The following is a 576,716-nucleotide window of genomic DNA, read 5'->3' as shown; positions in this document are numbered from 1 at the left end:
GAAACAAGTGGTATTTAGTGGCAAAAGGTAGCTGAAATGGTTGAAAAGTGACAAAAACATGGTGAAAAAAGGCAAAAAAAAGGGATAAAAGTGGCAAAAAGAAGTGGCAAAAATGGGCAAAAAGTAGGGAAAAAGTTGTATTCAATGACGAAAGGTAGCTTAAATGGGTGAAAAGAAGTGGCAAAAAACAGGTGAAAAAGGGCAAAAATGGGATAAAGTGGCAAAAAGAAGTTGCAAAAACGGGCAATATAAGATGAAACAAGTGGTATTTAATGGCAAAACGTAGCTTAAATGGGTGAAAATTGGGAGAAAAAAAAGTGAAAAAGGGCAGAAATGGGAAAAAAGTTGCAAAAAAGTGTCAAAATGGGCAAATAAGTAGGAGAAAAAGTGGTATTTAATGGTAAAAACTGTCAGCTTAAATGGGTGAAAAGTGGCAAAAAAGGTGAAAAAGGGCAAAATGGGATAAAGTGGCAAAAAAAAGTGGCTAAAATTGGGGAAAAAAAGAAAAACGTGTGGTATTTAATGGCAACAGGTAGCTTAAATGGACAAGAAGTTGCAACAAATAGTTAATAAAGGGCAAAAAATGGGATAAAAGTGGCAAAAATTGGGAAAAGTGGCAAAAAGACGTTGCAAAAATGGGGAAAAAATGGAAAAACAGGGGATATCCAATGATGAAAGGTAGCTTAAATGGGCAAAAATGTGATAAAGGTGGAAAAAATTGGAGAAAAAGAAGCAAAAAGAAGTTGTAAAATGGCCAAAAAAAACATGAAAAGGGGTATTTAATGGTCTATAACTGAATAAGAGGGCAAGGCAGATGTTTAAGGACATCCGCAAACCAAAATATCCAAAGATATTTTTGTTAAAGATGTAAAGATTACACATAAATGTTTGAAATGTTGCTTAATTTTTTTCAGTTTGAATCCTTTTGGTGGGTGGGGGTCCACTGAATGAATGTCTTCTTAGAGGAGGCTCACTCTCCCACACTTAGAAAACCCCTGACGTGTTTAAACCACAGTCACCGGATGCTGATTGATGGACTATCTTACCTGATGGTGTTTTCCGCTCTCCTGTTGTCTTTCAGAAAATCCTCTCCGAGCACTCAGGACCCTCTTCATCAGATAAAAACCAGTCGACCAATGCAAACTCTTTGCTGGTCGGCAGCCGCAGAACCGCTGTAGAAAACCCTCGCTCTGCCCTCTCCCCATTGACGAACTCTCTCCTGGAGCAGCTGGAGGCTCGGATTAAGGAGCTGAAGGCATGGCTACGGGACACCGAGCTCCTCATCTTCAACTCCTGCCTCAGACAAGACAAAGAGGCCGCCGAGCAGCTCCAGAGCTTCAAGGTAGGAGACAAAGCAGACATGTTTATGGGTGCAATATTTCTTCAATCAGAGTAATTCAATTCTAAATGAGAACTGCAAATGCACGGTTTACATTGAGATTAAATAAAAAGGACCAGTTATAACGTGTGCAAACATGCATCAACAGTTCATCCAATAAAGTCTGGATTCATCTGGAGCTGTCTGACCCGCTTAGAAGAAGCTATTTCTTAAAATGCTCTCTAACGTGTTTGAAACTGCCAACAGAAGCTCTGTTGGGGTATTCTTCTTTGGCTGTTAATGCAGCTCCATCTGAGTGGTCGAAGGTTGTGGGCACTTATTGCTGGTTTTCTGCCTTGTCTGTTATGTTCAGAGTTCTCCAGATTTTCTGAACCTTAAGACGATATTTTGGACTCTAGATGGTCAAATCTCTAGGATCCTCTCAGTTGCACGTTGAGGAACATTGTTCATAAACAGTTGGACTATTTGCCCACACAGGCTTTCACAGAGTGGTGAACCTGGCACCAGTGTTAATTGTTGATGACCAGCCTTTCAGAAGTGCTTGTTTTCTATCATGGTGAGAGCCATTATCCACAAATGGAGAAAACTTTGAACAGCAGTGAACCTTCCCAGGAGTGGCCGGCCAACCAAAATGACTCCAAGAGCATCTATCAGTCTGAAAAGGGTTACAAGGCTATTTCTAAGGCTTTGAGACTCCAGCCAATCACAGCTAGAGCCATTATGCACAAATGTGAAAAACTTGGAACAGGGGTGGCCAGCCTACCATAAAGACTCCAAGAGCGTCTATCAGTCTGCACTCGAGTGAACCATGGTGAGAGCCATTACCCACAGATGGAGAAAAACAGGAGTGGTCAACCTACCAAAATGACTCCAAGAGCATCTATCAGTCTGGAAAGGGTGAGTCATTGTCCACAAATGGAGAAAACTTGGAGCAGTGGTGAACCTTCCCAGGAGTGGCTGGCCCACCACATAAATTCAACAGTGTCTGTCAGACTGGGAAAGATTGCAAAGTCAGTCTGTCGGTCTGGAATGGCTAGCAAAGTTATTTTTTGGGCTTTAGGGTGAGTCATTATCCACAAATGTGGAAAACTTGGTACAGTGGTAAACTTTCCAAGTGGGGCCAGCATGCTAAAATTACTGAGAGGGCATCTATCAGGCTGGAAAAGGTTACAAAGTCATTTTTAAGGCTCTGCACTTCCAGTGAACCATGGTGAGAGCCATTATCCACAAATGGAGAAAACTTGTTGAACATTCTGAGGGGCCAGCCAACCAAAATGACTCTAAGAGCCTCTAGTAGTCTAGTAGCCGGAAAGGGTAACAAGGTTATTTCTAAGGTTTTGTGACCCCAGTTAGCTGTGGGGTGAGTTATTATCCACAAATGGAGAAAACTGGGAGCAGTGGTGAACCTTCCCAGGGGTGGCTGGCCCACCAAATTGTTTCAACAGTGTCTATCAGCCTGGAATAGGGTGCAAAGTCATTTCTACAGCTTTGCAGCTCCAGTTTATGGCCTCAAGATGAAGAGCACTTGGGTTATGCAGCAGGACAATGATCCAAAAAAACAGCAAACCCACCTCTGAATGGTACAACATCCCAACTTTTTTTAGAATTTGGGTTTATACAAAGCGAAACATATGGCTTTTAGTAGGTTTCGAGATGCAGATCAACACAAAGAAGCTTCAACATCAGAGAGTCCTAGAAGCAGTTTGTCTGCAGCTCCAGGTATAATCACATTCAGCATCTCTGAACTTTTCTTCTCTAACTTTTGCTATCAAAAGCTTTGACCAATCAGCATAAAGCTTTAAAAAAAAGGCTCCCTGTTTGAGTGTGTGTTGCTAAGTTTAGTAATAGATCGTCTTAATGAGGCCAGATGAAAGCAGGGCTGTTTTGAAGCGATGGATGTATGGAGGAAACAGCAGTTAGCCTTAAAAGCAACGGGACGCTAACAGGATATTAATCAGCCTACATCACACAGAGAACAGCTAGCTGTGCTGATTAGCCTAGCCCTGCCGTGTGACTGACAACCACACACACTCACACACACTCACACGCAGTCATAAAAGAGCATACACTGAAACAGAGATGTAAAGAAATAGAGGTGCGTTAATTTGATCCTGTATATGTGCTCAAACACACTTTCATTCCCTCTCAGACACACAAACATAAATATTCAGATGAGTGGCACATGCATCCACAGACGCATCGATGAATTCATGTATGAGGATATATAGACGATGCACAGACAACACAAACAATAGCTGATGAGTAGAGACAAAGATGCAAACTTTGAACAGACTTTGAACAACTCAAGCTAACCCTGCTGATTACATGCCTCTGCAGGATTACCAGACAGAAGAGTGGTGGGTTAAGATGAAGACTTCTGTCGATTTCATTTAATTTTTACCAATAACAGAATTTCTTAAACAAAACAAGATTCTTTCTTTCAACAAGATTCTGTGGGAATTTGTGCCCATGCATTCTGTAGAGCAGGAGACATCAAGTACATTGCACAAGGGCCAGATTTATTGTCCACAGAGACCCCGGGGGCTGGACTTTCAAATACACTAAAATTAAAGAGATATTTTGGTCTGATTGAAATATTATTGTAGTAGTATTTGTATTTACTTTCAAAACACAGGACATTTTAAGTCATTACCGGTGAGATCTATCCCTATCTATCCCCCATTTTTACCACTTTTAACCCTTTTTTTGATATTTTTTGCCAATTTTTTCTTCTTACCACAATTTTTGCAAGATTTTAACCCCTCTTAACCCCTTTTCCTGCATGTTTTACCCACTCTTTTATCAATTTTTGCCACTTTTGACCCCTTTTCATTACATTTTTTCCAACATTTAAATCAATGTTTGCCACTTTTCACCCATTTTGCCACTCTTTAACCCCTTTTTTCCAACTTTGGCTATTTGGGCTTTTTTTATTTTTTTATTTATTTTTACCACTTTTAACCCTTTCTTTGATACTTTTTGCCTCTTTAACCCATTTTTTTCCATTTTAAACCACTTTTCCAGCAGGTTTTATCCTCTTGGTTCCACTTTTGTTCTATTATGACACTTTTTAACCCCTTTCATTACTTTTTATGCACTATTTTTGACACTTTTAACCCATTTTCGATACGTTTAACCTTTTTTCCTGTTTTCACCAATTTTCCACCAATTTTTGTCAATTCTTTTGTCCCTTGTCCCTTTTGCCACTTTTCTTCCATTTCCCACTTTTTAACCCCTTGTCATGAATTCGTTGCACTATTTTTGCCACTTTTAACCCATTTTCAATACTTTTTGCCTCTTTAACTCATTTTTCTCAATTCTTAAGCCCATTTTAGACCACTATTTCTGCATATTTTATCCTCTTTGTGCTACTCTTTTATGAATTTTTGCCACTTTTCTTCTATTTTCCACTTTTTAACCCCTTGTCATTAATTCGTTGCTCTATTTTTTCCACTTTTAACCCCTTTTTTTATACTTTTTGCCACTTTTTTACGCTCTCACCAACTTTTGCAAAATTAAAACCCATCTTAACCCCTTTTCCTGTATGTTTTACCCACTTGTATCAATTTTTGACACTTTTTAACCCCTTTTCATTATTTTTTGCACTACTTTTGACACTTTATACCCATTTTTTATTACTTTTGCCCCCTTTTTCCCCATTTTCATCACTTTTTTCATCATTTTTTGTCCCTTTGTGCCACTCCACAACCCATTTTACCATTTATCACCCATTATTTTTGTAACACTTGGCAACCTTACTCCTTTAAGTATGACTGAAAGTAAATTTCTGTCAAAACAGATCGAATGTTGAGTCATTCTAAAACTATTTCATATTAATTTTTTGTGGGATGGATTTAACAGCTGCAGACATTTAAAGCCAAAGGGTACTCTTAAAACCACAACATCTTCCTTTCCTCCTTTTCTGAATTTAATGATCTTTCGGGGGCCGGACAGGAAGCTTTGGGGGACCTGATATGGCCCCGGGCCGCCAGTTGATGATCAGTGGTTTAGATTGTGCAACAGTCGTATTTATGCAAATGTGGATAAAGCTGCTCCTTATCCACTGTAAATGAAATACTTCACAAAAAGCAATGCTAATTTTGTGTGATGCCATCAAACATCCTGGAGATGAGGTAGAGAAGAGTTTGCAGAGCAGTTACTCAGGCAGTATTGATATGAGAGTGACCCTGATGGTCTATAGACTATATACTGCCGACATAATGGCCGCCTAAATGATGAAACTGAACTGAAGGGAGACTTTATGTGAACAAAGTGAAGCAGAGCCGCTCGTACTTTTGATCCTTGTCACAGCTCTCAGTGGGAAGCCATTGATTTGTGGAAGAGGCCGTGAGCTTCGGGAGAAATGAAGATTGGAAATATTGATAGCAGTCATTTGTATGGAGGGAGAAAGGGAGAGGCTGAATGGAGGAAAGTCGGTTCCATTTTAAGAGAAGTCGCCTCCATTTTAGCGATCGTTTGTCTGTTTTTGGCGTTGGGGCTCATAAATGGCTTCGATTTCTGCACTGCAGCTTATTACTGTACGCCTGTATGAGATAGCAGCGGGGATCGGCAGAGGTCACGGGAGCATACGCACACATTTACAGACTTATATTTATAAAAACACATCGATGTGGGGAACAACATGGCCACTCCGGCGATGACCATGGGCTTTTTGAGAAGAAGAATGGTGCATTAAAGCTGCAGAGCTCTGAAAGTAGCAGCTGCAGACTAGCTGAGCTTGGCTTTGTTTAACTTTGTGTAGTCTGTGAGCTTTAATGGTGTTCCTGGCTTCAACATTTTCCACCGCTGTCCAGGATGTAAACAGTCAGTCCCCTAATAATGACGTGCATTATTGTAGCATCTCTATTTAAATGTAGCTGAGACAGAGTGAAGCAGAGATCAGTAGAAATAGATTTTTAGCGCTGTATTAAGTTGGTTATTATCCCTCCTCCTCCAGCGCTCCGTCTCTCTGTAACCCTCTTTAATTGAATTAGCGCTCCTTAAAGATACGGCGTGAGCCAGACGTTCCTCCAGCAGGCCCCGGGCCTCCGATGACTCTCCATTGTTGTGGAGACGCTCTGGGGGCCGGACACGCGGAGAATTAATCAACTGAAAACACACTTCTTCATCGCCCCAGTGGAGGCAGGTAGAGAGGCGGACACACACCTGGGCTCGTGTGTGTTCAGGAATGAATCACACACACTCTGACGGAGATTTCTAGAAGGTTAAATGCTGCCTGATGGCGGTTGTCGGCATCCTCTAACTTAATTAGTCAGAATTTTTGTGTTATCACTGCGGAGAAAAGCACACCACCAAATTAAAGGTTCTTATATTGATGTAATTATTAATAATTTCATTACATGTACACCATGTGGACAAAAGTATTTGGCGGCCTGACCATTACACCAGCAGGAACTGTGATGACATTGTACTTAAATCCATGCACTTTAATATGGTGCCTATGCAGCTCCAACAGCCAGGCCAGAACACAATATTAAAAAATTGAAAAATAATGTTTTAAAGAACAATGTATGAGTAAAAAGTTGAAATCATAAGTTTAAAGGTCAAAATATATCTTAAATTTTTAAATTGTGAGTCCAAAATGTCAAAATATGATATAAAAAGTAAAAATTATGAATTGAAAATGTAAAAATATGATCAACAACTTTAAATAATGAGATTACAAGTCAAAATATAGAATTAAAAAGCCGAATTTAGGGGTTGAAAATGTCAAAATATGAGCTAAATTAAAAAAATAATGACTTAAAAAGTTAAACAAATATCTTAAGATTTCAAATTGTTGGTCTAAAACATCAAAATATGATAAAAAAGAAAGTATAACTTATGCATTGAAAATGTCAAAATATGATCAAAAAATTAAAATCATGACATTAAAAGTCAAAATATAGGATTAAAAAAGCCAAATTTAGGTTTTGCAGATGTCAAAATATAAGCTAAAACTCAAAATAATGACTTAAAAAGTAAAAAAAAAAAAAAAAAAAAAAAAAATATATATATATATATATATATATATATATATATCTTAAGATTTAAAATTGTTGGTCTAAAATATCAAAATATGATTAAAAAAGTATAAATAATGAATTGTAATATGGCATATAAAGTACAAATTATGAGTTGAAAAGGTCAAAGTATAAAATGAAAAGTAAAAATAAGTTCGCATCTTGATCTTGAGATGCAAAATTGAAAATATGAAATAAAAACACAAATTTATTTCTCTCCCCACATTCTTGACTTTTTTTAATTTTATTTTTCATACTCTTTACTTTTTCAGAATTTCATGGCTTCACAAGGGAATTTCAAATAATCAAGGTTAAGTTTACATTTTTATACTGGAGGAAATCTGCAGACCTCAGAGTGGTGGGCCAGGTAGGGTACAAATATGATATGATTAACCACTCCACCCCGGGCCTTGAGTTTGACACCCCCGACATAGTGTATTTCAGTTTACCAGAGGAAAGTGAAAAAAAAAAAAAAAAAAAAAAAAAAATTTCTAAACGTGCATAATTTCTGCACAAAATCACATGTAACCGGCTGCAGATAGACGGCTGCATGGACATTTGCCTCTGAATTGTTTGCATCTTCGTGCCATTACCCTAAAAGCCTCGACTCTGTTTCCAGGGACACTGAAAAACAGGGATTAGATTATTGATAATCTTATTAATCCTATTAATTTTTCTTGTCCCAGTGCCATCTCTTCAATGATAAAAAACATCTCCATTTGTAAAGACCATCATTCAGTCTAGAAATAAAAATCTGTTCTGTTTTTTCTAAACTACTGAGTTAATTATGCCCTACCTTCATTAAATAGCTGCGATTTCTCCTGTTTTCTGAGGTGAATTCCTGCACTGTCGTCTAACATTTTCTGTGTTTCTTTTCTTCTCGGTTAAAAGACAAAACTGGATTCTGGTCCCTTCAGTCAGACGGACTCACACTGTTAGGAGGCGACCTCTGGCTCGCTCTGCACACACACAGATGTTAGCATAGATTGGTGATATCAGTGTGAGCGTTTACTCGTTCTTTTGAAGTGGAGCTCGACAGACGGCCCTCCTCCGTCTCTCTATCTGCCCATCATCTCTCTGCTTTATCTATCTTTTCTGCTTTTTTTATTCTACATCTTTGTCCCGTGGCCGTCCTTCCCTCTGTATGTGCCGTCCTTGCTGCATCTCTCTCTCTCCCTCTCTCTCCCGCTGGTGACAGTAGATGAACTCCTCCTCCCCCACTGTTTGTTACCCACGGCCGCCTCATCACCTGGACCCCCCCGGTCATGCTCTTTGCCCTCTGGGCATCATTTGTAACATGTTGACCCCCCTCCCCCGGTCATTTCTATTTTCAGCTCACCTTCCTCCCGCTGTTTGGAAGATTTGACCCCCTCCCTCACCCCGGCCCCCTCTCTGTCCTCGACCATCATGGCTCTCTGCCTAAATCAACTCCTTCTGGTCTGAGCGGCGCCTGCATGCAACAAAACAACCAGGAAGACCGATTTAACCGCGTTCTGGCAAATCCATCCACAAAATAAAAAAACGCCCAGTGTTGCGCTACTCTAATCTTTTACTATTGCTTTGATTCAGAGCCCCCTAGTGGATGAATTTATGTACAGATCACTAAAACCGCCAGAAAGTCAAAACCTGGACGGTTGCTGCCTTGTACCCACTTTATCTCAAGAATGCTTTTAGATATTTTCCTCAAACTTTGCACACATTTCCACTCTGACTCAAGGATGAATTGATTGGATTCTGGAGGTCAAAGTCAAGGTCATTGGGGCTCATGTTCTCCTGTTACCACAGAAACCACTGCAGACCACTGCTGTGAAAATTCACCAACAGCCAGAGTCTCCACTTTGGAACTCTAAAACAAGTGAAGATATACTAAATCTCACTACATGTGGCTATCTGTTAGCTATTCGCTACACTGACTGTTGAGAAAACTAGCTACATGTGGCTATCTGTTAGCTATTCGCTACACTGACTGTTGAGAAAACTAGCTACATGTGGCTAGCTGTTAGCTATTCGCTACACTGACTGTTGAGAAAACTAGCTAGATGTGGCTATCTGTTAGCTATTCGCTACACTGACTGTTGAGAAAACTAGCTACATGTGGCTATCTGTTAGCTATTCGCTACACTGACTGTTGAGAAAACTAGCTAAATGTGGCTAGCTGTTAGCTGGCTGTTAACAAATTCACCAATTGCAGTTGCTTTTTCAGTTCTCTCCTTGTCTGCCAGAGTATATTAGGGCCACTTTGAAAATATTAAATAAATGAAGAGGATGTGCACATTTTAAAAGGAAAAAAAACTCAAAATTTTCAAGTTTGAAGATTTAGGAATTGATGAGAAAGAAAATTAAATTTTTGAGTTTAAAAAGTCTTAGATTAATGGCGCCCCAGTGGTCGAGTGGTTGGGGTGCACACCATGTATGCGGGCGACCCGGGTTCGAATCCGGCCCGTGGCACCATTTCCTGCATGTCTCTCCCCGCTCTCTCCCCTGCCTCCGTCTCTATCCACTGTCCGATCAAATAAAATGCAAAAAGGCCAAAAATAAATCTTAAAAAAAAAAAAAAAAGTCTTAGATTAATAAAAAAAAAGATCTAAACGTTGTAGTTTAAAAACAGGTGAATAATGAGAATGTTGTACATTACAGAGGAGAAAAACAGTATTTTCAAAAATTAAAATTATTTTTAAGTAATGAGAAAAAAATCATGTTTGAAAAGTCATAAATTATATTTTGGTATGAAAAGCCATCAATTTATGAAAAAAACTCTAAAGTTTTCCAAGTTTGAATGTCATTAATGAACAGGAAAACTACAGAAGAGTATTAGGGCCACTGAAAAAAAAAAAAATTGAGACGAATTTTTTTTTTTTTTCACTTGTGAGAAAAAAGTCAGAATTCTGAGATTAAAGTCAGAATTCTGAGAAAAAAGTCAGAATTCTGAGATTAAAGTCAGAATTCTGAGTTTAAAGTCAGAATTCTGACTTTAATTTTTTTTTTCAGAACTCTGAGTTTAAAGTCAGAATTCTGACTTTAATCTCAGAATTCTGAAACAAAAAAATTTTGAGACTTTTTTTCATTTGAAGAATAAAGTCAGAATTCTGACTTTTTTTCTCAGAATTCTGACTTTAACCTCAGAATTCTGACTTTAATCTCAGAATTCTGACTTTTTTCTCAGAATTCTGACTTTAATCTCAGAATTCTGACTTTCTTCTCAGAATTCTGACTTTAATCTCAGAATTCTGACTTTTTTCTCACAAGTGAAAAAAAAATTTGTCTCAAAAAATCTTTTTTTTTCAGTGGCCCCAATACTCTTCCGTAAAAAAAAGTCCATTTAAGCAAAAGGAGAAAAAAATTAAATTAAATTTGGGCACACGGATGGCCTGGCGATCTACAGCGCTACCCATGTATGTGGGCTGCCCGGGTTCAAATCCGGCCTGTGGCCCTTTGCCGCATATCTCGCTTCACTCTCTCCCATTTCCAGCTCTATCCATTGTCCACCTATCCAATAAAGGCACGAAAAGACCAAAATTAATCTTTAAAAACAAAAAATCTAAATTTTGAGATTGAAAGTCATATATTTAAAAAAAAAAAAAAAAACCTACAGTTTTCAAGAATTAAATGTCCTAAATTTGTGGGGAAAAACTCAAAAGACTCACATTTTCAAGTGTGAAAAGTCATAAATTTCTGAGAAACGTTCTTAGTGTTTTCGAGTTGGTAAAGTCATACATTTGCAAGAAAAATGTGAAATTTTTAGTTTCCAAAGCTGCAAATTTTAAAGAACGGAAGCTTTGACTTTCTGAGTTGTTGAAGAAAACTTAGTAGTAAAAACTGTTTTTTATGCACCAGACCTGCAGTTGAAAGCCTAATCCAATCATGCCTATTACTGGGATTGATCAGTGAGGAGGTACCGATGGTTTAAGTGCAGAATCATCTCTTTATCGTTCACGTCTAGACTCTGAAGAGACATTAGAGGAAAATCGGACTTTCTAACCACTGTTTACAGTTTGTATAGAAATATTTGGAATCCTTTATTTCCTCATATCTAAGTCCAAACAAATGCTGAATGTTCATCTGCTGCTGTGGATGAATTGACCGTCATTTCTGCTGTGGACACATTTTAGTCTGCAGCTCCCTCTCCATACTATCTGATCCCCCCCCCACCCCCCACCCCCCACCCGCCTGCTCAGCATCTATCAGAGAGCTAATAGAAGGTGACAGCGAGGCTCTGATATCGATACCTGCTGCATGATGAGGATTAAAGATCCACCGACTCCCTGCCAGGAACACAGGCCGGGTGTGTGAGTGTGTGTGCGTGTGTGTGTGTGTGTGTGTGTGTGCCTTTTGATCAAACCTCTCTATGTGTGTTTGTGTGCGTTTTGGTCTCGTCTGTGTTTATTCTCTGGTCGTGTGTTCTTTTTTTTTTTTTTTTTGAAGTGGTGTTTTCTCGTTAAGAGTTGCTCGTTAGGGGTTGAAGGGGAGCAAACAGGTGAGATGTTGCCACGGTAACGGCGTCAACAAACAGATCAGACTTTCATCTTCTTCTGCTCGGGAGGAGAAGAAAACACTCGGCTCTTTCATCTGCTAAAGGTGCGGAGACAGAGACGGAATCAAAACACAGGATGGAGACGGAGAGGGAAGACGGTCCACTCCACTAAAGACTGAAAGACTGAGACCAGTAACGAGAGAGAGAGGTGGAAAATATGTGGGCTGGATTAAGAAAGGAAGAAGAAAATACTTTTTACAACTGGTGTTGTAGAGGAAGATGGAGACAGCCTGAATAGCTCCAAATGGAGAGACGGAGAGCCTGTGATGTGTCCCTCTGTGTCTCTGCAGACAGGAACTGCTTTGAATAATGCTATCAATAGAGCTAATACAAAAATATCAGCTCCTAGGGTGTATAATCCATGCAGGCGATCTCCTGCAGTGTTGCAGTAATCCCAGGTTTGTGCAAGAAGTCACACCTGTGTACGCTGTTGAACTTGTCAGGATTGATGCCAGGAAGACAGTTCTAAAAATGCAGGAAAAAAACAAGAATAAATGGCATTTATATCTAGTTCCATTGATGAAACCAGCTGTTTTAGCCTATGGGGTGAATTTGCTGTTCTAACTGGTTTTATGCTCTGTTTATACTTCTGCATCAGATTGACACCACAGCGATTGACGCCATCATGACCTCTGCATTCTTGGTGTTGTATTTCCACTTTGTAGTGCAGTTTAAAACCGGTTCCTGGTCCTGCTGCAGCATTTGCTGCTTGTTTGCGTACAGTAAACCATGATAGGTGAAACTGAGCAGGGTATGTTTGAGTTGAAGCTGAGATTGATCAGCTTTCTAGGGCCTAGCCAAATGGGGGGCCAGTTACAAAAAATGGCAGAAAAATGTGAAAAGCGGTTAAAAAGTGGCAAAGAAAGGGTCAGAAAGGTGTTAATTATACATTAAATGTTGCAAAAATATGAAGTAAAGAAAGAGAGAGGACCGAAAGGAAGGAGACAAAAGAAGATGGACATGAAGTAAAGACAGAGAGAGGAAAGGAAGGAAGGAGAAAAAAGAAGATGGACATGAAGTAAAGAAAGCGAGAGGAAAGGAAGGAAGAAGACAGGGGAAAGATGGAGATGAAGTAAAGACAGAGAGAGGAAAGGAAGGAAGGAGACAAAAGAAGATGGACATGAAGTAAAGACAGAGAGAGGAAAGGGGGAAAGATGGAGATGAAGTAAAGTAAGAGAGAGGAATGGAAGAAAGGAGACGGGAGAAAGATGGACATGAAGTAAAGAAAGAGAGAGGAAAGAAAGAAAGGAGACAAAAGAAGATGGAGATGAAGTAAAGACAGAGAGAGGAAAGGAAGGAAGGAGACAAAAGAAGATGGACATGTAGTAAAGAAAGGGAGAGGAAAGGAAGAAAGGGGACAGGGAGCAAGCTGGAGATGAAGTAAAGAAAGAGAAGAAAGAAAGAAGACAAAAGAAGATGGAGATGAAGTAAAGAAAGGGAGAGGAAAGAAGGAAGGAGACAAAAGAAGATGGAGATGAAGTAAAGACAGAGAGAGGAAAGGAAGGAAGGAAACAGGGAGAAAGATAGAGATGAAGTAAAGAAAGAGAGAGGAAAGAAAGACAGGAGACAAAAGAAGATGGAGATGAAGTAAAGGGAGAGAGAACAAAAGGAAGGAAGGAGACAAAAGAAGATGGAGATGAAGTAAAGACAGAGGGAGGAAAGGAAGGAAGGAGACAAAAGAAGATGGACATGTAGTAAAGAAAGGGAGAGGAAAGGAAGAGAGGGGACAGGGAGCAAGCTGGAGATGAAGTAAAGAAAGAGAACAAAGAAAGGAGACAAAAGAAGATGGAGATGAAGTAAAGAAAGGGAGAGGAAAGAAGGAAGGAGACAGGGAGCAAGCTGGAGATGAAGTAAAGAAGGAGAGAGGAAAGAAAGGAAGGAGACAGGGAGCAAGCTGGAGATGTAGTAAAGAAGGAGAGAGGGAAGAAAGGAAGGAGACAAAAGAAGATGGAGATGAAGTGAAGAAAGAGAGAGGAAAGAAGGAAGGAGACAGGGAGCAAGCTGGAGATGAAGTAAAGAAGGAGAGAGGGAAGAAAGGAAGGAGACAGGGGAAAGATGGAGATGAAGTAAAGAAGAAGAGAGGGAAGAAAGGAAGGAGACAGGGAGAAAGATGGAGATGAAGTAAAGAAGGAGAGAGGGAAGAAAGGGAGGAGACAGGGAGAAAGATGGAGATGAAGTAAAGAAGGAGAGAGGGGAGAAAGGTAGGAGACAGGGAGAAAGATGGAGATTAAGTTAAGAAGGAGAGAGTAAAGAAAGGAAAGAGACAGGGATGAAGATGGAGATGAAGTAAAGAAAGAGAGAGGAAAGAAAGGAAGGAGACAGGGGAAAGATGGAGATGAAGTAAAGAAGGAGAGAAGAAAGACAGAAAGGAGACGGGAAAGAAGGAGATGAAGTAAAGAAAGAGAGAGGGAAGAAAGGAAGGAGACAGGGATGAGGATGGAGATGAAGTAAAGAAAGAGAGAGAGCAGACAGCAGGAATGAGTGAAAACAGAGGGGAAAATCAAACATTGAGGAATAAACTAGGAGAGAGGAGCAGAGGACTGATGGAGCTGCCTGTAAAAGGGAGAACAGGACAGACGAGAGAACGAGTGGAAAGACAAATAGAAGTCCAAGTGCAGGCAGACAGAGGCAGATTTGATTTTATTGATAGCAGCGTTTTAAGTCAGTGCGGCGTGTTTCGCTCGGCTGCATTAGTGAGAACAGTAAATGCTTTCACTCACAGAGACTTCATATATCCTCCCACTGTTTACTGCCGCTGAATATTTTAAGACTAAGGCTTTCATGCTAAAATGTCGCCGCACGGCGAGGAGGAAAAGAGGACGTCAGTTAATAACTTAGAATCAATACACTGTGATGAAGACAGCAGGACGACCTTCTGACTCTACAGGAGCTGCTGAGGATTTTAGTGAATGTTGAACAGATATTTTAACAATCCCGACATCCAGCCTGCAAACACTCTAAGCTTTAAGTTAGAGTATTTTCTCTAATACAGAGTGACTAAACATCACAACTTTTCATGCTTTGTCAATTTTAAGAATCAAAGGAATACAGGACATATCCATGGAGAGAAAAGGAGGAAGTTTAGACTAAAAATCACACAAATAAATCAGTAGATGTGGCTCTCCTTGAGGTCTGAATACATTGTGTTTGTCTTTTAGGCTTCATACCCCTAAAGCTCCGTTCAGGCCAAACTTTCATAACAACACAGGACTGTTTCAGGACACTGCATGGGACAGCTGCAGCTGGAATACCTGAGCCCAAATCAGAGCAGCTGATGGTGTTTCCTGCATTTCAGGCTGTTAGATCACTAACAGCTGCATTTTTGGAAGTGGATAAACTTGGAATTCAAGTCTTATTTTGAGTGCTGAACGTCATCAAATGTAACAATTTGTTAAAATGATGCAGTGAATTTTGGAAATGATAACAGCTATCTTTTTTTTTTAAGATTTATTTTGGGCATTTTTGTGCCTTTATCCAATAGAGGAGGACAGTGGATAGAGTCGGAAACAGGGACGAGAGCAGGGAGAGACATGCAGTAAAGGGCCTCAGGCCAGATTTGAACCCGTAAACCACTAGTCCACTTGCACTCCAACAGCTATCTTTTTTAAAATAAACCTTTTACATAGAAACTTTAGCTCAGAAACTCTCCTGTCCCATCCATGCATGATGTGCACTGCTTTACTTGCTAATAAAGGAGAAATTCACACCTCAGTAGCTGAATTTGTCTGAAAAATTAAGGTCATTTTCTTTAGACATCTTAGTCGTAGTTTTTTTTTTTATTTTATCTCAAATATTGACATTAAAACTCATGATTTTATAATTGTGTATCACATTTTGACATTTATAACTCATAATTGTGAATTTTATCTCATATTATGACCTTTGAAACTCATGATTTTGAATTTTTTTTAATACTTTAACTGTTGAAAATCATGATTTTAACTTTTGACTTTTTTTTTTAATCTCAGAATCCTTTATCATCAATCTTATCTCTCTTTAAGGGCGCAATCACACCAGAGCTGTTTGGTCCGTTTTAAATGAACTCTGGTCCGTTTCCCCAGATAGTCCGGTTCGTTTGGAGTGGTGTGAAATCTCACACAAACTCTGGTGCGGACCAAACAAGCGGACTCTGGTCTGCTTGAAAACAGGGGGTCTCAGTCCGCTTCCAAACGAACCCTGGTGCGGTTCGTTAGAGGTGTGAAAGCAAAGCGGACCAACTTGTGAACCAAAGACAGGAAGTGGCATAAAGCGTAGTGATGTACGGATTTACATGGGATTTCATATGCTCAAATACATGTGGGTACCTCGCTTGGCGTCTGTGTAACCATGGCAACACATCATAGTCGGTGCTGATTTATTCGTCTCATGTAAAGGAGGACATGCTGGACAGCTCACCACCTTGCTGGCTGCTCATAATGCTGCAATGCAAGAGCAGAAACCACAAGGCTGTTTAAATTCTGTGTTTTTAGTGGAAGAAAAGACCGGCGGAAGGAGTTTCGTCTTCTTCTACGTCTTTTTTTCTTCTTGGTCGCCGTTTGTTCGTGGCGACAGTGCCCCTAGCGGGCAGAGGTTGTAGGTGTTCAGGCAGTTTGGTCCGTTTGACCAAGAGAGCAGTGTGAATACGAACCAAACCAAAGGAAAGTGCAACAGTGTTGCCATTTCTGTTTCAAAAAGGGCCGAGTCCCCGGACTATCAGGTGTGAAAATTCTGAGAATTATTGAATGTTTGGTAGTTTTGAGCAAGTCTGAAGTTGTTAAAAGAGATTTTTGAAAAAGAAAAGTAGAAAAAAATATTGATGTATGCTGATTTAATAGCAGTTTTTGTACGTGTACATTTTTGCCTTGAAGGTGTCCAGAGGGTAGAAAATTCATTGAGAGAGTATGAATGACATTTAAGAGTAAAACATGTTGGATTTCAAAAATTTTACTAGAAAGAAAAGTTCATGTAAAAATTCATGCCACAAGCTGTAAAACTGACAAAATGATCACAAATTAAAAAAAAAAAGAAAGTTGAGAAAGATGGCCAAAAATGCCCAAGGAAGGCACAAGGGTTAAGAAGTCAGCGTGCATGCCGGCTGAGTCTCAGTCCTCCTTCAATCCTCAGAGGAAGCTTCTAGATTTGTTGTACACCATGATTACTGTACCTGCAGTCTACATGAAGGACCCTCTGGGGCCCCTAGACCACTGTTTGGGAATCCCTGGCCTTGCTGTGTGAGGACAAGGTCGTGAATGAAAAATGTATGCTTCCAAAGCGTGAAGGAGACGATGTGGGAGCACCCCAAGGTGCTCTTGAGCAAACCTTGTGTGCAGGCTGTAACTTCAGCTCCTCTCTTTATTCAGCCGGACTGATAGAAGAAATTAAAGTGGAGTCAAAAAAATTAAAGAGTAACAGGAAGATAGTGGGTAAAAAGGATGAGATGGAGGAGGCGGGGGCGGAACAATGGAGGGAGGAGGACAGAAATGTCAGACGAGAAAAGAGGGAGTGATAGGGAAGAGTATGCAAACGACAAAGTTTGGCTAGCTGTAGGCGGTATTAGCAGCAGCAGAGGGAATATGTGTGTGGGAACAAATTGTCGACAGGAATTCATTAGGCTCGTTGTGCGATAACGAGTGCTTGTGGTTTTAATTGACTTAATCAACAAATAGAATTAATCAGAGATTTCTAATTAATGGTAATTGATTGAAATATCCACTGGGTCACCGCGCAAGCAACCAAAATTCTCCTCCTCTCCCTCTCTCTCCTCCTCTCTTTATTTCTGTCTCTCCTTTCTTTACAGTTCGTCCTTGTCCTCCGTACTTCCTGTCCTTTCCCTCACTTGTTTCCCAGTATCACTCTCTTTGTTCTCTCGCTCTTTATTCTCTATTTTAGATCCTTTTCCTGTCTCTTCATGGCCATCAGTCTCTCCATGCTGTTGCTTTCTGCTTTTACTGTTCCTGTATTTGTTTACTGTCAGTTCTGTTTGGCCTTTTCTCCTGTTTTCTGTCATTTTCAGCCTTTTCTTTGATTTTAACCTGTAAAAGACTGAATTACTGGTTTTAGAATATCTGCATTTGCTGCATTAAGAATGGTGAGAGGTGGAATCATGAGGCAGGAAGTCTCTTCTGAGGAGCGATGATGTCAGCGATTAGTGTCCTAACATCCTGAAGCCTGCTAGAGCAGGGGTGTCAAACTCAAGGCCTGGGGGCCAAAGCCGGCCCCTGGAATGGTTATATCCGGCCCGCATGAACAGATCATATTTGTATTCAAACTGGTCCACCAGTATGAGGCCTGCAGATTTCCTCCAGTATAAAAATGTAAACTTAACTGTGATTATTTAAATCTCTTGTGAAGCCATAAAAACGTGAAAATGTAAAGAATAAGAAGAATAAGATAAAAAGTCAAGAATGTGGGGAGAGAAATTGATTTGTGTTTTTATTTCATATTTTCAATTTTGCAATTCAAGATCATGACTCAGACTTAGGATTTTGACTTTTCATTTCATACTTTGACCTTTTCAACTCATAATTTGTTCTTTATATGTCATATTTTTATCTTTCTACATTCACAATTTTTAATTCTATGTCATATTCTTACTTTTTCCACACTTTATTTTACATTTTGTAAAATATTTAGACCTTTTCAACCCCTAACTTTGGCTTTTTAGTCCCATATTTGACTTTTAAACTCATGGTTATGATTATTGACTCATATTTTCACATTTTTAATTCATATGTTTTTCTTTTTTTTATCATATTTTGACATTTTTAGACAATTTTTTATGTAAGTAATGTTTTTCACTTTTTAATTCATTATTTTGAATTTCGGCTCATATTTTGGACATTTTTTTTATTTTATATTTTGTATATCATATTTTTACATTTTAGACTAACAATTTTGGATGTAAGTAAAATTCTTTAATTTTTGAAGTCATTATTTTGATTTTTAGCTCATATTTTGGACATTTTAAATTTATAATTTTTTGTTTTTATATCATATTTTGACATTTTGGACTAACAATTTTAAATTTAAGTAATATTTTTTTAACTTTTTAAATAATTATTTTGCATTTTAACTCATATTTTGGACATTTTCAACTCATTAATTTGGCTTTTAATCTTGTATTTTAACTTTTAAACTGATGATTTCAATTTTTTGTCATATTTTGACATTTTTAATGCATAAATTATCATTTTTATATCATATTTTGCCATTTTAAACTCACAATCTAAAATTTTAAGATATATTTTGACCTTTAAACTTATGATTTAAACTTTCTACTCATATATTTGTTCTTTTAAAAAAAATATTATTTTTTCAATTTTTATTATCGTGTTCTGACCTTTGGAACTAATAAGTTGGACTTTTTATCGCAGATATCTAGCCTTTAAACTTATCGTTTTTACTTTTTTGAAATTCCAAATGATTGAGCATCACTGCTGTTTTTTATATTTAATGTTGGTGAAAATGAGGCTGACAGTTTGAGGTTGTGTTGACCCTGGTGGGCTCTCAGGTTAGACCCTAGTCCAGAGTCCAGCCCTGCTGTGATGTAAAAGTGTCTCAGTTTTAGTCCAGACTCTGTCTCTCTCCACTGTTTCTACCCATTGACATAGCAACCACACTCACAACCTCCACTCTCCTCTATCCTCTCCTCCCTCCATCCCTCCCTCTCTTCACGGCAGGTCTCGGTAATTAGATTGTGGAGATGAGGAGGTGGAGGAGAGTTAAGAGGATTTTGTTTTTAGGAGAGGGAGATTTAAGAATGAGAGGGAGAGCGAGAGAGATCAGGCTCAAGAGAGCGAGAGAGAGAGAGAGAGTGGAGAGGGAATTAGAGAAAGAGGGAAGCAGATGCTCTTCTTTTTGTTTATCCCGAGTAGGTCACCCTTCTCTAAAGAGGGTGTTGAGTGACAGACAGACTGAGAAATGCATCAAGTGAAAGAAGACTGAAATCACTTGTTCTTTTGTGTCTCTCATGGCGGTCGACCTTGAGTATGACCAAGCAGAGAGACGGACACTGGAGACAACGAGAGGCTCTTACCACACTTCTTCTTGTTGTCATTTGTTCTTGTTAAACCTCTCGATATAATAATGCCGAAGAGAGCGTCTAATTTTACAGGAAACATCTGTCGTGCAGCTCGTCACGGCATCCTTCAGGAGAGGAGAGGTCACGCCTTTTATGATTGCAGAATTATCCAGAGATCCCACAACATTCCCGATTTTAAGTTTGACCACTGCAATAAAAAGGAGTTTGTTCAGATGTTGCTTTTGTTGAAAACTTCCAAAAAGTATTCCAGGGATTCACTCCTGCCGTCTGAGACTTCATCTATGGTTACTGTTTTGATTGGGAGCCCCCTAGTGGTGGGATTTACATCCTTCGTGTTTAAATGCAAAGGAATAAGACCGGCCTAAACTTCAAACCACTCTGTGCCACTGTGTGACTCATGATTTTGACTTTTTATTTCATACTTTGACCTTTTCAACTCATAATTTGTACTTTTTATGCCATATTTTATCTTTCTAAATTCACAATTTTAAATTTTAAGTCATATTCTTACGTTTTCCACACATTATTTAAAATTTGTATCATTTTTTGACATTTTCATCCCCTAACTTTGAATTTTTTAATCCCATATTTTGACTTTAAAACTCATGATTTAAATTTGTTCTCATATTTTGACAATTTTAATCCATAATTTTTACTTTTTATATCATATTTTGCCATTTTAGACTAACAATTTTAATTTAAATAATATTTTTAAACTTTTTAATCCATAATTTTTACTTTTTATATCATATTTTGCCATTTTAGACTAACAATTTTAAATTTAAGTAATATTTTTAAACAATTTAAGTCATTATTTTGAATTTTAGCTCATATTTTGACATTTTAGACTAAGAATTTTAAATTAAAGTTACAATATATATATTTTTAAACTTTTTAAGTCATTATTATGTATTTTAGCTTATATTTTTACGGAGCCCCTTAGAGGACATAGGAGAAAAAAAATTCTTAAGGGAGAAAAAAAATTTAAGGGAGAAAAACATTTTTTAAGGGACATAGAAAAAAAAAACGGGAGTGTTTTTTTTTTTTTTTTTTTTAAACAGTTTGTGAGATCTCGCAAAAGTAGATTGAAATCATACCATACAGTGATTGAGGGTTTTTGTAAATGTAATGATCCTCTGCTGAGTTTTTATGGCGGAAAGGCCGAATCTGTGAATATCTTTATAACTTTACTGAAGTTCAAAATTGGCCTAAAATTTAAAGAAATTCAATCCTTAGTCTCTGGCATGCTTCTTGTCTCAAAGAAAGGCATATGAAGGCATTTTGGGTGAAAGGGGACTCTTAATTTTGATATTTTAGACTAACATTTTTTAAATTTAAGTAATTTTTTTTTTACTTTTTAAGTCATTATTTTGAATTTTAGCTCATATTTTGACATTTTCAACTCCTTAATTTGACTTTTTAATTCTATATTTTGACTTTTAAACACATGATTTTTAATTGTTCTCATATTTTGCCATTTTTAATCCATAATTTATACTATTTATTTCATATTTTGACATTTAAGACTCACAATTTTAAATTTAAGTAATTTTTTTAACCTTTTAAGTCAATATTTTGAATTTTAGCCCATATTTTGTCATTTTCAACTCCTTAATTTGACTTTTTAATTCTATATTTTGACTTTTAAACTCATGATTCAAATTTTTCTCACACATTAACATTTTTAATCCATAATTTTTACTTTGTATATCATTTATTGACATTTTAGACTCTCACTCTGTGCCGTTCATTGTTAAATCTGGCACATCCCTACTGATGTGTAGAGTGAAAGTGAGATATTTACTCAAATTTCCCTCTTTGACGTCTTAATGAAATGGCAGTTTCCTCTCTAAATCCCATCTTCGTCCTCTTTCTGGTCTGTTTTTCTTTCTTTGTTGGTCTCTCTAAGTCTCTAACTTTTCCATTCCCCTTTATCTGAGACTTTCTTTGTGCTCACTTTAATCTTCAATCTTCCACCTGTCTCTTTCTTTACACTTCCTCTCCTCTTCCTCCCCTCCGTCGACCTCCTCACACTTGTTTTCTGTCCATCTCATCCCCCCCTCTACATCCTCTGTCTCCTTCTCTGTCTCTGCAGCCACTCTCTGGCTTTCCATGTATTTTGGAAGAAAAGCTTTTTAGCAAATATTTGTCCGACTGTGTCTGTAGAGCCCTCTGAGTCAATATCGGCCCAGCCAGGCTCGACCCGTCAGAGAGAGAGAGAGAGAGCGAGAGGGGGATCAGTGCATAAAAACCAGCAGTGCAGAAACAATAGAGACTTAGGATTCGCTCTCTCTTTTCTGTCCAAAAATAAACTCGCAGAGAAAAGACTTTCGCTGTCTGAAGCTGACCAAATAGAAATCCTTTCTCTGATAAAACTGATGGCTTCTGTCTCTTTTACATGCTTTCATAGAAACATAACAGAGCAACCCCGCATTTTTGAGAGGCTGCATGTAAAAGACGACAGCTTTTAGACAGTGCCCCCCTTAGAAGAGGATTTTCTGATGGCATGGAGTCTTCATTTGGATATTTAATTCTAAGACTTTTATTCCAGAAGCCTTGTAAAATATTAGACAAATGTGGGGAAAAAGGGCACACACCTGACTACAAAAACAATGTAGGTGCACATCAAAAACACAGGAAACCTGAGCAAAAACATGTCCTTTTACAGTGGCAGCATGCATACCATGACAAATGCATTCCAGCACCTTACCTTGACCCAAGCGTTCACTAAGATGCATCATTTTAATTGTGCATATCTGTCACAGTAAAAATTGTAAACATGTGGCCAATATGAGAAGGTTAGCTCAGTGAGTTTCTATTTTTCTTTTTCTTCAAGGAGTAAAGAGAAAGTTGTAGTTTCTTGTGATTTACAGCCCATATCTGCATTTACTGATAATTATCCTTTAAAGGTAATGTCTGCAGATGTGCCATGTGCATCCCGAGTATATTTACAGGTGACTGTTTGCATGTTTAAGTAACCTTAAGGGAATATTTACAGAATAACTAGACAGCAGTTTCAGCTGAGGTTCATCTAACCTGGAGTTAGACACGCCCACTCCTTCGTTCTCACTGTCCCTAATCAGCCACAACACCATTCATTCTGCTGCTTTAAGCTTTAGTTATTAGCCATAATGTAATAAGCATTCAAGGTAGACTTACCACAAGCTAGCTGAGGGAGAAACCAGGAGATATGAGCATATAGAAGACTCTATTTCTAATGTAATTAACCTCATTTTAAGAATAACATGCTTTATTCGTGGTCTTAGGCAACAGTACTACATTACCCACAATCCCAGTGTCACAGCAATGTGTCTCATTTAAGGAGCTGCAAATTTCAGTTGTTGTAGGGAAGTCACCAGTGACGCCGGACGGCGCAACACACGCCACTGAACATCAGATCAGACAAAAAATCAGTTTCAGTTTCGATGGTTTAACCTGTGGAGGCCAGGCACTATGCTAATTTTGATGCTAACTGTTCAACAGTACTGCTAAATCCCCATGTTTGGCTCTCCATTTGAATAATGTCATTTGTTTACATGGTTCATATGAAGCTGTTGGTTTGTTAGTGTTTGTGTTTAAGTACCTTTAAGTGTCCTGTCAAAGGTACCGTTGGTGTATGTTTCTTTTCTTCGTGCATTTATTTGAAATGGTGTCTGAGGTTAGGCTGCATGGAAGAGCAGGAGTTTGCACTGTTGCCTCGCTCCAGGAAGGTTAATGGTTCGATCCCGGTCAGGGCCTTTCTGTGTGGAGTTAGCATGTATGGATTCTCTTCAGATACTCCAATTGGTGACTCTAAACCAGCAGGACTGGCAATTAGCTCTGCGATTGACTGGTGACCAGTCCAGGGCATACCCCACCTTGTGCCCAATGACTGCTGGGAAATTTTAACCCACTTTAATCACTTTTACCACCAATGTTATCAATTTTAACACATTTTAGCAGCTTAAAACCCAATCTTTGTCCATTTTAAACCCTTTCCACCACTTTTTTCAGCCTGTTTTTGCCACTTATAAACCAAATCTTGTAACTCTCTGCCTATTGTTGGCTCTGTTGATCCATTATTGCCATTTTTAATCCATTTTACCACTTTTCAAGCCACATTTCATAATTTGATATGCCTATTTTTGCCGGTTTCTAAATTTTCTGCCTCAGCTTGCCCATTTTTACATCAAATTTCCACCTATTTTTGCAAATTTAACGCCATTTCAGCCACTTTTTAATCTCCTTTTACAACTTAATATGCCCATTTTTGCCACTCTAACCCTTTTTTTTTATTTTGCCACATTTATTGAATTTTTGGCATTTTTCAATCTATTTCTGCTACTTTAAAAATCCAATTTCACCATCTCTCTCACCATTTTCTTCCATTATTGACCCATTTTATCTATTTCTAATGTAATTTAATTCTGTTTTCAACAAAAGGATTTACATTTTTAAGATCTCACAGTTTAACTTTACATGATTTTGCTGGGCCCCAGAAAGATCTCCCATTTTCCCCCCTAATTCTTGAACATGCATGACTGTGTTCATCCACCTTCAGGTACAGTGGGGGTCCCCGGTCTCTGGCACCTTTATTTTGGGGGTCGCGGGCTGAAAAGGCTTAGAACCCCTGGTGTAACAGGATGTCTGAAATTTCAGCAATTATTATTGAAAATGCATGAAATGCATGCTACCAAAGCAGGACTCTAACTGGATACTACTCACTTTAATATCTTTCTGCTCATACATTTATCCAAATAAACATCCCACTGCTCTTTGAAATGTCTCATTTATTAAAAAAAAAACACTCACAAAGAGCTCAATGGTCAAGTCAAAAATAATCTGCACTTTTTTATGTCTAATATTCCACTTTCTACAGTTCCCTGTAGCCATTTTCACTTACTTTACCATCCATGGCAAGTTCTTTTTTCTATCGTTAAGCTAATGTCGTTACTATAAATCTACTAGAAGTTCCTCATGTCATCCAAACAGGTGGTAAAAAGGACCGTCATTTTTAGACAGAATATAAACATAACAAAGAACAGTTTATTGGCTTATCTACACAGAGGAGTCAACTAAATGCAAAAGTACCTGGATGCACTGGAGGACCTCCACTTCACACCAGAAGTCGGAAAATCGCCGCCATACCTCATCTTCTAATACCAGAAGTCACTTGAACTGAACGTCTTCTTTGCTGAGTTTTCAGGTTAACAAGCACAGTGATAATGTTACATTAATCTCAAAGGTGCAGTGTGTAATATTTAGCCTTGTAGCATTTAGCTGAACAAACTTGGTAAAATAAAGCAAAACATTTCTAAGATGGTCTATCTAAGTAAGTGTTTAGTCATCTAAATTCAAAAATAGCTATTTTGAAAAAACAACTCAGAATAAACCTTTGATTCATACATAGAGAAGGTCCCCTCCATGGATGTCGCCATCTTGGATTTTACATGTTTCCATGGTAACACCTTCATTTTGGGGGTCCCTGGCTGAAAAGGTTGAGAACCCCTGCCTTAAGGGGAGGGTTTGGGTTTGTCTCTTTTACTTTTTCACTTGGTGCAAATAAAACCATCTTTTTGGTTAGGTTTAGGTGAAAAACAACGCGGTTAAGTTTAAAAAACACACATATCTAAGGTTAAGGTAGCTGCTGATTGCCTTGGAGAAAGGTCTTTGCTGTTGCAGGAATATAAATCCCTGAAGAGTGCTGCATGCAGACTTTTTTTTGTCTTTAACCCTGTCACATGTTTTCCAACATGCTGAATGGCTAGAGTAGCTGCATAAGGATCCAAACTGGTGTTATATTTTAGTTCACAGAGGTAAAAAGACTGAGTGAAAGCCTGTTTGATGACTGTGCAGGTGGAAGACTCGTAGGCTGATCTTAACGTCGAGGTTTTTTGAAAAGTGAAAATCTAACTTGGCGTTGGTCCTAAACTTTCTGCTGTTGAATTTCCCTGCGAGGAGCAGACTCCGGAGTGACTGCTGCTCCTCTCTGACTGTAACATGCAGAATTATTGTTCCAGCTTCAATCTTACTTCATTTATCTTCCCGTGCTCCCCCACGCTGTCTTCTGCACTTATTTGGCGCAGAGCGAGTATCACTCAGTTGTTTTGTTGTTGTTTCGAGCCTCCTCCTTCAACATAATACACACCTCCTGTTTGGAATAAATTTATCTGCAGCCTCACACACACATACATCAGGCTTGTCCTCTTGATCCTGTCTGCTCTATTCTGCATCCCCATCTCCTGTTTAGACAACCGGGCGAGCTGCAAATATGCTAAACTGAAGAAAGCGAGAAAGAGGGAGATGAAAGACGGAGGAGGAAGTGTGAGAGAGAGAGGGAGAGAGAGCGAGTTAGAGAATCCCATTTCATTGTAATAGTGTTTAATATTTATTGGAAAAATGTAAAGAAAATGTAAAGGAAGTGCTTTTCAGCGAGCGGGCAGGATTAGCATAAATAGTTTGGGGCTTGGACGTGTTTGGTCCCTGCTGCAGAGGAGTAAGGCTGTCCCCTCTATTCTCTGTGACTCACCCACTCAGAAACACATGCATATGTTTGCACACGCATCCACTTCCACTGGTGCACACGCCTGCATGAGTAAACATGCAAACACGCACACACTCGCTGACCTTTGCGTGTGGAAGCTCATCAGCATATAGTGATTTATAATAGGCACTGCCAATCCTTGTGTTTCTTTTTTCCCCACATTTTTGCATTTATTAGACAGCAGCAGAGAGGAATATTGGCTGTTGTCATTTATTTTATGCACTGTTACTGCTGATCAAGGATCTGGCTGCTGAATTAGACTTTATGCTAATAAATTGTTATGAATGACCTGAATTTAGCCGCACTCAACTGTGGAGAATGAGATAAATAAATAAAAGTAAACTTGGCTTGTTTTTTTTTCAAAGTTTGAAGGATGGCTGCAGTTTATTATTCAAGCCTTATTTGACAGTGAGGGCCTAGCACCAACCACAGAGTGAGGGAACCTGAAATTGCAAATTTGGGTTCTTTTAAAATGCCTAAAACTCATCACACTTTGCACAAAATCAGAGGTGGCAAAAATTATTTTGTTTTTGTAGTCTGATAACTTTTTCAAAATTCCAGTGACATTACTGCAGCAGACATATTCTCAGGTTGTTCTGAAAAAAGAATATTCAGAGATTGATTGTGCAGCACTAGGGTAACAAACTCAAGGCCCAGGGGCCAAATCCAGCCTGTGGAATGGTTATATCCGGCCTGCGAGATCATATGTTTGTATTCTACCTGGCCCACCAGTATGAGGTCTGCAGATTTACTCCAGTATAAAAATGTAAACTTAACCTTGATGAATTAAAATTCCTTTGTGAAGCCATGAAATTCTGAAAATGAAAAGAATAAGAAAAATTTGATAAAAAGTCAAGAATATGGGGGAAAAAAATAATTTGTGTTATTTCATATTTTCAATTTTGCATCTCAAAATCAAGACTCAAACTTATAATTTTGACTTTTCATTTCATACTCTGACCTTTTCAACACATAATTTGTATTTTTATGCCATATTTTCTCTTTCTACATTGAAAATTTTAAATTCTAAGTCATATTCTTACGTTTTCCACTCATTATTCTAAATTTTGTACCATATTTAGACCTTTTCAACCCCTAAATTTGGCTTTTTAAACCCATATTTTGACTTCTAAACACAGGATTTAAATTTTTGCTCATATTTTGACATTTTTAATTCATAATTTTACTTTTTATATCATATTTTGACATTTTAGACTAACAATTTTGAATGTAAGTAATGTTTTTTTTACTTTTTAAGTCATTATTTTGAATTTTAGCCCATATTTTGAGATTTTCAACTCCTTAATTTGACTTTTTAATCACATATTTTGACTTTTCAAGTCATGATTTCAATTTTTTCCCATATTTTGACATTTTTAATCCATAGTTTTTACTTTTAATATCATATCTTGACATTTTAGACTCACAATTTAAAATTTTAAGATATATTTTGACCTTTATACTTATGATTTCAACTTTCTACTTATATATTTGTTCTATACAACATTATATTTTTTCCATTTTAATATTGTGTTCTGACTTTTGGAACAAATAAGTTGGACTTTATATCTCAGATATTGAGCCTTTAAACTTATTGTTTTACTTTTTTGGATTTCTGAATGATTTAGCATCAGTGCTGTTTTTTGTTGTTTATATTTTATTACTGATGAAAATGAGGCTGACAGTTTGAGGTTGTGTTGACCCTTGTAGGCTCTCAGGTTAGACCTAAGTCCAGAGTCCTGCCCCTGCTGTGATTGAGTTTGACACCCCTGTTTTACAAGCTTTTAAAGACAATAAGTCCAGGAGAGACAGAAAGGTTAAAAGAATAGCTGAGATATTGATCCCTGTTTTCCTCTCACCACTAATACACTCACAGCTACATGTCTGAAATTAAGTAGGCATATGTGGCATGATGAAACCTACAAAAAGCCTCAAAGAGCCATCCCACAACTCCAACAGTCTGCCATTTTTGAATGAAGTAGAAAAAATTATGTTTCTTGGGCCATTTCCAGGGGTTCTTTTTGGACTAACTCCTCCAAGGACGATCATCCAATTAAGTTCAAATTTGGTCTACTACTAGTAGACACCTTAAAATAAAAATGCATTCTACCTGTATTCAAAACTGTTAGCCGCTTCAGCAGATGGCTGTCACCATGAGTCTGGCTCTGCTCGAGGTTCCTGCCTATTAAAAGAAAAGTTTTCCCCACCTTTGTAACGGGGCTAAATACTGCTAGGACTGAGTTCATGGTGGATTAATGTTGGGTCTTTGTAATAATACATCAGAGTATTGTCTAGACCTCACCTTGGAAAGCACATGGCTTCGCCCATTTCTGTGTTTCTCACTGGTGAAGCCATCCTTCAAAGCTCCCATCTGAACAGTTTGGGCCCGGTTAGAAAGTGACAGGACCAATCAGCGGTGAGGGGCAGTACTTTCGGAGTCGTGACGTAAGCAAGCAGCAACAAGAGGCCGGTGCAGTTATGGCAGAGGAGATTATCGTGGATGCTGCTAAAGTGCCAGTTTTATCAGAACTTGATGACATTTCTTCTTTAAAAAAAGAACATAGAACAGCAGTGAGTTTTTTCTTTTCAAAAACGACAAAAGTCGAGTACTTACATGTCTACAGTCGCCATGGTTTGCGTTATGCAGTGCTCTATGGAGTTTAGTCCTTCAGTAGGGGCCATCACACATTTTGTTGCTCTGATTGGCTCGTGAAGATGTGACAGGCAGATCATTCATGCAGTCACCCTCCGAGTGTTTTTTTTCAAAGGCTCTGCCCTTTCCCAAACATCGTCTATGAGAGGTTTAACAGATGGATGTGTGAAACACATCCATCCGGCGTGCCAGGTTAACTTGAGATAACGTCAGTCATGAATTGGCGCTATTTGAACAAAGAGTGATTAACTGAGTGACTACCTGGACATAGGTGACAAGACCTTAGATTTGCATGGTTTGCCATGAAACAGGAAGTAGATCAGTCTCAGCTGGACACGCTCCAATATGACCGAAACTTAACATGCATGCCAAGGGACTCTGCTTTCACACATTCATGAGGTCGTATTTGGTGAACAACATTGCGCCACCCAGGAGAAGCATGAAATGTTTTGTTGGCACTCTGTCAGGTACTGTGTTACGCCTGTCGAGCATGTTTGAATGAAATTTTCTCAAAAAACTCTGAAGTTGTTGGCCTCAATGTGTACAGAGGCAAAGTCACAAGGTGTGGATGTTGTCTGGTGAATTTAGATCTCAACATTTCCTGCATACAGGCTGGATTAACACTTTGGTTTAAGCGACATTTTTCCATGTTTGCCGAATCTACGTTTCATGAAAAGCGATGAAACCTGAAACACACCCATGGGTGCAGCCTGTGAGCGTTACAGCAAAAATATTAACAAGTGGAATATTTTTTTTCTTATTTGTTTTTCCTTTATGAGATGTGAATTTTACTCCATTTTGCTTCATTATTTTCCTTCTGTCAACAGTCTCTGTGTTCAGAGGTGCGAGCCCGACGCCGAGGAGTGTCCTCTGTTCTGAAACTCTGCCAGAAACTTCTGCAGCAAAGCCAGGTGGGTAAAAATGTCACAGATTTACCAAGAAATCAAAAACTTTGAAATAATAGCCTAAAAGATGCAATTAAACATTTTCTTCTGAATGTACAACTTTTTTAAAACTTATGAAGGTTCTTTCTTCAGAGATAATTTCCATGTAAATGTGGCTAAACTGGTCGTATTATTTTTTAATCTGCTTCCTACTGATAATTACATTTTTTGTTGTTGTCTTGGTATCTTGACTTGTCTTGGTATAGCAGTCTTTGTGGTGGTGGAGAAATTGTGTCATATTACAACAAAACCAGCATTATTAGTTTGTGAGAACAAGATAGATAAGTTTGGAAAAGAGATGATGAAACCAAAATTTACTCATTATTAAAAAAGGACAGAAGAAAATAGAAAGCTAGGATGCAAGTACAGTTGTGTAGGTATGAAAATTGTGTAATTTTCCTTTATTTTTCTTACTGCTGAAGATTTTTTTCAGTTACAGTACAACATAAAAGATGTTAAATGTGAAGGTTTTTGTGCCAGACTCATTTTAACCCCTTGGGGAACTCTGTCAAATCTACAGCAAATCCCTAAAAATCGGCTTAACCTTCAGAGGAATTATATCGCTCATGTTGTACGACCTTAAAATCATTGAAATGGGTTAAATTTAATCATATGATTAGCATGATAATAGCTTTTATAATTCTGACAATGCTCTCTACAATCCCTACCTCTGGGACAGTCGGGCCCCGTGGCGGAGGTGGGCCCAGAGGCGGAGCAGCACCGGGAGGCCTTGCAGCTGCTGTCGATCAACCTGGAGAGGAGGTGGGAGGCGATCGTGATGCAGGCGCTGCAGTGGCAGAACAGACTGAAGAGAGAGCTGGGCGAGCAGCAGGTTAGAGCGCTCTGACATTTACACTCTCCATCCTTCAACTCCACACCGCAGGCAGTCAGCTGACGCACTGTCACACTCAGCGAGCATGTCAGGCTTTGATTTGATGCTAAGATGCAGCGTGAAAGACAGATGGTGCTGTGATTGAAGCTTAGCTGTGGAACCATCTTTACAGCCGAGACGGCGTGATTATGTTTGGCAAATAAGCAGCGGCTGCAGAACAAAAACACAAACTTTAATGTGAGCGTAAGCCCTTTAACACAAGCAAAGGGACTGTTTCACAAGTTACTTGTTAATGGTGGATGAAAACACAGTGTCATACATACATTTTTAACAGTCAGTGTGTGGTAAATGACATGAAATAGACCCATGTAGTCATAAGTAAGAGCAACACTTGGTTAACTTTGAAACCAAGCTTGTGTTCTGTTCAAAAACATACGAGTTGAACCAAAATTTTGTTGGTAAAAGTTCAGTTAAAGTCAAACATTTCCCACCAAAAAGAGACTTTATGACATTTTCAGAGCTCAGCCAGTGCTTTAAGGGATGTATGAGTCCAATAAGGTGTTGTAAAGCCGCCTTTTCTTTGGAGCCAAAACCTTTATTATCACTATACGCAGATGACTCTCATGTTTATGAATGAAATCCAAAACCACTAATCAGTGATCTTATGTATATTTTATATCATACAGTCATGGACAAAAGTATTGGCACCCCTGGAATTTTTCCAGAAAATACACCATTTCTCCCAGAAATTGTTGCAATTACAAATGTTTTTGGTATACATGTGTTTATTTTCTTTATGTGCATTGGAGCAACACAAAAAATCCATAGAAAAAAGACAAAATTGACATAATTTGACACAAAACTCAAAAAATGGGCCAGACAAAGTTATTGGCACCCTCAACTTAATATTTGGTTGCACATCCTTGGAAAAAAATAAGTGAAACCAATCACTTCCTATAACCATCAACAAGCTTCTTACACCTCTCAGCTGGAATTTTGGACCACTCCTTTTTTGCAAACTGCTCCAGGTCTCTCAGACTTGAAGGGTGCTTCTTGCAACAGCAGTTTTGAAATCTCTCCATAGGTGTAGATCCGGACTCATTGCTGGCCACTTCAGAACTCTCCAGCTTTGTCTCCAACCATTTCTTGGTGCTTTTTGAGGTATGTTTGAGGTCATTGTCCTGCTGGAACACCCATGACCTCTGACCCAGACCCAGCTTTCTGACACTAGGCCCTACATTGCAGCCCAAACTTTTTTGATAGTCTCCAGATTTCATGATTCCTTGCACACAGTCAAGGCACCCAGTGCCAGAGGCAGCAAAACAACCCCAAACATCCTTGAAGCTCCACCATGTTTGACTGTAGGTACTGTGTTCTTTTCTTTGTAGGCCTCATTCTGTTTTCTGTAAACAGTAGAATGACGTGCTTTTCCAAAAAGCTCTCAAAAGGATTGAGGCTTACTCAGGTACATTTCTGCAAACTCCAGTCTGGCTTTTTTATGTCTCTTTGTCAGCAGTGGGGTTCTCCTCGGTCTCCTGCCATAGCGCTTCATCTCGTTCAGATGACCACGTATGGTCCCAGCTGACACTTTTGCACCCTGAGTCTGCAGGACAGCCTGAATTTGTGTAGAAGTTGACTGAGGATGTTTATCCACCATTCTAACTATCCTGCGTTGTATTCTTTTGTCAGTTTTTCTCTTCCATCCATGCCCAGGGAGATCAGCCACGGTTCCATGAGTTATAAACTTCTTGATTATATTACACACAGTGGACAAAGGAATTTCTAGATCTCTGGAGATGGTCTTTAACCTTGAGATTGTTCATATTTTTCCACATTTTTGCTTCTTAAGTCCTCAGACAATTCTGGGCTCTTCTTTCTCTCCTCCATGCTTGGTGTGACACACACAGACACACAACACAAAGGTTGAGTCAACTTTTAGACATTCTAACTGGCTTCAGGTGTGATTTCTAGACTGCCAGCACCTGTTACTGCCACAGGTGAGTTTAAATGAGCATCACATGCTGGAAATAAAATGATTTACCCACAGTTTTAAAAGGGGGACAATCATTTTGTCTGGCCCATTTTTTGAGTTTTGTGTCAAATTATGTCAATTTTGTCTTTTTTCTTGAGATTTTTTGTGTTGCTCCAATGCACATAAAGAAAATAAACACATGTATACCAAAAACATTTGTAATTGCAACAATTTCTGGGAGAAATGGTGTATTTTCTGGAAAAATTCCAGGGGTGCCAATACTTTTGTCCATGACTGTATGATATAAAATATACATAAGATCACTGATTAGTGGTTTTGGATTTCATTCATAAACATGAGAGTCATCTGCGTATAGTGATAATAAAGATTTTGGCTCCAAAGAAAAGGCGGCTTTATAACACCTTACACACCTTACACCTAACACACTGGACTTGGCTACCATGCTGGTTCCTAGAGAGTTAGGACTTCAATCCCCAGATGAACTTGAAGAAATGCATCATCGTCCAAAAGTGATATTCAGCTGTATTGTGCACTTGCCATCGAAAGGCTCGAATAGTATTGTTTTATATCTAATCGGGTGTATAGCCCTAGCTCAGGCCAGGGTGTCAAGCACTGCAATATATATGAGATCAGTTGATCTCCTCATTAGCAGGCTAATTTGCTCTGAGCATGCTACTGGCTAATGGCACTCATGCTGCCATGCTCTAGCCTAGCTACGCTTTGCTGCGCCCTCTGCAAGCTGCTTATAGCAACCCTCCTCCAACCCAGCTCCTCCTCTATGCTATATTTGACTGAATCAGAGCTCTGCTCTGCTGCTTCCCTCCCTGCCTCTGGCTTTCCTTGCAGGCACAGGTAGAGCAAGAACATGTGCTGTTCCTACTTGATGCTTTTCCACATAGACTTGTGGAAGGGAAGGGGGGTCCCAGAACAATCTTACCACCAAATATAGATTACAGCAATAAGAGAAAAATTAATACCTGCTAATAAAGAGAGTAATATATAACTGATTGTTGTGTCTTGTGACTTGTACCTGATTTTTAAACGCTGATCAGGGCTCACCAAAAAAGCCTGGCTGGTTCGAAGTAATCCTACGGGATTGAAGATTTAAATCTTGAAATCAGATCGTTAGAAAACAAAGAAAATAAAAGGTCACACATTTGATTTAGATCAGGTAATCCAATCCTGTGTCTAATCCCGATAAAACCTCCAGTTTGTGTTGTTCAAATTTTTAGCAGGATTGTGATAACTTAGCTCCAAAAACATCAGGATTATTTTGATCCAAGCAGGAGGCCAGATTCACTCTGGATAACTGAATATTTAACACATATGCAGCACAGTCTTTCCTGTGCTTACGAGAAAAGCCTGAGGCAGGGAGAGAAGCAGCAGAGCAGTTATCACTGACAACAGAATAACCTTGATTAAGTCAGAAGCAGAAGAATGGAGGAGCTGAGGTGGAGGAGGGTTGCAAGAAGCAGCTTGCAGAGGGAGCTTTGAGCGAATCAGCTGGCTGTCAGATGATGAGGGCTTGTGTGAGATCAGCTGATCTCGATTATATGGCAGCTTGACTCTTTGGCCTGCCAGGGACTAACACCATACGCTTGGTTAAATGTGAAATCAAAGATGCTGTCAGCGTCTCCTGACTTGTGGGAATTTTGGTGCCACCTGAGGACAAACATGTTGTGAACAGTTCCCATTAAATGACTGACTTTTTCCTGACCAACTGACATGAAAGTGACCAAAATGTTCTCATTTGTAGTTGTGGGATTTTTACAATTTCTGAGTGTTTTTAATTTAAGTTTAAATTGGATTTTGACAATTCTTGGGAAAAAATGCAGTACTAACTAAATCTGTTACTGCTGTTATGATTAACTGTTGGTTACTCTCCTGAATAACTCAATCAGAGTGGATTTTTCTGTGTCTTTTGTGACTTTTAAAGCCTCCAGAGGCCGAAGCTGCACTCCATCCTGCATCAGTGAAATCAAACTGGAGCAGCCAGTAGATACAAACGGATCTGTTAGTCCTCCAGTGTGACGATCAGTGTCACAGAAACTGAAATGTTTTCTCTGCCACCTCCTCCACAAACAAAAGGAACTGGGCAAATGAGATTTTAACACTTTGACAGTTTGCATATCACAACACAACCACGCGTGTCTGCCGCCACGACGGCGCGTCGCCTACAGCTTTGTCTTATTAGAAATCAACGTCTCCGCTACGAGCCTCTCGGTGATCGGGATGATGGGTTCACGCTGCAGGATGACAGCTCAGCACATGTGCAGCTGGTCGGCGGTTTAAAGCACGGAGCATTGTGGGTGTTAAGAGGAATATTGTTCACGAGGGTACAATCAACCCGGGTCGAACGAGGCACACGGAGACATGAGAGAGAGAGAGCGGAGTGCTTTATTGGACTAATGTGGAGGCAGAGAGCTGCAGCAGGATGGAGCGTTTATGGATTTCTAATAGTGATGAATATTGTTTTACACAGACAGAAGGAGGGCTGCATTTGAATATACGAGACTCACACAAACAGACACACTTCAACTCAAATAAAAAGCTGCTCAAACTTAGCACACACTCACAGTAAGACACACAGGTGCATAAAGCATAAATACATATATCCTACTGAATAAAAGCCAAACTACGTGTGTTGTGTGCATGTGACGGCGCACAGCCTCACTTCAAGGCAATATATTGATTAGGGGGAATTAATTGATGGATAGTGATGTGTTAAGAGCTCAGAGTGCTCAGAGAGGGTGATTCAGGGAGGGGTTCAGTCTAGTTTAAAAGAGGATTTTACTCAAACAAAGCTGGAGACATCTCAGACTGTTTTTGGTCATGATTGTTTTACAAACCAATCTCAAAGTTCTTTGCTGCAAATGAGGAACATTTATCCAACCAGTCACGGTTTAAGTGTGATTTAAAATCCTAAAACCATTAAAATTCAAAATTAAGATTAATTTTTTACTCTGCAGGACTCGAGAACAGTTCCCTACCTGGCTGGGTACCATGAAAATTTGCTTCATTTTCTTTGTCTAAACAATCAAAGTTGATCTTTAACACCATCTGAGTTATAAACCAATAAACCATGCTGGCTGGGAGTGAAATTTCAGCAGGTTTTGCAGGCTGCTGACACGTGTACTCAAAACCAATGAAATCTCTTTACATAGGGCCGTCAGCATTAGTTTGTGTAACACAGGGGTTCTCAACCTTGGGGTCAGAACCCCATTTGGGGTCGCAAGACACTGAGACAGGGTCTCCACATGCCTTAAAAAAAACTAAGAACATTTTTTAAATGATACTGTTGCCACTTACACCAATTTTGACAAAATTTATCTGTTTTTATCACTTTTTCCCACAACTTTTATCAATTCTAACCCATTTTTGCAACTTAAAACCCATTTTAAACCCTTTCCACCACTTTTTTCTGCCTGTTTTTGCCAATTCTAAACCAAGTCATGCAACTCTCTGCCTATTGTTGGTTCTGTTGATCCATTATTGCTACTATTAACCTCTTTTACCACGTTTTAAGCCACATTTCACATTTTGATATGCCCCTTTGTGCCATTTTCTGACTATTTCTGCATCAGCTAACCCTTTTTTGCCAGTTTATATCAATTGTCATCCCATTTCACCAAATTTCCACCTATTTTTGCCTCTTTAATGCCATTTCAGCCACTTTTGAATCCCATTTTACCACTTGATATGACAATTTTTGCCATTTTTTAAATTTTTTTGCTACTTTTATCTAATTTTTGCCATATCTAACCCATTTCTTCTACTTTTAAAATCATTTTTCACCACCTTTCCCACCATTTCTTGTCATTATTAACCCATTTTAGCTATTTTTAATGTATTTTAATTATTTTTTAACAAAAGGATTTGCATTTTTAAGAGGGCTACTTACTACACAAATGGATTAAAATTACTTTCTTTGATAAAAGTAGTTATTATTCAGTTTAAATATAAAATACCACGGTTTAACTTTACAATGGACCATGATTTTGCTGGACACCAGTTTGGCTGGGCTCCAGAAAGATCTCCCATTCCCCCCTTCCCCTAATTCTTGAATGTGCATGACTGTGTTCAGCCACCTTCAGGTACAGTGGGGGTCCCCGGTCTCTTGCACCTTTATTTTGGGCGTCGCGGGCTGAAAAGGCAGAGAACCCCTGGTGTAACAGAATGCCCGAAATTTGAGCAATTATTATTGAAAATGCATGAAATGCATGCTACCAAAGCAGGACTGTAACTGGATACTACTCACTTTAATATCTTTCTGCTCTTACATCCAAATTAACATCCCACTGCTCTTTGAAATGTCCCATCTATTAAATATATATATATATATCTCATGTCTAATATTCCACTTTTTACAGTTCCCTGTAGCCATTTTAGCTCACTTAACCATCCATAGCAAGTTCTTTTTTTGTGGTTAAGCTCATGTCATTACTATAAATCTACCAGAAGTTCCTCATCTCACCCAAACAGGTGGTAAAAAGGACCGTCATTTTTAGACAGAATATAAACATAACAAAGAACAGTTTATTGGCTTATCTACACAGAGGAGTCAACTAAATGCAAGAGTACCTGGATGCACTGGAGGACCTCCACTTCACACCAGAAGTCGGAAAATCGCCGCCATATCTCGTCTTCTAATTCCAGAAGTCACTTGAACTGAACGTCTTCTTCGTCGTTTTCTCCCTGTGTTGCCGCCATGTTAATAGAGACAAGTCCTCCGAAAAATTAGCAAGTTTTCGGGTTAACAAGCACAGCGAAAACGTTACATTAATCTTAATGAATCTGTTTATGATCCAAATTCACGTATCACTGAGCACAGACATGATATGCGAAGGGAGATTGGCTGGCTTGTTATGTTGCCAGAAGCAAGTCTGCAACATCATTCAATACAGTAGACAAGGACTGTGCACGTTTTCGGAATAAAAAGCTCAAACGACAAGATTGCACGGACCCAACCAAGGTTATCTTAAGAACCAAAAGGGCAGGTCTGGACTGACGTCTGTGCTAGAGTATTAGCAGACTAGTAATGAATCCGCTAACAAAGCACTTTGGCTCACCTCGTATGCTGATGACACCCTTGTTTTTTTGCTGTGTTATTGTTTTATAGTTAAATATATTTTCTGGGCTGTAGAACTCATTAATTGAATTAAACAGAATTAAATAGTACCAAAGGGTCAGAGGAGGATGGCTGATTAAATATCTGAAGGCTTGTTTATGAATGATGAGGCTGGATGAGAATCAGCCTGGTTCTACTGTACATGTGCCGTTAGCGGTGGGACTCTCTCTCTCTCTCTCTCTCTGTCCACTCACACACAAACTCACACACACACCCACCCACACACCCACACCCACACACACACACACACACATTGTAGAGAGGGAGAAGACAAATAACAGAGGCCAGACACTTTGACCTCGCTGCCTGGCTGGAGAGTAATTTCACTTCTGCTGAGGATGGGAGAGGAATAGAGAGGAGAGAGAGAGAGGAGCAGGGAGGCATAGATCTGGGTGGTTTAGCTTAAAAATGAACACTTCTGCTCCATGATAAAACGATTGTCCTCTCCTGGTCCCTCTGTGGGCTTTTTTATGTGTTTGTGTAAATTACTGTGGTTGCTTGTGTTCATAGAGTTTCTTAGGTTTTCGATTTCAGCTGTCTCAGGTTGATGTTTAATTGTTTTTTTCCTTCATGAGGGCTATTTGTTTGCTTCTTTAATCTTCAAATCTTTAAACTGATCAGACAGACAGGAAACTTGGCTTCACTCTAGACGATTGTAGTTTTGGGCCTGGTTTGCCCCCCCGTCAATGGTCAGGGAGGGACCTGGCCTGATTTGTAATCAGATATGACACCATTCTGATTGAATGGTGTCATATCATCTCTCACTTTCTGCTGTGCTCTGGTCTGCTCTGGTCTGGTCTAGTCTAGCCTGGTCTGGTCTAGTCTGGTCTGGTCTGGTCTGGTCTGGTCTAGCCTGGTCTGTAATTGTATTGTATCATGAAGAAAGAGTCTCTTGTGCTTCAGCCCCTCCATGGATGGAGGTCGGTGCTCTCAGAGAGGACCAGCAATGTACAAAGGTGTTTCAGTGGATCTAACAGGTGAATCTAGAAGAGACTGGAGCACAGAAATCACTTGATGGTGTTTAATCAGGTGTAGAGGATTTACCTGTTAGATCCATTGAAACACCTTTGTATTGTATCATATCGTACTGTATCCTTTTGTTCCTGACAGACTAGTCTGATCTGGTTGGGTCTAGTATCTTATCGTGTTTTATCGTATCGTTTTTTACCCTCTCATCTGGTCTGATCTGACTGGTATGATTTTGTATTGTATAGTAGAATTTCTTGGCATCTGGTCAAGTCTGGTCCAGTCTGGTTTGGCCTGGTCTGTCGTGGTCTAGTCTGGCCTGGTCTGGTCTGGTCTGTCCTGGTCTAGTCTGGTCTGGTCTGTCCTGGTCTAGTCTGGTCTGGTCTGTTCTGGTCTAGTCTGGCCTGGTCCGGTGTGGTGTGGTCTGGTCTAGTCTAGTCTAGTCTAGTCTGGTCTGTTGTGGTGAAGTCTGGTCTGGACTAGTCTAGTCTGGTCTGGTCTAGTCTAGTCTGGTCTGGTCTGGTCTGGTCTGGTCTGGTCTGGTCTGGTCTGGTCTAGTCTAGTCTAGTCTAGTCTGGTCTGTTGTGGTGGGGTCTGGTCTGGTCTAGTCTAGTCTGGTCTGGTCTGGTCTGGTCTGGTCTGGTCTGGTCTGGTCTGGTCTAGTCTAGTCTAGTCTAGTCTAGTCTAGTCTAGTCTAGTCTAGTCTAGTCTGGTCTGGTCTGGTCTGGTCTGGTCTGGTCTGGTCTGGTCTGGTCTGGTCTGGTCTGGTCTGGTCTAGTCTAGTCTAGTCTGGTCTGTTGTGGTGGGGTCTGGTCTGGTCTAGTCTAGTCTGGTCTAGTCTGGTCTGGTCTGGTCTGGTCTGGTCTGGTCTAGTCTAGTCTAGTCTAGTCTGGTCTGTTGTGGTGGGGTCTGGTCTGGTCTAGTCTAGTCTAGTCTAGTCTGGTCTGGTCCAGTCTGGTCTAGTCTGGTCTAGTCTAGTCTAGTCTAGTCTAGTTTAGTCTGGGCTGGTATGGTATGTTATGTTATTGAATGATTTGGTATGGTATATGGTATATCATTTATATATGGTATGTCATTTTTTGTACCATATCCTGGTTTTAATGAGAACAAACAGAAATGATCCCGCGGCTCGATGTTTGAATAAAGCAGTAACAAGAAAGATTCAGTTTAGATTTGAGTGCAGTTCAGCTTTTAACCATTTGAAAACAGGGCAGCTACATCGATAGATTTGTTGAACTGTACCTTTAATATTCTTCCTTTGAGAACCGTCATAACTGGGCTAACAAACACGCTGACACATAAAAACCGAATGTAAATAACAATTCTTTAATTTTTCTCGGAGGCTGACCTCCGGCAGTCCGTCTGGGAGGTGTATGATTCGGACCGTGTGGTTTTTGTTTCAGACGTAATGATGTTGTCAACATTTTGTCACTTGTTGTTCAGTGCATCTGTGCCTGCTGCTCAGAAAGCAAATGAAGGATCCTGTTTTATCTTTTATTCGATGTAAATGAGTCTAAATGAAAGCTGCAGGGTGTTGTGGGGATGAGGTTTCACTCTCTTTACCTGTTAGCAGAATGTAATATATGGAAATTATATTTTAGAACACTTTCCTGGTGATTATAAAATATATTTCAGAGCAGAGTTATGAGCAACATATGGAGGATTTCATTCACCGTTTGCAATTACATTCAAAGCAGCCTGTCTGCTCCTCCACTCTGCATGGAGAGGTGATTTATCTGCGCGCTTCTATTCATTTTGAATCAGAGCGGTGACGCCGGGCTCCCTCAGCTCTTTGACAACTGGTACAGCAGAGAGCCAGCAGAGAGCGGAGCAGCAGCAGCAGCTCCTGGAGGAGCACAGGCACATGAATAATCACCCAGACGCTGCTAGATAGCTCCGCTCTCCTTGGGCCTTCCAGCAGATGCTATGCTAACAAATGGGAGCAGTCAAACCAGAGCTAATGGGAAAAAGTTTTCCGCTTTAAACCCCCCAAAAAACAACACAACAGCGGTTCTCTGCATGCACACACAAACACTGCTGGCAGGTGTGATTATGGCTGTAAGCAGAGTAAACTCCAGTCTGATAACGTTCATCAAAGTTAGAAAGACTGTCAAAAATGTCCCGTTTATTTTGTTTTCTATAAACATCTGCAGCCATAATGCAGAACTGTAATTATTATAATTAGAAATATGAATGCTCATGGTTCCCAGAGGATGAACCAGGCATTTAAAGCCAACTAAATCATCAGGATTATGTTTGCAATGTCCATTATTCTGGCACAACTTCTGCAGCCTCCTAATGCTTAGACCGCTATTGAGAGCATTTAAGATTTCCACATACACACCAAATACAGAGAGATGCATCGGGTCAATAATGCATCACAAATAAAAATGATAATGTGAGCTCACTGTTGTATTTGCTGACTTCATTTATGGCTGTAACAGGAAATTGCATGGATAGTTTTTATTTGGCAAGTGCCCGTATACACTGGCAGTGAAATGCAGTGACTCTCAGCAAGAGCATTTATAGGCATCTAAGCATTACTATAAATACTACACTAAGTATGGTAAATTTGCAATATTGCATTTAATAAAAACTATTTTAGCATTGATTTTCTCCTTCCTGCACTAAAACAACAATTGCCTTAAATTCTGTCTATTTTTGGGTTCATTTTGCCATAGTAGGACAGATTTCAGTCAATATTAGTTTGACTTGATATAGTTGAACTGTCACCCAGTAGCTGGTTTCCATAAGAGAAATCCTGGTACAGATTCTAGCTCACAGCTCATCAGACTGGGTTCTGGTCCTTGTCAACAATCAGGCAGGAAAGATCATGTTAGCACAAGTGTGATCTCCATGCAAATGCATCACAAATTTGAAACAAATATATAAAAATCTGGCAACATCAAATGTGAATTTCCAGTCACTGCTGTTATGAGAGTGCTGGGAGTCAGCAGGTTGAGCAGTAGGTAGCAATACTGGTGAACAGGGGTGTAGCGGGGGGGGGGGGTACTGGTTACCCAGGCCCACAGTAGGGAGGGGCCCTTGCGAAGCCTGCAATGAAAAGTGTGTTTTGATGTATTTTTTCTTAGTAATTAGTGACATTATTAAATCAAAAGTGACTAAAGCAGTGATCCTCAATGCCTATTTAAACTGTCTTTTGCAATTAAATACCACTTATTTCCCATTTTTCCCACATTTTTTTCTGATTTTTGCCCAGTTTAGTCACTTTTCAGTCATTTTCTCCATGTTTTTGCCACAGTTAACTCAGTATTTGGTCACTTTCCATCCATTTTTGCCACTTCCTGCCCTTTTTGCCATTTTTCTCTCAGTGTTTGCCAATTTTAACCCATTTTTTGCCATTTCTTTTGTCACTTCTTGCCCATTTTTGACACTTTTATCCTGCTTTTTGCAATTTTTTGCCCATTTTTCCCATATTTTTTCAGATTTTTGCCCAGTTTAGTCACTTTTCACTCTTTTTTCTTGTTTTTGCCACTTTGGGACCGTTTTTGCCACAGTTAACTCAGTTTTTTGGTCTCTACCCACCCATTTTTGCCACTTTCTGCCCTTTTTTTTACCATTTTTCTCCCAATGTTTGCCACTGTAAGCCCATTTTTGCAGCTTGTTTTTGTCACCTCCACCGATTTTTGCCACTTTCTTGCCTTTTTTTTGCCATTTTTCTCGCGGTGTTTGCCACTTTTAGCCCATTTTTGCCGCTTCTTTTTGCCACTTTCTGCCCTTTTATGCCAATTTTTCTCCCCATTTTTCCCACTTTTTCTCCCGGTGTTGGCCACTTTTAGCCCTTTTTTGCTACCTTTAACACTCTTATCAAAGCAACAAACACATTTTTTATTATTCATTTGTGCCGTAGTATATGGCCATTTTAAAAATGTAAATCCCTTTCACAAACAGAATACAAATGGGTTATAATGGCAAAAAAGGGCGAGGAAAAGGTGGTGAAATGGGATTTTAAAAGTAGAAGAAACGGGTAAAAAATGGCAAGGATTAGATAAAAGTAGCAAAAAATAAGCAAATAATGGCAAAAATTGGTTTAAGTGGCAAAAAATGGCATCAGAAGTGGTAAAAGGAATGAAAAAGTGGCAGAAATAAGTTAAAAGTGACATAAATGGGTAGGACATTTGATTAAAACTGAGATTTAGAAGTGGGAAAACAGGTTTAAACTGTCAAAATGGGCAAACTGAGGCAGAAAGCCCAAACTCGTAGTTCTTTCATGATCTCTCGTCTCCAGCTGCTCAGGACTGTGCATCGCTGCAGTGATAGACCCAGTGTGCAAGGTCACATGCTGTCAGTCGGCGCAAACCGCTGGGTGCCTGGAATATGGCACAGGTGGAGTTGCTATAGTGTAGCATCCTGATGACTGTGGAGAGTAGTGGTGTAATAAACAAAGCAAAGAGAGGGTGCTTTTGCATGCTAAGACGCTGCAATAGCATGCATTTTCCTTTTATTGATCAAAAACTTTGTGGTGATATTCTGAGGTTTTCCATATTTGAACTAAACCCTGCGTGAACTCATCATCCCTGAGTCAACTCCTGTAACATCTGGACGCACAGTAAACAGAGGAATACTCTGGCGTGTTGTTGGACTCTGGCTGGGAAATATCACCACGGTTTGACTGCTAGATTTGTCTGCTCTGCCAGCCTGCCAGCTCGGTCTCTTTGGCAGGTGACCAGCGACACTTTAGAGATAGTTTCTGCTGTTAAAAAATGTGTTTGTGCAGCCGCTGTCGCTGTCGGACACCAGAAGTCTCCTCTCTCCTCTGTCTGCGGTCATGAAAATAGCCTCAATTCAGCGATTAAGCATTGCAAAATTACAGAAATGAGATAAATTACTGATATAAATTATACACAAGGTTTCCGTGGGTCATCAAATACTCGATTTGATTGGATTAGTCTGATTGATAGCCTCTCCCCTCAGCCCTGAATGTGTTTTTGAATGCATCTGCACTGGCAAAACCCAGTTCAGTCATTACCCCCATCTCCCTTATCAGCACAAGGGGAATAAACACAAATCTAATAGAAATTCATTACACAGAGCCGTATCCACACATGCACTGACTCTCACACATACACAGCCAACTAGTTTATTAGATTAATAGGCTATGAATGGCTAATACGAATTACCCCCCCTCTCTTGTTAACGAGACGCGGAGCAATTTGTATAATTATGTCTGTGGAAGGGAAGAATTCCTGTGTCTAAGCATATTTTTAGACAGCCGAGCTTTCTGAAGGCTTTTGATTACGTATTTACTTTGGGGTTTTCAGCTCCGTGCTTTCTCTCAGAAGTCGTTTTTGAATAATTCATCGCTTTGTTCCAGAGCGGAATAATTTGTGTTGAGATTTATGAGCAATTGCTTTGGGGTGGGCTGATTTTACTCTTCTTTAAATGATCACAGAACGTGTTTTTGTCAGAGTCGGGTGTCACTGTGTCTCTTTTCAAACGGCGGTCGGAGTGGAGACAGCGCTCTCGGAGAGGACAGAGGATTTTAAACACGTCTTTTTAAAGAGTTTGGTGCCAAAATGACACACGCAACATCTAAGAAAACATAGACTATACTCCCGCTGCGTTTGACGGCACAAAATAAAACATTCTGTGCACTTTAAATGATAATAAAGCAGAGCGCTTTTTTAAAAACAGGCTTATAAACTTTTGTCTGAAGGCCGTTAGGACACAGGCTGGAGGAAAAAAGAAAACCATCCAGCCTAATACCAGAAATCCCCCTTTAAATGCATGGCAGTAGCATGAATAAAGAAAGTAATTCAACAAATATACTGGAAATAACACAGTTTTGCAGGCATTTGTCTTAAAATATACTGGTTTAAAGGGTTTTTGAAAGAGCGCTGTATTTCACACTCTTGGGGTGTAAAGTTTGCAGAGGTCATATTACTGACATATATTCTGTCACGTATTTGTGAAAGAACAGCACCGTTAAGGGACTGCCAACTGGTTTATTTAACCCTTTACCTACTGAGCCGGCGCCAGCGCTGTGTTTTATACGTCTGGAGTATTATTACTGTAACTCTGTCAGCAGCTCCATAGCAGCTACGTCATGTGTTTTGTTGCTCTGATTGGCCCGTAGAGATGTGACAGACAGAACATTCATCCAATCACACTCTTGAGTTTTTTTCAAAGCCTCTACCTTTTCTCATACGTTTCCTATTGAAGCTTTCCCAGTCAGGTTCATGATGGTTTGCATCTGCATGGGAAGTGCACTCTGTTGCAGATCAGTCCTGCTCTCGTCAATCTTTGCAGTTCCAATGCATGCATTCTGGTCGATTAGTGCTGCAACCAAATGGCATCAATCCACATAAAGCAGAACAATCTAGGATTCAAACTATGTAGACTCAATCACAGATCGACTTTACCAGCCTCCATAGTTAGTAGATAGAGTGAACTCACCTGAAGCTGCATGAAAACACATATGTTTGGGGTTAATTTCCAACCCTGGTGTGGATGTGTGACTGTCTTGTCTCTATTCAGATGCATTCAGGATTTCCCTGGTGATCTTTCAGGGTCATGTCTAGTGTGGTTTATTCATTGATATCAATCAGCAGACAGTGACATCTGAAACAGACCCTCATATAGTCCAAACAATATCATATTAAACATTTGGTGTTTGCATTCAGTAAAAAGCCGTGATCCACATTGTATTTATGCCTAAATCTCTCCTTTCTTTGCTGCTTAAGTGACTCAGTTTATTCAGCATTTTACAAAGAAGACGTAGAAAGAGAGAGAAAAGCGGTTTGACATGCAGCAGGATTAAATCCTCAGACGGGGGTTCATGGTTTGTGCTTTAGCAGCTGAGCCGGCAGGATTCCTCTTCATCCTTCCTGAACAATTTCTAACATATTTTTTCCTTCTCTATTTTTTCTTTTTTTTTTGTTTTTTGTCTGCAGGTACCTGGGAACTTTCTGGAGCCAGGTCTGGTTGATCTCCACCAGATCAGCCCACTTCCAGCGGGTCCAGTTGCACCGGCGCCTGATGATTCCTGGGAATGGGATGAAACTGATATGACAATCACAGAACAAGAGTCACAAGGAGAAGCAGAGCCGGACCTCACGCAGAACCTCCCCACAGAAGAAAACCTGCCTTCTAACAGCCGTACGACCAACAGGAATCACCCTGACGGGGTTCAGTGTGGTGACACGATGTCAGATGCTCAGCCTCAAACCCCCTCCTCTAACAACAACAACATCTACCAAGTGTACAGCCTCCATAATGTTGAATTATACACCCAGCCTCTGTTTCCGCACAGTTCAGCGGCGCCTTACAAAACCAAATCAGGCAAACGGAAACATCACCTCCTCCTGAAGAGTCTGAGTAAGGACTCCTCTTTCTCCTCCATTGAATCCCTCCCAGATCTCCTGGGGGGTTTGATGTATGATGCACGAGGAGACAGAACGGTCAGGTACCAGGACAGGGAAAACGAGACAGAATGTGGCAGAGGAAGTGGTCAGTCAGTGAACAGTCGAAGGTCAGAGAGCGAGAGCGGGATTGTTAGTGATACAGGAGATGTGGAGACAACATCCAACAACTCTGAAATCCAAGGAGAGGAGGAGGATCAGGAAGATGAGATAAAGGAGAAGAAGGATGAAACTGATGATGGGAACGATTCAGGTTTGCACAGGTACAACCAAAGAACCAAGATGAGGTATAACGCAAGGGAGAAGGAACGGAAGGAGGATGGAATGAAAGATGACAGTAAGGAGGAGAGAAAGAGGAGGCCTAAGAGGGGAGGAGGCGAGGCGGTGGAGATCCTAATCAATGGGCGTGTAATCCTGACCCCTGCTGACTCAGACTCTGATTTTGAAGTAGGACTGAGTGGAGACTCCCTAAAGACCCCCATGTCTCACAGTCAAATCACAGAATTCAACTTTGACAAGTTCAACCGTCTGGAGTCCCCTCCTGCTCTTACTCAACGGGCACCAAGTCCAGTTTTATCTCAGGGCTCCTCTCTTGAGTCCTTGCTGGCGCTTGGCATCGAGTTATTTCCCTCCAAAGACCCGCTGCATCGTAGCGCATCCCTCGAGAGCTGCCTGGCCCCGTGCCGTAGCAATGAGACTGGAGGCAGCCTTGCAAGCCTTGGGGAGTTGGAATTAGGACAGGGCAAAGATGTAGACAGCGTTGAGGTGGAAAACAATGAAAGTGCACAAGGGGAACCGTCGTCAGGGGAGCTGAGCCGGAGAACTCTTGACCTCCTGAAGCGCCTGGAGAACATTCAGAGTCCCCTAGCTGCCAAGATGACACGGAGCGTTTCTGATATGACGCTCCGATGCAGCTCCCCTCAGCGGAGCAGGCTCCCTGCTTCACCTTCTCTTGGTGGTCAGAATATCCCTCTCTCTGGGATGTCAGGATCCTTCCGGAAAGGACCGCCATCCTTGATCAACGAGAGTTCGGCAACAGCATCTCTGACGGAGCTGAGCAGCACTGAAGACTCGTCTCTGGGGTCCGAAGATTTCGCTCTACTTAGAAATCAGCGCCAACTCTTTCTGGATCCCGCCTCAGCGGCTAACGCCAACTCAAAATCTTGCCGCAAACGTGGACAAGGAAACAGCCAAGGAGGGCAGGGGCTGGATGAAGCTGATGCAGCCAGTTTGAGTTTGGTGGTTAATGTCTCGTGTACGTCAGCATGTACAGACGAAGACGAGGACGACAGCGACCTCCTGTCTTCATCAACACTCACTCTCACCGAGGAGGAGCTCGGTGTTCGGGATGGAGAGGATGAAGAAGAGGAGAGGTTGAGCTGTGTCTCCTCTGGGAATGATGATGACGACGATGATGAGGAGGAAATGGAGGGGTCTTACATTCTGGGGCTGGAGTATATGAAGAGGGAGCTTCAGAGTTGGATGAGATCGCCCAAAAACTCGTCTTCCTCGTCTAAAACAGAGGCAGGGCTGTGGGATGAGCTGCAGTGTGGAACCCACCCGTCTTCCCCCTTTACCTCTCAGAACAGGGAGCAAACCTGCTTTCAGACTCACTCAGTGGCAAAATTAGTGGAAAACAGCAGCACAAGTGGCAACAATCGAGACAAGATGGAGAAAGAGGAAGAGGAAAACCGAAGGAACGCGACAAGAAGCTACATCAGCCAGTTTGTGGACGATGTGGAGAACGGAAATGTGGACCAGAGCTGTTTAAAAGGAAAAGACGAAGACGATGAACTCCTCCGAGAAGAGTCCAGCGTGTTCACAAAGAAAGGGGAGTCGCTGAGAGACTCCTACCTGTATGCAAAAACAGGAGAGTCAGTCGAAGACGTCAACGACTTGATTGTAAAGATGGACTCAAACTCTGTAAAGGAGTTTCCTTCATCGCCGTCTTGTGAGCTCCTTCCCTTCTCATCCAAACATACCTCCTCTTTAGTGGGCCAGCTGAGAGGGGAGCTGCCCTGCCACAGCTCCTCCCTCCCCTCACCTCCCTCCCTGTCCCCTCTGGAGGAATGCAGATCCCACGATGATTTGCATGGTAATAGCAGGCAGGCAGCTTCTGGACGCAAGGCCATCACCATTCAGGAAAAATTTAAGTTTTCATCCTTAGTAACAGAGGAGACGAGACAGGGCGTCAGAGACAAAAAGACGTCCCTGCCCCCCAAAAGACGACACAGCTCTCACTCCTCCTGCTGCAACCAACTCTCGTCCCCCTCTAACCCCCGACCAGGCAGCACAGAGGAGGGCAAGAAGGAGAATGTGCATGACTTTGTAAGGGACATTATTGACATGACGTCTCTGGCACTGAAGAGCAAAGAGAATCAGCCTGATGAGCAGAAACACGTCCAGAACAGTGGGTCCATCCAAGACCAAGGTCCTGCATCACTGGCACAGATCAGAGACAAGGTACAGAAGTAAAACTTCACCTCACATCACACAAAAATACCTTAAACTGCACAAGATCATTTCAAACAATCAGACTGTTAATTTTTTATTCAAAAAGGCATGCAAATAGTTGAACTGATTTTGCCAAAATCTGCTAATGAAAGGCATACATGTGACTGCAGATAATATATGCATGGGATAATTGAATATTATCTGAGTCCTTTGTGCCCTAATATATATTCTGTACATTTTTGAGGACAAATGCATCCAAAAGTACAAAATAACATTAGCTAATTTGCTCACTGAGTTAGAGTAATTGAATAAATCGCATCAAAGATCACAACTTTTCGACTGTAATGACTAATTTCTTCAGTATCCTTTGCCGTTGCATCAATCTAATCAGTTCCCAATCCTCTGTTTATTTCTTAAAAAGAAAGATAAATCAGGCAGAAAATGTCACAAAAGTGTGAAATGTTAATTCAGGGACATTTAATATTCTAATTAACAAAAACTTGGGTCTCGTTATGTGATCTTCTATTAAAAATTATGCATGTATATTATCCAATTCAGTAGATGCATATTAAAATATAGACAGAGGCAATCTATGGGTTCTAGAAGTTCAAATAGCTTAGGATGTCTTCAGTGGGTTTTCATCCAATGTGCAGTGCTCTGCAGAACTTTTAGTCATGATTTGGCCGTTAAAGCTGCCTGACGGTACAATGGGATGGTAAAGGGGATTGACACAACCCCAGTCATGCTCTAGATCAGTGGTTCTCAACCTTTTCAGCCCGGGACCCCCAGAATAAGGTGCCAGAGACCGGGGACCCCCACTGTACCTGAAGGTGGATGAACAGTCATGAACATTCATGAATAGTTGTGTGGTGACAAGGCTACACATAAGGAGGGATAAAGGGGAATGTTTCTGGGATCCAGCAAAACTGGGGGCCCATGGAGGTCAGCAAAACCATGGTCCACTGTGAAGTTAAGCTTAAAATGAAATAACTTTTGTTAAAAAAATATTTTAAATTGGTTAAAAAAAAATGCTTAAATTACTGGATAATGGCAAAAAATGGTGGAAAATGTGTTGAAACTGGTTCGTAAGGAAAATAAATTGGTTAATAGCGGCAAAATTTAGATAAAAGTGGCCAAAAAATAATCAAAAAAGGATAAAGTTGGCAAGAATGGGTACAAAAAAGGTTAAAGTGGATTAAAACGTGGCTGAAATGGCTTGTAGTGCAAAAAATTGAGGGAAATAATGTAGACTGGGATGAGAAGTTGGTATAAACTGGCAAAAATGAGATAACTGTGGTTAAAATGGGCAAAAAGAGGTGTAGAAAGTGGTTAATAGTGGCAATAATGAGGTAATAATAGGCAGAAAGTGGCAAGAATTGGTTTAGAAGTGACAAAAACAGGCAGAAAAAAAGTGTGGGAAAGGGTATAAAATTGACACAAATGGGTGTTAAGTGGCAAAAATGTGCTAAAATTGGCAAATTTTGTGTTAAAAAGTGATGGAAAGGGGTTAAAATTGGTAAAATTGGTGTAAAGTGGCAACACTGAAATTCAAAAAATATTCTTAGTTGTTTTTAAGGCATCTGGTGACCCCCTCTCAGTGTCTCGCGACCCCACCCCAAGGTTGAGAACCCGTGCTCTGGATGTCCCTGCATATTACCAGGGTCATAAGAAAATAAACAAAAACTGCTGTAGCTCTGTCAGATTGCACAGGAATTGGGTGTTAACAGCCCTTTTCAAGTCCAGCCACAAATTCTCCATTGAATTGAGGTCTGGGCTTTGTCTCTGCCACTCCAGAACATTCAGGGACAGCTGCTGAGAAGCACCCCCACAGCATGATGCTGCCACAGCCATGCTCCACAGTGGGGATGGTGTGTTTGTGGTGATGTCAGTGTTTGGAGTCTTGTCTGATGATCAAAAAGCTCCATTCTGGTCTCATCAGACCAAAGAACTTTCTCCCTCTTGACCATGGAGTCTCCCACAGTAATTCTGGTGAACTCTAGTCCAGGTTGAATCTGAGTTTTCTTCAACAGTGTCTTTCTCTTTGCCACTCTCCCATAAAGCTCTGACTGGTGAAGAACCCAGGCAACAGTTGTTGTCTGCAGAGTCTCTCCATCTCAGCTGCTGAAGCTTGGAACTCCTTCAGAGTAGTCATAGGTGTCTTGATGTCCTCTCTCACTAGTCTCCTTCTTGCACGCCCACTCAGTTTGTGAGGACTCTCTGATCTAGGCAGAGTTACACATGTGAAATATTCCTTCACGTCTTCATGATGGATTTAACTGAACTCTGGGGGATGTTCAGAGCCTGGGAAATATTTTTGTATCCATCTTCTGACTTAAACTTTCCAATAACCTTTTCTCCTGAGTGTTCTTTTGTCATCATGGTGTAATGGTAGCCAGGAATACTGATTAACCAGTGACAGGACCTTCCAGTCACAGGTGTCTTTATTTAGCTGGACCTTTTTGTATTTTTCTTTTTTTAAAAGGATAAATGTCCAAGACAATGAATGCTCTTTATAGCCGCTGTTTTTTCCATTCCACCTCACAGGAATTTGAGTGCTTTTGGCCAGAAATATGAGTAAAAATAACAACAAATGGACTCAAAATGCAATAGGGTTTTTCTCCCTTCAGGGCTGGAACCTTAAAGAGCACTGATGCAATGTTTAAATAAATCAAAATCAAGTTAGTCAGTTTAAAAAGCATGCAGCATTTCATTAAAACCATACAATTCAGAAAACAACCCCTAAACTCTCTATCTCTTCTATCTCCTCTCCCTCAGGTCATCGAGCACTCCCACCGGCCCCTCCACCTGCGTAAAGGAGACTTCTACGCCTACCTGTCTCTCTCCTCCCATGACAGCGACTGTGGCGAGGTCAGTCAGTGCTCCGAGGACAAAAGCTCCACGCCGCTGCCCTACAGCATCCCCACTTATATCACCCCGACTCAAGGCCTCCACAGCCCCAGCCCCGAGCTGTTTACGAGCACCAACCACCACGTAACATCCCCGTCCTCCAGACACTCCCTCCTCTCTAAGAGTAACTCCATTGCTGTTGATTTGAACGCTTCTGAGTGCCAAACTAAAGAGTCCACGAGCCCCTGTCTCTCTGTGCCCACCAGCCCAGACATCAGAGACGAGGAGATGCTGTTTGCAGCCTGTACAGAGGAGGTTTATCTGGGCCCTCCTCTCTGCTACAGCATGGTGCTCAACAAGAAGTCAAGACGTGTTCATGGTTACGAACTGGACAGTCTAGCTAGCTTGCCTTGTCTGCAACCAAATGATAATCTTCAAAACTCGTCTCAGGAGGGGCCCAGTATCAGACCAGGTGATGGTCTGGGCTACCTGTCCCCTTCGGCGGGGTCAGAGGTGGAAAGAGAGCATGATCAGCTGTATTTTCAAGCAACAGTCACAGATGAAGACCAGAGCTCCTTCTCTCCTTTCCCGAAGCCGTCTTTCAGCTCATTCTCCGCCTCTTTGCCCTCAAATGGCGTCTCCGCCTTCCTCCAGAGGCCCGGCTCCGAACCAGAGGAAGACGACCCTCCCTCCCTGTCCGTGTCCTCTGGCGCCAAGGAAGAGAAGCGAGGTGAGGACCCGTACCTCCTCTGTGATGTCGCTGGAGGAGAAGTCGCGGCCGCTGTGAGTGTCAGCTCGCCGCAGGAGGAGAGGAGTCGTAATGAGGGGCCTCCTTATCTTAATCCCCGGGCGCGTGTCGCCCCGATAGACTCCTCCGCAGCCGAATGTTTGGCAGATACTAAAACGCTTGAATCCAATATGGGCGCCGTAATGACCAAGATAAGTGTCTGCAGCTCCGCTACAAATCCCTCAAAAGAGCCAGCCGCCACCGCCACGCGTATTAATCCCAAAATTAACTGCTCGGCGATGAGAGAGGCAGATAGGGAGGAGGGGGAGAGGGGAGGAGAAGGGGATACTCAGCGGGTGAAGCAGGAGGAGAAAGGGAGGAGACGGCGGAGCGGCGTGCAGCAGGAAGCAAAGACAGCAGTGCAGAAACAGGTTAGTGTTCCAGGTATTAGACTGATCTGATATCAGGACATTATACAGGGCCTTGATACTGCTCTTCACCTCTCTACTCCAAGTATTAGACTGAGCCGAGGCCCTCGCTGGGTCTGAATGTAATGAAGCCGGAGTGCATTTCTCTCATTTCCATTTGTGAGGCCAGACAAACGTGAGAGGAGCTGATAGGTGTCCCCTCTCTACCTTCTCCTCCTCTTCTTCACACCCTCTCAGCTTTTGTGTACTTCCCTTTACCATCATACCTTCATTTTCTCTCCAAAACTTTGATTTTATTCCCTCTCTGCCTCTTCCTTTCCGTCTTCTTCTAGCATCATCTCAGGGGTGTCAAAATCAGTTTCATTTAGTGGTGCTGCATGAACTATTTCCACATAATAACCCCATACTCTGTGCTGCACAACGTTATTTTATATTAATTAATCATAAAGGTAAGGGTTATCAGTAGGTGCAGAATTAAGAGCTCACACTACTTTAAAGAACATTTTGGCGCCCCCATAGTTTAGACGTTATGTTTGTGCATCCCATGCTTAGAGGCTCCTCTCCTGCATGTCATTCCCCCCTCTCTCCCCACTTCCATCTTTATTTTCTGTTTGCACAATTATGACTTAATGATGAAAAGGAAGGGGTTGATAGGCGGCACAAAACTCTGCTGATTTGGTCTGTGTCGTTGGGTATTCCAGCACATTCTGAACAGCCATTTGCAATTTGGATTATATTAGTGTTAGCTGCAGCTGTACACAGTTGTTGTAATGATGTTGCATGTAATTGTTTCAACAGGTATAAGTTGCCCTGGTGTTTAAGCTTCAGCCAGCTTTTTTAAGATTTCTTTTTGGGCTTTTCATGCCTTTATTCGACCGAGGAGGACAGTGGATAGCATCAGAAATGGGACGAGAGTAGGGAGACAGGCAGCAAAGGGCCACAGGCCTGATTCTAACCCAGGCTGTCCACATACATGGGCCACGCCTTAGATCAGCGTTACTCAACCCTTTGACCAGCATTACTCAACCCTGCTCCACCAGAGAGCCAAATAGGTGAAAAATACCTTTGCAAGAGCCACAATCTAATTGGTAAAAAGTGGCACAAAAATAGGTTATAGTGGCAGTAAAAATAAGTTAAAGGTGGCAAAATGGCCAAAAAAACAGCAAGAAATGGGCAAAAATGAGGAGAAAAGTAGCAAAAATGGGCAGAAAGAGGCAGAAATGTGTGAGAAGTGACAAAAAAATGAGTTACAGGTAGAAAAAATGGTCATAAGCACCAAAAATGTAGCAAAAAATCTATGAAAAGTGACTGAAACAGGCAAAAAAGCAACATAAGGGAGGTTAAAATGGGCAAAAAGCTGTAAAAAGGTGGCAAAAATGGGAAGAAAAGTGGCATTTAATGGCAAAAGGCAGATTATATGGGCGAAAAGTGGCAGAAAATGGCAAAAAAAGGGGGAAAAATTGCAAACAGCAAAAAGCAGGACAAAGGTGGCAAAAATAGACTAAAAGTGGCAGATAGAAGTGGCAAAAATGGGGAGAAAAAATAGGAAAAACGGGCAGAAACGGGCAAAAATAGGTGAGAAGTGACCAAAAAAATAAGTTACAGGGGGCAAAAATGGTCAAAAGCGGCAAAACAAGCAAATAATGAGTGTAAAGTGACTGAAACGGGCAAAAAAGCAACATAAAGGAGGTTAAAATGGGCAAAAAGCTGTAAAAAAGGTGGCAAAACTTTGAAAAAAATGGCATATAATGGCAAAAGGCACCTGCAATGGGCCAAAAATGGCAGAGAATGGCAAAGGAAGGAAGAAAAAATGGCAAAGAGCAAGACAAAGGTGGCAAAAATGGGCAAAAAGAAATGGTATTAAAGGGCTAAAAGCAGCAAAAATTGATTAAAAGTTTCCAGTTAAAGCTGACTGTACAATAGTGGGAAACAAACTGATTAATGTGACTTCAATGGAGCATTTCTGAGGTTAAAGTTTCCCTTTTTTAAGGTTTTCTGGGGAATAATATTTCAGATTAAGACATAAAAGAGCCACATGTGGCTCCAGAGCCACGCGTTGAGTAACGCTGCCTTAGACCGCTGGGACCTGTGGCCAGCTCTTGGAATAAAACATAGGTATTTATTTAAGTTGTGGTTAATCCAGCAGTGAGGATGGTGCAGACAGAGACGTGGATGCACCCTTTGGTGTATGCTGGAGCCGTCTGGAGAGCATCAGTCTGTTAACAGTGACTGCCGCCTGCAGTGATGTTCACACACCGTAATAGTAAACTGAGTTAAATCACAGCTGAAGATGCTTTTGTGACCTTTTCCTCCACCTTTGCTTTTTTTGAAAGCTTATTTTTTATTTAGTTTAAGTTGACTAAAATGATGGTTACATTTTAGATTTAGTTAGTTAATTAACTATATAAACCTTGATTAATCATGATTAATCACAGCATATTGATTTGATTAACTTGATTAATCGAGTAATAGCACATCAAAAAGGACATCATGAGGGGTCCAGAACTATGTAGTTAAATATTTCAATCGCCCCCTTGTGGCTGGCTGCAGTATAGGTGACAGGGGCTGATCTCAAAGGCTGTTAAAGGACATACTATGTTTACAAGAATCTGTTAATTGGACCAAAATATTGATTTTATATAAGTTGATTTTAATGTCTGGCCCCGACAGCATCTGTTAAGAAAAATCTCACAGCTACACGTCTTACTTCAGCCTCAAATTTTGGCTCAAACGTGTCTAAAAGTTCTGCACAGTGTTATGTAAAGAGAAAAAAAATGCAGAGAAATAATGTTAAGACAAAGAGCTGTTACCTGTAGACCCAGTGTAAGTGCAGGCAACAAGTGAGCTGTGGAGCTGGGCGGCATGTCACTGCAGGCTAACTGGATTCGTGCCATTGGTCCACTCTGTCGGATGTTCTGAAGTTTTTACGAGAAAAACAGAGAAAAATGGCAACGCTTACTTCTGCTGCTCCGTCTAACAGGATGATCTGACTTCTCTGATTTCTCTGATGGAGCCAGTAGACTCTAAAACACCTCATGTGTAGCTGTTAGCTGTCTTTAGAGCCGATGGTTTTAATTGTGTTTCATTTTAGGAGGAGCTGCAGCACCTTTAGGACCCCTGCTGCATCCTCCCTCTCTTTTTCGATCGCCTCCTCCCCCTCTTCTTCACCTGCGCTCTTCCCCAGTCTATTTCCTACTTCTCTCTTTCCTCTCATCCCCTTATCTCACTCCTCTCCTGCTCCTATCTTTACCTACCTTTGCGTTTTTACTTCTTTTTCCACTTCCTCTCCCCCTGACCCCCCCCTCTCCCTCCCTCCTCCTCCTCCTCCTCCTCCCTCAGGTGTTAATGCAAGGGGGGATTTGCAGACTTCTCAGTTTTTTAGTTAAAAGGTTAAGGTCCACAGAACAACATCAGCATAATTACTATCAGTCAGATTTCATTAGGATTCATCAGCTAAGAGCTTTCCCCGTCCCGCAGTGATCGTTCAATTCATTTCATCGCTGAATTAGCGTGTTTGTGCTCTTTTTTTAACTTTTCTATTTCCTTATGCAAATGACTTTGGCATTTTTCACCATCTCTGCAACCTTGCTGCCTCGTCTGTTTATCAACTTTTACTCTCCTTAAGAGGACTGCGGCTCGGCTGAAGAGCTTGTTTCATTTCTGATCCCGAGCAAAGACGCCTGTAGTTGTTCCTCACACGATGCATGCTAATGTGGGCCGTGTATCATTGGTGCAATTTGAAATGTGATAAATAAGAGTTTTACTGCAGCATAAAACAAAATCGCATCAGTTCATCTACAGGTTTTTAATCACAATAATTATCCATGCTTCCCAAACTCTCTAATGGGTGTTGAAACAGTTTCCCCAAGGTCAAGTAGACCCGGTATGAGACCCCGAGAGAGGCCTGGGGCTATAAAGTCCAGAACTCAATGAACAGTTTGATGAGTAATGGCCACAGGGGCGAGACGATGGTGTGAACGACGGATGCTCCCTACAAAAGCCAATGTAACTCTGCTCTATCACCATGACTGCCATTCTTTATCATAACATTTATCTTCAAGTCATTGTCTCCCCTTCTTAACTGTGTAAGATAGCTGCTGCTTTAAAGTGAAGCCTTAAAGGTACAATATGTAGAATTTGGCTGCATTTCGCCGAACAGAAACAGTGTACACGGGATATAATGTTTATATATCTATGTGAAGTATGTTAAAATAAGTGCGCAATCATCCCCTTTAAACTTTCATTTTCTTTTTCAAAATTAGAAAAAAGCTTTTTAAATTTACATTACCGCGGGTCGCCCTCACGGAGGCTGCCATATTGAACCGCCATGTTGTCTACGGCAACGTTTTGGGGACAGAAAGAGCGAAACACGATTTTTAAATACGACCCTGCCCGCCGGTCCTGAAAGCTACCTGGAAGGCAGGTGGAGAAGAAGACTGACCCATAATCTATAAAAATTGTGGTTACAAAAAGGAATGAATAAACCCTCACCTCGTCACTGCTGTAAATGATGTCCGGCTCACGATCCTTTTTGGTCTTCACAGGCTCTCGCCACCTAGTGATGTGACGTTTTGGTAACAGATCGGCTCATTCTAAAATCTGAACGCTAGATGTCGCTAAAATGCCAAATTCTACACATTGTCCCTTTAAACCCGCTTCTCCTTGGTTTCCTAAAGAGGTCTGATTGGATGGCACCATATCAGAAATGTCTTTCACTTCCTTTACACCACCAGGTAGCTCATTCAAATGAGTTTATGCTCTAGTTTAAGTCTTTTCAATGCAGCATGTTGCTACTTTAGTAAATTATGCTCACATTTATGCCATGTTCATGCTTAGAAAATGTCGCTTGGCCTCAGCATAATAACTGTTTTAGACTGGGTGTGCGAGACTTGCATCTTGGTTGTGACTCGACTAGATTCTCACTTCATTTGCATGTTTACAAGTCAGGACTTTCTGAGTCACTGCATTAGATCTGTGTTTCAGCACAGAGAATGTAGAAATACAAGTGGAGAACTTTTGTTACGTGCACCACATGGGGTTATTAGCCAAAATCTAGGCTACGAAGGCGAGGGCTATGAAGGTGTGGATAGCGTCATTAGAATGGCACAACAGCAGGCTGCAAGAGGGGAAAAGCAAGCAGCCAGGATTTATGGCCAAAATCAACATGAAAATGCCAAATAGAGAGCCACATTTACCTTGTAGCTAATATGTAATTCCAGGCTTGCTAGAACAGCCTCCATAAGGGCTACAAAGGCGTGGATAGTGTCATTAGAATGGCACAACAGCAGGCTGCAAGAGGGGAAAAGCAAGTGGCTACGATTTATGGCCAAAATCGACAGGAAAATGCCAACTAGAGAGCCACATTTACCTTGTAGCAAATGTGTACATTCACAAAATGGCTATTAGATTATTTTAGTTTCGAGTAATTTCCAGCACGGTTCCACTATACACTGAATCAAGTCACTTCTTTGGAGATTTATTGAGGTAAAACTTCTGTGGAAGGACACGGCTTTGGCAGCAGGGAGACCTGGCCTGTATTTCCCTGAGAGAGAAGCAGTTTTGTCCGTCTTTGCTGCTGTAGTATCAGCTCTGTTTGAGAGCACAGAAAAAGAAATCTGGCGACACCTTTTGTTCAAGGTGTAGAATGATGGTGTTGGAATACTCCTGCTTTTATTCACTTACCAAAGGAGGCGAGCCCAAAGCTGGCTTTTGGCTGTAGTATCAAACACCTAGCCCAGCAGTGGCTAGTGGGGAGTCGGGCTGTTGACCGTCTGGCACTGGTGTGTTTTTGGCTCAAGAGTCAGAGAGCCAAGAAAACATGGAGGAGTCAGGGTGAGGCCACTCTGTGGTTTATATTCACTGTGCTACTAGTTCTAATAATGACAATGTTTAGCCACTTTTTTAAAAATTCAGATGCCGAACTCTTTACAGACCTGGAGGTCAGAGGTCACTAGGAGCTTACATACCCTGAGGTTGCAGTGCCCTTGATTCCAAGGAGCCATTCCTCCCTGACCCACCACTGTGATCTCACTATGGCTTTGCAGAGGCATGTAGCCACGAGGCCGAAGTCACATTTCTCTTTTTTAAGCTATTTTACATCATTTCTGATTATTCATTTTGCATTTATTAGATTTTAGTCTTTTTTTTTTCCTTAACATTTCTAAAATGCAAAATGTTGTTTATTACCCATGCATTTAATCACAATCAAAAGTTTTTTAGGGACTCTTGATTCTCACATGACCCTGACTCCTAACCTGCAGCTGTATTTTCCCCCTCATGTGTCACACTTAATAGATTCATTAAAGGCACCAAACAGAAGAAGCAAAGATGGGGGTTGAAGCTCCCTGGCGTGCACGTGTGCATGTCAGCGTGACTGCATATGCATATGTGTGCCGTACATGTGCGTCTGAGAATCTGCAGCACTGGTAGATGTATGGAGAGGGATAATAGCTACACAAGTCTTTACAAAGCGATTAGTTGTGAACCAATTAAGAGAGCGGCTGGAGAGGGAGACAGAGAATTGTTTTCGGCCTGATGCTCGTTGTTTTAATTTGCAACTTTTCATCAGTTTGGGCTCAAAGAAAGAACAAGCCGATTAGAAAACAAAGACAAACAACATTTCAGGCCGATAATGCCGTTTTGATTTATTTTTCCTCTCTTTCTTTTGTTTGTCTCTGTGTTCTCGCTCCATCCATCGCTTCCTCTTCCTGCCCCTAAATGTTGAAAAGAAAAGAATAAAGTAGAACGTTGTTTTTGTGATTCCAACTCCATCATTTATCCGCCTTTATGGGAGTTTCCCCGGTATTTTCTCCGTCTGTTTTGTCCCTGTTCTCTTCTGTCTTTGTCACTAAATCTGTCCTTATTCATTCTCCCCCTCTCAGGTGAGCTCTCAGTCAGCTGTCCATCACGCCACCAGGACGGCAGCAGGGTGGAGCCAAGCATCAGTGAGACCGCCCACCACGAGAACAGGGAACGTCAGAGTGAGTACACAAAGATGCAGTAATAGTTTTAGTCCAGTGGTTTTCAAAGTGTGAGGCGGCCCTCCCCTGGGGGGCGCCACAGAGCTCCAGGGGAGGCGCGGAACCATAAACCTGAAAAAAGGTGATTTGCTTTGCTAACCTCTGCTGTGCATGGAGCAAAATGGATAGACTTATAGTTACTATAGGGACTATGCTATAGAGCAGTGTTACTCAACCAAAGAGACAAATAGTTGAAAAATACCTTTGCAAGAGCCACAATCTAAGAGGTGAAAAGTGGCAAAAACAGCTTGAAGAAGTAATAAAAATAGGTAAAAGGTGGCAAAATGGTCAAAAAGCAGCAAAAAATGGGTGAAAATGGGGAGAAAAAGTTGAAAATGGTCAGAAAGTAGCAGAAATGGGTGAGAAGTGACAAAAAATGAGTGGAAAGTGGTAAAAATGGGCAAAAAATGGGATAAAAGTGGCAAAAAGAAGTGGCAAAAATTGGGAAACAAAGGAAACAAGTGGTATTTAATGACAAAAGGCAGCTTAAATGGGTAAAAATTGTGAGAAAAATGGTCACAAAGGGCAAAAATGGGATAAAAGTGGCAAAAAATGGGTAAAACGTTGCAAAGTGTCAAAATGGGCAAAAAAGTGGAAAAAGTGTTATTTTATGGCAAAAGACAGCTTAAACGGGTGAAAAGTGGCTAAAAAGGGCAAAAAATGGCAAAAAGAAGTGGCAAAAATTGGGAAACAAAGGAAACAAGTGGTATTTAATGGCAAAATGTGGCTTAAATGGACAAAAAGTTGCAAAAAATGTTCAAAAAAAGGGCAAAAATTGGGAAAAGGGGGGCAGAAAGATGTCACAAAAATGAGCAAAAAAATTTAGGAGAAAAAGGGATATTTAATGATGAAAGGTAGCTTAAATGGGCAAAAAGGTGGAAAAGGGGAAAAATGGGATAAAGGTGGAAAAAATGTGAAAAGTAGAAAAAAGAAGTTGTAAAATGGCCAAAAAACATGAAAAGGCGTATTTAATGGCATTATAACTGAATAAGAGGGAAAGGCAGATGTTTAAGGACATTTGCAAACCAAAATATCCAAAATATATTAATGTTAAAAATGTTTAAAGATTAGACAGAAATGTTTGAAATGTTGTTTTGTTTTTTTTTTTTCAATTTGAATCCTTTCTGTGACTGGGGGTCCACTGAATGAATAATGTCTTCTTAGGGGAGGCTCACTCTCACACACTTTGAAAACCCCTGTTTTATTCAATAAAAATGAAACTGAAGTCAACATAATCATAAACATACATTTGATTTCATAACATCCACCTGTCAGCTGTGGAGAATTGATCACATTGTAAAGAACGTATTCAAACTTAAATATATGCTATTAAAAATGTGATTTATTTGAATTAACTCTGGAAACTGCCTGATTAGTTTCTTTTAAACTATTGATTATGTCACAACCCTGATAATCATGAGAGGTTTATGAAACAAAGCTGCAGAGAAGCCGTGATTTCTGCATTAATATCTTTTTAATTTTAAACTGGGCACAGACAAAGAGCATCAGCGGCTGGGTGTGTGTGTTGTTGTGTGTGATGCTTCTGTGGCCGCCCTATGGCTGCCTCCAGGGCTGAGCTAAACCTACGGCCCCTATACTCCAAACACACTCACACTCAGCCCGTAGGGCAGGGCAGAAGAGTCCAGGTAGACGCTCTGACAGCCCAACAGCTGCAGGTGAGACAGACATGTTGTTCCTACACACACACACGAACACACAGCAGAGGACAAACCCGGCTAGTGTGAAATCAGCCTCACAGAACACACACGCACAACACACAGAAACACACAACACAAACGCACACATCATATCAGCGATGCGTACAGCTGGTCCTGACCCCCATGGCGTGCCCCAGCCTCGCCCACCTGTTCACACACACTAACACACGCCGCACACACACGCAGACACGGTGCAATTAAAGCAATGGTGAATGCGGCTCATGATGTGCTCTGTGACCCAGACAGCAGAGGGGAGAGAGTGTGTGTTAGTGAGTGTGTGTGTTAGTGTTTCATCACTGACTCATGTTTGGAGAGTTTCAGCACCAAGTGGAACAAAAAAACAGCAGAGTATTTGTTACACAGGAGGGATGGAGCTGTTAGAGCAGAGAGAATAAAGAGATGACTTTATAAGAGGAGGGGGGAAACAACAGTTCTAGCTTCAAAAATAGAGCTGTCAAACAGCTATTCATTTACAATTCCAATTAAACAATTCATTCTGATCAATATTCATGATAAGTCTCATTGTAGAAATTCACCATTTTCATTGCAACACATAAGATTCAGCCAATATTGTGTTTATTCGTGCATCAAATGAAGTCAAAGAGATGTATGTTATGATGCTGACTTCCATCTGCGCTCTAAAAAAGTGGTTCCCAACCTCTTTTTCCTTAGGCCCCTCCCCTGATCATATCCAATAAAAGCTCAGCCCTCCAGGACCTACATGGAAAGATTAAAGATCAATTTTAACTGTTTTCACAGACAACAGCCTCAATATTATAGGCTTCTTTACTTCATAGGTTCTCGCCAAAAGATCTATGTGCAACTATCCATTTTTCAATGGAATATGAGGTCCACTCTAAAATACAAAAACATAAAAATAAAAAAAATCTGTATATAAATACAGTGCTTAACAAATGAGACCACCTGTCATATTTGTCTCAGAGACCATCCAGCATCATGACGTGCTTTAATGCGGACTCTTTCATTTTCAGTCAGCTCTCCACATTTTACCATTTTGAACAGGAATGAGGAATTTCAAACTGAATTCACCCGAATTTGGGCCGGCTCACTGGGCTTCTCTGAGAAGTCAGAAATGAATCAAGCATAACAGTCAACCACTAAAACTCATTTTTCTGTTCAGGAATGCAAGTAAATAACTATAATTTGACATATTAATCAAAAAATATTCATGTGCTTTACTATTTTTTCATTTTTTTTGTAAATCAGTAAATTTGAAAATTCATGGATAACAATAATAATTCTATTTTAGCATTAAAAATATCGTTTGGGTTAAAGAGCTTCTACATATTGGTGTATTAACCATTGCAGAAACATAAAAAATGATTCTGGTACTTACCAATGCTGTTAATTTAGGGCAGCTGTGGCATAAACCTTACTTTGGTTAGGGTTAGGATGGTCTAATAAATTTGTTAAGCACTGTATATATATATATATATATATATATATATATATATATATACACATTATGATAACAAAAGTTAAAAATAAATATGAAAAAATTATATAAAAATTTGCAAGAAAAAAACTACATATATATGTATCATAAAAATATAATAAACTATAAATAAAAATATACAGTATATATACAAAATTTGAAGAAAAAAACTTAATTTTTTTCATTGACTCACATGAAACAAAATTTGATTTTTGAATTTTGAAGATTACAGGTGCATCTCAATAAATTAAAAATCAATTCAGGCAATTATCAAAATTAAAGGAAATAAACACTTCAAATATATCAGTCTGTCTGGATTGAATCTACGTATATAGAATAAAATATATGAAAAAACATATTAAAAATTGGCAAGAAAAAACCCTATTTTTTCCTTTAAGTCACTGACTCACATAAACAAAAATTTGGATTTTTTTAAGATTACAGGTGCATCTCAATAAATTAAAAATCATTTAAAAATGTATTTATTTTAGCTATTATTATCAAAATTTAAAGAAATAAACACTTGAAATGTATCAGTCTGTGTGGAATGACTCTGTATAATATTAGTTCACCTTGTTTAATTGAATAACTGAAATAAATCAGCTTTTTGATGATATTCTAATTTAATTTGATGCACCTGTATTTGGCCAAATGCTTAGGAATTAGGGCTGAAAGATTTACAAAAAATAATCTAATTGTGGTTATCTTAATATGGGATTATTATTAAGTACCTCATCTAATGTATTATTCAACAAAATCAGCAATAAATGATTCTATATTGTAACCTACATTCAGACAGGAACACTCTCAGCATACATCTAACCACACAAAATGAACATGCAGTTTTACTTGGCGGAGAAGGCTCTGCTCTGAAGAAGCTTCCTGTGTTAGTCAAGCAGCATGCTTTGACTTTCTAGGGAATGCATGGCTAGAAACCCCCATATGGATACATGCATTAATGACAATGTGTATCAAAAACAACAAAATTATTTCAGACAGTTTATCCATAGTAGGATGAATCTGAATATGAGGGTGCAACCAGCTTTAAGCTATAAAGGAGGAGGCTGGGGTGGAGGAGGAGAAGCTTTGCCGGCAGCAGCAGTGGTGCATCTGCATTAATGAAGCAGGGATTAGTGAGTAGTACGTCATATTTAAATAGCATACCTAAAACAAGAAAGGGAGGTTTCTGCAAACATTGACACCTGAATGTTTGCATAATGTGTAAAAAATCTCTGCTGCTGCAAGAAATAAATGTTTCAAACTGGTACTTTTAAATATTTTTCAAATTAAAGGAATATTGCAACTTCTGTGATTTGTAAATTTCAGCCGGTCATATTGGGATTTAATCTCATTTGGGACTGATTGCCCAGCTCTATAAGGAATCATCTGTTACAACAGAAAATTGTACATTTGATCATCTCTTTCTCGTCCTCTCTCCTCAGAGACTACCAGTGTTGGGAGCAGGAACCTCCAGGATCCAGCTCTAAGGGAGCTCTCTCCATCTCCTCCCTGCTGAGCTGATCTCTTACCTCCTCCTCATTTTCCACCTGTTTCCTCCTCTGAGCTCCCGCCACCCCTCTGAGCTTCTGATCTCCTAAATCTCACTGCTGAACAGATTGTCAAGAAACTGGACTGATCCAGCAGTTTCAGGGTTACCTCACTGATGATTTATTTTTCTGTCTGTTTTTATATTTTTACTGTAACAATGATTTCAGGGTTGAAGTTGAAGATCTTGAGTGGTTATGTTTGAGCCTGATTTATGCTTCTGCTTCAAATCGACACATCGGTGGCTCATACCATCGAGAATACTGCAGACTTGTTCTTTAATGTGCCCCTACATGCAGCTCTGCAATACTCAACCTAAACACTAGTTGTGCAATTTCTGTGCTAGTTATATCACCAGTTTCTAGTCCTGTCACATTCTCTGCTTGTTTGTGCGCAAAATAAGAAACCATTCTGACTGAACACTGCGTTGGAGCTGTTAAATATTGAAATAAGTGCAACTATTGCAAAGAAAAGTGAAGAGACATCAGGTTAGGTGGAATGTACAGCCACTCATTTATTTAAGGCAGAGGACGGGGGAATTTTTGCACCCCTTTGGCCACTGAGAGAGACATGGGTGAAGAAATGCATGCCTGATCATATCTGGCAAGTAATGCATTTGTCTTTGCAGACATTTACGTTTCATGAAATTCCTAGAGGCATTTCTCAGAGACACCTGATGCTACCCAGTGGACCAATCATAGCGCTTTTGAGGAGTTGCACGCCAGGCTTTGAAGCAGAAGTATAAATCAAGCACTAATTCATGGGAAAAATGTTGAATTTAACTTAAAATACAGTCCTAACAATATAACAAAGAATGTGTGAGAGGTGATAGAAATTGAATAATGTATTAACATCACAACCAACACCCTTAAAATTTTGTAAAATTGAGTAAATCAATGATTTTTAGGATGCTTAATCAGTTTTTTAAGCTTATAATTCAATTTTCCCAAACATTTACTGCACTGTTAATTAGAATCTACTGTTTTTTTTTTTTTTAAGTTAGAAATACTGAAAACTATTTCTGCAAATATCTGATTTAATGCAACCCTGAGCTTACTTATTTTTAAAAGAGTTGATTTTTTATGGTTTTTAAAGCATGTTTTGGGGCATCACGTTTTATTTTAAAGGCACAGAAGTCAGTCAAATTACTCAGAACTCTTCAGGCAGTGGTGCCGACCTGACCTGGGATCAGCTGGACTTTACAGGTCGTTTCGTGTCACTCTAAAAAAAAGCTATGCTAGTGTGGTGTAGCACATGTAGCACTATACTTCCACCTGGTCTCTGTCTATTAATGATGTCAGTACTCAGACTCACACATGTAGCTGTGATAGACGCTCTCCATACAGTAGAATAAGCACCAAAATACAGCCTGCAAGTATTTAACGTTTAACACTGGAAGTTACCCGTCACATGGAATCATACAGGGATCCTTTAGAATCTGTTATTTTTCCTGTAGGAGTGGGGAACGTTGCCATTAACAGATATATTCTCATGATTCACCAGTGATTTCTAACTACATATTTTTAACAGCCACCTTTTGTGTTACCATAATGATTTTAATTGAACTTTGTTGTGATTAAAAGGTTTTTTTTGGCATTAAAAGCCAATACATTGTATTAATCTTTAACTGAAGAAGCTTCATCTTCGTTAAAGCAACTGTATGATCATGACTGGAAAGCAATACTCTGGATTTAAGTTTGCTGAGTCAGAAGTTTTGCCAACTAAAGAAGTCACACCACATACCAACTACTGCTGGTGCACTCCAGTTAATGTGGGAACTCCTAAAGTCCGAGACCCCTGTTGAATAAGTTATCCTGATTTCTCCTGAAGTCAGAATTCCAGATAAGAAACTTCTAGAGTGGAGGAGATGGCAGCAGTGGACACAGGCCCTCAGTTGTTTAAGTCAGTGATTCTCAACCTTGGGGTTGGGACCTTATGGGGGGTCGTGAGACACTGAGAGGGGGTCTCCAAATGCCTTAAAGCAAACCCATAATATTTCTAAGAATACACATTTGCCACTTGACATCAATTTTGCCAAAATTTCACCTGTTTTTATCATTTTTCCCCACCAATTTTAACACGTTTGCCAATTAAAACCCATTTTTGTCCATTTTAGACCCTTTCCACCACTTTTTTCTGCCTGTTTTTGCCACTTTCAAACCAAATGTTGTCACTTTCTGCTTATTGTTGCCTCTGTTGACCCATTATTGCCTCTATTAGCCACTTTTTACCACCTTTTTGCCCATTTGTGCCCATTTTAACCCCATTTCACTGTTCATTATGGCCGTTTTTTGGCAGTTTAACCCATTGCTGCCTATTGTTCTGCCTCAGTTAACCCATTTTTGCCACTTGTATTGGCCATTTTTTTAATCCCCCTCTACTGATTTTTATGCCTGTTTTTGCCACTTTAATTAATTTTTGCCATTTTGTGCTTATTTTTGCCGCTTCTAACTCATTTTTGCGAGTTTCAAAATCCAATTTCATCACATTTCCCACCTATATTTGCCATTTTTCAACCCATTTTAATTCTGTTTTTTTAGCAAAGGGATTTATATTTTGAAGAAGGCCACTTACTATGGCACAATAGAATAAAAAAATGTTTATTTGATAAGAGTGGTTGTTATTCATGTTAAAAATGGATATCACAGCTTAATTTTACAATGGACCGTGCTTTTGCTGACCTCCCTGGTCCACAAGTTTTTTTGGGCCCCAGAAGGCTCTCCCCTTTATCCCTCTTATGGGCAGCCTTGTTTGAACATGACTGTTCTTGAATGTGCATGGCTGGATTCAACCATCTTCAGGTACAGTGGGGGTCCCCCGTCTCTGGCACCTTTATTTTGGGGGTCATGGACTGAAAAGTTTGAGAACCCCTGGTTTGAGTAACACGAGTCATCATGGTCAAAGTTACAAGACAGAAATTCCTTGAAGTTGTCGGTTAAAACTGCTGAGCAAGGCCGAAATCCAAACTTCTTGAGTAAAAGGATCCAAGACAGCGTCATCCTTCCAGTCAGAAGATGTTTTATGCATCAGATTTTGTCAAGTTTGAAGTATTGTCTTGAAACTTCTTTCAATACCTTGAGGGATTTTAGACTTTCTGGAGGAGTCGGAGAGCCTCTGAAGTAAAGACAAAGAGATGCAGCGTGGTTGACGGCAATATTCTTTAAGCATTAATGGTCAGTCACGTTAAGATGCACCAAAGTTCGCAGCTTTGTAAGTGCATGAAGACTGTTTGAATGTAAAGTCTTGTAGAGATGGGGAATGGCGTTGATGCCATGGTGCAACTCCCCTAAAACATCTAGTTTGGGAATGGGACATTTCAAGGTTCCAGCCAGTGTTGTACCTGTTGAAAGGCTTCTACTTGAGAACTTTCTACTACCAGTCTCCAGCAGCACACTCAGCTTGTTGAAAGTGACCAATATGGTGGCAAATTCATGGCTCAAAAGACCTTTTTCAGTGGACAGAGGAATCAGTGATGAAGCTTGTTGAACAGGGCATCATCAGGCACTTTTGGTAGGCACAGCTGGCATGTTCCTTATTAAAGTGCAACTTCTTTGTGGTGCATTTAATCTCTCAATTGTCCACAAAAGTGAAGGCTACCTTTACGTACTGTAAGTATTACCTAAAGGGAAGGAAGTTCTACTGATGCCATGAAACCTTTGTGGACTGCTGGTTTTAGGAAAGGCAAGACTTTGTGGCAATCTTGTGTTTCACCTTTCAGAGTTTAACAGCTACTACTTCATTGTGGCATTATGTCAGAGAGAAGAAGACATAATTAGATGTGTGGTGAATCCCTTGAGGACCACCTCAAACTGGCAAAGAACAGGGTCTAGCATTCTTGGAAAGCACAGTAAGTGAAGGCGCCATATCCAGCCACAACTTCATGCCCATGAGGCCTACCTTAATGTCCTACTGGGTTTATCTAGAGGCCTCTGGTGGTAATGATGCCACCGGGAATCATCTGCAGACCCTCTATATCTGGAAGAGCAGGGTCAAGCCCTCTTGGTCAATCCAGACAATAAAAGCAGGATTTTGCAATGCAATTGCCGAAACCTACGTTTTCAAACTATACTGGCCAGTGTTAGTGGGAAGTTGTGATAATGCTTGGGGAATCCAGTCAGGACCACTTTAATTGTGGAAGAACAGGGTCAAGCATTCTTGGTAAGCACAGTTGGGGTATTTTTGAAGTGCAAGTCCCTGATAAAGCACTTTCAACTTTTAGGTCTTCTGAAAGAAAAAGGAAATGTTGCTGTTCTCCATCGTTTACTGACATTAGGAATGGCAGGGTCTAGTGCTCTTGGTCGGTCCAGTTGACAACCCCTGGGGCTGGCACTGTGATGGCCATTCTACATTGTCAAACTTTGCTGGCCGTTTTATTCTTGTAATTCAATTGTGTCAGAGGGAAGACGTAGAGATGATGCTTGATAAAGACCATCTCAGTTCTAAATAAAGGTGTCAAGCATTCTTCATAAGCACAGTCTATGTAAATTTGTCATGCAAATGCATGGTTGAAAACTCAAAGTTTTCCAACTTTCATGTTGCTTATGCATACACCAATAAATGTAAGTTCAGTCTATTTCATTGGATTTTTGCTATCAACATCGACAGTTCCAACTTGTATGTTCAGGAGAACTACCGTGATTTATCTAGAAACAGGAAGTGGTGATAAGGCAAGGTTAAGAAATCCTCTTAAAAGCTACTTCTTCAGAGAAGGGCTTGTTCATCCTGCAAGCGTGCTCCCATATGGAGGCTGTGTCCTTTAAATTAGACACATCCTGTTGTGACCACGCATCATTTTGTCTCCATCACCAACAGGCTTGGAGATTCGCCGATCAGTTACGGGATATACTTGCTGCTACGGATGCCACTGTGCTCCGAATCGATAGAAATACTCTTCAGGACAAATCTAGCACTACTGGATTATATTGTGAGGCAAACCTTTCCCCTCTCTGCTCTCAGCAGAATCTGCTACCCGAGGGTTGAATCAGGTGTCCAAAAATGTAAGATGAGATGATATTCTATCTATGCAACACGACCAAAGTTGGCGAAAGCTGAAGTGGTGTTGTTGTGTAGAAGTTAAGGTTTGATGACTGTTGACAGCGACGTGTTGTTATTATTACTGATGTATGTCTGTACACCACCACTGTACCATGTAACGTTTCTTTTTTTATTTTCTAGACTACTTCTGAAAGGATGGTTAGCGGCAACGCCGGGTTTGGGATTGGTGTCGAGACAGGCGTGCGTAGGACTAATTAGGGTTTGAGATCTCTAAAATATAATTGTGTGCCTTGCTCTACTGTTACTACTTCTACCTTTTTTTGTTAATTAAAACCACTGCTCTCCCAGTTAGTGATGAAAACATGCAACAAAAAAATACGTGAAGAAACAGACGCTGTTTCAAGCAAGGTTCCAGTTGAGCTTGTGTATATATGTGCAGAGCGAGGAATGCTTGTTTGTGTTTATTTAACTCTAAATGTGACCTGTGATGTGGAATATCTTTACTATCATTAGTATTGGCCATAAAGAGCTTGACTGCATGGTTCCTGCGAACTACAATGTAAAACCAACTGTTGACAAATAAACTTAATTTATTGAAAAATGAAATTCAGACTCAACGTTATTTGTCCTATGATTTTATCATTCCACCAGCAAAGGTTTTGTTGTATTTTTTAAGTCCTAAGAAGTGAAATGGTACCACAGTCGGAACAGAGCCTGATCCAGCAGTTGCAAGGATTTGGGACCCATTTGCCCTGAGAATTGATCAATGTCTCCCATGTTTTCCACCATTGTAAACAACAACCAAGTCCACATCTTGGTTGCCTCATGACTTCCAGACAAAGAGGTCAGCATGCCTGATTTTCCATGCCTTCTTTTTGCCATGCCCAGAGCACTGTGCAAATGCAAAAGTAAAACAACCCAAATTAGTGTAGTGAAAGAAGACTGATGAAGTTGCACCATGCACCTTAAGCGGGGTACACACATAAAGATAATCGGGCTTTTTTTGTCCCAATTTTTCCCCTTTCCGACCAAGGATGGCAAACGCCCGATTATCTTATGTCTTATAAGATTATCCTATAAAATTGTCCTGTAGTCCGAGGTGTGTTAACCCTTTAAGTGCCAAAGTCGCAAAATTGCGACAAGCAACATTGCTGAATTAAACAGGCTCTAGCTACAAGTATGGTGCCTAATGTTGTTACCACTTTACACCAGGAGATGGCGGACATGATTAACTTCAATCCAAGCAGCGTTGGGTGTGTTTCTATTCGAAGTTTTGGACAGAGAGTTTTGAAAGACACACCCCTGGTCAAGGAGACGAGGAAGCAGTGGTTGTAGTCGGAGTGTAACAGAGAAAAAGAGAGTGAACTGTCGCGAGAATACTCACAATGCCGGGAGGAATAGAGGAATATTCACACTCTGACATGACGTTCAGTCGTCCGGTGAAACCATGGGTGAGACTGACGATGCGTTTGTGAGCAACAAAATGGAGTCCGTGCACTATGATAGTCAACAAGCAGCACATACTGAAGCTGATGCTTCAGGGAGAGAGAGTAATCAGCTGAATGCCGAGGAAGGGACTTGATGGGGGCACAAGGGGTCAAAACACCACAAATAGTGATGGAGGTAGGGAATGAAAAACACTGCGGAGATAGGGGCAGCCATGTTAAAAGCCGTGGGAGACAACACACAGACACTGGCAGTGGCAGCCGCCAGGTGATGTCAGAATATGCAAATTAGATGAGTGAATTTACTCACATCACAAAGTTTGGTTCATACTGAAGATTTTTCTCATTTACAGTATGTCTTTTTCTCTAACCACTTTCAAGCTACAGCCTTTTGAAATCTTGATATCAAAATTGAATATTTTCTTGAAAAAACTCTGGTGCCCAAAGGTTTAAAAGTGAATTTGTCCTGATAATCAGCTCCGAAAATGGTCGGGGTCGACAATCCAAAATATTAAACTTGTTCGATATTCCCGACCAAACATCTTCGTGTGTATGGGGAAAGCCGACGATTCCTGAGTCATGACTCCGTGAATTGAGACGTGGAACAGAATGTAGCCAATCAAGAAGCGAGCTGACTGAGGAACAAGGACGCAGGCGTAAATGAAAACAAGCATGGCTGACCTGCTGAAGCATCATAAAGTTCGGTGGACTTCTTTTTTATAGTTTGTGATTTTTCCGTTAAAAATAGTCCCAAGAACACCATCATTCCCTCTTCTTGTATGTCCTCTTCTATGTTGCGTGTTGTGTTTTCCAGTTGTTGCTGTGGTTCTTCTTTGTCGTTTTTGTTAGATCACGTGTGATCATGCAAGATTCTAGATCGGTGGTGGGAATCATGATGTGTGTGGTGTGCTGTGTTGGCATTATCAGAACACACCACACAGTACGATCAAAGCTGTTCAATGCCTGATTTTTTATCTTCATGTGTGGGGTCTCTAACAGATAAAAAATCTAAGATTTAGAAAATCTTTTTGTGTGTACCCCGCTTTAGCAGTCACTGACCCCTCTCCAGGATTTTACGTGGTCTTCCGCTCCGTCGCTGAGTTGCTGTTGTTCCTAAACTCTTCCATTTTCAAGGAATATCACTGACAGTTGACACTGGAATATCCAGCAGGAAGGAAATTTTTCCAACCATCTTATTGCAAAGGTGGCATCATCACAGTACCACGCTTGAAGTCGGTGAGCTCTTCAGGACGATCCAGAAAGTCACTACTTTGCACGGTTACTCTTTGAACTGCAACACCGCTGTGATGACTCTGCACAGGAAGTGAACAGCAAGTTTATCTCTGGCTTAAATCCATCACCCTTCTTTTGCTAAAGAGGGCTGTCATCATGTTTATAAAGTATAGTTTGACTACATTAAGGATTTAGTCTCAATATCCAGACACAGGTAGCATCCATTGCAGTTAATTTTTGTGTAATTGGTGTCTATGGGGCCTTCAGGGCCCAAGTAAGTACTTAAATTAACTCTGGTTGTATCTTCTGTTCTGTATCTTGAGCTTCATCGTCTCTCTAGCAGCTTTGTGCCCTGTTCACACGGAGACGAAATCGATATTTGCTATTTTGTCTTGAAAAAGTTTTCTGTAAAGACGGGATCGTTTCAGGAAATATACAGAACCACTGAAAACGACTGAAAACGCTGTAGTGTATATGCCAAGCCTGTACGTGGCGCTGTATTGCTGCCACGGAAATGCATTAAAAGAGAGAAGATCACATAAAACTGACACAGACTTTATTCTAGCTGCCTTCCTGGTTGTTCTCCGCATTGGATTTAAGAACATATGGTGTATGTGTTTCACGGTGGTGGTAAAGGAGCATCAGATTTTGCTAAAAAAGCCATAACAAGCTCAGTAGCTTCTGCAGCACGAACACAACCCTGTAGTCCACCATGTTTGTTATGGTCATACACGCGCAGGCGCCTTAAGAGAGCTACACTGTGTATGACGTAATTGTTTCAAGAAAGTTGCGGATAGCCGTCCACACGGAGACAAAATGGTAGTCGTTTACTGATTTGTGCACTCTGGGACCCGTTTTTGAAAAGTATCGTTTACAGTCACCTGAAACGCCATTTCTGTGTGGATGAAACGCCGATACGAAAAAAAAAACTTTTGCGCATACTCCGGAATTTGTCTTCGTGTGGACGGGGCCTTAGGCCGGCCACACACCAGATGATTTTTTAATCTGAAACGATTTTAAAACCATGAGAGACCACAGACTTCAGGACAATTTCCAAAGATTTTTCATCTTTAAGCCTCTGAGCGCACACACTAGACGACTCAGCCAGACTGTCAGATCACTGGAGACCACACACCTGCTGACCTGCCTACGACCTCGTGTGATCACATGACTTCAGAAAAAAAAACAAAAAAAAAACAAAAAACGGATATCTGTCGATACCATCTTGCTGTCTCTCCACAACAGGCTGTCCTGGCGTGTGTTACAGGTGCAGCAACAATCATAAAACGGGAAAGACTCAGGACGAAACCCTGACTGGAATTAAGGTACAGTTGTGTTTATGGTTGTGAGTGGTGAAAGTACGTATGATTTGTCTGGTGTGCTCGATCTCATTGGTTGTTGTGGGTACTCTGTCAGTGTCTCTATGACCTAGAATCGTAAGTATCAAACATGTTTGATATTTACCATTCAGAGTCTGGGAGACTGTGATGCAATTTGGAGCAGTAAATGAATCGTGTTGACACCACACACATGCAGACTACTCAGACAAATAATCGTTTGTGATGAGGCTCCAGTCGGTATACAACCCCACGATCGTCAGGGGAGGCAAATCTTGTCTAAAATTGGGCTTAAAATCCTGCAGTGTGTGGCCGGCCTTAGTGAGCTGGACTTATCTCGTGCTTTTCTGCACCCTTGTCTTGCTGTCTTATTTTCAGCTCTGATGTTTGCACATTCAAACCCCAGCCCAAGCCCCAACATGAGCCTGCAGACCCCAGCATAAACTGTTTTTCCCTGCACCAGCAAGGAGTTGGTGCCATGCTCATCCAGAGCCAGTTAGGGAAAATCAGAGAACTGGTGCTAGATTAAAGACTGGCTCCAAACCAGCCCTGGAACTGGCTTGGTGGAAAAGAGGTGAAAGAAAGCCTGGGTATGTTACTCACTTCATGATAAATCCCTCTGGTAACAGAGTTGTCTGCTCAAATGCATGCTTGTTTAACTTTTATAAAATCAGTGAGAAAATGAATAAATAATAGCTGCTTTGCTGATTTATTTCTGCATGTGAACAGACTTTAACTCATGCTTCTTCTACTAAAACAAGCTCTCCTTGACTCTATTTCACCCTCTTACATGCACCTAAAGCAGCCTGCCCGTTTCATGCTGCTGTTTTCAGTCTGAGTATTTTAGTTCTATGCATGAGACTACACTATTATAGTAAACTGGTGTTGACAGTAATACTGAACGCTGGTGGTGAACATAATCTGCCATGCAACAGCTTCTTAGAGTTTGTAAAACAGCTCCAAGTAATTATTAAGTTGGCGAAGTCTGTCAAATTCCACCTGAATTTGGGCGTTCAGTGAGTTATTCCAAGGTTTCGGCACATTCTCCCAACACCAAAATCAAAGCTGGCATTTAAAGTTTTCTTAAACAACTGAGGTGTCAGGACCCCAATCATCAGAAAGCATCATTAACATTTTTTTGATCTTCCAAAAGATTCATTTCTGCCCTTAATCAGACCTCTGTTTTCCTGTCTGTCTTCAGCTTACACGCTCAGACTCAAAGTTTGGCCGATGAGGGGACGAAGAACAATTGTGCGCTGAAGGAGGTGATTGGATTGTCTGATAAACACACACTTTGAGGATATTACAGCCCGTTAAATGACGCTCTCTTCATCACAGAGAGGTCAGCCTGCGAAACAGGAGATAGCTGCTGGTGACGGGGAGGAGATGGCAGGATGGTGATGATGATGATGAGGAGGAGGACGGGCGGAGGAATAGCCCTGATGTGCTGTTTACCTCGGCTGAATGCTAACAACCGTGAGCTTCTCCCTCCTCCCCACCACAAATCAATCTGTCCCTGATTGTAGACGCCGGCCTCCAGAACATCCTAGAGGTGGACTTTTTCACACCAGGACAGACGTTTTCAGCCCTGAAGCTTCTGCAAGATTCAGTGCCTTCGGTTTATAATAAAAACCTAGATTATATCATGCAACTATCCATCCTGCAGGGGCGTCACTAGGATTGAAAGACAAGGGGAGCCCCAACGGTTACTGATAATGCTTTAATTTTTTTTTTATTTATCACACCTTAAAAGACTTTATTTCCTTCACAAAGGAGGTTATGTGATCGGCAGGGTTTGTTAATTTGTTAGTTTGTTTGTTAGCGACATTTTGATGAAATTTTCAGGAAATGTCAGAATTGGCATAAGGAAGAACTGATTAGATTTTGGGAGTTATCCTGGGCAGGCTAATGGTGGAGGTCTGCACTATTCGAGTGCTTTTCTTGTTAATAAATGTATTAGTGACAGAGAAAAGACCTATTATCTGGTTTACTCTTTTCTTTCTCTGCTTTCTTTGGAAAACCCTCTGCTTACCCTTTCCTGGGCATTCAGGAGGTCTTCCTTTTTTTAAATTGGTTAAAAAAACAACATTAATTGGGTAAATGAGAGGTAAAAAGGGCCAACAAGTATTGAACATTGATTTTGAGTGGCAAAAATGTTGCAAGAAAAGGTAGGGAATCATGTTAGAAAGTGTCAATTTTTAAAAAAAAAAGTTGAATAATGGACATATTAAGAGGTGAAAAGGGTTAGAAAGTGGACAAAACAGGCAAAAAGTATCAAAAATGGCAAGACAAAATGGTGCTAAAAATGTAAAAAAAAAAAATAGATGGATTAAGTTGTGAAAACTGGTTAAAACTGGCAAAAATGGGGCACAGGTGGCCGAGTGGTTTAAGGCGTGCCCCATGTAAGCTGAAGGCCTGGGTTCCAATCCAGCTTGAGGCACTTTACCGCATGTCTTTCCCCTGCTCTCGTCCCTGTTTCCAAATCTATCCACTATCCTCCTCTATCAAATAAAGGCACAAAAATATCCGAAATAAACCTTAAAAAAAAAAAAACTGGCAAAAATATATTAAAACAGTCCATTCAAGTTAAAGAGTTGGTGTGCAAAAGTCTGAATGTTGGGGGAAAGATGTCCATAAACATTTTAATGCATTTAATAAGATATGACAAATTCAGCATTTATGTGTGTATATCCATCCATCTGACTGTTTTCCTGAGACCTGACACCTGAGTCTGATGCCTGAGGATGTCCTCAAATGGACACCGTACACAGGAAAGGACGGAGTGGAGAGATTCGAGTCCGCAGATTCAGAGGACATTCAAACCACGTCTCTACGCCGTATTAACACGGAGAAACTGATCAAAACATTGCAGAAAAGCCCCTGAAAACGTGCTGTCGACCCCAGTGCAATGCAAGCTCCGGCTACCTAGCACGTTCTTCTGCCTCAGTGTATCTGAACAGCTGTTTGAGCCAAACACAGAGGCTAAAATGAAACGTTTCAAAAATGTTTGAAGTTACAGTTGAGCCAGAATTGTTTTGTTTGGTCTATTTTGACCCAAACGTGCTAAATTATGCAGTGAAACTGTACCCATCTGCTACGCTGCTTAGGAGGCTGATAGCACTACTATTGCCTCATACAACCTAACTTCAAAAATGCAGGGGGTCAACTGAGAGCAGATGTTCAACCATTGCAGGAAACAGAAACTTGTTATAGACTTAAAGATGTCGATGAGTGCCTTTACGTCCCAGTGTTTCTCACCCATGTAGCTTAGAGGGCCACAGACCAGATCCGAGAAAGGTCATGTGATCCAAACATGATTTAGAGCAGGGGTTCTCAACCTTTTCATCCAACAACCCCCAAAATAGAGGTACCAGGGACCAGGGACCCCCACTGTACCTGAAGGTGGTAGAACAGCCATGCACATTCAGAAACAGTCATGTGCAGTAAAAGCCATCCATAAGGGGCATAAGAGCTTTATGGGACCATGAAGTCAGCAAAATTATGGTCCATTGTAATATTAATGTGTGATAGCCACATTTATTTTACCTAAATAATAGCCAGTATTATCAAAGCAATTGTTTTAATTCATTTGTGTAGTATCAATAGTCATAAAAATGTGAATACCTCCGATTTCCATATACAGCGTGCGTGCCACGCACCGAAGCGCAGAGGGTTTGCTCCGACCAAAGGAGAGTGACCTCACCCACTGGAAGCGAGTCTAGAGCGCAGCGCCACGGCGCGCAGTCCTGATCAGCAGGAAGAGATCACGGGAGAACAGCAAGTTCATGCAGGAATAGCATGTCAACAGTGGACTATTTTACCTTTTGGGGTTAATTTATCATCCTTTCCAGTCTAAGTCCATGATATTATTGCTTCCTCCATTGAGTGAGTACATTAGGAAGTTAAACAGTTAATGTTTGCTTAAAGGATCTGTGGTTTTATGCAAAATTCTTTGGCTAAATATCCCCAAAAGTTAACTTTTCCTTGTCAATGGCACCGTTGTAGCTCTGTAACCCACTGACCTCTCGGTGACCCTTTGCTCTTGCTGCAGGATGAGACGTAATGTTGATATAGTGATGATTTATGATCGGGAGTCTGTGGATTGTGTTTTAGTTTGAAAGAACCGGATGTTCTACGCTTGTGGCTTCCATGGTTGGTGCTTTCTGAATGACAGTGAATTTACGAGGTTTGGCAGCGGCCGGCGCTGAAAATAGATCTGCAGCGTATTTGAAACGAAGGGGCGTGAAGTGTCAGTCCAGGCACGCGCCGCTGCCGGTTTGGAGCGCCGGCTATGGAAATGCTCTGATAGGCCAGAGAAGGAGCGAAGTGCTCCACAGAATGATTCGCTGGTGTTCTGCAGCGCGCACACTTATATGGAAATTGGGGGTTAGAGTTAGAGTAGTAAAAATGGGTATTAAAAGTGGTAAAAAAGGACTAGCATTGTTAAAGTTGGCTTAAAAGTGGCAGAAATGGGCAGAAAGGGTGGTGAAATGTTATTAAAAAGTGGGAAAATTGGTTTAAACTGGCAAAAATGGCCATGACAGATAGTCGAATGTAGTAAAATTGGCATAAAATAGATGTAAAATGTGGGGAAAAATGGTTAAAAGTGGGTCAACAGAGGCATCATCAAGTGGAAACATGATGGAAATGGTTTTAAAGTGACAAAAATATCTTAAAAGTGGAAACAAATGTGCAAAAAGGCATTGAAATGTGATTAAGATGTGGCAGAAATGATATTAAAGAGGCAAAAAGTGGCAAGAAAAAGTGGCAACAAAGTGGGGAAAACAGGTTAAAAAGTGGCAAATTTGGTGAAAGATGGAAAAATCGGTTACGAGCAAAAAGTGCAAAATTATTCTTAGTTTTTTTTAAAGGCATCTAGCGACCCCCTTCCAGTGTCTTGCGAGTCGTGTTGATCTTTGAGTCCTAATCTGACTATAAGGATTTCCTGTGACAGATCCTTGACCCTCCTGGCTCAGTACCGGGGTCTCTCTCCTCCGTGTCGTGTATTTAACAACGACGCAGCGCTGCCATGTGACACTCCCCTCTGTCTTTCAGGACGTTTGAGAGGAGAGCTGTCAGAGGATTAAAAAATAGCAGTTAGCAGCAACAAAACACACTCCACATTAAAGCAAATTGCTTGGTGCGATTGTTGCAGCTTTCTCATTGTTGCGTCCCTCTCGGTTGGAGCCGTGATGTTGATTGTGGCTGAAGGGGCCTTCAGATGACTGATAAGCGTTGATGAATGAAAATGGAAATGCTTTTCAGCGTTTTGCCTTCAAAGGGAAATCAAATAAGGAGGAAGGAGAGAGGAGAGCGGAGGAGGGAGAATATTTGCCTTTTTGCAATTAACAAGATATGTTCTTTTTTTGTGGTCAGAAAAATGGAAATGGCTTTTAAGGTCGTAAAGGTCGAGCGCATCGAAGCATGGTGGCTCTGCAATTACTCTTCAGGCATTGGCCTGATTGAGGGGAGGGTGGGGGGGGTCCGGCCGCGCACCGACGGTCAAATTAACGAGACGGCCGGCTCCCTGTTGAAAAGATCACATGTGATTACCGTACATCAAACAGACGGAGCGCTCAAATTATCTCCTCTCTCACTGTGAAGTCGGAGAAAAGGGGATAAAACGCAGACGGCCTGATTAGTTAAAGGCTTTAAATGTCAAAACTTTCACTGTCCACGGCTTGAATGACTCCGCGCCCCCCCGCTCGGAGGACAGGCGGGGGGTTGTCCTTCAGTTTACACAAAATAAAACAAATGACCGCCCTGGTGACATAACGGAGGACGTCCCGGACATCGCTTCACTCCGCTGCGATGAGCAGATTTGAAGTCAGGCTTTCGACTCAGACTGGATTCCATCATATCACAAACCATTTGTAATACTGGGAACAACTTATATGACAGCCGAGGTCAGGACACATTTCACCGAACCAATCAGGTGCATTCGCTCCAGATTGCTCCAACTTGCAGACATGAATGGGCTGAAATGGTTGCATGCGATCAAACCGTGTCAGATAAAATGTGACGTCACTGACAGGCCCAGATTGTTACTCAGCGCTCAACAACATTTCAAGAAAAACTTCTTCAACACTTTGTCTTACAGCGGCCTTACGCCTAACGACTTTTCCTCCAATTTCAAAGTCGCAGACAAAATCCCAAAGTCGGAGTAAAATCATGGGAGTCTTGCAAAAGTCACAGCTCGCTCCCATTGTCTCAGTCGATAGGTTTAAGGCGGTTAAAAGACTCGATTTTAGCGTGTTTGATAATGTCGTACAAGTCTGTCCATTTGGTACTAGACCTGCATCAGCCAAACCATTTTAAACAAAAATTAAATTTAAATGAATAATTTAGATAAAAACAGACATCATCGTCCTGACTGAGGGAGTAAACTTGAAGAACGTACTTGAGAAGCGCCGTACTTGACCATAATTTGGACACATGGTTGGTTTTGACAAGCCTCAAATGGAGCTATGCCACCCAAATCACTAAATCAGACCCCAAATCATGCAGACTGTAGAAAATCATTCAGAAAATCTTAAAATGAGCGAGCAATTGCTCCCAACTTTTTATTTTTGCAGCTATTACTGCATGTTCTCTGCTGATGACAAAACTGAGAAGAAAATTTAAAAATCTGGTTTTCCTCTAAACCAGGGGTTTGTTAAAGTGTGTGAGCGTGAGCCTCCCCTAAGAAGAAATGATTCATTCGGTGGACCCCCACCCACAAAAAGGATTCAAATTTAAAAAACAACATTTCAAACATTTCTGTCTAATCTTTAAACATTTTTAACATTAATGTATTTTGGTTTGCAAATGCCCTTAAACATCTGGCTTTCCCTCTGATTCAGTTATGATGCCATTAAATACCACTTTATCATTTTTTTTGCCCCTTTTCACCCATTTAAACTATCTTTTGCCATTAAATACCACTTTTTCTCCCACTGTTTTGCCCATTTTGACACTTTTTTTTGCAACTTTTTACCCATTTTTTGCCACTTTCATCCCTTTTTTGCCCTTTTTCACTATTTTCTCCCATTTAACACCCATTTAGGAACCCTTTTGTCGTAAATACCACTTTTTTCCTAGTTTTTCCCCATTTTAGCCACTTCTTTTTGCCACTTTTATCCCATTTTTGCCTGTTTTCTCTATGTTTCTGTCACTTTTCAACCATTTCAGCTACCTTTTGCCACTAAATACCACTTGTTTCCTCTTTTTTTGCCCATTTTTGCAACTCTTGACTGCTTTTTGCCCATTTTTACCACTTCTTGTTGCAACTCTTCAACCACTTTATTCCCATTTTTGCCCTTTTTCATCAGGTTTAGCCACTTTTATCCTGCTTCTTTGCAATTTTTCACCCATTTAAGCTGCCTTTTGCCATTAAATGCCACGTTCTCCCCATTTTCACACCATTTTATGGCCGTTTTGTCCATTATAGTCACTTTTTACTCACTTTTGATGCTGTCTGACAACCTGTTACTCAATTTTTTTGTGACTTTGCACCCATTTTTTTCCCATTTTGTGCCACTTTTGACCATTGTTGCCACCTTTAACCTATTTTTATTGCTACTTTAAGCCACTTTTCACCTCTTAGATTGTGGCTCTTGCAAAGGTATTTTCAGTAATGTGGCCCTTTGGTTGAGTAACACTGCTCTATAGCAGAGTCCCTATAGTAACTATAAGTCTATCCATTTTGCTCCATGCACAGCAGAGGTTAGCAAAGCAAATCACCTTTTTTCAGGTTTATGGTTCCGCGCCTCCCCTGAAGCTCAATGGCGTCCCCCAGGGGAGGCCCGCCTCACACTTTGAAAACCCTGCCACATTGTATCCCAGAATTCTCTAACTCCCCAACAATTCAGGTCTTAATCCAATGAGCTGTATGCTTTTTTAAATTAATAACTTTGATAAAATGTGATATTTGTATGTTTTACTGAACATTTAGAAACATTTCAGAATAAAAGCAGACAGAGAGAAAGGAAAATCATCTGTGTGTGATGTTAATTTAGTCAGGTGTGGATAAAGTGAGGCCTTCTCTAGATTTTCCCACAATCCCTTATTTTTTTGTCTCATAAACCTCAGATCTGACCATAAGTTTGTCTTAAACCGAGTACGAGCTGTGAATGAGGAAACCTGCAGCTCTGCGGGATGCACTCGGAGCACGCTGCCAAACTAAGACCAGAGATTTGCCGTTATTTGTGCCCGGAGGATGCTGATGTGCTTTAAAGCATTTGCATGGCTGCTGAGTGAAAACAGGACGTGTGTGTTCAGAGTGAAGCACCTTCTCGAGTCTCTCTCCACGCCGTAATGATCTTCTCGTAGCGCTGCGGAAAGCCTCCGCAATCCCTCCTTCATTTTCCATTCCTCTTGTCCCTGATGAGCAGAACCATCCCTTCATCATCAGCCGCACCATAATGTACTTTAGTCTGGGGACGGGAGGAGAAAATGGGAGGTTAGATTGAAAACAGATTCACTTATAAGCTGATCCTACATTAGGGGATGTATATAATACGCTGAAGTCATCAAGGCTTTGTTCGGAACAATCAGAGTGATCCATGAACGATTGGACACGCTGTGGATGAACAGAGAGAAAGTTCACCTCTGCTGCAGCTAAAACCAGAGCTTCAGGGAGTTCTCCACCGTGGACGCGCTTCCCCTCCTCATTCAGAGAGACCTGACATCAAAACTTCTTAAAGTTTGCAGTTTTAAACCCCACACCCTGTGCTAAATCACCCGGATGATGCTTGTTTTTCATGCACCTCCACATTATCTCATTCCTGTCCATGTTAGACCTGCATATTGATTTCTCTAAAAACTGAAAACCGGTAATCACTGAGTCTGAGAGAAGCTGAAAGCATCCGCTCCTCCTCCAGATCTCTGTGTTTCTTCTCCTCTCTATTTTCATATCAATAAAAACGTAGCAACAAACAAAAATTACCAAAAGAAAAACAGTCACCTTGACTCTGCTGTCATGTGTCGCTGCAGAAACAGAGGAAGTGCAATTCTAAAGTCGGCTCGGCGTTCCAGTCAAGGTCACGGAAACATCCGAGAGACACGTCTGGCATTGTTGATGGAAAAATCACACTCAGGATCAAAAAGGGAAGATAAATGCTGATGCTCTGCAGCTGAGACAGAGGAGAACCGCTTTAATGTGACTTATTTACAACCACAATTCCAAAAAAGTTGGGGCACAGAGATTGTCAAATCTCATAAACTCGTATTTTATTCACAATAGAACATCTGAGTTTTTTACCATTTCATGGAAAGCTCATTTTCAATTTGATGGCAGCAGCATGGCTCAAAAATGCAGGGACGGGGCAACAAAAGGCTGGAAAAATAAGGTTAAAATGGTCATTTTTAACCCTTTCTACCCCGTTCTTAACCTTTTATCTCACTTGAAAACCATTTTTGCCTCATTCTAGTTATTGATAGGTTGGTACGTTGTCAATCCTGAGGGAAAGTCAAGTTATTGTCTCTTTTAACCCATTATTCTCACTTTTAATCTTTTTCTGCAACTAGTAAGCCTTTTTACCACATTTCTGCCAGGTTTTGCAGCGTTTGGCCCATTTTTGCCTCTGTTAAGTCATTTTTCCACATTTTTGCCATTTTTTTTAACCTGTATTCACCACTTTTCAGCCAGTTTTTGCCACTTTTGAACAATTTTTGGCTCATTTTCTCCACATTTTTGCCACTTTTGACCCCTATTCTCCACTTTTCTGCCCATTTTGCCAATTCCTGCCCTCTCAACCTCTTTTCTTGGTCAGTTTTGGCCACTTGTACCCATTTTTACCATCATTCTGACTTTTTCCTTCCCTGGTTAACAATTTTTCTCCACTTTTAACCTGTATTCACTATTTTTTTGCCAGTTTTTGTCACTTTGGATCTGTCTTTTCCACTTCCTGCCATTTTTGCCTCTATTTGGTCATTTTTTCTACAGTTTTTGCCACTTTTTTCCCTATTTTACCACTTTAAACCCATATTTACCATTTTTGACCATTTTTGTCACTTTTAACCCATATTCGCCACTTCTCTGCCATTGCTGCCTCCGTTAAGTTAATTTTTTTCTGATGTTAACCCCATTTTGCCAGTTTTCTTATCCTCTTAACCTCTTTTTTAAGCCCATTTTGGCCATTTTACCATATTTTTGAATCATTCTGACTATTTCTTACCCTGGTTAAATTGTTTTTGCTCATTTTTTTTTACCCATTTTTCTCACTTTAAACCAGATATTTGCCACATTCTGCCTATTTTTGCCTCAGTTCACTCATGTGTGTGACTGTCAATCCCTCTTCACCCCTTTTTATGGCCAATATTTGCCACTTTCAACACTTTTTTGCCACTATAAACACATTTTTGCCACTTTAAACACTTTTTTCCACTATAAACACATTTTTTTGGCCATTTTTAACACTTTTTTGCCTCTAGTAGTTTAACTCTTTTTTCTGTATCAAGCTCTTGCAGACGCCACCCCTCATATTGCCCACCTGACTCCGTTAAAGTCTCAGTGTTCATGGTTCAGGTTTTACAGATTGGGACTGGGTCAGCCAGGCTGCTGACTCCGCCCCCTCCACACCTGACAAGGAGATAATCGTGAAAGCCTTCTGTAGGTAAAACAGGAAGAGATCATGCAAAAGCACAACTGTCTCCCTAATTAACTGTAAAAATACTGGATTATTATTTATTTATTTTTAGAAATCTGAGGAAATCCAACTATTTCAGTGTTCTTTCATCGAATGAGGGACGTCAACCGTTCTAAAACTCTACATTTAAGCTCCTGACCAGACTTTTTCCCACACATGGTTTGAAGTGACTCTAAAAAGTGGAGTATTTTCAGTGTGGAGGTGCTGAAGGTTAATCCTCTGACTCTCTGTGATGAAGCAGACGGAGCTCCAAGGCCTGTTTGTCGGACGCTTTGATTTGATTTCAGCTTCATTGATTTCTGGGCAGCAACAACAGACTGGGCACACGTGTACAGGTAAGACTGCTCCATGTTTGATCGGGGAATTAGAAGGTTTTGTTGGATGTGAAGGATTTCTCTGTAACATGCAGAAGTAAGGCTCACACATTAGCTTTAACTAAATGCATGCTCTTTACTCTGTCATCAGGTAAAGTCTCCCTCTCAGAGTCAGCAGGTTTCTGTCTTAGCTGCAGCATCCTTTAGTTTAGTTTAGTGAATTTACTCTGAAGATGGAAAGGAGGCTGTTGTTGCTGTGTTTGGAGATTTTTAAAGACAATCATGGACGTCTGCTCTTTCTTTCTCTCTGTGGCTGCTCTCTCTCTTGATAATGTTGCTGAAGATATAAATTCCTTTGCTTTATCACAGTTAAAGCTCTTTCTGGTTAATTGCCTGTCTGCAGTGCAGTCCGTTAGATCAGGGGTTCTCAACCTTCTCAGCCCGTGACCCCAAAAATAAAGGTGCCCGGGGACCCCCACTGTACCTGAAGGTGGTTAAACACAGCCATGAGCATTCAAGAATAGACATGTGGAGACAAGGACGCCCATAAGGGGGAATAAATGAGAGAACTTTCTGGGGCCCAACCAAACTAGGGGACCATGGAGGTCAGCAAAAGTAGCAGAAATGGGTGAGAAGTGGCAAAAAATAAGCAAAGAGTGACAACAGTAGGTTTAAGTGGCAAAAACGGCATAAATAGTGGTAAAATGGCATTAAAAAGTGACTGAAATGGCTTTACATTAGCAAAAATGGGCTGAAAATTTGGTGAAATGAGATGAAAAACAGATATATAGTGGCAAAAAGGGTTAACTGAGACAGAAAATTGTCCGAAATTGGTTAAACTGGCAGAAATGAGCATATCAAATTGTGAAATGTGGTTAAAATGGGTGTAAAATGTGATGAAAAAAGTGGTTAATAAAGGCAAAAATGGGTCAACAGAGGCCACATTAGATGTGAAGTGGAAAGAATTGGTTTAGAAGTGGCAAAAACAGGCAGAAAAAAGGTTTAAATGGATAAAAGTGGTTTTCAAGTGGTAAAAATGTGTTAAAATTGGCAAAAATGGTAGGGAAAGTGATAAAAATGAATTTAAATTTGGCAAAATTGGTGTAGGGTGGCAGTGGTGTAATTTAAAAAATCTTTGTAGTTTTTTTAGGGCAACTGGAGACCCCTCTCAGGGCCTCGCGACCCCCATGGGGGTCCTGACCCCAACGTTGAGAACCACTGCATTAATAACCTGGAGCCATTCTATGTTTAAAAGCCCATTTATGATCAACGTTAAATACAAATCCAGATACGGACGGAGCCTTCTGTCTGTGCTCCGTGTTCATTTCTTCCGTATTTCTGCACGTTTCCATAAAGCTTATGGATTTGGGCCAAATGGAGCAGTACCACCGGAAACCGTGGGGGCAGTGTTGCTGTCACTACCCGATACATAGCTCTAGTGAGACAGGAAGAAGAAATAACAATGGCGGAACTTTCTGAGGAAAAGTTGTGCGAGTTTGTTCGAAACGCTGCCTCCGTTTTTGTCTCTCATGTTAGAGGTACATTATCAATACCTCCTCCACAGTCGCCATGTTTGTTTTTGAGTTTGTTGTCATAAACGTTTGACTCTGGGCTGCCCCCTCCTGGTGGATGTATTGGTTAACATCCATGCCAACATAAAGGAAGGAAGTATGTGAGCAGTGACGGTAACATGGCTTGAAGAGGACGTACACAGTTTCGTACGTAAAGGGAGTATAAATGGGCCTTAAGCTGCAACAGTGTTCAGATGCTGCAGAATAATACCCTGTTAGTATGGTGTAAGTGGTTTTATAGAGTTTAATGGCATTAATATGATCCTTTTCACGTTTTGTTTTACCTCCTATTTAAAGCAGTGAATCTGTCGGACTACATGCAGGGATCACACACTCTGTCATCGATCCTGATGGCTCAGACTTCCAGGAGAGCTGTTAAAGTGATGATCCTCTCAGCAGTGCATGCACCAGTGTTTTTCCAGTTTTGCTTTTATTTCAGATTCATAAAGTTTCATCCTGATTGTGTTTCCACATCAGTCGTCAAAATGCATTTAAGAAACAATTTAAAATGAGACGGCGAGAGGCCAAAAGCTGCCGAATAAATAAAAGCAATGATGATGATGCCGGCGTCAACCCGCGACCACAATCAATCATTAGGCAGGAAGTGTGTGTGGAAGAGTGTGTGGACCGAAAGGAAGACATAAAGTTGATGCCGCTGATGTCTATTATCAATCATTTGCATATGGAGGTGTGGAGACGAGGAAATTGCGTGCGTGTATGAGCTGAAACTTTGTGTGTGTCTTCAAAGAGCTCCATCTGTAATTCCTCATAGCAGTTAATTCATCATCTGTGCTGAGGCGTCGGGCGTCCGCGGGCGTTTAGGACTAATATTTCAGCTCCCATTACGGCGGCGGAGCAGAGAGCCGAGGCTCCGGTTTGATCTTTGACCCCAGCCGGGGGAATCGCAGCCTGACCCCATCCATCAAGGCGGGGAGCGGGAAAATATTAAGAGGCCAACATTATTAGTTAGATTACAGGGGAGAGACATTTAGCTGTCATTTTAGGCTGGCGGGGTGGGCGGCTGTCGTTGGACGTCTGTCCGGTTACCTGCCTGTCTGTGGCTCTGATTGGCTGACCGGGTTAACTGTCTGTCTGACTGTGTGACATTGACTCCATGAAAGACGGTGATAAAATGCCAAAGTTACTGTCACATATTCCTGTGATACTCAACGTGCGGCTCTTCTGTGAGGATTTGTGACTCTTTTATGTCTTAATCTGAAATATTATTCCTCAGAAAACCTTAAAAAAGGAAACTTTGACCTCAGAAATGCTCCATTGCAAGTCACATTAATCAGTTTGGTTCCCACACTTGAACAGTAAGCTTTCATTGACAACTTTTAATCAATTTTTGCTGCTTTTAGCCTTTTTTTTAGCATTTCTTTTTGCCTATTTTTGCCACTTTTGTCCTGCTTTTTGCTATTTGCTATTTTTTCTCCTTCTTTTGCCATTATATGCCATTTTTTATGCCAAGTTTTGCCACCTTTTTACAGCTTTTTGCCCACTTATACCACCTTTATGTTGCTTTTTTGCCCGTTTTAGTCACTTTCCACTCATTTTTTGCTACATTTTTGCTGCTTTTGACCATTTTTGCCCTCTGTAACTTATTTTTTTGTCACTTCTCACCTATTATTGCCCGTTTCTGCCCGTTTTTCCTACTTTTCTTCCCATTTTTGGCCCTTTCCCCCCATTTTTGCCACTTTTTGCCACTTGTGTCCTGCTTTTTGCTATCCCCCCCTTTTAATAATAATAATAATAATAATAATAATAATAGTAATAATAATAATTAATTTATTTGTATAGCACTTTTAAAAACATGGGTTTACAAAGTGCTTTTTTCCATTTTCTGCCACTTTTCGCCCTTATCAGCTGCTTTTTGCCATTAAATGTCCATTTTTACCCATTTTTACCACCTTTATGCTGCTTCAGCCCGTTTCAGTCACTTTTCACAAATTTTTTGCTACATTTTTGCTGCTTTTGACCATTTTTGCCACCTGCAACTCAGTTTTTGTCACTTCTCACCTATTTTTGCCATTTCTCCTACTTTTTCTCCCATTATTGCCCCTTTTCACCCATTTTTACCACCTTATGCAACTTTTTGCCTATTTTAGTCACTTTTCACAGATTTTTCCCTACATTTTTGCCGCTTTTGATCATTTTTGCCACCTGAAGCTCATTTTTTTGTCACTTTTCCACTTCTGTATGCTAATTTTGTCTGGCTTTTTATCCCCCCCCCCTTTTTTTTTCCATTTTCTGCCACTTTTCACCCATATTGCTGCCTTTTTCCATTAAATACTAGTTTTTCCTCATTTTTGCCACCTTTATTCTACTTTTTGCCTGTTTTAGTAACTTTTTACAGATTTTTTGCTACATTTTTGCTGTTTTTGATCCTTTTTGCCCCCTGTAGCTTTTTTTTTTTTTGTCACTTGTTGTCTGGAAGGAGTTCGACCAGAAAGAGTTGGGCTGGTGAGCGGGAGGTTGCTGGGTCGAATCCCAGTTGGAGCTGAGCTGGTAGCTGGAGAGGTTCCATCATGTCATGTCCTGAGCTCTGTCGAAGTGCCCTTGAGCAAGGCACTGAACCCCCCAACAGCTCACGGCAGCGCTTACATAGAGCAGCGGGGCCATCACTTGTGTGTGTTAAATATGACAAATATGTAAAAACCACAACTCAGTGTAAACTGTGAATATTTCCCTCAAGGAAGAACCATTTTTCAGCAGATGTTTGCCTCCCAAACTGAGTTGATGAGAGCATACCTAAGCTCTCTAAGGTGGAGGTCTTTTAGCTGTTGACCCTCCCTTAGCTCTGAATCTAACCCAGTGGAGATTTCATGCACCGCTCTCCTGCAGAGTGAAAACCCAAAGTTGGCGCCACGTGTCATCGTCCCCCTACAGGCCGTTTGTTCATCAATCATTAAAACCCAGAGTGTTCATTTTGTCTTCTGTCTGATGTTCTGAGAATAAAAATGATGATTTCTCTGTCATCGGCTGTCATTTATTGAGGATGAAAAAAAAATCAAATCAGGAAACAGAGACGTGTGATCTTTAACGGACTGATGGTCGGCTTAATAGAAAGGCACGCGTGTCTGCAGAGATGACAGGCTGCCTCCAAAATGGATTTAGATAGACATGACGGGGAATTATTGACTTTTGTTGTGTTTTACAGCGACTCAGAAAAACGGATGACAGCTGACGGTGTGTGGAGGATAAGTGGATGTGGGAGCTCAGCTTGAAGAAAACGGCAGAACTTATCCTTCAACTCCATGTGTGGAAGATTGTTCCAGTGTAAACGGATGATTTCTGCAGCCCGGTTTGGACCACAGACTCATGACGCAACAAGGCTGCTTTAGAATATCACAGCGACGGCTGCAGTTGTGTGAACTGAGCCGTTGCAGCGAGAATCAGACCCACAAACGGTGTTTCCTGCAGCAAACCTGTGAATGGAAGCAGCTGTGCAGTAAAGCAAGAACTATGTGGAACTATGCGGGCTAACAGATGAGAAATGTAAGGCTGGAGTTGTTGAATTCGTCTGTGGAAAAATATCACTTATCAGCAGATATCTTGGCTACTAAAAGACTGTGCTACTAAAGCATTTTATAGTTTATATTTTGCAGCAAAGTGCACTACAGCGCCATGCTACAGAAGTGATGGTAAGAACCATGCATGCAGCATCTTTATGAAAAGAAGATAACAGCAAAGAAAAAATAAAAATGGTAAACTGTTGAACTGTGAGAGAGAATTTGATTTTTTTTGTCAAACCATTGGTTGAAAATTTTTGAAAATAATTCAAAAGCTCACCCATAAAATATTATAAAGTTAAAATTTACTATAAAACCACAAATATGGCCAGACCCAGCTCATCCTCCACAGGACACAACCCTGGTTTAAGGCCCCACGTGACCTTAGAGCTTAGACTCTACGGCTGTGTCAGCGGGTGCATGGCGGCAGCGTTTGGGCTTGATTACGTCCGCCAAAGAGGTCATGTGATCAGGAGGGTTTGTGAGTTTGTTTGTTAGCCACATAACTCAAAAGTTATGGATGGATTTTGATGAAATTTTGAGGAAATGTCAGAAATGGCATAAGGAAGAACTGATTAGATTTTGGGAGCGATCCAGATCACCGTCTGGATCCAGGAATTTTTGAAAGGATTCTTTACTATTGGGAGATAGGGCTAACGGTGGAGGTCTGCGCTGTTACCGCTTTACACCAGGAGATGGCGGACATGAGTAACTTCAACCCCAGCAGCATGTTTGGGTGTGTTCCTATTCAAAGTTTTGGAGTTTATAGAGTTTGAAAGACGCACGCCTGGTCGAGGAGACGAGTCGGAGCGTAACAGAGAGAAAGACAGCGAATCATAGCAAGAATACTCACAATGCTGGGAGGAATAGAGGAATATTCACCCTCTGACGTGACTTCCAGTCATCCGGTGAGACCATGGGTGAGACTGTCAGTGCATCTGTTGGCACCAGCAGGCACTGCTTCCACCATGACAGTCCACACATATTGAAACCAATGCTTTACCTCCCTGTGCTTCCACCCCACCAGGGAGGGAGTAATCGGCAAATGCCGTGGTGGGGGGCACATGAGGACCTGGTGGGGGTGTCTTGGGGGGATGGGTTCGGAATGACAAACACCGTGAAGGTAGAAGCGTGGTAGAAGTCTAGAGTAGAGGCCATGGGAGAAAACGCACAGCCAATGCTGATGGAGGCTGCCTAGTGATGTCAGAATATGCAAATTAGATGACTGAATTTACTCCCAGAGACGTGGTAGAAGCTGTAGGAGAAAACACACAGTCAATGGCTTTTTTTTGGTCTGTTTTGGCAAATTGTACCCATTTTTAGCATCATTCTGACTATTACTTTGCCTGGTTAACAATTTTTCTCCACTTTTAACCTGTATTCACCACTTTTTCGCCAGTTTTTGCTACTTTGGACCCATCTTTGCCACTTCCTGCCATTTTTGCCTCTGGTCATTTTTTCTACAATTTTTGCCACTTTTTACCCTATTTTGCCATTTTTTTCTCAAAAAAAAATAAATCTTACCTGTGTACCTGAACCAACAGGTTGCCCTGGTGAAAGAGACGCCATTGTCATCTGCGATTCTGCGCTGCATTCACGCTCCAATGTGGAAGTGGGAAACCTTGTTTCTTTAAGTATGGGTGATCAACGTGACAATCTGACATATTCTAATGATTTTATAGATAAATAATTGCCAAGAGCTGTCTAAAACAGCTTTTAAAAGCTAACTCTGTCCTCTGCATCCCTTTATTTACAACTAATCAGGAGAATACAGTGTACAGGAAGTGTTGAGTTATATCACACAAAGTACCTACGTTTCCTGAAGGCAACATAATTGGGGAAGGCTCTGAGCCTTCTTTGCTATGCTGTCACTCACAATTCCACACCTTTCTCAGTCGAGACCACGCCCCCCACGCCAGAACAGTGCCAAAAGTTTGAATCTGAAAAAATACGACCTGAAAGTGAAAAAAAAATCTGAAACCCAAAAAAGAAGATTTGAGTGTGAAAAAAAAGAGACTGAAAACATTAAACTTAGGCCTGAAAAAAAAAAACACCTAAAATGTTAAAAAAATATATATATATTTAAGAGTAAAAACTGAAAATAAATTATTTGTTTAAAACAATTTAAGAGCTGAATCAAAAGTATTTTTAAATTGAAAAATAAAATGCTAATGCTTATTTTTTTTGTTTCAGTTTGGTGTTATTTTTTTTTTTTTAAATCAAACCGTAAATTTTTTTTCAATCAATTTTTTTTTAGATCACAAAACTTTTGGCATTGATTTAGCTCCATACAGCAGGGAGACGCAGACAACATCCTATCTGTTTTCATCCATAATTGCCAGTTAAAACGTTTCTATTCGATTTATTATTGATCATATTTGCACACTGACTGAAGATTTTATCCCTTCATGGACTTTATTGGGAACGCACTGATTTCTTTCTGGTTTTTTTTGCATTTTTTCCTCTGGAGGAGGGTCATTATCTAAAATTATTTAAACATCCATTGTAGTAGCATGGAGCCCATCGTCTGCACAGAGCAAACAAATGTTGACATGAGTGGTTGCCATGGTTGCTAACTGATGCATGCATGCTGCATGAGACTGAGTACATATGCACAGGTATGCTCAGGACTGTTAGGATGTTACTAATGTGAAAAAAGACCAGGGAACGTGGTGCATAAAGTTAAACCACTCTCCTGAATTACCCTGGTAGCTGTTTGTTAATTAGGCTCCGCCCTCTGAGGAAAACCCAACCCCTGAGACCCGCCTGCAGAACTAAAACTCTAATTTGCATCCTGACATCTGAGCACAGGGGAATCGAACCCCAGACTCTTGTCTGTTTTAGCGCCCTCCTCCCTCCTTATTGAGACACATTTTCAATATTTCACCCCCCCACCCCCTCCTCCTGGACCCCTGCTGGGACCGTGCGGCTCACTGTGAGAGCCCCTAATAACCTCCAGTTCTCGTCTGTCCTCCGAAACAAAGCATTGCACTAATAAAACGTCCCAATTGAGCTGATTAAATACCAATAAAAACACAGCGCTCGCCTCTCTGCCAGCCTGCAGTCTAAATTGGATCGCAGCTCTAACCAGCAGCTCCTAATGAAAACCACTGCTGCAGCCTGGCCTCGCTCGCCCGCTGTACAGTTTACCTCTCTCTCTCTCTCTCTGTAATGAAATCAAATGAATTGGACTGGAGGTTTCAGAGGAGACATGCTGGACCCCCTTATAGAATTAGGACTGAGCACTGTTTGTGTGTGGATGTTGGGAGTATGACCACATGACCACTGACTCCTGATGTGTGCGTGCCTTTGTGTGCAATATTCATTTGTTCTAATATCCATTTGCCTCCTCCCTGTGTGTGCCGCGGCTGTATTAGTGAGCTGTGACCAGGTAAAGTACAGCAGACAGAATCAGGACAGTCGACCTGCTGTTATCCCTCAGGACAACAGCGCTCCAGCAGCTCCACAACAAACGCTCAGCCTTCACAAACACCCGGCCTTATCCTTGTGTCAGGGCCGGCTCAGGAACAACTGATGCTCACTTTTCACTACCGGCTTTTTCTGCAGCAGTGTTCCAACATCAAAACAAAACCATGACAGTCCTGTGCAGCACAGCGAGGCCCGCCAACTCAAACATTTCAGTTTATTGCAATCAAAATAACGATTTGAGCCATGAAAGTCAGACTCTCTCTCCTCTGTGCTGATGAAGGGAGAAATTAACCCTTAAGAGGCTTTCAAGTATCAGAAAAATCCATTCCTCCCCTCCTTGCTTTCTCTTTTTCTTTCAGAAAATGTGTGCAGAAATGAGCCGTTATCAGATTTCCCCCTCATGATGTCATGTGGGGAGTTAGCCCCACCCCCAGGTTTGGTTAGCCCTCCCCACTTGTAAAAGAGATCCGCCTCCTCTCCTGATCCTCCTCTCAGCTGCCAGCTGATTTTCTGCGATTTTCTGCCACTTTTTGCCCATATGGCCTGATATGGCCCTCGGACCACCAGTTGATGATCAGTAAAGTAAGGGTTCCATTTTTACCACCTTTGTGCTGCTTTTTTGCCTGTTGTAGTCACTATTCACAGATTTTTCACTACTTTTTGCCACTTTTGAGCATTTACCCCCTCTGTGACTTATTTTTTGCCCCTTTTAACCCATTTTTGCCACTTCTGTCCTGCGTTGTGCTATTTGCTATTTTTCCCCCTTTCTTGCCATTTTCTGTCATTTTTCGCCCATATTAGCTGCCTTTTTACCACCTTTATGCTGCTTTTTTGCCCCTTTCAGTCACTTTCCCCTGATTTTTTTGCTACATTTTTGCCGCTTTTGACCATTTTTTGCCCCCGTAACTTATTTTTTTTGGTCGCTTCTCACCTATTTCTGCCCATTTCTGCCCACTTTTCCTCTCCATTTTTACCCCTTTTCACCCATTTTTGCCACTTCTATTAGCCACTTTTTGCCTATATTTGCCACTTTTATCCTGCTTTTTGCTATTTTTACCCCTTTCTTGCCATTTTCTGCCATTTTTCACCCATATCAGCTGCCTTTTGCCATTAAATGCCACTTTTCCCCCATTTCCCTCCCTTTTTTGGCCATTTTTGCCACCTTTAACTTATTTTTATTGCCACTTTAACCTTTTTTGCCACTTTTTACCACGTAGTTTGTGGCTCTTGTGAAGGTATTTTCCAACTACTCGGCTCTCTGGTTGAGCAGGGCAGAGTAAGGCTGCTGTAGGGTGAGAGAGTGAGAGGATACAGAGAGAGAGGGGGGAGGAGAGCTGGAGGGAAAGGGGAGGAGACATGATGAAGAGAGAGAGAGTGTGAATATGAGTTTATTGGGGAGTCTGATCACACACAGAGCTCCAGTGAGCGCAGAGAGGAGCGCAGAGCTGCAGCTGACAGACTGACAGTTGGAGAAAACCACACTCCTGTTAAACACTGCTCACTTATTTACGCCATGTATGCTCTGTGCGTCTTTGTGGCACCAAAGCCACACTTCTCCATGTGTATCCCAAAGTCATTCTTCATTAATAGGACTGTGGGGGGATTTTAAGCAGGGCTGGGATGAATTACGCACCACTCTCCACTCTTTTAGTTCAAAATGGATGTTTTTACGCACAAAGAAAGCGCCAATTTCTTTCATAAAGGATGGGGAAACTACGGTTCAAGTTCTAACTTTAGTTAATTTTTAAAGTTTTCCTTCCTTTCTGCGCATTCTCCAGACGTCTTGGTTCGTTTTCCTCACATTTAAACACTTTTTGGATGTTCTGGATCCCCACAACGAGTGAGTCCTTTTCTCTAAAATCCTCTTTATTATCAGAGCAGCGTGATAAATGTGAAGTAGAGAGCGGAGCAGCTGCGTTCTTCTGCACATTAAAGAGAGAGGAAATGTCCTCCTGCTGAACAAACAGCGCTATCACTCAATCTCACTCTCTCTCCCCCCTCTCTCTCGCTCTCTCTCTCTCTCTCTCTCTCGCTCTCTCGACATACCGACACACACTTTGGCGCTGCTGCTGCTGCTGTATCACACCAATGTCATTGCCGAGCTGAGTGACCGAGCGAGTGGCTGCTCTCCTTTAGGTCCGACACCCACCGAGCCACAGGCAGAGGAGAGAGCCGGAGGAGAGGCGCAGGGGGATCGGGGATGTCTTCCACGGATGCAGAGCCCGAGTGAGAGCGGGAGAGAGCAGCACAGACACGGCTGATCTGCGCGCGAGTCCTCGGTGAAACCAGATCCACATCGATCCCACTGAGTGAGGAAGAAGAAGAATCAGCGGAGGAAACACGTTTCTGATTTCCGATCCGCTCACTGATCCCGTAAACGCATCGATCCATTGATTGGTGGCGATTTCTTTTGCGCACCGAGCATGATCTGGAGCTGCACGCGGGAGCACGGAGGTTATCACTAACAATACACAGCAGAGAAGGTTTCTGTTCTAGCAGTCTCGTGCAATATCAGCTCAGTAATTCTGCACTGATCCACTGATTGGTTGGTTTTGCGCACTGGACGCACTTGGAACATGATGTGGAGCTGCACGCGGGAGCACGGAGGTTATCTGTGAAGGAGAGAAAGAGAAAAGAAAAGGTTTATGATCAGTTTTGCACCTGCAGTGTCACCTGAACAATCTCCTTAGTATCGATCCTTTGATTGGTTCATTTTGCGCAAACATGATCCGAGCTTCTCTGAGAGTTTCCTCCAAAGGTTAAAGAAGAAAAGACGAGTGAAAACGCACCAAGAAGGACAAGTGTTGATTGTCTAAACTCTTGAATCGATTCATCAATTGATTGAGATAGAGAGGAGCACGCGCGAGAGCTCGTTAAAGTGGCACCATGATCAGGATCTTCCCGGATTTCAGCGTCCAGGTGACGGCCTCAGCGGGCGGAGGTCCCGCGGCTGGAGGAGGAGGAGGAGGTGGCGGGATGGTGGCCGGACCCCAGGTGGGTCGAGTGCCTGTCCCGGTCCCGGGAGCCACGAACGGGAGCCCGCAGAGCGTGCAGGGCATCGGCGCGTACCAGCAGAGGTATGTGAGGCTACCTGTGGCGTTAAGAGTTTAAAAATGAGGAAAAAAGGCACAAATAGACTCCAAGAGGAGACTTTAGAGACTCCTGAAGTCTGGTTGAGCTGCTTTAAAGCAAGGCTGGGAAACAAAACTAGACTTAGAATCTTATTAACAGAATTTAAAATCAAATTCAGGAGAAGACATCCTGGTTTATTTTGGATATAGCTCATGCGTAATCAAACCTACCAGGCCTGAAAGTCAGTCAAAAATAGTTCACAGTAAGAACCACTGACAGATGTGTGCTTATTGACAACATCATAATCTATCTGAGATTTTAGACTCCATTGGCAATTAAGATTGATTTAATTTAATTTAATTTAATTTAATTTAATTTAATTTAATTTAATTTAGGTGTATTTATACGATTCAGATGATACTGATACATGTTTGATTCCACTGCAACAAAAATTAAAGTCCTGGAAGTCCACTGCTGGGCTTTTTTAAAATTTTGATTACTAAAAATTGCAGGTAAATTCCTGCATACTGTCTAAATTGCTCAAAAATGTTGGCAACATTTGGAAAAGTTGGCTAAAACCTTGCAAGGACAGGGATTAATGCCTCAAGCTCTCTGTTATTTTAACAACAGCTGTAAAGAAACTCCTTGATATTCCAGCAGAGAGAAAGCATTCTCTAAATTGTGCAAATGTATTGGCAACAGATAGAAAAGTCTGATGAAATAGGCGGGCATCAAAGGTTTTGCACCTTCATTGTTTTTGTAATTGACGGCATCAAAAAAGTAAAAAATCGTATCGATCTACTGTCATACTTCCAACTGAGAGAGGGCAATGTATAAATTGCACAAATGCATTGGCAACATTTGGGAGAGATGATGTGAATAGTAAGCCAACTCCTACACACTGCTGAAGTTGCACAAATGCATTGGCAACATTTAGACAAATTGGCTAAAACCTTGCAAGGAGTGATGATTTTACTCCTCAAGCTCTCTGTTATTTTAACAACAGTTGTAAAGAAACTCATTGATATTCTTTTTTATTTCAAACTAAAGGAGAGAAAGCATTGTCTAAATTGCACAAATGCATTGGCAACATATAGAACAGTTGCCTAAAACAGACAGGCAACTAGGGTTTTGCTCCTCTGAGTGTCTTCATTAATGATCGGTGGTATCAGAAAGGAACTCAAAAATCCCTTAGGTTTTCAACCAGAACAGACAGAGCAATGTCTAAATTGCACGAATGCATTGGCAACATTTAGAGCAGTTGGATAAAATAGGCAGGCATCAAAGGTTTTGCACCTTCGTTATGTTTGCAATAAATGGCATCAAAAAAGTAAAAAATCGTATCGATCTACTGTCATTTTTCCATCTGAGAGAGAGAGGGCAATGTCTAAATTGCACAAATGCATTGGCAACATTTAGAAAAGTCTGATGAAATAGGCGGGCATCAAAGGTTTTGCACCTTCATTGTTTTTGCAATTGATGGCATAAAAAAAATGGAAAAATCTTAATCTACTGTCATACTTCCAACTGAGAGAGGGCAATGTCTAAATTGCACAAATGCATTGGCAACATTTGGAATAGATGATGCAAATAGCGAGCCAACTCCCACACACTGCTGAAGTTGCACAAATGTTTTGGCAGCATTTGGAAAAGTGAGACAAACTGATGAAATGCAAGGAAAGCTTCGCTTGCAAGTTCAACCAACTTTTCCAAATGTTGCCAACACACTTGTGCAACTTCAGCAGTGTGTAGAAGTTGACTCACTATTTGCATCATCTCTTCCTGATGTTGCCAATGCATTTGTGCAATTTAGACATTGCCCTCTCTCTCTCAGTTGGAAATATGACAGTAGATTGTTAAGATTTTTTACTTTTTTTGATGCCAGCCTATTTCATCCAACTTTTCCAGTTGCCAACACATTTGTGCAACTTGAGCAGTGTAAAGGAGTTGGCTTACTAGCTGTATCTGTTCTTCCATATGTTGCCAGTGCATTTGCACAACTTAGACAGTGTGTGCTCTTTCTTTGTAAAGGATGACTGAAGATCCTGAAGCTTCTGTACCTTGACATAAATAGTTATCTTTAAAATAATTTGGTATTCAGGAGCAGAGAAAATTTGGACAACCTCAGTGTATGGGAATGTTGCCAATGTTTTCTGCAGTTTATCTGCAGTTTCTGATAATGGCACTGGGTGTCTAGGACTTTTATTTTTGCTGCTGTGCAGTCAAACAGGTTGCAGCATGATTTGCTTTAACCAGAACCACACCAAACTTTACAATTCTTCTGTATTTGGTTCCTGTTTTTTATTTCTTCACAGATAAAAATAAAGATGCACACCCTGCATGACCATTCAGCTTAAAAATAGACAAATATGATTTTATTTCATATTACCCAGCCCTACTTTAAAGAAATTATTATGCCTCATGTGGTTTTTATTTCAGAAATAACTGTGAGATTTTAATTTTTTTTAATGACAGCTAAAAAAAATCAGTGATAGGAACACCTTCCGCTGTCTTCTTCTTCCTGTCACTCTTATGTTTGGGCATCTCTACCTCAGTGGACTCTTAAATCTAAGATTTTTAAATCTCTTTCTTGGAGAAATTGAGAAATGACACTTGCCTTTATGTTGATTTTAAAAATCTAAGTTTGGAAAATCATGCATACCCCTCGATAGATGGATGCAGGTGCATACGTTTGCAGTGTGTGTGTGAAAAGGTTGAGCGTCGTGCACCACACTCCAGGAAAAATATTCTAAATGTTCCTTAAGTCTGTTTGAACGGCTTTCAATTGACACTTCTTTTTTCTGTGACATTTATTCAACATATTGCAGTCAAATATTTAATTTTTTTGCACATAAAATATTGAAAAATTCAAATAAGATGACCAGACGTGTTATTCTTGATGTTTGTTTTTATGTTCAGGCATCTCCAACTCAGTGGACCCTTATATTTTTTTAATTTTGAAGATCTTTTTTTGTGCATATCTAGAGATGACACCCTTCTATCAGCTGCTATTTAAAATCGAAGTTTCAGGAATCATTCCTAACCCTCGGGTGGATGCAGGTGCATCACTTTGCAGTGAGAGTGTGTGGGAAAAGCTTCTCAGCTTTTGGATAAACTCTTTAATACCGTGGCCTTTTCCCATGTATTTAAAATTTTCTTGCAAACCTGAACAGAAAAAAAAAAAAGATCTGACTTGGATGCCTCAAAGAGGATTAATCTCCACAGTTTGTCCAGGGATTATTTTGGTGTTTGACAACACACTCGGACGTTGCAGGATGAAGCGGCAGAGCAGAAACAGTGGCGAGGTTTCTCAGTGATTTAGTGGAAATAAGAGGTCCAGGTAATTCTGTGGAAAAAAAAACGGGATAGGGTGCTGCTAATTCAGTGGAAACACTGGAGGTGATTTATGGGAAAACCAGGAGTTCTTTCAGCAGAATAGAGGCCGGTGTGTGGAGTGTTTTCCAGCTGGTCCAGAGTGTTTTCTGGTGACGGTTCTCTCCATCCGTCCTCTGTTATTTCCTTATTTCCTCCACTCTGGATCTGAATGATTGCCTCCCCGTCCGGTCGCTCAGTAGGGTTGTTTTTTCTAATCATCAGGAGCCGTGGGGGGGCTTAAACACACCCCACACACTCTTGCCTTATTACCCCTAAAACTCTCAGTATTATGGAGTGTATGGCTGTGTGGGTGAAGTCTGAAAGCTATGGGGAGCAAACAGAACATAAATCACAGCCGGGCCTCTCTCTGAGTGCACTGAGAGCGTCTCGGCCCTCCAGAGCAACAAATACGAGCAGAATGAGGGGCCGTATTGTTATTTAAAGCAGGGGGATTCTGGGCACACATAAACCCCCTAACCCGTACCATACACAACCGTATGTTTGTGTCCATATGTGGGAGGATTAGAGGCACCATTCCCGACCGGTCCTCCCTATCTGGACTCCTCAACGACTCTTAAAGGTGGACGCCAAACTTCACCTCATCGTGTTTGATTATGTGCACCAGGCCGCTCTTTCATCCAAACCTCTCCCCGTCTTCAGATCTCCGTCGCCCTGTTGTCCTGCCCTTCTTTCTCCATATTTCCCCCCACAAACAGCTGGGAGCTAATATGTTTATACATTACGCTCCATTATCCATGTCGGGTCCATTTGGCTGCTCTCAGTAAGCAGAGCCGAGACGGGGAGAGAGAAGGGGAGAAGGCAGACCTCGGCGGGGAGAGAGAGCGCTTTGTCTCAGCGACACCGGACAAGGCTTAAAAGACACAGAGAGGCACAAACGGAGTCGCAGCATCCACAAATTAGATCTGTTTTAATTCCCCAAAAATCCATAAAGGTGGAGGAAGGTTGCACCATGCTGGAAACGAGATGATTCTACCATGAAAGAGGGATTAATTCTCAAATGTAGACACTGGATTGCATGTGCATTATATATTAAATGTATTTCTTATAATCAGAGCCAAACCAGACCACAAACATCCTTGCAACAACCTGCTGGCACACAGTAAGCAACGTAGAGCACGAAATAAAAATGTGACCCTTTTTAATGGTGCTGAATTATTCTAACTAAACAAGTTTAACAGCAGGGTGCACTGAGATAATCCTGGTAAAGTGCCTAAAATAATAACAGTAAAAAATTCCTCTCAAGTGAAAAAAATAATAGATCTCAAACTTCAGTCCTCTAAGAATGATTTAGAGTGCGAGAATTGAGGATGAAAAAGAAAAATAACTTCAGTTCTGCAGAACTTTACTGCAAGGGGTTGGCTTTTAAATCTTCCAACAGTCATTTATTTGTAAAGATTGATGATTTGATGCAGCCGGTATCTCATTTAAAAAACTATTTTCCACCGTAGTCTCACTGGTGTCATGCAGTAGCCTAGTGAGTGCATCTCAAAGCTCTCTGCAAGCTGCAACAGTATACTGTCGCTCTGCTAATGCAGCATGTGAGGTCGCATTAGTGCATTTCATAGTAGGCAGTTCTGTGCATGCAAGGAATCCCTTAATGTAGAGCAGGGGTTTTTCAAAGTGTGTGAGAGTGAGCCTCCCCTAAGACGAAATTATTCATTCGGTGGACCCCCAACCGCAAAAAGGATTGAAATTGATTTAAAACATAAAACAAACAACATTTTAAACATTTATGTCTAATCTTTAAACATAATTAACATTACTATATTTTGGATATTATGGGTTGCAAATGTCCTTAAACATCTGCCTTTCTCTCTTATTCAGTTATGATGCTATTAAATACCCCTTTATCTTTTTTTTTTGTCCATTTTACAACTTCTTTTTGCCACTTTTTCCCATTTTTTCCACTTTTATCCAATTTTTGCCCTTTTTTTTTTTTTTTACCTTTTTGCCCATTTAAGCTACCTTTCATCTTTAAATATCCCTTTTCCCCCAATTTTATTGCTTATTTTTGCCACTTTAATCCAATTTTTTGCCCTTTTTTTCTTTACCATTTTTGCAACTTTTTGCCCATTTAAACGATCTTTTACGCATAAATACCACTTGTTTCCTCTTAGTTGCCCATTTTTGCCACTCTTGACTGCTTTTAGCCCATTTTAGTCACTTTCCACTCATTTTTTTGTCACTTCTCACCCATTTCTGCTTCTTTCTGACCTTTTTTCCACTTTTTCTTCCCATATACACCCCTTTTTACCCAGTTTTGCTGCTTTTTGACCATTTTTTGCAATGTTTTGTCCATTTAAGCTACCTGTTGCCATTCAATACCACTTTTTTCTTTTTTCTCCATTTTTGCCTCTTCTTTTTTTCCTTTTTTCAATTTTTGCCCTTTTTCACAGTTTTTTTTTGCCACTTTTTGCTCATTTAAGCTACTTTTTGCCATTACATACCACTTGTTTCCTCTTTTTTTGCCCATTTTTGCCACTCTTGACTGCTTTTAGCCCATTTTAGTCACTTTCCACTCATTTTTTTTGTCACTTCTCATCCATTTCTGCTACTTTCTGACCATTTTTCTACTTTTTCTTCCCAATTTTTCAATAATTTAGCTCTTTGGTTGAGTAACGCTGCTCTATAGCATAGTCCCTATAGTAACTATAAGTCTATCCATTTTGCTCCATGCACAGCAGAGGTTAGCAAAGCAAATCACCTTTTTTCAGGTTTATGGTTCCGCGCCTTCCCTGAAGGTCTGTGGTGCCCCCCAGGGGAGGCCTGCCTCACACTTTGAAATCCACTGATGTAGACTAGACTATGCAGAATTTTCAGATTAATTCACCTCATAAATCACTGCAACGCTAAGACAGTCCAGTAGAAGAACTCACAAGGCCAACAAGCAACCTAAAGATAAAAGCACTCATAATGTTATGATTTAAATGTTGTTAAATGACACTAAAATAACCACACAGCTGTATTAAAATTGATGTATGTTATTGAATTCTGTTAACTAGGGATGCATGCTACTTTTAGGATTGGTATCTGCAGACATGAACTTTTCTGCAGATATTTACAGCTAATATAAATATACAACAGCTGGGATAGGCTCCACCCCCTCATGACCCCCCATTCGGGGAAAGTGGTATAGAAAATGAATGGATGGATATGTACCCAACACATCAGCATTATAAATCACCAGCATTAACCCTTTATAGAGCAAGGACCCATACATAGTCACTTCAGCTTCACAGCCCCCCCCCCCCAGCAGAACCAGAATGATTTTTCTCAGCCAATCAGTGGAGATTGGCACAGAATATGACATCACAGCATCTGATCAGCTGTGGCCCAGAGCGTCAAAAACTTCCTGTTTCATCCAGAGCCTGCAAAATGCTGCTTTACATCTCTGTTAGGCCCTTTAACATAATATGTAGTATACATGTTTGAGTATAAATTAGTATGTAGCATACATGTTTGAGTATAAATTAGTATGTAGCATACATGTGTGAGTATAAATTAGTATGTAGCATACATGTTTGAGTATAAATTAATATGTAGTATACATGTTTGAGTATAAATTAGTATGTAGCATACATGTTTGAGTATAAATTAATATGTAGCATACATGTTTGAGTATAAATTAGTATGTAGCATACATGTTTGGGTGTCAATTAGTATGTAGCATATATGTTTGAGTATAAATTAGTATGTAGCATACATGTTTGGGTGTCAATTAGTATGTAGCATATATGTTTGAGTATAAATTAGTATGTAGCATACATGTTTGAGCATAAATTAGTATGTAGCATACATGTTTGGGTGTCAATTAGTATGTAGCATATATGTTTGAGTATAAATTAGTATGTAGCATACATGTTTGAGTATAAATTAATATGTAGCATACATGTTTGAGTATAAATTAGTATGTAGCATACATGTTTGAGCATAAATTAGTATGTAGCATACAAGTTTGAGTATAAATTAATATGTAGCATACATGTTTGAGTATAAATTAATATGTAGCATACATGTTTGGGTGTAAATTAGTATGTAGCATATATGTTTGAGTATAAATTAGTATGTAGCATACATGTTTGAGCATAAATTAGTATGTAGCATACAAGTTTGAGTATAAATTAATATGTAGCATACATGTTTGAGTATAAATTAATATGTAGCATACATGTTTGGGTGTAAATTAGTATGTAGCATATATGTTTGAGTATAAATTAGTATGTAGCATATATGTTTGAGTATAAATTAGTATGTAGCATATATGTTTGAGTATAAATTAGTATGTAGCATACATGTTTGAGTATAAATTAATATGTAGCATACATGTTTGAGTATAAATTAATATGTGCCATACATGTTTGGGTGTAAATTAGTATGTAGCATATATGTTTGAATATAAATTAGTATGTAGCATATATGTTTGAGTTTAATTTAGTATGTAGCATACATGTTTGAGTATAAATTAATATGTAGCATACATGTTTGGGTGTAAATTAGTATGAACCATATATGTTTGAGTATAAATTAGTATGTAGCATATATGTTTGAGTATAAATTAGTATGTAGCATATATGTTTGAGTATAAATTAATATGTAGCATACATGTTTGAGTATAAATTAGTATGTAGCATACATGTTTGAGTATAAATTAGTATGTAGCATACATGTTTGAGTATAAATTAATATGTAGCATACATGTTTGGGTGTAAATTAGTATGTAGCATACATGTTTGAGTATAAATTAATATGTAGCATACATGTTTTGGTGTAAATTAGTATGTAGCATACATGTTTGAGTATAAATTAGTATGTAGCATACATGTTTGGGTGTGAATTAGTATGTAGCATACATGTTTGAGTGTCAATTACTATGTAGCATATATGTTTGGGTATAAATTAATATGTAGCATACATGTTTGAGTATAAATTAGTATGTAGCATACATGTTTGAGTATAAATTAGTATGTAGCATACATGTTTGAGTATAAATGAGTTTGTAGCATATATGTTTGAGTATAAATTAGTATGTAGCATATATGTTTGAGTATAAATTAGTATGTAGCATACATGTTTGAGTATAAATTAGTATGTAGCATACATGTTTGAGTATAAATGAGTATGTAGCATACATGTTTGAGTATAAATGAGTATGTAGCATACATGTTTGAGTATAAATTAATATGTAGCATATATGTTTGAGTATAAATAAGTATGTAGCATACATGTTTGGGTGTAAATTAGTATGTAGCATACATGTTTGAGTGTCAATTAGTATGTAGCATATATGTTTGAGTATAAATGAGCATGTAGCATACATGTTTGAGTATAAATTAATATGTAGCATACATGTTTGGGTGTAAATTAGTATGTAGCATACATGTTTGAGTGTCAATTAGTATGTAGCATATATGTTTGAGTATAAATTAATATGTAGCATACATGTTTGAGTATAAATTAGTATGTAGCATACATGTTTGAGTGTCAATTAGTATGTAGCATACATGTTTGAGTATAAATTAATATGTGGCATACATGTTTGAGTATAAATGAGTATGTAGCATACATGTTTGGGTGTAAATTAGTATGTAGCATACATGTTTGAGTATAAATTAGTATGTAGCATATATGTTTTAGTATAAATTAGTATGTAGCATACATTTTTGAGTATAAATTAGTATGTAGCATACATTTTTGAGTATAAATTAGTATGTAGCATACATGTTTGAGTATAAATTAGTATGTAGCATTTCTGATGACACAAGTGAAATGATAGGAAAGAAACGTTTCTCCTGATTTACGAGACGATCTATTTTACAGAGTAATTCTATGGATGCATGGAGGGATGGATGGAGGGATGGATGGATGGAGGGATGGATGGAGGGATGGATGGATGGAGGGATGGATGGAGGGATGGATGGATGGAGGGATGGATGGAGGGATGGATGGATGGAGGGATGGATGCATGGAGGGATGGATGCATGGAGGGATGGATGGAGGGATGGATGCATGGAGGGATGGATGGATGGAGGGATGGATGGATGGAGGGATGGATGGAGGGATGGATGGATGGATGGATGGAGGGATGGATGGATGGATGGAGGGATGGATGGAGGGATGGATGCATGGAGGGATGGATGGATGGAGGGATGGATGGAGGGATGGATGGATGGAGGGATGGATGGAGGGATGGAGGGATGGATGGAGGGATGGATGGAGGGATGGATGGATGGAGGGATGGATGCATGGAGGGATGGATGGATGGAGGGATGGATGGAGGGATGGATGGATGGAGGGATGGATGCATGGAGGGATGGATGGATGGAGGGATGGATGGAGGGATGGATGGATGGAGGGATGGATGGAGGGATGGAGGGATGGATGGAGGGATGGATGGAGGGATGGATGGATGGAGGGATGGATGCATGGAGGGATGGATGGATGGAGGGATGGATGGAGGGATGGATGGATGGAGGGATGGATGCATGGACTGTGGAGTCAGACACTGGGAAGAGAGATTTGGGGGAATGACATGCAGGGAAAGAACCACAGGCTGGACCTGAACCTTGCCCCCCCCACATTAGGGGGTGCAACAGAACCACTAGACCAGGTATTGGGAACTCTGGTGACTTAATGGGCCACACAGTTTTATTCTGACTGCCAAAAGGATGCATAACCTGAAATTGCAGAATAACAGATGATTTTACATAAGGAACACATACACAGCTTCAATTACATTTAATTAAGCAAACTATTATATTTCTAACTCAAATGCAAATATTAATACCTGATTTCATCAGTTAAACTCAAGACTTAAGCCAATTTAAACTGCTTTTGAATGCATTTAAGGTAATGCTGGTTGTTTTAGTGCATCTTTTGCAGATAAAAGATCTTTGCAGCAAAAATTACAACCAATCATATCTCTCATTTTGTGCAAATAACCTAAAATATCTGAAAAATCAAATGTAAGTATAAAAATGTTTCTATTTGTCATGTTTTTATGACTGATAAAATCCTGTCCTCGTCATTTTAACAGTTTCCTGATATTTGAAATCAGCTTGCAGGCTGCAGTGACCGAAGAGGAGGGCCATATGTGGCCCCCAGGCCACCAGTTGCCCACCACTGCACTAGACCATCATGCACATCCCTACTTCCAGCTCCACGGTCTTTATTCTGCTACATCCATCCTGTTGATGTGTCGGCTGATAGTTACCTTTCAGTGCTGATCTCACGCTGACGTTATGGTGCCGCCATATCAACAGTGAGGCTGCTGCTTTTCGTCCAGTCACGTCCCGGTAAATCTGACCCCCATCCCTGCTTCCGAATAAACCCAAGCGTCTTTAACACCCCAGGATGGAGGGATGCAGCTGAACTTCAAAGCAAACCCCTCTTCAGATCGGCAGATTTTTTTTTTTTTTTTTTTCTTTTTTTTTTTTTTTGCTGCTTTCCTGAACACTAAACCTCACGCACGCCGCTCGGCAGGCGTTCAGCTCATGATGACGATGGCGGTTCCCCCTCTCCGCTCTTTATTTTCTGCCACAGCAGCGCCTGTAACCCCGTGTTTGTGTGGAGAATACCCAGCATGCCTTTGACCTTGACAGGTCATTGGTATAGAGAGGGAGGCTTTTCAAGCTTCCAGGGCTGCAGCCTGGGGGTTAATCACACAGCACACCGATTAGGTTACAATGAATTATACATTATAAAAAAAAGAGGAATTTAAATGAATGCTGAGGAGAAAAAAAGAGAGAAAGAAGAAGGCGGTTAGTTTCTGTGGGAGAATAATAAGCTGTCTGTGATGTGGGAGCATCAAAGTCTGCAGGGGGACAGAACCAAGTGGACTGTTTTAGAAAATAGGCAGAATTTTAAAGATGATACTTTAAATTTAAAGGCTCCAAACAAAATGGAGAACCTTTACGTACAGATAAAAACAGTAAAAAAGGCTGGATAGGAATGCAGCAGCACAGAAAGTTCCTGATTTTGGCCGTGAGACATTTTCAGTGACGTCTTCGTCATGACACAGGAGAAGAGAGGAGAGAAGGTGAACAAGTGGAGCTTCATGGATGTGATTTACACGGCGACCATCCAAATAAATCATCCGTCAGTGAACACGCACGCTGCCTGCTGTGGTTTTTATTATTATTGTAGACTTTATGAATTGGTTGGTTGGCCGTCTTTACGTCCATGTAGACAACTTCATTTACATATTTCTGTGTTTGAAGCCATGCCGGCTAAACTCTCTTATTTTTATGTAATCTGTTGATGGAAAGCTCGGGTGCTTTACAGCCTCTCCACCAGGTTTCTTTGCTTTCTCTGCTCTTTGGACTTGTTGGAAATACATCTCAGATAGATCATTTTAAAGCCACATTAACAATCAATTTAGAGCAAAAATGGGATTGCAAATTTTTAGCTGGATTTTTTTGTTGTTTGCACACCGTGTCTGTAGCATTTTTCTTCTTCTACTGTTGACAGTGTAGCTGAAAGAACATGCACTGCAGGCCTGGGCAGCCATAAATTAGTCGTATTTATTTATGCTCCTTTTCTTTGTTCTACCCGCCTCTCTCTTTTTGTGCAAGCGTTGGGTTTTACAGATAAACCATGCTGATTTTCCAGACATCTTTGCTGATGGTTCTGCATTAAACTGATGCTTTGCCTTTAATCCTTTACCTGCTGAGTCTAAAAATGGTGATTTGGACATATTTTGTTATAATGGCTGTAAAATAGTCAGGAAATGCCCTAAGTCTGAGAGCTTTGCTCCCTTTTCCCAGGAGTACTTGAACTTGACTTTTCAACATCTGGTTAATGATTATTGCACATTATATGGAATTGTCAGCAGTTTAAAAGAAGAAAAACACAAAAACAGATTTGTTTTTCATGGCTTTTATGAGAAGAAATGTTGTTATTGCTCATGAAGTTTTGATTTGACATTTGAAATGTGAACCTATACATGTTTAGAACAATCAGCAGTCATTTTTGGAGTCTAGGACTCTGGGTGTGCAAAAGACAGTGCAAAAGATAACTATAAACACAGGCCACAATTAGTCCAAATAAAGGTGGAAAAATGCATTCTCAGCATTCTCAGTAACATATTGTTATTGCACATGACAGACACGCACAAATGCCACTATCTAACACTGTTTATTGAAAACTAAACTCCACTCTCGCTCGCTCTCCTTTTACTCTCTTCCTTCACTCTCCTTTCTCACTCGTCTTCTGCCAAAGCTGCCGTTTTCGCGGTGCTGTTGGACATTACTGTAATATATATACCACACATCATATATTGCTGGAAAGCACAGATTCTCAGCTCTCTGTCAACGTTAGAATTTTTTAGATTGAGCAAACTTTGGAGGAGTTACAGTGTTGAGAATCCGTGTAGCGGTCTCACAATACTTCTGGTGTTTTGCTATGGATGCCCACGTCATATGGTTGTGAGTACCATGATGAACCATATATGTGTGCATGCCCACAATTCTCAGCTTTCCAACGCCGTTTGAATTTTTCTGATCGGACAAACTTTGACAGAGTTACGGTAATAATACTCCAGACATATAAAACACAGCGCTGGCGCCGGCTCAGTAGGTAAAGGGTTAACCCTTGTGCCCTCCTCGGCATTTTTGGCCGTTTTTCTCAACTTTTTTTTGTAATTTGTGATCATTTTGTCAGTTTTACAGCTTGTGGCATGAATTTTTACAGGAACTTTTCTTTCTAGTTAAATGTTTGAAGTCCAACGTGTTTTACTCTTAAATGAATTTTCTACCCTCTGGACACCTTCGAGGCAAAAACGTACACGCACAAAAAACTGCCATTAAATCAGCATGCATCAATATTTTTTTCTACTTTTTTTCATAAATCTCTTTAACAATTTCATACCTGCTCAAAACTACCAAACATTCAATAATTTTCAAGATTTAAACCCTTTAAATGCCAGTTTGATCATGTGAATTATTTTATATTTTACTACAAAAAACACAAAAAGTGAATTATTTTTCATAAAATTAATAGTAGAAAGATGGGGCTTTGGTGCTGATGAGAGTCTTAGATGGGTCAAAGAGTAGCAACAAAATTGATTTCAATGCACTTTTAAAAAAATAATAATATTTCATAATATAACGGGCAAAAATAGAAGAATGTGGTGCATGGTCCTACAATGAGTAAATGGTTGAATCTGGTGGAATACGGTAAAAATGTCAAATTTCACTAGACTTCTTCACATTGAAATGCTGACATTAAAGAATGCATGATTTTATACTGCAGTGACAGTGAGATTAAAAATCCTGGTTTTAATGGAAGTCAATGGAGGCATTTTAGCCTCGAAGGTGTCCAGAGGGTATTTCTGACATTACGTAAAAAATATTAATGCAATCAAATCAGTTTAGTTGCTAACCTTTGACCCATCCAAGACTCTCATCAGCAACGAAGCCCCATCTTTCTACTATTTATTATATGGAAAATAATTCACTTTTTGCGTTTTTTTTGTAGTAAAATATAAAATAATTCAAATCGTCAAACTGGCATTAAAAGGGTTAAAATTCTGAGAATTATTCAGTTTTTTTGTAGTTTTGAGCAGGTCTGAAGTTGTTAAAAAGATTTATGAAAAAAAGTAGAAACAAATATTGATGTATGCTGATTTAAAGATGAAGGACAGTGCTGCTGCTGCAGATATCCAAAAAACGTTTATTCCTGCTGATTCAATATTTAACTTTCACTCATTCATTTTAAAACTAAAAATGGATGCACCATTATGATACATTTGTGCATTCTGCTGCCATGCAGCCAATCTTTCCCTTTATATTCAGCTTAAATATTCATGTCAGCTAATAAGAGAATTGACTTTTATTGAATTTTTAGGTAAATACAGAGACCATCAGCGGCAGACTCTAGGGCAAAAATAACACGAAGGGCACCTTCAAAAGCACCAGCAAATAAAACCATGTCAAACAGCTGTAATAATGTAAACATGAAGTAGAAGATGCTGCGTTTATGCATTCCTCTGCTCTTAGATGCATGACACAGAGGGCTCTTTGTTGGCATTTTCTCAAACATTAGGGCACTGGTTAGGGGTCAGGGTGGGGTGGATTGCACCCCCCCCCCAACCCTCCACAACAGTTCTGCTCAAAACTTCCAAAAGTATGAAGCATAATGGTACGTTAGTGCATTCTGCAGATTTGTGCTGCTGATGTATCTGCTGTAGATACATTGTCATGCCTGCTGATGTAATATTTCTCTTTTGCAGATTTTTTCTACACTAAATGCAGATCACGATACCGTGGTTATGTTCTAAAGCAGTGGTTTTCAAAGTGTGAGGCGGGCCTCCCCTGGGGGGCGCCACAGAGCTTCAGGGGAGGTGCAGAACCATAAACCTGAAAAAAGGTGATTTGCTTTGCTAACCTCTGCTGTGCATGGAGCAAAATGGATAGACTTATAGTTACTATAGGGACTATGCTATAGAGCAGTGTTACTCAACCAAAGAGCAAAATTGTTGAAAATACCTTTGCAGGAGCCACAATCTAAGAGGTGAAAAGTGGCAAAAACAGCTTGAAGTAGCAATAAAAATAGGTTAAAGGTGGCAAAATGGTCAAAAAGCAGCAAAAAATGGGTCAAAAAGTGGAAAAATGGTCAGAAAGTCGCAGAAATGGGTGAGACTTAACAAAAACAATGAATGAAAAGTAACTAAAATGGGCAAAAAGTCGTCAAGAGTGGCAAAAAAAGAGGAAACAAGTGGTATGTAACGGCAAAAGGTAGTTTAAATGGGCAAAAAGTGCCAAAAAAATCGTGAGAAAGGGCAAAATTGGAAAAAATGGCAAAATAAAGTGGCTAAAATGGGCAAGAACTAGGTCAAAGTGGTATTTAATTGCAATGGGTAGCTTAAATGGATGAAAATTGGGAGAAAAAATGGTGAAAAGGGGCAAAAACGGGATAAAAGTGGCAATAAATGGGTTGCAAGTTGCAAAAAAGTGTCAAAATGGGCAAAAAAAGAGGGAAAAGGTGTTATTTAATGGCAAAAGGTTGTTTAAATGGGAGAAAAGTGGCAAAAAAGTGACAGAAACTAGGAAAAAAAGTGGCGTTTAATGACAAAAGGTTAACCTGACACACCAGTCGAATGTGTTTCACTCATCCATCTGGGAAAGCCTCAACAGGAAACGTTTGGGAAAAGGCAGAGGCTCTGAAAACAACTCAGAGTGTGATTGGATGAATGTTCTGTCTGTCACATCTCTACGGGCCAATCAGAGCAACAAAACACATTCTATAGTATCTGCTATGGAGCTGTGCGTGTGCAGCTAGTGAGGAATAATGTGAAACATGACGACTGTAGACATGCCAGTACTCCACTTTTGTGGTTTTTGAAAAGAAACCATCTCACTGCTGATCTTTGTTCTTCTTTTAATGAAGAAATGTCGTCAAGGTCTGATAAACTGGCGCTTCAGCAGCATCCACGCTGATCTCTTCCTCCATACCTGCACCAGCTCTCGCTGCTGCTTGTTTACATCACGACTCTGCTGCACCTGAAAGTACCGCCCCTCGTCACTGATTGGTCCTGTCACTTTCTAACTGGGCCCAAACGGCTCAGATGGGAGCTTAACAAGACAAGGAAACGGGCGTGTCCTTCTGCTTAACAAGGTTAGCAAAAGCTTAAATGGGTGAAAATTGGGAGAAAAATGGTAAAAAGGGGCAAAAGTGGGATACAAGTGGCAATAAATGGGTAAAAAGTTGCAAAAAAAAAGTGTCAAAATGGGCAAAAAAAGAGGGAAAAGGTGTTCTTTAATGGCAAAAGGTCGTTTACATGGGTGAAAAGTGGCAAAAAAAAAAGTGAAAAAGGGCAAAACGAAGAGGCAAAAACTGGGAAAAAAGGAAACAAGTGGTGTTTAATGGAAAAGGGAAGCTTAAATGGACAAAAATAAGTTTAAAATGGCCAAAAAAAATGAAATAGGTTATTTAATGGCATTCCAACTGAATCAGAGGGAAAGGCAGATGTTTAAGGACGTTTTCAAACCAAAATATATTAATGTTAAAATGTTTAAAGATTGGACAGAAATGTTTGAATGTTGTTTCATTTGAATCTTTCTGATGGTGGGGGTCCACTGAATGAATCATTTCTTCTTGGGGGGGGGGGGCTCACACTGTGAGCACCCCTGGTCCAGAGTCTGGTGTAGACCTGGTCTGGTTGGAGTCCTAGGATTTCAGGTCCAGTGACGCTGTGCTGTATAAAGGTGTCTTATAAATAAAGTTGGTCTCCTCCTGCAGAGGGACATAAATAAAGGTTAATACAGAGGGAGCATCAGATCTTCCTGTCTGTGTGGAGCTTAAATGTAGGTGATAGCCCCGCGGTACAACCTGGAATGTAGAGGGAGAGAGGAATTAAATAAAAAATACAACCCACACACACACACACACACACCGACGCACGCACACATACACACTCCAACTGCATCTGAGTGGCGTTGTTGCGCCGGGGCTGGAGAAAATAGCGGAGATGTGTGCTGTCCCTTTTTTTCCTGACAGCAGCCAGAGGAGGAAAACTGCTCCGTGAAAGCGCACACACTCTGGCCGAGCAGAGACGCTCCGCCGCGGGGATTTAACCGGAGATATCGCTGCTGCTGTGGACATCCGACGCGTCTGTTTGCTGTTTTTTTTTTTTTTCTCCTCCGGAGCGCGTGAAGGAGATTCTTGTGCCAACAGAGAGAGAGAGAGAGAGAGAGAGAGGGAGACAGAGGAGGAGACAGCGGCATCCGAGAGGCATCCACCCCGGGTTCCCCCCTTCGCTCCGCGCGGCATGCCTCAGCTGCTGCAGCCTCGCCACCTCCACCTCCACCGCCCGTTGTTTCCACGCTGCTGAGAGAGACACGCGCGCGCTCAGACACACACTCGCAGACACGCTCCCCCCCCCCCCACACACACACACACACACGGACATGGCTTTGTCTTAACACACGGACCATGACGCATTGCTGTCAGGGCGCAGCGCACCGCCGCGGCTCCGCGTCCACGTCAACGTGAGGACAGAAAACAGAAGAGAAAGTCAGAATTGTTGCAGGAAGATGGCGCCCACCAAGCCGAGCATCCAGCAGGACCCGACGCGGAGAGAACGGTAACGGGGCTCGGATTTTTCTTCACACACACACACACACACGCGCGCGCGCGCGCGCTCTGCTTCTGCATATTTACGCGGCAGCTCGGCGGCTTACCGGCTGTTCCGCGTCGCTTTGCTTTATTCGGTGTGGAGGCGTCAGAGGAGCGACGCTGCTCCCCTTTAGAGGAGAGTGCTGCTGCTGCTGCTGCTAACAGGTCGATTCTCCTCTCTCCTGCAGCCATGTGTGTGTGTGTCCTTACAGCAGTGTGTGCACTCTAGAGGTGTGTGTGAGCATCAAGGAAAACACCTGGGTGTGTGTGTGTGTGTGTGTGTGCCAGAGGAATTAACAGGAAGTTTCAATGTGGAGGCACGTGCGTGGAGTCACCTGTGCAGGTCAGACAGAGCCATCTGGTCATGACCTTAGAGCTGGAGCTCTGATGGATGCTGCTTTCATGCTCTCAACCAATCAACTGGTGGCTTCACTCTCCATTTATGCTCTTTATTAGGGATGCCTCTGTCAGATTAAACCCTGATCATGAGTGGGATCATGTTTGGTACGGTCAGGGGCGTAGCGAGGGATTTATGGTCCCCAGGAAGAATTTCCGCAGGGCCCCCCGTGACCGGTGAGACGTCTGTTTTACAAAGATCTCTGCATTTGAATGTATTTTGAAACATCATTTCCCCATCTGTGAGCAGCGTTTCTACTGTGGTTAAATTAGATTAACTTGCAATATTTGGCAGCGCTGGACTAAACCATCAGGACATGTTTAAGGGAGGAGCAGTGTTGTATTTACTGCAGCTTTCAGCCTGTTGACAGATTCATTTAGTCCAGAGTTACTCAACCAAAGACACAACTGTTGGAAATGCATTTGCAAAAGCCACAATATAAGTGGTGAAAATTGGCAATAAGATAGGTTAAAGGGCTAAAATGGGCTTAAAGTGGCCAACACTGGGAGAAAAAGTGGCATAAAAGGGCAAAAATGGGTGGGAAGTGACATAAAACTTAGTTAATGGGGGGGGAAAACCGTCCCAAAGTGGCAAAAACGTGAAAAAAAAGAGTAAAAAGTGACCTAACTGGGCAAAAATCAGAAAAAAATGTGGCAAAAATGGGCTAAAAGTGGCAAACACTGGGAGAAAAATGGCAAAAAAGGGCAGAAAGTGGCAGAAATGGGTGAGAAGTGACAAAAAACTGAGTTAACAGTGGCAAAAACATGGAGAAAAATGAGTGAAAAGTGACTAAACTGGGCAAAAACCAGAAAAAAGGTGGGAAAAATGGGCAAATAATGGCATTTAATTGCGAAGGGCAGCTTAAAGAGGCAAGAAGTGACAAAAAAAGGGGCAAAAATTGCAAAAAGCAGGATGAAAGTGTCAAAAATGGGCGAGAAGTGACAAAAAGAAATGGCAAAAATGGGTCAAAATTGGCAAACACTGGGAGAAAAATGGCAAAAAAAGGACAGGAAATGGCAAAAATGCATCAAACTTAAGGCCCGGGGGCCAAATGCGGCCCGCGGTGCAGTTTTACCCGGCCTGCAAGATTATATCTTAACTAGAATTGTCCTGCAGCTGTGAGGGCTGCAGATTTCCTCCTGTTTAAAAATGTAAATTTAACCTTGAAGATTAAAAAAAAACCTTTTGTCATAAAAATGTGAAAAAGTAGAGAGTAGAGATAGTCAGGAATGAGGGAAAGAAATGAATTAGTGTTTTCATTTCATATTTTCATTTTGCATCCTGAGAATATGACTGAAACTCAGGATTTTGACTTTTCATTTCATGTTTGTGACCTTTAACTCTCTATCTCATATATTTGCCTTTTAAAAACCTTATTTTGACTTTCAATTTTGTATTTTGACCTTTAGGACGTATAAAGTTGACTTTTTATGTCAGATTTTGAGCCTTTAACTCATTTATTTATTTATTTATTTATTGATGCTGTGATATTGAATCATTTTGACTTTTTTTTTTTTAGAAATCTTAAAGTCCTTTATCATCACTGTTTAATTTTCCCTATGATTCATTTCCTGTGAAAACACAGTTGTCAGTTAAATCCTGACCCTGTTCGGCCCCCAGGTCAAAGCTAAATTCAGATTTCAGCCCCTGCTGTGGCTGAGTTTGGCGGCCCTGACCTAAACATGCCTGCTGTGACGGCAAACTCCTGTTCTCCTGCTGATTGGTCAGGTCTCTTCTCAGACCTGGGTCAGTAGTTTCAGATTGGATCTTGGTGAGACGGATCTGCCTGTTAACAGAAATGTAATCTGGACAATCGATGGGCTTTGCACCGTGCAAATAGGCAATAAGTCTCAGGACAGAAAGTTTCATTGTGCAACTGATGGAATTATTTTACATCGCTAACTAGTTTTGAAGTTACATGTGAACACATGATGCTAATGTTTGATTTACCTTTGCATACGCCCACCTCAGACCGAGGATGCATGCAGTCAGCTGGTTAAATGGTGGGAGTTGGTTCACTTGATAGTCCGCACCAGCATTACAAGTCAGTTTAACTTTTTTTTTTTCATAATTTCAGGCCCATAATCCTGGTCCAATTCTCCGTCTTAGCTGTAATGCACTCACTCACCACTAGTAGCCACTGCAGTTCTCCATGACCACTGCCATCATCCTGTTTGATGTGATGTAAACAACAGTGACCTGGCAGCACAGACAGCACCCTGTAGGAGCAGCTGGGTCATTTTGATCTAGAGGATGGGACAAGAGTTCAGGAACGTGGACTTTAACCTGCAAATAGGACTGAAGGCTAACAGTGCTAACAATGCTAACGTTAGCTACATTCTGCAGACCAACTTCCCATCATTATGGTGTGATTTTAGTTTGAAGAATGTGTTTTCTTGACTCTAGACTAGTTAAAAAAAACTAGTTTTAATTTTGATTTTGATACTGATCGGTGACCAATCAGTCGGGGCATCTCTAATTCTGTTCTAGTCTCTTCATTTTTGCATACATCAGACGTTCATCTGTGCAGGAATACCAACAGTTTTGTGTCGCTTGGTGCTGAAGTTTTAGAATTGTTGATGTGGAGATGAAGAGCACTGGAGTGACTTTGCTGCTGCTTCTGTTTGTTATTGATCATTTAGATCCTGTGGTTTCAGGTCTTTCTGTTTCATTTGTTACACACACACCAGCATCAGTGGGTCTGCATGACCTTCTCATGGTCCGTGTGTTTGCAGTGTGGATGTCTCCGGTTTCTTGGTTGTTCCAAGCTGGTTTGTGCTGATCAGCTCTGTGTGATTTAAATGCAGTAGTGCGGACGATCTGCCAACAACTTTAACAACAACTTTATACAACATAAAAAAAACAAGTCAGATTAGTAAGGGTGCAAAGGAAGCTTTGAGAAAATGTAAAGGGAATTTCCTTTATGTTTCCATTGAAAATTCCTGAAATATTACAGGAGAAGACTGCCTAAAGTTTGTGTGAAAAATCCCAAAAACATTCCAGCAGGATTCCCCAAATTTCCCCCATATTTACACTGAAAATGGCTGAAATATTACTGCAGTAAAATAATGACATTTCCTGGGACAGTACCCTAGAGAGAGAGGAAGAGAGGAAGAAGATTCCTGAAATATCCCTGGAGTTTATATTAGCAACGCCTTGAGTAATACTGGACAAGACTGTTGGAAATATCCTGGGAAAAAAAAAATCCAGGTATATCCCTTAAATTTCCCTGATGTTTAAATTAAAAATTGCTGAAATATTACAGGAGAAGACTGCTTAAAGTTTCTGTGAAAAATCCCAGAGAAATTCCAACAAACTTTTCCGGAAGGTTCCACAAATTTCCCTTATGCCCCCATTTAAAATTTCTTTAAGTTTACCAGGGGAGATCGCTGAAGGGTTCTGGGAAAGAAATCTTGGAGAAAATCCAAGAGAACTTATTATTTCCAGGAAGATTCCTAAAATTTTGCTCCTGTTTCCATTGAAAATTCCTAGAAATTTCACTGGAGAAGACTGCTGAAAGTTTCTGTAATAAATTCCAAAAAACCTTTCAGGACTGTTCATAAATGTCCCCATATTTACATTGAGGATTACTTAAACGTTACTGAAGGAGAATGCCGAAATGTCCTGGGACAAAACCCCAGAGAAAGTTCTAACATCTTTCCAGGAACATTCCTGAAATATCCCTGGAGTTTATATTGGCGATTCCTTGAGTAATACTGGAAAAGACTGCTGTAGATTTCCTTGGGAACAAAAAGCTTTCCAGGAATATTCCTAAAATTTCGCTCATGTTTCCATTTAAAATTCCTGAAATATTACAGGAGAAGACTGCTGAACGTTTCTGAGAAAAATCCCAGAGAAATTCCAACAAACTTTTCAGGACGGTTCCACAAATTTCCCTTATGCCCCCATTTAAAATTTCTGAAAGTTTACCAGATTAGATGACTGAAGGTTTCTGGGAAAACATCTTGGAGAAAATCCTAAAATCTTTCCAGTAAGATTCCTGAAATATGCCTCATGTTTCCTGTGAATATTTTTGAAATTTAACCCCCCAAGAATTCTAGGAAATTTTCATAATTTTCCAGGGTAAATTTCCTCAAGTTTTTCTTAAAAATCCTCCTGTGAGTTTGTGAAAATTATTGAATAATTCAGGGGGAAAAATCTGGAAAGCACTTCATTAGGGCTGTCAAAAAATTATTTTTCGATCACCAGTAATCTCAGGATTCCTGTATTTTTTATGTGCTTTTTAAGATTCCTCTATTTTGCATTTCAAACAGTTTTGGTGTTTTCTGGCATTAAAGAGGTCATTATTATCAACACAGTGAGCTGCAGTGATTGGCTAATCAATCGTTTGTGATGAGGTTCGTTGCAAATATATTTAGTTAATTATAGAAGTGAAATTTGTCCAGCTGTTAAAAAAGGAGCCTTGGTCTTTGTCTTAATATTTGAAAAGTAATCCGTTTTAGGCTTGCTGATTGAAAGACGGCAGCCAGAGAACATCACTCTGTGCTCTGGGAGATGAAATGATTTTTAGAAAACTTTTCTTCAGGACAATTTTGAGGAGAAGTCATCCTGAAAATATTTGGCAGATTAATTGCTTCTGAAAATAGTTATTTAATGCAGCCCTGCAGAAAGATTAACCATGAGTCCCTGCAGCTTTGCAATTTTCTCTGTTTATTTAATGTGTTGGTTTGATAAAAACAGTGAGGAAACTCTGCATTGATTGTTGGTAGGGATGTACCGATGATCAGTTTAACCTCTGTCAGCTGATTGGAGCTAACCATCAAGCATCTGCCTACCTGTGGCTAGCTGTTAGCTTACATATCCCACTTTAGCAACCATACCTGGAAAGATCTCATCCTGATCCTGATTCTTTAGATTTAATCACAACATATTTTATTTGCTATTTTATAACAGCCCAGTAATCATGGTACAGTCCAGCGACTAGCATGCAGACACAGCAACAGGTCTAAATATCCTGTAGTATCTGTAGTCCTCCACTCTCTGCACTGATCTCAAAACTGCAACTAGCTCTGCAACTAGCTACCAAAATAATCTGACAAGTTTTCAGAACTCTGCAACTAGTCTTAAAAACTTTGCAACTAATCTCCAAAACTCTGCAATAGGATTTTAAACTCTGCAGCCAGTCTTCATAACTCTGCAACTGGATTTTAAATTTTGTAACTACTTTTCAAAACTTTGGCACTAGATCTGCAAAACCCTGCAAACTCTATCTCAAATTTGCAACTAGTCCTCAAAACTCTGGAACTGGATTTTAGACTCTGCAACTAGTCACCTAACTTTGCAACTAGTCCTCAAAACCCAGCAACTAGATCTTAAAACCCCCGCGAATAGATCTTAATACTATTGTGGTCAAGAGGGGACACCTGGTTTGACATACTTTTATGACACACACCAGACATGGTTAAAGGTTGTTTCCATTCCATGAAAACAAGGGTACATGTACTTTCCCATCACAACTATTCAACTAGTCTTCAAAATGCTGCAGTATGTCTTAAAACTATGCAACTGGTTCTCTAAACTCCGCAGCTAGTCTACAAAACTGTGAGACTAGATCTCTAAACTCTGCTACTATTCCTTAAAACAGTGGTGAGTTTTTCTTTGACTGCGTGTTTGACATCTGCTGGTTTTGATGCTACAGGTGAATTTATTTTTGCTGCAGTCAGTTTTTGAAGGAAAAAGGAGGCTGATTATTGGAGGTTTTTGTGTTGTTTCCTGCAGTGTTGTGGGTCTTCTGACCAAAGTTTGTCTGTAGTTTCGGCGCTGCTGTACAGTTTGTTAGCACGTGTAGATCACTGTAACATCCAGCGCGCTCTGAGTGGACTTGGAGGGTCGGGGTCAGAGCGAGCAGCAGATTAACAGCCGGATATTTGCATACGTGTGCTGTTAAAGAGCAGAGAGCACCAGGAGGTCAGAGGTCTAATGTATGGAGCTGAAATTACACTTCACTGCTGTCCAGCCTTCACACTCACTGAGTCTGCTTCTCTGAGGTTTTATCCTCTTTAATTTGTCCTGAAGCGAGCGGGCAGGAAGCTCCGACCTGACCGGAGGAGGTGGACTCATGCTGTCGCATGTGAGTCTTATTATCTGATATCACCTCCACCTTCCTCTCACCTGCTGAGGATGAAACTCTCTGATTTATCTGGAATATCACCCCGATCCTTAGGAGAAAATTCACTCTCTTTCTCCTGAAGGAGACGGGACCAGGACGGGTTTATGGAGGAACAGGTCCTGGGTGGAAAGTCCCAAAACAGAAGTTAGAGCAGGAGTCGACTAGGGAAAAACACAGAGCGATTATTTATGTGTTTGTTCAACACTGATAGAGATAAATGCTTTCTTTTCTCATTTCAGAGTCAGAATTCTTGGAGCTCTGGAAGATGTCAAATAGCCACAAATTTGAGTGAATTTCAAAACCAGTGTTTTGAATTTTCAAACTGAGTTTGACCTGTTCTCCACTGCTCCCGATCATCCCAGTTTTCTATTTGATAAAGGTTAACCCACATTACTCTGGCAGCTCAGGTCGCAGTGAAAGACTGTCTCATTCTGTCATAAATTTAGCGGTTTGTGTCAGCTTTGCCTATCCATTTGATATGAAATCTTTTTGATCTGTTATTTTTTTTTTAAAGGTGTAAAATAAAGTTAAAGTAAATGTTAAAACCTGTTGAAAGTCTGACATACGCCCTCAGGATATCAGTGTGCTATTTTCAGAGAAAATACGCTGAATTTTTAAGGCACAATCACGTCATTTAGTTTGCTGACATGCTGCAGGAAAAACACATCAAACTAGTCAGCAGATTTACTAAATCAAGGGCAAAAGAGCCAGTTTTGTATTCATTTGGCTCCACAGCTGCAAAGCAGACAAGGATATACCAATAGCCTTGATATTTTGAGTCAGATCTGTGCACATCCTGCAAAAATATCCAAAAATGCAACATATTTGAACCCTACAAAAACAAGTTTGCACAGCACACAATACAGCCAAGTCAAGTTTAGCAGCAAAAGTACCAGCATGAAAATATGACTGAGTTACAGCAGTGTAATGAAGGGATTTCCATTTAATAAACCAAGCTGGTGTACCTGGTCAGTCAACAGTTTCTGAGCTAAAGCATCGACCACGATGAACATAGTAGCATTACTTAAAGTCTCCTCAAAGCAGCTAGCATGCACGAATTGCAGAGCTGCACGTTTCACTGATCGTGCAAAAGCACTGCAGGTCGTCTGCTCTCGCTCGATTGGTTCCTGATCGATCTCACAGTGGAGGAGCGGAAGTGAATTCTTCTTTGGTCTAAGACGGTGGTTTTCAAAGTGTGAGGTGGGCCTCCCTTGGGGGGCGCCACAGAGCTTCAGGGGAGGCGCAGAACCATAAACCTGACAAAAGGTGATTTGCTTTGCTAACCTCTGCTGTGCATGGAGCAAAATGGATAGACTTATAGTTACTGTAGGGACTATGCTATAGAGCAGTGTTACTCAACCAAAGAGACAAAAAGATGAAAAATACCTTTGCAAGAGCCACAATCTAAGAGGTGAACAGTGGCAAAAACAGCTTGAAGTAGCAATAAAAATAGGTTAAAGGTGGCAAAATGGTCAAAAGAAGAGGCAAAAATGGGTGAAAATGGGAAAAAATGGTCAGAAAGTAGCAGAAATGGGTGAGAAGTGACAAAAAAATGAGTGGAAAGTGACTAAAATGGGCAAAAAGCAGTGAAGAGTGGCAAAAATGGGCAAAAAAAGAGGAAACAAGTGGTATGTAATGGCAAAGGGTAGTTTAAATGGGCAAAAAGTGGCAAAAAATGTGATAAAGGGCAAAATTGGAAAAAATGGCGAAAAGAAGAGGCAAAAATTGGGGAAAAAAAATGAAACAAGTTGTTTTTAATGGCAACAGGTAGCTTAAATGGACAAAGAGTTGCAAAAAATGGCAAAAAATTGGATAACAGTGGCAAAAAGATGTCACAAAAATGAGCAAAAAAATTGGGGGGAAAAAAGAGATATTGAATGATGAAAGGTAAATTAAATGGGCAAAAATTGGGAAAAGTGGGATAAAAGTGGGAAAAATGGGGAAAAGTAGCAAAAAGAAGTTGTAAAATGGCCCAAAAAATATCAAAAGGGGTATTTACTGTCATTATAACTGATCAGAGGGAAAGGCAGATGTTTAAGGACATTTTCAAACCAAAATATCCAAAATATATTAATGTTAAAAATGTTTAAAGATTAGACAGAAATGTTTGAAATGCTGTTTTTTTTAATTTTTCTCAATGTGAATCCTTTTGTGGGTGGGGGTCCACTGAATGAATAATTTCTTCTTAGGGGAGGCTCACTCTCAAACACTCTGAAAACCCCTGCTCTCAGACAAACGGCAAACAGAATTAGTTTCTAATTTTAGGAGAGTTAAATGTTTTGAAATGCTTAGTTATTTTCAAGTTTGCACGTCTGGTGCACTTCTATGTTTTTCTTTAGTAGTTGTTATTTGACTTTTATATTTTTCATTTTGCATTTATTAATGCAGATGTGTCATATTTTTGCAGCTGCAGATTCTTGATTTGCATCTTCATATTGTCATTGCAGTTTTTTTATACATTCTTCCTGCTCACTTATAATAATAATAATATCTGGAATTTATAAAACGCCGTTCAAGAAACCCAAGGACGCTTTACAAGAACACAGACATGGACAAACTATGTGAGGGTAGGATGAGTGTAAGGGCTGGTTTAGTGAAGACTGTAGGCTGTGGTGAACAGGTGGTGCTTGAAATGTTTTTTGAAAATGTCCAGAGATGGAGCGCTACGGATGTCTGCAGGAAGAGTGTTCCAGAGGGTGGGGGCTGCAGCACTGAAGGCTCTGTCTCCAAAGGTTTGGAGTTTGGATTTAGGAATGGAAAGTAGGCCAGCGTCTGAAGAGTGAAGGTTGCGGGATGGTGTGTATGCATGGAGGAGATCAGAAAGGTACTGGGGAGCCAGAGCATGGAGAGATTTGAACCTGAGGAGGAGGATTTATGGGGAATTCTCTTCATCATTTCCTGCAGCATTCTCTGCATTTTCATTGGGAAATTATTACCAAATTATGGGGGAATTGGATTGGGAATGTGGAGTTCACGATAGTCTTTTGAAATGTTCAAGGTTTTGGGATGTTCCCATCATTTTCATGGAATTTTGGAGAATATTTTTGAAAATTTATAGAATTTGCAAAGAAATTTACTTAAAAATTTGGGGAATTTGCTTGACATTTTTCAGGAATTTACATTGCATTTTTGGGAAATTTTTTATTGGAATTTTCAGACTTGATGAGGAAATTCACTGACAGATTTGAGGACTATCTAAGGAATATTTGGGTTCTTTTCATGAGATACTTTAAAAATATGTTGAAGAATTTTCAAAGACATTTTTTAAATTATGGAATTTTTGGGGGTTTTGCAACGGAAAATTTCCAAAGAATTCCTGTTCAATGTCGAGACAGATATTTGAACTTATCAGACCATATTTATCCCAAATACGTGGGAGAAAATAAAAATGCTCTCCAAACAAACGCTCAGGTCTCAGGAGGTTACGCCGTATTCTCGGCTCATTCTGGCTGAAAAGTCTCTTCTCTCTCCTCTGACTTTTAAATCGGAGATTCGTCCTTGACGGCACCGTCAGCAGCAGACTTTAAACAGATAAAAAAGGTGATTAAATCTTTTATTGCCATGAATTATCTGTCTGCAGCAGATTCTCGTCTCTTTCAAAGAAATGAACAGAAATCTACGGCTGCCTGGAAGGAGTCAAATCAATCTAAAAAGTGACGGTTTGTTTGGGCAATTAAGTGTACAAATTTGTAGGTAATCCATCTATTAATTTCTCTCCTCGTCTGTTCATCCATCCATCTTCTCTCCCCTTAAACGCTCCATTCTGCCTCCATCCATCCATCCATCCATACCTCCATTCATCTCTCCATCTGCTCCCCTCCCCCTCCATCCTCCAGCGTGTCTGTGTGTTTGTGCTAAAGGCTGTCGGGCAGCCATGGCGTTTTGGCTGAGCTGCTGTTTGTGGATCTATTTCTGGGGGCATTTCAGCAGCGATAGGCATCTGGAGGAGACCAAATTAATTTCCAGGTAGAGAGGGAGGGAGAGAGAGAGAGAGAGACTTCATAGCCGGCTGCACAAGTGCTCCCACTATCACTACACTACAGCGGCTCTGGAGAGGAGGATGATGGAGAGATGATGGAGAGAGGAAGCAGGGCGAGAGACGGGGTGGCGGGGAGGGAGAGGAGAGAGAGAGAGAGAGAGGACATTTAAACAGGAAGGAGGAGAAAAGGAGGGGACAGGTGTTTCCAGTCAGAGCGAGAACTATTATTACAAAACTTTCCTCCCCTCGACGAGATCATCAGTTTCATCAGGACTCCCTCTAAAAACACGATGTTTCACTGGCGGGGGTGTGGGGTTTAGCGGCTGGTTTCTGTCATGTGACAGGTCACAGTCCCCTAGAAGAGTCCGAATACAATCACAGTCAGGCCTCTGCCCCTTATTCTTAACACATAAGGATGCTTTTCTCTTTTGAAGTCATGTTTGCATGAGTGCAGAATTTAAACTTTAAAATAATTCTAAGCCCTAAGGCTCATCTCTATTACCTCCATGGTTGTGGGCAGTATTTTAACGCTTGGTCCGCATCTGTAAGCTTCAAGATAAAGGATGAAAAATGCATGAAATGCACACAGAAAGGTTCTCCCATTTCCATAGCATTTCAAACATACAGCATGGATAAACCTTAAGGCAGTGAGCAGGAATTTGCCTGCAAACTGCAGATTGTATTGTTGCAAAGCAGATGGACTGTCCAGATTCTGATCTGGGAATGGACCAGACCAATCAGCATCGTTTTAGGAGAAAGAGGTGGAGCTATGGCTGTGGCTTAGCTGAACTACAGGCTGGTAAACAGTGCAAACGTTTGCAACAGTTAGCTTGGATGTGGTTATAGTATGTTGGTTGAAAGTGGCAAAGATGCACACAACAAACAGTGAAATGCTGTCAAAACTGGCAAAATAGGTGAAGAGGAGTAAAAATGGGTCAATAGAGGCAAAAGGAGGCATAAAGTGGCAAAAACCAGCAGAAGAAATGAAAAAGAAAAGAAAAAGAGGGAAAACAAATGCTGATGTGGGTTATAGAGTGGCAGAGATGGCTGAAGAGAGTGGTGACAAGGGTGAATAGTAAAAAAAAAAGGCTGGAAAAGGTGGTGAAATGGGATTTTATTAGCAGCAGAAATGTGATCCAAATGGCAAAAATGAGAAAACAGAGGCAAAAAATGAGCAGGAGGTGGATGAATCAGGTTAAAAGTGGCAAAACAGGCTGAAAGAAATAAAAAACAGGGGTTACAAGTGGAAGAGGTAAAAACGGGCTCGATGGGGTTTAACTTGGCAAAAACGGGTGAAAAGATTCGTAAAAAAGACAGTTATAGTGGCAAAGTGAGTTAAGAGGCAACAACAGGCAGAAAATGGCAAAAATGTGTTTAAAAGGGAAAAATGATTAAAAGTGGTGGAAAATGTGAAATGGGATGAGCAGTGGCATAAAAAGGGTTCAAATTTGCAAGCATTGGTTTAAAGTTGCAAAAATGGGCATGAAAGGTGAAATGGGACTAACAAGTGGCAAAACCGTGTTAACCCTTTACCTGCTGAGTCTAAAAATGGCCATTTGGACATATTTTGTTATTATGGCTGTAAAATAGTCAGGAAATGCCCTAATGCCTATATACATAGGCCACAATTAGAGCAAATAAAGGTGGAAAAATGCATTCTCAACATTCTCAGTAACATGTTGTTATTGCACATGACACACACGCATCAATGCCACTATCTAAACCTATTTATTGTTAACTAAACTCCACTCTCGCTCGCTCTCCTTTTACTCTCTTCCTTCACTCTCCTTTCTCACTCGTCTTCTGCCAAAGCGGCCGTTTTCGCGGTGCTGTTCAACATTACTGTAATATATATACCACACATCATATATTGCCGGAAAGCACAGATTCTCAGCTCTCTGTCAGCATTGGAATTTTTTAGATTGATCAAACTTTGGAGGAGTTACAGTGTTGAGAATCCGTGTAGTGGTCTCATGATACTTCTGGTGTTTTGCTATGAATGCCCATGCCATACAGTTGTGAGTACCGTAATGAACCATATATGTGTGCATGCCCATAATTCTCAGCTTTCCAACGCTGTTGGAATTTTTCTGATTGGACAGACTTTGACAGAGTTCCAGTAATAATACTCCGGACATATAAAACACAGCGCCGGCGCTGGCTCAGTAGATAAAGGGTTAAAGAGACTGGGACTGAAGAAAGCCTGGTTAGAGCTGGTTTATACGGGGTCAAAATGAAATTAATCTATAACACAGGAGAGGAAATGAATCCATAAAAAGCTCATGTTTCTTCCTGTCTTTGGTGAAGTATCCACCGACATGATAAGGCCTTATTACAGTTCTAAAAATGAAGGATCTCTGGTATTAGAGGGAATCTAAGAGGGATTTATCATGGTCTAAAACTGGCATGGAAATTGTTTTTAACATTTATATTGAAGTTTAGAATTCTGTGGTCTAAACCTGAATGCGTCCACTTTTTTCTGGAGGCTCTGGTGTTCAGAGTTGAACCTTTAAAGCTGGTGTTCAGGGTGAAAGCATCGGCCAGACTCTGTGTAAGGACACTTTCTTTTTAAAATCAGAGAAACAGAGAGAGAGAGAGAGAGAGAGAGACAGATAAAGAGCGTAAAGAGAAACCCTGACACTGGAGAGAGAGAGAGAGAGAGAGAGAGAGAGAGAGTGAGAGAGTGAAGTGTGAGAGATTTGGAGGCTGGAGCTGGTGGCAGTGTTGGCCAACTTTCAGAAACAACAGAAAAAACCACAAAGCACAAAGTTAGCTTTGTCTCCAAAAACACCCCCCCTCCTCCCCCTCCTCCCCCTTCCTCCCCAGGGGCAAAATAGCACAACAAAATGTCCCATTACCCCGTCCTGATGAGCGAGGGACGGACAGAGAGAGGGGGAGAGAGAGGCCGGTGTGTGGTTTTGGCAGCGGCTCGGCGGTCTGGTGGTTTCTGTGGAGCGCCTCGGCCAGATCCTGATGTGTTGTTAGGAAACAGCTCGAGACGTTCAAACACCGCGGACAGAAAAAAAAGAGACGCTTTAAGTTTAGCTTCCAAGCTGGACTTTGGGTCCTGCTCTGCTCTGCCATTTCCCCAGATTGCTTTTGTCCCGACATGCATGTAAACACGGTTATCAGAGCGCAGGGGAAACAGTCGGCCCTAGTTTATGTCGCACTGAAAATTGCTTTCCTTCTCAAACTGAATTTACATTTGTCTTTGGGAGGAAAATGCATAGAAAATGTCTCCGGCCACCAATTGAGCCTCAGCGGCGGCAGCGGCGGCGGTTTGTTGGCTGTTACCGAATAACAATGTGTAAATTTCCCCGACACACTCCGGGTCTGTCCCAGATGGAGAAATGTATGAAAATGTAAATGATGCTGCACACGGATGAAGCATTTTTCAGGGCTGAAAGCAGCACAAACATGTCGTTAGAGACATTTTCTTCATTTAACACAAACAAACAGAGTTTTCGGCCCGTTTCTACTCCGCAGCATTCAGAACAGGAAGCTGCATTTCTCTTTAGTTCCTAGCATGCCGTCCATCTGGAAGCTTCTTCTCCTCGTGTGACTGAAGATTGTCGAACATTTTAAGACTTTTCCTAATCCGAGATTTTCCAGAAAGCTGCAAATGAAAGTCTAGACCAGTGGTTTTCAGGCTTTTTTTTTTTTGCCCAAGGCACACCAAAGGTTAAGCCAAAAGCTCAAGGTGTACCGTATTTATATTGACACAAAATAGACTCTTTAAACCAGGGATACTCAACGCGTGGCTCTTTTATGTCTTAATTCATGGGGATGCTGAGCATTCACACTGATATTCATGTCGGCTATTTTGTTTCTTCTTCTTCTTCCACACCGGCCATCTCTTTCATACTTTGTCATATCGACACAGTTCAAACTTAAAAAAATTCTGTTTCTTCGCCATTCGGCTGCTATGACTTTTCTTATTTCTGACTTTAATAATATATAAAATATAGCTATTTTTATGCTATTTTCAAGCTATTTTAAGACTACTTTCAGCTGTTTTTAGACTACTTTCAGCTGTTTTTGTGCCATTTTATGCTATTTTATATTTTTATGCTATTTTCAGCTATTTTAAGGCTACTTTCAGCTGTTTTTATTCCATTTTCAGACACTTTTATGCCATTTTATGCTATTTTATATATTTATGCTATTTTCAGCTATTTTTGTGCTTTTGGCTATTTTCAGCAGTTCTTCCACAATTCAGCTCTCAGCATCCCCACGCAGTTTCAGCTAAAATTACAATTTTGATCTAGTTCTAAATATTATTCCCCCGGAAAACCTTAAAGGAAACTTTTTTTCCAATTTTTGCCACTTTGATGCAATTTTTTTTGCCACTTTTCACACTGTTAAGCTATTAAATACCATGCCATTAAATACCACTTGATTCCTATTTTTTGCCCATTTTTGCCATTCTTGAATGTTTTTAGCCCATTGTAGTAAATTTCTACCCATTTTCCCCCAACGTTTTTGTCACTTCTCACTCATTTTTACTATCTTCTGACCCTTCTTCCACTTTTTCTCCCCATTTTTGCCCCTTTTCACACATTTTTTGCAGCTTTTTTTGACCATTTTTGCCACCTTGGATTTACTTCTACTGCTACTCAAGCCGTTTTTTTGCCACTTTTTACCACTTAGATTGTGGCTCTTACAGAGGTATTTTTCAATGATTTGGCTCTTTGGTTGAGTAACACAGATCTAAACAATGTTACAGTCAACGTGGCCCATTAGGAGTAAAAAGGGGAGTCCAGCTTACCGGGGGATCATGGAGTTCAGCAAAACCATGATCCATTGTTAAGTTAAACTGTGATAACCGTTCTATTTAACCCAACAAAATAAACCTTCTTTTATTCATGCTTTGGTAAGATATAAATAGAAAATAAAGTAGATACTGAGACACTTTTAATTCAGAAGAACTGAATAATTAAAAAAAAAGACAACAAATAGACTGACATGGCAACATTGGGCAAACAGTGGCCAAACATGGGCAAAGAGTGGCAAAAATTGGTTAAATTTTTAATGTGGCTAAAAGTGGGGAAAGTATCTAAAAGATGGCAAAAAATGGTTAAAAGTGATGCAAAAAAATCATGGCAAAATTGGGCTAAAATTGGTGAAACAGTAAAAAATTGGCCAAGCAATGGGTTAATAGTGGCAAAAATTGGTTAGTTTTTTAATGTGGTAAATTTGGGCAAAAAGTGGCTAAAAGATGGCAAAAATGGGTTAAAAGTGATACGAAAACATGGTAAAATTGGACAAAAGGTGGTGAAACAAAGAAAAAATTAGCAATAAGTGACCAAACAATGGGTTAACAGTGGCAAAACCATGTGGAAAGTATCAATAAGGTAAGAAGACTTGGTAAAGGTAGTAAAAATGGCTTAAAAGTGATGAAAAATGTGGCAAAGATGGGCAAAAAGTGGCCGAAAAAGGTGAAATTGGCACAATGTTGCAATAATGGGTTCAAAGTTGCAAAAACCAGTTAAAATGTCAAAAGGTGGCAATAATGGGTGACCAGGGGCAAAAAAGTTTGTAAAAATTGGTTAAAAAAAAGGCAAACATGGTTGATATGTGGCATAATGTGGCAAAAATGGGTTAAAAGAAGCAAAAAAGTGGTAAAAATGATAAAAAGTTGGAAACAATCGGTAAAAAGAGGCTTAAGTGATGAAAAAATGCTGCTGATCACACACACTGATATCAATAAATCACACCTGTGATTTTGTTTCTTTGATAAGAATGGTTTTTGTTCAGGTTAAATATCAGATATGGATACCTCAGCTTAACTTTACAGTAGACCATGATTTTGCTGACCTCCATGGTCCCCCAGTCTGGCTGGGCCCCAGAAAGCTCGCCTTTATCCCCCTTATGTGCCGCCTTGTCTGTTCTTAGAGTGCATGGCTGTGTTCAGTCACCTTCAGGTACAGTGGGGGTCCCCGGTCTGTGGCATCTTTATTTTGGGGTCGCAGGCTGAAAAGGCGGAGAGCCCCTGATCTATGCTGCCGGTGCTCTGGTAAATAATTAAAAGAAACAATCATATGTCGCATGCACCTTCCTAAAATCCCCCAAACTTCCTCTTCACAAGCGAGACTAGACGGACGTCTGCGGTGGAAACAGAAGATCACTTTGTTTCCTCTTTGCCATAATTGTCCATAACTCAGAACTTTGAGCTAAGAGTCCAAACATTTTCTGTTCCACATATTCTGGACGTGCTCTCCTCTCCTCTCCTGTGAATGTTTTCTCTCCTCTTTTCTCTCCTCTTGTAGACTGAGGATGTAATCAGCTCAGACCTGCTGACTCGGCAGCTTCCCACCTCAGGACCAATATCTACCTGTCCTTGAAAACACACACTTCAATTATACTCCACCTTAGATTGTTTAAACACACACATACACTTACACCCCTGTTTTATCCTCTGCTGCTTCCTACTTTACTTCTTCTTCTTCTGTTTGCTGCTGAGGTCTCTCTCCTCAGTTTTACTGCATTTATCCTCCTCTCCTGCTCATGCTTTCTCATCAAATCCCCTTTTTCATCTCTGCACCCTCTCATCTCCTCCTCTGACCCTCTGACCTCTCTCCTCTTCCTCTCCTGACCCCTCCATCCCCTCTCTCTCTCCTGGTTTCCTGCCGGGATGTTAATGTCCAAGGAGAGGTGGAGGAATGACGGAGGGGATGGATGAGGGCGAGGGCGGCTTTAATTGTTTAAAGGAGGCTGCAGTGGTGTCATGGCCGACTGTAGGCTGGGATAGAGGTCTGAATTAAAGCCTACTGATGATTTTTATCATGTTTGCTGACTGAACAGAGACATTTTGATACCATTACCTCTTTCTCAGAGCTGTTAGGAAAGAGTTCTTGATTGTTTATTTATTTTGCCCTGGAAAAGCAGCATTTTCTCCTAACTTATTTAGTTTAATCCTGATCTTGTAATGAAAAATGTGCATAAGCTGCTGTGCTACTGTAGTGTTTTGTCTCTTTTTGTTTCAAAGAGATTGTGGAAGAATTAATAAGGATTGCATCCTGCCCAGAATGTCTGTATTTGGACCAAATGTTACTGATAAAGCTCCTGCTTTAGCTGCCTTTTCTCCTGTGCATGACCTCTGGCTGCACGCTGGCGCACTCACTTCCAGTGGACAAAGTCACTCGCCTTCGGTCAGAGCAAACCCAGCGCTTCGGTGCACGGCGTGGTCGTCCTATGTGGAAATCGCGGGTTACAGTGTGTCCCGACTGTCGGCCAGGACGGGACAAGATTCTCGTTGCACAGTCTGACATGGCGCCGTCGTGAGCGAACAAAAAGAATGGTGTAGTCTGAGCCGGCCTTAGGTGAGGTTTGTCCTGAATGGAGGGGTAGGGTGAAGATCTGGGGGCCTACATGGTCCTTCAAACAGAGTTTTTAGAGCCACACTCCAAACTGAGTGCTGAGGAAAATCTCCTAGAACAGCTTGCAAAATACCGGCAAGATTTAGAAAATATGACAGCAGTCTGGTATCATACATTAATGTTGCTTTAATGCAGAGGTTTTTCAAAGTGTGTGAGAGTGAGCCTCCCCTAAGAAGAAAATTATTCATTCAGTGGACCCCCACCCACAAAAAGGATTCAAATGAAAAAGAAAAAATAAACAACATTTCAACCATTTCTGTCTAATCTTTAAACATTTTTAACGTTAATATATTTTGGATATTTTAGTTTGCAAATGTCCTTAAACATCTGCCTTTCCCTCTTATTCTGTTATAATGCCATTAAATACCCCTTTTTCATATTTTTTTGGCCATTTTACAACTTCTTTTTGCCTCTTTTTCCCAATTTTTTCCATTTTTATCCCATGTTTGCTCTTTTTCACCTTTTTGCCCATTCAGGCTACCTTTCATTATTAAATATCCCTTTTTCACTCAATTTTTTTGCTCATTTTTGCGACGTCTTTTTGCCACTTTTCCCAATTTTTGCCAGTTTATCAGATTTTTTGAGACCCCCCCCCTTTTTTTTTTACCATTTTTTGAAACTTTTTGTCCATGTAAACTATCTTTTGCCATTTGATACCACTTGTTTCCTTTTTTCCCCCAATTTTTGCCATTTCTTTTTGCCACTTTTCCCCATTTTTCTCTTTTCACCTTTTTTTTTTGCCACTTTTCATGCATTTAAGCCATCTTTTGCCATTAAATAACACTTAATCTCCCACTTTTTTCCCATTTTGACACTTTTTTTTGCAAATTTTTACCCATTTTCTGCCACTTTTATCCCGTTTTTGCCCTTTTTCACCATTTTTATCCCAATTTTCATCCATTTAAGCTGCGTTTTGTCGTTAAATACCACTTTTTTCCTAGTTTGTGCCGATTTCAGCCACTCCTTTTTGCCACTTTTATCCAATTTTTGCCCTTTTTCACCATGTTTTTGTCACTTTTCAACCATTTCAGCCACCTTTTGCCACTAAATACCACTTGTTTTCTCTTTTTTTGCCCATTTTTGCCACTCTTGACTGCTTTTTGCCCATTTTAGTCACTTTCCACTCATTTTTTGTCACTTCTCACACATTTCTGCTACTTTCTGACCATTTTTCCACTTTTTCTCCCCATTTTCACCCATTTTTTGCTGCTTTTTGACCATTTTGCCACCTTTAACCTATTTTTATTGCTACTTCAAGCTGTTTTCACCACTTTTCACCTCTAAGATTGTGGCTCTTGCAAAGGTATTTTTCAACAGTTTTGCTCTTTGGTCTAGGGTTGAGTAACACTGCTCTATAGCGTAGTCCCTATAGTAACTATAAGTCTATTCATTTAGCTCCATGCACAGCAGAGGTTAGCAAAGCAAATCACCTTTTTCAGGTTTATGGTTCTGCACCTCCCCTGAAGCTCTGTGGCGCCCCCCAGGGGAAGCTCACACTTTGAAAACCACTGTTTTAATGCGTTAGAGAGGTAAATGTTGTATTGACTGCTATGTCCATCCATCCGTCATTCTAATATTGTGAACAAGCTATCTCAAACACGTCCAGGGATTTTCTTCAAACCTGACAAACATGCCCTTGAGAATGCACTACTAAGATTTGGAGGTCAAAGGTCAACACCATTAGGCCTTCCTCACACACCTCCCCAGCTCTTCTTCCTGACCCACCAGTGTAAGTTTGAGATGATGGTTCTGTTCCTAAAAGCCAGCTGTAACCCGTCTCCTGTGTTAGTCTGCTGCAGAGGTTGGAGCAGGTGTAAAAACCAGCTGTTCTTATTGTTGCTTCAACCCTGAGAGGATTGAAGGCCTGTTTCTGTAACATCGGAGTCCTGTCGCCCACGTGTGTTTGATACCAGCCTGTTGGTGGGAGCTGTTTGGTTTGTATATTTCTTCATGCGCCTGTATGCTTTCATAGCTAAGTCCTGGTTATTAGGTATTGGTTTGAGGATGCAGACAGCCCTGCCCTCGTCCTCGCCTCGTCCCGGTCCGTCCCATCTCCTCTCCTCTGCTCTCATTACCTCCTCTCGTCTCCTCTTTGCCCCCGGTACGGTCACCTGTTCTGCCCCCTGTTGGCAGGGAGGAGACCCTGAGGTGAAATGACTATTGATTATTCTCTGCTGGAGTGAGAAGAGGAGAGGACATCTGAGTGTGAGGGATAAGTGATGCATGCACGAAAACAACTAAATCATGACGTACACGATGCAAAACTCCACAAAAAAGCAGTTTTAATCCACACAAACAGGCAGTGGGAATGTGTTATTTAAGCATGGCTTGCAAGCTCAGTAAGAAGTGAGGTTGTAGAGACACATAAATGACTTCATGATAGAATAATGACTCCTCTAGTTTTTGTCCTGAAGCTCTTAAAGTTCATATTTTACCTCCTCCGTCCCTGTTTTATTCCTCTCCTCTCCCCGATCACCTCCACCCTCCTCCCTGTCAGAAAGCGAGCGTGTCTGCCCAGTATGAAGTCAGATGGCTCCCTCTCTTTATCTCTGCCGTGTGTGAGTGTGGGAGAGTGTGTGTGAATGGCGACCCGCTGAGCGCTACACGGTGACATTTGGGAGAAGACTCGACCTCATGCTGATCAGAGAGGAGAGCTCTTCAAAGAGCTGTCAGACACACACACTAACACACACTAACACACACTAACGCGGGGAGTGAAGATTAGACCGGTTCAAAGGTTGCTGAGTGATGACTGATGCCATAGATGGGCTTCATTTACATACGGCCTCTTTGAACCCACATCACTGCTTTATTTTTCAGCCATTAGGTCAAATTACAGGGAGAACCCATAAAATGAGCTCAAATACCAACTAGTTCTCATGGTTTCCACATCCTTGTGTTTGTATTTTTGATTTTAACTGTGGAGACTTGAGCTAAGTTTTCGTGCAGATTGCACCTTCAGCATGTCAAACCTGAGCTGTTTAACTTTAACACTGAAGGTTGTGTAAATCACTCATTAGACTAGATCTACTGCTCAGTGGTTATACCACTGAGCAGCATGCAGTTGTGCTACTTTACAAAACTTGTTAAAATTTTACAATCTGAAACAACTTTTAAAAACTTGTAATGAATTTACAAAGTCTGAAACACTTTACAAAACTTGTTAAAAATGAACAGTCTGCAACATTTAAAAAAACTTGAAACAATTTTACAAAGTCTGAAACAACTTTAAAAATCTTGTAATATATTTACACTTGCGAAACTTGCTACAAAATTTACAAAATCTAATATTAATTTCCAAAATCAGAAAATAACAAATTTATAAAGCCTTAAACTACTTTACAAAGCTTGTAACAACTTTACACTTGCAAAACTTGCTGCAAAATTTACAAAATCTGATATAAATTTACAAAGTCAGAAGCAACTTTTAAAAACTTGTATCAAATTTACAACGTCTGAAACACTTTACACAGAATCACTTTTACAAAACTTTAAACTTTTTTCATTTTCAGCCTTTTTTTTCAAACTCTAATTTCGTTTCAGAAGCTGTAAACTGTTCTAAATTGTTTCAGCTCATACTTGTGTTTTGTAAATTTATTTTGTAAAAAATTAATTGGAAATTTTAAAAATAGTTTCTTAATTTCAAATTCGTTTGAAGAAATGTGAAAATGTTTTTGTTAAGTGTTTCACCCTATTTATATTTGTATCAGACTTTTTGTAACTTTGTTTTGTTAAAATGTTCATTTATTTAGTCAGGTGTAAAAGTGTTTTGCTTGTGTTAATTTGTTTGATGAAATGTGAAGATGCTTTGGTTAATGTAAATTTGTGCGTCAGACTTTGTTTTTGCACTTCCAAGCCACCGTAGCTGTCAGCCTTTCCTCTCATAATTTCATAGCGATCCTAACAAGAAGTCTGGCAGCAGAAGTCGATGTCCTAGAAGAGTTGTCTAGTAAAACAGAGATGACTTCTCCTTAGATTGACCTGTCTTTGAAAATATGGGGCAGAAATTTAAAGTTATTGAGAAATTTGAGAGATAATAATGGCTCTCGATTTGCTGTGATGGTTTTGGGATCTGACCCAGCAGCCCCGTGTCTTTGTCACCTTCAGGGCGGTCAGCGCCACTCCGCCCAGCTGTTGTTGTTGTTGTTGTTGCTCCTCCATGATGGATCTGCAGCGTGTAATTTCATGCACGTGTCGTCTGGTTATTGATGTCTGTACTTATTCACCCACTTGACTCCTGCCCTCTCTGCACACACACACAGACACACACCCACACACACACACACACACACCTCATGTCTTTGTCATTAAATGATCTAAGCCATTATGTGCCTCACACACTCAGGTAGTCACATGCATACAGAAGGACACACACGCCTGCAGAGCTGTGGGTGCAGAGGGCTGCTGTGAATCCTTAGTGTGTCTCTGTGACCTTATTTAAGACGAGCGGACGTCTTCATCGTCACCGTCTGAATTCCAATAAAGTTTGGATTTATTCAAACACGGCAGTGTGTCCTTTCTGAACTTTAGGGCTTCAAATAACAACGGAGCCTTTAAACTGTCAGGATCAGACATCCAGAAACTGTAATAGATAAAACCAGAGACAACACCACTGCCGATGAATATGGAAGGACAAAAGAATGTTATTTAGGTTTATTTATGAAGGGTGGCAGTCTGATTCCCTGCTCCATGACGGACGAGGCTTTTCTCCAAATGTTTGTTTTTTAATCGTGCATTCAAGAGTAGAATCTGATGGATTTAGAGACAAAATAAAAAGACTTTAAGTCTGAAGGATGAAAAGATCAATGTCAGTCCTTAAAACACAATGAATATAAGAAATTAGGATGAACTGCAATACAATACGAAATGCTGCAATACGCTGCAGTGGGATACAATACAAATGAACACAATATGATGAGATGACATGCAATACAATAAGATGTTTCAAAATTACAGTCCTTTAGGATGTGATACAATATTATGCAATACCACATGGTATGATGTCATGTGATGTGATATACGATATGTTATGATTCAGTGCAGTGCATTACAATACAATATTTGATGCAGTAGTCTTATACATGTGATATGACAGAACAGCATAGCACCGCCTCCTTGAAGCTGGTTTTCTTCATTCACTTCCCTTCGTAGTTTGGAAGCAGACTTTTAAAGTGAGCCGTCATTTTGGCCTAAAATTTAAAGCTGCAGAAAGGCCAGGCATGTCATGTTTGTTTTGGGCAAATTTTCAACAGAATTGTGTTTTTATTTTGAAGTCATGGGGAGGGAGAGTAAAACTACAGAAAAAAAAGACATTAAAAATGATGCCAGCTGCATTTTTTCATGTTTTTGGCATCATTTTGGGTTTGTAGTAGGGAGTTTAGGACCCTGGGGCCTGGAGACTCCTCTGTATGTACCATGCTTGTCTCCACTGTGAAGTTGGAGTTTTATAACGTTGCTCTCTGGTGCTGGACTCCTGTGCAGGGCCAGCCTCTAGCAGACTCTCAGGGAACTGCAGCTCTGCCTTTCCTCCTCACTGAGAGGGTTAAAGTCGCTGGGTTTGGAGCATAAATCTGACAGACTTTCCGCTGCTCGTCTTGTCAGTATTTCTGCAGAGAACATCAGATGATCCGAACTCGTCTCATGAATAAAATATTAAATGTTTTTGAGCTCAAACAGAAGCTCCTTAATTTCCAGCTGATGTTTCCATTTTCTGTTTCTTTAAAAAACTGCTTTCTGTGCAAGATTAAGATCAACAGTGGATTCAACGCCGCAGCCGCAGCAGCCTTTCATGCCGGCGGTGAAAAAAAAAAAGAAAACAGAAATGTAAATTTGTCTTTGGCTGGGTGCCTCTGCTCTTTACATGTGTACAGTATCATCGGCCAAAGCTTTTATCTACTGACGGCTCAAATCTCTTCTCAGGGAATTAAAGAGGCGTTGGTTTAAGACAAAAATCTATCTTTGAGTTTTATTAGTCTGATTAAAAAGCTCTAATCCGCTCCATGTCTGTGTTTGTCTCACTGTGATGTTCTACAGCTGTGTGAAGGTGGGAGAGAGGTTTAAACCTGTGTGGGTGGGTGTGTGTGTGTGTGTGTGTGTGTGTGTGTGAGGTCAGTGTGGCCGGGGGAGGTGTGTGTGTGTGTGTGTGTGTGGTTGGGGGGGGGTGATGCTCTGAGCTCTGTAGTGGAACAAATTGAAAGCCAAGTGAGTATCAATCACTGTGAAGCCATACTTAATTGTCCTGGACACACACACACAGCTACACACACACACACACAGAGGGAAAAACAGTCAGATAATGAATTCTTTAAGGCTGACCACACACTAGACGGTTTTAAAATCTGGACCCGTTCATAAAACGTGGGAGAGCAGACCAAAGATGCAGCCGATTGTAAACAACAGAATCCTCAGAGTACACACAAGAGGGTCCATCTAGTCCCAGAGAACACACACACCTCTGTTCAGAATCCATAGACGTGAGGTCTCACAGAAATGCACCATTAAATGTGACTTAAACGAGGAATTATTATGAAACTTGTTTGATAATTATGGCTCTAAACAGGGGATTCTCCTCCACTGGGATAGGGGCATCAGTAGATATCAGCTGAAAAAGTTGATTATTTGTATTAACAGATATCAAAATTTCAGCCAAAATAACTACTGATATTTACCATGAATACTGGCATTTATCAGATAAAAATACTGACTAAAGTTGGCTGTCAGTATCAGCCAATATCCACTGGAAATATTGGCTTATATTGGCTTTAAGTAGTTTCAGTCGATGTCAGCTGTCAGTAGTGGGCGAATATCGGCTGTAAACATTGGCCTAAATCAGGATAAATATCTGCCTGTATTGGGTAAAAATATTGTCTTTCATTAGCTGTAATTATTTACCTGTATTAGATGTAACTATCAGTTTAGCTTGGGTGTAAATATTGGCTTTTATTTGCTTTAAATGTAGACCTAAATGAAGTGTTTACATTTGGGCCTATAATGGCTGTAAATATAGCCCAAATCTGCTGTAAATATAAGACTATATTTTCTGTAAATACTGGTTTATATTGGCTTTGAGAATTGATCTATATTGGCTGTACATATCTGCTTAAATTGGCTGTAAATGTTAGCTGATGTCAGCTATTATTATTGGCCTATATTGCCTCTATATGTTGACCTCCATTGCTGTAAATACTGGCTTATATTGGTTGTAAATATCAGCCTATATCAGATGTAAATATTGGCCTAAATGGTCCTTTAATATTGGGATACTTTACTGTCAAAGTGGACCTGAATCAGCTTTAAATATTGCCCATATTTGTGTAAATATTCACCCATGTTGGTTGAAATGTCAGCCGATATCAGCTGTAAATAGTGGGTGAATACCGGCTGTAAACAGCGGCCTAAATCAGTATAAATATCTGCCTGTATTGGGTATGAATGTTGGCTTTTATTTGTTTTAAATACAGGCTAAAATTAAGTGTTTACATTTGGGCCTATAATGGCTGTAAATATAGCCCAGATCTGCTGTAAATATATGACTATATTTACTGTAAATACTGGTTTATAATGGCTTTAAGAATTGATCTATATTGGCTGTACATATCTGCTTAAATTAGCTGTAAATGTCAGCCTATACCAGCTGTTATAATCAGCTTTAAATATTGTCTATATTTGCTATAAATATTGGCCCATGTTGGTTGTAAATGTTGGCCAGTATCAGTTATGAATGGTGGCATGTACTGGCTGTAAACACTAGACTATATCTGTGTAGATATCTGCCTATATCAGCTGGAAATATTGGCTTTTATTTGCTTTTAATACAGGCCTAAATTAACTATTAATTTTAGCCTATAATGGCTGTAAATATGGCCCAAATCTGCTGTGAATATAAGCTTGTATTTACTATACATATTGGTTTATATTGGCTTTGAGAATTGATCTATATTGGCTGTAGATATCTGCTTAAATTGACTGTAAATGTTGGCCCATATCAGCTGCTATTATTGGCCTATATTGCCTCTATATGTTGATTTATATCAGGTTAAAATACTGACTTATATTGGCTATAAATATCATCGTATACTAGCTCTAACTGTTGGCCTGTGTTGGCTGTAACTATCATCCTATATCAGCTGTAAATTTTTGCTTATGTATGCTTTACATATTGGCTTATATTTGCTGTAAAATGGACCTAAATCAGCTTTAAATATTGTCTATATTTGCTATAAATATTGGCCTATGTTGGTTGTAAATGTTGGCCAGTATCAGTTATGAATTGTGGCATGTACTGGCTGTAAACACTCGACTAAATCAGTGTAAATATCTGCCTGTATTGGGTATAAATATTGGCTTTTATTGGCTGTAAGTATCTACCTGTATTAGATGTTAATATTGGTTGAGCTTGGATGTAAATATTGGCTTATATTTGCTTTAAATACAGGCCTAAATTAAGTGTAGATTATGGCCTATAATGGCTGTAAAAATGAGCCTAAATCGTCTGTAATCATTGACTTACTTTGACTCCTAAAACTGATCTGACAAAGCTTGAAGTCAGACTTTTTAAATATCTGCATGATGACAAAATAGTTTCATCATACTTAACTTATTTTTCTTTTTGCATTGAAATGTCAGAAGAGGTCTGTTTTTACTGCAGTTGATTGGTTCATTCTGCTGTGTGACATGGGAAAACTGGGTGATGGCCTCAAGTGTCTGGAAGTCTGAGCACCGCTTTAAAAATGAAAGTTTTAGTTTTTTAACAGCATCTGATGATTATAAGCAAAGTCTAGCAGCGTATGTGAGTGCTAGCCTTAAACAGTGTGCATGTAGGCAGAGGGAAAAAGAGAAGGCTTGGATTAACATTGCATCAAATATAAAACACCTCTGTGATTGCTGATGCACGTTTTGCACATCGACATTCTTCATCTCCTGCTTCTTTAACTCTTCCTCATTGTCTCTCCTGTTTTTAAACACCTTCCCGTCATCCGCCCCCCCTCCGCCCCCTCTCCCCCCCCCCCCCGTCTCTCTGTTTACTGACAGCGTATGGCTTCCTGCGTTCGGCCAAATTAAAGGGAGATTCCATTAATTTTTCAGCGTGGCTCCTCGGCCCCGTCGAGGTGAATTTGCATTTCTATCTCGCAGCTTAGCGGACGCTCGTTAGAAACAGAAATGCTGAAATTGTAAATTGCTGAAAGTTTTTTTTTCCCTCTCTCTTCCCTTCAGAAAATCAAAGTGCAGTCACTCACATTTTCCCTCACTCCGTAGACGCTCACACATATCTGTTTACACGTGCCTCGACACACACACACTCACGGGAAAGTGCGACCTGCGCACACAAATCTGCATCCTGAACACACACCTGTGTGGGTCCTATAGGTGTGTATGTTGTTGTTAATTGGAGTGTGAGGTCCATGACAGCTATCAGCGGCTCATTCACTACATTAATGAGAATGATAGCAGCTTTAAAAAGACTGTTCCACACTCTGACCAAACTCATTAACACCGGCTCGCATTTAAATACACCCCGCTCTTCTTCTTCTCCTCCTCTTCCTCACTCTTTCTCCCTCTCTCTTCTTTCATTTACTCCTCTTCCCCCTCATATATCCATTTACACACTTTCATTTTCTCTTCATCTTTAATTTAACGTCTTGTTTTTATGTTTTGCTGTTGAATCATTTTTGATTTCTCTGTTTCCTTCTTGACAGAAACATTCTCTTTTAATCTTCCACCTGGTTTTGTTCCTTCTTTTGCATTTTTAAGATTTATCATTGTGCTTTTTATAATAAGACAGTGACTAGAGAGAAACCAGAGAGAGAGAGGAGTTACGTGCAGGAAAGGAGTCATGCCAGACTGGAGCCTGGCGACCCACATGTAGGACCACAGCCTCCATACCAGGGGTACAACTGCAGAAAATGATGGCTGGAGCCAGAGTGGCAGCATCTGTTTGGCTCCTGAAGTGCTTCTGAGGCCAATTTTGGCAGCTGCCTTATTGAAAACATACTTTAGCTCCACCTTCAAACCAAAAGTAATGAGTTACATTACATCTAAAAGTAACTAATTTAGTTACACTGCTAGTTAAGTTACTTTTGCATTGCTTCTTGTCACCTGACATCTTCCGTAACTTAATTGCCAATAAAAGTACAATGCTAAACCGACACATTCCCCTATTGGTGTAGTATAATGGAATGGAACTATTTCATGCAGTAAAAGGCGTAAGGATACGTGATGTCGACACATCTTAGTGCAATGTGCTCCATGAGAAGCGGATTTAAGCGGATATTTAAAGCCAATATAGACCAGTACTTGAGGATTTTCTTTGCGGGCATATTCTGTGTCCTCAAATTGTGAGATAAGATTTTAGGTCATGTGTTTTTTCGTTTTAGCTGGATCACACTCTCCGGGTTGCTATTTTTTTCACCATCATGTATCGTCTGGACTTTTTGTCTTAAAAAGCTTTTAAAACATCAACCCTGTGGTGCACAGTCAAGCTCTAAACATCCTTTTTTTCAGGACAACCTTGGCTTTAAGAATATGTCTACTACAGTAATGTCATTTGCATTTTTAAAAAGTTAGAGGACTCTAAAGACAAAAGGAATAAAAATCGGGTTTTGAAACTCAAATATTTTTATTGATAACACTAAATAACAGTGACTAAGCCTTTTCTTTGCACAGACTTGTTCTCCATCTCTTGGGGACAAAACAGTGAAAAATGTGTTTCACAATGTGTGCTGAAACAAGCTGTTCTCAGATTTTCCCCCTCATGATGTCATGTGAGGAGTAAGCACCGCCCCCAGGTCAGGTTGGCCCTCCCCCTTGGAAGAAAGTTCCGCCCTCCTCTCCTGATCTTCCTCTCAGCTGCCAGCTGAGCTGCTGGATAGTTCAGTGGGTTACTCTGTAACACTGTCACATCAGGAGCGCCACTTTCATTTCCTGAGAGGGGTGTGGTCGGGGGCGGAGTCAGACAGCTCAGTAGCATTTAAAGCCACAGACACAGAAACAGCTCGTTCTGAGCAGGGCTGAACCAGAGGGGTATTTAGACATGCAGAAATCCAATACTGGAGTGTTTTTCCAGCATCACAGGCATGTTTTAGGGACCTCTGAGAACGATATAAACTTGTCTTAAAGGGTAAAAGATGTCCCCTTTAAGGTCTCAAAAATTTCACTGTGATATGTGATGTTTGCTATCAATATTCATTTAGACATTGTACGCATGTTTAACTCTTGGCTTCCAGATAATTTACGACATCTAGTTGCTTTAATTTCCCAGTATTGCTGTTCACGTGCTCCTCTCAGTATCAGACACAGCTTTAAATTGATCAGGTTTAGGTGAGGGGGGATGCATGTTCAGTCATGGCGTCTGCTTGTGTGGAAATACTTTATCTAGGAGGAGAAAGAAGCAAACTCCAAACAGAGAAAATTCTTCAGGTGCACAGTGAAAAAGACCAACAAGAAATCTGAACAGTCAGTTCGTAAAATGTCCTTTTAGTGTCTTTAATTCTATGGAGAGGGGTAGGGCACACCCCTGCATGGGTGCTGGCATTATTTTCCTCCTACATCTCCTTTAAAATTACAACACAGTCTTTTGCTCTGAATCCTTAAAGTTGCTTCATCTCCTCTAATATGTGCACCAACCATAAGTGAGAATCAGTCCCTACTGAAGGACATGCATGCAGCAGTAAAGACTGTTTCAGTTGTCAAATCAGCCAATCAGAGCGCTGCAGTTTGAAGCTTGCTGCTGCAGTCTGTATGAGCTTCACTGTGTTTTCTATTAACAGTGTGTGCATGCTGTGTGAGTGTGTGTTGCTGTGTCCAGAGGCTGTCTGAGCCATGGAGTGTGAAGGCGGTGATGGACTGATCCACTTCCTGCAGCACTACATCATAAAAACACACATACATACAGCATCCTGCTGTAAAATACGACGCTTGTTGTTGGAATCTGGCTTTTGTTTTATGAAATCTACCAAGAGCAGAGCCTTTGAAAAAAAACTTACAGGGTGATTGGGTGAACGTTCTGTCACATCATTATGGGCCACTTAGAGCAACAAAACACGTGACGTAGCCACGACCGAGGTGCTCATGTCAGTACACGACTTGTGTCGCTTTTAAAAGGGAAGCAACTCACTGCTGTTCTTTGTTCTTCCATGAACGAAGAAATGTTGTCAAGTTCTGATAAAACTGGCGCTTTAGCAGCATCCACGCTTATGTCTTCCACCATTAATGTACTGGCCTCTTGCTGCTGCTGCTTGCTTACATCACAACTCTGTAGTACTGCCCCTTTAGATTCATCATTGAGAACCACGGAAACGGGCGGCTCCATCTGCTTTGCCAGGTAATTGTCATATTGCACGTCTTTAAACGTAAATCATGCAGCAGGCAGGCTGAGTAGCTCATAAAGATGCGCCCTCTGTGTCACTGCAGACAGGAACTGCTAAAATGATATTGGCATTTAAATGGCATAGTCAATGCAAAAAAAAGTGCAGTGACTTTTTTTTGTAAATATTGGAATATTTTTGAAATTTCTGTCACAGAAAGATTATTTTTCACTCTTTAGTCCCCAAGAGACGGGAGAACAAGGTTTGGCCATAGACTAGTCTCAGTCATTACTGTTTACTGCATACTAAAACAAGTTTTATTTCTGCTTTGTTTTCCTTAAGTCTTTATAGTCCCGTAACTTTTTTTGTCCAACTTGACTGTGCACCACAGAGTTGATGTTTTACACCCGTGTTACTCAACCCTGCAACACCAAAGAGCCAAATGGTTGAAAAATACCTTTGCAAGAGTCACAATCTAAGTGGTAAAAAGTGGCACAATGGCTTGAAGTAGCAATGAAAATAAGTTAAAGGTGGCAAAATGGTCAAAATGCAGCAAAAATGGGTGAAAAGGGGGAGAAAAGGTGGAAAACTGGTCAGAAAGTAGCAAAAATAGATGAGAAGTGACAAAAAAATTAGTAACAGGTGGGGAAAATGGTCAAAAAGTAGCAAAAACATGGCAAAAACGAGTTGAAACTGACTAAAATGGTCCAAAAGCAGTCGAGATTGGCAAAAATGGGCAAAAGAAGTTGGACACAAGTGGTCTGTAATGGCAAAAAGTAGCTGAAATGGGCAAAATGTGGCAAAATGGTGAAAAGGGCAAAAATGGGAAAAAGAAGTGGCAAAAAGAGGAGGCAAAAATTTGGGAAAAAAGGAAACAAGTGGTGTTTAATGACAATAGGTAGCTTATTTGGACGAAAAGTGACAAAGAATGGTTAAAAACGGGATAAAAGTGGCAAAAATGGGCAAAAAATAGAATTAAAGTATTTAATGGCAAAAGGTAGCTTAAATGGGCAAAACGTGCCAAAAATGGCTTGAAATAGCAATAAACATGAGTTAAAGTTTGTAAAAATGGTCAAAATGCAGCAAAAATGGGTGAAAATGGGATGACAAAAGTGGAAAAATGGTCAGAAAGTAGCAAAAATGGATGAGAAGTGACAAAAAATTAGTAACAGGTGGGAAAAATGGTCCAAAAGTGGCAAAAACGTGGCAACAAAAGAGTGAAAATTGATCAAAATGGGCATAAAGCAGTCAAGATTGGCAAAAATGGGCAAAAGAAATAGGAAACAAGTGGTAGCCTATGTAATGCAAAAGGTAGCTTAAATGGGCAAAAAAGGTAAAAATGGGAAAAAGAAGAGGCAAAAATTTAGGAAAAGGAAAAAAAAAAGGTATTTACAATCCAATACAATCCAATACAAGAACTTTATTCATCCCTGAAGGAAAATTCACTATTCACTATTATACTATTTAATGGCGATAGTTATAAGTAGCTTATCTGGATGAAAAGTTGCAAATAAAGGTTTAAAAATGGGATAAAAGTGGCAAAAATGCACCAAAAAAAAAAAGGAAAAATGGTTATTTAATGGCAAAAGGTAGTTTAAATGGGCAAAACGTGGCAAAAAATGGTTTAAAAGGGGATTAAAGTGGAACAAAATTGGGAAAAGATGGCAAAAAAATTTTGCAAAATGGCCAAAAATAGGAAAAAAAAGGTGTTTAATGGCAAAAGATAGTGGCAAAAATGGCAAAAAGTTTTCTGGGGGAATAATATTTAGAACAAATACATAAAAAAGCCACATGAGGCTCCAGAGCCACATGTTGAGTATCACTGATTTAAATGCTTTTAAAGAAAATAAGTCCAGGAGAGACAAAATGGCTAAAGAGTAGCTCAGGGACTTTATGGCTAGTTCTTTGGCTTTTTACCTGAAAAAGGGGCCTCAAGATTCTTCTGCAGTGATTTTTTTTTTTTTTAGCTATGGTGGTTTTTAGCTCGAGCCTCCAGATGTCTGTCTTAACTCAGTTTTTTTGCTCTTTTTATCCATTTATGTGTCAAATAATGAAGAGGAGAATGTGATTGTGAGCCAGCTCAAACACAGAGGGGTTAACAGTGTGTGAGTGTACGTGTGAGTGTCAATATTTGGACAGTTACCATGCAGCTCACCAGATGAGCCCAGCATCTGCTTCCTGGCACGCTGAGGAGAGAGTGACAGCGAGCGTTTGTGTGTTCGCTCTGCAGCCTGCTTGTTCTCCTCAGTTTCATTTACAGACAGAAGAGTGATACAGAAGCTCTGATTTTATTTCTCTGCTCTCTAAAATCTCTAAACTTGTGTACTGAGGGTGACACCGCTCCTCCTCCTCCTCCTGCTCCTGTCAGCCTCGACGAGACTAATCCTCCTCTTTTTAACAGAAATAAAACTATCAAATAAAATAACATCATAAAATGAGATGTAAGAGGGCTAAAGCGGATCTGTTCTCTGCTGTGTAATCCGCTCCTCGCATGCCTTCAAAGGAGGCGGCGATGAGGAGCACAGGGCCTCCTCCTGTTTACCATATCAAGGCTGCTCTGCTGCTGAGGAGGAGGAGGAGGAGGAGGAAGAGCCCGCAGAGCTAAAGAGGCTGAAATTGAAACACAGCGATGAGTTTGTTAAGTTGTGACGCTGATTAGAGGGAGGGCAGCAGGAGGACCGGGGTTATTTCCTCCTCCTCCTCCTCTTCTTCCTCTCTTTCTGCCTCCCTCTCTCCTCTTCCTCCTCTGTTTTTGCTGCAGTAATGAACACTCATGATGGTCTGATTTGTTGCAGATCACAAACAGAAGAGAAGGAATAGAGAGAGAGAGAGCAGCATAAATATAGAAAGAGGAGGGAGAGTGATGGATTTGATCAGCTCCTCTTGTCAATTTTTAATTCTTAATAACTTATTGAAGGAGTCTCTGGTGTCTCCGATCAATACTTCTCACTGTGCAGGCTCACAGAGCGCGTGTGTTCGCTGTATTGTGTCTGCCTGTGCAGCAGAAGTTCATTTCAACTTTTTGTCATCCAGTTTGAAGATTTTGCAATGAGTTCGTGCTTTTATTTTTAATTTTTGTGCAGAATGAGTCAAAAGATTATCATGGAGTCAGTTTCCAGAATGCTTTAATGCAAGGGTGTCAAACTCATGGCCCAGGGGCCCAAATGCGGCCCACGGTGCAGTTTCACCCAGAAAATAGAAGTATAGATGAAAAACTGCCTACGACAGCAATAAAGTTAGGTTGACTGAGCATCCAGTTAACCAGCTACTATAAAAAATGCAAAACATGGTTGAAATAAGTATCAACCATTCATACTTATGGACGATCTTATCAGCAGTGATCGGGACATCCCTAGAGCAGGGGTTGTCAACGTTAGGGTCAGGACCCCATTTGGGGTGGTGAGACACTGAGACGGGGTCTCCAGATGCCTTAAGAAATACTAAGAACATTTTTTATATCACACTGTTGCCACTTTACACCAATTTTGCCAAAATTTAACTTGTTTTTATCACTTTTTCCCACAAGCTTTTTTCAATTTTAACCCATTTTTGCAACTTAAAACCCATTTTTTGACCATTTTAGACCTTTTCCAACACTTTACGCCTGTTTTTGCTACTTCTAAACCAAATCTTGCAACTCTCTGCCTATTGTTGGCTCTGCTGATCCGCTATTAACCCCTTTTACCACTTTTTAAGCCACACTTCACAATTTGATATGCCCATTTTTGCCAGTTTCTGACTTTTTCTGCATCAGCTAACCCCTTTCTGCCAGTTTATATCAACTGTCATCCAATTTTCACCAAATTTCCACCTATTTTTGCCTCTTTAACGCCATTTAAGCAACTTTTGAATCCCCTTTTACCACTTAATATGCCAATTTTGCCATTTTTCAAAATTTTTGCCACTTTTATCTATTTTTTGTCATTTCTAACCCACTTCTTCCAGTCTGTCATCAGGCAAATCCATCTTGAAAGGCCCAATCTGTGCCAGACAGAAAACGGTTCTGACCAATCAGCATCATTTGAGGAGAACGAGGCAGTAGCTACGGGTGGGGTTGATACTGGAAGTCGTCAGTAATATCTGCTGCCTCTGAAAGATCTTATTGCGCTTCACCTGACCGGACTCGCCATGAGTTTTATCCACATACACGCTTCACCCCTCTGCAGCGCTCATATTACTACTGAAACTGGGCATGCGCACAACTTCATTCTGTCCTATTGCTCTGATTGGCCCATAATGAATGTGACAGACACAATGTTGGTCCAATCACCTTCAGAGGTTGTTTTCAGAAGTCCCGCCCTTTCCAAACACTTTCTGTGGGAGGTTTCCCAGATGACTGTGAAATGTATCTATGCTGTGCATAAATGAAACAGTCTATCAGGCGTGTAGGGCTCTATTGTCTCACTGCTGCATCTGAAAGAGAGTCAAGCTCAAGGTCAAACAAGATAGAACTTTCTGGAATCAAGTCTTTGTAGTAAGGATCTATTCACACTGGCTACAGAAAAGGTTGTGTGGGGTTAAAGGTGTGGGAACATACAGCTTAAACACGTGGTATTTTCCTGATTATCAAGGACAGTCTGCTTGTTTTATGGCCGATGTTTGGGACTGTTGGTGTCCTGAGTATTTCCTGATTAGCCTAGTGCAACTCGAGGAAAATTAAGCTAAAAATGTGAATTCTAGAAGGGTTTTCCAGATCGGAAATAAGGCCAAACATGCTTCTATTGTCTCCCTGCTCTCTGACTGTGTGTTTGAGTCGGTGTGTATCCGTCTGTTTGTGTGTTGGCATCTGTCACGTTGTGTACTGAGGCGATGAATGTTCATTCCCCCGCACACAAACACACACAACTACACACACTGCTGTTTCCCTTTTCTCATTCTCTTTCAATTACTCTCTCTCTCCCGTCTCTCTCTCCTTCCTTCAGGGCGTTGTATATATGGGTCAATGGAACACACACTGACGCACACACACACAAGCGCGCAGTCCGCCCCCCAGCGTGCCATGGCGGCGTGGTAAATTAAATGTAGAGCTATATGTTGCCACCATCCAGATGACAAATGACGTGTGGTAATCGTCTTAGCTCTGATAGCAGCCGTAGCCCCTGGCAACGCAACACGCACAAACCAGCAATGACACATACACACCGGGCCGCTAACACACACCTCTGCTGTCAGTGTGTTTGTTTTGTCTGACTGCGTTTGTCCTCTATTATATGAGCGCCCATGAACATATGTCTGTCTGAATCCATTTGTCTGCTCCTCTGTAGATTTGGATGTCCTTACTAACGTGTCGCCTCTTTTGCGTGTTTTCCCTCTGACTGGCGTCTTTCATGCGGGTTGTTTTTGTGTCCTGTCCTGTGTGTTGGATGTGTGTGTTTCGTGTGTGTATTTGCCCTCTCTTGGAAGGTGTAATGGCCCGCAGTCAGAGCAGCGGCGGCGGCAGCAGGAAAACAGGCCTCGAGCCTCTGATAAGAGCTTCCTCCAACTTTCCTGTGATAAAGACGACTCCTGTTTATTTACATTTAAATAACTCTCCTCCTCTCGCTCATCCCTCTTTCTGTCATCCTCCTCTTCTCTCACTCTTCTGATACATGCTGTCCTCTTCATTCATCCGTCTTTCCCCTCTTTTCCATCATTGCTTTACCATTTTAACACCCTCTTTTGATGGCCTGCTGTGGAGTCAGCGTCCTGTAGGATTCATGTTCTTCTACGTTTGTTAGGACACTACTGCTGCACTGTTTGGAATCGATGTGCATTCACAATGTCACTAGACGGTGTTGCAATGTGTGAGTGCACCTATGATATGATACCTAAATGCAATCATTAGTCTACTTGCTTGGCTTTGGAAGTAAATCACAGAATAATTGGAGTTTTTAAGTCTGCATAGCCTTTAATCAAATATGCAATTGCACAGCCTCACATTGCAGTTGCAATTAGATTAATTGTGCAACACTAATGGAAGCATGCATATAAAACACAAACATGCACATATCCATGCATGCATGCAACTATCCTGGACAATTTTAAGATTTGCAATTGGAATATAATAATACATGACATACATAATAAAGGGTCTATTAGCTTGGTTATCAAGGAACATGCAGAGAATAATAACACAATAATTAAAAAGCTTTTAAAATTTAGCATGCATTAAAAAAAAGACAGAACTTTAAAATAAAGGTCTTTCTACAAAGTGCCATAGTGGTTGGATTGTAAACTTAAAGGCCTTGCTGCAGACAGTTTTGCAAACCTTTCAAATACTACTAAATACAAACATAATTGCAGCTTTCTTTGCGATTAAGAAATTGCAGAGTCTGACATTGTGATTACAAAGGTGGTTTCGATTGCCTAAATCTTTCAGATTTTTGTGCTATCTCCTGCCCACCTCACATTTGATCATTTTCCCTGGAAAGCTCTCATAATTTTCATTTTTCTATGTAGAAGTGTTTTCGACTAAGGTTTTTCATTGTCGAATCTGATTCATCAGATTTTGCCTTTAGTCGACTAATAGTCGAACAGCGTTTCTGCAAGACTTTATTGTCCACGGTCAAAATGACCGGCAGTCCTCAAGAATTCCGTTCATTTAGAACAACTATCAGACATTTGCTTTACCATTATTTTGCCGCATTAACAGCAGCAAAACTCTTATCTTTTTGTGTAAGTGCTTTAAAGTATCAAAATGAAAGTTGCGCACTTTTCCTTACACATGCAGTCAGTTACACAATAGTTAAACTCATAAACAACAACAGTTAGCTTCACATCAGTACCGTTAGCCTGTTAGCACATTGGCCGCTATCATAACTTTGCAGCTACAACAGCCAAATACTATCCTCCACCAACAACAATTAAGCATCTAAACATATAACTCCCCAGTGCTCTCTTAACTGGACACTGTGTTAGAACTCTACATTTCAAATGAAAAATGAGTCTTACCGTCAGCTGCTAATATCAGTCCTCATGATGACATAACTGAAACCTCTCTGAAGAGAGACAGAGCTGTCGTTATCAGCTCCAAGCGGTCCATGCCGTTCTGCACAATGTGATTCTGTGTTGACTACAATCCAACTTTATATGAGGACTGGTCATAGGTAGTTTATTGAAGTCCACTACAACTCTGCTCGGCGTAGGCCTCTCTCTCTGCTGCTGCATCGGTGTTTACAGCGCTCGGCTATAGTTCCCTTTGTTTCCGCCTCTTCATTACTCGCAGCGATGACACAAAATCTCTCCATACCGACATTAAGCCTTTGGTTAACCAGGAAAACCTCACTTAGATTAAAATTCTGCTTTATTAGAAAGCTCTGGTCAAACTTTCCCTGCATAGTCCGCAACAATACTGAGCACGCGCAGAGAGATAGATTTGCTTTGACGTCATCGTGCATACATAATTAGCCATGTGCTTGCCGTCTGAGGAGATAAACAACCCCAGCACCAGGACAGTAGATGTAGTAAGATTAGGCAACTTCTAGTTTATATTAATGCATTCTCGCAATATATCTTCTAGGTTACACAAAATATAATATGCAAGTATTCAGTATTTACTTATCTGGTCATTCGCATGTTTTCTGCCGGACATTTTGACCGGTTATATTTTTATCTGCCGGACTTCTGCCCTTTTTACTGGCCAATGACCAGCAAATGCTGGCTAATGGAAACTCAGGCTTAGAACCCCCATGTAGTCAGAATGGTACGATCTTAGTTACATAACAACATTTGACTATGAGGTTCATAGTCGAATCAGACTCCTCCGAATCGAATCATCAAATCCCTGAATATTCCGGGTCACCCCTAGCTCTATGATTAGCAGGATCATTCCTACAAACAGAATCATATGTTTTGTATGTTTGTCTGTGGAAAGCACAGGTCCCAGATCGGGTATGAGTCACGTCGCATCGTCCGATCCACATCGACATGAAATTTCAACCCCACTGTCCCTGTAACCTCAGCCTGATTTAAGGAGTAGGCTGGACTCTACATGCAGACAGAGAAGACAAAAGCTGCATAAAGGAGAACAGTAGCTGGAAATGACAGGACAGGGTGACACTGTTATTGGTTTTTCAGTTTTCACAGTTCAGCTTTCAAAATGACTGAATATATTACAAAAATAATCAGTTTTTGCACTTCTATGAAGTGTAAATGTTGTATTTACAATTTACAATGTCATTACCTCTGCCAAGGAGGTTATGTGATCGGCAGAGTTTGTTAGTTATTAGTTAGTTTGTTAGCAACATAACTCAAAAAGTTGTGGACGGATTTTGATGAAATTTTCAGGAAATGTCAGAAATGGCATAAGGAAGAACTGATTAGATTTTGGTTGTGATCCTGTTCACCGTCTGGATCCAGGAATTTTTTTAGAGGATTCTATACTATTGGGAGATAGGGCTAATGGCGGAGGTTTAGTTTAGTACTGTGGTTCTCAACTGGTGGGTTGTGACCCAAAAGTGGGTCGTGAATGTGTGCTAGGGGAAAAAAAGTGACTCTCCAAAGTTTTAAAACCCAGTTTTTGTTCCTGTAAGCCAGATAGGAGAGTGGATAAAGCTGGAAACTGGGAAAAGAGAGGGTGGGGAATGTCATGCAGGAAAGGGGTCAAAGGTCAGATTTGAATTATGACACACAGATACAATCACTAGACCACCTGCACCCCACTCTCAGTATCCTGTACTTTAATTTGACTATTTATTTGACTACAGGAGCATGAATAACCATGACCCCTGATTAAAAATAAGACATAGAAGAGAACAGTGGTATCTGTGGAGCAGTTGAAAAAGGGATGATGCAGAACATCTAAATGAAAAGAGAGGGAGCAAACATTTAAGATGTTAAAGCTGGACAGTGAATGAGAAAAGCACGAGGTGGAAAGAAAGAAATGGATGAGTGACGGGGCTGAGAGGAGACGAAATAAAGGGATAAATGGACTGAGGAAGAGGAGAGAGAGGGAGCTTATTGAAAGTGAGAGGGGGGAAAGAGAGATGAGTGGTAGAACGAGGTAGACGGACGGATAGAGAGAGAGAGTCTCTCTAGTGTCAAATGAAGAGATAAGAAACTAACCCTCCCTCCGTCCCTCCGTCTCTCTGTTTCGCTCCACAGAGAAGATGAGTGGGAATCCCGCAGGGAGGCCTTAATCCATACTCCCTCTCTCTCTGTCTCCCACAGTCATTCCCACCTCGCTCGCCCTCTCTGTCTGAGTAAATCTCTGCAGGCTGGATGTAATGATCTGCTGTCACACTCGCTGGTCAGACTGGAGGAATGAACTCTCACTTACTGGTTACAGTTAGAGTCACTGACTGCTGCAGAGGAGAGGCATTAAAGATCTGCTTCCCTCAGAGATCAGAGTCCAAATCTACACCAGATTTCATTTTTCCAGAGTCAGTAATCCAAAAGATGTTTGGACCATTTTAAGAATTCTTCAACATTTTTAATAGTTTGTCCTGCTGACTTGGTGGAAATTCAGTTCTTCCATAATAATGTGCATTTTGAGTCACAGTTTTCAGATCTACAAACCAATCTTTCACTTTTCCATGACCATGCTTTAACAGAGCGCTCATTACGCCTAGAGGTGTTCATATTGATATGGATGTTATGTTGGGGCTTCTTTCTGTAAATTCACAGAGCATTTTGGCTTTATGGGAGTAGAAGTGAGCACGGCTCGGCAAACATGTCAACACCTCTGCACAAACATGCAGGAAGGTCCGGGTTTTTTTTTTCTGCATGCTCTGCCACAGACACAACATTCCTGAATGTTTTAACCTGCAGCTGGCAGAAAAGTTCTGGAAAGTCTGGAGCATCCATCGCATTAAGATGCACATATTAACGTTCACGTTCCGCGAACAAAACAAAGATTATCTATTCGATAATCTTTGTTTTGTCCTGAGAGGCAGCCACAGATTTTGCAAATCCTTTAGCCTCTTTCCAGGTCCATTCACATGGACACCAATATAACAAGTCTGTTAACAGTGTGTTATCACTAAAAATATCTGAGTTTCAAATTCCCATTTGTTTTTTTTTCTTTTGTCTTTAGAGCCCTATAACTGTTTTTAAAATCAGCTGACATTACTGTATTTGATTTATTCTTAAAGCCCAGGTTGTCCTGAATAAAAAGCTGACTGTGCACCACAGGGTTGATGTTTTGTTATCTTTTTAAGACAAAAAGTCCAGACGAGACATGATGGTGAAGAAATGGCTGTGAGCTCAGAATAGCATGCACCAATGGGTTTGCACTGTTTCCTCAAAGTAAGGTTTCTGGTTCGCTTCCTTTCTGTGCAGAGTTTGCATGTTCTCCCCCGTGCATACGTGGGCTCTCTCCCACCACCAAAGACACGCTCTTAGGTTAACTGGTGACTCTAAATCACTGATACTCAACCTGTGGCCACTTTTATCCCATTTTTCCCCCTTCTCACCATTTTTGCCTATTTAAGCTGCCTTTTGCCATTAAATACCACTTGTGTCCTATTTCTTTGCCCTATTTTGCCACTTTTGACTGCTTTTTGCCTCTTCAGTCACTTTTCTCTCATTTTTTGCAACGTTTTTTGCCAGTTTCGTACAATTTTTGCCCCTTTTCACCAATTTTTCACTACTTTTCGCCCATTTAAGGTACCATTTGTCATTGAATACCACTTAATTTCTCTTTTTGCCCTGTTTTGCAACTTCTTTTAACATCTTTTAGTCAATTTTTGCCTATTTAAGCTACCTTTCGCCATTAAATACCAATTGTGTTCTATTTTTTGCCCTATTTAGCCACTCTCGACTGCTTTTTGCCAATTTCTGTTGCCTTTCTCTCATTTTTTGCAACGTTTTTTGCCACTTTAGGACCATTTTTGCCCCTTTTCACCAATTTTTCACCACTTTACTCCCATTTAAGCTACTTTTTGCCATTAAATACCACTTGTTTCCTATTTTTATGCCCTATTTTGCCACTCTTGATTGCTTTTTGCCCATTTTAGTCACTTTTCTCTCATTGTTTTGTCACTTTTTTTGCCACTGTAGGACCTTTAACTTATTTTTATTGCTACGTCAAGCTGTTTGTGCCCTATTCACCAATGAGTGGCTCTTATAAAGGTGTTTTTATACTACTTGGCTCTTCTGTTAAGCAGGGTTGAGTAACACTGCTCTAAATTGACCGTAGGTGTGAGTGTGCCTGGTTATTTGTCTCTATATGTCAGCTCTGGGATTGACTGGCGACCGGTCCAGGGTGTACCCCGCCTCTCGCTCAATGATGGCTTAGATAGGCTCCAGCCCCCTTTGACCCCAAAAGAGATAGGCGGTGTAAAACGTAGATTATTGGTTAACTGAAACTTAAATTCAGCATTCTCCAAGTAAATAATCACTGAGGACATCGTTGTTTAACCTTGATTATCTTGTTTTTTATGCTAGGAAGCTACAATCGGTTTTAGTGTACGTTCATGACCTTTCAAACTAAATGATGTCTCTTTCTCTAGTATTGCACTAAACTTCAAAGCTGCAGTGTGCCCGTTTTGCTCAGCTGCAGCAGGTTCCCAGATACTACAGCTCTCAAAGCACCGGCTGCAGGATTGGATTGGTGCATCTCCCCCTCCTCTCGTAGTATTCGGAAGATTATAATTCTTCTGTTTTGTTATTTTAGCATCTCTAGAAGGCACTAGCAGACAATCTGTAGGTGCTTATAAGGGCTAGAAGGTTTGAACATACACGCTGATGAAAAAATAACTAAATCCAAACAGAAACCACAATCCTGTTGGGCTGAATTGAAGCGTTCTGGTCAAACTTTGGTGTCTGAATGGAGTGTGAAGGTTTAAACGGGCTCAGTGGCTGAACTGAAGTGGCAGCGAGACTTTCCATCTCTCAGCGCCTCTGGCATTTCCTCCAGAGGGCCCGGCTGTATGTGTGTGTGTGTGTGTGTGTGTGAGAGAGAGAGTGTGATGCTGGCAGGGACATCAGAGCCGAGCTGGGCATGCATCCCCTCTCTGTCACCCACTTTATAAAGCGGTGCAGAACAGTATAAACCAGTCAGTGTGTTATTAATGGGCTAACTTACTTTTTACTGTAAATGATGAATAATGGCGCCTGCTGAGGGAGCGCAGCGGAGACGAGGCCATGCTGCTGGATCAGCTCAGAGGAGAGAGCTCTTTAACGAGGAAAAATAGCTGGAATTTAAGTGTTATTTAAATAGTTTTATCACCCATACACTGCTTTAGCTCGGCTGCTTTTGCAGAGAAAAAGAAAGATGCATTCAAACAGGATGCAGATAAACTTTCCTGTCCATCCTGATGTTGTCTGGTAGCTTAAATCTTCAGCTTTTCTACATCCTTGTGGGAAAAAGTCACCAACTGGAACTTAAATCTGGCTGCTGTATTAAACTTGAAGCCTTTTTAACTATCCTATGTACATGCACGCTGCAATTTGCATCATGAGCTCATTTCCTCTCATTCATTTTGACACATTTCCCACCAAAACAAACACTTCACTTACTGCACAAGCCATGCATGCAAAACTTCTTATAAAACATCACAAATGTCTCTGGAATTGTGGGTAATTAGCACAAAACCAGTGAACAAAAGTAACAGAGCAGGGCTGACACTTCCCTCCTCATTCTCTCCCTTAAAGGCTTGTGCATAACCTGAGTTTTAACCAATTATATCGCTCCTTTAAAATAATGCATGTGCTGGGTCTTAACAGCCCAGCTTGGAAGCTTAGTGGAGATAGAGATGAAGAAGATGAGAGCTCAAGAAAATGGAAATATTCTCGTTTAGTGAAAATGGAGTGAGATAAAATGCACAGATGCATGTCCTCATGGGGCTCCCCTACTCCTCACAATAGTATTATTTCATTGAAATGAAAATAACTATTTTTTAGTTGCATTACTTGATGAGGAAGGCAGCGATCATTTATTGTAGAACCAAACAGGGATGCACATTAATCAGTATCAGCAGATATTAGCTGAAAAGTTGATGATCAGTTTCAGCAGAAACAACAATGTCTGCAACTGATATATCAGCTGTAAATATTATAGCATATTTTGCAGGACCAGCAGACCCATGTCTGCTGAAATCCTTTTCTCTGTTCATCATTTGTTAAAGGGTCTGGACGGCCACAGAGGTGAAAGTGATGGAAGAGCATAACTGGACGTCTTTGCAGGATTGTGTGGGATAAGTTTGACTGTCGGCTCTCTACACTCTACAGGTTTAGCAGATTCTCTTTTGGTAGGAGGTCAGTGTTTTTTCTGGCAGATCCATTTCCTGGTTGAAACCAGACTCAGAAATTGGCAGAAACTCTCATTATTCCATTTCTCAACATTTTAAAAAAAGGAGTCCAATTTTTGTTTTTTCAATTCCAATATTTTCTTTTCTTCTTTTAATCAAATACTTGAAGAAAAGGAGGTCATGTGACCATTGGGAAAGGTGAACATTTCAAAATAAAAGCCTCCATGTCAAACAAGAGATCTATCGATCTACACACACACACACACACATACACATATATATATATATATATATATATATATATATATAAACTTCAAACAAAAAGTAAGGCGATTTGTGTTTGGTACATTATTTCTTTGTTGTAACAATGCTTCTTGGTAATAAATCTTATACCGTTGGAAAACCTGTTTATTACCCTTTTAAATGATGCCACATTTGTAAGGATCATGCATTTGTGGGATGAGCAGCAGAGCTGAGTATGTGGGTGGCACCCATGGAAAATGTGCCAAATCTTCTCTGCCAATGCCAAACAGCTGATTCTGCCGTTGACTCTTGTTGGGTGTTTGGTGGATTGGATGATTGAAGTTGAAGAAACAAGACATACTGACAATTTAACAATTTATTCATTTAACAAACAGGAGCCTCAGTAACTTGTGGAAGAACCAATCACAGCCACAACAGCCTGGCTCCTCCTCCTCATGCTGGTCACCAGCCTGGTCACACACTGCTGTAGGATGGCATCCCATTCTTCAACCAGCATTTGTCACAAGTCAGCTAATGTGGTTGTGTTGGTCACTCTGGCATGAACAGCACGCCTAAGCTGATCCCACAAGAGTTCAATGGGGTTAAAGGTCAGGACTGCTGGCAGGACATTCTATCCTCTCCACTCCCAGATTCTGGAGGTAGTCTCTGATAAACCCCGCTCTGTGGGGGCGAGTGTTGTCATCTTGGAGGATAGACTTCTTGCTGACGGTGAGAAAACAGTATTATTGGGGTGAAAAAATGGAAAAAAAAATGGAAAAATGTTTTTTTTTTTTTTTTGCATTTATTCTATATTCTATAATAGAAAAAACAGAATAACGAGAGTTTGATCACAATTTTTGAGATCACTGAGATGACAGACGAGTGCAATAACTCAAGATTTTATTTAAACTTTTTCTGCCTTGGCGAAGTTGCTCAAAGTTTTCAGCGTTGACATTTTTGTTATAAGTGATGTTCTCAGCCTTGTAGCTTCCTTCTCATAGAATTAAATATTTTCCAACACAGTATTTCATCTCCTTTTATACAAAGATTGTACCAGGAGGGTTTCAGGTCCATCCAAAGCTTAAAGAAATACAAAATTCAATCACTGTACATCCCCCAGACGACTGAATTAGAACATCCCTCTTCTATAACAGCAGCTGTACGACTGAATGAATTATAGAGAGAGAGAGAGAGAGAGAGAGAGAGAGGGGCGTTCACCCAAGCTAACCTCTCACTCTCTCTCTCTCTCTCTCTCTCTCTGTGTAGATTAAAGGAACAAAGCAGACAGCCTCTCTCTAGAGAGCAGGCCACTTCAGGGCCAGCCCCCCTGGCTATTTTAACACCACACACACATGCACACACCGTTTCTCCCCGCCTCACATCGAGCAGTGACTCCTGAGCGGAGGAATTCCCATGCTGTCATGGGAAAAACCGTCACCGGTCTGTTGTGTGTCTGTGCTCTTCTGCTTGTAGCGCGGTGTGAAAGGAGGAGCTGTGTGTCCAGTAGGAGTCTGTCTTTACAGTGTTGGCTGCTTTTGTTCTTTCATGACTGTTTCAGGAGCAGAGGACGAGAACGAGGAGCTGCAGGCAGAGACCTGCAGGAAAATGATGTTTGTGCAAAACTATACAGGAAAACTTTTTGACTTGATTATGTTTGAGTGTCTTTGTTTCAGTTTGGTCCATTTGACTCCTAATTTGACCCACTATAGACTCACATATCCATGGCATGTAGTTCACATACACCTGGGCAACACCCCATAGATTAGTGGTGAGAGGGGTCTCCAGATTCCCTAAAAAAACTTAATAATAATAATAATAATAATAATAATTTGAAATGATATAGTGCCTTTAAATAAACCCAAGGACGCTTTACAGGAACACATAGACATGAACAAACTGTGAGGGAACTTCGAATATTTTTTAACTTACACCGTTGCCACTTTACACAAAGCAAGCCCAATTTTAACCCATTTGTATCATTGTTACCCACCAATTTTACACATTTTTGCCACTAAAAACCTATTTTTGCCTGTTTTCTTCCTGTTTTTGCCACTTCTAAATCAATTCTCGCCACTTATGCTCAACGTTGCCTCTGTTGACCCATTATTGCCAATCTAAACCCCATTTTACTACTTTTTTACACTCAATTTTTCCCGTTTTAGCCACATTTAAGATATTCCTTTATTTCTTTATTCCCTCAAGTGGAAATTCCAAATCGTTCCATTTCACTATATAATATGTCCGTTTTTTGCCAGTTTAACAAATTTCTGCCCATATCTGCTTATTTTTTCTTTCGTAACTAACACTTTTTTTGCCATTTTATATCAATTTTTCATCCATTCCTCCAAATTTCCACCCATTTTTGCCCAATTTCAGCCACTTTTAACTCCCTTCTACCACTATATATGCCAATTTTTACCTGCTTTAGTTTTTTCTTCAATTTTAATCTCATTTTGCCACTTCTGAACCATTTCTTCCACTTTTAGTATTTTCACCTCCTTTTCCAACACTTTTGCCATTATTAAGCCATTTTCATTTTTTTCCCACTAATTTTAACACACTATTGCCTGTTAAAAACCTATTTTTGCCATTTTAAACCCTTACCACCATGTTTTATCCCTGTTTTTGCCACTTCTAAACGAATTCCTGTGACTTAAATCTAATGTTGCCTGTGTTTAACCCATTTTACCACTTTTTACACCCAATTTTTCCCATTTTAAGCACATTTCACTATCTGATAAGCCCATTTTTGCCAGTTTAACCAATTTCTGCCAACATCTGCCCATTTGTCTTTCTCAGTTAACTTTTTTCACAGTAGGGTTAGAAAAAACTCAGAATGCACTGTTCCACATTATTATGCAGGACAGAGTTTCAGAAGATTTTATTGGTTGTAAAGAACTGAAAATGGTCATTTGTTGAATTTACAGCATTAGGAGGTCATATTTACTGAAATCAAAGCTATTTCAATCAAAACCATCTTAACAGGCCAAGTTCCATGTTAACATAGGAGCCCTTCTTTGATATCACCTTCACTATTCTTCATCCATTGAACTTGTGAGTTTTTGGAGAGTTTCTGCTTGAATTTCTTTGCAGGATGTCAGAATATCCTCCCAGAACTGCCTCCAACCCTCATAGATCTTTAGCTTGAGGATGCTCCAAAGGTTCTCAATAGGGTTAAAGGTCAGGGGAGGATGGGGGCCACACCATGAGTTTCTCTCCTTTTATGCCCATAGCAGCCAATGACACAGAGGGATTCTTTGCAGCATGAGATGGAGCATTGTCATGCATGAAGATGATTTTGCTACAGAAGGCACAGTTCTTCTTTTTGTACCATGGAAGAAAGTGGTCAGTCAGAAACTCTAGATACTTTGCCGAGGTCATTTTCACACCTTCAGGGACCCTAAAGGGGTCTACCAGCTCTATCCTCATGAATCCGGCCCAGAACATGACTCCACCCCCTCCTTGCTGATGTCACAGCCATGTTGGGACATGGTGGCCATCCACCAACCATCCACTACTCCTCCATCTGGACCATCCAGGGTTGCACGGCACTCATCAGTCAACAAGACTGTTTGAAAATGAGTCTTCATGTGTTTCTGGGCCCACTGCAACCGTTTCTGCTTGTGAGCATTGGTTAGGGGGGGCTGAATAGTAGGTTTATAGACGACTGCAAGCCTCTGGAGGATCCTACACCTTGAGGTTGGTGGGACTCCAGAGGCACCAGCAGCTTCAAATACCTGTTTGCTGCTATGTAATGGTATTTTAGCAGCTGCTCTCTTAATCTGATGAATTTGTCTGTCAGAAACTTCCTTATTATGCCTTTATCTGCACGAACCTGCCTGTGCTCTGAATCAGCCACAAATTTCTTCACAGTATGTTGATCACTCTTAATCATATGATGCACTGATTGTGTCCAATTTTATTTGGAAAGTTATAGCGTGTTTATCTGTTCTTATAGATGCGGCGTCTCACAGTAATGGTCTGCAGGGGTGTAAGTGATTTAGCTTTTTATGTCTGAATCTGGCACATATTGATATAAGGATTTGATTGGTGCATCCCTCGTCTGAGGGGTCCAAGACTCATTCTGAACTAGTCAGTCACTACTGTTTTTAAAGGACCTTTGTTTGGATGTCATTTTACTTTTAAAATGTGCAATCAGCAGCATACATCATCTCTTCTTTAAAAATCTACGGAACAGATCGAGGCATTCACCATCGTCCCACACACACATACACCTCATGGTCCATGGCGGCGTCCCCGCCCCTCGAGGCACCCACTCGTCCTCTGTCTCTTTGTCCTTTAGGCGTCTAATTGGGTGCCTGTTTGGAAAAGGAAAGGTGTTAAGTAGGGGGAATTCCCATAATGCTCTTTTATTGGGAGAGGGGACAATGGGGACTAATTGGTTCCTATTAGCAGATAGAGGAGAGAGAGAGGGGCACTTAAGGCATTTAGAGGGAAGAGCTGCATTATGGGTAGATGGTGTAAGGCTGTGTGTGAGCACGCTGTGGGCTGCATTGTGGAGGAATGACGACACAAGGTTCGAGTGTTTTTGTGTCCTCTGTTTTCTTGTGGGAATCGTTCAAACTAGCTGTGTGTGGTTGTTAGTGTGTGTTGTGGGAATGTCAGATGACTGTAAATGTGTTGACACTTTGTTGACATCGTTGGCTCCTTATGAATACGTTTCTCTCTGAGCATGTGTATTATTTAAGTTTCTATTTTTAGGAATGACTGCAACAAGATGTGTCTGTGTGCATGTTTACTGAGCCTCCATGCCAGGACTGTCCGTCCATCTACACATTCATCCGTCCATAAAGGCCATTTTTAAACTCTGACAAATGTTCACTCTGACTTGAGAGTGAATTTGTTGGATTTGGAGTGTCATATGGCCCTATGACCTTAGATCAGGGTCGTTAGGCCCTATGTTGAACCCTTCCTTTTAATGCTGTCAATCAAAAACGCACAAAAGTATGTTGTAACCCAAAAATTACATTCTTGCCTTATAAGATGATTTCATCCTTTTACTTTTATCAAACATTCCATGCTTGTTGTTTAAGGTGATGTAATTCTTTTGAGTTTATAAAGCATTCTGTTAATGCCATTATACCTTTGTTCATTTCTACGAGTTTATAAAACATTCAATTCATGCCTTCGAAGATGACATCATCCTTTAAATTTTAGAAACATTCAAATTCTGCCTTTGGAGATGATGTCATCCTTTAAAGTGTAGAAACATTCATATTCTGCCTTTAAAGAAGATGTCATCCATCAAAGTTAATGAACAATCCAATTCTGCCTTTGAAGATGATGTCATCCTTTAAAGTTTTTAAAACATTCAAATTCTGCCTTTGAAGATGATTTCATCCTTTAAAGTTTTTAAAACATTCAAATTCTGCCTTTAAAGATGATGTCATCCTTTAAAGTTTTTAAAACATTCAAATTCTGCCTTTAAAGATGATGTCATCCTTTAAAGTTTTTAAAACATTCAAATTCTGCCTTTGAAGATGATGTCATCCTTTAAATTTTAGAAACATTCAAATTCTGCCTTTGAAGATGATGTCATCCTTTAAATTTTAGAAACATTCACATTCTTACTTTGTAGATGATGTCATCCTTTAAATTTTAGAAACATTCACATTCTTACTTTGTAGATGATGTCATCCTTTAAATTTTAGAAACATTCACATTCTTACTTTGTAGATGATGTCATCTTTAAATTTTAGAAACATTCACATTCTTACTTTGTAGATGATGTCATCTTTAAATTTTAGAAACATTCACATTCTTACTGTGTAGATGATGTTATCATCAAGTTTACAAAACATTTAATTATCGTTTTAAGGATATTGTTACACATTAAATTTATCTATGTTTTGGCTTCATTGTTGTTTAAAAAAAAAAGTTAGTTTTGAGTCAAGGTCATCGAGTCTCAAATCCAGTCTCAAAGCTTTCAAAGGATAGACTGATGAGAGTTTGAAAGACCTAGGTCATTACTTGCTTTTAAATATACATAAAATGCTTCTAGGAATTTTTTTGAATTTTCAAAAATGTTCATAGTTACTGAATTGAAAGATAAATTGAATTTGGTTGTTAAAGGTCAAGGTCACTGGGCTGTATGTTCATCCCTTACCTGTGAGCAAAGGATCAAGGTTGCTTTTAAGGATTTTCTTTAAATTGTACACTGATGTTCTGTCCTCAAAGATGAACTGAACCTAAACTTTATACAAATGTCCACTCTGATTCAAAGAACTGGTTAGACTCTGCAGGGTGAAGTTCAACAATAATATCAGGGATTTTCTTCAAACTTGCTCACTTAGACTAAAGGATTGAATTATTGAGTTTGGTGTCAAGGGCACTGGGTGACATTTTTATTGTTTGCTAAAACTTGCGAGCACAATATTTCAAGAATTCGTTGAGGAATTTTTGGCACAGACCTGCACTTAAAATTGAGAGTTAGCTGATTTGTTTTCAAGGTCAAAGTCACTGCAACTTTAACCCATATTTTAGTTTCATCCACCGCTAGGACATGCCAATATAACTTTTCTTAGGATAGGAGTTTATCTGATATTGTTTCAGAAATGTAAAGATCTCAAGGATAAAGTCATTGTTGTGTTTGCAGAGCCATGGAAGACATGCAGTTTTCTGCAACAAGTATCCTATTGCTGAAGTTTTTCATACTGTTTGAGTTTCCTGTTACTGTTCTTTGGTTAGATGTATGCTGCTTTTGTTTTATTACCCACTAGATTTCAGCCCCTCTCTTTTCCTCCAATCACCTCTTTTCTTGTCTATATGATATTTTCAGCGGTGTCCTCAGTCTCGCTGCCTGGCCCTCCATATTAGGCCAATTTAATTAGAAGCTTTTCAACAGAACTAATTAGGCAGCGACGCTAGCCCGGCTGAGTGAGGGGCGAGGGGAGGAGATTGAAGTTCTGCTACCCGAGGAGGGCATTGTTTAACGGTTTGATTCCCACTTTTCTTATTTTTAATACAAAACAGACTAATGGAATTTGAGGGAGCTGGTTTGCTTCAAAAGATCCGGGTGGGTTGGAGAGACGGCGTCTCATAAGGCTCCGTTTGAGCTCCTGCGTTTTTAATTAAGAAGCTGGGAGGCTAGGACATGACTGATCATCCTCTGTGATAGTCTTTTATGGTAAAGATATTTCATTTGTGTTCAGCTGGCCCCGACTGTTGTGTGATGATGAGAGGGAACGTTTACCAAAAACACACGCTCCGCCGTGCTCATGTACTCGTGTTGTTTTGGACGGACGCCTAATAGGAAAGTTGGCTCGGATCGACGTCGACAGCTGGGTGGTTCAGAGCAGGTGTGGCACCTGAATGGTAAAACAGCCCGGTTCTTCACATGCTCCTGATTTTTGGACCTTTTCGTACAAAGAGAGAATATCAGCTTATTGTTGGGCAAATTCTGAACTCTTGGTCCAGTGGATAATTCAGTGATGTGCATTTTCAGCGTCTAACGCTTTTCTGAACCCTTGTGCCCTCCTCAAATTTACTACCCTCTGGACACCTTCGAGGCAAAAATGTACACATACAGAAAAACTAACATATGTCAATTTTTTTCTACTTTTTTTTCATAAATCTCTTTAAAAACTTCAGACCTGCTCAAATCTACCAAATATTAAATAATTTTCAAAGTTTTAACCCTTTAAATGCCAGTGTGATAATTTGAAATATTTTATTTTTTTTACTAAAAACACAAAAAGTGAATTATTTTCCATATAATTAATAGTAGAAAGATGGGGCTTTAGGGGTGATAGGAGTCTTGGGTGGGTCAAAGATTAGTAACAAAACTGATTTGATTGCATTAGTATTTTTTATGTAGTGCCAACTTTAACATTAGAACACCCTCTGGACACCTTTGAGGCAAAAATGTACACATACAAAAAACTGCCATTAAATCAGCATACATCAATATTTTTGTTCTACTTTTTTTTCCATAAATCTCTTCAACAACTTCAGACCTGCTCAAAACTACAAAAAATTCAATAATTCTCAGAATTTTAACCCTTTTAATGCCAGTTTGATTATTTGAAATATTTCATTTTTTACTGCAACAAAGACAAAAAGTGAATTATTTTCCATATAATAAATAGTAGAAAGATGGGGCTTTAGGGGTGATATGAGTCTTGGATGGGTCAAAGATTAGCAACAAAACTGATTTGATTGCATTAATATTTTTTACGTAATGTCAGAAATACCCTCTGGACATCTTGGAGGCTAAAATGCCTCCATTGACTTCCATTACAACCAGGTTTTTTAATCTCACTGTCACTGCAGTATAAAATCATGCATTCTTTAATGTCAGCATTTCAATGTGAAGAAGTCTAGTGAAATTTGATATTTTTACCGTATTCCACCGGATTCAACCATTTACTCATTGTAGGACCATGCACCACATTCTTCTATTTTTGCTGTTATATTATGGAGAGTTTTGTGTGAGTTTAAAAGGGTTAAAATTCTGAGAATTATTGAACGTTTGGTAGTTTTGAGAAGGTCTAAAATTGTTTAAGAAATTTATGAAAAAAAGCAGAGAAAAAATATTGATGTATGCTGATTTAATGGCAGTTTATTTTAACATGTACATTTTTTCTTGAAGGTGTCCAGAGGGTGTTCTAATGTTAAAGCTGGCACTACATAAAAAACACAGCTGCAATCAGATCAGTTTTATTGCTAATCTTTGACCCATCCAAGACTCTCATCAGCACCAAAGCCCCATCTTTATACTATTAATTTTATGGAAAATAATTCACTTTTGTGTTTGTTGTAGTAAAAAATAAAATATTTCATATAATCAAACTGGCATTTAAAGGGTTAAAATTTTGAAAAATACTGAATGTTTGGTAGTTTTGAGCAGGTCTGAAGTTGTTAAAGAGATTTATGAAAAAAAAATAGAAAAAAATATTGATGTATGCTGATTTAATGGCAGTTTTTTTCACATGAACATTTTGGCCTCAAAGGTAACCAGAGGGTAGAAAATTCATTGAGAGAGTCTGAATGACATTTAAGAGTAAAACATGTTGGATTTAAAAAATAAATTAGAAAAAAAGTTCCTGTAAAAATTCATGCCTCAAGCTGTAAAACTGACAAAATTATCACAAATTAAAAAAAAAGTTGAGAACAATAGCCACAAACTCCCAATTGGGACACAAGGGTTAATAATGTGTCTGGGCCTTTGGCCTCTGGAGAATCTGCCAGGCTCCATGCATCTCTGTCATTAAGAAGATCCTTCATGAAAACACCAGTCTACAACTTTTGCACTAAACCAGAAATGGTTCGACCAATCAGCATCATGGTAGCTACAGGCGGGGTTAAGTAGAACTGGAAGCCGTTAGCACCAGTGTAGCAGAGAGCTGGGATGTAGATTTCATAAAGCAGAAGTTTTACCAGAAATGGGCCACATTTCTTTACCAAACCAAGAGCCACACGGAAAGCTTCTTAGAGAAGACATTGTTTGTGTTTCTCTTGTCTGGTCTGGGTACCAGTTTTACCCACATCAAGCTCCACTGTTCACCCACTATGGCCGTGTTCCTCGTTTTGTCTTCTTGCTCTGATTGGCCTGCGACACACAGAATGTTTGTCCAATCACCTTCCGTGTATTTATAGAAAATTCTTGTCATTTACAAACACTTTGTATGGAGGCTTTCCCAGATGAATGTGAAACATACCTGTGCAATAGCATAGGCGGTTTTCCCACAAACCCAGAGGACCTCAAGATATAGTCATAATTGTTCTGCATTGGTATACGTCTACAATTACTTCAAATGGTTAAGATTTGTGTTTTAAATGTAAATAAGGGGCTAAGGGTGAAATAAATACCATCAAAATAGAGGCCAGGATAGGACCCTGGGGCCCAACATCAAGGTCCAAGCCCCTTAGAAAGCCTCTAAATGTCTTTATTTCAAGCTAATGATAGCATGATAGATCCTATAGTCATACTGAGACAGTGCACTCTAAAGCTGTTGAAGGACTGATGGCTATTTGGAGATTTGGGGATCTACCATTAGGGCCCATCCTGTAGCCTTGTAAACATTTTGTTAACTTGCTTTTGGTAAATGGGAGAGGGCGTTGGAATAGTCTTTGCCTGAAATGAGATTACTAGAACTGCCCTGTCATGGGCTTTAGGCTTTATCACTATTCCATATAAGATAAAGACTTAATACCTTTATTTTTTATGTAATCTTGGTAATAACAAACCAAACAACAGAAGAATTAGATGCCCTGGATTTCAAGCAGAAGATGAAATCGGGCTGTAATTGCACAAATAAATAGGGGGCAGATTGTAAACTTGGATATTATTGGAAGTGCAAATTGAATAGAAAGTGATGCACATTTATCCCCGAGCATTGCTTCGACTTAAACAATCATTGCTGATTTATAAAAAACTGCTGCTACTGAAACAGGAAGTAGATCTCCTTCTTTGTCACTACAGTGACTATAAACAATATTCACCCTCTTGGATGTTTTACCCTTTTATTGATTGTGTAAATCAATCATGGTCAATATAATTTGGCTTTTTTTGACCAGAGAAATATTACAAAAAAGCCTCTCTTTGATATTAATGCAGTAATAATAAATATTCCCCTCTGTAAGTTCGTATTAAGAGTCAGTCTGTGTGGATAGCTCTCAGTCAGGCTCAAGCAACTGCACTCTGAAATTTGACTCTATTCTTCTTTACTGTCAGGTTGCACAGGGATCAGGCTTTGACTCAGCCACTCCAGAACATTCCCCTTGTTGTCTTTAAACCATTTCTGTTTCTCTGGATTCTTCTGCTGATTGTCTTACTGCAAAATAAATCCCAAGCCGTAGTCCAAGCTGAATAAGATTGACCTCCAGGATTCTTCTTGGAGCCTTTCAGAGCGGGCTGCTGAGACGCATCCCCACTGCATGATGCTGCTGAGACGCATCCCCACTGCATGATGCTGCTGAGACACATCCCCACTGCATGATGCTGCTGAGACACATCCCCACTGCATGATGCTGCTGAGACGCATCCCCACAGCGTGATGCTGCTGAGACACATCCTCACTGCATGATGCTGCTGAGACACATCCCCACTGCATGATGCTGCTGAGACACATCCTCACTGCATGATGCTGCTGAGACACATCCCCACTGCATGATGCTGCCACCACCGTGCTCCACAGTGGGGATGGTGTGTTTGTGGTGATGTCAGTGTTTGGCGTCTTGTCTGATGGTCTCAAAGCTCCATTCTGGTCTCATCAGACCAAAGAACTTTCTTCCTCTTGACCATGGAGTCTCCCACAGTCCTTCTGGTGAACTCTAGTCCAGATTGAATCTGAGTTTTCTTCAACAGTGTCTTTCTCTTTGCCACTCTCCCATAAAGCTCTGACTGGTGAAGAACCCAGCCAACAGTTGTTGTCTGCAGAGTCTCTCCATCTCAGCTGCTGAAGCTTGGAGCTCCTTCAGAGTAGTGATAGGTGTCTTGGTGTGCTCTCTCACTAGTCTCCCTCTTGCCAGTCGCTGAGTTTGTGAGGACGGTCTGATCGAGGCAGATTTACACGTGACATATTCCTTTATTTCTTCATGATGGGTTTAGCTGAACTCTTGGGGCTGTTCAGGGACTGGGAGATGTTTTTGTCTCCATCCCCTGACTGACACCTTTCAATAACCTTTTCTCTGAGTGTTCTTTTGTCTTCATTGTGTAATGGTAGCCATCAATACTGATTAATTAGTGACTGGACCTTCAAGACACAGGTGTCTTTCTGCATATTTTTGTTGATTGATTTGTTTCAAGAGGTCTTTTTTTTTTTTCACAAAAAGCCAAATTATTTTGACTATGATTAATTCTTTAAAAGGGGGTGAATGCTTTTAATAGGGGCTGTACATCATCATTCATTGATCTGATTTGTGACTTTTTGCAGAAGTGCTCCAGTTAAACTAACAACAAACTTTCGTGTTTGAATTCACCTTGCAGAAAGCTTCACTCTCTGATGTGGACTTAATCGTTAGAGAATCTGAACACGCTTCCAAACATAGGCTAACATCATGATTTGGTATGATCCGCGTGCACCCATCACATACTCAGACATATAGAAATGCACATGCTTTTGATTCCTCACCTCTGAGTGCAATAACAAGCTTGTTTTCTCCTCACACACTCACACTCACACACACACTCACACACACACACACACACGTCGCTGTGATTAGCTTTGGCAGCACAAGGCCATCCAGCGCTCTCAGATATAACTGCTTCTCTTTGATAAACATGAGAGCTCAGACACACCGCTGTCTGCAGCAACCATCGGACTGAGAATCGCACACGCACTCGCCCAGCGAAGCTATGCACACGCACACGCCGGAGCCTTCGGTCAGCGCACAATATCTGTGAGTTTGTGAAGCCTGGAGAATATTTGATATGTAGATAAGACTTAAAAAGGGTGAGATTTGCATATTGGGCTCCTGTTGCACACGGCTCTCAGCCACATGTGGTAGGTACATTTTTAATCAGCGTGCACGGAAAAATTAATTTGTTTTTGGTGGGAGGAGGAGGAGGAGGGACGGCGCTCCTCTCTGTTCCATTAGCAGCATTTTGTCAAACAGTTGAACCACATTCATAATGTGTGTGTGCGCCTGAGCTGTAAGCACACTTGCGTGTGTATCGGTATCATATTACTTTCCTGCAGCGAGTATTTATTAAACAAATCTTCAATTAAACGTGCGTTTTGTTGCCTCATTAAAACGCCACCTTGTCGTTGCAAGAAAAGACGACTGTTACATTTTTTAATTTCAGATAATTGTTTTTGTGTTGTTGGAGTTTGGATATTATTCTTTAACCTTGTTTGTAATTCATGTCTGCTCTCACTCTTGTTCATTTCATTGGCACTCATATTGCTTTTTATTTGTCTGGGAGCCATTTTTATAACACTGGAAAAAGTGGTGTAGAAATTGACTTTGGCTTTGTTGATTGTCACCGTCTGACTGTTCAACATTTTATAAAACCTATTTCAGCCCTTTTGTTCTGTTTTTTTGTTTATTCACTTTGTAAAATTCTCATTTATTTACCCTGGAAACAGGGTATTGGTTCTTCTCTAGACCTTAAAATAATAACGACTACCGGTGTAGTTTGTTTTATAGCTGTGATGTCCTCATGCCTGCAGCAGTGTCCATGAATATGTGCTGTACCTGCCTCTGTTTTAGTCATTTAAGGCCCCAAAACTACTCTATTAACTCTCCAGGGTCCCCTCAGAAAAACAAACACTTAAGACCCTTGGGATCCAAACGGGTCCCTGCAGAAAAAATGCTAAAAAATCATAAAATAAGTTGTTTTTCCAAATTCAAATAAATCTTTTAATCAGTTTCAGTCCTGATAAAATCCATTGAGTTTTTGAGTTTTTTTTTTATTTATTTATTTTTTTTTTACATTATCATGCCATTTTGTCATGATGGCAGCCCCAATTTAACAAGAAAAAAATGCAAAATAAAAAAATGCAGAGTGGAATGTGTGTGTCTGTGTGTGTGTGTGTGTGTGGGGGGGTATTAGAGCCCTTTATATGTCTTTAGATTACAACTACATTGATTTTGTTGCATTATTATTTTTAACAATACAGATTTATATAAAAAAAATCTCACATGCGGACCCATTTGGGGTCCCTGCGGACCACTGCATGCTGTTGGAAGAGTGGTTGGTCCAGTGTGAGAGTTCTGGAGGCCACTGTTCTCTTGGGAACCTTCAGAGCAGCAGAAATGTTTCTGTAGCCTTCCTTGGATCTGTGCATGTCAACAATCCTGTCTCTGCAGCTCTGCAGCCCCTCTGACCTCATGGCTCGGTTTCTGCTCTGCTATCATTGTCAGCTGTGAGGCCTTCTGCAGAGCAGTGTTAGCCTGTGCATCAACAAATATTTGTCTGATTTTGCACAAACCAGAACTCAGTCATGAGGGTGAACTGTTTGGATTCTGGTGACCAAAAGTCATTGCATCTTTAAGTTCTGTGATGGTTACAGCGACCTTGTACCATACTGCATTTTCAGAGCAGTTATATCTCCTTTAAGGTATTTTTTGACATGGCTAAACCTGGTTGATTCGTATTTGGTCTGCATCAATTTGGCCACAATACATTTAAAGTCATGGACGAAAGTATTGGCACCCCTGGAATTTTTCCAGAAAATGCACCATTTCTCACAGAAATTGTTGCAATTACAAATGTTTTTGGTATACATGTGTTTATTTCCTTTATGTGCATTGGAGCGACACAAAAAATCTGAAGAAAAAAGACAAAATTGACATAATTTGACACAAAACTTAAAAAATGGGCCCAACAAATGATTGTCACCTTTTAAAACTGTGGGTAAATCATTTTATTTCCAGCATGTGATGCTCATTTAAACTCACCTGTGGCAGTAACAGGTGCTGGCAGTCTAGAAATCACACCTGAAGCCAGTTAGAGTGTCTAAAAGTTGACTCAACCTTTGTGTTGTGTGTCTGTGTGTGTCACACCAAGCATGGAGGAGAGAAAGAAGAGCCCAGAACTGTCTGAGGACTTAAGAAGCAAAATTGTGGAAAAATATGAACAATCTCAAGGTTAAAGACCATCTCCAGAGATCTAGAAATTCCTTTGTCCACTGTGTGTAATATAATCAAGAAGTTTATAACCATGGAGCTGTGGCTAATCTCCCTGGACGTGGATGGAAGAGAAAAACTGACAAAAGAATGCAACGCAGGATAGTTGGAATGGTGGATAAACATCCTCAGTCAACTTCCACACAGATTCAGGCTGTCCTGCAGACTCAGGGTGCAAAAGTGTCAGCTGGGACCATACGTGGTCATCTGAATGAGATGAAGCGCTATGGCAGGAGACCGAGGAGAACCCCACTGCTGACGAAGAGACATAAAAAAGCCAGACTGGAGTTTGCAGAAATGTACCTGAGTAAGCCTCAATCCTTCTGGGAGAACATTTTGTGGACAGATGAGACTAAGGTAGAGCTTTTTGGAAAAGCACGTCATTCTACTGTTTACAGAAAACAGAATGAGGCCTACAAAGAAAAGAACACAGTACCTACAGTCAAACATGGAGGAGCTTCAAGGATGTTTGGGGTTATTTTGCTGCCTCTGGCACTGGGTGCCTTGACTGTCTGCAAGGAATCATGAAATCTGGAGACTATCAAAAAATTTTGGGCTGCAATGTAGGGCCTAGTGTCAGAAAGCTGGGTCTGTGTCAGAGGTCATGGGTGTTCCAGCAGGACAGTGACCCCAAACATACCTCAAAAAGCACCAAGAAATGGTTGGAGACAAAGCTGGAGAGTTCTGAAGTGGCCAGCAATGAGTCCAGATCTAAATCCCATTGAACACCTATGGAGAGATCTCAAAACTGCTGTTAGGAAGAAGCACCCTTCAAATCTGAGAGACCTGGAGCAGTTTGTTAAAGAAGAGTGGTCCAAAATTCCAGCTGAGAGGAGTAAGAAGCTTGTTGATGGTTATAGGAAGTGATTGGTTTCAGTTATTTTTTTCCCAAGGGTGTGCAACCAAATATTAAGTTGAGGGTGCCAACAATTTTGTCCGGCCCATTTTTAAAGTTTTGTGTCAAATTATGTCAATTTTGTCTTTTTTCTTCAGATTTTTTTGTGTTGTTCCAATGCACATAAAGAAAATAAACACATGTATACCAAAAACATTTGTAACTGCAACAATTTCTGGGAGAAATGGTGTATTTTCTGGAAAAATTCCAGGGGTGCCAATACTTTCGTCCATGACTGAAAGTGGCTTTGCAACCCAAAGTGCACCTCCAGGATTAAATGCACCTTTCATACTGCTCCTCTGTACTTTCCCTCCTCTGTCTGCCAGCTGTATAGCTCACAGAGGCCTTTAACCAGCAGACAGTGGTTCCACTCTCCAACATCTTGTTTTATGTTCAGTTCTTAGAAAGCCAGAAGCTTCCTTTTCAGAGTCCTGCCTCTGGTTAGGCCAGGATTGAAGGCTTCCCTCTGCTTAAATCACTAAAATATTTTCTTCTGGTACAAACTGAGCTGAAGGTAAATGTCCTGAACCTCCTCGCTGTGAGAGAGATAAACTCTCTCAGCGTCGGTCCGTCCGTCTGTCTGCCAGCAGCTCCCAGCAGCAGAGCGTCTCTCCTCTTTATTACAGCTGACAGTTTGTTTATGTGTGGTTTGAAGCGTTTATTTTTACAGCGTTTTACAGCTTCCCTCGCTCTCCTCGGCTCACTTCTCTGACCTCGAGCTGACTGCTGCTTGTTTAGACATTAAACAGATTCAGACCCTCGGTGCTGTTCACTGAGCGGAGCTGAGAATCATCTGGAAAATTACCATACAAGCCTTGATACCAGTGACACTGATACCACAGCTAAACATCTGAATATCAGTCAGGTTACTGGGAATACTCCGTAATAAGCAAACTGCATAGCGACCTTAAATAACCCTTAAATTAGCCAACATTCACATGAATTTCATTGTCTTTTTCATCTAAAATTATTTTTTTTGCAGCTGAAGATCAGTCTTGTGCTAAATCTGGCTGATAAGTGATATTTGAGATGCCTTACTTGTATGTAATCAATCCCAAAATGCATTTCTGTCAGTGTAAATAAAGCTTCACATTCACACCCGGCCCTTTAGATATGATTAAATCAGTGCTAACGTACATCCTGATGTCTTCTGACACTCTAAACTCCACATTCACCCCTTTATAGCGCTGCATTTGTTGGATAACGACAGGAAACTGAAAAGAAAGAACGTCTCCTGTGTTTGCTCCCATCTATGAACCGTGCATGACAGCAAAATTGTGCACCAAATTCTGTTCAATTGAGTGAAATAGCCACAATTTGAGGACTCAGTCACAGTGGTAGAATAAATCTGTGTGGAGGCTACTTGTCATTTTGACTCTGACATACTGTCTTGGAGCAGTTCTACCTCCAAAGAGGGGATCAAACCTCTGAGGCAAACATGATGGAGGCGGTCTTTGTAGCTTATTGATAAATATACAGGAGGTCAATTCTCATAACTTCAACTGAAGCACCAATGGCTCACACCTAAACCTCCTGTATGCTTACAGAGACACAAATAATCAGACAAAAGGCCTGATCAGATCATAACCATGTCATATAAACATGTCAGCTAAAGCAGGGCTTTTCAAAGTGAGGGAGAGTGAGCCTCCCCTAAGAAGAAATTATTCATTCAGTGGACCCCCACCCACAAAAAGGACTGTAATAAAAACAACATTTCAAACATTTATGTCTAATCTTTAAACATTTTTAACATTAATATATTTTCATATTTTGGTTTGCCTGTCTTGGCCAGGACACTCTTGTAAATCTCAGTGAGGTTCTCCTGGATAGATACATTTTAAATAAAAAAAACAAAATGTCCTTAAACATCTGCCTTTCCCTCTTATTCAGTTATAATGCCATTAAATACCCCTTTTTCATATGTTTTGGGGCATTTTACAACATCTTTTTGCCACTTTTCCTCCATTTTTGCCCCTTTTATCCCATTTTTTGCTCCCTTTTTTAAAACCATTTTTTGCAATGTTTTGCCCTATTTAAACTACCTTTTGCCATTTAATATCACTTGTTTAATCTTTTATTTCCCATTTTTGCCTCTTCTTTTTGTCACTTTATCCTTTTTTTTCCCATTTTGACCTTTTTTTTTGCCATTTAAGTCATCTTTTGCCATTAAATACCACTTTTTCTTCCACTTTTATGCCCATTTTGGCACCTTTTTTCAACTTTTTACCCATTTTTTGCCACTTTTATCCCATTTTTGCCTTTTTCAACCATTTAAGCCACAAAATACCACTTGTTTCCTCTTCTGTTGCCCATTCTTGCCACTCTTAACTGCTTTTTGTCCATTTTAGTCACTTTCACCTCATTTTTTGTCACTCCTCACCCATTTCTGCTACTTTCTGACCATTTTTCCACTTTTTCTCCCCATTTTTGCCCCTTTTCACCCATTTTTTTGCTGCTTTTTGACCATTTTGCCACCTTTAACCTATTTTTTATTGCTACCTCAAGCTGTTTTTGCCTCTTTTCACCTCTTAGATAGTGGCTTTTGCAAAGGTATTTTTCAATAATTTGGCTCTTTGGTTGAGAAACGCTGCTCTATAGCAGTGTGTCCCAACCACTTTTCCTTGGAGCCCCCCAGGACCCAAGAGAGAAGAAAAAGTGACACACTGATGCCAAAAATCAACAAAGACTTGAATTGTTTCGCTGATAAAACCCTAAAAAGAGGTCTATGAATGCTTTTATTATCTGAAGACCTTTGCATAAACTACTTACTAACTGTTTTATCATGGTTTTAGTCAATATTTGCAAATCTATTTTTGGCAGCCTCAAAGCAGACAAAGCCTCGTGCCCCCCTTGAGATCTTTGGCGCCCCCCCTGGGGGGTCCCGGACCCCAGGTTAGGAACCAAGGCTCTACAGCATAGTCCCTATAGTAACTATAATTCTATCCATTTTGCTCCATGCACAGAGGGGTTAGCAAAGCAAATCACCTTTTTTCAGGTTTATGGTCCCGCGGTTGTTATGATGATTTTCTCAGTTTGTGCTCAAATTTTCTGATTGCTTTCAAACTTTGAGCTGCTTACCCTAACTTCTAATTGAACCCAAAACCCATAAGGAGTTTTGCCACATTACTGAACATATCCATGCTTAAAAACTGGGCAGAACGAGCTGTGAGGTTTGGGTGGTTTGGTGCAGAATCAGCGGTATTGCAGGCCACGCCATCATGGTGAAGAGGCAGCTGAGATGGAAGGCAAGCTTTCAGATTACCAGTCATTATGTTCCATCCCTCACCTGTGGCCGTGAGGTTTGAGGATAGTTCCTCACAAGGGTTGGCTCAACCTCAGAGGGGAGGAGTTTGGACATTTGTGGTGAGCTCGGTGAAGAAGCAACGTTCCTTTGCATGGAAAGGAGCCACTGTAAGTGGTTCAAGATCAGGGTTCTGATCAGGATGGCTCCTGGAGGGCATGACCAAGTAGAAGGAGACCCCAGGGTAGACGCAGAACTCATTATTTATCCCTTTTGGCCTGGGGATGCCTTGGAGTTTCACAGGAGGAGTTGGAGAACGTTGCCTTGGTTGATTTGCTTCATCAGCTGCAGCTGTAACCCTTCCCTGGATATGTGGATGAAGATGGATGAGGCTGATTAATCTTAGATACTGTGCATTTACATGGAGAGGTGAGCATTCCCCTCCTTCAGCAGCATTTTAACAATAATAGATTTAATCTGCAGACTGAAGACGTCCTCTCTCCTCCCTCTCTGACTTCCAGCTGAACAACCCTAAAGTTATTATTATGATTCACTGAAGTGGGGACACTGTAGGGATTACAGCTCCCTCCTCCCCCTTTAGGAAGACGGAGGAAGAAGATCTTAGAGGGACTGCTGAGGAGTGTTGGCTGCGTTCCCCGTCGCTGTAAGGCAAACTCACCTGGTGAGAGTGAGGCGGCACCGTTCAGCAGAATAGATTAACTGTACAAAAGCGTTCCTGGACTGACGTCAACCGGAGTATTTCCGTGTGTGAGGAGCAGTTTTGAAGCGAGCGACTGTCACACAAAGACGTCTGTGTGCGTTTGAAGCCTCTCTGGTGGCGGAGGATGTCCTACTTTCAGGACGTCGTCTCTCATCTCCACGTCGAGTGTGCTCCCAACACTTTTAGGAAAACATTTATTCTTCAACTGTTCTGACGTTTTCTTAGTTTGCTGTTTTGTTTTAGTTTAACTGAGAGTCACTCTGTGAGTTGATGCAGAGCTCAGACTCTCCTCAGAGTCCTTTGGCGGATTGTTGCTGCATTAAAGAGTATTTAAGGATGAAATGATGATGAAGACAGGCAGGCTTCGTCCCAGAAGATGGAGAAGACCAGAACAGGAAGAAGAGACTGAGACTTCCTGCACCAAAACTGGTTAAATTCATGATTTCTGATTTCACCTGCACATTACAGTCAGTGATACTCATGCTCTAATCAGGCACACCATTAACACTAATGAATGTCTAAATAAGGTTTACATTAAGATGAAATAGGCCTATACCTAAAGGGAAATATGGTGCATACAGTGCTTCTGATTTCTGTGTGAACATTCTGACATTTAGTGGGTGTTTGCATCATCAGTCTGCAGGTTGGGACATGGATAAAACATTTTTGGGACCAGGAACCATCCCTGGACTTCCTGTAAAGCAGGGGTTCTCCACCTCTTCAGCCCACGACCCCCTAAATAAAGGTGCCAGAGCCCGGGGACCCCCACTGGACCTGAAGGTGGCTGAACAGCCATGCACATTCAAGAAAAGTCATGTTCACACAAAGCCGCCCATTAGGGGGATAAATGGGAGATCTTTCTGGGGCCCAGCTAGACTGGGGGTCAGCAAAATCATGGTCTAAATCAGTCCTTGGTATGTCCAACAATAGCCAAAATATTGACTTTGATGCATTATCAGTTTTTGTGTAGCATCTGATTTAAAATTTACTACCATATCGAGTCATTAAGGAAAAAAAAAGTCCTTTTTCAAAAAAACTGCTATAATAACTTAACAGATTCATATTTTCCTCTGCTTTTTTTTTGCATAAATCCCTAAACAACTTCAGCTGTGCTCAAAACTACCAAACATTTAATCATTTTAAGGATTTTAACCCTTTAAATGCCAGTTTGATTACATGATGGTACTATTTTTTCTAAAAATACCAACACAAAACAGCAATTATTTCCAGAAAACTAATGTTGGGGGGGTGTGCAGTGTTTTTTAAAATTAGTCCTCGGTTTGTCAACCATTAGCCAAAATATTGACTTTGAAGCATTGTTAGTTTTTGTGTAACATCAGATTTAGAATTTACTGCCATTTGAGTGACTTGTGGATAAAAACATCCCGTTGACTCCCATTCAGACCACATTTTTTGATCTTTAAGTAATCAAACTGGCATTTAAAGGGTTAAAATCCTCAAAATGATTGAATATTTGGTAGTTTTGAGCACAGCTGAATTGTTTATGAGATTTATGCAAAAAAAAGCAGAAAAATATGAATCTGTAAAGTTTTTATAGTAGTTTTTTAGAATTGGACATTTTTGTCCTTATTGGCTTTAAAGGGTAGTAAAATAAAAGTGATGCCTGAGGGTTAAAAGGGGATTCAAAAGTGGCTGAAAAGGGCGTTTAAGTGGCAAACATAGGTGGAAATTTGGTGAAATGGCATGAAAACTGATATAAACTGGAAAAATGGGCATATCAAATAGTGAAATGTGGCTTTAAAAGAGGTAAAAGTGGTTAGTAGTGGCAATAATGTGTCATCAGAGCTAACAATAGGCGGAGAGTGGCAAGATTTGGTTTAGAAGTGGCAAAAACAGGCAGAAAAAAGTGGTGGAAAGGGTTTTAAATGGACAAAAAAGAGTTTTAAGTTGCAAAAATGTTAACATTGGCAAAATTGGTGGGAAAAAGTGATAAAAATGGCTTAAAATTAGGCAAAATTGGTGTAACATGGCTACAGTTCACCCTCCTCTCCTGATCCTGAGCAGCATCAGGAGAGAAGGGCGGAACTTTCTTCCAAGTGGGGAGGGCCAACTGAGCCTGGGGGCGGGGCTAACTCCTCACATGGCATCATGAGGGGAAAATCTGAGACTGACTTGTTTCAGTAAACATTTTCTGAAAGGTGGAAATCCTGAAAAAGTGATTTTTGCATAATATGTCCCCTTGAAGATGTTGGGCCTTGGGCCTTCGCTTCGAAAGCCCAGAAACAGAAGACAGGTTTTTGTATTTTACATGAGACTGTTCTAGGCTGGACTGCAGATTTAACCTCACAAAACCAATGGTGTCCAGATAAAAAAGCTTCAAGCTGATACTCTGGTTCCTGGTCAGAGGAAGACCGGACCAATCAGGACCATTAAACATTGCTGAAAATGTGAAGTATATCAGTTTTTGTGGTGTGTCAGGGTGCTGCAGACTTAAAGACGTTAATAAACCTCTGTGTATCGCACCGTACCGGTCTGATTGTGTTAGAACAGCCATTTCTAACACGTCAACGTTCAGAGTGTCGTCACAGTCGTACCAGAAAAATAAACTTCCTATTCAGATGTTAATGAAATCTGAAGCAGTCGAGGTCTCGGCTCTCTCCAACATCACTCGAGATAAACGGAACATTTACTGAAGGCTTTGGATCCTAAACGGACATTTGTTATGCAGTTTAATCTCTCTCTGCGTGGTCTCCATGATGCTGCTGTGTTTCCTCCAGCCGAGCCTGTCAGAGCGTCTCAGCCTGACAGTCTGCGTGAAGGGCAAAAACGCACCACGCACATGGATCCACTTTGACTGCAGGGATTAACGTGTGTGCTGAAGAGAGAGAGTTTAAGAGTGCGCACCGGGGCGAGCGAGAGGGAGTAGGAGTGCGTGTTTGTGTGACAGCTCGCAGCATTGATCAGAAGATAAACCGGCAGCCTTTCTGCTCGATTGTGGCACGTAATGGTTATGGGAGCATCAAAACTCACTCACAGACGTGCAGTTGTTGCTCAGAGCCAGACTGATATCTATCAGCGATGTTGCTGTGACTAAACTCACAAAGACACTGGGGATAAAATCTTTATAACGCTGACAGACTTTGACTCGTTTCCCTCTCTGAGATGTGAATTTGCATCGCTGAGTTTCATCTCTGTCAGTTTGAGGAAGTGTCACAGCTTTTCTTTCACCGTGATTGATAGCAGCGAATCAAAACTAATATTTCTGCTTTTTCAAGGACAGGAGGGGGACGAGGCGTCCTCTGTGGACACGATCGTATTTTTTACAGGCTGGATTCAAATCGTTCTCCGATGCTGACTGATACATGTCAGCAGAGGATTTTCTCTTCTGTTTCTCCTCCCTGATGTACTTTCTAGAGTTTGGATGAATCTTCAGTCAGGCTTGTTTTTCCTCCGGGGTTTGGATGAAGACTGGATAGTGAATACTGCAGCATGTTTTATCATGTCAAACTAAATTCTTAAGCTGCAGAGAAGGTCAGAGCGATTTCGAGAGCTGCAGAGCCAATACGACTGGTGATGATTCCATCATCATCTTGTACCATTGTAGGCGTTGTGTTTCTGGTTATTCATCCGTACGTCCAACCAGGCAATTCTAGTGAGCGCATGGATGCTTGAATAGCAGTTTGAGTCTGGGTGTGTGCTTGCTGCAGAATGGTTGCATCATACCATGATTCTCATTGCAGTGTGCATGCTCGCAAGTCAGCCAGACAACGCTCAGATCAGTGGTCATCAGGTTCATTTGCAGAAGGTCCAGATTTAGTCTTGACTTCCAAATAAACCAAACTTAGTTAAATATTTTGGTCTACTTAACATATTATTGTATTGGTATTAGTATTTCCTTTCAAATACCAGAGAATGGCCCCCCCCCAGATTGTGATTTAGCACCAATACTAACTCCTTTTCACTACTTTATTTGGCCATTTCTGCAACTTTTTGGCCACTCTTAACCCATTTTGATCATTTTTGCCACTTTAACCCTTTACCTACTGAGTCTAAAAATGTTGATTTGGACATATTTTGTTATTCTGGCTGTGAAATAGTCAGGAAATGCCCTAAGTCTGAGAGCTTTGCTCCATTTTCCCAGGAGTACTTGAACTTGACTTTTCAACATCTGGTTAATGATTATTGCACATTATATGGAATTGTCAGCAGTTTAAAAGAAGAAAAACACAAAAACAGATTTGTTTTTCATGGCTTTTATGAGAAGAAATGTTGTTATTGCTCATGAAGTTTTGATTTGACATTTGAAATGTGAACCTATACATGTTTAGAACAATCAGCAGTCATTTTTGGAGTTTAGGACTCTGGGTGTGCAAAACAGTGCAAAAGATAACTATAAACATAGGAGACAATTAGTGCAAATAAAGGTGGAAAAATGCATTCTCAGCATTCTCAGTAACATATTGTTATTGCACATGACAGACACGCACAGATGCCACTATCTAACGGCGTTTTTGGAGAACAAAACACCACTCTGGCTCGCTCTCCTGCTTTTCCTGCATTTTTTGTTCCCTTTGTGCCACTCTTTTATCCATTTTGACACTTTTCAACTATTTTTGCCACATTTAAACCTCTTTTCTCCACTTTTCCTGCCAATTTCTTTCCCTTTATGCCACTCCACAGCCCATTTCGCCACTTATCACCCACTTTTTGCCACTCTCTAACCCCTTTTCATCGCTTTATTTGGCCATTTTCTGCAACATCTCTTCCAGTTTTTTTGAAAACATGTACTAATAATGGCTGAGAAGTAAATTTCTATAAAAACAGTTAAATTTTTTTCCTCCTTTTCTGAATTTAATGATCATCTGGGGGCCGGACAGGAAGCTTTGGGGGGCCTGATATGGCCCTCAGGCCACCAGTTGATGATCAGTGCCATAGACGTTTGGAAGAGCAGAACAGTTACAAAAGGTAGCATTCATCACAGGCCATAAAAAGCATGCACGGCCACAGAGAAGTGAACATTAGCAGGCTTTACATGCTGCCAGGATTCTTCACTGTCAGTGGAGTTAGTTGTTGAATCAAACTCTGTTACAGTACACCAAACTGATGATTAGATGTGGTATTTATCTATGGCCCGTGTGTAGAATATGATTTCATCTTGATTTCCTGCCACATAACTTCAGTATTTCATGAAGGCAGCATCATGCAGTTTAACTTCCTTATTCATGTAGAAAACGTTGTGGTGATAGAGATGTGCTGCAGGATTATTTTGTTAATTTTATACCTATGTTTAAGAACATCGGAGCCAATTAAAGCATGCTTTCTCCTCTCTAGTTTTGCTCTGACACTGCCACATTTCCTCCAGTGTTGTTCATTCGCTCATTTGTTGGAGTGGAGCTCTGGTAATAACTTCACTGAGGAAGAGTCTGACCACAGTTCACACACAAATACACACACGCACCAACACACCAACTCCGCTTCTCTGCTCGCAGCCACAAAGCAGCCGTGACAGAAATTGGGCAGCAGGTTAATAACTACTGCCCATCCTCACAGCGCCCAGGGCCACACACACCACCGCACACACCCTCACACACACGCTCAGAGAGTCACAGACGGCATGTCCAGGTAGAGCAGATGATAAAGTGTGAGGTCCTGGTAGTGAGTCTGTGTGTGTCAAGGATGTCCAGCTCTGCTCTATTTCCTCTGTGTGCTGTTAGATTAAGAAACTGACACACACACACACATGCATGACACTAATACACACTGATACACACATGCACACATGTGCACGGCACTAACACACACTGATACACACATGCACACATGTGCACGACACACAATAATACACACCAAGACACACACGTACACGACATGCACTAATAAACACCAAGACAAACTAATACACACATGTGCACGACACTAACACACACTGATACACACATGCACAACACGCACTAAAATACACCAAGACACACTAATATACACATGTGCACGACACGCACTAATACACACTGATACACATATGCACACATGTGCACGACACACAATAATACACAACAAGACACACTAATACACACAGGTGCACGACACGCACTAATACACACTGATACACACATGCACAACACACTAAAACACACTGATACACACATGCACAACACACTAAAACACACTGATACACACATGCACAACAGGCACTAATACACACCAAGACACACTAATACACATGTGCACAACAATAACACACACTGATACATGCTAAGATGCACTAATACACACATGTGCATGACATGCACTAATACACACACGTGCACAACACACACTGATACACACACGTGAACAACACGCACTTATACACACACGTGCACAACATGCATTAATACACACCAACCACACTAATACACACGTGCATGTCTTGCACTTATACACACATGCACAACACGCACTGATACACACACGTGCACAACACACACTTATACACACACGTGCACGACATGCACTAATACACACTACACACGGACACCCCAACACTCACTAATACACACCAAGACACACTACGTACAAGAGCACGACACGCACTGTTACACACCAAGACACGCTAATACAGACACGTGCACTACACACACTGTTACACACAGAAACACACTCATACACCCTTTTTTAAACAGCTGGCTTCCTTGTTAGCTCTCCTTCATCACTCCTCCTCTTTTTTGGTTCATCATCTCAAAAAAACAGAATCAACTTTATGATTTTAACAGATAAAGAAAATCAAAGATCAGAACTCTCACTGATGTCACTGTAGCCCTAGTCTCTCTGAAATTAAAGGGAAAACAAAGCTATAAAAGCCCAAAAGTAGCTGTCAGTCAGATGACCAGTGTGTAGCAGCTACTATTGACCACTATGTGGCGCTTCAGCACTGCAGATCTTTAGTTTCTATATCCTCAAAGCTCGAGCTTTATGTGTTTTTGATTTGCTTGGATAAAGGATCAATGCATTGGTTTAACATCATTATCAGCTGTTGGCAAACACCAACCATAAGCAAAAATGTGGCCTGAACTGATGTACCTAAGTAGCCAGAAGGGGGTGTAACGGTTTTTGTATTCTCCCTGAGCCATCGGGCTTTGGAGGCACGGTTCAGTGCATTTTGTCAAATGACGAATACAGCCGAACCATTAAGACAAGCAAAAGGAAAGAAGTAGCCGGCAAATTACACAAATACACGAAGAAGAAAGTGGGCTTCCTACTCCCTGAATTGAAACCAAATTAACAAGAAATTATTCTTTATTTGTGATATTTCTGTGGAGATAAAATAATGGAAAATGAAAAAAGCTGCCATGAGCAGTTGATTTGATGCATGACTCGGTGCAGGTGTTGCACTCAGAAAAGCACCCCGAGAATTCTGTGCCAGACACTGAGGATGACCGGGCCGCTTACATACGCCTCATTTTAAGCATATCAAAGTCAGTGAAACCAATGCAATATAGTTGAAGACAGTGATCATCAACTGGAGGCCCATCCACTCATTTTTCCCCCTCTGATAATCTTCACAGATCTGTTTCCTGCTTGAGTTTTTGGCCAGTAATGACACAGCATACTAGCATTTGAACTCAGCCATAGACATCAGGAAGGCTCCACAAATATGTTGTTAAAATATCTCAAACGCCCCCTTGTGGCTGGCTGCAATATAGCGACTTATCTCACTGTGAAAAGCTTAAAGTTCCATTTATTTTTAGAAGGAAATAATATTTTTTATAAGAATGTGTTGATTAGAAGACTTAAGTTTATTTCAATATCTGACCTCTGGCTTCAGGACGGCTTGCCCCAGTTTCCCACCATTTCATTTAGCCATTTAACTTGTTCATATTACATTACGATAGTATCAAGATCACTGTCAGCTGCCAGTCAGTGTTAAAGTATAGGAGGTCTGTTTGGTACAGAGACAGTGGCACAACTGAAAGCATGCTGTCCGCTCCTCTCTGGGTTTCCTTTCTCTGATGATCTGTAGAAGTAGAACCGAGGATTGTCTCGTAATACAGCTGCACACACAGGTGGAAACCGAGACCGTCAACTCCTCTGTAGAGCAGGAAGTCTTTCATGCACAGGGGTGATCCCATGAACATGAGATGCCATAAGAAAGCTTTAACTTGGTCATTGAGATCCAGCTATATTACAATAAAAGGCCCCATAGGTGTCTGCACTACCCCCCCGACGTGAAGCCACTCAGCCGGCTCTGTGAGACCGTCTCCAAAAACAAAGTGGATTCAGTTCCCTCTGAAGGCGCAGCTTTAATTTGTCCTCTTTCATTGCGCGGAGGCATTTTTGTAGACAGAGAGACAAATTGTAAACGCAGAGAGAGAAAAAGGAGAGATGGATGGAGAGAGTGTGAGAGAGCGGTAGGAAGAGGGGGAAGTGGTGTGTGTGGCCGATGGAAGGGAAAGATAAACGGCTCTTCTTTGACGGTGTGAGCCGCTGATTGAAACGGCGAATAAAGGCCGGCTTTCATCGGCCAATGGGCTGTTAGTGACACTGGGGGGAACGAGCCAAGCCGATTGGCCGGCAGCCTGAGAACACTTCCTGGGCCAGTAAACTGCACGCTCTGTCACCCCGCCATTCTTCTCCTCCGTCGCTCTCTCTCTCTCTTTTATTCGTTGTCTCTCCATTAATTACTCTTCCGCTCTCTCACTCCTTTCCTGAAAATCTTTTTTTTTTTTACTGTTGACCACCTCTCTCACCCTCTTTTACTCCCCCTCTCTCTCCGTTTTAGTTTAACCTCCCTCTCCTCTCCTCCCTTTTTTTATCCCTCTCTCCGTCCTTTCCCTCAACCTGCTCCTCCATTTAACCTTTCTCTCCTCTGGTTTCCTTTTGTCCTTTCCTCTCCTATACCTCTTTCTCATCTCCTCTCCAGACTTATCTCATCCTCCTTTATCTCCTTTCCTTTCCTTTCCTTTCCTTTCCTTTCCTTTCCTTTCCTTTCCTTTCCTCTTACCCTCTTTACCTCCACATATGTTTTTGTCCTTTCCTCTTGTCTTTCCTACTCACTACTCTTCTTCTTCTTTTCTCCCCACCTTTCCTCTCTTCCTTCCCCCTTTTCAACCCTATCTTAGAGTCTCTTCCTTCTCCTTTTATCCTCCATTTTTTTCTCTCTTCCTCCCCCTTTCCACCATCTATCCCCCCTTCCTACTACTTTCTTCCCCTATCTATCCTCTCTTCCTCACCACCATTCCTCACCACCTTTCCTCTCTTCTTTCCCCCTTTCCTCCCCATCTACTCTTCCTTCTCCTCAATCTCCCCATCTTTCCTTTTCTTCCTCCCCCCTTCCTCCCCTATCTTTCCTCTCCTAATCCTCCTTTCCTACCCTGTCTTAGAGTCTCTTCCTCCTTTTCTCCCCTATCTATCCTCTCTTCCTTCCTCTTTCCTACCCACCTTTCCTCTCTTCCTTCCCCCTTTCCTCCCCTATCTTTTTCCTCTCTTCCTCCTCCAATCCTCCCCTGTCTATCCCCTCTTTCTTCCCCTTTTCTCTCCTATCTTAGTCTCTTCCTCCTCCTTTTCTCCCCTATTTTTTCTCACTTCCTTCCCCTTCCCTCCCCTATCCTCTCTTCCTTCCCCTTTTTCCCCCATCTTTCCTCCTCCTTTCCTCCCCTATCTATCCTCTCTTCCTCACCCCTTTCCTCCCTTATCTTTCCTCTCTTCCTCCTCCTTTCCTCCCCTATCCCCCTTCCTTCCCTCTTTTCTCCTCTATTTATCTTGTCTTCCTCCTCTTTTTCCCCATCTTTCCTTCTTTTCCTCCTCCTTTTCCTCCCCTATCTTCTCCCCTGTCTTTCCTCTCTTACCCCCTTTCGTCCCCTACCTGAGAGACTCCTTCTCCTCCTTTTCTCCTCTATTTTTCCTCTCTTCCTCCCCCTGTCCTCCCCTATCTTCTCTTCTCTTCCACTCCTCCTCCCAGTCTTTCACCTCTTCCTCCGCCATTTCTCCCCTGTCTTTCCCCTCTTGCTCCCCCGTCCTCCCCTCTCTTCTCCTCTCTCCTACCTTTTCTCTCCTATCTCCCCCATCTGTCCTCTCTTACTCCCCCTTTCCTCCCGTCTTCTGTTCTCTCCCCCCCGCTCCCACGCTTTCTTCTCTTCTCGTCCTCCTCCTTTCCTCCCCTATCTATCCCCACTCCCTTCCCTCTTTTCTCCCCTGTCTATCTTGTCTTCCTCCCTCTCTTTTTCTCCCATCTTTCCTCTCTTCCTCCTCCTTCCGTCCCCTATCTTCTCTTCCCTTCCTCTTCCATTCCTCCCCTATCTTTCTCCTCTTCCTCCCCCCTGTCCTCCCCTGCCTTCTCTTCTCTTCCCCTCTTCCTCCCAGTCTTTCCTTCTCCTTCTTCCTCCTGTCCTACCCTATCTTCTCTTCTCCTCCTCTTCCATTTCTCCCCTGTCTTTCACCTCTTCCTCCCCCCTGTCCTCCACTATCTTCTCTTCTCTTCCTCCCCCCGTTCTCCCCTGTCTTTCCTCTTTTCCTTCCCCTGGTCCTCCCCTCTCTTCCCCTCCTCCTTCCCGTCCTCCCTCCACCAGCCGGTAAAAAGTGAAACGTCATCCTGTCACTTTTGGAGAAAACCTTCTTCCGTGTAAATTGTTTAAGAAGAGTGGACTGTGAAAGCGCTGAGAATGAAGGGAAAAAATGGAGAGAGGGAGAGTCGTAGATGGAGGAAGGGAAGAAGAGAGAAAATCATTTTGCTATGAAGTAGAAAGAGAGAGGGAGCGTCGCTCGGCTGCCTCAGAGATCGATTGCTTTGCGGAGCTCCTGACAGGTGTAATTGTAAGGGCGTCATCTGTTCTTGTTTGCACAATATACATTTTTTTCTCTCTCTCTATTTTCTTTTTTAGTTTTTTTTTTTCTTCTGAAGCAGAGACTGTAGAGAAGCAGGGTGCGCGGCGTCGCCGTCACCGTCGCCTAATCTTCCCGCCATCATCCCATTCTTGCGCTTGCCACCGGACAAATCCCCTGTTATTTGAACAGATGGTCGGAAATCCATTCTGGTGATAAGTTGCCTCTAGTTAGCATTTAGATTACCTGCAAAAATGGAACAATTTACTACTCTGCCTCCCAGCATAACTTCCCCCTCCTCCTTTACCTCCCTCACTTTCTTCACCAACAACCCCTCCCTCCTCCCTCACCTGCACCTGCCACCTTTGGGTGCCCCCCTCCCTTCAGCTCCCTGTCATCTTTTGTGCTCGCTTTGACTCGTTTTGTGGCGAATTAGAGCCAACTTTGACAAGTGTGTTAAGGAGTTAGAGGAGGGAGGGAGGAGGAGGGGGATGCAGATGGAGAGGAGAAGGGAAGTGGGAGGGAAGGAGACGAGGGATTTAGGCAAAGAGAAGAAGAAATGAGGAGACAAAGGGCTAGGAATGAAAGAGGAAATTCAGGTTGAGATATGAGGGGGAAACTGCAAACTTTTACGGCTGTTTTAGAGAGACAGGAAGTAAGGAAATGCATGAAAGAAAAGAAGATTTAGGAAAATGGTAGTGCAAGGAAAGAAGAGAAGGAGTCAGGGGGAAGGGGTAAACAAATGATGGCTTCTTCATACAGCTATTTCAGGTTTAAAATCTACATCCCTGTGATGCTTCACCTTCAGGATGAATGCCCACAGCATAGGGAAGACCCCCCCTGTGGAGTCCAGACGCTGATGATGGTACTGATGAAGGATCCAGGATCAGATGAGGAGTAGACGTCTGAGAAGACAGACCAGGAACCAATGAGGAGGCTTAGAGGAGGAGACTGAGGTGTGCAGGATTAGAACAGAAGACCTGTTAGAACCTGGACTAGACGCTGATTAACTGAATGGAGGTGGCTGGGATGGAGGAGGGTTGCATCGCCTGTCATCCTCTCTTTCACAGCTAGCCTGCCGACAGGTGCATGATGATTGGTCAGACGAGGTCGTGGCAGAATCTGATTGGCTTAGTACTCGAGAGAGTGAACGCCCATAATCAGCTGATCACCAGAGCAGGAAGAGAGAAGGAGTGGAAGAAGGGAAACAGTCTTTCTGCTTGATCTTCTGCTGATGTGAAGACATCTGGGAACTTTTTGAGCTACTTCCTGTTCGGGCTGCTGTCCTCATGGCTCTTTTTTAAATAATAGAAATCTCTGTGATGCTATTTATACAATCTGAGAAGCTCATTTACATTCGTTTTAAGGCTTTTACCTAACACACTATTACTATAGCATCTTATTTCACCACACGCTAATCAGGGCTTGACATTAACTTTTTTGCTCACCAGCCACGGTGGCTAGTGGTTCTGCAAACTTACTAGCCACTCAGTATTTCCACTAGCCACAACTTTGGTGTTTGGTAACTCTGAGCTATATGCCAAATTTGATAAAAGGGTATAATATGACACACGTGCTCTACTTTCCCTCACCAATATGATCAATATGAGCTCTCCTCTTAATAAAGCACTTCTCCCTGTTCATATGAAACAGCACACTACTGAGATATGGGTCAGACTGTTAGAGACAGTCAGCTAAGAGTCAAAACTCTTAGATTTTTATTTTCTTAATGGATATCAAGTTTATGCTGAAATTAAAATACTGTTAACCAGCTGTTTATTAGAAAAAACTACAGCAGATTACAAGAAAATCTCTAATTTTCACTCTGACAAATCTCCACCAGAGAATATGAGTGTCCAACTTCTCCTGTCCTCTGCTCTATGCTGTAAGGAGGAAATGTTTTCATACGTGTGGCTAATACTAATTAAAAATCTCTTTAAATAATAGATGACTTACATTTGGTGGTGAAGCTCACATTTGGAGAACAAAAACGGATGTATAATAGAAGAAGAAAAAATAAATCACCATTTAGTTGAATTCTCTTGGACTCCTCAGTGATCAGTTACAGACTTTTATCCTTCTGCCTCTGTTTCTCACTGCTTCAGTGAACTGATTTAAAGTTTCTCTCGTCTTTTATTTCCGTAAATTATTGATTTATGGCAAATTTATAATTAACCCTGAATATACAGACGTTTAAAAGTTTCAATGACGTTTAAAGTATGCACACCTTTGCAGAGGTTTTTATCATTTAGATCGCCTTCAACAAACAAACAATATAGATGGAGTACTAATTAAACAATATTTAGACACACCGCCCGCCCTGGCTCGCACGAGCGACAGAGACACACAGCTGGAGCGCACACACACACATAAACGGCGCTGACGCACATGGACAGAGAGGCACTTTAACGCAGAAAGAGAAAGTTCAGGTCTGAGTTTATCCTGCAAATTCTGAAACATTTTCCCTAAACAGATAGAGGCCTTCAGTCTGACCAACACGTCAGTGCGAGTGTGTGTCCGTATACGTCTGTGAGTGTCGCGTTTGTGTGTCATACAGCATCAAAGCCCTTGGCGCTGTGTAAAATACGCATGAATGGATGAAGAGACCAGACACTTTTCAGTTATTTTGGAGGGACATCTGAGCTTTTGTGTGCTGAACAGCCCCTCTGTAAAAAGTCTAAATCATAAGGGCTAACTGACAAGCACTTTCAGAGTGAAGCATTAGTTGTGACACTGATAAATTCAACCCGCCATCGTGGCGAGTTAGAGTCACGCTGCTACCCACCACGGCCGAAATCCACCCGCATTTGGCTAGTTGGCGGGTGCCAATGTCAAGCCCTGACGGTAATCCGTAGATTAATCTGAAGGCATGATGGCGGTGCATGGAGAAACCCTGCAGTGCTTTGCTCTCTTGGGCTTCTGCAACGGCATAAAGCATGAGGAGTTACAGATACTAACGTCAGTGTTACAGTGTTATGGGAACAACATGAATGTCATCAGGTGTATCGGTGGTAGAGCTTTGTTATGGTGCCGTGATGCATGGTGACAACAAACTTTAATAACAGTAATAAAGATGGAAGAGGAGAAAAAGGAGGATGCATGTAAAAAAAGATTTAGATTAGATTAGATTCAACTTTATTGTCATTGAGCATGTCACAAGTACAAAGCAAGGAAATGCAGTTTGCATCCAACCAGAGGTGCATAAGCAGTAGTAGATAGTATATGATACAATATATACAGAGTGCTAAAGGTATGAATAGTACAATTATGTGTTTACATGAATATTTATTTATGCCAGATATGAATGCATTAGGAACAGTTACATAATTAAGACTACAATTTTTACAGTATGTGCAGTTGTGGAAGTAGATTGATATTAAATAGTATGTACAGTATAATACAGTGGAGTTATATACAGTAGTGCAATGGTATGGTACAGGAAAGGACGGAGAGATGGTGAAGCACAGGAAACTGAGGGATCCAAAGTGAGATGTAGGGTGAATGAGATAAGGAAACAAGGAGAAAGGGAGGAAAATAACAGAGGAAACTAAGTGGAAAGGAGACTGTGTAAAGCAGGGATGTCAGACTCAATCACAGAGGGGCCGAATCCTGAGTCTGGGTCTAACCTGAGGGCCTCACTGGGTCCAAATTTACCACAAACTGTCAACCTCCTCTTCACCACTAAAGGATTGTAGGGGGAGAAAAAAAAACGTAAGATGATAAATGATTTTGAGTTTAAAAAAAAAAAAAAAAAAAAAAAGTCGAAAGTTAACCCCTGAAAGCCTGAAAACACAAATAATAGCCAGAAAATTCTAATTTTTTGGAACTGAAATGTTTATTTAACTTTATACTGAAATTTAAAAAAATCCAAATTTCCATAAAATTTAACAATTATATTTTTAGTTTCTCATTTTATTCATTAGATGTTTTGGTAACTGATAATCCACTTGAGGGCATTTTTATCATTCATCAGATTGTATTCAGAAGTTTTTTTTTTTTTTGAGTAATTGATTGAGCATATTGATTAGAGGTATCATTAAAGTATGTATCAAATATGCAACAACAGGCGATAAGGGGTGAAAATCATGATTTTTAACAGTTAAAGTACTAAAATAAAATTCAAAATCATGAGTTTAAAAGGTAAAAATATGAGACGAAATTCACAATTATGAGTTTTAAATGTCAAAATATGATAAAAAAATAATGAGTTTTCAATGTTAAAATATGGTATAAAATTCAAAACATTAGTTGAAAAGGTCAAAATATGATAAAAAAATAATTAATTTTAATTAATATGAACAAAAAGATGAAATATTTGGGATTCAAAGTTATAGTAAGGAGTTGAAAAGGTTCAATATATAAGAAAAAATCTAATTCAAAAGTTTAAAAGATGAAAATATGACATAAAATTCAAAATACTGAGTTATAGGTCCAAATATGAGATAAAATCTACGATTCTAAAATAAAAAAACATAATATTTGGGATTAAAATTCAGATTCACGAGTTTAAAACTTCAAAATATGACTTAAAAATTAAAATGGTGAATCTAAATGTTCAAAATATGAGATAAAAGTCAAAACCATAACTTTCAGTCATAATTGTGAGACACAAATTACAAAATGCAAAATGAAAATACAAGTTTCTTTTCCTATATCCCACAAATTATTCTAACTCTTCTCTCTTTCTTATTCTTATGACTTAACAAGGATATTTTCAATCATTATGGTTTAGTTTACATTGTTATACTGAAGGAAATCTGCAGATCTCATACTGGTGGACCAGTTAGAATAAAAATATGAAACCATCTGACGGGCGGGATTTGAGTTTTTAGCTGATTCAGCTAAAAAAGGGACTGGACATCAGTTTAAGGAGCATCGTCGCTTTGCTCTCTGAGTCGCCCCCTGCTGGTCACTTTCTCTTAACAGTCCAGGTGTGCGCTGGGATCTGACAGGAAGCTGTGACATCAGCGTGTCCTCCTCCCCGAGTGTGTGTCCATGTAAGCGCTTCCTCCCTGCTCCCTCCTCTTCTTCTTCTTCTCTGGTATAAATTATGTGTCACTCGTCTCCCTGAGCCGTGATGAGCGTCTCATTTACATAATCCAGTTAGAGGAGTCAAATGGCGCTGTCTGCTAGCAGATTTGGCATGCTAGCCCCGACGCTAGCTTCATTAGCATGGACCATTACAGCCTGGATTTAGCCCGGCACACACACATCAACACACGGGTGTGTGCAGGTTTGTGTAGATCTCAGGAATATTTACATCTCCTGCTCAGGAAGTGTGTGTGTATAGGTGTGTGTTAAAGTGTATATTTAATGGGTTTACATGCTGCTTGAGGTTTTTGTGTTCATTCAGTCTTTATACTCAGATATTTTCATGTCAGGGATGTCCTGATCTGGGGGTTTGCAGCGGATACAGATCCCTGATTGGCAGTGAGATCAGCTGTTTTTATAAATCAGCTGATTTAGAGTACTTGGACCTCCTACAGGTGGCAGTATAGCCTGGACAAAAGGAGCAGAAAAGTCATCCTTTTTCAGTCAACAACAACAGAACAGTGCAAAAACCTCCCAAGGAGCAATGCAACAAGAATCCTGGTGTGAGGATGACTGGATCACCAGAAGTTTTGCTAAAGTCTTGTTGCTGCTTTTTGAAGAGTAGAGATGCAAAGATGGCACCACTGCACCTGGAATTGGTACAAGATTATATATGAGAGTCATTGAATGTATGCGTCAGCTATCAGTGCTTTTATAGCTGTTAAAATTGTTTGCTTTAGCCTGTTTACTATGACACAAAACAAAACAATGATTTTCAGAGCCAGCACCCATGGGCCCAGCCAAAGAGAGACCAAAGAAGGTTTCCAAAATATGTTTCACCCTAATCTAAGCAATCTTAACTGAATTATATTTCAACAAAAATGATCAATTATTTTTAAAGTCGACAAAAAAAACTTTATTTTTGGTTGTTTCAGAAGATGTAGACCACCAAATGTACGAGACAACATCGTCAACATTAAAGAGTGAGCCATCACATATGCTTACTGTCTTTGCTGAGAGTTGCAGAACGCAAAAAATTACCATGATGCAGCACGAAAACAAAACATGGCATAATGGTGGCAGCTGGTGCAACATGGTTGTGTCCTCAAGATTACAAACTCATGAGCATTCAAGGCTGGAAATAAAAGTTAAACTTCCTGCTGTGATTCCTGACTAAAGTCAGATGATGTACATCCGAACGATGGCGCTGGTGGCAGGGGCACGCGGCATGTAACACCGGTGTTTACGGGGACCCTCTCTGTAGAAAGCACAAGCCATCGTGCCCCAACGCTACTGCCTATCAAGTCTACCTTCTGTGTCGTGCTTGGCTGGTTGGTTGAGCTGATGGCCAGTGCTAGCTTAGATAATGTTAATTCTAGTCTCTGCCTGGTCCTGACCTGGCACCTTCTGTGTTATGAGTCTAGGAGAGTCCACTGTACTGCTGTCTCATGGGCTTTCATTTCTTTTTATCCCTTAGAGCTCCAGTGGCACGGATACGTGCCGCAGGCACACCCCTTTGCAAATTGCTTGGTAACTTTCGAACCGTAAGTCATAGGCACTAACTTGTTTTTTCCTGTGAAAGCTCTGTGTTGTGCCTTTCTATGTGTTCTTCATGCATCCGTAGCTCTTACAGAACATTTTCTAGTGAGCCCAGAACTTGGCTGACTTCCCGGGGTCTCTGAGGACAGGATTGTTGTATACAACAAGAAGCAACACAGTTTATAAAACGTTAATAACTTTTGAGCCATACGTTGTAAACACTCTTTTTTTTCCTCTGAAAGCTGACAAGCTGCCGTTCGTTTGCTACCCTTGATGTCTCTGTAGCCCTTAAGGACGCCATTGTAGCGAGCCTGGAACTTCAGTGACTTTTCGGGGTCTTTAAATATTAAATCCGCGGCGTTAGATCAATTATAAGCGTCTTTTTGTCCATTTTGAATCCATTTTCAATCACGTACTTTGGCTTTCCTCGGTGGGCAGCACCATAATTGTTGAGGGCAACATTTAGATGCAAAGCATTATGGGAGTTGTGCCCCACCAGTTGCTTCTCTACTGCTTAAAGGAACGGCACAAATGAATGTAACTGCAAAAAAGCACATGGACTTTTTTGTATATATGTAGATATTTTGAAAACTGTTAGTCACAGGATGTTTATTTTTTTACTGTTTTGTCCCCGAGAGATGGAGAACAAGTCTGTGCAAAGAAAATGTTTAGTCACTGTTGTTTACTGCGTGTTATCAATGAAGATCTTTGAGTTTAAAATTCTGATATGTTTTTTTAAATTTTGTCTTTAGAGTCTTTTAACTTTTTCATAATTCAAGTGACATTACTGTAGTAGATCTATTCTTAAAGCCCAGGTTGTCCTGAAAAAAAAAGATGTATAGAGCTTGACTGTGCACCACAGGTTGATGTTTTACAAGCTTTAAGAGAAAGAAGTCCAGGCAGGACATGATGGTGAAAAAATAGCTGTGAGCTCAAAGGGTTATTGGCCAACAATCCATAACTGCAGCTGTTTTGCCATCCGGTGACTTTTAGAGTCGTGTTTTTCTGTTTCATTATGGTGGAGATGGAGAGTGTCATAAGGTGGAGCTCCCACATGTGGCCAGAATGTGTACTGCAGACGTAAATGTTTATTAAATACTAAAATAAAGAAATTCTGAATCTTTCCCGACCCAGACTTTGGGAATAAGCCTACACCCCAGCTCTATTCCTGATGAGTTTTCCTGAGAGAACAGCCGGTTTGTCTCGGCTGCTGTAGTAGCAGCTCTGTTTGAGCGCACAGACAAATAAATTCAGCTCCATCTTTTAGTCCGGGTGGAGAATAAGTGGGAGGCCTCAGTAACTGGTGAGCTCTTGTTGATGTTTCACCTGCCTTTTTAGCTTTGTGGTTCTAGCATGAAGCATCTGGTCTACAGTGGATAATAAGGAGCTGACTGTTGTTGGACAGTTGAGGAGTGTCATGTATCAGGATGCAACCGTGTCTATAGGGTTTAGTATGTGAGCTCTTTCTTAAAATTGCACATGCTTTATTTCTTTTTTATAATGGAGAAAAGCTGTTAAAAGTGGCCCTTACTGCTTTTTGAGAAGCTTGCAGCATAAACAAGAAAGCCACTTTTAACAGCTTTTCTCTCTCAGTATGTGAAGTTCATCCATAAAACCAAACCATCAGTGAACTGGTTGGTAAATACAGCTTATAGAGGGCAGATTTATTAACATATACTATACAGCTTATTCTCAGAGGTCAAATATTTAGTAAAAGCAGTGACCTCTGGGACAGGTTTAATGAAAGTATGTGCTCTCTGAGGATCAATAGTGTCACAGCATCTCTAAACTCATCTCCAGCGTCAGAGATTTCCTATGATAATGTTCTTATTTCTGTTTTATGAAGCAGAAATGGACGTGTGAGCGTGACCTCTGGTGTCAGCTGATCACCGTCTCTCTCTCTCTCTCAAACTAATTCTCTCCACAAACACACTCTCTCTCAGACACTCTGCCTCGACAAAACCACGTGGCGGCTTTATCGTGTTTCCTGTTTCTCACCGCTGCCCCACAATCCTTCAGTCTCCCACAACAGGAAATTAAAGGAGCGTGTCGCCGCGCCCCGAGCGCCTCCACTTTTTGATTTGTGCGAGCCGCTATCGCTAATGAAAATCAGCGCGGCGCTCCGGACAACGGAGGGGCCGCTGATAGAGGAGCGACTTGTTCAGCACACAACAGCCGGCGTCCCCCAACAAGTGAGCGCTGTAATCGCCCGGAGGAGGAGGGAGAAGGGGGGAGAAGGGGGGAGGAGAGGGGGGGCTGGGAGACGCCATGAGCGTGTGATTCTCCTCTAATCGATGCAGGTTAGACACAAACAAAAACACAGGCTGAAATCCTGAAAGCACCTGTAGACTTTTAATGCTCAGAGACAAGATTAGAGGTCACCTTTGACCTCTGACCTTTCAACATGGGCTGAGTTCCACCTTAATTAAGAATGGATGTTCGTGCAAACTTTAAAACACGTTCCACACATTGATCCTGAGAAATGTTCAAGAATGTTCCAGATAGATGGAGAAGAACCGAAGGGATAATCCCTCTGGGTTAGGAACCAGGCACCATCACTGGGTTTATCAGGGTCCAGTCTCTGGGTTTATCAGGGTCCAGTCTCTGGGTTTATCAGGGTCCATTCTCTGGGTTTATCAGGGTCCATTCTCTGGGTTTATCAGGGTCCAGTCTCTGGGTTTATCAGGGTCCATTCTCTGGGTTTATCAGGGTCCATTCTCTGGGTTTATCAGGGTCCAGTCTCTGGGTTTATCAGGGTCCAGTCTCTGGGTTTATCAGGGTCCATTCTCTGGGTTTATCAGGGTCCAGTCTCTGGGTTTATCAGGGTCCATTCTCTGGGTTTATCAGGGGCCATTCTCTGGGTTTATCAGGGTCCATTCTCTGGGTTTATCAGGGGCCATTCTCTGGGTTTATCAGGGTCCAGTCTCTGGGTTTATCAGGGTCCAGTCTCTGGGTTTATCAGGGGCCATTCTCTGGGTTTATCAGGGGCCATTCTCTGGGTTTATCAGGGGCCAGTCTCTGGGTTTATCAGGGGTCATTCTCTGGGTTTATCAGGGTCCATTCTCTGGGTTTATCAGGGTCCATTCTCTGGGTTTATCAGGGGCCATTCTCTGGGTTTATCAGGGGTTTATTTTTTAATGGGCCACCCTACTGGCTCCCTGTCGGTACGATGATGGTCCTCATTATGACTGATAATTCACTTTGAGGCCCTTTAATGTTTCACTCTTGGGTTGAATCTAAAACCTCCATTGTGATCTCTGGTGCAAAGATGCCAAAAGGAATTGGAGGTGGATGAGGAATTTGGGGGATTCATTGAATGCAGGTCAAACATAGCTCACCTTCCCTCTTTGTTTCCTCTCTCTTTTTTTTGTAATTTCTCCTCTTAGTCCCGCCTCCGTCCCCTCCTCCTGTTCTTTTCTTATTTGTGCCAGTTTTTAGCGTGCAGCATTCAGACAAGGTCATGGAGTAATTTGTGTGTATGTCTGCCTCAGTGCTGCGTCTCATCCAGGCACTCGGCCAACAGAGAACGTCTCGATCCTGCACTCAGGACATTGTGTGTTGTGAGTGTGTGAAGCATTTGTTTGGTGGTGTGGAGAACAGTGTCATGTGTGTAATGCTCTTATGGCTGACAGAAGGAGAGCTGGAGTGACTTTCACTCGTACAAATCTTTATTTCTGTCCTGCTCAGAGGTTGTCTCTGAGTGTTTTTACCCTTGCTCACGTTTGTGTGCATGCATAACGTGCAACAAGGTGCACTTGGATTACTGACCCACCTTCTGTGTTCTGATCTGTATTTATCTGTGAACCTTTAAAACATTGAGGAGGGCAGCTCTTTTTGTGTTTTAAAGCAAAACTTGTTCGGTGTTGTCCTGACTCCAGCAAACGTTAAAATTCAAACCAAAATCATTCCAGAAAGAACCAGAGTAACATTCCCTGGTCATGTTGTAATTATATTTATTCTGTGTAAATCCTCAGCTTGGTTTTCTGTCTCTCTCTCCTGCTCTGTGCTAGCTCGCCCATATTTAACCCACATGGCGTCCTCGTCCACCCGCTCGCTCTCTTTCTTTAATTTGTCCAAAATATTTTGCTTTAATGCATTTTTTAAAATAAAGTCAGCGTTAATATTCAAAACTGCAGCTTATCAATGTTTCTCTCCCCTCAAAGCAGCCCATAAATATTAATGTCGATCGGCCACGCTTCCTCTATGCGCCGCCGCATCGCCGTCTTCCTTCATAGGCGTGTTTGTATGAGAGCGGCTGTGATTCTCAGTATCTGTGTGTGTTTGTGTATGCAGAAGATCTCGGGTCTGTTCTGGGGTTTGTTTCTTCAGAGTGTGTGTGCTGTAGGATGATCTGTGTGTGTGAGAATGAGAGAACAGCTAAACGCCCCTGCAGTGATTCTTCTCTGGAATAATTGCTCTCCATGTGGTCTGAAGCTCAGACTCAGAGGATGGACACAAATATTAAAGAGAGCAAGCAAACAAGGCAGCAACATTTCAGAATGCATCGCATTTAGAGATTTAATCAGCACGGAAAGATTCGAATTTAGCTTCTAAAACGTTTATCAGGAGCTGATAAAGAAAGAGGTGGGGCCACGGAGGAAAGCAGAACCATGATCCACTCTAAACTTAAGCTGTGATAACCATGTTTAATGTTTTACCTGAAAAAAGCACATCAACAAGTAATCCTTTTTTATTTGTCCCATTTAACCTTATTGAAAATGCACACCTCTCGTCTTTAAACAGAATTTTCTTTCTTGTGTAATTTTAACAATGCAGACGGCCACACTGACTGAGCCAAGTGGAAAGTCAAGTCAGACTTCACAGCTAAGCCATGATCTACAAATGTTACAATGCCAAAAATAAAGAAAAAACCTGAGAAAGCTTTAAGGGAAAAAATACAGGAGGGCAAAAATGGGTTTAAAGCTGCAAAAACAAAAAGAAACGTGGCAAAAATGGCTAAAAGGAGGCAAAAATGGGATGCAACAAGTAGTGAAAAGTAGTTAAAATGGGCAGAAATGGGCATGAAAAGTAGTGAAAGAGGGGTTAAAAGTGGCGCAACTGAGTTACAGAGGCCAGTGAATTGGGAAAAGACGCAACAATTGGTTATCTGGGGTAAAAAGTGGCAGAAAGGGGATAAAAAGTGGTTTTGAAGTGGCAAAAATGACTTAAAGTGCCAAAATAGGATGGAAAGGTGATGAAAAGGGAATCTTAAAGTCTCAAAAATATGATTTCATTTGCAAAATTTGGATCACTGAGGTCGTAGGCAGGTCGGCAGGTGTGTGGTCTCCAGTGATCTGACAGTCTGGCTGGGTCGTAGTGTGTGCGTTCAGAGGATTAAAGATGAAAAATCTTTGGAAACTGTCCTTAAGTCTGTGGTCTCTGACGGTTTTAAAATAATTTCAGATTAAGAAAATCGTCTAGTGTGTGGGCGGCCTTAAAGGTGACGATATGGGATTCTAAAAATCTGAAAAATGTGTTTTCATTGGCCAGAATGGGTTTAAAATGGCAAAAATGGGGCGTGACAAGTAGTGAAAAGAAGTTAAAGGGGCAGAAATGGGCATGAAAAGTGGTGTAAAGGGGTTAAATTGGGCAAAAAGGGTTGGCGAAGGCAAATTAACAGGCAAAAGCAGAATAAGTTGGTCGAAAAAGCAGAAAGAGAAAAGGGCTTTAAAGTAGCATGAAGGCGCTTGCAGAGACTGAAAAGATGCAGAAAGTGCCAATACATGGTTTTAAAGTTGATCAAGTCTCAGAGAGGTGTTTAAGGGGGCAGGAATGGAGCACAAGAAATGTAAAGATAAAAGTGTCATGGAAAGCGATGAATAGGGGTGAAACAGGACAGAAATAGTCGACAGAGACAAATTAAATAGGTAGAAAGCATCAAAAATGATCAACGGGGCAAAAATGGCAGAAAATGGTGAAATGGGATTAAAAAGTGGAAAAAAAATAAGTGAACAGTAGAAAATAAATATGCAGGACTTTTTTTTTGGAATTTTTAGAGTGGATATGTTTAAATTGGAAAACCTGGAAGGAAAATGTGAAGGATGATGTTAAAATTTGCTAAAATTAATAAAAGGTGGCAAAAATGGGCTTTTAAAATGAAAAGGGATTAAGAAATGGCACAAAGAAATAATTCAAACATTGGAACCCAGTAAATGTTTGACACACCTTCAGCTCCAGGCTTGGAGCACCACTGACCATTCTCTGGGTTTATCAGGGGCCCGGACATTTCTGCGGGTAGGCCTTTGTGCATTTTTACAGTATCCATCCATGCATTTTCTTCTGTTCAGCTCATATCAGCAGCAAGCTTTGCAGGTTTGCAGAATTTTAATATTTGGCCCTGAACTAATCTGTGAGATTTATTCCAACTGGGAATTTAAATGAGTTGTCAAGCATTGAAGATGCATTGTCCTTACCTGGTTGCTGAAATCAGATAAAACTCCTTTAAGATAATAATAATTATGGTGGGATAAGAGGGTGTAAAATAGTCTAAATGAGACAGAGATCCAGAGAATGACGGACACAAAGAGGAAGTGATCAGACAGCAGGAGGAAGAAGAGGTGAAGAAGGTAGACAGTGATGTAGTGAGGCGCTGAATCCTTCTGAAAGCTGACGGCAACAGAACACACACACTCACACAACTACACACCCCTACCTTCACACTGACATCTCATGGCTTGCAGCTGTCTCACATTTATGCAAGAGACACACAGAAAAGCCCTGACACTGACAGTTCATGGCTGTGAGCTGTCTGACCGGACAGAGAAAAGACCCTCATTGGCACCCATACATATGAATTAGCTGGCTGTTTATGCCCCGTATCTCTGATGTTGATGACTCACTGGGAGTCTGAGAGCCTGTAGATGCTGCAGGTTCAACATATGCTTATCAGAGATGGGAATTACAAAGGTCCAATACATGATAATTCTGCTATCCCATTTCCAAAAAAGTTAGGAGAATGTTTAAAATCATAGTAAGGATTTTAAATCACATAAACCCATATATAATTCACAACAGAACATAAACAACAGATCAGATCCTGTTCACTGATGGCTTCTTCTCTCCATGATCCAGCTTTAACTGTCATTTGTGGTGTAAAGGAAGAGGCTGGGGTGGAGGAGGTGAAGCTTTAGTCTATAAAGGAGGAGGCTGGGGTGGAGGAGGTGAAGCTTTAGTCTATAAAGGAGGCGGCTGGGGTGGAGGAGGTGAAGCTTTAGTCTATAAAGGAGGAGGCTGGGGTGGAGGAGGTGAAGCTCTAGTCTATAAAGGAAGAGGCTGGGGTGGAGGAGGTGAAGGTTTATGCTACAAAGGAGGAGGCTGGGGTGGAGGAGGTGAAGATTTATGCTATAAAGGAGGAGGCTGGGGTGGAGGAAGTGAAGCTTTAGTCTATAAAGGAGGAGGCTGGGGTGGAGGAGGTGAAGGTTTATGCTACAAAGGAGGAGGCTGGGGTGGAGGAGGTGGAGCTTTAGTCTATAAAGGAGGAGGCTGGGGTGGAGGGGGTGAAGCTTTAGTCTATAAAGGAGGAGGCTGGGGTGGAGGAGGTGAAGCTTTAGTCTATAAAGGAGGAGGCTGGGGTGGAGGGGGTGAAGTTTTGCCAGCAGCAGCATTAATGAGTGAGAAGGACTTGACATTTAAATGGACCACTGTTTTGAGAGGCAGAGCTGGAAGGAGATAACTTGAATCAGCTGATCACAGCTGGGCGTGTCCTGCATGAACTAATACTGAGCTTTATTTGGGGAACATTTTTCTTGATTGTTGCACATTTTTCACAACCTTCTTTTTTTTTGCAGATTGAACCTCTGCCAATCTTTACTTCTAAGAGACTGCCTCTCTAAAATGCCCCTTTAATACACAGTCATGTGACTGACCTGTTGACATTTAACCATTTTGCTTCTCCAGATGTTTTTTTATTTGTAGCACTTCTTTTTAAATAATTTTGTTTGCCCGTCCCTCCTTTTTTCAGATGTGTTACTGCCATCAAATTCAAATTGAGCTGATTTTTTTTTAAATGAAATGGTTAAATGTCTCAGTCTCAGCGTCTGATACCTATAATGAATAAAATACAGGTTTTTGAGATGTTGCTATCAATGCATCTGCTTTGGTCTTTTTTTTATGTTGCACAGTGTCCCAACTTTTTTGGAATTTTGGTTGCACACTTAATTGGCTTTAGCAGTTTTAAAATAATAAGAGAAAGACACCGTTTGATCTTCGTCTGTAAATTTGATTATGTTGACTGGCATCTGTCTGTCTGACGGTGAGCCTGCGAGCCTAAACTCAGGGCTAATTCTACTGTTGTGCATTGTGAAGGGCAGACGTTACCTTGCAGGTGTTTCATAAATGTTTTGTCCATGTAAGTCCGTAGAAAAGTCTCGACCTCTGTTCTTTGGCTGCTGAAAAGCTCCAGAAGAGGAAGTGAAGCATGATTGGTGTTTTGGTGGGTATCATAATCGTATTTGTGAACATTTCTTGGCAGGCTCGTTGTGCTGAACTTATTATTAAACATGAAGTTTATTTTTGGCGTGCGTTTTATCTTCTCCCTCCTCGTGTCGGGGTGTTTCTGACTCCCGCTCTGCTGTAAATGACCTTGACAGTCATTGCTTTTAGGACTCCACGCTGTTTTTCTTTGCGACTGTATTAGTCCTTTATGCCTAATGAAATTCACACATATACTAAAGGCGTGATTAGCATATATATTGTATTGACACAGTGGCAATATGTTCCCTCTCTTTCTCTTTATCTATCTGTCTCTCTACACCTTTCTTCTTTCATTTTTCTCTTTATTTCTCCCTCTCCAGCCCCCCCCCCTCGCCGGCTGCCCCCCCTCCGTCTGTGTTTGTGTTGCACTTTGAAGTTCAGCTGCGCTGTTCTCTCTCATTTTTATCTGCACAACACGCCGTCGCCACATTGCAGCGATTATTTACAGTAGAGGAAAATAAAAATATCAGCACAAACAGCTGAATGTTTTAGCCTCGTTTCTTTGTATGATTTTGCAGCTCAGCTGAGTCGCCTTTTTATGTTATTTACTCGTGAGCAATAAAAAGACTGGTAACAATCACGCCAACATGGAGGATCACTAATAAACTTCATTCCCACTGCCTTCTGTTTCATGATAAGCCAGCAGACCAATCACAGGGCTCGTGCTCGGGGACCTGTGCAGAGATGTGCAGGTGATGACATTGCATCGCTGCAGATGCATGAATCAGAATGTAGAGTCAGCTTTTCCAATATGGCGACCACCATCATCAGGATTCATCAGTCTCTGCAGGAACACTCAGGTGGTGTCACTGTTATTACGTCCATGTTTCATACAGTCTATAAATATTAACAGATGTATTCATCTACCACAGGTATATCTTAATGCAGTGGTTTTCAAAGTGTGAGGCGGGCCTCCCCTGGGGGGCGCCACAGAGCTTCAGGGGAGGCATAGAACCATAAACCAGAAAAAAAGGTGATTTGCTTTGCTAACCTCTGCTGTGCATGGAGGAAAATGGATAGACTTATAGTTACTATATGGACTATGCTATAGAGCAGTGCTACTCAACCCTCAACCAAAGTGCAAAATTATTGAAAAATACCTTTGCAAAAGCCACAATCTGAGAGGTGAAAAATGGCAAAAACAGCTTGAAGTAGCAATAAAAATAGGTTAAAAGTGGCAAAATGGTCAAAAAGCAGCAAAAAAATGGGTGTAAAGGGGCAAAAATTGGGAGAAAAAGTGGAAAATGGTCAGAAAGTAGCAGAAATGGGTGAAAAGTGACAAAAAAATGAGTGGAAAGTGACTAAAATGGGCAAAAGGCAGTCAAGAGTGGCAAGAACGGGCAAAAAAGAGGAAACAAGTGGTATTTAGTGGCAAACGGTAGCTGAATGGTTGAAAAGTGACAAAAACATGGTGAAAAAAGGCAAAAATGGGATAAAAGTGGCAGAAAATGGGTAAAAGTTGCAAAAAAGTGTCAAAATGGGCAAAAAAAAGTGGGAGAAAAAGTGGTATTTTGGTATATGTTTGAAATGTTGTTTTTTAATTTGACTCCTTTTTGTGGGTGGGGGTCCACCGAATGAATAATTTCTTCTTAGGGGAGGCTCACTCTCACACACTTTGAACAGACCTGCTCTAACCCTTACTTTTCCAGCTTTTTTTTGCAAAATCCCTACTTTTTTGCGTTTCTTCCATCAAATATTTTTCATGAAATGTTAAAATGTCTCATTCTCATCGTCTGATATGTTGTTTCTAAATCTGGGTTTATGAGATTTGACCATTATGGCGTTGTTTTTATTTACATCGTATGAGAGCGCCCCAGCTTTTTTGGACTCATGCTTGTAGATTATCTGCTAATGCATGTGCTGGGGTTTGGGGTCTTAAAGCAGGACTAGTCTCTCTCCTTCTCCTTCATTCATGGTGTCCATTAGCACTCCCGTGTCTCTTGCCAGCCATTCACATTTCCCATGGAGACAGAGCGCACATACACATAGAGACACTGTGTTAAGTTTCCCCGGTTACTGAATGCCTTTTTCATTGACTGTCCGTTTCCATGGGAGTGAAAGGACCAGAGGAGACGAGAGGATGATTAGATGAGAGGAGGAGGAGGAGGAGAGGAGATAAGGAGGTGTAAGAGAAGGTGAGAAAGGGGGAACAACACAGTAAAAAGGGATGCAGCGTGAAGAAGGAAGAGCTCATTTTCAGATCTGTCTGATCTTTTTGCTCTTCTTGTTCTTCGTTTGTCTTTCCTTAAGTTTCTTGTCTTTCCTGCTCCTTTTAGAACAGAAAAAGTCGTCTGAAGGGGAACTGTCACGTCTCTCATTCTGGATTCTTTGAAAGAGAAGCTCAGAAACAGGATTCAGCGCCACACACAACACTTCTGACGTACAGTTTCGACTGACGTGCACAAATCCAGCCATGCATAGATGCATGTTTAATCTATGGAGCATGTCAGCCTTCTGCATACATCAGTTAGCCTCTCCCTCTGTGTGTAGGGTGCACGCAAACAGCTTTAGCCAAAAAACAAGAATATCTTTCTTGCCTCTTCTAGCATCAAACTGCTGTTACAGCTGCAGCCATGCTAATCTCTTCTCTAGCCTCCATTGTTTACTGGCTTGCAGTCACTTCAGCTCATCCACACCTGTTTGCCAGCTGGTCTGGAACAAGCCTATCAGCTTGAAACTGGATGGATCCGTCTGGTGACAGACGAGGAATCTGCGCTGTCCACTGACTTTGCAAAGTTCAACATTTCAGTCACATTTAAAAAAAAACTCATGGAGAAAAAATCCCAAAGGCTTTTGGGTGATTGAAGTTGCCGTGCCAACTTCCTGGTTGGCTCAAAAAATATAACCATTCAGTTCTCTGAACTTAAAGCCAAGAAAACCTGCTTCATTGAAGAATTGTTTGGGAGTGGTGCACATTGTTTAAATTTTAGAGGCAGCAAATAAGATTAGATAAGAGTCTGCTCAAGAAATTCTCCAAAATTGCATCAGAATTACTGTGCATAATTTATGACAACACCGAAAGCAGTGACACTCAACCCCACTCAACCAAAAAATACCTTTGCCACAATCTAAAGGGTGAAAAATGGGTGAAAGTGGCAATAGAAATAAATTAAAGGTGGCAAAATAGGTGAAAAAGCTGCAAAAAAGTGGCCAAAATGGGTGAACAGGGGTAAAATAGGCAGAAAATGAGATAAACTGGGTGAAAAGTTACAAAAAATGTGGAGAAAAAGTGGCAGAAATGAGTGAGACGTGACAAAAAATGACTGTAGCGCCACATTATGTAATAACGCTGCGTTATGTAATCACCCTAACCATAGGACTTAGTGTGGGCTCCAAGGTATGCCCTACCCAACTACCTTGCCCTAACTCTAACTGCTTAGTGACTTATGCCTAAACCTAACCCCCCTTCAGGGCTCTAGACTAAACACCTAACCTGAACCCTAGGACTGAAGGTGGGCTCCAGAGTATACCCTACTACTTTGCCACAACTCTAACCACTCAGTGGCCTAGAAAATGCAGAATTATTACATGATGGATGGAAATAGTATTACATTATTACATAATGCAGAGCTACAATGACTTACAATTGGCAATAATGATAAAAAGCAGCAAGAAATGTGGCAAAAAATGAGTGAAATGTGACTAAATTGGCAAAAGCAGCCAAAAGGTGGGGAAAATGAGTGAAAAATAACTAAAATTGGCAAAAAAGCAGGCAAAGTCGGGGAAAATGGGTGAGAAATAACAAAAATTGGCAAAAAGGTGCAGGAAAATGAGGGATAAACAACATAAATTGGCAAAAAGCAGCAAAAAGGCGGGGGAAATGGGAGAAAGTGAAATGTAAAGGCAAGGGGCAACTTAAATGGGCAAAAAATGCAATAAAATCAAATTTGCTATAAGCAGGATAAAAGAGGCAAAAACTGATGTAAAAGGGCAAAAATGGGATTAAAGTGGCTTTGAGCAATGGAATTATACAGACAAAAAAATAAAGTTTGAAAATTAAGTGTGACAATTAAATCCTTGCTGTTTAACTGTGGGAAACAAATCTCAGTGGATAATTCTGAGGCCAAAGTTCATCTTTATGGTTTTCAGGTGGAATAATATTAAAAATTTAGACATAAAAGAGCCACACGTTGAGTTTCACTGATCTAAAGCATCAAATCAAACCAAATATCATCTTTAGAAATGCTATGCTTTTATTAATACTAATCATTTTTACATTCGGTGTCTAAATTTGTCCCTGTGCTTCAGTTCTGCTCCTCTGTTGCCAGCCCACTTTCTCCTCTCCACCCTCCCTCCCCCTCCTCCCCCCTCGTCTCTTTGCTGCAAATCAGATATGACAGGAAATATTGTCCTTGTAATGGAGACTCAGGGCACTCTGCCTGTGTGTGTGTGATACACACTCAGACACACAAATACACAGATATACATCAACAGTAAATGAAACGCTCCTCGGCTCGCACACACACTCCTGTTGGAGGTTTGACTCGTGTTCAATCATTTTCCTTTTGTCTCTCCGTCTGATGATTATCTCAGTGTGTCTGCCGTCGTCTGTTTCTCTGCCTCAGTTTGACACTAAAGTGGACTAAACACTTCCATGTTAGTTAACCAACAGGGTTTGATTAAACCCTGCTGGTTAACCCTAACCCTAACCCTAACCCTAGCCCTAACCCTAACCCTAACCCTAGCCCTAACCCTAACCCTAGCCCACCCTGATTGGCCCGTAAAGATGTGACAGAATGTTCATCCAATCACCCTCTGAGTTTTTTCCAAAGCCTTTGCCCTTTTTCTAAACACTGTCTATGAGAGGTTTACCAGATGGATGTGTGAAACAAATCAGGTTAGGACCAAGGATGATGTGTGCCAAACCTGCATACTCCTAGACCGGACTGGACCTGACCTGGACATGCACGTCTGCTAAAACACCAGCATGCTCACTTATGTGTAGTTCCTTAACCCTTAAAGACCTAGACCAGTTTGGGGCACGCCTGACTCGTCTGCAGTCATGTTGGTTATAAAAAATCTGCTAGTAGTCACCATCAAGTGTGAGTTTGTGGTCAGTGTGTAATGTGTTGTGTGGTTGCTGGAGTGAGACGTGCACTATCGTGCAAATGAAACTTCACATCTGTCTTCAACTACGTCCTCATTTCCATTCCGCTGTATGTCTTTTTAAATGTCCAAATGAATCCATTTCATTGGTGGAGCAAACTGACAAATTGTAAGTCAGGCTTTTAGATTTTGACCAATCACAACACAGGGTTGGGACAGAGGCTGTTGGGTGAGAGGCAGAAACCACATGGATCTTTGTAGCCAATCAGTGCAGCAAACCACGATCGTGTTTCTGCGCTCGTTGTGGAGCCTGTGTGCATTTAAATCAGACGTTCATGGTACCACCAGAAAGCTCGCAATCTCAGCTTTCATCCAGTTTTTAACCCTTGTGCCCTCCTCAAATTTTCTACCCTCTGGACACCTTCAAGGCAAAAATGTACACGTACAGAAAAATTGCCATTAAATCAGCATACAGCAATATTTTTTTCTACTTTATTTTTGATAAATCTCTTAAGCAACTTCAGACCTGCTCAAATGTAACAAACATTGAAAAATTTTCAAGATTTTAACCCTTTAAATGCCAGTTTGATTATTTGAATTTTTTTTTTTTTTTTTACTAAAAAACAGAAAAAGTGAATTATTTTTCATATAATAAATAGTAGAAAGATGGGGCTTTGGTGCTGATGAGAGTCTTGGATGGGTCAGAGATTAGCAACAAAATTGATTTGATTGCATTTGTATTTTTTTGTAGTGCTGGCTGTAACATTAGGGCACCCTCTGGACACCTTCAAGGCAAAAATGTACATGTTAAAGAAAACTGCCATTAAATCAGCATAAATCAATATTACAATATTTTTTCTACATTTTTTTCATAAATGTCTTTAACAACTTTGGACCTGCTCAAAACTACAAAAAAATGTAATAATTTTTAGAATTTTAACCCTTTTAATGCCAGTTTGATTATTAGAAATATTTCATTTTTTACAGCAAAAAACACAAAAAGTGAATTATTTTCCATATAATAAATAGTAGAAAGATGGGGCTTTGGTGCTGATGAGAGTCTTGGATGGGTCAAAGATTAGCAACTAAATTGATTTGATTGAATTAATATTTTTTACATAATGTCAGAAATACCCTCTGGACATCTTGGAGGCAAAAATGCCCCCATTGACTTCCATTAAAACCAGGTTTTTTAATCTCACTGTCATTGCAGTATAAAATCATGCATTCTTTAATGTCAGCATTTCAATGTGAAGAAGTCTAGTGAAATTTGACATTTTTACCATATTCCACCAGATTCAACCGTTTACTCATTGTAGGACCATGCACCACATTCTTCTATTTTTGCTGTTATATTATGGAGAGTTTTGTGTGAGTTTAAAAGGGTTAAAATTCTGAGAATTGTTGAATGTTTGGTAGTTTTGAGCAGGTCTGAAGTTGTTAAAGAGATTTATGAAAAAAAGTAGAAAAAAATATTGATGTATGCTGATTTAATGGCAGTTTTTTTGTACGTGTACATTTTTGGCCTCAAAGGTGTCCAGAGGGTAGAAAATTCATTGAGAGAGTCTGAATGACATTTAAGAGTAAAACATGTAGGATTTCAAAAATTTAACTAGAAGGAAAAGTTCCTGTAAAAATTCATGCCACGAGCTGTAAAACTGACAAAATGATCACAAATTAAAAAAAAATAAAAGTTGAGAAAAATGGGCAAAAATGCTCGAGGAGGGCACAAGGGTTAAAGCATTGTTAGGATGAAGTGTTCGAAAGTTATTAAACGTTTTGGAGCGGTGGCTATTTTTAGCATTTGCATTTGTACTACACAAAAAAAAAACCATAATCCATTGCACTGCTGCACCGTTTATGGACCTGGGACGGTCTGCTTGACTCACCTTACTAAAACTTTAGTTCCATATTTGATGTTTGAGCGCTCTTTAACACATAAAATATGTTTTTCCTTTTAAATCTGAAGAAATGTTAGTTCTGCCACCATCATGTGTAAAATCACAGCCAGTTCTAACAGAAACACTGGAGGCATTTTCTTAAAAAGTGTTTTTCTTTCCAGTTAAACCTTTTGATTTAACCGACCCAGCCAAATTTACGATCCCAAACTGTGATCCTGGCGCTGCTGCTGATGTGAACAAATTAAACTCCTTGTTTTTGCCACTTTAACTCCGTTTCAGTCACCCTGATAGAAGCAAAGGACATAAAAACATTTAAAAAGTTGTTTTCTGACTTCTGCATGGAGGGAAATTTCCGTCTCTCTCCACATCTCTCTGTGGATTTGTCTGCTTTTTTAAAAACCTCTCTATCTTTCCAAAATCACTGTTTCAAAAGTCAGCTCGACAAAGGAAAGTCACCCCGTCTCTCTTCTCCCAAAATAACACGCGCCGTATGACTCTCTTTGTGTCTTTTAACCACGTTTTAGTTTTGCCCTTCAACTCGGACTTCAATCCCGCGCTCAGATGTCGGCTTCCTCCACGTTTGCCCCCGAAACTTCAGTCCGAGATTTATTCCCTTTTCAACAAGTTGACGTCTGCATGGAGTCGATGTTTTTCACTTCTCCTTGACTGTGAAGGATCGGGAGACGGAGGGAGGGAAAGAGACGGAGGGGAGAAGAAGGAAAAACGTGGAGATGGGGAGGATAAAAACGCACCAAAGATTCAGAGGAAGAGGACGAAGTGAAGTTTGAAAACTTGCTCTGACTTTCTCTGACAGGGATGGGGGAGGATGATTAAACGCTAAAGGTGAAGACGCAACAATATTTTCACTTTCATTATCATAGCGGGAAGGATCCTGTGTTTCCTCCAATCACAGCGCAGGATAAATGCCTCTGATTGGCTGGGATGTGAAGGGCAAAGCGTCCGCAGGCGACGCCTCGGTGAATTATTAACGAGCAGCATCACTCTATCCATCATTTTAAACACAGTGATAACTGTATGAACACAGATATGAAGGAGGAAAGACAAATCTGTCCGTCTTTATCAGCTGCGTTTAGAACCAGCAGACAGAACTGGGTGGTTTCACATTAAGAGAATGATTTTATCTTCCAGACGGCTCTTTAGTGTATTTAAATGGGCTCTCAGCAAGGTTAAAGCAGCTGCAGCGTGTCTCCACGGGAGTTAAAGTTAAAGAAACACAACCAGCTCTGCAGCGTTTAACTGCAAACTCAATATTTGAATTTCCTACTGAGGTTTTTAACAATCAGCCGTCACTTTAACGCCTTTTTCTGTTTGGAAAATGTTTGCAAAGACGCTTTCAGAGGTTCAAACATGCATGTGACTTCTGCAGGATTGTGGTGCTTTAATCCACTACTAAATATGCACCCATGCAGTTTTGGGTCGGTTTATCTGCAGCATTGTTCCACATTTGAAACCAGCTTTCTGTTGTGTGCAGAGCTTGACCCCGTAGGACAGGGGTCATCAAGTAGATCTGCACAAGGGTCAGATTTAGTCTCAGCAGAAACTCTGGGGGCCGGACTTTCAAATAAACCAAAATTTGATAAATATTTTGGTCTGATTAACATGTTATTGTGCAGCAGGCCACAAGAAGACAGGCCTGCCCACAGAATTGGCATGGACCCTCCCAAAGTGTGATTTAGCACCAGTTTTACCTCATTTTTGACACTTTTGGCCTCTTTAACCCATTTTTTGACATTCTTTAACCCCTTTTGAACCACTTTTTCTGCATGTTTTATCCCCTTGGCATCACTCTTTTATTCTTTTTTTTCCCCATTTTTCTTATATTTTTGCCAGTTTTTGCCACTTTAACCCTTTACCTTCTAAGTCTAAAAATGTTGATTTGGACATATTTTGTTATTATGGCAGTAAAATAGTCAGGAAATGCCCTAAGTCTGAGAGTTTTGCTCCCTTTTCCCAGGAGTACTTGAACTTGACTTTTCAACATCTGGTTAATGATTATTGTACATTATATGGAATTGTCAGCAGTTTAAAAGAAGAAAAACACAAAAACAGATTTGTTTTTCATGGCTTTTATGAGAGAAATGTTGTCATTGCTCATGAAGTTTTGATTTGACATTTGAGATGTGAACCTATACATGTTTAGAACAATCAGCAGTCATTTTTGGAGTCTAGGACTCTGGGTGTGCAAAAGAGAACTATATTTGCTCTTCATATACCTCAGTTCAGGAGAGGCGCCCTCCAAATCCCTGTCCTCCTCTATGAACTGTAGCGGCTGTTTTACCGTTCTTGATAGTCTTCCCGACATTATAAATGTGTGTAATAAAACACAGACACACACAAATGCCACTATCTAACGCTGTTTATTGAAAACTAAACTCCACTCTCGCTCGCTCTCCTTTTACTCTCTTCCTTCACTCTCCTTTCTCACTCGTCTTCTGCCAAAGCTGCCGTTTTCACGGTGCTGTTGGACATTACTGTAATATATATACCACACATCATATATTGCTGGAAAGCACAGATTCTCAGCTCTCTGTCAGCATTAGAATTTTTTAAATTGAGCAAACTTTTGAGGAGTTATGGTGCTGAGAATCTGTGTAGCAGTCTCTCCAAACTTCTGGTGTATTGTTATGAATGCCCACATCATATGGTTGCAAGTACTGTAATGAACCATATATGTGCGCATGCCCACAATTCTCAGCTTTCCAACACCGTTGGAATTTTTCTGATCGGACAAACTTTGACAGAGTTACGGTAATAATACTCCAGACATATAAAACACAGCGCCGATGCCAGCTCAGTAGGTAAAGGGTTAAACCCTTTTTTGAAACTTTCTTTCTAATTATTGTCCCTGGGTTACACTCATTAACCCCTTTCTACTACTTTTGCTATATGTTTGCCACTTTCTGATACTTAAATCAAATTTTTTCATTCTTTAACCCCTTTCAGATCACTTTTTCTGCATGTTTTATCCCCATTGTGCCACTCTTTTATCCATTTTTGCAACTTTTCTTGTATTTTTGCCAGTTTTTTTTTACCATTTTCATTGCTATTTTCCACTTTTTTTGCCACTTTTAAGCCATTTTTGATACTTCTTTTCCTCCTTTTAGCATTGTTTGCACCATTTTTACCTCTTTTCTCCACTTTTCCTGTCAATTTTTAGTCCCTTTGTGCCACTCTGCAACCCATTTTGCCACTTATCACCCATTTTTTGCCACTCTCTACCCCCTTTTCATCACTTTATCTGTCCATTTTTGCAACATTTCTGCCACCTTCAACCTATATTTTGTTTTATTTTTTTTACTAATAATGGCTGGCAAGTAAATTTCTATTAAAAAAAATGATTACATGTTAAGTTATTCTAAAACTATTTCAATACTGATTGTTTTTGGGGTGGATTCAAAAGCTGCAGACTTTCAAAGCGAACAACATCTTCTTTTGCTCTTTCTCTGAATCTAATGATCTTCTGTGGGCCAGACAGAAACCTTTGGGGGGCCTGATATGGCCCCCCGGCCACCAGTTGATGATCGATGCAAAAACCAACCTAGCCATGAGCTCAAACTATCAGTCACAGTGGTGGAACCACAGAATGATCCAGCAGCAGCTCACTTTGACTCCAGTCATCACAAGAAACTGAGGGTGCTTTCACACTTAAAAAAAAAAGATACTTGAAGGTTTGAATAATGTATAAAGTAGTGATACTCAACACGTGGCTCTGGAGCCACATGTGGCTCTTTTATGTCTTCATTTTAAAAATTATTCCCCCAGAACACCTTAAAAAAGGAAACTTTTTTGCACTTTTTCACCCATTTTTTCCCTTTTCACCCATTTGAGCTACCCTTTGCCATTGAAAACCACTTTTTTCCTACTTTTTTGCACATTTTTGCCACATTTATCCCATTTTTGCCCCTTTTCACCCTTTTTCTCCACATTTTCACCCATTTAAGCTACCTATTATCATTAAATACCACTTTTTTCCTGGTTTTTGCCCATTTTAGCTAATCTTGACTGCTTTTAGCCCATTTTAGTCATTTTCACTCATTTTTTCACAGTTTTGCCACTTTTGGACCATTTCATGCCAACAGTAACTCATTTTTTGTCACTTCTCACCCATTTTTCCAACTTTCCGACCCATTTTCACCCATTTTTGTTGCTTTTTGACCATTTTTGCCACCTTTAACTTATTGTTGCTACGTTTTTGCCACTTTTCACCACTTAGATTGTGGCTCTTGCAAAGGTTTTTTTCAGCTATTTGGCTCTTTGGTTGAGCAGGGTTGAGTAACACTGGTATAAAGCATAAAAAAAGAAAAAAGATCGTATCAAACTGGTGTTTTGACACTTTTCAGGTTAAAGAAATACTGCACTGTCTGCAATATGTAAGTTGCAGCATGCCAAATTGTGATGTAATCTTATTTGCCATTAATTGCCCAGCCCTAATCTGGAGGAGCATCACTGTGAGAGCAGGAGGATGCTACAGTGAGTAACATCAGTTAGAGGGGTTAGGGACAGGATGCATCTTAAACTGGTCCAACAAATGGCTCCAAAAGAAGATGAACTGGGAGAAACTCTCCAAGTTTAAAATGAAAAGAGGTAGAGAAGAGTGTTCTCTCCTTGTCTCTTTAATTTCCTCCTCTGAGCTGCAGCTCCACTAGAAAGTTGGAGCATTTTCATTCAGCGTTTCCTCCGAGGATCCTTAAAAATGCTGCTCATTCATTAACAAAACAACACGACTTCTCTGGAATCACTTCAGAAACATTCGGCGTAGAGTCTCCCCTCGTGGTCGGCAGCTTTTTGTTCAGCTTCCTGCAGACGAGACGACGAGTCTCTGCAGACAAAAAGTTAGGGCGTTGATAAACGGGGGCTGGAATGCAGAGGTTTGTGTGGCATCATCAGCTGATTAGGTAATACTATGAAGCAGCTCTGGCCTCCAGCTGAAGCCCCTCATCCTCTCTGTTTCCACACTGACACACTGTGAATGTCAAAGAGCCGAGCAGAGCTGGCCCTGTCAGTCAGACGCCCGCTCTGAGAGTGTGTTTATGTGTCCGAGCAGGGCTGTGGGAGTGTGTCGGAGAGAGAGAGAGGGAGAGAGGGATGTGTGTTTCCAGAGGATCTGTGTGAACAGTGATGTGTGACAGAGAGAGTGAGAGAGATTTGGAGCTCAGAGAGAAACCAGGCGAGAGGAAAGAGTGAAGGAGGGAATGTGAGGGAGAGAGGAGTGGTAGATGGAGGTTGGCAGACGGCGCTGTGATCTGCGTCTGACTCGGCTGGATTTACTGAACCAGACACATTCAGACTTTCTTTCTTCCCGTCCTTCAATCCCTCGCTCCACCGCTCCTTTGTCCTTGTTCTCTTTTCCTTCCTCTTCTCTCTTTCTTCTTCATCTTTCTTTCCTGCTTTTAAAAGTTCTGCTGTCTTTATCTTTCTTCATGTTGATTTAAAAATACTCACGTTCGCGATCATCCTGATTATTAGGAGGAAAGTTGGCCTGATTTTTTTTGTGTTTATTGGGCGATATTCCTGAATGCATCGTCTGTCTATGCATTTTGTAAACATTTATCTTTCAATATACTATCTTAGTGATTTTTTTGCATTATGATCCTGACTTATTTTTGTGGTTTTAAACCGTCTATATTTACCCAGAATGCTGTGTGTGCATTTCTTGCAGAAGAGAGAGAAACATTAACTTTCCCTGACAGAAGATCTGTAGGAATATTTTATTTACATGACTGCATGCTGGATTATTACACTCCTCTATTTGCATGCCAGACAAAGTTGTCCAACATCTGCCTGTGCTAAAATACCATTGCCTTTAAATATTTTACATTTTATCAAAATTTAACCAGACATTGTTTTTTTAAAGGTTTGGGGTTTGTCCTAACCTGGCATGCCAGACACTCATTCAATCATGCATGGCATTAAATGTAGGGTTGCACAATTAATAAAACTGCAGTTGCAACGTCAAGCAGTGCAACAACATTACTGCATAAAACTCTGCTTTTATGTCTGTGTTAAGTAGTGCTGGAGAGGCTTGCAAAAATGTATTCCTTGTATACAATAGTGCCACTGCCCTTTCACCTTTATAAAAGTAAAAAAAATATTTTGTATTTGATATTCCAATCAGAATATTCCAATCCAGTCCAATACAAATTTATTTAAAAAGCACGTTTAAAAACAACAAAATGCTGACCAAAGGGCTGTACAGTAAAAATGAAAAATAATAAAACAAACAATAAAACACAGACACAGGACAAAAGTACAAACTGGAGGACATAAATGGATCAGTTAAAACAGAAAGGATTAAAAGCCACATTCTCAAGCAGAGCCGAAAGCCAGGGAGTAAAAATGGGTTTTTAAGTTTGATTTAAAGACAGGCAGAGAGGAGGACAGTCTAACATGAAGAGGAAGAGCGTTCCAGCGCTTTGGCACAGCTACTGAGAAGGCTCGGTCACCCCTGAGCTTCAACCTTGACCTTGGGATGGTCAGAAGACAGTGATCTGATCTGATCTATGGGGTTTTAAAAGGTCAGAAAGATAGGGAGGAGCCAGCCCGTTTAGAGACTTAGAAGTTAATAACAAAATTTTACAATCAATCCTAAAACACACAGGAAGCCAGTGAAGAGAGGCTAAAATGGGGGAAATGTGGTCATATTTACGTCGACCTGTTAAAACACGAGCTGCGGCGTTTTGAATGAGCTGTAAATGATTAAGAGAGGTTTGGCCAGCACCAAAATAAAGTTCATTGCAATGTTGTCATATTGAAAGCAGTACTGCAAAAATTCATATATATGACATATGGAGGTATAACTGCATATCAAAATATAGTCCAGCATCATTGCATGCATGCACAGGTGCATTTTTTTGTTTAATATTTATGTCTATTTGTGCTGTTACAAATAATCTAATCAAAATTGCAAAGCTGCAGTAGCAGCCGTAATCACAATCACATCAGGCTGTGCAAAATCATAACTGCATAAAAGGCTGCATTTCTGTATTAAGTAGTACTTGAAAAGCTTGCAGAATTGCATGCAGAAATGCCTTTTGGTATGTAACAGTTCCTTTTCAAAAAAGGAAAAACATATTTTGTATGGGATATTGTGATTTTGAAAGCGGTACTGTAAAAATGGTCTTTTCTTAATGCATCTTAAAATTTGTCTGTTTAAAGCTGAGCCATTAAGTAGACATATGGATGTATGGATCTACCCTAATCACATGCATGTACAGGTGCATACTTGTTTCATATGCATGTTTCCATTGCTGCTGCAAAGTCAATCTAATCTAATTCCAAAAGCAGCCTTGCCCAGAAATAAATCTTGAAAAAAACACACATAGCCGTGTGCTGAGTAAGCTGAACTATAACACAAGCTTGATAATCAGCCGTTGTCATTGTTCACCATCAGTGGAGCCAGGTAGAAAGTTAAACATCTGGAACAGAGCATCTTTCAGGGTGGTTCTTTGCTCTTTAATAAAGAAATGTTGCATCTGTGTCACCTTTGTTTACAGGCTTGCAGTTGCTTTAACTGGACCACGCCTGCAGATTCCACCTCTTTCTCCTGAAATGATGCTGATGTGTGTTAGATTTGGTGTGTAGCACTTGGTGGTGTTCTGTACTTGAACTTTTTTATTATTTCTGTCTGGTTTTTGCAGCGTTTGCTGCAGCATCTTCCTCTGTGGTCGCTGATGGTGCATCTGTATTTCCTCCACATGGCTGGTTTTGTTCATTGTTGTGAAGGATAGCAGCTACGCTGCTGTGTTTCTCTGCTAAAGCATAGTGGAGCTACTTTAGCGTAGCATGGCATTTGTTTTTATTCTGTGCAAGTTGCATCAAAAGGAAGGTTCTATCCTGCCTTTTAAACATGTCAAACACATGGTACACGCTGTAGTTTTTTTACCTTAGTTAATAGAGGCACTATACGATTGCCCCATCCCTACACAGGCCTTCTATTTTTTTGACTGTTGCATCAAAACATGGACATTCTGACTAGAACTGGATCAAAGTCACAAAATCTGGCAAAAAAACTGATTATTTCTAGTATGATCACAAAATAGTTAAAAATCCTGTTAAATTTGAACAGCTGTTTGCGTTTAAAAACAGACAGAGATTTTTAGAGAACATCCTGCAGGATCTGCCGTCTGAAATCAGGATAGAAACACTCTGATTTCTCTGAAAAGTATGTAAAATTCGTCTTTCCACTTCCTGTCTCAGCCCGTCTGCGACAAAGAGGGCAGATTTCACAGAGGAAGAAGAATCTAAAGAGCGAGCCGTGGGCTGTCTCCTCACACGCCTCCACGTTGAGCGAGGTTAAAGCTGTGACATCAGCGGAGAGATTCGCCATCCCTTTATGTCTGAGGAATTACAGAGGAACGTTCTGGAAGGGAGCCCTGTGTTTGAACTGCTCGCGGTGCGTTTGATGTTCCAGGGGTCTCGTCACGCGCTTAAACAGCCCTGAGAGTGGGCACGTCACCTGACAGATAAGAGAAAACAAGCGCTCCTCGTGTCCGGGTCAGCCTTTATTTCTGACATTCAGCAGCGGCGCTAAAACAGAGAGGGGTGAGGACATAGAGGAGATTATTAAGAACAATTATGATAAGAATGAAGGAATCAGACATGCATGTATGAACATCTGAGAAATGTTTGCACTGATGCACATCAGCATGAAAGGTTGACATTTATTATCTAAAGTTATTTCAAAGTTTTAGATTTTACAATAGTAAATAGTTTATTGGAAACTAAATGTGACCATTTTATGGTCATTAGGACAGTTTTTCAGATTAACCAACACCCACAGCACATTTAAAGTCTCTGATATCTCTTTTTCTTCCTCATTCTGATGCTGGTTTGAGCTTCAATACGTCATCTAGAGCAGAGGTTCTCAAACTTTTCAGTCTGTGACCCCAAAAATAAAAGTGCCAGAGACCGGGGACCTTGACTGGACCTGGAGGTGGTTTAACACAGCCATGCACATTATAGAACAGTCATGACCAGACAAGGCCTTCCACGAGGAGGGGCAAAACTACGGTCCATTGTAAAGTTAAGCTGTCATAACTCTCTCTCTCTCTCTCTCTTTCTATATATATAAATTTATATATATACAGTCATGGACAAAAGTATTGGCACCCCTGGAATTTTTCCATTACAAATGTTTTTGGTATACATGTGTTTATTTCCTTTATGTACATTGGAGCAACACAAAAAATCTGAAGAAAAAAGACAAAATTGACATAATTTTGCAAAAAAAACTCAAAAAATGGGCCAGACAAAATGATTGTCACCTTTTAAAACTGTGGGTAAATCATTTTATTTCCAGCATGTGATGCTCATTTAAACTCACCTGTGGCAGTAACAGGTGCTGGCAGTCTAGAAATCACACCTGAAGCCAGTTAGAGTGTCTAAAAGTTGACTCAACCTTTGTGTTGTGTGTCTGTGTGTGTCACACCAAGCATGGAGGAGAGAAAGAAGAGCCCAGAATTGTCTGAGGACTTAAGATGCAAAAATGTGGAAAAATATGAACAATCTCAAGGTTAAAGACCATCTCCAGAGATCTAGAAATTCCTTTGTCCACTGTGTGTAATATAATCAAGAAGTTTATAACCATGGAGCTGTGGCTAATCTCCCTGGACGTGGATGGAAGAGAAAAACTGACAAAAGAATGCAACGCAGGATAGTTGGAATGGTGGATAAACATCCTCAGTCAACTTCCACACAAATTCAGGCTGTCCTGCAGACTCAGGGTGCAAAAGTGTCAGCTGGGACCATACGTGGTCATCTGAATGAGATGAAGCGCTATGGCAGGAGACCGAGGAGAACCCCACTGCTGACAAAGAGACATAAAAAAGCCAGACTGGAGTTTGCAGAAATGTACCTGAGTAAGCCTCAATCCTTCTGGGAGAACATTTTGTGGACAGATGAGACTAAGGCAGAGCTTTTTGGAAAAGCACGTCATTCTACTGTTTACAGAAAACAGAATGAGGCCTACAAAGAAAAGAACACAGTACCTACAGTCAAACATGGAGGAGCTTCAAGGATGTTTTGGGGTTGTTTTGCTGCCTCTGGCACTGGGTGCCTTGACTGTGTGCAAGGAATCATTTTGGGCTGCAATGTAGGGCCTAGTGTCAGAAAGCTGGGTCTGGGTCAGAGGTCATGGGTGTTCCAACAGGACAATGACCCCAAACATACCTCAAAAAGCACCAAGAAATGGTTGGAGACAAAGCTGGAGAGTTCTGAAGTGGCCAGCAATGAGTCCAGATCTAAATCCCATTGAACACCTATGGAGAGCTCTCAGAACTGCTGTTAGGAAGAAGCACCCTTCAAATCTGAGAGACCTGGAGCAGTTTGTTAAAGAAGAGTGGTCCAAAATTCCAGCTGAGAGGTGTAAGAAGCTTGTTGATGGTTATAGGAAGTGATTGGTTTCAGTTATTTTTTTTCCAAGGGCGTGCAACCAAATATTAAGTTAAGGGTGCCAATAACTTTGCCCTGCCCATTTTTTGAGTTTTGTGTAAAATTATGTCAATTTTGTCTTTTTTCATCTGCTTTTTTGTGTTGTTCCAATGCACATAAAGGAAATAAACACATGTATACTAAAAACATTTGTAACTGCAACAATTTATGGGAGAAATGGTGTATTTTCTGGAAAAATTTCAGGGGTGACAATACTTTCATCCATGACTGTATAACTGAGCTAAGTTGTGACAAGTCTCCAGTACTGGTGAACGTTAGGTTCAGAACTTATGAGCCTCTTCAAACCAGTAAACCTTCTTTAACTCTGGCACTTTCATGAAATAAGCCTCATGCTGATGACAGCTGTTTAGTTTGTGTGTATGAGGTGGGAAAGAGTGTGTTAAAGGTGTGTTTGCACGCAGAGAACATGACAGAAACATGTCAGAACTGATTTAAATGTTAGAAACGGTAGTGCCGTGGAGAACAGAGCGCCTGTCTACATGTTTGTGATTGTATGTTTGCTCCTTCATGCTTTCATGCACAGATTTATAGCGCTCCAGTGTTTGTGTATGATTTGCACATGTGCAGAGGCTCTGGAGCTGGTGCTTTAGTGTTTGTGTGTTTAGGAGGGAGACAGAGAAGGAGGGTAGAGTGCTTCTACCTGTAAATGTCAGCCGGCTGTCCTCAGCGGTGACAGCTCAGAAATCAGCGGTAAATCAGGCCGCCAGCTTGGCTAAAGAGGTGATTAATAAACATGTCATCTGTGTGACGCTCTCTACACCTTATTTGCTTTAAAACAGAAGGAGAGGGAGGAGGGGAGAGATGACAACAATGGAGAGAGAAAGGTGACGAAGAGTCGATGAGAAAGGGGCTGATTTACAGCGACAGCGGCCAAGAGAAACACCTCAGATTTCTGCAGATTTCTGATGTTTTTGAGTCCGTTTCTCTCATTTTTCTGCAGATTTTGAAACAGGATTAAATCCTGTAAAGATGTGAGTCAGGACGCTGCTTCTTTATGTCGTTGTTAAAACAAAAAGAGAGATGCAGAAGCTTCGCCCTTCATCACACTTAGCACTGCGACCGCTCCGCTCTCTAATGGAGCTTCATCCATTTCAAATGACAGAATCCATTATGGCCGCGCGCGCCGCTCTGCAGCACAAGTGTTGCACGCTCTGGATTTATTCGAATTTCACTGATAATGTGTGCAAACTTTACTGAGACGCTCTTATTTAAAGGCAGCTCGAGGAGTGGGCGGAGTGTTTGGGAAATTTAGGAGAGTTTAGATGCTGAAATGAAGTGTGTATGACTGATTCAGACTCAGATTCTCTTCACTGTCCCACAACGGGAAAGTAGTTTTGCAGCAGGAGCTGACAGAGGACAACACACACAAGGAAAGCAACAACTTATAAAAAAGAAGGTTGTGAAAATTTGCATATGAAAGTCTCATTGCCTTTAAATCAGGGGTTTTCAAAGGATGAGAGAGTGAACCTCCCCTAAGAAAAATTATTCATTCGATGGACCCCCACCCACAAAAAGGATTCAAACTGAAAAACAAACAAAAAAAAAGGCATTTCAAACATTTATGTCTAATCTTCAAACATTTTTAACATTAATATATTTTGGATATTTTGGTTTGCAAATGTCCTTAAACATCTGCCTTTCCCTCTGATTCAGTTATAATGCCATTAAATACCCCTTTTTCATATTTTTTTGGCCAATTTACAACTTCTTTTTTCCACTTTTCCCCATTTTTTCCACTTTTATCCCAATTTTTGCCTTTTTTCACCTTTTTGCCCATTTAAGTTACCTTTCATCATTAAATATCCCGTTTTTCCCCAATTTTTTTGCTTATTTTTGCGACGTCTTTTTGCCATTTTTGTCCCATTTTTGTCACTGGCAACATTTTTTTTCCATTTTCATCTTTTTTTTTGCCACTTTTCACCCATCAAAGCTATCTTTTGCCTTTAAATACCACTTTTTCTCCCACTTTTTTCCCATTTTGACACTTTTTTTTAGCAACTTTTTGCCTATGTTTCACCACTTTTAACCCATTTTTGCCCCTTTTTCACCTTTTTTGCCACTTTTCACCCATTTAAGCTACTCTTTGCCACTAAATACCACTTGTTTCCTCTTTTTTTGCCCATTTTTGCCACTCTTGACTGCTTTTTGCCCATTTTAGACTCTTTCCACTCATTTTTTGTCACTTCTCACCCATTTCTGCTACTTTCTGACCATTTTTCCACTTTTTCTCCCCATTTTCGCCCCTTTTTACCCATTTTTTGCTACTTTTTGACCATTTTTGCCACCTTTAACTTATTTTTATTGCTACTTTAAGCTGTTTTTGCCACTTTTCACCTCTTAGATTGTGGCTCTTGCAAAGGTATTTTTCATCTATTTGGCTCTTTGGTTGAATAACACTGCTCTATAGTCCCTATAGTAACTATAAGTCTATCCATTTTGCTCCATGCACAGCAGAGGTTAGCAAAGCAAATCACCTTTTTTTCAGGTTTACGGTTCTGCGCCTCCCCTAAAGCTCTGTGGCGCCCCCCAGGGGAGGCCCGCCTCACACTTTGAAAACCACGGCTTTAAATAAATAAAATCAGGATTATTTTTAGTCTCTCTCTGGAGTCCTGAAATGACGACCCAAGATTGATGAGCGTGCACGTGCAGAGGGGGAGCAAAGAGTGCATGTGCACCGACCCCTTTACCCCGAGAGTCAAAGCGTACCTCATTTATTTAATTTATTGTAATCTAATTTTATTTTGAAGGGGCAGGTATGGAGGCCTGTTTTTGCCCTTTAGAGAAAAAAAAATAATAATAATGCAAAAAATAAACCAAGCTGGTAGCCAGTCACTGACATCACATGATCACCTTTACCTGAGGTCGATGCTTCTATCTACAACCCCAATTCCAAAAAAGCTGGGGCGCATATTTTATTCACTAGAACTTATAGAACATAATCAACCTGAAATATTCTTTCATTTCATGAAAACTAAAGCTCATTTTGCATTTGACAGCAGCAACAAATCTCAAAAAAGTTGGGACAGGGCCATGTTTACATTGTGTAGCAGTCTGTTAGCGCCTGGTAAGTGCATTTGCTGCAGTTTTTGGAGAGAAATGTTGTCCCATTCTTGTCTCATGTAGGATTCTAGCTTGATTTTTCCAAACATTTTCGATCGTTGAAAGGTCTGTACTGAAAGTAGGCCAGTTCAAGACCTGGACTCTCCTCCTGTGAAGCCATGCTGTTGTGATGGATGTGGTATGTGGTTTAGCATCGTCTTGCTGAAATAGTCGAGGCCTTCCCTGACAGAGACGTTGTCTGGATGTGGTATGTGGTAACATTTCTAGAATTTGTGAAGAAATTTAAAGAGGAATTTACTTTAATATTTAGGGAACTTGCTTGAAATTTTTCAGGAATTTGCATGGAATTTTGGAGGAATATATTTATTGGAATTTTCAGGTTTTATGAGGAATTTTCAGTGAAAGATTTGATGACTATCTTAAGAAATATTTGGGTACTTTTCATGAGATGTTTTAAAAATATATTTAAAAATTTTCAAATACATTTTATTTAATTATGGAATTTTTGGCGTTTTGGAAAAGAAAATTTCCAAGAACTTCCTGTTTAACGACAAGACTGATGTTTGAACTTATCAGAATGTATTTATCCCAAATAAGTGGGAGAAAATTAAAATGCTCTCCAAACAAAGGCTCAGGTCTGAGGAGGTTAAAACCCTGAGAGACATTAGAGTCCTGGTCTCCATACTTCAGACCCTGGTCCCAGGAGGTTAAAACCCTGATAGACATTAGAGTCCTGGTCTCCATACTTCAGACCCTGGTCCCAGGAGGTTAAAACCCTGATAGACATTAGAGTCCTGGTCTCCATACTTCAGACCCGGGACCCAGGGGGTTAAAACCCTGATAGACATTAGAGTCCTGGTCTCCATACTTCAGACCCTGGTCCCAGGAGGTTAAAACCCTGATAGACATTAGAGTCCTGGTCTCCATACTTCAGACCCGGGACCCAGGAGGGTAAAACCCTGATAGACATTAGAGTCCTGGTCTCCATACTTCAGACCCTGGTCCCAGGAGGTTAAAACCCTGATAGACATTAGAGTCCTGGTCTCCATACTTCAGACCCTGGTCCCAGGAGGTTAAAACCCTGATAGACATTAGAGTCCTGGTCTCCATACTTCAGACCCGGGACCCAGGAGGGTAAAACCCTGATAGACATTAGAGTCCTGGTCTCCATACTTCAGACCCTGGTCCCAGGAGGTTAAAACCCTGATAGACATTAGAGTCCTGGTCTCCATACTTCAGACCCTGGTCCCAGGAGGTTAAAACCCTGATAGACATTAGAGTCCTGGTCTCCATACTTCAGACCCGGGTCCCAGGAGGTTAAAACCCTGATAGACATTAGAGTCCTGGTCTCCATACTTCAGACCCTGGTCCCAGGAGGTTAAAACCCTGATAGACATTAGAGTCCTGGTCTCGATTCTTCAGACCCTGGTCCCAGGAGGTTAAAACCCTGATAGACATTAGAGTCCTGGTCTCCATACTTCAGACCCGAGACCCAGGGGGTTAAAACCCTGATAGACATTAGAGTCCTGGTCTCCATACTTCAGACCCGGGTCTCAGGAGGTTAAAACCCTGATAGACATTAGAGTCCTGGTCTCGATTCTTCAGACCCTGGTCCCAGGAGGTTAAAACCCTGATAGACATTAGAGTCCTGGTCTCCATACTTCAGACCCGAGACCCAGGGGGTTAAAACCCTGATAGACATTAGAGTCCTGGTCTCCATACTTCAGACCCGGGTCTCAGGAGGTTAAAACCCTGATAGATATTAGAATCCTGGTCTCCATACTTCAGACCCGGATCTCAGGAGGTTAAAACCCTGATAGATATTAGAGTCCTGGTCTCCATAGTTCAGACCCGGGTCTCTGTAGATCTAGCTCTGATGTCGGTCCTCACAAAGATAGACAAAGATAGCTCCGACTTTGTGTTTCTGCAGGGATTTAGTCTGCGACTTAGACCCTCCTCCAGCTTTACTGCAGCACTGAAGCAAGACTGACTGGTCAGACCTGGACCAAAACAACCCCACCAGCTGGGACGCCGTGTGTGTGTGTGGGTGTGTGTGTAGAGTGTGTGTGTTTTCTGTGTGTTTGGTGGTGGATTTGACCCTGCCCTCCCAGGGTTTAACATCCTCATAAAAAAACAGAGGGTTACAGCAGGTAAACAGAGACCAGGACTGGGTCTGCGGATGTCTCTTGTCCCCCCGTGTTCATGTGTGTGGCGTCCCCGCTGCACGCTAACCTGACACATTTTCAATCACACGCTTTATTTTGAGGAAATTGTTGAAAAAGAGGAAGAAAGGGGCAGATTTCTGCAGCTCTGTGGGCTCCAACAGGACAAGCCAGGATTAGTTTTCCACTCGGTGCGCTGGTGTGTGCGTGTGTTTCCGAAGACAATGCCCCTGCAGCCAATTTGTAATATACAGTCGGCCTTGAAAAATGGCCCAGATCTCCCCTTCGCTGTCTGCAATTTAGCCCGGCTGTAGAGGGTTCGACTTTCCCCTACCGCCGCCATTTTATCCTGATGGAGTGTTTGTTTACCTGCTGATGTGCGTCTACCCAGGAGTCGTCTTATTTCTCTATGTGAGGCTTTTAAAGTCCACTTACTGAATTTCAGCTCGTGCAGCAGCGTTTGTGTCCGTAGTTTCCCTAAAGCTCTTCTGTTTATTTAAAAAGTCTACGGCTCATTTTGTTTGTGTTTATATAAAATGTTTGACGTAGAGAGGGATGAAAAGGTGAAAATATAGAGAATAATTATAATTCAAAGGCTTTATTCTGATCATATCTAGTACACTGATCCATATTAACTCCTGCAGAACAAACAGAAGTATGATTCTTTTTTTCTCAAATATTTGATTTTTTCTTTTCATGTGTCATGTTTGAATTTTAGGCTTCCAAAATTTATTTAAATGAAAAAAAAAAAAAAAAAAAAAAATCACATTTGGATGGTAATGAACCCTGATGAGGCTCCATGAATAAATAAATAAATAGAATAGAATGAAAAAGTGACAATGGGCCCTCCCTAGTTTTGATTTATTAATGATATCAATGCCGGTGTGTTAGATCATTAGCATCTATGCTAGCATCCTTGTTTTTTCACGTTTGACCCATTTTTACTCCTCGACCAACTTTTAGTTCTTTTTAACCGTTTTTCACTGTTTTAGCTGCCCATGTTTGCTCATTTTGCTCATTTTTTAATCTGTAACTAATGGTTGCCACTTTCACTCATTTTTTCCACTTTTTGATATTGTTGCCACTTTTTAACTGCTTTTCACCATTTTCCCAGCCCATTTTTTAAAATTATTTTTGCCTTTCTGAACCCATTTTTGCCACTTTTATCCCATTTCTGTGTCTTTGAACATATTCTTGCCACTCTGTAGCCACTTTTCACCACTTTTTTCCCACCATGTTTGCCACTTTCACCCATTATTGCTACAGTTTAACCACTTTTGACTACTTTATCTGCCTGTTTTTGCCACTTATTTGCAACTTTTTTGCCCATTTTTGTCTCTGAAACCCATTTTTGCCACTTTCTAACAATTTTTTGGCCATTTTTAACAGCTTTTCACTATTTTCCCGCCCAATTTTGATAATTTTTTTTGCTTCTTTCACCAATTTTTGTTTCTTTTTTTCACATTTTTGCTTCTCTGAACACATTTTTGACACTCTGTAGCCACTTTTCACCATTTTCCCCATTTCTGCCACTTAACAGATTTTCATGTGTTTTGCCACTACTTTTTAACCATTTTTGACTACTTTATCTGCCTGTTTTTGTCACATATTTGCAAACTTTTTGCCCATTTTTTGCCTCTGTTACCCTTTGAGGGCACTTTTGCAACATTTTTGCCACTTTATAATGGCTTTGTTTTTTTTAATCTTTTTTGCCTTTTTAACCTATTTTTATTCTTTTATCACATTTTTTGCTTCTTTCAACAATTTTTTTGCCGCTCTTTAACCATTTTTCACCATTTTCACCCACTATTGTTGCCCCTTTAAACAGATTTTGACCTGTTTTGAACATTATCTTTGCCTCTCTTAACTTGTTTCTGGTACTTTTTAATTACTTTTTATTAGGGCTGTCAAAATTAAGGCGTTAATGCAGAGTAATCCGTCATCATGATGAATCTGATTAAAAATTTTAATCGTTAGACAGCCCTACTTTTGACTACTCTATCTGCCTTTTTTGCCACTTATTTGCAAATTTTTTTGCCCATTTTTGCCTCTAACCCATTGTTGCCACTTTTTAACAGTTTCCTGTCATTTTTAATAATTCCTTGCCTTTCTTAACTTATTTTTATTGCTTTTATTCCATTTCTGTGTCTTTGAACACATTTTTGCCAATCTGTAGCCACTTCTTTCCCACCATTTTTCCACTTTTAACACATTTATTTTGCCAGTTTTCACCTTTTTATCCTCTTTTTCCAGTGTTATCGTTATTTTCCCTTAAGTTACTTTAGTTCCTTCTGCTTTTTTCTTTAGCATCCTGACATTTGTGTACATCCCAGCTTACCTCTGAGTCTAAAATTACTCTCCACTCAGTTCAGCTCAGCATGCTCAGCCACATTATTTACAGCAAAGCAAGCTAAAAAACAAAACAAACAAAACCAAACATGTTTCGTATATGAGTGTGTATTTTTCAGGTTGAAGTAAAACATGGTTACGATAGACTAACTTTAAAATGAACCAAGAAGCTGACTGTCATCGGCCTTGAGCAAAGGTGCACTTTTTCACTACAACGCCTAGAAAATCACTTTTCCAGAAATAAGATTAAATATCAGTAAATTTCTATGACAGATCAGCCAAACCTCAGCCACAGTAGTCAGGCTTCAACATTTAAAGGCAGCCATTAAGAATGTTTTAATGCAGAATTAAATATTTTGTGCTTATATGCTGAGATTTGGGCCCTGACTGCTCATCAGTTCCACATTCCTGGTTTAAACGTGTTCTGGTGGTTTAGTCTTTAATCGGCAGGGCCCTGCTTTAAAATCGCTGAATAACTGAACGGTGCACGTTAGTGTTCCAAGGACACGGCGCTGATTTGATGGTTTGTGTTTTGATTCGGACTCGGCGTGTCTTTGAACCTGCTGGTTGTATAATCAGTGAAGTAGACCGACCTCGCTGAGAACAAACCTGCTTTTTCGTCTTTGTTCTTTTTCAGCCTTTATTGTTTTTTTTTTTCCCTCGTCCTCCCCGACAGCAGCGCTATGTTTCCTAGTCATGCATCAAGAGATCAAATCTAAAAGTAATACAATCTCTGGACTTACATCTCTGTGCTTTAATTTAAAAACCAACTCTCTGCCTCCTGCCGTAGCTTTAAAGCTGAAATAAGTTATGCCGCCGCTGCCCTCACTTCACCCTCTGACAAGAACAATAGCGGCCGGCTCGCCTCAGAAAACTGTGTTTTACAATAATACTCGTCCACAAAGCAAGACCGACAATGTCAATGGTTTTATGGTGCGCTACACCGTGCAGCTAATGTTCTCCTGTGAGCCGGCACCGCTTCACTGCCTCTCCCTCTCTCTCTCTCGCCCGCCGATCTTTTCCTCCTCTCTTTTATTCTCCTCGGCTCTCCTTCGCTCCCCCTCTCCCTATGAAAAATCCATCCCGGCATGGGTTTTGACAGCCTGTCTTCGGTGGGTGTGTAAATTTCAAATAATTCACTGTGCATAGACAGTCACTTTGGGCCGGCTTTGTATTTTCTATTTGACTCCGTGTCACTTCCAGTCCCAGCTAGCCCTGGGTTTTACTTTCAGAGAAGACTGGAGGTGTATTTATTCTTTAAATATTTCCAAAGACAGGAGCTGTTTGAGGTGACCGGCAGAGACAACAGGTACAGCTTCAAAATCCCTCGCAGACCAGACATTAGATTTCAGCTTAGTGATAAATACAAGAGGTTTATGCATGAACAAAAGCTGCCCTGATCTTTGCACAATCACTCAGTTTTTCTTCTGCTTTCAAATCTGATTAAACAAAAAAGAGCTCACAGAAAACCTGCACACTGAGTCAGGTGGATCTGCTTTTTAAAATCATTGCAAAACTTGCAGTAGAAGTGAAATGCTCCATCCTGTCCTGACAGAAGCCCGTGTATGTCTGTATAATGACACCTATTACTATGACAAAATAAATAAAAACACACTTTTCATTGCAGGCTTCCTAAGGGCCCCTCCCTACGATGGGGCCCCGGTAATCTGTACCCGTTTTCCCCCTGTGCTGCACCCATGCCAGCTTCAGTCAGCACGGAGCTCAACATCACCACTCACTTTTTCCACAACTAAAGTAGCAGAAAGTCGCTGAAATTTGCAGGTTTTGGTGGACTGCACCAATCAGAGATGTCGCAGTGGCACTGCAGCATTGTGGGTAGTGTAGTTCTAGAATCCTGTTTTCATGGCATCATGTGAAGTTGTCTTCTACAGAAGCATGTAAGAGTGTTTAACACTAGGGTGGCTCATGGTAAGTCTGACTCAGAGGATGATGGTGGTGATCAGATCAGCAAAGGCAGCATAAACTTTGGCGTGTGAGGACAGTTGGAAAAAGGGAGTTGCAGGTTTTTTTTGGTCCACAAAACATTCCTGTGAAGTTTGTTTCTGAAAAAAACACTCCAGTATCAGATCCTTGCATGTCTAAAAACCCCTCTGTTTCAGCCCTGCTCAGAACGAGCTGTTTCTGTGTCTGTGGCTTTAAATGTTAATGAGCTGTCTGACTCCACCCCCTGACCACGCCCCTCTCAGGAAGTAATGTGGCTTAATGGATTTGGCTCTCCTGGTCCGCCTTCCTCTCCTGATCCTGCTCTCAGCTGGACCAGGAGAGGAGGGCGGAACTTCCTTCCCAGTGGGGAAGGCAAACTGCACCTGGGGGCGGGGCTTATCCCCACATGACATCATGAGGGGAAATCTGATAATGGCCTGTTTTAGCACACATTTTCTGCAAGGTGGGGGGTTTCTGGTACTTGAGGGGATTGTGGACAGGCAGGAAAAGCCTGAAAAAGTGAGTTTTGCATAAAAAGTCCCCTTTAAAGTGTTTTTTTTTTCTTTTCTTTTCTTTTTTTTAAACTTGAGGGTAGATAAACCTGAGCTGAACCAGAGTTTAGCTACTTTTTAAAACAGTGCCTGAGTTGGTGTAGCTGTAAAATAATGCTGTTTAAAATTTAGATAAAAAAATTAAAGTGTGTGTGTTTAATAATAAAGCAAGGGTATTTTTTTGCATTGAATGTTTGTGGAGAATCTCAACGTGTGCTCTCGTAACTTGAAGAAATTTAAAGGTTTAATTTTGCTCCACTGAGATTGAGATGCCCAACTTTTCCTCATAACTGCAGCAAAGATAAAGCTCGTCTTTCTTTTGCATTCAAGACTCCTTTAAGTTGCTGTAATTTTCTCTGCACCTTCATCTAACCCGCTCCTCCTCCTCCCCCTCTCTCTCTCTAAGCTCCGCCTTCTTCTTCTCCTGCCGCTGCTTGTTTCTCATCGTTAAAGAACCTCTCCACATTTTTTTGTTTGTTTCACAGTGACCCCTACTGGGAGCGGCCGGCTAATGCGGGCAGCTGCTCCGCCGCCCGGCCCAAGACCCTTCACCTGGCCGGCCAGCAGCACACCTCGTCACCATGGTAACGTGTCTGAGCGCTCCTGGTAGCAGTAGAAGTAGAGACGTAGTGGTAGTAATGTGTGTGTGTGTGTGTGTGTGAGCTGAGTGGTGTTATGGATCTGAAATAATGGGTGTTGGTGGGCGGAGCTCTGGTTCTAGAGATGATTGGTGACTTTCTCATACTGATGTTTTTGATCATTCAGGTTGGATCTTTATTTTAGCCTATAATGGTTTCATCTGGAGACAGAGTTAGAACCAGTGAAGATTTCTGATGTTTCTGCAGCACTGACAGAGGAAACTACAAATACGACAAACGCTCGCCTTCAGACTGAGGGTGGAAAATATTCTCATGTGATGTTACAAACTAGAATACAACGCTCTAAATCAGGGATCGAGTACAAAATTAAATGTTTATGGTCTGATGAACATATTATTGTATTTGTATTTCCTTTCAAATTGAGGAAATTTCTAGGCTTTACCTATTATCTATAAAGCAGCAGGCCACATGGGGACAGGCCCGCCCAAAGGACTGGCTGGGCCCCAAAAATCCCAGACAGTGGACCCTCCCAAACTAGCACCAGTATTAACTCATTTTTGCCACTTTTATACCCTTTCTCACAGCTTCTTTTAGTCATTTCTGCAACATTGTTGTTGCCACTCAACCCATTTTTCATCATTTTTGCCACTTTTAACCCATTTAGCTACTCTTTAATCCCTCTCAGCAACATTAACTGCCAATTATTGCCCCTGTGTGCCAGTCTTTAATCCTTTTTACTACTTTGCCAGGCTATTTTTGCTAGATTTTTTGCCATTTTTGATACTTCTGACTCTCTTTTTCCTCTTTTTCTCATTTGTATCTCATTTCAGCCCATTTTCACTACTTCATTCAGCAGTTTCTGCAACATTTTTGCCACCTTAAAACCAATTTTTTCCACTTTTCACCCATTTTGCCACTCTTTAACCCCTTTTCACTACTTTTCCAGGCTATTTTTGCTATATTTTTGAAACTTTGTAACCCATTTTGATACTTTTGACTCTTTTTTTCCCTCTGTTACTCATTTTTGTCTCATTTTCCCTACTTTGCCATTTCTGCAGTATTTTTTTTTTTTACCACTTTAAACCAATTTTTGCCATTTTTGCTAACTTGGCCACTCTTTAACCCCTTTTTGCAACTTACTTGCCTTTTATTGTCTCTGTGTGCCACTCTTTATCCTCCTTTCACTACTTTACCAGGCTATATTTACTTTAGTTTTGCCACTTTTTAACCCATTTTTGATACTTTTTGTCCCTTTAACTGATTTTTTCCATTCTTTAACCTCTTTAAACTTCTTTTCCTTCATGTTTTATCCCCTTTGTGCCATTCCTTTATACATTTTTGCTTTTCATCTATTTAACACCTTGTCCTTTCTGTTTTTGCACCTTTTATGCTACTTTGAACTTGTTTTTAATCTCTGTTGCCATTTTCTTCTTCTTTTACCAAACATTGCCACATTTTAACATCTTTTCTCCACTTTTCCTGCCAATTTTTTGGTCCCTTTGTGCAACTGCACAACCCATTTCAACACTTATCACCCACTTTCCACTCTCTAACCCCTCTTCACTGCTTTACCTGGCCATCTTTACAGTAATTCTGCCAGTCCTAACACATTTATATTCAAAATATTTACTAATATGAGCTGAGAAGTGAATTTCTTTAAAGACAGATCAACTATTAGTCATTCTACAACTATTTAGATATTAGTTGTATTTGGGTTGGATTTAACAGCTGCAGACATTTAAAGCCAAAGATGCTCTTAAAACCTCAACATCTTCTGTTCCTCCTTTTCTGAATTTGATGATCTTCTGGGGGCCGGACAGGAAGCTTTGGGGGGCCTGATATGGCCCTCTGGCCACCAGTTGATGATCAGTGCTCTAAATGGATTTCTCTGAAAATCTGACTCATAACTAGGGGTGGGAAAAACCCAGGTTGGTGTTATACGTCTGTATTTAAACCCAATAATCAGTCATGTTTTAGTTCATCAGCATTAGTTCAGTCAGGGCCACTTTGTCGAGAAACACATGATGTTTCTGCAGTGAATATTTATTTATGAGCAGGTTTTAGTTAGCATTTATTGCAGTTATTTATATTTGCTGGTGTGGCTGTCCTGGGACCGTCCTGCCCCTCCACCAGACTTTGTGGAAAGCATTAAGCTCTTACTTTACCCCAGTTTGGCTGGGCCCCAGAGATCTGCCCCTTTATCCCCCCTCCTGGGCGGCCTTGACTGAGGGCATCAATAACGGTAAAACTAACAATCTCCAGCCCTACCCTAGATGATTTAGTGTTTTGTAAACTCGGGGTAAAATCAGCACAGACAGGATGATGTTGTGGCTGATGGTGCAGACCTATCAGTGATATTCTGAACCGTTTCTGAAATCCAAGGGCAGACGTATCTGAGCCGACACTCTGGAGTTGAGTTCCTCTGTGAGATCTCTTCACTAAAACGTCACAGCAGCTTGTTAGCGTCGTGTTTGTCTGCAGTATTATGTGTTTATTTTGCTCCGTCTTAATATCCCTGAATCTGCCGTCTCTACCTCTCTCTCTCTCGTCTCCTATGATGTCTTTGTCAGCGCGCAGAGAAAGGAAGGATTTAACAGAAAGTAAACTGCAGGCTGATGCATTGTGGGTGCTGCTCTGGTGTGTGTGTTGGATTACAGTAGTGGAGAATAAAGGAGGGATTTGTGTCGGAGTCGGGCGGAGAGCTGAAAGGAGACGACGGTTAATAGCTCATTATAGGACGAGCTTTACACCGCCTAGGTCGCACATAAACACACACACAAGCACACACACTCGCATCAGGAAAAGCCTCTCATACACGGCTCGAAAAATGACAAACTCCAGCATCAGATCTGTGCAGAAGGAGTGTTTACTGTGGAATTAGAGCAGGAGGGAAGTGGGTGAATTAGGGTCTGCGTTCATAGCTGCTGGTGTCTGTGCATAGTTCAGTGTTGCCCTCAGTGTCTGTGCTTTTAGTTGGGAAGAAGTTTCTTTAAACGCTCCTCTTGTCAATGCCACTTCTTCCAAACTGACTCTCAAAATCAAAGAGCGGCAGGACTCCTGGGAGAGATACTGCTCTGACTCTGAGGATTGTCAGGTCTACAGCTGCTGCTAATGCAAGGATATGGTTCCTTTTTACTGTTTGCATGTTTTCTTGGTGATACACTATATTTCCAAAAGTATTCACTCACCCATCCAAATAATGTAAATCAGGTGTTTCCAATCACTTCTATGTCCACGGGTGTATAAAATCAAGCACCTAGGCATGCAGGCTGTTTCTACAAGCATTTGTGAAAGAATGGGTCGAGAGCTTCATGAATGGGTTTCCATGGCCGAGCAGCTGCATCCAAGCCATACATCACCAAGTGCAATGCAAAGCGTGGGATGCAGTGGTGTAAAGCACGCCGCCACTGGACTCTAGAGCAGTGGATACGCCTTCTCTGGAGTGACCAATCACGCTTCTCCATCTGGCAATCTGATGGACCAGTCTGGGTTTGGTGGTTGCCAGGAGAACGGTACTTGTCTGACTGCATTGTGCCAAGTGTAAAGTTTGGTGGAGGGGGGATTATGGTGAGGGCTTGTTCTTCAGGAGCTGGGCTTGGCCCCTTAGTTCCAGTCAAAGGAACTCTGAATGCTTCAGCATACCAAGAGATTTTGGACAATTCAATGCTCCCAACTTTGTGGGAATAGTTTGGGGATGGCCCCTTCCTGTTCCAACATGACTGTGCACCAGTGCACAAAGCAAGGTCCATAAAGACATGGATGAGAGAGTTTGGTGTGGATCAACTTGACTGGCCTGCACAGAGTCCTGACCTGTCCTGACCCCATAGAACACCTTTAAGATGAATTAGAGCGGAGACTGAGAGCCAGGCCTTCTGGTCCAACATCAGTGTGTGACCTCACAAATGTGCTTCTGGAAAAATGGTAAAAAAAATTCCCATCAACACACTCCTAAACCTTGTGGAAAGCCTTCCCAGAAGAGTTGAAGCTGTTATAGCTGCAAAGGGTGGACCGACGTCATATTAAACCCTATGGATTAAGAATGGGATGTCATATATGAGTCAAGGCAGGTGAGCGAATACTTTTGGCAATATTGTGTATGTGCATGCAAAAGGAGCCCTCCACCGTCTGACACTTTTTCCTAACTCAGGAGTGTTTTCAGTCAAATCAGCACGCCACAAAGTCACTGTCTTTCTGTTTTTATGCCTCCATATCAATGAAAGCAGAGTCCAGAGTCGTTATGTTTTAGGGCGATCCCTCCGTCTGTTGCAATATCTTAAGAAAGCTTTGACAGACTGATATCAAATTTGCATAAATGTTTGACCCTTACCCAAGGATGAATTGACTAGATTTTGGAGGTTGAGGATTTTCTTCTGACGTGATCTCTTAGGATGCTTTTTCCTCAAACTTTGCACAAACGTTTGCTCTGACTCAGGCTGGACTGGTTGCATTTTTGAGGTCAAAGGTAAATATGACAAATCCTCATTGTGCACCAGATTTTTCTGTATTTAAAAATGACGTAGAAGCGCTCTGAGCGTGCAGTTGTGGGCGCTGCCAGTGCAAAAAGCTCCGTCTCTGGACCCGGACCTCTCTGTGTGCTTCTCTGACTCCATAGGCTGCTTTTTTTTTCTAATGTAAAGTGCATGCATGTGTGTGTTCTTGTGTGTTTCTGTGAGTGCGGTGTGTCTAGAAGGTGAAATTGAGATAAATGGTGGAGGAGCCTGATGGCCACAGAGGCCCCTGATATCCACTCCACCTGTCTGCTCTGTTTACCGCTCTGAGTGTGTGCTGCTGCTGTAAATGACCATGTAAAACACACTCTGCTTTCTCTTCTAGAGTGTGTGTTCCTCTGTGATAGCGGGGTGTGTGTTCCCCCTCTTCTGCCTGTGTGTTTGGTTCTTTTGAAGTGTGTTTTAGTGTGAACTCTGCGTGTGTTTGTGGAGGTGAGCTGAGTGTAAACTAAAAGAGACAGATGGACCGGGGCGCTGCTGTTAATCAAATACTACCTTCTAGAAGAGAGAGAGAACTTTAAAGAAGGGCTGGATCAGCCGTGATATCTGTGCAGGTTTAAATGTTGGGGCTTTACAGCTACGGTGTTGTAGGTCTGTGCAGTAGGAGGAAAAATTCATCTGCTTTAATAATGTCCAGCATCGGCAGTTGATGAATCTGCATTCATCAGTATCATCAGGACATTTATGCAAACGCTAACTAGGAGAGCACTCAGAGAGTGCAGACCTCCGCCATTAGCCCTATCTCCCAATAGTAAAGAATCCTTTAAAAAATCTTCAGTTTGACCCAAAGTTTGTGATGGGAGTAAATTCACTCATCTAATTCGCATATTCTGACATCACTAGGTGACCTCCACCGCCATTGGCTGTGCAGTTTCTACTCTAGGCTTCTATCACGTGTCTACCTCCACGGTGTTTGTCATTCCCGATCTCCATCACTATTCGCGGTGTTTTGAACCCCCACCACGTCCCCGTGTGCCCCCCACCACGGCATTCGCCGATTACTCCCTCCCCGGTCGGGTGGAAACACAGTGAGGCAAAGCATTGGTTTCACTACGTGTAGATTGTCATGGCGGATGCATTACCTGCCGGTGCCAATAGATGCACTGACAGTCTCACCCATGGTCTCGCCTGACAGCTGGAAGTCATGTCAGAGGGTGAATATTCCTCTATTCCTCCCAGCATTGTGAGTATTCTCGCTACTATTCGCTGTCTTTCTCCCTGTCACGCTCCGACTCGTCTCCTCGACAGAGCGTGTGTCTTTCAAACTCTATAAACTCCAAATCTGTGAATAGAAACACACCCAAAAATGCTGCTGGGATTGAAGTTACTCATGTCCGCCATCTCCTGGTGTAAAGTGGTAACAGCGCAGACCTCCACCATTAGCCCTATCTCCCAATAGTACAGAATGCTTTCAAAAAGTCCTGGATCCAGACGGTGATCCGGATCAGTCCCGAAATCTAATCAGTTCTTCCTTATGCCATTTCTGACATTTCCTGAAAATTTCATCAAAATCCGTCCACAACTTTTTGAGTTATGTTGCTAACAAACGAACAAATGAACAACCCTCCCGATCACATGACCTCCTTGGCGGCGGTAACCATGATCCACAGGTTTACCTGGCATGACTGTGATCAACATCAACAAACTCTGTCTGCTCTGAAGGCCCGAACATACTGGAGCGTACTGTGAGCAGAGCGGACTCCACGCAAAATGTCCGCAGTCATTAGAGCTTCCACAGCCGAGCGCACTGCCGCATAGTAGTTTCCTGTGAAATTTCCATGAAATCCTACATTTCCCACAATCCTTGCGCGTTGTTTACATTTTTCTGTCATGGCGTCCAACACTGACGAAGCGTGCTGGCTTTGCAAAGCCATAAAATTAACAGTGGTACGTACGGCCATTATATGCCACAAGAGACGAGGAAGAGGAGTATGCCATGTTGGTGAAGGACATGTGAAGTATTGACGTGGAAAAATATTTGTCTGTTCCGCCTGAGTATGTTTGGGCCTTGACGGTGTCAGAATTAGACGTACACATATCCTATCCTTTATGACAGTGGTTCTCAACCTTGGGGTCGGGACCCCACTGGGGGTCACGAGACACTGAGAGGGGGTCACCAGAAGCCTTAAAAAACTAAGAATATTTTCTTAATTACAGTCCTGCCACTTTGCACCAATTTGATCAATTTTAACCCTTTTTCATCACTTTTAAACACAGAATTTGCCAATTTTAGCACATTCTTGCCACTTAAAACCCATTCGTGTCAATTTTAAACCCTTTCCACCACTTTTTTCTGCCTGTTTTTGTCACTTCTAAGCCAATTCTTGCCACTTTCTGCCTATTGTTGCCTCATTTTTGCCACTATTAACCACTTTTTTACACCCCTTTTAGCCAATTTTAACCACAAGTATTCCATTTTTGCTAGTTTATATCAATTCTTCATCCCAGTCCACCTAATTTTCCTCATTTTTTTTGCACTTTAAAGCCATTTAAGCCATTTTTTAATCCACTTTGACCCCGTGTTGAACCCATTCTATCCAATTTAATTAATTTTTGGCTTTTTTTTGCCACTTTTAACCCATTTATGTTCTTTAAAAATTCAATTTCAACACCGTTTCCATAATTTTTTGCTATTATTTACTAATTGAAGCAATTTTTACCCATTTTAAATATGTTTTTAACAAAAGTTATTTCATTTTAAGCTTAACTTCCCAGTGGACCAGGATTTGGTGACTCCATGGGCCCCCAGTCTGGCTGGATCCCAGAAACCTTCCACTTTATCCCTCCTTATGGGCAGCCTTGTCTCCACATGACTATTCTTGAATGTGCATGGCGGTTCAACCACCTCCAGGTACAGTGGGGGTCCCCCGTCTCTGGCACCTTTATTTTGGGGGTCCCAGGCTGAAAAGGTTGAGAAACCCTGCTTTATGAAATTAGAAAAACTTGGATACTTAGAAACTTTAATGCAAAATTGAACAAAGATTATCTTTCATAGAGCATGTCAGATCCCTCCAACTAGACTCTGACTCCTCTGGCTGAGCAACCTTAATACCTGTAATAATAGGTCTGGTCTAACAGTGTGATAAATGACACTGAAGCATCTCGTTGAGCTTCAGATATCACCTTTTTTGCAGCTCAGGACTCCTGAGTCTGTTATGATCCAATAAAGCGGTACCAGACTTTGCATTATTTGACTTTTTCTGCAGTAAGACATTTCCAGAAGCTCTTTTTCTGTCCCTTTCTTCCCTCTATTTCTCTCTCTCTCTCCTCGTCTCTCCTCTGCGAGTTTTCTCTCCATCTCGTGTCGCACAAGTCGACTCCTGGAGTGTCGCCGACTTTGCTCTTTGATGCCACTCTCCCTGTCTCACCTTGCCTTTCAGAGTAACCTACTTTCCAAACAATACAATATAGATCCTCCTTCTTCCTCTCCTTCCTCCCTCCGTCTTTCTCCAGGAGAGAGAGCTCAATAATTTAACCTTTTCTCTGATTTTGTCTTTTATTTCTCTGTGTTTTATCATCTGCCCGTGTCTTTGTCTGGCAGGAAACATGTTAATAATGGATTGCATAGATTTGGACAGGAAGCCCGTGTGCGTCTGCGAGCTGCACTGATCTTTTGATGTGGTCATGTGATGTTTGTAGTCCAGGAGCATTGATCTTGAGGCCCATCTGTCTGATTGCTCCTGAAATCAACAGTCAGAATGTTTGATGAGGATTGTTTGATGGAAATCAGCAGGTCGACTTTTAGCTAATTTCACCTGAAACCTTGTTTACCTTCCAGAAACCCCAAAAAGTTCAGAGTGGAAAAACAGCCCAGGGTTTATGAAAGTTAACTCTGATTTACCTTCATAGAATCGAGGGATCGGCTAAACTGATGTAGAGCAGCGGTGTCAAACTCAATCACAGCGTGGGCTGGGTTCTGAATTTAGGTCCAACCTAGGGCCTAACAGGGTCAACATTTGACCTTAATACTGCCAACTCATTCTCACCAGTGATAAATTATGGGCAAAATAACCTTCTGAGATTTAAAAAAGTCAAAATGATAAGTCTAAGAGCTCCAACTCTCAGATTAAAATATTAAATGAATGAGTTAAAAAGATAAAAACACATTACTAAAAGTCAAAATGATGTTTTAATAAGTAAATATATGAGATAGAAAGTCAGAAATAATGAGTTTAAAAGGTCAAAAAATGAGTTCAAATCATACATTTTGAGTCTAACACAGTAATACTCAACGTGACTCTTTTATGTCTTATTTTTAAATATTTTTCCCCCATTTCTGCCCCTTTTCACCATTTATTCCCATTTTTGCCCATTTAAGCTACCTTTGCCATTAAATACCACTTCTTCCATATTTTTTTACCCATTGTTGCAACTTCTTTTTGCCACTTTTATCCCATTTTTGCCCTTTTTCAACATTTTTTGCCCATTTATGCTACCTTCTTTTTTTTGCCATTTAATACCACTTCTTTCCTATTTATTTGCCCTTTTTTTGCTACTATTGACTACTTTTTGCCCATTTTAGTCACTTTTCTCTCCTTTTATGCCATGTTTTGCCACTTTTGGACCATTTTTTGTTACCTGTAACTCACTTTTTAGTCACTTCTCACTTTTTTCCCCCCATTTTCACTCATTGTTGCTGTTCTTTGGCCATTTTTACCACCTTTAACTTACTTTTATTGCTACTTCAAGCCGTTTTTGCCACTTTTCACCACTTAGATTGTGACTCTTGCAAAGATATTTTTCAACTATTTAACTCTTTGGTCTAACAGGTAAAAATATGAGATTAAAAGTCAAAGTTATGAATTGGAAGGTCAAAACATGCAATGAAATTTGAAATATTTAGTTAAAAAGGTGAAAATATGACTTAGATTTAAAATTTTAAATCCAAAAGGTCAAAATGTGTGGTAAAAGTTAAAATGATGAACTGAAAAGGTTAAGATATGAAATAGAAAGTCAAACTCACAGGTTTAAGTCGTAATTGGGATGCAGTGTTGAGGCATGTCCACCCTCCACATCCGTCTGGAGCATGCTGCCTAAGGACAGGATGTTTGCGTTCACATAGACCAAATGGAACCAGACTCTGAATCAAGAGTTGCCAGATCGGCCTTGCTCATCGCTAATGTGGCGCCTCGTGCACATCAGAGAAAATCTGAGGGTTTCTGTTCTCCACTCTTTCTTATCACAGTAAAAAAACCTAAAATGCCTCATTTTCAGGTTTTTGCTTCTCTTACCTCATTGGCTGTTAACACACCGACCCTAATGGGACCATTCTGGTTTAGAGGACCTGAAAATGCAAAATAACCTGCAGATTTTTCTACACAGCTGCGGCTGTCCCCGAAGGCCAGACTACAAATTTACCTAATGGTTCAGAATTCAGAAACAAAGTGGTGTCTGAGTGGAACATGAGTAATCATGTTTAAAACCATGATCTCAGTGTGGATCAGAGGAATCCTGATTGGAGCAGGCCTGTGGGGAGATAACCAACCCCTCTGCTGAACACAGATTCTTAAACCTGAGTTTAAACTTGAAGAATGCCTTCCGTACTGCAGGAATTCTCCACCTGCGGAAGATTTTGGAAGTGTCTTAAAGTATTTAGTGTTTTATCTGGAGTGTCAGTGCCGATGTGCTGTTTGGGAAGAGTCAGACGGCTTCCTTTTGGTCTCAGGAGGGAATAAAACGGCGCAGCAGCAGCAGAGCTTCATCTGATAGCACCTTTCTGACTTTTATAAATCAGTTTTTGTCACTGCTGGGCTTCTGCCGATCCCACCTGGAGAATAAGCCAACAAAACATCCAGATAAACATTTAAACTCTTCATTTGGCCTCTCTTTAACATTCCTGAATGCACGCAGGAGCCTGTCAGCAGACGCCACATCACTCCTCGTCCCGGCGAATCCCCCGGCTGCCATCACATCAGTGCCTCGTCTCTGACACGTGACGTACCCGAGCGGCGACACGTCACGGTCCCAAACGGCTCGGCGGGAACTGTTCAAACCGTTTTTGAGGAGCGTTCAATAGCAGCAGTCTCTCTCTGATAACTCCCTCCTCTCCTCGTCTATCTGTCCTCATAACTGAAAATCCCTCACCTCATTGGACAGCTACCCACCTGTGGCGCCCGCTAAGAATCACTCAAATCCAGAGCAAACACAGGCTGCTTTTTATTCCCCCGCTGTGTGTTTGTTTTGCCTTATTCCCGGGGTTTTGTTTACAGTGAAAAGATTTGACTTTCACCCCCGTCTTCACCTGCCTGCGCCGCTGTGCCGCTGCTCGCTGTAGCCCGCGGCACTTTCTCTGCATTGCCCGGGCTTGTTACTGCAGCAAGATTTCCCCCCGAGGAAGACGGAGCGCTGCAGAGACGCCACGCGCATGAAATAAACCCGCTGTTTTGCTCCGTTTTGGATCCTATAGATGTGTTTGAGACTGCTTTAACAGGAGAGTGGGGAGCTTCCTCGGTGTTTTCTCGGGACGCGCTGCTGGGTTTTATGTTAGTCAGAGTTAGGCGGAGACAGGAGAGGGACGGAGCCTCGTAGGACTCAAACTTCCTTCACTGTGCAGAATTTCCTGCTGCTGAGAGTTTAAATCAGCTCATAATTCACCTTCAGCTTCATGTGGATTCGATTTTAAAGTTTCAGGAGATTTAGAGAGAGTTTCCACCTCTTTCTAATGAAAATGTCATCTTCTTCAGCAGGTTTTGATCTCTGCACTTACACCAGAGCAAATGTGCCCAATTACACATTACAGGGGACATATTTTACCCCTTTAAGACAAGTTTATGTTGGTCTCAGAGACCCCCAAACAGGCCTCTGAAGTTTTATTGCTGAAAAAACACTCTGGTATTGGATTTCTGCATGTCTAAAAACTCTCTGATTCAGCCCTGCTCAGAACGAGCCGTTTCTGTGTCTGTGGCTTTAAATGCCACTGAGCTCTCTGACTCCGCCCCTGACCACACCCCTCTCAGGAAATGGATGTGCCTTCATAGATGTGGCTGCCAGCTGAGAGGAGGATCAGGAGAAGAAGGCGGAACTTTCTTCCAAGCTGGGAGGGCCAACTGCACCTGGGGGCGGGGCTAACTCCTCACATGACATCATGAGGGGAAAATCTGTGAATGGCTTGTTTCAGCACACATTTTCTGAAAGGTGGAGAGAGAGAGAGGGGGGAGGAGATGGATTTTTCTGCTACCTGAGAGGATTGTGGACAGGCCAGAGGTGCATATTTTTGTTAGAAAAGCCTGAAAAAGTGGTTTTTGCATAATAAATCCCCCATAAACACTCTTTTTCATGTTTTTAGTCAAAAACACAGACAGCCTGCAACTGATGCAGGATTATGCAATGTGTCATTTTTTCCCTATCACCCTGTTTTATTTTCCTTCTTGTCACTGGAATAAGGAGAGAGGGAAATGACAAGGCACCAGGAGTGTCAGACTGGAAGATTTTCCTGATTTTCTTTCACTTTTCTCACTTAGAGATTTTGTTTCTAGTTTTCTGAAGTGAACATAGTTGTGCATTAATAATATCCACACTGGATGTCATACTTTCTTTAACCCTTGTTTCCTCCTCGTGCATTTTTGGCCATTTTTCTCAACTTTTATTTATTTATTTTTTATTTGTGATCATTTTGTCAGTTTTATTTTTGACATGTTTTACTCTTAAATGTCATTCAGACTCTCTCAATGAATTTTCTACCCTCTGGACACCTTCGAGGCAAAAATGTACACATACAAAAAACTGCCATTAAATCAGCATACATCAATTTTTTTTTTACTTTTTTTTCATAAATCTCTTTAACAACTTCAGACCTGCTCAAAACTACCAAACATTCAATAATTCTCAGAATTTTAACCCTTTTAAACTCACACAAAACTCTCCATAGTATAACAGGCAAAAATAGAAGAATGTGGTGCATGGTCCTACAATGAGTAAATGGTTGAATCTGGTGGAATATGGTAAAAATGTCAAATTTCACTAGACTTCTTCACATTGAAATGCTGACATTAAAGAATGCATGATTTTATACTGCAATGACAGTGAGATTAAAAAACCTGGTTTTAATGGAAGTCAATGGAGGCATTTTAGCCTCGAAGGTGTCCAGAGGGTATTTCTGACCTTACGTAAAAAATATTAATGCAATCAAATCAATTTTGTTGCTAACCGTTGACCCATCCAAGACTCTCATCACCCCCAAAGCCCCATCTTTCTACTATTTATTATATGGAAAATAATTCAGTTTTTGCATTTTTTGCAGTAAAAAATGAAATATTTCAAATAATCAAACTGGCATTTAAAGGGTTAAAATCTTGAAAATGATTGAATATTTGGTAGATTTGAGCAGGTCTGAAGTTGTTAAAGAGATTTCTGAAAAAAAAAAAAGTAGAAAAAAATATTGACGTGTGCTGATTTAATGGCCGTTTTTTGTACATGTACATTTTTGCCTCGAGGGTAGTAAATTTGAGGAGGGCACAAGGGTTAAGGAGAAATTCACGGAGCAGAGAATTAAATATTTATCCAATGCAGTGACTGTGCAATGCTGTTTCATGTTACTCAAGCCTGTTATTTGTAAAAATAAGAACTTTTAGAGCTTTTGCTTCCAAAGTTTAGGTTGCTGACTTTCCAGCCTGTTTTCCTGCTGCAGGCTGAAGCAATCTAGAACAAACTTTTAAAAACTTTTTTAACCACAAACGTAACGAAACACTGCAAAACCTGGAATATAAGGAGGTTTTAAAGAGACAGAGCTAGTAAAATGATTTAATTCCATTAAAGGCTTGGTAGTGGATTAAAATGTCATTAACTATTCAGCCTGTTTGTGCAGCAGCAGCAGATTTTCAATTAGTGTGAGTTAATAATAAAAACATGAAGAAAAAAAAAAGCAAATCTGTGGTTCAGGTCCAGGCAGTGATGGAGAGAAAAGCCCGGAGCCAGAGAGCAGCCAGCCGCCCTCTGATGTGAGCCTTATTAATTTCATTTACTCTGTCCACTACCACGGCAGCAGAGGGAGGGTGTGAGGGTGTGAATTTGTAATTTGGTGTTTTTGAAGGGGAAAAAAAAAGGAAAAGATCAAAGCTAAATGAAGTGGAGCAGGTCCGTGTAATGTGAGATTCTGAAGCCCGGAGCATTAACGGCTCTGAGTGCTGCAATGAAGCCGCTTTTTAAGATTGGGTGTGTTTGAATTTGCATAAACACACACAGACATGTAGAGAGAGTGAGTGATTTAATGCATGCATGTTTGAGAGTTGGTTTTATGGCTTCAGAATCGGCGTGCATATGTTTTTGATGTGATGGTTTCTGCAGCGATGCTGGAAAAGCAGCTCCAGTTAAACTTCACTGATTTCAGGATTTACTTCTAATAGAAATAATTAAAATGATTTTAGCCCATATTAAAGCAAAAAGCAGATAGAATGGCTCATTTTTACCATTTTTCCTCTTTTGGGTTGTTGATTTGTTTCAATTTAAAGATGAAATTTTTGCACTGAAATGTCTGTATTTATCTAAAACGTGGCCGTTCAGATATTTTTAAAATCAGGTCTGTGCTGCACACCTGCAGCCTTCTGCTCAATACTTCCTCTTGTTCTGGATTAGGTCTGTGATCAATAAAAACGCCCCTCTTATAAGGCGGGACAGAAAACCAACGTTTAGTTTTCATTCATACGTTTCCCATAATGATGACAGGATGCACTGAAAAGGACACTTCTGCATTCAGTGGATAGAGGCGGAAATGGGGAAAAAGAGTGGGGAGAGACATGCTAGGCTATCTGTGCGCCACTAAATAATGTAGTTTTTTAGTAACTTTTTTAATCTAGTCTTTGTTACTTGAATGAGACAATTCTGTTTCAACAGTTGGACATAATTCCAAAAATTATGGATGAATCACTGGGCTGGTCTACATCGCTGACTTTTGCAGGTTTGAATCTGATTCTTGATGAACCAGATGAAGGTCACAAGCTAAAATGCGTCTGTTTAACTCTTTAAGCGCCAAAGTCACAAAATTGCAACAAGCAACATTGCTGAATTAAACAGGCTCTAGCTGCAAATATGGTGACTAATGTTGTTACCACTTTACGCCAGGAGATGGCGGACATTAGTAACTTTAATCCCAGCAGCATTTGTGGGTGTGTTTCTGTTCAAAGTTTTGGAGAGTTTTGAAAGCCGCATCCCCGGTCGAGGAGACGAGGAAGCGGTGGTTGTTGTCGTAACAGAGAGAAAGAGAGCGAATTGTAGCGAGAATACTCACAATGCTGGGAGGAATAGAGGAATATTTACCCTCTGACATGACGTTCAGTCGTCCAGTGAAACCATGGGTGAGACTGACGGTGAGTCTGTGAGCCCTTACAGCGCGTTTGTGTGTCATGGTAGTCTACAAGCAGTACATACCGAGGCCGATGCTTTGGGTCACAGTGGCCGGGTAGGGATGGGACGTGATGGGGGTATCGGGGTGGTCAATACACCGCGAATAGTGACGGAGAAAGGGAATGAAAAACACTGCGGCGGTGGGGGCAGCCACGTTGGAAGCCGTGGTGGTGGAGGCCGCCTGGTGATGTCAGAATATGCTAATTAGATGAGTGAATATACTCCTATCACAAACTTTGGGTCATACTGAAGATTCTCATTTACAGTATACCTTTATCTCTAACCACTTTTGAAATCTTGATATCACGATTGAATATTTTCTTGAAAAAACTGTGGCAGCCAAAGAGTTAATAGAGCGAAGTTTCTGTTTCCACATGGTTCGAAATGTTGCAGGTAAAGATAAACACATTACGATAACGCTTCCGGTTTGTGCTTTTCAAAGTAAAAGCCTGCTGAAGCATTTTTTTGGAGATAATGCTTTTATTTTGAAAAGCTTCCTCTACACACTGAATCCAGTCACTTGTGGGGAGGTTTACTGAGGTAAAACTTAGGAGGAATGACAGCTTTGACAGCAGGGAGACAAACGCAGCAGACTCATATCTGCTATGAAAGCTGTGACGGTGCGGACACCTGCAGCAGATTTATGCAGCAAAACATGCGGCAACAGTTACTGCATAGGGACGAGGAGTAGCGCTCTGGCTAACTGACGTCACACTCTCCAAATGCAGGTATCTAATGAATTTTTAGTTCAATACACTTGAGAGATACAAATATCTATCCAACAAGATGAACTTGTCTGATCATGCAGGGCTCCTTTTAAGTATTTCTTCAAATATGACTTTGATTTCAGTATTTCAGCATGTAATGGTTTAAATGTTGATTATATAGGCGTGAAGATACGAGGAGATGGCTGATAAATCTTCTTAGGTAACACATATACAATCAGGTTTTTATTGCAGACACCTTGTGCATGAATGAACTCCGTCCCTGCAGTTTGACTGACAGGCAGCAGCGGCTGATTTTATTCATGAGCGTCTTTTTCTCCACGTTTCAGCCATAATTAATAAACTCTTACATGCCTGTAAGGTTAGTGTGAAATATTAACCAGGGCTCTCTCTATCTCTCTCTCTCACACACACACACAAACACACACTGAGCATAGAGTCTGCAGCAGAGAGGAGAACCGGAGACATTTGGAAGATCAGACAAAAATTAGAGCTCTAACTGAAGAAAAAAAATCCTAAAGACAGTGATGTTTGTATTTCTAAGTCAGCATTTCTCTGTGCTTTTACATTTCACTGCAACTATAACACATGCCAGGACAGACAGTGAAGGATTTCAGTCATCCTCCATGTTTGTTTCTCTTCTGAAGTCCCGTTTAATCCCGCGAGTTTCTGTGAGATCTCATGAATCTCCACATTAAACCCTGACAAAGAGCAGATGTGTGGTCTCACAGTCTGGGCGTTTACTCCTTCACAGGATTATAATGTTATGAATGATCCGCCCTTCTGTGCTTGGTCTCTCTCATTTTTAGATGTGAAACCGTCTCCATCCTTACATCAGGATTTAAACTGATGAGAGTGTAACGTGGAGCAGCAGCAGCTTTTGTTGTCTCCTCTCTGTCATACATCGTCCTCCCTCCCTGATCTGAGCTGATAGACAGACCAGATGTGTGAGTGTTTGTCTTTCCCTGCACCTGCATACATTTCTGTGAGTTATCGAGTGTGTGTGTGTGTGTAGGTGTGTGTGACAGCCAGTCACCTTGCAGGTCTGCAGCTCACGGCTGCATGAATAAACATGGCTGCCTGTCCACATCCATCCAGCTCCTCGGCTCTCTGCTTCATTTTCCTCGACTCCATCAGCCTCCATTCTTCTCTGGGTTTGAACGTATAGAAGGAGCAGTTTGAGCTCTAACCGCCTCAAAGTCTTCATCTTTTTCTCTGCTTACATCTTAGCTGTATTCTGAGGGTGCAGCATGGTGTTTACAGGGGAAATTAGGAGGTGGCTGCAGAGGTGATGGTGTTATTTTACTTGAAAATCATGCTAAAGCTGCTCACTGTTCTCTCTTTTATGATGCAGCATCTTCAGACGGTGTTAATGCAAAATAATCAGTCAAGAGGATAAGTTTGAGCTCATTCATGTGGTTTACTAGAAGAAAAAACTGCAAACAAAAATGTTGACCTAGGAGCGAAGAATGAGGATTGGATGAGTCATTACTGAGGTTTCCTTCCATATTTACTGCAAAATTAAACACATTTTTACCATTTTAGAAAAAGAAAATACGACTTTAACCCATTTCTGCCACTTTTCACCATTTAGATCAGTGTTACTCAACCCTGCTCACCCAAAGAGCCAAACTGTTGAAAAATACATTTGCAAGAGCCACAATCTAAGTGGTGAAAATGGCAATTCAAATAAGTTCAAGGTGGCAAAGGAGTAAAGTGGCAAAAAAGGGCATAATATGATAAAAGTGGGTGGGAAGTGACCAAAAAATAAGTTAAAGGTGGCAAATATAGTCAAAAACCAGCAAACACTGGGAGTAAAGTGACAAAAATGGTTGGGAAGTGACGAAATAATGAAGCTGCGGAAACATAGCAAAAAATGAGTGAAAGTGACTGAAATGGGCAAAAATTTAGAATAATAGTTGTGAAAATGGTCAAAAAGCAGCAGACACTGGGAGTAAAGTGATTAAAATGGGTGGGAAGTGACCAAATAATGAGTTAAAGTTGCGGAAACATAGCAAAAAATGAGTGAAAGTGACTGAAATGGGCAAAAATTTAGAATAATAGTTGTGAAAATGGTCAAAAAGCAGCAGACACTGGGAGTAAAGTGATTAAAATGGGTGGGAAGTGACCAAATAATGAGTTAAAGTTACAGAAATGTAGCAAAAAATGAGTGAAAGTGACTGAAAGTATATTTAGAATAAAAGGTGTTAAAAAAGATGCATGTAAATATTAATGGCATTTAATTGCAAAAGGCAGCTTAAATGGGTGATAAGTGTCAAAAAGGGGCAAAAACTTGCAAAAAGCAGGATAAAAGTGTGTAAAAGGGGAGAAAAGTGACAAAAAGAAAAGAAAAAATGGGCTTAAAGCAGCAAACACTGGGAGAAAATTGGCAAAAAGGGAAGAAAGTGGCAAAAATGGGTGAAAAGTGGCAAAAAAGGGAGTTACAGGGGGCAGAAGTGGTCCAAAAGTGGCAACAACATGGAGAACCAGAAAAGCACTCGGAGAGAGCAGACCTCCACCATTAGCCCTCTCTCCTAATAGCACAGAATCCTTTAGAAACATTCCTGGATCCTCCGACTCCGATTCCTTGACCGGCATGTGTCTTTCAAACTCTATAAGCTCCAAAACTTTGAACAGAAACACCCAAAAATGCTGCTGGGATTGAAGTTACTCATGTCCGCCATCTCCTGGTGTGAAGTGGTAACAGTGCAGACCTCTACCATTAGCCCTATCTCCCATAAGTACAGAATGCTTTCAAAAATTCCTGGATCCAGACGGTGATCCGGATCAGTCCCAAAATCTAATCAGTTCTTCCTGATGCCATTCCTGACATTTCCTGAAAATTTCATCAAAATCTGTCCCCAACTTTTTGAGTTATGTTGCTAACAAACGAACAAACTAACAACCCTCCTGATCACATGACCTCCTTGGCGGAGGTAAAAACAAGTGCGAAGTGACTAAAATGGGCAAAAATCAGCAAAAAGGTGGAAAAAGCTAGAAGCTTTAAAGAGTGGCAAAATGGGAAATTAATGGCATTTAATCACAAAAGGCAGCTTAAATGGGTGAAAGGGGGTGAAAAAGGCTAAAAAAATGGGTAAAAAATTGCAAAAAAAGCAGGATAAAAGTGTCAAAAATGGGCTTAAAGCAGTAAACATGGAATTAAAGTAGAAAAATGTCAAAAAGCAGGATAAAAGTGTTTCAAAGGGAAGAAAAGTCACAAAAAGAATAGCAAAAATGGGCTTAAAGCAGCAAACACTGGGAGAAAATTGGCAAAAATGGGTGAAATGTGGCAACAACATGGAGAAAAATGAGTGAAAAGTGACTAAAATGGGCAAAAATCAACAAAAAGGTGGAAAAAGCAGGAAGCTTTAAAGAGTGGCAAAATGGGAAATTAATGGCATTTATTTGCAAAAAGCAGCTTAAATTTGTGAGAAATGGCAAAAATGGGGCAAAAAAATTTCAAAAAGCAGAATAAAAGTGTTTAAAAGGGGAGAAAAGTGACAGAAAGAAGAGGCAAAAATGTGCTTAAAGCAGCAAACACTGAGAGAAAATTGGCATAAAACGGAGAAAAATTGGTAAAAAGTGACTAAAATGGGCAAAAATCAGCAAAAAGGTGGAAAAGGTGGAAAAAATGGGCAAGAAGCATCAAAGAGTGGCAAAATGGGAAATTAATGGCATTTATTTGCAATAGGCAGCTTAAATGGGTGAAAGGGGGCAAAAAATTCTAAAAAAGGGGGCAAAAAAATGCAAAAAGCAGGATAAAAGTCAAAAGTGGGCTAAAAGCAGTAAACATGGAATTAAGGTAGAAAAAAAATGGCAAAAAGCAGGATAAAAGTGATTCAAAGGGGAAAAAAGTGTCGAAAGGTTAGCAAAAATGGGCTTAAAGCAGCAAACACTGGGAGAAAGTTGCCCAAAAAGGGCAGAAAGTGGCAAAAATGGGTGAAAAGTAGCAAAAACATGAGTCACAGGTGACAAAAATGGTCTAAAAGTGGCAAAAACAGGGAAAAAATGAGTGAAAAGTGACTAAAATGGGCAAAAACTAGCAAAAAGGGGAGAAAATGGGCGAGAAGCATCAAGGAGCGACAAAATGGGAAATTAATGGCATTTATTTGCAAAAGGCAGCTTAAATGGGTGAAAGGGGGCAAAAAAAGGGGCCAAAAATGGCGAAAAGCAGGATAAAAGTGTCAAAAATGGGCTGAAAGCAGTAGACACGGAATTAAAGTAACAAAAACGTGCAAACACGGGCGATGGAGGTATTCAGATAACAAAAAATGGTTTTCTGGGGGAATAATATTTTAAAAGAGCCACAAATCCTCACATCTGAGCCACACGCTGAGTATCACTGATTTAGACTGTGGCTAAGGCATTTTCAACAGTTTGGCTCTCTGGTTGAGCAGGGCTGAGTAACACTGCCCTAGCTGCAGGCAGGTTTAGTTTGACTGCAAGCCTGTAAACAATGGCGGCCAGTGAGGAGATGAGCGTGCATGCAGCTGTAGCAGCAGATCAATCAGATCTGGACATTAAAAGAAGAGCAACGAAGCACACTGAAGATGTTTTAACTCTTCAGTAAGAGTCCGATTCACTAACTGGCTCCTCTGACAGTGAACAGACAGCAGCTGTCGACTCGCCTTCTAGTCATGTACTTTTTTGTTTTTGCTTCAGTTGGCCGGCAAGATGCTGCTCTGGCCGAAGGGCTTGCAAAATAAAACAAAGAAAAGGAATGGGGGAGATTTTCTAAGGCTGTTTTCACCGCCTGGAAAAAAAAAAATCTTCATTAGAATTTAAATCAACAGGCTGAGATTTTCTGTGATGAGAAATCTCTGGACAGCAGAAAGAACCACGGCAGCTTTTAGAGAAATAAGGGTAAGGCAGGAAAAAGCGTGTGTATGTGTGGAAGAAGCAGAAATCCAGGCGGCAGAGAGACGGAGCAAGGTGTGACGACGAATTGATGTCTATGAAACGCAGGATCAGCGAGCTGCCTGGAACATAATTCAGCATGAAGCAGCTCCGCTCCGTCTGTCTGACTGCTGCCTAAACGTCTGTCTGTCTCTGTTTCTAATCAAGCAAACTCAACCTCAGGTAAACTTTTTCCATTCCAACAGCCTGCATCCATCCCCGGCCTCGTCTCCGTCTGTTTTTCTGCCTTTTAAAACGAGTTAGCGAGTATCAAAGTTTGTTTTTGTGCACAAACACGCTCCATTAACAAACCCTGGCGATTAGTTTTGTAGCTCCTGCAGCTCACCTGAGGACTTCGCACACCTCTGCCTTTGATTTCTGTTCCAGCCGCCTTTTGATTCACAAATGATCCGCCGTTTCGGAGCTGAGCTCGATCTCTAACTTTTAATTGGATTGAGTTTGGCGCGGCTCGAGCGCGGGAGGCCGTCGGCGGTCGGCTGTCAGAGACTTTGGGGAGGCGAAGCGGCTGCAGCGCTGCCTGGAGTTAGCTCTAATTAAGCGTGCACGCCAGTTAGCTTGTTTTTGAGGGGATAATTCATGTTTTTATGGGGCTGCTGCTTGTTTGATCTCTTTCTCGGACTTACACAGAGGTTTTTTAGAAAGATTTTTACAGCCCAGCCTCAATGGAGACAGTGAATCTATAAGCATGGTCTGAAGATACGTGGGGATCTAATGGGAGCTCTCCTGATGATTCCCATGTAAAGAAGATCCAAAAACACTAGAAAGAGGAGAAAAATAAATCTAAATCTTTAAATAGCTTCTGTGCCTTATTTTCATGCCATTATTCCATTTTTTTTTGTTTTAACCCTCAGGCATCACTTTAATTTACTACCCTTTAGACTCATTAAGGACACAAATGTCCACTTCAAAAAAACTGCTATAAAAACTGAACAGATTCATATTTTTCTGCTTTTTTTTTTGTTTAAATCTCTTAAACATCTCCAGCTGTGCTCAAAACTACCAAACATCAATCATTTAGAGAATTTTAACCCTTAAATGCCCTTTTTGATTTCTTCAAGTCAATGTTGTTTTTTATGAAAAAAAAAAAAACCCACAAAAAATGTGTTATCTTCTGGCCAGGGAATTATGTCTGAATCCAGCGTGGACATATCAGTGATCAGACAAAATATTGTCTTTGATGCATGATTAGTTTCTGTGTAGCATCTGATTTAAAATTTACCACCCTTTCAGTCATTAAGGACAAAAATGTCCCCTTCAAAACACTGCAAAAAATATTATACATTAATATTGGACAAAAACATACCATTGACTGGCATTTAAAGGGTTAAAATCCTGATAATTATTCACTATTTTCTTGTTTTGATTAGAACTGAAGTTGATCAAAAGATTTTACCAAAAAAAAAAAAGCAGAGAAAATATTAATGTGTAATATTTTTTTTTTTTTGCAGTTTTTTGAAGTGGACATTTTTGTCCTTAGTGACTCAAAAGGGTAGTACATTTTAAATCAGATGCTACACAAAAACTAATAATGCATTAAACTCAATATTTTGGCTAATCATGGACATGTCCACGCTGGATTTAGAAATAATGCTCCAGCCATCCAACATTTGGTTTAAGGAAGATAGAATCACATTTTTGGTGTTTTTCATACAAAAACAACATTGACCTTAATTAATCAAACTGGTATTTAAAGGTTAAAATCCTCAAAATGATTGAATGTTTGGTAGCTTTGAGCACAGCTGAAGTTGTTTAAGAGATTTATGCAAAAAAGAAGAAAAAATATTTATCTGTTAAGTTTTTATAGCAGTTTTTTTGAAGTGGACATTTTTGTCCTTAATGACTAGAAAAGGTAGTAAATTTTAAATCAGATGCTACTCAAAAACTAATAATGCATTAAACTCAGTATTTTGACTGATCTTTGACATGTCCAAGCTGGATTTAGATATAATGCCCCAGCCATCCTAATCACAAGAAGCAAAAACTGGTAAAAAAAAAAAAAAAAAAAAAAAAAAAAAAAAGTGGCAGAAATGGATTTAAATGCAGAAAAGGAAGAAAGGGCAACAAACTGTAAATAAGGCGGTGAAAATAAAAATAGTGGATGAAAAATAAAGGTTGACACTTAAAGCCAGCCCCACATGAGTGAGGAAATGGGTCAAAGTTTACATATTGTAAGGTTTTCAAATGAATACATAGAAGAGCCACATGTGGCTCAGGAGCCATGCATGGAGCATCACTGGTCTAGATCTTTGGTTCTCAACTAGTCCAGCCTCAGGACCCACTACCAGCTCCTTCACGACTGTAATGTCGGAGTTTTAAAAAGTCACATTTATCCAATGAAAGCTGGCGAGACTAACCAAAGACACTGAAGAAAATACTCCAACATTCCTGGGTATCAGAAGACTCCTGAACGTTTCTGAGACAGATTCCAGATACAATTCCCAAAAATTCCCTGATGTTTTCAGCAGAAATTACCAAAATATTCCTGGAATCTCCCAGAAGAGACTGCTGAAAGGATCATAGTTGTATGTGAAATTTCTTTAGATTTACCAAAAAACGGCGGATAATATTACCTAAACGCCCTCAGAAGAGTCTGAACATGTAAAAGTTAACAAGGAATATTCAGGAAGATTTCACTTAAATTCTGGAGAAAATTATGAAATAATTCAGAAAAATCTGCCAAGAATGTTTTCTGTTTTTTTTTTTTTTTTTTTTCTGATGTAAAAAAAAATCCAACTTCAGAATAAATGGATGATTAAATAAATTAAAGCACTTAACAGAGATTTCCCGTTTCCCCTTCAATCGTTTGCAGCCGGTTGGTAATAAGGTGGTGTGGCACTCAGCATCAGAGCATGAAAGTCCGGCTCTTTCAGTCCTTGGTCCTCCTGGTCTTACTAGACTCTTGTAAGGCCTGGATGCTGACTGATGGCCAGAGAGGCCAGCTGGACACCTTTGAGACAGCTTCTCTTGGTATCACTGGTGAGACTGGTTTTCCCTGGCCTTGTCCAGCTCACCACATGCTGGGTGCCCAGGACCAGACGGGTTGGACCAGGTCTCAGGGGTCAGTCAGAAGGATAGCTGGGGAGATGGGGCATGGTCCTGGATGATTGCTGTTAGGAGACCAGAGCAGTACAGGACCATGGTCGATGCTGCAAAGTGCCAGACTGTCATATGCCCCCATACCTGACCTGATGCTGGTCGAATGAGATGAACTTTTGGGGTCAGATAGGCCCGAGCATGCATTACTGTTATCTCACTGTATGACGGGACTCCAGCAGTTAAAACACTCACATCGGCTGTCGTGCATGAGTCCCGCATGCATGTTTCATCTTATTGTTCCAGTGGGTTTTTAAAGAAAGCTGCATCCTCCCTGTGACGTCCAATAAAACAGAGAGCAGGCAGGCAGAGGACATGTGGGACCGGTTTCTGGTGACCTCCTGGTTAACAGACAGACGGGCCAACAGGAAAAAGAGACAGACGGGCTCAGCGCCCCTCATCCTGTCTGTGTCTTTGAGTTTTAGTGGAGATTCGACTGTGAAAGTCTTCCTCAGATTGGCTCCTCGTCTGTCGTCAGAGCTCTATCTGTTGGCTGATAGTCAGATAGACACGCTGCATTTAGAAACCACTCTCTCTCTCTGTGCACATCCTCTACCTGTTGCTTGCCCTTCTCTCGCCCCGTCTCTCCCTCCCCCCTCTCTCTCCCACCCATCCCGTCCTTCTCGGCAGGATCTCAGCCTATTACTTCCAGTCATGGTCCGCTTGCTGCATGGAAAAGATTTAGCTGGCAATCCCTCTCTCAGATAGAGCGAAGGCAGGGCCGGGCTGAGCTGAGCCGAGCCGAGGCAAGATAATAGTTAAAGAGGTGCACGGTTTGATGCTGTTAATGTCAGAAAATGAATCGTAAAACTTCTGTGCAGTCACATTACTGGTACGGGTGTGTACTCAGGTTATTTGATGTGAAACAGACAGGAGTTGCTGGAAATCATTCATGGCTGCCGAAACATCATCCTAGGGGCATGCAGTGTGTACAGCACTGGTCATCAACTGGCGGCACAGGGGCCACGTCAGGCCCTCCAAAGCTTCCTGTCCGGCCCCCGAAAGATCCTTAAATTCAAAAACAGAAGAAAAGAAGATTTTAAGAGTATCTTTTGGCTTTAAATGTCTGCAGCTGTTAAATCCATCCCACAAAAAAATAACACTGAAATAGTTTTAGAATGACTTAACATTTGATCTGTTTTTTCAGAGATTTACTGTCATGATTAGTAAGTATTTCAAAAAGGTTAAGGTTGGCAGAAGTGCTGTAAAAATGACCAGATAAAGTGGTGAAAAGAGGTTAAATGTGGCAAAAAATGGTAAAAGAGGAAAAAGGCAGAAAAGGTATCAAAAATTGGTTACAAATGACAAAAAAGTAGTGCAAGAAAGTAAAGAAAAGGGGTTAAAAAGTGGAAAAAATGATAAAAAGAGTGGCACAAAGGGGATAAAACATGCAGCAAAAGAGGTTTAAAGGGGGTTAAAAGTGGGATTTAAAAGTTGCAAAAAATGTTTTAAAAAGTAATGAAAAAGGGTTAAAAATTGGCAAAAAAGAAAAGTGGCAAAACTTGGATAAAAGAGTGTCACAAAGAGGGTAAAACATGCAGGAAAAGTGGTTTAAAGAAGGGTTAAAATCTTGTGAAAATTGTTTAAAAGAGGCAACAAGGGGAAAAAGTATCAACAATGGGTTAAAAGTGGCAAAATTGTTTTAAAAGTTGCAAAAAATATTGAAAAAATGTAATGAAAAGGGGTTAAAAAGTGGCAAAAAATAGAAGAAAAGTGGCAAAAACTGATAAGAGTGCCACAAAGGGATTAAAACATGCAGAAAAAGTGGTTTAAATGGGGTTAAAATCTTTAAAAAAATTGTGTCAAAGAGGCAAACGGGGGCAAAACGTATCAAAAATGGTTAAAAGTGTCAAAAATGAGTTAATATTGGTGCTAAATGACAACTGGGGAGAACCCATTCTCTGGGATTTTCAGGGTCCTCCTATGCTGTAGTCAGGCCTGTCTCCTTGTGGCCTGCTGCGTTATCGATAACAGGGATAGATCTCACTGGTAATGACTAAAATAATATAAAACATTTCTTTAGTTTTTGTGTATTTGAAAGTCCGGTCCCCAGAGTTTCTGTTGAGACTAAATCCGGCCCTTGTGCAGATGGACTTGATGATCAGTGGTGTACAGGATGGGTTACAAGCATGCAACTCAGGCAACCTAGCACTTCCTTTAGCAAAGACTGAGCCGCTATGCTTGATGAGTAGGTTGTGCAGACATTTTTGACCACACTTCAGTGAAAGTACCATCATATGTGTTCCAGCCCTACTGAAACTCTGCTTACAGTGTTTTTCCTCTCCGATCGATCCCTGATCCTGTTAGCCGAGCTCTCTGCAGCTCTCCTCTCAGTGTTTCCAGACTGAAGCTGACTTTTTATAGAGTCCTTTAATTATCAGCGCCATAGTTTTTACTGAGGCGGCCGGCCTGACTGCATTAGCCGGGATTGAAAAGCAAACGGGGTGAAATGTATAAAGAGGCGTTTTACTGCCCAGTTAAACACACACTGTGGATAAAAACACAGGCTCGTTGGTGAGCTAATGATTTACACCGTGTTGTTCTTCTTGTTGCTAATTTACTAATTGGCTTAGTGCAGAAACTGAGGGGGAATAAAAGCACATTTGTTTGTTGATGCTTAAAGTAAGTGCTCAGGAACAGAATTGATTCAATAATTTGAGTGTCCATGCTTTCAAACCTTCTGTACTCACCATCCTGATAACATTTATGGCTGAAGATATTTGATGCTTATGGATGTACTACCTGCAGCAGAAAGGCACATGGAGAAGACACTTCAGTGCACAAGCTTTTACCTTGAAATCATTCATGATTTGTGCAAATTATTTTGTGCAAATAGGGCCTAAATCTGGTGCTGCAAGCAGCTGTAGTTCATCCTTTGTGGATTTACACTAGTGTCTGTAAGTGCAGTGGTTCTCAAGTGGTGGGTCAGGACCCGAAAGTGGGCCACAGAGATCTGTCCAGTGGGTCATGAACAAGTGCGTGGAAAGATAATGGTGAATAATGTTTGGAAGCCCCAAAGGCCGGCTCAGACTACACAGATTTAGCCAGATTTTAGCTGACTGCAATGTCGCAGCTCATCCTCAAAACTCGCGCCCAATTTTTGAATGTCGGGGACGCCAAACGGTCTTGCAGCGTGACATAATTAACGTTAAGTTGTAGCAGACAGGTGATTCCTGCTGCACAGCAGAGTAGTGAGAGGGAGGGGCTGTGGTGCAGCAGAGGAGAGTGTGTTCATTGTAGACACCTGTGAGAAGAAGGGAGACAAAGGCTTTCTGGAGGGAGGGTGAAAGAGAACAGGAGTGCAAATACCAAAAACTAGCATAAAGAAGTGATGTATCTGCTAAAAACTGGAAACCAGAGCACTCCAGAGTGGGGAACAATTAGCCTTTTTACTTTGGAGACTTCTAAAAAAGTGGACCTGAAATCCTGGAGCAGTGTGAGATCCTCTGTCTGTGGTGGCACTGAAGTCTTCTGGGGGCCGGATTACCCTCAGTCTTGGATTTTTAACCTCCTGATCCGACTCAGACTCTTCTACCTGCAGGTTTACCCCATTACCTTCTCTCCCACACCTATCTGTCACCTTTTATCCCCCATTCACCCCTACATTCCTCTACACACACACCAGGTTGGTTGAGGCTGAAGAGGCCTTGACCAGTGAACTTGAAATTTTGTTTGAACATGGGGAATATTTTATTAGATTTATTCTTGAACTTTGAGGGGAGGGGGGACATTGGATTTATGGACTGTTTGCCCTTGAGGAACGTTTGCTTTCTGGACTATTTGTGCGTAGGTACGATTGCTTTCTTCTGGACTGTTTGTGCATAGGAACGATTGATTTCTTTAGGACTGTTTGCCCTTGAGGAACGTTTGATTTCTGGACTGTTTGTGCGTAGGTATGATTGTTTTCTTTTGGACTGTTTGCTCTTCAGGAACGTTTGATTTCTGGACTGGTGTACCTTGGGGAACGCTGAAATTGTTTTGTTTGTGCTGTGGGTCATTTGAATTCTCTTGAACTGTTGGGACAGTCGGGGTCATGACCTGAGTGAACTGATTTATGTTGTAAATTGATGAAATGCGTGGAGAAATGTGCCTTAGTTGTAAAGAGTTTGGTTATGGTACTTTTATTCATGTCCTTAAAGGATTAATGTGTTACCCTGAGTTTTGGTTAAAGGAAAGACAAAAGAAACATGACTGATTCTTGTCCTTCATTCCTTTTGTAGTGGAATTGTTATTTTCTTTAGGCCTTAAATATCTTTTCTACTCCCTGAGATTATAAATGATAGACTTAACTGTCTGTCTGGCGCCCAGTTAACTCAAAATATTAAACATATTTCTGGCCTTTAGTTACGCTACAAAGTCCAAGACCCCCCACAACCACAATTCAAGAAGACTAGCATGTCAGAAGGTTTCTTACATCGTTGTCTGGTTTGACACCCTGACCTGATGTCAGCGACGTGAATCCTCCAACAGGAGTGTTTGCTCCTTATCTTTGCATCCTCATTTAAAGATTTACCACTTTTTTTTATCCCCTTTTATTTCCTAAAACTATGTGAATTTTATTTTCTTCACGTTATCACATGCATACCTTAAATCCTATCTAAAAGAGCCAGTCCATATTGTCCTCCTCTTCATACATCCGTAATTATTATTATCCATAATCCAATCCATAAATGTTTCTTTTTTCCTTTTTTTGAGCAAAAGACTGCTACAGTCACACAGAGCGCTTCTGTTATAGAGTGACTGACACTCTTTGACAACCTATGAACTGCACTCAGTCCTGGAGACAGTGGTGACGTCAGCATACGGTGAGCGGTTAGGATCACTCTCTCTCTTTGTCTTGGACGGCCGCAGTCACACCTGTTCAGTGAACTACCTGTAGCTGCAGCACACTGACAGAGAGAGACACCGTCTGGTCTAAATTCTTAATCATTGCTGGACAAAAGACACTTCCTTCTCTGCTTTCACTGTCTCTATCTCCTTACTCCTTCACTCTCTCTCCCCTATGCTCTGTCTGTGTCTCTCCCCCGCTGCCATTGTTCCTCCTGGAGGTGTACGAACGTGTCGGGCTGACAGGGAACTCCCTCTGGAGAGCTGAGATCACAGATGCTCTGCTGATGGGATGTCCACTTAGTTAGCGCGCACGGTCTCATTCACACGTGGACACACACACTTTGACCATCACGTCTTCATTCAAGGACGAGTGTCAGGCGCCAATACACACACGAGCACGCAGGGATACGCACACGGACCCGCACAGACAGGTCCATCTGGCCGGGAGAGGTGGTAATGTGTCTGCAGGTCAGGCAGGAGGCCAGCTGTGTTTGTTGGAAGCTTCAGTGAGTCCGCCGGGTCCTGCCATGATTAAGAACTCAAAGATGCCCTCGTGCATGCTGTGTTTGTGTCTTCATGTGTGGATGTGAGGGAAGAAAGAGCGGAGAAAACAGTGGAAAAACCACCCAGTCAAGCCAGACAAAGAAAGACGTGCATGCTTGAGCGTTTAAACCAACTTTTCCTGCATCTGCAGGCTCCATTTACATGTGCATGGGAATTTAGTGGCACTTTTAGTCATTTTGGGTCCTATTTTTGACATTTTGGTTTTCCTGATCTGTCTTGAACTGTAACTTGAACCCAACATTGCCTCTTTGGTTGCTTATTGAGCTTTTGAATGTCAATCATAAACCCCGTGGTGCCTTCAGTGGAAATATATGTTTAACTAGCCAGACTGAAGCCAATAAAATAATCCATTATCCCTCTTGAATCCTGTTTCTCCATCCTTGCCTTGTCTGACCCCGTCCTGGCCTTTCTCGGCCCAGTTTGACCCTGCACTGAGGCTCTTGTGTCGCTCCTCTCTCTGGTTATAATTCCCCACTCTCAGTCGTATCATGGCGTGCAGCTCTCTTCACGCAGACGCCCACACGCAGCCATTGTGAGCGTGAAAAGCTAAAAGCTATTGAAGCTAATTGCACCAACAAAAGCACAAGGAGTGTTTATGCAAATCCCCCTCTCATTCTGCCTCTCATCGCCTTTCTATTCACTCCTCTGCTTCCCCTTCAGTCTGAGTCACAGTTTGTCATTTTTACTCTTTTTTCCTTTTAACCTCTTCACTGCTCCGCCTTTACTTACTCTTCTGTTTCCCAGTCTTTTCCTATTTTCACATTTTTTCTGTTTGTTTGTCTCATGTTTTTTGATCCAGAAATAAATGGGAGACATGATGCTGCATTTCTGAAATAAAAAACTCAACAGAGCCCTCTTTGCTCTGTGGCGCTGGAGTCATGGCTGCTCATTGTCGAGTCACTTTACTAGTCTGCAAGCAAAATAGTCATGCTTTCACTCTTTCACCCTGTCACCAAACAATAAACCAGCTGTTTGGAGAGCAAATCCCACAAGTTACAACCTTGGATCCCATCAGGGGTCGGCATAATTTGTCTTCCATATTTGCTGGTTAAGATCGGGATATTGACGCCCCTGTTCCATCAAATGTGATGCACGGAGCTCATAAGGCAGGGGTTTTCAGAGTGTGTGAGAGTGAGCCTCCCCTAAGAAGAAATTATTCATTCAGTGGACCCCCACCCACAAAAAGAATAAAATAAACAACATTTCAAACGTTTATGTCTAATCTTTAAACATTTTAACATTAATATATTTTGGATATTTTGGTTTGCAAATGTCCTAAACATCTGCCTTTCCCTCTTATTCAGTTATGATGCCATTAAATGACCCTTTTTCATGTTTTTTTGGCCATTTTACAACTTCTTTTTGCCACTTTTCCCCCATTTTTTCCACTTTAATCCCATTTTTTGCCCTTTTTTAATCATTTTTTGCAACTTTTTGTCCATTTAAGTGGCCTTTTGCCACTTAATACCATTTGTTTCCTTTTTTTCCCAATTTTTGCCTTTTTCATCTTTTTTGCTGCTTTTCACCCATTTAAGCTGTTTTGTCATTAAATACCACTTTAATCCCATTTTTGCCCATTTTGACACTTTTTTGCAACCTGTTGTCACTAAATACCATTTTTTTCTAGTTGTTGCCCATTTTAGCCACTTCTTTTCGCCACTTTTATCTCATTTTTGCCCCTTTTTCACTTTTTACCCATTTTCACCCATTTGAGATACCTTTTGCCAATAAATGCTTGTTTCCTCTTTTTTTGCCCGTTTTTTCCACTTCTTTTTGCCACTTTATCCCATTTTTGCCTTTTTCACCTTTTTTGCCACTTTTCACCCATTTAAACTATCTTTTGCCATTAAATAACACTTTTTCTACCACTTTTTTGCCCATTTTGATAATTTTCACAACTTTTTACCCATTTTTTGCCACTTTTATCCTATTTTTCCCATTTTTCACCATTTTCCTCCCAATTTTCACCCATATAAGCTACCTTTTGTTGTTAAATACCACTTTTTTCCTAGTTTTTGCCCATTTTAGCCACTTCTTTTTGCCCCTTTTTCACCATTTTTTGCCTTTTTTCACCATGTTTTTGTCACTTTTCATCCATTTCAGCTACTTTTTGCCTCTAAATACCACATGTTTCCTCATTTTTTGCACATTTTTGCCACTCTTGACTGCTTTTGGCCCGTTTAAGTCACTTTCCACTCTTTTTTTTATCACTTCTCACTCATTTCTGCTACTTTCTGACCATTTTTCCGCTTTTTCTCCTCATTTTTGCTGCTTTTTGATCATTTTTGCCACCTTTTAACCTATTTTTTTTTTTTGCTACTTCAAGCTGTTTTTGCCACTTTTCCCCTCTTAGATTGTGGTTTTTGCAAAGGTATTTTTCAACAGTTTTGGTCTTTGGTTGAGGGTTGAGTAACACTGCTCTATAGCATAGTCCCTATAGTAACTATAAGTCTATCCATTTTGCTCCAATCACAGCAGAGGTTAGCAAAGCAACCCCTGAACCCCCCCTGAAGCTCTGTGGCGCCCCCCAGGGGAGGCCTGCCTCACACTTTGAAAACCACTGTCATAAGGCATTGTGGGAAATATTGCATGCCACTCGGCTAGGAGTGCACCTCCAGAAAGTCTCTATCTGGAGGGATGTAGTCATGGCACTCCAGCCTACCTCTCCATTCCAGTATGAGTCGATGCATGCTACCTGCACAGGTGAGCACAGAAAACATAGGGGTGAACTGGGACTGAGCACTGCAGAAGATGGTTGCAGCTGTGTGAAACGAGCCGTTGCAGCTCGAGTCGGGCCGGCTGATGGCGTCGCCTGCAATCAGCTTTGCCAGTTACCAACAGCCAGTTTGGAAACCTGAGGCATGTTGTGATTCAACAGCCAGTCATTGCCCTAGATCAGTGGTTAACAACTGGTGGGTCAAGGGTCACGACTAGGTGTCTGGAAAAAAAGGTGGCTAAAGTCCTGAAATCCTTATTGGACATGCATTGACACCTTTTATTTCACCTTGTTTTACTATGAAATTAGGTAAATAGAAATGTTTGGTCAATATTTCAACTAATTTATCTCCTCTTATTGCAATAAAGGGCTATCTTTCCCCTGAAAATGAAGGGATTTCACAAGTTCTCTGGAAAATTGGAAAAAAATGTATGCATAAAGATAGGGAAAAGGGTATGAAATCAGTCAGTTTTGTCCCTGTTCTTTTTTATATCAGGTGTTTTGGTCCAGTCATGCTCCAAACTGCAACATAATCAAATAACTGAACATGCGTTACTGAACATGTTTGGAAACTTGGGTCACAATCTGGGTCCCGAGGCCAAACCAGTTGAGAACCACTCTAGATCAGGGGTTCTCAACCTTGGGGTCGGGACCCCACTGGGGGTCGCGAGACACTGAGAGGGGGTCTCCAGATGCCTTAAAAAAACTAAGAGCATTTTTTAATTACACTGTGGCCATTTTACACCAATTTTGACACATTTTAGCAGCTGAAAACCCAATCTTTGTCCATTTTAAACCCTTTCCACCACTTTTTTCTGCCTGTTTTTGCCACTTCTAAACCAAATCTTGCAACTCTCTGCCTATTGCTGGCTCTGTTGACACATTATTGCCACTATTAACCCCTTTTATCACTTTTAAAGCCACATTTCACAGTTTGATATGCCCGTTTTTGCCAGTTTCTGACTATTTCTGCCTCAGCCAACCCTTTTTTTTAGTTTATATCAATTTTCATGCCATTTCACTAAATTTGCACCTATTTTAGTCACTTTAATGCCATTTCAGCCACTTTTGACTCCTCTTTTAATACTTCATATGCCCTGTAGCACCACATTATGTAATAATGCCGCCATTATTACATAATGTGGCGCTACATGCCCATTTTTGCCACTTAAACCCATATTTTTTTATTTTTTGCCACTTTTGTCTAATTTTTGCTTCTTTTAAAATCCAATTTCACCTCCTTTCCCACCATTTTTTGCCATTATTAACCCATTTAAAGTATTTTAATTCTGTTTTTAACTAAAGGATTTACAGTTTTAAGAGGGCTACTTACTACACAAATGAATTAAAATGTGTTTCATTGACAAGAGTGGTTATTATTATTCAGGTTAAATACAAAATACCACAGCCTGATTTTACAATGGATTATGATTTTGCTGGCCCCCAGTTTGGCTGGGCCCCTGAAATCTCTCCCATTCCCCCCCTAATGGCCGGCCTTGTCTTCACATGACTGTTCTTGAATGTGCATGGCTGTGTTCAGCCACCTGCAGGCACAGTGGGGGTCCCCGGTCACTGGCACCTTTATTTTGGAGGTTAAGAATCGCTGCTCTAGATCACATCATAAAGCGGTTACCTGTGCTCCAGTCTCATGTTTACAGCAGAAATGTATGGAAGCCCCCAGAATATTCTGTTTGAAGCATGCACAGAGCACAGCAAAGTCTGAATCCTCTCATTTTTGTTGTTTTAACAAAAACAGAATTGCAGCTGCAAGCTAAGCAGAGCTGAGCTCTCCTTGCTGCAGTGGTGTGAACTGAGATGCTTCCAGAACATTGCAGCGTGATTGTTGCATGCAGGTGTAAGTTGTTGCCCATCTTTGGTCTGAACTGGACTTAATGAAAGCAAAACCCTTGTTGGGGTGCTTCTTATCTTTAAGCAAAGTTTGGATGAGCATCTAAAGTCTGAAGAAGGAAGTGTAGGCAGAACTGAGCAGTGCACATAAGAGCAGCAGTTCCTCTGTCTCTGCTTCATTGTTGATTTTCTGCACCAGGACCAGGATTAGACATGCTCTCCACATCAACGTAGTTTTATTCTGTAAACAGTGACCCCAGTCTTTGTAATATCTCCGTCTGAGACTGAAACATCTTTAGATAAAAGCAACCATGAGACATTTGTGTTTTTATTGAAGTGAGCAGGTCAGCCGGGGTTAAACTGCAGCTCTTTTCTATCGACTGGTGGCATCTTTTACGGTCGGCAGTAGAAGCGCTGTGCTGTCAGCGTTATGAATGAGCGTCTGAGAGTGTGTGAGCGGACACAGTGAATAGTGATTAGGAGGTTTGATAAGTGACACTTCCTCTCAGCACAGGCTTTTATTGCACACAAACAGAATGATATCTGCTTCCTTCCCCAGCTGTGATTTACACGCCTGCGTAGCGTGTCTGTGTGGGTGTGTTATCACATGGCAGACGGCCAATCAGCTCTCCTCGCTCTTTCTTTCTCGTGCATTTTTTTTGTTTTGGTGATTATTGACACCAGCAGCAAAAACAACAACAGGAGGGAGCGAGAGAGAGAGAGAGAGAGAGAGAGAGAGAGAGAGAGAGAGAGAGAGAGAGGAGCAGGACTGCTGGAGTGAGAGTGAGCGTGCTGTGAGCTCCATCCAGCATCAATTATTCAGCTTTCTGTTGCTTTGTACAAACAAGAAGTCTGGCAGGGAGGACAACACACACCGACACACACTCAGACAGAAAGTATGAGAGAGAGGAAGTGTTGAAACCAGACGGGCAGATGTCATCAGAGTGTTTGAGGTCGGACATGTGAAGCTTAAATCCTGCGCCGTCTTAAAATGAGACTGTCTGGATGCAGACCTGCCTGTAAATATGGAACCTTGGGTTGCCATTTTTCCCATCACTTTAACCCCTTTTTACCACATTTTTTCAACACTTAGCCCTTTTTTGACACTTTTCTGCCACTGTGACCTATTTTGCCACCTTTTTGATACTTCCAACCCTTTAATGTCACCTTTTTACCCACTTTTGCCTTTGTTTGAGCACTTTTTTTGCTCAATTCTGCCTTTTTTCAAAATCACTTTTAACCCATTTTTACCCCCTTTTACAACCTACAACAAGTTTTTGCCAATCTCAACCCATTGTTTGGCCACTTTTTTTCTGATTTTTGCCTATTTCTGACTTTTTTTGTTTGCTTCTTTTGCCCAATTTTGCCATGTGTTTCATCACTTTTAACCCATTTTTACCCTCTTTTACAACATTTAACCCTTTTAAGCCACTTGTAACCCATTTTTGCCACTATTTTGCTACTAACAACAAGTTTTTCCCATTTCAATCCGTTGTTTGGCCACTTTTTACCAATTTTAGCCCATTTTGCCCAATTTTGCCATGTGTTTCATCATTTTTAACCCATTTTTGCCCCCCCCCCCAGTTGGCTGGGCTCCAGACAGCTCTCCCCTTTATCTACCCTTATAAGTCACTTTGACAGTAACATAATTCAAAAAATCTATTTTCTGTCGATTTAAATATGGTGTGCCTTGAGATTTTGGCTTAATCTTAGGTGTGCCTTGGGCGAAAAAATTTTGAAAACCACTGCTATAGCTAGCATTACCTGTGTTTAAGCTTCAGACAGGCTAGCAGAGGCGCTTTACAAAGCTAGCGCACTCGCTGTAAGTTGCTGTTATTACAGACGTCAAGCTTAGAGAGGAGAGAGCACATTATACCTGATTACAGTGCTGACACTGATGCAGACAGGTCACATTTGGTTTGTTACCTGGCTGTACTTTAGGTGTCAAGGCCAAAAATGCTGATAAATCTGAGCTGTTGTTTTTCATATATCCCTCTGTGATGCTGCTTTCATTCACCAATCACTGTCACTGGTAGTTTGAGCTATCCAGGCATTGCTCATGTATCGTGTGTGCACCAGAAGACCAGCATGCACTGAAACCAGAGTTGCAAAAATATATTTAGTTGCAGAGATAATAGAGATGACAGTAATAAAAGTAGTTTACAGCCAATAAAGGTAACTGAAGTGGATTCTGATTTAGGACAGCGACCTGGACCGTCCCACATCCTGGTGTGGCTTTGATGACTGCAGCCCAGATTAGCTGTGACGGCGTTCAGTAAAGAGTTTATTCAGAGTGAAATCAATTAGAAGTATTGACAAAGAGGCAGAGGAAGACAGAGAAACTGACCTTTTTTTCTTTGTGTTTTCCTCGTCTGTAATGAAGTCAGCCTCACCGCCGGCGTGAGCGTGCTGCAGCTCGGCCTCAGCTCCAGGTTTCTGTTTCCTGCTTTGATCAATCGCAGCCAGAGAAGCTGGCAGGGTGGCACCCAACAGATGTGAGTGTATCTCTGAGTGTTATTGTGCATCTGTGTGATCATGTTTAGTGATGTAGTGCAGGGTAAACAGGCTGGGAGTCAGGTGGAGCGTTGTGTCAGAGTGCTGTGGTTGGAGCTGCAAGCTATGTAGAGTTTAGTTACCTTTTAGGACGGTTTCTGTTCAATCAGGAGACTTTATCCAGCTTTAATTTGATCTTTTTATCTAAATGAAGGTGGATTGTATTTAAAAAAAAACACTCTAATACTGTAAAATTAGAAGGTATGCATGATATTATTTACCTATTTTGTGCAGACTTTGGCATCATTTGTCGACTGTCTGTTTGTAAGCTGCTGGGATTTTTCATTATTATTACCTTGAATTAATTGCCAAAAAGTTGAGGATGTTTTGGCGTTATTTGGATGTCACATCAGCAGTAACCACTGCTGAAAGTGTGTTTTGGAGTTGCAAAGTCCTGTATATTTGTGTGTATATATTTGTGTGTATGTATTTGTGTGTATTTTGGTGTGCGTGTGTGCAGAGGGGCTGTTGCAGGCCAAAGGTATGTTGTTCTGACTCCGTTGCCAAACTAATTACTGCTGCAGAGCTCAGAAGCCTGTGGAGAGGTTACACCACACTGTGTGTGTGTGTGTTTGTGTGTGATATTGTGCCAAAACAGCTCTTTGCCGCTCATTCACACTCACCTGGAGTACATAAACACCTCGCAGACTCACACGGGCGTCCCTCTGCCGGGTCCTGACTCTGAGCTGGCCTACGATGCAAACATCTTGTTATCCGAGCCACAGGTCTGCTCTCGCTGCTGTGGGTCTGAGTGGGCGGCTGTGGGGGTGTGGTTGTTTTTAAAGTGATGTCATCCCAGCTGTACCTTTGGATTAATCATTTAAAGTTATAATAACGAAGTTTTACGCCTTAGAATAGTTTTTCAAAGTTGATCGGGTTTGAGGAAAAGATGTGTTTCTCCTCTTCAGACCAGTAGTCTGGTGCAGGCCTTCTCAATCTTTTCAGCTCGCAACCCCCCAAAATAAGGGGTCCAAGGACCGGGGACCCCCACTGTACCTGAAGGTGGCTGAACATAGCCATGAACATGTGCAGGGCAGACAGGGCTGCTCATATAGGGGGGCTTTCTGAGGCCCAGTCAAACTGGGGGTCAGCAGAACCATGGTCCATTGTGAAGTTAAGCTATAGTATCCATATTTGATATTTAACCTGAATAATAAATACTCTTATCAAAGAAACAATTATCTTTTTTATTTATTTGTGTAGTCCTCTTAAAAATGTAAATCCTTTTTTTTAAAAACAGAATTAAATTGGGTTAATAATGGAAAAAAAGTGGTGGATAAGGTGGTGAAATTGGATTTTAAAAGTAGCAGAAATGGTTTAAAAGTGCAAAAAAATAAATAAAAGTGGCAAAAAAATCACCCAAAAATGGCACAAATGGGTTAAAGTGGCAAAAACTGGCATATAAAGTGGTAAAGAAGATTAAATATTTGCTGAAGTGACCATAAAGTGACAAAAAATAGGTGGAAATTAGGTAAAATAGGATGAAAAAAAAATGCTATAAACTGGATTAGAAGGGTTTGCTAAGGAAGAAATTGGCTGAAATGCTTTAAACTGGCAAAAACGGTCATATCAAATAGTGAAATGTGGTTAAAAAGGGCATAAAAATGGGTAAAGAGGGGCTAATAGTGGCAATAATGGGTCAACAGAGTCTATAATAGAAAATGGCAAGAATTGGTTTAGAAGGGGCAAAAACAGGCAGAAAGAAAGTGGTGGAAAGGGTTTAAAATTTGTCAAGAATGGGTTTTAAGTGGCAAAAATGTGCCAAAATTGGTCAGAAAACGTGACAAAAAACAGGTAAAAATCTGTCAGAATAGGTGTAAAGTGGCAACAGTTTAATTTAAAAAAAATTCTTTGTTTCTTTAAGGCATATGGAGACCCTCAATGGGGTCCCGACCCCAAGGTTGAGAACCACTGGTCTGGTGAATATCTCGTAAATTTGCAAAGTAATTCTTAATTTTTAGATTCATTCAAAGGAACTGTCCTGTGGCGAGTTTGATCACCAATCTCATCTCTGTAACATGGAGCCCCCACACTTGACATTTACAGCATGTCTGCTAAGCCCCCCCCCCCCCCCCCCACCTCTGCAGCTTCCTCATCATTGCGACCTCTTGTTCTCTCTGTTCAGTCACCTTATAAGGCCTATTTACGTAAGAGAGAACCAGTGTTTTGTTTGCATACGTACATTTCTCATAATGAGAGAAAAACACAGCAAACAGCACGGCTGGGTTCCTGCAGAACCAGGATGTGTATGCACTCTAGCGCCACCTTCAGCTCGCATGAGCAGTATTTTTTTTCTCTGGCAGATCCGTTTCCTGGCTGAAGCCAGACTCAAATATCACAAGAATATCTCGTTATTTAGAAAATGGACAAACAAGCCATTTTCTCTTTTTTTTTTTTTTTTGTAAAAAAAAAAAAAAAAGAAAAAAAAATGAAAAGGTGTCCATTTTTTTTCACTTCCATTTTTCTGTTTTATTTAATACTTGAGGAAAAGGGAATGTGGGAATGTGACCCCTTGGGAAAGATGAACTTTTCAAAATAAAAGCCCTTATGTCAAAATTTAAGATGTTCAAGTCAACATGTACCTCAATCATTTATTATGTGTGTCCATTAAATCAGTGGCTCCCAACCTGGGGTCTGGGGACCCCTCGGGGGCGGCAGAGATCTCAGGGAGGGCATTTACATGTTGTGCATTTAAGGCCTTATAACCGTGGGACTGATGTTTTCAAATATGACAGGCAGAGAGACAGATTATAAAAACTTAAATAACTTTTTAACTATTTACTTTTCCAGTTCTTTTGCCTTTCTAACGACGCTATCCACGCCTTCCCAGCCCTTAGAAGCCTTTCTAGTGAGCCTGGAACTTGGCTGACTTTCCAGGGCATTTAAAGGTTAAATCCAAACCAATAATTCTGATACTGATCCTCCTTTAATCCATTATTCATACATTTTCTGCAGCTAGTTTAGCATTAGCCACCAAACTGAGATCCCAGAACAGTAACACCTGGGCTGTGATGTGGCCCTCGGTGTCTCTGCAGACAGGAGCTGCTTTAAATAATGGCACAAATAGAGCTAATGCAAAGACATGCAAGGACTTTTTTGAATATTTTTAAGATATTTGCAATAGAATGATAAGTTTTGGTCCCCAAGAGATGGGAGAACAAAAAGAAAAGGGTTGAGGTGTAGAACGAGAGGCGTGATAGGAAATATAAAGGAAATGAGGACTGAGAAATTAAAAAGGAGGTTTAAACGGACAACAAAGTCTTGATAGAAGTAGAGAAAAGAGAGGACAAAAGATGATAAAGAAAGGAAATGTGGTAATGTGGACAGAGCAGAGACAAATATATGATTGGGAACGATAAAAAAACAGAAGATTAGAGATTAAAAAAAAAAGGAAGAGGGAATGGAAATGACAAGAAAAGATTCAATAAACCTGCAAAAAAAAGATGAAAAGAGATAGAAAGTTAAAGGAGAGAGAGAGGGGAGGAGACCAGAGGAGGTGTGAAGAAGGAGGTGAAGAATGTAGGAGAAGTGAAGGAGGAGAGGGGAGGATTTTGGAGGTTGTCAGGGGAGGAAGACTCATTCACTGTCTGCTGGCTGCTGGCCAAAGAGGAGGAGGAGGAGAGTAAGATGTCTCATTGTTTGAAGGTTAGAGGAGGACAAGGAGAGGAGGAAAAAGAGGCAGAGAGAGAAGAGGAGGAGGAGGAGGTGATGGAGACAAAAGAGAGAGAGAGAATGGAGAGAGGGAAGAAGAAGAAATGATAAAGACATGAAGAGAAAGAAGGGCCCAAGTAATTTTGTGTCTCTGAGGTGGCAGCGGCTTTTACACCATTAACACTGAGTGTGTGAGCGAGCGTGCTGCTGCCAACTCTTTAACGAGGGACTGCTGCTAATTTCAGAGCTAATACTGAACTGTTCCACACCACTGAACCCAGGGAGGATGAGGAGGAGGAGGAGGGGAGGAAGTAAGGACACAAGGAGAAAGAAAGGTCTGGAGGGGAGACAAAAGAAAAGGAGAGGAAAGGTGGGAAGGGAGGAGGAGGAGCTTGATTCCATTTCTGACAAAACCGCCCTTAACCCTTGAAACTGATTATCAAAGGATAGTGGAGAAAGTTCCCGTATGAAATGGGACGTCCCTTCAAGTTCCTGATACAGAAAACACGAGTAGAATGAAAAGGACTTGTGTGTGAGAATGCCATCCATCCATGTTCTTCCACTTATCCGGGGCCGGGTCATGGTGGCAGCAGGCTAAACAAGTCAAACCAGACATCCTTCTCCCCAGCAACGTTTTCCAGTTCCTTCTGAGGAATTCCGAGACATTCCCAAGCCAGGTGGGATATATAATCCCACCCGGTTAGACATGCCCAGAAGACCTCCACAGGACGGCGCCCAGGAGGCATCCTGATCAGATGCTTGAGCCGCCTCAACGATCCAGCTCATTGAGTGCTGGGTGCCAGGAACTGGTAGGCTGGACCACATGTGCATCGTGGAGGTGTCAGCCTGGAGAGATGGGGCATGTGCCTGGTCCTCGGCCATCAGGAGACCAGGCCAAAGCTGACACGGCTAAGTGCCGAGTCAGAATACCCTCCCATGCCTGCCTTAGATGAAGTAACTCTGTAGTCGGTGGTTGTTTTGGACACTAAAGTCATTTGCTGCTTGTAGAAGCTTCCCATAGAGTGAAGTCACAACTGGACGGAGCTCGCCATTGATGGTCAATGTGAAAATATATGATCTTTGCTGCCTATCATCAGTTTAAAAGCACAAGAAACATTTCTTCACGTTCTGAGATTCTGTCTCATAATAGTTTTGGATAATGATTCCTGATAAAACCTCTAGATTCTGCTCATTCTGCACGCACATGCACACTGGAAAGTGCTTGGTCTGGCCTGCTTCTTGTGTAATGTGGTCTTTAACCCTTTAAAACACTGATCATCAACTGGAGGCCCGGGGGCCATATCAGCCCCCCCCCCAAGCTTCCTGTCCGGCCCCCAAAAGATCATTAGATTTAAAAAAAAGGAGGAAAAGAAGATGTTGTAGTTTTAAGAGCATCCTTTGGCTTTAAATGTCTGCAGCTGTGAAATCCATCCCACAAACAATTCATATTGAAATAACACTAGAAAGACTGAACATTTGATCTGTTTTTGCTGTAATTTAATGTCATAATTAGTAAGTATTTTAAAAAAGGGTTAAGCTTGGCAGAAGTGCTACAAAAATGACCAGATAAAGCAGTGAAATGGGGTTAGAGAGTGGCAAAAATGGGTGATAAGAGGCAAAATGGGTTTTGAGTGGCAAAAAAGGACAAAAATTGGCAGAAAAAAGTAGTGAAAAGAGGATAAATTTGGCAAAAATTGGTAAAAGAGAAAAAAGGGGCAAAGAGTATCAAAAATTGGTGACAAAAAATAGTGCAAAAAAAGTAATGAAAAGGGGTTAAAAAGTGACAAAAAATAGAAGAGAAGTGGCAAAATGGATAAAAGAGTGGCACGAAGGGGATAAACATGCAGGAAAAGTGGTTTAAATGGGTTAAAGAATGGCAAAAAATGTATAATAGAGGCAAAAGCAGCAAAAGTGTGTTAAAAGTGGCAAAAATTGGTTTTAAAGTTATGTGAGTTGTAGAAAAAAATGTAACGACAAGGGTTTCAAAAGTGGCACAAATAGAAGAAAAGTGGCAAAAATTCATAAAATTGCCACAAAAGGGTAAAACATGCAAGAATATTGGTTTCAAAAGGGTTTAAAATCTTAAAAAATGTGGTTAAACAGGCAAAAAGGGGTGAAAGATGTCAATAATGAATTATACTAGTACTGAATCACAATTCTAGAGGGCCATTCTCTGGGATTTTCAGGGGTCCAGCCAATGTTGTTGTCAGGCCTGTCTCCTTGTGGCCTGCTGCATTATGGGTAATAGGGATAGATCTCACTGGTGATTCCTAAAAATGTCCTGTGTTTTGAAAGAAAATACAAATACTAGTACAGTTATATTTGGATTAAATCCAGACTAGATTTAATCTGGCCCTTGTGCGAATGTTCTCGATGACCCCTGCTATAAAACGTGCGATTGTGCAAGTCTGCCAGGACATATTCTTACGTTTTTACATACTGTAGTGCCTTTTTAGGGAGTGTTATTATTTGCTTTACATCAATATAACCCTTATATCCCAAGTTTTAATAATATGTATTGACTTATGTCTTAACTTCTACAATAAATTGCTTAAAAGTGCAATAAACCTAAAAAAAAGAAAAAAGAACGTTTTTGTTTTTTTCACATATATTTCAAAATACAGAAATTTCACAGCTGTATCCCTCAAATTTGTAAATGTAAAAAAGTTGCACAATGTCCTTTGGAACCACAGGAAATTTATTTGGAGTCTGTTCATAACTTGCTTTTTAAGATATCGTCAGTTTTGTAACCTGTAAAAAACCGAGCCAGATGAGTAGTTGGACTCTTCATCCAACGCTTTAATTAGTTCGAAAGCTTCGCGCCAGCTCTAAAACTGTTTGGCACGCCTGGGGTTTTGGCGAATCCATGACTACATGTGTGTAGTAGTGTGTCAGGGTTGGAGTTAAACACCTGGATTAATACCATGTACCATTAATACATTTCAGAAGGGTTTATGGGTATTTAAAGCTGGATACCACCCACCCAATCCTATCTGCCTTAGGAAAATCTTCATTTGAAGGGTCATGTAGCCCGACCCCTTCATTCCCACAAGAATTGGGACGCCATACCCCTAAAACTGAACACGCAAAACATAGGGGTAGGGCTTAGAGGCTGGGGCAAAGGGTGAACTGGGAATCAGTGCCAATACACCCCCTACCACAGGATGGAAAGGAGGGACAAAATAGAAGGGAGGCGAATGGATGCATGGATGAATTAAGGTGCCACAAATGGAGGGATGATAGAGGAAATATCAGAGGAAGGGCAGAGAGAGCGAGGAAAAGAAGGGCAGCGATAGTGGAGGATGAAGAGATGACGTAAGGATAAGAGAGAAACCGAATTAGGGGAGTACAGAGGAGAAATGGAGGAAAGGAGTTAAGAAAATCAGGGAGGAATGAGAGACGAAACAGAAAGAGGAAGGAAAAGGAAGAATCACAGCAGGAAACCAAAGATGTCCAAGGAGGGAGAAAAAGGTGCGAATGGAGGACAGGAGAAAAGAGAATATAAAGGAAGGTGAGGAGAGGTGCAATGAGAGAAAATAAGGAAGAAGGAGAGGACACCGAGGGTAGAAGAGAAGAAAGGTGAAGGAATAAATGAGAGAGACAAGAAAGGATAAAGGAGAAGGACCAACAGGGCTAGAAAAGCAGAGGGTGAGTTGAGAGGAGGTGAAGGTGAAGATGATTATACTTTCCTGTGCAGCTGTCACCTCCTCCTCCTCCTGTTGCATCCCTCTTTCATCATCCCTCCCCCCGCCCTTCCTTTCTTTCTTTCAGCAGGTGTGATCTACCTTTGTCTGTCCATCCATCCCCCCCTCATTGTTCTGTCTTTGGTTTCTCTTGACCCCCTCCTCCTGCTTTTAGTATTACATGTAAACAATGCCCTCACTGAAGCAGACCTCAGACACAAAGAGACGCTCTCTTAATGAAGGCTGGAATAATCAGACCAATCAGAGAGCCAGATATACTGTGGGGGTGTCCAACTATCACTGTAAGGTGGAATGGTTCTGTGGTAACGGGGTTTCTTCATTATTTCAGTTGAAAGTTGGGCAGTTATTTTCTTGAATGTTTAATTTTAAAGGTAGGCAGTTTCACAATGAATATGGTATATTTGAGAAGGCTTTTATTTTGAAAGTTATTTTCTTAATTATTTCATTATAAAGTTAAGCAGTTGCACAATGAATATGACATATTTGAGAAGGCTTTTATTTTGAAAATCCACCTCAGATTGCGGTGTTACTGCGCCAGATATATTGTGGGGTCTCCAACTATCACTCTAAGGTGGAATGAGACCGTGATAACGGGGGGGTTTCTGAATTATACGATACATTTGAGAAGGCTTTTATTTAAAAATCGAACACACCCGCAGTTGCTACACCTCCTGAAGGGCAACGGGTTGCGAGGGCCCGTTATCGCTGCTTGCAGCTTTAATTAATGCTATTTTCATTAATATAAATGAGAGTACATGTTGAATTTACTTTACCTGGACTTGTATATGTGTGTGTGTATATTTATATATAAAACCCAGTGGATGTGGAACTAGCTAACACAATAAACCATCATAATTAGAGAAACCTTCTCTGACAGTATTTCTCTTTTTGTGACCCTTTTCTTCACACAGGATTGATTTAGTTTAATGGCTTCTGAATTGTCCTTTATTTATTTTCCCTGTGTTTTATTTTAAATCAATTGTTGCGTATATATTTGTTTGTAATTTGCTTTCCTGCTTTAGTGCGTGTCAGGTTTGTTTTTTATTAATCTCATCTTTAGTAATTAATTCTCTTAACTCATATCCATAAAATTCACATTATTACCCCATAATGTCCTTTATCATATTAGTCATGTGAGCTTTGTTAATTGTTCTTGGTTGTGCATTAATAATGAAAGTTTCTTCAGAGGGAGATAACTGCTGTTGTGAAATGACAGGATGTCTGAAGGCGAGTGGAGTAATTGCTTTATAAATATTCAGTGAATGTGCTGAGTGATGTCACTGTTTAATTGTCAGGGAAATTAGATATATGGAATCAGATAACTCATGTCCTATTTTCTGAGTAAGTAAAATCATCCGGTAAATGTTTAAGGACTGATTTTTTCTTCTTAGCAATGTTTTTTTTTTTTTTTTCAACCCAATAGCTTTGAAACAAACAACTTAAACAAAGAACTCGTGACCTTAATTCAATCATTCCAACACAGTTCAGAGGTGTTTGGGAAGTCTGCAAGAGTGACTCAGGATACCCACACTGTACTCCAGGAGTATTACTTCACTGCTACTTCATTAATTCTACGTATCAGGGGCGGAGCCTGACCTTGGTGCTGAGGTCCCTGTTATATCCGTAGGCATTACTCTTCTGTCAGAATAGGCATTAACTTTGGAGCTTTTTTATGCTCAAAAACTTCCCAAACTTTACAGAAAATTGTTCCCCAGTGGAAATTTTGGTCCATCAAGCAGGGGCCCTACTGGGGCCCCAAATGTGAGATAGGAGACTGGGTAAGAGCTACATGCATGAAAATTGGTACATAGATGTATCTTGTCTAGGTGGAAAAAAAAGTCTCTTGGGAACATCCTTTAAAATGCACAGGAAGTGCACTACAAACAGTTAAAGGTCCATTTTTGGCGTTTTGGGTCAATTCACAAATTTCACATTTTAACAAACTTGTCTGAGGGATTTCATCCGATTGACTCCAGATTTTTTTTTGCTCATTCTAGATAACCTGGAGATCTAAAGTGGTGCAAACTGTGAGTTTTCACCACAGGGCGGGGCCATGGCCCAAGCCCAAACTTAAACTACTTTTCTGTACGTTTTTGGCAGTGAACACACCACTAATCCCAGATAACTTTGAAGGGTTTATCCCAATCAGCACCAAACTTCACATTGATGATGACACATGGATCCTGAATGCATCCATACTCTCATGCATCAGTATCCTTACTTTGTCACAGCACCCCCTTCTTGGAATTTAATATTTCCGCCTCTAACTTAAAAAAAAAAAAATCTCTTTAAATATTCAGCCCCTACACACTTTTCAGCCTCGGCTTATGATCTTTGACCTGAGCATGTGTCATTAAAAGACCTACAAAAAAGCCTCTTGGACCCATGCCCAAATCCCAACAGGAAGTCCTCAACCTTCATCTCAATTTCAAAATAAGGCATTTTTGATGTTGCCAAATGACTTTAACCTTTTATAACTTAAGTAAAAAATAATCTGTGATGTTCTGTGCCTTCTGTCTTTTTGTATAGTTTTGAGAAGGTCATGCATGCACAGTATTTTGGTGCCTCTCTTATTGCTGCAGCTCATCTTTTAGCTGGTAAATTTGACCAAAGTTTGCATATTTTAGCATCCCTACACTGGCTCTGTGTGTGAGTGTGTGAGTAATTTAAAGATTTTATCACTGAATTCAATTATTAAATGAACTGGCTCCCTCTTCCTCTCTGACATTTTAAAAGCCCTTATGCTTGTCAAGGACAGTCCAAACTTTTTACATCCTGTTGTTTTTAATGAAAGAATTGCAAAACGAGAAAAGGCATTAAAAATTGACAAAAATTGGTGGAAAACAGCAGTTAAAAGTGTTTAAAGAGGGACAAACAATGGGTTAGAAGAGAGGAAAATAAGGTTTAAGATGGAAAAAAATGAAGGAAGAATGTGGAAAAACCAGGAAAAAGAGCCAAAATGGAATGAATGCTGCAGAAATGGGTAAAGAAAGGCAACAAAAGAGAAAAAGGGATGGAAATAAAATGAAACAGGTTAAAAAAAATTGGTAAAATTGTTTAAAAGCTGATAAAATGGGTTTACAATGGAAAAAAGATCAAAATAGTGGAAAAAAGCTTCTGATTGCTTCTGATGCAACACGTATGCAACCTGTTAGAACTTAATCAAAAAATAATCTGTGATCTTCTGCGCCTTTTTGCAGGACATCACACTGAATGACCCACATGCAAACATGCCATCATGGCGCCCCGTACTGGCAACAGGAAGTGACACAAATGAGTCATATCCTTCTTCCTTGCATTATGCTTAACCTGTTGAGCTCTGATTTTGAAAGGAAGGACTCAATCATTTTCCACAACACAGATATTTTTCATTGGAGGATGTCTCACTGGCGATGACGAACATTTCAGTGTCTCGCCAGTTAGACAGGAAGTTAGCGCAACTCTCATACCAAACATTAAACACGTAGGGCTTCAGTACACCTACACCCAGCTACCACAGAGATGTAAATAAGTCCACCACTGCTACTTAATGTCTCATTTAACTTTTTTAATGGTCTCTTCTATATTTAAATCCATAACAAGTTCCTTTTCCCACAGTTAGGTGCCACTACCGTGAAAAGCAAGTCTGTATCTAAACAGGAAGTCAGTTAACCTTAGATTAAGACAGCAGAAAAATCCAAATTGGCACAAAAACAGTTTGGATTGCAAAAAAGTGGAAATTTAAAATGCAATAAAAGGGATTCATTAATCAAAATTAACTGCAGAAATTCTGAGATTAATCACAGTTTAAAATGTTAATATTGACGGCCCTAGTCCTAGGGCACTGATGATCAACTGGTGGCCCGGGGGCCACATCAGGCCCCTGAAAGTTTCCTGTCCGGCCCCCGAAAGATCATTAAATTCAGAAAAGGAGGAAAAAAAGATTTTCAGAGTATCATTTTGCTTTAAATGTCTGCAGCTGTTAAATCCATCCCACAAACAATTAACACTGACATAGTTTTAAAATGATCACATTTGATCTGTTTTTACAGAAATTTACTGTCAAAATAAGTCGATATTTAAAAAATGGTTAAAGTTTGCAGAATTGTTGCAAAAATTGGCAGATAAAAATTGTGAAAAAAAAAATTAGAATGTGTCAAAAAATGGTAAAGGAGGAAGAAGGGGCAAAAGGTATCAAGAATTGGTTACAAATGACAAAAAAATAGTGCAAGAAAGTAAAGAAAAGGGGTTAAAAAGTGGCAAAAATAGAAGAAAAGTGACAAAAATTGATAAGAGTGGAATAAAGGGGGTAAATCATGCTGAAAAACTGGTTTAAAGGGGGTTCAAATCTTTCAATAATTGGGTTAATGAGGCAAAAAGGGGCAAAGAGTATCACCAATGTGTTAAAAGTGGGAAAAATGGTTTTAAAGTTGCAAAAATTATTGTAAAAAATGTCATAAAAGGGGTTAAAAAGTGGCAAAAAAAGAAGAAAAGTGGTGAAAATGGAAACGTGGTTTAAAAGGGGTTAAAATCATGCAAAAATTGGGTTAAAGAGGCCAAAAGTATCAACAGTAGGTAAAAAGTGGGAAAATGGTTTTAAAGTTGCAAAAATTGTTGTAAAAAATGTATCAAAAGGAGTTAAAAAGTGGCAAAAATAGAAGAAAAGTGGCAAAAATGGGTAAAAGAGTGGCACAAAGGGGACAAAACATCCAGGAACGTGGTTTAAAAGGGTTAAAATCATGCAAAAATTAGGTTAAAGAGGCAAAAAGTATCAAAAAGGGGTTAAAAGTGTCAAAATGTGGTAATATTGGTGCTAAATGACAGTTAGGGAGGGCCCATTCTCTTGGATTTTCAGGGGTCTGGCCAATCCTGTTGTCAGGCCTGCTTCATTCTAGATAATAGGGATAGATCTCAGTGGTAATGACTAAAAATGTCCTGAAGTTTAAAGGAAAATACAAATACTACTGCAATAATATTCCAATCAGACCAAAATGTTAATTTCATTTTTGCGTGTTTGAAAATCCGGCCCCCCAGAGTTCCTGCTGAGACTAAATCTGGCCCTTGTGCAGAAGGACTTGATGAGCCCTGTCCTATGGTATCAAACTTTATCGTGACTTTTATCGTATCCTGTAAACCATGTCAGATATTATCATACCATCAAGATTATGGCAGATAATTTTGATGCCAAGATGACACTCCAAGATGATAAAAATGCCCAAATTCATCGTAAAGCCCCCTGAGAGCGACATCCTTCTCAGTGTCTAAGTTTCAGTCAGCGTTCTGTTAAATGAATCAGATATTTGTTTTTATAAAGTCCAGTTCCTGAGGGAGCTGTGTTTGTGTTATTCTAGCAGCAGCTCTCCACATCCAGCCTGCTCTCTGCTGTCATGCTCGGGTTGATGCTAAAGCAGCGTGGCGGGTAGAGATTGGTAAAACAGATAGGTGGCGTGAACGCCTCCAAACACCGCAGGACGTTTCTCCAGAATGTCTCAATGAGAAACGGAGGAGGAGAGAATGACTGAGGGGATCACAGCCCAAACTTTCCTCCTTCAGAGTGCCAAAATATTCGGCATGAACTGGAGTTTTGTTGTTTCACTTCACACACAGCATGCATGCATTAGACGCCACGACTCTCTAACTCCAGAAACGTAGTCGCTAAGACTGATCAGTGGGTAAATGGGAGCATGCAGCTTATTGCTGGTGGCGACTACCATGCATACGCCAGAAAACGTCCATCATTTGTGCAATAAGAACGCTCACGTTCTGCAAAAAGTGTTGCAGTAAAATCTTATGAGCATGTTGCTCTCCTGACAAAAGTCACACATTTGTGTATCTGTAGCCTCCTTCCTCTCCGTCCTGTTCTCTGTCGTGTCTTCGAATCCCCTCTCTTCCTCTCTTTCTTTCCCTCTCCCTCTCTCTCAGCAGGATGGAGGGACTTAGTGAGAGCTCTCTGCTGGAGTTCACGTTGATCCCTCCATCCCTACAATCCTGTTGGAGGACGATTAGCCTTGTAATGATGCTGTGTGTCGCATGTGAGTGTGTATTCAGCGACAGGAGGTTCAGCCGGGAGATTAAACAAACATGCATACTTTATTTTACTCTAGCCTTCATTGTAACTGAACGTGGCTTTATTTTGCTCTGTGTGGTGTTTATTTAACAGTTTGATTTTTTTAGTTTGTTAAAACCAAAGGAAATCCCCCAGAATAATCTCTAAGGTCTGCTTTATTTCTGCTAACCCTGATGTCTTTATTTTCCTCTTTTGGCTTTCGTCTGTGCAGACATTTTTGATATTCTTCGTGGTTTGGAGATATTTTCTTCCACTTTACCTAAACTGTAGTCCTCTTTCTTTTTGCATGTTTCTGAGAAGGTCATGCATGCACAGCATTTCGGCGCCTCTCTTAATGCTGCAGCTCATCTTTTAGCTGGTAAATTTGATCACAGTTTGCACACTTTAGCGTCCCTACACTGGCTCTGTGTGTGTGTGTTTGGAGTAATTTAAAAGATTTTATCACTGAATTCAATTATTAAATGAACTGGCTCCCTCTTCCTCTTTGACATTTATGCTTGTCAAGGACAGTCTAAACTTTTTACATCCTGGTTCAAATGAAATAATTGCAAACGAGAAAAGGCATTAAAAATTGGCAAAAATTGGTTAAAAATTGCAAAAATTGGTGGAAAACAGCAGTAAAACATGTTTAAAGAGGGGCAAACAAGGGGTTAGAAGAGACAAAATGGGGTTTAAGATGGAAAAAATGTAGGAAGAATGTGGAAAAACAAGGAAAAAGAGCCAAAATGGAATGAATGCTGCGGAAATGGGTAAAGAAAGGCAAAAAAGAGAAAAAAGGATGGAAATAAAATCTGACACTGCTTAAAAAAAAGTGGTCAAATTGTTTAAAAGCTGGTAATATGGGTTTAAAATGGAAAAAAGATCAAAATAGTGGAATAAAGGTTAAAAGGGTAAAAAAAAACAAGACAAATGCTTCAAAAGTGGGTTTATAGAGGCAAAAATGGGGCAAAATAGTGAAAAGCAATTAAAAAGTGGTGAAGTTGGTTGTAAAGTGTAGGAGGATGTGGCTAAGAAGAGGCATAAAATAGGATGAAAGCTGCAAAAATAGGTTTAAAAATATAATCAGTAGCAAAAATGAGCAAAAAAAAACTGTGAAAAGCTGTTAAAAAGTGGTAAAGATGTCTAAAAAGAAGCGAAAATAGCCACAGAAATGAATTTAAGAAATAAAGCCGGGGCAAAATGGGCCAAAAATTAGTAAATAAAAAGCTGGGATATTGATTAAGAGAGACATATGGGTTAAAAGTGGAAAAATGTAGAAAAATGTGAAGGATAGGTTTAAAAACAAGCAAATATATGATGGAAGCTGCAGAAATGGGTTAAGAAAAACAAGAAAGAGGCATCAAAAGGGCAAAACTGGGTGGATAAATAGTGAAAAGCAGTTAAAAAGTGGTAAAAAGGTGGTTCAAATAAGGAAATATGGGTTTTAATGTAAAAAGTGTAGATCAGGGTCCATTCTCTGGTTTATCAGGGGCCATTCTCTGGTTTATCAGGGGCCACTCTAATGGTTTATCAGGGGCCATTTTCTGGGTTTATCAGGGGCCATTCTCTGGTTTATCAGGGTCCATTCTCTAGTTTATCAGGGGCCACTCTAATGGTTTATCAGGGGCCACTCTAATGGTTTATCAGGGGCCATTCTCTAGTTTATCAGGGGCCACTCTAATGGTTTATCAGGGTCCATTCTCTGGTTTATCAGGGGCCATTCTCTTGTTTATCAGGGGCCACTCTAATGGTTTATCAGGGTCCATTCTCTGGTTTATCAGGGGCCATTTTCTGGGTTTATCAGGGGCCATTCTCTGGTTTATCAGGGTCCATTCTCTAGTTTATCAGGGGCCACTCTAATGGTTTATCAGGGGCCATTCTCTAGTTTATCAGGGGCCACTCTAATGGTTTATCAGGGGCCACTCTAATGGTTTATCAGGGGCCATTCTCTGGTTTATCAGGGGCCAATCTAATGGTTTATCAGGGGCCACCCTAATGCTTTATCAGGGGCCACTCTAATGGTTTATCAGGGGCCACTCTAATGGTTTATCAGGGGCCAATCTAATGGTTTATCAGGGGCCACCCTAATGCTTTATCAGGGGCCACTCTAATGGTTTATCAGGGGCCACTCTAATGGTTTATCAGGGGCCACTCTAATGGTTTATCAGGGGCCAATCTAATGGTTTATCAGGGGCCACTCTAATGGTTTATCAGGGCCCTAGACATATCTGTGGGCGGGTTGTGGACAAAGTTCTTGAGGTATCACCTTCACAATGGCCGGGACATTCATGCTCTTTCTCCTCGTTTCTTTCCTTTATCCATCTGTTGTTGCTTTCCTTTCTTTCTTTCTTTCTTTCTTTCTTTCTTTCTCTCTCTCTCTGTCTCTCTCTCTCTGTCTCTCTCTGTCTCTCTCTCTCTCTCTCTCACTCTTTCTCTCTCTCTCTCTCTCTCACTCTCTCTCTCTCTCTCTCTGTCTCTCTCTGTCTCTCTGTCTCTCTCTCTCTCTCTCTGTCTCTCTCTCTCTCTCTCTCACTCTCTCTCTCTCTCTCTCTCTCTGTAGTGTAGATTGGTTTTGGCACTCCGTCCCCTGATCAGTGAACACACACACACACGTAGCGAGCGGCGGTGTCATCGCCATAGCGATGTCAGCAGGCGGGGCTTAATCCAAAGTGACACTTGTTCTCTGCCTTCCTTTCCCATCGCCATGGAAGCAATTACCCTCCTCCTGAAGGGCCTTTTGTCCGTGTGTGGTTGTGTGTGTTCTCCTCGTCCCCGGAGTTGACGGGGCGGAACCTCGGCTTCGGGTCACCTGATTGGCTGAATTGAAAGACGGAGGAGAGAGAGGAACAGGCAGAGCCTCTCTATCTCTCTGTCGGGTCTTTATTATTTCTCTCTGATAAAAACTTAATGATCTTTTTCTCTCATAGAACCTTTAGGTTCACGGAAAATCATTTTAAAATCACTTTTGATCAGCAATGCAGATTCGTATTCACACTATATGGACAAAAGTATTTGGACGCCTGACCATTACACCAGCAGGGACTGAGATGAGACATCCATGTACTTTAGTCTGGAGTTCTGCAGCTACAGCCTCCACTCTCCTTGGAAAGCTTTCACAACATTCTGGAGTGTTTCTCTGGGAGTGTGTGTCCATTCATTCTGGACGACATTTATGAGGTCAGGGTCTGATGTTGGACCAGAAGGCCTGGACCACAATCTCTGTTCCAGTTCATCCCAAAGGTGCTGGATGGGGTTGATATAGTCCTTCTCTGTGCTCCGAGGCACAGTCATGCTGGAATAGAAAAGTCGGAAGCATATCATTGTCCAGAATGTCTGGGTCTGTTGAAGCATTAAGATCAGCCTCCACTGGAGATAAGAGGTCTACACCAGACCCTGAAAAACAGCCCCATACCATCATCCCTCCTCCACCAAACTTCACAGTCAGACAGGTAACATTCTCCCAGCATCCTCCAAACCCAGACTCACCCACCTGACTGTAAACACAGAAGATGATTGGTCATATAGAACACGTTTCCACTGCTGCACAGTCCAGCGAAGGTGAGCTTCACTCCAATCCATCTGATGCTTTCATTGGACTGAATGATGTGAGGCTTGCATGCAGCTGTTGCCATGGAAACCCATTCATGAAGCTCCTGCTGCAGTTTTAGTGTTTGCATTAATGTCAGTGAGACTTTTAGGCACCGTGCTCCTTCGCAGTCTTTGACCCCGCTCTGTGATTTTGTGGGATCTTCTGCTTCAGGCTGAGCTGCTGTTGTTCCTAAACTCTTCATTTGTGCCAATTAAACCTCTTTCCAGCACCCCAATTTTTACTTTTTAAACCCTAAAAGTGTCTGTAACATCAGGAGTGCTGCATCCATTTCCTAAGAGGGGTGTGGTCAGGGGCGGAGTCAGACAGCTAATTACCATTTAAAGCCACAGACACAGAAATGGCTCTTTCTGAGCAGGGCTGAAACAGAGGGGTTTTTTAGACATGCAAAAATCCAATACTGGAGTGTTTTTTTCAGCATAAACTTCACAGGCATGTTTTGGGGACCTCTGAGACCGATATAAACTCATCTTAAAGGGGTCAAATATGTCTCCTTTATAAATATACATGTAAATACATCTATTAATGTGCAAACCTTTCCACCTTGTGGGGATAGATTTGTTGAGCAGTGATCTCAGAAATAAGTAGCTTTGAACTGAGTGACTGTGAGAGCCATTGCATTGCTGCAGCACTGTGAGGCGGTCAGCCTTTAGAGCGTCGCAGAGCAGCACGTTGCAAAAAGCTGCGACTCACCTTGGTCTTGACTGGGCTTTAGACACAAGTTCCAAAATTTTTGGGAGGGATCTGGTCTGGACTGGTAGAACAACTTGCAGCCATTGCAGAGGAACGTAGATGAAATGTTCACGTCGTGATTGGTGTCTCTGAGAGAGCTGCTTCTCCTGCACTGTGAGGGACGGGCTACTGCTGACAGCGTGTTCAGGACAGGACAGGTTTTGTTTTTGCATGTGGGCGAAGTTGTTTTTGAGAAGGCAGCATGGCTGGATGGGAATATTTTTGTAAATGAAAGTGGAAAAACCTCCATTTACAAAAGAAACGGTTTCCATATGGACTAGGCCTCTACACTGGAAATATTAGGGGAATATAAATTAAAGTAGGGAGAGCTATTTTTGATAAATGTTGCTATTTCAGTGCAGAAAATCCAACATATTGTATCTTTAACCCCTGCAGCTCCATTTTAGCTGCAGACTTCGTATGTTTTAATGAATCTGGAGGGTTTCTCTCTCTTCTTATTATTTCATTTTCCTGGATCTCCGCCGTGCTCTCACACATTTTCTATCTGCACGTTCATCCTGACCAGATTCAGATCTGTGCAGGCTTTACACTGCCGCTGTGTGTCTGTGTGCAGGGAGAGATTCTATCAGCTGTTAACGGCCTCAAACTCCACGGATTGGAGAGTATGTGTGGTTGTGTGATGGCTATCAGCGGTCAGGACCTCAAACCTCCAGATTTCCCCGTCGGCCACCATGCAGCGTTCCTCTGAGTTTTATCTCCCGTCTTCATCTCTCTCTTCATATTGCTGGCCGTGTTTCTCTTTATCTCATCGGAGACGCTCCTGCATGGATTTTATTTTATTTTTAAATATTCTTCCTCTCAGTTTGGCCTCTGTGGACGGATGAGCTGATCATGTAAACAGATACTCCGATATCGGAGCAGAGAAGAAAAATTAAGCAGGGAGTTTATTCCGAAATATAAATTGAAGAAAAATTGACTTTTGTTCAAACACAATGAGACGAGCAGGAGAGAAAATGTGCTGGGGTCTCTGAGGAACGTCACTGCACAATAAAATCAAAATAGAGCGGCTCTGTGTACGTCCACGCTGCTGATTTAAGACTTTAAGTCTGTGTGATTCAGAGAAGTTTCTCTGGTCTCTGAGGGCAGATGCACGCTGGAGTTTTCAGACATAAACACGGACGGTTTTAAACATTTGTAGGCCCAAATACAGAGCAACATGAGGCCCTTCCCTCAACCAAAGAGCCACATTATTGAAAATACCTTTGCAAAAGCCACAATCTAAGTGGTGAAAAGTGGCAAAAAGCAGCTTGAAGTGGCAATAAAAATCAGTTCAAGGTCGCAAAAATGGGGGGAAATGGATAAAACTGGGTGCAAAGTAAAAAAAAAAATTGAGTTACAGCTGGTCAAAAAGCATTAAAAGTGAGTGAAAAGTGATGACAATGGGCAAAAAAGCTTTAAAAATGTGTGAGAATGGGGGAAAGTGGCATTTAATGGCAAAAGGCAGCTTAAGTTGGTGAAAATTTTCAAGAAAGCAGGATAAAAGTGGCTAAAAGGACAAAAATGGTTGAAAAGTTGCTGCAAAAAGTGGTAAAAATGGTGAAAAAGCAGCAACAATAGGCAAAGAGGGGCAACAATGGGGAGAAAGAGTGGAAAACGGATCAGAAAGTAGCAAAAATGGGTGAGAAGTGACAAAAAAAAAGTTCCTGGTTGTATAAAAATGCTCCAAAAGTGGTGAAAATGTGAACAAAAATGAAAGGAGAGTGACTAAAATGGGCAAAAATCAGTCAAGAGTGACAAAACTGGGCAAAAATAGGAAACAAGTGGTATTTGATGGCAAAAGGTAGCTTAAATGGGTGAAAATGGGGAGGACAAAGGGCAAAAAGGGATAGAAGTGGAAAAAATGGGGAAAAGTTCCAAAAAGAGTTGGCAAAAATGAGGGGAAAATAGTAGGAAAAGGTGGGGTAGTTAACGGCAAAAGGTAGCTTAAATTGGTGAAAATTTCCAAATAAGCAGGATAACAGTGGCTAAACCTGATGAAAAAGGGCAAAAATTTAATTAAAGTGGCAAAAATGGTTGAAAAGTTGCTACAAAAAGTGGTAATAATGCTTAAAAAGCAGCAAAAATGGTTGAAGAGGGGCGAAAATGGGGAGAAAGAGTGGAAAATCGGTCACAAAAATGGGTGAGAAGTGAAAAAAAATAAGTTAGTGGTGGCATTAAATGTCCATAAGTGGAAAAAAGCAGCAAAAAATGTAAGAAGACTGACTAAAACTGGGCAAAAATAGGAAACAAGTGGTATTTAATGGCAACGATAGCTACAATGGGTGGAAATGGGGAAAAAGTTGCAAAAAATGGGGAAAAGTGGCGAAAAGAGGTGGAAAAAAATGGAAAAAAAGTAGGAAAAGGTGGGGTACTTAATGGCAAAAGGTAGCTTAAATGGACAAAACTGTGAAAAAAATGCAACAATGTGATAAAAGTTGCAAAAAAAATTGCAAAAATGGGCAAAAAAGAACAACAAGAAAATGGTGAAAAAGGGCAAAAGAGAAGAAACAAGTGTTTTAAATGGTAAAAGGTAACTTAAATGGGTGAAAAGGGCAAACAAGTTTCCTTTTTGAAGGTTTTCTGGGGAAATAATATTTCAAATTAAGACATAAAAGAACAAATAATCATAGAAGACCCCGTGTGGCTCCAGAGCCACACGTTGAGTAACACTGGTTAAAGCGATCAGAGCAGTTACCTGTAGCAGGTGTAGTAATGATGTTTGGTTGCATAAATTCCTTGATGAGCCTAAAGGCGAACTGGAAACCATCAGGGATATAAACGCCCACTCCTGAGCATCGATATGGGAGGAGACGCTTAATCTGCCTGACGACAGGCCATCCCGTCACATGACTGATGGCCAGTTTGACCTCCAATTGACCTGGAAGTTAAACCTCCACTCCCCGGTGACCTTCCCAGCATGCTCTCTGGCTCCACGCACATGCAGAAACAGAAACACACATATCTCTTCCTTTCAGCTGACAAGCTCTTTAAACAGCCATCGACCCACCTCGCTGAACTTTACGACACCCACGCACACACCTCTGCCGCCGTGACAAGCTCTTTAAAACACCATCAAGTCACCGGGCTGAACTTTACGACACGGTTTCATTCCCTGTTTATAAGACCCAAACAGCGCGGCGCACACAGCCATCGCTACGAGTGTTGCATTTACCTACTGAGCCGCTACATGATAAATACGTCTGTTTGAGTCAAGGTCAAACACGCCTCCCTGTCCACTTACCCACAATCCAACACATCCACCACGCCGCTACACACCGTACCAGCAGACAGACATGAAGACATATTTGTCGTCCATCAACATAAAGCTTTCCAAGTTTGCGGAACAAATAAATTCTGTCTGCCTCGCTGCTCCTTTTCTCCCAGCAGCCATTGCTGCGCTTTAACCACAGAAGCACAGGAGGGAGGAGATCCTGCAGTCAGGCGGTCTTATTTAACATCAATAGTATGTTTATTTCATACAGTTTGGGACAAATATGAAAATCTAAGGCTCAAAAATAGGAAAAAAATCTTTTTTATCCTGATTTTTCTTGATTTCCAAAGCTCAGTCTGGCTCCTGACCACCCCTGTCACTTATTCTCCGTCACATTTGGATGCAGATCGTGCACGTGTGCATGTGCTTTGGCTCATAGGTGTGCATGCTTTTAATTAAAACTTGAAGTCATAATTAAACTCAGAATTTCTGCAGTTTTAAAAATGCTGATTTTTCTTTTCATATTTTGCCCCATCTTAAACTAAAGATGACCTCCTCCTTTATAGCACAAAGCTTCACCTCCTCCACCCCAGCCTCCTCCTTTATAGACTAAAGCTTAGCCTCCTCCACCCCAGCCTCCTCCTTTATAGCACAAAGCTTCACTTCCTCCACCCCAGCCTCCTCCTTTATAGCACAAAGCTTCACTTCCTCCACCCCAGCCTCCTCCTTTATAGCACAAAGCTTCACCTCCTCCACCCCAGCCTCCTCCTTTATAGACTAAAGCTTCACCTCCTCCACCCCAGCCTCCTCCTTTATAGCACAAAGCTTCACCTCCTCCACCCCAGCCTCCTCCTTTATAGCACAAAGCTTCACCTCCTCCACCCCAGCCTCCTCCTTTATAGACTAAAGCTTCACCTCCTCCACCCCAGCCTCCTCCTTTATAGCACAAAGCTTCACCTCCTCCACCCCAGCCTCCTCCTTTATAGGTTAAAGCTTCACCTCCTCCACCCCAGCCTCCTCCTTTATAGCACAAAGCTTCACCTACTCCACCCCAGCCTCCTCCTTTATAGCACAAAGCTTCACCTCCTCCACCCCAGCCTCCTCCTTTATAGACTAAAGCTTCACCTCCTCCACCCCAGCCTCCTCCTTTATAGGTTAAAGCTTCACCTCCTCCACCCCAGCCTCCTCCTTTATAGGTTAAAGCTTCACTTCCTCCACCCCAGCCTCCTCCTTTATAGCACAAAGCTTCACCTCCTCCACCCCAGCCTCCTCCTTTATAGCTCAGAGCCTCACCTCCTCCATGTCTTTTACCACTGCTGAGGATTTCCTGGAATAAAAAACAGCATTTCAAACAGAGAAACCTTTATAAAAATATATGCAATTCTGTCAAAATATAAAGTATTTTTAAGTAATTAATCATTCAATTAAAAGTAATTTTTTCCCCATAAAAAAGCTTTTGAAACCCTTGTGATCGAGCTGATGTTCAGTCTGATAGACCTCTAAAACCTCCCTTACCCCTCCTGTCCTCCTCCTCCTCTTCCTCCTCCTCCTCCTCCTCCTCTGCTCTGCTCTCTCTCTCTCTCAGTTACTGTTTGTTCTCCTTGATAAATAAATGACAAACAGTATGAAAATGATATTCTTTGCTCGGTGACAGCCATTTTTCATCTCTCGCCCTAAACAACTCCTCCTCCTCCTCTTCCTCCTCTAAAGTGTTTGTCCGCTTCCCCTCCCCTCCTCACACCTCCCTCCCCCGTTTATCCCTCCAACACTTTTCTCAAGCTTTTTTTTTTTTTTTTTTTTTCTCCGGCAAAAATTAATCACCTGTCTTAATGTGTGTGTGTGTGTGGCCGGCGGGAAGCCCACAGAGGTTTTTAGCAGCTGATTTATTGCTGAGTTAATTCATAACGGCGTCCGATGATGATGAGAGGCCGCGGGAAAGTATGGTCGTCACTGTTGTTGTTGAAGAGAGAGAGAGAGAGAGATAGAGAAGCTCTTTAATAGAAAGTGTAAAGTGGTGGATAAGATGCACCTAAAGATGAAGTAAAGAAGGAGAGGAGAGGCAGATTGGTGAGCTCTGAGTGTTCAGATCAGGACAAACAGTGAAGAGCAGAGGTCAGGTTAGAGGGTAAAACCTTTGGGCTGAGTTTTAGCTCACAATGAAGATCTCTGGTTTGGTTTTGAAGGAGTCAAATCAGAGAAAAGTGAGATGTTTCTTTTGAAAGATAAGAGTCAGAGAAGGCAAGCATTGGGTGATATTATACTGCAAATTTACACTTTAAATTCCAGTGTTTGTTATCTCCTTGCCCAGGAAGAAATAAAAATTTGGACATTGCTTTTGGAAATCTCTTAGCATGCATGCATTCAAGAAAAATCAATGTAGTTTTTTATTGGTTGTCAATTTCCAAATGCAATGTCAGGGTAGATGTGACAAAGATAAATCTGCACAAACATAAAGGTAATGTTTCTCTTATGGAGGTAAATCTAGTTTTTCCTGCAACACCAAAGCCTTGCTGTAGATTATCCTGAATGTTGAGGTGCATGATCATCCTGAGACCCGAGCTTTTTCTTGAATCCTTCCTACAGTTTATCCCACTGTTTGGAACTAGTGGGACCTGAGAGGTTTAAAAGATCAGCCTTGTCTTTTGACAGGAATTAATTTTGACCAAAAATGAAATTTAATGTCAACCCAATTTCCCTAAAATTTAAAAGAAACTCCCTAAAATTTCTATGAAGAAATTCTTGAATGCTTTTTAAAAATTTCCCACAAAATGTACCCGAAACTTTCTTCAAAAATTTCAATGAAACTTTGTCATATTGCCTGAATTTTTATTTTTAAAAAATCCCTAAAAAAATCCTTTTTGAATTCCTGGAAAATTTCAAATAATTCAACAAAATTACAAAGCAAATTCCTCAAAACATGCAAATATATCCCCCTAAGGAAAGAAGATTCCAAAGGCTACCCCACAACCCGATTCCCAAATTAAATTATTAAAAAAGTAAATTTCCATGTGCCTACCTAAAAATTCTGATACATTTTTCCACCCAAAAAAAGTCAAATAAAATTTCCCCAAAATCGCAAATACTTTTCCCAAATTAACACAAAATTACTTAAAATTCAAAAAACACCCCCCAAATATATATAAAAAAATCATAACTTTTTCATGCTAATACTAAAAAATTCTGATGAAATTCTCTTTTATATACAGTAATAACCAAAATTTCCATGAAAATTCTTGAAAATTTCCCACATATAATCCTAAAAATATCAAGGAAAACTGAAAATTTAATAGTAAGTGTCCCAGTATTTGAGGGATTTACTTAAACTTTAATGGACAGTCTGAATAGTTTTCTAAAAATTTAGATATTAATTTTTACTGTTTTGTAGGAAAACTAGAATGTGATGTCCTCATATGTGTACACAGGGTCTTAGGAGGTTATTATGATCTTTTGCAGCAGTTGTGGTTGAGCAGCTTGATCAGAAGTTGCTGAATTCGTGTTTGCATCTTTTGCCTCTGCAGCATGAAGTTTTCAGGTCCTTTACCAGCTTTCTGTTTTTGTGAGTGCAATATCTCAGGAATGCTGTAAGGGATTTTCTTGAAACTTTGCGCTAATGTCCACTCAGACCCAAGGATCAATAAGTCAGAATTGTTTATTTTGGGAGCTGTCACAGTGAATAATCAGCTGAGTTCTAGTGTGGAATCCTCAATTGTTTATTGCACATCAGTCCATGAGTGCAGACTTTCCTGCAGGACTTAGCCACAGCCTCCACATACTGCACTGTCAGTGCAGGGACCCACGTGCAACGTGCACTGCAGAGCAAATCGCCTTTTCTAGCCAGTCTTTGCAGTTCAGCTGCATATGCTCAACCATATGACCATATGCAGGAGAAGCCACTGCCAAAAATGCATGCAAACATGCAAGAAATGCGACTTTAAAGTGCAAAAGTGATTGTAAATCATCACTATATCAATCTTACTTCTTATCCTTAATAATAATAGTCCAGCAGCCTGCAACATGGAAACAAACACAGACTTTACTAAAGCAGTATTCGATCATTTTAGGAATCAAAACTAAATCGAAGCAAGCATGGATGCAAAGGGAGGCATTATGATATGCAATTTTGCATGTAGTCTTTGACACTGATGAAGTGCTAGATCACCTCAATCGTGGTCTGTGAGCTACTGCGGTCCAGAATCAAGTACCATTGAGAGTTTTGTTTTTTGCAAAATACTGACAATCCTTGTGGATCTGGGTTGTTCACTGCAAATCTCTTTGTCCAGTTTGATTAAACCTCACTCCTGACTGAATGTCTGGTTAACTACACTTTGACTGATTTGTTTTCACTGATATTTCAAAACATTTTTACCTTTTTCCTCGAGTATTTTCTAGTTTACTTAACAAGTAAATTAAATTTTTGGTAACTTGTTTAAATCAAATTTGACAGGGTTACTATTAGAAATTAGGCATGTGTGAACATCACACTTCCCGATGCTACATTATGCTGTCTCTCAATTTTCTGATCTATTGATGCATGAAGAGTGCAACAGTAAAAACCGTTTGCATGTTCTGTCTTCTATGATCAGCCTCCTAACATTCTGTCATTTTTCCTCCATCCAGGCTGCAGGCTCTGAGGAAGGAGAAATCACGGGACGCGGCGCGGTCGCGGCGGGGAAAGGAGAACTTTGAGTTTTACGAGCTGGCCAAGATGCTGCCGCTTCCGGGCGCCATCACCAGTCAGCTGGACAAGGCCTCCATCATCCGGCTCACCATCAGCTACCTGAAGATGAGGGACTTCGCCAACCAGGGAGACCCACCGTGGAACCTGCGCATCGAGGGACCGCCGCCCAACACCTCCGTGAAAGGTAGGACGGACACGACGGGCTATCGGGGTCTGGGGTTGGCCTTCAAATCCATGCAGTTTAAGATGATAGTTTGGTGGATCATAGTCACTGTAGATAGTGGTTAAAAATGTGGACTCTTTAAGGAACCAGAGAGGAGGGGTCTGGGGCTTCCCTTCAAATCCATGCAGTTTTAGACGATAGTTTGGTTGAGCATAGATGCTGTAGGTCATGGTTAAAATGAAGGACTCTTTAAGGAACCAGAGAGGAGGGGTCTGGTCAAAAATTAAACTTTGGTTGCAGCCAGTCTGTTTAATTGTGTTGGTTTCTTGTATTCCTTTTAAAAGCTATTATGGTCTCTTTTGTTGCTTTTTTTCTGACTTATCCTTGAAGTTTTGTTTAATATCAAAAGGGAAAGAAAATCTATTAGAGTCTCTAAGGCTGACTGTAGTTAGCTGGATAGTTGATTCAACTATAAATCAGTATTTTCTTATTGCGGTCCCACAAACCTAGTCAGACTCAGACTAAACTGCATTAGGGCTGCATGCCACTACCTTAGCTCTGGTTAATGGCTGCTGTCAAAACTGAGGGAAGAATCGTCCTGTGACCTAAAAAACCATTAAACCCCTAGGAAGCCATACTACATCTGGTGCTGGTAGAGACAACAGAGAAATGATCCTTTCAGTTAAGATTATCATCGCATCTTTAAATCTTTAATTCTTAATCTCTTAAATTTTATAAAGTTGGAACATCTTTCCCCAGCCCGAGCTGGCACTGTCGTTTGCCTCGATCTAAAACGCTGCATGAGTTCTACTTCCAACATGCATCCACTGTTTGTGTTTGACCGTTTCAATACGGCTTTGTATGCCAGTATACTTCAACCGTGGAAAAGACTGAAAATGGGCAGCCTTGCAAAAAACAGAGTATTTATTGCCTGGTACCCTCTGAGGGAAGCTGAAGCTCTCCTGGCACTTTTTGGGAAAACGCTGACTTCCTTTTGGTCTTGACTGCAGCCTTACTCAGCAGATCCTGTCAGTATGAAAGCCTGGACTTGCTAAGCCAGTGGCTCTCAAATGGTGTGCCTTAAGGCAAGTCTAGGTGTGCCGTGGGAATTTGTACCATACATTATTACTACAACTTTATGGGAAGTACTGTAACCAGGCCCACCCACAGATCTGACTGGACCCCTGAACAACCCCAGAGAATGGGATGTATTGATAATATCAGTGTGTGTTTGTTGAAACAGTAGCATTGGTGCTAGCATCTTGGCTAACAGTACCTCATTAAGAGATGAAAAGCATGGCAAGCTATTACTGGTTTGAAATTGGTGTTGAAATGATTAATTCATTCTATTTTTATCAGTTTTTCTACCTATTTTTCAACTTCTTTTGACAACATTTTGCTGCTTTTGTTTTGTTTTTTTGTTTTTTTGTTTTTTTTTTTTTTGCATTTTTGCCACGTCATATTACAACTTTTGACCCATTTTTGCCACTTTTTTTGGAACTTTTTGCCACATTTAACCCATTTTTGCTAGCTTTTTGCCACTTTTCACTCAATTGTGCTATTGTTTGGCCATTTTTTGCCATTTTTTCCCACCACTTTTAACCCCCTCTTACCACCTTTTAGTGACTTTAACCCCTTTTTAGCTACTTTCCTGCCACTTGTGATCTGTTTTGCCACCTTTTTCCCATTTTTGTTTTCCACTTTTGCCTTTGTTTGCCTACTTTTTTGCCCAATGTTGCCCTTTTTAAATCCCCTTTAACCCACTTTTACCACCTTTTTACATCTAATCCTTTTAGGCTAATTATAACCCATTTCTGCCACTATTTTGACACTTTCAACAAGTTTTTTTGCCAATTTCAACCCATAATTTGGCCACTTTTTTTTTTTAAACAATTTTTGCCCATTCCTGACTTTGTCTTGCCACTTTTGCCCACTTTTGCCATGCTTTTTCATCACTTTTAACCCATATTTGCCACCTTTTGCCCACTTCTGCCATCTCCATGATCCCCGAGTTGGCTGGGGCCCAGAAAGCTCTCCCCTTTATCTCCCCTTATCTGCCAGCTTGACTGGAACATTATTTAAAAAGTATATTATGTATTGATTTAAATATGGTGTGCCTTGAGATTTCGGCTTCACCTTAGGTGAGCCTTGGGTGGAAAAGTTTGGAAACCACAGCGCTAAGCAACAGCAAGACCGACACATCTGCACACAAATCAGCACTGATTGCATTTCTAATGTTTTGTGAACAACAACAGACTTGGCAATGGCATAAGCTGACATTTATGTAGACAAATCCGTGTCACAAGCATCCATAGTGCATTGTTTTGGTGCTTCAGTCTGTTAAATCCAGGACAGGCACTACTCAAATCCAGGACATGTGAGTGTTTTATGAGTGTGAATTGGGATTTAGGACATGGAGCTTGAAACAGGACAGTCCTGGTCAAACCAGGATGCATGGCCACCTTATTCTAGTGCCTTCTTTAGCTCCTTCAGACAACCCGCTCTGCTTTAATGAATCCAAACCAACAAACAGTTTCCAACCAGGCTGAGTGGTGCAGGGCTGCAGTGACTGCTCTGCCCTTTAAACTGCAATCAAACAACACAGAGAAAACGTGCAGAACCACTCACACGGTCACACACAGACAGCTAGCTTGTGCGCTAAGTGATTTTCTGTGAAGGGAACATTAAGCTTTGATGAATTTCTGCCTGGAGTAGCAGAGTATACACAGCACTTGTGAATCTAAGTGGAATTTGCCTTTGAAATGGGCCCTTTGTGCGACGCACTTAAGAGGAGAAGAGGAGCGCTTGCTTTTAAAAGGGACGTTTGGGCCTGTAGGAATGACCCGCAGATGAAAGCAAATTGCCTCAAATTTCTGCCGCCGTGCGATTGTCTATGTGTGCGTTTAAAAAGACGACGGCCGGGATGTTAACCTGTGTGCAGAGCTGTAATCTGGACAAGAACGAGGCTGGAGTTCACTGATTGTGGGAATGGAAGGAAATGTTTGTGAAAGTGCAATCAAGTGTGCGTTTGTGCACATCTTTGTGCTGGTGTGAGGGAACATACTCTTAGCACACAACAGCAGATGGCATCATTGTCGGCAGGGCTTTGAAGAGCTGCATGCATTTTAATGAACAGACAGGAATGTATACACCAACGCGAGAGGAGTGTGTGTGTGCAGGACGGGATCAGGGTGCACCACATTTTACAGTAAAACCACGAAAGTCATGGTGGAGAGAAAACAGAAGCTGCTGTCTGAAGACCAGTCCTGAATGGTTCACAGACGACATGGTTCAGTTTTGGAGTCATGGTTTAGTTTCTAAGCTTGTCTTATGATTATTTTAAACTGTCAGCAGTGAATGATTGGGAAAATGATTTCATTGCAATCAATTTTTCCAACGTTGCAACCAGGGCCGTAACCAGGATTTGACAAATACCAAGGTCAAAATTTGGTGGTCCAAGGGCAGCGTTGACATACAGTGCTTAACAAATTTATTAGACCACCACCCAAAGTCAGGTTTATGCCACAGCTGCCCTAAATTAACAGCATTGGTAATTACAAACATCATTTTTTATGTTTCTGCAATGGTTAATACACCAATATGTAGAAGCTCTTTAACCCAAATGATATTTTTAATGCTAAAATATTATTATTATTGTTATCCATGAATTTTCAAATTTACTGATTTACAAAAAAACTGAAAAAATAGTAAAGCACATTAATATTTCTTGATTGATGTGTCAAATGATAGTTATTTACTGTCATTCCTGAACAGAAAAATGAGTTTTAGTGGTTGAACTTTATGCTTGGTTCATTTCTGACTTCTCAAAGCCCAGTGAGCCGGCTCAAATCTGGGAATGAAAAGGTGAATTCAGTTTGAAATCCCTCATTCCTGTTCAAAACGGTAAAATGTTTTTAGTTTTAGTTTTTAGTTTTAAACAAGTTTTTGAAAGATTTCTAAAATATTTATGTTTTCTCGTTTTTATGACAGGTGGTCTAATACATTCGTTATGCACTGTAAACGGCAGAGGCAGGAGATGGGGGCAGCCACACAGAATCACTGAAATTACATAAATGTGGTGGGTTATTGCAGGCCTGTACACCATCAGATATTTCTATTTATATGGTGTGTGTGTGTGTGTGTGTGTGTGTGTCTTGGGGGTAACTGTGGTTTTGATTAATCCACTTGTTGTTCAGAAGGCTGTACTTCTCATCATTTAGCTTTTTATTTTTGTACCTGGCAGGATCCAATTCATTTAAATAATTCAAATACTAAATAGTGAGAACTCAAATACAAACAGCACAAGAGTAAAAGTAAAATTTAGGTAATACAATGATACTATTACTCTTATAGTTGGTATGTTGTTAAATTTAGGCTATATAAGTTCCATTATGATTGCCAAATAAAACCTCTGTGGTCATACATTGTTTGAACTGGATCATGGACAGTATTGCTTGTTTAACATCGGTGTGTATATGGTACAAGGATAATCCTGTCCTGGGTGGAACTGTGGGCAGCACTTGACTCCTCACTCACCACTTTTCTTTCTTTTTCTCCCCCTCTAATCCTCTTCTTGTCCCGCTTTTTTCCCAAAGGGGATCAAGGTTTGGGTAAATTTCTTCATCTCTTTGAACATAATAATCACCCGACGACGCAGTCAGCCCGGAGTAACATAAACGCTGCCCACAGCGGTATTATACCGACAACTTAACATTTATTTCATTCAAGTGAAACCAACATCAGTTACGTGACGTCAGTATAATTTAACGTTAACGTTACGTTGACAGCACATTTTGGTCGGATCAGATGATGTTTATCTGGGGCGGGAATAACATTAAATGTAAAGTGAACTTCTACTGTGTTACCTTGGCTGGACTCTGTTTTAGCGGTCTGTACATCAGAAATCAGTACAAATCTGGTGGATTTTTGAGGCAGCCCACCCACAAACCACTGCGATGACCAAAGATCTTATAGTTACGAGAGGATGATCTACCGCTGTAGAGGTGCAAGTGATGTCCGACACAAAGTATAATTGCAGTCTGTTATATCACCTTCTTTTTGTCACTTGAAAAAAATACAGAGGACATACCTCGGTGTCCTCAGTGGTAGTTACGGCCATGGTTGCAACTGCAGTTTGATATGCAGTTATCTTTAAAGTTCCTTATTTTGTGTATTTTTCAGCAAACACAAGCAATGAATAATTCTGTGCTATGATCAGCACAACATTAGACAGATTAACCTAGGGTTGAACGATTCAACCCTAAACGAACGGGTAAACGAACAACATTTAGCTACAACTATGGCAAGGAAAAATGTACAAAAAATAAGGAAAGTAGGGGGTTTTGAAAACTAGTCTACAAAATGTAAGCTTGAATGTTTGAATCTCCTGTGATTTGAAAATTGCAGGAGGCCATGTTTTATTTAATCTGAATTTCTATTAATTACCCAGCCCTAGCAGTGACAGTTCCAGTTTGTTCCATTTTTGGTTGTTTAGGCCATTCTCTGTTTTTTTCAGGGTCCATTTATCAGGGGCCGTTCTCTGGGTTTATCAGGGGCCATTCTCTGGGTTTATCAGGGTCCATTCTCTGGGTTTATCAGGGTCCATTCTCTGGGTTTATCAGGGTCCATTCTCTGGGTTTATCAGGGTCCAGTCTCTGGGTTTATCAGGGGCCATTCTCTTGGTTTATCAGGGGCCATTCTCTGGGTTTATCAGGGTCCAGTCTCTGGGTTTATCAGGGTCCATTCTCTGGGTTTATCAGGGTCCATTCTCTTGGTTTATCAGGGTCCATTCTCTGGGTTTATCAGGGGCCATTCTCTGGGTTTATCAGGGTCCATTCTCTGGGTTTATCAGGGTCCATTCTCTGGGTTTATCAGGGTCCATTCTCTGGGTTTATCAGGTTCCATTCTCTGGGTTTATCAGGGTCCATTCTCTGGGTTTATCAGGTTCCATTCTCTGGGTTTATCAGGGTCCATTCTCTGGGTTTATCAGGTTCCATTCTCTGGGTTTATCAGGGGCCATTCTCTTGGTTTATCAGGGTCCATTCTCTGGGTTTATCAGGGGCCATTCTCTTGGTTTATCAGGGGCCATTCTCTTGGTTTATCAGGGGCCCAGTCAATTCTGTATCCTGGTTTGAGGTCTTGTGGTCTGGTTGGTGCAGCTGTTCTCAACCTGGATCAGGACCCAGAAGTGGGTCTCCTAGCTGTTGGCGGTTGGTCCTGAGATCAGACCTGTTGAGAGCCACTGGGCTTGTCTGCACAGTTGAAGGGTTATGATGTTTAAACTGGTTGGAACAGCCCTTTTTTTATGGTGTACCAAGTTTCTAGGATAGGTTCAGATATCAGGACTGCCTTGCATGTTGTCAGCCTTAAAAAAAGAAAAGGAAAGAAAGGGCCAAAGTTGAATGAGGACTAAAGCAGCGTAGAAGAAGAGAAGAGAGGAGGTAAATGTTGATATTCAGAGAGGGTCAAACAGAGAGAGTATGGAGTCATCAGAGGGAGAACGGCACACACACATACAGCCGTCTTCATTACCTGGACCGATGCAGAGCAGCTACACACAGGCTGAAATCAATAACTCACTGCTGTACTGAACACCGCTACACACTCAGAAACACACACACACACAGTTACACACAGAACAATTACAGAGAAAGTCACAGTGGCGTGGACTCGCACATAAAAACACACACCGCGTTTCTATTGTGCAGGAGGATATTCATTCATTAGAGCCAGTCAATAGGAGAGAGGAGACAACCTCACCAGCAGAGGAGCTGCTCTCTACTGTAGTTTAGTGTGCAGACAGAAGAGACCAGCACATCACACTTCCTCTCTGTGTGTTTTATCGTCTCTTTCTCTCTGCCTGCATCTGATTTTCATACGCAAGGTGACTCCAGCCTCACCCTGCTGTCAGTTTACCTCACAGAGGTCACTGTGGACTCCTCCTGGTGGTGCGTTCCAGGTATCCTTGAAAACTGACCCCAAATTCATCGAGCCTCTTCGTCAATGTCTAGTCTGGCTGCACAGAAGACTATGGTGCTGAAGTATTAAGATTGGCCTTCACTGGAGATAAGGGGTCTAGTCCAGACCCTGAAAAACAGCCCCATACTGTTATCCCTCCTCCACCAGACTTCACAGTCAGACAGGTAATGTTCTCCCAGCATCCAAACCCAGACTCACCCGTCTGACAGTAAACAGAATTTAAATCTGACGATCTACAGAGTTTACCGAGCCCTTATAAACCCAGAGAACGGGCCCTCCCCAGTTCTGATTTAGTGATAACATTGATAGCATTAGTGCTAGCATCCTGGCGAACAGTTACTTAATTTTGCAGGTGAAAAGTCTGTAAAAAAATATCAGTAGATTCTGATGATGAAATTATTTTTTGTACCACTTTCTCCACCATGTTTGCCAATATTATTTGCAAAATTTCCAGCAATTTTACCTTTTTTTTAATACCAATTTTTTGCCACATTTCAACATCTTCTCATCACTTTTGTCCTCCACCTATTTTCGCCACTTTAAACACATTTTTAAGCCATTTTGAAACCAATTTTTACAGTTTTTAAAATCCCTTTTCACCACCTTTTCCACCCATTTTTCATCTCTTTTATCCCTTTTTTGTCACTTTCCACCCACTGTTGCCTCCATTGGCCCATATGTGCCAGCATTAACTCCTACACATGACTTTTTATGCCCCTTTTTTGCAAATTTTGAACAATTTTTAGCACTGATAATTAGGGTTGGACAATTAAATAGAAATTTAGATTAAATTTCAGTCTGGCCTGCAGCAGGTTTTAAATTGCAGAAGATGCAATATTCCCTCAACCTGAAAGGTACGTCGAAATTTCAGTTGCACCTTTTTGCAGCAGAAATGTTCTCTACACATCATGCAAACATTTAAGGGTCATTAAAAAGCTTCATAAAAATCTACTTTCCTTATTTTTGTTATTTTTCTTAATCTAAATAAAAATGGAATAAAGAGGATTGCTTGGTTTATGCTGAATTAGTAATAGGAATCAAAATAATCACAGTTAGATTTGTTTAAATTGTTCAGCCCTAGTTTAATCTGTCTCATATGTATAGCTGAAAATTACACAAGATGAGGAACTAAAATATTACTTGGATTTTAAAATGCAATTGCAAAAAAATGTGAAAAAATGTTTGCACTGAGACTATTTTTCACAATCATTCGGCCCTACTTTTAACCCCTTTCCACTACACTTCTGCTGGTTTTATCCATTTTTAACCCATTTTTTTGCAGCTTTTTGCAGCTTTTTAACCCATTTTCGGCACTTTAAACACATTTTTGCCACTTTTTTTGCACTGTGAGCAGAGGAGCTCTCTGTAATTTTGTTATACATTGTATGATGATAATAAAAGCTGTTCGATTGTATTCGTATGGGCGTTCATGCTCCACAGTCCAACGTCGGTGTGCTTTCCTCCAGGGGTTCCCAAACTTTTCAGCCTGTGACACCCCCCCCCCCCCAAAAAAAAAAAAACAGCATCAGAGATATGGGACAACATCTTCTCTTGAGGCAGATAAAGCGCAGGATATTGCACAAAGCTTCATGTTTAAAACTTGCATTATTGGAAGTTTTTATAACTTTTATTTGCATTCAAGCACAAATATCACTAAATAACTACATCCTGGGGGTCCCGACCCCCACTTTGGGAACCGCTGTTTTACTCCATCTGATGCTTGTCATTGGACTTGCCGATGTGAGGCTTGCATGCAGCTGCTCAGCTAGGAAACATTCATGAAGCTTCTGCTGCAGTTTTAGTGTTTGCATTAATGCCAGAGGAAGTTCAGAACTCTTCAGGGATGGAGTCAGGAGAGTTGGAGACTTTTACCCATGAGCCTTAGCAGTCGTTGACCCCGCTCTGCTTTTGCAGAGGAAGGAGGATAAAAGAGAAAAGCTGTCTGTACCTCCTCCTTTATTCCTTTATCTTCCTCATCTCCCTTTAGTCCCCTTTTCCTTCTCCCCTCGGTGCCTTACCTCCCTCACTCCATTGTTCCCTATCCTCTCCAGATATCCTCCCATTCCTCCTTCATCCTCCTTCCTTTGTCCTCCTCCTCCTCTTCTTCATCCTCCTCCTCTCCCGTTGACCTTTGCAGTAATTGACCCATCAGTTGCTCTTCTACAGTTTAGTGTTGGAGGTTTTGACTTTCTGTCAGAGAGTCTCCACATCTGCTGCAGGACGCCACGCAAACAGCCCTGACCTTTGGAGCATCCTGACACCCGGCCCGGCGTGTGCGATTGTTGGTGCGTTTATCCGACTGACCGCTCGGCGCCGTGACCGAACGTCTGTCGAGGTGTTTATGTGTGGATTTACCAGGGTGTTTGCGGCTGCACATGTGCATACAGTTTGGTTTCTGTGTGTCTGACAGTCGGCGGCGTGTGTGACCCTCTCCGACACCTGGTTATTCATTATGCATGCAGGGAGCAGCAGACACCAAAATGCCACACTTCATGAGCCGGTCTACAATCAGGAAAACACGAACACGCTCACACCGGCTGACTGTACGGCCGTAAACACACTCACACACACTTCTTACACACGTTTAACCCTCGAAAACACACACATAGACATGCTAAAGGAAGCTGCAAACACACACATGCTGCTGTCAGTCATATATCTGCTGCTTTACATTCTGTATAAATATCCTCTCTCTGGGTTATTAAAATATGAATTATGGCATTTTTATAACCCTCAGACTTATTTATGGCTCACTACAGGAGCTGTGAGTGTTTGCTGTGTGGTTTCAGGGTCATTGGCGCCATTTTAAAGGTGAAAATATTTCCTTTGTGTCACCTTTAAGAGCCAGACAGACATGATTAAATTGATCTGAAATAAAAACATAACCGCTGCTGGATTCCTACTCTGAAAGGTCTTTGAGAATAATGACTCGTCTGTCATCATAGTTTCCAGAACAGTTTCAATGTCTTTTTGCATCTGCACATGTAGTTTAGAGGGGTGGTTCTCAACTGGAGGTTCAGGGTCTGAAGTGGGGCACAAAGCAGGTTTCAAGTGTACCTTGCTGCAGACAAGATGGCCGACATACATCCAATCCATACTGGAAGTCTCAACTGGAAGTCCGTATGTCTAAGGCTAGGCTTAGGCATTAAACCTGAGTGGTTATGTTCAGGGTAAGGCAGTGGGGAAGGTGATATATTTGAGATCCAGCACCAAGGGTTAGGGTTAGGCTTAGGCATGAAAAAGACTGACAAACACTGGCAGCTGAGTCCAGCACGAAGAAGAAACCTCTGCTTGGGACTTCCGGCATGGATTGGATGTATAGCGACGCCCATGTTGGCCATTTGACTGCAGTTGGGTCCCTCTCAGTTTCAGTGGGCCTGGAAAGACAAAGTGGTCTACGGCAGTGGTTTTCAAAGTGTGAGGTGGGCCTCCCCTGGGGGGCGCCACAGAGCTTTAGGGGAGGCGCGGAACTATAAACCTGAAAAAAGGTGATTTGCTTTGCTAACCTCTGCTGTGCATGGAGCTAAATGGATAGACTTACAGTTACTATAGGGACTATGCTACAGAGCAGTGTTACTCAAACAAAGAGCCAAATTATTGAAAATACCTTTGCAAGAGCCACAATCTAAGAGATGAAAAGTGGCAAAAACAGCTTGAAGTATCACTAAAAATAAGTTAAAGGTGGCAAAATGGTCAAAAAGCAGCAAAACAATGGGTGTAAAGTGGAAAAATGGGGAGAAAAAGTGGAAAAATGGTCAGAAAGTAGCAGAAATGGGTGGTAAGTGACAAGAAAATGAGTGGAAAGTGTCTAAAATGGGCAAAAAAAGAGGAAACAAGTGGTATTCAGTGGCTTAAGGTAGTTTAAACAGGTAAAAAAATGGCAAAAAAATGTGAAAAAGGGCAAAAATGGGAAAAAATGGCAAAAAGAAGAGGCAAAAATTGGGGAAAAAAGGAAACAAGTGGTATTTAATGGCAATGGGTAGCTTAAATGGACAAAAAGTGGCAAAAAAAAAGGTTAAAAAAAGGCAGAAAATGTAATAAAAGTTGCAAAAACTGGGAAAAAGTGGCCAAAAGACGTCGCAAAAATGAGCAAAAAAACTGGAAAAGGGGATTTTTAATGTTGAACGGTAGTTTAAATGGGCAAAAATGGGATAAAAGTGGAAAAAAGGGGAAAAGTGGCAAAAAGAAGTTGTAAAATTGCCAAAAAAAAAATGAAAAAGGGGTATTTAATAGCATTATAACTGAAGAAGAGGGACAGGCAAATGTTTAAGGACATTTGCAAACTAAAATATCCAAAATATATTCATGTTAAAAATGTTTAAAGATTAGACATAAATGTTTGAAATGTTGTTGTTTAATTTGAATCTTTTTGTGGGTGGGGGTCCACTGAATGAGTCATTTCTTCTTAGGGGAGGCTCACTCTCCCACACTCTGAAAACCCCCAGTCTACGGTGGAAAGCCCAAAGTGTCCATGCATTCTTTTAGACTGTATTTTCCCAAGTCAATTTGGTTATTTTCTCCTGATTTTGACTTTTTCTTGGAGCACCAAAGTTGCTTTCCTCATGATGTTGAGGTAATTCCTCAACATCACAGGAAAAATGCCGAGTTTTGCACAATATCACACAAAAACAAGGTTTTAATTAAAATGTATGCATGCACATCTTCCTTTGAAAATGTTTGTTTTTATACGTTTACCTCCATCTATGGTCAAAACTTAAATAAAAAACTGAAAATCAATATTTCAGTGGCTGAAATTTTGCAGAAATATGGGTTGCAATCTCTCATTATTAAATTAACGTAGGGCCCTGGGCTTTAAACCTGTGAAGGGCCCCCCACTTACTTCCCTTGGACATCAGTGTGAAATAGCTGAGTCTGTCTTGTCCCGACTGGTTCTGGAGCGGTCCTTTTCTTCCCATGATCCAATGCATCGTCATTCTCATCCCCCAGTGCCCTGGGTCTGTGCTGGTTTAGGCTGGCAGTGGGACCAAGGCCGCCCTAGCCCAGTGTGTAGGGCAGGGAGAGCTTGCCTACACTTGGAGTCACTATCACCACTTGCAGTAGCACTAGGCTCCTCTAAAATGCTACATTTTTGCAGCCAAGCTGCAGCCATACACAGACTTAGCTAATATTACTTACTCAGCCAGTCCACCCTTCATTTTTCTACACCCTTTATCATATTTGGGCTCAAGCTTTGGCAAGTCCCTGAATTAAAACAGGCCAGGTCCTGGGGATGGATTGGTTCAGAAACAACAGTTTAGAGCAGTGGTTCTCAAATGCAGTAGCTTGAAGTAAGTCTGCATGTGCTGCAGGATTTTTTACAACCATACTAAAATTATGCAACAGCTGAAGATACTGAAGAAGCTGTTCTGCATGGACAGGAGTATGGTATACCATGAGATTTCTGCTCCCTTGTAGGAGTGCCTTGGACAAACATGACTGAAAACTACTGGTTTAGAAGGTTGACTAATGGGAGCAGTTTGCAACAGTCCTGTGCAGAATATTTTTTTTAGATTACAATCATAAAAAATGCATGTAAAAATGTGCAAAGATGCTATTGTGCGATGTGTCGTTCGCTTCGTATTTGTTGTTGCACGATTTAAATTTTCATGCAACAACTCAGGCTTTCACTAGATCTGATTCTTGTCCTCTCGTGAATGCATGATGCAATTCATCATCATCATCATCCATTCCTGCTGTATAGAAATAAAAAATACACTATCTTAAAAAGCACTGCAAAATCTTTGTTCCATCTTCATCTGAAGATTCTCTTAGAATTGAAATTAAAATGAAAGAAATCCAGACATCCATGTTGCTCTTCTGTTACAGGTGTAAGTGTGCATTAAAATTCAACAAAACTTCTTTTGAAAATACATTTTAAAAGAAGCTGAATTTTACTCAATGAATTTTGGCCAGATTTGGGGCTTTTTTTAGGCTGACTTTTTGTCCACATGATCCTTAAGTGTGCGATGTCAATATAATTATTTTGTCTTATTTCTAATGTTTACCCTTGCCTCTTAAAACGGGGATACAAGGGGAAGAGTTGGAGTAGACATTCACCTTCCTTTCTGCAAAAATCAGGACTCTCTGAATGTGGAAATCACAGGGGTAGGGTTAACTGTTAAATGTTCAATACTTATGATTCAGGACTGGACTGCATCTGATGGAATGCAGACTAGTAAGCATCACCAACTGGATCCTGCACACCTCACAAACATGGCAGCCAACATAAACAACCGTATTCAGAGCCAAGTACTGAAAATGAAGGGGCAGCTAGCTGACAACGTTGATCATCCACCATTTATTTTGAAGTCACGTTGGCTTAAGAGTTTCTGTGAGATCTTGTGCTTATGAAATCGTTACTATAAATGGAAAGTTTCTGGTGGATTTGGAGGGGTTTATAATCAAAAGTGAGTTGAAACAGTCCTTCAATGGGGCTGTACGATGGCTTGTTCGTTGGCGCCATTGCATCCCAGAAAAAAGGTTGAGTGCTTCGTACCGCTATGGTGGTGCTAAAATGCCCGTAGATGTGATTCTGAGCCTGACTGCATGTATATCTGAGATGGTATACCCTGTATCTTGCAGGATTGGCTCCAGCCTCTGCAACCCCAAATAGAACGACTGGTTAATACACTGGATGGATGCATGCCCTTATGTCTGCGGTGTTGGATGACCCTCCTGTTTGCACCTACAGAGGATGTTATCAACCCAAACACAACAGCTTTTGGTTTTTCTGATTTACATTAAGAGGCCTGTCGTTGCAGATTGGGTTTAATCAATGCAAATAAGCACAACTAACACAAATCCAAGGGGAAATCACAGCTTTATATTCAGTGTGTTTGAGGCGTATTCATATTTCCATCGTATTAGGAGGACTAATACGACAAAGTGAAGCAGTTTGTCAAAAAGGAGCAGCTCCTTGTCAGAAACTATGTTGTAAAACATCGTCTACATTTCACCCTGATGTTGTTTGACTCCTCATGTTCTACAAAGTGTGTTTCTATGTGTGTGTTCCCATCCACTTAGCATTACATACAGCCAGACTGCCGCTTTACACAAAATCAACCTCCTGCTTAGTGAGACTTTAAGCTCTGAGAGAGAGAGGAGCATCGGAGGAGAGAGAGGGAGTAGAAAAATGAGAGGGATAAAGACGAGACAGGGGGAGAGAGAGAGAAATAAACGAGACAGTCAATTAGAGAGACAGAGGCTATCAGTGAGGCAGAGAGAGAGAGGCCGAGAGACGGAGAGAGAGAGCTGCAGGAGCCTCGTCTCGTTATGATCCATCTCGTCTCTTTGTACCAGCTGACGTTTTTATGATGCGGCCTGCTGGCTGGGCTAATGGCTTCCTCCATTATACTGAGGGAACACAGTGACCCCGACACCCGGATAAACACAGCACTCACATCAAACCCCTCCCAAACCCCCCACCCAGCCCGCAGTCCGGCTGTGATTCACTGCCACCGCACTCAACTCCAGCGGGCTGCGTTCAATGGCAGACTGAGAGCAGGTGGAGCCCAGGTTAGCTGGGCTGAAATGAAGCTCCATCCTGATGCTTTTGGGATAGTTTTATATAATCCAAGAGGAAATGGAGATTTAAAGATAAAGTAAAGCATTTGTTTTTAGAAGTACCCTTGATGTTCTGTTTTAATTCAGCTGATTTTATCACTTTAAACTTTAAGTTTAAGTCTTTTGGAGTGCCAATAAGCCTTAGACACTCTTGATTGTCTTTCCAGGTAGCATCTGTTTAGAAATCTTTAGCATTTGCTAGATCAACCCTTTGGTGTCTGTTCAAAAGTACTAAGATTGTCACAATGCCATATCTCCATACTTAACTCTTTGGGTGCCACTTTTTTCAAGAAAATATTCAATTTTGACATCAAGATTTCCAAAGGCAGTAGCTTGAAAGTGGTTAGAGATAAAGGCATACTGTAAATGAGAAAAACCTTCAGTATGACCCAAAGTTTGAGATGGGAGTAAATTCACTCATCTAATTTGCATATTCTGACATCACCAGGCGGCCTTCACCGCCATTGGCTGTGTGTTTTCTCCCACGGCTTCTAACATGTCTGCCCCTATCTCCACGGTGTTTTTCATTCCCTACCTCCGTCACTATTAGCGGCATTTTGACCACCCCAGTACCCCCACCATGTCCCCTCCCTACCTGGCCACAGTGAAAGCATTGGCCTGGGTATGTGCTGCTTGTGGACTATCATGGCGCTCGGACGCGCAGTTGGTGCTCACAGACGCACCGCCAGTCTCACCCATGGTTTCACCGGACTAGACGTCATGTCAGAGGGTGAATATTCCTCTGTTCCTCGCTGCATTGTGAGTATTCTCACTAAAATTCACTCTCTTTCTCTCTGTTACACGTCGACTACAACCACCACTTCCTTGTCACCTCAACCGGGGGTGTGGCTTTCAAAACTCTCTCTCTCTAACCCTAACCCCCTAAACCTAACCCTTATAAAAATAGTAATAATAAAAAAACTCTCTCTCTCCAAAACTTATAGAAACACACCCATAAATGCTGCTGGGATTGAAGTTACTCATGTCCGCCATCTCCTGGTGTAAAGTAGTAACAACATTAGGCACCATATTTGCAGCTAGAGCCTGTTTAATTCAGCAATGTTGCTTGTCGCAATTTTGCGACTTTGGCGCTTAAAGAGTTAACATCAGTATCGACTAATATCCAACCTGACATCCCAGATAGAATTATTTTACATGCAGGAGATAAATCCATCCTGGCAGCACCCCATAGACCAGTGAATCTCTTGGTTAATTGGGTTGCCTGGAGACAAAATTCTGGCAAGAAATCTTTAAGGAACGGAAACTTTAGCTAGACATGCTGCACATCCATGTATTTCAGTTAAATCTGCTCTGCAAATTTGTTTTTACTCGCAACTTCTGTTTTGTTATCTTTAACTTCCTGAGCACCGACCCAGGAGCCAGGATCCTGTAAGGCCTCATCATTATTATCCTGTCAGAAGAATCACTAACTGTGGGGCCTCAGCATGCCCCAAAGTCCACCAAACTTTCCAGAAATGTGTCCCCCTGTGGAAACTTACACAGTTTGGTGTTTTCATGCAGGTCCATTACTCACTGGCCCAACTGTGGCCCCAAATGTGAGTTGGGGGACTGGGTAAGAGCTGCATGCATGAAAACTGGTACACATATGTATCATGTCTAGGTGGAAGTAAAAGGCTCTTATGACCATCCTCTTAAATGTACAGGAAGTGCATTACATATGGTTAAAGGTCGAATTTTGGTGATTCTCGCAAATTAACACGACATGTTTTAACAAACTATTCCAAGAAATTTCATTAACCTCTTAAGACCCAGCATGCACATATGAGGACATGACATCTTGGCTTTCCTACAACAAAGTAATCATTTCTGCTGTTAGAATTTTTGAGATTTTTGTCTGGAATGTCCAATAAAGTTTAAGAAATTAACTTGAAATGTTAGGAAACATTACCTTTTGGATATTTTGGGGAATTTTCTGCAAAATTTGCAAGTATTTTAATGGAACTTTAGGGGATGTTGGTAGATTTTGTAGAGAAAATTGCATGAATTATGGCATCTTCATAGGAATTTGGGATTTTTTTTTTTTTTTTTAACATTTTTGGGAATTGGATTGGGAACTCTGGGCTAGAGGTTGTCCTTTAAAATTTTTAGGAATTTTCATGGACATTTAAGGAAATTAATTTGGACATTAGGATGTTTCCATCATTTTATAGAATTTTGGAGAAAATATTTGTATTTTTTTTTTTTTTTTTAGAATTTGATAGAAAAGTTTAGGGCAAATTTTCTTTGACATTGTGGAAATTTGCTCAACAATGTTCAGGAATTTTCATGGAATTTGGGGGAGATTCTTTTATTGGTATGTTTAAGCTCTATGATAAAGCTTCATTGAAAGATTTGTGGATTATTTAAAATAATATTAACCTACTTTTATGGGAATTTGTTTGGATTTTGGGAAGGAGTTTTTTCCTACAAAAATTCCAGCCTGATGTTTTAAATGATCAGACCCTACTCATCCCAAATAATTGTGTGCTTTCCAAATACAAGCTCAGGTCTCAGGAGGTTAAATTGACTTCAGATTTTCTGTGCTCATTCTAGACAACCTGGAGGTGTTAGGAGGTGCAGACTGTGAGTTTTCACTGCAGTGCTGGGCCGTGACTTGGAGCCAAAGTTCAAAAACATTTGCTCATCTTTTTTGCAGTTTTTCAAAACCAATGATTCCATATAACTTTTCAGTGCTTATGTGAATCATCACCAAATGAAAAAAGGGGCAAGACTTAGCCTTTCAGTGCTGCTTGCAGTCCTAATTTTGTTTGAAATGTCAAACATTTGCCAAAATGCTCACCTAAATGCAAATGCAGCTTTTGACCTCCTCGTCCCAGTGCAACCTAAGATTTTATTTGTAGGTGGGTTATAGCTAACTAGGACCATGAGGGAAAAGTGTAGCTAAGAGGCTATGCATTCATTTTTTATGCAGTGGGAAAGGCAGCGTGTGATGCAAGGACAGCCTGTTGTTGGTGTGTGCTTGTGCTTTATATTGCATTGTGAGCATAGAATGACTCATGGGAAAATACGTCAATGAATTAGTTTATTACTGGGGGGGTGCAAAATCACAAAAAAAAATTGAGTTACAGGTGGTCACAAAGCATCAAAAGTGACTGAAAAGTGATGACAATGGGCAAAAAAGCTTTAAAACTGTGCAAAATTGGGGGAAAGAGGCATTTATTGGCAACAGGCAGCTTAAGTTGGAGAAAATTTCCAAAGAAGCAGGATAAAAGTGGCTAAACCTGATGAAAAAGGGCAAAAATGGGATTAAAGTGGGAAAAGTTGATGCAAAAAGTGGTAAAAATGGTCAGAAAGCAGCAAAAAATGATGAGTGGGGCAAAAATGGGGAGAAAGGGTGGAAACGGGTCAGAAAGTAGCAAAAATGGGTGAAAAGTGACAAAAAACAAGTTACAGGTGGCATAAAAATGCTCAAAGTGGTGAAAACATGAAAAAAAATATAAGAAGAGTGACTAAAATGGGCAAAAATCAGTCAAGAGTGGCAAAACTGGGCAAAAAATAGGAAACAAGTGGTATTTAATGGCAAAAGGTAGCCGAAACAGGTGAAAATGGGGAGGAAAAGGGCAAAAATTGTATTAAAGTGGAAAAAAATGGGGAAACGTTCCAAAAAGAGGTGGCAATACTGGGCAAAAAATAGGAAACAAGTGGTATTTGATGGCAAAAGGTAGCTTAAATGGGCAAAATCTTTTGAAAAAGAGCAAAATGTGGGATAAAAGTGGCAAAAAGAAGTGGCAAAACTGGGCATAAAAAAGGAAACAAGTGTCATTTAATAGCAAAGGTAGTTACAATGGATGAAAATGGGATAAAAGTGGCAAAAAATGGGGAAAAGTGGCTAAAAGAGGTTTAAAAAAGGGCAAGAGAGAAGAAACAAGTGTATTAAATTGTAAAAGGTAAATTAAATGGGCAAAGAGTTGCAAAAAAATGGAGAGAAAGGGCAAAAATGGAATAAAAGTGGCAACCAGAAGTGGCTAAAATGGGCCAAAACTAGGAAAAAGCAGTAATTAATGGCAAAAGGTAGCTTAAATGGGTGAAAGGGGCAAAAAAGTTTCCTTTTTTAAGGTTTCCTGGGGAAATATTTCCAAAAATGAAGACATAAAAGAGCCACACGTGGCTCCAAGGCCACATGTTGAGTAACACTGCTTTCAAACATTTCGGTCCGCTCTGACTTCCTGTGCAGCGTTGGGTGTTTTGTTGATGCAGATTTGCACTGACAGATCCTGAAGCAGTCTCCAGCTAACAGTCGGATGTTTCTCTCTGTAAGCTAACCACCCTGATCCCTCTCCAGCTGTTTAATTCAGGTTAGTCGCCATTTAACAGCGGGATCGTCTCCTCGCTCATGTCTGATAACAACAACACGACCGCTGCTGTCTGAAACTAAAGCACAGTGGGACTGAGCGGAAGCATGTGAAACACAGAGCCACATCATGATCACACTGGAGGATAATTATTCTCCATCCCACAGACCCCCCGCCCGTCTTTAATCACTCTGGCTTTTTACCCAAACATCTTCGTCTTAAACACGAGAGAGGACGAGCAGGTCTGCTGCAGCTTTTGGCTTTAAAACTTGTCAAACATTCCTTCGCTTCTCTCGCCGCAGAAACCTGTGGCGCCGCTGTCGGCCCCCAGCTAAGCCCTGTTTGGAGACGCCGCTCCGTCCGCCGGCTAAAACCGCTCGCGGTGCATGCTCGCACTTAATAAACGGAGAGTAATTTGGCCAGCTGCGAGTGTGAGATGTTTTGATTCCCCAGTCGCAGTGTAAAGAAAAATGGAGTGACAGAGGGAGAGGGAAACAGCAGTAATTATAAAACTAATTACCAAATGCTGATGATGCCCATAGGCTTTGCATAACTAAATTTAGACGAGGAAATTGCTTTCGGCTGGCGACGTGGCTGCCGGGTGTTTCGTTCGTCTCTTCTTGTTCCCCCTCCCTCTCTCTCGTCCTGCACGCCATCACACCAAAGAGGAAAAATAATCACCATGGAAACAATTACTCCAACACCTTCTTTTTCACCCTTTTTTATTTTGTTGGCAAACACAAAACAGCTCCAGGAAGTGTTGTTGTCCAACAATGTGTAGTAATGACAGTAAATATAGTGGCTTGTTTCTGTTTACCCCCCGAAAGACGCCACAATTAAGTGGAACGCCGGGACGCTCAGAGAGAGAGGGAGTCGTTCACTTACTGGATCAAGCTTTGTTTCCCTCTGTGGGTTTGCATATAAAATGACATGTTTTTGTCTCACTCAGTGTCTACATGGATTTCTACTCAGCTGACTTCTGATTTTCCTCCGCAGTGATCGCAGTAAAGCTGTCGGCTGTTGTAGATTCAGTTTGAGCAAACTTTGATCAGCCTAGTTTGTTTTTATCTGCTGCCACTGTCTCTTCAGTCATTATGGGATGGTTCATAGAGTTCAGAGCAGAGATTTCTGATTGGTAGAAAAGTCAGAACATAATTTGGATTAAGGTCTGAAAACAGGTTGAGTCCACGCAGACTTTCAAGGTCTCTTAAGTCCTTTTTGGGGTCTTTAAAGGCCAGCAGAGGGACAATTCTTTAGTTCTGATTATAAGATTCAGAGAGGACTGACAAACAGTCTTCACTGGTTATCAGGGGACTCTAGAGATAATTGTTTATATCGAAGCCATTTAAACCACTTAAAAGACTATCTTAACTCAAAATCATGAGATAAAAGTCGTGATAATGAAATAGAGGGTCAAATGTATGAGACAGAAAGTCCTTAGCCCTCACTCCCTTGTAATTTTAAGCGTGGTTGAGGCCAGTATGTCCAGATATCAGGCATGCAGATAAGTGTTAATAAAATAATCATTTTTCAACTTTTTTTTTAAACTTTCACTGCTTCAAATCTCTTCAATAACTTCAACCCTGAACATTAAAATTTTTTTATGTACAGGCATAAAAATCAGAGGAAATATGTAGGATATGAATCACAAACACATGCATTTCCACCTCTAACTAAAATGTGACCGTGATTACTCTAATTACGCGCGTATATAAATTTACTGCATCTTTGAGATATGATATATTCTCTCCTATTGATGGAAAGGACCCGTGCATCCTCATGCATGTCCATCCACTTGCTATGAAGTGAGGGCAAAGTTGAAATTGTCCAAATGTCCCTCTTTCTTAGTCCCAGTCTGCAGAACTCAGAAGTAGCATTTTCGACTGTAAACACTCCACTTACAGCATGTCCGGCTGTAAACATAGATGCAGATTCTCACCCGAGCACACACGTAGGAGCACACAAACTTTTCCTTACACATGTAGCCCACTCTCAGACATCCATATCTAGTGGCATGAATGGTTTCATTTAATTCTGATGATGTTTAGTGGGTGAAATAGCGCTTCAAACACTCTGAGTCCGTGGAAGAAGTCCTGCATGCACGTTGCTGAAGGGGTTAAAATGGTGCACTGACACTATCTGCTGGATCACTGTGGAATGGTGAAATTTAGAGCCCTGGTGATCGAGTGACTGCATAGAAAAGGTTGCTGTATGTTGTTTTGGTGCCATAGACACACAGTCAATAAACGTGTTTTTAATGGAAGTCTATTGTCCAGATTTTGGACAAACAAGGATGGATGGAGCTATTTGGTGTCAGTAGAAGTCTGTGGGCAACACTTTTTTTAATATGAAGAAAAATAATAACTTTGGCCAATTGTGATGCCTCAATCTATAAAAATGTGACTATCAACTCAAAATAATGATGATAAAAATGAAAAAATGGACATAGTAGGATCCGAGGGTTAAAGCTCTCCGGGTGCTCCAGCTTCCTCCCACCACCTAAAACATGCTCGTCAGGTTAATCGGTGACTCTAAATTGCCCGTAGGTGTGAGTCAGAGCATGCCTGGTTGTCTGTCTCTGTATGTCATCCCTGTGACTGAGTGGCGTCCAGTCCAGGGTGCACCCCGCCTCTCGCCCAATGACAGCTGGGATAGGCTCCAGCCCCCCCAACCCCCAACCGGATAAACGGATGGATAAAATTCATAATAATGACACAGAAAGTTGAAAATATGAGATTAAAAGTCCCAATTATGAAATAAAATGGTATAATAATGAGATGGAAAGGGATTATAATAAGAAAAAAAACAAAAAACAAAAGATAAATGTCATAATTCTAAGTTGAAAAGTGTAATTTATGAGATAAATGTCAATATTATGAGGAAGGTAGTCGTCATCATCAGATAGAAAGTGGAAATCAGGAGGAAGTATTTTATGACAATGACATAAAAGATCAAAACTCAAAAATTAAAGATATAAAAGTCAAAATCATGAGACATAAGCCATAATAATGGACTGTATCAATTCTACCTTTTATCTCATAATAATGACTTATCATTTTATTCTCAGTACTATCACATGATTTTGACTTTTTATCTCATAACTACGGTTTTTAAAAAAAAATTAAAGGTTACTATAATTTACTATCTAAAAAACAAAAATTCTAAAATTATTTTAGTGAACTGTAACAAAATAAAGTCTAAGCTTTATAAAAAAAAAGAAAACTAACTAAAACTGTATAGTGCGCTTAAAAAACTAACTAAAATAAAATAAAAATAGAGACAAAATCTCCTTAGTTTTAGTCTTTGACACAACCAGACTGACTAGTACCGACACCCTAACCTGGGGAGTGTAAAATGGCGTGATCTGATTGGTTAAGACTTCACACAGTGGTAGTTTTATGCCTGGAGATTTATTCAAACATCATCTTTAAACAAATAAAATGGTAAGTGAAGAGTAGCCTGTTTGAATATGTTTTAAAAATGTCTGACGTTCACTCAGCCCCGACATCTATCCATAAAAAACTACAACTAATAAAAACTAAACTAAAATGAGCATTTTTGCAAAATAAAAACTAAACTAAACTAACAAACCAGCAGTCAAAACTGATAACAACTAAACTGAAATCGAACACAGAAAATGAAAATAAAATAAAAATAAAAACTAATGAAAAATCCAAAACTATTAAAACCTTGTTTTAAATCTTAAAATTATGACTTTTTACCCAGAGTTCTGACTAGTTTTATAATTTCTTTTAACTATCATAATTTTGACTTCTAATTTGAGAAGTCTGACTTCTTTTGCTCATATATGATTTTTTTTTCATTATAACTCTGACTTTTAATCTGTTTCTTATTAACACTGCTCAGGAATGGCTTACTATCTCATAATTTAAGCTTAAATATCAAAATTAAAACCAACAATATGTCACAGTGTTGACTGGTTATCTATAAATCAGGACTTTTCACTCTTTATTGAGAGTTTTTTTAATCATAATTAAATTTTTGTCTCAGAATTATCACTTTTTTGTCTTAAAACCACATAAATATGACTTATTCATGATTTTGACTTTCTATCGTGAGTAGAAGAAGATGGATGGGTGAATAGACATCATTGAAACAACAATATAACAGGTTTATAATCTGTGACACAAGGCTATTTTAGATGGAAATAATTAGAGTGTGCCTTGGGCTAGTTTAAATCTTTACAGCTGTAGTAAGAGGGTTCTTGAAGGTTAACGGAGTCTTTGTGCCGTTTAAGCCGGTCTAAAGATGCTCACATTCAAAGATTTTAAAGGGGTTCTGGTTTTGATTGGTTCAGGAGGGTTTTGGTGGTAGTAGAGATCAGTAAGGAGCCTTTACAGTCTTTAAATTGAAAATAAAGTTGAAAAGATGAAACCTAACGGCCATGCCGGCTCTATAGAGCCACTAAAGGATGGTCGTACGCAGCATTTCCTTGTTGTTTTTCTTACTTTCATTAATACACCCTTCCTTCCCATCAGGATTGTCATTCTGTGTTTCCAGGAAAGCCCACATTCATTGGTATCACTTTGTATAAATCATAGTGGGACTCTTGTGAAGGACGTTTAGCCATTAGAGCTGATGTCCTTACTAACCCTGTTATACATCTAATGTCCTTTTCTAATCTGTTTATCCGCCTTTCCCTCCATAGCAGACAAATGGGGCATTATTGGCTTATGCACTGCTCACTGTAGGGCCCTCAGCAGTCAATCATCCACTCTAATATTCAGAAAGGAAAGCTTTGACACTGAATTAAAACCGACATGAAAAGCTCGTGTTGAACAAAGTAAAGTATTTCCAATCAGGTGTAATTGGCTTGTCGGAGCCAGCGGTGATATATGTTGGTAATTAGTTAAGCGGCCTGAGTTTGTCTCAAAGGGTGTTTTTTATTTTTTAATTATTTATTCCCCCTCCTCCTGCAGCTGATCGTGAATCAAAATGTCAGAATAAACGGGGGAATAAGGAGCGTTTTAAGGAGCTGCCGCACCGATTGCCAATACACATGATTGGACCGGATGGGGGTCGAGGGAATAGGAGGGGATGTGGAGATTTACCCATCAAATTCTCCTGGTGTCTGGAGATTACCCTCCGATAGATATAGAAATATAGTTACCATGGAAACTGTGCATGTGCCAATAGTGAGAGGGGGCCCAACATATGCTCTAGACATGATAAAGGCATAATAAAAGCCTAAATGTGGTATAGTTTGACTGTTTTGGACAATTACCAGTCCAATAAAAGACTGAAGAAAGTCAGATTTATTCCACATGTGAAGCTAAGAAAATTCAATCTAATTCTATGTAAAACCTGATTATGTTCACAGATGAAAATTAAGAATCTTTTCTGCAATCAGTCTGAATATTAATTGATTTTGTTTGATTTTGTTTTCTCTTGCAGGACAGTCCAGACTAGGATGTGAACATGTCGGTGTAACTACAGTTACTTTTCTTGTTCTAGGCAGCAGGCTTGTCACTGTACCAGGAATGTAAACTCTGATACTGTACAAGATAAAATTAAATGATAGTTGGTAGCTGTAGTGGTATTAGTCCTGAACTTTCATTACTCTGTGCATGTCACATGACTAAAAAAATCTGAATGGAGAATAAAGCGATCACATGTGGCCTGTGGTGTAATGCAGGATATATGCCAGTATAAGGACTACATCTCTTTATCAGTCCAAGAAAAGTCTGTCCACTTCTTAATCCACTCTTCTACAATGGAAAAGGCAACAAAAAAAGAGTCTGAGCACACGCTTGACATCACAATTATGACCTCTGTATCACAATATGGAGGCCATAATACGATACATATCACAATACAGAGGCCACGATACTGCACATGTCAGGATACAGAGGCCATTATACGAGACATGTCAGGATACAGAGGCCATTATACTGGACATATCATGATACAGAGGCCATGATACTGGACATATCATGATACAGAGGCCATGATACTGCACATATCATGATACAGAGGCCATGATACTGGACATATCATGATACAGAGGCCATTATACGAGACATATCATGATACAGAGGCCATGATACTGGACATATCATGATACAGAGGCCATGATACTGGACATATCATGATACAGAGGCCATTATACGAGACATATCATGATACAGAGGCCATGATACTGGACATATCATGATACAGAGGCCATGATACTGGACATATCAAGATACAGAAGCCATTATACGAGACATATCATGATACAGAGGCCATGATACTGGACATATCAAGATACAGAAGCCATTATACGAGACATATCATGATATAGAGGCCATGATACGATTTACATCCCAAGGCCTTTTCTTTATTGGTTGTCTCTCACACACCACTTTTGTATAATTATTGGCTGAACAGCTTCCTACAGAAGTTACAGCTTTTTTTTTTTTTTTTTTTTTTAAGTGTGGAGCATTGACATGCAACATGACTGAGCATCAGCAGAGATTTTGCAATGCCACTTTTTTCAGCATCATTCAGCCTGACTATGTTAGGAATATATCCTGGATTTTTTCATACCTAGTAAGAAGTGAGAAAACTAGCACAGGTTTGAAAAAGTATCACAACATTCTGTGTTAAGTGAAGCAAAAGTTTGTTGAACATCATTAAATCTAAAATGTGAGAGGTTAAAATCAAACCATACTGACTATACAACTTTGTTAGCATCTTTAAATCCAATATAAGATTTAGAAATAGAGCCCAGATCTGAGCAGAGCTATCAGCAGTCTGAAATAAGAAAGAGGGAGTGATAGAGACATAAAGATGGATGTTAAAGACGATAAAAATGGAGGATAGAGCAGTGAAAGGATAAAGATGAAAACAGATAAAGGTGCCGGAGATAGAGATGGAGAGATGGGATGAGGAGGACGAGGAGGAGGAGGAGGAGGAGTTTCACAGAGCGGTTATGAGTGTTATTAAGAAATGGCTCGGCTGCTAACGGAGCGTTCAAATGGCGGTACAGCTGAACGCTTCACGGCCCAGCAAACACAAGCTCCACTGCCCTCTCTCTCTCTCTCCTGTTGAATTAAATCTCTCTCTTTCTTTCATTCTTTCACCTCTTGTTCCCTCATTGTCCTCCAACTCTCCTCTGCTGGATTTGAATTGAAAAAATCATTTCAAGTTTGTAGTCCCTGTATGTTCATGCGCTTCTATACACAGACCCTCATAACTTTAATTATTCATGCTTATGTTTTCTGATTGCCAGTAGCTAGTACGACTTCATATTGCAAAGGTTGCATTTTGAAAAAAGTTTTTTTTTGCAAGCAACGCGTGCATGTGCACGTACTCCTCCTTCTGCACAGCTTTGATCTGTAACAATACAAAAATACCTCATGCATGAACATTTTTATCAGTATGGACTGAAGCCAGGCTGCTACTCCCAGTGGAATTTGATCAACTTGAGCTGCAGTTGGTCAAAATCCTGCAGCTTCCTGCATGTTTGTGAGGAGTTGACGTGTTTCTAAGTTCTTTTAAGAATAACAGAACAAGGTTGATAATAGTGAAGATTGGCTTACATGTGACTTAAACCAGAATTTCTTTGTCTAAAGACTCAAATAAGACTAAATAACTGCCCACATGAGAGAATAACGGAGGAGAGGAAATGGAGAGAGAAAGACAGGAAGACCTCTGGAACTTTAAAGGTGTAGGGAGTAGAAAAGAGGAAACAAAGAGTAAAAAAGTACAACTCCACTTTCAAAAAAGCTTGCACGCTGTGTAAAATATATGTGAGGACAGCAACACACCTCAAAAAAGTAGGGACGGAGCAACAAAAGGCTGGACAAGTAAGTGGTGTTAATGAAAAACAGCTGTAGGAGCATTTTACAGCTTACTAGGTTAACTAGCAACATGTCAGTAACATGTCTGGTAATAAAAGGAGCATTTTAGGGGGGCAGAGTCTCTTAGAAGTAAAGACAAGCAGAGGATTAGCGATCTAGGATTAAATCCATTAAATTGTGGAACAGTTGCTGAAAATACTAGTGCACACCTGTGATCTTTTGGCCCTCAGGGGCCACTGCATTAAAAACAGACATGATTCTGCACTGAAATCACTGCATGGGTGCAGGAACATTCCAGAAATCATCATCTGTCAACAGACGTGCCATCCACCAGTGACAGTTAAAGCTGGATGATGGAGAGAAGAAGCCATATGTGAACAGGATCCAGAAACACCGCCGTCTTCTCTGGACCAAAGCTCATTTAACATGGACTGAGGAAACATGGAAAACTGTTCTGTGGTCAGAGGAAACCACAGATGGACTAGGGAGGATCTGGAGCATCCAGCTTGTTCTCCTGGCTCAGGTCTAAAGCCTGCATCTCTGATGGTATGAGGTTGCATCAGTGCCTATGGCGTGGGCAGCTCTAACATCTGCAGAGGAACTATCAATGCTGAGAAGCAGACGTCTCTGTCAGGGAAGGCCTTGACTATTTCAGTAAGACCATGCTAAACCACATACCACATCCATCACAACAGCATGGCTTCACAGGAGGAGTGTCCGGGTCCTGAACTGGCCTGCCTGCAGTCCAGACCTTTCACCAGTAGAAAACACTTGGAGCATCAGAAAAGGAAGAAGACCCAGAACTGTTAGGCTGCTAGAATCCTACATCAGACAAGAATGGGACAACATTCCTCACTCCCAGTCATTTACAGTCTGTTAAAAAGAAGAGCGGATGCTACACAATGACTGACCTGTCCCTACTTTTTTGGGATGTGTTGCTGCCATTAAATTAAAAATGAGCTAATATTTTTCATAAAATGATATTGAATTTACACAGCGCCCCAACTTTTTTGGATCTGGTTTTGTAAAGGATACATTTAATGAAGTTGAAGGTAAGGAATCAAGAAATCAGGGACAAAGGAAGCAAGGAGAGAAGGCTGGAATAGTAGGAGGTAAAGCGTCATACAGCTCCAGTAGCAGAGTTTATTTCCTGAAGCAGCTCGGCAGTAATTTCAGATACTGTAAGTGTGTGTGTTCATGCTAATTAGCTGGCGCTAGCCGCGGCTGGAAAAACCCATAGACATGCTAATCAGAGATAGGGCTAACTGGCACTGGGCGGCCAAGAATTAATGTGTGTGTGAGTGTGTGTGTTTATGCAAAGAGAGTAAAACTGATTTAAAGTCTGAAGACTGAAGGAGAATAAGTCCGCTCTTCAATGTTTCTGATTAGCACTTCCAATGTGCACACACTAACCAAATATGTGTTTCTCACTTCCTGTCTGCCGCTCCGAGTGCAGCGGTTTCTGGGTATGAGGTTGTCCAAATTTTCAGCACTTCAACAATGCTTTTAAAAAAGGAAAATCTCTATTTTCACTGAATTTATGAAGGGAAAAATGTCAATTTAAACCCCCAGCTGCTACCAGCAAAAGAGAGAAAGAGAGATGGTGAGTACGATTATTGCTAAAGTCAGGCTCCATGATGCTTTTGTCTCTCATGATGGTCATTGTGTTGGATCAGGCACTCACAGAAACATCAGTTCATGCCGTGACTCAGCCAACAGACCTGCAAGCATCATGACAACCCCGATGAAGGCGACGACTAAAACTGGGTAAAAGTTGCAAGAAATGGGTGAAAAGTGACCAAAAAGTTGGTTACAGGTGCAAAAATGGTCAAAGACATAGAAATAAATTAGTGAAAAGTGACTAAAATGAGAAAAAGCTGCAATAAATTGGGAAAAATTAGCAAAAAGTGGCATTTAATGTCAAAAGGCAACTTAAATGAGCAAAAAGTGGTGCAAAATGACAAATAGGGAACAAAATTTCAAACAGACAGGGGGGTAAACAGCAGCAAAAAAGCAAGAACATGGCAGAAATTGTTTAAAGTGGCAACAAAATAGAAAAAAGAGGCAAAAAATTGCAAATAAGGGCATGGAAATATACTGACAAACAGGGTCCAAAACTAACAATCGCCACTCGCCAGTTACGGGTAGATTTTGTCTCTGGCTGGTAAATTTTTAAGACCACTCACCACTCTGGTGAGTTATTTTTTTTACCAGCGAAAAATTCATTTTTTTGTTGTTTTTTGATGCTGGTATCGGCTGGTTTCCTGGCAGAGTAATGTGTATTTCAGACCGAGACGATCTTTGGTCACGTAAGTCCGTCAGTCATGACGTCATTCACAGCGCGCCGAGCTGGATAGCTTGTTGTTACTGTACCCGTACCTCCTTGCTCACAGTGTTGCCAACTTGGCGACTTTGTCGCTATATTTAGTGAGTTTTCAGACCCCTGCTGCAGAGGACTACTGTGGAACTGCAAACAGTGACTAGAAAGAGAATGTGTTTTTATCTGGATCACTCTGGAGACGTAGTATGTGGAATTTTAGGGTTAGGAGGCTGAGCTCTAGATGGACCTTATATGGTGATACTGTGAGTAGCAGAGTTGGCTGAGTGTTTTCAACTAAAGGTAGATAAGTGTTAGCATTTTTGTTTCATTTGATTCAAATACCGTCGCTGGTAAACTAGACAGAGAACTCCTTCTCTCTCACCTCTGCTTGTGTTTTGACACACAGTAGAGAAATATCATGAACATGAATGTTCAACAGTCCAGCACTGATATTTTAGATTTTTATCTTGTGTCCCCAACTAAAAATAATCATACTTTTTGTGTAGTCCTACACCGCGTTCCACATTATTATGTAAACACCGTTTTTCTCTGATTTTCTAAATATCAATGCAAATGACAGTCATAATATTTTTCAAGTCATCAACAGAGTAGAATTCAAATGTTTTTGAACAAACTTCATAATGATAACTATTTTTTTTTTTTTTTAATAAAAAACACAAAATGCACTTTTCCACATGTTCCACATTATTAAGCAGGCCACAGGTTTCAGCAATATGGGAAAGAAAAAGGATCTCTGCTGCTGAAAAGTGTCAAATAGTGTAATGCCTTGGACAAGGAATGAAAACATTCGATATTTCAGGAGAAATTAAGCATGATCATCATACTGTGAAGAAATTTGTGGCTGATTCAGAGCACAGACGGGTTCGTGCAGATAAAGGCATAATGAGGAAGGTTTCTGACGGACAAATACATCAGATTAAGAGAGCAGCTGCTAAAATGTCATTACAAAGCAGCAAACAGGTATTTGAAGCTGCTGGTGCCTCTGGAGTCCCACCAACCTCAAGGTGTAGGATCCTCCAGAGGCTTGCAGTCGTGTATAAACCTACTATTCAGCCCCCCCTAACCAATGCTCACAAGCAGAAACGGTTGCAGTGGGCCCAGAAATACATGAAGACTCATTTTCAAACAGTCTTGTTGACTGATGAGTGCCGTGCAACCCTGGATGGTCCAGATGGAGGAGTAGTGGACGGTTTGTGGATGGCCACCATGTCCCAATGAGGCCGGGACGTCAACAAGGAGGGGGCGGAGTCATGTTTGGGCCGTAATCATGAGGAGAGAGCTGATAGGCCCCTTTAGGGTCCCTGAAGGTGTGAAAATGACCTCGGCAAAGTACATAGAGTTTCTGACTGACCACTTTCTTCCATGGTACAAAAAGAGAACCGTGCCATCTGTAGCAAAATCATCTTCATGCATGACAATGCACCATCTCATGCTGCAAAGAATCCCTCTGTGTCATTGGCTGCTATGGGCATAAAAGGAGAGAAACTCATGGTGTGGCCCCATCCTCCCCTGACCTTTAACCCCGTTGAGAACCTTTGGAGCATCCTCAAGCTAAAGATCTATGAGGGTGGGAGGCAGTTCACATCAAAACAGCAGCTCTGGGAGGATATTCTGACATCCTGCAAAGAAATTCAAGCAGAAACTCTCCAAAAACTCACAAGTTCAATGGATGAAGAATAGTGAAGGTGATATCAGAGAAGGGCTCCTATGTTAACATGGAACTTGGCCTGTTAAGATGTTTTTGATTGAAATAGCTTTGATTTCAGTAAATATGACCTCCTAATGATGCAATTTCTACAAATGACCATTTTCAGTTCTTTACAACCTATAAAATGTTTTAAAAAGCTGTTGTGCTTAATAATGTGGAACAGTGCATTTTGAGGTTTTTATTTTTTTTTAAATAATTTTTGTCATCATGAAGTTTGTTCAGAAACATTTGAATTATGCTCTAATGGCTGATGACTTGAAAACTATTCTGACTGTCATTTGCATTCATATTTAGGAAAATCAGAGAAAAATATCATTTGCATAATAATGTGGAACACGGTGTATTGTTAGCTTGTCGAAGTGAAAGTAAAGAACATTTCTGATCATTAATTTGTTGATGAAAGTAAGACTGTCGTCTCTTTAACTTCTCACGCGTTCTACCCTTTTTAAAATCCTCTCCTCTCCTCCTCCCCCATCCTCCCTTCCTCACCAAAGACAATCTGCTGCAGTAGTTGCAGCTGTTGTTTCTTAGCTCCATCACTGGAAATCTTCTGTTGTGTTTATTAACAAACTAAGGATGTAAAAAAAAAAGTTGCTTTGAGGCTAAAAGCGTAGAAAGTTCATTTTGAAACCATCTGTCCCTCAGGACGCTGATTAATTTGTCGCCGGCTGCCTGTCACTCAAAGTGTTTGATCTGCTCTCGCTCTAATTGATTTTTTAATATTTTGAAGGAGGAAAAAAAGTCGACCTAAATTGACTTTGATGAGGTTGTTGATCAGAAGAACTTGAGGATTTAAGAAGCAGTATGTTTAGTCTCAGCTGAATCAAAGACCACGGGTAAATACGGTTTTATTTTTCACATCTGATTGAAAACGTTGCACTTTCATCACATTTACTCCTTCTATAAGTGAAAATAATTACTTTCCCCTTCAGATTTAGAGTCTCTCAGGGCCTCACAGCTCCTACAGAAAGTTAGATCATAACGTCTTAATCAGCCGCCATGATTTAATGAATCTTAATTCTACTTTTACAGGAAAATTAAAAATCCATATTTACTCTGGAGGACCAACAGAAACTTGGAAATACTTGAAACTTTATTTAGTCTCTTTTAGGAATTTAAAGGCCAGTTCCACTTTCTTTTCCAAAAGCTGCCAATAAAAGGCAGTCAACATGAGAGAAGAATGTTTTATACACAATACAGCATGATATCATCTTCAAAGGCAGGGAAGGAATGTTTTATAGACATCAAAGGATGATACCATCTTCAAAGGCAAGGGTGGGAATGTTTTATAGACATCAAAGGATGATACCATCTTCAAAGGCAAGGGAGGAATGTTTTATAGACATCAAAGGATGATATCATCTTCAAAGGCAAGAGTGGGAATGTTTTATAAACATCAAAGGATGATACCATCTTCAAAGGCAAGGGTGGGAATGTTTTATAGACATCAAAGGATGATACCATCTTCAAAGGCAAGGGTGGGAATGTTTTATAGACATCAAAGGATGATACCATCTTCAAAGGCAAGGGTGGGAATGTTTTATAGACATCAAAGGATGATACCATCTTCAAAGGCAAGGGTGGGAATGTTTTATAAACATCAAAGGATGATACCATCTTCAAAGGCAAGGGTGGGAATGTTTTATTAACATCAAAGGATGATACCATCTTCAAAGGCAAGGGTGGGAATGTTTTATGGACATCAAAGGATGATACCATCTTTGATGATACCAAGGGAGGAATGTTTATAGACATCAAAGGATGATATAATCTTCAAAGGCAAGGGAGGAATGTTTTATCAACATCAAAGGATGATGCCATCTTCAAAGGCAAACTTCTTTTTGGCAATGGAATGTTCATAAAGTTAAGGATGTCGGGGCTTTCCTCCGTTTTTTTTGCCAAATTGTGGAACGTGGTCGGCCATTTTTAGAAACATTGGTGGAAAGAAAACTGAGGGCCTGGACTAGCCTGCATGTAAAAGGCAAGGATATAACATATTGTAAGCTTTCATCTTTGAAGGCAGAGGATGGAATGTTGGTGAAGCTGGGGATGTTGGTTGGGGATGTTTTTTGCCATGTTGTAGGTTATAGTTAGCAACTTTTGAAAAGTGAGTGGAACCTTGGCTACTTCCACCCCTGCCATGCAGACATCACTTCCTGCCTGTTGTCTGAAGAAGGAGCCAGCAGGTCTAGCTCTAGCTCTGTCATATTTCTAGCTCCTCCTGCATGTTTCTGGCCAGTCTTGTGCCTGCTTCTTTGTTTGCTTTCACCAGCAGTTAGGAAACAGTTTTCTCAGTGCAGACATTCATCATGTGACTGTTTTGGACGACTAAAAAAACCCTTACACCTCTACATTTGATTTGTGGTTTCTTTTCCAGAGAGCAGCAGATCCATCAGCTTTAAGGAGGTTGATTTAAGTTCAAATAATTGGATAAAATATTCATCATTTCTTGGTTTTGTATCAGTGTTGCATCACTACTGTCACACACCCGCCCGCAATCTGACTCTAACAAAGCTGCACAGCAAAGGCTGACTGACTGATAATGATGGCGTCTGCGTGTGCGTTCATATGTGTGTATTTTGGGGTCAGAGTGCTCATGTCGTCGACGGTAAAAAGCGCCTGTTTTGGTCTGTTTTTGCACGCTAACGCGCACACAAACATACGAAGTGATAGCGTGGCTGTCAGGATTAAGTGCTCTGTAATTGTGTGTCTGAGGATGCAGCTGTGTGAGAGTAGGAGCTGATGTTATTAAATGATATCAACATCAGAGCTCCTGTTTGAAGTTTAACTTCCTTTTTGTTCTCTAACAGCTAAACTCACACAAACACACAGGCTGTTAGTTTGTGTGTGAGGGAGTTTATTGCAGAGTTATCAGCCTCCTACATCAGCTCTGAACAGCCTGTGAGTGTATGTGTGCTATCAGTGCTGTGTCTCAGTGTGGGGATGAGAACCATACATCATAGTTCTACTGTACCAGATAGCTTATCACACGCAGAGAAAGGTTCCAACCACAGATGGGAGAAAATATTAGACCAAACCTGAGTGACGTCAGACATTTTAAAGCCAATTTTCTGCAGCCGGCATATTTAAAACATCTCTAACTAACTTTGAATCCACATTTAAAAAAGCATACATTAGTGCCAGTTATTTAAAAAACACAGTATGCAAGATGCAGCTTGCATGTGCATGCACAGCAAACAGAGCACACCTCTACATATGCTTCATGCAGTCCTTTTACTGAATGCTTCAACTCTTGCAAATTGCAATGAGGGTGTTTACGAAGGGGGCCTGGAAGCAAATCAAACTTGCAGCGTTGTTTTCTCACATCAACAGAAGTACATCAGCACAGAGGGGAGATTTGTCCTTTTATTCCTCTTTTTCTCTGCACAACGACACATATGCACTCTCTCTCTCTCCCCCCTGCTCTAAGGTAATATGAGAAAAAAATAATCCCAAACTGTTATCAGAGGATCTAGGAATGTGAAGTGATGCTCCAAGTGTGTTATAATAGATAAAGATTGTTTATAAATCAAGCTTATAGCGTTAGTTCATGCAGGCCGCTGCACTATAAATAAGATCAGCTGATCTCACCAAGCCCTCATTAGCTGACAGCCAGCTGATTTGCACTGAGCCATGCTATCGGCTAAGCACATCCAGGCAGCCATATTTAAACTGCTCGAGCTTGGCTTATATCTCTGCAAGCCACATTTTGCAACCCTCCTCCACCCCAGCTCCTCCTTTATTATGCTTTTGACTTAATCAGTGTCGTTCTGTTGTCACTGATGCCTCCTTGCCTAAGGCTTTCCTTGTAGGCACAGGAAAGGCAGGAACATGTGCCATTCCTGCTTGATGCTTTCCATGTTGGCTGGTAGAAGGGCAAGGGATCCCAGAACGGCCACACCGCCAAATACAAATAACAGCAATACATGCAAATGAATAACTGCTTTTAAAGAGAAATGTATTTATAAATACAGATCGTGTGTTTCTGCCTCTGCAGACAACCTCTTCTGAACAAATGAGGGATTTCAGTCTTGTAGACTTTAGACGTAATCATTTAAAGCAGTGTTACTGAACCCTACTCAAAAAAAAAGCCAAATTGTTGAAACATACTATTGCAAGAGCCACAATCTAAGCAGTGAAAAGTGGTAAAAAAAAAATGGCTTGAAGTAGCAACAAAAATAAGTTAGAGGTGGCAAAAATGGTCAAAAAGCAACAAAAATGGGTAAAAATGGGAAGGAAAAGTTGAAAAGGGGTCAGAAAGTAGCAAGAAATGGGTGAGAAGTGACAAAATAAGAGTTATATGGGATATAAAATGGTCCAAATGTGGCAAAAGTGAAAAAAAATGGGCAAAAGCAGTTGAGTGCCAAAAAAAAAAAAAAAAACATGGTGGGCAAAAATTTGGATAAAGTAGCAAAAAGAAGTGGCTAAAATGGACAAAACCCAGGGAAAAAGTGGTATTTAATGACAAAAGGTAGCTTAAATGGGTGAAAATTGGGAGAAAAATGGTAAAAAAAAAAAAAAAGGCAAATATGGGATAAATGTGGCAAAAAATGTCAAAATGGGTAAAAAAGTTGGACAAAAGTGGTATTTAATGACAAAAGGTAGAAAATTGGGAGAAAAATGTTTAAAAAAAAAAGAGGCAAAAATAGGATAAATGTGGCAAAAAATGTCAAAATGGGTAAAAAAGTTGGACAAAAGTGGTATTTAATGACAAAAGATAGCTAAAATGGGTGAAAAGTGACAAAACAGGTGAAAGGGGCAAAAATGGGTTCAAAGTGGCAAAAAATAGATAAGGTTGCAAAAAAGTGTCAAAATGGGCAAAAAAGTAGAAAAAAGTGGTATTTAATGACAAAAGATAACTTAAATGGGATAAAAGTGGCAAAAAAATAGGTAAAAAGTTGAAAAAAACTGTTAAAATGGGCAAAAAAGTGGGGGAAAGTGGTATTTAATGTCAAAAGGTTGCTTAAATGGTTGAAAACTGGGAGAAAAAACAATTGTGACAAAGGGCAATAATGTAATCAAAGTGGCAAGAAATGGGTAAAAAGTTGCAAAAACCTGTCAAAATTGGGAAAAAGTAGGAAAAAAGTGGTATTTCATGACAAAGGTAGCTTAAATGATTGAAAAGTGGCAAGAAATGGTGAAAAAAAGGGTAAGAAGGTTTGCCTTTGTAAGGTTTTCTGGGGGAATAATATTCCACATGAAGACATAAAAGTGCCACTTGTGGCTCCAGAGCCACATGTTGAGCACCACTGATCTAAAGCTTTCTTTCAGGTTTTGAGTTTAGTTTCAAAAGCCCAGCTCAAACATCCGAAATGTATTTGAAAGTAAACACACTAACCTTTGAATAAACTAAAATAACCCCGTTGTATTTCCCCATTTTCACCCCATCTTCCCGTCCGTGGAGCAGACGGCTGTGAGCCCCGTGGTTTTAAAACCGAGCTGCTCCTCAGGACCAGACTCTTGGAGGAGGAGTCGTCTGAACAGATGGACACTTAAGTGGCGATGACGCTCCGCTGACCTCTTATTTCTGCTCTGGATTTTGGGCTAACAGAAGGAGACTCATGAAAAGTGTAAATTAATTTTTACAACACTTCCTGAAACATGTTCATTTATGACATTCGGCTGAAAGTGCAGCGTTGTTAATGACGCTCCCTGATACTCGCGGTTTTATCACAACCGTCTCTTTAATGACGCTCCCTGGTGGGCCACAATCTGTTGCTTAAGGACACACAGGCAGCGTGTTCAGGCTATAAATAGAGGCTTTGAACCAATCAAGATATGATTTCACATTTTATCCTGATAAAAAGATACCAATTATTCACTGTCCTCAGAAATATGAATTCCCCTGCATATTCCACCTGCTGCCCATTCCTCCATGCAACAAGCAAAGTCCAAGAAACGTCCAGAAAACGATCAAAGGCTCATTTATTCTCTTAGTGCAATAATTGTAGGGGATAAACGAAGCCTTCTGCCTGTTCTCTGCAGTTTCGTATTTCTGCACGTTTTTATGGATACAGAAGAAATGTTGCGGTACTGCTAGTAATCAATGAGGCAGAGTTAAGTTTAAAGAAGCCAAATGACTTTCTTCTCTATTTGAAAATAACTGAGAGTAAAAGAAGAGCTCTGTGGATTTGGGCTGAAACTAGAAAGAATAAAGAGTTAAATGCTGGATGTTGTTGTCTTTCTGATAACCCATTTATATCTAATATAAATCTATAAAATGCCTTAGGCATATGCAGTGCATTCAGAAAGTATCCAGACCCTTTATTTATGTTGCAGCCTGATGCTACAGTCTAAAAAATTCATTTTATTCTCAATAATCTACACTCAGTACCCCATCACGACAAAGTAAAAACAGAATTTTAGACATTTTTTCAGATGTATTAAAAATAGAAAACTGAAATATCACATCGACCTAAGTATTCAGACCCTTTACAACAACATGTCTGCAAAAATGTCTAAAATTCTGTTTTCACATAGTCGAGACAGGAGTGTAGATTAATGAGAATTAAAATGAATAAATGACTGTAGCGTCAGGCTGCAACATCAGAAAACTGAAAAACGAACGGTTCTGATTTTTTTTCTGAATGTGTTGTATATGCAAACATTTCATTAGTGTCAGTATTAGTTAAACCAGTGATTGCTCTGTGAGCAGGAGCTATATTACTGTTAACAGATTCATCGCTTCACATTTACTATAAAAGATGTTTGAAAAGTAAAAATCCCACTCATTTAACAGTTAATATTTAGTCAGGAACACCCTTGTTATAACCTGACACGCCAGATAAATTTGTTTCACTCATCGATCTAGAAAACCTTCCATAGTCAGCGTTTGGGAAAGGGCGGAGGCTTTGGAGGGTGATTGGATGAACGTTCCATCTATCACATCTTTACCGGCCAATCAGAGCAGCAAAACACATGACATAGCCGCGACCGAGGTGCGCTTGCGCAGCAACCGAAAATAAATGAACCATGGCGACTATAGACATGTCAGTACACGACTTCAGTCGTTTTTGAACAGAAAACAACTCACTGCTGTTATTTGTTCTTCGTTTAATGAAGAAATGTTGTGGCGGGAGGTTCATCACAGTTTTAACTAGAAAAGCACTCAGAGAGCGCAGACCTCCGCCATCAGCCCTATCTCCCAATAGTGAAGAATCCTTTAAAAACATTCCTGGATCCGGCCCCATGTGCCCCCCACCACGGCATTCACCAATTACTCCCTCCCCGGTGGGGTGGAAACAGGGTAAGGCAAAACATTGGCTTCACTATGTGTGGACTGTCATGGTGGAAGCATTACCTGCCGGTGCCATCAGATGCACTGACAGTCTCACCCATGGTCCCACCAGACGACTGGAAGTCATGGCAGAAAGTGAGTATTCCTCTGTTCCTCCCAGCATTGTGAGTATTCTCGCTATGATTCGCTGTCTTTCTCTCTGTTACGCTCCGACTCGTCTCCTCGACTGGGCGTGCATCTTTCAAACTCTATAAACTCCAAAACTTTGAATAGAAACACACCCAAAAATGCTGGGATTGAAGTTACTCATGTCTGCCATCTCCTGGTGTAAAGTGATAATAGCGCAGACCTCTGCCATTAGCTCTATCTCCCAATAGTACAGAATCCTTTAAAAATACCTGGATCCAGACGGTGATCCAGATCAGTCCCAAAATTCAATCACTTCTTTCTTATGCCATTTCTGACATTTCCTGAAAATGTAATCAAAATCTGTCCACAATTTTTTGAGTTATGTTGCTCACAAACTAACTAACAAATGAACAAACCCACCCGGTCACATAACCTCCTTGGTGGAGGTAATGAACATTACAGGGTTACAACTGGTGGGTTAAGGCCCATAAAAGGGTCTCAGAGCTCTTTCCAGTGAGTCACAACTGGAGCCAATAAACATTTAGAAATGCATAAGTCCTTCGTAGACACATGGTAATTGTATTTTTTAGGTTTTCCTATTATTATGAGTTTTTATGTTGTTTGGATAACACTGCTAGTTTTCCTAAGAAAACAAGGAAATTCCTCAGAAATCTGGGTAATGGTGGCTCTCGACCAGTTTAGAGGCGCTGATTTAGGACGCATCACCTGGTAAGGTGCGGGGCCAGCGTGAAGCACCTGGATGGCGTGCTCTCCTCAGTTTGGTGACCGCCATAGTTGGGCTCCATCACTGTGTTCAGACCGGATAAATAGCTCTGTAACTTAGTTTAAGAAGTGGTCTAAAAGTTGTTCCTGTGCTGATATGAGATCATCCTCCGTATCGATGGATCATAATTCTTTTCTGCTGCTCTGATAGGAAGCTCTGACACAGATCAGATGGCGTTGTGTTGAAAAATGGTTTGGTGTGTTATTTCCTTATTTAGGTTTTATCTCAGGGTGATGCAGGCGGCTGATAGGAGCTCCATTTACAGATGCTGTTCTCTGCTGCAGCCCCACCTGCTTCTGCACACGCTCCGCTGCTCTTTGTGTCTTCTGCTGGGACATTTTGTCCGTCTGTCTCTTTATTTCACCGTCTGCTCACATGTCTGTTGTTTTATTCTGCTCTCCAGTCTTCATTTTTTTTAAGCCCATCTCTCTCTTTCTCCCTCCATTTCCTTGATTTCATGGCGGTGGTATGAGTGTGTGTCCGCGCCTGTGTGTGTTACGGCGCAGGCGTGTGTTAGATCGTGAGAGTGTGTATTTGTGCGTGCCCATGCTGTCGAGCTGCAGTGCTAATCGATTAACGCCAACATGTCTGAACCAGCATCGCATTAGTCAACGTCACACACTGCCACCTGCACTAAAGTGTGTGTCTGTGAGTGTGGCTGCAGCGTAGTTAGGCACAAGGGCCTGCAGGTGATTACATTCCTGAGGATATGAAGGAGTGAAGAAACGGAAAAGAAGGAGAAGTATGAGGGGAAAACGAGGAAAAAATGGAGAGGAAAGCAGAGGAGGGATTCGGCTTTGCTAAATCTCAGTGTAGCATTATTAAATGTGTTAATTAACAACAATTTATTCATTTGTTACACCATTTAAACATCTATTAATGCCTGCAGGAGCAGTGCCTTTATTTCTATTCATTTAATTTACAGAGGTAATCTCATAAACATCATCATAACAGCAATGAGACGTGACTTTTTCAGAAGTTTTAGAGAAAATAATCAAAGTCAGAGCAACAGGAGCTGAAATAACACTCGTCGTGTTTTGTTTTCATAACCCATGAGCATTAAAAAAACACGGCTTGAATCTATGAATATTATCAAGAAAAAAACAGGACATTGTGGTGTTTTTGCATACCTGAATGCTCATGCTCTCTCCTCGTTCATTTATCCATGATAACCAAAGCAGGAAGGGTTCCATAACTCACTGCAAACGTAATCTACATTTCTGATATTTCTATGATTAATTACCTTGATATAAAGTCCTCGTTTAGTAAGTGAGGACTGAATGCATTGAAATCAGTTGTAAGTCTATAAAGGAGGAGGCTGGGGTGGAGGAGGTGAAGCTTTAGTTTATAAAGGAGGAGGCTGGGGTGGAGGAGGTGGAGCTTTAGTCTATAAAGGAGGAGGCTGGGGTGGAGGAGGTGGAGCTTTAGTCTATAAAGGAGGAGGCTGGGGTGGAGGAGGTGGAGCTTTAGTCTATAAAGGAAGAGGCTGGGGTGGAGGAGGTGAAGCTTTAGTCTATAAAGGAGGAGGCTGGGGTGGAGGAGGTGGAGCTTTAGTCTATAAAGGAGGAGGCTGGGGTAGAGGAGGTGGAGCTTTAGTCTATAAAGGAAGAGGCTGGGGTGGAGGAGGTGAAGCTTTAGTCTATAAAGGAGGAGGCTGGGGTGGAGGAGGTGAAGCTTTAGTCTATAAAGGAGGAGGCTGGGGTGGAGGAGGTGAATCTTTGCCAGCAGCAGCAGTTTGGTGCACCAGCTTTACCGAAGCAGGGATGAGTAAATATTACATCTTATACAATGGAGAGAAAGAGCTGTGATTGGCTGTGGGAGCTTGGAGTCTATGATAGGGATCAGCTGGCCGTCAGCTGATCTCAGCTGGGTGCATGACTTCCCTGTCCTGCATAAACTAACACTAGGCTTCATTACAAGGAATTTCTGTGACCTGGCAGCAGTAGGACGGGAACACTGGGATTAAATGCAGGGAAAATTTGTGGATAATGAGACACAGAGGTGCAGGAAACATGAGGGGCAGAACCAGAAAGATCAAACTAGGCTGAAACTTCAAAATAAAACAGGAAATGAACATGAAAATATGCAAGAAAACAAAATCCTCAACATGAGACATTGAGTCCAGGTTTAATCCTGAAGGGATTATGTTGCTGTTAGGAACCAAAACACGTAATCCTAATAATCAAATCCACAAATCTGTGAAATTTTACCAGTTTAAGGCTTAATTATGGAGATTTGGACTGGATTACTTTCATCAGAGGAGCTCTTGTGTGCACAAATAGGATCAGGAATTCAACTTTACAAATTTCAAACATTGTCAGATCATATGGGCTTAAAAACCAGGCATCCTCAGCTATTTTTTCAAACTATCAACAGTTCCTAGGTAATCCTAACGCCGTGCTAAAGCAGCTGTAGAACAAAAATGGTCTGAGCTGCCTTGGTAACTACATTTTTTCCCATTTGAAGCTGTCTGAAGGCATTCATATCTCATAGCAAACATTGTTTAGTGTTTTCAAAGGTCATCTAAAAACTGAATGCAGATTTTTAGTCACTGTACTATGTAGGAGTCCAGAGAAGACGAGGACTCGTAGTGTTGACCTTCATTTTTACATCTAGAACAAGAGGGATGACAAACAAAATCACAAACATAAATCCATTTCCTAAAAATCAACACATTTTCTTTGATTCGGGGCTTTCTGAGAGCCTCCGTCTGCTCACTAGAATACATTACAGCTTCTTAGTTATTTTAATCAGCTCTCCGTGTTCGTTTTCTTGCCAACAGTGCCGGTGTAACAAAGCTGAGGGGAAAAAATGAAACGCGCGGCTCTCCAGGAATCTGGCAGCAGATTGTAGAAAAGCTGGAATCAAAGTCGGCAGTGACGGAGTTCGTCTGTGATGTTGTTTAGGATCACAAGATGCTGCGGCAACACCTTCATCTTTGTGTCTGTGAGCCAAAAACACACGGGGGGGGGGGGGCTGTTAAATGTGTGTATGAGCAACAGAGAGCCGGTTTACAATCCTCCAAAGAAGTGATAGTGGAACTCTTCCTGTCTCTCTCGTCCTCATTATCTCCAGCAGATCTACTCCACTCCGATGCGTTCGAGTGTCATTTTGTCATCATACCCTTCTCCTCTCTGCCTCTTTGTCTCGGCGTTTCGACTCTCCTCGATGGAGCGATAATATCCATCTTATCTTGTCTGGGTGGAAACTGCGGAGGCAGGAGTGAGGAGGTTAAACGTCCACTCAGGCTACAGTGAAGAGCATTCGGCTGGAGAGTCGAGCGCTCTCAGCTGATAGAGACACTCTGGAGGCGTCCTTCTCTGGGCGTCCTGTCCTGAAAACACACTTGACACACCCGTCTACGGTCAAAGGACAGAAAACGAGAGGCTGACCCTGCAGTTCCCCTTCTGGAGTCAACTTCTATGCAGATGACTCCATTAAATTCCCAAAGGGTACAGAAAGGTTGAAGTTTTACATATGATTTGGGGATAAATTTCAAACAGTATGAGGAAAGTTTGGTTTGTCCCATGTAGACTTTTAGGCCACATTTCCCCTGTAGTACCCATGCCAGGCCACTAGTAGGCACCATGACTTTGTAATGAAACTGCATGCACACATACAGTCATGGATGAAAGTATTGGCACCCCTGGAATTTTACCAGAAAATACACCATTTCTCCCAGAAACTGTTGCAGTTACAAATGTTTTTGGTACACATGCTTATTTCCTTTATGTGCCTTTCTCTCTCCTCCCCTCTCCATCCCATCCTCGCTCTGCCCTCTCAACTTTCATCCTCTCTCTCCTCTCTTCCGGTGAATGTTTCTTCCTTTGCTCCATGTTTTCCCTCGCCTTGTTTATATCTTATAAAGTCGTCCTGTCTTCCTCCTTCTCCCGGGTCTTTCCTCGTCATCCCTCCTCCTCATCTTCCTCTCCCTCCCAGAGCTTTGGACAGTAAAAGTCTCTTTGGCAGCGAGTCCCCTCCTCTATAAAAGTCGTGACATTGAGACGTCTGGGACTATTTTCAGCTTCTGTTTGGACTTCCTGGAACCGAATGAAATCACTGAACATCAGGAGCCAGAACCTCTGCCTGCTGCCAAAACTATTTATACCTTTTAGTTCATTAGATTAAACAAGAGTCTGAAATGTGCCATAAATAACGTCTTTTATACCCTGGATGTATTGTAGCTGCCCTGGAGAACACATTGAAGTCTGAGCTCCTTTCAGCTTTAACCAACGAGATGCAATCTAACTAAGAAGTCCTTTATGGCAGTGGTTCTCAACCTTGGGGGTGGGACCCCGAGGGGGTCTCCAGGTTCCCTAAAAAAAACCAAGACTATTTTTTGAACTCCATTGTTGCCACTTTACACCAATTTTGCCAAATTTTAACCAGTTTTCACCATTTTTCAGACACATTTTAACACATTTTTGCAATTTTTAAATGTTTCCACCACTTTTTCTGCCTGTTTTTGCCACTTCTAAACCAATTCTTGCCACATAAGCCAAATGTTGCCTCTGTTTACCCATTATTGCCACTATTAACTCAATTTTACCACTTTTTATGCCCAATTTTTCCAATTTTAACCACATTTCACCATTAAATATGTCCATTTTTGCTAGTCTTAGCAATTTCTGCCAATATCTGCCTATTTTTTCTTTCTCAGTTAGCACTATTTTGCCAGTTTATATTGATTTTCTCTTCCCATTTCACCAGATTTCCACCCCTTCTTGCCAGTTTAAAGCCTTTTTAGCCACTTTTTAACTCCGTTTTACCACTGTTAATGCCCATTTTTTCCACTTTTAAGATCCAATTTCACAACCTCTTCCACCAATTTTTGCCATTCTTAACCCTTTTTTTTTCAATTTTTAACCAATTTTAATTATTATTATTATTATTTTTAAACAAAAATATTTGAGAAGGCTGTATTCTACATAAATGATTTAACCCTCAGATCCTACTATGTCCATTTTGAGGACATTCCTCATTTATATCATCGTTATTTTGAGTTGATAGTCACATTTTTATAGATTGAGGCATCAAATTTAGTCAGTTATTATTTTTCTTCATATTGAAAAAAACAAAAAAAGTGTTGCCCACAGAACTCTACCGACGCCAAATAGCTCCATCCATTCATGTTTGTCTGAAATCTGGACAATAGACTTCCATTTAAAACTTGTTTTTTTGACTGTGTGTCTATGGCACCAGAACAACATACAGCAACCTTTGCTATGCAGTCACTCGATCACCAGGGCTCTAAATTTCACCATTCCACAGTGATCCAGCAGATAGTGCCAGCACACCATTTTAACCCCTTCAGCAACGCACATGCAGGACTTCTTCCATGGACTCAGAGTGTTTGAAGCGCTATTTCATCCACTAAACATCATCAGAATTAAATGAAACGATTCGTGCCACTAGATATGGATGTCTGAGAGTGGGCTACATGTGTAAGGAAAAGTTTGTGTGCTCCTACGTCTGTGCTCAGGTGAGAATCTGAGTCTATGTTTACAACCAGACTTTCTGTAAGTGGAGTGTTTACAGTCGAAAATGCTACTTCTGAGTTCTGCAGACTGGGACTAAGACAGGGGGACATTTGGACAATTTCAACTTTGCCCTCACTTCATAGCAAGTGGATGGACATGCATGAGGATGCACGGGTCCTTTCCATCAATAGGAGAGAATAAATCATATCTCAAATATGCAGTAAATTTATATTTGTGCGTAATTAGAGTAATCACGGTCACATTTTGGTTAGAGGTGGAAATGTGCGTGTTCATGATTCATATCCTACATATTTCCTCTGATTTTTTATGCCTGTACATAAAATAAACCTAACATGAACAAATGCATTCGCTCTCATATGATTTGGTAGAGGAGGAGGCTGAGGAAAGGATGGTAAAACTGCTGTGTTTTTGGCTCCGATAGACTCATCTGTTTAGCACGGACACTATCTCACTGAATCACAGTCACAGGCATAGTGGACAATAACTGGTGTAAAAAGGGGGTAACATTGTTTTTTTGTTTTTTTTTTTTTTTTTTTTTAGTGGTCAGGGTTGAAGTTGTGGAAGAGATTTGAGTCAGTGAAAGTTAAAAAAAAAAAGAAAAATGAGCATTTTATTCACACTTATCTGCATGTCTGATTACTGGACACACTGGCCCCAACCATGCTTAAAGTTACAAGGGAGCGAGGGTTAAAAAGAGATTTCTTTTATTGACAAGAATGGTTATTTTTTCAGGTTAAATATAAAATATAGATATCACAGCTTAACTTTAAAATAGAACATGATTTAGTTGACCTCCATGGGCCCCCAGTTTGGCTGGGCCCCAGACCCCCCCACCCCCAATGGACAGTCTTATCCTTGGGGTTAACAAAAGTGCATATCTGTCTGATTGGGATCAGAGATATCCCAGTGACATAAACTGTTCTGGTGTGCTGTAGCAGTCGTGTGCAGTTTGAGGCAGGATGTGAAACAAGTCAGCTTTAGTTTGTGCTAAATTGTCCGGTGAGGCTCGAAGCTTTTAGCTCCCCTCCGTCCTTTTTCCTTTCCTGCAGTTTTTTTTTTTTTTTTCTCCCGGAGGATGAACAGGAAACACACAAACACACAAACCTCCTGTTCTCCACTTCCAATGAAATGGTTGAAGTGAGAGCACACACTCTCTCTGTCCTGCAGGCTGGTATTGTGCAGCAGTTAATAAAGTGTGTTCTCCTCTCTGTGTGTTTGTGTGGATCAGAGCGGCTGATAAGGACTGGACACTGATAAGGACTGCGGTAACTCTCTGCAGACTGGCTGCTGTTTAACACACCTGCTGGCTTCCCTCGCTGTTTTCAGCTTGTTGATGCTTGTTTTTAATTTTAAGACATCACTGGGTTTCCATCAAATTGGATTTTACAGCCGTCTGATAATCAGCAAGAAGAAATTACAGCATTATAACCTAAGTTAATAGTTGCTGTGATTTTTCTGCTTGTTTAGTGCGCTTTAAATGGGAGAATTTTGGAGTTTGGGCTCTGAATACCAGAGAGATAGTTGAACACACTCAGGCTGTCTCTGAGAAAGCTGGCTGAACTTATTTGTAGGTTTCTGTGATTCTATAGTGGATATTTTAAAGACTATGTAAGGGCGTTTTCACATGAGACAGCATTTGTTCATGCCCTATGCAGATGATGTCTTCATATTACATGGAGGAGGAAAGGTAAACAGAGAGAAGATGGATTTTTTCTCCCTCTATGTGCGATGCATTTCTTCTTAAGCTTCACAAGTTAACTTCTATCCATCTTCTTCCACTTTTCCGGGGTTGGGTCGCAGTGGCAGCAGGGGAGAGACGTTCCTGTCCAGTTCCTTCTGAGGGATTCCAAGGCACTCCCAGGCCAGATGGGATACTCTCCACTTCGAGATCCTTCCAGATGTCCGAGCTCCTCACCTCAACCCTGAGGCTGAGCCCAGCCACCCTCCTGAGGAATCTCATGTCGACTGCTTGTACCTCAGATCTCATTCTTTCGGTCATTACCCAGAGTTCATGACCATAGGTGAGGGTTGGGACAAAAATCGACTGGTAAATCGAGAGTTTTGCCTTTCGGCTCGGCTCCTCTTCACTCTTCACCACAACGGTACGGTACAGCTCCTGCAAAACTGCTGATGCTGCAAATCCACCTGTCAATCTCATAGTCTGCCCTCACTTGTGAACAAGATCCCGAGACACTTGAACTCCTTCACTTGGGGCAACTTCTAACTAAAAAGTGTACCAACTTCTGCATGTGCCACTACACAATAGAGTGGTGCGGTCATGATGTAATTTTGTAGGAAAACTCGGAAGTTGGCGTTGCATGGGTTCCCTCGGAGTCAAGCCTGTGGAATTTTTCAGTGAGTTTCTGGATTATTGCTGAAAATAAGATCTGTGTCCAGTAAAAGTTTATGAAACTTCCACGTTTTGTTCATACAGATAATCTTCACAGATTGATCATATAAGCATCATATCTGGTTGGTTAGTCTAACTGAAGAAAGTCAAACGCTAACGTCATGCTAGATTGAACTACAACACAGTCAACTGAATTTAACGTCATCACCCGCAGATACTAGCATAGGCGCAAGAAGGTGGGTGTTGAGGGTGCTGCAGCACCCCCTGTTGGCAGGCAGTATGAGCACACAATCTGAAAACAATTACAACTTAAAAATATTGAGCCTCTTTTTTACAACAGCGTCATACATTTCCTGTCAGAAGTGAATGAAACATATTCTAAATATTATGTTATTTGATTTAAATAAATTATTTTCTCCAACCCGTCAACAAACGTCATCATATCAGGTCAAAGTGCATCAACAAGTCTTGCCTGCATGCTACTCCCTCTCCTGCGGGATCTTATGTAAGAAAAGGGATTAAAAGCAGCCACTGGTGTTGCAGGTTTTCCACGTGGCCTGCATCCACAAACCAAGGAGCTGCTGAGAGAGGTGGAAAAGTTAGTAGAACTTTGCCTCTGCCTGCGCGTGTCTGTGGCCTCTTCTGAGAGGTCATTCTCCACAATTAGGCAGTTTAAAACAGGGTTAAGGAGCACCGTGACTCAAAAAAGACTGACACACATGACTCTGCAGCACGTCCATCAGGACGTTTTGAACGAGTCGGACACTGCGCCTTTGACGCAGATCTTTGTGCAGCGCACAGCAGAGCGCACGGCCACCTACAGAGTCATCAAGTGAAGTAAGTTAGCTCTGTTATATTTTGCTGTAGATATACGTTTGTTAGAATTTTGGCTATACTGGATTTTTGCACAGTTTACTTGTGGGTCAGCGCCAAATAACACCGTTAAAGCGTGTGAAGTGTATATCTAGTGACTTTTTTTTTTTTTTAATCAGAATAAGCGCACACTAACAGATGCACTGTTGGTTGGTGTCTTTGGTGGTTGTAGTTGTTAAAAATGTGCTGTACGGTATGAGTTGTGTGTGAGGGACTTGTGTAGACTTGAAGAATGTGGCTGGTGTGTATGTGGTGTTCATGGAAAATGTCAGGAAACTGAGCTTTGTTTTTTCTGTAATCTTTTGTTGCTCAGTATTTGTGCCTTTGCAGAAAAATTAAGGAATAATGATTTCGCTTGATTCACGTGTGTAAAGTTAAGAACATTTATGGTCTAGCAATGTAAACAGCATCACAAAGATAGTGGCTAATGATTGCATCTTGTTTTGGCAGTCTGAAGTTTTTGCAACTTTTTACCTATTTTTGCCCCTTTTCAGAATTTTTTCTCCCAATTTTTACCCATTTTAGCTGCCTTTTGTCATTAACTACCACTTGTTTCCTAGTTTTTACTCATTTTAGTCACTTCTCTTTGCCACTTTTATCCTATTTTTGCTGTTTTTCACATTTTTTTGCCACTTTTCACCCATTAAAACTATCTTTTGCCATTAAATACCACTTTTTTCCTACTTTTTGCCCATTTTGAAACTTGTTTTGCAACTTTTTACCCATTTTTTGCCACTTTTATCCCATTTTTGCACTTTTTCACAATTTTTGCCACTTTTCACCCATTTCAGCTTCCTGTTGCCATTAAATGCTATTTGTTTCCAAATTTTGCCCATTTCGCCACTCTTCACCGCTCTTTGCCCATTTTTGTCACTTTCCACTCATTTTTTTTTTCCACATCTGGATCATTTTATGTCACCTATAACTCATTTTTTAATCACTTTTTACTTTTTTGTTTTTTTGAAACTTTCTGACCCCTTTTCCACTTTTCCTTCCCTTTTTCACACCTTTTCACTTTTTTTTATTGTTTTATTTTTTGCTTTTTGACCATTTTTGCCACCATTAACTTATTGTTATTGCTACTTCAAGCTGTTTTTGCTTCAGCGCTTACATTGTGGCTCTTGCAAAGGTATTTTTCAACTATTTGGCTCTTTGGTTGAGCAGAGTAGAGTAACACTGCCATAGACCTTATTTCAGGCATTTAACAGAAAAGTCAGTCAAAAAAACCCCAGAGACTTTCAGACGAGGGAACCAGAAGTGTTAAAATGCTAACTCACTTCCGTGTTTTAGGACTATTTCCTGCACCACTCTAGTGCTGCTGGATTAGTCCTGGCCTTCCAGGGTGTTAGCATCACGCTCCTCTCTGAAGTCACACTGTTTAACTGCTGATTGTAATGTGATCCATGATAATGTGGCATCCGGGTCTTCCATGTGAACCCATCCTTAAATAACCATGACGCCTTATGGCAGACTTTGCAGATGCATGGGTCTGCACAGCTGAAGCATTGAAGAAACTACAGCTGTATCTGTTTGACATTTCTACAGTATGAGGGCTTTAATTGTTGTTCAGTGCATGGATTTATAGCAGTAAAATCATGCAGCTATCATTTCTCCATGCAGTGACAGGATTGTGTCAGGCCTGACCCGGCCCTGTTACAGAGGATGAAAAAGTCTCTCAGTGAGTCAGGAAACCTTTGTTCCTCTAAATCAGAGCTGAAGGTTTAATATGAAGCGCCCTGACTTCCTGCTCGCTCTAACTCCACGTTTAAAAGAAGATGATTTGGACCCTGACGGCTTATAATTAATTAACACCCACCTTTCCCTCCTCCTCCGCCTCGCTCTATCCATTTCTTTTTTTGGTTCTTGCTCGCTCGCCTCTTGATACTCCTCCTTTCTCTCTTCTTCTCTTTCAATCCCTCTCTCCTCCCATCACCGGTGGCATTCAGCCGTTTCCCATCCGACTCGTAATGTTCATCTCTGCAACTTAATTACGCTCAAATGGGAGTGAGCAGAGAGGTAGAAGGAGGGATGGAGGGAGGATGTGAAACCAGAGGGATGGAGGCAAGGACAAAAATGAAGGATTCCTTGTTAATCCTTCCTCTTTTTATCTTTCCTTGTCCGTCATGTCTTCCTCTCTTGTCAGACAGATGGTCAGAGTTCATTAGTTTTTACTGCTCAGGTAGTTTTCCTCCGAGGACTGATAACCACCAGATTCAGGATCGGTTACTTCTGTAATTTAAGGTGAAACGAGGTGAAAAGATGACAACATCTCTCTTGCTAAGTGTTGCAATTTAAGCTGAATTACACACGGATTTGCAATCAAATGTTGTAGCAGGAAAGCATCAGGAGTTAGAGCATTTATGCCTGAATGCTTCGGAGTCATTGGAGGATTTTGTCCTGGCCTCCGATTAGAGCAAGACGCTTTGTCAGTGTGTGATATTATGAGAGCATAAACATGGAGCTGGGCTGGATGCTCTGGCTTTGATTTTCCTGATGCAACAGAGGACAAATCGGCGTGGCCGAGCAATCGCAGCCATGTGGACCTTAAAGGTTAGCTGGTATGGTCGAGTCAGACCAGGACAGACCCAGACCGGCGTCGACTGGTGCTACACGATTTGGTAATAATGTGCAGCTGTGATCATACTGCAGTTTGGGATTGCAATTATAATAAAATCCCTAAATGGTATCAGGAGGTGACATCAGTGTTTCTCAACCTTTTCAGCCCGTGACCCCCAAAATAAAGGTGCCAGAGACCGGGAACCCCCTCTGTAGCTGAAGGTGGTTGGACAGCCAGGAACATTGTGGAATAGTCGTGTGCAGACAAGGCTGTCCATAAGGAGTCATAAAGGGGGAGGTTTCTGGGACCCAGCCAAACTGGGGGTCCATGGAGGCCAGCAAAATCCTGCTCCATTGTAAAGTTAAGCTGTGAAATCCATATTTTGTATTTGACCTGAATAATAACCACTCTTATCAACAAACAAATATCTTTATTTATTCTTTTAGCCTTCTTGAGACCAGTGTTTCTCAACCTTGGGTCTTCAGACCCCCTTGGGGGTCGCAAGACTCTGAGAGGGGGTCGCAGAACATCTTGTAAAATTACGCTGTTGCCTCTTCACACCAATTTCTCCAAATGTTAACCCTGTTTCATCACTTTTTAACACCAATTTTGCCAATTTTGGCACATTTTTTTTTTACTTAAAACCCATTTTTGTCCATTTGAAACCCTTTCCATCACTTTTTTCTGCCTTTTTTTGTCACTTCCAAACCGATTCTAGCCACTTTCTGCCTGTTGTTGCCTCTGTTCACCCATCATTGCCTCTATCAACTGATTTTTTCCTTCCTTTAGCCCATTTTAACCACAGTTAACCCATTTTTGCCCATTTAAATCAATTTCTCATCCCATTCCATCTGATTTCCACCATTTTTTTGCACTTTATAGCCATTTCATCCACTTTTTAACAGCCTTTTAACACTTTTTGTGCCTGTTTTTGCCACTTCAACTCATTTTTGGTCATTTTTCCCACTTTCATCAAATTTTGTCCATTTATGTTCTTTAAAAATCCAACTTTACCACCTTTTACCATTTTTAGCCATTATGAACAAAATTGGGCAATTTTAACCCATTTAAATGATGTTTTTAACAAAAGTTTTTAAATCTAAAGAAGGCTAAATGAATAAATAAAGATATTTATTCGTTGATAAGAGTGATTATTATTCAGGTCAAATATAAAATATAGATTTCACAGCTTAACTTTACAATAGACCATGGTTTTGCTGACCTCCATGGACCCCCAGTTTGGCTGGGTCCCAGAAAGCGCCCCCTTTATGACTCCTTTTGCACACTACTACTCTGGAATGTTCCTGGCTGTCCAACCACCTTCAGCTACAGTGGGGGTCCCTGATCCTTGGCTCCCTTATTTTGGGGGTCACGGGTTGAAAAGGTTGAGAAGCACTGCTTTAGATTTAAAAACTTTTGTTAAAAACATCATTTAAATGGGTTCAAATTGCTCAATTTTGTTCATAATGGCTGAAAATGGTAAAAGGTAGTGAAATTGAAGTTTTAAAGAACATAAATGGACAAAATTTGATGAAAGTGGAAAAAAAAAGACCAAAAAAGTGGCAAAAATGGGCACAAAAAGTGTTAAAAGGCTATTAAAAAGTGGATGAAATGGCTATAAGTGCAAGAAAATGGTGGAAATTGGGTGGAATGGGATGAAAATTGATTTAAATGGGCAAAAATGGGTTAACTGGTTAACATGGACAAAAGGATGGATTGGTTGATAGAGGCAATGATGGGTGAACAGAGGCAACAACAGGCAGAAGGTGGCAAGAATCGGTTTAGAAGTGACAAAAACAGGCAGAAAAAAGTGATGGAAAGGGTTTCACATGAACAAAAATGGGTTTCAAGTGGAAAAAATGTGCCAAAATTGGTGTTAAAAAGTGATGAAAAAGGGTTAATATTTGGTGTGAAGAGGCAACAGCATCATTTTACAAAGATGTTTTGCGACCCCCTCTCAGAGTCTCGCGACCCCCAAGGGGGTCTGACGACCCAAGGTTACGAGATGGTGTATATGGATTGAAGAGATCAGAGAGGTATTGAGGAGCCGGGGCATGGGCTCATGAAGGAGCCTGCTCTGCTGAACAGCCCTTTAATGTGAGCCGCTGTAGCTAGCTCCTGTTTGAGTGCCAGTTTCCTTTGTCCTTATTTAATCCACATTTAAAAAAACAAACTGGTACTAAATGACGAGCAACCAGCTCTGCTGATCTTGATCTCTAAAAATATGGATTTCCTGTCGCATCGAGAGAGACTGGACACACGGGTACGATCAGAGTCCACTGGGCTGAACCAATCCAGATCGTTTTGTGGAATCTGACCATACACGGGTGTTGTGAGACACCGCTTTCCCTTTGGGGCATTTTGGGTGCTGTTTTCAAGACCATGTCTCTGGTATTGGTGCGATCAGGGGAGCAGGATGGGAAGGGTGAGCTGCTGGATACAGGAGTGGCAGCGGTGCTTCTATGGTCGGCCTGGTATGCCCTCCAGGTTCAGCTAACCACATACTGGGTGCCCTGGACCTGGTGGGTTGGACCAGACCTTAGGGGTATCTTGCAGGGTTCAGGTGGAAAGATACCTGGAGACATGGGGCATGGGCCTGGTGAAGGCCTGGAGGGCCATCAGGAGGCCAGAGCAGTACAGGATCAAGGTCCAGCTCATTCTACCTTTAATGATAAATGGGACATCACACAGGTGTGCCGTCTGTTTTCATGGGGGTCTGAGACACCGTCCACAAATCCATAAAGTAAAAAAGTCCCAAAGTCGGGGGATGTGCAGGTGGATCTGCTGCTACTGTGGAGAGTCTGCAGTCATACAACCAAACAACCTTAACGCCCCCTGTCTGAACACATCTGTAGCAGATATTTGGCAGTGACTACATCGCCTCCTGCTGGAGACAGATCATGCAATTTTTAACTCTTTCACGCTCGCTCATCCTTGGTACATTGATTTTGATCTTTAAAACCTTCTTCTTCATACTCGGCCTCTAAAAAGGTGCATTCTTTCCAGCAGCTGTGACTTCTTATAATCATGTAGACGTATATTAATACACTTTGCATACACACACACACACACCTCTAAAGACGGCCCCAGCCCTGCAGTGCAGTTATTATGTGTGGTGACAGTGTGACAGAGAATAATGGAGACACGTGGCCTCGTTCACCTCGGTGTCTGTTAAATTAATGACTAACAGCTTCACACTAAACTCCTGCAGCTCACATCGTCTCATGTTACAGCCCAGACAAATTAACAGCAGATTAACACGGAGGAGAGCAGCAGTCTGTCTGCTCACTTCACCTGCATCACCCCTGCAGACGGCGGTCTGCAACACCCTCACAGGAAAACTAGAGGTCCTTATTCTGATAATGATGCTGCAGCGTTGACTGGCTGGCTTTAACCGCACAATTAACAGGAATAGAAATGCTAATACTGATAGTTGGGACGGCCGTGTCTTATTTTGAAAGGGTGTGCTTCCAGTACATTCACAGATACACCCAGAACTAGAAATTTACATCATTCTGAACCTGAGGGCTGACAACCACAGCTGTGCTCTCGAGGTCCTCGCATTTACAGCAGCATAGCAAATAATCTGTCAGAAAAATAAGTCCACACCTTTAGGGCGGAGTAAAGGCTGGATGTGGAGAGAAAGCATGGCCTAAGGTACCGTCCAGGTGGTGAGTAGGGTTTCTTTAAGCCCCTGGTCCTGTTGTGGATGTCCCAAGGACTGAAAACCTCCGTCAGTCCCATTTTTTGTCCCATTTTGGACCCTTTTTTCCCCCTTTCATCCACTCTTGTCATTTTTTGGACATTGCTATAAATGTTTAAGCAATTTTTATTTTGCATTTTTTTGGAAATTTTTGCCACTTTTGTGTGACTCTGAGCCCATTTTGCCACTTTTTTTGCCCATATTTGCCACACTGATCCAGTTTAAACCTGTTTTGCTACTATTTTTGCAGCTTTTTATTTATTTATTTATTTAAACTTTTGCCACTTTTGACCCCTTTTTGCCACTTTAAACACATTTGCCACTTTTTAACTATATTTGCCACCCACTTGTTGCCCATTTTTAACCATATTTTCCACATTTTTCCCAACATTTTGATTATTTTTGCCACCATCTTCCCATATTTGACACTTGTTTCACCATTTTTGCCCATTTTTGCTTAATTTTACCAAGTTTTTTTTTTTTCATTTTTTACCCCAATGTTGCCAGTATATTCCCATATTTGACACTTTTTCCCAGTTTTTGCCTTTTTTTGCCATTTTTTTTTACCCATATTTTCCACCTCTACTCTCTCTTGTAACCCATTCCTACCCACATTTGCTTCTTTTCCCCGACTTTTTGTCTGGATTTGCCTTTTTTTTCCCACAATTTGCCCATTTTTACCCAGATTTTGTCAATTTTCCCCCACTTTTTGCCCAGTTTGCCAAATTTTCCCCATATTTTTCTCTTTTTACACCACTTTTGGTCAAATTTCTGCCTTTTTTTTCTTGCAGATTTACCCCCCCCCCCCCCTTTTTGTAACCACTATTGCCCATTTCTTCCAGTAATTTTCCATTTTACCCATATTTGCCACTTTTCCACTCACTACTTGCCAATTGTTTTTTTTTTTTTTTGCCATATTTGCCACTTTTTCTCATCTTTTACCCATTTTGCCCATATTATTTTTAATCATAGTTGCCACTTTTAACCCACTTTTGCCTCTTTGTACCCATAAATACCACCTTAACTCACTTTTTACCCATTTCTACCCATATTTTCTAACCCCCGCCTCACACTTTTTTCACAATTTTTACCACAATTTGCACATTTTTTCCCAGGTCTTGCCAATTTTCTCATATTAGCCAATTACACCCCACTATTTGCCCATTTTTGTCCATTATTTTTCCAAATTTGCCATTTTTCCTCACCTTTTACGGATCTTTGCACCTTTTACCCATTGCCATTTGCCTCCATTTCTCCTCCTTAATTTTCTGGCCTCATGTTGTTGCACATTGTGTCTTAGCTATGAAGTCTGACTCTATTTTCCTAATTGTTTAGTGTAGTGTGCTCATCCTCATTGATATTATTACCAAATAGGCTGTATTTTTCTACTTTCTGCTGCATTGATAAGAGTGGATATTATTCAGGTTAAATTAACGATGGTTATCACGGCTTAACTTTAAAGTGGACCATGACCTTGCTGACCTCTGTGATCCCCAGTTAGGCTGGGCCCTAGAGAGCTTTTTCCCCTTATGAACAGCCTTGATGCCATCTTAAAAAAAAGTGTGTTTAATGCCCATGATTGTGAGTTCTGCCTTAAAGAATCGGATCATGATGAGTGGAAGGAACGGCTTGATTTAGCGAGTGGCGTTGGGCTCCGGCAGGTCGACTCGTGTTAATCCTGACTGCTGCTGGTCCACGTACACTCCCTCTGCGGCCGTCCGCCGCCTTGTTCCCTTCACGCACAGTAGGCTGCCACTTAATTAACGTGTGTGTGGGTGTGTGCGTTCAGCTCTTTTCCCACGTATTATGGCGTTCAGCCGCTCCCTGTGCGGGTATTCAGGGCCTTGTTCAGTTCACCACTGGGGCGTCTGGGCCCCTACCTAATTACACTGTGTCTATGTGTGTATGGTACAGTAGGCTGGTTCCTAATTACTGTCTGCTCCTTGTATTCCCTCAGTGCCAATACCTTCCTGCCTCAGTGAACCCTCGCTCTCTCTCTCTGTGTTTGTGTGTCGCTATGTAGCTGTAGATGTGTGTGTGTGTGTGTCTGAGCGTGTGTGTGAGAGGGAAAAGCCGATCATGTACTCTGGCAAATTCAGACACAAGAGAAAGCTCAAATCTCAGAAGGCTTTGGACTAACACACACTCAGACACACTCTCCTCCAGTGTCACACACTCTCACTCCACATTTTATTACTGTACATAAACCCACCTACCAGCTGTCATTTCTAATTATTTACATTATTAAACCCAGTTTAGTGTCATCACTTTATCTTAAGCTTCATTTGCAATTATTTCTTTTAAATCTTTCCTTCAAATGATAACCAAGAGGACCAGCCTGTGTTCATTCTGAAGGAGTCAGTGGTTTGGTGATACACTCATGCATTTTCTGCAGGATCTCTCTGTGCATTCTGTGTTGCACACTCCCAACCATTGTATACTTTCTCACCAGTGCTTATGTTTCTAAGGCATGCTCTGCAATCTGTCTGCACAGAGCAGACTGACTTAAACAGGAGGTCAGACAGGCGGATGCACAGAGCATTCAGTCAAGCCGAGTCTGCATGTACCGTAGTCAGGGATTTTTTAAACTAAGCTGCTCTGTGCATTTTGCTCTTTCATACATGCAGTCAATGCTTTAGGTCAGTGTAAAGGCCGGCTCAGACTACACCATTCTTTTGGTCGTTCATGATGCACCATGTCAGACTAGCGACCAACATCTTGTCCCGTCTTGGCCGACAGCCTGGCCACACTGCAAGAGTGGTCCGGACAGCTCAGTGCATGCTGACGTCACCACTGTCTCTGCGACTGAGTGCGAGTTCACAGGTTGACGGGGGGCGGGCCAAAGAGTGTCAATCACTCTGCAACAGAAGTGCTCTGTGTGATTGTAGCGGTCTTTTGCTCAAAAAAACAAACAAAAAAAAAAAGGAAAATAAGCAACAATTATGGATTGGATCATGGATAATAAGTATGGATGTATTAAAAAGAGGACATTATGGACTGGCTCTCCTTCAGATAGAACCTAACCCTTTACCTACTGACCCAGCGCCGGCGCTGTGTTTTATATGTCTGGAGTATTATTACCGTAACTCTGTCAAAGTTTGTCCATCAGAAAAATTCTAATGGCATTGGAAAGCTGAGAATTGTGGGCATGCACACATATGTGGTTCATTACGGTACTCACAACCATATGATGTGGGCATTCATAGCAAAACTCCAGAAGTATCGCAAAACCGCTACACGGATTCTCAACACTGTAACTCCTCCAAAGTTTGCTCAATCTAAAAAATTCCAACGCTGACAGAGAGCTGAGAATCTGTGCTTTCTGGCAATACATATGATGTGTGGTATATATATTACAGTAATGTCAAACAGCACCGCAAAAACAGCAGCTTTGGCAGAAGACGAGTGAGAAAGGAGAGTGAAGGAAGAGAGTAAAAGGAGAGCAAGTGAGAGTGGAGTTTGGTTTTTAATAAACAGCGTTAGATAGTGGCATCTGTGCGTGTCTGTCATGTGCAATAACAATATGTTACTGAGAATGCTGAGAATGCATTTTTCCACCTTTATTTGCACTAATTGTGGCCTGTGTTTATAGTTATCTTTTGCACTGTGTTTTGCACACCCAGAGTCCTAGACTCCAAAAATGACTGCTGATTGTTCTAAACATGTATAGGTTCACATTTCAAATGTCAAATCAAAACTTCATGAGCAATAACAACATTTCTTCTCATAAAAGCCATGAAAAACAAATCTGTTTTTTGTGTTTTTCTTCTTTTAAACTGCTGACAATTCCATATAATGTGCAATAATCATTAACCAGATGTTGAAAAGTCAAGTTCAAGTACTCCTGGGAAAAGAGACCAAAGCTCTCAGACTTAGGGCATTTCCTGACTATTTTACAGCCAGAATAACAAAATATGTCCAAATGGCCATTTTTAGACTCAGCAGGTAAAGGGTTAAAGACCCTGTAAAGTGAAATCCAAAGTTTTTGTCTGAACACTCCAGAAATGTTGGAATCTGGTTGCTGTAAACATGTGAAAACTCTGAGATCTACATGTGACTGAATTCTGGATTTAGGCCATTTCACCTGTTTCCTGGCTTGGGTTCATGTGGGTGGGGCCAATATGTGGGTTCATGATGTCATGAGCTCACAGTAGGGAATGACTCCGCCCCTCTAACACTACAATATTGTGGAAGGAAGCAGTCACCTGGAGCAGGGACTTCTGGGATTATTTTGTGCAAAGGAATTCACTCTTGTAGTGGTCTATGGATCGTTTAAAGCATCATAGCAGAGATTTGAACAGACTTTGTCTCTTCTTCATAGGTCAACAAAAGGTCACGAGACAGGCCAATGGCGTGAGTGCTTTCCTCCATTCAGACTGTAACTTTTTTAAAACCCGATGGGATATTCCTCCTGAGTGGGCGTGGCTTCAGCTCATTCAACAGACACGCCCACACCATCCTGGAGCAGATTTTACTGCCTCATTTTTCATGATTTGAAGCTGAATTTCTAAACTTAGAGATGCTTTATGTGACTGAAATTTGACCTGGGGGTTCATAACACACTGATCTATCATATGACAAACCTAAATACAGATTTATTTTTACTTACAGGGTCTTTAAGGTATGCATGTGATAACGTAAATAAAATGAAATAAAATAAAATGTACACATTAGTTTTGGGGAATAAAAGGGGATAAAAGTGGTAAATATTGTAGATGGTGATGCAAAGATAAAGAGCAAATGTTCTCCTGTTGTTAGACGTCAGGATTCACGTCGTCAATGTCAGGTCAGGGTGTCAAACTAGACGACCGTATATGAAAACTTCTGACATGCTAGTCTTGTTGAATCGTGGTCGTGAGGAATCATGAGGAGTCTTGGACTCGTCGTTAATTATGTCACACTACAAGACGGTTTGTCGTTCCTTACTCTCATAATCAGGCCCGAGTTTTGTTGACGAGCTGCAACGTCGCAGTCGGGCTTAAATCTGGCTGAATCTGTGTAGTCTGAGCCGGTCTTTACTCGACCCTGTTCAACCAAAGAGCCAAATAGTTGAAAAATACCTTTGCAAGAGCCACAATCTAAGGGGTGAAGCAAAAACAGCTTGAAGTAGCAATAAAAATAAGTCAAGGTGGCAAAAATGGCCAAAAAGCAACAAAACATGAGTGAAAAGGGGTGAAAATGGGGAGGAAAAGCGGAAAGGGGGTCAGAAAGTAGCAATAAAGAGGCGAGAAGTGACAAAAAATGAGTTATAGGTGACATAAAATTGTCCAAATGTGGCAAAAAAAAGAGTTAAAAGTGACTAAAATTGGCAAAAAGCAGTCAAGAGTGGCAAAAATGGGAAAAATACAAGTGGTATTTACTGGCAAAAGGCAGCTGAAATGGGCTAGAAGTGGCAAAAAAATGGGCAAAAGAGAGAAAACAAGTGGTATTTAATGGCAAAATGTAGCTTAAATGGGTGAAAAGGGGCACAAAAATTGTGAAAAAGGGCAAAAATATGGGATAGAATTTGCAAAAAGAGTGGCTAAAATGGGCAAAAACTAGGAAAAAAGTTGGTATTATATCAACAAAAGGTAGCTTAAATGGGTGAAAATTGGAGGAAAATGGTGAAAAGGGGCAAAAATGGGATAAAAGTGGAAAAAAATGGGTAAAAAGTTCTTTAAAAAGTCTCAAAATGGGCAAAAAGTAGGAAAGAAGTGGTATTTTATGGCAAAAGGTAGTTTAAATGGGTGACAAGTGGCAAAAAGGTGAAAAAAGAGCAAAACATGGGATAGAAGTTGTAAACAGAGTGACTAAAACAACCAAAACTAGGACAAAAGTGGTACTATATCGACAAAGGTAGCTTTAATGGGTGAAAATTGGAGGAAAATGGGGGAAAGAGGCAAAGATAGGATAAAAGTCACAAGAAATGGTGAAGAAGTTGTAAATTATATTCTTTGTGTATAGAGCGGTTTCAGTTAAACTTAGAGGTTTGGAACCATCTGGTCGCTGTGAATGTAAGCTTACCGTACTCAGGTACGGGGCCTGAGCCCCCTTGCAGAGGTAGCTTTGGGCACCAAGGATGTGAATGCAACTATGCCCAAATACTGGTCAGCCAATCAGAGCTTTAGGGGCAATTCTAAATTCTCTTTGAATCAGTGCAGACCAGTTTCATCACCTGAGCTGCACATTAGACAGCAGCAGGATGGACTAGGAGCACAAACCTCAACACAGACTGTTGCTTCTGTCTTCTTTTGGGGTTTTGCAGACAAACTTCATGCATACTGCCACCTGTTGGACTGTCAGGTGTGCTCAGGCTCAGATTAATGCTACAGATGTGAACGCAGACCAGCAGGAGGGAGGGGAGGAGGGAGCGGCCACAGCCAGGCAGGATATGAAACAACTGTACCACATGTAGGATAACGCATATTACTTTAAGTTCAGTCAATATTTTCAGAATCAAGATTTTTTAGGTTAATTAAGGGCTTTAAAAAAGTGAAAATATTACCCACCTCCCCTTTCACCTCTCTCATATCTCGTCTTATTTTTCTATCAGTCTCTCTGTCCTCCTCTGTCTCCATTTTTCTTTCTCCTTGCTCTCTCTCTCTCTCTCTCTCTGCCCTCTCTCGTCCTTGACTCCAACACACACCAGCTGGCACTCAGCCAAGTGGAGAGACAGCAGAGATGATCACACACACACACACACACACACACAGGGAGCAGTGTGTGTAGTCTGAGAGAGAGAGAGTAAAGCGATGAACTTCAGGATGGAAACAGCAGAGACAATGAAGACATGACAGAGAGACAGAGAGGGGGTGTGGCTAATTGAGATAAAACAGGAAGTCTTAATCAAGAACAGACCAATCAGAAACCAAGTTTGATGAAACTGGAAGACGATGTAGAAGTGTTGACATTGTTTTCACTGGCAATCTCGTCTCTTTTTGGCTTTTATGGGAAATTTATCATGATTTTTCCCCAGTATATTTCCTGTTTTTATTGCACAGCTGCAGGCTAGTTAGGCTAACACAAGCATAAGCACAGTTTTACACATGGACAGAAAAATGGATTTATACACAGAAACATACCTTTATCTAAATCAATTTATTTGCACATGATTGTTTTTAAGTTAAAGAGTTTTTTTTTGCTTTCAGAAATCCTTTTTCTGCAAAGGATGGTCATCTTATAATCAAAGCTGTCTTACATTCCGGTAAATAGGATCTAAAAGAGTACCTAAAAGCTACACAGTTTGCTCTAAATGGCAGCCAAAAGCATTAAAAAGTCAAATCCCAATAAAAGGTGCGCTTCTATGTACCTTAGCGTGTATTTGAGCAGCCGCCTCTTATCCTGGCTGTTAAACGTCCCAGTGCTGAGCACTAAAACGTCCCTCTAAAGGAGTTTAAACCCTGGAATAATGCAGGTTTATCAGAGCGGCTCTGCCAGAGTTAATCGGCCCAAACATCTAATTTCAGGAGGAAAGGGTCTCCTAAAGGCCGGCCGGCCCCCCGTTTATGTGGAGAGCTGTAAACTTTGTAACGTGTGGAGAGAGAGAGCGGCTCTTTTCCTCCTCGTTCCTGCAGCACTGTTTCATTTTAACACCAAAGATCTTTACTTTTGTACCGGCAGAGGTGAGACGGCGAGCAGTTAGACGTGTAAAGATCGTAATAACGGCGAGGAAAGAAATAATACTGACGGCTCAGTCAGGTGACTTTCATGACGTCACTTCTGTCAGTGGAAGGAGGAACGCTGACTTCAGAGATCAGGTTAATCAGAGCCATTAAAGTAAGAGAATTTAACCTGATATGATTTTAACCCCTGTGCCCTCCTCGGGCATTTTTGGCCATTTTTCTCAAGTTTTTTTTTTTTTTTTTTTTTAAATTTGTGATCATTTTATCAGTTTTACAGCTTGAGGCATGAATTTTTACAGGAACTTTTCTTTTTTCTAGTTAAATTTTTGAAATCCAACATGTTTTACTCTGAAATGAATTTTCTACCCTCTGGACACCTTCAGGGCAAAAATGTACACGCACAAAAAAACTGCCATTAAATCAGCATGCATCAATATTTCTCTCTCCCTTTTTTCATAAATCTCTTTAACAACTTCAGACCTGCTCAAAACTACCAAACATTCAATAATTTTCAAGATTTTAACCCTTTAAATGCCAGTTTGATTATTTGAAATGTTTTATTTTTTACTACAAAAAACACAAAAGTGAATTATTTTCATAAAATAAATAGTAGAAAGATGGGGCTTCGGTGCTGATGAGAGTCTTGGATGGGTCAAAGATTAGCAACAAAACTGATTTGATTGCACTTGTATTTTTTATGTAGTGCCAGCTTTAACATGAGGGCACCCTCCTAATGTACACGTTCAAAAAGAAAAAAAAAACTGCCATTAAATCAGCATACATCAATATTTTTTCTACTTTTTTTCCTAAATCTCTTTAACAACTTCAGACCTGCTCAAAAACACCAAACATTCAATAATTCTCAGAATTTTAACCCTTTGAAACTCACACAAAAAGTCTGAAGTCGTTTAAGAGATTTGTGGGAAAAAAAAAGGTTTAAAAAAATATTGATGTATGCTGATTTAATGGCAGTTTTTTTTGTACGTGTACATTTTTGCCTCGAAGGTGTCCAGAGGGTAGTAAATTTGAGGAGGGCACAAGGACTAACTCAAATGTCCAAGTGACAGGGACTGTCTGATGAGCTGAGTCTTCACAGAGAAACGTGAAGAACAGAACGAACAGGAACTCGCAAAAAATGACAGAAGTGTCATTCAATGGAAAAGGCAGCTTGAATGTGGAAGACGGGGCAAAATATGGCAAATAAAAAGGGGAAGAAATTGAAAATAGCAACAAGCAAAATATATTTTGTGCCATCTTTTTTTTTAAATTATGAATACTTTTAAAGTAATCTCAATAGGATTGTTTTTTATTGTGCCAACTGTGTCCCAAATATATGCACTATCCCTTTAAAAAGGACATGTATTTTTATATTATAAAAACATGTAATTTTATCCCTCAGATTCCTCTGGTGGCCACACGGTTCGCTCGTAGACATGCCTCACAAAGTCAGGCTGAAAATGCACTGACTAAAGGTGATGATATGTGATCATCATAAATTCATAGTTTAATTTATTTATTGAATTTTTGTTGAAGAGCCACAGTTTAGGAGCGTGGATGTGGGAGAGATTTCTCTGCAGAGGGCGAGTCAGACGGTTAAAGTTTGATGAAGGAACATCAGAGAGAACATGGATTATTAAGCAGAACCGATCATGAAAAGTTAAAGCAGCTGAAAGACGCCTTTAAAATGATTCTAATTAAAACAAATGTCTCCACTGCTGATGACTTTTTAAACAGCCCTGTGAGACTCTGTGTGGTTAGTGTGAGTCTGTTTGTGAGGTGAGCGGAGCAACTGTCGGCCGTTTTGGTCAAATCTGAAGTTTTTACACTTTTTCTTTACCACTTCCCATTATTCTCCACTCTTTCTGACCTCACCGAACATCATTCTTATCATTCTTTTATTTAATTTCTCCTTTTTTGATGGAAAAAGTCAACACAAAAATTCTGCCATCAGTCTTTCTGAAGGAGTTAAATATATACTTTGGGTATCATATCAATTTAGCACTATTTTGTCCCTTTAGGTGAACGGTAGTTGAGTTACCAGTGGAAAGCAGTAGACACTCACCGTAGCGTCTTCCTGCTCTGACAGTGATGTGAAAGAAGAGCACCATTATTACAATGAATGGTGCACAGTGCAGCTATCTAGCCCTACTTTTGTCCACACTGGAAACTGGCAGGGATTTGTTACCCCAATCTCCTGTACTGAAGTTAATGACGTAAATGACTGAGCTATACAGCCCCACACACACACACACCACAGTGAAGAGCTAGTGATGGCATGCAGGAAGTGATTTTTGCATAGAGAAGTGCTATTAAAATGTCAAATCCTGTCAAATTGGAGTAAGAAATGAATTGAAGCTCAAAAACAGTATGTCTATGTCACATTAAACCTGACCTTGTTGAGGTCTGTTAAGCCTCACTTGCTGTGATGGGAAATCCGTCCCTTTTTCCAGCTCCAGATCATTTGGTTCGCCTCACTAATAACAGCCAGTGCTTTGACTCCAAAACAACTCTTCATCTGGTACCAATTTGTTTTTTTAAATGTAAGTTAAATAATGACAAAAAATAAAGGAAAGGACATCGAGAGCCAGCTCCCAAAGAGCCGGCTCTTAGAACTGTACTGTTCCTAAACGACACATCATCACTCGGTCTTTAAGGCCACAGGGCAAAAGCTTTCAACAACCCCAGGGGGGCCAACACTCTGTCCTCTGCCTTTGATGACATCATCCTTTAAAGTCTTTAATAAGCTTTAGAAAGATGACATCATCCTTTAAAGTCTTTAATAGGCTTTAGAAAGATGACATCATCCTTTAAAGTCTTTAATAGGCTTTAGAAAGATGACATCATCCTTGAAAGCCTTTGATTGATTTAGAAATATGATGTCAACCTTTAGCCTTTGATTATTTTAAAAGACAATGTAATCCTTTAAAGTCTATGATTAATTACGACAGATGATGTCATACTTTATAGCCTTTGACTGATTAAGAAAGATGACATCATTCTTGAAAGCCTTTGACTAATTTAGAAAGATGACATCATCCTTTAGCCTTTGATTATTTTAAAAGACAATGTCATCCTTTAAAGTCTATGATTAATTAAGACAGATGATGTCATACTTTATAGCCTTTGATGAATAAAGATAGATGATGTCATCCTTTGAACCCTTTTTTTAATTTAGAAAGATGACGTCATCCCTTGAAGCCTTGAATGATTTAGAAGGATGATGTCATCCTTTGAAGCCTTTAATTATTTAGAAAGATGATGTCATCCTTTGAAGCCTTTGAATAATTTAGAAGGATGATGTCATCCTTTGAAGCCTTTTATTAATTTAGAAAGATGACGTCATCCCTTGAAGCCTTGAATGATTTAGAAGGATGATGTCATCCTTTGAAGCCTTTTGTTAATTTAGAAAGATGATGTCATCCCTTGAAGCCTTTGAATGATTTAGAAGGATGATGTCATCCTTTGAAGCCTTTGATTATTTAGAAAGATGATGTCATCCTTTGAAGCCTTTGAATAATTTAGAAGGATGATGTCATCCCTTGAAGCCTTTGAATAATTTAGGATGATGTCATCCTTTGAAGCCTTTCATTAATCTAGAAAGATGACGTCATCCTTCATAGCTTAAAAAAACCTGATTTCTGATTCAACCAGTAATCCACAAGCTTTATTGTCTTAATAGCATTTCTATTTAAAGCATTTTTATTTCATAATGAGGGAGTAAAGCTGTTAAAGAGTCTTGGCTCAGTTCTAGACTCTTCTAGACTCTTGTCTTCATCTGCCTAGTGTGTTCTAGGCTGCAGAACTAAGTCATTAGTGATTATGGTCACCTTCATGCCACGTACCTGTGTCAAAGATCTTTTTTTTTTCTAAATTGTTGGGATCATCGCCTAATGGATCAGGGAGCATGTCGAAATTTCTATTTAAAGCTTTAACAGACTAACTTAACTGTATTTCCATTGACTTAACTTCCTGTCCCCTATCATGACCACGTGACTGATAACGACCTTTTCAATCAAGGCGGCGATAGAATAGCACCTCCTTTGTATCTCCTGGTTAGCATCAGTGTTTTTGTCGGAGTGTGGTGGCTATGAAGAGAGAGTGATGTAACAGCAGTTCCTGGTTAAAACAAATGGATTTTACTCTTCTAAAGCAGATCTGCCTCTACAGGGATCCTTTCTGCGAGAACATCCAGTGAAGATACTTTGATTTCAGAGTAGAATTACACACCCTTGTACATAAATAAACCCGAGTTCCTCCTTAAGTCTGAAATAAACCTTTAAAGTTTCCTTCACTTCCACTTTCCCTCTCCTCCCTCCGTTTTCTCTTCTTTTATCAGCCTGTCGATGTTTCCGTCTCTCGGTGGTCCCTCCACGTCTCCCCCCCCCCGGCCCTCCTCCTCCTCTCTCTTCGTCCCTAAAGTCTTTTGTTAGATCTTGATAAATTGGCTCTGACATTTTGCCAAAATGGCTACCCTCTCCCCTCCTCCCGCTCCCTTTCTCTCTAGTGTTCTTACACCTACTGCTAATTGAATTGGCAATTTGTGTAACAGTACAGAACTCACTCTTCTCTCTCTCTCACATGACCCACAATTCTGTTTCCTCTTTAATGGACATACACTCGATCCTTTCTGTCTCTTAACCCAGCACAAACACACACATGGACCCCAGGTTGGTCCTCTAAAGGCTGTATCTCATCTCATGTCAAACATGAAACTAGATAACTAGCACATGACCTTTTCTAACTCTGTCGTTCGCTTTCTTTGCACTTTAATTCCCCTTCGTTTGTATTGTTTTCATGCATTTCCAAAAGGAAGTCTGTATTTCTCTGTAATCAAAAAGGGAAAGTGTATCTGTGAGAGAAAGAGTGAGTTTTAGAGTGTGTGTTGGTGTACTTTGACCCGTCCTGCAGCTCCACGTTCACGTCTGTAACCACGGCTCCCAGGGGTCTGTGTGCAGCGGGTTCAGGGGTCTCGGTGCAGACAAACAACAACAACATGAACACCCTCCCTGTCTCACTGATGGCTGAATGCTCAGAGCGATGCTGGAGGGGCCGGCTGAAACACACACACATACACTCACAGCTTGTTTACTACCACCAAACCGAAGGCCAGAGCTGGGAGAGGAAGGAGGAAGAGGGTGGCATTGTTATTCTTCATCCATCGAGGGTTAATCTTCCTCTTCATCCTCCTCTTCCTCTGACACTTCTCCTCAGGGAGTCTGAAACGGGGACTGTCTGTCCTTTGACCCTCGCTCTGCAGGTCACAGAGACCTGGATCGTTCTCTCGTCTGTTCTTAAATCAATGAATCCCACTAATGTCTGTCATAAGCTTCATGCCCCTTCCATGCCCATATAAGGGCATGAGACTGCAGGGCTGTGTGCAAACACAGAGGGCACATGGAAAATGAAATAACTTTTGTTAAATACATATTTAAAATGGGTGAAAAATGGCTTAAATTACTAATAATGGCAGAAAAAAATAGTGGAAAAGATGTTGAAAATGGATTTTTAAAGAACATAAATGGGTTAAAAGTGGCAAAAATTAGATAAAAGTGGCCAAAAAAATAACCAAAAATTGGGAAGAACAGGAATACAAAGTGGTACAAGTGGATTAAAAAGTGGATGAAATGGCTTTAAAGTGCAAAAAATTGAGGGAAATTAGGTGGACTGGGATGAAAAATCGATCTAAACTGGCAAAAATGGGATAACTGGTTAAAATAGGCAAAAAGGAGTGTAAAAAGTGGTTAATAGTGGCAAAAATGAGGCAAAAATGGCAAGAATTGGTTTAGAAGTGACAAAAACAGTCAGAGAAAGATGTTTGAAGGGTATAAAATTGATACAAATGGGTTTTAAATGGCAAAAATGTGCTAAAATTGGTGTTAAAAAGGGATGAAAAAGTGTTAAAATCTGGTAAAATTGGTGTAAAGTGGCAACAGTGTCATTTTAAAAATATTCGTAGTTGTTTTTAAGGCATCTGGAGACCCCCTCTCAGTGTCTCGCGACCCCCAATGGGGTCCCGACCCCAAAGTTGAGAACCCCTGGCCTAGGGTACGGTCCAGGGTGAGGGTTGCCATAAAGTCCACCAACAGCCGTGACCTCCTCCTTCTTTGCCCCAATATGGACGTTTCCTCAAACAAACTCCTGAGTTTTTCTGACAGCGTGGTCTTAGAGAGAATTATTGGGATCAAATCTTGTTTCTTTAAATCCTTTCATGGCTGTAGAAAGTGTGTAAAACTTTTGATTGCTGGATTGAAAGCTCCACATTCATATTTCAGCAGCAGTCTGATGTTCCCACGAGTCTCCGGATCCTCCCTCACCCCTCCTCCTTTGTCTTTCCTCCCCTCTCTCCCCCATTTTTTAAAGTCTCTCACTCACAAGGGCATTTCATTACATCATTAATTGAGCCTAATTCAGCCACATTACCCCCTCCAACAGAAGAAAGCTGCAGGAGGGGTGTGTGTTTAAATTCAGTGTAATGAGGTCTGCAGGGAGACGAGGACGGAGGTTGTGTAGAGAGGAGAAAATTACCTGAGGGCAGAAAAATCTCTCTTTTAGTGCGCTTTAATGCCCCCTCTGTTTAAAGTGTCTGAAGCTGTCTCACTGTCTGACTGCTGCTCGCTCTCTTTGCTGTCTTTTTATTTGTTTTTAGGGTCTCTTTCTTTCGCCTCAGGGCTGGTAAATTTTATTTAATAGCATGTTTTTTAAAGACAATGTTCTTGAGATTAAAATGCATGAAGAGAACGAGTTAAACATGCAGAAGAATGAAGCAAACAGAAGAATAATAAGAGCATAAAATCACCTGAAATCAAAGGACAGGAAGCAAACTAGGGACACAGACGTGAACTGTTAGTCTGCATTAAATCTGTGCTGCAGTGTCCATAATATCATAAGAACCACTCATGCATCTGTGTGTCTGCAGTTTTGCACAAACCGGTGGAAGGAGAGTTTCTCTTTTTCCAAAAAAGTTTAACTTTTTGCAGAATTTTCTTCCTTTTTTATGTAATTTTTTTAACTTGGTGCAGCTTCACTTAAGATGCATCATGCACAAAATTTTACCAAAGGTAAAATATTTGCACTTAACTGCCAATACTGACGGTAAATATAAGGAACTGAAGACGCACGTCCTGCAGAATGGACAGAAATGCTCTCTCTCATTTATTCTCGATTGCTTTTAGCCTCTTGTTATCCTTTTGTCATTATTCTCCTCATTTTATCATCTCAGGAGAGAGAGACAGAAAGAGAGAGAGAGAGAAATGGTTTATAGCTTTCTAAAAATTTCTCCCTGAGGGCAAAAACTCAGTCTGAAGAGAAAAACAGAGAGTACAGCAGCCAGAGAGAGAGAGAGAGAATCTGCCCTCAGGTTAAACCGTCTCTCTCTCATTCCCAAAGAAAAAGAGAGAGAGTGAAGAGGGACGACAAAGCTGAAAAATGTTAGAGAGACAGGAAGAGGATTTAGTTTTAAAAAAGTGAATCATGACCAATGGGTCAAACAGAAAAAAGCACAACAGGACGCTGCGTTTGATTGGTGTCATACGTGTCCCATGACACATCCACATTTCTGTCCCTTCTTATCTTTTATGCTAAAAACAGGTCAAAGTCAGAATTAGCTTCATGTTTGCTTACATAGAAAAGAATGTCTCTCTGGTTAGATTTTCTCTCAATGTAGCGGAATTAAACTTTAAATTATAAAATGAATAAAACAGAACAAAGTATTAAAAACAGATTTTAATATGTTGTTATGGTATTTTTCTAGTATGCAAGACTGTGTGCACGGAAACGACGTGCTGGACGTGCAAAGGGTGTGAAGTGGGGCATTTTACCACAGTGAGCTTTCTAACTGTATTTGTGTTACAGTAAATAAATAAATTTATGAAATTGTGTATATGACGTAAGGCAGTTTACTGCAGTGAGCTTCTAATATTATTTAAGTTGCAGTAAACAGATTTATTTGTGCTAATGTGCATATGAGGTGAGGTTCATTTACTACAGTGAGATGTGAGTTATAATAGATTTATTAATGCAAATGTGTTTATAATGTGAGGCATTTACTGCAGTGAAATTTCTAACTATTTGTTTTACAGTAAATGGGTTTATCCATAAATATGCATATGAGGTTAGGGGATTTACCACAGTCAGCTTTCTTACTGTATTTGAGTTACGGTAAATTGGTTAATTAATGCAGTTGTCCACATGAGGTGAGGCGGTCTACTACAGTGAGCTTTCAGGCAGTTTTTAGTTGCTGTAAATAGACTGATTTGTGCGAATGTGTTTAAGAGGTGAGGCATTTTACGGTAGTGAGCTTTTAATCAGTATGTTAGTTTCCATGGATTGATTGATTTGTGCAAATAACTATATGAAGTGAGGCATTTTACCGCAGTAAGCTATCTTACAGTATTTGAGTTACAGTGAATAGAGTAATCAATGCAAATGTGCATATGAGGTGAGGTAGTCTACCGCAGTGAGCTTTCTCAAAGTATTTCAGATGCCATAAATAAATTGATTAATGTAAATATGCATAGGAGGTAAGGCAGTTTACCGCAGTGAGCTTCTTACTGTGTGTGAGTTGCAGTAAACAGATTTATTTGTGCTAATGTGTGTATGAGGTGAGGTTAGTTTACAACAGTGAGGTTTGAGTTATAATCAATTTATTAACGCAAATATGAATATGAGGTGAGGCTGTCTACCGCAGTGAGCTTTCTGACAGTATTTGAGTTGCCCTTAATAGATTAATAAATGCAAATATGCATATGAGGCTAGGCAATTTACCACAGTCAGCTTTCTTACTCTGTTTGAGTTGGAGTAAATTGATTGATATGTGCAAAGAACTACATGAAGTGAGGCGTTTTACTGCAGTGAGTTTTCTAACAGTATTTGAGTCACAGTAAGTAGATGAATTTGTGCTAATGTGTTTATGAGGTAAGGCAATGTATCATAATGAACTGTCTTGCAGTATACAGGTCCCATAAAAAGATTAATTAATGCAATATGCATATGAGATGGGGCATTTTACCACAGTGAGCTTTATTACAGTATCTGAATTGCTCTAAAAAGATTGATTTGTGCAAATGTGTATATGAGGTGAGGCAATTTATGGCAGTGAGCTTTCTTGCTGTATTTGAGTTATAGTAAGTAGATTAATTAGTGCAAAGGGTGTGAAGTGGGGCGTTTCGGCACAGTGAGCTTTTTAACTGTATTTGAGTTAGGGTTAATTTTTTAATTTATGCAAATGTGCATACAAGGTGAGGCAGTCTACTGCAGTGAGGTATTAGACTGTTTTTGAGTTGCTGTAAATTGACTGATTTGTGCAAGTGACTATTTGAAGTGAAGCATTTTACTGCAGTGAGCTCTCTTAAAGTATTTGAATCATGGTAAATAGATGAATACATGCATATGTGTATATGAGGTTGTCATTTTTTTCAAAAAAGTATGTTTGTTCTGTTTTGAAGCTGCAGGCTCAGCCCTGCCACTGTGATACCCACTGGTCTTTGTTTGGTTCGTCTCATTGAGCTTACCAACATGGTAACATGAACTAATGAACACAGAGTATGGACCAAAAGCTTCATATTTATCTCTATGTGTGTCAAACATAAAGCATAATGAGTCTTTGGCACATTAGAACCAGTTTTACATCTGCAGTCTAAACAATCTACTGAAAAATCCTGATTTATTTTGGTAGTTCAGAGTCATTTAGACCCTAAATATAAAATAAAGTGACCTAGATTTAACCATACTTGTCTCAGTCAGTGGCAGGTCATGTATCTCTTATCTGTCTCTGTTTTTAAAGGCGTTTGGGCATGCTATAAGAAGAGCTAACAATGCTAACATGTGACACTGTTCTAGAATGTTCTACAGAGCTGACCTCACTGGTTCCTCTTGTCCTGTGCCATGTGTGTTTGTCACGCTAGGCTGTGTAAACGTGAGTGTGTTTTCCTGTTTGTGTGTCAGAGAGCTTTGCTCGTATCAATGTGTCTGAGTCTCACCGGTCTTCTTCTGTCCTGTCCTGTGCTTCCTCTCTCCTCGTGCGTGCATGGATGTTTGCGTGTGCGCGTGTGCGTGTTTAGCTATCGGCGCCCAGCGAAGGAGGAATCCCAGCGTCGTCGCCTCGGAGATCTTCGAGCCTCACCTGGGCAGCCACATCCTACAGGTAGGAACCGTTCAAGGCTGTCTTTGACTCAAAATTAGTCTGGAAGCAATGCTGGAATACACCTGGGTCCTGTGTGAATGCGCTGGTTTACACATGGTGGTTGAAGTGAAATGGTGAATGGCCTCTTCAGAGTGGGTGCATGTTTGCTGCATGACTGCTGAGGTGTGTCAGTTATGGCTAGTACTGTCACTGCTTCATACTAGATATGTTTACTGTCCCAGCTAGGCTGCTTTGACTCTCAGGGGAGCGCATGGCTGGACGATGGCTAGCTCCAAGATAGATACATTTACAACAATGCATACTGAATACTTTAAAATTAGTTCAGACGTAATGAATCCATAGTAGCATAAGTCTGAATATGGGGATGAAACAAGCTTTATGCTATGAAGGAGGAGGCTGGGGTGGAGAAGGTGAAGTTTTATGCTATAAATGAGGAGGCTGGGCTGGAGGAGGTGAAGCTTTCGTCTATAAAAGAGGAGGCTGGAGTGGAGGAGATGAAGCTTTAGTCTATAAAGGAGGAGGCTGGGGTGGAGGAGGTGAAGCTTTCGTCTATAAAGGAGGAGGCTGGAGTGGAGGAGGTGAAGCTTTCGTCTATAAATGAGGAGGCTGGGGTGGAGGAGGGGAAGCTTTCGTCTATAAAGGAGGAGGCTGGGGTGGAGGAGGTGAAGCTTTACTCTATAAAGGAGGAGGCTGGGGTGGAGGAGGTGAAGCTTTAGTCTATAAAGGAGGAGGCTGGGGTGGAGGAGGTGGAGCTTTAGTCTATTAAGGAGGAGGCTGGGGTGGAGGAGGTGAAGCTTTAGTCTATAAAGGAGGAGGCTGGGGTGGAGGAGGTGAAGCTTTAGTCTATAAAGGAGGAGGCTGGGGTGGAGGAGGTGAAGCTTTAGTCTATAAATGAGGAGGCTGGGGTGGAGGAGGTGAAGCTTTAGTCTATAAAGGAGGAGGCTGGGGTGGAGGAGGTGAAGCTTTAGTCTATTAAGGAGGAGGCTGGGGTGGAGGAGGTGAAGCTTTAGTCTATAAAGGAGGAGGCTGGGGTGGAGGAGGTGAAGTTTTATGCTATAAAGGAGGAGGCTGGGGTGGAGGAGGTGAAGTTTTATGCTATAAAGGAGGAGGCTTGGTGGGAGGAGGTGAAGTTTTATGCTATAAAGGAGGAGGCTGGGGTGGAGGAGGTGAAGCTTTAGTCTATAAAGGAGGAGGCTGGGGTGGAGGAGGTGAAGCTTTAGTCTATAAAGGAGGAGGCTGGGGTGGAGGAGGTGGAGCTTTAGTCTATTAAGGAGGAGGCTGGGGTGGAGGAAGTGAAGCTTTAGTCTATAAAGGAGGAGGCTGGGGTGGAGGAGGTGGAGCTTTAGTCTATTAAGGAGGAGGCTGGAGTGGAGGAGGTGAAGCTTTCGTCTATAAATGAGGAGGCTGGGGTGGAGGAGGGGAAGCTTTCGTCTATAAAGGAGGAGGCTGGGGTGGAGGAGGTGAAGCTTTAGTCTATTAAGGAGGAGGCTGGGGTGGAGGAGGTGAAGCTTTAGTCTATAAAGGAGGAGGCTGGGGTGGAGGAGGTGGAGCTTTAGTCTATAAAGGAGGAGGCTGGGGTGGAGGAGGTGAAGTTTTATGCTATAAAGGAGGAGGCTGGGGTGGAGGAGGTGAAGTTTTATGCTATAAAGGAGGAGGCTTGGTGGGAGGAGGTGAAGTTTTATGCTATAAAGGAGGAGGCTGGGGTGGAGGAGGTGAAGCTTTAGTCTATAAAGGAGGAGGCTGGGGTGGAGGAGGTGAAGCTTTAGTCTATAAAGGAGGAGGCTGGGGTGGAGGAGGGGACGCTTTGCCAGCAGCAGCAGTGTGGTGCATCAGCATTAATGCAAACAGGGATTAGTGAGCCTCGTTGCCTCGTTTGCATTTCTTGTGGTTTGCAGTAAAATCAGCCTACTCTTGAGCACTTTAGAGTAAAATCAGCTCCCTGAAGTGTGTCTTCTGTTGTCTGGTGAACTTTTTGTCCTTATGGCGCCACTCTCAGGTCTGATGAATTATGATTGGTTGTTCTGAGTTAATCTTTATCTTCTCTAATTCCTAAATCATTAGTCTGTGGACACGTTTTTAGATTTTACCCCATTTTGCTCTCTGAGTTATGTCCTCTGGTTTTCCTCAGAGCTTTAGCAGAGCTGAATAATTCCTGGTAATGTACCTTTACATCATTAGCGCAGTGATTCCTCATAATTCAGCCTCAGATTTTTCACCAGCAGACTTCAATTATTCCTCAACATCCAGCTGCTGCCGCGGCTAAGCTGAATTATTAAATGGAATTATGAAAGTATGATAATGACTGGGTTATCGCTGCTCGCTCCCTCGGGTTTTTGTGTGTAAAAATGTGTGTATTTGAGTGTGTTTCTTGTAGTTTTAATCCCTAACATGCTCCACTCCTTATCTGTTTAACATACAGCCCAAAGGCTGAGCTTTTAACATCACAACCAGGCTGACGCGATACCAGCGCTGATAGAGGCGGCTAATCTGTGTGTGTTAGTGAGTGTGTTATACACCAGACTCTGTTTGGAGATGTGCCTCCATCCTGAGATGATTCTGCACACCTCCAAAAGTCTTTATCATTGTTTGTTTGTAGAGTCGAGATCATGTTGGCGTTTGCATCAGTCGCTCCTGATTGTTATTTATCTTCTCCCCGACACCAGTGTGTAAAAATCCACACTTTTCTAATCTTCTTCTTTATTATCCCTTTATCATGTTGGAGGATCCTGACAGAAACATTCCTCCCTGATACGAAGGATTCATTACAAACTTTATTATCCAGACTTTAGAAAACACTGACACTGACATGTCCCGTCTGTTACAGCTACGTAGATAAATGCTCTGCTCTGCTGTTGTTCAGAGAAGACCCAGGTTTCATAGAGAGAGGGGAGATGATACTTGGATGTAGAGTCAACAGTCAGAAGCTTGAAGACATTTCCTGCAAGGAAAAAAGCAGATTATGTTACTGTAATTATCAAATCATCACACTGACTAAGAGCAACAGTGAGGCCTGTTTCAGACCGGGTGTGTGTTTGCTGCGTGACGGCTGAGATGTCACAGCTCCAGCTTGTGCATGCTCCATGTTGACTGAATCTCCCAGCAGTAACAGCCCTGCCCTTCTTCAACTTTGACCTCAGTCCTCCTTAAAGTACCTTAACCCTTGTGCCCTCCTCGGGCATTTTTGGCCATTTTTCTCAATTCTTTTTTTTTTTTTTTTTTTTTATTTTTGATCATTTTCAGTTTTACAGCTTGTGGCGTGAATTTTAACAGGAACTTTTCCTTCTAGTTAATTTTTTGAAATCCAACATGTTTTACTCTTAGATGTCATTCAAACTCTCAATGAATTTTCTACCCTCTGGACACCTTCGAGGCAAAAATGTACACGTGCAAAAAACTGCCTTTAAATCGGCATACATCAATATTTTTTTTCCTTTTTTTTATAAATCTCTTTAACAACTTCAGACCTGCTTAAAACCACCATTCAATAATTTTCAAAATTTTAACCCTTTAAATGCCAGTTTGATTATTTGAAATGTTTTATTTTTACCAAAAAAAAAAAAAAAAAAAAACACAAAAAGTGAAATATTTTCTATAAAATTAATAGTGGAAAGATGGGGCTTTGGTGCTGATGAGAGTCTTGGATGGGTCAAAGATTAGCAACAAAACTGATTTGACTGCACTTGTATTTTTTATGTAGTGCCAGCTTTAACATTAGAACACCCTCTGGACACCTTCGAGGCAAATATTTTTTCTACTTTTTTTCCTAAATCTCTTTAACAACTTCAGACCTGCTCAAAAACACCAAACATTCAACAATTCTCAGAATTTTAACCCTTTTAAACTCACACAAAACTCTCCATAATATAACGGGTAAAAATAGAAGAATGTGGTGCATGGTCCTACAATGAGTAAATGGTTGAATCTGGTGGAATACGGTAAAAATGTCAAATTTCACTAGACTTCTTCACATTGAAATGCTGACATTAAAGAATGCATGATTTTATACTGCAATGACAGTGAGATTAAAAATCCTGGTTTTAATGGAAGTCAGTGGGGGCATTTTTGCCTCGAAGGTGTCCAGAGGGTATTTCTGACATTACGTAAAAAATATTAATGCAATCAAATCAATTTAGTTGCTGATCTTTGACCCTTTCAAGACTTTTATCACCCCCAAAGCTCCTTCTTTACACTATTAATTTCATGGAAAATAATCCACTTTTTGTGTTTTGTAGTAAAAAATGAAATATTTTAAATAATCAGACTGGCATTTAAAGGGTTAAAATCTTGAAAATTATTGAATGTCTCCGTAGCTCTAACGGACGCCGTTGTATCGAGCCTGGAACTTTGGTGACTTATCTACAGCCTTACATCCGATGATAAGCATCTTTTTAATCCATTTTCGATTGCGTCCTTTGACTTTCATCAGTGGGCAACCATATTTGTTTGACATGCAAAGCATTGTGGGAGTTGTCGTCGACCAGTTGCATCTCTACTGCTTAGAGGAGTAGAGAATAAACAATAATAAATGCAACTGTTCATTCACATGTCCACCATTATGTAATAAAAGATTATTATACAGAGTTTTAACGTCATCTAAGTTGCTTCTTTGTGAAATAAACAAAGATGATATAAATATAAGATTATGTGTTCATGTACCGTATATATTCTGTGTATATCAGTGTTCTTATTTCATATATCGGCTGATATATTGGATATCAGATGTTTTTAGTCCCCAATATTGGCATCGGTATCAGCCCCAAAAATCCCATATCATTCAGGCTCTGTTTAAAACCAGGAGGGACCCTCAGTCAGACAGGAGAGAGAGTTTGTCCTTTGGACGTTAAGGAAGTCTGTTCTGGTTTTGTCTTTGGTTTGCTGATATATCTTTTGATCTTCTGCAGTTTGGTCCTTTTTATTACCTCTGCCAAGGAGGTTATGTGATCGGGTGGGTTTGTTTGTACATTCATTCATTTATTTGTTCGTTTGTTTGTTCGTTTGTTAGCAACATAACTGAAAAAGTTATGGACGGATTTTCATGAAATTTTCAGGAAATGTCAGAAATGGCATAAGGAAGAACTGATTAGATTTTGGGAGTGATCCGGATCACCGTCTGGATCCAGGAATTTTTTAAAGGATTCTGTACTATTGGGAGATAGGGCTAATGGCGGAGGTCTGCGCTGTTACCACTTTACACCAGGAGATGGCGGACATGAGTAACTTCAATCCCAGCAGCATTTTGGGTGTTTCTGTTCAAAGTTTTGGAGTTTATAGAGTTTGAAAGATGCACGCCCGGTTGAGGAGACGAGTCGGAGCGTAACAGAGAGAAAGACAGAGAATTGTAGTGAGAATACTCACAATGCTGGGAGGAATAGAGGAATATTCACCCTCTGACATGACTTTCAGTCGTCCGGTGAGACCATGGGTGTTTCCGATATAACAGTACACATGTAGCGAAGCCAGTGCTTTGCCGCACTGTGTCTCCACCCCACCGAGGAGGGAGTTATCAGTGAATTAGATTTTGGGAGTGATCTGGATCACCTTCTGGATCCAGGAATGTTTTTAAAGGATTCTTCACAATTGAGAGATAGGGCAGATGGTGAAGGTCTGCGCTCTCTGAGTGCTTTTCTAGTTGTTTATTTAACTTTATTCATGATATTTTCAACTTAAGATGCCCATTTTATAAGATTCTTTTAGGTTTATCATACACAAAGTGCACAGTCTCTTTCTAATTTCCCTCCTGACACAGTTGTCATGACCAGATTGACTCATTAATGCCGCTGGGTGAGTTTCTCTTAAACCAGGAGTGGTATGGTTCAAAGATGATGTACTCCATGTTAAAATCACACCTTGCACATAAATTGTCTGCAAACTTCCTGGAGCAGACAGATGTGTGAGCTCTCTGTTCTGGTGGCAGCTAGAGGGCGCTGTTCCAACAAATTATTCAGCCACTTAAGTAAATGAAGGAGGAAGAGGATGCTGCATGCAGCCACGTCTCCCACTCAGCCTTGTTCTTTCGTTTGTTCTCCTTCTTTTAATCCTTCACATCTCCTCTCCTCCTCTTCCGCCGCTCTGCACATCATGTTGTCATGTGTGAGCGTTAACACGCCGCCTCACGCTGCGCTGAGCATCTACAACCTATGTGTGTGCGTGTTAACACCGTGTTCTGATCCTGCAGCTCCCAGACATCCCATAATACCTTGTTATAATCCCCCGAGAGTCGCTATGACAACCATATGAGGCAGATCCCGAGGCAGATTGAAGCAGCTGTGAGATTGGAAGTGACAGAAACAATGTGGGCTCACCTGGAAGTCTGAGGGTGTGGTAGAGCGAGGGAGAGAGAGAGAGTGTTGTTTTTAGATGAGGCTCTGTAAACTACAGTAGATTAAAAATATATGCAGTTTAGTCCTATAATGATCATTTTTTAGTGATGAATGCCTGCATCCTCCAGGTTGACATCATCATTGTTAGTGTGTGTCCGTTTGTGTGTGCGTGTCGGCCTTTTCAGCGGAGAACGAAGGCCGACGTGTTGGTGGCAAATTGGCCTCATTAATCTCCGGCTTAATTGATTGTGAGAAGTTTGAGGATGACATTTTAAGAAAGCGTGGCGGACGGGTGCGGCGTGATTGATTTGGCTAAACCGCAGCGCTAATGAATGCCAGCCAGTCACTTAGGTGGTAGAGACCAGACACTAATTTCAGAGAGATTAGGCCAGAGAGGTTGATAACGCTTAATGAAGAGAGGGAGAGAGAGAGAGGGGCTGCCTTTATGTCTGAGCTGCTGTACGCAGGCTAAATGAACCATGTTCCAGTTTGTCCTCATCAATAAAGTTCTGAACAGGATGAAAACGTGGACGCCGCTCTCTGAAGGGATTATTTAAAGTTTGTTTCAGCTCTCGTTGTCTCTATCAGGATGAAAATGTTGCTCGTGTCCTGGTTGTGATTAAGTTTCTAATCCCTAAATCAGATCTGGATCCGCTTTAATCCCTCATCTGATCTCTTTAGGTGCAACTAAACATGATTTCATATTTACAGGGTAGAATCAGCCTCCTCTCCTGTTTCTGCTTCACTGTTTGACAAAGGCAGCCCCCAAGCCTCACCTTTGACCTTGCCAAGCTGATTGGTTGTCTGGATATCAGGTCAGTCATCAGGTGGATTAGTCAGGCTGATTCCTGAGCGGACCAATCAGCACCAAGGAGAAAGAGTCGGTAGCTACAGGTGTGCTTCAGTTATAGGGACAGGTATGCTGTGTTAGTCTAAACCAGTGGTTCTCAACGTTGGGGTCAGGACCCCATTTGGGGTCGTGGGACACTGAGAGGGGGTCTCCAGATGCCTTAAAAAAAACTAAGAACATTTTTTAAATTACACTGTTGCCACTTTACACCAATTTTGCCAAATTTTCACTCGTTTTAACACTTTTTCCCACAAACTTTAACCCATTTTTGCAACTTAAAACCCATTTTTTGACAATTTTAAACCCTTTCTACCACTTTTTTCTGCCTGTTTTTGCCACTTCTATACCCCAATCTGCCTATTGTTGGCTCTGTTGATCCATTTTACCCCCTTTAAGCCACATTTCACAATTTGATATGCCCATTTTTGCCAGTTTCTGACTATTTCTGCATCAGCTATGCCTTTTTTTGCCAGTTTATATCAATTTTTCATCCCATTTCACCAAATTTCCACCTATTTTTGCCTCCTTATCGCCATTTCAACCACTTTTGAAGCCCCTTTTACAAATTAATATGCCAATTTTTGCCACTTTAACCCATTTTTGCCATTTATTTGGTTATTTTTTGCCACTTTTATCCCATTTTTGCCATTTTTAACCCATTTCTGCTACTTTTAAAATCCAATTTCACCACCTTTCCCACCATTTCTTGCCATTATTAACCCATTTTATCTATTTTTAATGTATTTTAATTCTGTTTTTAACAAAAGGATTTACATTTTTAGGAGGGCTACTTAGTACACAAATGAATCAAAATGTGTTTATTTGAAAAGATTATTCAGGTTAAATATAAAATAACACAGCTTAACTTTACACTGGACCATGATTGTGCTGGGCCCCAGAAAGACCCTCCCACCCCCCAGTTCTTGAACATGCCAACTGTGTTCAGCCACCTTCAGGTCCAGTGGGGGTCCTCGGTCTCTGGCACCTTTATTTTGGGGTCCTGAGCTGAAAAGGTTGAGAACCCCTGGGCTAGTGAACCAGGAACCTTCTTGCCATGAGGCAGCAGCGCTAACCCCTGCACCACCATGCAGCCCTCGTTCCTCACTCAGTCTCCTCAAACCTCGCCGATTAGCCAGACCTCTCTGGTGGGCAAAATTTAGCTTTGCCTGATGACTGACCTGGAATCTGGTGAATCCATCTGCTTTGCGAGGTTAGCACAGTGGTGAGCATGCTCTGTGTTTCTCTCTCTCTCGAACTTTAAAGTTAAAAAAAAAACAACTAATGACTAGGCTGAGTCCTGCACATTCCCATTAATATCAGCGGGCTCTGCAGCAGAAATGCTCTCTGCTCTGTCTGAAAGGATGCTGAAACACCTTTGTGTGTTTTTGAATAGCATCTACTGTGGCTATTATAAGTACCCTGGGCTATGGTGTTAAAGTATCATCGCCCAGTCCTACATGAACTAGCTCTTAGCAGCTTTTTTTTCACACTGCTAGCTTTTGGTGTGCAAATGAGCTGCTTTTCACCCTGTCACTGCATCCATAGAGCAGTGGTTCTCAGATGGTGGCGGGGCACACTAGTGAGTCTAGGTGTGCCTTGGGAATCTGGCTGGACCCCTGAAAAAACCCAGAGAATGGACCCTCCCCAGTTATGGTTTAGTGATGAGTGTGTGTGTTGGATCAGTAGCATTGGTGCTAGCATCCTGGCTAACAGTTCCCTCATTTGGCAAGCTATTATTCAGTTGAAATGATCATTTTTCATGCTACTTTTAACCAAGTTAACCAATTTTTCTACCCATTTAGCCACTGATTTTGTCATCTTTAACCATTTTTGCTGCTTTTTTGTAACTTTGCAGCTTCTTAAAGATACTTTTGACCCATTTTTTGCAACTTTTTTGGAACTTTATGCCACGTTTAACCCATTTTTGCTACCTTTTGATGGTTTTTGTCTACTTCTGCTATTATTTGGACATTTTTGCTCATTTTTTCATCACTTTTTAACCATGTTTTAGCAACTTTAACCCTTTTTTGTCATTTTTTTGTCACTTGTAACTTATTTTGTCACCTTGTTGACACTTTCAACCCATTTTTACCACCTTCTTGCAAATTTTTACTCGCTTTGCCTTTGTTTGGCCACTTTTTTGCCTAATTTTGCCCTTTTTTAATCACGTTTAAACCATTTTAACCACCTTTTTACAACATTTAACTCTATTTGCCACCTTTCTGCCACATTTAACCCATTTTTGCTATCTTTTTACGGTTTTTGCCTATTTTTGCTATTATTTGGATATTTTTGCTCATTTTTCATCACTTTTAACCACGTTTTAGCAACTTTTTGCCACTTTTCTGCCACTTGTAACCTATTTTGTCACCTTTTTGACACTTTCAACCCATTTTGCCACCTTCTTGCTAATTTTCACTCAATTTGCCTTTGTTTGGCCACTTTTTTGCCTAATTTTGCCCATTTTTAATTACTTTTAAAACATTTTAACCACGTTTTTACAACATTTAACCCTTTTGGCCACTTGTAACCCATTTTTACCACCTTTATGACATTTTCAACATGTTTTGCCACTATTAACCAACTTTTTGGCCCCTTATGCCAATTGTTAACCATTTTTGACTTTGCCTTGCCACTTTTTACCCAACTTTTCTATGTTTTATCATCACTTTAACCAATTTTTGCCACCTTTCTGGCACCTTTTGCCCACTTTTGCCACCCCCAGTTGTCTGGGCCCCAGAAGCCTCTCCCCTTGATCCCCCTTATGGGCCACCTTGACTGTTATTTTATTTAAAAAGTCTGTTTTGTATTGATATGAATATGGTGTGCTTTGAGATTTTGGCTTAACCTTGGGTGTGCCTTGGGCAAGGAAAGTTTGAAAATCACTGCACTAGATCATGGCGACTTCAGTGTGCATCCATTGCAACTTGTGAGTCTTCCTCTGGTAGAAACCTGGCGGCCAAAGACAGCAGCAGTTTCATTTTTAGCCATAACTGCAATCAAACCGAGCTAACGTCTCTTACCTTTCTGTGGCAGTGAAACAACACTGCTGACCTATTGCTAACCCCTGCACACTGGCCTCACTTGGACTAAAATCAATCGCTAAAGATAGAATTCCTTCAGTTACCTCCATTTGTCAAAGAAACTAGAAATAAGATGGCTGCATGGAAATATTTGAATTGCCATGTTTACATTGGTCAAGTCAGAGCATGCAATCATGCTGTCAGTGCAAGATACTCCACTGAAACTTTCCAAATCAGGACTTAACAAGTAAATGCAAAGCTTTTTCAGTGCTTTCTTTGCTTTCATTTTTATAGAGCTGCACCTGCGACTTGTTTCCAGTGATCGTGCAAAGCTAGGCTCAAAGAAAAGCAAAAAGATGAAGTACTATCCATTTTTTCTGCTGAAACTAACATAATTAATTCCTCTGCTATTTAACAATCGAAGGACAGATATTTTTAATTTGTGGTGCAGCTGAGGCAGAAGAGGGTTTAGAAAATAAAGACAGGCTAAAGTCGACTCAAACCAGCAGGAGCTGAGGAGGTCAGGAAGTTTCCTAAAGTTGTGTTGTTGCTGATGAAGTGAAAGTGTTGTTGGACTTTAAAGAGCAGATTGATGTCTGGTGCGTTTTAAAGACAACATGTGGTGTTTGAAGATGAAGAGGGGCGGACAGACGGACTGTAATTATAAAGTAAACTGGGAAAGAAAAGAAGGACAGAACAATTAGAGAGCCATGAAGAAGAAGAAGCAGAAGAGGAGAGGGACTGTGTGTGCTCAGAGGAAGCAGACAAAGAAGAAGAAAGTGTGTGTTTGTCTTTGTGTGTTTAGAACAGGCTGGCAGAGCACCTGGCATGATGAGCGTCTGGGGGAGGAGAGTCACACCTGTTAAAACACACATGGGCCCACGCTCGCACATGCTGCTGCTTTGGATGTTTGTCTCTCAGTGAATCAAAGACGCAGAGACGGGAAGACGACCCGCCGATCTGAGACAAAAGACGAGGAGAGAAGGAGGCAAGTGAGCAGGAAACATGAGGAAGGATGAAGACTTTAGGGCCCTATCATAGACCTGCTGCAGAGCATTTTGGCGTGCAGATGATGGCAGAGCCGCCTCCCTGTGCCAGGCACTCATTTAGGCTAAGTCTCATCTTGCGGTTGCAGAAGTCCTCTGCACCACTGACCACCTAAAATCAGATTTAAAGCCTGTGGTAGTGTCTCTGAAAATGTGTTTTTTACATAACATGTCCCCTCATAATATATTTGCACTAGCATAGCTGTGAACAGCTCTAATCATGAGCTGTTAATGCAAAGTACCCGTCTTTAAAAAGAAAGTTTTCTACTCCTGTTTCCAGAAACGATCCTATCCAACTATCCTCGATTCTCAACATCTTCATCCTTAGTTTTTAAAGGCTAAACCCATCATTTTCAAAAATTCCTCCTTAAATGTGACTTAGAACAACCTGTCCTCTAACTCACAGACCCAAACACTCTATCAGGCCTCAGGTTAGTCCAGTTTATTTCCTGGTCTGTTATAAAACCCTGTTAGAGTTCACATCTACCTGGCAGTTTGTATTAAATCCATATTTAACCCGTCTGCAGCAGCCGCCTGCTCCCAGATCTCTAACATGACAGGTAAACATGAACAAAGATCCCCCCAGGTCTGAGCCGTGTTCGTAAATAAAACCCGATCTTCTGTCTGGTTTCATAGACCGAGGTGTGTTTGAGTCCTTCACCTGCAGCTGTTAACCGACCGCTTCACTCCGCCACCATCCAAACAGATGTGAGGTGCCCGCGCGTTGTCACGGCGATGAGGGGAAATTAAAGACGACAGGGACGGCGCGCAGACACGACACCGCTTCCTGTCAGCCCGTCAATCAAACTGTCAGCCAATGAGTGTCAGCGGAGGTAAAAATTAGACGGTGAGGAGTGAAAGGACGCAGGGATGACAGGACGTGTAGCTCTGAGCTGGATTATGAGTTTATTACTGCAGGAGTTTATAAACTGGACCATGAGGAGGAGGAGGAGTGTCTGACAGACGAGGAGTTCCTCTGAGACGCCTTTACTCACAGCAGTTCTGTTTAGAGGAAGGGAAACCTGGACCATTAAATTCAGCTATGTTGGGCGTGCAGGGGGTCGGGTGGTTTGGGGCGTGCACCATGTGCGCTGGCGACCTGTGTTCGGGCCCGGCCTGGGGCCTGTTGCCACTTGACTCTCCCCTCTCTCGCCCCTGTTTCTGAGGCTGTCCACTGTCCTCCGCTATCTAATAAAACAGGGTTTTTCAAAGTGTGTGAGAGTGAGCCTCCCCTAAGAAGAACTGATTTATTCAGTGGACCCCCACCCACAAAAAGGATTCAAATTAAAAAAACAACATTTCAAACATTTATGTCCAATCTTTAAACATTTTTAACATTAATATATTTTGGATATTTTGGTTTGCAAATGTCCTTAAACATCTGCCTTTCCCTCTTATTCAGTTATAATGCCTTTAAAAATACCACTTTTTCATATTTTTTGGCCATTTTACAACTTCTTTTTGCCTCTGTTTCCCCATTTTTTCCACTTTTATCCCATTGTTGCCCTTTTTCACCTTTTTGTCCATTTAAGCTACCTTTCATCTTTAAATATCTCTTTTTTCCCCCAATTGTTTTGCACATTTTTTGTGACGTCTTTTTGCCACTTTTTTTCCCAATTTTTGCCCCCACCCCTTTTCTTACCATTTTTTGCAACTTTTTGTCCATTTAAACTACCTTTTGCCATTAAATACCACTTTTGCTTCCACTTTTTTGCCCATTTTGACACTTTTTTGCAACTTTTATCCATTTTTGCCCCTTTTACACCATTTTTTCCATCACTTTTCACCCAATTCAGCTATCTTTTGTCATCAATACCATTTTTTTCCCTAGTTTTTGTCCATTTTTGCCACTCTTGACTGCTTTTTGCCAGTTTTTGTCACTTCTCACTCATTTCTGCTACTTTCTGACCATGTTTCCACTTTTTCTCCCCATTTTCACCCATTTTTTGCTGCTTTTTGACCATTTTTGCCACCTTTAACTTATTTTTAGTGCTACTTTAAGCTGTTTTTGCCTCTTTTCACCTCTTAGATTGTGGCTCTTGCAAAGGTATTTTTCATCTGTTTGGCTCTTTGGTTGAGTAACACTGCTCTATAGCATAGTCCCTATAGTAACTATAAGTCTATCCATTTTGCTCCATGCACAGCAGAGGTTAGTAAAGCAAATCACCTTTTTTGTGGTTTATGGTTCCGCGCCTCCCCTGAAGCTCTGTAGCGCCCCCCAGGGGAGGCTCGCCTCACACTTTGAAATCCACTGTCATATAAGGCATGAAAAGGCCAAAAAATAAAATCTTTAAAAAGAAAAAGAAGAAACAACAAAAAGTAATCTGTTATTTTAATCTTGCTGATATATTTGGGGAAACTCAGACATTTCATGTTTAGCTCCTCAGAAAGCTCTGCAACAGTGCTGCTCTGTCAGGGCCTGCAGTTCTTTTAACACTTTGTTGTATTTTCAGGCTGATGTCAGCTGTCATACAGGCTTGTATTTTTAGCCAATAATACAGCATTTTAGCCATTTTTACAGCAAATTAAAGCTGATATTTACCGCTGTTATAGGCCAATACTAGCTTATCTTTCACTGCTGATGTAATCCAACATTTACAGCTAATAAAAGCTGGTATTTACCACTATTATAGGTCAATATTTTAGTCAGTTAAGAATTTATTACTGCTGATGGCCAATATTTACTGCTAATATCAGTTGATATTTACCACCAATATAGGTTAATATATGCAGCCAATACAGGTTGATATTTACAGCCACTGAATGTCACTATATGCTTACATTTGCTGTAAGTAACGATCAATATTTACAGCCAATATAAGCTTATATTTACCACTGTAATGAGCTGATATCAGTGGCCAATATATGCTGATTTTTTAGCCAATATTTTTCACCAGTGTGGTCAGAAATCTACAGCAGATAGATGTTATTCATGGACAGAGATCCACGTCCAACCGATGTTGATATTAACAACTGATTTAGGCTGAAATTGTCATCCAATGTAAACTGATGTTTGTGTGATCTTTAGATTTATATTTACCACCAAAATAGGTCAATATTTACAGCAAATACAGTCTTATATTTAGTGGATATAGATGATATACGCTGATCTTAACTGACGTATGTTTATAACCAATATAGGCTGATAATTTTAATCAGAATAAGCAGATATTTACATTATTATTGGTCCATATTAACTACTTTTGTTGGCCTTTATTTACAGCAAACACAGGCTGATATTCACAGCTGATATATGCCTATATTTTCCACAAATACAGGCTGAAAATTACTGCCAAAACAAGTTGATTTTTGGTCACTATTTTCAAGTTTCAAGTTTTTGAGCCAGAAATCCGCAACCAACAGATTTTGATATTTACAGCCAATATTGGCCGGCATTAACAACCAATACTGGCTGATATTTTAGCCAATGTAAGTCAGTTTCATTGCAATTTCAGGCTGATATTTTCAGCCAATATAAGCTGTTTAATTCCATATTTTGGTCTATATTTGTAATTAATTAGGGCCAATATTTACGGCAAATACAGACTAATATTCACAAGTGAGATAAGCTGATATTTACAGCCATGTTTACAGGCTTATATCTATACTTTTAGCCAATGTAGTTGACATATAATATAAACATATTACAGCCAACATTAGCTGGTATTTACAACCAATAAAGGCCAGTATTTATAAGCAATATGAGATGATATTGTCAGCCAATATAACCAGGTTTTTACAGCCAATAAAGGTTGATATTTACAACAATAAACCATACACTAGTAATGTTAGCCGTTTTATATCTGTTGTAAAATATTTCCGTAGTTTCACAGCCAACACTGATCATCTTTTTGAGATATCTGCCAATTCTGATAATAGGCCTTTCAAATTTTGCCTCTCTTTCTAATAATTGATTTATAAATTGATGCCAGTCACCTGACCGTGTACCTCCAACATGTTATTACCTCCGCCAAGGAGGTCATGTGATCAGGTGGGTTAGTTAGTTAGTTAGTTTGTTTGTTAGCAACGTAACTCAAAAAGTTGTGGATGGATATTCATGATTTTTTCAGGAAATGTCAGAAATGGCATAAGGAAGAACTCATTAGATTTTGGGAGTGATCCAGATCATCGTCTGGATCCAGGAATGTTTTTAAAGAACTCTGTACTATTGGGAGATAGGGCTAATGGTGGAGGTCTGTGCTGTTACCACTTTACACCAGGAGATGGCGGACATGAGTAACTTCAATCCCAGCAGCATTTTTGGGTGTGTTTCTATTCAGTTTTGGAGTTTATAGAGTTTGAAAGACGCACGCCTGGCCGAGGAGACGAGTCGAAGCGTAACAGAGAGAAAGACAGCGAACTGTAGGGAGAATACTCACAATGCTGGGAGGAATAGAGGAATATTCACCCTCTGACATGACTTCCAGTCGTCTGGTGAGACCATGGGTGAGACTGTCAGTGCATCTGTTGGCACCAGCAGGCAATGCTTCCACCATGACAGTCCACACGAAGTAAAGCCAATGCTTTCCCTCACCACGTGTCCACCCCACCGGGGAGGGAGTAATTGGCAAATGACGTGGTGGGGGGCACATGGGGACGGATCCAGGAATTTTTTCAAGGATTCTTCACTATTGGGAGATAGAGCTGATGGCGGAGGCCTGCGCTCTCTGAGTGCTTTTCTAGTCTGTTGATCAGATTGAACAGTTCACAGATGCTGAGATGCTGTGTTCAGAACAGCTCAGTGATCTCTCTGGAAGAATCCTTCACACAGAAACACATCAACCACGCTCACAGCCACGAGTCAGATGCGGTGTTTCAGGTATATTCCATCGCTCGGGGTCTGAGCATTGAACTCCAGGCCTTCAGATTAATTTTTAAGACCTGAATATTCAAACGCCAACATATTATCACACACGCACACGCCGACCCGTCCATTACAGCCAGGTTTCACCAGCCTGCATGCACAGATGACTCCAGAGGCCCGGCATGACCCGGCAGCGGCGAGACTAAAGGTCACGGCGGTGAGCGTCGAGCCACGCATCCTGATTACCCGAAACCCCCCTCTCCGACTTCCTGTGAGGTCCGGCAGGTTCATTAGCTGAGGGAATAACTGCAGAGAGAGGGAGGCGGCTTGAAGTGATAAACGAAGCGTCCAGAGAGCGAAAGAAGGAAAAAAGGAGGGTGAAACGAGGAAAAGACGAGTGCAGGGTCTTATTATTTATGCAGTCAATAGGCCGCGGCTTGTCTGCATCTCTAATTGTTTGATTTTATAGGCGGGACGGCTCTTTAAACAAACACGCTCTTATGCTAATGGTGGCGCGACGCTGCCCTCCTGACAGCATCTGCAGGGAGGCTGGACTGCAGGATTATGGGAGTTTTTTTTGAAGGGGGGGTCTGAAGCTGAATATCATTTGGATAATTAAAAATGACAGAGGAAATGGTCTACGCACACACTCACGCACGGAGGCAGCCACTTTGTCTTGGCAGGTGGAGGGGAGGGGGGAGGTAGGGGGGAGAGAGGGGAGGTTAGTCCTGATTGCTGTCAATCAAGCGGTCCGGTGGGACGACCACGGAGGCTGGCGGATCGCCGAGAACTTTGACCCCCTCCCTGGCCGACGTGATACTGATGTGAAGGAGAGAGAGAGAGAGAGTTAACAACCTTGAGAGACGGACTGAATTTCAACAGGCTCACAGCCAAAGGAGAGAGATGGAGGAGGAAACGGGGGAGGTAGAGGGGGAGAGAGAGAGAGAGAGAGAGGGATGCGAGGTCTGAGAAATGTACAGAGAGGTTAGAGAGTCTGCACTAGACCAGTTTAGGCCCAATTTTGGGCCCGATTTGATCCCCGATGATCAGGTAGCCAAGGTCAGATCCATTATTATTACACAGAATCATTTCCTAAAACAATCTTGGTGTCATATAGGACAATGATTACAGGAATTAAAAGTTGATTTTTACAGCTCATATAGGCCGATATTTACATCCAGTTTAGGTCTCATATTTACAGTCAATATAAGCTAAATTTGATTCCAGTCTAGATTGATATATTCTTCTTATGAAAGCCTGTATTTACAACAAGCTGATTTTTTTAGCCAATGTTACTCAATCTTTATCACCAATTTGGGCCCAAAGTTTCAGGCAAAAAAGCTAAGATTTATTGCACTATTGGTCAATATATGCAATCGATAAAAGCCGATATTAACAGCTAATTCTGGCCGATATTTTCAGCCAACAAAGGTGGATCATTACATCCACTGAAGGCAAAATTTACAGCAAATATTAGCTGTAATTGTACTAAAAATATGGGTTGATTTTTTTTTCAGCTGATAAAAGCTAATATTTTTAGCCTGGGCAGATATCTAGCAGTTCAGTGTGAGATTTTCATGCAATATAAGCTAAATATTTCAGTGATATTTTCAGGTATTTCAGGCCCATAATTTCCGGGAATATAAGCTCATGTTTAATTCAGATACGGGTCTATATTTACACCTGATATAAAACAATATTTACTGCTTATTTCGGCAAATATTTACAGCCAAATTAGGATGATATGTCAATTTAAGCTGATACATATTCAGCTGATATTTGCAGCAGAGAGGAAGAGGATGAGATAGAGAGATGTGGAGTACGAAGAAAATGTAAAGAGAGGTTGTAAAGTCAAAAAGGAAAAGATTTAACAATAGAGAATTGTCAAAGATTTTTTTATCACATTTCCTGGCTACACAATAGATGATTTTAGCCTGAATGGCTCTATTTCTTCTTAAATGAATGAGAACGGTTAAAACAGAATGCATGTTGCAACGTCTCATCAAGGAGTTGGTGGTGGGTCCTGAGGCTGGGTTAGTTTAGAACCTCTTGTCTACTGTGAAACACATCTTGAGAAACAGACTTGAATAGAGGAGTTCTGCTGTTATTAGTGGGCTGTGTGACCCACCAGTTGGTAACCAAGGGTTGAGACTACGAGTGTTGCTTTAAAAAACGTAAAACACCACAGAGGGAGAGGACTGAATTCGGTGTTGCATTATGGTCAATAAGGCTGCATGGCGGTGCAGGGGTTAGCACTGTCGCCATGCAGCAAGAAGGTTCCTGGTTTGCTCAGGGCCCATGCATGCATGCCCCCCCCCCCCCCCCATGCATCCATGGGTTCTCTCCAGGTACTCCGGCTTCCTCCCACCGCCAAAGTAATGCTCGTTAAGTTAATTGGTGACTCTAAATTGCCCACAGGTGTGAGTGTGAGAGTGCCTGGTTGTCTGTCTCTATATGAAAGGCTCCAGGCCCCCAGTGACCCCCCAATAGGATAGGCAGTATAAAAAATGGATAGGTATTTATGAGATTTAGCCTCAAAAGTAGGGATGCATGTGGTCAGATGGCTTAACACTTAAAGTCAAATCCCTTAGTTGTTCCAGTTCCTTGTTGGTTAACCACATTTTTGCTATTTCTGTGGGTTCATGCCCACAATCATGGTCAAGTTCCCTGTCTAAACTGTGATGCAGCAGCCTTAAATAGCAGCCCCAGGATCTCCAGCTGCTGCCACAGTGCTCTTAAATCTGATGTAAACAACACTGAGCTGATAGCATTGCTAGCATCTCGTAAAAACGGCACGGTTCAGCACTATCATGTAGTTGAAAACAGGGACAAAATCAAATGAAGCCTGTTTCAGGTTAAACTCACATATATGATGGTATTCAGCACAGGAATGAGGATGTTGTAGCTCTGCTAGCGTTAGCCACATTCTGCAGACCAGCATCACGTTGTCTACCTGTTGCTGCAATGATGCCATCTTAAATAGTGTAGTTAAACTGTTTGCATGTGGGAGCATCAGGAGTGAAACTGACGTCTCCCTGTCACATCCTCAGCTATGATTTTCCAGCTGTCGCCGTGGTGACGCGGACACGCCGACATGAAAGGGTGGAGCAGATTGAGAGAGGTAGATAACAGATTAATCACGACTGAATACTCGTGTTTGGATCAGCGTGTGTGTTTGGATCTGTTAGCGTGTGAGAGGAGAAACAGAGCGGGAGTGAGCCGGATCAAAAGAAGCCGAGGATCACTGGAAAGCCAAAGTGACAATTGAACAAACGGCATCAATAAAAAGACGATCAGATTATATCTCTATCCGTCTGTGGCTTTGTTCTGTGTGCGTCTGCATACTGCTGGGTGTAATTGCATATTTATTGATGTGTGTTTCCACTTTTATTTGTTCCCCTACAAAGCCAGGCTGGGTGTTACTAACGCTGAGCTGCACAGGGAGGGTAGAGATGTAAAAACCCTCCCTCCTCTCCAAAGCCAGGATCCAGAGAATCCTTACCCCCCGCCAAATTAATCTGCTCACATACACACCGCGCTGCAGCGGATTCTGTAGAATAATTTCATTATAAGGTTGTGAGCATGTGGATTAATGGTTTTACTGTCACAGAGACGACAGGGGATTTCCTCTTTTCTTCTCTTCTTCTCTCCATGCTTTTATTTTTTCATCCACTTCCTCTCGCCTCCTCTTTTATTTCTGTCTCTCATCCTCCTTTCCTCTCTGTTGTTCAGATAAATTTGTCTTCCTGCAGCTGAGCATCCTCAGGTTTAAGTGCTTGGCTTGTGTTGTCTTTTCTTGAAACATATTGTGGTGTGCTGTTTGATTTCCTTAAAGCAGTGGTTTTCAAAGTGTGAGGCGGGCCTCCCCTGGGGGGCGCCACAGAGCTTCAGGGGAGGCGCGGAACCATAAACCTGAAAAAAGGTGATTTGCTTCGCTAACCTCTGCTGTGCATGGAGCAAAATGGATAGACTTACAGTTACTATAGGGACTATGCTATAGAGCAGTGTTACTCAACCCTCAACCTAAGAGCAAAATAGCTGAAAAAATACCTCTTCAAGAGCCACAATATAAGAGGTGAAAAGTGGCAAAAACAGCTTGTAGTAGAAATAAAAAATAAGTTAAAGGTGGCAAAATGGTCAAAAAGCAGCAAAAAAGGGTCAAGAATGGGGCAAAAAAGTGGAAAAATGGTCAGAAAGTAGCACAAATGGGTGAGAAGTGACAAAAAAATCAGTGGAAAGTGACTAAAACTGGCAAAAAGCAGCCAAGAGTGGCAAATGTGGGCAAAAAAGAGGAAACAAGTGGTATTTAGTGGCAAAAGGTAGTTTAAATGAGCAAAAAGTGGCAAAAAAAATTGTGAAAAAAGGCCAAAAATTGGGAAAAAATGGCAAAAAGAAGAGACAAAAATGGGGGAAAAAAAGTAGTATTTAATGACAAAAGGTGGGGTAAATGGACAAAAAGTAGCAAAAATGGTAAAAAGAAGGGGGAAATGGGACAAAAGCAGCAAAAATGGATGAAAAAGGTGATAATGGGGAGGAAAAGTGGAAAAATGGTCAGAAAGTAGAAATGGGAGAGAAGTGACAAATAAATGAGTGGGAAGTGACTAAAATGGGCAAAAAGCAGTCAAGAGTGGCAAAAATGGGCAAAAATGACCAAACCCTGCACACTGCATTTATGCTGCATGTTGTTTGAGCTTCTTTCTTCTTCTTTCTAAGGCTAAGGCTTGAACTTCATTGCTGCTGGTCACATGACTGACCTGGAGGCCTGCAGGGTAAAGAACTTAAAACTGTAGCAGCTATCTTTGACCACGACGTAGAGCCACAGCACTGGGCATTTTCAAATTCTTTTTAAACCATTAAGTGTCATTAAGTGTCATTCGCTAAATTATGACACCTTCACCACAAATGTCAAGTTATCATAATTATGCCTTCTGAAAAAATGTCAACTTGTGGTAAAGGTGTCATAATTTGCAGGATCAGACTTGATCTGATCCTGCAGGTTTGCCCGCCATGTTTGTCTCTCTGCAGAGACAATACCTCATCCTGAAGACGTGGATCAGTGTGGACTTTGTTAGGCTGTCTTTAAAACTCTGTTGTTCCCGCTGCCGCGTTCGCTCCTGTGTGTTGCATCCCCATGTGAATTTCTGAGGACATGCACGGCTGACATGCTGAACCTCTGCAGCCGTCATGTGGTCAGTCTTTCCAGTTACACGATGTAGAAGATCCGCCTTTCTTCCATGAATCAGCTGCTCCATCCACCATTTTGGGCGTGTCGTTACCCTGACAGGTTGTTCTATGTCGTTTCCCGCCTTTCTGACTCGCTGACATCCTTTTGTTTTGTTTCGTTGCGTCACGTTTTGTGGTCACGCCGCGCCGTTTCTGCCTCCATTTGACGCCTTAAAATCGAAACCCCGCTGAGAACGCAGACAGGTTGTGAAACACATGTGCCGTGTTCACATTAACGAGTCTGCGGCGGTGTGTGTTACAGTGTCATGAACAGGTTTATTAGTTCAGAGTGTGTGAGACAGACAGAGAGAGGGAGAGAGCGCTGGCATGTCTCAGTCACCTGGCTCTGTCACCCTCCATAATCACTACAATCCAACAGAGAAATCTGCTCCAATCAAACGGGAAACGCCTCCATGATTCTGGCTCTGCTCGCCGCCCCCCTCTCCCTCTCTCTCTCCTCCTCTCTTCCATGTTTTACTCTCATTTTGTCTCTTTAATTTCCATCCCGTGTTTCTGTGTGTTTATGAGTGTGTGTGTGTGTCGGGCAGGGCGGCAACAGCAGCAGCTGGCGAGGGCAGTCCCCAGAGGGATTGTGGGTAGGGAGGGGAAGGTTATGGCTTCACTCCCATCACCGATCTGTTGCCTCTGAGCGTGTGTGTGTGTCTGGTTCTGGTTCCAGCAGGGACTGAAATGGGCGAGTGTTTCAGTCAGACCAGCTCGGATCAGTCAGTGTTTGTGGTTTTGTTACAGCCTCATTGTGGTCGGGATTAATCTGATCTTTATCGGCCTGGTTTGGTCTGGGATCATCTAGTCTGGTCTGACATGGTTTGATCAGTTCAGTCACGTTGGAAATGGTCTGGTTTTTGGTCTGCTTCAGTCAGATGATTTTGGTTGAATGCTGGTTTTCTTTGGTTTGGTTTCATCCAGAAAAAATCACAAATCTCTGCTGGACTTGGATCATTTTGGAGCAGACCTTTATAGTTCAGCTATTACATTTAGAGTCATTTTAAAGGTTGAGTCCCATGTTTTTTTCCATGGTAATTTGTGGTCAGTCACAACCCCGAGGAATAGTCTTAAAAACTCTTTGAAAATTAACAAAACCAAGTTTTCACAGATTATCTTCCAGTCAATTTCCTTTTAATTTCCAAAAGGCCTTAAATTAGCAGGGCACTCATTTTCTTCCTTTATGAGCTCTCGTTCAACCAAAATCTAGCTAGTCAGAAAACCACCAGGAGGGAATGAGAAACAGGACTGTGCAGCTATGGGAAAGCCAAATAACTCGGCACATCTTCATCAGCAGATGGATGCAGATGTTTGCATTGAGGTGTCTCTGCTCCTTCCTCTGTCACAGCGTTTACTCCTGCAGCCTGTCTAATTCATCACTCTGCAGATATGCTGTACTAAGTCCCTTTATCATCCTGTTGAATGCACACATTAGCATTAGTGTCTGTTACAGAGAGCAGAGGAGAGACAGAGAGACAGAGAAGAGCGCCCCCCTCAGACAGCTGGTAGAGACTCTGTTCACCTGCAGAGTCCTCAGACACAAAACCAACCAGCTTCAACCAAATTATTCAACAGCAGAAAGAAAACTATTCAACTCAGTGTAAGAATCGACTAAATGCAAAGGTTCCTTAACCTCCTAAGACCCTGCGTCCACATATGAGGACGTTACACTTTGGCTTTCCTACATTATAGCAATCATTTTTGGAATTAGAATTGATGTCATAATTGTCCAAAGTGTCTTTTCACATTTAAGGTATTTGCTTGAAATGCTGGGATAATTTGCTGTTTGGACATTTTAGGGAATTTGCTTGGGATATATCAAAGTATTTTTATAGAAATTACGAGTATACGTTCGTATATTTAATGGCTTAAAATTTATTTAAAATTTTTAAATGCATTTTTGTGAGAATATGGAGAAATTATTACCAAAATTTGGGGGAATGGGATTGGGAATTTGGTGTTCAGGATTGTCTTTTGCATTTTTCAGGAATTTTTCGATAAATCTCTAGAATTTGCCAAGAAATTTAAGAGGTAATTTACTTTAATATTTAGGGAATTTGCTTGAAAATTTTCAGAAATTTGCATGGAATCTTCGGGGAATTTTTTTATTGGAATTTTCAGGCTTTATGAGGAATTTTCAGTGAAATAGTTGAGTATTATCTAAAGAATATTTGGGTACTTTTCATGAGATATTTTAAACATATGTTTAAAATTTTTCAAAGACATTTTATTTAATTATGGAATTTTTGGGGTTTTGGAAAGGAAAATTTCCAAGAAATTCCTGTTTAACAACCAGTCTGATATTTTATTTAAAATTTTCAAATGCATTTTCAAGACCCACAAAATATTTTGTACTATGACTCTGAACACACATAATAGCTCAGTTGAAAGAAGAAACTCTCTATTTCATCATGGAAAAAAACGTTTGTTTGCAGCTTGTTCCGTTCTTGATTTATCTGAAGTTGAATAGAGGCTAGTTTCACCAAAAAGACCACTTTTTTTCTAGAAAGCTGAGAAAAATGCATTTTTGTGAAAGAGAGTCTGTCAAGCAAAACAATGATTTGAATGTTATCATTTTGCCTTCAGTGACACAAAACACATCTGAAAATTGTATTACAAATGTTCTTTTATTGTAAAATAAATAAAATAAATAAAAATAAATACAAAATACAGCACAATACAACTGGACGGCCGCCACAGGACCCCCTATACGCCCACGTCCTCTCCTGCTCTCATGTCCCCTGGCACTGCCTGCAAATTATAGAAGTAATAACATCTATAATATGTATATATATTGTATATAATCTATAAAATATAAAATAAAAATAATAATAAAATATATATAATAATAAAAAAATATATATATATATATATATATATATTTGTTCTTACCTCTTTTTCTGCCAACAGACGGTGTTGCAGAATTGCATGGGGCTTACTCTTCTCTCAAGTCTGCTTCTGAAATCACAGAGCGGGAGAGCAGGAGTGATGGTTTCATTGGATAAATCTGGCTGAATAATCAGTGGTTTCTAACGTTAACTTACCTCCAACACTCTGAGACGGAGAACGAGATCCGCTCTGCTCACTCGGCCGCCATTCCTCAGAGTCTGGGTCGGAAAAGTCCGTCTCTGAAGTGTCGTCGCTGTTTGTATCCAGCTGGCCAGTGGATGCCCACGCGCGGGGGAGACCTGGCGGCAGTCTTTAGCCTCTTGGCCCGCATAGGCAGATAAATGAAAGCGCTGATGGTGGACTCGCTGTCGGTTTCGGTGAGTTACCGATGTCTCATGCAAAAGTTTAAAGTTGGCCACTTGATCCCTCAGTTTTTTGGGGGCATTTTGTGCCGATACTGAATATTTTAAGGTTTTAGCTTTGATTACCTCCATCCCTGCGTCTCCACTTCCTGCTCTGATCTCAGTTGTTTTTGATCTACCGTCTCCCGTGTTCTGACTACGTATCCCAGAAACCCCAAAATTACTCACAGGGAGCGTGAGAGTGCCCCCTTGTGCCAGCCGCCGAAAAAACACTTTGACGTATATATTCGTCAGTGGCACTCAATGAGTTAATGGCAAATTAGATTAAATCACAATAAGTACTGGAATGGACAGGAACACAGAAGGACAGACTCTCGCTGGTCTGTTAAAAAACAGAATCTATGATCATCAGGTCATGGACTGCATCAACAATGAAGAGTACGCTGGGAACACCAGAGCAGTCTCTCAAAACTTCCTGGAGCACAGCGAGAAGAATCAGCTGTTTCCTGTCTCTCTCTCCCTCACTCTCTCTCTCTCTGACAGCTGTCTGCTGTTTTCAGCACCACGGACAGCGCCACACTTACAGCACAGACGCCAACAGTTTCAACACACACGCCCACTATTCCTTACGTTAATTACACAATAAAATATTTAGACACCAAAAGCTTTACATTACTAGTGCAGTGGTTCTCAACCTTGGGGTTGGGACCCCCTTTGGGGTCACGAGACACTGGGAGGGGGTCTCACTGTTGCCACTTTACAACAACTCTGCCAAATTTTAACCCTTTTTCATCATGTTTTTCCCAACAATTATAACAATTTTTTGCCTTTTAACACCTATTTTTGTCCATTTTAAACCCTTTCCACCACTCCTTTTCTGCCTGTTTTTGCCTCTTCTAAACTAATTCTTGCCACATAAGCCTAATGTTGCCCCGCTGACCCATAATTGCCACTATTAACCCCATTTTACCACTTTTCATGCAAAATTTTTCCCATTTTAACCACATTTTACTATCTGATATGTCCATTTTTGCTAGTTTAACCAATTTCTGCCACTATCTGCCTATTTTTTCTTGCTCACTTAACCCTTTGTTGCCAGTTTGCATCAATTTGTCATCCCATTTCACCCAATTTCCTCCCATTTTTGCCAATTTTAAACCACAACAGTCATTTTTTATTCCCATTTTTGCCACTTTCATCCATTCTTGACTTTTTTTTCTTTTGCTTTTTAATCTAATTTCTTACCACTTCTAAATCATTTGTGCTACTTTTAAAATATAATTTCAGTACCTTTTTTTACATTTTTTGCCATTATTAAGCCATTTGAGCATTTTTAACCCATCTTAGTTTTCTTTTATACAAGGGATTTACATTTTTCAGCACGCTATTTGAAAATAATTGGATAAAAGTGTCTGCTAAATGACATTGTAACATTTTGGCCTCCATAGGCCCCTGTTTGGTTGGGGGGGCCAGACAGTTCTCCCCTTTACCCCCCTTATGGGCGGCCTTGTCTGCACATGACTGTTCTTCATTGTGCATGACTGTGTTCAACCTCCTCCAGGTACAGTGGGAGTCCCCGGTCTCTGGAACCTTTATTTTGGGGGTCAGGGGCTGAAAAGGTTGAGAAGCTCTGTGCTAGTGTATGAAGAATCTAACATGGTTGCTGACCTCCTGCCCCAGAGACAGGAAGTCACTGACTTGCACTGCAGTCTCATGAAATGATGCACATTTAAGTTGAGAAAATATTAAAAATAATTAAAGCCATAACTGAATGAAAGGGCTCTGCATTTAACAGATAGAGAATGCAGAACTATTTTGCAATATTTATTTGAGGTTAAAAAAAAAAAAAACCTTTGTTTTATTTTTAGCGTAGCTGCAGGGAGACAGTAAGGAAGGGCAAAAGAGCAGCATGCAGGGTCCCTTCCCCTGGTCTAGAGTGTGCATTTGGAGGATCACAACCTAAAGAACCAGTTAAAACTGTCCTTATTCCTATGGTCTCCCATGATTTAAAACAGTGGTTTTCAAAGTGTGAGGCGGGCCTCCCCTGGGGGGCGCCACAGAGCTTCAGGGGAGGCGCGGAACCATAAACCTGAAAAAAGGTGACTTGCTTTGCTAACCTCTGCTGTGCATGGAGCAAAATGGATAGACTTATAGTTACTATAGGGACTATGCTAGCAGTGTTACTCAAACAAAGAGCCACAATCTAAGAGGTGAAAAGTGGCAAAAACAGCTTGAAGTAGCAAAAAAATAGGTTAAAGGTGGCAAAATGGTTAAAAAGCAGGTAAAAATGGGCAAAATGGGGCAAAAAAATAAATGGAAAGTGACTTAAATGGGCAAAAAACAGTCAAGAGTGGCAAAAATGGGCAAAAAAAAGAAGAAACAAGTGGTGTGTAATGGCAAAAGGTAGCTGAAATGGTTGGAGAGTGACAGAAACATAAAAGTGGCAAGAAGGAGTGGCTAAAATGGGCAAAAACTAGAAAATAAGTGGTATTCAATGACAAAAGGTAGCTTAAATTGGTGAACAGTGGTGGCAAAAATGATGAAAAGGGGCAAAAATAGGATAAAAGTGTCAACAAATGGGTGAAAAGTTGCAATAAAGTGTCAAAATGGGCAAAAAGTAGGAAAAAAGTGGTATTTAAAGGCAAAAGGTAACTTAAATTGGAGAAAAGTGGCAAAGACAATGTAAAAAAAGGCAAAAATGTTATAGAAGTGGGTGAAAAGTGGTGGAAAAATGGTGAAAAAAGGCAAAAATAGGATAAAGTGGCAAAAAGAGGTGGCAAAAATGGGCAAAAACTAGAAAACAAGCAGTATTTGACATCAAAAGGAAGCTTAAATGGGTGAAAAGTGGTGGAAAAATTGTGAAAAATGGCAAAAATGGGATAAAGTGGCAAAAAATGGGAAAAAAGTTGCAAAAAGTGTCAAAATGGGCAAAAAAGTGGGAGAAGAAGTGGTATTGAATGGCAAAAGATAGCCTAAATGGGCCAAAAAAATATGAAATAGGGGTATTTAATGGCATTCTAACTGAATAAGAGGGAAAGGCAGATGTTTAGGACATTTGCAAACCAAAATATCCAAATATATTAATGTTAAAAATGTTTAAAGGTTAGACATAAATATTTGAAATGTTGTTTATTTATTTATTTTAATTTGAATCCTTTTTGTGGGTGGGGGTCCACTGAATGAATAATTTTCTTCTTAGGGGAGGCTCACTCTCACACTTTGAAACCCCTGGTTTCAAACATTTAAGGTGTAATAATCTACTGTATTTATATTTCCATGTTGTGCAGCAGGTCTGCATCCAGGCGAGCCCCCACGGTCTCCTCTCAGTGTTTGTTTTGCTCTGCGTGAAGCACCAGACGGGTGGGGTTTACTGCAGCGGGGGAGCGCTTGCTCTCCTGCTGTCCGACTCTCCGCAGGCTCACCATCACCTCGAGTTCTCCGGGCGTCGGATACCCGCTGTAAACCCAGTCTCTTTAAATTTTTACCGTGAGAGTTAGCGGTGTGTCAAACATAACCTCTCGCTCTGCTGCCGCCGCCGCTGCTGCTGGAGGCGTTTGTTTTCCACTCCAGTGCGTGCCTCTGCACTAAATCAGCTGGTTAGAGAGAGGAGTTGGAAACAGCTCCCATGCAGCTCTGGTACCTGTGTCTGATTCTGATGTTACACCTGCATGTGTGCGTGTGATTCTGCGCGTGGAGCTGCATTCAGACGTACTCGTGTGCATGATTTTATGTTTGTACGCCTGCCTGCATCAAACCGGGTGTGTTTTTAGAAGACAAAAAGCAGCAAAACAAATGAAAATAACACAGGACAGCAGGAGGAAACTGAAAATCGAAGAGGAGAGGGGATTTATTTGATTGGATGGGAGTTGCTCCTCCAGAAAAAAATGAAGAAGACACCTAAGGGGATGGAGAGGAGGAACAAGAGAGAAAGAATCATCTTAATGAGATTGAGAAAAAGGAAATCATTGTCAATCTGGGAGCACTTTATCTGCAGCAAAATACACAGAGAAATCATTAATGGGGAGGAAAGAGACAGAGCTGCTGTTCTCGCTGCTGCTTTATGGATTCATAACTGAAGCACACGGAGAGAAAAACACTGAACGTCGATACGAGTTCATTTCTTCAACTGGAAATGAGATCTGCATTCAAGAACTGAGACAGAAGGTCAAGAAAGACACGCTTTCTACCGCCTGAATGTTTCTCTGAGGAAGTTAAGAGATGTCATTGGAAGTTTGCAAGGTCCTCTTAGTCAGCCAGAAGTCTGCTTTCATTGCTGCCAGATGCATATGAAAATTGAACGTTTGTGCATGCAAAGCAAGCAGACACTTCCTGCAGCTCTGCTGCTGTTTAACCCTTTACCTACTGAGTCTAAAAATGGCCATTGGACATATTTAGTTATTCTGGCTGTAAAATAGTCAGGAAATGCCCTAAGTCTGAGAGCTTTGCTCCCTTTTCCCAGGAGTACTTGAACTTGACTTTTCAACATCTGGTTAATGATTATTGTACATTATATGGAATTGTCAGCAGTTTAAAAGAAGAAAAACACAAAAACAGATTTGTTTTTCATGGCTTTTATGAGAAGAAATGTTGTCATTGCTCATGAAGTTTTGATTAGACATTTGAAATGTGAACCTATACATGTTTAGAACAATCAGCAGTCATTTTTGGAGTCTAGGACTCTGGGTGTGCAAAACAGTGCAAAAGATAACTATATACATAGGAGACAATTAGTGCAAATAAAGGTGGAAAAATGCATTCTCAGCTTTCTCAGTAACATGTTGTTATTGCACATGACAGACACGCACAAATGCCACAATCTAGCGCTAGTTTTAGAAAACTAAACTCCACTCTCGCTCGCTCTCCTTTTACTCTCTTCCTTCACTCTCCTTTCTCACTCGTCTTCTGCCAAAGCTGCCGTTTTCGCGGTGCTGTTTGACATTACCGTAATATATATACCACACATCATATATTGCTGGAAAGCACAGATTCTCAGCTCTCTGTCAGCGTTGGAATTTTTTAGATTGAGCAAACTTTGGAGGAGTTACAGCGTTGATCGGACAAACTTTGACAGAGTTACAGTAATAATACTCCAGACATATAAAACACAGCGCCGGGTCAGTAGGTAAAGGGTTAAACCAGGCCATTTTTTAAAAATTTAAATTTTCATTTCACAAAAATATAGAGGGAGAATGTGAAAGCAATAACTTAATATTAATATTAATATTAATATTAATTACTTAATATTAAGTTATATTTATTAATTACATTTTCTTCACACCTGGACATGTGCCAGAGAAGGCGATGAGTTTGTGAAGTTAGAGAGCACCAGAGAGGGAACTGTATCAAGTTTTGTCCACTTACAGGCTCTGAAGTGAGCATGTTGTCAAATGTTAAATGTTAAAATTATGCCAAATTGGAACTTTATCAGATTTTGTCTGCTTAGAGAGCAGCAAACATGGCAGTTAATCAAGGTCTGTGTCCTATGAATGCTCCCTTGAAGGCTCTCCATCATGTCTGTCTCTTACAGAGGCGCCCAGAAGAGGACCACTGAGTCCTTTTTTTAATATATATATATATATATATATATTTGCAGTACAGAGGTGGTCCACCTGTGGGCGGGCATCTTCTGCTCATCCTTTAAAGTCTGATCTCAGACTGTTGAATCAGAGCAGACTCATGCATCTTTGCACCGTCTCTTACTGTTCTTTTAAATTGATTACTGTGCAGTAAGCCCTCACCTCATATGCACCTTTGAACGTTTTTTAAACATAATGTCCTGTTACCTCCTGTACACACAGCACCATATTTTATCCTTCTTGATGTTAATACAGCGTCCTCCTTCTTCAGCGATGCTTTTAATTCTCGTGCGTCTCTGTATGTCTCAGTTTTATTGTGTAATTCCTGCACACAGAGAGTGCTGGCTGATAAAGCTGATTCTGAAGTTAAACTACTTCACAGCTGCTCATCGTTGTGTTTGTTTTGGACTGAAAGCAGCTTCTTCTGCAGGTGATTTTAAAGATTAACTCCATGTTTAATCAAGTCCAGAGTTACAGTATTCACCCAGAGAAGAGCGGAACCTTCCAGACCCTGACTTCTGACTGAGCGCTCTGCTGAGGCGTTTTCCTGAGCGTTTGTTTGTGTGTGTAGACTCCATTGACCTTCCTTCATCTCCCCGTGAGCAGGACAAATATTTAAAATAGATGTCATGTCCTGGACCGCCTCCAATCTAACAGCCTCTGTGTGTCTGTGTGGAGAGGTGTGGGTGTGAAAAACCAACGCTTTCTCCTCTCCTCCCATCACTCTCTCACCCTTTCTCTCTCTCTCGCTCGCCCTCCTCCACTCTCTCTCCGACAGCCACTAATAATAACGCATGAAGGCAGTCACACTAAATGAAGACAAATGCCGTCCACTGCTTTGGAATCATAATCTCTGTTGCTCTCTCTCTCTCCTCTGTCTCTCCGTGCTCTCTCGCCCCTCGTCTCTCCCTCGCTCTTGTTCTCCTCCGTCCGTTCTCTCCATCTTCATCTCTCTGCTCAGCTGTAGAGTGGGATGTCTCCATTACAAACCTCAAAATCTGATCTGCTTCTTTTGATACTTAAGATTTATTTGAACTCCAACTCTGAGCTTTAAAAAGATCCAATCCTGTTGGAGGTGTGTGTGCTGCTAAAATGGTGAGAGTTTTATTGTTTCACATTATCCAGTCCTGCATACAGTGCATTTAAACAGTATTCAGTATATATTCAGCCTGTAGCATCAGACTGACACATAACAGAACTGAAAAAAAGTGAAAGGGGTCTGAATTCTTTCTGAATGCACTGTAGTAGAAACCTGCTAAAGATGCTGATTATCCCTGATTTAGCTGGTTTACTGATCTGACCGGCTAAAATGATGTTGAAATAAAATGCAGCGCTCGGTTAAGTGTTGATAAAACCAGCTCAGAGCTGAGATAATCCTGGGGATGTAAAAAAAAGCTCCAAAAATGTTTCAAAAATTGGAAAAGGTAGGGGAAAAAAGAGGTATTTAATGGCAAAATTTGGCTTAATAGGGCAAAAATTGGAAAAAAGTGGCAAAAATGGTCAACGAGCAAAAAAAATGGGCGAAAATAGGTGAAAAATGGGGAGGAAAATGTGGAAAAAGGGTGAGAAAGTAGCAAAAAATCGGTGAGAAGTGACAAAAAAATGAGTTACAGGTAGTAAAAAATGGTCCAAAAGTGGCAAAAAAGGAGTAAAAAGGGAATGAAATGGGCAAAAGCAGTCAAAAGTGGCAGAAATGGGCAAAAAATGGGTAACAAGGCATATTTAATGGCAAAAGGTAGCTTTAATAGGTGAAAAAGGGCAAAAATGGGAGTAAAGTGGCTAAAAGAAGTGACTAAATGGGTAGAAACTAGGAAAACAAGTGGTATTAAATGACATAAGGTAAATTAAGTGGGTGAAAATGGAGAGAAAAAAAATGAAAAAGGGGCAAAAATGGGCTAAAAGTGGTAAAAAAAAAAAATGGGTAAAAAGCTCCAAAAATGTTTCAAAAATTGGAAAGAGAAGGAAAAAAGTGTAATTTAATGGCAAAATTTGGCTTAATTGGGGAAAAATTGGAAAAAAGTGGCAAAAATTGGAATAAAGTGGCGAAAATGGGCAAAAGCAACAAAAATGGTTTAAAATTGGCAAAAATGGGGAAGAAAATGTGGAAGAAGGGTGAGAAAGGGGCAAAAATGGGTGAGAAGTGACAAAAAAATGAGTTACAGGTAGTTAAAAAATGGTCCAAAATTAGCAAAAAAATGAGTAAAAAGTGACTGAAATGGACAAAGGCAGTTAACAGTGGCAAAAACGGGCAAAAAAAGGGAAACAAGCGGAATTTAATGGCTAAAGATACCTTAAATGGGTGAAAAGTGGTGAAAAAAATGGTGAAAAGGGTAAAAATGGAATAAAAGTGACAAAAAGACGTGACTAGAATGGGCAAAACTAGGAAAAAAGAGGTATTTAGTGACAAAAGGTAAATTAAATGGGGAGGAAAAAACTGTGAAAAAGAGAAAAAATGGGATAAAAGTGGTAAAAAAAAAAAAGTAGGGACAAAAGTAACATTTAATGACAAAAGATAGCTTAAATGGATTAAAAGTGGCAAGAATAGTTTTCTGGTGGAGAAATATTTAAAATGCATTGATAGTTCCTCTCCAGATGTTAGAGCTGCCCACGCCATAGGCACTAATGCAACCCCATACCATCAGAGATGCAGGCTTTAGAGCTGAGCCAGGAGAACAAGCTGGATGCTCCCTCTCCTCTTTAGTCCACAGGACACGGCATCTGTGGTTTCCTCTGACCACAGAACAGTTTTCCATGTTTCCTCTGACCACAGAACAGTTTTCCATGTTTCCTCAGTCCATGTTAAATGAGCTTTGGTCCAGAGAAGACGGTGGTGTTTCTGGATCCTGTTCACATATGGCTTCTTCTCTCCATGATCAGCTTTAACTGTCATTGGTGGATGGCACGGCCAACTGTGTTGACAGATGATGATTTCTGGAATGTTCCTGAGCCCATGCAGGGATTTCACGACAGAATCATGCCTGTTTCTAATGCAGTGGCCCCTGAGGGCCCCTTCAGCCTTGCTCACACAGAGTTCTCCAGATTCTCTGAATCTGTTGATGATATTATGGACTGTAGATGGAGATTCAAAGTCTAAAATTATGGATTAAAATAATATCATAGTTTGGAAAAGATTGTTTTGAATAAGTTAAACCAACAGTGAATGACAGTTTACAGCTGTTGATGAATTGTCCTGACAGTTTGGATGTTAAACGTTGAGACTCCAGTCTTGTATCAGAGGAAGCTTCAGTCTTCTCCTGCTGGTGTCCACAGAGTCATAGATTATATTTAAAGGAGCAGCACAGTTCAACAGAAGTATCCGGACTAATAAAGCACCTCGTAAACATAAAACTGTAGCAATAATAATCATTTGCATGTATTTTGCGAATGATGAATCCTGATGGCGGCGGCTTCCAGCCGTTTCCTCCCAGTTACACCAAAGCTCCCTCCGAACGCGCCGCCATGATGAAAACCATTTCCAGCCGCTCAGATTAACAAATCCACGGCTGGATGGTGATGCTGGCACCATAACTGCAGGGATAATTGATTAAATGAGCATTGTAATTACATTTTCTCTTCCTAATATTGAAGATGTTATCAGTGTATCTTTTATCATTAAGTTAATCAGGAACTAAGACGACATTAAAGAGAATGAGCGAGCGAGTGATTAGAGAGAGAGAGAGGGAGAATGTTTTATTTCATCTTTATTGTTTCATGGCCCTTAAGCACAGCCTTTCTTTTGATGAATAATGTGTGTGTGTTGATCTACAGGAGTGTATGTGTGGACCTACATGCATGCAGAGATACTGATGGGATATGTGTCATACTTCCTTTGACAAGACTCCCCCTAGTGGTCAAAATCAGGCTTTAGATAATTACAATCAGTGTAAAGATAAAGAGTTGTGCCTTAGCCCAGATATTCAGATGTTTTGTTATAGAATAATCTTGTTCTGTGGAGTAAAGATTCTCATAATTGGTCATTTCTGAAATATAATCTGTGACTTTTACAGCCACATAAACATTTGAGTAATCAGGGATACTGCGATAAAGACTTCCTAATTTATTTTGCATGCTTTTTACACTCCTGTGACACCAAATATTTGCTTATTTTCGTGGAGAAATACAACCAAAATTCCAAAAACTTGGTTTTAAACAAAAAAAAATGGAATGCAATGATTGTCAATGTAAATGTGCGAGGACTATGAATGTCTCACATCTACAATCCATGGCATCTGACTAGAACACTTAAAGAAAACTTCCTGTTGTGAGAGAAACGTAAACAAGTAGGTCAGGAGATTATAAATGAGGAGGCCGGGGTGGAGGAGGTGGAGCTTTAGTCTATAAAGGAGGAGGCTGGGGTGGAGGAGGTGGAGCTTTAATCTATAAAGGAGGAGGCTGGGGTGGAGGAGGTGGAGCTTTAGTCTATAAAGGAGGAGGCTGGGGTGGAGGAGGTGGAGCTTTAATCTATAAAGGAGGAGGCTGGGGTGGAGGAGGTGGAGCTTTAGTCTATAAAGGAGGAGGCTGGGGTGGAGGAGGTGGAGCTTCAGTCTATAAATGAGGAGGCTGGGGTGGAGAAGGTAGAGCTTTAGTCTATAAATGAGGAGGCCAAGGTGGAGGAGGTGGAGCTTTAGTCTATAAAGGAGGAGGCTGGGGTGGAGGAGGTGAAGCTTTAATCTATAAAGGAGGAGGCTGGGGTGGAGGAGGTGGAGCTTTAGTCTATAAATGAGGAGGCTGGGGTGGAGGAGGTGGAGCTTTAGTCTATAAAGGAGGAGGCTGGGGTGGAGGAGGTGGAGCTTTAGTCTATAAAGGAGGAGGCCGGGGTGGAGGAGGTGAAGCTTTAGGCCCCATTCACACAAGAGCTGTTTGGTTCGTTTCAAATGAACTCTGGTCCGTTTTCCCGGATAGTTCGGTGCGTCTGGAGTGGTGTGAAAGCTCACACAAACTCTGGTGTGTACCAAATGAGCGGACTCTGGTCCACTTGAAAACAGGGGGTCTCGGTCTGCTTCCAAATGATCCTTGGCATGGTTCGTTGGAGGTGTGAAAGCAAAGCGGACCAACTTGTGAACCAAAGGCAGGAAGTGGCATAAAGTGTAATGATGTATGGATTTCTATGTGATTTAATACACTCAAATACATGTCGGTACCTCACCTTTTTTAGATTACTGTATTGCCCTGAAATGTTCAGGTCAGTAAGTCTTTACCAAGTGTTATTGTTGTCTGTCTTTTTCATTATGAGTTAACCACAGGGTGGTTTCATACTAAGAACCTGATCTGAGTGCACTTGACCCCAAAGTCTTGTTTTGTTTGGTCACTGTGAACACGAGGATACCGTACTCGGGCATGAGCGATGTTGCAAATGTGACAGCAGAGCAGCGGGGAGATGGGAGGGAGGTAGAAACGATCATAACTGTGAAAACGCTCCAAAACTGGAGAAACTCAAACTCATAACGATTTGTAAAACAACAGGAAGTCGGTTTTAACCAGCAGTTTTGTTTTCCTCTTTAAACCAACATGACAACATGAGGAGGCACAGACTCTGCATCCTGACGTGTGCATCTGCTCGGTGTTGTCTGAGTGTGATTTGGAAGGGTATCCTAAGGTTAAACTGCAGAGAAGCAGCATCCATCTGGAGAGCATTAAAGAGATTTATCAACACTCCTGTCCTTGGATCATACAACATATGCCTGTATTTGTGTGTTTGTGTGTGTTTGATGACCCACGCCCACCCACTCACTGCAAGGAAGTCCCCCCCCACAACACACTTAATCACCGTGGCAACAGATTGAAGGGCAGTGGCATTGGCACAGACAAACTGAGAAATGGGACCCTTCAAAATAAAATATCAAAGTAGAATAGGAGAGATTAAAAAGAAGCTCCTGAAACATCTGAAGTGAAGATTTAAACCCAAACAGGAGGCATTTATCAGCGAGGTTAGCTAGCATACTTGTCATTCTTCTTTCTTTATATCTTTGTTTGCTTACACAGCTAATTCAGCACGTCATCCCCTCCTCTCTGTTTCTGGCTCTGTCCAGTGTCCAAAAAGGGAAAAAGCCCCAAAATAAAGCAAATTTTAAAGCATAGCTTTCCAGGCAATCTGATCAGGATAAAAACAGTAAAAGTGTGTGAATGGAAGTGTAAATAATGCAGAGTTAATACGCAGAAGGTAGCTAAAAATAGCAGTGCTAGCATCACCGGCCTTAACCTTGATTCTCCTTGCAGGTGAACATCAACATAACTGAGAATAATGGGTCACTCAGTGACTTCCTTTTCACTAATCCCTGCTTGCAATAATGCCTATAAACTACCTTGCTGCTGCCGCTGGCAAAGCTCCACCTCCTCCACCCCAGCCTCCTCCTTTATAGACTAAAGCTTCACCTCCCCCACCCCAGCCTCCTCCTTTATAGACTAAAGCTTCACCTCCCCCACCCCAGCCTCCTCCTTTATAGACTAAAGCTTCACCTCCCCCACCCCAGCCTCCTCCTTTATAGACTAAAGCTTCACCTCCTCCACCCCAGCCTCCTCCTTTATAGGCTAAAGCTTCACCTCCTCCACCCCAGCCTCCTCCTTTATAGCATAAAACTTGTTGCATCACATTGCTGCTGTTGGCAAAGCTTATTTCATAGCATTCAATATGCATTGTTATGAATATTCAGTATCTAATTATATTGGGTTTTCTAGCCATGCTCTCCCTGGTTGTCAACCAAAAGTCTTTGGGTTTAAAGGGTGAACTGAAGCAAAAGTGACCACTACTGGTGGCCAAGTGTGTTGCAGCTTAGACAGAGCATTTGACCAGGATTGAGGTCTGTAAATAATTACAAATATCTAAAATTAGGTTTCTGTACTTGTAGTTCTGTTGCAGACTACCATGGACAGGGCATTTTTAAATTTAGCCGACCAGCAGTTTAAAATACATTTCACATGAGTAAATGATTCATTATTTTAAATGTGACATCTTTGGATGCTCCTGAGTAAAACTGACATTGATCAGCTGATGACAGAAATGTTTGGACACTTCTATTCCTGCTGTAACTGTAAAAATACACTCCTGCTGTACACCAGATGGAGCGATATCGGTGGCCATCTCTGGACCTCGGAGCTGATGGAGTGGGACCTCCACCACCCACACATGTGGCTCTTCTTCAGGGAATTAAAGTGATATTGAGCTCCGAGCAATAACTGGAGGAGTGGAATTATTACTCCAGGGCTGTGTCCGTCTGTGCGAGTGTTTACGTGGCGTCGGTGTTTGTGTGCGTGAGCGTGCTGGTCACCTGTCCACTTGTCGATTGTTGCTTTTGATTAAAAACGAGGAGTGGCGACAGCTCCGAGTGTCTGCAATATCCCTCTGATGCTGTTATCACTCTCTCTCTCCCATACTCTCTCTCTGTACCTCGCTCGACCATCCTCCCACTGTCTCAGTGTTTATTTCAAACATTTGTAGCACCAGTGAAAAAAAAGCACCAAAACAAACGCAGGCAAAGGAGCATTTGAGCTCTAATCATTGTTAGCATCCCACTATGAACTATCCTGCTTCTGATGCAGTAAAAGTATTTATATATTTTCTCAGTGGTTAACCACAACGGCTCGTCATCAACAGGTTGTTTTGAAAGAATTTCACCCTCAGCTAGGCAATCACAGCTCCATTTTTAATGCTGCATCTACTGGATATATTTATAAAGAGCTTTAAATATGGATAACAGTATTTGGCCACCTGACCATCACATCAGCAGGGACTGTAATGAAACTGTACTCAAATCAGTGTGGATTTAATCCTCCTTTAGCAGCATCCTCTTCTGTGAGTATCCTCTCCCAGAGTCCTCCAAACCCAGACTCACCCATCCGAGCTGTTCCTACTCCTCCACAGTCCAGTGTCGGCGAGCTTTACTCCACTCCATGCAGTGCTTGGCATTGGACTTGGTGATGTGAGGCTGCCATGCAGCTGAAGCTCCTGCTGCAGTTTTAGTGTTTGCATTAATGCCAGAGGAAGTTCAGAATTCCTCAGCAGAGACTTTCATGCACCCCGCACCTTAGCAGTCGTTCACCCCGCTCTGTGGATTTACATGGTCTTCTTCTTCATAGTCAAGTTGCTGCTGTTCCTGAACTCTTCCACTTTCTAAAAGCATCACTGACAGTTGACTGTGGAATAGTACTATGTGGATTTGTTGCAACAGTTCCACCCATCACAGCGCCATGTCTGAAGTCTGAGCTCTTCAGAACGACCCAGCAAGCTCTAAGGGGTCTGATAGCTCTGATTCACTCCTACTGTTGCTCCACTGAAACAAACTCTAATGCACAAAACACAAATATACAGCAACAGAGCAGCAGCTTCGAGAAGAAGTAGCAGACTTTGAGAAACATCGAGAGCAGTGAAACTCAACGTGTGGCTCTTTGGTGATGATTTGTGGCTCTTTTATGTCTTAATTTTAAATATCATTCCACCAGGAAAACTTAAAGGGAAACTTTTTTGCCCTTTTTCACCATTGTTTGCCACTTTTCACCCATTAAGCTATATTTTGTCATTGAATACCACTTGTTTTCTACTTTTTGCCCATTGTTACAACTTCTTTTTGCCACTTTTTCCCTATTCTTTCCAACTTTTTCCAATTTTTGCCCTTTTTAACAATTTTTTTGCCACTTTTCACCCATTTAAGCTACCTTCTGCCATTAAATGCTACTTGATTTCTTTGCCCCCATTTTTGCCTTTTTCGTTTTGCCATTTTTTTTCCATTTATGCCCTTTTTCACCATTTTTTCGCCACTTTTGCCCTCATTTTAGCTACCTTTTGTCATTAAATAGCACTTGATTTCTTTTTCCCACATTTTTGCCTTTTCTTTTTTTGCCATTTTTTTGCCATTTTTGCCCATTTAAGCTACCTTTTGCCATTGAATACCATTTGTTTCCTATTTTTTTCCTATTTTTCCAACTTCTTTTAGCCACTTTTATCCCATTTTTGCCCTTTTTACCATTTCTTGCCCATTTAATCATCCTTTTGTCACTAAATACCACTTGTTTCCTACTTTTTGCCCATTGTTGCCACTCCTTTTTGCCACTTTTTCCCTATTCTTTGCAACTTTTTCCAATTTTTGCCCTTTTTTTACAATTTTTTTTGCCACTTTTCACCCATTTAAGCTACTTTCTGCCATTAAATGCTACTTGATTTCTTTGCCCCCATTTTTGCCTTTTTCGTTTTGCCATTTTTTTTCCATTTATGCCCTTTTTCACCATTTTTTCGCCACTTTTGCCCTCATTTTAGCTACCTTTTGTCATTAAATAGCACTTGATTTCTTTTTCCCACATTTTTGCCTTTTCTTTTTTTGCCAGTTTTTGCCCTTTTTCACCACTGTTTTCCACTTTTCAACCATTTTAGCTACCTTTTGTCGTAAAATACCACTTTTTTCCTACTCTTTGCCTACTGTTTTCCATATGCATTAGTGTGAGACTTCCTGGCCACCGTACCCATGATTAGTGGTATTGTAACGTTCGGTCAGTACCCATCAGTTCCAGAAAACATGCAGAAATATGCATAAAAATAACAGAGTGCATCATAAATGTAGGGCGTTAGTGAGTCTTAAGCACTGAAACTTAAACCCAGGTGAGCTGATGAGGCTCTGACTGGACTCTAGGTCTGCCTCTAAGTATTTAGGGTCGTGTCTCATGGTGGCGCCCCTCACTCCAAAACAGAAACACTGATTTCTACACCTCTCTGTCTCTGCTGTGCTGTGCTGCTCTCTCTCTCTCTCTCTCTCTCTCTCATTCTGTCTTTCCAGTATTGACATGTTTTGACCTTTCTGAACTCTTCCTCCCATTTCTCTCTCTCCTTCTCCACCCTCACTCGCCCTTCAACTCTCCGTCCTGCCACTCTCTCTCTCTCCATCCATCCATCCTTCTCTCTCTCTCTGGATGTGTTGGCATCTGAGAATCTTCCTCCTCTCCTCTCTCCCTGGAGCCCCCTCCTCTTCCTCCCCCTAGCTATTGATTGGCTCATTTGATAGTTCTATCACCAATCAGCATGAAGTTGACCTTTTGGACTTGGCAATGATAGCGAGGCGTGGAGTGTGTGGTTGTTTGTGTGTGAGCGGGAGTGTGTGTTTGCCTCTGTAAGGATGCGTATGCATTGATGTGAGTTTGTGAGCATTGACCTTTGCAGGCAGAATGTCAGCTCGGCTCTTGGAGCTGCTTGTCGGTGCATTAGTTGGTCAGGAAGCAGTTCAGCTCTCTTAACCGGAAGTTCAAAACCTCCTGAATCACAGACAGCGGGATGCATCTCCTGGTCTGATTTGCAGCTGTAGGATCGTCAAATAAAGTCCGTTTCAGATTACTAATGTGTTTAGAAAATCCTCGGTCGCCGTTGAAGCTGGAGTTGCTGACCGGGTTGTGATACTCCTGCATGTCGCCATGATTGTCTTGCAGGTGCGTCCCTTGTTTTCTGGGTATCAAAGTCTCAGTAACAGGATCCCAGCATCTTCCTCTGTTCCTGAAACCTTCTCGTCTCCTGGCAGAGGTCCAGCAGAAAGTCTGGTTTAAAGAGAAAAACAGGCGCAGCTGATGAAAATAAAATCACACAAATATTGTGTTTAGAGGAGCTGCGGGGAGACTTTTAGTGTCCCAGTGTAGCTACAGATCTGCAGCTCCAGTTGTTTTTAATGTGTGAACTGGGAGGGAATCAAATGAGCGAACTGTGCCTTTAAAACCCAGAGAGGCAGACTGGAACGGGCCGTAAAAGCAGACTCAGTTACACGCAGACAAACAGCGAATATGAGCTAGAATCAGGCTGTTAACGTCCTCATTTATACCTGTTTGTTTTATTGCTGACACCACTCAGTCAAACATGCATCTCCTCATCTGCTACTGGAAAAGGAGGTTTTCTGCCCTAATTTTCCCAGTTTTCCTCAAGGATTTTTCCTTTTTAAAGAATCCTGCTTTATAGAGATGTGCTTCTCTGTTGAGGCTGTAGACAGGGTGTTTGCAGACAGCTGTAAGGATGGCAAAACCAAGTTTGTCATCCCTGAATCTCGCCAAAATCCTGCACTATGATCAGCTATTTGGCTTCTCAGAGACTTATAACAAAATCAGCTGTTGCAACAAGCTCCCAGTGAGTTTTCATGCCTCTGCAGGCGATAGCCAGGACCGAAGGCACTGGTTTTTAGCAGCTAGTCTACCTGTTTGAATCTATCACAGGTGTATAAAATCATCACCTAGCCATGTAGTCTCCGTTATCAAACATCTGATGGGTGGTTCTGAGGAGCTCAGTGGTTCTGTGATGATGCTGCCTTTGCAATAAGATGGTTGGTGACACTTCATCCCTGCTGGATATTCCACAGTCCACTGTCAGTGAAGTTACCAGAATGTGGAGGAAAAAGGAGGAAACTTTTTGTCAATTTTACTATTTTTGCCATTTTGTCACTGTCATTTGCCATGAAACACCCTTTTTTCCTTTTTTTTTTCTTTTTTTTTGCCATTTTGCAACTTCTTTTTGCCACCTTTTCCCAATTTTTTTCCACTTTATCCCAGTTTTGCCCTTTTTAACGATTTTTTTTGCCACTTTTTGCCCATTTAGGCTATCTTTTGCCATTAAATAGCCCTTTCTTCCTTTTTTTTGCCAATTTTTGCGACTTCTTTTTGCCACCTTTTCCCCATTTTTGCAATTTTCATCCCATTTTTGCCCTTTTTTTAACCTTTTTTGCCACTTTTCATCCAAATAAGCTACATATTCCCCTAAATACCACTTGTTTCCTTTTCCCCCAATTTTTTCCTCTTCTTTTTGCACTTTTTCACCATTTATTGCCACTTTTTGCCCATTTAAGCCACCCTTTGCCATTACATAACACTTGTTTCTTTTTTTTTTTTTTTTGCCTATTTTTGCCATTCTTGACTGCTTTTCGCCCGTTTTAATCAGTTTTCACTCTTTTTTTTTGCCATGTTTTTGCCACTTTTGGACCATTTTTCCACTTTTTCTCCCCATTTTCACCCCTTTCATCCATTTTTCTGCTTTTAGGCCATTTTTGCCCTTTGTCACCATTTTGGCCACATTTTGCCCATTAAGGCTAGCCTTTGCCATGAAATACCTCTTTTTTTTCCTACTTTTCCCCATTTTTACCACTTTCATCCCATTTTTGCCCTTTTTTTTAAATCTTTTTGCCACTTTTCTTCCAAATAAGCAACCTATTGCCTTTAAATAACACTTCTTTCCTTTCCCCCAAATTTTTTCCTCTTCTTTTTGCCACTTTTCCACAATTTTTTTTTACCACATTTTGCCCATTAATCTACCTTTTGCCATTACATAACACTTGTTTCCTTTTTTGCCCATTTTTCCCTCTCTTGACTGCTTTTCACCCATTTTAATCAGTTTTCACAATTTTTTTTGCCATTTTTGCCGCCTTTAACCTATCTTTATTGCTACTTCAAGCCGTTTTTGCCACTTTCACCACCATGTGGCTCTCTGGTTGAGTATCACTGGACTAGGAAGATGTGGATGATGGGAACCCTGACCTCAACCCCATCCAGCACCTTTGGGATGAACTGGAGCAGAGCCTGACCTCATAAATGCTCTACAGAATGAATGGGTTCAAATTCCCACAGAAACACTCCAAAATCTTGTGGAAAGCCTTCCAAGAACAGCGGATGCTGTTACAGCTGCAGAAGGGGGTCAACTCCATATTTAAGTACATGGATTAGAATATCTTTACAGTCCCTGTGTATGCAAAGGTCAGGTGGCCAAATACTTTTGTCCATAATGTGACTGCCCAAGTTCAAGCAGGTTTTAATCCTCTAAATCCGATAGGTTGTCCTGATTCCGCGCCAATCAATCTTGCAGAGCTTTACGCTGATATGCTTGTTCTCACTAAGAGAATGAACGGGCCAATCAGCATCACTAGAGCAGAAAAAGGCGGCAGCTTTAGTTGAAGCCGCTGCAAGCTCCGCATGGATGCAGCTGTAGCAGCGGTTTGATCAGAACTGGAGCACAAAAACACACTGGAAGCTTTTATTAACATGCCACGGCTCCGGTGCATGCCGTCTTCATCACTCTGAATCGCTCAGTGGAAGTTCACGTTCTTACATTTGAAGGATTTCTTTAAATTCCCTCATTTTGACAGAAAATTTGAAAAAGTTTTTTGCACTTTTGCACAGAAAAACTGGATTTTTCTCATGATTCCTTCTAATCCTTCTTCTCCTTGACGGGAACATGTTTTATAATTCCAGTTCATCTTCGTCTTTCTGCCATCTTGGTTGTTTTTAGTTCCTCCTCTCTGTTTCCTGCTGTATCCTTCCCCCCTCCCATTAATCCTCCTCTCCCCCTCTTTATTCGCCCCCCTCCTCCCTCCATCCTCTCTTCTTTGTTTCTTGATTTCTTTATTTGTCGTTTTCCTATACATCACCCCCTCGTCCATTCTCGCTCCTTTTTACAATGCATTTGTTCTCCCTGGCCGTCTTGGCCCCTCTCTCTCCCTCCCTCGCAGACGCGCTCTGTTTTTCCATTTGTCATTAAGAGGCAGGCAGCTCGACAGTAACATTTAAACCGCCCGTTCTGAATGGTTAAAAGATGGCCTCATCTGGTGTGTGTGGAGTGTGTGAGGCCGATCGATGCAGTAATCTGCAGGAGGTGGGAAGCAGAGGGAGCGAGCCATTCAGCAGCGCTCACTAATCAATTGCAATTCTTTCTTTTACTGTCTGAACGCCCAGATTTAGACATTTGGCTGAGTGTTTGTGTGTATTTGTGTGTTTATGCAGTTGTGTGAGTGTGTGTGATGTTAATTCTTCTTCTACTGTCTAATGTTAGCTCCTCCATGAGCCTCGAGAGTGGAGCTTTTTGTGTTCACATGCTTATTTCCTCTCCTAAGGTTTGCAAATTCAGAGCTGTGAATCCAGGCGTTTTTAGAGGAAACCTTCATGTTGTTGGTGGAGAAACCCGGGGTCATCACAAGCTAAAGGATCCATCCTCTGTGGAGCAGGAGTAGGACCTGTTAATCCGACCATGGGGATGTTTTTGCAGAATTAAGTTCACCTTCAAGTCACTATTTTAAAACAGGAGTCCTTTTACCATCGCAGTGTTGATTTTTAGAGCAAAATAGAACATACAGAGAAAAAGTGGAGCCGGTGGTGTAGAGAGGCTCGGAACAGTATTCAGATCAGGCCCAAATCCCTATCATGATCCTCCCTTAGTCCATGCACATTCTTGCAGAGCCTGTCCCGTCCAGTCCCTTTAACTGCACTTACGGGCCCGAGCATGATTTAACCAGCCTTCTCACTGTTTTAATAAAGTTTAAACTACAACTCTGAGTCTTTTTAATGTCAGAATTCAGATGAGATCACAATTAATCCTCCATTACAGGCATGGCTTTGCCTAGTAATAGTTTAGGACAGTGCTGCTCAGCCAAACAGCCAAAGTGTTGGAAAATACCTTGAGAAGAGCCACAATCTAAGTGGTGAAAAGTGGCAAAAACAGCTTAAAGTGGCAATAAAAATAAGTTAAAGGTGGCAAAAATGGTTCAAAAGTACGGAGGACCAAACCTGCCAAAATAAATAAATAAATAAATAAATAAATAAATAAATAAAAGTAAAAAAAAAATTTGAATAAATAATAGTAATAAAAATAATAAAATTCAAAAATTAAATACAAAAATTAAATAGAAATGGAAATAAATACAAAAATAAAAAAATATATACAAAAATAATTAAATAAAAGTAAAAACAAAAAAATAAAATAAAATTCAATACTAAAAATAGATAGAAATGGAAATAGTCATTTTAGTCCAGTTTTAGTCAATAAAAGCCGACATTTCTGACTCACTTTTAGGGAAGACATGAATGCATGATCAATACTGTCTTTGGTTTTAAAAGCTCTGGTGGTCGTGGTCTCGTGGTTTTTCAGCATCAACTGGTCCAGCTCTAATTTGAAAAAAAAGTTTTTTATATTCAGAAAGCTTTTAGCACCAAAGATTTATTTTTAGTCTAAGTATAGTCTTCCTCATGAAAAAAGGCAGTCAACAATTTCTCAGAGTTTTGGTTCATTAAATTGTGGGAAAGTTTTCTGAAGTTTTCTGAAAAAAAAAATAAAGTCAAAATCTAAATCAGTGATGCTCAGCGTGTGGCTCTTTTAGGTCTTAGTTTGAAATATTATTCCCCAGAAAAACCTTTATAAAGGAAACTATGACCTCAGAAATTATACGTACCCTTTTTTTTTTTGCAACTTTTAATCAATTTTTATTGCTGTTAGCCGTCTTTTGCCGTCTCTTCTTGCCCATTTTTTCTACCTTTATCCCATTTTTGCCACCAGTTTTTTGCCTCTTTTATCCTGCTTTTTGCTATATACAATTTAGTCACTTTTCTGCCACTTTTAGCCCATTTAAGCCACATTTTGCCATTAAATGCCACTATTTTCAGCATTCTTGCCACTCTTGCTGCTTTTTGAGCATTTTTCCCACTTTTCTGCCCATTTTAGTTACTTTTACACCCATTTTTCCACATTTTTGTTGTTTTTTGGCCATTTTTTTGCCACCTGTAACTCATTTTTTGGTAACTTCCCACCCATTTTTGCCATTTTTCGGCCATATTTTGCAACTTTTTCTCCCTGTTTTTCCACTTTTCAGCCACTTTTTGCCATTAAATGCCACTGTTTTCAGCAGTCTTGCCGCTCTTTACTGCTTTTTGAGCATTTTTCCCACATTTTTGTCCATTTTAGTCACTTTTAAACTAATTTTTACCACATTTTTGCTGCTTTTTGACAATTTTTCCCACATTTTTGTCCATTAGAGTCACCTTTACAGTCTTTTCTCCATGTTTTTGCTGTTTTTTGGCCATTTTTTGCCACCTGTAACCGTTCTTTTGGTAACTTCCCTCCAATTTTTGCCACTTTCTGCCCTATTTTTCTACTTTCACCCACTTTTTGCCATTAAATGCCACTGTTTTCAGCATTCCTGCCACTCTTTACTGCTTTTTGACCATTTTTTCCCGCATTTTTTCCATTTTATTCACTTTTACACTCTTTTTCTGCCATGTTTTTGTTGTTTTTTTTGCCATTTTTCCTACATTTTTGCCCATTTGAGTCACTTTTACACTCTTTTTCCACTTTTTTTTTTTCTGTTTTTGGCCATTTTTGCCACCTGTAAATTATTTATTGGTAACTTCCCACCCATTTTGGCCACTTTCTCTCCCATTTTGCCAATTTTTCTTTCTGTTTGCCACTTTTCACCCCATTTTGCCACTATTTTGCTGCAGTTTGACTGTTATTTGCCACATTAAACTTATTTTTATTACCAGTTTAATCAGGTTTTGCCACTCTTCACCTCTTACATTGGGCTTTTGCAGAGGTATTTCCCATCACTGTGTCTCTTTGGTTGAGCAGGGTTGAGTAACGCTGGTCTAAATAGTTTTGCTCAGATTGGAGACCTCCTTAGCCTTGATCTCCTAAAATAATCCCGTACACGTTTGATCAGAAGCACCAGCTTCTCAAATGTCAACCGTCATGTAAATTTAATGTTTAATGTATTTTTGTTTAGTTCTTCCTTTTGAATATTTGTGATGCGTTTTTTGGGTGTTTCCTCGTTTCTAGTTCAAACAGCAGTGTACTCCTCTGGCGTTTGAAAGTAAGGAGCACATTTGGAGACTAAAAGAGTCCGAACACAACAACGACTCCACGGAATAACCCTTTAATAAGAGCAGGTTTCTCATTCAGAGGCTTTTGTCTCAGCGTCGAACCTTCTGTGGCTCTCGGACCGTTTTTATTCTGCTTAATAGAACAAAACATTTCATTATGACAGGAGAGTGAGAGACAGCCGACTCACAAACAGACTCACAATAAAATAAATAAATGTACAATCAAAATTGCAATTACCTGCAGAATTTGTGAAGGGTAAACAAATGTGCACCTCCCCCCTCCACCCCCACTCACTCTCTCGCTCCGCACACACCGACGCAGAGAGAGGCGTTAGCGCTCTAGTTAGCATGCTGAAATGAATACAGTTAGATCCAAAGCAATTTCCTTTTATTTATCTTAGCAGCCGCGCATAAATAAAGGCAAGGGCATCCAGGCAATTAGCATAATTACTATGAGGCGGTCAGAGCCTCTGTGATTTCATAAAGACACACACACAGGCCGCCACGGGGTGTGTGTTGATGTGTGTGTTTTTAGGAGATGCAGACGACGACGCGGCGAGCGGTGTGTGTGTGTGCCGCCTGACTCCGGCCCTGTCCATTGGTTCCACCTTGATTGTGTTTGTTTGTATTCCTTCTTCATTTTCTGCATGTGTGTGTCTGAGCGCCGTCCTTGGTCTGTCTCACACACACTCGGCGATACACACCGACACACACTCCAAAGAGTGAAAACACACCCACACACACACACGGCGATGTACGGCCCCGGTGTGTCGGTGTCTGTTATTAATATGCAAATACAAGAGAAAAACAACAAAGGGCAGGAAAAACAATCTCCCACCTAACAGGCTCAGGTCAGTTCATACTGGTTTTACTGGTTTTATTGCTCCGGCTACATCGCTCTGACTGTTTCTGATGGGACCGGGCTTCTCCATTTTCCTCCTCTGCTACTAGAATGATTACATCCGTCTTAAAATTGAATATTGAAGTCTGGCGTTGTTGATTTCAACATTTATTTTACTGACTGGCTTTTGAATTCTTCCCAGTTAATCCAGGGCTGAGCTCCATGTTGTCCAGTACCAGTATGGACTGGGTGATGGGGCAGGTAGCTAACCGTGGAGTCTGCAGATGATGCTGTGATGCTTGCAGAGGCTGTAGGGAGGCTCTTATGAATGCACGTCTCCTGGGCTGAAACACGGATCCGGGCATTCAGGGATGCCTTGCACGCCTACCATCACCATCAACATGACAGTGTGGCGTTCCCCGTACCCGAGTCTTTCGGTCCTTGGTCTCCCCGGTCCGACTAAACTCTTGTGAGGCCTGGACGTTGACTGATGGCCAGAGGTGATGCATCTTTGTGTGTCTGATGCTGACATACTCAGGAGAGTGAGGATGGGAAGGGTCAGCTGCCTGATGCAGGAGTAGCAGCCTGGAGCACTTTCCCAGACCTGATCCAGCTCACCTCATTCTGGGTACCCAGGATCTGGTGGGCTTGCATGTGCATTGTGGAGGAGTCAGCTGGGAGGGTACCCGGAGAGATGGGGTGGGCCTGGAGGATGGTCATCAGGAGGCTGGGGCAGGTGCCGAGCCAGCATATGCTCCCATACCTGACCTGATTGGCTGTAACATATAACACATTTATTACTGTGGTCTGTTAAACCGGGACCTGATGACCCTTCAGCGTGTCCAAAACAGCATCTAATCTCTGGTTCTGGTTCTGGCTTAGGCTTCACCCACATGCAACGTTACTCTGCAATACTCAGGCGGAGGTAAACACGACACCGGCAGCTCAGCAGCTCAGCATCACTCATCGTTGTTCTCCTCTCCAGCCTCACCTGCAGCTCTGTTGATGCCCCGATCACAATCTCCACTCCCCCTCATCTTCACAACCTAGACCAGTGATACTCAATTTTGCCAATTTTCCTACTTTATTGCCCATTTTAGCCACTTTTATTCCATTTTTTGCCATTTTTTCATCACATTTCTTGCCCATTTAAGCTACCTTTCACCATTAAATACCACTCGTTTCCTATTTTTTTGTCCTATTTGCCACTCTTGACTGCTTTTTGCACATTTTAGTCGCTTTTCTCTCTCTTTTTTTTTTGCCAAGGTTTTGGCATTGTTGGACCATTTAAGTCATTTTTACACTCATTTATGCCACGTTGGCCATTTTTGCCACCTGTAACTCATTTTTTGGTAACTTCCCACCCATTTTTGCCCTATTCTGCCCTATTTTGCACCTTTTTTCCCTGCTTTTCAACTTTCACCCACTTTTTGCCATTATATGCCACAGTTGTCAGCATTCTTGCCACTCTTTACTGCTTTTTGAGCATTTTTCCCACATTTTTGTCCATTTGAGTCACTTTAACACTCATTTCCTGCCATGTTTTCGCTGTTTTGAGCATTTTTCCCACATTTTTGTCCATTTCAGTCACCTTTATATTCATTTTTGCGATGTTTTTGCTGTTTTGTGGCCGTTTTCTCCACATTTATGCCCATTCATATCACTGTTACACTCATTTTCTGTCATGTTGTTGGTGTTTCAACCATTTTCCCCACATTTTTTCCCGTTTTTGTCACTTTTCCACTCTTTCTCTATTTTTTTGCTGTTTTTTTGCCATTTTTTTCCACCTGTGACTAATTTTTTGGTAACTTCCCACCCATTTTTGCCACTTTTTCTCCCTGTTATTCCTCTTCTTACCCACTTATTGCCATTTTATGCCCTTTTCGCCCATATTTGCCACTTTTTTTGCTGCAGTTTGACCATTATTTGCCACCTTTAACTTAGTGTTATTGCTACTTCAAGCTGCTTTTGTCACTTTTCACCACTTAGATTGTGGCTCTTGCAGAGGTGTTATTCAACAGTTTGGCTCTTTGGTTTAGCAGGGTTGAGTAACACTGACCTAGAATATGACACGCCCACTGATGATGTCACAGCACATGAGGAACTATTTTCTAGTTTGAAGCACCAAAAAGGTGTCGGAAGTGTCTGGAGGGTACCTATCGAGGGTCCTGCGCCTCGCTTTGGTCCTGATCCAGTCTGGTCTGGATGGAGTGTGGCGCCATCTTGGATCAAACTAGACTGTGCATTTCAGACCTCAGTTGCATTTAAAGAAGTAAAGATCAACTTGAAGTTTGCAGGTGTTGTTTTCCTTTTAATAAGGACGTTGATAAAGCCGCCGCTCCTGCAGAAATGTCAGCTCCTCAGGTCTAAGTATTGTTTTCGCAGTCTTACACCGACCTTTGTGCTTCTTACAACCTTTCCGCTGACCTTTTGAGACCCCGCCGACCTCGGACATGACTCCTGGTGTAAACTGAAAGCGGCAGAAAAGACAAACACTAGCAGAAAACAATGTTTGGTTTGAGATGTGCTCCGAGTTGCTGCTCTAATAATCTGCGGCCTGTTTAACCTCTGGGAGGCAACCTGGGACTTCACAAAGCAGCCAGCAAGGTTATGTTTGTTTACCGCGCATCCACGTCTGTGTGTGAGTGTTTACATCAGCCGCGTATCAGCATAATTTACACACATGCACTCGCTCACTTCCACCTTTCAACTTACTTTCTGATTCTAATTAATCCGTTTTAATCCGTCTGAAACGGGCAGATTTTCCTCCCCTCACCTGGAGCGGCTCGTTCCTAAACCTGAACCTCAATCAGACCCGATGATAAAACTAAGAAAGAAAAACACTGATGGTGATTATCTCCACATCTCAGCCTCTTTCCTCTGCTGAGCTTTGTTCCCAAAAAGGGGAGAGAGGTAATCCTCGACCCGCGGAGGCTTAAGGGCTGTGCTGCTGTTTTTCCAGGAAGCTGCACCAGAGTCAAACGTGGAAAATGCAGAGAAAGTACCAGAAAACGGAGGGTTCATGTAAGGTAGGGGTCACTGGCTCCTTTCCTGTGTGTCATTCCCCACCCTCTCTCTCTGATCCCCTACTCCGTCCACTGTCCCTTTAAGAAAAAGGCAAAAACACCCTCAGAAATCTGAAAGCCTGCTCATCCTGGATGCACATTAACTCTTATTTCTGTTACAGTTTGCACCTCGCTAACTAAACGCAGATCTCTGTGAAATCTATGAGAATCTGCACCAGCGGCTGCAACCAGGAGAAGAAGGATTTATCAGTCACTTCACTTTTATAGCAATAGCAAATAACTTCTCTTTTCCTCACACACAAAAGAAGTTAGGCTTCTAAATGCATGAATGACATTAATGTAGAGGATGTAATAGACGTGCACACAGAGCTGGTGCAGCAGCAGCAGCAGGGAACCTCATGTAATTAACCCTCTGACCTCAGGAGTATCCATGCCTTTGTTTGTGTCTCTTTAAATCAGCATGTTGTGTTCAAGGACTGGAGAGTTCTCCACTGATCCTCACATTAGACACACTCACATCTGCGTGTGTGGATCTCTGCTGGAGTCGAGTGTTGTGTCGTGATCTTCACATCAGCACACCATTAGACACACCTGCATGTCTGTGTGTGTGTGTGTGTGTGAGTGCAGACGGGCTTGTCAAACTCAAGGCCCGGGGGCCAGATCTGGCCCGTGGTACAGTTATACCCGGCCCACCAGATCATACGATATTTTTATTCTAACTGGTCCACCAGTATGAGGTCTGCAGATTTCCTCCAGTATAAAAAAATAAACTTAACCATGATGGTTTATAACATCCTTGCTGAGTCAGGAAAAAGTCAGGAATGTAGGAGAAATTCACGTTTTCTTTATATTTTCAATTTTGCATCTCACAGTTATGACTAAAAGTTATGTTTTGACTTTTTATTTCATGTTTTATCCTTTACATCTCATTATTTAACTTTTAACGTCATATTTTGACCTTTAAGACTCAGTTTTACATATTAAATCCAATTTTGACCTTTAAAACTCAGGATTTTTAACATTATTTCATGTTTTGGCTTTTAAAACTTGTGAATTTGAAATTTAATCTCATATTTTGACATTTTAAACTCACAATCTTTTTATGTTTATCTCACATTTTGATTGTTAAATATCATGATTTTGAATTTTTTTGTTTTGCTGAGCGTTTCAACTCCTAACTTTGACTTTTATCTCATATTTTAAACTTTAAAACTCATGATGTTGAATTTTATATCATATTTTAAACTTTAAAACTCATGATTTTGAATTTTATATCATATTTTAAACTTTAAAACTCATGATTTGAATTTTATATCATATTTTAAACTTTAAAACTCATGATTTGAATTTTTCTCTAATATGTTGACCTTTAAAACTCAAGATTTTGACTTTTATATCAGATTTTGAGTTTTTAACTTGTCATGTTGACCTTTTAATTTTAGAATCATTGAGGTTGACAGTCAGTGGTTAAATCTTGACCCTGTGAGGTCCTCAGGTTAGACCTGAATCCAGAATCCGGCCCCTGCTGTCACTGAGTTTGACACCCTGCCCTACATCTAACATTATAAACTACCACCAGCACCAGCTCAGCCAGGAGTGTCATCCATGTGACGTGTTTTTGCAGTCATGTGATCGCAGTGACGTGCATGGGTCAGCAGACCACCGAGGTACGAGTCGCTCCAGGGCTGGATCAGAATCAGGACAGAACTCTGCTGTTCATCTTCATACATGAGGAATCTGACATGAAACATAGAAGCTAAAAACAGCGCTACTGCTGCAGACTGAGGAACAAAAATACAGAAAATAAACAGGAGAAAAAAATGTAAAACATAAAATATATCATGTAGACCCTCCTTTGACCCTGCATGTACATGAGAGGATATCACGCCCTGGCTTTTTATAACTAACTAATATTTTCTGCTGTTTCTTTGTTTGAAATGTTGGGAGAATTTGCTCTGAAATGTTCATGGAAAGTGAGTTTGTTTGGAAATGTTCATCCGTGTTCATTCAAGTTTTAAGGGAGATGTTTGGATAGTTTTGGGGGAAATTCTGCTTTGATTCTCTGGAGGCCTTTTCAAGAAAATGTTGGAAACTTTGCTGGTTTATTTTTTTGAATTAGGTATGGAATTTGGGAGGGCTGTCATCTGAAATTTTCAACATTTTTTAAGGCATATTTCAAGGAATCTGTTTGGATATTTGGGGGAATTTTTTATCATCTTCAGAAAATTTGGGGGATTTATTTGTGAATTTGTGAGGATTTGCAAATACTATACTAGAACCTCCTATGACCCTGAATGTACAAAAGAGGACATTACATTCTGGCTTTCTTTTAACAACCTGATATTTTCTGCTGTTAAAATGTTCTGCCTGTTGAAGTCGAAGTAATTTGCTTGAAACATCGGGAGAATTTCTTTTGAAATTTTAAGGAATTTTGAGTGAGTTTGTTTGGAAATTTTCATCTGTATTCATTAAAGTTTGGGGGGATATGTTTGGATATAATTTGCTTTGTTTTTAGGGGGAATTTTTATGAAATTTGGGGAAATTTTGTTGTTAATTTTATGGCCTTTTCTTAAAAATTTTGAAAACTTTTTTGGTATATTTTTTGGAATTGAATAAGGAATTTTTAAGCATATTTCAAGGAAAATGTTCAGATATTTGGGGGAATTTTTCACCATCTTCAGAAAATTTGGGGGATTTATTTGTGCATTTTTGAGAATTTGCAAAGCAATTTTAGGTTGTAATTTGCTTTGAAGATTTTGGACATTTTTAGACTTTTTTGCTGAATTTACACGGAATTTTTGGGGACATTTATGTCTGAAATTTTTGGCTCTATGCCAAAGTTTCACTAAAACATTTAGGGAATATTTAAAGAAATTTTGGTCTATTTTTATGGAATGCTTTCAGATCATTTTGAAATTTTTTTTGTGGATTTTGGAATGCAAAATTTCCAAGAAACATTTTTCATTTAGAAATATTTTGTGCATTTTGTGCATTTATTGATAGGGGAGGGCAGTGAATAGAAATGGAAACATCAAAAACATCAAAATATCAACAGAAATGACCCCCTCTCTCAGTGATTAACACCATTTCTGTCAGAAAACCCCCGACAGCTGACCAACTGAGTCCAAACATCTACTCAAAAACCGATCCAGGTCTGGATTTTCTGCAGAAACTGACCCTTCAGGAGATTTGTGAACATATGGAAATGACTTCCTGTTCAAAGACGAGGCTGAGCTTTTAAAGTGGGGGTGGGAGAAACTGAAAATGCACTCCAGACAAAAGCTGGAGACAAAAGCTGGAGACAAAAGCTCAGGTCTCAGGAGTTTAAAAGATGAACTATTTTAACAGAATGCAATGACAAATCACAGCGAGGCTGCTGACAGCGCTGGACTTCACTGGTTTTATTTTGAGAATTATCGGTGGAGAAAAAGATGGCAGCTGTAGACAGAAGTCCTAAAAACAAACGTACTATCTGGACCTTCTAACCCTGTGATTTCTGTGTGTTTCAGTCTCTGGACGGGTTCGTATTTGCACTAAACAAGGAGGGGCGGTTCCTCTACATCTCTGAGACCGTGTCCATCTACCTGGGGCTGTCACAGGTGAGTCACCTCTCTACCTCCACGTTCATGTGCTCAGAAACTCTCCAGCGCTGGAGTCGCAGTGCTTGGTTTCTAGTAAATTCTCCTTTTTCCTACCCTCTGTCTCTCTCTCTCTGTCTCCCTCGCTCTCCCTCTGATCATTACCAAAGACAATTCCCAACAAATTAAGGCTCATTTCAAATCTCATCAGCTCGTCGGACGGTTGTTGATTTGTGCAGTGAGCGACGACGCATATTTTAGCGCCGGCTGTGCGCTTGTGTTCATGCACGTGTGTTTGTGTGGCGGGGACAGTTCATTGTGCTTTGTCAGCTCGGTAACGAGCTCTGCGTCTCAATTGGTTCACTCTCCGCTGGTTTCTGCTAATAGAGACAGGCGTCCATCCTGAAGGTCGACACATCGACCTTGGAGGCTCTAATCAGTCGGTATTGACAAGCTCTGCATGTTTGCATATGTGTGTGTGTGTGTGTGTGCGTGTGTGTTTCTGGACTAACAGTGGGGTAAATTGTTGCATTTCTGTTCACGTCACAACTTCAGGTAGGCATTTTGCAGGAACAAGGAGACATAAACACAGGAGTTTTATGGGAGTTTTAAATGTTTGCTGTTTCAGTTTTGATAAGAGCACCAGAATATTTGGAACTGTGGAAAAAAAGCCTTAAAGATTACATTTGAGCCCCAGGAAGCTGTGGTGAGCATGCACATAACCTTAGCACACTTTTTTTCTCAAATCTTTATTAGCACATTTTAATAAATTTGGAGATAAATGGACGGATGAAGATACACTTAAACTCAGAGTGAAAGTGCAGAATTAAAATATATTTTTATCTATAGTTAGAGAGTATAGTATAGAGAATGGCCCCTGATAAACCAGAGAATGGACCCTGATAAACCAGAGAATGGCCCCTGATAAACCAGAGAATGGACCCTGATAAACCAGAGAATGGCCCCTGATAAACCAGAGAATGGCCCCTGATAAACCAGAGAATGGACCCTGATAAACCAGAGAATGGACCCTGATAAACCCAGAGACTGGACCCTGATAAACCCAGAGAGTGGACCCTGATAAACCCAGAGACTGGACCCTGATAAACCCAGAGAGTGGACCCTGATAAACCCAGAGACTGGACCCTGATAAACCCAGAGAATGGACCCTGATAAACCCAGAGACTGGACCCTGATAAACCCAGAGAGTGGACCCTGATAAACCCAGAGACTGGACCCTGATAAACCCAGAGAGTGGACCCTGATAAACCCAGAGACTGGACCCTGATAAACCCAGAGAATGGACCCTGATAAACCCAGAGACTGGACCCTGATAAACCCAGAGAATGGACCCTGATAAACCCAGAGACTGGACCCTGATAAACCCAGAGAGTGGACCCTGATAAACCCAGAGACTGGACCCTGATAAACCCAGAGAGTGGACCCTGATAAACCCAGAGACTGGACCCTGATAAACCCAGAGAATGGACCCTGATAAACCCAGAGACTGGTACACAAAGATGGACTATAAAGACAAGGTTTGATGAGTTCACTCAGAGCCTGGACCTCAACCCCATCCAGAACCTTTGGCATGAACTGGAACAGAGATTGTGAGCCAGGCCTTCTGGTCCGACATCAGAGCCTGACCCCATAAATGCTCTGCAGAATGAATGGGCACACATTCCCACACAAATGCTCTTTGGGATCTTTTGTCCCTGTAGAGCTGGACGCCTCAGCCTTACCTGTGCCTGATGGTAAAACCACCTCTGCCACAGTATTGTCATTTTAATTGAGACAGTTCAATGTAAAATTCTACGTACTGCTCCTTTATCTCGAGTTAAACTGTGACATCAGAAGTCCTCTGAATACTCAGAGGCTCTGAAAAGTTGGCCGGGATTGAGAGCAACTAACGGGGTGATAATTGGCCACTAAATGGGTGTTGCTCTCCAGGATGTATGATGTTCAGACAGTATATCTGTGCTCCACTGTATCTGTTGTTTACTGCCTGTGCCAAGTCATACATTAGACCCCTCTCCCCCTCCTCCCCCCTCCCTCCCCCTCCCTCCATTAGTTTAATGTGAACTCTTGTCTCTGTGAATCAGACACAGGAAGCTCTCAGATATGGCAGCCAGGAAAAAAAAGGCCAATCAGTTTACCGAATTAAAGAGGAAGGCACATCACTCTCTCTCTCTCTCTCTCTCTCTCTCTCTCTCTCTCTCTCTCTCTCTCTCTCTCTCTCTCTCTCTCTCTCTCTCTCTCTCTCTCTCTCTCTCTCTCTCTCTCTCGCTCTCTCTCTCTCTCTCTCTCTCTCTCTCGCTCTCTCTCGCTCTCTCTCTCTCCCTCTCTCTCTGTGTGTCACTGTCTCGGTCTATCTCTCTCCCCCTCCCCCCTCCTGGATTAATTCCCCCCTCCAAGATTGATTGATGATTTCTATCAAATAATTGATTAATTGTCAAATTGGGTCCCCTAAGCTTTTCCGCCAGCTCCGCTGAGCTGGTTATCTTGTTCTCGGCGCTTTTATCAGCTGCAGAAGAAGAAGTGTCACGCCGATTAAAAAAAGAGGAAGTGAGAGACAGAGAGAGAGAGAGAGAGGGGGGCGATCGAGCTTGTCTTTGCCTGGTTGGAGTCTCACTCAGTAATCCTACATGTGTACACAGAGTTCGTCAACCTTCATCCTCTTAATTGCTCTCCCTTCCTCCTCTTCTGCTTTAATCACCGCTCGTCCCTCTCTTCACTTCTTCTTTTTTAAAGGAAGGAAAATATATCGCTAATTATTTTTCAACTTTAATTAGATCGTGGCGTGCAGAAAAATGGCCGGGTGGCGAGGAGGGTGAGGGCTCCTTTTTTTTTAAGCCTTTTGACAAATTGACGAGGTTATGAATTTGCTCGCTCGGTGGCCGGCGCTGAAACAATCTGCAGGCAGATTTATGTGTAAAGAGGATTTGCCGCTTTAACTCGTTTCTTTACCGTCTCGTCGGGGAGACGGCGGACGTGGCCGGCCAATCAAACAGGCCGTTAATAGAGTCATTAACAAAGAGTGGAGCTGTAATTAAACACTGCTGCTGAGTAAAGTTAAAGTCCTCCCCCTTCTCCTCCCTCAGTCTCCCCCACAACCTCGTCTCCACACACTTCACACACACACACACACACACACACACTTCATCTTTTTTTAAACTTTCCCTGTGATTTTAAATTTTATTTCCAGGCAGTAAAAAGTTGATGAGCTGCAGTTTGTTACGGCTGCCGCTGAGTTTGAGCATCTCTGCAGGAATCTTAGAGGAAACGCCAAAACATGGAGGCCCTACTTTACACTGAAAAGCAAGAAGATACTCATTTTGTTTAACCCTCGCTCCCTTGTCATTGTAAGCATGGTTGAGGCCAGTATGGCCAGAAATCAGACTCGTAGAATAGAGCAGGGGTTTCAAAGTGTGAGGTGGGCCTCCCCTGGGGGGCGCCACAGAGCTTCAGGGGAGGCGCGGAACCATAAACCTGAAAAAAGGTGATTTGCTTTGCTAACCTCTGCTGTGCATGGAGCAAAATGAATAGACTTATAGTTACTATAGGGACTATGCTATAGAGCAGTGTTACTCAACCAAAGAGCCAAATAGTTGAAAAATAGCTTTGCAAGAGCCACAATCTAAGAGGTGAAAAGTGGCAAAAACAGCTAAAAGTAGCAATAAAAATAAGTTAGAGGTGGCAAAATGGTCAAAAACCAGCAAAAAATGGTTGAAAGGGGGCGAAAATGGAGAGAACAAGTAGGAAAATGGTCAGAAAGTAGCCGAAATGGATGAGAAGTGACAAAAAAATGAGTGGAAAGTGACTAAAATGGGCAAAAAGCAGTCAAGAGTGGCAAAAATGGGCACAAATGAGGAAAGAAGTGGTATTTAGTGGCTGAAGGTAGTTTAAATGGCAAAAAGTGGCAAAACAAATTGTGAAAAAGGGCAAAATGGGAAAAATGGCATAAAGTGTTAATAAAATAATAATTTTTCAACATTTTTTTTTTTACTTTCACTGGCTCAAATCTCTACAACAACTTCAACCTTGACCACTAAAAAAACTATTCAGTGTTACATCCTTTTAATGTCAGTTATTGTCCACTATGCCTGTGACTGTGATTCAGTGAGATAGCATCCATGCTAAACAGACGAGTTTATCGCAGCCAGAAAACACGCCAGTTTTACCATCCTTTCCTCCAGCCTCCTCCTCTACTAAACCAAATGAGACCGAATGCATTTGTTCATGTTAGGTTTATTTTATGTACAGGCATAAAAAATCAGAGGAAATATGTAGGATATGAATCACAAACACGCGCATTTCCACCTCTAACCAAAACATGACCGCGATTACACTAATTACGCGCATATATAAATTTACTGCATATTTGGGATATGATTTATTCTCTCCTATTGATGGAAAGGACCCGTGCATCCTCATGCATGTCCATCCACTTGCTATGAAGTGAGGGCAAAGTTGAAATTGTCCAAATGTCCCCCTTTCTTAGTCCCAGACTGCAGAACCCGGAAGTAGCATTTCAACTGTAAACACTCCACTTCTAGGATGTCTGCTTGTAAACATAGACGCAGATTCACACCCAAGCACACATGTAGGAGCACACACACTTTTCCTTACACATGTAGCCCACTCTCAGACATCCATATCTAGTGGCACCAATCGTTTCATTTAATTCTGATGATGTTTAGTGGATGAAATAGCGCTTCAAACACTCTGGATCACTGTGGAATGGTGAAATTTAGAGCCCTGGTGATCGAGTGACTGCATAGAAAAGGTTGCTGTATGTTGTTTTGGTGCCATAGACAAACAGTTAAACGTGTTTTTAATGGAAGTCTATTGTCCAGATTTTGGACAAACGAGGATGGATGGAGCTATTTGGTGTCAGTAGAAGTCTGTGGGCAACACTTGCTTTTTTTATATATGAAGAAAAATAATAACATGGCCAAATTTGATGCCTCAATCTATAAAAATGTGACTATCAACTCAAAATAATGATGATAAAAATGATGAATGTCCTCAAAATGGACATAGTAGGATCAGAGGGTTAATAAATGCGAGGCGCCAACTTTTGCACCATAACGTGTCTTAGATACATGACTCAGTCTGCAGGAGATGCATGCAGACAGGGTGGGAAAAGCTGCAGTTTGGAAGGCTTTATGAGTGAAGGATCGAAAGTAGAGCTTGCATTCTCTTTCCTTTTTAATCGTTCACTTTTGGCATGGCCACGATGTTTATTCTGATGACAACAGAAGCATTTTCAGTTTTCTGCAGCCGTGCATGGGCGTCTGCAATGACTGAGCTAAACTGGCGCCTACTGCAGCTGATTTTTAACCTGATTGATAATCAGTGAAAACAAATGCGACTTCAGTAGACTGTAGCCTTTAAATCCTTTTTCTTTTACCAGGATGTGACATTTTTGTTGTTTTTTCTGTAATGTAATAATGTGGTTTGGCCCACTTAACTGAACCATTTGGCTAGTAATGTCAGCTTCACATCTAAGCCATGCAAAAATATCATGATACCAGAGAAGAAAGAATGTTAAAGAGACAAACAGATCCATAAATAAGTGCAAAAAGAGGTGGAAAAGGGGCAAAAATTAGGGAAAAATTGGTAAAATTGTGCACAAAGTGCAGAAAAAATGTAAAAACAGGTGGAAGAGGGGAAACTGACAGGAGTGTAGACATCTTACGTCTAAACTCTCTGTAACCTGTGTGTCATGTACAGTTTCTTCGTGTCTCTCCATGTGTAGAAGCATGTGTCATTTCATTGCTGCTGCATATGCCCGCCTGGCACCAAGCGGAGCTGGCCAACGACCATATTTGGGCGTAACGGGCGAGAATCCAGCAGACTAATTTGGGTCTGGCCGGGACGACGCAGTTATTATTTTCCTCTGGACCATCAGGCAGAGGACACACAGCCATCTGCTGCACAACCACACACACACACACACTACACTAACACACACTCATAGATACACACACACTCATAGACACACACACACACACACTCATAGACATGTCTCAATTAGATTGCAGGCTCTGACTGCAGCTCTCACACACACACTCCTGAAAACACACCAACTCTCCGGGCTGTGCCGTTGGATGGACGGGGTGTTAGAGTGACAGATTCTCCCGCTGCGAGCCTCCACAGACAACAAGAAGAAGTTTTCAGCTCTGTTTCATCTGCACAGTACAGGCTCGCTCCTCAGACACACACCTGTCCTGATTTAGAAAACTTTATTAACAACAAAAAGGATCAGAACGTTTGGCTCAGAGCTCAGGGCCACAGTAGGTCAGAGGTACGACCACAGACTCTAAACCTTTGAATAGAAAGAATAAACCACAGGTTTATTCTTCGATGTGACATTTGAACACATCATAACATATAGAATACAGTCATCTAATTTACTCAGGTTACCTGAACGCATCATATTTTCCATCTTCAGCTAATAAAGTTCGCTAATTAACTTCAATGTGGCCGATTCCACGGCAGATTTCTACACTGGATTTATTTTGTTAACAAACAGGACTGTCTCAGAGTCTTGGAGCATTTTTCAGCGTTTATCTGAGCAGCTGAAGAAGAAAACTGTCCTGAAGCAGCTGAAAGGAGTGGTATGACCATGGCTTGATCCTGTGCTGTTGTTAGCATCTTTGCTAGCATGAGCAACATTAGCTATCATGGCTTGATCCTGTGCTGTTGTTAGCATCTTTGCTAGCATTAGCAACTCTCTCCTCAGTCGTATTGATTTAAAATTGTTCTGGCTGGTAAAAGGTCATATCGTGTTATTTTGTATCATATCGTATCAAATCAACTCAACTCTGATCGTCTCTCTCTCTGTAAAAAGTTGTGAAATCCCTCACTCTGATATGTGCTGGGCGATCAACATCCAGCCTGCAGCACCTCTCTCTCTCTTTCTCTCTCTCTCTCCCACTCTCTCTCTCTCTCTCTCTCCCTCTCTCTCTCTCTCTCTCTTCCCCTCTCACTCCCCCCCTCTCTCCCCCTCTCTCTCTCTCCCCTTCTCTCTCTCCCCCTCCCTCCATCTCTCTCTCTCCCACTCTCTCTCTCTCTCTCTCTCTCTCTCCCTTTCTCTCTCTCTCTCTCTCTCTCTCTCTCTCTCCCCCTCTCTCTCCCCCTCTCTCTCTCTCCCCCTCTCTCTCTACCACTCTCTCTCTCTCTCTCTCCCTCTCTCTCTCTCTCTCTCCCCCTCTCTCTCTACCACTCTGTCTCTCTCTCTCTCTCTCTCCCCCTCTCTGTCTCTCTCTCCCTCCCTCTCTTTCTCTCTCTCCCTCCCCCTCTCTCTCTCTCTCCCAATCTCTCTCTCTCCCACTCTCTCTCTCTCTCTCTCATTGTTCACTGGATTGAGTTGGCCTGCTTCCAGACGGCTGGTGTGTGTTCATGTAGGGCTGTGTGTTGTGTGTGTCAGAGGTGTGTGAAGCGATTTGTTTCTCTCTTTGTCATTTAAAGAGGCTCTCTCTCTCTCCAGCGCTTAGACCCACTGACACACACACAAGGTCAGATTGCACACACACACACACACACACACGTGAAGCTTATTGTGCTCGCCGCACACACACCGGCAGGGTCGCTGGAGAGCGAGGCAGAGCGTGATCTCTGCTCTCTTTCACTCCCTTCCACATTCCCTCAGAGAGAGCAGCCAATAATACACACACCAGCTCTCTCTCTCCTCCCAGTATTCCCAGTGGGCTGCTGCTGGTCTGCAGGGGAGCATTGAATGAATTAGCATTAAGCAGCTCCAGCAGACTGTCTGACTGTCAGCTGGTTCCTGTCTCTGCTCACTCAACGTCCTGAAACCTTAAAACGCTCCCCCTGTTCTCTGCTTTAAAGGCTGATGATGTTTTTAGATAAGTCCTGTTATAAGGTACATTTAAAGTCTGGAGAAAAAAGAGTTAAACCATGTCAGGAGTCTGCATGTTATCATAGAGGAAGGATTTTTTTTAAAAATGTGCAAAATAGAATAAACCTCCAACATCTTTTTATCTCCAGGTAGTCAAATATCAACACCGTAGTGTCTGATTGATGACTTTGTTGAGGCGCATCATGGTGCAGTAAATGAAAATCTCAGTTTTGGCTTTAAGTTTAGTCCTATAAGCTTGACTAAGTGTCACCGGTGACCCTTATAAAGCTGATTTCAGTCGTTTACTGCAGGCTAAAGGCTCATTTATGCTCTGCATTTAAATGCATATAGGCATGGATGGTGCTTTCTTCCCTTCTCAATACTTGGTGTTTATTTTGTTCATATTTCTACACATTATCTTGCAGTTTAAGGAGATGGACCAAAAGCTGCAGTACCACCAGTAACCATGGGGGTCAGTATCGAGCAATGTCTCCAACAGTTCAAGCCAGAGCAGCAAAACACAACAATGAAGAATAAGTGGGAAAAATTGGTTGAATTTTGTTTAGACTTTGTGAGGAAATATTGCAAAATATTATTTGAGTTGTCAGAAACTACAAACATACATATGATGTTTGCTCACTTGAGTACAGAGCAGAGTTTCTGTTAGCCGGTATTTACCTGTCTTTGGCAGGTTCTGCAGGCAGATAAAAATATTAGCGGACAAAATATCTGGCTGATAAATATGCCATTTACCAAATAAGTAAATAGAAAATCATTTGATTTTTCTAGAATACTTTAATAAAAATTCTAAGTCATTTTACTCAGTCCTACTTCCTGTGCCATGCTGAGGTTGTTTATCAATGTATGCCACATGTTTGGGAAGTTTATAGCTGCTGGAAACTATGCAGGGAAATCAACAGTATGGAAGGATTTTGAGTTTGTCACCACTGCAGGTAATGAAGAGGCTGAAGCAAAGGGAGCTGTAAGATTACTGAGCAGTATAAACACTGATGCAGCGACCAGGACGTGGACGAGCCTGGGTTGAGCAGAGAGTTATAGTGGACTTTGATGAGTGGGTAAATCTACCTGTGACCGACTCTCTGATGAAGTGGAACTGTGTTCGGGATGTCCTGGCTAGTCAGCAGCAGGGTGGGGAGAGCCATCAATAAGAGTAGGACTTTACTGAACTGTCTACTGTTTTAGCAGAGGTTACAGTTGAGATCACCAGTATGAGGACTAATATGGGACAAATGACGGTAACACTAAACTTTTAGTTGTAATGCAGAGTTTTAATGTGGTGACTAGTTAGTAGAGCACTGGTTAGCCATTTGCCCCTTATTTGTGGACAGTTTGTTGGTGTTTTAATGGTAGCTGTTAATGGGCTAACTTACAGCTAATGAAGCTAACATAGAGCTCACAACTTGTTCATGTGTAAACAAGCAGGCTGTGATAACGGGGTAATAATAACTAGCACTGGAATTAGCGCACACATTAAGCCATATCCCATTGTTTCTGTTATTGTATCTTTTTATTGCTGTTAATGCAGGTTATTGCTTACATGGCTATCTAAATCATTTTTTCTAAACTGCATTAATCACATTCTTTTTTGTCCTTTTAGACCCACCGTAGTTGAGCTAACAGGGCGGCAGCTGGAAGCTACTCACCGTAGCATCTATCAGCTCTCACAGTGATGTGAAATAAGTTCCCCACTGCTGCTTCAGATTCTCACTTCACTTTAAAAACTCACAGATGGCTCAGTGGGCGAGTCAAATGTGATAAAGAAGCATTGAACTTATAAATGTGTTATTAATAATGATTTTTTTAATGAATAGTGTAACAGCTGTAACCACAATGACTTCAGTGACACTTAAAGAGACTCACATTAGGACACCGAGCAGTCCGAGATGAGCCACCCCCACCTCGATTAGAGGATGTCACATGATCAAATTAACTCATCAATGTTTGTGTGTGTGTGTTCTCTGTGTGTACGTAGGTATAATGTCATGTGTGCATGTGTGGGTCTTTGTCTTCATTAGCCGTTCTCAGTGTTTGTCTTCATCAGTGTCTGTGTGTTTGCATCTGTGTTTGTCTTCATTAATGTCCATGCATGTGTGTGTATGTTTGTGCATGTGTGTTTGGGGCTATTTGGGTCATGTGCATGTGCATATGACCATGGGATGGGTGTGTTTTGGTCCATATTTGCAAATGTATCATGTATGTTTGTAAAGCGCTTTTAAGTGTTTTGACAGATGTGCAAAAGCAAACATTTGTTTCTAGTTCACCTCTTAGATACCAGAAGAAAATCAAGTTTAAATGGTTCACTTTTAATGCTTTATCTAGATAGGAGACATGAAAAGTTGAATTATTGTCATTATGAAAAAAATTCTACTTCCAGGTAGCTGCCAAACCTGAGCTAATATTCTCCTCAATAAAAAATAAAACCGTCTGAAGTCCCCCGTCCTTTTCCTCCCTCTGTCAGAGACTCAAAGAAATAATTCATTAAAGTTTTCTCTCAATGAGAAAGTCAAACTTTACTGAGACAATAAAAGTCAACAGGGACTCGTTTCATTGCTCACCGCCATATCAGTCGTGTGTGTTTTCTTCCCTCTACGTCCGCTCGCCGCCCACGCCACGTACCGTCATGCCCCTGGTGTGTTGCAGTGGCGATCAGTCAGAACAAAAGGCGGAGGAAGCTCTCAGAGGTCCCGATAACCTCCTGCAGCTTCCTGTCAGCATGCTAATGTGGCGCCTTTCACAGACGCAGGGGCCAACGGAGAGACAATCACAGAGGAGACAGAGTACGGGTTTAGTAGAACAGACGGCAAACGACCACGATAAAATAAAATATTTTAGATTTACAGCTTTGATGAGGAGAGTACAGTATAAATATGATGATCAGGAATATGACATAATCTCTATATTGTAGTAATTCTCCCTATAGAAGAGGTGCATTACAGGACAAACGTGCATCAGGTAACAGCTGATTCAGACGGGGTGGGTGGCGCCTGTGTACTGGCTGTGTAATGGGTTGATTTTCATTTCAGTGTGCACATTAACAAGTCAGGACTTTCAGGCTTCTGAGTTTAACAACTGAGCAATAGCATGCTTATACTGAATCAGCTGACCATCAGCTGATGAGGGCTTGCATGAGATCAGCTGATCTTGGTTATATGGCAGCGGCCGACTCCATGGCCCACCTGAACTAATGCTACACACTCCATTAGTGGTATTGGTATATCTGTTTTCCTTTGGTTACTTTGTTACTTTTCTGTCTTATTAAATCTAAAAAAAAATGGGTGATATGTCATTTAAAGCAGGGGTTCTCAACCTTTTCAGCCCGTGACCCCCAAAATAAAGATGCCAGAGACCGGGGACCCCCACTGTACCTGATGGTGGCTGAACACAGTCATGAACATTCAAAAATAGTCATGTGTAGACAAGGCTGCCCATACGGGGGAACATGGGAGAGCTTTCCAGAGCTCAGCCAAGCTGGGGGACAGCAAAATCATGGTCCATTGTAAAGTTAAGCTGTGGTATTTCATATTTAACCTTAATAATAACTTTTTGATTTTGATTTATTTGTGTAGTAAGTAGCCCTCTTAAAAATGTAAATCCTTTAGTTAAAAACAAAATAAAATACATTAAATATAGCTAAAATGGGTTAATAATGGCAAAAAAGGTGGGAAAGGTGGTGAAACTGGATTTTAAAAGTAGCAGAAATGGGTTAGAAATGGCAAAAATAATATAAAAGTGAGCAGTATAAACACCGATGCAGCAACCAGGACGTGGATGAGCCTGGGTCTAACAGAGAGTTATAGTGGACTTCGGTGAGTGGGTAAATCTACCTGTGACCAACTCTCTGATGGATCGGAACTGTTGGGGACAGCCAGTCAGCAGCAGTGTGTGAAGACCCATCAATGAGAGTAGGACTATACTGAACTGTCTCCTGTTTTAGCAGAGGTTACAGTTGAGATCATCAGTATGATGACTTATATGGAACAAATGATGGTTACACTAAACCAGAAGTTTAGTGTCATAGATAAAAGTGGCTGAATAACAAAAAAGGAAAAAAATGGTTGAAGTGGCAAAAATGGGCATATAAAGTCGTAAAAGGGGGTTCAAAAGTTGCTGAAATGGCGTTAAAGTCACAAAAATAGTCGGAAATTTAGTGAAATAAGATGAAAATTGATATAAATCTGCAAAAAGGGTTAGCTGGGGCAGAAAAAGTCAGAAACTGGCAAAAATGGGCATATCAAATTGTAAAATGTGGCTTAAAAAGTGGTAAAAGGGGTTAATAGTGGCAATAATGTGTCAACGTGGTTTAGAAGTGGCAAAAACAGGCAGAAATAAAATGGTGGAAAGGGTTTAAAATTGACAAAAATGGGTTTTAAGTTGGAACAATGTTAAAATTGACAAAATTGGTGGTAAAAGTGATAATAATGGGTAAAGATGAGACAAAATTGGTATAAAGTGGCAACAGTGTAATTCAAAAATGTTTTTAGTTTTTTTTAAGGCATCTGGAGACCTCCTGTCAATGACTTGTGACCCCCAATGGGGTCCTGACCCGAACGTTGAGAACCCTTTTTTTAAAGCATGTTGTATCAAAGACTTTAACAACCTTTTTAACAGATTTAAACGCACATTTAAGTAGGTTTTATGTTTCCTTTTTATGTTTTAATAACAATACCACGATAAAAACTGATAACCATTAATGTTTTATGGCATGATTGATGTGATATGAAATTCTGATATCGATTATTTTTACTTAAAATGCTTTCATAGAAACCATGATGCACCATCGTAGAATGTTTAACAGAGTGTCACCAGTTAATCTAACACCAGTTACACCATGACACCAGTTACGTCACACAAAATAAATGGTAAAAAGTTGACATGGAAGTCACAAGTCAAGACTGCGTTTATTTGGCTGTGGGACTTCGAATTATTCTATTATCATTTAAAACATTATTTCAGTTTTTTAAATTAGGTGTAGCCTATGTTTTTTTTTTTTTGACCTCTCGCAGCCCGACTGCAGTACCTGGGGATCTAAACAAGGGCCCCGTCCCACATTTTGAGAAACACTGATCTAAGGAATAAAGGGCTCGCCTGCTTTTTGTATGCTGTGCTTACCTCAGCCAAAACACACAGAAACATGATGAACAGAGAGCCGTATTTACCTTGTTCCAGCAGATATGAATGATAAACACTCGCACAATCCACCCAGTGAGCTCAATTTATACCAGTTCACATCTTTCTGGGTCTTGACTCAACTGTCGCATATGTAAAAATATCAGTAATTGAGTAAATTAAAGATAAAGCAAGTGAATTAAGACAAGACAGTGTGTTTTAAAAGAAAGAAAAGTAGTAATATAGATGAACAAACATGGGAATTAGTGCAATGGAAGCATTTAAACGTCCTCTTCTCTCCTCTACATCTTAGTGTCTCTCCTTCCTCTCATCCCTCCATCATTTTTAGCTCTGACCTCTCCGTAGAGCTCCTCTCCCCCTCTCTTCTCCAGGACACACACGCTGCACACATTAAAATTATTATAGATATTATATTATCAGAACTACATGGCAGCTCTGCAGTCGGCCCCATCAATTATGAATGAAACTTTGGTGTGAGAGTGTTGAAGTTCACCAAGGGTGGCTCAATTAACTGTGACCTTCCTCCTGCCCACCCCCTCCCCCTCATCATCATCCTCGCACCGCCTCCTCCCTCCTCAGTCTCCCAGAATGCCCCTCTTTGACCTCATGCAAATGGCCGACCTCCCATCTCAACAACAGGACGGAGAAAGAGAAGGGAGAAGAAATAAGAGGGAGATTTATGAAAGAGAGGAAGGAGGAGGAAGATGAGAGGGAGACAAAAGAGGGAAGAAATTAAGGACTAGAGACAACAGTAGTTAGTAGAAAAATAATAAATCTATCAACAATGGGAAGTTTAGTGTTTGTTTTTGAGATAAAATGCACAGTTGTTGGAAAAAGTTTAATAAACTGAATGCACCACTGAATTAAAGGAGCACTAGAGCTGCAAGAAGATGTATGCTTTACACCTCTCCATCTGATCCTTGACATTAGACTTTGGATGTGAGGCTTGCATGCAGCTGCTCATCTTATGAAGCTCCTGCTGCACAGTTTTAGTGCAGGAACGTAAGCGTGCAATTGAGTCTGCTTTATTCTGTGTCTTTTTGCCTGAATTATGTGGTGCCTAGCTTCTCTAATTCCTTCCTGTTTAAGTGGACACGCCCACTGAAATCACTAATGGCTGAAAGCGCTACTACGGCCAAGTATCTCATGCAATCCACCTTCAAAAAGACTGAAATATCCCTTTAATTGCATCTCAACTGAAGGGTTAATGCTTACTGTCCCATCTCACACATTAGCTAGGATTTCATTGCAGCCTTTAGAGTAGGGCTGAAGGTTTGCAAAAATAATCTAACTGCATCTTTTTCCCCAGTATTAAAATTTGATGTATGATCATTATTAAGTCATCTTGCGTATTTTTCAACAAATTCAAACCATAAATCATTCTATATCACAACCTACATTTAATCAGGAACACTCATCATACATTTAACCATATTACTACAAAATGTATCTAGAGTTTTACTTGGTGGAGAAGGCTCTGCTCTGAAGATGCTCCCTGTGTGAGGCAAGCAGCATGCTGACTCTCCAGGGAGTACATAAAAGAAAGAAACCTCCATATGGATAGATGCATTCATGACGATGTGCACTGAAAACAATGAAATTATTCTGAAGCAATTAATCCACAGAAGCATGAATGACTAGGAGGGTGCAACAAGCTTTAGTCTATAAAGGAGGAGGCTGGGGTGGAGGAGGTGAAGCTTTAGTCTATAAAGGAGGAGGCTGGGGTGGAGGAGGTGGAGCTTTAGTCTATACAGGAGGAGGCTGGGGCGGAGGAGGTGAAGCTTTAGTCTATAAAGGAGGAGGCTGGGGTGGAGGAGGCGGAGCTTTAGTCTATAAAGGAGGAGGCTGGGGTGGAGGAGGTGGAGCTTTAGTCTATAAAGGAGGAGGCTGGGGTGGAGGAGGTGAAGCTTTAGTCTATAAAGGAGGAGGCTGGAGTGGAGGAGGTGAAGCTTTATGCTATAAAGGAGGAGGCTGGGGTGGAGGAGGTGAAGCTTTAGTCTATAAAGGAGGAGGCTGGGGTGGAGGAGGTGGAGCTTCAGTCTATAAAGGAGGAGGCTGGGGTGGAGGAGGGGAAGCTTTATTCTATAAAGGAGGAGGCTGGGGTGGAGGAGGTGGAGCTTTAGTCTATACAGGAGGAGGCTGGGGCGGAGGAGGTGGAGCTTTATGCTATAAAGGAGGAGGCTGGGGTGGAGGAGGTGGAGCTTTATGCTATAAAGGAGGAGGCTGGGGTGGAGGAGGTGGAGCTTTAGTCTATACAGGAGGAGGCTGGGGCGGAGGAGGTGAAGCTTTAGTCTATAAAGGAGGAGGCTGGGGTGGAGGAGGTGAAGCTTTAGTCTATAAAGGAGGAGGCTGGGGTGGAGGAGGTGGAGCTTTAGTCTATAAAGGAGGAGGCTGGGGTGGAGGAGGTGAAGCTTTAGTCTATAAAGGAGGAGGCTGGAGTGGAGGAGGTGAAGCTTTATGCTATAAAGGAGGAGGCTGGGGTGGAGGAGGTGAAGCATTAGTCTATAAAGGAGGAGACTGAGGTGGAGGAGGTGGAGCTTCAGTCTATAAAGGAGGAGGCTGAGGTGGAGGAGGTGAAGCTTTAGTCTATAAAGGAGGAGACTGAGGTGGAGGAGGTGAAGCTTTAGTCTATAAAGGAGGAGACTGAGGTGGAGGAGGTGGAGCTTCAGTCTATAAAGGAGGAGGCTGGGGTGGAGGAGGGGAAGCTTTATTCTATAAAGGAGGAGGCTGGGGTGGAGGAGGTGGAGCTTTAGTCTATACAGGAGGAGGCTGGGGCGGAGGAGGTGGAGCTTTATGCTATAAAGGAGGAGGCTGGGGTGGAGGAGGTGGAGCTTTATGCTATAAAGGAGGAGGCTGGGGTGGAGGAGGTGGAGCTTTAGTCTATACAGGAGGAGGCTGGGGCGGAGGAGGTGAAGCTTTAGTCTATAAAGGAGGAGGCTGGGGTGGAGGAGGTGGAGCTTTAGTCTATACAGGAGGAGGCTGGGGTGGAGGAGGTGGAGCTTTAGTCTATAAAGGAGGAGGCTGGGGTGGAGGAGGTGGAGCTTTAGTCTATAAAGGAGGAGGCTGGGGTGGAGGAGGTGAAGCTTTAGTCTATAAAGGAGGAGGCTGGGGTGGAGGAGGTGAAGCTTTAGTCTATAAAGGAGGAGGCTGGGGTGGAGGAGGTGGAGCTTTAGTCTATAAAGGAGGAGGCTGGGGTGGAGGAGGTGGAGCTTTAGTCTATAAAGGAGGAGGCTGGGGTGGAGGAGGTGAAGCTTTAGTCTATAAAGGAGGAGGCTGGAGTGGAGGAGGTGAAGCTTTATGCTATAAAGGAGGAGGCTGGGGTGGAGGAGGTGAAGCTTTAGTCTATAAAGGAGGAGGCTGGGGTGGAGGAGACAAAGCTTTGCCAGCCGCAGCAGCATGGTGCGTCAGTATTGATGCAAGCGGGGATTATTGCGTGAGCTCTGAATGGACCACTGTGCTGAGAGAAAGAGCTGTGATTGGTGGGTAGGGGTGATGACTTGTGTGAACCAAGGAACCAATATTAAGGGCAGAACAATCAAACAATATGTATAATTGCAATTATTGTTGCTTATATTGCAAGTTTGAATGGGATTTTTTTTATGTCACTCATTTTTATGAAGAGAAATATACATAAAGCACGACAAGGACAAATTTTATAAACCATTTAAAAAAGAAAAGACTGATAAATATTTGTAAAACATGCATAAAATCACTGCTGCAAAAAAGAATGTATTTAACTGCTATTTTGACATACTTTAACGTGCAATTTATAAATTGCACATGCAGTTTTGCAATATAATCTCATTTGGGATTAATTTTTCAGAGCTACTTTAGAGGCTCTTTTATGGCTGCAGGCTGAAGGTATCTGCTGGAGTGACTCCTTAGGAGGGTTTTGAACCTTTATATCAATTAAACACCAAAAAGAGCTTCCTAAACTTCCTCAAACTCTTGTTTTTATGTTTAAATGATGGTGTTAAACAGCGCAGTGATCATGTGACAGCTATGCTGAAGTTTGTGTGCACAGATCCCTGTTTCATGAGTTCATCCATATGAATGTTCCAGTCTACGTCTGGTGTTTAAGTCTGTGTCTGTGAGCGTGCTCAGTGTGGAGACACAGGGCTTTATAGACGGCTGCTATTGAAATGGATGAAGCTGCACAGCGAGGTGCAGCGTGAAGTCAGAGGTGACGCTCCTGCAGCACGGCGAGGATTTAAAGTCAGAGGAGACGCTTTCATACATTAGAGGCAGACTGACAGCAGGAGCTCTGACCCGCTGAAGGACACACTCTGGTTATTTAGCTTCACACACTCCCCGCTCCTCCTTCCTTTCATGCATAAGAGGCGTGAGTGACGCCGGAAGGTGAGTGGAGGTCGCGACCCCCTCACCGCTCGCTCCGGTCGACCTCTCGGCATTAAAAACACTCCAACATGTTGAGATTCAGATACGCTCGCGTCACGTTTAACTTCATGCATTTCAGAGGGGCTGAAGGTGAGGCAGGTACGCTGACCTTCACAAGGACGCCGGCGCCGAGGGGATTCAAATCAACAGTTTGAAGTTTTCATTTTCAGGAGCCTGAATGAGCCAACGTGGCTCTCAGAGAACAATGGAAGCACACAGGAGTTAAAAAGCTGGCCTCATCGAGGTCTGAGGAGCCAAGGATGAGTTTTATTCTGCAGAAAATGGGCTTTTGTTAGTGTGATGCTGCTAAGCTCAAGCTGGAACTGAAAATTTGCTCTGACATAAGTAGTTTGTATGTACCGGGCTCTGAGAATTTTTTTTCTACTGTTGATTTAGAGGCAGACATCTCTTAAAAAAATTTATTTTCTCAGGTGAAAACTTGTCTTTATTCTAAAATGCATATCTTCAGTCTCATAAAGAGCTTCAGGGATGGATTCTTGGATACTCTGGTGCGTCGGTGCATCATTTTTGCGGTCTAATTCGTGCACATCGCTGTTAAAATCCTCTTTATCCTCCAGCATGTCTCTGTTTCTGTGCTTTCCTCACATTCTTGCAGCAGCGGCCTCGTCGCCGTGTTTTTGGGGCCGATGCTGAGTCAGATGAATGTAATGTGTTTGAACACTGATCTTCAGTTGACATTTAATCATTTGAAAATAACAGGCTGCACTTAAAATGTCAACAACTTTCTCTGTCTGTCGGAGCTCTTTCAGTCTTTTTCACGTCTCTTCGCCTCCTCGTCTCTTTCCTCCCCTCTTTTCTCCATCTTTCCTTCCCTTCACTCTTTCCCTCTGTCCTCATTTCATGTCCTTTAACCTTCTTTTTTCCATGTCTCCTTTTTCTTTTCCTGCTCTTGTCCCTCTCTCCAGGAGTCTGAGTTATTTCCTCCTCTTTTCTCTTACAGTCATTCCTTTACTTCCTTCCTCTGTTCTTTTATTCTCTTCCTCCTTTTCATGTTTCACATTTTTCTTAGATCCCCTCCAATCTTTCCCTTTCCTCCTCCTTCTTTCCTGGTCTCCTGTTTCCTTTCTTTTCTTTCCATTCCTTACTTGTCTCCTATTTCCTTCCCTTTCCTTTCCTTGTCTTCTATTTCCTTTCCTTCCCTTTCCTTTCCTTATCTCCTATTTCCTTTCCTCCCCTTTCCCCCTTGTGTCCTGTTTCCTTTTCTTACCTTCTATTTCCTCTCCTTCCCTTTCCTTGTCTCCTGTTTCCTTTCCTTCCTTGTGTCCCATTTCCTTTTCTTTCCTTTCTGTTCCTCTTCTGCTAGTGTCCTATTTCTTTCCTTACCCTCCTTTCCTTGTGTCCTATTTAATTTTCCTCCTTGTATCCTATTTCCTTATCCTCCTTTCCTTGTCTCCTGTTTCCTGACCTTCCTTATGTCCTATTTTCTTTCCTTTTCCTTCCTTTCTTTGTCTCATATTTACTTTCTGTTCATTTCCTTCCTTATGTCGTATTTCTCACTTACCTTCCTTACCCTGTCTCCTATTTCATTTTCTTTCCTTGTCTCCTCTTTCCTTTCCTCTCTTGACTCAGTTTTTTCCTTTTCCTCCTTTCCATGTTTCCTATTTCCTTTCCTTTCCGTTCCTTTCCTGCCTTGTGTCCTATTTCCTGTCATTTCTCTTCTTTCTTTGTCTCCTTTTTCATTTCCTTTCCTTGTGTCCTGTTTCCTTTCCTTTCCTCCCTTGTCTCCTATCTTCTTTCCTTCTCTGTCCTTTCTTTGTCTCCTATTTCATTTCCTTTCCTTCTCTCCTGTTTCCTTTCCTTTCCTCCCTTGTCTCATATCTTCTTTCCTTCTCTGTCCTTTCGTTGTCTCTTATTTCATTTCCTTTCCTTGTCTCCTATTTCATTTCCTTTTCCTCCCCCCCTCTTCTTTATTTTCCTTGTCTCTTCTCTCTCGGTTCCTTCTCTCCCTCCTTGATTTCTCCTTCATTTATCTCTTCTTTTTTTCTCTTCCTTTGTCTACAAATCCTTCCTTCCTCTCTCCTTCCCTAATCTCTTCTCTAACCCTTTTTCTCACCTGCCCTAGCATTACCCTTCTCCTCTTTCCTTCCTTCCCTCCTTTCTCCTCAACTCATTTTTTTCATTTTCTCCTCTTCCCTCCACTAATCTATCCTTCCCTTTCCTTCCTTAACACCTCTTTCCTTTTCCTCTTTATTTATCCTCTTTCCTGGTTTTGTCTCTCCTCTTCTCTTACATCCTTTCTTGTGTTTTCTTCCACTCTCATCTCTCTTCTTTCTCTCCCTTCTTTTCTTTCCTCTCCTTCAGTCTTTTCCTCTTTTCTCTCCTGCTCCTCCTCCTCCTCCTCCTCCTCCTGCTCCTCCTCCTCGGGTTCAGATTTACAGCCGGCCGTTACTTTGATGCCATGAAAGCAGTAAAGAGATCAGCGTTGTGGTCCGACACCAGAATTGATGCTTGTTTTATTGAGGAGAGGAGAATCTCAGTGTGGGAGTGCATGCGTGATGTATGGTGTGTGTGTGCAGAGGTGTGACAGAGGTGGGGTGTTTTTAATGGCAGGTCTGCTAAAACACACACTGGTACATCCTTACAGCAGGACTCTTACTGATGTGATTCACTCTCCAGGATCAAAACGCCAACTTTAACTACACCTGAAACCCCAAAGATCCCGCCCTCCTTCCTCATTCAAACCGACACATTCAGACATTCACACCTGACAGATGCAGGCTCATTCATCTGACAAAGAAATGTTATTTTTGACCAGCATCTTTCATGTAAATGCTCAGGTTCCTTCATCTTCCATTAATAAGAAGCACAATAATAAGGTTAAAGGCGTGTTCTCTCCTGAAGCTTGATGTCTGTAATAACAGCAACATGAAGCGAGTGTTCACTTTGCACAGCCTCCCTGGGGCTTTAATACATGCATCACCTACAATGAAGACAGTTTACAAACAGGAAGTAGGCCTACCTGCAGACGTCCGACTGACATGTTTGTTATTATTGAGCTGCTTGTTGAGCTTGCTGTTTGTGCTCGTCAGAAAGGTAGTTTTTTGGCTTTTTGTAGCTCTTTTAGTGTGAAAATGAGATCCGACTTCAACCTCCACTCACCTCACATTGTGAACAGTCAAGATTTGCAAACGTGCACGCCACTTTATTCAGCTGGATTCCTCAGTTCTGCGTTTTGTCTCCCAAGATGGCATTTTAGCATGTCTGTTGGCTGCAAAGAGAGCACTTTAGCACACATTTTGACTTCCAAGGGGGCACTTTAGCATGTGTTTTGGCTTCCAAGGGGGCACTTTAGCATGCATTTTGGCTTCCAAGGGGGCACTTAAGCATGCATTTTGGCTTCCAAGGGGGCACTTTAGTATGCATTTTGGCTTCCAAGGGGGCACTTTAGCATGCATTTTGGCTTCCAAGGGGGCACTTTAGCATGCATTTTGGCTTCCAAGGGGGCACTTTAGCATGCATTTTGGCTTCCAAGGGGGCACTTTAGTATGCATTTTGGCTCCAAAGAGGGCACCTTAGTGTGTGTTTTTGCTCCATAGAGGGCACTTTAGCATGTGAAATTGCTTCCAAGGGGGCACTTTAGCGTGGGTTTTGGTTCCAAAGGACACTTTAACACACATTTTGGCTCCCAAGAGGGCACTTCAGCACACGTTTTTCAACAATTGCCACCCCCACCCCCCCCGTGCACACCACTGTCAGAATGCATCCATTATACATCATTAACATGTTGCATACGTGTGCTCAGGCTTGTGCATGAGTATTCGAGGTTAAATTCTCTGCCTGAGCTCGAGACGAGCCCGGTGTCACCTACAGTCTGGAACCGGATCAGGCTTCATCGGGCCTTGCCCTTCCCCTTGGGCCCAGTCCAGGTCAGGCTGACAAGGAGGCAACAAAATCCTGTCAGATAGCAGCATGGCCTTTTTAACCTTGATATTTGAGTTTGTGTCTATTTTTCTTCCACTCAGAAACTAACTAGAGATTTATTGGTGAAGCCTGGTCACATTCTTTAATTTCAAAGTCGTTTCAGTCTGCACAAGCTTGGATGGGATTGGGTTTGAATATTTATGCCTGATTTAAGCTCTGATGAGCATCCATGCTGTGCTGAAGACGTCCACTTCCATCCGTGCCAGAGGTAAGGAAGTGTGCCATGCTTGAGCACGGTAAAAAGAACTCAACAGAACAGCTACATGGAGCTTTGGGGTCAACAGTGGTCAGGCATGGTCTCTGATGTGAGTGTGCAGAAAGTGTCTGGTGTGAAATGCTGAATGACCCTCTTTTTTATCATTGTCAGGAATGAAAAGGAAAGATTTTGGGGTTTTGTTTGATAGCATCAGTAGTAAAAGAGATTGGAGGATGAGAGGGGAAAAGGCGAGAGAGTCAGCCCTCATCTCTTTAGAATATTAAGCAGGAGAAGCGGAGGAGGGCAGGAGGTGATGGAGGGAGCCTGACCTCAATATGAAGCAGCAGAGCTGCGTGTGTCTTGGGAATGGTAATTAAGATCATTAAATGCAAATAAACACATCGACGAGCAATCATTTTTATCGACAGGCCCGGATTGATTGACAGTTGCCATCTGTGCAGCGCGGCCGATCGATATGAAAACATATTGATCAGAAGGTGAGAGTCGCAGACGACGTTCGCAGTGAAACTGACCTTCTGACGGTCTGCAGCGCTCTTAATGCAAAAACCGCTCCACTGTTCACTTATTTCTTCACCTGGAATCTGAATAAATCTTTACGGCTCCTCCACAAAGTTTGTGGAGATCTGATGTTTATTCCAGGTGTCCTTGAAGGAATTTAATGAGCCTCTCAGACGGCTCAAAGACGGCCTAAATGTGAGGTGTTTCAAGTATCTTTAAGGATGTGTCAGGATCTTCGGAGTGGTTTTAAGGTATGATGTGTCCAAAATAGTTATGAGAGGCTTCTAGTGGTCATTTTCTCTTTACTTATGGGGCCAGATCTTTCATGAGGATTTAAGGGTGCTTGAGGTTGCTCCAGCTGTCCTTGCAAACCATTTTCACTTCTCCAAATCCTGCAGTTCTTCCTTTTTTACTTGAGATGCTGCAGCATTTATTAAAGTATTTGTATTTGCAAAAAAAGACAGTAGATGGATCATTTAAGGGTTTATTTTTCAAGGTGGACTTGAGACATCACCCATGTATTTTAGAGGAATCCAGCTTTCTTTAAGGACTCTATGAGGTTAACACTCCAGCTTCTTAAAGGCCGTGTTTTTGATGCCCAGACCACAAAGGTCACCCTAAACTTTGGCTGCAAGCAGCTGCAGAAAAAAAGCCTCAGCTTTAACAGGAGACATCACAACTACATTTGTGCATTCATTGGAGGGATGCAGGCTTTTTCTCTTCCTCTTGTCTCTTTGTCAGTACAGGTTTCCCAGCATGCCCCTTGTCTTTCACTCCGTAACCTTTCCAATATGTCCCTTCTCTCGTTGTCTCCCTCTCCCATCTTATTCGTCCGCTTCCCAGTCTCCGTTCTCCTTCATTCCTCTCCTTTTACTTCCCTTTCCTTTGCCCCTTGGCTGTATATAAACCCCCATGTCTCACCTTTCTCTTCTCTTTCTCCATAATCCCCCCCCATTGCTTCCTCTCTCCTCCTTTCCTCCCCCATTTTACCTTTTCTTTTACAAGCCCCCCCCCAACTCTCTCCTCCTTCCTGACTACTCTGTAGTTGTACATGTCCTTTAATCCACAGGTTGACTCAGTGGAGAGATGGAGGACGTTCTAATGTTTGGAAAAATGCTGGAAAGTACCGTCTAGACCCCCCTATGGCACTGATCATCAACTGGTGGCCCAGGGGCCATATCAGGCCCCCCAAAACTTCCTGTCCGACTCCCAGAAGATCATGAGATTCAGAAAGGAAGGAAAAGAAGATGTTGTGGTTTAAAGAGTATCCCTTGACTTTAAATGTCTTCAGCTGTTAAATCAATCCCATAAACAATTAATATTGAAATAACTTTAGAAAGACTCAACATTTGATCTGTTTTTGCTGAAATTTACTCTCATAATTAGTAGATATTTAAAACAAGGGCTAAGGTTGTGCTGCAAAAATGACCAGATAAAGTGGTGAAAAGGGGTTAGAGAGTAGCAAAAGGGACAAAAATGGCAGAAAAAGTGGTGAAAAGAGGTTAAAATGTGGCAAAAACTGGTAAAAGAGGGAAAAGGGGCAAAGAGTATCAAAAATAGGTTACAAATGGCAAAAAAATAGCGCAAAAAAGTAATAAAAAGGGGGTAAAAAGTGGGAAAATATAGAAGAAAATTGGCAAAAGGGATAAAGGAGTGTCACAAAGGGGATAAAACATGCAGGTAAAGTGGTTTAAATTGGTTAAAAATTGGTTAAAAAGGGTGTTATATAGCCAAAAAGTAGCAAAAATGTGTTAAAAATGGGAAAAAATGGTCTTAAAGTTGCAAAAAGAGTTGAAAAAAGTGTCAAACATAGAAGAAAAGTGGCAAAAATTGATAAAATTAGTATTAAATCACAACTCTAGAGGGCCCACTCTCTGGGATTTTCAGGGGTCCAGCCAATTCTGTGTCAGGCTCCTTGTGGCCTGCTGCATTATGGGTAATAGGGATAGATCTCACTAGTGATTCCTAAAAATGTCCTGCATTTTCAAAGAAAATACAAACACTACTACAATAATATTTCAATCAAAACCAAAATATTTATTTGATTTTTGTGCGTTTGAAAGTCCGGCCCCCAGAGTTTCTGTCGGGACTAAATCTGGCCCTTGCGTGAGTGTTCCTGATGACCCCTGCCCTATGGTATGTAGACATGCCATAGTGCACTCTAGGTGGCCTTTAGTGGGACAAATTTAGGGAAAAGTGCCCTCTTTGGTGCCTTCTTAGTGGGAAAATCATGAATTAGTGCCCTCTAGGCCAGTGGGTTTTTTGCTCAAGGTCCACCTGAGACTGAGCCAAAATCATTCCATGCAAACGTCCTCTTTCAAACGTGCTACAGTGTCTTCAGTCAGTCCATAGTTTTAGTCAGAATGAATGATTGTACAAATTCCCCAGGCACACCTGGAAAACCTGACAGCATGTTTCTACTGTGCCCTTTAGGTGGGCAAAATTTGACAAAGTGCCCTCTTTGGTGAACCTCCCCCCGCTCCCCCTCTTCCTCATTCTTTCTCTCCACAGTCTCCCCCTTTCCTCCCCCTTTTTTACCCCTCCTCTTCCTTCCTCTCTCCTCCCTTCTAACTTTCTACCTTTGCCTGATATCTCCCTCCCTCTTCTCCTCCTCCTCTCCCCTCCCAGACTAATCTCCCCCGTCTCCCCCCTCCTCTCCTCCTCCAGGTGTTTTGCAGGGATAAAGGATTGATGAAGCCATCAACTCTCTGCTCTTGACATTTACAAAAACCCTCCAAGCAAACACCTCCCTCCCTCCTCTCCCCTCTCCTCCCCCCCCTCTCTCTCTCGTTATCTCTGTGCAGGGCTTCCTCGCTCGTCCCTCGCCCGACCACATCATTAAGACGCAGTAATTAGGGCTCATTTGTAAAGCCAGTGTAAATAAAAGGCCCATAATGGTCGGGATATCACTCACACCGAGGCGTAAACTACACGTTAGTGTGTGTATGTGTGTGTTAGTGTGTGTGAGACATTAGGAAATTAGCCCATGTGTCATTAGAGTGTGTGTGTGTGTGTGTGAGAGAGAGAGAGAGAGAGAGAGTTGGAAAAGTTGTGAAACAGAAAGTGTGTGTTTAGGAGACAGAGATAGAAGCAGACGTGTTAATCATCGTGTGTCTCAAGTTTTTTGAAAAGTAGCACACAGGAAGCAGAAGAGGAGCATTTTGTCACATTTATCTTGAACTTTTCCTTCCTTATAAGAGTAAAATCCAGGATACTACATTTCCCATCATGCACCGTGATGGTGATCTTTCATTAGACTGCTGTTTGCACATGATAAGCTGCTGCTGTGTCCCAGAAAGAAACACATTCATGCAAAAAGTTTTTAAAAAGCTCACAGATAAGACTCCAGCTGAAGTCTGGAGGGTCTGAGTCAGATCCGGTTCTCATGTGGTCCGTATTCACCAAGCGGTCCAGTCTGGTTCAGTCCAGTTTGTCACAGTAAACCCTGATCTTGTTTGTGCTTCCACTGCCAAATCATCCAGACTCTTGTCAGAGATCTGGATCATTTGGCATCTTTTTAATGAAAGTGGGCCAGTCTGGACTTTTTGGAACTTCAAAATAAAAGTTTATCACAGACCACTTAGAAGGTTCCTGGTTCACGCTGGGCCCTGTGACCATGCCCTGCCTCTGGCCCAGAACAGCTGGGATAGGCTCCAGCCCCCTGCGACCTCAAACGGGATAGGCAGTGTAGAAAATGGATGAATGCAGGGGTTTTCAAAGTGTGTGAGAGTGAGCCTCCCCTAAGAAGAAAGGTGGACCCCCACCCACAAAAAGGATTCAAACTGAAAAAAACATTAAACAACAACATCTCAAACATTTATGTCTAATCTTAAAACGTTTTTAACATTAATATATTTTGGATATTTTGGTTTCTATATGTCCTTAAACATCTGCCTTTCCCTCTTATTCAGCTATAATGCCATTAAATACCCTTTTTCATATTCTTTTGGCCATTTTACAAATTCTTTTTGCCTCTTTTTCCCCATTTTTCCACCTTTATCCATTTTTGCCCTTTTTCACCTTTTTACCCATTAAAGCTACCTTTCATCATTAAATATCCATTTTTTTTCCAATTTTTTACTCATTTTTGCCACTTTTATCCCATTTTTGTCTTTTTTAACCATTTGTTGCAACTTTTCGTCCATTTAAGCTACCCACTGCCATTAAATACCACTTGTTTCCTCTTTTGTTGCCTATTTTTACCACTCTTGACTGCTTTTTGCCCATTTTAGTCACTTTCCACTCATTTTTTTGTCACTTCTCTCCCATTTGTGCTACTTTCTGACCATTTTCCAGTTTTTCTCCCCATTTTCACCCACTTTTTGCTGCTTTTTAACCATTTTGCCACCTTTAACCTATTTTTATTGCTACTTTTAGCTGTTTTTGCCTCTTTTCACCTCTTAGATTGTGGCTCTTGCAAAGGTATTTTTCAACTATTTGTCTCTTTGGTTGAGTAACACTGCTCTATAGCATAGTCCCTATAGTAACTATAAGTCTATCCATTTTGCTCCAAGCACAGCAGAGGTTAGCAAAGCAAATCACCTTTTTTCAGGTTTATGGTTCCGCGCCTCCCCTGAAGCTCTTTGGCGCCCCCCAGGGGAGGCCCGCCTCACACTTTGAAAAGCCCTGCCATAGAGAATCTCTGAGACCCCAGACTCAACAATCCAGATGGGCTGAAGGCTGCTACCAGAGCATCCTGGGCTTCATAAAACCCCTGCAGGACCACGGACTGGTCGCCTCCATGTCTCATGCATGCAGAAATGTGTGCAGAAGGAGCTCTGCTGAATCTAGAATATATGGAAGTTTAACTCGTGCATGATGTTCTACCTTTTTGGATGCACCTGTGTGATTAACTCTCTTTTTCTTTTCCTGATCCATGCACGAATCAGAGATGCAGAAAACAAACTCTTATTTAAATTTCTGCTATCAGATTCAGGACATCATGTTCAAAAAGCAAATTTCCTCTGATTTTAGGGCACATGTTGAATTAAAATCCAGGTTGTTCATGCATAGTGGTGTTTCTCCACCTCATATCTGGTGCAGATTTGCACTCTGAGGGTTTTTGTGCAGAGCTGTGACGTGTTGACCTAAACGTGGTAATGAGCCTGCTGTTATTTGTTAAACAGCTGATTGTCTTTAATGTTTCCTCTTCCTTTGACTCTCTCTCCTCTTCCCCGGTGGCATAATCCCCCCTCTCTGTTTCCTATCTCCTCTCTCTCCTCTCACATCTCCGTCTCTCTCTCGTTTCAGATCCATTTCTTTCTTTTTATGCCTCTTTCTCCCCCGCTCCCTCTCTCTCTGCTGTCTGTCCTAATCTCCCTCGCCCCCTCTGCCCCCGTCTCTTGTCATTCCTCCTTTCTTCTCCCCCCCTCCCTCTCTCATCTCCCTCTCATCCTCCTCGGTGTAATGCAGGATAAAGACATTGGGATCACATATGGCCGAGTGGTAATGGCGCCGCGCCACTTAAATCCACTCATTTAAGTGCAAATCGGTGTCATTGTGGAGCCGCCGAGCAGATGCTAGGCCATGTCAGCATAACTGGATGTGACCACCGCTGGCTCTGAGCGCGTGTGTGAGCTCTCTAACCCCCATGGATCGTGATGAAAGTACCTGCTCCTTAAATGTAGAAAACAGATAAATTGATAGGCGATTATAGCCAGGGATTTGTGCACATGGGTCTGTTTTAAAGGCCTGTGTGTGCATCCATGTTTGAAAAGTGTGTTTCATGCTCGGCGTTAAGAGGAAAAGTCAAAAACAAAGGATGCACACACCAGAGCGTGTTTATTTGTGGGCCGTAGAGAAACACAGAGTACACATTAACATTAAAAACATAACTGCAGAATAAATTATTCAAATGTGAATTAAATGTAAAAACACAATTTAGATGTGATTCTGCAGGCTAAACAGGGAAATAAATCCAAGTACAGATAAAATAAGAGGAGAGTGGATTTTGATGAACACTAAAACATAACAGAAAGGCAACAAACATGAATTTAAATGTGGTTCAAGCATGATTTTAAGATTATCTTTCTTTATAAAGAAGAAGAAGAATTCAAATCTGCAGACATAAAAGTGTGCAGATAGATTTATCAGTGGATTTTTCTCTCTGAAGCTGAGTGTCAGTGTTTTTCAGGTTTTCACTATGCATGTCTTTGCAGCATCCCTGATAGTGAGTTCACCCTCTTACCTCCAAATTCCACATACTCCACCCGCGCAGCGATCTGCAGCAATCCGCTTGCAAAGCACACTGCAGAGCAAATCCCACCCTCTCGATTAAATCTTTGCAGTGCCAGTGCATACCCTCCAGCCCGGCTCTGGCACAGCCCTGGACCGCCACTCGCTCTGCTTGAGAGAAATGCCAGGTCAGGGGTCGTCAACTACATTTGTCCAAAGGGTCAGCTTTTCCCTCAAAAGGCACTAAAGAACTTTTAAAATGATCTAATTAGCATATTTCTGTGTCTATATTTTTATTTTCTTTCAAATGTAGGCCATTTTTAGGCTCCAGCAGTGAGATCAGCCCTTATATCGCAGCCAACCACTAGGGGGCGACTGAGATCTTGGCTGAATATTTCCATGGCTGTCATGTTGTCTGTGCTGCGTAGTGATACATAAAAAACCCAAACAGGAAAATTGCACTCCCACAAGGCCTTGAGATGAAAGTTTCCATGGAAAGCAGCAGATTTTATCACGAATGAACCGATAAATCCGCTTTTAACATGCTTCATATTTGCTAATAATGGCTGATAGGTGGATTTCTGAAAAATGCATGAAACATAATATCATTCCTGATTATTTTTTTTTCTTAGATGTGTTTGGAGACAGTTTCATAGCTTTAGGGAGTTTATTAGAAAAAGAAATCCCAAAATGGGGCAACATTTCTCATCTTGAATGTTTCCTCTGCACATATTTTGACTTTGATTATGTGCTTATGGCCGGATAGAAATATCGGGTTTTTTATCCATTTGAACGCCTTTCCATCACTTTTTTCTGCCTGTTTTTGTCACTTCCATTTTTTCCATCCTTTTGCCCATTTTAACCACAATTAACCATTTTTTGCCCATTTATATCAATTTTTCATCCTATTCCACCTAATTTCAACATTTTTTTTGCACTTTATAGCCATTTCATCCACTTTTTTACAGCCTTGTAACACTTTTTGTGCCCATTTTTGCCCCCTCAACCCATTTTTTGGTCATTTTTTTCTACTTTCATCAAATTTTGGCCATTGATGTTCTTTAAAAATCCAATTTCACCACCTTTTTTACCATTTTCAGCCATTATGAACAAATTTTAGCAACTTTAACCCATTAAAATGATGATTTTAACAAAAGTTTTTTCATCTAAAGCAGTGCTTCTCAACCTTTTCAACTCATGACCCCCAAAATAAAGGGGCCAAGGACCGGGGACCCCCACTGTACCTGAAGGTGGTTGAACAGCCAGGAACATCACAGTATGGTTTCCATATTTGATATTTAACCTGAATAATAACCACTCTTATCAAAGAAACAAATATCGTTTTTATCTATTTATGTAGTCCTCTTAAAAATATAAATCCCTTTTCTTAAAAACAGAATGAAAATGGGTTAATAATGGAGAAAAATGGTGTTAAGGTGATGAAACTGGATTTTAAAAGTAGTAGAAATGGGTTAGAAGTGTAAAAAATAAATAAAAGTGGCAAAAAAAATCACCCAAAAATGGCACAAATGGGTTAAAGTGGCGAAAACTGGCATATAAAGTGGTCTGGGCTGAAAAGGTTGAGAACTAGACCATCACTGACTGGAAGGTTGAAGTCCACATTTCCAGCTGAATTCTGATTGGTTTTGGTGCCTTAAACTGGTGTGAACTGCTCTGCTTACTTGTTAATTAAACTTTGATGTTTCTCTGTCATTTATAACACAGATTATTTTAAAAATCCAATTTTTGCCTGTAGATTAGGTGTCATACATTTCTCCTCTTCCTCCTCAAACTTGTGTGATTGAACCCAAAGTTTGGTCTCGCAGGTACACATGATAAAAAAGCTCATTTTAATTCAGCGTGAGGGAGCGGGTCATATTTAAATCATAAATGTCATTACGGTTCACTTCTATCTATAATGAATCCACCATCAGAGGGAGATTAGCTGAATGTGTGCGGCTGCTTTTTGTGGTCATGATAACGCCGTTTAATTGTAATCATTATTTAGCCGTGTGCTGCCGCTCGCTCCCTCTGCATTATGAGCAGCTGATAAAAGCTTAATGAAAGATGGCCCACGTCTGCTTTTTGTCTCTCATAATTACACCTGACATCACGGCCACTCTGACTCTTTTTCTGCTCTTTTATGAACCTTCATCATCTGGGAAGTTTGACTCTCTTCTGATGCTCTTTTATCTTTCAGTTCCCAAAATAATCTTCATTAAAACTTCAGCTGTGGGAAGAATTTACAAAGAAGTTAATAAAAAGTTCATGGCATAAAGATTAGAAATACAAAAAGTGGATTTATTCAGGATAAATATTGAAACTATTAAATAACTCGTTGCAAATGCAGACGCATTATAAATTCATGAATCCACAAAAATTTAGCTAAATTCATGCATTTAAGATTCACTCATGTAGACATTTTAAAAAGATGCAGAGGGCTAAACACCAACGACTGTCAGTCTTCAAAAATCTAAATCATAACGTTACAACAGTCGGGTTTCCGTACCATTTAACTGTGCAGAACTTTTCAGCATGTTGGGCCAAAAACTGAAGCTGAATAAGCCGTAGATGTGGTGAATCAGCCCGCCTGAGGGAGCTAGAGCACTGAGCATCAACTGGTGGCCCGGGGGCCATATCAGGCCCCCCAAAGCTTCCCGTCTGGCCCCCGAAAGATCATTAAATTCAGAAAAGGAGGATAAGACTTAACATTTGATGTTTTACAGAAATTTACTGCCATAATTAGTAGATATTTTTAAAAAAGGGTTAAAGTTGGCAGAAGTGCTGCAAAAATGGCCAGATAAAGCAGTGAAAAGGGGTTAAAGAGTAGCAAAAATGGGTGATGAGTGGCTAAATGGGTTGTGGAGAGGCACAAAGAGGCAAAAATTGTTAGAAAAAGTGGTGAAAAGAGGTTAAAATGTGGCAAAAATGGTAAGAGAGGAATAAGGGGCAAAAAGTATCACAAATTGGATACAGATAACAAAAAATAGTGCAAAAAAGTAATGAAAAGGGTTACAAAGTGGCAAAAATAGAAGAAAAGTGACAAAAATGGATATAGGAGTGGCGCAAAGGGGTAAAAAAAATGCAGGAAAATGGTTTAAATGGGTTAAAGATTGGCAAAAAATGGGTTAAAGTGGCAAGAAGTATCCAAAATGGGTTAAAAGTGGCAAAAGTAAAAGAAAAGTGGCAAAAATGGATAAGAGTGGCAAAAAGGAGATAAAAATTGGTAGAAAAAGTGGTAAAAAGAGGTTACAATATGGCAAAAATTGGTAAGAGAGGAAAAAAGTGGCAAAAAGTATCAAAAAATTGGTTACAAATAACAAAAATATTGCCAAAAAGTAATGAAAAGAGATACGAAGTGGCAAAAATGGATATATGAGTGGCACAAAGGGGATAAAACATGCAGGTAAAGTGGTTTAAATGGGTTAAAGTGGCTAAAAGTATCTGAAATGGGTTAAAAGTGGCAAAAATTGGTTTGAAGTTGCAAAAAATGTTTAAAAAATGTAATGAAAAGGGGTCAAAAGTGGCAAAAGTAGACGAAAAGTGACAACAATGGACAACATTGGCACAAATGGGATAAAACATGCAGGAAAAATGGGTTTAAGATTGGCAAAAAATGGGTTAAAGGCAGAAATGGCTTTTAAAGTTCTTCATACGCTGCTGATCGTCATTGACAGAGTTTTCATAAACAGACATCAAATTTTCAGTTTTCAGTGGTTTCGTGGTTCCGCGGATATTTCCTGAAACGATCCCGTCTTTACAGAAAACTTTTTCAAAACGAAAAGGCAATGTATGGTTTTCGTCTCCGTGTGGACAGGTCTGAGAATCGTCCTGACCAATCAGTGTCGTTTGAGGAGAACAAGGCAGGAGGAGGCAGGGTTTAGTTGTACTGGAAGCCAACAGCAACAACGCCCGCCAGCGTGAGTACACGCCAGCCTTTATCTTCGATCCTCGATGGCTGATATCTGCAGATTACATGGGCTAATCACTGTATTTTACATGAGGTTTCAATGCAGTGGAGAGAAAGGGAGCTGCAGCTCCAAATAGTCAGTCACCCATTTGACAAACTAGAATGGACTAAATTGGATTAAAAAACATCTGAAAATCTGGGTAATTCCAGTTGTAAAATAAAAATTAAAAATCCAGCTGCAAAGGCATCAAACGTCATCTTTCGTTATTGTTATTCAGTGCTCTTTAGCGGTGGTTTTATCCCACTTCTAGAGAGGCTTTTGTGGCAAATGCATCCTCTCAGTGTGTTTTTTTTCCTTATTATGTGATTCAGTAGCACCAGCATTGTCTCTGCTTGGAGCTTGCAGGAGCAGAGCATGGGTTTGTCAAAGGTGGTGATGCTCTGCAGCTCAGAGCTGTGGTAGGGTGCATGTTTTAGTAATGGTGAATGTAGGTGGATATCTGAGATGGGGCTCTCTTCACTGAATGTTTATCATTTCATTAAGGCACAAGCATCTGCATTTATTTCAGATAGAAGCAGCACAAGAGAAATCTGTTTCTAGTTTTGAAAATGCATTTTAAAACCCGTCACAAAAGAGTTTCCTGATGTAATCAGAGTCCGAGCAGCGATAGCACAGGGACAGGTAAACAGAGGCAGACAGGTACGCCCTCGTGCAGCCAGGTGTAGCGACAGCTTCATAACTAAAGAATAAAGGTCAGCTGAGTCTCCAACCTTTTCTTTTCTGTGGCTGAGAACTGAGCGAGGTATTAACTCTGTTACTGATTATCATGGCCTTTCAGCGTGCGTGTGCGTGGATCGATAGCGTTCTTAATGGAACACATGGGCAGAGACAGGAGGAGCGAAACAGCTCATGTTTCTCAATCGCCGCCATTGGACTGAAACCTCACACGTCCTGTCCTGTTTGTGTAGAATGATATAAACAGAGTCAGAATAAGAGGAGTGTCCTAAAACTTCTCTGTCAGAGCTGCTGAATAACCGAGTTAGAAAATACATTTATTACTAAACAAGATCCTGATTTGTTTCCGTCCTGAAATGAAACTTTCAAACGGGCCCTGAACACAACACGACGGCGTGTGATGTCTGAGGCGTCTCTACTCCATGATGGAGGGCATCAGGTCCACCATGCAGCATCCAAGACAATATCCCAGCATGCATAGCGCCTCCTGTCAGCGACTCCATCATCTCTTTCTCCATCATTTCTCGTCTCAATCGCTTTTTTCCATCATTGCTTCTCTCCTGGGCCACAATCTTCTATTTTCTCTTCACCTTTAACTTCCTCTATCTCTTTCTGTCCTACAAATCATCTTTAGCTCACGAATAATTGAGTTTTTCAATCTCAAATCAGCCTCTAGGTTGTCTCCATTCTCTTTACAAACACCATGGTTGCCCCTCTATGCAGACGACATCATTATATTCTGTGGTAATCTCCTGAAAGTCATTCTTAAACTAATATTGCCAATCTCTCTGACCTGATATGTTTATTGATGTGTAAATATACTGATGCATTCATCTTTTGTAGTTTTTTTATGTAGTTTGTGGATTTTTTTGGGCAACAAACCAAGCATCGATAAAGCCCAGAAATTCAAGCCCAATTCTCCCGGAGGGCATGCATTTAGCCGTATATACGAGCCTGAGCCTGATATAAATCCAACTTTTTATTAGTTGGCTCTTATATGAAAGCTTTTACTACTATTTTGAGTTTCAATGACAGATAAGATCTTAATGAGTCAACGCCCCAAAGTTAAAGGTCAAAATATGACTTCAAATTTTAAAGTGTGATTCTTATAGGTCAAAATATGGGATTAAAAGCCAAAGTTAGGGGTTAAAAATGTCAAAATACTCAAAAAGTTAAAACTATGACTTAAATTTCAAATTATGAATCTAAAAGGTCAAAATATGATATTAAAACCTCAGAATTACGAATTTAAAACGTCAAAATAATGACTTAAAAATTCAAAATAATGACTTAAAAATTAAAACAATGATTTATATTTAAAATTATGAATCTAAAAGGTCAAAATATGATATTAAAAAGTCAAAATTATGAATTAAAAATGTCAAAATATGAGAAACAATTCAAAATAATGACTTATAAAGTTAAAAATACGACTTAAATTTAAAATTATGAATCTAAAAGGTCAAAATATGATATAAAGAAGTCAAAATTATGAATTTTAAATGTCAAAATATGAGGAAAAAAATTAAAATCATTGGTTCAAAAGGACAAAATATGGATCAAAAAGACAAAATAATAAGTTGAAAAGGTAAAAATATGACTTAAAATTTAAAATTGTGAAAGTAAAAGATGAAAATGTGACATTTAAAGTCCAAATTCTAAGTTGAAAAATTTATTTGAAATAAAAAGCCAAAATCAGAAGTTTGAGTAATAATCTTGAAATGCAAAATTCTGACTGTTTCTTCTGATTTTTTTAGTGTAAACTGTTAAAACTGGTTGGAAAAACATGATGAAAAGGGGTTACAATTTGGCAGAACTGGTGTAAAGTGACAACAGTGTAATTTAAAAATATTCTTAGTTTTTTGGGGGCATTTGGAGACGTCCTCTCAGTGTCTCGCGACCCCAAAGGGGGTCCCGACCCCAAGGTTGAGAACCACTGCCCTAAAGAAACATTGGACCATCTAGCAGCTTTACAATCGTCCTTTCTTGGTTTTTCGTTCCCTGATGGCGTTATTAGTGGGGATGCTGAGTAAGCATCCATACTATTGATATTCGCGTCAGCCATTTTGTTTATTATTCTTCTTCCATGTCCGCTATCTCCTCCTTCATACTTTGACGTATCGACACCGTTTAAACTTAAAAAAATTCAGTTTCTTCATCATTCGACTGCTACGACTTTTCTCATTTGTAACTTTAATAATTTTTCAAATATTTAACTTTGTTTAACAATGTTAAACAGATGGAAAAATTTCACAACTGTGCCTTTTCTTCAACTCCTCATAACTCTGGCATTCCTTGGGCTATTTTCATTATCCTACTATATTAATCTTCAGCTTTTTGTGCTCTTTTCAGTTATTTTTTCAACTATTTTATACTATTTATACTTTTTCAGCTATTTTGCTTTTTAAATTCTATATTTTGAGCAATGATTTCGCATTCTTCGCAAATCAGGTATTACACTCTTCAGCTTTTATGCTATTTTCAGCTATTTTTCCACTATTTTCAGCTATTTTCATGCTATTTTAAGCTATTTCTATGCCTTTTTAGCCACTGAATGCTACTTTTAGTCTATTTTCAGCTAATTTTATGCTATTTTCAGCTATTGTTGTACTTTTTGGCTATTTTCAGCAGTTCTTCCACAATTCAGCTCTGAGCATCCCCACGTAATTTCAGCTGAAATTGTATTTTTGATCTAGTTTAGAAGTAAAACCCAGGCTTGTCTCCTCATTGGTTAAAGGACTAACAGCTTTGGCTTTCTTATTCTCACATAAAGGTCTTTTTTTTAATCTTCATACTCGTGTAGGAGCCGTCAGAGTGACCTGAGGCCAGTCTAGTTTTGTGTGTCAGTAGTTTAAGTGTTAATAATTGTCCTCTTTCATTAGAAATACTTGGTAGAGTTGAACTTTTCTACAAACTTGAGGCCGCCCTGACTATCAGGAGTGTTTTTCTTCCACTCGCTTCTTCCTACTTTTATGTTTGTCTGTTTTTAACCCTGAATCCAGTCTAGTGTTTGAACCCGTTGACATTTTCTCCCTCTCGTCGTACGATTCGATGACTCAGAGGGAAAATGTCTCCGATCTCATCAGCGGCCACTTCAGACTGTTCTCAGAGAGTTTGGGCAGCAGCAGGAAACTTGTTCAGTGTTTTTTGGCGAATCCTCCGCCTGTTTACCACGCCGAGCCGTAGAGGAGAGGAGTCGATCTCTAACATTAATCTCTGATGTCACAGAGCCTGAGATGAAGAACAAACCATAACAGCATGGATGTGACTGTGAGCGTCTGCAGGTGATTTTCCAGAGATCAGGAACGTTTCTGCAGCAGAGCTGTCCTAAAAACATTTATTTGGATCTAAAAGATGAAACTTGGAAAGAGTTCAGGTAGAAATACCTCCAACAGGCTACCAGCAACGATGAACATTTCTCTCTCTGCAGCAGCTTGCAGCTTTAAACTCTCTTATTTTAGCAGTTAGTAAGAACAAGTGAACTCACCTGGCTAAATAAAGGTTAAAGAAAATAAATAGAAAACTGTCATGGTGTCCAAAAACAGCTTCTGTTCTTCTTCAAGCTTTGCACAAATGTCCACTCTTACTGGATGAGTACCGGGACAGACTTTGGAAGCCATAGGTCAAAGGTCAAGGTCATTGCTGTAAAGCAGGGGTGTCAAACTCAAGTCCCGGGGGCCAAATCCGGCCGGTGGTACAATTGTCCCTGGCCCACATGATCACACAAATGATCTTATTTTTATTCTAACTGGCCCACCGGTACGAGGTCTGCAGATTCCCTCCACAATAAAAATGTAAATTTAACCCTGATGATTCAAAATATTCTTAAGTCATAAAAAACTGAAAAAGTTAAAAGTAAAAATGACCAGAATAAAAGTAAGGAATGTGGGGGAAAAACTATTTGTGTTTTTATTTAAAATATTCAATTTTGCATCTGAGAATTTCAACTTAAACCAATGATTTTGACTTTTTATTTCACATCTTAAACTTTTCAATTCATATCTTTGACTTTTATCACACATTTCAACCTTTTTGGATTAAAAATGTTAAATTTTAAATCATATTTTGACCTTTTTAACTAATAGTTTCAAATTTTATCTCATGTTTTGACTTTCCAACTCCTAACTTAATCTCATATTTTTACCTTTTAGACTTAAAAATGTATAATTTGAAGTGATTTTTTGACATTTTAACCCTTTAAAAGCTACTATTGTGCAGGTCTGCCAGGACATATTCTTACGTTTTTACATACTGTAGTGCCATCTTTTGGGAGTATTTTTATTTGCTTCAATATAACCCTTATATCCCAAGTTTTAATAATATGTATTGACTTATGTTTTAACTACAACAGTAAATTGCTTAAAAGTGCAATAAACCTTAAAAAAAATGACATTTTTGTTTTTTTCACATATATTTCAAAATACAGAAATTTCACAGCTGTATCCCTAAAATTTGTAAATGTAAAAAAGTTGTACAATATCCTTTGGAACCACAGGAAATTTATTTGGAGTCTGTTCGTACTTTGCTTTTTGAGATATCATCAGTTTTGTAACCTGTAAAAACCGAGCCAGATGAGTAGCTGGACTCTTCATCCAACGCTGTCATTAGTTCGAAAGCTTCACGCCAGCTCTAAAACTGTTTGGAGCGACCAGGTTTTTGCGAATCCATGACAACGTGTGTGTGGAAGTGTGTCAAATGTGTGTGTGAGAGATGTCTGGTGTGTGTGTGTGTTGTGTGTCTGAGTGTTTTTTTTTTAAAGTAGGGCTGAAATGAGAGCGAGGGCGAGTAGGTGTGCCGGCTAAGTTCTTTGGTGTGTTCGGCGGAAAAAAATACAACTCCCGGGAAAATACGCCACTTCCTGTTGTTGGGGTGGGGACACTTAAGGAAGGAAAGAAGGGAGGAAGGAAGCATACATGGAATCAAGGAAGGAAGCAAAGAATGACAAAAGTGAAAAAGGAAGGAAGGATGGATATAAGGAGGAATTCATTTGGAGGGACAAGAGGGAAGATGAACGATAGGATTGAGAAAAGGAAGGAAGGGTGGAAGGAAGGAAGGACAGATGGACAAATGAACAGTAGAAAATGAAGGAAGTGATGAGGAATTTTTTAAAAGAAAGAGTGAAGAAAGGAGAGAAGGAAGCAAAGAAGGAAAGAAGGGGCAAATAAAAGCAAGCAGGATGAAAGGAAGTAAGGAATGAATGAAGGAAGGATAGACAGGAAAAGGAGGCAAATAAGCAAGGAGGGAAGGAAAGAAGAAGGGAGGGAAGGAAGCAAGGAAGTAAAAATAATATAAGCTAAAAAGGAAGGAAGAAAAGAATGATAAAAACAGAAAAGTGAGGAAAAAACAGTAGGAGGAATTTATTTACAGGGACATGAGGGAACGAGGAACCTGATTAAGAAAAATGAAAGAAGAAAATGAAGGAAGTGAAAGAAGGAAAGAAGGGGCAAAAAAGGAATCAAGCAAGCAGGAAGAAAGGAAGGAGGGAAGGAATGAAGAAATGAAGGAAGTATAAAAAAGAAAAATAAGGAAAGAAGGAAGCAAATTAGGTAGGAGGGAAGGAAGGGAGGACCTCATTAATTTGCTTTTTAAAAACTTTTTTTTAACTTTTAGTAACTCATTTTGACTTTTTGAACACATTTATTTATTTATTTATTTATTTATTTATTTTATCTCAGAGTTTGAGCTCTTAAACTTTTCATTATGACTTTTAAAAATCTCAAAAGTTTTATGCCCATAATCTATCACTGGTAGAAATGATAGTGACCGTTTATGGTTGGATGTTGACCCCGTTAGGCCCTCAGGGTAGACCTCAATTCAGAATCCGGCCCCTGCTGTCAAGGATTTTCCTCATATCATAATGATATGAAGGGTTGAGCTGATAGGACTCACACTACTACATCTGCTCCTCTTCATCCACGACTGTACCTTCACTGCCTGGCAGTAAATCTGGCATTTAGCTACCAGGAAGCAGTTCTACTTTAGCTTTTTAAAGCAGCTTTCACACTAAATAATGTGCAACACTGTCAGTTAAAGTTTGGGGCGTTTTAACCCAGATGTATGTGTGATTTATAAATCTCAGTGTCTCTGTCTGGGTCTCTCCGCTCTCCCTAGTGAAAACTTGTCAGGCTGCTGCTACTGAACGTCCTTTTTGTCCCCTGTCTGCACCCGTAGAGCTGAGCTGTGCTTTAACTGTAATGGGACAGTAGGGAGGGAGAGCAGATGGAGCATAAAACAAACGCAGCACACATCAGGGACCGCTGTGTAGGTGTGTGTTCCTGTTGGTGTGTGTGCGTGTTCCTGTTGGTGTGTGTGTCGAGGTGACTCCTGAGGTGTAAATTAAAGGCTCTGGTGGCAGAGGGCTTATTGCCTGTGTGTGTGTGTTTTTATGTGCGTGTCATACGTCTTATCCATCATCGGGGCTTGTTGTCAAAGCTTCAGCACGCGTGTGGAGCGATACAGAGACTCCGCCTCTCCCTCTGTCCCGTCTGACAGGAGTTTGAATACTCTGTCTGTGTGGGGAGGACAGCGGTAATACACATTTAGATGAGGCGGAGTTCCCCAGGGTTCAATTCTTGGTCCTCTACTTTTCTTTTTTTAAATGTGTGTGCCCTCTTAAGTTATTCAGATTCCTTTAAAAGTTTTCATTAGGACTGTGACTCTTTCAATATCTCACATTTATAGTTCTGAGGGTCAAAAATAATACAAAACAAAAGAAATATGAAAAGTACAGAAAGGAAGAGATAAGGAAGGAAAGAAGGGAGGAAGCAAGCATGCAAGAAGAAAAAATGACAAAAATGAAAAAGGAAGGAAGGATGGATAGATTAATGGAGGGAAGGAAGCAAATAAGGCAGAAAAGAGGGAAAGAAGGAAGAGAGACATGAAATTAGAAAAAAATACAATACAGTGTTTTACACTGCCTCCCCAGCAGACAGAACACTTGCCACCGAGGACTGATAAAACATCTGCAGCATCTTACTGCAGTGAGTGACTCTTCAAGGTCCCAGAGTCTGGAGGAGGAGTGGAGAGGACCAGAATCCACGTTGCTTGAAGTCCAGTGTGAAGTTTCCACAGTCAGTGATGATCTGGGCTGCCATGGCATCTGCTGGTGTTGGTCCACTGTGTTTTCTGAAGTCCTCAGTCAGCGCAGCCATCTACCAGGACATTTTAGAGACCTTCATGCTTCCTTCTGCTGACAAGCACCATGGAGATGCTGATTTCATTTTCCAGCAGGACTTGGCACCTGCCCACACTGCCAAAGGTACCAAAAGCTGCTTCAGTGACCATGGTTTACTGTGCTTGATTCAGACCTGAACCCCATAGAGAATCTATGGAAGATGAGAGACACCAGACCCAACAATGCAGATGACCTGAAGACCGCTATCAAAGCAACCTGGGCTTCATTACACCTGAGCAGTGCCACAGGCTGATCGCCTCCATGCCACACTGCATTGATGCAGTAACTCATGCAAAAGGAGGTCCGACCAAGTACTGAAGGCATAGAAATGAACATACTTTTCAGAAGCCTGACATTTCTGTTAAAATATCCTTTTTATTGATCTTATGAAATATTCTCATTTTTTTAAACACTGAATTTTTGGTTTTCTTATCTGTGAGCCATAATCATCAACATTTCAAGAAATAAAGGCTTGAAATATTTCACTCTATGTGTAACAAGTCTATATAATATATGGGTTTACCTTTCAGAAAAGAATGAAAAAAAATATTGAACCTTTTCACGATATTCTAAGTTTTTGCGATGCACCTGTATATTTAAATCCAAACATGCATGGACATCACATGTAAGCATACATGGACACACTCTCTCTGCAGCATCCACCAAATTCCATCATATTTCTCCCCGGTTCTTTCAGTAGGCAGGCAGGCCGGAAGCGGCGGCGGCGACGTGAATCCAGAGCACCGGGGCGGAAAGAATCAGAGTTTACACAACAGCGAGGCGGAGAAATTAAAGATGATTTTTATTTTCTTTATCTGAAGGAGAATTCATTACCTGGCAGAGGAGCGGGAGCTGAGCGCTGTCAGCCAAGAATAATGACTTGTCTAACTGATAGGAGGACGCTCACACAAACACAACCGTAGCTATAGATTCACACGGGCTTCTTTAAAACACACACACACACACACACACACACCTGCTGCTGCAGCAGAAACAACAACAACAAACACTCGTTCAATCAAACCTTCTCTCACATGCTTTCAAACAGCAGAACTGCTGCAAGAAAACAAGAAAAGAGCAGTAAAGACTCTTCTTATGAGACCAACATGAACACCTCTCTCTGCCCCGGTCCAGAGGAAGGAAAGAGGAGAGAAGGAAAGAATGAATAAAAGAAATAAGGATGAAAGGAGTTAAGAAAGGAAGGAAGGGAGGAAGGGAGGGAAGAGCAGGGCAGGAAGGTAGGATGGAAAGAAGAAAGAAAGGAATGATGAAGGAAGGGAGGGAGGGATGAAGGAAGGAAGAAAGGCACTTAGAATGATAAGAGGAAGGAAGGATGAAGGAGGGAAAGATGGACGGAATAAGGAAAGGAAGGAAGGAAGAAAGAAAAGAAAGGAAGGAAAGAAGAAAGGAAGGAGGAGTGGGATGAATTGAGAGAGGAGGGAAGGAATGATGAAGGAAGGGAGGGAGGGAGGTAGGAAGGAAGAATGGAAGGATTGAAGGACTGCATTAAAGAAGGAAGGAAGGATGGATGGAAGGCATTTACAACAGAAAGAGGTAGGAAGGATGAAGGATAGAAGGAGGGTAGGAAGGATGGAAAAAGGGTAGGCAGGAAGAAAGGAAGGAATTTAGAAAGAAAAGAAAAAGGAAGAATGAAGGAGGAAGGAAGGAAGCAGTAAAGGAAAGGTAGGAGGAAAGGAAGGAGGAGTAGGATGAACTGAGAGAGGAAGGAAGGAAGAATGAAGGATGGGAGGGAGGGAGGTAGGAAGCAAGAATGGAAGGGCTACATTGAAGAAGGAAGGAAGGCAGCTAGAACAACAATTTAGGAAGGAAGGAAGGAAGGAAGGAAAGAGGGAAAAAGAACTGAAGTAAGGAAGCAGGGAGGGATGGAAGGGAGGGAGTAAGGAGGTGTGTAAGTAAACACATCTCTGCTTCTGCAGTAAATGTCAGATATGGACGCTCTGTGCAGCAGCATGGACTAATTCTGCTCGTCCATCAGGTCTGCAGATATGAAAGTATTAAAAACACTGATTAATGTTGAACATTTAATCAAAGTCCTGAAACTGAACTGGAGTTAAACTTCAGCCTGATTAGATTTATTTCGAACACATATTACTCACAAACACATTGACTTCCTCGTCCACACTCCCAGACTCCTCCCGGGCTCCTGCAGGCTCCCGCAGCCTCGTCGGCGGCGTCGGTAATAACCTCGCCGTGCCCCGATCCAGAGGAAATCAGCTGGAATGTGAAATTGAAAACAAACATTCATTTCAGATAGTGAAGCCTCTCCGTCAGCCGGTGTCTCCCCTCTCTGTTTGAAGCCCACAGATTGTCCTCAGATCATATTCTGATATACTGTATAGCTCATGTTCCCTAAATCCCTATCTAATAGACAACTCATACATAATCAGACCGCGGCAGACGCCGGCCGCCGCGCCACGCGCTCCTGGTTGTTTTTCAGATACAGAGACGGAGAGATCGTCTGGGAGGAGACGGCGTGCTCCCCAAAACTTTGACTTCAACTTCCTGAAAATGGACGTCAGACTCCAGCCTCCTCAGTAGATGGACGGATCTATGATTTCTTTATGTATTCATATAAGCTAAACATCATTACAGTTATCAGTTATTAGTCCACAGTTTTAAATTCACCTCACTTCTATTCAACCATGGACTGAAGGCAGAAAGGAATACATTTTTAAAAGAAGGTCGAAGGTAATAAAGGAAGGAAGGAAGGATGGAAGGAGGGTAGAAACGGAGAGAAAGAAGGAATGAATATCTGTAGGAGCTTTAAAAGATGAGAAGGAAAGGAAACGAAGAAAACGAAAGGAAGGAAAGATGGGAGGAGGGAAGAAAGTTTTAAAAGGAAGGTAACTAGAAGGGAAGGACTACAGTAAAAAGGAAGGATGGATGGAAGGAGTTTAGAAAGGAAGGAAAGAGGAACAGAGCAGGGAAGGAAGGTAGGAAGGAAAGAAGAAAGGAAGAAGGAATGGGAGGAGTTGAGAAAGGAAGGAAGGGATGACAAAGGAAGGAAGGGAGGGAAGGTAGGAAGGAAGAATGGAAGGACTACATTAAAGAAAGAAGGAAGGAAGGAAGGAAGGAAGGCATTTAGAACAAAAAAGAGGAAGTAAGGATGAAGGATGGAAGGATGGTAGAAAGGAAGGAATGAGGGAAGGAAAGAGGAAGATGGGATGGAAGTAAAAAAGACAGGAAGGATGGAAGGGAGGAAAGTAGGAAGGAAATAAGAAAGGAAGGAGTGAAGTAAAGAAAGAAAGGAGGAATGGGAGGAACTGAGAAAAGAAGGAAGGAAGAACAAAGGATGGAAGGAGGAATCATAGACTGTAGCAGACAGCGATCATACGGCCATAGACCTAGGGTCCAACACCTGCCTCAGTCTGTGGTCAGAGTCATCCAGGCTTCAGGTCTAACACCTGCCTCAGTCTGTGGTCAGAGTCATCATCCAGGCTTCAGGTCCAACACCTGCCTCAGTCTGTGGTCAGTCATCATCCAGGCTTCAGGTCCAACACCTGCCTCAGTCTGTGGTCAGAGTCATCCAGGCTTCAGGTCCAACACCTGCCTCAGTCTGTGGTCAGAGTCATCCAGGCTTCAGGTCCAACACCTGCCTCAGTCTGTGGTCAGAGTAATCCAGGCTTCAGGTCTAACACCTGACTCAGTCTGTGGTCAGAGTCATCATCCAGGCTTCAGGTCCAACACCTGCCTCAGTCTGTGGTCAGAGTCATCCAGGCTTCAGGTCCAACACCTGCCTCAGTCTGTGGTCAGAGTCATCCAGGCTTCAGGTCCAACACCTGCCTCAGTCTGTGGTCAGAGTCATCCAGGCTTCAGGTCCAACACCTGCCTCAGTCTGTGGTCAGAGTCATCATCCAGGCTTCAGGTCCAACACCTGCCTCAGTCTGTGGTCAGAGTCATCCAGGCTTCAGGTCCAACACCTGCCTCAGTCTGTGGTCAGTCATCATCCAGGCTTCAGGTCCAACACCTGCCTCAGTCTGTGGTCAGAGTCATCATCCAGGCTTCAGGTCCAACACCTGCCTCAGTCTGTGGTCAGAGTCATCCAGGCTTCAGGTCCAACACCTGCCTCAGTCTGTGGTCAGAGTCATCCAGGCTTCAGGTCCAACACCTGCCTCAGTCTGTGGTCAGAGTCATCCAGGCTTCAGGTCCAACACCTGCCTCAGTCTGTGGCTTCAGGTTTTTGGAGATGTCTGATGGATTTTCTTAAAGTTCTCTAGCTTGTCTTTCCTCTCTCTACAGGTGAGTGTGTTTAATCTGCATGTTAGTGAGTGTTTGATGGTTCCCACTGAGGTTTGTGATTTTAACGTCTCTAACATGAAGAGACAGACGAGTGAGAGCGCTGAGATTTGACTCTGCTCTGCTGACAGCGTCCTGACTGCTGCTCTCTGTCTGTAAGTGTGTGTGTGTGTGTGTGTTAGTTTTCTGGTGAGTGAGGTGTGTGTTGATGCTTTTATTCAGCGTGTGTGTGCTTCAGTTTGGAGGTTGTGTGTGTGCCTGAGTGTGTAAAGGTGAGAGACGATGGTTGTTGAGTCCTTGAAATCTGCACAGAGGGAGCTGCTGTCATTTCTCTGATCCGTGTGTGTGTGTGTGTGTGTGTGTGTTTCAGAGTGTTTCGGTGTGTTTAGTGTGTTTTTGACTGCAGAGGTGTGGAGGAATGGAGGTGAGACTTAAAGCAACAGTAGATCAACCCAAACAGGAAGTCACAGAGCATCCGGGCAGTTTCAAAATAAAACATCAGGCAGTGTCAATCAGTTATCTCAAAGTGTTTAAGTGAAGGTCAGAGATTTAGGAGGGAAGGAAGGAAGGAGGAAGGAGGGAAGGAAGAAAGGAAGGAAGGAGGGAAGGAAGGAGAAAGGACGTCATCAAGAAGGGAAGGAAGGAAGAAGAGATTTAGTAAGAAAGGAAGGAAGGAAGTAATAAAGGAGGGTGGGACAGAAGGAAGTAATAGGGATGAAGGAAGGAAGGACCAATGGAAGGAAAGAAAGAGAAGTAATCAAGGAGGGAAGGAAGGAAGAAGGGATTTAGTAAGAAAGGATTGTAGGTAGAAAGGAAGGAAGTAATAAGGGAGCGGAGGAAGAAGAAAGGAAGGAAGGAGGGACGAATGGAAGGAAAGAAAGAGAAGTAATCAAGGGGGGAGGGAAGGAAGAAGGCATTTAGGAAGAAAGGATTGAAGGTGGAAAGGAAGGAAAGAACTAATAAAGGAAGCATGTAATCAAGGAAGGAAGGAATGGGGCAGAATGGACTGATCAATGAGGAAGGAAGGAAGGAAGGAATCAAGGAGGAATGGAAGGAAGAAAGGATTTAGTTAGGATTGTAGGTAGACAGGAAGGAAGGAAGGAAGGAAGTAATAAAGGAGGGGAGGAAGGCTGGATGGAGGATGGAAGGAAGTAAGGAGGAAAGAAGGAAAGATAATCAAGGAGGGTAGGAAGGAAGAAGGGATTTAGTAAGAAAAGATTGTAGGTAGAAAGGAAGGCAGGAAGAAGGGAAGGAGAGAAGAGAGGGAGGGAGGAAGGAAGGAAGGAAAGAGGTAATCAAGAGGAGGAACAGAAGGAAGAAAAGATTGTAGGTAAGAAGGAAGGAAGTATTAAGGGAGGATGGAAGGAAGGGCCAATGGAAGGAAAGAATAGAAGTAATCAAGGGGGCAAGGAAGAAGGGATTCAGTAAGAAAGGACTGTAGGTAGAAAGGAAGGAAGGAAGTAGTAAAGGAGGGGAGGGAGGAAGGAAGGCAGGAAAGATGGAAGGAAGGAATGAAGGGAAGGAGAAAGTAAGGAAGGGTGGAAGGAAAAGGGGATTTTGTAAGTGATGATTATAGTTAGAAAGGAAGGAAGGATGTAATCAAGGAAGGAAGGGATGGGGCAGAAAGGATAGATCAAGGAGAAAACGAGAGAAGAGTAAAGGATGGAGAACGTTTTTGGAAAGGGGGACGGAGGAAATGAAGTTTTAAGAACAGGTAGAAATCAAGACGGACTGCAGGGAAAGGAGGAGGATTTGGAAGAAAGGAAGGAAAGGAGGAAAGAGGAAGAAGGATGCAATTAAGAAAGAAGGATGGACTGAAATAAGGAGACAAACATCTAGATGGAAAGGAAGGAGTGAGGAAAGGAATTAAGAGAATGTAGGGAAGAAGGAAAGGAAGAAGAGATGTGACTAGGAGGAAAGGAGGAAAGAAGGAAGGTGGGAATATAGAATGCAAGGGAGAGATGGAAAAGGATTTAGGAAGGAAGGAGGAGAAAGAGAGGGAAGGAAAGAAATAATGGAGGGAAGAAGGAGAAAAAGGGAGAAAGGAAAGAAGGAAGGAATAAAGGAGGAAGGAAGGAGAAAAAGATAAATGAAGGAAGGAAGGATGCATATCAGAAGAAAGACATTTAGAAGTAAAGGAGGAAAGGAGGGATGAAGGAAGGAAGGAAGGAAGGAAGGAAGGAAGGAAGAAAGAGCCAAATCAGGATTTTAAACATTTTGGTCAACACTTGAAAACAAATATATTAATAATAAAAACAAGAAAACTGAAGAGATGGAGTGAAGCCAGAGAAAATGAAAAGACGGATTCATTGAAAAAAAGAACGAAGTAAGGGCGATCGAGGTAGGAAGACAGAGAGAGAGAGAGAGAGAGAGAGAGAGACAGAGACAGAGAGAGAGAGAGAGAGAGAGAGAGAGAGAGAGAGAGAGAGAGAGAGAGAGAGCGTTTTGTTGTTCTTGTCAAGGTCACAGCGGCTGAATGAGGAGATCCTGAGGGAACGCCGTTCTGTCTGAGCGTGTGCGTGGCGGTGTGTGACACCCCGGTGTCTGAGTGTCTGTTCAACATTTCTGTGTGTGTTTGGGTGTGTTTGTGTGTGTTTGGGTGTGTTGGGGTGTGTTTGTGTGTGTTTGTGTGTGTCTTTTGTCTCTGTGTTTTCGTCTGCATTTAAAGCCTTGTAGGGACTCACAGCGGGCTGCAGCGCCGCATTCCAATCGCTGCTCAATTAAACGCCTCGTAGACGCACACACATTAACACACACATTAACACACACATTAACACACACATTAACACACACATTAACACACACATTAACACACACATTAACACACTCTCACACAGCGCTGTCCTGGGAGAGCAGTGAGGACCGTGAGCAGCAGACAAACACTAAAGAGTGATAAAATAAAGCGTGGCCGACTCCTGCTGCTCCTTCTCAGGCGTCATCGTTCCTCCTGTCGTCACAACGGTCTGACTTTATTCTGATGCTGCAGATTATTTCAGCCGTGACGTCTGAGGATCAGTAAAAGTTGTCAGATTTGTGTTTTCATAGATCTACGCTAAAACCCACATCTATCCTCCTGCAGGCCGTCACAGTAAACGATTGTTGTTTATTATAAATCTCTTCCTCATGTGTTCCTCTTTATCTTTGTACTCCTCTTCTCCTTGTTTGTCTCTCTTTGGTTCTCTTCTTTGTCTTAAAATAATATAAATATTTTATTGTCATTGCACAGAGCTCTGACTAAACTTCTACACCATCTCTCCGTGGTAGAGGTTTTAAACAAACTTTTACTGTAGTTCAGTGGTTTTCAAACTTTTTTCGCCCAAGGCACACCTAAATTTAATCCAAAATCTCAAGGCACACCATATTTAAATCGATACAAAAAATACTGTTTTACATTGTGATATAGTCAAGGTGGCCTATAAGGGGAGAGCTTTGTGGGGGCCAGCCAACCGGGGGATCATGGAGATGGCAAAAGTGGGCCGAAGGTGGCAAAACAAAGTCAGAAATGGGTGAAAATTGGTTAAAAAAAAAAAAAAAAAGTGGCCAAACAATGTGTTGAAATGGGCAAAAACTTGTGGAAAGTGTCAAAATAGTGTCAAAATGGGATACAAGTGGCCTTAAAGGCTAAAATGTTGTTAAAAAAAAAGGGGGTAAAAAGGGGTTAAAAGTGACAAAACAGGGCAAGAATGGCCAAAAAAGTGGTCAAACAAAGGCAAAAGTGGGCAAAAATTGGCAAAAAAGGTGGCATCAATAGGTTGAAAGTGGTAAAAATGTGGCAAAATAGATCAGAAGTGGCAGAAAAGTGCCAAGAAAGTTGCTTAAAGGTGGAAAAAGGGATTAAATATGGTTTAAAAAATGGCCAAATAATAGCAAAATTGGGCAAAAAGGTGGCAAAAATGGGTCAAAAGTAGTAATAAGAAGTGGCAAAAATGCTAAAAAGCAGCAAAATGTTTGATTTGTAAAAAGACGTGGCAAAAATGGGTAGAAAAACTAGATAACTTGGTTAAAAATAGCACAAATTAATAATTTCAACACCAATTTCAACCCAGAAACAGCTTTCCATGCTTTTCGGCTCATTGCTACTGATCCAACACACATGCACTGTTGTCATCAATCAATCCCAGCTGGGGAGGTCCCACTCTCTTGCTGTAGTAATAACGTATGGTACAAATTCCCACGGCACACCCAGACCTGCCTTAAAGGTGCAGTGTGTAGAATTTGGCATTTTAGCGACATCTAGCGTTCAGATTTCAGAATGAGCCGATCTGTTACCAAAACGTCACATCACTAAGCGACGAGAGCCTGTGAGGACCAAAAAGGATGCTGAGCCGGACATCATTTACAGCAGTGACGAGCTGAGGCTTTACTCAGTCATTTCTGTCACCATTATTTTTATAGATTATAGGTCAGTCTTCTTCTCCACCTGCCTTCCAGGTAGCTTTCAGGACCGGCGGGCAGGTTCGGATTTAAGAATAGCGTTTCACTCTTTCTGTCCCCAAAATGTTGCCGTAGACAACATGGCGGTTCGTTATGTCAGCCTCCGTGAGGGCGACCCGCGGTAATGTAAATTTAAAAAGCCTTTTTCTAATTTTGTGAAAAGAAAACGAAAGTTTAAAGGGGATGATTGTGCACTAATTTTAACATACTTCACATAGATATTTAAACATTATATCCCATTTACACCGTTTCTGTTCGGCGAAATGCTGCCAAATTTTACACACTGCACCTTTAAGGCTCACCATTTGGATGGCTGGGGCATTATTTCTAAATCCAGCTTAGACATGTCAATGATCAGCCAGAATATTGACTTTGATGCATTTTTAGTTTTTTTTTTGTAGCATCCTCCTGAGGTACTTTTGGACAAAAACGTCCCATTGACTGGCATTTAAAGGGTTAAAATCCTGATAATTATCCACTATTTGACTGTTTTGATTAGAACTGAAGTCGATCAAGAGATTTGACCAAAAAAAGCAGAGAAAATGTTAATGTATAATATTTTTTGCAGTGTTTTGAAGTGGACATTTTTGCCCTTAATGGCTCCATAGGGTAGTACATTTTAAATCAGATGCTACACAAAAACTAAAAATGCATCAAAGTCAATATTTTGGCTGAGCATTGACATGTCCAAGCTGGATTTAGAAATAACGCCCCAGCCATCCAACATTTGGTTTGAGAAGGTTATCACAGTTTTTGTGTTTTTTCATAAAGAGCAACACTGACTTGAGGTAATCAAACTGGCATTTAAAGGGTTAAAATTGTCAAAATGATTGAGTGTTTGGTAGTTTTGAGCACAGCTGGAGTTGTTTAAGAGATTTATGCTGAAAAGCAAGAAAAGTGTAAATCTGTTCAGTTTTTACAGCAGTTTTTGGGAAGTGGACATTTTTGTCCTTAATGAGTCTAAAGGGCAGTGAGTTAGTTTCACGGTGTTCCCCTGAACTACTGGAGAAATTTGAATTCCTGAATTTGCCAAGAAAGAAACTTTATGACAAAAATTAGACCATAAGCACTAACACAGCCTAAATGGTGAGCAGAAAGAGGAAAAATGTGCCCAAATGGACAGAAATGTCCGTAGTGATGCCTGAGGGTTAATATTGATCATTTGTTTCTTGTCCCTCTTCTGCTAGCATAGCCTCGCTAACTTAACTGTATAGATATGGTGCAAAATAAAGTGATGCAGTTCTCCCCCTCCAATCATGCATTTGCTTTGTCTTGTATTCCTGTGCATGAGGCTGCTTAAAACGCCCCCCCGGGTCTTTGCAGCAGGGATATGAAGAGCATATTTGGTTAAACAGGTCGGATTCTGCAGAAGCTTCTTTGCATGAATTAATGGTCAGTTTTCCAGACAAAACAAGAACCATAAAGGTCTGTTTAAATGGCTGGCTGTGATTTATAAAATAAAAACATCATTAACAAAAAGCACACCAGAGAGAGAGATGACAGGATTTGGCTATTATATGTTTTTATAATAGAGCAGAGCCTTATTAGCATTAACTCCAGTATAAACATGTTTTTAGATGATTTCTACGTCTAAAGTTCAGCAGCAGAGAGGATCTCAGCAGGAGGCGATGACAGCTCGCTTTTATTTCCTCTGTATTAGTGCTCGATAAAACAACAAAGATGGTTTTTATTTCCCGGTTTTAGCCCTTTTGAGTGCGCGCTCTCCTTCAGCTGAGGAATGTTCAGAGAGGAGCGGCGGTATTAAAATGGCCGCTTACTGCCGGCTGTAAACGCTGCTGGAGAAATGAATGGAGGATATTTATAATAAATATGCTTTTATTATGGCTGCAGGCTCGTATATTAGTGTTCAGTGGAGAGAGGATCCTCTCACCCCTCTCTCTCCCTCCTCACTTCTCCTCATCCTCTCCTTTTTAAACCTGCCTGTCAAATCTAAATCCACTTTTTACTCTAACTTACTGTGGTACTCTGATCATCTTTAAAACCCACATTCAGGCCCACAAAAACAGCAACCTGAAGTGCAAAAACAAACATGTTCCCAACACATATAGTTCCATAAATTCTCTTCCTCAGTGCAAGAATTTGATGCATTTTTTACCAAGATTATCTTATATGAACGAGCATGCTGTTTGACCCTTTGACCCCTGTGCCCTCAAATTTTCTACCCTCTGGACACCTCCGAGGCCAAAAATGGACACGTACAAAAAAACTGCCATTAAATCAGCATACATCAATATTTTTTCTACTTTTTTTTCATAAATCTCTTCAACAACTTCAGACCTGCTCAAATCTACTAAATATTAAAAAAGTTTCAAGATTTTAACCCTTTAAATGCCAGTTTGATTATTTGAAATATTTGATTTTTTACTAAAAATCAGAAAAAGTGAATTATTTTCCATAAAATTAATAGTATAAAGATGGGGCTTTGGTGCTGATGAGAGTCTTGGAGGGGTCAAAGATTAGCAACTAAACTGATTTGATTGCATTAGTTTTTCTGTGTTGTTTTTGTATGTAGTGCCAGCTTTAACATTAGAGCACCCTCTGGACACCTTCAAGGCAAAAATGTACACGTACAAAAAACTGCCATTAAATCAGCAAACATCAATATTTTTTCTACTTTTTTTTCATAAATCTCTTCAACAACTTCAGACCTGCTCAAATCTACTAAATATTAAAAAAGTACGACCCTTTTAGGCGCAGAGCCAAAAACCTGAAAAAAGGTGATTTGCTTTGCTAACCTCTGCTGTGCATGGAGCTAAACAGATAGACTTATAGTTACTATAGGGACTATGCTATAGAGCAGTGTTACTCAAACAAAGAGCCAAATAGTTGAAAAATACCTTTGCAAGAGCCACAATCTAAGAGGCGAAAAGTGGCAAAAAACAGCTTGAAGTAGCACTAAAAATAGGTTAAAGGTGGCAAAATGGCCAAAAAGCAGCAAAAAATGGGTGAAAATGGGGAAAAAGAGTGGAAAAATGGTCAGAAAGTAGCAGAAATGGCTGAGAAGTGACCAAAAAAAAAGAGAGTGGAAAGTGTCTAAAATGGGCATTTAACGACAAAAGGTATCTTGAATGGGTGAAAAGTGGTGGGAAAATGGTGAAAGGGCACAAAAATGGGCTAAAAGTGGCAAAAAAAAAAAACGGTAAAAAGTTGCAAAAAAGTGTCAAAATGGGAAAAAAAAGTGGTATTTCATGGCAAAAGATAGATTAAACTGGTGAAAAGTGGCAAAAAAAAAAAAAGGTGAAAAGGGCTAAATGGGAAAAAAAAATGGCCAAAAGAAGAAACAAAAAACAAAGAAACAAGTGGCATTTAATGGCAAAAGGTTAAATGGACAAAAATATGCAAAAAATGATTTAAAAAAAAAAAGGGGGGGGGCAAAAATTGGGAAAAAGTGGCAAAAAGACATCAAAAAATGAACAAAAAAATTGGGGAAAAGAGGGACATTTAATGATGAAAGGTAGCGTAAATGGGAAAAACGGTGAAAAAGGGAAAAAATTGGATAAAAGTGGAAAAAATTGGGAAACAGTGGCAAAAAGAAGTTGTAAAATGGCCATAAAAATATGAAAAAGGGGTATTTAATGGCATTATAACAGAATAAGAGGGAAAGGCAGATGTTTAAGGACATTTGCAAACCAAAATATCCAAAATATATTAATGTTAAAAATGTTTGAAGATTAGACATAAATGTTTGAGATGTTGTTTAATTTTATTGGTTTAAATTTGAATTGTTTTTGTGGGTGGGGGTCCACTGAATGAATATTTTCTTCTAAGGGGACGCTCACTCTCACACACTTTGAAAACCCCTGAGGTATTTGAAATGTGAAATGTTTGCAGAAAGAAATTCAGAAACATCCTCCAAAACATGGCCGCTGTTTGCATGGATGTAATTTTAGTGGAAATCAAACAAACATTCATATTTATCTGCCTGTTACACACAAATGCACAAAGCAAAACGGCCTCCAGATCCCCACGCACACCCCCGGTCCGTCCTGAGTGTTTCAGCCCTCAGGACTTTTCTGGCTGATGGATGAGATTTAGCCCGGAGCGTGTCGACGCACACGCTCAGAAACGCGCTCCACCTGGAGCTCTGCTCGAGTCATTAACACGCTAAACAAATGAAATCTTCTCCACAAAAGGAATAAGCAGCCGTCCACGTATTAGCATGAGAAACACGATAAAAGTGCTCCTCCATTGTGTCCTTATCACACTCCCATAATGCACTGGGAGGCAGGGATTGGCCTTGGCGTTTGGACGTTCGACACCGGGCTTATCAGTGTCGGGGGCCCTCGCTCTGAACGTTCAAAGACCGCCATTGTTGTGAGATTTGGGGAGAACAGAGGAGAGATTTTCGGGTTCTTAGTGCACTCGGTGGATTTTATGAATGAGAGAGGGAGATGGAGAGAGAGAGGACTGATGAAAGAGATAAAAACAGAGCAGACAAACAAATCGACTGGAAGCTTTTAGGACATCGGTGCTGTTACGTGTAAGGATGGGAGAACATGTCAAAAATATTAAAATCAAGGAAATCACCAGAAAATTCACTTTGATTTCAGTGGTGCTCAAAGATGCATCAGCAGAAGTCTAAACTACAGGGCAAAAGCCATGAAACCTGTTTGTTTTTGACCCTTTAAGGCCTCCGTAGACATTAATGATGACACTGCTAATCACTGGGAACCTTTCAGCATTTATAACTCCATCCAAAAGACAACCACTCCTCAAAAACACCAAAATGTTGAAAAGTTTTTCAGTGCTGAAACTGGAGATGCTGCATTTTACCCTTTCACAAATATGAGTCATACAACAGTAAGTAAATGCCAAACCACATTTTAGTCTGAGAACCTGTGTAAATATGGGTACTTAGTAGCTTTGTTGATTGACTCAGGTCAAAATCTTGACATATAAGTGCAAAATTTTCTTGCTTGTTTGCAGTCACGACCCCTAAAGGTCAGATGTGGTGTAGGAAGTGGAGAAGTGTGGTTCAGAATCAATGGGAATAGAGAAAAGTTGGTTCATTAAAGCTCTAGGTAGACCTGCATGCTGCAGTTATTGCCAGAACATTTCTACATCCTCTGGCTGTGACCCCTACACTCTAGGGGTCACAGCCAAAGTGATTTTCACCACAGGTTAACTGATTTACCTGGAAAGGTAAAGGGATGTTAATGGGAAAACACTGATATACTAATAAGGCAATAAACCTTGTAGGGTACTAGTTAGATTGAATTAGTGTTTTTTTTTTTATTTGTTTTTGTTTTTGTATTTGTTCTTTTTAGTTATGAAGGTTGACGTCAGACTTTAAAGGATGACGCCATCTTTCAAAATTACCCAAAAGTTATAAAGGATGGCATCATCTTTCTAAATTAATCAACAGCTCTAAAGGATGACATCATCTCTTTAAATTAATCAAAGGCTTTAAATGATGTCATCATCTTTCTAAATTAATCAAATGCTTCAAATGATGACATCATCTTTCTAAATTAATCAACAGCTCTAAAGGATGACATCATCTCTTTAAATTAATCAAAGGCTTTAAATGATGACATCATCTTTCTAAATTAATCAACAGCTTTAAAGGATGACATCATCTCTTTAAATTAATCAAAGGCTTTAAATGATGTCATCATTTTTCTAAATTAATCAACAGCTTTAAAGGATGACATCATCTCTTTAAATTAATCAAAGGCTTTAAATGATGTCATCATTTTTCTAAATCAATCAACAGCTTTAAAGGATGACATCATCTCTTTAAATTAATCAAAGGCTTTAAATGATGTCATCATCTTTCTAAATTAATCAACAGCTTTAAAGGATGACATCATCTTTCTAAATTAACCAGCAGCTTCAAAGGATGACATCATCTTTCTAAATTAATCAAAGGCTTTGTACAATGATGTCATCTCTCTAAATTATTCAAATGCTTTAAAGGATGACATCATCTCTCTAAATTGATCAAATGCTTTAAATGATGACATCATCTCTCTAAATTAATCAAATGCTTTAAATGATGACATCATCTCTCTAAATTAATCAAATGCTTTAAAGGATGAAATCATCTTTCTTAATTAATCAAAGGCTTTGTACAATGATGTCATCTCTCTAAATTATTCAAATGCTTTAAAGGATGACATCATCTCTCTAAATTGATCAAATGCTTTAAATGATGACATCATCTCTCTAAATTAATCAAATGCTTTAAATGATGACATCATCTCTCTAAATTAATCAAATGCTTTAAAGGATGAAATCATCTTTCTTAATTAATCAAAGGCTTTGTAGAATGACGTCATCTCTCTAAATTGATCAAATGCTTTAAATGATGACATCATCTCTCTAAATTGATCAAATGCTTTAAATGATGACATCATCTCTCTAAATTAATCAAATGCTTTAAAGGATGACATCATCTTTCTTAATTAATCAAAGGCTTTGTAGAATGATGTCATCTTTCTAAATAATCAACAGCTTTAAAGGATGACGTCATCAAAGGCAGAGGACAAAATATTGGTCCACCTGGCGATGTGTTGCTTCACCCTGTGGGCTAAGAGACCGAGCGATGATGTGTTGTTCATTAACGGTACGGTTCTAGGAGCTGCCTCTTCGGTAGATGGCTCTCGTTTGAGAGCCACTTTCCTTTCTTCACTTTTTGACGTTATTGAATCTACATTAAAAAAAAAAGCCAAACTGATCACAAATGAAGAGCCATCTGGGAGCCAAAAGACCAGCTCATATTACTGAGCTGAGGTGGATTTCCCATCGCTGCCAGTGAGGCTGAACAGGCTGCAACAAGGTCAGGGTTTACCACGACAAATTGTACTGAACCAAAGCGGACTGCTGTCTGACTCCATCCCTCTTTGGATGGCAGCTTTAAACTTATGCCTTAAGTGGGCACTTTGTCCACTTAGAGGGCAACAAATCAAGGTTTTTGGCAAGTGTGGTTCACTTAAAAGGCCCATAGAGGACACCTTATCATGTTTGTCTATTATGGTGGCATACAAAGGGGCACTTTTGCAGAGTGAATGAAAAGATACCTCAAACCAAGATGTATCTACTATGAAACTTCGGGCTTAAATTCCCTCGTTACACAGCAGAGGATTATAGATTGCAGACACTTTTGGGTGTTATAATAAAATAGGATAGACTGAGTGCTCTCATGTCTAGAGGCTTAACCCTGTAAAGCCTGATGCTTTAAATAATAGCCAGAAAAATTTCATTTTTAAGGAACTGAGATGTTTATTTAACCTTATACTGCCATCCAAAAAAAAAAAAAAAAAAAAAGAAAAATTGGCATAAACTTACACATATATATGTATTTGTATCACAGTTGATACATCAGGCATTTCTGGCATCTGGTCATCCACTGGAGGGCATTTTTATTTCTCATAGTTTATACAAAAGGTTTTTAGAAAATTATTCATCATGTTGATTAGATAGAGGTCTCACAAAATCAGATATCAATTATGATACAGTTGGCTTGATAAAACACTCATAAGTCTGCTGTAACTGCAGAAGAAAATCTGTTATTTTTATCTGTAAGGTATATTAAGATTCCAAATATCTGGGAACTATTGCTTTTACAAGCTTCTTAATGTTTTACAATAGACAGGAATATATCTGAGACTTTGCATCCTCTAGTGGTGAACAACAGGAACTATAACAGTATGTTTTGCTCTGTGGTGAAGCCTACGGTGGCCTGATGGGGACATAATGCACAGCAATGACAGATGAAAAGCAAGCAAATCCAGTGAATTTAAAAGAGACGTGTTGTTTTTTTTCTTTGTGTGTACCTTTATCGAGCGTGTGTGCATCCTCTGAGCCCCTGCGTCTCAGCCTGGTAAACCCTGTTTGCTCTCTGGCTCTAAATTTCCGCTGACATGAAGCCCAGCAGACTGATTTAAGCCTTTACCTGTGTCTGTGTTACCTGTCCCTCTCTCTCAGCAGGCTTAACTTGTGTGATTTAATTTTGGCCATCTTTTCTCTGTAAAATACCCAGAATGCACCTCACCTGCCCTCATCAGTCCTCCTTAGAGAGAGAGAGGATCAGCTGTGGAAAAAAAGTGAGAGATGATGAACGACAAACATGAGACATGGAGCGCCGTGGTGGTTTTGTGTGTGTCTTTAACAAGTCAGCAGGTTGAAGAAGCTTTAGCGGTCTGGGACGGAGAGACTAGGGGGATGTGGATGTTTGGATGTGGATTTATTGATCCTGGTGAAGGATCTCTTACTCTCTGTTCCTCTCATGGGTTTAAAACCACACACACACACACAGAGGGTGTTCAGAGTTGGTGATTTATGACAGACTTCAGTAGGTCTGTTCATCACTTTACTTACACCACACAGATAAAGTCATTATGTTTGCATGCATTGTGGAGAAATGGAGGTCGAGTTTAACCGGGTGGTACAGACGCTACTTAAGTGAGAGTTTTTCAAGCAGCATGTTTGACTTTCCAGGAAGAGAATTGCTCGAAACGTCCATAAATATTGGTGCATTTGTTACAATGTATATTGCATGTTGCAGTATCACATAACACTCTGTTCCATTTTGCATCGTCCTTCCCACCATAACGCTGCTAAATGATGCTCAGTTCTGAGCTTGTACTGTGAAGCAAAGCAGTGAAGTGATGCCTGTGTTTTTTCCTCTCCACATTCAGGATGTAATAACAGCAACACACACACAGACCAGTGATGGTTGGCGCCTTCTTTAATCATTGTTTCTGTTGATCCTGCTGACCTCCTACTACAGGCTGGGAAAGATGAAGGGAGACAAGAGTCTAAAGGACTCTAGTATTGACCTTAGAGGCTAGCTGAGAACCTTTAACAGCTTTTCTCCCTCATTTGGTCATAAAGGGATTTTAATGGAAAACACTTATAAACTAATAATGCAGTAAACCTTGTGGAGAACAAGTTAGATTAATTTTTTTTTTTTTTTTTTTTAGCTGTGAAGGATGACATCAAAGGCTTCAAAGGATGGTGCCATCTTTCTAAATTAATCAACAGCTCTAAAGGATGACATCATCTTTCTAAATTAATCAAAGCCTTCAACGAAACATTTCATCTTTCTAAATTAATCAAATGCTTTAAAGGAAGATTTCATATTTCTTAATAAATCAAAGGCTTTAAAAGATGACATCATCTTCCTAAATTAATCAAATGCTTTAAAGGAAGACGTCATCTCTCTAAATTAATCAAAGGCTTTAAAGGATGACATCATCTTTCCAAATTAATCAAATGCTTTAAAGGATGACATCATCTTTCTAAATTATTCAAATGCTTTAAAGGATGACATCATCTCTCTAAATTAATCAAAGGCTTTAAAGGATGACATCATCTTTCCAAATTAATCAAATGCTTTAAAGGATGACATCATCTTTCTAAATTAATCAAATGCTTTAAAGGATGACATCATCTTTCTAAATTATTCAAATGCTTTAAAGGATGACATCATCTCTCTAAATTAATCAAAGGCTTTAAAGGATGACATCATCTCTCTAAATTATTCAAATGCTTTAAACAATGACATCATCTCTCTAAATTAATCAAATGCTTTAAAGGATGACATCATCTCTCTAAATTAATCAAATGCTTTAAAGGATGACATCATCTCTCTTAATTAATCAAAGGCTTTAAAGGATGACATCATCTTTCTAAATTATTCAAATGCTTTAAAGGATGACATCATCTCTCTAAATTAATCAGAGGCTTTAAAGGATGACATCATCTCTCTAAATTAATCAAAGGCTTTAAAGGATGACATCATCTCTCTAAATTAATCAACGGCTTTAAAGGATGACATCATCTTTCTAAATTATTCAAATGCTTTAAAGGATGACATCATCTCTCTTAATTAATCAAAGGCTTTAAAGGATGACATCATCTTGACGCCTGCATTTTTACTTCTCCTCATTGGGAATGTAATAACAGCAACACACAGACCAGTGATGGTTGGCACCTTCTTTAATCATTGTTTCTGTTGGTCATGATCCTGCAAACCAAGAAAACAGGGGTGGGAATAATAAATATTTAATAATAAATGAATAAAGCTTGTGTAGTCCTGGGGTAGAGTGACACCCAGGCTATTGCAATGCATCGATCAATCGATATTTTTACCCACCCCTAATCTGAGGTCATGTTGGATCTCTGCTCGCCCCTCCCTCTCTCTCTCCCTCTCTCTCGTCCCGATGATGTGATTGCTCTCAGTGCTGTGTGTTTTGTTTAGTCTAATAAATCACCATCTATCAGGGTCTTCGCTGACACGCTCACACTCACACAGTGGCGAACAGTTCATAATGGAGCGTTCATTTGTCATCCTCTGAGCTGTTGACAAGGAAAGTGTCCTGGATATGGGCAGTGTGTGTTTTCACCGCATTATAGTGAATGTGTGTGTTAGTGACAATAGAGATTCATCCCCATTCATCTGACTGATAACACACCAGCGCTGTCAGCTGGAGACTTCTGAAGAAAGCAAACATTCACACACTCCTCATGTGTGGCACAAACACACTTCTATAGACTGTAAACATGCTATAAAGTTAGCAACACCCTCTAATACACACGCTTTAGAGCACTATAAAGGCTGATACCTGGGTGAGACGACTTCCTGTTGCCCTTTGAGACTGACTCTGTGTGTAATTGAATGGACAGGATCCTAAACATGTTTAAAGCAGGATAAAGCTCCTAACAGGGATCCTCACATCCATGTAAACGTGCTCATCTAAGGGGGAAATAAATGAAGCTCCTCTGCAGACTTTTTTTCTCCCGTGTCCGTGGTTTCTCCTTTCTCTGACGGCGGCCGACGCCTCGTGAATCATTAACAGCGGAGTAATTATGCACTATCAAACTTGGAATATTACCCCACTTAGCTAATGTTTAATGCTGTAATTAATTCTGAACCCTGCGAGCCAACATCAATTTATTTGATTAGTACTTTGCAAAGTCACTCTGAGCTTTTTGACTGTTTTGAGGTGTGTGACTTTAAACTATATCCATATTAATTAAACTCTGATCCACAGAGTGAGGATCTGATTAATGGGCATTCTACGCTTCACTTTTTATGGCTTTGGTTTGTTGTTTGTTTCTTCAGACTTTGTTTATCCTTTCAAAATAAGAAAAAATATCCCTTTTTTAAACTCTGCTGGGTCTTTGCAGAGATCACATTAAAGTCAGTAGATTTTTTAATCAGTAGAAATCAAATAAAAAATCAGAAATTTTCTGCAGCTCTACGTGCGAGCATGTAATATTTACTGAAGATAAACATTATAAATGTACCATGTGAGAACCAGTGCTGTTAAACATTTTTGACAGGCCTATGTGCATATTTTTATTGCCCCTTCTCCATAACTCCAAACACAGATGCACGCTTAAATGCATGTTAAAAAAATTCAGATTTTAAGAATCTTGGATATGCACGCTAAAATGCTTTAAAAAACATTCAGATGTGGAAAATCTTGGATATGCACACTGAAATGCATTAAAAAAAATTCAGATTTAAAGTATCTTGGATATGCACGATTAAATGCATGACAAAAATATTTAGATAGAAAGTATCTTAAATATGCACACTTAAATATATGTTAAAACATTCAGATTTGAAGAATCTTGGATATGCACACTTAAATGAATGTTAAAAATATTTAGATTTAAAGAATCTTAAATATGCACACAAAAATGCATGTAAAAAAAACATTTAGGGCGCATTCACACCAGAGGTGTTTGGTCCACTTTAAACGAACTCTGGTCCGTTTTCCCAGATAGTCTGATTCGTTTGGAGCGATGTGAAAGCTCGAACACAAACTCCGGTGTGGACCAAACTCTGACTCTGGTCCGCTTGAAAACAGGGGGTCTTGGTCCGCTGCCAACCGAGCCCTGGTGCGGTCCGTTTGAGGTGTGAAAGCAAAATGGACCAACTTGTGAACCAAAGACAGGAAGTGACATAAAGCATAATGATACAGTCGCTAGAAAAAGTCTGTGAACCCTTTGGGATTTCTTGGATTTCTGCATAAATTGGTCACCAAATGTGTTCCGATCTTCATCTAAGTCACAACAATAGACAAACACAGTCTGCTTAAACTAATACTGCACAAAAAATGATATGTTTTCATGTTTGTATTGAACAAAACATGTAAACATTCACAGTGCAGGGTGGAAAAAGTATGTGAACCCCTAGGTTAATGACTGGTTGACCCTCCCTTGGCAGCAATAACCTCAACCAAACATTTCCTGTAGTTGCAGATCAGACCTGCACAACGGTCAGGAGGAATTTTGGACCATTCCTCTTTACAAAACTGTTTCAGTTCAGCAATATTCTTGGGAGGTCTGGTGTGCATCGCTCCCTTGAGGTCATGCCACAGCATCTCAATCGGGTTGAGGTCAGGACTCTGACTGGGCCACTCCAGAAGGCGTATTTTCTGTTGAAGCCATTCTGTTGTTGATTTACTTCTATGCTTTGGGTCGTTGTCCTGTTGCATCACCCATCCTCTGTTGAGCTTCAGTTGGTGGACAGACGGTCTTAAGTTTTCCTGTAAAATGTCTTGATAAAATTGGGAATTCATTTTTCCATCAATGACAGCAATCCGTCCAGGCCCTGAGGCAGCAAAGCAGCCCCACACCATGATGGCCCCTCCACCATATTTCACAGCTGGGATGAGGTTTTGATGTTGGTGTGCTGTGCCTTTTTTTCTCCACATAAAGCGTTGTGTGTTCCTTCCAAACAACTCTGTTTTGGTTTCATATATTGACAGAATATTTTGCCAGTAGTGCTGTGGAACATCCATGTGCTCTTTTGTAAACTTCAAACGTGCAGCAATGTTTTTTTTGGACAGCAGTGGCTTCCTCCATGGTGTCCTCCCATTAACTCCATTCTTGTTTAATGTTTTACTTATTGTAGATTTGTCAACACAAATGTGAGCATGTGCCAGAGATTTCTGTAAGTCTTTAGCTGACACTCTAGGAGTCTTCTTCACCTCATTGAGCATTCTGCTCTGTGCTCTTGCAGTCATCTTTACAGGACGACCACGCCTAGGGAGAGTAGCAACAGTGCTGAACCTTCTCCATTTGTAGACAGTCTGTCTTACCATGGACACATGAACATCAAGGCTTTAGAGATACTTTTGTAACCGTTTCCAACTTCATGCAAGTCAACAATTCTTGATCGTAGGTCTTCTGAGAGCTCTTTTGTGCCAGGCATGGTTCACATCAGGCAATGCTTCTTGAGAACAGCAAACTCCAACTGGTGTGTGTTTTTTAGAGGGCAGGGCAGCTTTAACCAACACATCCAATCTCATCACATTGATTGGACTCCAGGTTGGCTGACTCCTGGCTCTAATTAGCTCTTGGAGAAGTCATTAGCCTAGGGGTTCACATACTTTTTCCACCCTGCACTGTGAGTGTTTAAATGGTTTGATCAATAAAAACATGAAAACATCTCATTTTTTGCACAGTATTAGTTTAAGCAGACTGTGTTTGTCTATTGTTGTGACTTAGATGAAGATCGGAACACATTTGGTGACCAATTTATGCAGAAATCCAAGAAATCTCAAAGGGTTCACATACTTTTTCGAGCGACTGTATAAGGATTTATATGTGATTTAATACACTCAAATACATGTCGGTACCTCGCTTGGCATCTGTGTAGCCATAGCAACACGTCATGTCTGATCTTATTTATTCGACTCCTGTAAAAGATGACATGTAGGACAGCTCACCGTCTCGCTGGCTGCTCCTTATGCCCCAATGCAAGAGCAGAAACCCCAAGACAGCGTAAATTCAGTGTTTTTTTCATTGTTTATGTGGAAAAAAGACCAGTGGAAGGAGCTGGATTTCCCCGCTTCATCTTCTTCTACGCCAGCTTTTCTTCTTGGTCGCTGTTTGTTTGTGATGACAGCGCCCCTAGCGGGTAGATGTTGTCAGTGTCCAGACGGTTTGGTCCGTTTAACAAAGAGCAGTGCACACTTAAATGCATGTTAAAAATATTCAGATTTTAAGAATTTTGCATATGCACTAAAGTATCCTGGGCTATATGTCATTCTGCTTCCTGTTTACCATGCAAAAAGTGATATATGTTGCAAATTTTCAACTCATATTGGTCCAACACTTTACATGAAACTCTCACATTTTTCATTCCCAGCAGAAACAAGTGGGAAACAACTATTTCAGTGGATTTAAACTCCTAAATCTTTGTATATTTCATGCCTCTTTGGCGCCGACTGTCCTTTAAAGACAAAAGGTTCTGGGGAAAGAAAAATCACTGTTCTGTTATGAAATGACTTGGCTAACCTCTGTGTAAAGTCTGGAAGGATATCATGATGTATGGAGGACAGGGTTGCCAATGTCTCTGGCTGATTAAAGCTCTCTGGTTGCCGTACATCTTCAATGCGTGCTCCAGTGGGAAACAGACTGTGGCTTTAACTGTGCCTTCAAAAAGAGTCATTTCTACAACCGAGAATAAACATAAAAATAAACTTATTCCAGTCTTAAATGGAGGTACTGGAGCAGAAGCATGACAAAATGACAAAAGACTTGCCAAAAGTATTCGCTCACCTGCCTTGACTCACATATGAACTTCAGTGACATCCCATTCTTAATCCATAGGGTTTAATATGACGTGGGTCCACCCTTTGCAGTTATAACAGCTTCAGCTCTTTTGGGAAGGCTTTCCACAAGGTTGAGGAGTGTGTTTATGGGAATTTTTGACCATTCTTCCAGAAGTGCATTTGTGAGGTCACACACTGATGTTGGACCAGAAGGCCTGGCTCTCAGTCTCCACTCTAATTCATCCCAAAGGTGTTCTGTGGGGTTGAGGTCAGGACTCTGTGCAGGCCAGTCAAGTTGATCCACACCAAACTCTCTCCTCCATGTCTTTATGGACCTTGCTTTGTGCACTGGTGCACAGTCATGTTGGAACAGGAAGGGGCCATCCCCAAACTGTTCCCACAAAGTTGGGAGCATGGAATTGTCCAAAATCTCTTGGTATGCTGAAGCATTCAGAGTTCCTTTGACTGGAACTAAGGGGCCAAGCCCAGCTCCTGAAGAAAAAGCCCACACCATAATCCCCCCTCCACCAAACTTTACACTTGGCACAACGCAGTCAGACAAGTACCGTTCTCCTGGCAACTGCCAAACCCAGACTGGTCCATCGGATTGCCAGACGGAGAAGCACGATTGGTCACTCCAGAGAAGGTGTCTTCACTGTTCTAGAGTCCAGTGGCGGTGTGCTTTACACCACTGCATCCCACGCTTTGCATTGCTCTTGGTGATGTATGGCTTGGATGCAGCTGCTCGGCCATGGAAGTCCATTCATGAAGCTCTCTACCACTGTTCTGGAGCTAATCTGAAGGGCACATGAAGTTTGGAGATACGACGGAGTATTAGGCCCACACGAAGAGAAAAAAAAAATCAAAGAATAATTTTTTTTTTTGACATAATATCATGAGGAAAAAAACTTGTAAATTACAAGAAAAAATTGTAACATTACAAGAATAAAGTCGTAACATTACGAGAAAAAAATCGTAATACTACGAGAATAAAGTTGTAATATTATGAGAATAAAATACTACACGAAAGACAGTCTGCCGCGGCGCCGCAGATCTACGACAGAGTATTGTTCTGATTCTGATAAAAATTTGATGCTGATGTGCCAAAAGATGAAGTATTTCCTTATTTGTGAAACCGACACTAAAGTATAGCTTCACAAGATGCTCAACATTGCTCATTTTAACGGAGGCGGTGCCCCGGCAGACTGTCTTTCTTGTAATATTTCATTCTTGTAATATTATGACTTTTTTTCTCGTAATACTACGACTTTTTTCTCGTAATATTACGACTTTTTTCTCGTAATATTACGACTTTATTCTCGTAATATTACGACTTTATTCTCGTAATGTCAAAAAAAAAAATTTGTTTTTTTCTATCTTCATGTGGCCCTAATACTCCCTCATATGGAGGATTGTAGCGATTGACCCTGCAGAAAGGTGGCGACCCCTGCGCACTGTGTGCCTCAGCATCCGCTGACCCCACGCCATCATTTTACGTGGTCTAACACTTGGTGGGTGAGTTGCTGTCGTTCCCAATGGCTTCCACTTTGTTATAATACCACTGACAGTTGACTGTGGAATATTTAGGAGCCAGGAAACTTCACCACTGGACTTGTTGCACAGGTGGCATCCTATCACAGTACCACGCTGGAATTCACTGAGCCCCTGAGAGCGAGCCATTCTTTCACTAATGTTTGTAGAAACAGTCTGCATGCCTAGGTGATGATTTTATACACCTGTGGCCACGGAAGTGATTGGAACACCTGATTTCAGTTATTTGGATGAGTGAGTGAATACTTTTGGCGATATAGTGTACATGCATATGCATGTGCACCATCTTCATGCTTTATTAGTACTTTTAACAGCTGTGCATTTCACATTAGAGAAACTTTATCCTCCTGCATGTCTTTGCTAACTCAGTAAACGTGCCGATGGCTCCATGCTGATTGGTCAGTACTCTTCGGACTGGTTCATATTAGTCCACAGTAATGAGCTTTTTCCCAGCCTACAGTATGATAATTTCCTTAAAGTGTAGCAGCAGTGATTGTCTGAATGTCTAATTCCATCTCTGCTCCATTCCCCCGCTGTAATTAGCTCCAGCAGTGACTTTATGTAAAATAGTTGTGGCAAGTTTTAATTGATTAAAAGTCGGCGTGTTATTTCCAGGAAGAACAATGTAGATCCAATTAGCACTGTAACGTGTAAACATGAACACTAACTCCCATGGTGCACCGGGGTCTGCGTGCCTGCCTTGTTCAGTGATCAGTCTCATTTCTTAATCATCACTTTCTGCTCCAGATGAGACTTTATGAGGGGACTAAATTGCCTTAAAGGGATTTCTTATTAAAGGGATTACACCCATGTAATCCCCTCAGTCCCAGTGGACCCCCAAAAAACCTGACACACACTGGCACAAACACACACTTTTACAGTACATAACCAGATTAGCGTGAGGAAATAAATGTACACAATGTTTTTGATACGCTACAAATGAAAACACTGGTTAAACGGCGCCGTACAAACATCCCGTAGAAAATCCGGCCTGTGTGTTTGTCTCATTCTCAAACTCCGAGTGTCTGTGTGCGTTTGTAACCTTGAATCTGCACGCCGTGTAGAACGCTTTGGTTTCCCTCGTCTCATCCCCAATTAACGAAGACAAATCCGCCTCTATCTCCGCTAATGAGAGTGTTTAAGGTGAAGGGACTCGGTATTTATTTAATAAGAAGAAGCTTATTTATTCCATTTCCATAAGAAAGGAAAGCCAGCGCTGATTCACAGAGGGACAGATTACAGGGGGAGGAGAAAGAGCAGGAAGAAAGGATGGAGAGGAGGAAAGAGGAGAGAAAAGGAAGTGTGGATAAGAGGATGAGAGGAGGAGGAGGAAGAGGAGGATAGTGGGAATAATGGAGGTTAAAATGTTGGGGTTATGAAAGAGGAAAAGGCCGTTAGAGGGGCACCAAAGAGGCTGATTTATGGGTGCTGCCTGCTGACTGTGACAGCAGTAGGTATATGGACAAAAGTATTTGGCCATCTGACTTTACACCAGCAGGTGCTGCCTGCTGACTGTGACAGCAGTAGGTATATGGACAAAAGTTTTTGGAGTGTTTCTTTGGGAATAAGCCCATTCATTCTGTAGAGCATTCATGAACTCAGGCTCTGATGTTGGCCCAGAAGGCCTGACTCTGTTCTAAAAGGTGCTGGATGGGGTTGAGGCCCTCCCCAAACTTTTGCCACACAGTTTTAAGCATAGCATGGTCTAGAATGTCTTGGTATGCTAAAGCATTAAGATTGGCCTTCACGGGAGATAAGGGGGAAAAGCGGCCCCATATCATTATCCTTCCTCCACCAAACTTTACAGTCAGGTAGGTAATGTTCTCCTATCTGACTGCCAAACAGAGAAGTGAAGGAATGGCGGCTCTGATGGCCGATATGGAGGCAGCCGATCTCCTGTCAGACAGCGAGCATGCAATGCAATATCTGAAGCTAGCAGCTGCTGGGACAAGTGTGGACTTAAATAATGAAGGAATAAGATATTAGATGAAAGAACAAAGAGCTGAAATGATAACCTGTTTCTCTGTTTTTCCTGCAGGTGGAGCTAACTGGCAGCAGCGTCTTTGACTACATCCACCCCGGCGATCACGTGGAGATGGCAGAACAGCTGGGCATGAAGCTTCCTCCAGGTAGAGGGATGTCTCTGTCCCAGGGGGCCGTCAATGAGGACGGGGCGTCATCGGCATCATCGTCGTCGCACTCTGAGACACCAGAACCAGGTAGGAACCAAGGGACAGAAGAATGGCAGGGAAAGCCTTTGCTTGTTTTTGTTAGCTTGCTACTTCCCTGTTTGCCAGCCTTTATGCCGAGCTAACAGGCCTCCTCCTGTACTTTCACATTGAGAGCACTGATAGAGGAAGTTTGGTGGCATTTTTCTTGGTCATGTTTGGTGTGATGCCTTCTCTTGTTCCCAGTCTTTGTACTAATCTAGTACCACTTGCAGTGAACATATATAGCTGTTATGGGAAGAGTCAATTGGAGTTTTTCCCTCATTTCTTCAAGTCTAACTGGCTGTCTGTTCAAGTTTAAGTGTCTGATGGGAGGAGTACATTTTTGGTTTGTGATTGTTGTTGTTTCATCGGATTTTTCCCTTTCTTTCATATCTTCCTGCTAGCAGTAGTTTCTTAAAAACTGCACACATTTGAAGGTTTTCTTTTCTTTATTTTACCCTTTGGGAAATTCTTTAACATGCTCACATTTACTTCCAATATTTCAACATTTATTTACAGCCCCAATTCTAAAAAAGTTGGGTCAGTGTGTAAACTATGAACAAAAACATAACATGATGATTGTTGAATGTCATAAACCCATATTTCACTCCCAATAGAACAACTACGACATTTAACTGCTAACCAGCTGTAACTGTCATTGGTGGATGGCACGGCCATCTTTTTTGACAGATGATGATTTCTGGAATGTTCCTGAGCCCATGCAGTAACTTCAGTACAGAATCATGCCTGTCTCTAATGCAGGGGCCCCTGATGGCCCCTTCAGCATTGTCCATTGCTCACAGAGATTTCTCCAGATTCTCTGAATCCGTTGATGATACACTATATTGCCAAAAGTATTCACTCACCCATCCAAATAATTGAAATCAGGTGTTCCAGTCACTTCCGTGGCCACAGGTGTATAAAATCATCACCTAGGCATGCAGACTGTTTCTACAAACATTAGTGAAAGAATGGCTCGCTCTCAGGAGCTCAGTGAATTCCAGCGTGGTACTGTGATAGGATGCCACCTGTGCAACAAGTCCAGTGGTGAAATTTCCTGGCTCCTAAATATTCCACAGTCAACTGTCAGTGGTGTTATAACAAAGTGGAAGCCATTGGGAACGACAGCAACTCACCCACCAAGTGGTAGGCCATGTAAAATGACGGAGCGGGGTCAGCGGATGCTGAGGCACATAGTGTGCAGAGGTGGCCACCTTTCTGCAGAGTCAATGGCTACAGACCTCCAAACTTCATGTGGCCTTCAGATTAGCTCCAGAACAGTGGTAGAGAGTTTCATGAATGGGTTTCAATGGCCGAGCAGCTGCATCCAAGCCAGACACCTGGGATGCAGTGGTGTAAAGCACGCCACCACTGGACTCTAGAGCAGCGGAGACGCCTTCTCTGGAGTGATGAATCACAGTTCTCCATCTGGCAATCTGATGGACCAGTCTGGGTTTGGCAGTTGCCAGGAGAACAGTACTTGTCTGACTGCATTGTGCCAAGTGTAAAATTTGGTGGAGGGGGAATTATGGTGAGGGCTTGTTCTTCAGGAGCTGGGCTTGGCCCCTTAGTTCCAGTCAAAGGAACTCTGAATGCTTCAGCATACCAAGAGATTTTGGACAATTCCATGCTCCCAACTTTGTGGGAACAGTTTGGGGATGGCCCCTTCCTGTTCCAACATGACTGTGCACCAGTGCACAAAGCAAGGTCCATAAAGACATGGATGAGAGAGTTTGGTGTGGATCAACTTGACTGGCCTGCACAGAGTCCTGACCTCAACCCCACAGAACACCTTTGGGATGAATTAGAGTGGAGACTGAGAGCCAGGCCTTCTGGTCCAACATCAGTGTGTGACCTCACAAATGCGCTTCTGGAAGAATGGTTTAATGTGACGGCAGGTGGACCGCCGTCATATTAAACCCTATGGATTCAAAATAGGATGTCACTTTATACGAGTCAAGGCAGGTGAGCGAATACTTTTGGCAATATAGTGTATAATGGACTTTAGATGGAGGGAGATTCAAAGTCATTGCAATGCCAGTTGAGGAAGTATTGCTCAATTTTCAGAGTCATGTACTCAGTCACGCCTCTGACCTGTTGCAAAATAACTTTATTAGTTGCTTACTAGTTTTTCCACTTACTTTTCCAGCCTTTTGTTGCACTGCAACAAATCATTTGGATTTGATGGATTGCTTCCATCAAATCTAAATGAGTTGCTATTTTTCCTGAATGGGTAAAATGTCTCAATTTCAACGTCTGATATGTTTTTTAATGATGTATTTAGAATAAAAAATGTATTTATAAGATTTAACAACTGTTGCATTCTGTTTATATTTACACTTCAGATTAATGGTTCTAAAATGGTGTGCCAAGGCACGCTAGTGAACCTTAAGGCAAGTCTAGGTGTGCCGTGGGAATTTGTACCATACATTACTACAACTTTATGGCAAGAACTGTAACCAGTCCCGCCCACAGATCTGACTGGGACCCTGTAAAAACCCCAGAGAATGGGACCTCACCAGTTGGGATTTATTGATATCAGTGTATGTGTGTTGGATCAGTAGCATTGGTGCTAGCATCCTGGCTAACAGTTACCTCATTAAGAGCTGAAAAGCATGGCAAGCCATTATTGGGTTGAATAAGTGTTAAAGTGATTACTTTGTGCTATCTTTAACCAGGTTAACCAATTTTCCACTAATTTCTGCAACTTTTTACCACATTTAACCAATTTTTACTACCCTTTTGCCACTTTTCACACAATTTTGCTGTTGTTTGGTCATTTTTTGCCATTTTCTCCCATAACTTTTAACCCCTTCTTACCACCTTGTAGTAACTTTAACCCTTATTGCCACTTTTCTGCCACTTGTGATCTATTTTGCCACCTTTTGCCACTTTTTACCCACTTCTGCCCTTTTTTCTTATCACTTTTATCCATTTTTTACCACCATGGTTAATCCTTTTGGGCCAATTATAACCCATTTTTGCCATTATTTTGCCATTTTCAACAAGTTTTGCCAATTTCAACCTATTGGTTGGCCACTTTTTTACCAATTTTCGCCCATTACTGACTTCGTTTAGCCACTTTTTGCCCAATTTTGCCATGTTTTTTCATCACCTTTAACCCATTTTTGCCACCTTTTGCACACTCTTGCCATCTCCATGATGCCCCAGTTGTCTGGGCCTCAGAAAGCTCCCCCCTTTATCTCTCCTTATAGGCCACCTTGACTGTAACATTATTCAAAAGTCTGTTTTATAACGATTTAAATATGGTGTGCCTTGGGCGAAAAAAGTTTGAAAACCACTGCTTTAGACAGTGTCCCAACTTTTTTGGAATTTGGGTTGTAGATGTCTGCATGTGCAACCCTTACTCTTCGACCTTGATGAACTTTGCTTTGCGGTATCCCAGCATTCCTTGCAGCCAGCTTGAATACATTAGCAGCCCGGTTGTGAAGCCATCACAGCTGTAAACTGGAAAAGGACACATTCCTCATTGGAATTCTTTGCATTGCCGTCTTCTATCCCTCCATCTTTGTATCCCTCCATCCCACATGTTTGAGACGTTTTACCTTCCAATCGGTTTTCACCGTGGCTCTCCCACTCCCCCTCTCTCTTATGCTGATGATAATTTAAGTATTAGGGGAAAATCCATTTATAAATTAAACAAAATGACTTGATATCCATCGAGTCCCTTAGTTCATCAGCCTGTTCAAACAAGGAGGGGAAGATTGGCTTCGCGGCGGCCGGGGTCTTCGGAGACGGCGCGGTAATTAGATCTGCCGCGGATTTATTCTTGGCTGATTGGTGCTGGTGATGGGTGAGGGTGTGGGGGGTTTTAAATTAATTGGAGATCCACATTTGAGGTTTTTGTTCTTTTTTTTTTCTCCTGTCTTTGACTTTCTGCAAACCTCTAACTGAGCCTCCCCACGCACCCGGCGATGAGAGGACATACATGTGGTCGTCAAAGTCAATTTGTCTGCAGAGAAAGGAGAGATCTGAAAACACTGATGGCTGTTTCCCAGTGCTAATTTACCCCAAAGATCCAAAGATATGAAGACGCTGAGGAAGAATAAAGCAGGACGGGGGTTTATAGGGACGTCTCAGTGATTCCCAAAGTTAATTTGACCAGAGAGAGAGAGAAAGAACCACAGAGAGGAGGAGGAGGAGAGGACGACAAAGGTGTTTGTTCTCCCTTGTTAATTTGTCTAGAGAGGAAGATGGAAGAGAAAGAAAGAAAGAAAGCGAGGCAGGGGATGTAGGGACGTGTTTGAATGTGCATGAGTGCTTAGCAATGTTAATTTGACCAAAGAAAGAAAGGAGAGGCAGACGAGAGGAAGGGAGAGCTTTCAGACGGACATGAGGAGTGATCCCTGATGATAATGTGAGCAGAGAGAAAGAAGAGGAGGATTAGGATTCATGTATGTGTTCTTTAATGTTAATTTGTCTGGAGGAACGGAGGGAGGAGGAGGAGGAGGGGGAGGTATGAATTTGTATGAATGTTTCCCAGGAGGAGGCGGGGCTTATATCCTGGGGTTCATTTCTCTAAAAGACAATGAGGTGAACGTCCATCTGTCCTTGTGTCTGTTCTCTAAAACAGAGGTTCTCAGCCCACGACCCCCAAAACAAAGGTGCCAGGGACTGGGGACTGGGGACCCCCACTGGACCTGAAGGTGGCTGAACACAGCCATGAACATTCAAGGATAGTCACGTGGAGACAAGGCCGCTCATTAGGGGGGAATGGGAGGCCCAGCCAAACTGGTGCCCAGCAAAAATCATGGTCCACTGTAGAGTTAAGCTGTGGTATCTGATATTTAACCTGAATAATAACCACTCTGATCAATGAAACACATTTTAATTCATTTGGGTTGTAAGTAGCCCTCCTAAAATGTTAATCCTTTAGTTAAAAACAGAATAAAAATATGTTAAAAATAGCTAAAGTGGGTTAATAATGGCAAAAAACAGTGGAAAAGCTGGTGAGATTGGATTTTAAAAGAAGCAGAAATGGGTTAGAAATGCCAAAAATTAGATAAAAAAGGCAGAAAATAACCAAGAAATGGGTTAAAGTGGCAAAAATTGGCATTTTAAGAGCTAAAAGGGGATTCAGAATGGCTGAAATGGCGTTAAAGTGGCAAACATAAGTGGAAAGTTTGTGAAATGGGATGAAAATTAACAACTGGCAAAAAAAGGTTTAGCTGAGGCAGAAATAGAAATGGGTTAAAATGGCAAAAATGGGCATATCAAACTGTGAAATGTGGCTTACAGAGCGGTGAAAGGGGTTAATAGTAGCAATAATGGATCAGCAGAGCCAACAACAGGCAGAGAGTGGCCAGATTTGGTTTAGACGTGGCAGAAAGGGTTTGAAATTGACAAAAAATGGGTTTGAAGTTGCAAAACTATGTTTGGGTGCCAGAGTTTTTTCAAGAAAATATTCAATTTTGATACCGAGATTTCCAAAAGCAGTAGCTTGAAGTGGTCAGAGATAAAGGCATACTGTAAATGAGAAAAACCTTCAGCATGACCCAAACTTTGGGATGGGAGTAAATTCACTCATCTAATTTGCATATTCTGACATCACCGGGCGGCCTCCATCGCCATTGGTTGTGTGATTTCTCCCATGGCTTCTACTCTAGGCCAGTGGTTCTCAATGTTGGGGTTGGGACCCCATTTGGGGTCACGAGACACTGAAAGGGGGTCTCCAGGTGCCTTAAAAACTAAAAACATTTTTTAAATTACTCTGTTGCCACTTTACACCAATTTTGCCTGGTTTTTATCACTTTTTCCCTCAAAGTTTATCAATTTTAACCCATTATTGCAACTTAAAACCCATCTTTTGCCCATTTTAAAGCCTTTCCACCACTTTTTTCTGCCTGTTTTTGCCACTTCTAAACCAAATCTTGCAACTCTCTGCCTGTTGTTGGCTCTCTTGATCCATTATTGCCACTATTAACCCCTTTTACCACTTTTTAAGCCACATCTCACAATTTGATATGCCCAATTTTCTTGCCAGTTTCTGACTTTTGCTGCATCAGCTAAGTCTTTTTTTGTCAGTTTAAATCAATTTTCATCCCTTTTCACCAAATTTCCACCTATTTTTGCCAATTTAAAGCAGCAACAGTCACTGTTTAACTCCATTTTACCACTGTTTATGCCCATTTTTGCCACTTTCACCCATTTTTGCCTCTTTTTTTTTGGCTATTTTTATCTAATTTGTACCACTTCTAACCCATTTGTGCTACTTTTTAAATCTAATAACCTATCTACCCTTTTCACATTTTTTTGCCATTATCAACCCATTTTTGCATTTTTTAACCAATTTTAGTTATCTTTAAATGAAGGGATTTACATTTTTCAGCAGGCTATTTACACAAACTATTTGAAAATAATGGGATGAAAGTGTCTGCTATGTGACTTGGTAACATTTTTGCAGGCCTTCATGGCCCCCCTAAGGCTGGGCAGCCTTGTCTGCACATGACTGTTCTTAACTGTGCATGACTGTGTCCAGCTGCCTTCAGGTACAGTGGGAGTCCCCGGTCTCTGGAACCTTTATTTTGGGGGTTGCGGGCTGAAAAGGTTGAGAAGCTCTGCCGTAGATGACCCTGATTGGTCAGGTCCGTTCTCAGACTTTGTGTCAGGCTGGAGCTAGATGGATCTGTCTGCTGACGGCTGTGGAATCTGGACAATCCTTCTGCTTTGCAAGTTAATGGCACTGCATTTCCCATAATTCCTCAGTGTCACAGCAGTGTCTTCAAGAGCGAAGTTTGGCTGTCGTCGGCTACAGGATAAATGTTAACGGTTGTAACAGAGCTCCAGATCAGCCACAGAAGTTTCAGTAGGCAGTTTAAGGGCAGCTCATAACACAAAATGTCAATATTTGAACCCTCATTGATTTAAAGTACCACTAAATCCCCCGCGTAAAAGTTGTCTGAGGGTTTAGTTACTCTATCTTATTTTTGTCCTGCCATGTTTTTTCTTTCCTTTCTTTTTCTTTTACCTTCCGACTCCGTCTTGTTTCCTTCTGCCTCCATTTTTAAAAATGACTCCTTCCCTTCCTTCCTTTCCTTTCTCTCCTCTGCTCTTTGTGACTTCCTCCCTCGTTGTTCCCCTGTGGAGTTTAAACTCGCCTTTTCTTTCCTTCCGTCCGTTCTTCAAACTGTCTGTCAGCGTACGCTCACTCACTTCCTGTCAGTCCACAAATTAAAAGTTAAGTCCTGGACCTTGAGAAGTTCCTGCGTTATCGCCGTCTCTGTGACAGACAGATAGCAGAGAGGAGCGCTTTATTTGTGGTCCGGCGTCGCCCTGTCCTCTGCCGCCGTTATCTTAGTGGCTCCCATTGTAAACAGCCGGTCCTCGTTAAGGAGCCTAATTAGAAAACTCAAATAATAAAAGCCTCTGATTGGCTATTGTGTACTCTAAAGATTCCATTTAGAGCGGCGGCGGAGGCGAGGAGCGGGCGGACGTTTAATAAAAGTTAACCAAACGGATAATTTTGCCTTAGTAATGATCCTCGGCCTCTGAAAAGTTCTTTGTTTGCCTCAAGTGGCTTTATTGCTTTTCTCTAAAACACTCTCATGACTCTGATTTAATTAATTTGAGCACTTTTACTAAATCTATTGAGAGCAATTCTCTGAGAGCGGGGAGTTCAGAGGATCTGCATTTAGCAGGTCAGACAAAAACACTGAAAATACTCACTTCAGCTGATGCTAATGTGCCATTGCTCCTTCGTAGAGAGGAGAGGCTTCATTATACACCGGCCTGAAGTCTGCAGGAGCTGCAGCTGCTTCAAATCTATTCAAACATATATAACATGACTGAGGGACATGGCGGTTAACACTGATCATTTATTTAAAAAAATATAGCTTTATTTAACTCATAAAGACACTTCAGACATCTGGGAGTAAGATTAAATAAGAGGTGTTTACACCATCAGTAGGATGGACCCTGACAAACCCAGATATGGGCCCTGATAAACCCAGAGAATGGACCCTGATAAACCCAGATATGGGCCCTGATAAACCCAGATATGGGCCCTGATAAACCCAGAATATGGATCCTGATAAACCCAGAGAATGGACCCTGATAAACCCAGAGAATGGCCCCTGATAAACCCAGATATGGGCCCTGATAAACCCAGAATATGGATCCTGATAAACCCAGAGAATGGACCCTGATAAACCCAGAGAATGGACCCTGACAAACCCAGATATGGGCCCTGATAAACCCAGATATGGGCCCTGATAAACCCAGAATATGGATCCCGATAAACCCAGAGAATGGCCCCTGATAAACCAGAGAAGGAACCCTGATAAACCCAGAGAATGGACCCTGATAAACCCAGAGAATGGACCCTGATAAACCCAGTGAATGGCCCCTGATAAACCCAGAGAATGGACCCTGATAAACCCAGAGAATGGCCCCTGATAAACCCAGAGAATGGACCCTGATAAACCCAGAGAATGGGCCCTTATAAACCCAGAGAATGGCCCCTGATAAACCCAGAGAATGGCCCCTGATAAACCCAGAGAATGGACCCTGATAAACCCAGATATGGGCCCTGATAAACCCAGATATGGGCCCTGATAAACCCAGATATGGGCCCTGATAAACCCAGAATATGGATCCTGATAAACCCAGAGAATGGACCCTGATAAACCCAGATATGGGCCCTGATAAACCCAGAATATGGATCCTGATAAACCCAGAGAATGGACCCTGATAAACCCAGAGAATGGACCCTGACAAACCCAGATATGGGCCCTGATAAACCCAGATATGGGCCCTGATAAACCCAGAATATGGATCCCGATAAACCCAGAGAATGGCCCCTGATAAACCAGAGAAGGAACCCTGATAAACCCAGAGAATGGACCCTGATAAACCCAGAGAATGGACCCTGATAAACCCAGTGAATGGCCCCTGATAAACCCAGAGAATGGAGCCTGATAAACCCAGAGAATGGCCCCTGATAAACCAAGAGAATGGACCCTGATAAACCCAGAGAATGGGCCCTTATAAACCCAGAGAATGGCCCCTGATAAACCCAGAGAATGGCCCCTGATAAACCCAGAGAATGGCCCCTGATAAACCCAGAGAATGGCCCCTGATAAACCCAGAGAATGGACCCTGATAAACCCAGAATATGGACCCTGATAAACCCAGAGAATGGCCCCTGATAAACCCAGAGAATGGACCCTGATAAACCAGAGAATGGACCCTGATAAACCCAGAGAATGGCCCCTGATAAACCCAGTGAATGGACCCTGATAAACCCAGAGAATGGCCCCTGATAAACCCAGAGAATGGCCCCTGATAAACCCAGAGAATGGACCCTGATAAACCAGAGAATGGACCCTGATAAACCAGAGAATGGACCCTGATAAACCAGAGAATGGCCCCTGATAAACCAGATAAGGACAGCATTAGTGATTTATTGATAATATCAGTGTGTGTTGGATCAGTAGCATTGGTGCTAGCATTCTGATTAACAGTTTGGAGTCTGGTAACTTTTCCTCAAGCTTAGATCTGATGTTAAAGTTATTCATTTGTGCCACTTTTAACCTCTAACCATGTTTTCAGCCCATTTTTGCAACTTTTCATTGCAACTTCTCATCTATTTTGTGCATTTTTCAACCCACTTTGCCTCTGTTTAACTATTTTTGCACATTTTAGCTCCGTTGTTTCTGCCATTTTTTCTGCTTTTGTCTCTATAAACAGATTTTTTGCCACTTTAAATCAATTTTCCCAACTTTTTTCCTAAATTTCATTGCTTTTGTTGCAGATTTATTTTACTTTTGATCCATTTTTGACCATTGAAACCCATTTTTATCACTTAAAAATCCCTTTTCAGTGCTTTTTCTATTTTCTGCCTCTTTTTTAACCACATTAAAACCCCTTTTTGCCACTTTAAGCCCATTTTTCCAGCCTTTTCTTCCGTCTTTCCTTCTTATAATCAATTCTTACCATTTTAAACCCACTTTGCCACTTTTTAACCTCCTTTCACAGCTTTCTTTGCTGTTTTTGTCACTTTTGACTTGTTTTTGTGAATTTAGACCAATTTTTTCCCCTATATGACCTCTTTTTTGGTGCTTTTTCTGCTGTTTTTCAACTTCAATCCAATTTTTGACACTTCACAACTGCTTTTAACGGCTTTCTCTGCTGTTTTTGACACTTTTGGCCCATTAAAAATCCACTTTTGCCACTTTTTAAGCCCATTTCACCACTTTTTCTTCTGATTCTGACACTTTTTACCCGTTTTGCTACTTTCTTTCTACTTCGTGGTCTGTTTTAACCCTTTTTTAACCAATTAAAACCCCTTTTTTAACTCCTTTTCACCACTTTTTCTGCTGTTATTGCCATATTTTTACCCTATTTTGCTCCTAATAACCCACTTTTCTCACTTTCTATGTCTTTTGTTGGCTCTGTAGAACATTTTTTGCTATTTTGAACCTATTTGGCCCCTATCAATCACATTTCACCACCATTTCTATTCATTTTCTGGAGGGTTTTAAGCCATTTGGCCAGTTTAAACCAATTTTTTAATTCTGTTTTAGGAAACGGAGCTGACATTTTGAATTCGGCTATATCCTTATGCATGAATAAATAAATAAATTGTGGCTTTTATAAGTTTAGTTGTTATTCAGGTTAAAACAATATAGAAGACCGGTTATCACAGTTTAAATTTACACTGGACCATGATTTTGAACCCCCCCCCCATTTGTCTGGGCCCTTGAAAGCTCCCCTTTATCCCCCTTTAAGGACGGCCTTGTACACCATAAATGTGCTTCTACCATTTCATTATTAAACCCTCAAAAAGCAGACTTCCTGTTTTTGAAATCCAAAGCTCAACGCGTGCCGCTTCCATCATCATCCATCAGCTTTCAGGTCAAAAGTTTGAAGTCGTCCTGTTTAATAAGCCCCGCCCCTCAGGGACTCCTCGCTGCTAAAAACAAGCTCACAGTGACTCCACTCCCACATGAAGTTAATCAGTCTGAATTGGGTTTTTTAAAAAGTTAATAACTTGGCGTACCTCTCCGCTGCTCCGACATATTCTATCAGACAGCTGACCCCCTGGTTTTAATTACACTCCCTCTCATAAAGTATTCAAATTGGAGTTAAAACAGGAGCTGACCTTGGAGCAGAGATCTTCCTTTGAAGCTTTCAGCACCCTCTTGCACTTAAAGAGAGTCATCTTTAAACGCACATGACGCAATTTGACTAATATCAGTCAAACCGAGGCTGCGACGCTCTGAAGGCTGAGTGGAGGAAAATTATCACTCATAAGTGTAATTCAGAGACCGGCTGAGACGGGAGAAAACTCCCCGCGGCTCTTATTTTCTGTCTCTTCAGCGTCTTCCTCACATATCATCAGTTCAGGGGCAGACAGGAACGTTTAGTTTCTATTGGCTGTTGACTTTGACCCGAGGACTCCTCGCTGGAGGTAACTTTTCATCCTCATCATGAGAGGACTCAAGTTTTTTATTTTGAATGGATAAAGACAAACTGTAAGAAAAAGGCTTTTTCACATTAGCCATAACTCTTATGCTTGAGTGAGAATGTCCCCTGCATCCCCCTGTAGAAATGTAAAAGACCAAAGAAATGACAAAGTGGTGTTTTAATGGTGTGTGGTGTAAAACTGAAGCACCGACGCAGCTCGCCGTACTTTAATTCACCAACAGCCAAAGTCTGCAAAATCAAAACGAGACCTCTCACACTGCCAAACACAGTTTTAGAGAGATCACGCTAACGCCAAGACCTGCTGTTAGCCACCAGCTACATGCATTAATAGATAAACAAGCTAACCATAGCTAGCAGTATGCTACCTGCTACATTCACTCATAGTCAACATGCAGCTAGCTATGAGCTACCCGCTACATTCATTGTTGAGTAATCAAGTCAAATGTCATTAAAGCAGCCTGCTACATCCAGCAATAATAATAAGACAAATGTGGCTAACTGTTAGCTACCTGCTACATGCCTTGATGAGTGGATATGCTAAATGTGGCTAACTGTTAGCTACCTGTTCCATGCCTTGATGAGTGGATATGCTAAATGTGGCTAACTGTTAGCTACCTGCTTCATGCCTTGATGAGTGGATATGCTAAACATGGCTAACTGTTAGCTACCTGCTTCATGCCTTGATGAGTGGATATGCTAAATGTGGCTAACTGTTAGCTACCTGCTTCATGCCTTGATGAGTGGACATGCTAAATGTGGCTAACTGTTAGCTACCTGCTACATTCATTGTTGAGTAAATGACCTAGATGTGGCTAACTGTTAGCTACCTGCTACATTCATTGTTGAGTAAATCATCTAAATGTGGCTAACAGCAGCCAGCTACATCCAGCAATAATAATAAGACAAATGTGGCTAACTGTTAGCTACCTGCTCCATGCCTTGATGAGTGGATATGCTAAATGTGGCTAACTGTTAGCTACCTGTTCCATGCCTTGATGAGTGGATATGCTAAATGTGGCTAACTGTTAGCTACCTGCTTCATGCCTTGATGAGTGGACATGCTAAATGTGGCTAACTGTCAGCTACCTGCTTCATGCCTTGATGAGTGGATATGCTAAACATGGCTAACTGTTAGCTACCTGCTTCATGCCTTGATGAGTGGATATGCTAAATGTGGCTAACTGTTAGCTACCTGCTTCATGCCTTGATGAGTGGATATGCTAAACATGGCTAACTGTTAGCTACCTGCTTCATGCCTTGATGAGTGGACATGCTAAATGTGGCTAACTGTTAGCTACCTGCTTCATGCCTTGATGAGTGGTTACGCTAAATGTGGCTAACTGTTAGCTACCTGCTTCATGCCTTGATGAGTGGATATGCTAAACATGGCTAACTGTTAGCTACCTGCTTCATGCCTTGATGAGTGGATATGCTAAACATGGCTAACTGTTAGCTACCTGCTTCATGCCTTGATGAGTGGACATGCTAAATGTGGCTAACTGTTAGCTACCTGCTTCATGCCTTGATGAGTGGATATGCTAAATGTGGCTAACTGTTAGCTACCTGCTTCATGCCTTGATGAGTGGACATGCTACATGCGGCTAACTATGAGCTATCCGCTATATTCGTTGTTGAGTAATCAAGCCAAATGTCATTAAAGCAGCCTGCTACATTTAGCAATAATAATAAGACAATCGTGGCTAACTGTTAGCTACCTGCTACATCCACTGTTAAGTAAATGAGCCAAATGTGGCTAACAGCAGCCAGCTACATCCAGCAATAATAATAAGACAAATGTGGCTAACTGTTAGCTACCTGCTCCATGCCTTGATGAGTGGACATGCTAAATGTGGCTAACTGTTAGCTACCTGCTAACTAACAGTTAGCTAACAGCTAGCTCAGCTAGCTGTTAGCTACCCACCACAGCTACTTTGGAGGTGATGTCAGTCGGACTGAGGTCTGTTTTCACTTTGACTATTTTGTCTAATGTGTTGTTGCCAAAAAATCAAGAAGTTGCTTCTCCATTTCTGACATCCATTCAACTTCATGTCAGAGATTTCTATCATCACCACGGCTGTGTTTGTTGTGCTTCTTCTTTTTCCAGCTATCTCACTTCCTGATTGGCTATCTCTGGTCCATGTAACAATCCTGCTCTTGCCTGCTCAGCTGTGCTCTGTTTCCCCCTACATCAGGATTTCTGACCGTCAGAGTTGATCTTAGTTTTTGATTTCTCACTGGGTAACTCCAATCGTCTTCTCAGCAGACTGGTGGGGGTAAAATCACTCTCTACACCTCAGTCCGTAGAAAAGAAGTTGGCAGGATAATCTTTACTACCATCAGATAACAAACAGGGAAATCTGAGCCAAATTTGGCAGAATTCTAGCAGTCCAAGGTTTATTAGTGTATTTTAGTTTCATCCGTCAAATATCAGCGCTCAGCTCTCTTGTGTTCCTGAAGTCAGAGCGGTGTTTAGGCGTGGAGTGAGGAGCAGTGATTACAGCAGCAAAGAGAAAAGTTTGACTTCAGAGAATAAGACTCAAAGGAAATTAGATATTTCAACAACCTGAGCATCAATCAAACGAACCGTGCTCCTCCTCTGTTCCTCTGACTTTCTGTCAGAAGTGTCATCATTGTGTGGTCATGCAGTTTAGAGGAAGGGTGCTTTTTGAAACGTCATCCTGATGGTGCGTTCAAACGTCGCTTTCACATCAGAGGATTTCAACAGGAGGGAATATTCTTCATGACGCTCGTTTTGTAAATTACTGAGCATGGACAGCAACATGTTCATCAGGGTTTAGGCAGGAAATGGATTTGAAATGCAGAGCAATTTCTAGAGATGGTTGTTTACCCAACCTGTTTAACTCTGAGTAAAAGATGGTCAGGGCTGTCTTTGGTCAAGATTTTTATAAAGTTTTAGAGGAAAAAATTGCTGTGATGCTACTGTATAGCATCCCCTCTGCTTTTAACATCAGTCTGCAAACATGTAGGAGGAGAGGAATGTTGTCCCATTCTTTTCTGATGTAGGATTCTAGCTGCTCAGCTGTTCTGGGTCAGAACCACTTACTTTTCCAGCCTTTTGTTGCCTCTTTGAACCAATTTTTGCCACTTTGAATCAATATTTGGCCACTTTATACTGTTTTTTTGCACAGTTGAACCCTTTTTTCTGCAGGTTTATTTTCCTTTTTATCCATTTTTGCCCATTGAAACCCATTTTTACAACTTTAAAACCCATTTTCAGTGCTGTCTCTGCCATTTCTACCCCTGTTTTACAAATTTAAACCTTTTTGCCTCTTTAGGTCCATTTTTTCCAGCCTTTTCTGCCATGTTTCCCTCTTACAACCAATTATCACCAATTTTAAACCCACTTTGCCACTTTGTAACCCCGTTTCACAGTTTTCTTTGAAGTTTTTATAACTTTTGACTCATTTTTGTGAATTTATACCAATTTTTTCCTCTTTATAACCTCTTTTAAGTTTTCCTCTGCTGTTTTTGACACTTTTGACCAATTTTGGCCAATTTTACCACGCCATAAGCCCTTTTCACCACTTTTTCTTCTGATTCTGCCACTTTTTACCCATTTTGCCCGTTTCTGCTTATTTTTGGTCTCTGTTGACCCTTTTATCATAATTTCTACCCTTTTTTTACCATTTCGACCCATTTTGCCATTTTAACTCCTTTTAACCCCTTTTTCTGCAGGTTTATTTTACTTTTTATCCATTTTTGCCCATTGAAACCCATTTTTACAACTTTAAAACCCCTTTTCAGTGCTTTAGCTGCCATTTCTACCCCTGTTTTACAAATTTAAACGTTTTTTGCCACTTTAGGCCCATTTTTCCACCTTTTCTGCCATGTTTCCCTCGTACAACCAGTTTAACCATTTTAAACCCACTTTCCACTTTGTAAGAACTTTGCAACACTTTTTTTTTCCCAATTCTGACACTTTTCACCTATTTTGCCACATTCTGCCTTCTTTTTTGGTCTCCTTTAACCCTTTTTACCAATTAAAACCCATTTTGCCATTTTTTAACCCATTTTCACCACTTTTTCTGCTGTAATTTCCACTTTTGACCCATTTTGTCCCTAATAACCCATTTTTCCCACTTTCTATGTGTTTTGTTTGGCTCTGTTAATCCTCTTTTGTTATTGTTAACCTGTTTGACACCTACCAATCACATTTCCCCACTTTTCTATTCATTTTAAACCATTTGACCAGTTCAACCCCATGTTTTACTCTGTTTTAGGAAACGGAGCTGAATTTATAAAGAAGGCTGTATATAAAACAAATAATAAGGAAATTAGTGTTTGGTACATTATTTCTTTGTTGTAACAATGCTTCTTGGTAATAAATCTTATACCGTTGTAAAGCCTGTTTATTACCCTTTTAAATGATGCCACATTTGTAAGGATCATGCATTTGTGGGATGAGCAGCAGAGCTGAGTATGTGGGTTGCGCCCCTGGAAAATGTGCCAAATCTTCTCTGCCAATGCCAAACAACTGATTCTGCCGTTGACTCTTGTTTTGAGCTCCTGGTACCCCCAGGTGCACCTGTGAGCATGGGCCCTGCTACAGTGGTCAGTAGATGTCTGCTTCAAGAATCGCCATGCCACGTTTGACTGATCTGGATAGGGCCCGTCAGTTGGGCAACTTCAAGCTGGTGTTCAGCAAAACCAAGTTGCAGCATTGTTTGGAGTGAACCCTTGTACCATCTCCAAACTGAAGGCTAAGTTCCATATAACGGGGAATGTCAGAGACAGGCCAGGAAGTAGGCGTCCCCAACACTCGCCCCCACAGAGCGGGGTTTATCAGAGACTACCTCCAGAATCTGGGAGTGGAGAGGATGGAATGTCCTGCCAGCAGTCCTGACCTTTAACCCCATTGAACTCTTGTGGGATCAGCTTAGGCGTGCTGTTGGTGCCAGAGTGACCAACACAACCACGCTGGCTGACTTGTGACAAATGCTGGTTGAAGAATGGGATGCCATCCTACAGCAGTGTGTGACCAGGCTGGTGACCAGCATGAGGAGGAGGAGCCAGGCTGTTGTGGCTGTGATTGGTTCTTCCACAAGCTACTGAGGCTCCTGATTGTTAAATGAATAAATTGTTAAATTGTCAATATGTCTTGTTTCTTCAAACTTCAATCATCCAATCCACCAAACACCCAACAAGAGTCAACGGCAGAATCAGCTGTTTGGCATTGGCAGAGAAGACCTGGCACATTTGTCATGGGCGCAACCCACATACTCAGCTCTGCTGCTCATCCCACAAATGCATGATCCTTACAAATGTGGCATCATTTAAAAGGGAAATAAACAGGCTTTCCAACGGTATAAGATTTATTACCAAGAAGCATTGTTAAAACAAAGAAATAATGTGCCAAACACAAATTTCCTTATTTTTTTGTTTTATGTTGACTTCTGCATAAATAAATAATTCCATAAATTGTGGTTTCTATAAGAGCAGTTGTTATTCAGGTTAAAATAATTTTGTTGCTCTGTCCCTACTCTTTTGAGATGGGTTGCTGGGATTAAATTTAAAATGAGCAAATAATTTCAACATCTGATATATTCTTTATATTCTATCGTGAATAAAATATGGGGTTATGAGATCTGAAAATCATTGCATTTCATCATTTATACTTAAAAGAGCGTGCCAACTTTTTTGGAACTGCAGCTCAAGGCTGCATTTCCTTGCTTTTTAATGGAGTGTGATGGTTTTGAGGACAGAAAAAGTCACACTCTCTCTAGTAAAGAAAGGTTTGTACTCTCCCCTCTGTCTTTTTATAAATATTTGCACATATTTAATCATTTCCACCTCCTCTAAAGTTAAAAAGGCGACGGCAGAGTTCTCCTCTACAGACAGAAGAGTGGCTGTTTGCCTTTGAACGACTCGCCTGCTCTTAACTTCATTCACATTCACACCATCAAACACTTAAAGCTTGCAGTTAATTGAGTATTTATTTCAATTTTCTCCCATCAGAGAGAGAAATTAGGAAGAAAAACAACTAAATTTCAAAGTCCTTCTGGAAGTAGCAGTAATCCTGCCCTCCAGGAAAACACCATAAGTTCTCCATTATTAGCTCCTTGCGGTCTAATTGTCCGCGGCGTCCCCTTATTTCAACATCATAAGTCTTTGATTATTGTTGCTAATTACGCTATTAGCACAATGGAGGGGAATAATTCGTCATAATCGGCCACATTTATCATAATTACCCAAGTTTACAGTCACCTACGTTTAAGGTCATTTAAAGCGGCCATCGGCGACAGCGGCAGTCCAAGGACAAACTCTGAGTGTGTGTCTCAGTGTGTGTCTCAGTGTGTGTTTTCTGTGTTTGTATTTGCATTGAAAATGTCACTGAGACTCCCGGACAGGAGGCAAAGGTCAAATCTGGCGGGAGAAGCGCAAACACCTGGATTTAGCTGCAGATTTACTTTTAACATTTCACTTTTTAAAACTTCATTTTTTGATGCAACTCTTGCTTTAGCTGAAACTTTCCCTCTGTGACTCTGCCCTTCAAACTGAACTAAAAACACATGAATCCTTGTTAACATAAACTATATGCACAAAAGTATTCGGCCACACCTGTTAATTAAATTCAGGTGTTTCAGTCAGACCCACAGGTGAGTAAAATCCTCACCTAGCCGTGCAGTCTCAGACAAACCCCTCTTTCATATTTGTTTTGGCCATTTTACAACTTCTTTTTGCCCCTTTTTCCCCATTTTTTCAACTTTTTTTCCCCTTTTTTGCCTTTTAAAGCTACCTTTCATCCTTAGATATCCCTTTTTTCCATTTTTTTTGCTCATTTTGCCACTTGTCACAATTTTTGCACTTTTTTAAACTTTTTTTTGCCACTTTTTGTCCATTTAACCCTTTACCTACTGAGTCTAAAAACGGTGATTTGGACATATTTTGTTATTCTGGCTGTAAAATAGTCAGGAAATGCCCTAAGTCTGAGAGCTTTGGTCTCTTTTCCCAGGAGTACTTGAACTTGACTTTCCAACATCTGGTTAATGATTATTGCACATTATATGGAATTGTCAGCAGTTTAAAAGAAGAAAAACACAAAAACAGATTTGTTTTTCATGGCTTTTATGAGAAGAAATGTTGTTATTGCTCATGAAGTTTTGGTTGGACATTTGAAATGTGAACCTATACATGTTTAGAACAATCAGCAGTCATTTTTGGAGTCTAGGACTCTGGGTGTGCAAAAGAGAACTGTATTTGCTCTTCATATACCTCAGTTCAGGAAATGCATCCTTCAAATCCCTGTCCTCCTCTATGAACCGTAGCAACTTTTCTACCGTTCTTGATGGTCTTCCCGACATTATAAATGTGTGTAATAAAACACACACACGCATAAATGCCACTATCTAACGCTGTTTATTGAAAACTAAACTCCACTCTCGCTCGCTCTCCTTTTACTCTCTTCCTTCACTCTCCTTTCTCACTCGTCTTCTGCCAAAGCTGTCGTTTTCGTGGTGCTGTTTGAAATTACCGTAATATATATACCACACGTCATATATTGCTGGAAAGCACAGATTCTCAGCTCTCTGTCAGCGTTGGAATTTTTTACATTGAGCAAACTTTCGAGCAGTTACAGTGTTGAGAATCCGTGTAGCGGTCTCTCCAAACTTCTGGTGTATTGTTGTGAATGCCCACATCATATGGTTGTGGGTACCGTAATGAACCATTTATGTGTGCATGCCCACAATTCTCAGCTTTCCAACACCGTTGGAATTTTTCAAATCAGACAAACTTTGTTACGGTAATAATACTCCGGACATGTAAAACACAGCTCCAGTGCTGGCTCAGTAGGTAAAGCGTTAAGCTACCTATTGCCACTAAATACCACTTGTTTCCTCTTTTTTTGCCACTCTTGACCGCTTTTTGCCCATCTTAGTCATTTTCCACTCATTTTTTTGTCACTTCTCACCCATTTCTGCTACTTTCTGACCATTTTTGCCCCTTTTTGCCCATTTTTTGCTGCTTTTTCACCATTTTGCCACCTTTAACCTATTTTTAGTGCTACTTTTAGCTGTTTTTGCCTCTTTTCACCTCTTAGATTGTGGCTCTTGCAAAGGTATTTTCAACTATTTTGCTCTTTAGTTGAGTAACACTGCTCTATAGCATAGTCCCTATAGTAACTATAAGTCTATCCATTTTGCTCCATGCCCAGCAGAGGTTAGCAAAGCAAATCACCTTTTTTCAGGTTTATGGTTCTGCGCCTCCCCTGAAGCTCAGTGGCGCCCCCCAGAGGAGGCCCGCCTCACACTTTGAAACCACTGCTTATTGGACAATCCCCACCTCCCAAAGTCCCAATCTAGTCCAAAAGATATGCAAATAAATATCCCAAATTCCCAAGAAAATGCCAAAGAAGTTCAAAGAAAATATCCCCAAAACTTCAGATGAAACTCTCCAAAATATGCAAACATATCCCTGAAATTTCCATGAAAATACTTGATAAATTCCAGGCAAATTCTCCTAAATATCCAAACATTAAATGATTCTAACATTCAAAGCCAGTAACTTAAACTTCAGTGGACATGCCAGATTATCTCAAAAGATCTAATAGAAGAAATTATAACTTTGTTGTAGGAGAGCAAAAATGTGACGTCCTCATACTAGTATGTGTATGCCGGGTCTTAGGAGGTTAAAGATGGGCTGGAAATTTCCAGCAGTAGCCTAATAAAAGAGGCTTGGGCTTAACAGGTTTAAGAGTGTTTTCACATTAGGAGCCCAGGCAGAAAACACCAAAAACGCTGTAGTATACATGCCAGGCCAGCAGTTGGCGGTGTGATTTTGCAATGACTAAAACATGCACATGCACAGAGACCCTTCCTTCCCTCCCCATGCATGTGCAAAACTCGACTTGCACATTGCAATTGACTGCAATCACAGTGCACACGTGCATTTTTGGAAAGCTCTATTTGGCCTTGTCTGCATGGAGATGGGGGTGTTTGGAACATTTTCCAAATCGTCCCATCTTAAAGCAGCCAAAACGTCCCTCTTATGTAGACAGACAGCCAAAACTTCACAGAAGTTTTTCCTTTTTTACCTGAAAGCTCTGCCATGTGAATTTATTCACAACCTCCCTGTGATGTTTTTCATCCAGGTGAAGGAGAAGCGGTAAGGGAAGGACTTAAGGAACTTTCTGAGTGACACTGTGTCTCTGACACTTGTTTCTGCAGTGAAGAAGAAGCATGGAACTTGATGCTTCTTGCAGGAATAATTCATTTAAACCCTCCTGCTCTGCTCTGCAGACTCTTACATGTCAGAGGATTTCTGTCAGAACAGGCTTTGTTTTTCTGCTTTAGTTAGGATTTGGATTTTTTCTGGACTGTCAGAAATAATACCATAAAAGAGTAAATGTCCTGCAGATAAAGTTATCAAGCAGACAAACATCCAAACATCTAGAAAGCATCAGATAGGATGAGGAGCTGCCTGGAGTGCAGAACTTCACAGAGAAACAAAATCAGCAGCGATCGATCGATTGGCGACTCCCCCGGTGCTCGCAGGTGATGAACGCTGGAGAGGGAGGAAGAAAGAAACAAAGACGCCTGAAGGAGGAGGAGAGGAGAGGAGGGGAAGGAGATGTAAACAAATGGAAACGCTCAGCCCGACACGTTAGCGGGCGTGGCGTTGGTCACGTATCGACTGGACTGAAACTAATGACGAAGGCGCCGGAGGAAATGCATTACTCATCGTGTGAGGAGGAGGACGCTGTGAGTTTAATGTTAAAGAGAAAATTCAAACAGACGCACCAAAGGCCAAGAGGAAGACTTTAGGGACGAGAAAAACCCGTGGTTTTCAAAGTGAGCCTCCCCTAAGAAGACATTATTCAGTGGAGCCCCACCCACACACACACACACCCACACACACACCCCCCCACACACACACACACACCCAAACACACCCCCCCACACACCCACACCCACCCCCCCACGCACACACACCCACACACACACCCCCACCCACACACACACACACCCACCCCCACACACACACACACCCCAACACCCCCCCACACACACACACACACCCAAACACACCCCCCCACACACCCACACCCACACACACACACGTACACACACCCCCACACACAAACACACACACAAAGAATAAAAAAAACAACCTTTCAAACATTTATGTCTAATCTTTAAACATTTTTAACATTATTATATTTTCATATTTTGTTTTGCAAATGTCCTTAAACATCTGCCTTTCCCTCTTATTCAGTTATAATGCATTAAATACCCCTTTTTCATTTTTTTTTTGGCCATTTTACAACTTCTTTTTGCCTCTTTTATCCCATTTTTGCCCTTTTTCACCTTTTTGCCCATTTAAGCTACCTTTCATCATTAAATATCCCTTTTTCCCCAATTTTTTTGCTCATTTTTTCGACGTCTTTTTGCCACTTTTTCCCCATTTTTGGCCCTTTTTTTTTTAACCATTTTTTTCCAACTTTTTGCCCATTTAAGCTACGTTTGCCATTAAATACCACTTATTTCCTTTTTTCCCAATTTTTGCCTCTTCTTTTTGCCATTTTTCCCCATTTTTGCCCTTTTTCACATTTTGTGCCACTTTTTGCCCATTTAAACTACCTGTTGCCATTAAATATCATTTGTTTCATCTTTTATTGCCAATTTTTGCCTCTTCTTTTTGCCACTTTATCCCATTTTTGCCCTTTTCCACTTTTTTTTGCCACTTTTCACCCATTTGAGCTGTCTTTTGCCATTAAATATCACTTTTTCTCCCGCTTTTTTGCAACTTTTTGCCCATTTTTTTGCCCCTTTTTCACCATTTTTTCCACCACTTTTCACCCATTAAAGCTACCTTTTGTCATTAAATAGCACTTTTTTCTAGTTTTTGCCCATTTTAGCCACTTCTTTTGCCACTGTTATCCCATTGTTGGCTTTTTTCACCATGTTTTTGTCACTTTTCAACCATTTAAAATACCTTTGGCCATTAAATACCACTTGTTTCCTCTTTTAGCCCATTTTTGCCACTCTTGACTGTTTTTGTCTATTTTAGTCACTTTCCACTCATTTTTTGTCACCTCTCACCCATTTCTGCTACTTTCTGACCATTTTTCCATTTTTTCGCCCCTTTTCACCCATTTTTTTCTGCTTTTTGACCATTTTTGCCACCTTTAACCTATTTTTATTGCTACTTCAAGCTGTTTTTGCCACTTTTCACCTCTTAGATTGTGGCTCTTGTAAAGGTATTTTCAACAGTTTTGCTGTTTGGTTGAGTAACACTGCTCTATAGCATAGTCCCTATAGTAACTATAGGTCTATCCATTTTCCTCCATGCACAGCAGAGGTTAGCAAAGCAAATCACCTTTTTTCTGGTTTATGGTTCTGCGCCTCCCCTGAAGCTCAGTGGCGCCCCCCAGAGGAGGCCCGCCTCACACTTTAAAAACCACTGGCCCAAACTAAAGGACAAACTTCTCTGGTCCTGATTGGATCGGACACCAAACTCTCTGATGAAGCGTTGATATGAGAATCAGCGTTTGTGCGTGTGTTTGTCATGGTCGATGACTGGTCATCAGCAGATCTTCATACTCGTGTTTATGAAACCAGTTAGCGACCCGATGAACACGACCGGCATCGCCGCGTCTATTCCTTCTTCTCATTACTGATGCTAATCTGCTCAGTCCGTCCATCTGTCCCTCCCCATCTTCCTCTTTCTCACCGCCACATGGATTCAATTACACCACACATGCTCCTCGCCATCTCTGTTTCTTCTTCTTCTGTGTCTTTTCTACTTACCTTTCTTGTTCAACAGTCTTTTATCTGGGGACGCCAGCGACACCGGGCAAAACATGAACAGAAAGACGAGGAGAGGAATGAAAAGAGACAGAAGGACTGGGACGCAGAGGAAAGGAAAGACCAGAGGATGGTTCCAGCAGAGAGGAAGTTCAGGTGTGGATGATTACGGCGGTCTCTGGGACAGTTATTGGAACAGAACATTCTGATGTAATATTAATGAGCGGAAGTCTTCATCACACCTGCACAGGTGTCTCACTTACACACAGTAAGCTGAGGGGACAAAAATAAAAAAACAATTCCAAAAAAGTTGGTACGCTCTTGAAAATGTCAATAAAACAGTAGACGGTGATTTCCAAATCTCATAAACCCAAATTTTATTCTCAACATATCAGGTGTTGAAACTGAGACATTTTACCATTTCATGAAAATATTTGCTCACTGTGAATTTGAAGGCAGCAGCGCATCTCAAAAAAGAAGGGACAGGGTGACAAAAGGCTGGAAAAGTGTTACTAATGAAAAACAGCTGGAGGAGCATTTTATCTAATTATCTTAATTATCAGCAGCTCAGTCACATGACTGGGTATAAAAGGAGCATTTTAGAGAGGCAGAGCCTCTCAGAAGTAAAGCTGGGCAGAGGTTCACCAATCTGTGAAAAACGGAGTCTAAAAATTCCATCCATCCATCTTCTTCCGCTTATCCGAGGTCGGGTCACGGGGGCAGCAGCCTAAGCAGGGAAGCCCAGACTTCCCTCTCCCCGGCCACTTCGTCCAGCTCTTCCCGGGGGATCCCAAGGCATTCCCAGGCCAGCCGAGCGACATAGTCTCTCCAGCGTCCAGAAATCATCGTCTGTCAACACAGTTGGCCGTGCCATCCACCAATGACAGTTAAAGCTGGATCATGGAGAGAAGAAGCCATATGTGAACAGGATCCAGGAACACCGCCGTCTTCTCTGGACCAAAGCTCATTTAACATGGACTGAGGAAACATGGAAAACTGTTCTGTGGTCAGAGGAAACCACAGATGGACTAAAGAGGAGAGGGAGCATCCAGCTTGTTCTCCCGGCTCAGGTCTAAAGCTTGCATCTCTGATGGTATGGGGTTGCATTAGTGCCTATGGCGTGGGCAGCTCTAACATCTGGAGAGGAACTATCAATGCTGAGCAGCAGAGAGAGCTTTTAGAGACACATATACAAACATCCCATCATGCATCCTGCAGGACTGGTCGATGAGCATGTGTATTTGTGTTAAATTCATTGCAGAATGATCACAGTTGAACTAGTAGAGCCCCTCATGGTGGATCTGCAGCCTCTTGGAGGATTTCTTGTGTACTTACAGTCAAACATGCGTGTTTGTGTAATACCAGGCGTTCTGCAGCGAGTGTTGTGACGTGTTTGTCCTGTGACCGCTGTGTTTTCAGTGTAAATGCCACAGGAGGAGCCGCTGGACGCTGCGTTCAGGCGCCTGTCCTCTCTGCGGGAAAATCTGATATTTGTGATGTTTGTGTGTTTATATTTGTTTTTGTTTTGTTTGCTCTGGCATGTCGGAGAATACGAGCTGTGGATTTATCTGCATGTTTCCACTCAGACACGGGAACCAGGGTGGGATTTCCTTCCTCTCTGCAGCTCTTCTCTTTAATTTCTTCATTACTTTTACTGAAATTCCAACACAGAGACGCCGTTCGTCCACATAGCGTTGGCCTCCCTCCTTCTTTTGAATCCGTCTTCCTCTCCTCCGCTCTTCCTCTCTTTCTCCCGTCTTTTTTCGTAGGTAGATCAGTTCCCAGAAGAGGAAGAAGAGAAGCTAAAGACAGCTTAGAAAAGCCTTAAGAGCCCGTCACAGGCAGATCACTGAGGAGGAGGAGGGAGACGGGGAGGGAGGTGTCTCTGTGGAGGAAAGACAGGAGCAGAAAAAGGGAGAGAAAGAAAGACAAAGCCGGGATCAAGGCGTCTCCAGACTATTAGAGCGCTGTTTGATTTGAGCTCATCGTCCTGATAAGACTGTCAAAATAAAAGTCTTCTTCACTGCAGAGAGGGGGGAGAAAAGGGGAGGAGAGGGAGGAAATAAGGAGAAAGTAAGAGAAGAGGAGAGGAGGAGTTTTACCTTTCTTTACCTTTGGTTCCCAGGCTGTTGCATTGTGGGAAAAGGCTTTGAGGAAATCTACCATCAGTCAACCACACTCGCTCTTTAAAATCTGTGTGAAAAAGTACAGGATGTGTGTGTGGAGGATGAAACTTCTCTCATTTTGTATTCTAGTTTTGGTTGAAATTGTTTGACATATCAAGTCTGCCTCCTCTTCCTCCTCTTCTGCATTTTTCTCATCCTCTCATCCATCGCAGATCAGCCAGCTGTAAGTTCAAGCTCATCTGGTCTGAATCTTTAGTCCGAACGCTGGCAGGGTGAAGATTGTTGACTAAAACTACGACTAAAAATGTTTGTCCACCTTTTTCCTATGAGGAAGTCCAGACCGAGACTGGTTAGAAATAGATCTTTGGTGACACAGACTGGGAAAAGTCAGTTTAGTTTAGACTGGGTAGATCATTTTTGAGATCTGTATCACTATTTTCTTCTCTAATCCAGTGGTTCTCAACCTTTTCAGCTCGCGACCCCCAAAATAAAGGTGCCAGAGACCGGGGACCCCCGCTGGACCTGAAGGTGGCTGAACAGCCAGGAATATTCTAGAATAGTCATGTGGAGACAAAGCCATCGATAAAGGGGATAAATGGGAGAGCTCTGTGGTGCCCAGACAAACTGGGGCCCCATGGAGGTCAGCAAAACCATGGTCCACTGTAGTGTAGTGAAAAACCTTGTGCAAATCTATTTTTGTCAAAAAAGAACGAAAATAGCTTAAAATGTCTAAAATGGGTTAATAATAGCAAAAAAAAAATGTTGAATGAGATGGTGAAGTTGAATTTTAAAAGAAGCAGAATGGGTTAAAGTGGCAAAAATGGGCATAAAAAGTGGTAAAAGGGAGTTAAAGTGTGGCTGAAATGGCTTTGAATCAGCAAAAAAGGTTAACTGAGGAAGAAAAAGTAGGCAGAAATTGGTTTAACTACCAAAACTGGGCATATCAAATGGTGAAATGTGGTTAAAATGGGAAAAATTGGATGTTAAAAGTGGTAAAAAACCACTGCTCTACACAACTGGTGAACGCTGGAAAGTTTGCAAAATCTCTTTTTGTTTTTGTGTCTTTGTTATAAAACATCAGAATCATAAAATCACTTCCCTTCAATGCAAAAGTAATCTCAATTATGCAATGAGTCAGATTAATGCAATCTGATTTTTTTAAATGTATGGCCATAGTGTAATCTACCAAACACTCTGTTATAATATAAAATTATTTATTATTTGTTGTTGAGAAATACAAACTGAAACTAACGTAAAATTACTAGTGCATCTCAAAAAATTAAAATATCATGAAAAAGTTAACTATTTTTATAGCCATCTACACAGTGGACCAACACCAGCAGATGCCATGGAAGCCCAAACATCACTGACTGTGGAAACTTCACACTGGACTTCAAGCAGCGTGGATTCTGTGCCTCTCCACTCTTCCCCCAGACTCTGGGACCTTGAATCCACGTGGCTTTAAGTCCAGTGTGAATAGTACTCACTGATAAAGGTTTATTTTAACTTATGCCACCATTTGCAGCAATGACTGTTAGTCATTCACTGAACCAGTAGGTGACGGTTTACCAATGTCAGTGTATCACCCACCATTCATTGACATTATCAACAGTAACGCTGCCCCCTACAGGCGGGAAGTCTTTAATTGAGACAGCAACTTCACTCATGGTGCATTTTATTTAATAATTTTATTTGACCTTTAACCCTCGGTCCCTTGTAATTTTTATCTACATCTGTCCTTGTTTGTCCTGAAAACGGACATGCAGAAAGGTATTAATAAAATAATCATTTTTCAAAATAGTTTTTAACTTTCACTGCTTCAGATCTCTTCAACAACTTCAACCCTGACCACTAAAAAAAAGAAAAAAAAAGAAAAATTCAATGTTACACCCTTTTTATGCCAGTTATTGTCTACCATGTCACTGCTATTTTTTATGGTAAAAAACACAAAAACACCATAATTTCCATATAAAATGATATAGAAAAAAAATCTTTTTTTCGATAAATAGAGTCTGGGCCATGCCATTTTGATGCATTGAAATTTTTTCTGTAGTGCCAAATGCCATATTTTGGCTCCATCTGTCCTTGTTTGTCCGAAAACGGACATGCAGAAAGGTGTTAATAAAATACTCATTTTTCAACTTTTTTTTTAACTTTCACTGCTTCAGATCTCTTCAACAACTTCAACCCTGACTACTGAAAAAAAAAAAAAATTCAATGTTACACCCTTTTTATGCCACTTATAGTACACTATGCCTATGGCTTGGATTTGTCCACGCTAAACAGATGAGTCCATCCGTGCATAAAACACCTTTTTTTTACCCTCCTTTTCTAGCACCTCCTTCTCTACCAAATATAATGCGAGTGAATGCATTTGTTCATGTTAGGTTTATTTTATGTACAGGCATAAAAAATCAGAGGAAATATGTAGGATATGAATCACAAACACGCGCATTTCAACCTCTAACCAAAATGTGACCGTGATTATGCTAATTACACGCATATATAAATGCACTGCATCTTTGAGATATGATATATTCTTACCTGTTGATCGAAAGGACCCGTGCATCCTCATGCTTGATAATCCACTTGCTATGAAGTGAGGGCAAAGTTGAAATTGTCCAAATGTCCCCCTTTCTTAGTCCCAGACTGCAGAATCCAGTGGTAACATATCCTACCATAAACACTTCACTTACAGCATGTCCGCTTGTAAACATACACACAGATTCACACCCGAGCACACACATAGGAGCACACAGACTTTTCCTTACACATGTAGCCCACTCTCAGACATCCATATCTAGTGGCATGAATCCGTTCATTTAATTCTGATGATGTTTAGTGGGTGAAATAGCGCTCCAAACACTCTGAGCGCATGGAAGGTAAACCATGTCTGCGGACAGTGCCAGCACACCATCCGCTGGATCACAGTTTAATGGTGAAATTTAGATCCCTAGTGATTGACTGACTGTAAAAAAACAGTTTCTATAAGTTGTTTTGGTGCCCTAGACACACAGTCAAAAAAACGTGTTTTTAATGGAAGTCTGTGTGTCTGATTTCAGACAAACAAGGATGGATGTAGCTATTTCACGTCATGGGCGTTCTATGGGCGACACGGTTTTCTTTTTTTTGTTTGGTTTTTTTTTTGTTTTTTAATATGAAGAAAAATAATAACTTTGGCCATATTTGATGCCTAAATCTATAAAAATGTGGCTATCAATTTAAAATAATGATGATAAAAATGATGAATGTCCTCAGAACAGACATAGTAGGATCCAAGGGTTAAGTAACCAGGAGAAAACCTCACTGAGATTAAAAATCTCTTTTCAAGGGTGTCCTGGCCAAGACAGCAGGAGCAAACTGAGTGCATAAAGGTTTAGCGCCCAAAGGCATTCTGGGAAAACTGCAGATTCGTCATGCACATGCTCACACAGTGCAGTGTGTGGTCCACATTTGAACACAATTTTTTTTAATGTTCCTGGTAAACAATTAAAATCAACTGGCCTGAACACATTTTTAAAATTAAAATCACTTTAGTTTGACACATTTTGTTTTTTTTTACGTTATTTTAACACAGTTTTATGATGTTACTTTTGCACAATTAAAATCAAACCATTTGAAATGGAGACAGCACATTTTGAAATTAGTCAAAAAATATAAGAAGGATTGAATTACACATTTAAATCAGTGAAACAAACGTAATAATTATACGTATACTAAGGGTCAAAATCTGTTTTTTCAGTGTGGGTTTAGGGGCCCTGTTGGTAGTGTATTCCTCCTCCTCAAAACTCAGCTTTACTTGGTCAGTCATGGGGAGCGCAGATGGTCGAGTGGTTTAGGGCACTACCCGCGTGCGTGGGCAGCCCGGGTTCGAGTCCAGCCTGTGGCCCTTTGCCCCGTGTCTCTCCCCACTCTCTTCCCTGGTTCCGAGTCTGTCTGCTGTCCTTCCTCTATCAAATAAAGGCATGAAAAGGCCCAAAAAAAGTAAATCTTACTTGGTCAGTCATGCTGTAATAGCTCTGTGAACCTCTGACCGACTCGGGGCCGTTTCCTTCTGCAGGATGTCAGAGTGGTGAGTCATGATGGGGAGTCTGGTCATTGTGCTGTTTTGTGAAGTTTCAGGCTTTCTGGCTGTTTGGGTCGATGTGCTCTATGTTGAAAGGCATGGTAAGGCAACAGTCGTTGCTAAAAATAGACCTGGTGATCTTCTCAGCAGTGCAGGTGGAGTATGTGGAAATTGGAGGTTAGGTGTTGTTTGAAAACCACAGATCTACATCTGGTGGGGGGGGGGGGGGCATACAGGGTTCACCCTCGACAGGGCTTACACAACAAAGCAGGCTCTCACTCACACCTATGGGCAATTTAGAGTTACAAGTTAACATAAAGGGCATGTTTCTGGTCTGAGTATGTATTTTAACATCGTTTTCTCATCCTTGTCGTCCTCCTCTTACTCGTCAGCTTTTCTAGACCTCCTTCTTATTTTTCCCTCCTCTTTCTTCCTCCTCTCTTTGGTTCTCTTTCTTCCCCAGCTCTCTATCTTCTACCGTCCTCCATCCTGATTTCTCTCCCTCTGCTTTTTTGTCCTTTCTCTGTTGCCTTTCTTTCCTCTTCCTTGTCTCCTCTTTTCCTGAACCATCCTCCCTTTTCTCTTGATCTTCTGTTTCCTGCATCGTTCCCTCTCCGTCTCTTCCTCCTCTTGTCTCCCCTCCCTCCCTCCCTCCCTCCTCCACCTTCAGTAAACCGAAAAATTATCACTTGGGCTTTTCTTCCTGACACAATTTGTCAAATCCTGCCTGATAGGAAACACATTCTATTCATAAGGAGAGTCTCGCCTCCTCCCCCCCTCCTCCCTCCCTCCCCTCCGTCCCGACGGTAGCAATTCAATTACAGCCGAGGAGGCGATAGTGAGCCGCCGAGGCAGGAATATGACAGGACAGTTACAGAGTGTTTACACAATTAAACTTTCCCTGACAATCCTCTCTATCTGTGATGAATGTGAGCGTGTGGAGTATATTCAGGTTAGGGCTGCTCTTATATATACGTGGATGTGTGAGAGCGTGCAGGCCAGCCAGCCACGGCACATTTGTCATGATTGCCTCTTGCCCGCCACCTCTCTGATGTCCCTTGGCTCCTGCTGTTGCATTATGGGTAAAAAGAGGAGGTGTGAAGAAGTGATGGGGAAGAGGGAGACGGGAGATGGAATGGAAAACGGACAGGAGGAGGGGAGAAATGTGGGGGGTTAAAGGAAATGCGCCTGTTTCAGTGGCGGCGTTAGCTTAGCTTAGCATAAACACTGAAAACAAAGGGGAGCAGTTAGCATGGTTCTGGTTGAAGTCTAAAATGCTATATGTCATATGATCTTGCCTCTACAACACTAGCTTTATGATACCCATGATGCACCTGGAAATAAGAAGACGCAGCCATAATAGGACCGACTGACAGAAGTTTTGTTTGTTAGTCGTGTTTTCTTTAATCTCAGCAGCTCTAACTTCAGATGTTAGAGCCAGGAAAAAAAGACATCTGTTCTTTAGAGCTGTGCTTTAAATGTGCTGCAAAGATGCATGGCCAGACTAGTCTGTGTTCGTTGATTAAAGCGGTGTTTGGAGCGAAAATCACTTCTTATAGCAGCTCAGAGTAAAAAACAAGGAGAGAGAGTAAAAGGAGAATGACAAAAATGTAATTTACTCATGATAGAAAGGCCATTCTTGCACAGAAAACAGAACGAGCTACTAAAACGGATTGTGAGGCTGAAAACTGGTGTCAAAGGTTATTTAAGCCCAAATGCTGAATTTTGAAATTCAGGGTTTTTTTTAATGTTTGAATCCCTTGTAAAAAAAAAAAAAAAAACCCTACACTCATGTGCATGGATTGTTTTGGTGCTTGAAATAGGTCTGCTAAAGTTTTAGTTTCACAAAAGCAGTGGAATATATGAAGAAAATAATCGCCAAGTGCAGAAAACATGTTGACAATGACATTTGTCACATGGTTTCAGAGCATAAATGTGGTCTGTCGTTCTTTCTTTCTTTTTTTTTTTTTTAACCAAATGTCTCAAATATGAGAAAAATGAGGCTGAATTACCTCCAGTTTCCTCGTACAGCAGCTATGCCGCATTCCGCCAGCGAATCATACTGCAGAGCAAATTGCTCCTAACCTTGCAAAGCAGATGGATTTTACGTGTTTCTCACTGGCAAATCCATCTTGCAAAGCTCCCGTCTGAACCGTTTGGGCCCAGTTAGAAAGAGACAGGACCGATCAGCGTCGAGGGGCAGTACTTTCAGGCACGGCAGAGTCGTGACGTCAGCAAGCAGCAATGAGAGGCTGGTGCAATTATGGCGGAGGAGATTAGCGTGGATGCTGCTAAAGCGCCAGTTTCAGATAGATCAGAACTTGACGACATTTCTTCATTAAAAGAACAAAGAACAGCAGTGAGTTGTTTTCTTTTCAAAAATGACAAAAGTCGAGTACTGACATGTCTACAGTCGCCATGGTTCGCGTTACGCAGTTCTCTATGGAGTTTACTCCTCGGTAGCGGCTACGTCACGTGTTTTGTTGCTCTGATTGGCCCGTAAAGATGTGACAGACAGAACGTCCACCCAATCACCCTCTGAGTTTGTCTTCAAAGGCTCTGCCCTTTCCTAAACACCATCTATGAGAGGTTTACGTGCCAGGTTACTGCAGGTCAATTTAGAACGCCGGCCGCTGTCAATTTCCGTTGACCAGAACGTTCCAAACAGGAAGTCAAAGGCAAAGAGTATCTACGTCTTTCAAAACACAACACAATGCACAGACTATGGATTGTAAATCATCACTGTATCAACATTAGGTCTCATCCTGCAGCTAGAACAAAAGGTCACTGAGAGGTCAGAGGTTCACAGAGCTACAACAGCACCATTGACGAGGAAAAGTTAACTTTTGAGGAACTGAAGCCGACATATGTTTCACGAAACCACACATCCTTAATTCAGCTTGTTCACTTCCTGATCTACTCACCCATGGCAGAAGCAATAATATCATGGACTCATGCAGGAATGGATGATAAATTAACCTCCAAAAAAGGTAAAATAGTCTGTTGTTGACGTGCCATTCCTGCGTGAACCCGCAGATCTCCCGTGATCTCTGCCTGCTGATCAAGGCTGCACGCCAAGAAACACACACTTCCAGTAGACGAGGTCGCTCCCCTTCAGTCAGAGCAAAACTGTGGCTCTGTGGAGCATGGTGCAGGTGTTGTATGTGGAAATTAAAGGTTACTCTCTCCAGCAAAAACTATGATAGGGAGGGCCTTAAGGCCCATTTATACTCCCTTTACGTACGAAAATGTATACATCCCCTCCAAACGATGTTACCATCACTGCTTACATACTTCCATGTGTCCTTTACATTGGCGGGGATGTTAACCATTACATCCACGGGGGGGCAGCCAGAGTCAAAAGTTTATGACAACAACAAACTCAAAAACAAACATGGCGACTGTGGAGGAGGTATTGATAATGTACCTCTTGCATTAAAGACAAAAACGGAGGCAGCGTTTCAAACCAACTTGCACAACTTTTCCTCAAAAAGTTCCGCCATTGTTATTCCTTCTTCGTGTCTCATTAGAGCTACATATCAGGTAGTGACAGCAGCACTGCCCCCACGGTTTCCGGTGGTACTGCTCTGTTTGGCCCGTATCTGTAAGCTTTATGGAAGCGTGCAGAAATACGCAAGAAATGAATGGGGAGCACGGACAGAAGGCTCCGTCTGTATCTGGATTTGTATTTAACGTTGAGCATAAATGGGCCAACCAGTGATGCACATTCAGAGGTGACGACAAGCGCCCATTGCTCTCTTAGTGGCCCTGTAACTCTGGCTGAGAATCACTTGGGATGGCAAGAGAGGATGGAATTGAAAGATGAGATTCTCCTTTTCACGGAGTGTTTGAACCGCATTTCTATGATTTAAAATTATAAAGATATTAAAAAAAACATGGGGAAACACACTGGCGAGTGCACGGACCTCACAGGGTTAAAGGATGGACAATAAGAAAGCAAAAAAAGAAGCACGCTCCTTAGCAGGACAATAAAAAAAGGTACAAACCTGAGGATTCAAAAAAAGTCTTCTTATGTAGTTTTATTTCTAGGCAAGGCAGTGACCACGACACGTTTGCAAGGCCAGGAAGGCCACAACTTCTGCAGCTTCTGATCGAAACTAGCCTGCATGAAAAGTTGTTTTGACTTTTCTAGTCTTGCAGCAGAAACGTCTTGTCTCTGCGTTTTCTGCTGCACATTTCAGCCTCTTAAAGATGCTAAATGTCTCATTTATTTGCTGCGTGTGTCCATCTTATCTCGTGTTTTATATTCCCTCCTGCTTTACCAATTAAATCCACGTCTTCCTTCACGTTCGCGTCTCACCGTGGAGGTTACGCTGACCTTGCTGTAGCTCGCTTTGTCTGGCCTCACGCGCCAGCCGTCACGTTAGCTAGTTATCAGTCGGACACAACGGGCTCCGTGAACCAGGCAGTGCTATTAGACAGTCTGACAATGATACACCGTCCCGCCGAGACTCCTCGCATACACACGTGTGTGCAGAGAAACCCTCGGCACTCTGGGTATTGTCCAAAGATCACAGGCGTAGGTGAGTTGTTCTTTTTAATTAATCATTTGTCCTTCAAACGAGGGAAACTTTCCGTGCCGTAGATAATTAGGTCCCAGAGTCGGAGCCGGCAGCCACCTGCTGCCTTTGTAGCCCTAATCTTTGTCTTGTAGGAGCGCCGTCCCAGAAGACGCCGCGGCAATGCACGCTCGACGAGCAGAATGAGAAAACACCTCTGAGTCCCCACATCCTCCTCCTCCTCCTCCTGCTCTTCTCTTTCTTTCATTCTTCCTCTTTTTCTCCTTAATGCTCCCTCCGCTCCTCCTCCTCCTCCTCTTTCTTCTTCTTCTTTTTATTCCTCTGCAGGCGATAGCTGAGGTCAGAGGAATTATGTTGTCTGCTTGTCCTTCTGGGCCGTCCGTTTGAATGTGATAACTCAAAGGAGCTTTCTTCAAACTTTGCACAAATGTCCACTCTGCCTTGAGGAGGAATTTATTAGATTTTGGAGGTCAAAGGTCAAGGTCATTGGGCCTTATGATCAGTTTTTGCATAAAACACTTCTATGAATTGCAGCACGTGGCCCTTTTTGTCTTTCCTCACTGCAGAGTTCTTACTACATTCTTATTCCCTCTCCTCCAACTCCTCTTCATCAACTTCTACATTTTATCTTCTTCTTTTACTCCCATCTGTTCACCTTCCTACTCCTCTTCCTCTCTTTCATTTACCTTCCACTCTCATCTTGTTCTCTGCCTCTTCCTCCCTGTCATCTTTTTAAAAGTCTTGTACATTTGTTAGCTGTTTCCTCTTTTCTACTTCCTCCACAATATTTGCCTTCTCCTGCCATCGCTAGTTATGTTTGCATGTGCAATACTTCCTCAGTCCGATTAAAACTGCTCTAATGGCATTTCCAACTTCACAGTTCACATGGAGGCTAATTAAAATGATTGATTAAACCTGTACCAAACATGTAATCTGAATAGAAACATGTAGATATGCTAAAACAGCAGAAGAGGAGGCTGGTCCTTCCTGTTAAACCCAATGAAATATGTTGTTTGACTCCATGTTTCCTAACCTTAATCTTGCAAAGCAGATGGATGTACCAGACTCCATCTCTGCCACCAGGCAAATCCACCTTGAAAAGCTTCAATCCACTAACCAAGCACTGATTGGACCAATCAGGGCTGTTTAAGGAGAATGAGACGGTAGATATGGGCGGGGTTTATTAATGCTAGCTGTTTGCAACGGCTGCCTGCAGTGGTGATTAGCTTGGATGTAGCTGCAGCATGGTGGTAGCTTTATCAGAACTGGACCACGTTTCTGTGGGAAATAAAGAGTACAAACTACTGCTTCGGCGTGAGTTTGTGATCGCTGTGGTGGGGTTTGCTGGTATGTCCAATAAAACAGTTCACTGAAAGCTTGGCAGAGATGTTTTTTATTCACTGAGCAGCTCCGCCCTTAACAGCTACAGCTTGCCCCTTTTCACCATCTTTTCCCATCTTTTGCCCATTCAAGCTACCTTTTGCCATTAAATAACATTTGTTTCCTCTTTTGTTGCCAGCTTTGCCACCTCTTTAAGCCACTTTTATCCCATTTCTGCCCTTTTCACCACTTTTCACCCATTTCATCTACCTTATGCCACTAGAAACCACTAGTTTCCTATTTTTTGGACATTTCTGCCACTCTTGACTGCTTTTGCCCATTTTAGTCACTTTTCACTCATTTTTCTGTCATTTCTGACCCATTTTTGCTACTTTCTAAACCTATTTCCATGTTTCCTCCCCATTTCCGCCCCTTTCATCCATTTTTGTTGCTTATTGACCGATTTTGCCATCTTTAACTTATTTTTAATGCTACTTGAGCTGTTTTTGCTACTTTAGATCGTGGCTCTTGCAAAGGTATTTTCCAACAATTTGGCTCTTTGGTTCAGTAACACTGTTCTGCGGTGATTAGTTATGTTGTCCACATCTCTTCCTCCTCTTCTTATCTTCATCTTTGAATTCATCATGTTCTACCCTCTTCCTCTTTTACCTGCTCCTCCTCCTCCTCCTCTTGTCTCTCTCTCCTCACATCCCTCCTGTGTTTTCCTCTTCCTCTTCTCTATCCTCCTGCTGTTTGTTCCTCTTCCTTGTGTCTGTGTGTGTGATTGTGTGTGTGTGTGTGATTGTGTGTGTGTGATTGCGTGTTTCAGTTGGGGAAACTAATCCCATTAATTCAAAGTGAGTAACAAAGAGAGAGAGAGGGTCCTGCTCCCTCGTTGTCCGTCCGTCCTCGCTCTCTTCTGTTTCCTCTCTCTCTCCATCATCATTATTCCTCCGTCAGATCCTCGGCTGATTTCCTGGAGGACTCGGAGAGAGAATGGACTGAGGGATGGAGGGATGGAGGAGCTTTCTCCATCCTTCTCTTTAACTCTTTCTTCTTTGTCGTACCTCCTCTCTTTATCTCCTCCCTCTGACACTCTTCTTTCTTTTCTTTCTTTATTTTTCCTTCTTGCTTTTTTCTTCTGTCTCCTGCATTTTTGTCCTCATCTCTCCCTCCTTTCCCTCCTTTTCTCTTTCCTTACTCTCCAGTCTTTCTTCTCTTCTTCCATCTTCACTTTTACTCCTTGTCTTTCCCCCTTTATCTCTATTTTTTCCTTTTTCATCTCCTTTTCCTCTTCAATCTCTCTCCTCCTCCTCCTCCTTTTATTTATTTTCTCCTCCCCCTTTACACCGTCCTCTCCCTCCCTCTCTCCCTCCCTCGCCTCTTGTCTTTCCCTCTTCAAGGACATTTATATTATAAAGGCTGAATTTGCATATTAATTCATTTCTTTCAATTTTTTCAGATTAGACGTTGTCAACACGTATCAGCGCTGATCAAACCGCCGCGTCCACCGGAGACCCGGCGTGCCGGCTCCTGTTTGTGTGTGTTTGTGTGGGTGTGTTAGGGGGATTACATGGAGGAGAAGAAAGAAGTTATAAAGGAGGAAAAGCCAGCGATCGGCAGACAGGAGCAGATCAGAGAGGAGGACTGACATTTGTTCACATTTAAAACAGCACAGGTTTACATTCAGGAGGCTGACCCTCCATGGCTCCAACCAACAGAGCCGCACAAGTCTCAGCAGGCCCTCCTTAAGACAGGGGTGTCAGACTCAGTCACAGCAGGGGCCGGATTCTGGATTCAGGTCTAACCCGAGGGCCTGACAGGGTCAGGATTTAACCATAAACTGTCATCCTGAATGATTTTGGGATTAGAAGGTCAATATGATGAGTTAAAAACTCAAAATCTGAGATAAAACATCAAACTTATAAGTCTGAAAAGTAAAACACGACATTTAAAGACAAAACAATGTTTTTAAAGGTCAAAATATGAGATCAAAGTCAAAATCATGACTTTTAAAGGTCAAAAAATGTGCTAAAAGTCAAAGTTAGGAGTTGAAATGGTCAGCAAAACAAAAAAGTTATAAATTGGGATATTTAACAAACAAAATGTGAGATAAACATTGAAATCATGAGTTAAAACTGTGAAAATATGAGAATAAATTTCAAATTCATGAGTTTTTAAAGTCAAAATATGGAATAATGTCAAAAATCATGAGTTTGAAAGGCAAAAAACAAGATAAAAGTCAAAGTTAGGAGTTGAAAAAAGGTCAAAACATGAGATAAAAGTCAAACTCATGACTTTAAAAGGTCAAAATAAGATTTAAAATGTAAAAATATGAATCTTAAAGGTAAAATTATGAGATAAAAAGTTACAATTATGAGATGGAAGGGTTGACTTTTTCCCTGACTCAGCAAGGATATTATAAATCATCCAGATTAAGTTTATATTTTTACACTGGAGGAAATCTGCAGACCTCATACTGGTGGACCAGTTCTAATATAACTATCATATGATCTGGTGGGCCGAGTATAAATGCACCATGGTCCAAAAGTGGCAAAAAAGAGAGAAAAGTGACTGAAATGGGCAAAAAGCAGTCAATAGTAGCAAATAAAGGGCAATAATTAGGAACAAACTGATAATTAATGGCAAAAGGAAGGTTTAATGGGCAAAAAAATAGTGAAAAGGGGCAAAAATGGGATAAAAGGCAATAAAATGGTATTAATAACAAATGCTTCCTCCTTTATAGACTAAAGCTTCCCCTCCTCCACCCCAGCCTCCTCCTTTATAGACTAAAGCTTCCCCTCCTCCACCCCAGCCTCCTCCTTTATAGACTAAAGCCTCCTCTCCTCCACCCCAGCCTCCTCCTTTATAGACTAAAGCTTCCTCTCCTCCACCCCAGCCTCCTCCTTTATAGACTAAAGCCTCCTCTCCTCCACCCCAGCCTCCTCCTTTATAGACTAAAGCTTCCTCTCCTCCACCCCAGCCTCCTCCTTTATAGACTAAAGCTTCCTCTCCTCCACCCCAGCCTCCTCCTTTATAGACTAAAGCCTCCTCTCCTCCACCCCAGCCTCCTCCTTTATAGACTAAAGCTTCCCCTCCTCCACCCCAGCCTCCTCCTTTATAGACTAAAGCCTCCTCTCCTCCACCCCAGCCTCCTCCTTTATAGACTAAAGCTTCCCCTCCTCCACCCCAGCCTCCTCCTTTATAGACTAAAGCTTCCATGCTCTCTCATGGATGATTTTAAACATGTAAATGCTGCCTGTCCGGTTTTAGTGATCAACCATGTAGCGTGTTTTGAAGTTGTATGAGAAATTCTGATGACAGAACTTTTGTTTGACTTATTTTTGATTATCTTTAACCTTTTTTAGAAATGCTCCCACACTAGCCTTGCTTTTTTATGGACTTAAACCTCATGCTTAGGAGATTGAAAGTCATTAGGAAAAATCTGATCAAGTACTCACAGGTGTCCTGTTATAATCAGGAGAGTCGCCCCCTGCTGGTCAGTTTTAAAGCCTTAAATACACCTGCACCATGCTTTAAACCCTCCTCTCTTCCTGTGTGTCTGAGATGAGACGTTTCCCAGCTGTCTTCGCTCCCATCACTCCGTCTGATGGATGGAGGAGTTATGAATATGCAGTCGATTCCTGGCTGACAAATGGAGTGTCTCACCTTCAGGAGACGCTCGCCGAGGCTGGAGGAGGAGAAGGGAGAAAAATGAACTTCATGTGTGGGATTCTGAGCTTCCATCCTGAGCTGAATCTTCTTTAGTCACACCTTTAATTTATGTTTAACCATCTCGTTTGGTTGTTTTCTTCCCGTCTAGGGTCCTGACGTGTTTTGACATTTCTCTCTTTGATTGCTGCGAGCCGCTCTGTGATGATTGACAGTTTGACAGAGGCTGTGATTGGCTGACTGCTTCTGCTGACAGGATAAATGCTCTATTTGTTTTACACCAATTAAAATCATTCTCTTGTTTAAAAAACTCATTTTTATCACTTTATGAAGGAATTTCGTTGACTTTGGAGTCAAAGCATCCTCGTCTGCATCTGAATCCATCTACTCAGAGGAAACCCAATCAAATATATTGATTCTGTTTAAGTTTAAGCTGTTCAACTTTGCATGTTTTTGTGTTTTTGTCTCTTCAGTGGAGTCGAGTAGTCCCAGCCTCCTGGCTCCTGATAACAGTCTGGAACGATCCTTCTTCATCAGGATGAAGTCGACGCTCACAAAGAGAGGAGTGCACATCAAATCCTCAGGATACAAGGTGAGAAGTTTACCTCTTTGCAGCCTGGAACATGCTAAAAACACTTCCAAAACTGCAAATCTCACACAGTCATAATGCTACTTTAGAGTAAACGAGCTAAATGTGGCTAGCTGTTAGCTTCCTGCTACATCCATTGATGGGGAAACACACCAACTGTGCATCCTAGTTGATCTCAGAACTCCTCAGATGGACCTCAGTACGCTAAAGAGCTTCATGTTTACAAACGTCACCATGGCTGGGTTTGCTGTGCTTCCTCTTTTCTCATAAACCCATATTTTATTCATAATAAAGCATAAACAACATGTCAGATGTTAAAATTGAGACATTTCATGACAAACATTAGCTCATTTTGAATTTGATGGCAGCAACACATCTCAAAAAAGTTGGGACAGGGCAACACAAGGCTGGAAAAGTAAATGGTACTAATGAAAAACAATTATTTTAGAGAGGCAGACTCTCTCAGAAGTCTAGATGCACTGAAATCAGAAATCATCGTCTGTCAACACAGATGGCCGTGCCATCCACCAATGACAGTTAAAGCTGGATCATGGAGAGAAGAAGCCATATGTGAACAGGATCCAGAAACACCGCCGTCTTCTCTGGACCATTTTTTTCCACTGCTTTTCACCCATTTAAGCTATCTTTAGCCATTAAATCCCACTTGTTTCCCTTTTCTTGCCTATTTTTTCCGCTGTTGACTGCTTATGCCCATTTTATTCACTTTGAACTCATTTTTTTGCCACTTTTAGACCATTTTTTTACTTCCTGTGACTCACTTTTTTGTCACTTCTCACCCATTTTTGCTGCTTTCTCACCGTTTTTCCACCTTTTCCTCCCCATTCCGCCTATCTTCACCCATTTTTGTTGTTTTTGGACCATTTTTGCCACTGTTATTGCTACTTCAAGCTGTTTTTGCCACTTTTCACCATCTAGATTGTGGCTCTTGTAAAAGTATTTTTCAACAGTTAGGCTCTTTGGTTGAGTAAAACCGTTTTAGAGCAACATAATGCTCCCATCCAGACAACGTCTCTGTCAGGGAAGGCCTTGACTATTTCATTGAGACCATGCTAAACCACATACCACATCCTTCACAACAGCATGGCTTCACAGGAGAAGAGTCAGGGTCCTGAACTGGCCTGATTGCAGTCCAGACCTTTTGGGATAAGAATGGGACAACATTCCTCTCCCATAACTCCAGCAGCTGGTGTTGAGGAGATCTTAAACAATGGTAGACATGGCCCTGTCCTTACTTTTATGAGATGTGTTACCTCCATCAAATTCAAAATGAGCTAAAATTTCCATGAAACGGTAAAAAGTCTCAGTTTAACATCTGATATGTTGAAACAACAAATAAACATCTGCTACTGACATCAGTTCATGCTATAGTTTTGCAAACTCTGTGTAGTCAGACCTCAGCATTAGCCCCGCCCCCTTTTTGCTCTAATAGCAGTGAAGGAAGCAGAAGGTTTGACCTTTATGTGATCTTTTCTCCCTCTCCTGCCACAGTTAGATGTTCTCGGTTGTCCGTGTTGACCAGCGTGTCTTTGTTCCTGCGTTCTCCTTGAAGACAGGAGAGTCCACTCTCAGCGCTCGGATTATAGTCTTATTATCTGCCATCGAATGAAGCGATCCATATGGAAATTTATAATCCCACCGTGGACAGGAAGCGGCTCTGACTGTGTGTTCTCAAACGTGTGTGTCCCTCAGGGTGTTTGTGTTTTTATTATTATCATGGATGCACATTTTGTATTTCCTCATAATTCTATGACCACATGAATCCAACATGAAGCACCTCAAACCTGCTCTCCTTAGAGTCCTGGAGCTGCTCTCCTCAGTTTTTAAGTTCTGCTTGTGTTTAAATACCCTTACTGTTTCCGCCTTTGTGTCTGAGCGTGAATGTGTGAGGAAAAACCTCCCTGACTGTGAATGTGAAGGTGTTTATGTCCTATAGGTGTAACACCAGGACTCTTAAGTTGTGTGACCGTCTCTCCGCTCGCACATCGAGAGCTGGGATTAACCAGGATTCTCTGCACCGTGTGTGTGGTCTCTCCTGGTTTATCCTGGACTAATACACCCATTTCTACTCCAGGATGACCCAGTGCTTCAGCGATATACAAGTTCTATAACTTTATTGTCAAAGACAAAAGTTTACAGAAACAAAAGTGATGCATTAAATCTGTTTCATAGTTGAATCAAACTTGTCAGTATTTTTATTTAGATAGGAAAACGATGTAGGGATGCCCTAAACTCTTTTTTTGCAGATGCAGGTCAGCATAGAGTCCGATCAGCCTAAATATCAGCTGGTTAATGGATGGTCTGTCTACTCAGCTTTGTAGTGCCTTGAGGCCTCCTGAAGGGGGCAGTGTAACCTGAAAACAGAAAGTACAAAAGTTACCTGTATTCAATAGTCAGGTTGGTTGACGTTTATATGAGCTGGCCCTAATTTGAGTGCCAGTTTCCTCTCCTCCATTTTTACCTCCACGAAGGAAGTTATGAGATCAGCAGGGTTTTTGTTCGTTCGTTAGTTAGTTAGTTAGTTAGTTAGTTAGTTTGTTTGTTTGTTTGCAACATAACTCAAAAAGTTATGTTGATGATGAAAGTTATTTTGATTACATTTTCAGGAAATGGCATAAGGAAGAACCAATGAGATTTTGGGAGTGATCCGGATCACCGTCTGAATCCAGGAATTTTTGAAAGAGTTCTGTACTATTGGGAGATAGGGCTAATGGCGGAGGTCTGCGCCGTTACCACTTCACACCACGAGATGGCGGACATGAGTAACTTCAATCCCAGCAGCATTTTTGGGTGTGTTTCTATTCAAAGTTTTGGAGTTCATAGAGTTTGAAAGACGCACGCCCGGTCGAGGAGACGAGTCGGAGCGTAACAGAGAGAAAGACAGCGAATTGTAGTGAGAATACTCACAATGCTGGGAGGAATAGAGGAATATTCACCCTCTGACATGACTTCCAGTCGTCCAGTGAGACCATGGATTAACTTGACACGGCAGATAGATTTGTTTCACACATCCATCTGGGAAAGCTTCAATAGGAAACATCTGAGAAAAGGCAGAGGCTTTGAAAAAAAACCCAGAGTGTGATTGGATGAACGTTCTGTCTGTCACATCTCTATGGGCCAATCAGAGCAACAAAACACGTGACGTAGCCGTAGACATAGCTATCCAGCTGTGTGTGCACAGCTACTGAGGACTAACATAAACATGGCAACTATAGACATGTCAGTACTCGACTTTTGCCGTTTTTGAAAAGAAAAAAAAATTACTGATGTTCTTTTTTTTTCTTTTAATGAAGAAATGTCATCAAGTTCTGATAAAACTGGCGCTTTAGCAGCATCCACGCTAAGCTCTTCTGCCATAATTGCACCGGCCTCTTTCTGCTGCCCCTCGTCACTGATTGGTCCTGTCACTTTCTGACTGGATCCAAACGGTTCAGACGGGAGCTTGGCAAGATGGATTCACCAGTGAGAAACAAGGAAACGGGCGTATCCATCTGCTTTGCAAGGTTAACCATGGGTGAGACTGTCAGCGCGTCTGTTTGCACCGACAGGCAATGCGTCTGCCATGACAGTCCACACGTAGCGATACCAATGCTTTGTCTCACCATGCTTCCACCCCACGGGGGGGAGTAATTGGCGAGCCCCGTGGTGGGGGTATCTTGAGGGGGGGTTCAGAACACCGCGAATAGTGACGGAGATTGGGAATGACAAACACTGTGGAGGTAGACACGTGGTAGAAGCCTAGAGTAGAAACCATGGGAGAAAAGGGACAGCCAATGGCGGGAGAGGGACCCAACTGCAGTCAAGATGGCCAACATGGGCGTCACCACACATCCAATCCATGCCAGAAGTCCCAAGTGGAAGTTTCTTCTTCGTGTTGGACTCAGCTGCTAGTGTTGGTCAGTCTTTTTTGCGCCTAAGCCTAACCCTTGGTGCTGAATCTCAAAAATATCACCTTCCCCACTGCCCTACCCTGAACCTAACCACTCAGGTTTTAACGCCTAAGCCTGACCTTAGATGTACGGACTTCCGGTTGAGACTTCTGGTATGGATCGGATGTTTGTCGGCCATCTTGTCTGCAGCAAGATACTCTTGAATGGTGGTGGAGGCCACCTGGTGATGTCAGAATATGCAAATTAGATGAGTGAATTTACTCCCATCACAAAGTTTGGGTCATACTGAAGATTTTTTAAAGGATTATTTACTATTGGGAGATAGGGCTAATGGCGGAGGTCTGCGCTCTCCGAGTGCTTTTCTAGTTTTGGTATTTAATCCACATTTAAAAATTTCAAACTGGTACCAAATGAAGGGCCGTTGGGAGCCAAAAGACCAACTCTTATTACTCGTATTATAATAAAGTACATCCTGTCTCAATTTGAGGATTTTTTTAACGCATTACGATAGCTCTTGTCTATGACGAAATCACTTCCTGCCCCCCGTTCAGAATTCCTTACTGAGAGCTCAGAGTGTTAACCATAGGTGGCCGGCTTCTTCCCATCTGCAGATTATGGATTTTACTGAAAACTGTCCTATAATGATCCGTGTCAGACAGACCAGGGCTTCTCTAGTTCTTAAATGTGACTTCTTCATCTGATAAAACAGAAGAAATCCTGAGCACACATAATCACACAGTGCTGTTGTTTTGCTGTTTGGGTGAAATAAAAGAATCCGTAATGAGTGTAGGGTGATGTTCGACTCTCGTACAGGCTGTTGTGTGCTGGCACGCTCGTTTGTGTGTGTGGCGTATACCATGTTCCACCTGGCAGACTCAGATCACATGCAAATCACAGCGGAGACAGAGACGCACATAAATATTCATCCACACGCATGCATATATTACGACACACATTTGCACTCCTCCACACACACATACACACACACACACAAAGCAGCGGTACAGTGAGAAGTCTCTGCAGCAGAGACGTGAAGCTGCAGGATTCACACGCTGACATGTTCTTTACTGCCATAAATGATGAAAATAAGAAATAACTTTGACTTTTTTTGGTTTAGAAAGCCAGGGAGGGTTAATACTCAACATTCTGATCAGCTGTAGACTTCTATTTTGCTTCCTGCACTCAGTTTTAAACATGTGAGTTTGGCGCGCACACATCGTTAGTGTCTTTAATCCTGCAGGCCGACTCCTGAAGCATCCTGAAAAAAAGGTGCTGGAAAATCAGATGAGATTCACTGCTTTAAACGAACTGTAATTTTGGATTCTGATTCTGTTCTGTCCTCTCCTTGGTCAGGTAATCCACATCACGGGGCGTCTGCGGATCAGGATGGCGTTGACGCACAGCCGCTCCGTGCCCAATCAGATCATGGGGATGGTGGTGGTGGCCCACGCCCTTCCTCCGCCAACGATCAACGAGGTCCGCATTGACTGCCAAATGTTCGTCACCCGAGTCAACATGGACCTCAAGATCGTCTACTGTGAAAACAGGTAGGAGTCCCGGTTTAACGCTGGCTTTAGAGAGGGTTAACCACCAGATTTTAAAACTTGTGCCCCATTTAATTTTTAAAATTGGGATAAAATAACAAAAAGCATCAAGAAGAGCTGGAGTTGCTCCAGTTGATGGCTCCAGCCTGCAGCTGTGAAACAGGTGGTAACTGGTTGAAATCAAACTCGCCGCTACTTCCACAAAACTCAACCGGTTCAAACCATTTAAACGTCAAAATAGCCAGCAAGATTATGACATTCTCACGTTTTCTCTTAAAAATTAATATTCATTGGACTTGATGATATTTTCAGTGATTTTCAAAAAAGTTGGGACATTTTGGGGCGCACCATGTACGCAGGCAGCCCGGGTTCAAGTCCGGCCTGTGGCACCATTTCCCGCATGTCTCTCCCCCTGTTTCTGAGTCTATCCACGGTCCTCCTCTATCTAATAAAGGCATGAAAAAGCCCAAAAATAAATCTTTAAAAAAAAAAAAAAAAAGTTGGGACATTTTTTGCCCTCATTCAAAGCCTTAAAATTCATTCATACTTCAACTCAGATTCTTCATTCAGACTTTAAAATATCCACAAGACATTCAGCTATGTCGGTATGATTCAGCTCCTTTATGTCATTCAGCGTTTCCTCACAGCGACCTTTCAAATTCCTTTAACCCAGTGATACTTAGCGCGTTTGACATTTTTTGTTATTTTTCACTCATTTTCCCCAACTTTTTGCTGCTTTTTGCCAAGGTTTATTTTTCTCTCTTTCCCACCTTTTTGCTGCTTTTTGCCAATTTTAGTCATTTTTCACTCATTTTCACCCACCTTTTTAAATTTTATAAATTCTTACTACATTGTAGGAAAGCCAGAGTTTAATGTCATATGTCTGCAGGGTTGTAAAAGTTTAAACACCAGAAATAGAATAATAAAAAGAAGCTAACAGACAACGACAGAGGTAGAGCAGCAACTCCTTTGTGACCTGAGAGGAACATGAGTTAGTTTGGTGGTTTATTTACGCCTTTACAGCCTGTTTAAAGGCTAAAGCCATCGGCTAGTTCAGTTCATACTCTGTGTCCTTACTAACCCTTTAGATCTTAAAAATAATGAATCATAGATCCACGTTTAAAGGACCAGGACTCTCCTTTTATTCCGCAGTATTTCCACTGTCCCTGCATTCAGAGCTGCTTTTCCAGGTATAAAGGAAAAGTTTCCTCCTTGTCGTAGCTTCTTATTCATGAAAAAGTCCGGCCCAATCCTCCTGGTTTAACAGTGACATACGTCGCTGATGATTCTGGCTCCTTCCCTCCGTCCACATAAAGCAGAAAGACATCAGGATCTCACCCAGGAGTTAACCAGACGACCAGGGCCGGGGAATATAAATAAATAAATAAATAAGCCCTCCATGTTTTGTTATAAAGAGAGAGAGGGAAAATGATAGTAGACAGATTGCTTTTTTTCGTGGGTGGAAAAAGGGACACGATGCGAGGCAGACGCTGATATTGAATGCGGTGCGACAGAGAGCGGCGAACAGACAAGCGTCGCTCCCATTACAGCCCCATTTTGAGGATGAGTTTCTAAGAGAATGAGAAAATGGGAGGATAGAGCGCTTCTCTTTTTTCCCTCCGAAGAACAGAGTGTGCTGTTATCTGCCTGCCAGACATTAGTCCCCCCCACCCGTCCTCCATCAGAACGATAGCAGGGAAATTGTTCTGTCTATCCTGTGGCAAATTTGTTCAAATTAAACCTTTTAAAAGCTGAGGTGTGTTACCTGTACAATAGGCAGACTTCAGTCTGTGTGGTGGGGTTATTAGCTCCTTCTTCTTCTCCTTCCCTGGATCTTTTTCATCACCAGGAGCTGAACTTTACAGCGGCTATCGTCCGCTACAGTGAGGAGTCAAGTTTAACCTCCTGAGACCTGAGCTTTTTTAGTTTCTCCCACTTACCTGGGACAAGTAGGAACTGATAAGTTAAAACATCAGCCTTGGGAATTTTTATTTCTAAAGTCCAAACAAATTCCTTTAAATTTCAAGGAAACATCCTTGTGAAAATTTCTGTGAAAATTCTTAAACATTTTATTAAAGTAAACCCCAATTTTCTTCAAATGGTCCTCAAATCTTTCAGTTAAAACATATCATAAAATTCCATGTAAAACCCAGAAATTTCAAGTGAATTCCTTAAAGAAACTTGGAAATTCCCCCTAAAATTTCTCTGCAAAATTTTAAATAAAATGTATAAATAAATTCCCGAAATTCCATGAAAACACAAAGTCCCAATCCAGTCCAGAAATATGCAAATAAATATCCCAAATTCCCAAGAAAATGCCAAAGAAATTCTAAGAAAATGTCCCCAAAAATTTCAATGAACTCTTCAAAATATGCAAACATTTTCCTAAGATGGATCTGCCGGATTAGATCCGCCCGGAATCTGGATGATTCATTGGCTTTGGAAAGTCAAGTCTGACCAGATCAAGATCAGGAGGCTCTGGCTGAATCTGGAACACTTAAATAGTAAAATTGAGATTACACACTTCAGGATTTTTTGGACAAATAGCATTTGCAGCAAGCCTTGAAACAGGCCACACCTCCAAGATCAATTAGAGGGTGAAATCTAATCTGAAATAGGGCTTGTATTATTAAATAAAAAGTGTTTTTGTTATCATAAAAGTGATTAGAATAGATCCCTTTAGTGCACTTAAACACAGAGACACTGATAGTTATGCAGCTCATTTTGGTGGCATTTGCTTTTTAAGGCTTTTTTGTTAGAGATAGGGCAGTGTCAAGTCCAGACTTGAACCCAGGCTGCACCTGTCAGCCAGGCCAGCTGCATCTCCTTGTGCATGTTTTATTGATCAGACTGTCTTTTTGACTTATTTGCACAGTTTAAGTGTTCACAAAAGCCTCCCAATCGTCTCTGAATCAAGCCGGTACTGTATCTCCTCCGTGTGTTCGCTACATGGAGCGTAAACATCCAAACCTCACTCCCAGCAGATCCATATTTCCCTCAGACTTCGTCTTCCAGCGTAAACTTTAACCTTGTTTTCCAAGCATAACTGATGAACTGACAGCTGCAGTGATTGAAATTTGACTTTCTGTCGATGTGAGCGATGAAAGGAGGATTATGTGGATGATGCTGCTGTTACATCACGTGCTGATGACCCAGATTAATTAGCTGTGATGTTGATGGTGTGACAGGAATTCATGCAGCCCGGTCTGAGTTCAAGGTAATTAGTACAAACACGGCCTTAAAGAGCTTACAAAGTGATATAATTATTATTTAGCCTTGCACTGCTGAATCATATTCCTTTAGACGTCGTATCTCTGAGGGGAGGCTGATGAAATGGACTCCAATATTTGAGAATAAATTACAGCAGTATATTCCCTCAGAGCGGCTTCACTATTTCACTAGTCTTTCACACAACTCCACCATGTTCCAGGCCTTGTTTTCTAACTATAATTGACTTTTTGTTCAGTTGTTTCACTTGATTTTGTTCTTTTTGTGACTCAGGATCAGTGACTACATGGATCTGACTCCGGTGGACATCGTAGGGAAAAGGTGCTACCAGTTCATTCATGCAGAAGACGTGGAGGGAATCAGACAGAGTCACCTCGACTGTGAGTACCGTCATCACCTGTCGGCATTCTCTGAACCAGTTATTCCCTCACTGAGGCTGGGCTGCAGGCCTGTTTGCACTGGGATGACTCAGGCTTGACTGTGCATGAAGGAGTCCCTGACTCTGACTGATGCATGCGGCCTTATTTTAGGGGGATGAAGCTCAGTATCAACAGTACGTGGTAAACTCTGATCTGGTGCTTGTCTACATTTAGCTACAGTAGCTTGATGTCTGTCTCAACCAGTCCTCACAGCTGTTACACTTCTCTCTTCAAACTCACAATCCTGCACTGAAGAAAGAGGGACTTTTGGAACCCTAATGTCAGATGTTGAATCTTAGGGTGCTTTCACACTAGGGGCCCGGTCCCGGATCTGAGTGCACTTGAGCCCAAAGTCCGGTTTGTTTTGGTAGTGTGAATGCAAACGAACCAGGCCCGGGCCCACTTGGGCCCACATCGTATCAGCTTTATCACATCATCGTAAAAACTAAACTTCTTTCTACAGCGCGGCAGTTTGTTCACATTTTTCCTCAATTAAAAGCGGAAATCATCAGAATCCAGCCAATAAACGGTCTGTTGTGACTCACCTTATGGATGAACACAAGTTGAAGTCAGTGAGAGGAGGTGCAAAGGCAATGAAAGTCTCCTGTCACCTCAAAAACCGCTGTATCTGTGCAGCGCGAGCCCATTTAATCCTCTGAGCTGTAGTAGATGTGCAGATACAAAGAGCGACGTTACTGGCGTCTTAAAACTGATTTTAATCATCCATGGCTGCAGGATGGACTTTTTCCCAGTTAAAAACAAAAACAATCTTCGTTCAGGTCATGACCCCTGTGGTTGCCATGGTAGCTTCTTCTTCTTTCTCCTCCTTTGCGGGGCTGTAAACCAGCTATGTGCATACCACCACCTGCTGTTTCAGACTGAGTAAATACGCAAGTGCACCCTGGCATGGTCCGATGTTGCTAGTGTGAAAGCAAGCCGGGGGGGAAGGGAGGAATCGTGCCGCGGCACGGTTCAAAACAACTGGGCCTAATGTGAAAGCACCCTTAGATATTAACCCTTTCGTGAAAATATTAGCTCATTTTAAATTTGATGACAGCAACCCATCTCAAAAAAGTTGGGACGGGGCAACAAAAGGCTTGAAAAGTAGGTGCTACTGATGAAAAGCAGCTAAGGGAGAATTTTACAACTAATAAGGTTCATTTTAAATAGGTCAGTAACATGGCTAGGTATAGCAGGAGCATTTTAGAGAGGCAGTGTCTCTCAGAAGTAAAGATGGGCACAGGTTTACCTGAAAAACTGCATCTAAAAATTGTGAAACATTTTCAGCAAAATGTTCCTCAATGTAAAATTGTGTAGACTTTGAATCCCTCCCCATCTTCAGTCCATAATATCATCAGAGGATTCAGAGAATCTGGAGAAATCTCTGAGCGAGGGATAAACCCAAAGGTCTGTGCTGGATGCTTTTGATCTTGGGGCCCTTCAGGGGCCACTGCATTAAAAACAGGCATGATTCTGTAACAGAAATCACTGCACAGACTCAGGAACGCTTCCAGAAATCATTATCTGTCAACACAGTTGGCCGTGCCATCCACCAATGACAGTTAAAGCTGGATAGTGGAGAGAAGAAGCCATATGTGACCAGGATCCAGAAACAGCGCCGTCTTCTCTGGACCAAAGCTCATTTAACATGGACCGAGGAAACATGGAAAACTGTTCTGTGGTCAGAGGAAACCACGGACGCCGTGTCCTGTAGACCAAAGAGGAGAGGGAGCATCCAGCTTGTTCTCCTGGCTCAGCTCTAAAGCCTGCATCTCTGATGGTATGGGGTTGCATTAGGGGCTATGGCGTGGGCAGCTCTAACATCTGGAGAGGAACTATCAATGCTGAGAAGTAGAGAGAGCTTTTAGAGCAACATATGCTCCCATCCAGACAACGTCTCTGTCAGCAAGACGATGCTAAACCACATACCACATCTATCACAACAGCATGGCTTCACAGGAGAAGATCCAGGACTGTTGAGCAGATAGAATCTTATATCAGACAAGAATGGGACAACATTCCTCCCTAAAAATCCCATCAGCTGGTCTCCTTACTACCTAGACGTTTACAGACTGCTGTTAAAAGATGAGGTGATGCAACAGAATGGTAAACATGGCCCTGTCCCAACTTTTTTAAGATGTGTTGCAGCCATCAATTCCAAATGAGTTAATATTTTTAATGAAATGTTCTATTGTGAATAAAATCTGGGTTTATGAGATTTGACAATCACATTTGCACAGTGTCCCAACTATTTTGGAATTGGGTTGTATGCAGGAAAAGCAATGTTGAAATTGCATCCACCTGCAGGGGTTTTTATTCTGTTACTTCTGTTATTCTTTGTTACCTCAAAATCGTCACAATTTAATTCAACAAAATAAAAAAAATCAATGTGATTTAAAAAGTAAATGTGACAAACCAGGAACTTTCTGTGGACACAGTCTGGGTAACACTGGAGCAATTATGGCCTGTTTCACATGTTCTAGCTGAAGTTTTCCAAGTCTGCAGTTTTCTCGTACCTGCAGGAAGTTTAGAGCTCAGAATAAATAAAGTCGTCCCAGGATTCAAACTCCTAATTACCCTTGAAAGCTCTGTGTTTCCTCAGCACCGACGGCATTAAGGCAGAAGTATTTCTAGATTAAACTTTCAAAGTAAAAGGCCACTTAGTGAATCTCTGCTCTCCTGCATCTCTGGAAAGTTCCCTCACAACAGCAGCGGTGGAGACTCTACAATCTTATTATCCTTGTCAGGAGGCATAATACACTCCGCCTCTCCGACACGCTCACACACACACTCACAGACGCCGAGGCAGAGGTTCGCCGTCCCCGTTTAGTGGCTGTCGGGATGATTTGCGTCGTGCTGTTTGTTGCTGCAGTGCGATCTTTACTGTGGTGGTAAAAGCTGAGGAGCTGCACGGCGTTTTCACGGCGTGTCGGAGGCGGTGAAGGCGCTCGGGCGGAACGCCAAACAATAACAACCATACGGCAAGGACAGCAAGGCATGATGGGAGTCAAACCCCAGACCACTGCAGTCAGGGTCTTCTGGAGACACAAAGAGCCATGGTCACTTTTAAAAAGTTATGAAAACTCTATTTGCTTGAGCTTTTATTCTCAACTACTTTCTATTTACTGATACTTTTCTGTCCACTGACCAGCTTTACATTCTTCCTGGTAGGGGTGGGACAAAATACCAATACAGTGATGTTTTTAACTGGTTTCATAAAGTCATAACAGCAGCAGAGCAGAGCAGGCTTCAGTAACTACAGAGCTACACTGATTAAGTCAGATGTAGCATAATGAGGTAGCTGGGGTGGAGGAGGGCTGCAAAGCAGCTAACAGAGGGTGCAGCAGAGTGTAGACAGGCTGTAGAGATGTAGACTGAGATTTTCCAGTACACTTCAAGCTGTGTGTTATGGATATTTTCCCAGAATGCCTGGGCCTTTCTGTGCGGAGTTTGCATGTTCTCCCCATGCACGCGTGGGTTCTCTCCTTGTACTCTGTCTTCCTCCCACCACCAAAAACATGCTCATTAGGTTAATTGGTGACTCTAAATTGCCCGTAGGTGTGAATGTGAGCGTGCCTGGTTGTCTGTCTCTATATATCAGCCCTGCGATTGACTGGCGACCAGTCCAGGGTGTACCCCGCCTCTCGCCTGATGACAGCTGGGATAGGCTCCAGCCCCCCCATGACCCCGAATGGGATAAGTGGTATAAAATTACTAGACTGATACGAAGCTTAAAAAGTTAGCTAAATATGCTAGTCTAGGTTATTCCAGATAATGTCGTCACTTTGTACTCTCTAGTAGAGGGCGGAGAAATAATAATATTGACCCGATTGAGGTGAAGCAGTTGAAATAATAATCACAATTCACATCTCGTATTCAGTGCAGAAGGGACTGGAAGTTGCAAAGAATCATGGGGACTAGGAATTAGGTGGATAGTCACGGTAGAACTGTCGAACATTTTTTGTGCATAAAACTGAGAACTTTTCATAGTGTAAACTCAAACATATCAACGAAACACAGAAATTATTAACGATATTTAAACAATCTAATCTGTTGGTCATCATTTATTTTAATTTATTACCGTATTTAGATTTCACTCAAAGAGTCATGTTTGAGTTTAACTGAAAAATATTGATCATTTCATCCCAAATACTCAGAATAATGATGTCTGCTGATTTTATTTAGTAAGAATACCTCAGTATAACTGTTACATTAACTCGGCCCTTGAATTATTTTTTAGGGTGAAGGGTTGAGGGTTAAAGTTAGAAATGATAAAGTAAAGTACAGGACACTAATAAGAAGATCAGCTAAACCAGTGACATTTAAATCGTGCTTAAACTGTGATTTTCCTGTGTGCAGATCTTCCTGAGTCACTGTAAAATCGGACAAAACTAAAAGATGTCCTACACGTCTAAAGAGGCGAAATAATCTGTCAAACTTTTTCAATTATCTTCTCCAAAAGTTCCCGAGATCCAGAGTGGCAATCAGGAAGTGACTCTACGGCGGCCTGACGGGGTCAAACAGAACAAGGAGGAGGGGGGAGTTTAGGATGTGTAAAACATGAAGAAAAGGAAGTGAAATATGGGTGGAGATTATTCGTCTCTGTCTGCGCTGAGGACGGAGGTCAGGAAGGCGAGCAGCAGCCGGCGGTTTAAATGACTGGGTTTTAGTGGAGCGTAGTCTAATACAGCACCTTCAGTCACCTCGCCTGCTCCTTTTATTCTTCCTTCTTTCAAAATTAATTTCCGCTCTGAAAGGGGAGCTTTCAGGAATGGATGGTTCGGGGCGCCGGAGGTGCTCCGTGTCTTTCCTTCCTTCATCCTCGCCGCCAAACCGAGCGCGCTCAGATTGGTCCGAAATCCGCCTTTCTTTGGGGCTTTTTAATTTGTGAACGTGCAGCTGATTGTGTGGGAGCTTTTTTTTTAGTGGTTCCACTGTTTTAGAAAATGTTTGGGGCTTTTGTGACTAATTGGGCTGTGGAAAATCTGGTTTATGTTTGACAAAGTGAAAGCAGAAAATTCTGAGATTTTCAGCCCAAAACTCTCCCTGAAGTCTTCATGCTGCTGTGGTTTGTGTGGCTTCAGTATCTCATGGAATATGTTTGCAGATCCGCTCATTGAGCTCATCACTGGAGTGTTTCTCTGTTTGTATTCGGCACCTATGGATGAGTTCAGACTGACAGTCTGGATGTTTGTGATCCCTGCTCTCTGCTGAAAACTTTATAAGGAAACTCTAACTGGAGGTGAAACAGTCTGGCTCCAAACGAGTCTAAAAGGCATTAATGAAGTAGTGCTAATATTAAAATGCATGAAATAGTGAACTTTTGCATGTCATTGTATGACAGATTCAGGAAGCTTCTATGCCTGGTATGACTGATGTATGCCAGATGAGTCATGGTCCTGTCACACCTGTGTCCAATCACCCCCTGTGTGTTTCGTTTCCTTGTTTCAGTCTTCAGGTTGTTGTATGTCTGCCATGTTTTCTGTTGCCCTCCTTGGTCATTTTTCATCCTGCATTTTGAGTTGGACTCTTTTATAACTCGTCTTTGCAGTTTGCAGTTCTTTTTGTCTCACGTTTCTGCAAACTCGGCAGGATGTGCAACAAAAGTACGGACAGATGTGCAGAAGGACATGACTCCAACTCTGCCATCAGGCAAATCCAGCTTGAAAACATGTGTGCCAAATACTGCGCGGACCAATCAGCATCATGTTAGGAGAAGGAGGTGGTTGCTGTGGGTGGGGCTAACCCCCAATTTCTATATACAGCGTGCACGCTATGGAACGCCGGCGAATCGTACTGCGGAGCACTTCGCTCCCTCTCTAGTCTATCAGAGCATTTCCATAGCCGGCGCTCCAGACCGGCAGCGGCGCGTGCCTGCAGCGACACTCCGCTCCGCTTCGTTTCAGATACGCTGCAGGTCTATTTTCAGTGCTGCCCGCTGCCAAACCTTGTAAATTCACTGTTGTTCAGAACAGCCATGCACAATCAAGAATTAGGGGGAAAAATGGGAGAGTTTTCTGGGGCCCAGCCAAACTGGGGGCAAGCAAAATCATGGACCATTGTAAAGTTAAGCTGTAGCCCTCTTATAAAAAATGTAAATCCTTTGGTTGGAAACAGAATTAAAATACATTGGAAATAGGTGAAATGGGTTAATAATGGCAAGAAATGGTGGGAAAGGTGGTGAAATTGGATTTTAAAAATAGAAGAAATAGATTAGAAATTGCCAAATATTAGATAAAAGTGGCAAAATAACAAAAAAAAGGCAAAAATGGGTTAAAGTGGCATATTAAGTGGTAAAAGGGGGATTCAAAAGTGGCTGACATGACGTTAAAGCAGCAAAAATAGGTGGAAATTTGGTGAAATGGGATGAAAATTGATATAAACTGACAAAAAAAGGCTTAGCTGAGGCAGAAAAAGTCAGAAACTGGCAAAAATGAGCATATCAAATTGTGAAATGTGGCTTATAAAGTGGTTAAAGGGAATAATAGTGGCAATAATGTGCCAACAGAGCCAACAATAGGCAGAGAGTTGCAAGAATTGGTTTAAATGTGGAAAAAACAGGCAGAAAAACAGTGCTGGAAAGGGTTTAAATGGGCAAAAAAAAAAGAGTTTTCAGTTGCAAAAATGTGTTAAAATTGACCAAACTGGTGGGAAAAAGTGATGAAGATGGGCTAGAATTTGGCAACAGTATGATTAAAAAATGTTCTTAGTTTGTTTAGGGCATCTGAAGACCCCATCTCAGTGTCTCGCGACCCCAAATGGGGTCCCGACCCCAACATTGAGAACCCCTGGTCTAGACAAATGAATGGATGAATGAACATATGCAAATGTGTGATGCTTACAGGATGGATGTAACACAGATGTCTGGACAAACCTATGACTGATGGTTGAACAAAGGGTGCTTTATAGATGATGTAGAATGGATTTATGAACGATGTATGACAAATGTACAGGCGACTATAAGGATGGATATTTGCTAACGTAGCATAGATGTACGACAGATGTACAGCGGATGTAAGAATGGATGTCCAACCATTGAGGAGTGGTTGAACGATGGATGGACAGACAGATGTAAGGCAGCTGTAGGGACGACTGTATGGACATAGGTACAGACAGATGTATGCATGGATGTAAGACCGATATAAGGCTGGATATACAGCAGATATATGACTGATGTGCAACATTCACCTGGAGATTTGCATGGACAGATGTAAAACAGATGTTTCATAGATGCATGACTGATGTACAACGAATTAACAGATGCATTTATGGACAGATACATTATGGCAGTGGTTTTCAAAGTGTGAGGCGGGCCTCCCCTGGGGGGCGCCACAGAGCTTTAGGGTAGGCGCAGAACCATCAACCAGAAAAAAGGTGATTTGCTTTGCTAACCTCTGCTGTGCATGGAGCAAAATGAATAGACTTATAGTTACTATAGGGACTATGCTATAGAGCAGTGTTACTCAAACAAAGAGCCAAATAGTTGAAAAATACCTTTGCAAGAGCCACAATCTAAGAGGTGAAAAGTGGCAAAAACAGCTTAAAGTAGCACTAAAAATAGGTTAAAGGTGGCAAAATGGTCAAAAAGCAGCAAAAAATGTGTGAAATTGGGGAGAAAAAGTGGAAACATGGTCAGAAAGCAGCAGAAATGGGTGAGCAGTGACAAAAAAAATGAGTGGAAAGTGACTAAAATAGGCAAAAAAAAGAGGAAACAAGTGGTATGTAACGGCAAAGGGTAGCCGAAATGATTGAAAGTGACAAAAACATGCTGAAAAAAGGTAAAAAGAAGGGATTACAGTGGCAATATATTGGTAATACGTTGCAAAAAAAGTGTAAAAATGGGCGAAAAAAGTGGGGTAAAGTGTTATTTAATGGCAAAAGATAGCTTAAATGGGTGAAAAGTTGGCAAACAAAAGGTCAAAAGGGAAAAAATGGGATAAAGTGTCAAAAAGAAGTGGCAAAAATGGGCAAAAAAAGATGAAACAAGTGGTATTAAATGGCAAAAGGTATCTTAACTGGGTGAAAGTGACAAAAACATGGTGAAAAAAGACAAAAATGGGATAAAAGTGGCAAAAAGAAGAGGCTAAAATTGGCAAAAACTAGGAAAAAAAGTGGTATTTAATGACAAAAGGTAGCTTTAATGGGTGAAAATTGGGAGAAAAATGGTGTAAAAGGCCAAAAATGGGATCAAAGTGGCAAAAACTGGGTAAAAAGTTGCAAAAAAGTGGGAAAAAAGGTGGTATTTAAAGGCAAAAGATAGCTTAAATGGGCAAAAAGCAGCAAAAAAAATGTGAAAAAGGCTAAAATGGGAAAAAAATGACAAAAAGAAGAGGCAAAAAAATGAAACAAGTGGTATTTAATGACAATGGGTAGCTTCAATGGACAAAAAGTTGCAAAAAATTGTTTAAAAAAGGGCAACAATTGGGAAAAAAGTGGCAAAAAGACATCGCAAAAATGAGCAAAAAAATTGGGGAAAAAAGAGCTATTTAATGATGAAAGGTAGCTTAAATGGACAAAAAGGTGAAAAAGGGCAAAAATGGGATAAAGGAGGAAAAAATATGGAAAAAGAGGCAAAAAGAAGTTGTAAAATGGCCCCAAAAAACATGAAAAAGGGTATTTAATGGCATTAAAACTGAATAAGAGGGAAAGGCAGATGTTTAAGGACATTTGCAAACCAAAATATCCAAAATACATTAATGTTAAAAATGTTTAAAGATTAGACATAAATGTTTGAAATGTTGTCTAATTTTGTTTTCAATGTGAATCCTTTCTGTGGGTGGGGGTCCACTGAATGAATAAGGCTCACTCTCACACACTTTGGAAACCCCTGCATTATTGGTATACAACAGATGAATGTAAGGACAGATGCATGGATGGATGTTCAGGTAGATGTTTAATGCATGCACAGACAGATGAATGGGTTTATGACTGAATGTGTAACAGATTTATGGAGATATATGGACAGATGTATGGAAGGATCTACAGAAAACATCTCAGGCCCTTGGTGGAGCCTGCAGAAATGCTGAAATGCTCCTTTAAACTTTATGGAGCACAGAGGTTCGGGATTCAGTATCTTAAAAATGGAAACCTTTTCCCGTGATTAATCAGCAGAGAAAAGGTCTCTGATATTCATACTCTTGCAGTCACTTTATCCTGCGTTTCTGGAAGATTGCTCTCTGAATTTTTGTGCAAGCACACAAAATAATCCTGTTTTCTCAAAGCAAACTTAATGTTGTCCAGCAGCTTCAGATTAAAGGTGAGAAAAAGACTCGGTGCCGTTTTCTCTCTCTGATTTTGCAGAACAGCAGCAGCTCGCTGCCTCTGATTTTTCTGTGGGATTTATCTCCACGTCTGCGCTCGGTTCCCCCGCTGCTGCAGGAGTCGGATAGTTAGGGAATCGATCAAGGTGTATTTTAGAGGGATAGCCTGTTCTCTCAACAGGGATCTAAATTTTAAAAGGCTCCTTTTTAAGTGGAGGACGAGGCGTGATCCCTCTCTGTGAAAAGGCGTCGCTCCCTAAGTCTCTATCATTACCTGCTGACAGCCGGTCTTAGCTCGGGTCAGATCTCAAAGTCAATCTGTCCTCGTTTCCACTCCGAGAACAGAGAGAAGAGAGACGAAGAGACAGGGGCTGAACTCGTCTGCTCACAAAGAAAGCGAGGGAACGGGAAGAGAGTGATTTGTAGGCAGAGAAGGCAGAGAAATACTCGGCACAGGGGATGAGCCTGGAGATTCGTCTTTTCTCCGAGAAATGGGAACGACTGATTTGAAGATACAGAAAAGGAGGAACGGAGCACAAAATGCTCTTTTCTCATGGAGGTAGAGGGGAAGTGTTGCAGCGACGTTTTTATAAGAAAGAATGAGACGCTATGGTGATCAAACTGCAACGGCCGAAGCATTTAACATAAAAAAACAAGTGCATCAAATTGAACAAGATCATGCATGTGTCTTGCAGCATGGGTTTTCTTCTGCAGCAGGATTCTGTGGCTGGATTTAGAGTAAACTCCTGGGCTGGTGCAGGTCATTTGATGCTGTCAGCCACTGTAAAAGCTCTCTTTTCTCACAGAGGCAGAAGAGGTGGAGAGAGGAGGGAGAGAAGGTGCTGCTGCTTTTGGAGAGGAATGGGTAAAAAGAGATGCAGACCTCTGTAAAGGCATCTTTAGAAGTGCATGAAGAGAAAAGAATAACAGGATGTACTTTTTTCTTACAATAAGATCTTAATCTGGAGGCTAGGCAAACTTAATCAAATCCAGATTTAAATCTCCATCCTCTTGCTCATTGCTCGGTCTGCATCACTTCTACAGTTCTGCTAAATGCTTCAGGTGGTTTTGATGCCAGTTCTGCTCCTTTCTGCTCCTCTGTGAAAAGGAAACACAGAGTTGCATGTCAGCTCCATGAGAAGGCCTCTGTGTAGCTGCAGGGTGACGCAGACCTGTAGTAGCCAGGGCTTTTCAACGTGAGAGAGTGAGCCTCCTCTAAGAGGAAAGGTTGACCCCCACCCACAAAAAAGATTCAAATTAAAAAACAAAATTAAACAACATTTCAAACATTTATGTCTAATCAATAAACATTTTTAACATTAATATATTTTAGATATTTTGGTTTGCAGATGTCCTTAAACATCTGCCTTTCTCTCTTATTCAGTTATAATGCCATTAAATACCCTTTTTCATATTTTTGGGGCCATTTTACAACTTCTTTTTGCCTCTTTTTCCATATTTTTTCCACCTTTATCCCATTTTTGCCCTTTTTCACCTTTTAGTCCATTTAAGCTACCTTCTGCCATTAAATACCACTTGTTTCATCTCTTGTTGCCCGTTGTTGCCACTTCTTTTTGCCACTTTATCCCATTTTTGCCCCTTTTTCACAATTTTTTCCACCACTTTTCACCCATTTAAGCTATTTTTTGCCATTAAATAACACCTTTTCCCACTTTTTTGTCCATTTTGACACTTTTTTTGCAACTTTTTACCCATTTTTGCCTTTAATCACTATTTTTCTCCCAATTGTCACCCATATAAGCTACCTTTTGTCGTTAAATTCCATTTTTTTTCTAGTTTTTGACCATTTTAGCCACTTCTTTTTGCCACTTATCGCATTTTTGCCCCTTTTTCACCATTTTTATCCCAATTTTCACCCATTTAAGCTACCATTTGCCACTAAATACCACTTGTTTCCTCTTTTTTCTAATTTTTGCCACTCTTGACTGCTTTTTGCCCATTTCAGTCATTTTCCACTCATTTTTTTTGTCACTCCTCACCCATTTCTGCTACTTTCTGACCATTTTGCCACTTTTAACCTATTTTTATTTACTATAAGTCTATCCATTTTGCTCCATGCCCAGCAAAGGTTAGGAAAGCAAATCACCTTTTTCTGGTTTATGGTTCTGCGCTTCCCCTGAAGCTCTGTGGCGCCCCCCAGGGGATGCCTGCCTCACACTTTAAAAAAACACTTTTCTAGGTGATTTTTATGCCGGTTCCTGGTTCTTTCTGCTTCTCTGTGAACAGGAAACCATTTCAACTGAAAGCAAGTCTATTATAATGATTTTGCTGCAGTGCAAAGAGTACAGGGAGGAGACATCAGGGCATATAGAAAGTATGGCTGCTGAATCAGCTGATGCAGATGATGGAGGAATTCTTTGCATTTCTTTGGCCACTGAGACATGGAGGAGGAAATGCATGTGGATGCCAGCAAATAGATTTGTTGTGTCACCATCTGCAGCCATTTAAATTATGGCAGAGCACACACACAATGCCTGCAGACATTGCTCTGAGTGCCAATGCTACCCAGCAGACCAATCACAGGGCTTGCAGCCTGCAACATTGCAACACATGGTAACATCCTGAAGAGCTGAATGTCAGCTCCATGAGAAGGCCTCCGTGTAGTTGCAGGGTGAGGCAGATTTATAGTATCTGCTATGGCGTAGAGCTTGACTAACCCAAGCATCTTTAGAGCGGAGCTTTCTCTGCCAAGTAGAACTGTTTATCCATTTTGAAATAAAATGTTGAAACGCATGAGAAGAGTGTTCCCGACTAAGCTCAGATTCATTTTGCATTAATCACAGACGGCTGTGATGCAAAATTTGAGGAAAATATATAAATTTTATCAAATTTTATTTTTGTTTTAAATCACGAAGGTAGAACTAATTAGGATCAAAATCTTGATTGCTTTTAAGCTTGATTGGACGCAAACATGGAAGAAAAGAGGAGACAGAGAAAGACATTCAAGCATGCAGAGACAGCGGGAGACAACAGATGATGATGGAAAAGAGAGAGAGAGACTGAGCGAGTGAGTGAGTGAGTGAGCAAGCGAGAGAGAGAGAGAGGCAGTGGGAAAGAAAGAGAGAGAGATGAGCACAGAAGTGAAAGCTCGGAGGATTTAAGCCTGCAGGCGTTTTAGCAGAGCTCGTCTCTCTGGACTAACAGAGCCTTTAATGAACACACACACTCACACACACACACAGAAAGGCATTTTTAAAACTCTGCAGACTAAACAGACACACACCTGTGAAGATCTCCACACTGATAGTTTTAGAAAACACACAGAAAGTCTGCAGGGACGACAGAGAAGCATGAGCAACCTCAGCGACAAAAACCAACACAAATGTGGACTGAGACATCTCAGTTCACTTTTCAGAAACTTTTTAGGATTCAGATGGGATCACTCAGATTTCTGACAGCTTTTACAGCCATGAATGACCTTATTGATGACCTGCATGCATGAACACAGGTGGGGAAAATGGGTTAAAGGTGAGCTCAGAGCAAACTGGAAGTCCAGCAGTTCAAAAGGAGAAAACGGAGCATGAGCGAGTACAAAAATGGAGTAAAGAAAATGTTTAAAGAGAGGGATGAAGTGGGAGTAAAAGACAACGGTGTGACATTGAGTGAAAGAGAGAAAGAGAAGGAGAGCTGACGAGGAAATGAGGAGAAAAAAGGGAGGTGGAGAGGCTTTAAAAGGGAATAGGACTGCTTTAATCTATCGCTCTCTCTCCTGCAGCCTCAGGCGAGCCTCCAGCACTCTCTCTCTCCCTCTCTCTCTCTCTCCTCCTCCTCTCCTTCATTAGGGGGCGATCAGAGATCGGTTGATTTAGCAGACAGCGTTCACATGTAAATCTCACCTGCACGACTGGTGACACAATCCCAAGTTTGTCCCTTCCAACAATCTGAGGCGACCAAATCAGCAGATATTTGTCCTCATAATCCTCCAGTGTGGCCAGTGGTGGACTCACAGAGGGTGCAAGGGGCCGCTCGCCCCCTTTAGTGCCCTAATCATTTAAAAATCACAGCTAAAGTTCTTTCTCGTATGCCCCTGTAGATAAAAAAATCTTTCACTTTCTACTAAAATACAAAAGAACTGCATCTCACATGCAATTGAAATAAAACTACAAACTATACAAACATACTTTAACAATATTCTATAAAATATAATGTCTAACATCTCAACAATAATACAGATACTCACAGCATTGCTCATCCTGTGCTTAAAGTGGTTGGCAGTGGGTTGTCCTGTTAACAACTCCCCACAAACAAAGCCCACCCACGAAAGTTTTAAAGCCCACCCACGAAAACCAAGAAAGTCCACGCTTGAAGTGGCGAACGCCTCTAGGCAACACAATATCAAATATCCTGAAGTCATAAAAATGTAAAAAATATAAAGAGTGAAAATAACTAGATCAGAAGAAATGTGGGAAAACATAATTTTGTGTTTTCGTTTCATATTTTCAATTCGAGTTTTACAGTTAAGACTTCAATCTATCATTTGGAGTTTTATTTCATATTTTGACCTTTTTCAATTTATTATTTTCTCTTTTTATTTCATATTTTGACCTTTTCAAGTTATACTTTTGACTTTATCTAAAATTTTGACCTTTTCAATTTTTAATTTTGACCTTGATATCATTTTTTGACCTTTTAAGTGCACCATTTTCAATTTTAAGTCGTATTTTTGCCTTAAAAACATGACTTTGACTTTCTTTCTTATATATTTACTAGGGCTGCAGCAAACGATGATTTCAGTCATGAATCGGATGTTCCATATTTAAAAATTTAACATGGATATTCCAAAGCTGTCAAAATAATGTTAGAGTTTAAATGTCTTTATCCTAAAAAATAAAACAAAACTTTTTTTGAGTTCTGTTCTATTAAATTAGTTGAACATGCCACAGAATAAACACAAAAAATATAATGAATTATTTTTAAAAATGAAAATATTTTCTGTTATTACTTTGCCTCCCTCCTTACAAACACACATAAACACTTTAAGATCATACTAATGACAAGAGCCTGAGGATGTGATTTAAATGAAAGACTCCTACAGTGAGATTCTGCTTTTATTACCTCCTCTTGCAATTATTTTATCCCATAGAAGCCACAGGTCAGCCTCAGCCTCTTAAAGTTATTAATATTATGATAACTTATAAACATTAATCCCTCACGTGATCAGCAGGGTTAGTTAGTTAGTTGGTTTGTTGGCAACATAACTTAAACAGTTGTGGACGGATTTTCATGAAATTTTCAGGAAATGGCAGAAATGGCATAAGGAAGAACTGATTAGATTTTGAGACTGATCCGGATCACCGTCTGGAACTAGGAATTTTTTAAAGTATTCGTTTCTATTGGGAGATAGGGCTAATGGTGGAGGTCTGCGCTCTCCCAGTGTTTTTCTAGCTGCCTATTAAAAGTTTTATTGTAACATCTAATTTAGTGTTTTTACCTTTTGAACAAATAAGTTTGACTTTTTATGTCGGATTTTTATGAACTTACCATTTTGACTTTTTAAATCTCAGAATCATTCATCATCAGTGCTGATTTTTTCCCCATAATTTATTACTGGCCAAAATGAGGTTGACAGTGAAAGGTGGACCCTGTCAGGCCCTCAGGTCAGACCTTAAATCAGAATCCCCTTCTGGGATTGAGTTTGACGCCCCTGCTTTAACATGAGGTTTCCATTCTGTCATAATGGGAGCCTGTCAGGGACAAAAAGGCTAACTTTTCCTCCCTTAGACAAACTGTTGCAGTGAAACTCAGTCATGAGGTCAGTGTGGGTATTGATCATGTGACCTCACACTGACTATTGACTAGAGCATGTCCTGAGTGTATTGGGCACCAGCTGACAGTATGGATTCATATACGAGTCTCTCTGCAGCCCGCTGGAGTTATAAAGCTCCGTATTAATGTGTGCGCTTGCTTCCATTGGACACGCCGATACGCGGCGCCGCTCTCCGAGGACCTGCACTCATCCCAACCGTGCGTGCGTGCGTGCTCGTCGTGTCGTTATTTACTCTGCCGTACAAACAAAGCAAGGTCACGCTGAAGGTGACGTGATCTCACCATCTCTGCCTTAACATGCAAACAAGTTATTTTCCCTCCATCTCTCTCTCTCTCTCTCTCCCTCAGTCTGCAAACAGAGAGCCAATGTCGCCCGACCAAAGTCAATTACAGCAGCCCTGGGGATGTCGTCTTAAACAATGCTATTAGATTCTAATAGTTTTTAATTACTGGCCTTCTTTTTATATAAATCAGCTCTACTTCCTCTCTCCTTCTCCTCTGTCGAGGAAAATCCTATTTGTGTGCGTAATTAAACGGGGGAGAGGGATATGAATTTAGCGACCCGCGCTCCTCGTCTCCGGCTGTTTCTGTTTGAGCGGCTCCTGATTAATGCCAATACATATTGCTTGAGATAACCATTTAGTGGTTAATTTAGCCAAATTTATTGCCTGCGTGCCGTCGCTGGGCGGAGCAGTGGGTGGGGGTGTGGAGGGGGTTGCCACCTTCCTCAGACCACGAGGTCCTGGCACAGGAACACAGCACTATCTGGTGGAGAAAAGGAGGTACTGCAGCTCTGTCCAGTCTGTGTTTTACTGAGACTTTACAGGAAAAAAACTGCTATAAATAAAGATTTTTGTCCTTAATTCTTATTTTACTGAAAGACAGCTTTGTTTAAACCCAGTAAACTTTATTATAAAAAGAGGGGAATGTAAGGAAGAGGAAAAAGGAGGACGACATGTGGATGACATGCACGAACCTGACAGAGAGAGTACATGGGAGGGTCAAGAAGAAGGACTGGGACTGTAGAAATCTGATTTCTTTAATGGTGCACGCACTGCTGGACTGATTGCAAACCTCTATGCCCTAATATTTAAAAAATTACACCACAAGTGTCCTCTTGCATGACCCCTAAACATGACATTGCCTCTTAATTTCACTCTAAATAGACACATTTTGTAAAAGAGCCCTTATTGGTGCTTTCTAAATAGATAACACTGAACTAAACGCCTTCCTATGTGCCTCTCAGTATCCCCTAAATCAGTGTTTCCCAACCATCTTTCCTTGGAGCCCCCCCAACATGTACCTGAGAAAAGTGAACCCCCCCCAGGACCCAAGAGGGAAGAAAAAGTGACACACTGCCATCAAAAATCCACACAGATTTAAATTGTTTCACTGCTGGACCCCTAAAAAAAAGCCTATGCATGCTTTTCTTATCCAACAGCATTTGTATAAGGTACTTAATAACTGCTTTATTATGGTTTTAGTCAATATTTGACCATCTAATTTTGGTAGCCTCAGAGCAGACAAAGCTTTCGTCACCTAAGATCTTTGGTGACCCCCCCCAGGGGGGTCCTGGACCCCAGGTTGGGAACCAGTGCTCTAAAACAGTGTTACTCAACCCTGCTCAACCAAAGAGCCAATAACATTTGCAAGAGCCACAATCTAAGTGGTGAAACGTGGCAATTAAAGTAAGTTAAGGTGGCAAAAATGGTCAAAAAGCAGCTAACACTGGAAGAAAAGTGGCAAAAATGGCTGGGAAGAGACCAAATAATGAGTTAAAAGTGGCAAAAACGTTGCAAAAAATGAGTGAAAACTGACTAAAATGGATCAAAATCAGAAAAAAAGGTGGGAAAAATGGGCAAAAAGATTTAATTGCAAAAGGCAGCTTAAAATGGCGAGATTTTGCAAAAGGGGCAAAAAAATTCAAAAAGAAGGAAAAGTGTCCAAAAGAAGTGAGAAAAAATGAGGTCAATGCAGCAAACATGGAGAAAAGTGGCACAAAAGGGCAGAAAGTGGCAAAAATGGGTGAAAAGTGGCCAAAAAAAAAAGAGTTACAGGTGGCAAAAACGTTGCAAAAAGTGAGTGAAAAGTGACTAGAATGGATGGGAAGTGACCAAATAATGAGTTAAAGGTGGCAAAAATGGTCCAAAAGTAGCAAAAGCATGGCAAAAATGAGTGAAAAGTGACTTAAATGGGTAAAAATAAAAAAAAAAGGTAGGAAAATGTCCAAAAAAGCATTAAAGAGTAGCACAATGGAAAATTAGTGGCATTTAATAGGCAAAAAAGGGGCAAAAAATGCAAAAAGGATAAAAGAGTCAAAGTGAAGTGGCAAAAATGGGAATAATGTTTAAAATTAAGACAGAGATCCACAAATGATCATGTGGCTCCAGAGCCACACGTTGAGTATCACTGATTTAATCTTAACCAGGGTTTTTAACTGTTTTACTTTAAATGTGTGACAACTTTTTGTGCACTGTTGCCCCACCATAGCAGGAGCCCTTATTATCATTTTCACCCCTGCCCCTCAATAATCTGAGCCCACCGCTGTGAGGATGTGTGAAATTAGTGGAAACTGAATTAAACTGCTGTACAGTTTTGATAAATCTACTGCTGATAATTCACAGATTTAAGGGTCTGTGCTCAGACACAGACTAGCCGCCAGACTCCATTTACTGAAACAGCAATATCATCTCCAGAATGCAGGAGTTGCTGATCTACCTCCACCACAGTTTGACGGTTTAAAGTAAAGCCCTGTTTATAATTGGTCAAAACAGTTTTATTATTTATCACTAATGGAGGAGTGGCGGAGGAGTAATCCTCGTTCTGTGGGGGAAAGTCGCTGGTTTTGCAAATGGCATTTGGTTGATTTGAAGACAGAGATTTAAATGCTTTTAAAAAACATGTTTGTCCTCCGTCTTATTCCTGATTTTAGATTTATTTTAGGTCTTCTTGCCTGTATTTAGAGAAACAGCGCCTCCTTATTTGGGATGCAACCTAGCAGCTAATCCACCAGAGCCCTGTTTTTATATATATTCAGGAGTTTGAGGCAATAGTGCCAAAATTTAGAAATTTCTCCAGTAGATTGTTTCATCATGCAACAAAAATGTACGAAATGGACTTTCTGTTGACTGAGATGGTTTTTAAAAATGGTTTACAAGGAAACCAAACAGAAGTTGAAGGTTTTAAACATAAAAACAGTAATAATAATGTCCTAAATCTGGCGTGATGGCGTGTACTTCTGATGGTTTAAGTCCTTTTGTGTCAGAGACACACCGACATGAACACACCTCCACCAACGGGCTGGCAGCGTGTGTTGGTCTGATTAATGACGGCGGCAGCAGAGCAGCTCTCAGCCAGCTGTCACATGACACCTGATGACTGACTCTCTCTCTCTCTCCCACTTCCTGTCGGTCTCTCTCGCCCTGCGTCCAAACTCTCATCCTTCCACCATATTTCTCTCTGGTGTGATGAACAACCTGCTCCGCTCCTGCGATGTCCAACAGATCAGAAACAAATCTCAGTCTAACATAACACCTCCTCTCTCTCTCTCTCTCTCTCTCTCGCCCTCAGTGATGAATAAGGGTCAGTGTGTGACCAAGTACTACCGCTGGATCCAGAAGAATGGCGGCTACATCTGGATCCAGTCCAGCGCCACCATCGCCATCAACGCCAAGAACGCCAGTGAAAAGAACATCATCTGGGTCAACTACGTCCTCAGGTCAGAGGTCAACTCATCACTCATCAGATTCAGTATCACCTGATCTAACATTCCCAAACTTTGTTGTTTAAAGCTGCAGTGAGATTTGTCTTCAGCAGATAAGTAAGGGTGCTCCATGCCGCCTCCATCAGTAAGATCATTCCAGAAACACTTGCATACATGAACAGTCCGATAAAGGTGGGATTTGTTTGTGCTCCTTGCAGACAATGGAGTTAATCCTGCAGACTTTAGTGGATATTTTTATGCATTTTAGACCCCAGCAGTGATTCACTTCCTACTTTTACATCTACCCTGCTGTTGCTGCAAGGATGAAATGGGCCCATGCAGCAAGAACAGGAGATTTTTCTTTTTAACAGACTCTGGTTGAGTCTCCATGTAAACAGGAAAAACACAACTTTCTGACATGCAGACTACAGTTGCAGTCAGTTTCCATGAAAGAGTAGGGTTTTTGCACACAGGTGTGCAGACCGTTGGTCCATACAAATGCTCATGTCATGCTCCAAGGAAGGAAGCTACACATGCATGTTTTGGTTCATTGTAGAATCACACCGCCAACTACTGGCCTGGCATGAATACTACAGCGTTTTTGGTATTTCCTGCAGTCCCGTGTGCACAGAGAATGTTACCATCTGCACATGGGACTATTTGAAAATGGAGATGAAAACGAAGCAGGTTTTTAACAGCACTTTACGTGGCGTGAATGCATGGAGCACACAAAAGAAGTAGAAGTGTGTAGGGGAAGCGTTGAGGGAATAGTTTTGGAGTTTGCATGTTCTGCATGTGCAAAGCACTCCAGCTTCCTCCCATACGTTAGGTCAGTGATACTCATTGTGTGACTCTGGAGCCACATGTGATGATTTGTGGCTCTTTTATGTCGTAATTTTAAACATTATTCCCATTTTTGCCACTTTGTTTTGACTCTTATCCTGCTTTTTGCAATTTTTTGCCCCTTTTTTTGCCTATAAAATGCCACTAATTTTCCATTGTGCTACTCTTTAATGCTTTTTGCCAATTTTCCAACCTTTTTTTCTGATTTTTGCCCATTTTAGTCACTTTTCATTCATTTTGCTCCACGTTTTTGCCACTCGTGGACCATTTTTGCCACCTGTAACTCTTTTTTTCTTGCCACTTTTCACCTATTTTTGCCACTTGCTGCCCTTTTTGCTAGTTTTCTCCAAGTGTTTGCCACTTTAAGCCCATTTTTTCCCCAATTCTTTTTGACATTTTTCCTTCTTTTTATATGTATTTGCCCTTTTTGCCACTTCTCACCATTTTAAGCTTCCTTCTGCAATTAAATGCCACTTTTTCCCAGTTATTCCCCAACTTTTTAAAAATTTTTGCCTATTTAAGTCACTTTTCACTCATTTTTGCCACCTTTAACTCAGTATTTGGTCACTTTCCATCCATTTTAGTCAATTTTCACTCACTTTTTGCAACGTTTTTGCCCACTGTAACTCATTTTTTGCCACTTTTCACCCATTTTTGCAACTGTCTGCCCTTTTGTGCCACTTTTCTCCAAGTGTGTGCCGCTTTAAGCCCATTTTTTTGCTCACTTCTTTTAGACACTTTTCCTTCTTTTTGAATTTTTTTGCCCCTTTTGCCACTTCTCGCCATTTTAAGCTGCCTTTTGCAATTAAATGCCATTTTTTGCCCATTTTTCCCAGCTTTTTTTTGCCCATTTTAGTCACTTTTCACTAATTTTTGCAACATTTTTGCCACTTTAAACTCATTATTTGGTCACTTCCCACCCATTTTTGCCACTTTTCTCCCAGTGTTTGCTGCTTTTTGACCATTTTTGCCAACTTTAACTTATTTTAATTGCCACTTTTTACCTCTTAGATTGTGGAGGTCTGAGATGCTATCACTTCACTCCTTAAACGCAAAATAAATCTGTGAGGAGCGATGAGGTTGGAGCATAGATGTAAAACACAAAACTATATTCCACTACTGCAGGAAAGGTTTTTCATGATTGCAAACATGAGTTGTCCAACTGAAGCAGCATTTTTATCTCAAGGAGATTTTATAGAATTTAGCAGAGCTTAAGAAACAACTGGATGCCCCCTCTACAGTGTTATAGGGTGCACTGGCATGTAAGCCTTTATGCACCTGTCAGAGGGAAAAATGGTTCAAACAGTCATCTGCATGACCAGTTTATATTCAGTGAAGTCCACTGCATGTAGATTCTGTGCAGCTTTGCTGTTTTTTTAGCCTCACCTGTTGTTGCAAGCTATAGTACGGCACTTTCAGCCCGCACTGATTGCTGCAAGGTTTACAGACAAATAATCCACATATTGTCTGCCCACCTTTGCTGGACATTAGTTTCCTTTATCTGAGGTGTCTTTTTAACAAAAGTAGCACTTTCCAGGCTTTATTTTCTTTGCAGTATACCTCTGTGCCAGGCGTGCCAGATATGGTGGCTGCAGCCACAGTCATACGCTCTATATCGGTTACTAATATGAAGGTTGCAACCAACTTTTTAAATGCAAAACTCTGAATTAAAAGTGCTTCTTACACACCAGATTTTCAGTGAATAAACTCCTAGGTCAGGGGTTTTCAAAGTGTGTGAGAGTGAGCCTCCCCTAAGAAGACATTATTCATTTCAGTGGACCCCCACCCGCAAAAATGATTCAAACTGAAAAAGAAAAAACAACATTTCAAACATTTATATCTAATCTTTAAACATTTTTAACATTAATATATTTTGAATATTTTGGTTTGCAAATGTCCTTAAACATCTGCCTTTCCCTCTTATTCAGTTTTAATGCCATTAAAAAACCCTTTTTTCTCAATTTTTGCCATTTTTTCCACCTTTATCCTATTTTTGCCCTTTTTCACCTTTTTGCCTATTTAAGATACCTTTCTTCATTATATATACCTTTTTTTCCAATTATTTCGCTCATTTTTGCCACCTTTTCCCAATTTTTTGCCCTTTTTTTGTTTTGTTTTTTTGTTTTTTTTTTTTTTACAATTTTTTTGCCATTTTTCGTCCATTTGAACTACCTTTCGCCATTAAATACCACTCATTTCCTGTTTTCCAAATTTTTGCCTCTTCTTTTTGCAATTTTTTCCCATTGATTTTTGCCCTCTTTCACATTTTTTCCCACTTTTTGCCCATTTAAACTACCCTTTGCCATTCCATACCACTCGTCTCCTCTTTTTTTCCCCACTTTTTCAACTTTTATCCCATTTCTTGCCTTTTTTTTTTTACCATTTTTTGCAACTTTTTGTCCATTTAAGCTACCTTTTGCCATCAAATACCACTTGTTTCCTTTTTTCTCAAGTTTTGCCTCTTCTTTTTGCCTTTTTTCACATTTTTTTTCCACTTTTTGCCCATTTAAACTACTCTTTGCTATTACATACCACTTGTTTCCTCTTTTAGCCCATTTTTGCCACTCTTGACTGCTTTTTGCCAATTTAAGTCACTTTCCACTCATTTTTTTTGTCACTTCTCAGCCATTTCTGCTACCATCTGACCATTTTCACCCCTTTTCACCCATTTTTTGCTGCTTTTTGACCGTTTTGCCACCTTTAACCTATTTTTATTGCTACTTCAAGCTGTTTTTGCCACTGTTCACGTCTTAGATTGTGGCTCTTGCAAAGGTATTTTTCATCTATTTGGCTCTTTGGTTGAGTAACACTGCTCTATAGCATAGTCCCTATAGTAACTATAAGTCTATCCATTTAGCTCCATGCACAGCAGAGGTTAGCAAATCAAATCACCTTTTTTCTGGTTGATGGTTCCCCTTCCTCTGAAGCTCTGTGGCGCCCCCCAGGGGAGGCCCGCCTCACACTTTGAAAAGCACTGGACTGGGTCTTCTGTACTAGTGAGCCAGTGTCTCTGTCTCTGGTTTTTAAAACAAATGAGAGGTTTAATGAGCAGATGTTGATTTTGTTTCCCACTGAAAGAGAACTATGTTTTTGCACGTTTCTTCACAGTAATCCAGAGTACAAAGACACACCCATGGACATCGCCCAGCTGCCAAACCTGCCCGAGAAAACCTCTGAATCCTCGGAAACCTCTGACTCTGAGTCCGAGTCCAAAGAAAACTCTGGTAGGTTTGAAAGAAAAGATGGGAGCTGTTAAACCAGTTAATGATTTAGACTGAAAATACCGAAGCAGACGGGGTCAGAATCATGCAGAAAAGGATGGAGAAACAAGAGTAAGCCCTGTACCATAAAAGCAAACATCCCAGACAGAATATCATGATACCTTCTTTACAATAATCACATAAAAACGTGCACCGAACCCCCGTGATTCCTAACAATCGTCTCCTCGAGTGTTACTGTATAATAACCAGCAGTAAGCAGTAAACAGCTCGGATCAGAGCAGCCAGAGATATTTTATCAGCCGGTGCCAGCGTGCCGTCTGTGCCAGGCTGGATGGAGACGAACGCCAACCGCTGCAGGGACCCAGCACTTCCTGGCAGCGCTGCAAACCGCCACAAAATGACATAAAACGCTGCATAACTCTACACAACACCACGAAATTACTACAAACCGCACACTGCTGCACAAAAAAGGCCAAAAAGCATGACAGAAAAGCCTCCAAAAGATGCAAAAACAAAAACTCAAATCCCATAAAGACCCACCAAACATCAATACATGCAGCTGATTTGACATTTCATCGACAGTCAGCCCAAAAAATTTACATAAAGACAACTTTTTTGAAAAAATCTACAAACTTTGGAGATACTTTTATTCTAAATAGACCACAGCACTGATGCAGATTCATTCAAGAGATCCACAGCCAATAAGAGCTGTGTAATATTCTTAAACATCACTACTTGATTTATAGTCTTGGCATGTTTGTGTGTTTAGCTTGCACCCTCAGTTTGAATTGCATTTATTGTTTCTCGGGGCCACAATGCAAAAACTAGAGCATAAGTTATTATTATTATTCTTATTATAATAAATAAGATTATTTATATGATGGAGTATCAGGGCCACATTAAAGACAAGAAAACAAAGATGTTAAAATTGAAGTCTTAAATTTAGGAGAGTAAAGTTGCACATTTAGGAAGTAAAAGTCTGATTTTAAGAGGGATTTAAAACATGCATTTGCAAGAACAAAGATTTAATTTTAGTTCATTGTTATATGTTTTATTTTGAAAGGGAAAGTCAAAGAAGCAAAGAACTTTGGGTATTCAGGATAAACCATCTTCATGAATTTCCCATAAAAATCATTCCACTTTAAAAGACCGCCAATGAAAAATGATTTTAACACTGCTGTTCTTGTACAGTTGTAAAGCTGTGAATGCTGAGAACCTTCTACAGCAGGGATCATCGAGTGCTTTTGCACAAGGGCCAGATTTATTCTTGACAGAGTCTCTGGGGGCCAGACTTCCAAATAAAGAAAAATTAAATCTATATTTTGTTCTGATTAACATATTATTTTATTAGTATTTATACTTTCTTTCAAAATGCAGGACATTTTTAGGCGTTACCAGTGAGATATATCCCGATCTCTAATACCATAGACCACAAGGAGACAGGCATGCCCACAGAATTGACTGGGCTCCTGCCAATTCTGTGGGCATTTTCACTACTTTGCTATTGGCTATTTTTGCAATATATTCTACTTTTAACCCATTTTTGATACTTTTTGCCCTTTTTTGCCTCTTTAACCCAATTTTTTGCCATTCTTTAACTCCTTTAAACCACTTTTCTTGCCTGTCTTACTATTTGGGTAATATTTAGCGGTAATATTTATATTTAGATATACTTTTGGACCCTTTTTTCCTTTTACACTAATGGTTTGCCACTCTTTGACCCCTTTTCACCACTTTATCCAGCCTTTTTTGCCAGTTTTAACACATTTATTTTAATATTTACAAGTGAATTGCTGTAAAAACAAATCAAATCTGAAGTAACTCTAAAACTATTTGACTATTAATTGCTTTTAGGGTGGATTTAACAGCTGCAGACGTTTAAAGCCAAAAGATGCTCTAAAACTCCACCATTTTCTTTTCCTGGGGCCTGATTTGGCCCCCAGGCCGCCAGTTGATGATCAGTGCTCTATTGCATGCATTTTTAATTTTTTGAGAAAAATATATTTCACCCAACTTTTTGGTAGCTTTTTGGGTCCTTACTGAGAGATTGACCAAAAGGAAAATTGCTCCCCCACCACCCACAGGCCAGAGTTTGGTTTGTTGCCTCAGGGCAACAACGTGCATAAAGGGTACCAGAATGCCATGGTTTACAATATATACAAAATAACACAAATAAGCAGTTTGTTAAAGTTCTTTAACAAGCAGCACATCAGAAAACCACTTTATATTCATATATTCTCTAATCAAGCATTGATCCCATTCCATTTGCTATTTTTTAGTGATATACTGCTGTATACTCGTAGGTAAGGAGCAGCTAAAAGAACAGTGAATACTACTAGAAGAGGAACGTCTGGATGGAGATATTCCACAAAAAGAAAATTTCTTACTTCATGATTTTTCTTTTAAAGCATTTTTATATATTTTGACTAGGGCTGAACGGTTTTGGAAAAATAATCTAATCATGATTTTTCTCCCTTATATTGCAATTGTGATTTGACATGCGATTATTCCTCAACTTTCTTTTATTCCTAAACGAGGGCTGAACATTTCTCTAAAGTGTCTATTTCTGATGATTTGACTTGTATTGCAAATTGGATATGATTTACTGCATTGAAGGGATTTTGTTATTCTTATATTTAATAAGAAAAAAAGTACAAAAATGAAGAGGGTAGAATTTTTACTTAGACTATTCTTAAAAAGGGCACCTGAATGATTGCACATGTCGTGCATAGCATCTCTGCTGCAAAAAAAAAAAAAAGTTTAAAACTGGTATTTTGACACAAATTTCAGGTAAAAGAAATATTGCACTGTCTGCAATTTGAAAATTGCAACAGGTCATATTGCAATTTAATCAAATTTTTGATTAATTGCCCAGCCCTAATTTTTACCTAAAACTCACAAAAGTCCTTTAAAATCACCCGGCAGACCAATTGTCTCTGGGATTGGAAGCTTGGTGGTAAGAATTTCAAGTTTTGCGGACCACCACGTTAAAGATTTTGTACCCTGATATCATTCAACACTTCTTCACAGCAACCTTTTAAAGATGATTCACCTGTTGCAGCCCTGGCACTCATTTCCCATTCATTCCAATAGCAGTGAATCCTCCGAGCGAGGAGGCTTGCCCCTAAAACCACAAATCTGACTCCACATACATAAAAAAACATCAAAACAGAGGGACCTGCTTATGTCAGACCAGGAACCAAAGCTGCAGAATGTACGCTTTTGGCGTGAGATGACCAACTGACACAGGAAACCCGCTAACGCCTCAGTACACGCCAGTGTAATATTTGACAGAATTATCTCGGGGTTCTGATGGTGCAATTCAACAAATGATAGCAACAGTTCAATAACGTGAAAATATAAAGAGCTCAGTTTGAAAATGCAGACTGACATTCAGACATTAAACATGCAGCATTAGCATGTTCATTTTTGACATTATTCCTTTTTTCAGATGCAGCGTTAGCAGCTAGACTTTTAAAACACTCAGGATATCCACAAAAAAGTGTCTGTATTTCCTCTTAATGCCTTTATATGTCCTCATTATTGTGGTTTTAATCTTACGGTGAAATAACAAGCTGTCATATGAGTAACACTGTTGATTTTTGAGAAATATAACTCAGAATAAATCAAAATACCAGGCAGGATAAAAATCATTTCCCCAGAATAATAAAAACTACAGACCATATCCTGTTGTGAGCGTTCATACAGAAGAAGAAATTAGATCTTAAAAACAGAAATCACATCCACAAATACAAATCAAGGATTAATTCAACATGCTCACCAACATTTCAAGCAGCCAATACAGAGGAAGACAAAGCTCACGCAGCGCCAGTGTAGTTGAATTAAAACCAATACAGGGCGTCCACCTTGAGCATAATATTATCGAGTCCTGCAGCCCGCGCTGGCATGATGAGAATCAGAGCCAGCTGTTACTCTTGCTGGAGGAGAAGGATTCTGGCACCGCGTCGGCTGTAAACTGACGCCAGCTGCTGCAGGAGGCGGCCAGCTTCAGCCGCGCTCCAACAGGCCGGAGGTGCTCAGGATCAACATATTCTAAAATGAGATACCCCATCTTTGACCTTTGTTATGTTGGGATGCAATCTGCACAGAGACAGAGGGGGCTGGAGGACAAGAGCCAGAAACAAAACAGACTTTTTACTCTGTCTTTAGTTTTCCGAGAGAAATAAATACGTTATTTATGGTTTTATTGCCACCTAAAGTTTGTGGAATTAGTCAGCTGGGCCATAATGACTGAAATCTACAGTGGTGTAAAGTGATCTGTTGGCAGATAGACTGTTTATTTAACAAGCCTGAAAATTACAGAACAGAGACAGGGCTTGTTGTCGAAGAGGAAGATAACCTTATAAACCTTATGAAGTACTGGGGGGTTCCTCACCTATGGTCAGGAATTCTGGGTAATGACCGTAAGGATGAGATTTTTTATGGTTAAATGAGATTCCTCAGGAACGTGTCCAGGCTCAGCCTTAGGCCCAGTTTACACGACATTTCAAGTGAAAATGCAAAAGTTTTGTAGTGTTGTGGCTGTCCGTTTACACGGCAACGGGGTTTTGTGCCTGAAAATGAAACTTTCTGGACACGGGCTCCAGAGTGGAAGTTTTTTAAAACACCCCCGTCTCCGTCTCCGTGTAAACAGGGAAACCGTCCCTTTCTGAAAACGGACATGCGCACCGCGGCTGCAGTAAATATCCATATGCGAGTAGACTTATAACGCATGCGTGGATGGGAAGCCCAAAACAAAGCAAAGATGGCCGACACCAGTGTATTGTTCCTGCTCCTCACTCTCTTGAATTAACTTCTCCAACAAAGTGTTGATTTACGTCACCATCAATGGTGACGTAGAGGTGCTTCGGTGAACGTCACAGCAGAGCCCGCCCACAAGTCTATCACAACCCCCCATCCCAAAAAACACGTAGAGTACCTCACAATCTCTGTATATTAACATGTATAATGTACTGTAAAACAGAGGAAAAAATACGGTTCCATCATCAAAGTAATTCCCCCTAGAAAATACGTTTCAGTGGTTGGTTCCACAGTTTTTCTTCTGGTTGTCTTTGTACGACGGTACAGCCGTGTTGTAGAGCTCAGGATATTCTGACACCAACATTATGAGCTCCTCCATTGTTTGCTTTGACCCGCGAAGCCTGCTATTTCCGGGTTCTCTCCCTCCTTCGATGTGATTGGCTGCTGCCAGGCGGCTGCCACCAGAAAGTTTAACACGCTGAACTCTGAACGGCAGGGCATTCTGTGAGCATTCACGTGGGCGGCAGATGCTTCTGGGTCCTACTGCCGTGATTAACCGCTTCCCGTCTACCGCCGGTCCCTCATTAAAATGACTGGAGGCAGTGAGCTGCTGCGCGGCGGTGTTAAAAGGGCTTTAGAGAAATGTAAGGACTGTGTCTGTTAAAAAAATCTTTGTCCTATGAATTTAAAATCTCTACCTCTGCGGGGATCCTCCCTCAGACCCTAAAAGGCCAGTCAGTCACAAAAACAAGTTTGGGTTGTCTTGGACAAGGAAAGATGCAGAAATCTTGTTTACAAAAGCCAAGCTATTTCAACTCTCAGCTCAGATGAAGTCAAATAATCAACTCCTACTGGATACTGTCCTCTCCTCAACCTTTCTTGAGTTTAAAAATGCAGTTTTTCTCATTTCTGAGTCCATATTTCAGTTTAAAGTCAATGCCTCCATTCTTATTAATCTGCTGAAAAAAAAAGCTCCAACCACGGAAATAAGTCCAGGACTTTACGGTCTCATACCTGACATATCCTGATGGGTGGCGGTTTATGAGTGTAGTCTATAAACAAAGCTTAAACCCTCCCTGGGCAACACTTAAAAACTGACAGTGTGTCTTTGATTCCATCCTGAGAATAAATCTGTTTTACTTGGACAGCACTCTCAATAAAGACACAAGGTTTTTCCCCAGACAGAATAATCCAGCCGACATTTCAGGTGCCATTGGGGAGTCCGAGCGGTGCCAGCTGGGCAGCCGCTGCCCTCAGTGTGATCTGGCAGGGTTTGGAAGTGTGTGTGTTATTTTGGGTAATGGGCTGGACAGAGCCAACATGCCTGAACAGCAGCAGCTCCACAAACCGAACACACAGCTGCATCCACAACAACGCATGGAAATACTGATGAATAAAGTACAAGTTACAATAGTAGGGACAAAAGTTTGACATCTCAAACATGAATATGGTTATTAACAATGCACCACAGTCTCCAATAAACTAAACTAAAAAGCTCTGTCAAGGGAGGAAAGTGAAGGAAAACTGGACAAGCATCAGGAAAAAACTGGACATTGCATCATGCTGCATCACTTGTTCCGACACTCTAATAGGGCTCCCTCATGTCTTTAGCTGTAAGAGTTTAACATACAGGTGCATTGTTAGAGGCGTGGCTAATTTGTCTGACAGGTGAGCATGTCCAGGAAGTTAAAAGCCCATCTTGGCCCGACCTCTTTGTCTATTTCTAAATAGATCAAAATGAGGTAGTTAGCACTTCCAGTATGCTGACGGGGACCTTTAGGCGTCAGAAATCTTCAGAAACCAGTGGGTGACATCCCTGAGAACACGTGCAAATATCCCATGGTTTCAACCTAAAAGAGCATACAATATTTGCAGTCATGGTGCAGTGGTTTCAGCATCCTCTGCTCCACTTTATTTCCATTGCATAATCAACTTTAAATGCACAGTATCTAAAATCCCGCCACCAGGAAGCTCTAGTGGCAACCAGCTCTTCACTGTTTACTTCTTGTTTTTTAAATTGAGGACTATTTTCAATATAAAAAGCATCTCTTGGCATACTTACTAAACAGGAAACCATTTTGATTTGAGTTATTCCTAGAAAAGCACTCTGCCATTAGCCATATCTTCCAATAGTTAAGAATCCTTTAAAAACATTCCTGGATCCAGACGGTGATCCGGATTACTCCCTCCCCGGTGGGGTGGAAACACGGTAAGGCAAAGCACTGGCTTCGCTACAGGTGGATTGTCATGGTGGAAGCACTGCCTGCCAGTGCCAACAGATGCACTGACAGTCTCACCCATGGTCTCACCAGATGACTGAAAGTCATGTCAGAGGGTGAATATTCCTCAATTCCTCCCAGCATTGTGAGTATTCTCGCTACGATTCACTGTCTTTCTCTCCGACTCGTCTTCTCGACCGGGTGTGTGTCTTTCAAACTCTATAAACTCCAAAACTTTGGATAGAAATACACCCAAAAATACTGCTGAGATTGAAGTTACTCATGTCTGCCATGAGTAACTTGGCGCCCCCCAGGGGAGGCCCGTCTCACACTTTGAAAACCACTGCTTTAAAAAATTCCTAGATCCAGACAGTGATCCAGATCAGTCTCAAAATCTAATCACTTCTTCCTTATGCCATTTCTGACATTTCCTGAAAATTTCATTAAAATCCATCCACAACTTTTTGAGTTATGTTGCTAACAAACTAACTAACTACCTTACAAACCGTGCAGATCACATAACCTCCTTGGCATAGGTAATGAGGGAGGAATGCACTTAAAAATGCACTTCCATGTTAATGCTGGAAGCCGTCCTGGAATATGCATGTGCTCTGAAATCCAAGGATGTGTATGCACTCTGGTGTTGCTTTATGCTACAGTAAATGTATGGTTTTAAAAACTTAATTTTTGACTTTCCGGTGTCAAAATCGAAGAATTTATAATCAGAATGATTTTTTTCACGAAGTTGTCTGCTTTTTTTGAATACTGAAATTCTGAGTTTGTTTTCTTGTACATATACAACATTATAATGTGTATTATAATACACAGTTGTACATCGTGTTTCTAATGTACATTTTAAAAAAATATATGCACATCTTATTTTGACACCGTCAGGGAAGACAGTGTCCCCGAGATCTTTGACACCCCCCTAGAAGTGTATGGACCCTAGGTTGAGGTTTTAACAAGACTTTAAAAATGTGTACACACTACTCTTGTGGTCCAAAGGTGAATGTATATCACAAAAAAAGAAAAACAATTGCGGAGCAGCACAAGTAGAATGAGAATGTCAGACGGGGCTCTCTTAGGGAGGCTTCCTACGTCACTGCAGAATTTGCACATTTTTAGTTACTGCTGTGGATAAAAGTTTGTCAGCTTTTTGGGGGACCCTGCCTGGTCTGGGGGCCCAAATCAGTTGCCAGCCATGCCCATGCAAAATAGAACTATTGGACATTCAATCCAGTAGTTGTCAACATATGTTGCTTTATTTGCTGTTGCCAATCTTTTGGTGGCACTGGAGTCAAATTCTGTGGACCTAAAAGTCAGCCAATCAGAGTTTTATAGTCCACCCTACCTGGCATTGGAAAGGCCTTTTTTTAAAAACTCAATTGTATTTTTTTTTCTATTATTGTCAAGTTTTTGGTCCTAAAACAAAGTTTTAAGGCAAGTCAATCTTTACTTGATATTGGAAGCAGTCTCCATTGTTGCTTCACTAGAGCCAAGAGGGAATAAAAAGACCACAAATTTTGAGCCGTTCTCAGTGCCGATTCTTGAGTTGGTCGGGGTCCTTGGCAAATAAATCACCAGGGGCCCCTCCAACAGAATTATGAAGTACACTAGAACAACAAAAGTAGCAGCTATCAGATGGGGCCCTCCCAGGGAGGTTTCCTACTGTCGTTGCAGATTTTGAGCTACCGCTGTGGTTCAAAGTTTGTCGTTTTTTTTAGGACCCTTCCCTACTGACTTAAAGTCAGTACATTGAATATGGACTGACTACTTAAAGTCTGGATTTTATCCTGGGCCAAAGACATCAGCAGATTTTTTAGCCCTTAGAGTATTTTAATCATTGTAAATTTTTCTCTTCTACAGACAACGAGAACACCAAGTCAGAGGGGAAAACAGGCCACCAATCAGAACGCAGTGAGGACCCTGAGGCAGACAGCAAACGCCAGCAGCCCGGCCAACCACATTGCTCCTCGGAACAGGAAATGAAGCGTCAGGAAGAAGGAGACAGCTCGAGTAACCCCGAGAGTCAGGACAGCGACGACAGCCTGGAACCTTCAGATGGAGAAGCGGAGGAAGTAGAGGAGGCGAGTGTTGGTGGAGGAGGAGGAGGAGGACCTGGAGGAGGCAGGCTGGGGAGATTAGCAGGACTGGGAGGTTTAGGGGGACTGGCCGCCATTGGTGGACTTGGGAATCTGGGAGGGCTTCATATCAAAGTAGAGCACTATGGAGAGGGGGAAGAAGTACAGCTGCACAACACCCAAACTTCTTCATCAGAGGAGGAGGAAGAAGAAGAAGAGGAGGAGGATGAGGCAGAGGATGGCGGCATGCAAAACTGTGATGGTGGCAGTAAGCTCCAGAAGAGGAGGAAGAGGAGGAAAGTGCAAAAATGGGACGGATCTAGAAGCAGAAGACTTCGCCTCTCCTCAACAACGCCAAGCCCTGTTGCGATGGGGGAAACATCGCTCGTAGACCCCTCCCAGGCCACGTCCACCAACTCCCACCTCCTCACCTCCGCCAGCTCCCCAAACAGCCCAAGTGCATCGTCAGTCCTGAAAATCAAGACCGAGATGGCCGAGCCGATCAACTTTGACAACGACAGCAGCATCTGGAACTACCCCCCGAACAGAGAGATTTCTAGAAACGAGTCTCCGTACAGTATGACCTCCAAACCAGCCGCTCCGGGCAGCCACGAGTCCTTCCCCTCTCCACAAGGAGGCTCACTGCAAGTAGCCATTCCTGACTCAGTCCTCACTCCTCCTGGGACAGAGGGAGGTGCAGGAGGAGTCAGGAAGCCTCCTTACAACGGAAGCTCAGCCCCGTCTTCTGCTTCCAGCGCTGCAAGCTTAGCTCCTCCATCCAGCGCCTCCTCTGCCGACCCCTTGTCTCCTCCTCTGTCTGCCTCTCCACGGGACAAGCAGCAAGGAACCCCCACCACCTCCTCTTCCTCTTCTTCGTCTTCATCCTCCTCCTCCTCATCGACTTCTTCTTCTTCGCTGTTGTACTCTGGCGACCTTGAGGCGCTCCAGCGTCTGCAGGCTGGTAACGTGGTGCTCCCACTGGTCCACCGCGTCACAGGGACTCTCGCCTCCACCAGCACAACAACTCCACGGGTTTACACCACCGGGACCATCAGGTACGCACCGGCGGACGTCACACTGGCCATGGCGCAAGGCAACCTCCTCCCCAACGCTGCCATGAATTTTGTAGACAGCTCCGGGTTCGGTCTGGACCCAAAGACGCCCATGGAGATGCTCTACCACCACGTCCACAGGTTAAACATGTCAGCAGCTGCGGCTGCCGGCCCCTTCGTCGGATCTCCAGCGGTGACGGGTGCGAACGGAGCCCTAGGAGGCCAGATGGCGACGGCGGCGAATGTTTTCACCACAGCGGAGGGACTTTTCTCAACGCTACCATTCCCAGTGTACAGCAACGGGATCCACACCACACAGACAACTCTGGAGAGGAAGGAGGATTAACGTGAAATGTTCAAGACCGAATACTGTGTTATGGAATCAACAACTGTGTCAAAGCAAAGACTACTCACTAGTAAAGAAAATTAAAGACTTTTTTACTTTCTATCTTTTATCAACACAGCACTGTGTTTCCAAGGGGACAGGAAAGGATGACAAATGTACTCTAGCACTTTGAATCTGAGCAACTGAGCTTGTGTAATAGACATGAATGACCCTCAAACATGTCCCTCTTTTCTATCTTTTATCTCTCTCTCCTCATCCTCTTCTCCTACTCTCTCTGTCTGTCTCTTTGCTCCTGTTTCTTGCGATCAGCAAGGTTTTTCTTGTGAACAAATGAACAAAAAAACAGACTATTCTTTATTGTAAAGAATTCCTTTTTTGCCTACAGAGAATTCATATAACCTAAGGACTCCCTGGAGCCTGACGGGGATAATTTTTATTATTTGTCTGGTTTCTGTTGCATCTTTATGAAGATGCTGATTGTTTGTATTTAAAGGAGGATGGTACAGGGATTTGTAATGGACAGCAAATTCTTCGTGGCGCCCCTCCTGTTGTTTCTTGATGTGATCAAGACATGAAAAGTTTTTAAACCGAGAAGAGGGAGCTCTCCTGGAAAAGGTCTCAGAGATAATAATCTTTTGAAAAAAGGTTTTTGAGGACGTTTCTCGATTGAGGGAATAGTTTAGAGAATTAATGCTGTTTTTCTTTTGTTTCTTCCGTTTTTTTTTTTGTTTTTTTTTTTTATAAAATACTCTAGCTCAGACTTACAAATCAAGCATTACGAAGAAAAACACAAAAAAAAAGCAATTTCAGCCGGGTAATGACCTGTGAAATATCGAATGTTACTACTTCCTCTTTTATCCCAGGAGTTTACCTACAGGTCTCGCACCAACATAACCTCCTCTTACATCTCTACGCATCTCAATCTGTCGTTCTCTCTCTCTTATGCTGAGGTCAGACCACACTATCCTTTCGTCTCCTACGGTGGTCACTGTGTAGGATTAGGCGATCACAGATTGGCCGTTCAGAACCATAGATTTGTCCCGTGATTTCTGATGAGAGACTATACAGTGGTACCCGACCAATAATCCCGACTGGCGAGGTGACAAAGGAAGGAAGGATAGCAAGTCTCCAGAAGAAGCAAACTCCAATCGATCATCTGAAGTGGGCGAACAACACTGCAGACTGTAGTCTCTGGTAACAGACTGATGATCTCCAAACAGCTCCATTCGTTCAGTGCGCTTGGATGTACGTGTGTCTGCTCCTCATCCTCACAGCCCAGATTCCTGCCAGTAACACAAGAAAAGAATTGTAGTTCTCCTTAAAACATGTTGGGTTTAACCCTTTGGGCGCCACAGTTTCTTCGAGAATATATTCACTTGTGATATCAAGATTTCAAAAGGCAGTAGCTTGAAAGTGGTTAGAGATAAAGGCATACTCTGAATGAGAAAAATCTTCAGTATGACCCAAAGTTTGTGGTGGGAGTAAATTCACTCAACTAATTTGCATATTCTGACGTCACCAGGCGGCCTCCACCGTCACTGCTTCTACCACGTCTGCCCCTACCTCCAGTTTTTTTTTTATTCCTGCCACCTCCGTCAATATTCATGTTTTGACCACCCCTGCAACCCCCACCGTGTCCCCACCCCAGCCACGGTGAGGAAAAGCAACGGCTTTGGTATGTGCTGCTTGTGGACTCTCATGGCGCACAGAGTTGCTGTGGCTCTGACGTCTCGGTCTCACTGGACGACTGAACGTCATCGTCACAGAGGTGAATATTCCACTATTCCTCCTGAAATTGTGAGTATTGTTATTAAAATTTGCTCTCTTTTTCTCTTTTACGCACCAACTACAACCACTTCTACCACTTCCTCATCTCTCCAAACCTCTCCAAAACTTTGAATAGAAAAACGCTCACATATGCTGCTGGGATTGAAGTTACTCATGTCCGCCATCTCCTTGTGTAAAGTAGGAACAACAATAGGCACCATATTTTCAGCTACAGCCCATTTAATTCAGCAATGTTGCTTGTCACAATTTTGCGACTTTGGTGCTTAAAGGGTTAAATCATGCCAGGGCCCATACGTCAGAGTTAGGAAGGGTTAGGATGCAACTCTAGGCACAAGCTAAGCTCCGACTAACCTTGCAAAGCAGATGGATACGCCCATTTCCGTGTTTCTCACTGGCGAATACATCTTGCAAAGCTCCCATCTGAACCATTTGGGCCCGGTTAGAAAGAGAAAGGACCAATCAGCAATGAGGGGCAGTGCGGCGCAGTCGTGACGTAAGCAAGCAACGACAAAAGTCGTGTACTGACATGTCTACAGTCGCCACGGTTCATAGTGTTATGCAGTTCTCTATGGAGTTTACTCCTTCAGTAGGGGCGCAGCTTGGTAGCGGCTACGTCACGTGTTTTGTTGCTCTGATTGGCCCGTAAAGATGTGACGGACAAAACATTCATCCAACCACCCTCCGAATTTATTTTCAAAGGCTCTGCCCTTTCCCAAACGCTGTTTATGAGTGGTTTCCACTGGCGTGCCAGGTTAAGCTCCGACAGGAACTGATAGTGAAAAAGAAAGAATAATCTTGACAAACATGCTGTAGCTACTATACTATACTGCATTTGTTTGTCCGTCTAAAAATAATGAATGCTGGACTGGAAGGATGAAATTGCACGCCCCCCCCGATTTGCCTGTTCATAGTGGGGTATTACTCATGAGTGGGGGTAAAAGTGTTGACAGAAAGGATTGGTGCAGTACTGCGGGCGTAGTGCCAGTCCGCTGAGGTGAAGAAGGAGCTGATCTGAAGGGCAAAGCTCTCCATCCACTGGTAGATCTACTGAGGTGGTTTGGGCATCTACAGGATACCTCCGGGTGCCCCCCTTTGGAGGTCTTCCATGCAAGTCTAACTAGGAGGAGATCTCAGGGAAGACCTTGAATGTGCTGGAGAGATTATATTCCCCTCTGGTCTTGGAATGCCTTGGGATCCCCAGAAAGACTTATAAAGTTCCGCTATGGAGAGGGATGTCTGGGTTGACTTGCACAGCCTGCCGCGGTCGTGGCCTGGCCCTGGATTAGCAGAAGCTATGGGACAATGACACATTAAAAAGGCAGGAATGTTATTGTCTGAACTCGACAAACTTTGCCTCAGTCTCATAGATCCACCTTGACTTTGTCCTTCTCCTTAAGCATTGCCATTTGGTTTGTTTACATTCATGACTTGTGTACATGCAGAGTACTCTGGGCCAACTTAAATGTCCTATAAAGTAGAAAGAAAACTTAAACATGCTAAAATTTATGTTGTAAGGTCATGAGACGTCCTAGACGTGGCCTTGTTGTTCACTGTGACACTACAAGGGATTAAACAATCAAATATCCAGGGCCGATAAGCCCTGAACCCCTACGACTGACGTTAAGATGTGGTCTGACCTCGGCGCTCCACTTTCCGTCTGCATTTCTATCTGTCGATCTACAGATTCATGGTGCTACCGACCGTCCAGTAACCCTGATTCAGCTGGCTGATGTGGGTGCTGTAAACGACCCACAGCTCGTTGACAGACTGATCGCATTTTTTGTCATCTTGTTTTTTTCGGAGGGGGAACAGTTTAAGAGTTTATTTTTTTTTCATCTGACCTTCAGGAAAGTCAGAAACAGCAAGAACCTTAAAACCTCAAAATCAGCGACATCACCTCCATGTGTCCCTCCTTCGTCTCTCTGAAAAGCTAAATCTGATTGGACGTTGAGGGGCAGCTCTGCCTGGCAACATGGAGCTGATTGGTTGAATTTAAGGCTGCATAGATTTGTCTTTATGTTTGTTTTTTCTAACTTAATCACTTTGAATTCTCAGTCAAACTGAGGCTAATATGCTAGTGATGCTAACTTGAAAAATGAATGTTGAAAACCTCGACCGGCTCCTGTTTTAACACTGTTTGTTTATGTCTTCGTTTACTTCCTCCTCCTGTTCTTCTTCTTCTTCCTTAACCAGAATCACCTCCACAACCAAGATTTCAGAAACAATCCACTCTCTTCCATCTCATCGCCGGACCCTGTGATTAAAAAAACCACATATCAACAAGGAGATTGTAATAAAGACATTGCATTTTTCAATCAATCAAACTATCAAAACAATCAATCCAATAACTATGAGAAAATATGAATTTTTTTGAGGAAGAGAAAAAAAAATCACATTCCTTTAAACAATGTCGTCCTTGTCGTTGTTTCTGTTCTGTGTTTTTTCTTCCCCAGCCTCCGTTGCCAAAAGAAAAAAGAAAAAAAAAAAAGATTTCTCACGTTGGGTGTTTTTAAAGCACTGTGATTCTCGTTCATTTGTAAGTTTTTTCTTTGGTTTCTTTTTGTAAAAAGAGAAAAAAAGAACGAGTAATAATTAAAACAGAAAAAAACTGTCACATCCATACAACTTTTTGAAGTTGACAGCCCCGTCTTTACATCCCGTCATCCTTATTACCCAGTGTGATTAAGCCGTAAAAACGTGTTACCGATGTGTTTAGTGTCACTGGCTGTCAAAAAGTCTTTCATGGCGACTTCTCTCTCTGTGTGTGTTGACTATATGCAGTATATACTGAGCTACTGTAGCTGTTTTTGTCCTTTGTCTTCTCTGTGCTCTCTCTAGTGTGGGAGAGGAGCAACAGGCGGGGCTTATGGAGAAAAAAGGCGGGGCTTATTATGGACGATCGAACACCTAAAAGCGCCCGTTCTCCTCCGCCCGTCTCTTCCTCGCTCTCCCTCTATCTGCAGTCTTAGTGAAAACAGTGGAGGTTTGTGGAATTTCGTGTTCGGTGGCCTTTGCAAAAAACAGACAAAAAAAATTTGTAGAGTCCACCTTTTTTTTCCGCTGCTTCCTTTTTCGTCTTTGTAAGATTTTTGGTTCGTTTGTTTTCTAATCCTTCTCTCTTTCTCTCTCTGCTGTTGCTTTTTGCTGTTGTGTAGTCTTATACAAACCTCTTTATCTTGCTGTCCTTTCTCTCAGAGATGAAAAAGATTCTTTAACTAGCTCAAAGGTTTATGGAGCCATGTTTTTGCCGCTAAGGGATTCTGGGAATTGCAGTTTCCAGCTTGTGTGTGAATACCTAATAACGACATAGCATTAAATTATGATAAGGAAAAAGCCTAAAGTAGCATTTTTTTTAAATGTAGTCCTGGAAAAACCATAAAAGCCTCAGCTGTGAAACATTTCCCAGAGTCCCTTGGGGCATCTTGTGTGCATTGGGTGTATTTCATTGGTTCCCACCAAACTTGTTGACTTCCTGCGCAAACTTCTCTCAAACAAAGTTACACAAGTGGTTCAAGGGGGGAGAAATAATCTATTTCAGGACACGTAATAAAAACGGTTTTAAAGATTTCTTAAGAAATTAAAAGAAGAAAAAAATATTTCGCACTATAAATCTATTTTTATAGGTGTTTTGGAAAACTGAACTGCATGTTTAGTAAGTTCGTCTGATGCGTTTCACGTGATCAATCCCTCGTTTTTGTTGTTTCAGTTTTCGGTCCAGCGTTTTTGTGTTTTTTTTTTTACGCGTGTCGAGCCCAAACGGGGACGAAGTCTGTTCTCCTAAACCGACCCAGGCCTCCCCCTCCCCCTCATATCAGGAAAATAATCTGTAGCGTCTGTGCTTTCTGTGACCAATCAATGTCTCTGCAACTAACAAAAACAAGCAGGTTAAGAAAAAAACAACAGTTTTATTTATTTTTCCTCAACAAGGCGAATGTGATCAGGGTTGGGGCAAGGTTAGGCCTTCACGCCAAAACCTAACCCTACCCTGTGTAAGATGAATGTTAAATTCAGGAGCTTTTTCTTCGCGCTCCTTTGGATTTCAGCGTTTTCTACTTTTTGAGGGTTTGTGTGAAAAAAGGGGGAGGGGCACAAAGGAAAGGCAGGTCCCCATTGGGTGAAGAAAAGGGGGATGGAAGGACGGGAGGGCGGCGGGGCACATAACTCAGACGAAACCAGGAAATACACCCACATGTAACAAAAACCAAACAGCCGGTCCAAGCTGTTTCAATGTTTTTTCTGTGTTTTATGTCGAAAAATGAAAACTTTGCTGGTGATTTTAAAAACGTAAAAACCTTAATCACAGCTGCTGTCAAAAATACATAGTGTTTAAGAATTACAAATATTGAAAGATCACTTCATTTACCTGTGAAGAAACTGTGTCTGTGTTTTTAACTATTTCTTGTACAATTATACAGATTCTTTTATGAGGAACTTGGTGCCAAGTAGCTGAAATACGGGAGAGAGGGAATCTCTTATTATCAATGTTAACAGTGTTATAAAATTCTAAATACAAACAAATTAAAATATTAAAAAAGAGAAAACTATGGTACATTTCTATTTTTTATTTTCATCTTTTTCCTCGCAGAAGAGAGGAAAAAAACACACGACTAACTGATGCTAACTTTGAGTGCCTGGCTTATTTTTATTATTATTTTAAAAAGACATCTTTTTGAGTTAATTTTCCATGAATAATGCTGCAAATCCGAATCTGTACATACTTCATTTTTATAGCAGTCGTTCTTTTGTAAGTTTACTAGGTTCTCATCCGCTCAGAGGAACATGTCACACACATGGTTGTCTTTTTCTGTAACCCGGTTTTGACCATCTGACAGGTGCCATATTCATAATAAAAATTTCTCTCGAATTTCTTACCAGATTGCATCATTTCTTCTGTTTGACACATTCATCCCGCTACCTGTTAGCAATGCTGCCACATCTCAGCTAGCTGCTTTCTTCTTCTATCCTTTTAATTTGTGTTTATTTTCTTTGTCTGCATTGTATGAAGACTATTAAGGGGGGCTTTGGTGAAATGCGGTGGGTTTTTTTCCTCTAGTTTTAGAACAGCATTTTAAAGTCAAACCTTATTTTTAATATGCGAGGGTCTAAATGACACAAAGGTTTAATCATGACAGGCAGTAACGGCTGCAGTGTAGTCCTTTAAGGCAGCTAACCCAACACTAACCTCTGATTTAATATTAGGGCCACACGAAGAGAAAAAAAAATTAAAGAATACATTTATTTATTTATTTATTACATTACAGAAAAGAGTCATAATATTACAAGAATTAAGTTGTAATATTACAAGAAAAAAGCTGTAATATAATGAGAATAAAAGTTGTAAATTACGTGAATAAAGTCGTAATATTACGAGAAAAAAACTCGTAATATTAGGAGAAAAAAAAGTTGTAATATAATGAGAAAAAAGTAATTTATGAGAATAAAATATTACAAGAAAGACAGTTTGCTGCGGCGCCGCAGATCTATGACGGAGTATTGTCCTGGTTCTGATAATAATAACAATAAGGGTAAGGAGAGGCCTTCATGCTGAACCCTAAATCCTCATTTATGCTTCTGCGTTGCGTCGATGGCGTAGCTACACGTAGCCCTCCGTGTTGACACGGACCCCTACGCCGAAGGCTGACGCGCACCTCCAAAAAATCCTAACTATGTGGCGCGGCGACGCGGACCGCAAGGGCTGTGATTGGTCCGCTCAAAATGTCATTTCTGGCAGTTGCTTTTTCTGGTCTTTCTTCCTGCAACGCCGCCATTTTTAAAGTTTTTGTGGAGCGGTGCGAATGTTTCAATGATGGATCAAGTTTACGAGAGAAACTCCAAACACACCCGCTCCACTTCAGTCAGCACTGTTTACTGTGACTGGAAGATAAACAAGGATTCAGATGTGACCCCTCTGAAACCACTCATACACACACACCCCCCTAGTGGCATGGCGGTGAATTGCAGAGCGACGCGTTCCCTCGCAGAAGCATAAATCAGGCTTAACTCTACCCCTACCTTTTTTGCCAAGCTGTTTGTTCACTCCAGTTAACTCAGATGCCTGGTTTTTAAAGAACAAAAACATGAAGACTAAAGGCCTTTGCACACTGAGTCCATTATTGCATGCACATTTTTTTGCACAGAATCAATGTCATGTTGTGCTAACGTTTGCACACTGATGCACACTAGCCAGGCTCAATTTTTTTTGTGTTTTTCACATCCGTGCAAGTCATTTCAACCTCATTTTTACTCCCTGATTTTTCCGTGTATGATGTGGATATCAACCATAGTAAAAATAGATTAAGGCTCAAGTTTTTACTCTTAAAATTGCTCTTTATTCATTCAACTTTCGCAGCCCGAGGTAGTGCCATATGAAGATCTCTGTTAGGATGGATGGACCCCGTGTGCTACAGAAATGCTTATTTTTTTTTCAGTATGAAACAATTTGCCAAATTCTACAGATTTCTGCAGTGAATGCAAATAAAATGAAACTGACAGATTACTGATCTGGAAAAATGCATCTGAGAATGAGTGATTCAGTGTGCAAAGACCTTAAGGCTCTGTCCCATTTTTAAATCTTCATCTTAACATGTCATGAAGGGGAGATTAATTGTGATTAACTGTAGAGATTCTAAAATAAATCTGGGTTAACATATTTAATTGACACAGTGTAATGAAACTTTAACTTCTAGTATAACATTTTCGTACTTGTTAAATCTTGTCGATTTTGTCTTGTCCCGTTTCGTAGGGGGAGATTTCTCCACCTCTTGCAGATCTGTTTCAAAGGATAAGGGGGGACTCGAAATAAGGAGCGGGAGTAAAACTGAGAAAAAAGAAAAAAAGCCTAGACACAACAATGCTGCCCTACAGTTGCCCCAAGGGATTACGTTGCAGCCTTGCAGCCTGTGATGCGACCGAGCTGGCAGACAAAATCTACCGGAGCAACTCCAAACTTTTTGTCCTTATTTGTCATTTAGACCCCTGGATATGTAACCTTTGAGCACAGACTTCAGGGATTTATCCTATCAAGTTAATGACCAATAAAAATGTTTGTATCTCAGATTTACGTTAAAAGAACCGTGGATGTCTTAGCATAAGAAAACTGAAAGTACAGAGGTAAGGACTGGGAGGGGATTTTCTTTTCACTGCGTCTCCTTGACCTTCCTCTCCGTGTTTTATTGGGAAGATGCTGCAGAGAGGAGAAGGCTCCCAAAGGCGTTTTAAACGGCGGCCCTGCCTGCCTGGAAACCTCCGGACAGCCAATCAGGTACGTTAATCTGCAGCACAGAGGTGTGAACGTCACCTGATGGGCTAGTTTGGGGTGTCACTGCTGTGTGGTATTTTTATATGCATGCTTTCAAAGACGGTGCATGAAGAGCAAACAAAACCATCAGGTGTAGCATTTACTTCTTTCTACTTTTATCTTTGCATTTATTCAGCACTGCAGGTTTTCTAGCTCAGTGGTTCCCAGCCTGGGGTCCGGGGGCCGCCAAAGATTTCAGGGGGTGGGAGGCGTCAGAGCCTGCCTGCTCTGACCTTGTCAAAATTAGATAAACATATTTAAAAAGAAAAAAAATCAAAATAATCATGATTAGAAATATAATGTATAGAGTCATATTAGGGTTGTCCCCAAAGATTAAAAAAAGTCAAGAGGATCTGTGAAAAGAGAAAATTTGCAGGTAAAAAATGAATTCTTGGGATTATAAAGTCCGATATTTACAAGGAAACAATCTCAGAATTTCTGAGTTTATAAAGTGTTAATTTACAAGAAAAAATGGAAATTTTCAAGTTTATCAATTCTTAAACTTTGACATTAGAAACTTTTTTTTTTTTTAAGTTTTAAAAATCCTGAATTTAATATTGTAAAGACAAAAATTTACAATAAAAGCAAACATTAAA

The 576,716-nt window shown here is 41.1% G+C and overlaps 2 protein-coding genes across 5 annotated transcripts in view; both read left to right on the top strand.

Annotated features, from left to right (window-relative positions):
* akap6 (A kinase (PRKA) anchor protein 6) overlaps window positions 1-70,050 on the top strand; it is a 319,977-nt gene extending 249,927 nt beyond the window's left edge. For 2 of the 4 annotated variants that reach the window (XM_041812714.1, XM_041812713.1), the window contains exons 19-25: window positions 1,082-1,342; window positions 29,917-30,000; window positions 30,713-30,865; window positions 45,867-48,797; window positions 51,564-52,793; window positions 59,672-59,770; window positions 64,426-70,050. In XM_041812714.1, the coding sequence (XP_041668648.1) occupies window positions 1,082-1,342; window positions 29,917-30,000; window positions 30,713-30,865; window positions 45,867-48,797; window positions 51,564-52,793; window positions 59,672-59,770; window positions 64,426-64,470 (4,803 nt within the window). In that variant the 3' untranslated portion in view covers window positions 64,471-70,050. The remainder of the gene's footprint in view (window positions 1-1,081; window positions 1,343-29,916; window positions 30,001-30,712; window positions 30,866-45,866; window positions 48,798-51,563; window positions 52,794-59,671; window positions 59,771-64,425) is intronic. The other 2 variants (XM_041812716.1, XM_041812715.1) reach the window with 2 other exon arrangements.
* Window positions 70,051-95,473: 25,423 nt separating this feature from the next.
* Window positions 95,474-567,170, top strand: LOC121526387 (neuronal PAS domain-containing protein 3). Its single transcript, XM_041812958.1, has 12 exons — window positions 95,474-96,069; window positions 230,392-230,490; window positions 292,145-292,389; window positions 363,870-363,952; window positions 418,012-418,101; window positions 484,965-485,145; window positions 524,548-524,666; window positions 529,925-530,118; window positions 533,617-533,723; window positions 552,380-552,527; window positions 556,464-556,579; window positions 565,423-567,170. The coding sequence occupies exons 1-12, from the start codon at window positions 95,879-95,881 to the stop codon at window positions 567,033-567,035; spliced, it is 3,186 nt and encodes a 1,061-aa protein (XP_041668892.1). The 5' UTR covers window positions 95,474-95,878; the 3' UTR covers window positions 567,036-567,170.
* Window positions 567,171-576,716: the final 9,546 nt, after the last annotated feature.

This window comes from Cheilinus undulatus, linkage group 18 (assembly GCF_018320785.1).
Source record: "Cheilinus undulatus linkage group 18, ASM1832078v1, whole genome shotgun sequence".
NCBI lineage: Eukaryota > Metazoa > Chordata > Actinopteri > Labriformes > Labridae > Cheilinus > Cheilinus undulatus.
The sequence above is the reverse complement of the archived record's forward strand: the minus strand, read 5'-3'. Positions and strand labels throughout refer to the sequence as shown.

What these genes read in the sequence shown, in the direction of transcription:
- LOC121526387 (XM_041812958.1), top strand. Translation starts at nt 95,879, where the DNA reads ATGATCAGGATCTTCCCGGATTTCAGCGTCCAGGTGACGGCCTCAGCG. An exon ending in CAGACAGAGTCACCTCGACT is followed by an intron (nt 533,724 to 552,379) that starts GTGAGTACCGTC and finishes TCTCGCCCTCAG; the next exon opens with TGATGAATAAGGGTCAGTGT. An exon ending in CGAGTCCAAAGAAAACTCTG is followed by an intron (nt 556,580 to 565,422) that starts GTAGGTTTGAAA and finishes TCTCTTCTACAG; the next exon opens with ACAACGAGAACACCAAGTCA.